We start from the raw sequence: 535,334 nt of genomic DNA, 5'->3' as shown, positions 1-535,334 counted from the left end.
AAAAAAAAGACCTTAAATCTAGTTTCAGTTTCAGTACATACATTAGCAATGAATAAATAGATGAGGGGAGGCTGGTGGCACAGTTGGTTAACCATCTGACTTGTTTTAGGCTCAGGTCATGATCTCACGGTTTGGGTTCATGCCCCTAGTCAGGCTCTGTGCTGACAGTGTGGATCTTGCTTGGGATTCTCTCTCTACCTATCTCTCTGCCCCTCCCCTGCTTGCTCGTTCTCAAAATAAATAAAGAAACCTAAAAAAGAAAAATAAATAAGTAGATTAAAAGAAGAAACAGTAAACCTTAATATTTTAAATGAATAGGAGGCTTTCAAATTTACGAAGTATGTGCAGTTGTGATCACTCGTTCGTCTTTTACAATCTTCTAAATTATGAGATTTTAATCTCAATTTTACAAGTGAGAGAAGTAGGCGGACCTTGAAGCAATTGAACAAGTAGCTCAAGACCAGTTATCTTGTAAGTGTCTTACTCTATAAAGTCCAGGACTCTTAACCCAGCTAGCAGAGTGACTGTCTGAGAATCTCATCATGAATGGAAAAAACATCAATCTGTAGAAAAAAAAGTCAAAATGAACAACCTGTGAGGTGAGAACAAGTCACCTAAAGTAATGTGCAAGAACCCCGAATGTGATACACTGTATGTTATCCTGCAAGCCTTATGTAGGCATGATATTGCTCCCATTTGATCTAAGTAAATGCAAATTGTTAAATGAAGAATAGATCTTTCTGGCTGATGTCTTCTTAAAAATGTAAATTAAGAGTGGGGAAGTGAAAAACTAAACAAGATTTTTGCCATTCTCTTGAATAACATTACACTGAAGGTAACAACTCTGAGTTTGGCCATCTAACAAATACTTCTCTTACCTAAAGAGACACATGGTCTAAATCAGTAGCTCTCAATGCACATACCAGAGCAGAGACCGGAGAGACCCCTCCACCTACCATGTTACCCTACAACTGTTACACAGCCATTGCTCCCTGGTAGTTACTGCAGAGACTTAACTTCCCCGACACTCAAGCGGTTAGCACACCAAAAAATCTTTTGAAAGAAACCAGTGGCTCACGCATTATTTGAGTCGATATCCTGCCTCCTTCTTTTCCTTTAGCCATCTTCAGACCATCAAAATAAGCAAACCTAGTTGTGGACCTTCAGCCTTGATTCTGATAGCTCATTAGGGTCATAATTGAGTGAGTTTTCTGATATTCTTTGAGAGAACAAATATTTTTTAAAGATAAATAAATTAGAGACTAGGTTTGCAGATTAAGGTAGAAAATCAAGAATTCCACGTGGGTTTTTTTGTTTGGGAAGAAGTTTCTTCCATCTGTGCACAAAGAGTACTACAAAGTGCCAAATATTAATATGATTAAATATGGGTTTGTTAACCATTTTTTTTTCTTTTTCTTTTTCAAGTTGGGGAGGGGCAGAGGGAATCCTAAGCAGGCTCTGTGCCCAGTGCTGAGCCCAAAAAGGTGGGTAATGCTTGATCTCACCACAGTGATATCATGACCTGAATGGAAATCAGGAGTTGGTTGCCCAACTGACTGAGCCACCCAGACACCCCTAACCATTTTTCTTAAAACTCATTATAGGCTTATTCAGAGTAAGTTTAGAGGCTAAACCTTGGGTCTACCAGAGAGCAAAGAACGTTTTAAGACATTTAGCAAAACAGAATTCAGCATTTAGCAGAGTGATTGTCACATAGTGGATGCCATATAATATTTGTTAAATGACCTGGGAAAACTATTTTACTGTGATTTGAACAATTATGAGAACAATGCTGATGAATTCTTTGCATTTTATCCAACACACATTTATTTGGTGCCAGTGAGGTATAAATCAATCAGCATATATTGTACCTGGTGAAAATTCAAAGTTAAATTTAAAATAGTCAATTTTCAGGGTGCCTCGGTGGCTCAGTCGGTTAAGCATCCCACACCTGATTTCTGCACAGGTCATGATCTCATGATTCAGGATTCCGGAGTTCCAGCCCCCTGTTGGGCTTTGCACTGACAGCATGGAGCCTGCTTAGGATTCTCTTTCTCCCTTTCTCTCTCTCTCTCTCTCTCTCTGCCCATCCCCTGCTTGTTCTCTCCCTCTCTTTCAAAATAAGTAGGTAAACATTTTTTAACAGTGAATTTTCCAAGGAAATTGAATTCTAATGTTTTCATTTTTCTGTTGTGGGATGGATTTCACGAACAAGAAATTTCACCTACAAGAAAATTGTAACAGGTAGCAAGAAGAAAACTCTGATAGTCTGAGACAGAGAGAAGGAGGTTACTAGAGAAACCACAGTATCTATATTTTAAAAATATATGTATATTATTAATTATATGTTATATAGTACCTTATAATGTAATATATATGATGATTTAAAATCATTTAGCTTATTTTATCTTTGAAAGTTATTTTTGCAAAATATTTTTGCTTTTAGGTGGACAATGGGTTTTTAAGAAAAATTATAGCAGAACAGTTACTATTTGAAAAAAAAACACGTCTTAGATTAACTAGCATGTTAGAAAAATACAAATCAAGAAAATGTGTATTATTGATTTCTTGTGATAATTTTTACAGAAAATGACCATTTGATATTTCTGATTACAACTATTATTCTCTGTGAGACCTTGCTGAAATGTTTCTACATGTAAGATGTGCTAAAACTCTATTAAAGAAGTTAGTCAATTATAGATAATCTATGGGCTAAATGAGGTTTCTATCAACGGACTAAAGTGGTTGCTGCTTGAAATAGGGCTGTTGACTGAATCTCTTCATGAAAATGTGTTCCCTATTGACTGGTGCTTAGGGAACTTGATCATTCCTTTTAATTTAGAGACTATAGTTAGTGTCCCAAACTCTACTTGAAATTTCTTTTATTAGTCTTTTTCACAAGGGAGCCAAACTGTTACTTCCTCATAACTGTCCCGCAATTTTCAGGGATTACTCTAAGTGTGAATTGTCAAGTATTCCTTCCAGCTGCCTTCTGTCAGGCTATAATCCCGTACTGAGCCTGTCAGAGGTCACTGAGCTCTTGACTAATGCACTTCATTAGGGAAGGAAAGCAGAATGTCTCCAGGACACAAATGGCAGGAGACATACAGCAGAACTGGGCATTACTTAAAAATAAAAATACACTAAACTTTAAAACCATGAAATTTTCAGTAAATTTCCAATAATTCAGAACAAAAGTTACTATATCAAACATTTAAAATCACTTGACATTATCTTTGTAATATCTGATAAATTTTGAAATTAAAACTTTTGACCTATTAATAATGATGAGTGAATTGTTAAGAACAAGACTTATAGTAGTAAACCTGTTCCTTTTTCCACAATTGCCACCTTCAATCAACTTTGGGATATTTAAATTTCATTCTTTCCTGATATTTAATATGGTGTTACATTTATTTAAACATTTGAAACCCATTATATGAAAACCTACTTTTAGTGAAGGTGGAAATCTGCAAATATAGGAAGTGGTAAACTTTAAATTTCAAAAAAATGTATCTTGCAGAATCCTTTGGTACATGTACATCTGGTTGTCTCAATAAGACATAAGTAAGAAAAAAGTTTGCCAACTATTGTGTAATAGACTGATTTAAGAATCAGAGTTTAAGCAAATCACTAAGTATTTGTTCTCTATTTGGTCTTGATGCTAATATTTCTTTATTATTGTTGTGGTTTAGCCTTACAGGAACAATCTTGAAAGACCATTCTTCAGTTAGAAAGATACTAACGTGTGTCATGAAATATGCTAAGAAATATTTTCTTCTTACTTCATTGCCAAATTTAAATAATCTTAATAGAAGGTAAGGAAAATATGCATATATGAAACCATTTTATGTAGAATAAGCTAAAAAATCCTTTTTTCCTACATAAGATCAATTATTTCTTAAAAGTATCAAAACTTGTAATCACAATTGTCAAAACTACCAAATTAAGCTATATTGTTGAGAAATGTAAAGTGAAATAACCAGTATCTGACTGCCATACTCTCTTAATTGACAAATAGGTTATTACTTTGGGAAAGGCTTCATTCCTTTAGGAGATGATTTGCTCTGTCATTTAAAAGTGTCACTTAAAAAAAGAGAAAAGATAAAATGCATCAAAACATGTTGCAAAATTTTAAGAAGCTATATATTTAAAAGTTAGGGATAGGGAATCACAATTTCCCTCTCACTGTAGTTTGCAGTCACCCGCTGGACCTCCATGGCAGTGGAATTGAATACGTTTTTTCTAAAATCCCAAGGCTTCAAATTAGGGATCAGGAGTAAGCTCTTGTCAGCAGAGGGCTCATGGGTCTGGAATTTAATTAAAGTTCTTCTAGTGGTCTGAACCTTTCTCACATTTTCATCTTTAATGTACTTCTGGGAATCAATTTAAAATTTCCTTCAAGGAAATTCTTGAGTATCACATTTGAAATTAATTACATTTATACGAAAGATAAAAAACGACTGGAAAAAACAGAATTTAAAAAATGCAATACATTATTAAAATACTAAGAAAATGATTATGTTGCAATGTGTCTATCTGTAACAGCGATATCAGATGGTAGGCTTCCCAGTGCATTATTAATCGCAGCCCAAGAAATTCCTGAATTTGTAACAAAGTGGGTCCCAGTTCCAACTGAGATTCATTCTTACTGAAATAACCCAGGGAATGGGTTTCTTAGACATCCCAGATATAAAATAACAAGTTTATATTATTAAATTCAAATAGAAAGATTGTAGTCTTGGAGGTATTTTCTCTCTTCTTACTGGATTAATATATTTTCATAGTGTAAGAAAATGAAGGATGAGGAAAACATGTCTTGTAAATGAGGAAACAAGATATTTTACCAAGATCAAGGAAGACGTGAAGGCCAAGAAGGCTGGCATGAAAGCTGTCTTCAGTATTTGGATGGCTGTTATGTAAAAAATGTTTTATATCCTTTCTCTCTTGCACGAATATGTAGAACTAGGATTAATGAGTAGAAGTCAGAAAAATAGGTGTTGATTCGATTTGAAAAATAGGTGTTGATTCGATTTGAAACATTAGAACTATGTAATTCAGAGAAAGGTAGTCAAAAAGTAGTGAAATTGTCTCCATAATGGTTCAAGAAACTGGGTGGCAGTCAATCAAGAATCTACAAAGAGGGCTGCCTGGGTGGCTCAGCCAGTTAAGTGTCTGACTTGGGCTCAGGTCATGATCCCATGGTTTGTGGGTTTGAGCCCCACGTCAGGCTCTGTGCTGACAGCTCAGAGCCTGGTGCCTGCTTCAGATTCTGTGTCTCCCTCTCTCTCTGCCCCTCCCCCACTCATTCTCTCTCTCTCTCTCTCTCTCTCTCTCTCTCTCTCTCTGTCTCTCAAAAATAAATAAAAACATTTTTAAAAAATCTACAGAGATATTTCTGCAATGGGAGAGGGCTGGGATTATACAGCCCCTAAGACCTCGTTCAGCCCTAAAATTCTTTGCTTCTTATGTTTAGAATACACAGTGAAATAATACAAACAACCTAGGAACTGGGAGTTGAAAAAAAAATTTCCAAAAGCTGGCTCTGTGCGTATTATTTGCTAAAAGCTTTAATTGAAAATCTGAAGTATATAACACAAAGAAGAGTTTCATAAGAAATTTTAAAATGATAAATTGGCGGGGCGCCTGGGTGGCGCAGTCGGTTAAGCGTCCGACTTCAGCCAGGTCACGATCTCGCGGTCCGTGAGTTCGAGCCCCGTGTCGGGCTCTGGGCTGATGGCTCAGAGTTTGGAGCCTGTTTCCGATTCTGTGTCTCCCTCTCTCTCTGCCCTTCCCCCGTTCATGCTATGTCTCTCTCTGTCCCAAAAATAAAATAAACGTTGAAAAAAAAATGATAAATTGGCAATGAGCATGTATATTTTGACTTTTAAAAATATCACTTGCTGGTCTATTTTTTCTTTTCTTATTTTTATCCAGGCTGGGGCAAGGAAAATAGAAAACATAAATGAGACTGTAACATTCTCATGTACTAGGAAGCAGGAAATGCTTCATAAATGATTGAGATATGTCAAAGAATACAAAAGCCAGCTTGAATGGGGTTACCATTGGCTAAATCAGTGACAATACGAACATCAAAATAGTTGATAAAAGCAGATTATAACACACTGAAAAGTAGAAGAAACTCTGAGACCATTTTGTTATAAGTAAAAAGATGAATTACTTGAAAGTTTGTTGAGGACTAGGATATTAGCATGGTATGTACAAAATACTTATTAGCTATAAAAGGCAAAAGATTAACCTTGCAGTGGAAAAATCTACTTTAACCAAATGATCAAAATGAATATCCACATGGAACTAGTTGAAATCATACACTATATAACAGCATGCAATAATAAGAATGTGGTGATGCCTGTGTTGCATAACCTGAATCTAATCATTTCAAACATTAGATAAACCCAGTTTGAAAGACACTTCTGCAAAATGAATGGCTTGTAATCTTCCAAAGTGTCATGATCATAAGAGTTGAGGAATTGCCCCATTCTGAAAAACACTAAAGTAAAATGTGAAATGACAGCCAAATATAACACATGATTCTGACCTAGATTCTTGTGCTAACGAACATCATTGAGATGACTAGTGAAATCTGAATGCTGTCTGAGGATTAAATGGTAATAGTGTATCAATGTTAGTTTCCTAATTGTGATGCTCATATTGTGGTTATATAGCATAATGTTGGTAATGGATATACAGTAAAGTATTTGAGGATGTTGAGATATTGTCTCAAGACTTTGCACTTAAATAATTTAGAAAAAAACATTCTATATGCTGTGTACTTTTAATTTTTTGTAGGTTTGTTAACGTTCAGATTATATACATAATATTTAATCATATTTAATAACATTATTATAGTTTATCTTTGGACTTAAGGTATGTAAGGGCTGCTATTGATTAAGGTTATCTAACAGCATAGATTAGTGAACTAATTACTGAACTAGTAATCAGTGAACTAATTACAGATTTATTTGTAATTAGTGAACTTAACATGTTTGAAAGTTTTAAAGTCAAGGATCAATGATTATCTTTCATGATCATAATTATTTTGTAATTTTTTTTAGAGAGAGAGTTTAAGCAGAGGGAGAGGAGCAGAAGGAGAAAGAGAGAGAGAGAGAGAGAGAGAGAGAGAGAGAGAGCCTCAAACAGGCTCCACATTCAATGAGAAGCTTGATGCCACAACCCTGGAATCATGACCAGAGCTGAAATCAAGTGTCAGACACTCCACTGACTGAGCCACCAAGGTACCCCATTACCAAAATTATTTTGAAAGAAACTTTTGTATTAACAAGAGATTTGGGGATAAAGCAAGGAACAGGAGGGCCTTAGAGTATACCTGTGGTATAATACAAACATCACAACTAACTAGATGGTTAGTTTCAAGCATATCAATTAACTTTGTGCATAATTTTTTCCTTTTTCTTTTTTTTCTTTTTTTTCTTTTTGTAGAAAGAGCACATGAGCCAGAGAGAGGTCTGAGGGAGAGAGAGGGAGAGAGGGAGAAAAATTCCACGCAGGCTCCATCTCAGCACAGGGCCCAACATGGGGCTTGATCCCACAACCCTGAGATCATGACCTGAGCCAAAATCAAGAGTTGGATGCTCAACTGACTGAGCCACCCAGGTACCCCTTTCTATACTTTAAATGGAGCTAATAATGCCACCCTAGCTAGGCTCTTGTATGGATTAGGTAAATCATCACATCAAAGAGCCCTAGTATAATGTTTAACACATAGTTGATATCTACCCACCTTTTCTACCCATTCACCAAATATTTATTAAGTAGTGTTTGAGATCCTGCATAAATTATGCAACCTCACATCTGTAGCCTCAAGAATTTCATAATCTAGTGAGTAAAACACGCACATGCACACACACACACACACACACACACACAAATTATATCTAGAGACAAATGAAATGAGAGATGTATGCAACAGAGATACTGAACAAATACCACTTGCCTTGGAAGGAAAGTTCAGAATAAATAAAAACATTGTTCAACTCCAATTCTAATGTTAAGTGTCAATTATTTTATTTTATTACAGAATATGTAGGAAAATATGTTTGAGAGAAGACTATGTATGAGAAGGTTGTTGTATCAAATAACATACAGTCTTCATGCAACAACATAATTTGGGGGTCATGATATCCAAATAAGGATGTCTCTATATATTAAACAACCACCTTCACTATTCATTGAAGACTTACTCTGTACAGACATTTTACATGTATAACTTAATCTTCACAATGATCCATTGAGGCAGGTCCCATCACTGTGTACACTTCACAGGTCCTAAACTTTTCTACCTACACATACTCACATACTAATTTTATCCAGTCTTATTCATTTAAATAGTATCTCTCTGCTGATCGGACTTATTTGTATCCTCAAATCTTTCTATCTGAGTTTAACATTCATGTATAGTACTGTCTATACAGTACTGTCTATATAGTACTGTCTAGGATGTTTAATGGGCTTTTCAAACTTAGCAAACTGAACTAGCTTCTTTCCTTATTCAACAAAATGTGTTCTACAGCCTTTCACTATAAGCAAATGTTGGCCACCCTTCTGCTTAATCAAGCAAAAAAATGTTGAGTTATGCATGACTGTCTTCTCTCATTCCCCTCATTCTACAATCTACTCACAAAACCTACTAACTCTATTTTCAAAAATATCTTTTCAGAACTCACCTTTTATTATAATATCTTTGCTACCGTATGGTCAAATCTTCTCTTAAACTCTTGGCTAAGGTTTTGCAATATCCTTCTAATTGGTCTCATGATTCTTCCCTCACCCTCATTTCAATCTATTCTTAATACAGCAAACAGAATTATCCTGTGAAAACATAAGTCATGTCAGGACACAATTCTGCTCAAAACATTTTCACTGCTTCCCAACCCAACCAAATAAAACCAAAGTCCCAGAAATGACCCAGAAGGCCCTAAGGGGCTTACAACTTCTCCAGTTTCCATTTCTCTTATGTTGCTCAGAACTTCTGCTCTTTCTATTCCCTTCTTAGAAAGCTTTTTCCCTTATATTTGTAGAATCTTCTTCCCCTAGTCCTTAAGGACTTTTGTCAAATGCTATCTCCTCAGTGAGGTCTTTCCCGATGTCCTTGTTAAAAATTCATACCCATTTACTCCCACACCCTTTATCCATCTTCCTTATTTTCATCTCATTTTTCCTCAGAAGACTTTATTAACATTCTACAGATTTTTGTTATTGCTATCTATTGTCCATCCCCCCACCACTAGAATGTAAGCTCTGTGGCAAGAAGGAATTTCTGCCTATGTTGTTCATTGGTTTTTCCTGAGCAACTAATACAGTGCAGACACATATTAGGCACTTAATAAATACTTCTCAAATACGTTAACAAACGTGAACAAACTTGCCTCATATAGCAAGGGGCAGTACCAGGGCTGAGGTAGTGTGACTCCAGAGTCTGTGCTCTTACTTCTTGTAATATTACCTCATCTTCTTGTGCTGTTACTTCTTGTAATATTAGTTCATCTCCATCTCAATCCTGAATACCCATCCTTTCCATCACTGTCAGTAAACTGGACCAATTCCCAGAATTTCTTTATGTCACAACTCTGACAACATGTGCAAATTGAACTGATCAATGCTGAATATTGTTGTTACAGAAGGGTGGGCTTAAAAGAGGATGCAGTCGGGGCGCCTGGGTGGCGCAGTCGGTTAAGCGTCCGACTTCAGCCAGGTCACGATCTCGCGGTCTGTGAGTTCGAGCCCCGCGTCAGGCTCTGAGCTGATGGCTCAGAGCCTGGAGCCTGTTTCCGATTCTGTGTCTCCCTCTCTCTCTGCCCCTCCCCCATTCATGCTCTGTCTCTCTCTGTCCCAAAAATAAATAAACGTTGAAAAAAAAATTAAAAAAAAAAAAAAAAAAGAGGATGCAGTCCTGGAGGAATTTAGAACATATAAAATAGGGAGATCTTTGACCGTGTAAGGTCAAGTCTTGACAAAACTTCATATGGTTCTAGAGTCAGAACCTGAAGTACATACTCTTGAAGTATAGCTGTTAAATCCCATAACTGGTTTCTAAGCACTAGAAAGTTTTATGTGTTGCAGATTATCTGTAACATACACACACTCACACAAACACACACACACACACACACACATCACCACTCTTCTCCCCTCTCAATTGGCACTGATATTCCATAATATTCTACTCCCTAAACATAGACACACCTGCATAAGTTAGTATGAAAGCCAAGTTGACAGCATGTTTTATGCATTGGCTTATTTCTTGGCCAAAGATTTGTTTTCTGTCATGAAGACCAGGCTTTGGAGCTGTTTTTAATGCGACATAATAGAATACATATAGGGAGATCTCAGCCAACTTAAAAAGTGTATATTGAACACCTCCTCTGTCCAAGGTGGAATGGGGTTGGAGAGAAGGATAAAGCATAGCTGTGTCGAGAAGTGGTTCACAGTTTGGATGAGGAGAGATAATTAATATATACATAAAATAATTACCAAAAAACTAAGAAATAAATGGTATTGCAACTAAAGAGAATTAACATAAAAAGATGAAACTATGAAACAAAGTAGTTAAGAAGGCTCTGTGAGGGAATGAAAAGAACTCTTAGTAAGCACCTGCTATGTGCCAGGTGCTTTGCATATATTGCCTCACTTAATCAACATGGTAACCATATGGGGTCTGAATTATTATGTTATTTTTATTGGTGAGGAAATTGCGTTGAAGTCAGTCCAGGAAGAATTTATTGCAACCTTATTGCAATCATTTTGTATCTTCAGCCAGGAACACAATGCCAAGCTTGGCTGAAGATGCAAAACAACTGCTTTGCTTTCTACCCTTTATGAAATGTCAGTCTTGGTTGAGACGGTTGCTCACAAAATAGGTGAATGTAATCTGAGTCTCATGTTGAACCATACTAAGAAGGCTTAGCTTACTTTCTGTGGGAACAAGAAGCTTCTACCCGAAAACATGGGTCCCAAGGAAGTTTTTCCAAAAGTGGTAATACCCATGTTGGATCTTGAATAATGAAGATGGTGAAACTGATTTTCTAGGCAGAGGGGATTGCAAGAACAAAGTCACAGAGTTCTGGTTCCATATGGCATGTGCATAAGTCAAAATCTTGCTAACTATTACAACAAGCCCACCTCCAAAATGTATATTGGCCAAACCTAATCGAAGTTATTTTTTCTCATGCTTGTGCTCCTGATGTCAAAGAGATTCTTCACAAAGTGGTGACTGGGGGACCCGGGATCCTTCCATATGAAATCTCCACCACCATCAATGTGTGGTAAGGTCTTCGAGCTTTGTGGCATCAAATTGAAAGAAAGAGAAGAGTGCCCACGGGAGGTTTTCATGCACCGGTTCTGGAAGTAATTGTCATCACTTCCATTCACCTACAATACTGTGGTATGACCACTCCTATCTGCAAGGAAGGCTGAGAAATGCATTCCATCTTTTTAAACAGGAAGGAAAGAAGTTATTTTCATGAATACGTAGTGTATCTGCCATTGTGAATGAATTCTGTTATTGCTGTGGAATAAATTTAGATGAGAGAGAAAGAAACAGCTGCATCATGGAGAACTTCTAATTTCATGAAAAAGAACTCATAAATTATTCATTTTCTAGGAATAAATATGTAGGTAAGTGATAGTTAAAACCATGCTGCTAGAGGTACACTCAACATGTGAGGAAAATATGGAGAGTAGTATTCTGGGAATTACGAAGGTTTAGGAAACAATCAGAGGAAAAATACTTAGGATGGGTGACCAGGAATAGATGAGCAAGGCAGTATGGGGAGAACCAGGAAACTGTAGCATCAAGGTTAGAACTCAAGATTATAAACAGAATCAAGATGGAAATAAGTTATCAGCAGGTTCAAATGCAGGATTTTTTATAATTTAATGAATAAAAATTGCTTGAATGGGAAAGCAAGAGGTATTAGGCCAAAAAAAGAAATTGGAAATGGAAGACAGAATGTCATCCTGGAGCATATATTTTTCAAAGCACTAACAATGTTGTGGGGCTCATCTGATGTGAAGTTTTGATCCTAAATTGTGTTCTGGACCCAGTTCCACTGCACGTTGAGGTGAGGTGGTTGCCCACACTAACAAGCAATGCTCCAGACACCAGTTGAGTGTCCTAAAAGTTAACTCATATCTACCTGTCGATAGCATTAGATTCCAAAGATTAAGGATTCAGTCCCACAAACTGCTCCCTGCCCCCAACTTCAGATGCCAACCACAAACCCGGGTTGTTACCTGTCCTTCTGACAGACTTGTTATAAACAAGAAGTTCCCAAGATCCCCTCCTCAGGTTCAATTAATTTGCTCTAGCAGCTCACAGAACTCAGAGAAACATTTTACTTACTAGATTATCAGTGTATTATAAAAAGAGATAACTCAGGAACAGCCAAAGGGCAAGGCACAGAGAAAGGGCCCAGAGCTTTCATGCCCAATCCAAGTATATGATTCTTCTGGCATCTCCATGTGTTCACCAAGGTGAAACTGTTTCAACACTGTCCCTCTTGGAGTTTTGCAGAGGCTTCAATACTTAGTTATGATTGATTAAATCATTGACCATTGGCAATTGATTCAACCTCTAGTCCCTCTCCCCTCCATGGAGGTTGGAGATGAAGGGGGAGTGGTACTAAAGTTCCAACCCTATAATCCTATGTTTGGTTCCCCTGGCAACCAGTCCCCATCATTAGGTTACCTGAGGGCTTTTCAAAAGTCTCCTCATTAACACAACCAAAGACACCTTTACTACTCTTATCAAAGGAAATTCCAAGTGTTTTAGGAGTTGCAGGAACTAACTGAAGACCAAGCATATATTTCTTATTAATAAAGCACAACACCACAGATACCAATTTCAAACTGGTATTTTGTACTTCTATCCTGACCTATCTCCATGGCATTCTGTTGTTTTTTATTTATATCCCCGCTTTCTGTTTGTAGTACAACTTATTCCACAGATACGTCAATTGACTCTATTATTTAAAAGAATCCAATGTGGGGGTACCTGGGTTGCTCAGTTGGTTAAGCATTAAGACTTCGGCTCTGGTCATGATATCACAGTTCATGGGTCTGAGCCCTGCATCAGGCTGTGCTGACAGCTCAAAGCCTGGAGCCTGCTTCAGATTCTGTGTCTCCCTCTCTCTCTGCCCCTCCCTGGCTTGCATTCTGTCTCTCTCTCTCTAAGATAAATAAACATTAAAAATAATAATAAAAAAAAGGATCCAACGTGATTCCTCTATTTTTAATATTCTTTTTCCAGACTTCTTGGAAAATAACATTTTGATCGATTTTAAAAATGTTTATAGTAGCATTATCAATAATAGCCAAATTATAGAAAGATCCCAAATGTCCATCAAAACTGATGAATACATAAAGAAGATGCAGTGTGTATGTATGTGTATATACATCTTTACTCAATTGATGGACATTTGGGCTCTTTCTATAATGTGTGTGTGTGTGTGTGTGTGTGTATATATATATATATATATATATATATATATATAATGGAATATTACTCAGCCATCAAAAATAATGAAATCTTGCCATTTGCAATGACATGGATGGAGCTAGAAAGTATTATGCTGAGAAAAATAAGTCCGTCAGAGAAAGACAAATATGATATGATTTCGTTCATACTTAAGAAACAAAACAGATGAGCATAGAGGAAGGGAAAAAAAGAGAGAGAGAGAAGCAACCCATAAGAGACTCTTAACTACAAAGAAAAAAGTGAGGGTTGCTGGAGGGGAGGTGGGTTGGGGATAGGCTAAATAGGGGATGGGAATTAAGGAGGGCACTTGTTGTGATGAGCACTGGCTGTTGTATGTAAGTGATGAATCACTAAACTCTATTCCCGAAACTAATATTACACTATATGTTAACCAACTAGAATTTAAATAAAAACTTGAAACATAAAAAAGGGAGTGATAAATAAATAAATAAATAATAAAGACAAACATAGAGATGGGATTTCTGTGAGAGGAGGTTCCAGGCCATTAACTGTGAAATCAGAACTGCATGATAGTTCTCTTCATCTGTCAGTGGCTTTTATTCACCTAGGTGACTATGCATTATTTCATTCCCAGGCACGGTTCTTTAGGTTATCTTAAAAAAAGAAAAGAGAGAGAGACAACAGACTCAAAATGGAGTCACGTGGGCTAAATCCATATTTCCTAACCTAGCTGTAATTTTAACTTCTCCCAGGAATACAGTCTTAAACTAGCAATCCGGAATGTGCTGGTCAGTAATAGTGAGGAAATCCACCTGACAGACCTTACCTTCCTCCAAAGAAAGATAAGGTGATATGTTATTTCCTTGTCCCCATACACTTCCGCCTATGAAAGTCTCCCATTTTGTTCAGTTCTTCCAAGCTGCTTTCTATCTGCTAAATGGGATACTGCTTAATTCATAAATCACTAAATAAAGCCAATAAGATCTTTGAAGTTTACTCAATTGAATTTTGTTTCTTAACATACTGATGTCACAATCTTTGATTTACATGTGCAAAAACGGAGACTTGAGAATTTAAACAACTTGCTTAGGACCATAGCTAATAAGTGACAAACTGGATATGAACCCATAACCACTTCAGTAAAGATTCCAGCTCATTCCACTGTTCCAGTCTATGTTGGTCTATAGGATGAGATGAATAGGAAGGAAATTGTATTTCATAAGCAATTGTTAATCAGTTTCTTACAAAGTGATGTTTTTTTTACTAAAAACAAAGTCCATAATAAAAAGTCATATCGTAGTATTTTTACTATGTTTTACTTAATTGGTTAAGTACAATATACTTCTCAAGTGCTATCTACTTGATGAAGAGGTGACATAATTTTCACTTTTATGACCTCAATAACTTTAGCATTTAGTAACTGAACTTAACGTATGGAAAAGCATTTTAAACTTTATGTACAATTAAAAAATATAAGCTCGAACAACTTTGAAATAGCCCCCATGAGTTAGGAGCGTATGATCCTACCGGACTATACATTTTGTGAATTCTATAATCATATAAAATGTGCAAAATATAATGATGAATTTCTGACTTCATTATTTCTCAAATACACCATACCTTTTTCCAAATGAAGTGTTTCCTCTATAAATGTAAACTGCTCCATTTTTTCATGTTTTCCTCATTTTCAGAGATTTTCCTGCAATTTCACTTCAAGGATGGATGCGAGCACAGCTGTGGTTTTTAAGAGGTGTTTACACCACTTCTTGTACGGAGTTCATCCATCATATTCTACCCACATATTTCAAGAATTAAAACATAGAATGACAGTGGCAAATGCGTTTGACACCAGACAGGACTCCAGAAATGCAACAAACATAAGGACAAGTTGACGTCAACCAAATCTAAACACAAACATGAGGAATACCTCCATAAGACCTTTTACTCAAATGAGCGTAAAGATGGTTAAGATTTTAGTTCCCATGTTTAATATTGGATATAAGCTCTATATTGAAAAGACATGATTAAAAAGCACTGAAATGCAAAAACAAAAGGTGTACTTCTCTTTTCATAAATCACTGTTCCCAATGAATTGACATTTCTACATCACATCTTTTGGTTCAAGAGGATCTTTTCAAAGAATAGAACATTTCACACCCCAAGTTTTTCAAAACACTTGGCTGAGTGCCTTTGCTACCCACAGAATAATACTAAAACTGCTTTACTACAGCATCTCTTTATGATTGGACATGGATTTTTTATTTCAGGCTTACCTCTTATCCTTTCCCCATGGTGGAACCACCATCATATTTAATATGCCCCAAACATTGCGTGAACAATCGAATTATGCATATACAGTGTATGAGCAAAGCATAGACCCTGGCACCAACAACAAAAACATTTTTATTAAAGTCTATCAGAGATGCTTATCATCCCCTTCCATGCTTATCTACCTATTGGCCATGCTTCAAACCCCAGCTTAATGCAACCTCTATCTGAAGCCATTCTATTTAGTGCAGGCCTACCTACTCACTCCTCCTCCTCTACTGCAATCACACTCTCACTAAATCTCTACCACAGTGCATTATGCATTGTATTGAAAGTTGCGGCTACGCGTCCTTGTCTTTCATTGGACTATGAGTCCTATGAAAATAGAGATTATGTCTTATTCTTCGGATTCCTAGAGCTCAACACAGTACTAATTCTTAATTCCATTTCTGAATGTTTTTCTTGGTGGAATCCAAAAATCTTTTAGATTTTAGAAAAAAAATATGGTCTTTACAATGTGTGATCTATGAGACCCCAATCAGGTACTGGGCACTGCACCCTGTAATCACCATAATAATATTTCTGCAGTAGAGTATAATGTGACAATCATTAGTGCCATTTACCAAATATATTTCCAGTTATGTTCCCTACGAGAGGTACAGAGCAGGATTATACCTTCTGTGGCTGGGAAGAGCCAGGTGGCTAGTTTTGTTTGTGAGTGGAAGTAATGTGTGTCATTTCTAAGTATTAATTATTAATGGGAGATCCTCTTTATCTCTCTACCCCTCTGGCATGACAGCCGGCAGTATTTCGGGTGATGGGTGTAATCTCTGCCCAGGTTCTTGAGTGACTCTAGTCAAACCATAGTGGACATGCTGTTTTAAGCCATTATAGTTGGAAGCTGTTTATTACTGCAGCATAACCTGTTCATACTTAGTGCACAAAAAACGACTATAGATGTCATACTATTTCAAATCGTATTTTGTAGTAAAATGATTCATTTGGTTGTATTGGGTTTATCTAACAAATAGGTTACAAAAACTTTCAACTTTTCGAGTTCATAATTTTAGAATTATGAAAAAGAACTGTAAAACAGTATGCATCAAATTTATAATGTGTAGTATAGCAGAAAACATCAAAAGGAAGGGGGAAATCTCCAAAAACAGTAAAAGGAAGGGAAAACAATAAAAACACAGGGGCATTAACATTTTTTCGTTATTTTATGTTCTTCTTTTCTAAAAATTATATATTAAAATGCTAAGAAAAATAAAATCGTGTAGGCCCACTAATACTAATTTTTGGTTTTATTTTTATGCTGATCTTCTCTGGAAAGTAATGTAAAGAAAAAAATATTAGATTCATATGTAACACAGGAATGTCGTTTTTTTTTTTTTTAATTTCTTTTTTTCAACGTTTATTTATTTTTGGAACAGAGAGAGACAGAGCATGAATGGGGGAGGGGCAGAGAGAGAGGGAGACACAGAATCGGAAACAGGCTCCAGGCTCTGAGCCATCAGCCCAGAGCCCGACGCGGGGCTCGAACTCACGGACCGCGAGATCGTGACCTGGCTGAAGTCGGAAGCTCAACCGACTGCGCCACCCAGGCGCCCCAGGAATGTCCTTTTTATGAGAAAAATTTCCTCACCGTTTTTCTGACTTTTGTATGTATAAGATAAATATAGAAATTGTTGTCCTCTCGGGGTGCCTGGGCAGCTCAGTTGGTTAAGTGTCTGACTTCGGCTCAGCTCATGATCTCATGGTCCATGAGTTGGAGCTCCGCATTGGGCTCTGTGCTGACAGCTTGGAGCTTGGAGCTTGCTCTAGATTCTGTGTCTCCTTCTCTCTGTGCCCCTCCCCTACTCATGCTCTGTCTCTATTTCTCTCAAAAATAAATAAACATTTTTTAAAAAGAAAGAAATTGTTGTCCTCCCTATATAATTTTATTAGGTAAATTTATTGAGTACCTCCTATGTATATGTATTAATTAATTAATTACTTTAGTTGGCACACAATGTTACATTAGTTTCCCAGACAAGTCTATACAACTGTAGCTACTGTCTGTCCCATTGACTATATTCCCTGTGCTGGAATTCTTATCCTAACGAGTTACTCATTCCAAAGGTAAAAGCCTGTTATCTCCTACTCTCCACAGTAAGTACTGTTTTTAAAACTTTACATGTATTAACATATGGAAACATAAAAATTAGTCTGTGGAGTATTATCATTAGGTCAATCTTATATTAGGCAAGGAAATGGAAGCAAAAAGGAAACCAACCTATGATCACAAAATTAGTAAGTAGATCACAACCAGGCACTCTGACCTCAAACCCTGGGCTCTTAACAGCTACACTGTGGAAATGATGCAACTCTCAACTCAAGGGAATGAAAAATACCCACAAATAGGTCTTTTGCTCCATTTATCCCTGGTCTTATTTTTTTCACTGCTTTAATCATATTTAATCACTGAAATTCTCTTCAAGTTCTTTGATCCTGAGTGGATGTTGCAAAATCTTGAATAGGGTCAGCATCAGAGGAAAACTACCTTATGCTACAATATTATATCAGGATTGTCGTAAAATGTCATTTCTATATTGCTGATTCATATTTGGTTTGCCAGTCATTAAATGCAAGGTACATATTTTCAGAGGACACGTCATAGATGCCCATCTTCTACTTCGAAATGTCTGTCAAGATCCAGTAATTAACACTGAATGCATAATAATAGAAGTACCACTAGCCACCATTTATTGAACATATAATATTTGCCAGATGTAATAGTAGTCATTTTGTATTCATTATATCACTTAGCCCAGACAACAATCTTTCAAGTTTTGCATTTTTAATTTTATTTTATAGATGAAAAATTGATACAAGGCAGAGATTTAGTAATTTACTCAGAGGTAGAACCGGCATTCCAAATGAGATCAGCCGACCTTCAAAATCTATGCTCTGAACTCTGTAAGTCATCAGATATTTGTATGGTCATTTCTCAAGTAAATAAACTAAAAATACTTCCACAATGGGTTTGGAGGGTTTGGGCTTTATTTATTTATTTATCTATTTATTTATTTATTTTTGTGTCTCAAGAAAAATAACATAATAATTGATAAAGAAAATGCATCCCATTCCAGTATGTATTTCAAAAATGAACAAATTAGCGAATATTCTTCTTATTGAAAGCTCTGACAAGTGAAGTCCATTTATGTGGTCTGGTGACACAGAAACCGGGAAACTGTAGTTTGATCTCTTTAGAAGCTTATTTTATATAATTTCAATTTACAGTGAGGTACCGCAAAGAAGTGTAATTATTTCTTCAGCTACAAACTAAGAACTTTTCTTTTCAAAATGTAGCCCATATCAGTATTCCTTGTACAGAGAAATATGATCTCCTTAGCTATTTTTAGGGAGGGTATATTTCAGTATGTGTTCTCTGTAGTGGATCAGCATCTACCAGGCCCAGCGCACATGGCAGTTTAAAGAGTTTTGATGAACACCAGTTAAAAGGATGCATATTTTTTTTTAATCATATCTTTCACAATCCACATGCAGAGATAGTTTTGTAGGGAATACGATTACACCTATACCAAGAAATCTATTTCTAATAAATTATGGTAGTTATTTATTTCCAGATACCGCCTAGTTTTTCTTAAAAAATAACTCCTCTTAAGCAACCAACCTCCGAAACACTCACGTCTAAGAGAACACCGGAAGCAGCAAAAATCCGCTAAAAGAGCAATCAAATACCTTTCCAAGGAAACTAAATCCAGATTCCATACCATAATTCAGGCAGCACGGCCCATCATAAACAAAAATTCATTATGCCTGCTGTGTGGAAAAATGTTAAGCAAGAAGAAATAAACAGAGAATGTTTTAACAAATCATATTAGGCAAATGAAAAAAAAAAAAAAAAGAGGATAAAGCCACAGTTCTGAATGAGTCTGCCAATAAAGCTTAAAACCGAGCCAAAATTGGGAAGAAATCTAAACACAGCCAGACCAAGTCTGAGTCTTCCTAAGATATTATATTCTGGGTTTTTCCTTTCAACTATTTCCTTTAAGTTTCAGGGAAAGCCTTGACCAGATCTAGAGATGTGATATTAAATGCACACAGACTGCATCTAAAGTGAAATTGAGGATGCAATCGAGTAAAATTTATAGACATGAAACAGAGCATCATTCTCATAAAAGAATTATAAAGTACATCAGGAGAGGATGAAATGTTTCTGGTTTAAGAATTTGCCTTTTTTAAGGAAATCTAAAAACGGTTGTTTGTAATCCAGTCCTCCATGAATGTACAAAGCCCTAAGCACATGCAGTATGCATATTCCTCAGAAGTTCAGCACCACGTTGCACTGTGTTATGACCATGTAATAAATGTCCCAGCCTGCGTAGCCAGATATAATCAAAATCCTTTCCAGTTGACATAACACACACAATAGCAACTGGCTGCCTGAGAAAATCCAAGGAAAAATAAAATCCTCATCATTAAATAAATCTGTCATTGGTAGAACAAGGTAACTGTTTGGTTCTTTTCCATCCTGTTACTTTACACAGGTAGTCTCTGCTTAATGAAATCGGGCAGATATAAATTGATTTCGCTCTATGGATGAAAAGGTCTTCATGTGCTGGTTTATGTCCCACAACCGTGAGTTTGGGAGAAAGAGAAGGAATAAAGATGATGCGAGGAGAAAAGAAAGGGAAAAACAAAAGGAAGATACCTTACAGAAGCCAGTAAAACCTAACTGCCTCACGTCTGCTGGGGTGATTGTAAAATTAGGCACATCTTTCTTAGGAAATGTTTCTCTTATGCGTTTAGGAAAAATCCAACCTGCACTGTCAGACGGAATGTGTCTTTGTGAATTATCCTGAGATCTTAACCACCATTTTTAACACTCTTTACTGTTGGAGAAAATAAAAGGTCTATTAAGTTCCAGTCTACCCAATTATGAAGGTATTTTTAGGACACAATGCCTTTGGAAGTTGTAATGTACTTATAAAGCAGAAAGCCTTGAACTAAATACTATCAATGTACCAACCACAACAATTGAAACAGATCACACTATATTCACAAGGGAGATATTTAAAATTGGAACAAAATAGATTAATCATTTGAAAATGATAACTGATTAGATGAACATATAGTGTCACATTCTTTTTTTTTGAAGAAATCACAGCTTTATTTTAGGGAAATACAAAGCTCAGAGTGTCACATTCTTCCTAAGTGTAGATTTCTTTTTTTAAGAATCCCTCAGATACCAAATTCTCTTCTCATGGATAAATTTCTGAACTAGATGTTTGTTTTGAAACAATCTGTGTTTCTTCCTATACTTCAGTATCTACATGTACTCAAGTGATCTTAAAGACGGGAAGAAATAACAGAGGAAATGAAAGAAGAATGTGTACCACATCCTGCTTTGCACACCCTTGTCATTCAGTATCTATCCTAAGGCAACTTTCTCCCCTCTTGTCCCTTCTTCTTTTTCCTTTTATATTCTGCATCTCCACCATTTGATCCACAACATCATTTTCCAATCTCGCTTCCTGAAGGAGCAGAAAGAGGATGATGGTAGATGGAGAGAGAGACAGTACAGAAGGGAGAAACTCAATGAAGACCACAAGACAATGAGAAAAGGCCGTTCTAAAGATGAGAGTAAGCATGAGAAGGACACACAGGTGTCATTCGTGCAGACAACTGTGTAGATCTGTGTGTTCATTATGGCCTTAATACTAAATTGGGAAGTGTTGTTATCAGGTCAATTTTCAAAGAAGATCATTTTTCAAAAATCTCCAAGTCCTATTTTTAGTGAATGCATAGGTTCATTCTTTTCTTCAGTACACTTTTCCCAGAAGAAAAACTGATAGGACTGAAGTAAGGTTTTGAGTTTTCCCTGTCTTTTGTCCCTATAATAAAATGAGTGTGTGTGTATGTGTGTGTACATCGTGAAGAAGAAACAATGAGGTTACAGTGAACAATTAGACTGAAAAAAATTATACTCACTAAAGCTAATGTATGGCTAATCCGTAAATATTATAGGACATGGTTTATGGACTATTTCTATAATTAAATTCAGCCCTATTCTGACACACAAGTTTTGAAAATTATTGAATTCAGTAAAAAAGATGGTTAATAATCTTGTTTATAGTCTGATTATCAAAGACATTTATTTGTCTAAACTTTAAAAAATTAGTTTCTGTATTGAAAAATGCTAAAAGAATTAGATTCATCAATATGAAGCTATGACTAATTAAGATTTTCTTTTCAGGTCTTAAAATAAAATCCCAGAAAACAGATATGCCATTATTTATTTTTGTGACATCTACTATTGCACATCCTTTAAATACCAGCAGAATAAAATTATAGCAATGAATCTGTTTCAGACTAATGGCTCAATATTCTGCTTTAAATAGATATTCTTTCTTCTATGTGCTTTACAATAAAAGCTTTCCTTATACTATACTCAGGGCTGACAACTTCTAGTTAATTTATTGAAACTGAAATGTTCATATTTATATTAGGAATAAATCATTTATGCTTCCATTAGCACAGAAACAAATGTTTTGCTGTTTGATTATATATGTTTAGATTCAAACTTTTCAATTTGGTCAGGTTATACTAGGGATTTAAGAGATGTTGCTTATGATGATATACAACATGGAACCACTGATAAAAGGAAAGACTTACTTAGAATTCAGAATTAAAAAGAAAGATGGAGACTGCTTCTTGGATATGCTATTTTACTAAATAATCTGTGGTATTTTTGACTTTCAGGTACCCTGCTTGGAGAAAAACATTTGGTTTTTATGCTTTGCAAATCATATACATGGTTGTTCCTTTGGTATGTAACATAAAATCGGATTATTGAAAAAATAATAATTACACTGAACAAATGTTTTATGTAATAAAAAGTTTTAAGTTTTTGGCTGTTTATACACTTTAAGTTACAAGGGTACATTGTGCAATCTGTCCTAAGAATAAAAACCTGGCTTGGTCAGATGAATTACATAATTATTCCAATTATTCCAATTTGATATCTTATTTTGTGTTTGAGAAAGCAAAAGCACTATAACTTTAAAATTCACTCACAGTAGAAAAAGCTTCTAGTTACATTTTAGTTAGTTAGCTCCAGTGTAATATACTGAGACTTAAACTTCGCATTATCTATTGGTAGCATGAATATTAACATCTTAATTTTTTAATAATTGTCACTTTTGGCAACATAAAATGTGCCTATGTACAAAATTAGAACATATTCATAAGCAAAAAGATATTTTAAATTACCAGATGGCCTAGATATGGATACATAGAGAATGAGATACAAACATATAGATGTAATTGTTCATAGATTCCAATGTTCGTGGATCCCCTACCAGAGGCACAAACATAATGTGCTTCCCCTCAAATGCATTCATTCACATACATATTTATTTCCTCTTTTCCTCTTCTTTCTTCTTGTTCTATTCTTTCCTCTGCCTGCAAATGTGCTTATGTGATATAGAGAGACAAAGGCATAAATACATTTTTAAATGATTTTTGTCAACATACTATAGTACTTGGGATGGATATAGTAAATTTTAGAAACTGTAAAGGGGAAGCATATAAACATATGAGGAGGATTTGTATCATTTTTATATCTATATCTATAGGTACACTGTATATACATTTTTATACATAGACACACACAGAACACATGTTACCAATTAAGAGTTACATAAACTTAAATCTAAGTAAAAGCTTCAAAGCATGTTGGCCTATGAAAAACTTGCATTGCCTGTAATTCAATAAAAAAAAATTTAAATATTCTTTCCATAAATAAGCAGAATTCTCCTATATTTAATCTTTTCCTATGGATCGATGTAGTCAGGGAGAGGAATAGGCAAAAATGAACTATTCCCAGTTTTGGCTACATATGATCTTATATAAGACCTGACAGTTACATAGTGACTATTTTTCTTTGAAATTATGTATGCTATTTCCTGTTGCCATTTGTTTACAATCTGTTTTTATTTTGGTTTTATTAACTCAGAATTTTAATTTTGAAAATTAGAATGTAAACATTCACCCATTTATAGAATATGTACCTGGGCACCTACTAAATAAAAAATATTCTGAAATACTAAAATTATTGCTTCAAATTACTCCCTGAAGAATGTATAACCTAGCAGAGGAAACATTTGCATGTTCAGCTAACTATACACATGAAGTAATGGAGGTCTGATCAAAGTGTAGCAGAAGTATTCGGGAGAGAGTGATGATTTCCAACTGGGCAGTTGAAAGCCAGACACTTCACAGATATCTTTCTTAAGAAATAGTAGCAGCGGATTTCAAAGAAAATGTCATAACTCAAAATTTACAAAAATGTCAGGGAACCGTGGCATGTCATAACAAACAAGACACAGAGTGATGCTGTCTAGTCATATAAACCAGTTTGATGTTTTGACTGACTTAATCAGTCAGGTCAGGAGAAAAAAAGAAGGGGGTAGTCTGTGATTGATGTGACTGGTACAGAAAAAACAATCACACTTGTTTGCGTCTGTAAAGAACCAGTGTGCATATGTGTACACACTGTACAAGAAAAGAAAGACATGTAGGTGATCGAAGTGAGCGTGTTGAATTCTATGATCGGGTGGTTCTCTTTCCCCTGCAATGACTGAAGAAAAGAAGAAAGTAAATGGAGAAATAGAATTATTAGGGCTAAGGAAACACAGGGAGGAATTATATGGAGTCAGTGAGAGAGCCAAAAGCTGAAAGGAATGCAAGTTTTGACAAAATGGAAGAAAGAAGGAAGAAAAGGGAGGGAAAAGCATGTGTATGGATCACTGGAGGGAAGAAAAGAACTTTCCAAGAAACATCAAGAGGAAACATCTGTAGGTCCTGTCTGTGGGGAGGGTAAGAGGACAGTTGGGCTTAGGCACCAGGACAACGTGACTCACACTAAAAAGCTTTCTTCGACTGTGTGCATCCAGGAAAATTTCTTTTTTTTTATGTGTGTCTAGTAAGTTTTAGGTGACACAGGTTTTATGTTTTAACCATCCTAAAATTCCTGTAGCAATTGTCCACTGAATATACGCACGTGTATCTTGAATAAAAATGAACTATACAAAGATATTTATTAAGATAATTTGAAGGAAGTTACTTTATTTTAAGTGTGTTTCCTTTTGGTTTATGATGATAAACAATGAAAGACAATTGTAATTTTAACAAGCTAGTGAATAGTTTTTACCAAGCCTATTTCAGGCCCATGGAACTTCTTTATTAATGTTATTTGCTCAGCATGGTATCCTCAAGCATTGTGCCTATGTCCATGACTGGGCTGCAGAAAGTGTCGATATTTTTATTATTTGGTGTAAAGATACATCTGATATAATCGTCACTGAACTGTAATACATGTCATGATTTCCAAGGACTATTTTTTTTTTATTTTATGAGCTATTCTACTCCATAATCAGGTAAAATATCAAGCTTTACACCTTTTGAAGCACTCTTCAAAGAACAATATTTATATCCCCTGGGGTGGTATTTAGGAGACACATTAACCACAGGTAGCAGTCTAGGTCACCTCTTGCTTGGACCTGGTCAGATTCAAGTCGACAGAGAACTCCCCACTGGAGTTCAGATGTGGAATACTAACTACTTTTTTACAATTAGGTTCTCTTTAAAATGCGCAAAACCCATTTCTCTTAAAAAGTAGAAATGGAATTATTGTGAAAAGTTACACATAGTTTAAATATATATATATAGTTAAGTGGACATATATAACATTTATATAATATATGTACTCTATATGTAGTTCAATTTCTTTTTGGAAGTATTTCAAAAAAATAAATACAGAAGAAGTGAGGGAAATAGAAAATTACCATTAGAACATTACAGTAATAATTACTGCAGGCAAGGTCCATTACTGAATATTATAATTAGTAGGTACGACTTCAAGGAAAAACAGGATATTTGCATGGCTTCAAAGTATCTCCACCAAATACCTACTAATTTCTGTGGCAGTTTCGACATATTCCACAAATTATTTGATAGTCTTCCCTCCAGGAAGTGGGGCTGAATTCCCTTTCCAAATAAAGTATAGAATGGGAAAAAATAGTAACTTTACCATGGAAAGAAAAATTAGGTAGCATCTTAAGCAAGTGATCAAGGCTAACATCAGCAGTGGTGAACCATGTTGATATGATGTACCACCTGATATATATGTGATATAATGAGAACGGCATTCACCTCTTCAAGTATTCTTCCCAGAAACCCATAATCCCACTCTCATAAGAAGAAGAAAAAAAAAAAAAAAAAAACAGGCAAACCCAAATATAGAGATATTCCACAAAGTACTTGACTAGTACTCTTTAAAAACTTCAAAGTAAAAAACAAAGGAAGACTAAGAAAATGTCTTTGAATAAAGAGATGGTTAAGGGAAGAGATGCATAGAAGATAAAGAGATGGATAAGAGAAGACTAAGGGACATGACAAAGTGCAGTGCAACAGCCTGGATGGGAACGGGAGCAGAAAACTAAGGGCATCGATGGAGAATCTGATGAAATCTGAACAAAGCGTGTACTTTAGTTAATAGCATTGTACTAATGTTAATAGATTTGGGTAAAAGTACTATGGTTATGAAAGGTGTTAAGGACAGAGGAAGTTAGGTCAAGGGTATGAGGGAATTCGGTTACTATCTTGGCAACTCTCCTACCAATCTACCATTTTTTCCAAAAAAAAGTAAACAAAAGGTCAGAGTTCTTCAATAGCTGGTAAGTACCTTAGCGATCTGGTCCTGTTCGCTGTCTAATCTCCTGTCTCATGATGTTCTTCACAACAGGGACAGTCAGGACATGGCAGGTACCTGTTGTGTGGCGGCATCCTGCCTCCCAATATCCCCTTGACCTCTTCTGTGGCTCCAAGTAATCTTCTCCATAAGGCTTTCTTTTTTTTTTTTTTTTTTTTAGGATTTTTTTTCTTATGCAATTTATGCACCAAATGTGGAGCTCGAACTTACAGCCCCGAGAACAAGAGTCACAGGCTCCGCTGACTATGCCAGCTAGGTGCCCCTCCGTGAGGCCTTTTTTAAACATCTCAGTTCTAATTCTCTTCCATCCTAGCAACATTCTTTTATCCCCCTTTTCCTCTTTGCTTGTGAACTTAACACTCTTCATTTCTAACCTACTTTGCTTTTATTTATTCCTTTACAATGGAATCTCCATGAGAACAGAGGAGTTTGTCCATTCTGTTCATTGCCGTATACCAAGCACCTAGAACACTGCTTAGCATCAATGAACAAATATTTGTTGGATGAATGAGTTCTATAAATATTGTATTTCTATGATGTTCCAAATACTGTGAACAAATGGACATTATCCCTATTATTACGGAAAGATATAGTGTAGGGAGCAGATAGACACTTACAGGAATAGCTTTAACAAAGTATGACAATTGTTCTAACCAGGAAAGTAGAAGGTGCTAGAGAGATTCTAACAGAGTCACATTAAGGAAGGGTCAGCAAGGGGTCAGCAGAAACGTCCTCATGCGTAACTTTTAAGTTAGAACTTAGGAAGATCGTTAGACACAGAGGAGAGAAAGAAAACATTTTTTTTTTTTTCTGGGCAAAGGTAGTTTATGGGAAACCCTCAAAACCAAAAAGAGCTTACAGTGCATCCAAGAACTGCAACAATCGACCATTGGCTGGAACATCGAGTGAGAGAGGCTAGAGATGTTAGCAGATATGAGGTCCCAGAAGGCCTTGCCAGCCATGTTACAGGATTGTGACTGTAATCTGAGGCACTTGAAGACACTGATAAGTTTCAGAGACATGACTTGATCACATGGGAGTTGTACAGTCTCTTGCAGTGTAGAGATGAACAATAGGTCTTTACGGGTAAGACCAGATGCAGAGATGCAGTAAACCAGGTAGACATGGTGAAGAGATAACATTTTTATTCCAAGGTGGAGAAATTTCCCTTTCTATCTTGCTTTACTTGGAGTATTTAGGAACAGCTTTTTCTTGACACTAATGTTAGTCATTAACTCATGAAAGATATGTTTGGCAAGGCTTTAGAACATCCCCTTCTTTGGGACGCCTGGATGGCTCAATTGGTGAAGCATCAAAGTCTTGATCTTGGCTCAGGTCATGATCTAACAGGTTGTGAGTCCTAGCTCTGCCTCGGGCTCCACACTGACAACATGGAGCCTGCTGGGGAGAGATTCATCTCTCCGTATCTCTGCCCCTTCACCCATGGCGCTCACACGCTCTCTCTCTCAAAGCAAAAAATAAACTTAAAAAAAGAAAAAAAAAAAGAACACCCTTTTCTCTTTTACTCTCCTTCTCTCCCATGTACGTGCACACATACAACCACACACATACACATTCTCACACACAAGCACACATGTGTCACATTGAGAGCTGCTTTTAAACCTGTGCTGTTATAGTAAAGGGATTGGGGTCTTTATTCGAGAGAATTCTTCTGCAAGGTAGTGACACACGTATATTTACTTAACAATGAAACTTTAGTTTCTTCATAGATACTTGAGTTTTTTAAAAAGCTAAAGTTATCTATCCCTCCAACTAAAAATCTGATTTAAATGCTTTTAAGGTAGCATGATTCTTTTCTCATTCACTCAAGATCCATTTAATGTAATTAATGTTACATAAAACTTTCTTTTAAACTTGTATCATGATCATAGTTAAACCGTAAGCCCCTTGAGGGCAGAATCTCTGTCAAAGAATGTATTCCTGTATATTCTCCATGAGACTTAGCATGCTGCTTGACAGAAAGTATGTTCAGATTTGATGAAAAGCTATATGGCCCATGCATGACATTTAATTTAAATTAATTCAACAATTTTATTGAGCACTTCCTATAAGCCATTCATTGTGTAATGTATTACTGCCTGTTAGAAAGCCACAGAAGAGCAAAGAATGACACTTTTTTTTTAATGCACTGAGTTTGCAAATCTTATCACCATATTTTATCAACATAATTATACTGATTATTTCATGAGAAATTAGTATTTAGATGCCAATGCACAGTAGGTGATTTTTTGGTGGCACATAGATGGAAAACTAACACCATTGCTATCACAAATGAAAAACATTCCTTTGTCTTTCTTTTGTTCTTTCTTTTTTCTTTTTTTTTCCCTTTATTTTTACACCCCTGCTTTCATGAAGTCCTCTTCATCATCTCCCTGGCCTCCTGGGCTCTCCTGTGGCTAGAGCTGCCACTAGAGCTCTGTAATGAGGTGTCTGAGCAAGCGATAATCCCCAGAGGTTCTCAGTGTTCCCAAATCCCCTCTCTCCCTTCCCCCTCGACAATGAAAACTTGAGACCGGTATTTTGGAAAAGCATTCCTGGAAGGCTGCCAGCGCCTGGACCTTAGTGAGACTTGATTTTCATTCCATTCCTGTGACCTTCCATCTTCTTTAAAAGAATAATAATAATAATAATGTGGTAGGATTTTCAGAGGTGGGGGCATTGGTAGCAAAGACAATAGAAAAAAAGAATTAAAGTGACTTAACGGGAGCCAAAAGAGAAAGTGAGAGAATTCAATGTGTTTAACCCTTGCTAGTCTCCTCTTTTGAGGGCCATGTTATCTGTGCTTATGATTAATTGCACATTTGCACTTTTAGATTACTCCACGGTGAAAGAGCAAAAACTGTAGGCTTCATACTCTGCTTTCATTTTTGCCCTGTCAGTTTCCTATCACATTAGCTATACGTTTGTTTTTTTCATCTCTCATTCCTCATGGCATTGAAAGGCAGAAATATCAGCACATAATAGCTTGATTCACACCGAAATGACCTATAGAATGCCCCAAAAACAATTGGGCCTTCCCGCGGCTGTGCCACAAAGAAGAATTCAGGATATCCAGTAGATTCTGTGATTCAATCACCACATCACCATTAATGCACAGTGAGCTTACACTACTCATTTTGTATCCTGAGTAATAATACCTCATAGTTCGGTTGCTGAATGAGGGGCTACTTAACACACCTTAAGGGAAGTTTTTGTAGTCAATGCCACTTGGCCAGTCTTCCGTGAGTCCTACAAGCATCTTAAATTCTTATATTCAAAGTTCAAAAAAGTGATTAAAGACATGGAGGCAGTAAGTTTCTCTGAAACTTGTACCCAAACAGCCATGGAAATCAACATGGCTGGCACTTCAAAACATATGTTAAAAGTGAAAGGTTAGTTAAAGGTCAAGGGAGGGGGGTGACAATTTACCTCATGTCCTCTCAAAATGGATCACAATCAAAAGTACCTTGTTTTCAAGGTTACCTAATTTTCTCCCTCTATCAATGAAATCAAAAGTAATAATCCAGAGGAGATCTCTTCCTCTTCAAGGCAGGAAGCTTCCACACTATGCCACTCATGTATTCCTTGCAATTGATTAAGATCGTCTTAGATGTGGGGAAGCTGTTTCTGATCCCCTTATCACAGTGTAAAGTAAAACATGCTTGACTGGTTCATAAAAATGGAAGATGAAGTTACAAAGAGGAAAAGTTCACTTGAAAGTCCAAACAAAGACTAAAGTCCTTCGGTCACACCCAAGAAAGTCAGACAAGCACATTCTAAAAGCAGGGGGTTAAAGCCTCTCTGGCAAAATGTTTCTAAAGAATTTACCATTAGTTATGAATATAACTGAGAAAAAGGGCACTCCATATTAGCTGTCTGAATTCAAATACATAAAACAAAACCAAAAAAAGTAAATGTTTTCCAGGTTTAAGTTCCACAGTCTAGGTATGCAGTTGCCAAAGGCATCTGTAAAAGCAATTTTTTCATATGTAGAGGGAACATTAAATGAGTTCACTGTACTTCATACATTATTAATATGTATGATTTTAACTTCCCCTTTCATAAATCTCCATTCATTCTCTCTATTTTTTTCCATTTATAATATAATCCATTTTGGATATTGCACAAGTAGCCATTTCTCTAAGGTTTTGCTAAAACAATTAGAGACAATCGTAGAACCTTAGACTTCCAATGGATCTCAGGAGTCAGCTCTATCGTCCCCTCATTTTATAGCTGACGCACCCAAGACACAGGAATTAAGGTCAGAATCATGTCAGCACTGGTTTCGCAACAATGCTCTTTCCATGGGAGACATAAATACCGTAATGTTTACATGTGTTGCTTTGCAGAGTCAGGTTGCCAGAGTTTGAATCCTGGCTCTACCACTGACTAGCTGTCTTACTCTGGTTAGATGACTTAACCTCTCTAAATCTCAGTTTTCCCATCTATAAACTAGGTATAATAATAATGGCTGCCGTATGGGAGTGATTTTGAGTGTCGTTGATGAAGTGCTTAGCATAATAATAATTTGCTATATGGACCTTTGTGATATACCAACTGCTATTAATAATCTCACCTGCATCTGGGCTGTGGGAGCTGGAACCAACATTTTCTCCAAGGAAGTTTGCTTGAAACGGAGGTTGTTTGAAGTCAAGCAATAACCATGACAAATTTTTAGTTTCTATATTCCAAAGCCTCTTAGCCGAGTGTCTGATATCACTAAATGTTCATTTTTATTAATATCAATCTATATTACCCAGTCATTCAATAGGATGTTGCATAATGAATCACAAGATCTTTAATGACGTAGTACATATATGAAAAAAATAATGGAAGAAATTAAAAACCAATGATGAAATACAAAGAACATTAAACATACAATATCTCATTATTATGGCTTTCAGAAATTTAATGTCTGAAGATTGAACCATTTTGGTTTTCAACAGGAAGAATACCTTTTATTGACACTTGTTTATAAGTAAGGAGACTCACCAGCTTATATCCAGCACTTGCTATATCACTTTGAATATATTTTCTTAAAGCACACTCCTCTCTGTGGTTGAAAAGTTCACTTAAGAGGCCCCTTTGGTTTTTCAAGTCTCACATAAATGGAGCCATTTCAGGACGTTGCTAAGCACTTACGAAGAGTTTGCAATGTGGTTCATTTTAGTGCTGGGAAATTCTTCTTGGTGTTACCCTGACCTCAAGTGGTCTATTTCCTAATGCTTTTAGCAGCAAAAAACCATCATATTACGTTAAACCTATTTTATTATTTATAGAGTTTGCAAATTAAATAGAAAATATCATCGAGTTTAAATTGCTGGAGCTCTTCCTTAAAGTCCAAAACGGAATTGTTAGGAAGATCTCTTTGTCCTTTGAGATTCATCCTACTCCGTTTTTGGTTCTACTTCTCACCTCTCAACGTGGCCAAAACTACAGGTTACTGTCCTAGACCTTCCCTTCCCTGCTTCTGCTTACTTTAACAGTTTCACATAATTTATTCCCTTATTGTCCCAGTACCTATTCCCTCAACACCCTGGGCAAAATAGATATATTTTCTCAGCCTCGGTTTCTTCCACTAGAAAAAGTGATAAGAATACTTGCATTATCTTCTGAGATCTATCCAAACGGGACATAGTGCTGCTTAAGATTGTAAGCAGGGTCAGACAGACATCATTGCAAAGCCCATCTCAGCTGCTTACTATACCTTCCGAGTAGGTCACTTGAGTTGTCACCATCTGTGAAGCGGATGTAGATAGTGAGATCGACTTCAAAGAGTTATTGCAGCAATTAAGTGAAATAACGCAGAGAAAACACCATTGTGTATAGCACACTAAATGTTCAACAACAACAAAAAATCATCTGCTGTCACTATCGTCACGTAAAGCCACCAGCAGAGTGGCATATGTGACATATATGTGGTTGAACAAATGGAAATTATTATTTTTAAATATCAGTGGTATGATATTTAATAATAATAGGAAGAAACTCATACTCACTTCTAGGTTAATAGCAGATGTGCCACCTTTCAGATGCAACACGATCTATATTAACCCTCTGGTAACGCTCAACCTCATTCAAATAATGGAGGTAAGTACGATGTGGAAGGCAGGGCCCTCACACTGCAGCCCACAGGTGGTGGGGAGCTCTGATCACACACCAGGTCTTGCCCTAACTGTTGCCTATGGGGCAGGGTGGGGGTGGGTGGGTTGGGGAGGCTTCAGCCATATCACATGTGTTTTTCATTAGTAAGAATTGTATCTTACCTTTGAAGTTCTTGTTTTAAAATCCAATAATACTAAATATTCGGCAATCTGAATTATATATAACTGCTCTAGGATTTTCTATAGCTCTTTATGGGCTTACCAATTTCTGTGTCAAATACAAACTTTATTTCACGTACGCTAAATCCTGAAGACATTTATTTTGGAAACGTTTTGGCACTCTAGTTCAAAACACATGAACGTGACCTAATAAAGCTGGGTCTAGTAGATAAATTATGTAATCACATCTCTGAGTCAGGCATTCCAAAGAGCCTGTTTTTAACAATCAAATCTGGTCGATATACTCATTTACCCTGAGGAGAGCATTAAAATCTACATTAGTATTCCCAAATTAGGTGATAACTAACGAAAAGACTCTGATTAGTTAGACTAGTAAAATCCCCTGTATTTATATCACCTCCTGAAGATTCGTCTTTACATGTTAGAAGTTCTGAAAATCCCTAGAAGACAGAAATCTATTCAAAATTGTTCTACCCAGCTGAAAAACAAACCCACCATATGTCTGCATTTGAAGAACCAACTGTCAACATGAGGAATGCGTGTTCCTTGAAACACCGTAGACAACAAACATTAATGCGGATGACTAATGCCAAAATTATGATTTTTTTCTTACACTTTAGATTGGGTGAATGGGCAATATTTGGCATCTCAGCTATCACTTCCAGCTTCTGGGAAGGAGAGGAGCCCACTGTCTTGCTGCTGTCTAGATGAGTTACATACTTGACAGCCTATCATTGCACTGTGCATTGTCTTTATGGTAAGGGGTCCTGAGGCTGGCTAGGAATTACTTAAAGATAATTTATATAATTTCACAAATTCTAAGCCAAGAATTTCAAAGTTAAATACAAGAAGCAATTTCTACTAAGTATATCAAAATCAGGTGTGAGATGTATCTTAATAGTACCTAGAGCTAATAGCAAGTACAATGACAAAGAGTTAGATTTAAATGTGTAGAATCCACTTATTTAAAAACATTTAATAAACGTTTGTTGAGCACCAAGCATTGGATGCCTAGATACTGGAAACATGCTGCTGGAAAAGATATAATTTCTGGATGAAGGCAGAGATGGATGTATTACATGAACAATAGACAAGTGAATACTTTGGGGTGACTGGGTGGCTCAGTCCATTAAGCATGACGCTTGATTTCTGCTCAGGTCATGATCTTATGGTTCACAAGTTCAAGCCCAGCATCAGGCTCCACACTAGCAGTGCACAGAGCCTGATTGCCATTCTCTCTCCCTCTCTGTCCCTGCCCTGCCCACGTTCTCTCTCTCTCTCTCTCTCTCTCTCTCTCTCTCTCTCTCTCTCTCTCAAAATAAAAAAAGCTTTTAAAAAAGTGGTGAATACTGTGATGGGGTACACCTAAGAAGCTATGGAAACAGATCAGAGGGGCACTTAACCCAATCTTAGGTGATGGGGTGACAAATAAGGCCTCCCTAGGACATAGGGTTGCCAGATAAAATAGAAGATGACCAGTTATGTTTGAATTTTTGGTAAACAATGAATAATTCCTTATGTAAGTATGATCATTCAATATTTATAACTAGGTGTCCTGTATTTTTATTTGCTAAATAAAACTCTACTAGAAACTCTACTAGATCATGACGTTTTAGTTGCAGTCTGAAGGAAAGGGGGCAGATGAAGACACAGAAACCACCAACAGAGGCAAATGGACCCATATGCAGAAAGATGCAGATTTAAGCACAGGCAGTGCCATGGAGAAGTACAAACAGGTCATTATGGCAGAATTTGATATTTGGATGGGGGGTGGGTAGTAAACATATCTTGGAATGTCTGCTTTCTTTAGAGGTGATGGGGAACTATGAGATGACTTTATGATTAATGTTATCAGATTTGTGCTTGAAAAATGACAATCTGGAACAGAGCCAGACTGGATGCAGGTAACCCATTAAGAGATTACTGTCAGTAAACTTACTGAAAGGTGATGTTGCTTGAATTAAGATGATGGCAATAAGGATGAAGAGATACTAATGATTTCAAAATATATTTAGAAATTAGTGTAATGGTTGGAGGTTCTATCCAGAAGTCCAATTGCCCTGCTGCTTGTGAGCTGTGCATGGTAATATACCAGAGGGGTTAGGAAAAAAGATGCTTCAGTCTATTTATATACATAGAGTTGTCTCTAAACTCAGGTTCTCGCTATCATTTGATCCTAACAATAGCACAAGATTACTGTAGTATTACATGAAGTAATACATGGGAAGTGCTTAGCACAGGACTATGTGAGAGAGGAGACTGGAGTAAAGAATCCCTCAGGCTTCTAGTGGGGAAGTTAAAATAATAGAAGATGAAAATCGGAGGTGGCCCAGAAATAGACATAGCCAAATGTAGTCAACTGACCTTTGACAAAGGAGAAAAGGTGATTCAAGGGAGAAAAGATAGTCTTTGTAACAAATGGTGCTGGAACAAGTGGACATCAACACGCAAAAAAAAACGAATCTAGACCTAGACCTTACACTTTGTACAAAAATCAACTCAAAATGGACCAAAGATCTAAAGGTAAAAAACAAACCTATAAAACTCCTCAGAGATAATATAGGAGAAAATCTAGGTAGCCTTGGGTTTGGCAATAACATTTTAGATATACCAAAAGCATGATTCAGAAGAAAAAAAACTGATAATATGGACTTCATTGAACTTAAAAATTTCTCTCTGTGAAAGATGCTGTCAAGAGAATAAAAAGACAGACTATAGAAAAGGAGAACAGGATCTTTACGAAACACATGTATGACAAAGGATCTGTATCTAAAATATACAAAGAACTCCTAAAATTCAACAATTCAAAAAACCCAATTTCAAAAATGGGGAAAAGATCTGAATAGACATCTCACCAAAGTTCTACCAATGAAGCATATGAGAAGATACTCAACATCGAATGTCATTAGTGAATTACAAATTAAAACAACAATGAGATACCGCTACATGCCTATTAGAATGGCCAAAATCCTAAACACTGACAATACCAAATGCTGTGAGAATGGGGAGCAATAGGAACTCTTCTTGCTCATGGCTGGTGGGAACGCAACGTAGTAGCCATTTTGGTAGCCATTTTGGAAAACAGTTTGGCAACTTCTTACAAAACTAAACAAATTCTTACCATACAATCCAGCAACTGTGCTCCTTGGCATTTACCCAAATGATTTGAATACTTATGTCCACACAAAAGTCCTCACATGCATACTTACAGCACCTTTATTCATAACTGCCAAAACTTGGAGGCAATCAAGATGTCCTTTGCTGAGTGAATGGATAAACAGTATGGCATCCACCCAATATTGTTTATTAACAAAAAGATGAGCCATCAAACCACACAAACACACACACACACACATACACACACACAAAACCAGGGGAAACTCAGATGCACATTGCTAAGAAACCAATCTGAAAAGGCAACATACTGGATAATTATCTATATGACATTCTAGAAAAGGCAAAACTATGGAAACAGTAAAAAGATCAGTGATTTCCAGTGGTTAAGATGGAGGGATGGATAAATAGGCAGAGCACAAAGGAAATTTTAAGGCAGCAGAACTAGTCTGTATACTACTGTAATGGTAGATATATTTGTCAAAATTCATAGAATGAACAACACCAAGAGTGAACCCTAATGTAAACTATGGACTTTAGGGAATAATAATGTATCTAAAGTGACTCATCAATTGTAACCCATGTACCACACTAATGCCAGATGATGTTAGTAGTAGGAAGGATACATAGGAATTCTGTGCTTTCCTCTCAATTTTTGTGAGAACATAAAAGTGCTTTAAAAATAAATTCTACTGGGGCACCTGGCTGGCTCCGTAGGTGAAGCGTATGACTCTTGATCTTGAGGTTGTAAGTTTGAGCCTCATGTTGGGTGTAGAGATTTCTTAAAAATAAAAATAAATAAATAAATAAATAAATAAATAAATAAATAAATTCTATTAATTATATATGATTATATATTAAATATCATATTTTTAATATTTTCATATACTATTTTAAAGCAGAAGTGGGTTGCAGTTTTATGTTCGGTTTGAGCTTTCTGTGTCTGTACTGGAGCATGCCAGTAGGTGATCAGATACATAGCTCTACTCCTCAGAAGGGAGAACTAGAATGCAGTCAAGGGCATAGACCTGTTTTTCCTGCAGTAAAAACATCTGCAAAGAATATTGATAGTGAGAAAAGAAGAGGATGGAGTAGAGCACCCAGGATCACCCAGTAGAGCACCCATTTAGGAATAGAGGAAGAGTGGGCTGGGGCAAAGAGGGAGAAGGAATAGGATGACTGGATGAGTGTGGTACCATAGAAGCCCACATGGAAGGCTCCCCTGAGCAGGAAGGAGTAGTCACAATCAGAAGTGCCAAATGGATCTGAGAGTTTGTATCAGTTTCTGCAAGCTGCTGTAACGATGTACTGCACACTTAGCAATTTAAAACAGCTAGAATATATTGAGTCTGAAATCAAGGTGTTGATAGGCATTGCGGTTCTGGCGGCTCCAAGGGAGAATCTGCCTCCCACCTCTCTCCTAGTTTTCAGTGGTTGTTGGCAATCCTTGGGGTTTCTTCACTTGAAGACACACCACTCCAAATTTTGCCTTCATCATTAGATGATATTCTCTCCTTATCTGTCTAGACCCAAATTTCTCTCTTCAACAGCAGGCATTAGCATTAAGAACCATCCTAATTTAGTATGACCTTATCTTAATTTGATTAAGTCTATGAAGACCCTATTTCTAAATAAGGCCACATTCATGGGCACTGAGGGTAAGGACTTTTAGGAGGACACGATTCAATCCAAAACAGAATTGATCAGAAGAATTGAGAAGTGACCATTGGATTTAGGTTGTTGATCTTGAAAAAAGTAATTTTCATGGATTGGTAGAACTCAAAAACCTACTGCAGAGGTTTGAATAATGAGTAAGTGAAAAAGTAAGGATGTAGAATGCAGGTATACATTCATAGTACATTTTGGGGCAAATCTGGAAGCAGTGAAGAGGCATGAAGATTGTTTTACCAAATTTTATTATTACTATTTTTTAACAAATGAAATTGGGTAAATGGCTGAAAGGGGAAGTTAAACATACAGGAGAATGACAAGATGGGAAGGGATACAATGCAAAGTGAGGATAAGAATTAAAAAGGAAATATCTCGGGACTCCTGGATGGCTCATTTGGTTAAGTGTCTGACTCTTGATTTTGGCTCTGGTCATGATCTCATGGTTCATGGGATTGAGACCTGCATAGAGCTCTGTGCTGACAGCATGGAGTCTGATTGGGATTCTCTCTCTTCCTCTCTCTCTCTCTGCCCCTCCCCTACTCTCTCTGTCTATATATAGACACATATATCTGTCTCTCAAAATAAATAAATAAACATTTATTTTAAAAAAGGGAATATCTCTTTCCCTAAAATAAATCAGAAGGAAAAACCACTTATGAATAGAGTATATTTGTAGCGGTAGTGGTAAGAAATTGACAGTTGCCTTAGGAAGGCTTTCTTTTTCCTTTTTTTTTTCTTGTGAAGAAGGTGCAGTGAAGTGGGAGAGCATAAAGGTGAAAGATTCGGAGGGTAGACAGCTTCATAATGTTTATGGCCAAAAATACGAAGCAGGAATGACTGTACTTAGCCATGCAAAGCTCCCCTTGGGACTAAAGACACACGTTAGTGGAGATAGTATACATTCTTTTAATGGAGCTAATCTGCACACATTCCTTTTTAGCGAGTTCATTAGCCCAGGTGGAGGCAGGTGTGATAACAGGAAAACAGCAGGCCTCTGACGGTATTGGCCAACGAGTAGTTGACAGGATGGGCTGTGAGGTGGAAGAAAGTATAGGAAAGAAAGTAGATATGGAAGAGAGCGTCAGAAAAGAACCCTCCAGGGACTGGAGGATTCGGTGAAGGTAGATAATAGGCACATGGAAGAAACGAAGTTAAGGTTTTTGAATGATGTAGGATACTGCCAGAGAATGAGAAGCTGGGATTCCCGATTTCATGATGGCACAATTCTGGATAGGTTGAGGCTCTGAGCCATCACGAGGAATGTAGATGCCCGAAGTAAAGGGGAGGCAAGAGTTACTGCAGTGAATGATGTCTGACACTGACCAAGTTATAATCTGCTCATTAAGTTTTAAAAGTATTTAAAGTATTTTCTACACTGGCTACAAATAAAATATAATTGAACCATATTAAGAATATTTGTTCTAGGGTGGCACAGTTAATTAAGCATCCGACTCTTGATCTCTGCTCCGATCATAATCTCACAGTTCATGAGTTCAAGCCTCGCATCAGGCACTGCACTCATGTTGCAGAACCTTCTTGGAATTCGTCTCTCCTCTCTGACCCTCCCCTGCTTGTGCTCTCTCTCTCTCTCAAAATAAATAAATAAACTTAAAAAAGTTTTAAAGAATATATGTTTGAAAAATATGCAGCATCTCAGTAAGGTTGTGAAGCGGTGAATTTTACGTATGGCATCCTCTCCTCTTCTTTAGTGGCGTCTCTTCTTAATAGACCAATAAGTCCCTTCCCTCTTTTTTTTTTTAAATATTTGAATGTTTATTTTTGCAAGAGAGAGAGAGAGAGAGCATAGAGGGTTGGGGGCAGAGAGAGAGGAGGACAGAGGATCTGAAGCAGGCTCCATGCTGACAGCAGGAAGCCCAGTGCAGGGCTTGAACCCATGAACAGTGAGATCATGACCTGAGCCGTTCAGACACTTAACCAAATGAGTCACCCAGGTGCCCCCATATCCCTTCCCTCTTGAAGACCTCTTTGTTTTCCCTCAATATTACCTCTTTGCCCTTAAGATTCTCTAGTCTTCTGATGGGAATCTACCAGCTTCTATACCTTGGGTTTTCAAGTGTGTTGAATAGATGAACAAATAATCCATGTTAGTAAATCAAGAGAGAGCAAACCAGAGAGAGCACAACGATATCAGATACCTGAGCCAATCCTTGTCCTACCGTTTTACCTTCTGCCTCACATTTGGTAATCTTAACCTCTCTCTGCTTCAGTTTTCTTATCTGAGAAAGGAAATAAGAGGACCTACTCATTTGTCACATAGTAAGCCCTGTTTTGATAAATAAAATTACTGTTCATGAATTTATGTTCCTCCCTCACACACACCTGTTGGGACTCTTGGATACAACACTTTCCCTATGAAAGAAAGGCTAGTGGAAGGCATTGCACACCAGTGAGCATGATTGATGATCCTCTCTTCCCCCAAATCACATGGGTGTAGACCGCTTGTTCACACCTGTGCAGTGCCATCTACTGGTAAATAATAATAATTAATAATAATAATAAAATAAGTGAATTTAATATTTCTCTTCATAACACATTTTGTAAAGTTTCTGAATTTTTAAAAATGCATTGAGATCTCAGATCTTTTACTAGTCTGATATCCTTCACCGTTACCTAGACTTTGTTTGCTTTTCAAAGGTAGATTTTGCCAAATAAAACATAAAATAAGCAAAATACACACACAAACTTTTAGAAGGAATTCCTTTCTACAAATGCCTTGAACTGACTTTCTTATTTGTGGGATAAAACAATAACTTTTAATCTGTATCTAAGTGTCCAAATTGCTGAATGGTTTACAAAGTCAGGAAGACAAAAGAAATAGCAAAAGACCAAAGTATTGCAGGTCCACAGATGAGCAGCATTTCTGTGGTTTATCAGCTGGGTTTACTCCAGATTACGTCAATCACTTTAATAGCATCGGCTGAATGTGCACTCCAGGCAAAGCAAGGAAGCTGCTTTGAAGCGATTGGTAGCTGCTCTTTTCCTGAATGTCACTCAGACTTTAAACGTCAAGAATGGGTTTTAGCTAGGTATCAGTTCTGGGAAAGAGGAAAATAGATAAAAGAAGAATAAGGGAAAGATAAGGAGTCAGGTCAAGAAACTATAGAAAAGAGATCATGGATTAGGAAATTGATAGATAATTAATGAGCTGCGGAGAGAGATGCAAAATGCAGTCGATCTTTTCCTTAGATATTATAAATCATCCTCAAATGGAGTTTCCCACTGTTTTATAATAGGTTCTAATGCTTATCTCTAGTTTTGGTTTATACATTGCCATCAAATTGGCTTTATGGATCTCTTTAATGATTTCTGATCATTGATAATTGATGTATGATAGCTATGGGTTAAATCTATATGATGTTTTTAAGTGTCCATCCATGAAATACTCTTTGCATGAAAGAGATTTTTTCTTATCTCTTAGAGATGATTTCTTACCCCACAGTTTGGATTCTTTTCAGGTGAGCAGATTCCACAGTCTGTGCAATGTAACTGTGAGTGCATTAAAAAAAAAAAAAAAAAAAAAAAAAAAAAAAAAAAAAAATTCTGCTGGAGGACTAGGATAAAGGCGATCTGCCCCAAAGGGGTTTGTTTGTTAATTGCTTTGGTCCACTTTACAAGGTCAAATCCATTCTCCTAATGACGAATCTCATCTGTTCTGGCAGAGAAAGAAATGTTTTCTTTCACTTCTACGTGTGGCAAGAGCTCATTCATCTCAGTAAGTTCTGAAGAGAAATCTAGCTACATCAGAGAGAGGAGTATTCAAAGGGCAACTGATGGCCAGAAAGATATATGGAATTCACTTTCCTGAGACAGACATTCAAATGGTAACAAGTGATAGAAAACAGCTCTATATTTCAGCGTGATGTGTGTTCGCTCCTGATGATTAAACCCCCTGTGAGCCATCTGCGTTTAATGGGTTAGAACTACTTTGTAGCTGCAGTTTTTTCCTTCCACTGCTCTCTTATTTATTTGAGAGGAGACCGAACTCCACTCTTTAAAAGTTAAGCATGTAAGAAACCCTGCCAAGAGAATCAGAAAGAAAAGGCAAATTTATAGCCTAGTGTTGTTTTAAGCATTTAGTAGTATAAATAAGAAGTGTAGATAAATGTGTACAAGTAGACGTATAAGTGACCCTCTGTTTATCTCAGTTACATTATTTGCCTAAATTCCAGAGCAGAATTAACCCAATTAGTTTATATAATGGCTAATGCTGTCCTTCAGGCGAGCTATTAAGGATGTGCATAACTGATGCTAGAAAGGGGGGGTGGTGTTATTTTACTCATAAGTCAGACCTTGGGGACTGTGATTTGTATCCAGCAAGCAGATAGAAATCAAAATCCAGTGTGGAAGTTATTGTACCTCAAAGCAAGGTACCCTATTGGTGTTATTAATGCAATTAAGTGGAACTTCTGTTTAAAATGCCAATGATGATAATGGCTTTCTGTAAGTAGTGCTGTCTTACTCGAGACTTGTCACATTTTGCTAACATCTCATTATTTTTGTCTGACTTACAAAAGTCGGCAGCCATAAGCACTCAATAAATATTTGCTGAATTGAATTGAACTCTGAGAACCAGGAGGTGAGGTGGCACTGATTATCAGTGACACATCTGGGATCAGAATCTTGATTCTGTTCTGCTAAATTGTTAGTGATCACAGCCAAAGTCAATCGAAATATTACACAATTTTAAATCTAGGAAATTTTCACCGAGCTACAAAAAGTTAATCTAAGTCACACAACTCCAAGAGCCTAGTAAATTCTCTCTTGCCTCTTATTTTCATTCTTACTACATGAACTGAATTAAGGGTTTACCCTCTGACTAATGTCTAGCTATATAGCTCTCTTCCTAGGTCATTAAAATTTTCTTCTAAGGTATTTCTCAGAATAATTTTCTCCTGCCTTTTCTCCCCTTTGAACCAGAAAACATATCAACAAGGGGAGGCTTCTTGGGGCTCTAAAAACATCGATCAATTTCACAGCTGGGAAAAGAGGCATTAAGATAAGAGAGCAATTCCTCCGTTAAACCTCTGTTTATAGAATTTAGGCCAGAGTTTTGTATAGAGTGAGACAAGCTTTGGCCATACTGAGGCAGACAAAGGGTTAAATTAAAGACACAAAAGCAACACCCAGCTGCAGCTTCTTTCTTTTCCCTTTCATAGAGTGGGGAGTATTTTTCCTGCAATGACCTCAGAATCTTCTCTTTTTCTTGGTCAGAGATCAAGGGGTATATCAGGCTGAAATCTTCTTCTTATTGAACTTTTCTATCAACTTTTTGCAGATGTGTATTTTGAAGCAGTACTTAGAATTTTTCCTTTTTTTCTGTTATATATTTATAGAGAGAACTTATTAAAATATGTATGCTCTCTTTTCATATTAGGCAACTTTCAGCAAATGTCCCCCATCTAACTCAAGTGAATATCCCCTGAACACAAAGGTCAGGGCTTGCATTTATTCACAACTTCCACGTTGTAATATTATGAGGTAGGCACATATTCGCTGAATTATTTGAGAGTAGAAACTTGTAAAACGTTATTGAATAAAACAAATTATTTCTCTGCTGAGTCTGAGAACTTTGGTCCAATTAATAAAATAATAAAATTAAAATAAGGAAAATAAATAGTTAAAATTAGAGAAAAATTGTGGTATGATATAAGCAAAATTTTGCAAATATTTTTTTAACAAGCACACCTGTCTCATTGTTTTTAAGTTTATTTATTTATTTATTTTGAGAGAGAGAGAGAAAGTGCACCCACACTCGCACCCCAGCAGGGAGGGGCAGAGAGCGAGAGTGACAGAATCCCAAGCAGGCTCAGACCAGGCCAACTAGCATGAACATAGCTTTTCAAAATGGATTTGGATTCTCCTTCAGAGAAAAAGAGGTAAAATGTTGTACTCTTGTAAGTTCCTATCCATCTTTCTTTTTTTTCTTCTTTCCTTTTATTTTTTTGAGATTTTATTTCTAAGTAATCTCTACACCCAAGGTGGGGCTTGAACTCACAACCCTGAGATCGAGTTGCATGCTCTACTGACTGAGTCATCCAGGCGCCCCCCCCCCACCCCATTCATCTTTCAATGTCTGACTCAAGACACCTCTTCTTTTCAGCTTTCCATGACTTACAAAGGGTTGAATTTCCAACAGTAACTTGCATGAGCCATTTCCATGTCATTTTGCGGCTATTTTTTATTATACCTTTTCACCTCTCCAGCCAGAATGTTAGTTTCTCTAAGGTTTCGGCACAAAGGAGGTTCTCAATAATTTTGCTTGTTAATCGAAAACTGAATTTAAAGATTAAAAAATGAAGAAAAAATTAACATTGACTCAATAGGAGGAAAAAATTAGAGCCTGTAAAAAAAAAAGGATGTCATTTAAGCACTTCCCAGACCACAATAAATTATTTTTAAATGTATATTTCAGTTATTTTTTCTTCATAGTTTAAGGAAAGCCTATGGGATAAGAGGGCAGAAGGAGAGGCTTTGGATTTAGAAGTTTCTTATACTCTCTGACCGTAAGTTACCTTATCTGTGAGATGCAGATGATAATAATGTCCATTGTCAGAAAACTGAAGTCAGAGGAGAATATAAATGTGAAGGTGGCTTGTTAACTTAAAGCTTTATGTAACTTTTTCACTTACCACTGAGAAAACTAGGATTCAGAGGAATTGAATGATCTGCCTAAAGCTTTAAAGTTAAAAAATGAAAGAACTAAAACTTCTAAGGCCATAGTCTTTCCATGATACTACCCAAACATTTCGCCGTCTTCCCAAATACCTAGTTCCTGTCCAATGCATCCTAGCTTCTCAGTGATCCTCATTAAATTGCCTCAGTCATTCAACAATGAATGCTATGGGGCTGCCTGCCTTAAAAAGCCCCATTCTCTTTCAATCCTACCCTCTGCTAGTAAGAGATAATCTGATGAGTTATTATGTACCCTATTTTATGTACCCCTTCCATAACATACGGTCATCCTCTGGGATGAAAAAAATTATTTGATATGGGGAAATGACACTGGTGCATAAAATGTTTTCTTATCTCTTTTCAAATCTGTTTTGCTCCATGGGGCCCTCTGGCAGTTTAGTGGTCTTGTGAGAACCCCTTCTTAGATAATGTATTTCAGTACATCAAATGAATAGGCTTAAAAGGGAAACCACTTATATTGAAATACGGGTGTCCAAATATTATAAAACTAATTCCAGGATGTAGTGTCTGTGCATCTTTACAGATAAACAACAAGACCCAACAAGAGAGCTAGAAATTACCCTAATTTTGATATAGTTTGACAATTGCTAAAAAAGTTTGAAAACTATCCTGATCAAGTGACAAACTTAAATTATAATTATTTCAAGATATCTATAAATATCTCTTCTTTTTATTGGTGACAAAAATCACAAGCACTGCCATACTACTGAGATTTGTTGTCCATATTCATAAATATAAGAAAATGCCAAGTTTCATTCTAGGGTTAGTGAAACTAAGGATCTAACCATTTTGCCATTTCAGTATATGGACTCTCTCCGACTTCTATCCTTTAACTCCACTCCCACATAAGTTATGAACCTGTTCTAGTGATTTGGGGAGTTTGAATCACGTCCACCCTTTGGACAGCATAAACAGCCTGTAGGGGGCTCCTTTTGCCTTCTACTAAACTTATCATGTTTTGACAATGCTGGTGATTATTCTGAGTTCTCTTAAGTCTTTAAAGTGTATGTTAAAGTAAATAAGAAAAGAAAATATTACAAGTGTATATTTTGTGAAGATGCATGAAAAACCTCAGTAAGTAGTGTCTCTAAAGGCAGACATGCTATAAAATAGTGTCATGATGAAATACTCAAGTGAAGTCATTTATTTGCCCCTGGAACTTAAAGAATGCATAGTGATATACAATTCTAAGGCTAGGAAGGAAAGAAAAAGCTTCTTTCAATCCTGTCTTATTTTATGCAGTAAAACGGAAGAATTAGCTAGCCCATGTCTTGAAGACTTGTTCACCATTCTTGTAATATATTTCTAGGATAAATAATGGCAATATATTCGTTTACAAAGGAGAGTTATTAAAACAAAACAAAACAAAATCCTGTTTTAGCATTTTCTATACCCTGAAAACCAGAATCACATTTAATCTGTTTTTGAGGATTCCTGCCGTCAGTGAGGACTCTGCTGCTAGGCATTTCATTTCTGGTTTTGTTTTCATTTGGATTGTTAGTGACATTACTGCCCGGCTTGTATAAAATATATGCAAGGAGACTCTGAGGCTAAGAACAAAAGTACTATTTAATGTAGCATTTTATTAAATAGATTTCCTTACAAAAAGCTTCTTCAAGGGGCGCCTGGGTGGCGCAGTCGGTTGAGCGTCCGACTTCAGCCAGGTCACGATCTCGCGGTCCGTGAGTTTGAGCCCCGCGTCGGGCTCTGGGCTGATGGCTCAGAGCCTGGAGCCTGTTTCCGATTCTGTGTCTCCCTCTCTCTCTGCCCCTCCCCCGTTCATGCTCTGTCTCTCTCTGTCCCAAAAATAAATAAACGTTGAAAAAAAAAAAAATTAAAAAAAAAAAAAACAAAAAGCTTCTTCAATGCAAAATATGAATAGCTATAAGGAAATAATGTCTGCTGAAATTTTAGATGCCTAATTTCTTAAAGTAGAGGTGGCTGAAAATTAGCAATTATGTTTTAAATAATAAAAATATATCTGCATATTCCAATCAGAGAAAAAAAGAAGTTAGCCACATCGGATTTTAAAAATACGATCATTTCTATATTTCTCCTAAAATATTTGGCAGCAAATAAAAAATTACCAAATTAATTATTAAAAATTATATCTAACCATTACTCATCATTTATAATTCTATTTCAATTAAATATTGAAAAACAGACGCAAGGTCACTGGTAAGTTTAGAAAATTATTTAACTTTGTCAAAGAGCTTACACAAACATTATAGTTGATCCTTCCACTTCTCTTTTAGCCAAGGCATTGTTTAGCTGCTGATAGACTAAAACTACAACCTTATATAGAAAACAGCATTATATAAAACATAGGGAGGTGCTATGCAAATAAGCAGCTAGTATTTGAGACAAGAAAGTAAAGACACTAAAAGGAAACAACATATCATCTTTGTAAGAACTGTATTAACTGCATAGGTATGCCCCTCCCTCCCTTTCCTTGGAGGTAAAAAAATCAACAGCCTATTGAAATGATGAAACTAATACACTCCAGTAATTTGTATACTCAATTTCATGAGTTTCCTCAAGGTTATATAGGTTAAGTAACTCTGTGATTCTTTTGAGATACATTGTCAAGACTGAGGGCAAAGATTACAGTGGCTTTCTTTTTCTGATTTCATAAGAAGTTGTATAAAAAAGAAAGAATCACTATTTAATATTCTTAAGTAAATTACATATCTTCAAAAATCCACAAACTGTTTCCTGAAATTTCATTTTATGTTTATGAAAGAAACAGCAAATCTTACCTAATTGTCCATTAAATTTATCTCCTCTCATGAAAACCAAACCTTAACCAAACTGCTCAGGAGAAAGAGTACAAGAATCATCCCGCAAACCATCTGTGCAAGAACAATGTGCAGAAGGTGCAAATAGGGGATGGGAATGTCATGGGAACAAACATCCAAGAGGATCAACTACTTAATGGACCAAAAATCCCAGTGTTCTATACTGTCAATAATTTGAGCCCCCCAAAAAGTAAATTATAAACTTCTTAGTTTTTCCTCTCTTAAGTTCAACATTAAAAAAAAATTTAATGTTTTTATTTATTTTTGAGACAGAGAGAGACAGAGCATGGGCAGGGTAGGGGCAGAAAGAGGGGGAGACACAGAATCCGAAGCAGGCTCCAGGCTCTGAGCTGTCAGCACAGAGCCTGAAGCAGGGCTCAAACTCGCAGACCGTGAGATCATGACTTGAGCTGAAGTCGGACACTCAACCAACTGAGCCACCCGGGCGCCCAAGTAAGTTCAACATTTTTGTAAGTGATATGAATTCTAGTATATGAAACTTAGTTTAAGCTAAGTTCAGAAACAGCAAGAGAAAATTCAGGAAGTGCATTTTATGCATTCTTTGTTTTAGCTTTATCTTATCCTATTACATCAGAAGTTCATTTTATTATATTTTGGTAACTTAAATATGTAATAAAATTCAGCCAATGAAAAGGAAAGGTCAGAATGTTAACACAAAAAAATGCATTCAATTCTTATTGCCATCATAAATTGTGAGGCATGGTTGAGGATACAAACTTTATGGGTGTGTCTGTCCAGGAAGATTGTGAACTCATCAAGAACAAAAACCATGGTTCTATTATTTATTTTATTATCCCAGAAAGTACTTCACACACTATAGGCATTAAAAAAAAAAAAAAAAAAGAATGTGCTGATTAAATTAAATTTATACAAAGCATTGCAGATATAGAACTTCAATTAAAAAGAGGTTGTTAAAATTGAAAGAAGTTGAGTTACAGAAGCTCCAATGAATTATTACAATATAATGAGAAAACTAGGAGATGATCAAGTTTGAATTTTACTTCTTCCCTTAGGTTCCCTTCTGGTAGGTTCTCCAGTAGGAAAACTTAAGGATGAAGTGAAATTCAAACTGGATTCAAAAATGAGTTTTGTCCCTTATTTTAAAAATACAATGTATTAGCCAAGGGACATTAAAATTTCAATTAAGAAAGCAGAAGAAAATGAACATAAACTCTACTAATTTGGGAGTATTTATTTGTTTTTAAAGTTTATTTATTTATGGGGTGCCTGGGTGGTTTAGTCAGTTAAGCATCTGATTTCGGCTCAGATCGTGATCTCATGATTCATGGGTTTGAGCACCGCCTGGGGTTCTGTGCTGTGAGCTAGGAGCCTGGAGCCTGCTTGAGATTCTGTGTCTCCCTCTCTCTCTGCCCCTCCCCTGCTTGCTCTCTTTCTCTCAAAAATAAGTAAACATCAAAACAAGTTAAAAATTTAGTTTGAGAGTATGTGTGTGTGTGTGTGTGTGTGTGTGCGCGCGCGCGCATGAGTGGGGGAGAGGCAGAAGGGAGGGGGAAAGAATCCCAAGCAGTCTCCGTGCTGCCAGCACAGAGCTTGACGTGGGGCTTGATCTCACGAACTGTGCAATCATGACCTTAGCCAAAATCAAGAGTTGGCTGCTTAACCAACTGAGCCCCCATGCCCCCCAATTTGGGAATTTTTAAAAAGAAAATCTTACATTTTCCTTTTCTGTTTTAGTTCACAAATTCCTATTGACCAGTCATATGAATATATTAAAACAAGTCATTCTTTTTTAAAACATGAAGGATATTTAACAGCTGCCTAAACAATCCCTTAACAAGAGCTCCTGCATGTAAGCATAATTCTCAGGGCCAAAGTTGAACAAGTTTGTCCTGGGAAGAACACTAAAAAGAGAGAACACAAAATAAAGAAGAGAGCCATTATGAAGTCAAGGAATGTTTGTTTAGGACATCACTCATCATCTGCTTGATTTTAAACTTTTATTACAAAAGATGTCTAACTGCTGTAAATATTTTCCCACTGAGAAGTAGACACTGGATTTAAGTACTTTTTTCTGAAATTTAATTTTTAAAATTCACTTATTCCTGTCCTTTAGCCTTTACGGCTTCCAAGCATACTCCTAAAGGCTGGAGGAGCCACAAGGAAGATTCTAAGAGCATTCAAAGAGCAGACCTTGCTGTGATCCAAGCCATGGGAGCCATCTTCATTTCAATTAATTTACTTTGCCTTTATGAATTAAGAGTATTTTAAGGAGGTTGACATTTCACTCATCTGAAAAAGCTTGGAATGTGACAGGGGAAAGGGAGGAGAAGTAAATCAAAGGGGTTAGCAATTTTCCAGATGCAAAGTATTTTTCTTTTCTTTTCCACCAGAAATTTTAGAGAGCCTTCTGACATTTTAATTCCCTATGCAAAACCACAGTAGCAAAAAATGCTTACAGCTTATATATCAAAAAACAAACACGCACACATGTGCACTGGCATAAGCCTATGAAATAAATATAAATTCAGATTTGCTGCTTTTTTAACTGAAAATGTTTCATAATATAATAAAGCATAATGTTACACGTCAAAAATGCTTCTTTTCGTGTATTTATTAGATGTTTGTGTGTACAGTGTAATCGACACAATTTTAGCTTAAAAGCAGGAGGTTTTGTAACTTACTTTTTTTTCTAGTGTGTTAATACTAAATCGGAGAGGTGAGTCAGTGTTGGCTTTTCTGCTGAGTCGGTGCTTTTTCATGTAAAAGATGGCATTTATAGAAACTACTCTCCTGACTAAATCACACTGGAATATTTCAGTTATCACCTTTAGCCACATGGTTTCAGGAAACTATGCCCAAATATTTCATGCAAATGCTGGTCACTGTAGGAGAGTGCTATTTCACGGAATGGAAATTCACTAAAACATCCATAGGTAAAAAACCTTTGAGACCTGAAGATAAATTCTCACAACAGGGGCTATGCCATTGTGTCTTACAGCCAGAGAGGGAGAAATAACAGTGAACTCCCCGAAACATGCTGCTTCAATATCTACCTGACAGCTTTGGTATCTGGACCTGTTCCCCAGTGCATTTCCTCCTTTATCAGGTCTTATTTTACAAGGGATTTCTTGTTATTCAGAACTGACATAAATCAATCTATAACAGAGGAATTTGTTTAATACATTTATTCTTTTAAGAAGTTGCATGATCGTATTTCATCGACTTGTACAATAGAAAAAAAAAATGTTACTACTAAAACAGCGTTTGTGGAGACTGATGGATGGTAAATCTATTTAGTCTTTCCAGAGGTTCATTCTTAGATTTTAATGTTAAATAATAACGACTATTCATTTAAGCTGGTCTCACTGTATATCTTGACCTTTAGCAATTCCACACACAGCAGCTTATTGTGGTATCCTTTAAATATGAGAAATAGAATGTTTTACTTTGCCATTAAAAGAAAAATAAAAGAGTACTGTATGTTACATGGCCCATGAAATATTGGCAGTGTGCTCCTTGGCTTTCATTCGAAGGACTGCAATACTGGAAGACCTCCTTTCGAATTCTGGCTTTGTTTCAAATGCGTGTCCATTGGTAGCCCCAGTCAGAAGAGAGTCAGTGAAAAAATTGTTGAGGGGCACGTGGCTGAACTGGTTCTGGTGGTGTGAAAACCCTGTGTAACTGGAATCTGTCCGAGGCGAGTGAGAATAAGGTGTCATACACGAGGAAGTGTCACGTGGTAACATGCCTGAAGTAACCACAGAACCGCCACTCGCATTTCCTGCCCACAAATTGTTCTGAATCTGGAATATATAAAACAACAAATATTACATTTACGCATTCTCACTTTTGTCCCCTTACGTTTGTTAAACAGTGTTTACTAAATTTTGTCAACAATTCATTGTTTTCTCCCATTGGGTGGTCTGTCATTATATTCTGAGTACATAAAGGGATTACTAAAAAATAATTACTTGAAAGATTCTTCCAGTTTGTTATACTGTAATAGATCACCAAAACCCACACACTTGACCACATAAAATACTCTCAAAACATGTCAATCTCTTGAGTATTCTTTTTATAGTCATGATTTGAATATGAAATCTAGACGAGTTAGTCATGATTCATGACAAATTCATGTGTTTGGAAAAGCAGTTTAAAATACGGCTTTAAGTTTAAATATAGTCTTCATCTAAGCAAAATGACACAATCGCAGTTTTAAACGTTCCATAGTTAGACTCAGTGTGACAGTTTTTGTTGGAAACCATTCCTGATATTAGGCTATTTACTCTGTAGAGATTTTTAATCAAATTCATTATCAGAAATGTTTACCCGTTCATTGATTTTTATTTCCTAGAGCCTCAAATACATAGCTCTGTGAATCTGAGCAATCTATACATATTTTAAACATTTGTTCTATGATTTACAGGTGATATGGTCAGGTTGCAATGGAATTATGACATGTAAAATAATTTAAAATTCAAACACATGACCATTACCAAATCATAAAAGCAAAACTGAGAAAAGTGTGCTAGTATTAGCAAAAATATCCTATGAGTATAATTAAAGTACTATATATAACATTTTACATAAGATTGAAAACTAGGTTGTCATTGAACCCAGGAAATTCACATTTCTTATTAAATCTATATAGGAAACAACAAATACGGATTTATCTAAAGTTACTAGCATGTAAAGGAAACACTAAGTAAAATTTGTATTAGGAGGTGTCTTAGACCAGCTATTTAAACAAGGCAGGGAAAAAACAGTGATCACATGCATTACTGAGAAGCACAGAGAAAAATCCTGACAAACAGCAGGAGCTGGGGGAAAATGTTGAATGGTAGAACATGGGACAGAGTTTGAGCCTTAGAAGATGAAATTTAAAACCTGTATGCCTTTTGCTATATTATTACAATAGATACCATGTTTATCACATCTGGTTTCCTTTTTTAAAATCATGACAATCAGAATAGAATCATCGATTCTCTTTAACATATACACAAATTATGTTTTATTATATTTACTTTTACATAAAAATTCCAGTCTACTACATATAGCCCCTGATGTAGTCTCACACACCCATGCTTAAATCGTACTTTTTAAGACAACTCATTTTCAATTAATAGCATAAAATGTAAATGAATCTTCTAGATTAAACTGGTAGAGATGTTCTGTTACTCAAGATATATACATATAAATATATATGTATATTTATATAAATATGTATATTTATATAAATATGTGTATGTATATTTATATTTATATAAATATGTATGTGTATTTATATAAATATATTAAATCTGTGAGACATGTCTAAATATATATACAATGATTTGCACATTCTATTAATCTTTAAGTCGTCGTGGGCTATGTTGTTTTAATTTTGGCTGATTCTACTAAATGAATCCCACTTTCGCCAAAATATAATGATTGGTGCCACTGATTGCTGAGTTATGTATCTCAAACCAACAAGAAGGACTGTTAATGTCATTACTCTGTCAACCTAGCTCTTCTAACTTGATCTGGGTGATTTTCCTCTGACATTCAATCAAACATTGTGCTACACTGCAAAAACCACAGTCACATGTCTGACAAAAGGGCTTTCAGGAAATGAAAGTGAACTTGCTTGCTTATTTTTGAAAAAAATAAATGAAAGGCAAAATAGTGGTAGAGAAAGACTTTGCATTTTAAGTTTGTTAAAAGATTCCTCAATTTACACATAGTATTGCTGAAATTTACTATTAAAACCATCTACTCATATTCCAAATGCATAGAAACATATTTACTAAGTAGGTATAAAAAAAAAGGAAAGTTAGGACAGTAAAGGCAAGGAAAGTAATCTATGAATGTAAATTTAAGAAGTTTTCTATGCCTAAAATAATTTACATTAATCTACCTGTAAATTGAAAATAAATTTTCCACTTTTGATGACCTGGACAAATATTTTTATTTTGATCAAAACTTCTTACCTAGACGTGATCTAGCAAGTTAAATGTGTTACTTTTGGTGAAAGAATTTCTAGCATATAGAAAGAAATGTTTTCTGAACAGAACAGATTGGTGAAGCAAGTTACTACAGCAATATTTTAGTTGGATTTGAAAAGATACCCAGGTATTCCCATGGGTAGTAATACTGTTGCACATTTTTAATGATGTGTCCTACTTCCGTGATCTGTATCTCCTCCACTCCCATATCTTTGTTTCATTTAAAAATTTCTGGAATGTCTTCATTTGACTTTAGGGTTTTCGTTGGTTTTGATATCGAAAGTTCGATGCAAAGCATAAAAGACAATATCCCCAGTGAATTGAGATTTTGCTTCCTCTGAAGCATTCCCTCTGGATGATTAAACATCTGATGACGACAATCAAAATCATGCTCATGATAGCTAATGGTTATTAATTAATTACCATGTCGGACATGGTATTAAATGCACTGTGAAGACTTCTAATCATTTCAATACACTAAAAGATGTTTCCTTGTTTTTAGTATCCCATTTTGTAAAAGCTAAAACAGAACAGAGAGTTTAATAACCTTACCCAAGACATGTAACTCCAATCGTGGAGGTAAAATCTGAACCCAGGAAATCTTAAGAAATGCTACAATGATATAAAAACTAGTCGTATAGGTTGAAGTTGCTTATTTATACATTCATAATCCCAACTTTTGGGGGATTCATAGGTTCTATTCTCTGAAAGCAAAATCCCCGATGTTTGCTCGTAACCCTTTTCTCATCCTTCAGCCTAACACAATATATGATAAGCACTTAATACAATTTTTTCGAGGACTTTAAAATCTTTAAGAATATGAAATTTGAACTGATCCATCTTGGAGGTGTAATGGAAATTTTATGGACAATTTATGCTAATACTGTATATCTAAATTTGCTTCATGATTTGAGCTCTATAATCACCATTCTGTATAATCTTGACAATTATTGTGAAAAATTCATCCCCAGACCCTGTTGACTGTATTTCCCTAGGTTGTTTCATTTTCCTACTAAATACTTATTCTTTATTACAGATATATCTTGAGGATTCTAATTCATCAAGCGTGGGGTGTGGTTTATGGGATCTGTATTAAAATAATGACAATAATACATGAATTCTGAAAATCACCTGGGATTAGGAGACACTACTGAAGCCCTTGTAAATTTTCAACTATGTTTGGTTCCTGTGATAAGAAGCTCACCTGTTTAAAAATGTTTCATTCCCTTTTGGAGAGTTCTGTAAAAAAGTGAGCTGTTATCTTCCTCTGTCTATTGATTCTATTTCTGTTCTTTAAAATGATACAGAATAAGCAGCATCCTTCTTACACGTGAAAATCTTCAAATATCTTAGGCAATTATGACACAAATCTCTTTTCTTAAGCTTCCCAAAAGGCAGTATTTGATCAAAGAACAAAGCTGTTAGAGCTTACAGTTTAAGAAATCTACCGCTCTAAAGGCGGACTCAGTCTATGGCCCCTCCATCCCTCTGCCACCCTATATAAGTGGTCATTTTAGAACTATGTGCTGGAATGTACAAGTCATTTTGTCTAAAACTGTTGTCAACAGAGAAGCCACAAAAAACCTTGCTGACTCATTAAAAGAAATATTGTATTTGTTGTTAAATTTTGAAATGAAAGAATGTTTTTCTGAATAGGTTCACTACTTTTCGTTTTTGAACTATTTCTAAGACATCTACAATGGCAATGTCCAGTATCAGATAAATCTGGGGGTGTTTTTATGGGCTTCTAACTGTATAACATTCAAGAGACCCACAACGAGGAACACCATTATTAAATAATGTCCACATCCTTCTTTCCCATGTGCCAAAAAAAAGAAAAAAAAAAGTCTGCCTGCCTTTACATTTTTTCTTCTTTATTCTGTTTAAAAGGAGTAGAAAATCTAAAAAACATTCCATGCTTTAATGTGCTTCACAACATTTTAAAAAGTTCTAGGGGTACGTTCAAAGCATTGTCCAGGGAACGTAGCCAACAGCCTCCCATTAGCATGAATGGAAGTTCAGCTGACTTAACTATACTCTACTTTGAACATTTGCTCCTTAATGTTTTTCTAATCAAATAAAAAGTTAACACTTAATTATTCCATGACTTTGGGTTTTGGAGGAAAGCTGGTTTTTTTGTCTGATTCTTTCCAAACAGAAATCAAATTCATTTAACACTCATTTTCCTTCTGAGGAATTAAAAGTAACACGTAGGAATGAAAGAGTCAATATATATGTGTATTTTACACACACACACACACACACACACACACACACACATACACACACACACGATTCTTCACTGTGGATATATATTCATCATGACTTGAAGTGATACGGTAAACAATGGATAAAAATTATAAATCTCATTTACCTTTACCTTAGAAACTTGATACAAATATATTCTTTGTAAAATCAAAACTAAGAAAATTTTAGTATAACTAAACCTGGTGTATATTTTTAATATATTTGCTGATCTTTACTGCAGTAAGCAACACTATGTACTTTTAAAGAATGTTAAACAATGCAAGTCTGTTAGTCTTTCTGTTAGTTGCAAAGTGTCACGATGTATAAAAAACATCAAATAGTTTCATGACAGCATTATATATTCTATATCCTAATGTTTGTGCTATTTAGAAGACACTACCCTACAGAATTTAGTATATAATGTGAAAACAAATGAGTAACAACCGTTCCTTAATTTTAAAGCACTCTAAAACTAATATTTTTCTACCAAAGCAAGTTTATTTAACCTTACTCTTCCTCTATATATAGACTGTTCTTACCTGGCCCTGACGTCCATATGTACACACACATACACACACACACACACACACACACACACACACACCATACTACCCTCATGCCCTCCCATCATATGCCTACACACTTCCCTGTGGGAGTTAAAGGTTGCTTTAAAAAGACATAAATCAGGGATTCACAAAGTGATGTTTGTAATAATGTTTAAACAATAACTTTTTGCATTAAAATCCAAAAGTTGATTTTGGTTATTCCTTTTTGACAGAATGTTTACATTTACTGACCACTTTATATATTATTCAATACTACTATATATATTTATTACCACATTAGCACTTATATAATTTAATTTACCAGATTTTTTATATGGTCTCTTAAAAAATGCCAACATCACATTTTGCAAAAGCAGTTTAATTTTTTAAGAGGCCATTATATTCCTTACTAGTAGTATATCACTTCCTTTAAAATTAAGGTGATATAATATTAATAACTTGCTTAGCAACTTGTGGATACTTTAGCTGTTGACTAATTTCAGGGTCCCATTAACTTTTATAGTAACTACATCAATAGTCACCACATCAGCAAGTTCCTGGCAGGGAGAAAGAGTATAAACGTTTTTATAAATAGTGAATTTACTGCCAGTGAGTAAGCCTCACTTGCTATCAGAGAAAAAGTGAATAAGTCTCAAACACTGATACTTTGTCCATCTGGGGGAAGGAGGGGGCGGAAATCTCAATTGAAATTAATTATGAAGGGAAAAGCATTAATCTGAGCATGTTTAGATACTACCTAAGATAGAAATAAGGGTACATTTTCATCAGTGCCTACTTATTAGGTGTAATTTTCACATACAAAATTTCAGATAATATATAATTATTAATTTTTTAAAAAATCAATTTACATTTCAAAAATTTCAAAAATACATCTTTTCAACATATAGCATCATTATGCTAAAGTGATTAGTAATTATTTATCAGGAAAGGGTCATACATTAAGTATTGACTACTACTTTGATTTTTTAAATAAAATTCCATCTTAGAAATGTGTATAGGGATTTAGGACAAGTAAAAGTGACTTTCCATTAAAGTCACATTTCCATTGTTTGTAACACTATTTTTCATGTATTTTAATACATGCATGACAGCCATTGTTGATGGTGCTTGATTCATTTTTAATGACACAATTTCCCAATTAAAGCAAAATCCACAATTATAAGAAACAAAGATTAAAATATAAATCAAGTTTTCCTTGTGAATTAATAACTTAAAACACGAATCAAATATGCAAATGTTTCAATTTGTGCAAAATATTTTTAAACTTAGAGATTACCACTTGGTGCCATATACGAGCTTGGAATTTATTGTTAAAATCCTGAGTAAATTTATCCATTATTTTCATCTTGTATATGTGTTAACCACAAAGTTGGAATTTTATTTTTGTGATTTTAAATCAACTGTGAGTTTGTGTAATTTTTTTTTATTTAATGCTCCTTGATTTAGAATTAAAAAAGCACACAAACATGAGGCTTAATAAATACGGCAAGCATAAAATTCTGTATTAAACTATATAGCGTAGGTTCACACTAACAATAACAATGTCTACTACAGGTTTTAACCCACAGATTTCCCAGGTTTAATTTTCCCCCTGGTCCTTCTCTATCACCCGCAAAGTAGTTTTTATGTGTATAAACAGCAATGGCACTCTTCAGTAATTTATTTTTACATTTTTTCTAATTATTTATTTTGGAAATCTATTCAACTTATTAATTTGTTCTTTCCTCTCAAAATATAAAATACTTATGACCAATTCAGATAAATTCAATGTTTTAACACCAATTGCCTATTAAAAGCAAACAAACAAAAAACCACAAAAAAAAATCAGCTAAGTAATTCTTAGTGTTTAAAGTCATTAAGTCATATTAAATTGAATATCACGTTTTTCAAAAAATATGTCTATAGTCATAATCTAAGACTTGAATGCGCTTTGCTTCTTTTGCAGGGTAATTTTTTTCATCTCTGAAGAAAAAAGTGTTTGTGTTTTCAACAAAATAAAAACTATTCCGTTTGTGTCCAGCTGCATATTCACTTAAATGATGCTGAGAAGACCTGCCTTTATGCTACATACAACTTACGTTAAATATACACTTATACATATATATGAAATATTCTTCATACAAATATATATACAACATGTACATATTTTTATACATTTAATTAAATCACCAATTTTATATCAATATGACTTGCTAACCTAATGATGTTAATATTTTACCCCTCCATCCCTCATAAGGGAAGCCTCACTGTATCACTATGGGACCATTTCACTGGTTGTTACATAGATATGAGAATATTTATTATACAATGCATCAAGCATAGCTATATTTTAAACATTTAAAAAAGATTCTTGGCTATTTACTTTTTTCAAATCTTTGGGGAAAAAACAGAAAGCACTGATGATGGAAGAAGGGGGGAGTGAACAGTATTTTCACAATCACTAGCTTATAGAAACTTTAACATTTCCTTTAAAAAAAACTGCATGATTACAACATTTGAAACAGACTTTGTTAAACTAGAAATGTTGTACAGCTTTAATCGGTGTTTTAAATTACTCCAATGACTACCAGTTATTTATAACTTGAATCCCACTTCTGGTATATTCTAACTCCAAGGGGCATATATTTATAAAGTCATCAATTAAACAACAGAAAGCAAGATACTGCACGGGTCCCCTTGTATATTAGGTAAACATTGAATTAGTTGTGATTCTCACTATCCACTAAGTAAAACCACATCGAAAATTTTGGTGGGAAAAAATTTCAAACCTTTTAAAATTTTTGATGAAAATATTTTCTTCATGAGAAAATAATTTTGGTGGATTAAGAATATACTCAAACATTCCTTAAGTTACCATATTTGGTTGTCCCAATTTAAAGAGGAAAGTACATATGACTGAATTTGGTCTTTCCCTAGATCCTTAAATAGTAAAGTTACTAAAAAATTGGATTAGTTTAAATGCTACAATAACAGAACATTCACACCACTTAGCTATCTCTCTACTGTAGAATTCATAATGACTAATGGCTATTGTAGAATTATTTCTATTTATAGAGCACTTGTTATTTACTAGGCAATGTCCTAAGTACTTTGCAGAAACTATTATGTTTAATCCTCACAAACATCATATGAACTTTTATACCCATTTTATAAATGAGGAGAAACATTCCTAGAGGTTAATTCATTTGCCAAAGGTCTAAAATCTGTTAAGTAGCAGAGGCAGGATTTGGACCCACAAGTACCTGTGAAGCTCATAGTCAAACATTAACACCTTAGCCCTTTTCAAGTCCCATGATTTAGTTACACAGACAGGAAATTAATATAATCCTCTCACTAACAGAAAAAGTATTAGGATAATGGTCCTTATCATCATCCACACCACCAGCTGTAGCACCAACAATACCTCCATTTCACCAATAAAGAAACCTGAAGATAAGGAAGTCAGGAAATGTATCCAAAGTTTCCAGCAAGTAAATGATCAAGTTAATGCACATGTGATCTGAGCCAAACCTGAGGGCATGAAACTAGGGTTTCTTATAAGAATGAAGGCTGGCTATCATCCTCTAGAAATGTTTATACCCTGACAAAATATTTTACTCAACAAAATAATTATTTGAAGAAATGCTTTGGCATTAATGAATTAGAAGCAAATTAGAATCTACCGTTGATAGATGCTTGCTTTTTTTCATTCAAAGACACAAATGCCTTTTTGATCTGCTGGGTATAGTTTGCATCAGGAAGTGTCTGCAGAATTTGGTATGAATATGACCTAGTTTGTAATCTGTCCAAAAAGCAAGAGATTTTGTCTAGATAATTTATATAATCTCCATGCCTAAAACAGTACCTAGCATATATTTGTTGCCTAAATACAAGTAACTCTGGGAGAAAAAGAATTAAGCCGAAAGGATTCTGCAAAATCTTCCTAATCTATTCTGTTCAACAGAGGAAGAAATTGAGACTCAGAGAGGAGAAGTTAACTGCTTAACACCACAGAGGTGGTTAATGGCAGAGATTCAGAAATCAGCTGTTTTCCTGGGAATTGATTAATTTTGGGTTCATAATGTACCCCAGAATATTGAAGTGAAACTACTTTTTTTCACATCTATTGAGTGTATACATAATTTGCTTAATACTGTTGTAATACAAAGTTAAGTACCGAATAATCTTTTTAAAATATAAATACTTTATATTATAAATGGGGTGGACCGTATACAGTCTACCACTTTGCCAGTGAGAAAGTCATGTGCTGATTGAAGGAGAATTGAGAGAAGGTTTCCTGGAGGAAATACAGTCTAGGTGAGGGGAAGGGAATTCAACATAGAGGGAACAGATTCAGCATAGCACAAGGAATAGGTTCAGCATGTGGTTGCTATTTAAAATATTGGAGAACATCAAGTAGTCAAGCACTTTCATTTAACTAACTCATAGTGTTGCCAAATGACAACTGATATTGTGAGCCCAAATAAAGGGCTTTAAAAAAAAACAGTACATCAAAACATACTACCTTAAAGTATACTACTGGTATCACACTTCTGTTTGCTATCAAATATGGACAAGATTAAGAAAAATGCCTGAAAACAGTCTGAAAAGTGTCTACAGTTTTAAACTGCTTTATATCATTACTTTACACATTTAAAAAAAATGAAAGCATTTTTGCTTTCTGAAGTGATTTGGTGTTTTAGGGTCAAAATTGAACTATTTCATTGCTGAGTGATGGGTCACAGAGATAATGCTACATAATGAGCTCTGAACCCGTGGACTTCAATTTAATGAACTAATAGCTGTAAGAAAGAAGCCTGACCTAAAATAAGCCCTCAATTGGTAGGTGTTATTTTTACTATCAGGGCGGTTGTTACTATTTTGTAATGGGAGGAATGGAAACAAAGTATTTAGAACACTTTAGAAAATGTTAATTAGCATTCATAACTAAACCTATTATATGTTATACATATAGATACCTCCATAGTTGACAAGATTATTATCCACACAGAGCAGACCTGATACAATTTTCTCACCCAATTCTGTTTTCTCATGTATTTCTGTGTATGCTTTTGCTTTCCTGCCAAATTGTTAATTTTTTATTTCTGTCCTGTTTCCAAAACAGTTTTCTTGTTTCCAACTTTTTGGTAATTAATAATGTTTTTCCATAGTTAGAAACAGTAACCAAGATCAGTGCCTTATGGCATTGAATTGTTGAGTTCTACTTTGGTCCCTATTTTTCTGATTATAATTTCTATTTTTAAGACACATGACTTAAAAATTCCTTCAGGCTAAAGCTTGAGAGACAAGATCTTACCGTAATTATTTTTTGCAAAATAAGAAAGCCAACCACATATTTAAGTTAAAATGGACTTTTCTTGACTTTATCCAATACCCACAATGGGGAGTGAGAGACACTTGATTTCAGTATTTTTGGCAACCAAACATTTAATGACTTCTCAATATAAAAAATTACTATGGATTTTACAGTAGTGATTTTTATTACTGTTGATGAATTATACTGTCAAAACAACCTCAACATGTGATATCTTTGCTGCCATACTTAAGTTATGAGGTGGTATAACCAATGGACATAAATTACAGAAAAACCACAGGGAGAATTCATGCAAAATTCCCATGATGTGTGAGGAGATATTTTTAATTGATCCTTTGTGGGAGTGAAAAAGACTATCAAATGTATAATGTAATTTTACCATCTCCCTTCCTACTCGATCTACTTACCTAATTCTGTTAACTGATAACATCTAAAGTTGTGAGGCACAATAACATGATGGCAAGACAATCCTAGAAAAAAAGCATGATGAAGTGTATTAAATAATATTAAGCTCTTACAAAGAGCTTAGTTTGTGCTAGGCACTGTTCTAAATGTTCTATGTTGTGCAGAAGAAGAAAGGGAAGTTAAGGATAAGGCAACCACCAGCAAAGCACAGAGAAGTGGGGGGAAAAACAACAACAACAACACATAAACTGAAATGGGGTTTGCAAGGAAAGGAATGAAGATGAAAATAATAAGCTGCAAAAAAATATGTATACATATACATACATATATATATCATAGGTGTTGTCGAACAGATTTAGTAAGACTAAAGTCCATTTGAAAGGAGTTCACTAGTTTGTAACTTTATTATTTCTAAATTCGTCATAGTGAAAGTTCAAAATTTTATAAACTATGTGCTATCTCTATTATTTTCATTATTTCACTTATTCTGAGTAAAGTGTCTGCTCACCTGAACTAAACTGCAGACCTGAATAATGCAACTTAAGCCTTATGCTCCTTTGGTATTCATTTATTAATTATTCAACCATTTAAACATAGTCATTGGGAGAAACAGTCTATTGTGAGGGTTAAGATCTTGCACTTGGGAGCCAGATTGCCTCTGATCAAATCTGGGCTTCTCCACTAGTGAAAGTGAGTAAAAACCTCACCTCTCTGTGCCTCTGTTTCTTCATATGATAAATGAGGATAATTAATAACACCTATTGCATAAAGTTGTTGTAAGGATTAAATGAGTTAATATATACAACCTGCTTAGACCAATGCCTGGTAGAGTCAGGAGTATGGTGTGTTAATAACTGGGATACCACTGTACTGCCTGCTCTCATGGAGTTTGTAGCCAACCAAGGAAACTTCCTCATGGCACTTTGTTCAGAACTCAACTAGGATACTCAGCAGTATTTGGTGAATACAAGTTCATTAGCCCTATGATGGTAAGTAGGAGTATGCACATGCTTTAAACTGGAGAAAAAAAAATAAAGGAACTACTTTCAGATAAACTTTGAAGAGTAAGAAAAACAAGGTTCTTCTAAAGGCAGGTACGGACATTTATTCAAAAGGTATTGCTGGTCTTCTAGTAAACTGCAGTGGAAAGGCTTAATGGTAACAGCCCTTTATAGACTGTCCTAGAAGGAACAGAATCATGGAAGGATTCCTTAACTCCCATGGGTCTCGGACTTTTAGAAAGATTGAACTAGGTGATCTCTAAGACTGTTACTCACATATAATATTACATTAATAAATTGGGTGAATTTATGTGGAAGAGTTAAGGTCTCTGAATAAGCTTTTAAGAATCATAAAAGGCATCAGAATACAAGGACCCACAAAACTTAAGGATGAATTCATGGTCACAAGGTATGAATTTATAGATGAAGAGAATGAATACCCGTAAATCTGGGATTGCGAAGAACCGGTTACTGAACTATCACAGTATTCCACCGGCATATATGTCATGTATTTGCGTTTAAAATGCTCTCCTGGCACCTGGGTGGCTCAGTCAGTTAAGCATCTGACTTCAGCTTAGGTCATGATCTCACGGTTCGTGGGTTGGAGCCCTGCATCAGGCTCTGTGCTGACAGCTGGGAGCCTGGAGCCTGCTTCAGATTCTGTGTCTCCCTCTCTCTCTGCCCCTCCCCCACTCACACTCTCTCTCAGTCTCTCAAAAATAAACGTTTAAAAAAAAAACTTAAAAAAAAAAAACCAAAATGGTCTCTAACAATGCATATCCTTCACTAGTAAGGAATGAAATAACAAATGTCTTGTTCCTTAGAATACAAGTGTTCCTTATCATGTATCAAATACAGTTCTGAATACTATTACTCAGTACTAGGAAAAACTGTCTTAATTATATGTGTGAAAAGAAAAGAAAAAAAAAAAACCCTCTAAGTTAAATGGAAAAAATTAGAAGAAAATGAATGTCTAAATACTCTTTAAAATGAGATCAGAGCTCCCATTATAAAAGGATGGATGTGTTTTTTAATGTTATAAATTTTTAAAATTATGTCCAGTACTAATTCTATGTATGCTTTAAGTAACAAAGGGCTAAATGTTTCCTTGAAACAATGAGTAACTTCAAAGCTGAAAAGACAACATAGGAAAAGAGATCTTTTTAAAATGGAACGGAATGTTTCATAGACCACACTTGACACTAGGTTATGGGATAGTTCATAAAATGTTAGCCACAGAGACAGCATGCCAAGCAACACTTTATTTATTTTTAACAGTTAACAAAGGAAGTGAGTGTGAATAGTTAAAAATGTAGAGTAATTAAAAGACTTAGACCATGAATGAGGCTACTTCAGTGGTTGCAATGTACAATAAGGAAGAGACCCTAAAATAGTTTTGAATGAATGGCTCTGAAAGAAAATAACAAAATAAATATTTCAGTCTAATAAAAATCTAAAAAACATGCAAAAACTCTTCTGGGGGTTAAAATTTTCATTCTTGACTATTAGCTATAATAAAGCCAATCATAATAGCCCTTTTAAGAAGGTACAAACCACATCTGTTTCTCTCGATCAGTATTCTGTGAAGTTTACCATACCTGTGGATAGCTGTCAGTCCTTGGCAAAACTGATATATCATAGGTGGCAGCAAAATGGCTTTTAGCTTGTTGTATTTGGCCATAACGTTCTCTTTTTCTCCACTTGGCCCTTCGATTTTGAAACCAAACCTAATTTTTTAAAAAGTAGAATGTCAGCTGAGAAATATTTGGTAATGCAATGGTGACATTAAAAGACATAAATTGGAAAGACACAAACCAGGTCAACAAAATCACTAACAAAGAAATTTATGTCAGAAAAGTATCCACAAATTTAACTTTTTATTTTAACCTGATAAGAGGCAATATAAATTAATAGAAAGGGATGAAATACTTTAAAAAATTATTTAATACGTCTCAGCCTCTGGGCTTTTTTTTTTTTTTTTCATTTTGGAAAATAAAAAGGAATTCGATTATACGATTTTGAAGACTCTTTATGTCTCCAAATTATATAGATAATGCTCCTCTTAGAGAATGCTGCAAATATGGAAGACATTCATAACTTTCTAGTTTGGGGTTATGCACATAACATTAACCCAGCCAAACTATAACCAAATTAATATCTGGGTCTGTCAAAACAATTATGTTTAAAACATGTCACAAAGTGAAGCCTTTTCTGGGTTGTACCCATACTTAGATAATCTTAGAAAAATTTAAACACAAAGATGACATCCAAAACACACGGCAATGGCAGAAATATCATGATTATTCAGTAACAGAAAATATTAAGATTACATACTATATTGAGCATAAAAAAGACTACAGGTAAATGGAACCATCTGAAATTGAACTCTGGTTCTAAAATATACAAGGGTGCTTATTACATAAATTATACCACTTATAATACTCATCTTCCCTTACAGAAAATGCTCAGAAATCTTCAAAATCATTTCCCTAATTTAAAAGACTTACAGGTAATATAGACAATAAAAGAACAACGGAAGTTGTAACCAAGTATTAAGAAAGCCTATGAGTTAGTACAGCCTCTACAAGGTCATGAAGCTGTCATCCAAATTTCTCTAATTATATATTAATGATATTTATCATAACAACCACCTCCTTCAGAGGGTTAAATAATCACTAATTCACACTTGTAGCTCTCCAGAATCTTCACTTTAATATTTTAATGAATTAAAGAAAGACAGATTATTATATTCAGTATGCATCATTTGATATTTCTGAGTAGACATTTCACGAGCAGCTGTCAAGAAGCTCTTCAGTCTTTACAAAACTGTATCCAGAATACAAAAAACAGAAAAGAAGCTGGAAGTCAAATGTGAAAATGCAAATTGTTAAAATTTACTTGAAATTTTTGCTTTTTTCATATTCAGTTGTGATCTTCTATATCTTTACCATCACATTTATAGAAACATATTAACCTTCAATTTAATATGTGTAAGCACGTATTGAGAATTTGAGGTGGGACTTTATAGTTTCCAGCAATTAAAAGAAGGCAATGAGAGCTATCTGTTCAGTGTGGTTTCTTAGGACATTGATGGGAAAGATGTATTACACACAGTCCCCAGGGCTCAAAACAACATCAACAACAAAACAAAACATTTTCTTGCTGTCTCCAGAGGCACCAGGAGCAAACTAAAGGAATTTAGTATTGAATGGTTTTTGTTTGTTTGTTTGTTTGTTTTGTTTTTCGGTTTTTCACTGAGAAAAAGGTCTTTATAATCTCATTAAAATAGGTGTGAATTACCACTCTGATATGAAAAGCAGGAAAGAGAAAACCTGAGTAAATTAGGTTCAGGTTGGCTCTCTGTGCATGTTTCTAGGCAAAAATTAATCAGGAGTTGAGGAAACGTTAAGGAGAAAACATCCATTGTGCCCAGCTGATCACTCTATAAACATATTTTTTTTTATGGTTACAAGTAGAACTAATTTAAATATATAAATACAAGACAAACTAAAAAAAAAAAAAAAACCCACACACGTGGGACTAGTGTTAATACTTGACAATTCTAAAATTCTTCATTAGCATCACCTTTCTGTATCTTTACTTCCTGAACTACGATAAAGTAGCTATTTGTCTCCACAAACTAAAGAAAAATCCTGCTGCTTGGTATACCGCACCCCCAGATGGTGATCTTAATGATGTAAGGCCTTACAATGGCTTAATCTTCAGAAGAAATCTTACTCTTCTTTCTTCCAGAACAAAATTTCTCACTATTTTATTCATTAGTCTATTCTTATATATTATGGGAACTGCAAAATTCAGTATTTTCCCATTTAGCGTAGTAAAAACAAAGCAACAGGCCATTCCCTGAAATTGATGTTACTTGAGAAGTAATAAAATATAGTTTAAGCATACCAACTCTAGTAAAAATAAAAATATGTCTAAGAAATAGAACTTTACCTAATATAACTTTCCTTTTTCAAATGATTTTAAAAGTTTAGTATATTGGACCATCCAATTTGATAATTTGAATGTAACTTATAAATGTAATTGAGTATATATTTTAATATCATTTCAAGATCCTTATTCCTATTGCCTCTGCAAAAGAGATGTAAGCTATCTACATTCAAAAATTCAAATGGAACGGCACTATTGGTAACTACAGGAGCTAGAAAAATTATAAGAGAGCTATATGATCTTTATGCATAGTGAAAATAAGTTACGGTATATATAACAGTCAAGAATTTGTGAGATTGTTTCATTTTTTTCTTTGATTTATTATAACTCCAACCTCAATAACATTACAGATTAATGGGCCATTGCACAAATAACTTACCAACACCTGGTATGTAACCTAAAAAGAACCTTAATGGCTGATAAAATAGAAAAATAAAATAAAATAAAATAAATGTATTAGTAAATAGATAGCTATGATTCTGGGTTTTTTGCACTTAAAAAAATTTTTTTTAATCAGATTTATTTGTGAAATTCCCTTCTTTTGAAATAATCGTTAATTTGTATATCTATGTAATCAGTCCAATGTTCTTTTATGTATTTGTGTGAATGATTAAATCCTTTGCAAGGAAAAAGACATTTTAGTAGACCTACATGCCTATAGTACATGGTTCTAGTCTTTAGTGAGAGGATCAGTTTCTTCCTTTTGGCAAAATGCAACCACTGAATTATTCTAACAGTATCTCCACACACCGGCCCCCAACACGCACACCCACGTCCTTCATTTGGCTCCTACCTGGACTCTGGCCTCCGTGAGCTCAGTCCTCAGAGCAAGCTGTTCTCTGACGTATACATCCGGGTAATGGGTTTTCTGAAAGACCTTCTCCAGCTCCTCGAGCTGCAGGCTGGTGAAGGTGGTTCTGTGTCTCCGCTTCTTGCTGCTGGATACGTTGCTATCACATTTATCCCCAAGTTCATCTAGTTCTCCCTTTTCTGGCATCCCCTTCACGGGAGACATTCGGAGACTGTTACAGTTGTCCATAGCTCTGTTTAGCTCGGGATGAAGAGGCTGTCCTTCGCCTTTAGTGATGCCATAGTTCACTGTACCCAGAGGGGGAAAACAACAATTCTCAGGCTTGTGGAACATTTCGGTGAAGAAATTACGTTGAAAGAATTTAGAGCATCAGGAAAGCAGTCTGTTAATGATTTCTTGTGCCAGTATTAATTCAGTCATCCCATTGTGCACAATTATTAATCCACTTTGGGCAGGGTTAAGGCCATTTAAAAATGTGTACATGGAACTCATTGTTTGCCAGATTTACAGTTCTATTTTACAAGAATAATGCAATCTTTATGCACATAATTTATAATCACATTAAGGTGATCAAATTAAAAGATGCTCTAGATTAAAAAAATAATGAGCACAATTTTTGAAAAGTGAACCAAATTTAATGTAAATCATGTATGAATTTATTCACAGCAGACAAAATCAAGCTACTTACATGGCTCAAGAAAGATATTTCAATTTTAAGGAATATCTGTAAACTCAAATCCAGACTCTTCCCAACTTATCTTTCTGCTCCACACAAAATACACACTATAGATTTAAGATATGGTATTGTCTCTACTATGCTTTGAATATTTTGACTTATACTCATTTCTGCCTTTTAATCTTTTTTTTTTTTTTCAAAAAGTGACCTACTAAATTAAAAAATGAATTTCATATCAGTTTCTGGAAGTGCTTCCTATAGAACAGCCCAAGATTTAAGTAGACTTTAGTGTAAAAGCTCATTTGGGGGTTCTTTCTAAATATGTGATATTTATGTTTTGTGCATGAAATATGTTATAAGACAGAAAGCTTTATTTTTTTCCCTAAAGCAGAGAAATTAAAACATCTATGAAAAGATTACAAAAGATGTCATCTCCCATTCTGTTTAGAGGTGTTTTAACTTCAGTGATTTCCCTCCAGCTTTGGTTGCAAGCTTGCTGTATGATATAAAACAAAAATACATCATATGGTGACACACACACACCCAAATCCAATGGGTGCATATAATGAAACTGGAAAAACTAAAAAAAAAAAAAAAAAGTGAACCCAGCCAGAGCAATAATTTCCAATGAATTGTCACACTTTTTTTCGTTTTTGTCTGTTTTTAAATTTTCTCGTAATGTATCTTAGCAACTGCTCTCATCATTACACAAATGTCTTGAACTTTAATCACTATATAACTTAAATGCCTAATATCTTTTATGTAAAAGATATGATGTAAAAGTAGATATAAAGAAGAACCATGACTGATTAACAATACGGTTTTGTCTTCTTGAGCAGAATGAAATAGGGAACTTCGGTAATTAGGGAGGGGGAGGGGAAGCAGTCGTGAGGCTAAGGGCATCTCAGGAGAAAGACAGGAACTTTCCTGAATTTAGCTAACTGCTGCACACATCCAACTTACTTAATCCTGTCCTATTAAAATTCATCCTAAAAGTGTGATGTTCGTTGAAAAGTTGTCAACGTATCAACAATCACCTATTCTCTTCTTATTTTGGATCCCCGACAATTTAAAATAGGATGAAGTCCTACCCAGCAGTTAACAGAGGACAAGAGAGTCATGTGTTGTTGTTTTTTTTTTAAATCCTGTCCATTTAAATAACTTTACGTATACATAAAAGAATTCCAAAAATAAAGATACTGCAGTCTGAAATACAACCAGAAAGGCAACGTTTAGCATATTAAAAATAAAAACTGCATCTGTCTCTCTATATACTAGACTGGAAACGATTTAACTGATTTTCTCTATCGTTCCCGCTTATATTTTTGGTTTAACTTTGCAAGTCAAAAGTAATTCGCAATGCTGAATAAGTAAAATATAGGAGTTCTTTTCTTCTTTTTTTTTTTTTTTAAACTTACTGTGTACAAGTTTTCGAAAATCAGCCCCTATGAGCCAGTACCTTGCCAGATTTTGACCCTCCATTAAAATAGGGGGCGGGAGGCTTGTTGTAAATATTTCACACTTAATTCGTTTGTTATTTTAAAGCAACCCGCTCCTTACAGCTTAACTGTGGAATATATACAATGATAAGGAAAAGTCCTCTTGGAATTGTAAACTTGCTTTAGCTGTCGCGATCTGAAAAAAAATAGGTTTGTATTGGGTTACAAGATAGAAAAGATAGATGGTTTGTTTTGATAACATTTTGACTTTGAGATACTTGGCCGTTCAAAGTTGAAGATTTCACCCAGAAGCATTCCGAAAGGGTTCTTAGGTGACTTTGAATGTGGAGTCAGAAAAATAGACAATACGGTATTGGGGAGTGAGGGATTATACTGGAGATTCTTTACCCGAAGCTACTGAAAGCGATTTGGTGTTTAACAAAAATGTTATGTGCGTTGTGTTGTAAACCCAAACAATCAGAAATCACAACTTCCCACAAGCCAACCTAGCATAGCAACCTTCCAGCTTCACAAAGAAAAATACCGATACGTCTTGGGAAAACTTTTTTTTAAGGTTTTTCATCGAAAGGAGCTCAAAGACGTCTTACTCCAGACGACACTGACGTCCTCCAAGGAGCGGTGATCGATTTCAGCTCCTGCGGGGGCAGCGCGGCCGGCTCACAGAGGAAGCGCGCTGTCTTGACTCAATTACACTCTATTTACCGCCCTATCAGTTTACGCCTGCGTCCCAGATAGAGGGTCTCCGGGACCCACAAGGGACAACACTCGACAGCCAAAGGAGAACCGCGCAGACGCGATCCGGTGCCTAATCCTTCCTTTGCCCCTTAAAGTCGGCTGCAGCCAAAACACTACTCCTTAAAACGCTCGCACTTCCACCGCCCGCCTCCGCCCTCCAGCTCTCTCGCTCCCCGTTTCCTTCCTCCCTTCCTCCCTGCCAGCCGCTCCCCACCGGTCCCCGCACTTGGGTGTGCGGAAGGGCGGCCGTGGCTCGGGCTGGCGACTCACCGCCGCTGTCCTGACAGGGCGAGGCTCTCTCCAGGCGCACGTGATGCTCGGCGCGGGGCAGGGGCCCGAAGGCCTGCACGCATTTGCCCGCCGACGCTTTGCTGTAAAAGGACTCATTGTCCAGCGTCTCCATAACGTGCTCCAATGCGCCTCCTGCGCCCATGTAGAAGTCACTGTTTTTACTCGGCGGGCTCTTGAGGGCAAACTTCTCGCTCAGAAACTCCATAATCCTGGAAAGTTGTTGCGGAGCTCCAGGGGCGCGGAGGCTGGAGAGCGCTGGGGGAGGGAGCAAGTGGGCGGGAGAAGGGAGGGCAGAGGAGGGAAGGGGAAGCGAGCGCTTCGGCGCCGGGAGCTGCCCGGCTCCGAGCCCTTTAATACGTCCCGGCTGGAAAGGGGGCACCCGAAGTCGCTTTTATATCTTGAAACTCAGCTGGGCTCTTCGGGCAACCTCCCAGTTCTAATGAATATGAAAATAGGCAGGCGACTAACTCCACCCCGGCCCCCCCCCTCCGCCCCCACCCTGCCCCCACCTTCCCTCACTTCCCCGGGCAGGGCGCGTCCAGGCCTAGGTTAGACAGACAGCTCCATTTCAGACAAATGCCAGGAGGGACGAGGCCCCGACACCCAGAAACATTGTCGCCGCGACAGTGGAATGGCATTTCGGAAGAGCTTGGTGAGATCGCAAAGCAGTTAACCCTCCACTCCCCACTCTCTGCGCCCTTCCGGGCAGCCCGCCCGACACCCGGTCCCCACCCCGCCCCCACGCCGGCCACTCACTACCAGAAAGATTTAGAGGCGTCTTAAGAACTTGAAAGGAAGTATTGCTTTAAAGGGCTTTCATTTCATCCGTAAATCGTTTATGTGGAAGATCCACATAAATCGGAATCCCTAGAAGCCAGAAACATTGGCAGCTCTTAACTGGGTTGGCGGTGGTGGAGGGGCCGCTCTGCTTCTAACCCGGAGGAGCTCGGCGTCCCGATGCTCTTGGCGCTTAGGAGCCCATGGCCTTTCCTTTCTTTCTGGAATGCCGCGGCGTGTGGACGTGCTGGCGACGGGTTGGAGAGGGGAGCTGAGCAAGGGGCATTGAAAGCATTATGCCAATACCAATCCCTTTCCTCACTCTCCTCCCCACCGCTCCCCTTGGTCCACGGTTTTATCATTAGATCCAGATTAAGAAAACCTACTAGGAAAAGTGCCTCCTCCAAAGGGCCCTTTAGTGTAGGCCGGGGGCGGGAGGGGGGGGGGGAGGCTCTTTACACAAAGGGGCTTATGAAAGAGGAAGGCCTTCCGCCTGGTTTTTAAAACAATTATGTTTTAAAGAGTGGCGGCGGAGTCCCTGTGAACAGCGCGTGTGGGGAGCCAGGGGCGCACAAGACCTGGGCGCACAAGCGCCGCGGCGTTCCGGGCGCGGGCCGGGCCGGGGCCTCGCTCGGCCCCGGGGTGATGCTAGGGTGGGTGGGGAGCTGGCAGCTCCCTGAGGGCAGGAAGGCACTGCTGGATTGAAACCTCCTACGTGTGGCTTTGCGATTGACCCTGGCTTCCGAGAAGCCCGCGGCGTCTGAGGGAAATGTTGGTTCAGCGCCTTGGGCACGAAGAGGCAGCCATTTGCAATAGGCTCTTGAACTGGCAAATTTGGTGAAAAGGTCCCACAAGTTGGGGTCTGTGGACTGCACCTTCCCAGGGAGGACTCTTTTCGAGGTGCTGACAGCCTTTATCGCACAGGCCTCCGCATCGCCCGTAGCGTTTCCCCAGGCCAGCCTGGCACCGACGCCGCGGCCTTGGGCAAACTGGGCAGCCCCGATTCTGCGAGTGGTGAGGCCAGGTCCAACTCTGGCAGGCGTCGGATGGGTTCGAGAATTTCCAGCCTCTTTGGGGCATTGGCTGGCCCAAGACTCCCTGGTAGACCCTCTTCGAGGCCAGGGCAGGCCGCAGCCTCGGAGGAACAACCATGGAACGCTGCGCACCTCTGAGCTGCCCCTTAGCACTGCCCTAGAAGCGTGCCGGCCCTGAACACCCAAATCGGGACGAACGGAGCGGGAGCGGGTGGCCCGGAGCAGCAGCCTCTGTTTTTCCAGGACGCTTCTTCCGAGGAGGGGTGGGGGCACCAGCTCAGTTCACGTGGCGCCGCGCTCAGCATGGCCTTGAGCGAGCTGTCGGGTTCTGGAGAGTTGACGCTACTCCTGGAATTATATGGCTCTTTCTGTATTGTTACTGCTATCTCCTGAGCCTTGCAACCGGCACCTACAGCGAAATGTTAAATCTCAAGTGGGAACGGTCAAAGAAAAAATTTCCGGGATTGCGCTCCAGGAGATAGCCAGACTGCAAGGAGGCGCGGGAATAATCCTGGCATCGACGGCAGAAGGAAAAAAAAAAAAAGGAAACGCAGGCGGGTGCCCTAGGCGTCTGGACCGCGTTTAAGACTAACTAGCAACAATGTGTTTCCTGGGCACTTTCTACCTGCCCCAGTCGGAAAGTTGGGTGTCGAGTTATCCACTCATTTCTGTGTGGGTTGATGATTTTTGATTCTCTCCTAATCCCCTCTGTACCTTACCTGCAGAGATATTCTGAAAGTCTGACTTTCTATAATAAACATGGAGAGGATAAAAGAAACGGTCATTTAATAAGTTTTTAAATTTTTAACAGCAGCAAGAATAACGCCTTGCTGACTTGAGGAAATATACAAACAACTCCTAGCTATAAACTTAGTTATGTCCTAGAGCTCTGTCAGCTTGTTTATAAATATGCGTCTTAAGAGCCCTAAATTTCCTGAAAAACATTCGATGTAGTTTAAATGAAAGACATATGATGCGAGCTCTAGAGTACTCGTATACCAATAAAGATCCAGCTCATAGAGGAAACGACAGGGGAGCCAAGGAGGATAGCTGTTGAGTAAACCGTTCCTATCCCATACCCCAAACGCATTTCTGATGGTAGTGGTTGGACCGATGGGTGCAAGGTGTTACCAACCACACTTAATATCCCTGGAGCCTCCTGCAAATGCAAATCTGTTACACTGAATGCTGTGTGTTTTGAGACATGTAACCACTTGTGCCCATAACAGAAGGAACAGCTAATGGCAGACTCCCATAACGAATGCTTAATCTGCAGCTTTTGGCAAGAAATTGGGTCTCTGGTTGCCAAAAGCTGCATTAAATAGATTTTGAGAGTTTGAGAAGGAGTTTATGGTAATGACACAGCTCTAGCCATTGGAGCGTTAATAATACATTTAGAATAATACTAATTAAAATAATACTCATTAAATGAAGAGAGCTGAAATTAGGTTGGAGGGTCTCTCTCCTTCTGTGAGATCTACCTAGGCTTTTTCTGCTTGATGCTTTGAGGGTAACTTTCTTGGCAACTGACCTTAGCACTTCCATACATACTTTCTCCCCAAACCGGGCATAACTCTTCTCTCCTCAGCAGGCTTTTAAACCCCCTCCTAATCCTCATTCCTTATCCCCACTCTGAATTCCAACCAGTCAGCTTGGCCAGGACTCCAGGGGTCAGTGTTCTGAGGAACCATCAGCTGGCAAGTAAGACCCAGTTTATTAAGCCAGGTCCTAATAGGGATTTTATCTCAGCAGGCTCAGTCCAACACCCCCAGGCTACCGTTCCCTTCTTTGCCCCACCTTTCTATTTTGTCTTTGAGGGTATTGTTTCTCTCTGCACTCTACGCCTGGTTCTAAACTCAGGATTCTGCTCCCCATCTTTCATGTCAGTCAAGAAATCTACTAGAAATAAGGAATAAAGCTTCTGTAGCTCCTTTTCTCCTTTGCTTCCTTCAAATCTGAACTTTCTCAATGGGCATGGTGGAAAGTGTGGGTAGGAAAGGGACGGAGATGGGGAGCCAGCAATTTCTTTTAAAGCCTCACAAAACTTAGAACATCTTAGGATGCCAGCTCCTTCAGCCCTCTGAGTGCTGGGTAGACATTGACATTTGTTCGGTCACATGTCCTTGACGGGAATGAAGCACAGTGCCTGCGGAAGGCGTCAATATGGAATGTGTCCAGCCCAGAAAGCCAAAGGATGGGCTTCAGACCTACTGTAGATTCAAGTGCCACCCTCTTCCAAAACACTGTTTTCTCCTCATTCCCCTGGCACCATCAGATGCTAACAGGGGAAAGGTTATTTTGCGAAATGACTCTGACGCTCTGATTTGAAGTTACATCTAACATTCCTGCAATCAGTTTGTGGTTGTTGCTGTTGTTGTTAGATGCCCACTCCCCAAACACAGCAATTTGGGGTGGGGTTTTTTTTCTTTATTTAGCTCCCTTTGGAGCCTAGAATTGAAGTAATTGAATAAGTTAAAACTCGTTGAGAGGTCCGCTGAAATGACTATTTGATTCCCTCAGACAGGGACACACACATGTAAATTCAGATAAGTCAAGTTCAGATAAGAGATTGGCTCTCTGTCAGCTTGACTTATTTTATATTAAAAAAAAAAAATTCTCACGGTCCAAAAGCTGCTTTTAATGCTCCCCTCCCCCAAGAGAATATATTGTGGGAAATGAAAAATATTTTGAGTACATACATCAAAGCTGCAGTTGAAACAATGTGTAGATCACTCTAGTTCCTTTCTTTCTCAACGTATTGAAAGAAACGTCACACTTCTATAGCAATAGTGGGACTGTCAAGATAGCGTTGCAAGAACTTTAGTCTTAGCACTTTCTTTTTGTGGCGAGAGTTTGAGGCATATTGCTAAGTACAGCTAGGAACAATGCGTGCTGAATCAGATGAACCATGCCAAATGTAGAAAAGCAAGGGTCTGGGGAGGGGAGGGAAAGATGGGTGGAGGGAATACTTCATGAAAAAGTACTAAAATAATTGAATGTCATGTATGATGGCAAGAAGCCAGGTGGCTTCGTGTTTGTGTGTGCTCTGCTGCTGTTTTCCCTTCCTGGCTTCATGTTCAGCCTCCCCACAGCTCTGAAGACATAACAGATACAGAAATATATTTTGCAACGAAGCAGCTCAAGAGGTTTCCATCAAAATAAAAATACATACATGCACGAAGAAGTATTTAAGCTTTTCTTTTAAATGCATGTCCCAATCTATCATCATCTACTCCAGAAAACATACCTACAGACTAATTTGTAACTTCGTCACGTTTTTGAAGCTTCTGTCTTTCAATTGGAAAGGAAATTACTTGGATTTTAATCAATCCTGTCAGTCTGTCAAGTGTCCTGTTACAAAGTTCTCAACTACAATAGATTAAATTTACCTGTGATTTCAATAGTAATATTAAGTATTTTGGTATTTTAGAAACTCACGTGATTTTTCCAAGACCTGTGCTTGTTTTTGAGTTTCAACTTGTTTCAGTAATAGTTTTTCACATAGTTGCCCTTTTCTTAAATAGAGAAATGGATTTGACTTGTTTTCTTAAAGGGTCCAAATTAAATCTAAAAAATCTAAGACTATTTTCCCCACGTGGAAATATTTTGACTTATCCAACATGTCATGGTTTACATTTACTATGACATTGTTTACATTTGCTAGAGAAATGTATTTTATTACAAACATAAAAACGTCATAATTCAGCCACGATAATGGAGTCACCTTTATTTCTCACTATAGCTGTTACCATCGCTCCAGGAAGTTGTGAATACAATAAGATAAAAGAGCGTTCCAGTAAGATCTCTTCTAGGACACATGTGCTTTTAAATCGTTTATAATTACACTAAGCTGTATTGAATTTCTGTTCAGATTTTACTGGCAATTAATCATTCGCCTATAACACGCCGCCCACCATTTCATCTGAAGTAGGAGTTGTTTAAAGTTCCATCCAATGTATTTTAGGTCCATTTTTCCTGCTGATTACGTGGATAAGTCTTAAAGACAAGGGCTGCTTCTCTTTGAGATGTTGTGCATACACATCCACGCATTACGTTTTCACGTTTCAGGTAACGACTTAAAGCACGTCTCAATATAGACAGAGGCAAAATAACACGACGGACGTTTCCCCCTTTGCCCTGGAATTGTATACAACGTAAGTGTAAAAGTCCACGGTCATTAAGCAACCCCCACCAGGGGTTACGATTAAGAGACGAAATCGACGCAGGTCCAAACAGAAAGCAGCTGTCTCTCTGTGGGATAGACCCCCACGTACTGTACCTGTCCCCCGCCCACGAGTACCCTTTACCTCGCGGGACTGGAAAAGCGCAGGGCTCGCAGGACCAAGCGGTGCGCTTAGAACGCACCTCGTCGGGAGCCGCTGAAAACCACGCGCAGTCTGGATTAACCTCTCTGCCGCGGTGCTTTACAGATTCGACAGAAGGAAGAAAAACACAAACGTGTTCGTTACACCCAGGATTATTCAGACAGAGGGGAGAGAGCGCCAACTCTTTTATTCGAAAAACCATTAAAGAACTATAGGGAAAGTAAAGATGATTCACTCTCTTCTCCCAACCTGTCCTGTCCGCCCCTGGCAAACGTGGATTCCTGATGTGAATTTTGATAAGTGTGCTTTAATTCGCGAAGTGTCGTACACAGATTTGGGGAACCAAATGCACTCTGCGGCTCGCAGAAGGAAAGCCGAGCCCGCGGGCCGCCCCTCCTTGGGATGCAGGCGCGACCAGTGGCCGCTCGCGGCGTCCCTGCCCCTCAGACCGCACCCCGGATCCCGTGCCCTACCTAGCCCGGTGGCTGTCGCAGTTCGGCCTCACGCCAAAGCTCTCCTGTCGGGAAGTTGTGCACAGACTGTGAGCGGAGCAAACTCCCCGGGGGCAAGTCGGGGCGCCCCCCTACACCGGTGGGCCGCCACCTGGTGCGCACCTCGGCGTAGGACGACCGTCCGGGCTGCTGGCCCGGGGGAGCCGCAGGGGACTGCCCTGGCCTGCCCCGCGGGGTGAAGTCAGAGTCTCCAAACGGCGCCTGCTTTGACCTCCAGGCTGCGTGCAAAGTCACCTACTGCCGGGACGACGCTGCGGTTAGGAGCGCATGTGTGGGGGAGTCTCTATTCTGAGCAAAGAGAATGAAGTTTCGCTTCTCCTGCAAACTTAAAAGCGCCTCCACGACTACAGAAAGAAGTTAGTGGTTAACCGATTTGCTGCTAATATTTCACCAGTGGTGCTTTCCCTCCTTTAAAGTCTAACTCTTGGAAAAACAACATATTTTAAGCTTTCCATCCAAATATTGATATTGGCAAATAGATCATCCAACCGTCCCCTGCTAAGGACAGTGCCCTTTTTGTTTCACAAGTTGGCGATCAAAATTAATCCATATCGCAAATTGCTGCAGATTTAGGGGATAAAGCAGAAGACTTGTAACTAACCCTTTTGGACAGCGTGTATGCATGTATGTAAAGTAACGCGTGTATGCATGTATGTAAAGTAACGCACACATCACTCTTCTTTCTACCTGCCTTCCACAGCGAGTGAGCCCCTCTCCTGGTTGGGGAAAGCCAGGTTTCAGCCTGACTGCAAGAGGTTCCTGGTGAATACGTTAAACAGCAGGCAATAGTCTAGTCCCTTTTAAGATCCTGTTTTACAGTAAGCGTTTCTTAACCTTTACTGTAATTTTGATATCCTTTTTGTTAAACAGAGCTGACGCACTACCCCTAGAGCAGGGGATAGCCCAACACACTCAAAGGCTTGTGCTAAAAAGGAATCCCCAGGACATCAGCGGATTACGTCATTTTTTCAGCTCCCACATCACATGTTCCTTTGTTATGAAGTCAGAGCAATTAAATACTTTGCTACCTTCACAGTTTGCGCTTGAGATAACAAAACCTCATGAACGCACAGTTTAGCAATAAAGTTCAAGTATAACAAGCAATGAAAATTTACTGCTATTCTTTCAAATACTTAAGGGAGCGTTTCTTTTTCAAGTTACCAGAAAGAAAATAATGGCTGTAAACAATTCATTTACATTAGACTTTTTGTGAGAATCGACCACTTGTGCAATATATATATATATAATATGTATATATTATATATATAACATACATTATATATATATTATATATATGTAATATATATATGCATGTAGGATGAGCTGTGTTCTTAAGGAAGATTTTAATTTTAAAAGGAACTTGTTTTGGGGGGAAATCTCTTTAATGCAGTTATTTTAGGGAATTCAAATATTTCAAATAAAGTTAATTTCTGATTAACATTAATGAAATTTCTTTGGCACTGTATTTGATTCACATGTGCTACTTTTGGGTAGAGGAACTTACAGTCATTCTTTTGCTACATTAAGAATTGTTCAACACTTGAATTAAGCAAAATCTCAATAATGGATTATTCTGTTTTAAGAATATCCTTTAATTCTGCATGTTAATACAACTGCATTTCTAATGTTAATACTACTTTGAATACTGTCTCCAAGTTTAAAAAGTAATATGAATCTTGGGAAAATGAATAAAAGAATCTTTATCAGTGTAATTTTATTTTTTGTGAAATAAAATAGGTCTATAAGCAATGAATGTCTCATTTAAGCTACATAAGCTTCTGTGGGTGTCTCTAACTGCTGAGTCAGAGTGGAGGCTGATGCTATAGAATAAAGGGCTTCTCTAAGTATCTCATGCAACTTTTTAGTTCCATCAGTGAACACTAGAATCCTTTAAATCATTTTTTAAAAATTCCCTCAAGTGTTGTCTATTAAACATGGTCCTTTATTCAATATTTTCTCCAAAAGCTCAAATATAGATATTGCACTTACAAAGTTTGATAAAGTAGGTATTCTTAATAGGAATGAAGATTGAGAATACAAGAAAAATTGGGAGGCAGATATTCTGGAGAAGGTGGAATAGTGGAATTAAGTCAACGGAGACGAATACAAAGTTTAAAATTAAGGTTAAGAAAGTAAATGCAGAAGAGGGGAAGCAAGGCTTATAAGGGTCCATACATTAAAGATCTGAGGATATTTTGAGTCTAACAGCATGATTTAGTTGCTAAGGCAGGTAAAAGAAACTTCACTTACATTAGCAGAAAGAAAGCACCCCCTATCAAGAAAGATCAATCCTCACTACATACTTTACTATGCAGAAGTCTAGAGAACTAAGAAGTGCCCTAACATTATTTTTACCAAGAGAAATTGAGCATTTTGAGCTTCTCTAGTGTACAGTGGGTGGGGTCAAAAGGCATTTGGAAAAGATGTCATGCAGAGAATGGTTAGAGCACTTAGTGATCTTTAGCGAAGAGAACATACGCAAAAGAATGATTACATTTTTTCAGTTTAGCCCCAGTGGTGGGCCCAGATGGATTGGCTTCAGTTAGAAAACAGGTTTTTTAATGTAAAAAGCAAGCGTTTTAACAAGAAAGTTCTCTGTGAGTAAAGTGAGCTGATTCTCAAAGTTGCATGCTCTTGGGCAAGCGAGGTGACAGAGGTAAATCTGTGCTGTACGAGCCTCTTCCAAATCAAAGCTTCCGAATGGTGTCCTTCACGCTTAACATAGCATTACATCTGTGAAGATTCCTTCACAATAAATTACTGTGCTATTAATTTCAAAATTAGGATTAATTTTCTCGAAGGAGAAAAATGCTTTTTTTTCATGTTTTGCCTTAATTATGAGCTGAAATTAAAGACTACACTTCGAAAGCACGTGTTCTCTGTCAAATTACCATAATATCACTCTGGCCTGCCTGTACTGTTGTTATTTAGGTAACTTTTACCTACTGATGGCAAGTTTGGCTAACTGGTTACCTGCAATGTCGGTGATAACGTATATGTGCATATCCATTTTGTTTATAACATCAAAAGTGTAGTAAAATACAGGCTAGATTCAGACTCACTAGGTTTGGGTCCACCTCTACCACCTGCTGGTTGTGTGATGCTAAGAAAGGTATGTAACCATTTATGATTCAGTATCATCTTCTGTAAAGGGGGGCCGGGAATAATACCTACCTCAAAGGATGAGAGTGAATATAAAAGAGTTATTGTATCTCAAACATTTGGAGACAGCGCTTGGACATATCATAAGCACTGTTTTTACTGTTACGATTTTTAAAATTCAGAATGGGAAGGCACTTGGTAAGGATTATGGACATAGTAGAAATAAACAAGTTGTGCTATGGAATCAAAAGTGATATTAAAAAAGAAAACTTGACTATTTAAATGAAGAAAATGATACATCTAATTATTATCATTTAAGAAAGAGAAGGAGAGAGGATCACATATGTGAAACAAAGCTCCTTGAGGACCTTATGTCCTGACATGTGTACTGGTTTGAGGTAAGTGCATTTGCTGCAAACTACAAGTCGGTCACGTTGTAAACATAAGTATCATCTCTAACAAATTTTCCAGGATTTTTGTGACTCTGGAGACTGGGGTCCTGTTCCCAGCTCTATCACTAACCATCAGTCCGTAGAACCGAAAACAAATACAGTTAACTATTAAAATCTCAGCATCTCCTGATAAAATATTTCCATTATGAGACATGTATTGAAAACAAGACTACACTGGGGGCGCCTGGGTGGCTCAGTGGGTTAAGCACCTTGGTCCCAGCTTACGTCATGATCTCAGGGTTCCATTCTTGAGATGGAGCCCCTCTTGGTGCTGTGCGCTGACAGTGTGGAGCCTGCTTAGGATTCTCTCTCTCTCTCTCTCTCTCTGCTCCTCCCTCACTCATTTTCTCTCTTTCAAAATAATCAATAAACTTCAAAAAAAAAAAAACAAGAAAAAAATAGTACATTGAAGTTATTTATTAGAAATACAATTCTTATCATTTAAATAAATTATATGGTTTTTAGGAAGCTGCTATGGACTGAATGTTTGTGTCCCCTCAAAATTCATATGTTGAAACCTTGATGCCCAATGTGATAGTATTTAGAAGTGGGGCCTTTGGTTGGTGATTAGTTATGTTTTTTGATCATGAGAGTGGAGCCCTAATGATGAGATTAATACTCTTATAAAGGGATGAAGAGAGGTGAGGTCTTGTCCTCTGCCATGTGAGAATATGGCAAGAGGATGGCCATCTGTAAACCAGCAAGAGGCCCCTCACCAAGAGCCTGACCACATTGGCAGCCTGATCTCAGAACTGAAGATTTCAGAACTGTGAGAAATAAATGGTAGTCTATTACAGCAACCCAAGCCAACTGAGACAGAGGCCTTACAATTCTTTGATTTTAATATATTCTAAGTAAATAATAGAAATTCTAGCTTTTTCTAGGAATTATTAAATTTAGAAGACTCAGCATAGTGTTCCTGAAGCCTTTATGGAACGAACCCATTCCCTGGCATAGAGCAGGTTATTTAGGATATCACTCTCTGTATCAATATCTTTGTGAGGAAAGCATTTACAGAGTTCAGCCCATGTCTATACTGGGAAGTGGCTCCAATTAGATTTAAGAACATCAGCATATGTAAAACCAACTCTCAACAGACTTCCACAGGCTAACACCTTTGTAGGTCATTCAAGTGTTCTCCCCCTTACCTTAATAAAAAAAAAAAAATAGTGCATCCATTAATCAGGGACTTTTGAGGGGGTAGCTTTACTGTGATCATTTCATATTTGAATCAGATTAAAATTTCCCCCTGATCATGTCTATTTTTATTTTGAGATTATCTCTGTAATTATTAGTAATAATAACATTGTCTTACTATTTTTGAAAACCATCACATAGCAATTTTCCATCTAAAATCTATAGGAAGGACAGATCTCAGGGTACTTTATCCAATTTTACTTCCTAATCACATTTCCTACTAATTCCCTGTCTCTTTCACCAGGCTCTCTCAGTTCTGTTCAATAATCCAGTCTCTGGACTGTCCTATCTTCCGCTCCCTAGATATGTCACTGTTGGCTGTCTCCAGGTATTTATCCAGGCTGTATCCTTTGCCTAAAATGCTTTCCTTGATATCAATTCATCCTTTAAGGGCAGTTAAATAGAATATGAAAACACCTTTTTCTTGTCCATTCTCATTTGAAACTAATATTCCCCATGCCCCAAACATTTCTTTTTATATTTAAAGTTAGTTTATATTTATGAAGATAAGAAAACAAGTTTCTTTATTTAAAAGTTTATTTATTTATTTGGAGAGAGAGCGGGAGAGGGGCAGAGAGAGGGGGAGAGAGAGAATCCCAAGCAGGGCCTGCACTGCCAGCACTGAGCCCGATTCAGGGCTTGAACCCAGGAATCCTGAGATCATGACCTGAGCCAAAATCAAGAGTCGGATGCTTAACTGACTGAGCCACACACATGCCCCCAAAACACAAGTTTCTGATTAATCAAAAAAAAAAAAAAATCAAGGGATGGGTATGCTTTTCTTTGTCTCCCTAGAGAGACAATGAGCTAGTTATCTCCCTTTGAAGGGGAGGGGATGACAAGTGGCAAAGTGCACCAGTCTAGCCAATTACCTGGCATCCCTTTTGGGACCTGGTTTGAAGTGGAAATATTTTGTGGGTCTATTTTGGAACACAGAACACTGCCTAGAGTTGTGGTGGTGGCGTTTTAACCTATTTTCTAGAAATGCTTGTTTTACTTATCCATATGAAAAAATAAATGACCATGCTATTAGAAATGTATCTCTTTTACATTTCCTAAGTATTCTACATCCTTTCAGTGGAGAGTGCTCAACATATATGTATTTGAAGCATTGAATTCTGTTGCCATTTCAAGGCAAATTTAGAGAAGCAAGTTCGAAAGATCTTTTAAAAATGTTTTCCTTCTTTTTCATCACCAGTACTCCATTGTGTATGTATGCATGTATATATATATATATACATATATGTATGTGTGTGTGTGTATATATATACATATATGTGTGTATATATGTGTATATATATATATATATATATACATATATACACACATATATGTATATATATGCACATCTTTATCCATTCATCAGTCAGTGGACATTTGGGTTCTTTCCATAATTTGGCTGTTGTTGATAGCGCAGCTAGCCACATTGGGGTACATGTGCCCTTCCAGTCAGCATTTTTGTATCCTTTGGACAAATATCTAGTAGTGCAATTGCTGGGGGTATTATGCTAAGTGAAATAAGTCAGTCAGAGAAAGAAAGATATATGATTTCACTCATCTGTGGAATTTAGAAACACAACAGATGAACACAGGGGAAGGGAAGGAAAAACAAGATAAAAACACAGAGTGAAGCAAACCATAAGAGACTCTTAAATACAGAGAATAAACTGAGGGTTGCTGGAGGGGAGGTGCGAGGGGGATGGGTTAAATGGATGATGGATATTAAGGAGGGCACTTGTGATGAGCACTGGGTGTCATATGTAAGAGATAAATCACTGGGTTCTACTCCTGAAACCATGACAACACTACATGTTAACTAACTTGAATTCAAATTAAAAAAAAAAACAGAAAAAGGAAAAAAATAAATTAAAAAATAGAAAAAAAGGAAAAAAGAAAAAGAAAAATATTTTCCATCATTTCATAGAAATACTTGCTAAATAAGGTATGCGGAATTGATCCAGTTGTTGGTTTAATTTTGGAAGATGGATCTGGAAACATTTTCTTTGCCAAGTCTATCATTTAATGAGTCCTCATGATACCCGAGGTTCTGAGCCAGGGGCTTCTCATATACTTTGTCACTTGACCTCACAGCACCCTAGGAGTTATGATCCTAATTTAATGGTAAGCAAGCAGGCTCATAGTTTGTTACTTGTTTGAAATGACATAACAGAGTAAGGACCAGAACACAAGGCAGATTACAAAAAATATGATCTCTTCACTTTCTTCCATAGGCCTCATTCTGAAACATGTACTGAGCAGAACAAAACTGCTGTGCTGATTTCTTATTTCGTTCTATGTATTATATTGAGTTATTCTAAGTATCAGATTCATTCCGAAGTTAACAGAAGGTCCGTGGCTAGACAAAATTTGAATGATTCAAGAAAAGAAACAGATTTACCTTTACTTCTATGTTTGATACATATCAGTGAGAAATCATCTTATTTTTCTCAAACATTGTAATTTTAGGGTCTAGTATGGCTGAAGTTCTTTTTATTCCTGTAAGATAATGTCTTCATAATTCCATTTGATAAAAGAAATGTATTGGAGATATTGGGCTAAGTAAAATATGTTAATTTTTATCAGTTACATTTTTTTACATTTGTAATGTGGTTATCAGAAAATTTAAAATTACATAAGTAGTTCTTATTATATTTGTACTGTAGAATGCTGATTTAAAACAATTCTATAACAATTCTCTATGTATCACAAAAATAAGTTTGACATTTCTATTATAGATTTCACAAGAGAACATTATTTTTAGGAAATTCTAATGACCTATTTATTTAAAAAACAGCTTTACACTTACTCACCTGGTTACCTCTGGTAGATGCATTCAGTTCTCCATAAAGAAATCATAGACTTGAAGTAGTTTCTCATCTTGTCCTCTGCATTGAAAAAGTGGTTATACCAATACCTAAAATGTAAGGATGTTGTGAAGATTACTCTCAGTCATGGTAAAAATAAACCTTGAACTAAAAAGGAAAACTTGGGGCACCTGGGTGGCTCAGTCGGTTGAGTGTCCAACTTCTGCTCAGGTCATGATCTCACAGTTTGTCAGCTTGTGCCCCGTGTGGGGCTCTGTGCTGACGGTTGGGAGCCTGGAGCCTGCTTTGGATTCTGTGTCTCCCCTTCTCTCTGCCCCTTCCATGCTTACGCTCTGTCTCTCTCTGTTTCTCAATAATAAATAAACGTTAAAAAATTTTTAAATACAAATAAAAACAAAAAGGAAAACTTTAGCAGCGCCTGGGTGGCTCAGTTGGTTAAGCGTCCAACTTCCGCTCAGGTCATAATCTCAAGGTCTGTGAGTTTGAGCCCCTCATGGGGCTCTGTGCTGACAGCTCAGAGCCTGGAGCCTGCTTCAGATTCTGTGTCTCCCTCTCTCTCTGCACCTCCCCCACTCAGGCTCTGTCTCTCTCTGTCTCTCAAAATTAATAATAAAAAAAGGAAAGAAAAAAAGGAAAACTGTACCTGTAGTGATATTAATTAGCTCACTTTTCTCGAAAGCTTCCTATAAAGGATCTTCTGTAGCTCCTTGGCTAGTTACTGTTTGAAAACAAAGATGACAAACAAGTACCAGAGAAGCCTTTACTCTAAACTCCTAATGCTAAAGCAGACCTTCCTAGTAGTGGCCCTCTTTCATGCTGCTCCACTCGTTCTTCTTCACAGAGCTCTAGAGTCTTCATGATCCCTTCTGCAGGCGGCCATTCCAGATCTACTAGAGGGGGCTCTTGCTCTAAAGTGCTGGCAGGGATATGCCATAAATGAAAAGTCATATGGAAGGTTTCATTTCAATTTCTGACTTAGGTAAAATTCTGGCTCCTAGGAACAGCAGAAGAACTGCATACTATTTGGAGGGGAAGGAAAGATGGTGGTCAGGTAGTACCACCTAAAGCATATGTTGACTGGGGCACCCAGGTGGTTTAGTTGATTAAGCATCTGACTTCTGCTCAGGTCATGATCTCGTGGTTCACAGGTTCATGGGTTTAGGTACCACGTTGGGCTCTGCACTGACAGCTCAGAACCTGGAGCCTGCTTCAGATTCTGTGTCTCCCTGTCTCTCTCTGCTCTTCCCCTGCTTGTGCTCTCCCACCCCAAAACACAAACAACCCCCCCACACACATTTAAAATAAAAATAAAGCATTTTTGACTACATGCTTTTTAGAAGTTATAAACATTATATTTACTGTTTCCAAATGTATTCATTTACACAACTGTTATTGGCTTTTGTGTTTTATGTAGATTAAAACTGGATTTATAATACAGTAAGATGCCAAATATAATATGGTTCCCATTAAAAGACCTTATTTATGTCACAGTTCAAGTCATGCCATTTGAAAATTAACAGTTATACATATGTAAAGCCTGAGATAACATAAAGACTACAAGGGTGCTAATTCTATTTCTTACCACCGGTAACATAAAAGACTTTGACCAGACTTTATGAGATGGTCTCTTATTAAAAACAAATACAAAACAAACTTTATATATAATATATATATATATATATACATATATATATACACATATATATACATATATATGTGTATATATATATATATATACATATATATATACACATATATATACATATATATGTGTATATATATATGTATATATATATGTTAATTTTAACGCAGAGTTAAATGCAATTACACCATCTTAAAGTCTAGAACCAAAACTGAGGTTATTTTTCCTTCTTATTTCATAATATTCACTATGTTTAGCAGAATCAAAGTTTCCTTTTTTTGTAAACTAGAATTTTTGTGCCCTGTTTTCTCTGGTCACTATCTTTTGTCTACTATCTTCCCAATTGTTTTCTGCAATGATACACCCTACCTAAGTTATGTCACACAATAGCCTCTGAATCAGTACTATCCAATAGAAATACAATGCTAAATATACATGTCATTAAATTACTTTACAATTAAAATTTTCAAGTGCTTACATCTTAAAAAATAAAAAAGAAATTATTTTAATAATACATTTTATTTAACCCAAAATACTATTATTTTAACACATCAACATAAAATTATTGGGCAATTTTGAATTCTTTTTTCATGCTAAATATTTGAACTCTACTGTGTATTTTATGCTTACATCATCTCTCAATTCAGACTAACTGTATTAAAAGTACCAGGTAGCTACATGTGGCTAGTGACCAATGGTTTTGACAGCATAAGTCTAGATAATAGTTCTTTAGCTTCTGAAAAGAGGCTTTCTCTGAATCTCACAATCATCATTGACAAAACTGCATCTATGCAAACAAAAATATCCTGGTAGATAATGGATATTATTCTGTATTGAAATAGTCAGAATTACCTCTCCTATTAGTGAGAAATTAATTAAATTAATTAACTAGCTAGAAATTAACCCTGAAAACCATTATTCCATAGAATGCATAGGGAACTTCTTCCCCTACATTAAAGAATATTCTTTATTCTCACTTTCTCCCAGTATAATCATGAAAACCATAAATTCAGATGGTGAATTATTTTTTGAGCTCCAGAGATGATAGAAACTGCATTTAGTAGGGAATATGATAATAAAGGAAATAAGGGCTGACCTTACCAGTTTATTTTTCTTTTCAAAAGAATAAGCAAAAATGTTTCTCTTTTCTAAGAAACTTATAGTTACTTCAATTATAGCATACTACCAGTAAAATATTGTCAAAATATATCCTACATGTTTGTTATTCTCAATTTTGGCTCAATGTTAACCTAGATTTTGAGAAAAATGAGAAAGTATGAGTAAATTAAGAGCAACTAAGATCATGGGAACAGCCAATTGAATAACAGCATACTCAAAGCATGTAGCATCTAAAGCTGCTTATACTGATGATGTGAGGATTTAAAATTAGACAGAAATCTCTTAAACCACTGGTATTTATTGTTCATTCACAATTTTTATTAAAAAAAACTTTTAAACCCTGTCTATGACTTCCAACTTATTCTTCCTAATTAAAATGCAGCATCCCTTGTTTTCTCCAAAAAAGAAAAACTCAAAACTAATTTCCAGGAATCCTGGTGTATTCTCCCTTTTGCCTTTAAGGCACAGCATTGCCTTTAACAGTTCTTTGGCTTTTGTTCTATTATTCTGGCTTTTCTGTTTTTTAATGTGGTAGCTGTACCTACAACTAATTCATGAGCACAATAAGAAATTAGGATTTGAAATGCTTCTCAAAATACCTAATAAGCTCTCTTATAAAGCACTATGTCACAAAGATGTTGGCAGACTGAACCTTGGGAAGGTGATACCCCCATAAACCAATATAGTTAACTCTCATATTAAGACATTCTGGAATCTCCAAACACTGCCTTCCACCAGCCTTTTTGTGATTGGGGATTCATTTTACCATTCTCACTGGAAATGACTGGTGATTGTGGTAGCACTGGGGAGGAGGGCAGGTAGGAAGGAGAGCATTGGGTTGGGAAGGGTTAAGGAAAGACAAAAGGTCATTTAGGGTTGTACATTTGAATAGCAACATTACCTGGGTCCATAGCTATCAATCCAAAATTCAGTCAACTAAGTGAAAATATAGGCTCATCCAAATCTCAAAGACAAATATTTGCCTTAATATCTTCCCAAGGCAACAGGAGAAAGAATATCTCTTTGATTTCTTTTAGGTTTTATTTAACTTTTAAAATTAAAAAAAATTAAACTGTTTTTAAAAATTTATTCAATTTTAAAATTTACCTTTTTTATTTTCACAAACACAGATAAACTAGTGTTAAAAATAATGTTTGAACTTTGATTTTGTAAATGATCATTTTAAGGCCAGACATAATAAACAACAAACACTACAAAGATCTTCCAATTTAACACCATAGTCAGGAAACTATTTTATTGACATCTTCATCAACCATCGGCTACAAATTTAAGAAGCATCAGCACCCATCATCTTCCTCAAAATTAATATTATGGAACACACAAGTCACTGACTACAGAAACTACAGACTTAATTATTTTTAAGCACTAAAACAGTTTAATCATAAACATCTCATTTCTCGTACTTTTTCATATCATTGATTTGAACATATGAACCATAAAACCCCATCAATTTCATCTCTAATGTGGTTTTCTCTTGCAGGGTTCACAATAAGTCGAGATAAAACATTTTCCATCATTACATTATGGTGGTTTGTGGATGCTCTTAGTAAAAGGATGACCTAACAGCATGTTCATAAAGCAACTGCACATGTAGCTTATGTTCCAAAGCTCAATTTCGAGGCCACAACACATGAATCTCTGTTTTCTTTGATTGACAGCTCAAGGTTCATTACCATTTCTACCTCAATCAAGTTGAAAGAGATTTATAGATCTGAAATGCAGTGGAGCTCCAAATGTAGATAGGGGGCACAAACTAGATAAATGCATCTCTAAATCTGCTTAGTCATTTTTAGATGAAATACTTCAATAAAGAGTAGGAAAAACAAAGAGGAAGAATCTAAAGTTCACTGGATCCTATTAAAAGCCACACACTGGGAAGTCAACGAGAGAACTTAGCTTGGGGAAAGAAGCTCCAGACTCAGGAAAGTAAAGGACCCCAAGGAGCGTGAAAGGTAAATTCAGTATTTGCACACTGTATTTACTAAAACATCACAGAATATTAACCACAAAATAGTAAGAATTTAATAAAACTGGCCTGTGATTTTAGAAAATATATTAATATTACAAAATTTTGAAACTGAGCTTTAAAAAGATTTTTAAAATCATTCTGAGGCGCCTTAGCTAAAATTAAAATGAAAGAATATTTTTGAGTCAGTAGAATCATGTGAATGAATCAGAATTAGCATCTACCTTTTAAAAATTATAAGGCTAATATACATTTGAATGAAACATTACATATAAAATATCCAATTTATTAAATTGATATATTTAAATTTATGTTTCATTTTAGTTTAAACATAAAGTATATTTTCTTAACATAACTTATCTATTTGAGATGACTTAAAGTAAAATAAAATTAAAGGCCATTTTCATTATCTATTCTAAATATTTTATACATCAATTTATCTTTGAATATCCAAATAATAATCTAGTCAAATAAAATTTATTAATATATAACTTATTAATTAATACTATAAACAATGTCAATAAATTATAGTTATATTCTCTTACAATATGTGTATGGTATTACAACTTCTTACTGGTAACAAAAACCATCTTTAATACATACGTCATAAAATCTTTAAACAAAAGAAGAAATTGGATATGCAAATTCCATTACAATATTTTAAGAATTAATTCTGGAGGCCATTCCTCATAAACATAGGAACAATAGCTAACCTGTTTTTTATAGATGGGAAATCAGATAACTCCATCAGAAAACAAAACTGTGGAATATGTATAGTAACACAAATTAAAGACAGTGCTCTAAAACCTTGTATTCAATTGGTAACATGACCAGATATCCGTAGATCTCTTGAGAAAACCGTGCGCCATATGTTTTGAATGCTGAAGCTTGAAGAATTAGTTTGAAGTTTTCTCCTTCTTTTTGCCACTTCCCCATCCACCACTGAGTTGTACGGGATAGTCACGAAATGACATACGTTCTTTCTTAGAAGGTCTCGAATTTGTTATCATTGGTGCAAGTATTCCCTTAACTGAAAAACCTAGACAGTGATATTAAATGTACAATTTCACTTAACTTGATCCAAGCAAAATTATATTTTAAGGTAAGAAATATATTTGTCAACAATGTGCATTTTAGAATTATGAGCTTTGGGTTTAAGAAGGGCATATTGAGTTCACTTTTGTCTGAAAAATAATCAAGGTTTGGTACAAAGTACATTTAGGTTAAATGAAAGGAAATGATTGAAAAAATCAAATAGATACGTTTTCTTCTATCTACAAATTAAGACTGGTATTTCAAGACTGAGATGATACATCTTCCTAGTTCTTAGGTATTTAAATTTTCATAGTTTAAAATTTTTTAACTGTTTTTATTTTCATAAATATGTTCTAATTAGTTTTAGAAATGGTTCTACTGAATTTAGGATTTCTTCAGAAAGAAGAATTCTTGGTAAAACAGAAGATATATTAATTCTAGAATCTGAAGATATTCATGGGTTCTAGTCTGGCTGCGTAAGACACAACTTTGTGACTATGGACAGGTTACAACCTTTCTGAGCCTTAGTTTTATAAATGAAGGAAATTATCTGTGCAGTATAGGGTCATTGTGAAGATTGCCTTTTTTATTATATTGCAATGGTGGTAAGGTCTATCAGAGTGCTTTGTAAACAGGTGCTATAAAATGGAAAAGGATATTATTTATAGTCAACAATTGAGAATTTATCCAGAGAAAAGCATCAAAAATTGTTAGAAGCTAAAAATAAATAGTAGTTGAAGGAATGGGATAGTGGATTAGGAATATGTTACTCAGCAAGATCCCAAGATGCCATATCAAAAATACTATTAAAGAATTATGATCATCTGCATTAAATCTCCTGATGATTATGCAAGCACAGGGCTGTATCTGTGGGGAAAGGGTTTGAAAAGCAGCAGTGAGGAATCCAGAGCTCCTTTAGTACTGGCTTGAGGCAAAGGTTCAAACCACGTGACTCTTCAGTGTGATGCGTCTGTGCTTTAATAAGTTCAGGAGGGGAAATATCTATTTTTTTTTTAAGTAATACTTTTGCAACCAAAACTTAAAATATTTACAAATATATAAATCTAAATGGAAAGGTTAGGAAACACTAGACCGTCTGTGGAAATTTGCCTTAATTTCAAATTTGGTGCAGCATGATGGTGAATATTGGTTCATTTCATTTTATATGTAAAAGCTGTTGCTTTTCGGGTATTTATATTAAAATTGTGAGTAGGAAAACAAATTCAAAGTAGTTGATGAACCTCTATAAAGGTAGAATATTTTAGTCTGTGGAAAGAATATGAAAGAAAAAGCGGGACGGGGCATGCTGGGCACAGAGAGGGTAATACGTGTGGCTCCAGCACAAGCCTGCAATGGAATTGGTAGACAACATAGCTTGGGAGTTCAGAGACCTTCCCAGCTGGCACTCGAAGGCAATCAGAGGCAGAGGGACGAACAGCTACGCCAGGTAAAGTTCGTTTTCAAGTGCTGGCCAGAGTTAGCCTGCTTGAAGCCATTCCCTCCAAGTCAGTCAGTAGTCCTTTGTGACACCGCAAGAACTTTCAAGCAGCAGGAGTATTACTAGTGCAGAAAAGTGAGAATTTCCTAATGATAAAATAGTGGCCTAAAAAAATGCAAGAAAGCATCCTAAAAGCTCACCCCCTCTCTACTTGCTGTTACATATTGAAAATATTTTTTTTCCAAGAAACAGAATAGAATGTCTCCTTTGGTCTCTTTTACAAAACAACAGTAACAGCAAACCCTCACCTTGCCTCAGCAATAAAAATTCTTTAATGAATAAATAATTTCCTGGATAGCAAGTATTTTTTTAGGAGAATATATCATTTCAGGAGAAAGCTGGGGCTGAAGGGGCAGGGAAGCAGGGAGGTTTGAGAACTGGGACACATTCAGAATTCAGATATATTTATTTAAGACAAAAACAGAAATTAATAAAAGAGTAAGCAGATTTCCACAAATGGCTGACACAAATGTTTTCTTCCAACAAAGAAAGCTAATTACAGTTCCTTGCAAGCATTATTCAAGGTAATATGCACAAGTAAGTATGCATTTTAAAATATAATCCAATAACAGTTCATTATTGGTTAATTTTTTAATGACAGTATCTTAATAGTATACAGATGTATTACTTAATGCTTTTACTCTTAATATAAGTTTTTTTAATCAAAGATAAATAATATGTAAGGAGGGAGACACTTTCTGTACAAAGTATTGAAATAGTTATAATTTCATATACTTCTAAAATAATTATTTCAAAATGAAATAAACTGAATTGTGTTAAAACATGGCTTTTCTTTAGACCAAATGCTCACTTTTAATAGTCTGCATTCTAAAGGATTTTTCTATTGACTGTAAATTTATTGTATGGTACAATTTTTCCCCCTAATATTGTTCTGTTGTCTTTGTTATTTTGAAACGTTGATGAATCTGCAAGTCTTTTTGTACTTACCCACAATGTAACTGCATTTTTAAGAGGCTGCTTGTAAATTTTTCATTGTTTGGCAAACATCCTTTGGCAAATAATTTTAAAAACATATTACGTGATATTATAAAACAGCTTTGTAGTAATTTTGAAGTATATTTTCAGTAGAATGAAAATGCTGTAGGAAATTAGTGTTTAAAATGACAGAAATACTTATATTTATACATATAGTTTTTAAAAAATATATTTTTGATGTGATTAAAGGCTTTCATTTTATTGTTTTGCTACCTATAAATAATTTGCACAGTAATCAATATAGCGTATTCTCCCATTGCATTTAGTGAGAGTCTTTTTGTTGGCATGTAAATTCTTGAACCACCAGATACATGGAACATAAATCGAAGAGTAAAACAACACATCTATAAAGGAACCACATATTGGCATTCATTGTAAAGCCATTACTTTGTCCTGTAACTACTCTAGAAATGGAAAAAAAGAAAATAAAGAAGCAATTTAATACAGTCAATGTATAATCATTCTAAAATTACCCACATGAAAATACAATAGTGAGAGAATCTTACCTCAAAAAACTGACATGAGAGCTAGACCTACTGATAGGCTCCTGGAATAAAAGAATTATGACTGAAGGACCTTTAACTGTTTTTGTCTCTTTCCTGCTACATTATCGTTATAGATTTTATGTTTCTTTAACAACAGTCTGGCACATATTTGCAGGTGATCATACAAATTAACCAATCAGTTTCTTACATATATGCTGAAAGTAGGTCTTGATAAGAATGCTCTATCTTCCAATAAGTCACTTCTTTGCCACATAATCTGTGTTCTGCTAAAGATTTGTTCTGGTCCTTTAAAATTTTTTTTTGATTAAATCCTTGGTTCTTTAACAAATGTCAAGGTCTATATATGCTATGTTTTGATAAGTAATTTAATATGTAAAATGCTTTGAATGACTCTCCTGGTATGTATAAAAATTTTTTTGTTAAACAGGTCAAAATAGAAATTTCATGATGTATAGTGATGCGTCATTGGATTTTCATCAATAAACCCAACACTATGTGTCTGGATATAGAAATCATTTCAAAGTCCTTCCCATATTGTATTGCTTAACAGCAGATACAGCACAAGTAAAGCATGGAGAAAAAAAAAACTCAACATTTTAATGAAAGTGACCAGAACAAATTTTTAGCAGCAAAGCGTTTACATCAATTTAAGTGCTGTAAATGAGTTACACTGGGTAAGTCTGGGGTTGAGGTAGTTATTACAGTGTTCAAATAACAGTTGCTTTTTAAGGTCATTGCTATGTCCAACTTTGAATTATAATGATCATTCACAGTGAACTTCAGTTAGTTAAAGTTTAAAGTCTAACACTGAGAATGAAAATAAAACAAATAACAGGTTGTTTATATTATATTCAGATTTTCTCAATAAATCCCAGAAATTTTGCTTGTTTCTGAAATTGTTTTCAAGCTTTTTCAGTGACTAAAATTTTTTCTATGACATAACAATACTAATAAAAATTCTGTTTCTCACTATTTCATTTGGACAATGGCATTTACAATTATTCTTCTTGCCCAATATTTAAGAGACAAATGACTAAGAAAATCAGGTTTTGAAACAAAATAGCCACAGTACTCATTATTGTTGGTAAAAATCATGATGCCTATTATTTCTAAATCAGACACATATAATATATTTTGGCTATGTATATTTATTTGAAAAACAATTCCTAATGAGCATAATAGCTAATACATATTAAATAGAGTGAGGAATCTTGATAGATATTGTATAGATTTTTATTTTGGTATTTTGCATATTTCTTGATCTTTTACAATAGCTATGCCTCCTATTTGATCTAGATTTTTTTGAGGCCTCCTTATAGTATGCACTGTTCGCCAGGTTTTACTATTCGTAACACACTGTTGTGTTGATTTCTTCTTGAAGATACATTGTCGCTGTCTCTGCACAGACATAGATGACTAGGATGTGGTGCTAAAAATATTGTCTTGATTGTATAAATTCTGTGGTCCTCATACTAATGTTGTTCAGCATTATTTTTATTTTTTTCTGGAGGAAATTTTTTTGAGCGATTTATTTTTTGGTGTAAAATATAAATAAGTTTTTTTTTCAGAACTAGGTTTGTCTTCTGTCATGTGGCCCTTAAATTAACTAACACTTTTATTTCCATTGTTCACTATTCTGCATAACTTTGGTTAGTGCAATTTTCTGGCTTCCAACTAAACGAGTAGATACTAATTGAGTGTTTAAACTTCTAAATTGATTAGGGGAAAAAAAGTGTAACTCACTAGGGAGTTAATCTATAAGCTACCCAGCCATCCATTTCTACTGCACATTGCTGCTTCTAAAAATCAGGTCATATGTCCCTTTACTCTTCTCAATTCAGGTAAGGTCTATTCCCAACTCCTTTAATCACTTTTTTTTTATTGTTCTCTGTAGGACTCAATTCCATTCATTGTATTTACAATCAAGTGTCCTTAAGTGTTTGTAATTAAAGAATGATGGTATAAATGATGCTAATAATTGAGAGTATTTTCTAACCTTAATTGATACATCTATTTCTTTGAAATAATTCAGTTCCTATATAACAACTCTATTTTAATTTCTAATGATCTTGTTTTACCCCTCACTTTCCCATTAATTAATTTAGCCAAAGTAAACTTTTAGCAAAAATATGCACTTCAAGTAAATCTTGAAATGTTTATCATTAAGCAGTTATCCTTTGGAATTTAAACATTTAAAACCCAAATTAGACTTTCAAGATCACGTGGGGTCTTTAAAAGCTTTAATGTAAAATCTTCCTTTTATTTACACATTCATTCAACACTTTTTTATCTAGTGCATATTTTATAGCAGGCATTCTTCTATTCTTCCATGTAGTAGACCTTCCCTGTCCATTTCCTTCCATGTGCCAAATCATATTAGTAACTATCGCATTGTAGTTGGTTTTTTATTTTTTATTCTAATAGTTCATCTTTACAGTCCTCATATGGAACTTGTATAAAACAAATACTTATTTCCACTTTCCCAGATAGTGAAGACTTGTGGATAGATTTCCCAAAAACTTTTCATGGAAACTTTCATTATCCCTTTACATGCTTATTACTTCTTAGCAGGGAGACATTTGGCAACAATAAACATGGCTAGCCTGAGGATTTTTTATATTATTGCACTTCAGTTTCATTCAGTTGACAAATGCATTTCACATTTGACCATACCCACTTATTTACTCACCACATTAGCTAGTGTAGGAAATTGGTTTGAAAGCAGCAATAACAACCAAAATAAAAAATAAAAATAAAAAATAATATGTCAGAGTATAGCAGTTTATTTAAGAAAAGGAAATGAACATGAAGGAAAGGCATAAGAACTAGAATACTACAGTTAGAAACATGATGCTTTAATCTATTATCAATAGAGCATACATGGATCCTGTCCTCAAAAATGTGAAAAATGCATGGTTTTTTGTTTGTTTGTTTTACAAAGAGTAAATGTAGTTGACAACTACATTTGTACATTTGTATTAGTTGTACAATGTAGTACAACTAGTTTCCTCACTCAAGTACAGTTGAAATAATGTCATTCTCTGGATAATGTCAACTGCTGATGAAAGTAACTACTGTTTTAGATCTATATGCATTGTTCTGTGGTTACTAATACTGTTACATTTAACTGTGTCTGGAATCATTGTTGACTATTTCATTACATTGTCTCGGATCTTGGAGATAGACATTAAATTAAAGCACATTGGGGCGCCTGGGTGGCTCAGTCGGTTGAGCGTCTGACTTCGGCTCAGGTCATGATCTCACAGTTTGTGAGTTTTAGCCTCGCGTTGGGCTCTGTGCTGTCGGTTTAGATCCTGGAGCCTGCTTCGGATTCTGTGTCTCCTTCTCTCTCTGCCCTTCCCCTGCTCACGCTCTGTCTCTCTCTATCTCTCAAAAAATGAATAAACGTTGGGGCGCCTGGGTGGCTTGGTCGGTTAAGCGTCCGACTTCGGCTCAGGTCATGATCTCACGGGCCATGAGTTTGAGCCCCATGTCGGGCTCTGTGCTGACAGCTCAGAGCCTGGAGCCTGTTTCAGATTCTGTGTCTCCCTCTCTCTCTGCCCCTCCCCTGTTCAGGCTCTGTCTCTGTCTCAAAAATAAACGTTAAAAAAAAATTAAAAAAAAAAATGAAAAAACGTTTAAAAAAATTTTTTTAAATTAAAGGACATTAAATCAACAGCTATTTATTACATATCTACTTTGTACTAGACTTGTAGTTGCAAATGCATTAGATGATTCCCACCAACCCTGTAAACATGCTCTTCATGCACCAGTAATTAATTTTGATTATCTAGTTCTGATTATGGGAACGTTTTAAGGGTTAAAGTGTTAATGTTAATGTGTTTGTTTGATTAATTTTAAAAGTTCAGGATCAAAATATCAAGACCTAACAAATTGTTATTTTTAAGGCTTCTGCCAAAAAAAACTGAGACCAAGAAAAGTCAGAGTTAATGGGTTAGGCAATAGTAAAAAGAGCCTTACAGTTTAAAATTTTACATTGTTAGCGACCAACTCTTGCTGAACAGAAATGAAAAAGAAAATCTGTGTGATGTAGCTCTTCTTTACTGACATTTACTTTAAATCCAACACTTCAGATTAAAAAAAAAAAGAGGATAAGCAAAGTCAGATTTCAAATACAGTACAAGAAAAGTTACAGTTGGTCATAATTGTTTATAAAGTCTTATGTCGACCTTCTTTTTATCTGGGCGAAAACATAACATCCATGGTGGATGATGGAAGTTTGGGTCATTTAAATGGGAATTATGATAGTCAATTTTTAGTTTTTTGGCATAGATAGTGGTATCATGCAGTTATTTTATTAGAAGATTTTGTACATAGAACACCGTCATACTGAATGATATGTAGTATGCCAGGTAATTAAAAGTATTACTAAAGTGTACATATTTAACAATCTCTTCATTGTGCATTTAAAATCAGTAACATTTTTGTTTGAGCACAGTTATATTAGTTTTTACCATCAAAACTATTAGAAGTATTATGTATTATTGCCCATGTTTTCTCATCACTCACTTGGCTCTTCAATTCTCTTGTCAGTTCACTCATAACTTCCCTCAAAATGTCACGTTGCAGGGGTTTAAGGGTCCGCTACATCCCAGGCCCTTTTGCTCAGCACTTTATTTTGCCATCTCTTTCAATCCTCATTACAACTCTACAAGATACACATGACTCTCATTTTCAAAATGGGGAAATTAAGGTAACACTATTAAACTATTTGTCCAAAGGTATGTGGCAGTAACACAGTTGAAACTCGGCTTCATATGACTAAGATTTATTATAAAGAAGACAACATCATGTTTAATAGTCAGAAATAAAGTATGCCTCTAGTGTAATAGTACCATAAAGAAAATCATTAGGAGCAAATGTCAGATGGGAAGGAACTGTCCATTACCTGGAAATAAGGCCTATGGAACTAAAAATGAATAAAATGTATCAATGAAAAGCAATACAATCTTCAATTTTCGTACCTGTAGACATATCTGTACTCACCTATATTTTCATATGATCTCATACGCCAAACAGCTTTTTTTTAAAATTTACGAATGACCAAAAGTTTTTTTCAGACTTTATCCTTTAGTTGCGACAGTGTCTCTCTACTTACTCCTCAAGGTCTTTGTAAACTAGTTGTTACCAGAATTTTTGAAGTTGTTCAAAGAATAGCCCATATTTGAGTTGATTTTGGTTGTACTACATGAGCATGTACTTTAATAAAGTAATGTTAATGAGTAGCATATCCTGTGAACTTTGCAAAATTTGATATGGAATACTAGAGATCATATGTTTTTTCAAGACAGTACATGAAGAAGATATATCAGAAAGATGTCACGATCTAGATTTTTGAAAGTCCAGTTACACAATGGAATACTACGTGGCAATGAGAAAGAATGAAATATGGCCTTTTGTAGCAACGTGGATGGAACTGGAGAGTGTTATGCTAAGTGAAATAAGTCATACAGAGAAAGACAGATACCATATGTTTCACTCTTATGTGGATCCTGAGAAACTTAACAGAAACCCATGGGGGAGGGGAAGGAAAAAAAAAAAAAGAGGTTAGAGTGGGAGAGAGAGCCAAAGTATAAGAGACTCTTAAAAACTGAGAACAAACTGAGGGTTGATGGGGGGTGGGAGGGAGGGGAGGGTGGGTGATGGGTATTGGGGAGGGCACCTTTTGGGATGAGCACTGGGTGTTGTATGGAAACCAATTTGACAATAAATTTCATATATTGAAAAAAAAAAAAGGCCAGTTACCAGTAAAACCAATATGCTAATTAGTTGACAACTGAACCAAAACTTAATTTATTCTTTTCATATATAGTTTCAGTCTATACTGAAAAACATGCAAGTAGGTACATGATTAAACATAACTTTTACTCACCTTTTGACCACTCTATGTGACAGAAAATTAATTTATATGTCAAACATTTTTAGACATCGAGTGAGAAAAATCCACTGATTTGTAAATTTGAGTTACACACGGTAAGGGATCAGTAGAAAGTAGCAGAGCTGCTAAAGAGGTGAGACTGCTAACGAGAGATCTTGGGACTTTCAAAAAGGTGAAGTTTGAAGGGGATGCAGGTTCAGAGTGGAGTGGCGGAAGCCTTGCAAAGCAACAAGCTGACAAAGTTGCGGGGGGGGGGGGGGAGCACAAATCCAGCAATGAAGTGTCAGTAATCGGTATTGTATCTTTAAATTAACATAAAATCATTTATAACTATACTTACAACTATTACTTCTGCTGTTTCACAGTTTGAAGACCATGCTTGTAACTAACTGAGTGGAAATGGTAACGTGTCAAGAATTAGGAGGTAAACTTCTGTTATGTATGTATGTATGTATGTATGTATGTATCATCTATCTAATCTATCTATCTATCTATCTATCTATCTTTTTTTGACCTGGTATTTTATGTAAAATTCTAAATTTATGATCTAAGTAAGAAGCTTGGTAATATGAAAGTGTTACATAATTATGATTTCCTCTTCCTTTAAAAATAAGAGACTCTATGATGGGGATGCTATTATTCTAGCCAGCAGAATAAAAAGCATGAGTATCTCCACGTAGGTTTTGTTGGAAAATGTTCCCTAAATGGTTTTGAACAATAGGAGCTAGCCCATTACCAGAGCTATAATTTGCTAAAAAATACCAAGGGCCTCTAGTTTTGAGAGAACTGAATGACTCCCATTGTGTAGTCTATTTCAGGATATTCTTAGGAACAAGTGTAGTTACTCAGACTGACTTACTAAAGATAAGTTCCTAAGGAGGATAGCCTAGAGTAATCCGTGTGTTTAAATTTAGAAGTGTCTCTTTGGAGAATATAATTATCTTTCTCACCCAGTCAAGTTTTCTTACTGTAGGAGTGGAGAAAGACAGCTGGTAACTACAGATGTGGGTCCTCTCATCTTAAAAATTAACACTGCAACTCCTTAACACATCTTTGCATTGGGTGGAGTTTGTTATTAATACTTTCAGAGAAAAACCAAAGCCATTTCACATAAGAGATATCGCTTGTACTTTTGAAATGACAAAATAATGACGTTTAATTTTCGAAAATAAACCTAGGCCTTACTTTTTTTTTCTTTTCCAAGTTTTTATTTAAATTCCTGTTCATTTACATACAGTGTAATAGTTTCAGGAGTAGAATTTAGTGATTCATCACATACCACACCCAGCGCTCATCATAACAAGTGCCCTCCTTAATTCCCATTACCATTTAACCCATCCCCCTGCCCATCTCCCTCCATCAACTCTCAGTTTGTTCTCTGGTTTGTCTCTCTTTTTCCCCCCTAATGTTCATGCACCCCAATGTTTATAGCAGCAGATAGCCAAATTATGGTACGAACCCAAATACCCATTGACTGATGAATGGATAAAGAAAATGTGGTATATACATACAATGGAATATTATTCAGCCATAAAAAAAGAATGAAATCCTACCATTTCCAAGATGTAGATGGAGCTAGAGAGTATTATGCTGAGCAAAATACGTCAATCAGAGAAAGACAAATACCATAAGATTTCACTCCTATGTGGAATTTAAGCTTTGCTTCTTAAAACATTTGCTATATTAAGGTAGAGAAGCTGACCTGTGTTTTTAAAAAGTTAGAATTTTGATATTTAATTGAATGTGAAATTATCCTTATAACACAGAATCACATAGGACAGCCACAAATAACTTCCAAAGTACAATTCATTCAAGGTGAATTTAAGATATTGTCAATATTAACCCCATCTTCAAAAAGCGAACCCTTAATAAAAGGAGAATGCTTCTCTTTCCTTCTAGTTTTGGCCCATTAATATAGTAGAGTTCTCTTCAAAATATACTTCAGAAGAAACTATAGGCCTGGTTCTCTATTATATTCTGTGTGATAATAATCAGATTTAAAAGCAAGGTCATGGAGCACCTGGGTGGCTCAACTGGTTAAGCATCTGACTTCAGCTCAGGTCATGATCTCACAGTTTGTGGGTTCAAGCCCCACGTCGGGCCCTGTGCTGACAATTTACAGCCTGAAGCCCTGCTTTAGATTCTGTGTCTCCCTCTCTCTCTGCTCCTCCCCCCACTCATACTGTGTCTCTCTCTCTCAAAAATAAACATTAAAAATATAAATAAATAAATACAATAAATAAATAAAAGCAAGGTCACCTTTAACACGTTATTACATGTATTTTTTACATTTTTATTTTATTATTTTATTTTTATTTTTATTATTTATAAATGTTTATATATTTTTTTGAGAGAGCAAGTAGGGGAGGGCCAGAGAGAGAGGGAGAGAGAGGATCCAAATTGGGGTCTGCACTGACAGCAGAGAGCTCAATGCAGGGCTCGAACTCAAGAACCGTGAATCACAACCTGAGCTAAAATCGGACGTTTAACTGACTGAGCCACCCAGGCTCTCCTGGTTTTTATTTATCAGACAGAGACAGAGTGAGTGGGGAAGGGACAGAGAGAGTGGGAGAGAGAATCCCAAGCAGGTTCTGTGCTGGAAGCACAGGTCTTGAACTCACAAAACTGAGATCATGACCTGAGCTGAAAACAGGAGTTGGACACTTACCAACCACGTCACCCAGGTACCCCTTTATATATATATATACATATATATATGTATATATATATAATTTTTAATTTATATATATAAATTTATATATACTTATATTTAAATTTATATATAAATTTATATATACTGTAAAATTATATATATGTGTATATATATATATATATATATATATATATACACACATGTAATTTTAAATTTATTTTAGAGAGAGAGAACATGCATGAGTGAGGAAGGGGGACAAAGGGAGAGAGAGAATCCTAAGCAGGCTCTACTCAGCATGGAGCCTGACATGGGTGACCCTGGGATCATGACCCACGACCCTGGGATCATGACCTGAGCCAAAATCAAGGGTCAAAAGCTCAACCACCCAGGTGCCCCTTTCACACGGTCTTATAAACTGATAATCTGAAATTTCTCTTAAAGAGGACAGCTGCCTGACATGTTATTCCTATATTTTTCTTATCGTAACATTTTACATTTATATAAAACATCATAGATTTTTACTAATTACTTTCAGGATAACCTATTCATATAAATTACCTTATAGCTATATATCTATACCTAGTTCCCTCTTTAGTGTCTTCAGTACTAAATTTACAAACAACTTCCTTCTAAAAGTAAACATCTAGCTAAGATTAAGCTAAAGATCATTTCCAAGTACATATTATGAAATGTTGACTGGGTTCTTCATAGGAAATTTTATTGGCTTGTTGGTTCTTTCTCATTTAAAAAATGTATTGGGACATCAAGATATCCATTACTAAGTCTTTATAGTAGAATATCCTTAGGCCAAGTTTTTATAGTAGGTATGCCGAGTTTCAGAATCACTTATGGCTTTTTGAAATTCAGCTTCATTTTATGAAATAGCTGTCATTTCTCATAGATGATGGGCTTTTTTGATCTTTACTTAAAAAAACATTTAAAGAAAATGTTTAATTTTTTTTTCCATCTCAGCTGACTTTGTTTAGCTAAAGTAATTAGAGACAATTTGAAAACATTTGAAATCAGTCAGAAGCATTCTAGTGTGGAGAAAATTTTCAGTTACAAACAAGATTTTCACACTATAAAATATCAGAAATAATAGTTTCTGTTGCTTTTTTAATTGGGGAATTAGCATATACAAAGTTTTCTTGTTCTATTTGCAGAGTATGGAATTCTAAAGCTATCAGGACTCTTGGATTTCCTTTGTTTATTTTTATTCTTTTTCCCTCTTTTCCCACATGAGAGCAAAATAGATATTTATATATTCATCTAATTTTCCATGATACTTCTTAATGGACAAACCAAACCTGAAATATCTCTTCCAAGCTCACAAAAGCACATGTGTGAGAAATGGGATTCAGATTCAGATCTAGCCTACTCTAAATTTCTTTCCCTTGTTTCAGGCTGCCTTTTATCTACTAAATTTCCAAAGGAGTTGTAAGTGACTTAATTAAGGTCACAGACAAGCTGGTAAGGAGCCACACCAGGACTCGAAATTTATTTCCCAGTCTCTTAACACATACTCTTACCAATACCACACAGTCTCTCACTGTGTTTAAAAATGCAACTGGCCTATTTATCATCTCTTACTTCTGGACTTCATAATTCCAGTTTAGTGAGGGCTATGCTACACTTTATTAAAGCCATCCGTTAGTTAATTATTTTCCCTAGTTAACCACATGGTTTCATAGGCTGGAAGTAGCCTATAAAACTTAGAGAAAAAGAATGATGGGACATCATTCTTTTAACAATCTGAGGTCTTCTTATGCTTTTTCCTCAATTCTTCTCAATTGTGAAAATTTAGAGGCCATGAGTAAAATCATACTAGGTCTCTATTTGGTCCAAGCTGTGACTCTCTCTTCAGGACAAGAATAGTGAGTCAAATTTACTTTTATAAAGATGTGTTATATATATATACCTATAATTCATACACATATATAAGTTATTATATCTGGACAGTAGTAATTCAGTGCATGCATATATGTCAGTTATCGATTTATAAGCGATGAATACACCCTTCATTATATGATTTGTGATAAAAGAATTTCTTTAAGCATTTCTCCTTTAAAGTGAGAAAAATGTCAAGCTTTCTGAACAGAGGGTGCTCAGGGGACACTGCCGGTTTTGCAGTTTCTGGCATAGGTGGGGGTGGAGTGGGCCTTGTGGGTTTCAGGACCTCTGATGCAGCCTGCCTGAGCCACAGGCCCAGAATAGGATTCCTCTGCAACCTGGCAGGTTCGCCCTAGCGATAACCTGGGTGCTGTCCTCTCCGTAGGGAAACCAAAGCTTGCTGTACGTCTGCCTTATCAAGACCCATTCTCACGGCATGCCTGTGCTACTGATTACTCATTCCTTTCCCTGCCTCCTGCCCTCCAGAGAATCGCCTCTTATTTGCCTGGTAACTCCAGACCAGCTTTGGTCTGGTCAAACCCGGGAACTTGTCTGCTATCTGGTGGCTGAACCACACCTTCTCCAACGAGGTCTGAACCGTTTCTAAGTTTGTCCTTCCTTGGGTGATCTCTCTCAGCCCTAGGGTACCACATAGGGTTTCCTTTTATTTCAATAGTTGATATGGATAATACTTTAGTATAGGTAACAATACTTAAACTTCACTGTTTAACCAACTGTATCATAGCTGTCTCCTGATTGAACCCAGACTGTTATAATTTATATTTATATAAGTTATAAGCTCCATGAAGGCCATGATGCTCAGCACTCTCTCACCTGTGTAATGCGCTGAGCCTTTAAGAGCATTCCATAACTTTTTTTTTTCAGTGAACAAATGACAGGATTGGCTAAGGTAGGTTGAATCCATGGGAATTTGAATCTCATGACTGAGTTGTTTGAAAGACCCACCTGGGAGGAAAACTTCACTTGTTTGGATAAATTGTACATACCAGGATTCTGGCCAGATCAGGTGCTCTTAGAAGCTTGGGCAGACACTGTTGAAGATCTACCAAACAATCAATCTTTTGCCCTCCTTTTTTGTCAGTACAGCCTGCCTCCCACTATGGAGCAGGAAAATGACAAATATTCTCTTTCTAGCTCTTATCTCACATTTTCTGCTCCATAGTGGACCATAGTCAGTCAGTCGGTCAGTCAGTCATCCATAAATTCACTCATTATCCATACATTACAGGGCCTACTATATGCCAGGGAGCTCTTCTAGTTACCTAGGATACCACATTAAATTTCCTGACCTCCTGGAACATACATGCTAGTAGGGGAGAAGGAGAATAAACCATAAAGATAAAAAACTAGTATGACATTGTTGTGGCCAACAAAATCTGAAAGAAAGTGTGTTTAGTACTACTGAGAGAGATTTTTCTCCCTGCTAGAGACCAAGCCTTCAAAATTCTGGTTTCAGGTTGATTGAATTCACAATAGAGTGCTATTTATAATATATTACAACCTTTCTTTAATAGCAATAACCATTTATTAATAAAGTAAATCCCAGGTAATAGCTGGCAAGGAACATTTTTCTGAGATTTTCTTCTCCCTTTTTTTTTTCTTCTCCACCCCCCACCCTTGCCTTTTATTAAGCTGTTCCAGGTTCACAGCAAAATTCAGGGGAGGATACAGAGACTCTCCATATACCCCTTGCCCCCACACATGCATAACCTCTCTAACAATATCCCCCCCAATGCCTTTGTTATAACTGATGAATGTAGACTGACACAAAACAATCACCCAAAGTCCATAGTTTACATTACAATACACTCTTGGTTTTGTACAGTTTATGGGTTTAGGAAAAATGTATAATGAATGACATGTATTATTATTATGATATCACACAGAGTATTTTCGCTGCCCCCCAAATCCCCTGTGCTCAACCTGTTCATCTCCTCTCCCCTCCACCCCCTAGCAAACTATGATACCTTCCATAGTTTTGCCTTTTCAAGAACATCACATGGTTGGAATCATACAGTACGTATAGCCTTTTAGATTGGCTTCTTTCACTCAGTAATATTCACTTAAATTTCCTCCATATCTTTTCATGGTTTCATAGCTCATTTCTTTTGAGCACGAAATAACAGGCCATTATCTGGATGTACCACAGATTATTTAGACATTCACCTACCACAGGACAACTTGGTTGCTTCCAAATTTTGACAGTTAAGAATAAAGCTGCTATAAACATCAATGTACAGGTTTTGTGTAGACATAAATTTTCAATTCCTTTGGGTAAATGTCAAGAAACACGAATGCTGGATGACATATTAATAGATGTTCGGTTTTGTAAGAAACCCCCAAACTCTCTTCCAAAGTGGCTGTACCATTTTGCATTTCCACCAGCAAGGAATGAGTTCCTGTTGCTCCACATCCCTACTAGCATTTGGTATTGTAAGTGTTCTGGATTTTGGCCATTTTAATAGGTGTTTAGTGATAGCTCATGGTTTTAATTTGCATTCCCCTTTATAGTATTAAAGGGATTTTGTTCTTTGTTTTCCTTCAATATTGTGTTAGCTATTCTAGGTCTGTATCTCTCCATCTTTATGCTTTTTTATTGGCCTGTATAGTGCTTTGTACATTGTAAGCATATACGTGCTTGGATCATGATGCATGGTTTATATGATGACCCACCGATATAGGCAATAATGTTTAAGTACTTACTCAGTGAAGGATTAAAAATGCATATTATGTATATATACTGCAGCTAAATACCAAATTAGATATCCATATATATGTGCATATATACATAGAAAAATACATGAATATACACCATGCTAATAAGTCTTTATTTGCAAATTAAAAATTGTGTTAATGGAATGTGCTTAGAGTAAATTTGGAGTAAACTTTACTAGTAATCTTTGGAATCTACTTTTGTGTTAGCTATCACCTTTAGTCTCTATCTGCACATATTATTGGATATTGACATCTAGTAAACTATTTCACTTTTTACTTTTGATAACCAAAAATATTCTTTTTTAATAAAAACTGTAAAATTACTTTGCCAATATATTGGAGGCACTGTATAATTTAAAAGTGGCTCAGACTACATTTCTTCAACTGATCTTGAGCTTTCTAAAACACTAAGGTATTTTTAGAAATTGTTGTTAGTTACTCATTACCAGTAGGGTAGTCCAATTCCTCCACTTTACCTTTTTAAAAATTTATTTATTTAGGGGCACCTGGCTCAGTCAGTGAAGTGTCCGACTTCAGCTCAGGTCATAATCTTGTGGTCCGTGAGCTTGAGCCCCGTGTCAGGCTCTGTGCTGACAGCTCAGAGCCTAGAGCCTGCTTCAGATTCTGTCTCCCTCTCTCTCTCTCTGCCCCTCCCCAACTTATGCTTTCTCTCTCTCTCTCAAAAATGAATAAACGTTAAAAATTTTTAATTTTTTTAATTTAGATTTGAGTTAGTTAACATACAGTGTAGCATTGGTTTCAGGAGTAGAACCCAGTGATTCATCACTTGCATATAACACACCCAAGTGCCCTCCTTAATGCCCATCACCCATTTAACCCATCCTCCCACCTACCACCCCTCCAGCAGGAGTGTCTTTCTCTGTCTGACTTATTACGCTTAGTATAATGCACTCTAGTTCCATTCACATTGTTGCAAATGGTAAGATTTCAATCTTTTTGATCGCTGAGTAGTATTCCATTGTGTGTATGTGTGTGTGTGTGTGTGTGTGTGTGTGTGTATTTATATACCACATCTTCTTTATCCATTCATAAGTAGATGGACATTTGGACTCTTACCATAATTTGACTACTGTAGATAGTGCTGCTATAAACATTGGGGTGCATGTGCCCCTTCAAATCAGCATTTTTGTATCTTTTGGCTAAATACCTAGTAGTGCAATTGCTGGGTTGTAGGGTAGTTCTATTTTTAAGTTTTTGAGGGGCTTTTCAAATTTACCTGAACCTAGGCTTCATCTTTAATTCAATCTTATTTTGCATTACTTTACTATGTGCAAACTCTGGTCCAGAGAGACTCCTCAAAGTTCAATGAACATATATTCATATTTTATCTTTTACTTTTGTTAAGGTGACTTTCTTCCACTTCTTTCATTATTTACATCCAAATGTCATTCCAGGTACAAATCAAATATTTTGCCTCCAAGAAGCCTTTCTCACACACTTTAATGATATTAGCTGCTTTGCTTGTAAAAAATAGGTTCTTTCATATTCAGAAAATTCAGTATCATATTAAAAGGGCTTGCATCTCATGAGACTTTAGATACGCCTAAAGAAGAATTTGACTTTGGGCTGATTATGCACTATTATAGGGGTACTGTGGATCTTCAATCCCTGGCTAACTCTGAAAATGGAGTATGTCCTAGAAAGTGGAAAGATGATTAGGAAGAGGTATCTGAAAACCTAAACTAGGTGCATAGTGAGCAGTGATCATTCAGCAGATGGCTCTTGAATGAATAAATAAGAACTACATTAATTGTGGTCTATTCTTACAATTCAGCTATTATATTTTAGTCCATGGAAGAATAAAAAGCAGTAAGAAAAGATGGGTTCAAGTTTCTGCTTTTCCTTGCTAAGTTTTTTGGGCCAAGGCAAATTAAATAAAATCTGAGACTTATTTGGGGCGCCTGGGTGGCTAAGTCGGTTAAGCGTCCGACTTCAGCTCAGGTCACGATCTCGCGGTACGTGAGTTCGAGCCCCGCGTCAGGCTCTGGGCTGATGGCTCAGAGCCTGGAGCCTGTTTCCGATTCTGTGTCTCCCTCTCTCTCTGCCCCTCCCCCGTTCATGCTGTCTCTCTCTGTCCCAAAAATAAATAAACATTGAAAAAAAAATTTTTTTAAAAATCTGAGACTTATTTATATTAGTTGTCAAAGATAAATAGTCATTATAAATAAGAAAAGATAATGAAAATAAATTTGTAAAGCTATAAATTACTACAGGAATAAAATTATTATTACTGCAATGCATCCTTTATCTTAAGCATTACGTGGAAAAATTAATTGAGAAAACCAAAATCTTTTAAGAAAACCAAATATTTTGTTTAAATATTGTCTAAATGAAGGAATTTATTTGCATACTCATTTTGTAAATGGCATTAAAAAAATAAGAATGTGACCTCTTACATCTTTTTTTAAACCATAACGTAGGCTAGAAGGCCAAGTAGCAGAAGACTGCCTTGGCCTCTTTTAAGAAAGCAGTCAGGGGCGCCTGGTTGGCTCAGTCGGTTGAGTGTCGTACTTTGGCTCAGGTCATGATCTCTCAGTTTGTGACTTCGAGCCCCACATCAGGCTGACAGCTCAGAGCCTGAAGCCTGCTTCAGATTCTGTGTCTCCCTCTCCTCTGCCCCTCCCATGCTCATGCTCTTTCTCTCTCTGTCTCTCAATAATAAATAAACATTAAAAACAAAACGAAACAAAACAAAAAATAAAGCAGTCAGACCTAAAAGCAAAAGGAGAGAGAATTTAGGAAATTCTCTGACAGCATTGCTTAAGATGACTGTCATGAAGCTGGTTCTGGTATTATTTGACACAGGAAAGGAAGGCAATTCTACTTTAAAGTTGTTTAAAATTATGCAACAGCAACATAAGACAAAAACAATACAAACAGCAAGTATTTACTGTATGCTAGGAAATGTATCACATGCTTTACCTTTATTTTTACTCATTTCTTCCCCACCAAACTCTATGAGATAAACATTGCTGTTCCCATCTTACAGATAGTTAACTTGTTCTTAGAGTTAAGATCACACAACTTATGTGTGATGGTGGAACTGGGATTTTAAACATGAAATTATCTGATGCTACAGAATACATGTTACAAATAATATAGCAATATCGAGAGAGAAATATCTAGTTCAAAGGCTGAAAAGAGTTTTATAGCTGCAGCCATAAACTACTCCTTAGCTTTGGCTTGCAAAGCTAAAAGAAATGCTTTAGTTTTAATAAGGTGATAAGTTTTTTAAGAGAGAGAGAAAAAGCTGGAGGAAAAAAGAGCTTTCAAAATACCAAAGCTGAACGTGGTTGGCTCAGGGCCATGGAGGCCTATGACCCAAGGATTTTGATGGTTAAAAGAGTTCTATGGATAATAGGCTACCCCAAGTTTTTTAGTTAAGTAACTATTAAGAGTAGGTTTCTTATAAGCTGAGCTAGTTAGCCCATGTGCCCAGATACTAGTGACGTTAATATCTTACTTCAATTGATTTTTCTTTTATGGCTATGTTTAGGTGGCAATTATAAAGACTATTTATTAAGCCCTTGTTTTGTGCCTGATATTGTTTTAAATGCTATACATTTTATCCTAACAATAACTCTTCAAGGTAGATACAGTACTTCTCTTCCCATTCCCGTTTTTTTTTTTTTCAATGTTTATTTATTTTTGGGACAGAGAGAGACAGAGCATGAACAGGGGAGGGTCAGAGAGAGAGGGAGACACAGAATCGGAAACAGGCTCCAGGCTCTGAGCCATCAACCCAGAGCCTGACGCGGGGCTCGAACTCACGGACCGCGAGATCGTGACCTGGCTGAAGTCGGACGCTTAACCGACTGTGCCACCCAGGCGCCCCTCATTCCCGTTTTAAGGATGGGGAAATTGTCACGATACAATTCCAGGCGGACTGATGGTGGAGCCTATATTTCACCATTATATTATACAAATGTTGTAGTAAACTAGTAGCTACAATAACTCAGTAAGTGCTATTTTATTCATAATAATTCTGTTATTTAATCAAAACTATATTTTTCTAAAGTTGTTTGTCTTAATTGTCAGTGAACAGATTTAGTGATTAGTAGTGTTCGCCATAATGTTATTTACTGACAACTAATTGGAATCAGTGAGGATAGCCATATTACAGTTTGTTCTTTAGAGAATGTGTTGTTGAATCGCTATATTGTACATCTGAAACTAATATAACGCTGTGTGGTAACTATCCTGGAATTAAAATTTTAAAAGAAAGTAAGACTATTAAAAAAAGAAGTTAAATCTATATAATGATCTCGTATTTTCTAGAATCTATGATTTGATGTCACATAAGTAAAAGGTAAAGCTAGAGGATTTTAGGATAGCTGCTGATTTATTGAGCTGTTCATGTTTTAATAGTCAGAAGATATATTATGAATAGAGACTTTGACAAGGCAACTTTTTGGCTTTGTATTACTGCTCCAAAGTGATATATAATAAGTTCATACTATGCAGTACTTAAAATCAAGATAGCATTTATTATTATGTGTGACACAGGTTGATTACTTCTGAAATGTTGTATCTATTTTGAAATTTGATGTAACTAACAGATTATGTTAAGAATGCAAAAATTTTATATTAGATCAATAATATAATTTTACTTAGTTAATAAACCTAAAATATTTTTCTTTTTTTTTTAATTTTTTTAACGTTTTATTTATTTTTGAGACAGAGACAGAGCATGACCGGGGGCGGGGGGGCAGAGAGAGAGGGAGACACAGAATCAGAGGCAGGCTCCAGGCTCTGAGCCATCAGCCCAGAGCCCGACACGGGGCTCGAACTCACGGACCGCGAGTTCGTGACCTGAGCTGAAGTCGGACGCTTAACCGACTGAGCCACCCAGGCACCCCAATTTCTTTCTTAACCATATTGACTAGAACCTTTTGTGACCAGATTCTATAATGAAGTAAAGAAAATTCAGGCATTCTAAGAACTTTGAATCCTGGAAAATAGTTTTAAATTAGATATACTGAAATCATTATTTCAAAACCAAATTAAAATGTACCAAAATGAACTTGCATATGTTAATGAATTTAAATGACTGGACTCTAATAATGCCATGTACCTGGATAAAAAGTGAAAGAGAATCATTTTTAAGCTTTTGTTGGTCTGTAGAGCACCACCTGGATCGTTGAGTTTTTCACATTCAATCAAGTATTGATTTTGCATCTATAAAACTATTGTACTAGTGAGCAATAAAACTTTTTCAAGAAAAACTTAATGCTTATAATGAAGTATGAGTTGATGTGTGGACTTCTGAGGTTTACTATACTTTGGGGAAATTAAAAAAAATATGATATCTAAATAAAACATATTTTATACTAATATACTAAAACATTTTAGAAGATATTTCAAAATCTCTATGGTATATGAAGAGTTTGAAAAAATTAGACTTTATTATTACAAGATATAGATATTTTTAAATGCTTATTTTTTTCAGTTAATAACTGTACCGCAGTTCTTGTTGAAATCATGATATTGAAGGTAATAGATGGGTGTGTCAAGTTAACAAATGTAAAAATTCATCATTAATAAATGTGAACTGTTATCTATTCAACAGAAATAGGGTCGAGGGGCGCCTGGGTGGCTCAGGCGGTTGAGCATCCTACTTCAGCTCAGATCCTGATTTCACAGCTCATGGGTTTGAGCCCCGCGTCTGGCTCTGTGCTGACAGCTCAGAGCCTGGAGCCTGCTTCAGATTCTGTTCTGCTCATGCTCTGTCTCTCTCTCTCTCTCTCAAAAATCAATAAACATTAAAAAAAGAAAAGAAAAAGAAAGAAAGAAATAGTGTCCAAAGCATGGTTTTGACAGTTTTGATAATAATATTATCTAAAAGTCTGTTATTTTAAAAAGTTTCCTTTAAAAGTTAAGGTGACCTGTAACATCTATTATATCAGTGACAAAAGGCCAAAATACACTACTTTGATATATAAATCCAACTTTTTGCAATTAGCCTAAAAGTTCTTTTAGAACTAAATGATCAAACAATTCAATATATTCATGAGAAGTGAGGAAAGTAGAACATGGAGTCACAGAATTATAATTAAAATAAAAATTGATGCCATTAATTTTAGAAATGATTTAATTTGGTTTATATCAAAAGAAGACATTTAAAGAAAGAAAAACTTCCAATACACACTTTCAGGCAGTTCTGGCTGCTGGCAGCCTACCCCTTATCTAAAAAAGAATGCTTGTTGGCATTATGTTCCATCAATTCGTTTGTGATTTCTAAATTAATTCTGAAGGAAACCACAACTTACTTGAAGATCCCGCTGAGTGTCTGTGTGCCTGATTTTTTTTTTCTCTCTTTACAGACAAAGCACTTCCACTGGTCATGGAAAAAAGGTCTAAATCCGTGTCTTCTCTGCTTACAAGTCTTGCCTGGGAGCAATGGGATAGAATGTATACAATCGTGAAACAAAATATGGCATTTTCTGAATGCAGCTCACATTACCCCAAATAAACAAACAGGCTCTGTCAAACAACCTTCTTCAAAATGATACCACAATCCTTTACTGGTGCCCAGGCAGAACAAATGCACTATGTCAAAGCATTTCTTGCAAATAAGAGCCGATTTTAAAATTGAGGTTTGCTATTTGAGTCTGTACAACAAAAGAAAACATTTTAGTACAGTAATTTTGATGAAAATCAATCTTAAAGGCAACTGGTGAAACTTGAAACAACTTAACATCACTTATTTACCAAGTATATTATTTAATTCTTAATTGAATGTTAGAAATGTCATATTGGATTATTTTCTGCAATATTTGTATTTCACCAGTTATAAGTATTAGTCTTCTCAACAATATTCCTCAAAATGCCTTTCATTCCATAGTTGTATACTACAAAGTCATAAAAGATCTCTGCCTTCTCATTAAAACGATTATTAATATAAAAATATTATGCAGTAAGGCTAATTTAAGGGTAATGGTTAATATATAAGAAATTTAAAGATATATTATTTTAAGGACACAGAATTAAATAATTTATTTCATCTAAAATTACCATTTGAACTTTTATTACTACCTTGGACTGAACCTAACAGTTGAAAGAATCACTTCTTGCCTATACAATATTATTTTACATAATGTCTAATATTATTAAGTACAGATTTATCAGGATACAGCCCTGAAGTAAGGGAAAATGCCATGATGGAAAGGAAAGCAGCCTCAAAATAACTAGGATTTAACCCAAACCACAAGATGCTTGAACTCCTATGAGAAAGCATTGTCCTTAATGTTTGATGTGAGACAAATTTAAATAGAGCAAAATAATATCATAAAACCATCACTGTGCTTAAAAAGCTATCCTCATATAATGGGCTACAAAATCTCATGAAAATAGAATCTAAAGATCATTCTCTTCCAAATTCAGATCTTTGCACTTTTCCTTTACATACCCCTCCCAACTTCTTTGCACTCTCATGTGCATGAATAGACACCATTCTATGTCAGTCACTTTTTGATGTACCCGGCTAAGTGATACAATTGCATTGTCAAAAGACCACAGTAGAAAACTGTTGAAAAATGAAATAAATAACAATTGGGTTCTAATTTATACCTGTGATTGGTATGAAAAATATTATACATTCTTTCTAAATTTATTTCAATTAGTGTACAAAAGTATGTATCTAATATTTTCATTAGTATAGCTCCATCAGTACTAAGACTTAGAAAGAACCAGTCATAGGGCACCTGGGTGGCTCTGTCAGTTAAGTGGCTGCCTTCGGCTCAGGTCATGATTTCCCGGTTTGTGGGTTCGAGATCCACATCATCAGGCTCTCTGCTGTCTGCGTGGAGCCTGCTTTGAATCCTCTGTCCCCCTCTCTCTCTGCCTCTCCCCCACTTGTTCTTTCCCTCTCTTTCTTTCTCTCTCAAAAATAAACAAATAAAACTTTATTTAAAAAAGAACCAGTTAGGAATAAGGGGGAAGTACCAACGCAATACTACAGTTCTGGTGAGATCAGTTAAAAAACAAGGAAAAACATGTTAACCACTTAAGGACCCTCCTGCTAGCTAAGGAGGCTTTAACTACAAGATGCAAGATTTTAAAATCAGGTTTTATTTGCTTCAATTTGATGACATAATTTCACATACCTATTTAGAAAGTAGAAATACCCCCTCCTAAACACTAAAAAAATTAAAAAAAAAAAAAGGCTCAGTTGGTTGAGCGTCCGACTTCAGCTCAGGTCATGATCTCACGGCTCGTGAGTTCGAGCCCTGTGTCAGGCTTTGTGCTGACAACTCGGAGCCTGGAGCCTGTTTCGGATTCTGTGTCTCCCTCTCTCTTTCTGCCCCTCCCCTGATCTCTCTCTCTCTCAAAAATATATAACATTAAAAAAATTAAAAGAAAAAAGAAATCCCACCCATCCTCCAAATATGATCATACCTACATGTCAAGAAATTATGTGTGAACACATGCCTTCCATAAATCCCATTACCATCTAACCATTAACACCCAAAAGATTGTTTCTTCCAAAGAAGAAAATAATTAATGTCAGTTACTAACTGGGTCAGATTATAACAAGGAATCAAATTTAGAAGTGAAGCTTAACAGGAATACACAATTTCACAATAGTGCCACGTGGCAGCTTAAAATACAAACCCATGTGTTTTATAAAGGGGTTAGTGAAAGGTCCAGCAGTGCATCTGAGAGCCACATATGCATTAATATTCAGATTCTCTTTCTGAAAACATTGTTATTCTTCCTTTAACTGACCTTTCTTTATTATTTCTCTATTTATTTTCTTCTATATAATGCAGAATGGATATACTTAAAAACTGAATATGACTGCCCATGCTTTTCTTATTCTACAAAAAAAATGTATACTTAATTCTAAAACACTGTAATATTAGACATTTTGTATGGTTATAACACAATAAACTGTTTTGAGTCAAGGTTAGATAAGAATATTCTTATGTGCAATTCAATGGCAAATATTTTTTAAATAGTAATTTTGCAAAACTCTCATATGTCTTTGTTTTCTGAACTGGGTGCATTTATGTGGCCCCTACCTGCAAGATTTGTAACATTTTTTTCTCCATATTTTCAAAATAAAATGAGGAGCATGAATATTTGAACATGACTTTTAAAAAAAATTAATGATGTTTATTTTTTAGAGAGAGACAGAGACAGAGCACAAGCGGGAAAGGGGCAGAGAGAGAGGGAGACACAGGCTCCAGGCTCTGAGCTGTCAGCACAGAGTTGGACATGGGGCTCAAACTCAAGAACAGTGAGATCATGACCTGAGCCAAAGTCCAATGCTTAACAGGCTGAGTAACCCAGGAGCTCCTTTTGAACACTACTTCTAAGCATCTGGAGCCTGATTCACCTCCAACCCATGCAAATTAATTACAAACAGAGAACCTCTCACATCTAATAAAGAACAGGGAATTCCTCTTCTTTTTTTCATAAACAATATTTTATTAAATATTTATTTTTAACATATTATAAGTTAAGACATACTAAACTGCACACATAAAAATAAATATTTTTTTCCTTATTATCTAGATGTTGTTTATTTATTTATTTTGAGAGAGACAGAGACAGCACAAGTGGGGGAGGGGCAGAGAGAGAGGGAGAGAGAATGCCGAGCAAACTCTGAGTTGTCAATGCAGTCTCACTCAGAGCTTGAACCTGTGAAACCATGAGACCATGACCTGAACCGAAACAAAGAGTCGGAGCCACCCAGGCACCCCTGGATTTTTTTTAAAAGAGAAATAAGGGCGCTCAGTCAGTTAAGTGTCTGGCGCTTGATTTTGGCTCAGGTCATGATCTCAGGGTTCATGAGATGGAGCCCACACTATCAGTGCAGAGCCTGCTTGGGATTCTCGTTCTTCTCTCTCTCTGCTCCCCCGCCCCCCCCCCCCCCCCCCGCCGCTAGCTCTCTCTGTCTCTGTCTCTCTCTCTCAAAATAAATAAATAAATAAATAAATATTTTTTTTAAATAACATAACAAGAGATATAAAATTTATTTTTTTAAGTTTATTTTGAGAGAGAGATAGCAAATGGGGGAGGGGAAAAGAGACAGGGGGACAGAATTCTAAGCAGGCTCCACACTGTCAGCACAGAGCCCAATGTGGGACTCAAACCCACAAACTGTTAGATTATGACCTGAGCTGATAGCGTCAGCTGCTTAACTGACTAAGCCACCCCAAGAGAAATAAAATATATAAAGCAAAGTTCACTTATAACCTATCTTATAAAAGTATTCAAAAATTTTAGAATATTATTTTCTGCAATTGATTATTTTTCACTGTCTATTATATTTGTAAGATCTAGATTTGGTTCATTTATTTTACCCCTCCATTTATAGACATTATCATCATTGCACAAACCCCCTTTCTCATATGAGGCAGAGGCCTCATTATATAACATATGTGGGCATGGAAGACACTTTAAATGTTTTATACAGCTATAATTTACATACAATGAAATGCACAGACTTTAAACATGAAGCTCAATCATTTTCAAAATTTTTATTTTGAAGTAATTTAAAATTCCTACAGAAGTTGTAAAAATTGGTACTGAGAGTTCCCTGTATAACTTCCAGCCAGTTTGCCCAATGATATATAAGCAAAGGGGGATTCATAAAACCAGGAAATTTACGTTGGTACCATACCATTACTAAACCACAGACCTTATTAAGATATTAATATTAATATGATATAGTCACTTTAACAATTTTCCTAGTGATTAACAATGTTTAACATCTTTTCATGTGCTTATTTCTCTCTGAAAAGCCTCTTAGATGAAGTATCTATTCAAGCCCTTTGTTCGTTTTCTAATTACACTGTTCAATTTAATTATTTTTTACAGATGACTACCATGATGGTTAATTTCATGTAACGACTTGACTAGGCCATATAGTACCTAGACATTTGGTTAAACATTACTTCTGAATGTGTCTGTGAGGGTGCTTCTGGATGACGATACCATATGAATGGGTGGACAAAGTATACCAGATTGTCCTCTCTGGCATCACCTAAACCACTGAGGGCCTAAATAGGACAGAAAAGAGGAGGAAGGGAGAATTCACTCTCTCTGTTTGACAGATGGAGCTGGACTGTCTGTCTTCTCTTGAGACCAGAACTTACACAATTGGCATTTCTGGTTCTTAGGCCTTTAGACTTGGACTGGATCTGACACTATCAGCCCTTTCAGCCATCAGGCATATAGACTTAGACTAGAACCTATACCATCCGTTCTCCTGGTTCTCAGGCCTTCAGCTCCGACTGGAACTATGCTCCCAGGCTCTCCTGGCTCTCCAGCATGCAGCCCATGGCACTTCTTAGCCTCTATAATCAAATGAACTAGTTCCTTATAATAAATTATATGTAATTTATTATATTATTAAATAATAATATGTATTGTTATTATAATAAATAATATATACTCTATTATAATAAATAATATATAATCTATTATAATAAATACAGAATGTATCTATAAATTCCAGAGGGTCAATGTTGTAAGTTTCAGGCCAAGTTTGAAAGTCTTGAAATCAGGTAGTGTGACACTTCTTACTGTTCTTTTTCAAGATTGCTTTGGCTATTGTAGGTTCTATATACACAGACAAAGAGATTTTAAATATGAATTTACATATTAGATATAGGCAAATATAGATATAGATATGGATATAGGTATCTTATTGATTCTGTTTCTCTGATGACCCCTGACTAATGTAACTACCAAATGGTTCCTTCATACCTCTTTCCAGTAATTTATCCTCAGAAGCAGCATCTGTTCTGATTTCTTTCACCATGGACACGTTAGTTTTCTCTGCTCTTGAACTTAATATAAATACAATCATACAGTATATACTGTTAACGTGTCTGGCTTTTTTCACTCACTATATTGTTTTCGGTATTCACTTACGTTGCTGTTTGTAGCAGGAGATGAAAATACCTTGCTGTTTTCTTTGATAAGTTTTATAATTAAAATTTTTTTAATGTTAATTCATTTTTGAGAAAGGGAGAGAGACAGAGTGCAAGCAGGGAAAGAGCAAAGAGAGAGGGAGACACAGAATCCGAAGCGAGCTCCAGGCTCCAAGCTGTCAGCACAGAGCCTGATGTGGGACTCGAACTCATGAACCGTGAGATCACAACCTGAGCCGAAGTTGGATGCTTAACCAAGGGAGCTACCCAGGTGCCCAGAGAAGTTTTATAATTTTAGCATTTACATCTAGGCCCATAATTCACCTCAAATTGGTTTTTAAGGTGTGAAATAGCAATCAGGATTCATTTTTCCCTGTAGATATATAGGTGTCCGGCACTATTTGTTGCAAAAAATATTATTTTTTCCCTCTGTTAATTGCTTTAGTACCTTTAAGCAAAATCAACTAACCTTGTAAGTGTGGTATTTTCGGGACTATTGTTTTCTACTAATTGATTTTTCTGTCTTTATTCACATAACATATAGTCTTGATTACTGGGACTTTATAGAAAGTCTTGAGATCAGGTACTGTGAGTCTTATTTTTCAAGATTGTATTGACTATTGTAGGTCTTTCGCATTTCCACATTTTATAATTTGTCCATTTCTACTAAAAATCTTTCTAAGAGTCTACTGAATTTATAGAGCATTGAGAATTGACATCTTACAATTTGAATCTATGCATGAGTGTGGTATATTTTTTTGAAATTTTTAAAGCAATATTTGGTGGTTACCATTATAGGATCTTTGAACATCTTAATGTTAACATTTATTCTTAAATATTTTATGTTTTTACATTGTGGTAAATAGAATATATTTTTTTAATTTTTAAAATCTTTGTTTTCAGAGTGAGAGAGAGCACAAGTCAGGGTTGGGGTAGAGAGAGAGGGAGAGAGAGAATTCCAAGCAGGCTCTGTGCTGTCAGCTTACAGTCCAACATGAGGCTCAAACTCACAAACCACGAGATCGTGACCTGAGCCGAAATCAAGAGTTGGACGCTTAACTGACTAAGCCACCCAGGCATCCCAGTAAATAGACTATTTTTAAGTAAAGTTTTCTAAAGTTTGCTGCTAATATCTGATAGAGCATACAAGGAACTATTTTAATAAATTCTGACAGATTTCTTTACAAAATAACTGTACCAGCTTTTATTTTCATGAGCTGTACATCAGTGTCTCCACATCATTAATAGCACTTTGCATTACCCAACATTCTAATGTTTGCCATTCTGATGAGGATAGTCATGCAACTTCTTAGCTTTAGTTTTTATCTCTCTGGTCATATAACTGAGCATCTCTTTATGTACATTTATGCATTTAGGCATAAACTCTGTAAACTGTCTATATACACATTTTCTATTGTATGTATATACTTTTTTTCATTAGGTTACCTGACTTTATATTGTTTATTTGCAGAAGCTTACTTTTTATATGGATATTAAGCTATTGTTACTTTTAGGCACTGAAAATAGTTTGTCCATATCTGTAATCTGTCTGTTAACTTTTTCCATAAAATCTTTCATAGGAAGTAATATTTAATTTAACATAGTCAAGTCAATTTTATTTGCCATATAATTTGTATCATTTGTATCTTTTAAAAGAGTCTTTATTTACTGATAAATTGCAAATATATTCTTAATTATTTTATTTGGTCAGTTTTATAACCACTTTTCACATTTGAGACTTCAAATCTTCTAAATTCCATTTGAATATGGTTTATGTTCAGTGCTGTTTCTTAATGCTAATTTACTGAATTATGTGTACTAAAAATTTTGAACTTTCTCATCTTTATCATATATTTTTCTATAAAGTCACAGGTCTACTTCTAAACTATTTATATCCATTGGTATGTTTGTACCATAAAGTTTAGTTTTATATTAAGTCTTTATATCTTGTGATACAAGTTAGCTTTCCTTTTCCAAAGTTGATTTACATAACATTGGGCTCTTATTCATCAATACGCATTTTAGAATGAGATTCTTCAGGGGCATCTGGGTGGCTCAGTTGGTTGAGTGACCAACTTTAGCTCAGGTCATGATCTCCCAGTTGATAAGTTCGAGTCCTGCGTCACTATCTGTGCTGACAACTCAGAGCCTGGAGCCTGCTGTGGATTCTGTGTCTCCCTCTCGCTCTCTGCCCTCCCTGCTCATGCTCTGTCTCCTTCTCTGTCTCAAAAATAAATAAACATTAGGGAAAAAAGTCTGTAGAATGAGATTTTTCAGATTCCTAAAACAAGCACCTCTACAGATTTGCAAATTGATAGATTTGCAATTTTATAGATTTATTTGGAGACAGTTGACACATTTTAGGTGCTAAGTTGTTGCATCTATGGATGATAAACTTGGTAAGTATACTGGGTATTATCATATCTCACATGTAACAACTGAGTCAGATTCTTCCAGTTGCTGAGAAACTTGAAGCCTATGGGCTCTTAGCTGAATATGTCTCTGGAAATTGTCCTTAGCTAAGGATGGTTGCCCTGCCTAAGCCAAAGCCTCTTCTGAGGAGATGCAGTAGCGTAAAAGCCCGATCTTCTTACCTCATATGCTAACACAATTTAAAAGGGCCTTCTTACCACTGGGGCTCCCTTCTCCTGCTGCAACTCTATTGCATTTTATCTTTTCCCTCTGCTCAATCCTGTTTCTTTCACCACTCAAGGGAGTCGTTTCTGAAAGCCTTCCCCAACAAATGTGCTGCACTCAAATACAAGAATCTCAGAATATGTTTTCTGGGGGAACTAAGACCACCTTCTGCAGAAAAATCCTGTAGTTTTGGGGGAATAAACTTAATTAGCAATTGTCTAAATCTATGACATGCCTTCTGATATGTATTTGGAAATAAGTAAAGTGATATCTTGTTTTCATCTTTCTCAGTCCTGTCTGCCACATAAAATGCTTTGATCTTGGGGTGCCTGGGTGGCGCAGTTGGTTAAGCGTCCGACTTCAGCCGGGTCACGATCTCGCGGTCCGTGAGTTCGAGCCCCGCGTCGGGCTCTGGGCTGATGGCTCGGAGCCTGGAGCCTGTTTCTGATTCTGTGTCTCCCTCTCTCTCTGCCCCTCCCCCATTCATGCTCTGTCTCTCTCTGTCCCAAAAAAATAAATAAATAAATAAATATATAAACGTTGATAAAATGCTTTGATCTTGTTTGGAAGACAGAGATGTTACTTATTAGCTTCCTCAAAACCCAGAATTTGAGTATTGGATTATATCTCATTATTTCTCCTGAAAGTTAGTGAAGAGTATTTCGGATAATATTTATATCAATCTTTATTATTAAGAAGTAATTCCACTGTCTTTTGGTATGAATTAGTTCTGCTATAATGTCAGCTGTCAATCTAATTACTATTCCTTTGTAGATCATCTTTCAATTCACTAAGTCTCTCTTTTATGGTGTCCAGTGCAGAGTTTATTTCAATGGTAATATTTTATATATTCAGAATTTATAGTAGGCTGATTTGCTGATTTGTTCTAAATAAAATTTGATTGGGGCGCCTGGGTGGCGCAGTCGGTTAAGCGTCCGACTTCAGCCAGGTCACGATCTCACGGTCCGTGAGTTCGAGCCCTGCGTCAGGCTCTGGGCTGATGGCTCAGAGCCTGGAGCCTGTTTCTGATTCTGTGTCTCCCTCTCTCTCTGCCCCTCCCCCGTTCATGCTCTGTCTCTCTCTGTCCCAAAAATAAATAAAACGTTGAAAAAAAAATTTAAATAAAATTTGATCACTTTGTTTCATGATCTTCTGTCCTTCTATTATGAGTGTTTTCCTTATGTCTTAAGGATCTTATAGTGGTAGCCATTGCTGATTTGTTTTTTAATTTTCTTCTTATTATGGTCTGGTCCCAGTTGTGCAATTATCGGCACATTCCCCAGTATGTTCCCAAGACTCTGCAAGAGTCTTTCTGCTCTGGGCCTTCAATTAGTCCAGTATCTTTTTGATGTAAGTCCTTAGTTAACCCTTCTCCTATCTCTGTTTACAAAAAAACAAAAACAAACAAACAAAAACTGTGTTTCTTATATACTACCATTTACCTTGTTTTGTGTTCACCTGTACCTCTTCAATATCAGAAAATAATTTATCATTGATATGTATTTGTGACATATTTGAACATAGTGCAATACAGTGGGATATAGGAAGAGAGAGATTAATGTCAGAGCATTACTCTCATAGAACCATTTTGATTAGTGATCTACCCAGTCTGTTTTCATTCATTTTAGGAAGTATAATGATTAAATATAAAATCACTTTCTTTATCATGACATTCTTCCTCCCAAGTGGCAACTCAACAATCTGTGCGCAATTGTTAGTAATATGCATGGTGTTCATAGCTTGAAGTATCAATTTTCCTAGGGTAATCAACATGCCACTCTGCCAGAGGAGTCTCTATTAAAATGCAAGAAAGTATTTGCTTAATGATTATTTTAAATTTATGTATAGATTCTATAAATATTTTCATAAACACATTAATTTTAGCTATTGCCCTAATTTTGCTCCCTTTTCAGGAAAACTCCTTGAATGAGTTGTTCATAAGAATGGTGAATATAACTGCTCTTGATACCATCATACTAGGTTCCATTAGAAAGTGCATTATCTTTTTATGCTAAGTGCTACTTGGCAAGCTAAATTATATTTAGTTTTTTTGGTGAATGTAGAATCTGTGCAAGGAGTATTAATAGGTTGCTATAAATGAAAGGTGTCATAAAGTTAGGGTCACCTGATGCATCCATTTTCACCTGCCAAAGAGACCGCACACTTCTGTCATTGGTTAGGGTACCCTCTTCTCTGGAAACTTTTGGAAACATACTGACAATTGCTTGTTTTGTGGGCTCCATTTTTCTAGACTCCATATTTGCCATTCTCCTTCTGTTAACATAGTCTTCCTTCTGATAGTGTATAGCCCAATTGACTTTTGCAATGCACATATAGTTATACTGTCTAGAGTCTTACACTCTGGTCACCATGTTTAAAACTTGGTTGTTCCTAAAGTTCCAATACCTTTTATTTCATTACTTAGAGTGGTTGAGTCACAATTACTTGTTAATTTTTATCTGGTTTGATTTTCCAACTTGTGAGGGTACTTTTACATTTCCATCAGTATCCTATTCTTTTATTTTTTATTTTTTATTTTATTTTTTTTTTCAACGTTTATTTATTTTTGGGACAGAGAGAGACAGAGCATGAACGGGGGAGGGGCAGAGAGAGAGGGAGACACAGAATCGGAAACAGGCTCCAGGCTCTGAGCCATCAGCCCAGAGCCCGACGCGGGGCTTGAACTCACGGACTGCGAGATCGTGACCTGGCTGAAGTCGGACGCTTAACCGACTGCGCCACCCAGGCGCCCCTATCCTATTCTTTTAAAATATTCAAGTAAATAAGTTCATTATGTAATTCCTATTCGTAGTAATATTATTTTAAATGTGGCAGTATGCTAATATTTTAAAATCTGTCATATAGAATCAAGATTTTAAATAATATCAGATTTGAAAGTTATATTACAAGTCAAGAAAACATATTATTACAGGTTATTATTTTAATATACAGTATTTTGAGATCACCCCAAATAGATAGAGTTGTTATATTTTCATAATTTACACTAATTATGGACGTATTTTAAAATGCCATTTACTAAGGATTAGTGTCTACAACACTTTTTTGTAACTTTAAACACATTTCTTACCACAAGCTGAACTCTTCCACCGTTGAGTATATCTGGATCTAACTCAGGCAAGAAGTGTTTGCTGCAGAGTGACAAAAACAAAAATCATATTATTATATAAATGTAGAGGAAGAATATTAAAGAAATGCCCAGTGAAAAGTTTGGGAGGAATCAGTAATTGACAAAGTGGAAATAATAGTTTTATTAAATTGGGCTATATGCAAACATATATACAAATGTGTCTTTCCATAGTCATTTGAAAATTCAATTTAACATAAAATTTAAATTTCTAAACACCACTTTAATGCCACTCTTCTTTGCCAAACACAAATAGGTATAAAGGGCAAAAATTTGAAAGTACCAATGATAGTTAATAAATTATAGAACATATAAATATTTTATTTACTTTTACTTATATATCTTACTTGTGTTATGAGAAAGGCAAAGGTTCTTATTTTTAAAATATCTGTAATATGTTTAAAGCATTATACTAATGCTCACAATTAATTTCCGTTTAAAACTAGAATATTGACATTTGGCTTTTCAAGAACTTCTGTTCTTGAAAACAATTTCTCTCAGAGTATCTACTTATTCCTTTATATATTTTCAAGAGAGAAAAGCAATGAACAATTTCCTGTTATGTCATGTGTTTAAATATAACTTATTTAGGGGTAAAGGATATTGTTAAGTGTTTAAATATGTCTAAAATATATCCTGAAACATTTTGCTTATATTTTTCACCTTATCTATCCTAATACTTTAAAAATCTCTGAATAAGACCTCTTATATCTGATTAAGACCGATGATAAACTATAAGTTACACTATATTTGTTTATAGTTTTAAGGATGCCATCTTATGAATTACATTAAATTGATTAACACCAACATAAAAGAAATTGTGCTTGCATTAATTATAATACTTAATGTTCTCAAATGTTGATTGCTTTATTCCTATTTTCTTTGCTCACAATGAAATAGGACAAAATAATCCAGATTATAAAATATTGTTTTAATTTCACTTTCATTCTTCACTCCCTTTTCTATATTTTTAAAGGAATTATATGGATAGAATTGACCACATGTGAACATTTCAATTTATATATATTACAAAAAGATTTCATTTTTTTACATATTTTAACTTGCTTCTAAATTAAGGGTTAACCCTCATAATTGTAGGATTTGTTTGTCTTTTGTTAGTCATTTAAATAGTTACTATAATGCCTGGAAACATTTCCAAAGTGTCAGCTACATTTAGATTCAATATTGATTTATATATTTAGTAAGTGTTTATAATAGCACTTTTTAAATTCTTCTTCTGGACACATGTAGTTAAACAAAAGTCTTGAAAATATTTTCCAAAATATTATCTCTGGACTTTCATTATTTTCCTATAACTTTGGTTCAGTGGTTTATACTAAATTGCTATGAGCTGAATTTTGTTTCATCAGAATTCATATGTTGAAGTACTAACCATCAACATTTCATAATGTGATATATGTGGAGATAGAGCCTTGAAAGAGGTAATTACAGTAAAATGAGTTCATATTGGTAGGCTCCAATCCCATATGACCAGTGTCCTTATAAAAACAGGAGATTAAAACACAAAGAGAATGAAGGATGATGATGTGAGGGCACAGTGAGAAGGTGGCCATCTACAAACCATGAAGACTGACCTTCAAAGAAACCAAACTTGCTGACTCCTTAATCTTGAACTTATAGCCTCCAGAACTGTGAGAAAGTAAATCTCTGCTGTTTAAGCCACACAATTTATGGTTATTCGTTACAAAGGTCCTAGCAAACTAATATGTACATTAATGTAACAAAAATTAATTAATTACCTATTAGATTCAAGGTATCTTGTTTATTGTTAAAGGATGTGTTTATTGAGAATATATATTGATATTCTCCACCTTGTGAGCTCACCTCTATCCTGTGAGATAGATAGATAACATATTATCATCTACTATAAAAGAGGAAACTGTAGCATGGAGACATCCTTGAAAATTAGTTATACAACTGGTAAAGCAGCAGCAGCAGTGTTGAACTATAATTTTAACTGCCAAACATAAAAAGGACACAAAATAAAATACCACCTCCAATACATATGATATTTAAACAGTTAATGGATACCATGCATTTAACTTTATATAGTAGAATCATTTGTGTGGTTCATCTCTTAGTTTTAAGCATTACAGAAACAGAGTTCTCAAACATTTTAGGGTAAAAAATATAAAAAGTGATTAAATCTATTCTATGTAAGAGGCCTTTTACAACCTGGCAATGTGATGTATTGGCCTTTGGCTATAAAGTCATGTTTGTTTTAGCACAATTAACCTAGGTTTCACTTTTCAAGATGTGTTTACAATACAAAAATCTAATTTAAAAAATGACCTCACCATTTCGTATTTCTGGAACTAGTTGTTTCATGAATCCCAACCTGTGTGTGAAGCCATTGGTATGTGTATTCTTTACTCCTTTCTAATTTTTCATTTGCAGTGGCATCCTTGTAGATAAATTCTTCTTCCTTACCTGGGGAAAAATATGGAAATTTTATTTGTTATTTAAAGAGATCAAATTTTGGCCAAGTAGTTCAGTCTAGGCAAACAATTTTATCAAAAGAAAGAAAGGGGAAAAAAAAAAAGACTAATTCATGGGAGTCAGGTCATCTGTAAGAAAAATGTCAGTCACTTCAGTAATTTTCCTGCTTGAGTTTCAAACCCATCTATCTTAAAAAAAAAAAAAAAGTTTCATTGTAGCCAACATTTTATAGGACTTGTTTTTTAGTTTTTACATGAAAAATACAAAGATCAAATTTGGTAAAGTAGAATTCTAGTATGAAAAGAATATCTGTCCATTATGATGTTTTTTCAGGCTTATTTTAAAGTCAATTGTTCTTATACTAACTTTATACGTACGTAGAATTCATAAATTATATTGAGGGTATTTGAAACAGAGTTTTAATTTTGCATAAAACTCAGCTTGGTTTGTGTAAGCTAATGCAATATTTTAAGCTTGGAATATAATAATATGAGGTTTAGGGAAACTGTGCTTTTGCCATAGTAGCTATTTCAAAAAAGGAGGTGGGAAGCATAACAATGTAAATGGATATGGGAATATGCAAGAGGAGAAATTTATATAAGGTAAGAATACAAGGAAACAATGAAAATAGTAAAGGAAAAGAAAAAAGAAAATTAAAAATCCAACCTTTATATTCAAATATAACATTTATACATTTGTGTTTGTTTTTTTGTTCGTTTGTTTGTTTTAATCTGTGGATGTTACTACTACGCCAATGGTATACATTTCCGAACTACACCAAACACGTGCTGTTTTAGACCCTTCCTCCATAGACTTGATCTTTTTTTGAGCCATTACCATATTTAGGGACTTGTTAGCTTTGTAGTTTGATTGACAGTACACCAGAGAAAGGTACTTCTTAAAAACTAACTCCTGGTAATCAAGCTAACAAGAATTCTATAATTTAAAACCCAATATTTAAAATTTTATCTTATTAATTCACTGTAGATCTTTGCACACAGAAAGTCACCTTATACTTATTTGCAAGTTGTTTGGAAAACAAATGAAGCATGACGCAAGGCCAACCACAAATGCTTGATGCATGTGGCACACACACTCATACATACATTTGTCATTCTGTATGTTGAAGATGAAATACCTATCGTGTCTTTTTTCCTTAAAAGTTGCTGTTGAAATTGGTGAAATGACTCTCGCTTTCAATTCAAAAGGATAGGGTGGCCAGTTCTCAGGAAAGCTAAAAATCAAGGTGTTTATTTCTCTAACCTACGTGAACTTAGTGAAGTTAACTTGCTGTTGCTTCTCATGCCACCTTATGTTTCTAAAAGGCCCTATCTCTTGCTTCCTGAGCTTAAGTCAACCCCTCCATGTTTGCTATATTGGAGGAGCAATGGCTTGCCATGAGAGAGCTGACTGTTGAATCCATGAGGAGACACCATTCTGGTAACTGACCATATAGGTATGTAGAAACTATACGGGAGACTCAAACAAAGGGAACTTTTGGCATTATCACTTCCAGTTACTGTACAGCATTAAGTCTTTTCTCCAGCAGAGTCCGAACCTTTTATCAGCCTTTCTTGGTTAACCAAACCAGATGTTGGGCCCGTAAGGGCAGTGATAGAAAGTAGTGAGGACTCAGTGACCACTGATAATCAACTGAGCCTATAGCTAGAACCTTATCACTCTTGATATGTGGAGAATCTTTGTGTAACAATTGTACTTTAATTTTTTTATTTTTATTTGCTTTTTTTAAATTGTGCTTCTAGCTAAAATACAAAAAAAAATTATCTGTGTCTTTCTGTTTTTTTGAATAATGACATATACTTGCAATAGTCACTTTTTAAAGTACTCATTTTGGAAAGTTTTCCTCAGCTCTACAATAACACTCCATAAATCCTAAGTGGTTTTACATCAGACCTCAGCCAAAGTTCTAAACAACAGTCCTGAGTAAAGATGAGAGATTTCACTGTAAGGGCCCAATTCATATTAACCATTTTAACCCTAAGGCATAGATTGGTAGATTGGCATGTGCTCAGTGTAAGAAACAGAACAAGCATGTTGGTGAAGTTGGCTGGATGTACTTGAAGATACTGCAATTCATATATTGAAGAAATTGATTTTGTTTTGGTTAAACTATTTCAGGATTACTCCTGTCACTGAGAAGAAGAAAAGACAATTAACTCTTTTAAACTTGCAGAGGAAGTTCTGTTTTTAGCATCTTGCATAAGAAGAATAATGGTGATATGGATAACTTAATGGATGCTTGTCATTAGTCAGGCTGCTCAGTAAAACCTTTCCGTTGTAGAAGAGGCACCATTCTGCCTGCAGAAACTGAAACCTTTTACCTCCTCTCCTTTCCTACTTCTTTGGGTCTTGCTTCATTAATTTGAAGTCTTATTTCCTTTGTATTTTGTTTCATTACACTCTCCTTGTTTTTTCTCTGACTTTTTCTAAACCCCAGTCTCCTTCAAGGGCTCCTCTGCCCTTGCCATCCCTTCCAATCTCAGGATTCTTCTTGGGTTTGATCTTGGCCCCATTTTTTTTTTTCTTAGGCTGTAATTTTCCTGTATGAGGATATTCATCCAAGTTCTTCAATCATTTTCATGATCTCCTTTTGAAACATATATCCATCCAAAGCTTTGCCATTTAGACATTGCACAGATAATTTAAACTGAGTATGTAAAAAAGCTGAACTCATGTATTATCCCACTTTTTCCAAATTCCCCAAATGGTACCACCATTGTCAATGTATAAATCAGAGACCAGAGTCGTACTGAACCAGCATTCTTCCTCAACCTACAGCTGAATATTTTACCTCTTAAATTCTTTTCAATCTGTCAAATTTCCTGGATTCCTGTTGCTACTATTTTGTATCAGGCTACCATCATTTCTTCTGAATTACTCTAACAGCACTTTCACTGGTCTTTTGTTTGTTTGTTTTGGTCTTGCTCCCATGTACCTATCTCCATACTGCAAATGACCTTGCTAAAACATAAATCTAATTTTGCTGCTTCATAGGTTAAACTCCTGATTCTCCATTGCCCTTGGATTAAGTTCATGTTTTATTTTTATTTTTTGCATGGCATACAAGCCATGCATATACCTTCAGACACATGTTAGATTCTTGCCTCAATCACTCAAAAATATTATAATTACTCAAAATGGTTTCTTTTGCCTATAGACCTATGCTTCAGATTACCCACTTTGCCAATGTTGTTTTTGATTTGTCTTCAGGTCTCAGTTTGGAAATTATATTCTTTGGGGTAAGTCCTTGATCTGTCAGCACTATATTTCCTATTCAAGTTAATTTGGAGATGTCCTCCAAAGGTTCCTATAAAGACTCCATGATAGCATTTATTATGTTATATTTTCCTTTCCTATTCATGTGTCTGTTTTTCCTACTATATATAAACTCTTTAAGGGGTACATAGTAGGATAGTGCTCAATAAATACCTGTGAAATGAATAATTGTCACAGTTGATTAATGTTCTATAAGTGACCTGAGAAGTGTTGAGCTGGGATTTAGATTTTTAGCATGTAGATAAACCTGTGCATTGTGGAGGATAACACATTCCTATATATAATTAACTTAATCATTACAGTAGAAACTTCAGCCCCGAAAATCATAATTAGCTTGGGATAAAAACTGCCAATGAAAGGTGGCAAATTAAAAAGCAAACAAACAAAAACTACTCCGTCATATAAGGTTACTTTATAAAATGTCCACAGTGTATGCAGTCCTAGAGGAAATCAGTTCAGCTTTAAAAAGCTCACTAAAAGAAATGAAGTCTTTTTTGAAATTAATGGAAATATTATTCTTTTCTTCATGAAAAAAATAAGTGTTCATTAAACCCATATGCTTCAAATAAATGTTTTCTAAATTTTCAGTATATCATAATATCCTACACACAGGGAGATTAAGATTCAATTATCATTTGGGACACACAAAAAAAGCTAATTATTTATATTTTAAATACATATGGCAACCTTCCCATGACTATTTTCTTTTCTCCTAATGGCCTTTCTTAGTAATATAATAAAAAAATATTCTTGGTTGCATGGATAGAGATGAGTTCATCTCTTTACCAAAAGCTTTTGGAGGACATAGTTACATGATGAGCAAAATGCTACATACAATGGAACTATTTTTGGTAACTTTGATAAATGGCTGATTCTATGTATCTCATGCTGGAAACACTAAAAATATGTTTCCATTATAAAGTATAAGTGCTCTGTACATGTTTATTAAAAGAAGTTATTGCATCATACCTCATGAATAAGGCACAAATAAAATTGGAGTTTGGCACTAACAGAATTTTAAATTCATTAACATCTGTATAAATACTTGTTGATAGGCTGTTTATGGCTTCTTCCTTAACCAATCCAATCTGTTGTTGGAAAGTTGATGGCATTGGCATGAAACCAGTAACTCTAAGAGCCATTTGTGTGTGACAAGCAACATTCCTATTCTTTTATGATATATTTAAATAAATATGTAATTGATCACTAAGGAAAATTATTTCATGAATAAAGAAGAGGATTGTTGTTGCAAAACTTTAAAAACAGAAATTTTGGGAACAGAGCCAAATTTGTATGTAAGGGTCAAAGGCTAACTGCAGCACTAATCACTCCTTTACATATTTCACTATATTTTATGGCAGGGAGGTTAAAAAAAAAAAAAAGTACTAGAATGAAAAATACTTGCTAGTTTCTGACATTTAAATTAATTCTCAAAATTTGTCTGTCTGGGGGGGTTGGGTGATACATAAAGTATATGAACGATCTTTATGAGAAAACAAAGGAAAGTTAGTTACTAAATTATCTTTTAAAATATATAGATTTTGCAGATGCAATTTTCAATATTATAGAAATGCTATATTTAAGTGAATCCCTCTGAAATAACAGAAACATTCACAAAGTGGATTTAGTTGTGCTTATTAACCATTTATAATAGGTCTTCTGTATTCAACTAATATATATTTCTACCAGAAAGGAGATGTTTTGCCATTTATATGTTCAGTTGAATATAATCTCATTAATATCTTTGTAGTGGAGTATCAAATATTACAAAACTAGTAGTCCTTCATTTTCTTCTGCGAGAGCAATATAAAGTTATATAGTCATATGTATAGTCACATTAATGTGTAATTTGTCCCCATGTTTGCTGTTAACTAGGGCTGGGACTAGGGTAAGTCAAGTGGGGCAAATGAAATACCTCAGGCACAAAATTTAACGGGGTAACGAAAATCTCAGGAATCAAGGTTAAAAATATTTTCATGTAATATTTTAAATAAAAATTAATGGAAAAATCCCTGATAAACAAAAAAAGCTTTAAATGACAGGATCAGGAACAGTGCTGTGCCAAGCTGTATTGGAACCTGAGGTAAAAGGAAAAATAAGTACTCATCCTTCATTGTCATGGCTTTGGCAGATTTACCCATTTCTAAGTAATATTAAGTGTTAACAGGATGTTTTTAGAACTACCCGGTAGCCATTGTCTAAGATTGCTTTCTGTGTTTCCTATGAATCTGGCACACCACTTAATTTTTCATTAGAAGAGGTTCTGGAATTGTGACATTTGAGAAATTGATTATAGAATAAATTAATTCAGTCTATATTGGAGAGTCTACACCTTAGTGATCTATCTGCTAGCATTCTTTTGCATGTTATAAGTTGGCTTTTTCACTTACTAACTGTGTGATGTTGGGCAAATTATCTACCTTCTCTCTTCCTCAGTTTTTTCCTCTTAAAATACATATAATAATATAAAATAACTGGATACATATCATGCCTAACATATAGTAAGGATTTAATTACTGTAGCCATTTTGCTATTTTTACCCCTAAGTTAAAGGCTATTATGCATAGTCTTAGTGCTATCTCAGTTGCCATGGGCCAAGACTTAGCTATGCAGGAGGTAAGACTATCTGTAGGAGTCTTCAAATCCAGGCCAAGACTAAGGTTCCAGGGGGTCACTGGAAAGATTCCAGGATTAACCACAAAACTAGAAAGAACAATTTTCTGGGGGAGTCCAGGGAGTCCTCCTCACCAGAATTCTAAACCTTGTAACAGGTATTTTTTAATGTATTTTATTTCATAATATATGAGGATTTTAGTGTGTCTTTAAAAAAAAAAAAAGTTAATTTCCAGAAGATAACAAGGGTACACAGTCCTAATTGATTTCAAGTTATTTCAAATAATTTTTAGCAATTGCTCAGTAATAACCATGAAGGAGGTTCCATTGACATGATTCTTTCCTGTTTCACTCTCTCAATTTAATTACTGTTGGAAAATATCCCCCTATCCAATCTAGACTCCCTCAGGGAGTGTTAATATAGTAGGTCATCCAAACTAGGGCCCACCCAACGGAATAAAGGAGAGGCTGATGATATAAGTAGGTTGGCCCTCAAAATATCATGGCCATAGGGCCACATAAATATTACTTCCACCTGTTTTTTGTTTGTTTGTTTGTATAGTTGGACTTCAGATTCTTGCTGTATCTAAAGGCTTCTACTCTGGTAAAAAGACATCTCTAACTCTACTCATTTATGTATATATCTTAATTGAGGGCCAAGTACATGATTAATTTCCTTTACTAGTTTTACTTCAAAAGAAGCCAATAAATAGTTTTATATTGATACACTAATGATAGAGACTTGATGGACCCAATTAAACATTTTTATATCATTATAATCACTGCTCTTTTATAGCTACAAAACAGAAATACTCGTAGTACGTATGTTAATACATTCACAATGCATTTCTCATTGACTATTAGTTTTCTGCATGTGATGATTTTTCTACTTGTCAAAAAGAATACAGATATGCTTCTGTTACAGAGCTAACATCACATAAAATATTGAATATATATTAAAATATTGCTTGCATTATAAAAACCAATAAGTAAATATAAGTAAAAATAATTTTCTTTCACAGTTTGAATGAAAAACATATTAGAGACTAATAAACCTGGTCCCAAACTTATTGCTTTCCATAGGTTATAATTTAAACAAATATCTCCATACACTGAAGATTTAAGAGTTTTCTAAGTGTATACTTTATTGATGCAAAATTTTTTCTTTCATCATATTTTGTTTAGAAAGATAGATTTTTATTTTAGCTAGCAGAAGTTCATTTGTAAATGAATAAGGGCCTCTATTCACTGATTTCACTTTTAATTGAAAAGATAGGTGAAAGTATTATTGATCTACTTACATTGTAGTCAGGAAAAAAGTCAAGATAGGCATTACAAGTCTTCCCTACAAAATTAATTTTTGGCTTTAAGCTACTTATATAAATATTGATATGTGGAAGCTCTTTTCTGAAGAGAAATTGGGGATGGGTTTGAAGCTGGAAGGGACTTCAATTGATCAAGTCACTTTGTGTATCATAGACATATTATGTAGACATAGATACACTTTGTGTATCATAGACATAGACCATTAGGAAGGAAAGCAAAATATGGAGCACTTCATGAATTTGCGTGTCATCTTGTGTAGGCCATGCTAATCTTCTCTATGTCATTCCAATTTTAGTATATGTGCTGCCACGTGGGCACGGAAAACTCCTTTTAATCATTTTTATTTTGTTGTGATATATACAATGTACAGAAAGTTTTGGCTTTAGCAGGTGTTTATAATTTCAAGGTGTATAAGTAATTATACATACATAAATATTATATAAATTACATTTTATATAAACCATTTTATATAAAATTTATATTTTACATATATTTTATTTATATATTTATATTTATATAAATATATAATATAAAATATAGACACACAAATATATATACATAAAATATTTGCTTATATATATTTATAGTTTATATAAAATTATACACTTTAATATATATTAAAATTATTCTATAAATAAAAATATAAATACATATTCCATGTGACCTCCGATCATTTAAAAAAAAATAGAACACTGCTTGCATACAAGAAATCTTGCTCAAAAGTCTCTTCTCTTAGGGTAACCACTATGCTAAAGTTTATAACCTTGACTTTCTTGATTTCCTTAAAATTTTCACTACCTATGTATAAGCATATAGTATATCTTTGCTTGCAACAATTCTGTAGGTATTCTTTCGTGTTTCTTTGCTCAATATTGTTTATGAGATTCATCTGTGTTGCTGTGTATAGGTGCAATTCATTACTTTTCAGTGTCATACTGTTTTCCACTGTATGGATGTATTAGAGTTTATCCATTCCATTGTTGTTAGACACATGGGCTATTTCCAGTTTGGGTTATTAAGAAAAATACTGCCCTATCCTTGTACAAATTCCTATAGGGCAAGCATCTAAGAATGTATTCGAAGGACTGTATGAAATGGATATCTTCAAGTCAACCACATGTAACATTGTTTTCCAAATGGCTGTACTAAATTATACTTCAATTAGCAAAATATAAGTCCTATTGGTTATGTGTTTTCCAAATCTTATTTTTTTTAGGATTTTTTTTTAAACTTTGCAGATTTAATTTGTATTTCTCTGCTACAAAATGAGATTAAACACCTTTTTATATGTTCACAAGTTATTTGGATTTCTTCTTTTGTGAAAAATATGTTAAGGCTTCTTTTTTTTTTTCTATTAGGCTATTTGTATTTTAATGACTTTTAGGAATTATACACTCTGGATATTATACATTCTGGACCTTTGTTGATTATATGTGTGGCAAATGCCTTCTCCATCTCTGTGGGTTATTGTTTCACTACTATTATGACATTTTGGCTTTATAGAGATTCTTAATTTTAATGTAAATATATTTATCAAGATGACCAGTACTTTTGCATATTGTTAAAGAAATAATTTCATATCCAATGTTATATTCTTCCACATTGTCTTCTGTTAAGTTTTATAATTTTGCTTCTTATATTTAGTTCTTTAAGGTGGACATAATTAATTTTTTTTTAATGTTTATTTATTTTTGAGACAGAGAGAGGGAGACACAGAATCCAAAGCAGGCTCCAGGCTCTGAGCTGTCAGCACAGAGCCCGATGCGGGGCTCGAACTCACCGACCATGAGATCATGACCTGAGCTGAAGTCGGACGCTTTACCAACGGAGCCACCCAGGCGCCCCAATTAATTTTTAATATAGATAATTTATTAAGATTTATTGGAAAGTCTATCTATTCCCCACTGACTTAGAATGCAATTTGTCTTATAATATCAATTAAACATATATGCAGGGGTCTCCATCAGTTATTATTTTCTGTACTATTTTACTCTACCCTGTCCTACCCTATCCTAGAATTACCATCTCATCCTACCTCATCTCATCCTGTCCATACCATACCACCCATACCATGCAATACTTTTTGCTTCAGCTCTATAATAAGAGCTTATTAATAATAAGTTATGGTGTTTGGCAAGGCCTCTCGATTTAGTCATCTTTGTTGAATGTGTTTTGGCTATTTGAGGATTTTGACTTTCCATACATTTTTAGATTCTGCTTGTCAATGCCCATAAATACCTCTTGGGATTTAACTGAGAGAGCATAGTATCCACTGTTAATTTGGGGAGAATTTAAATCTTTGAAATTGAGTCTTTCAATTCATAGATTTACTTATAGTTTTTCTTTAACATTTTTTGATAGAGTTCTACAATTTCCCTGGTAAGGTCTTGTATCTCTTTTGTGAGACACATTCTTTGGCACATGATTTAAAAAATACTATCACAGTTTGAAAATTTTTTCCATTCTGGTTGCTTGCCTAGAATGTTAGGTTTAATATTAAAGTTAAGGTCAGTCTGGGTATTATATTTTTCTACGAATTGTTCACTTTCTCCGAATTTTCAAACGTACTGTCATATGGTTGTTCAATTTGTATCATTTGTCATCCATCCCAGTTTTCCTTCTTGATATGGTTGTTTGTGCTTTCTCTTTCATTTTCATAATGAGACTTGCCAGGGGTTAATTAAATTTCTTTCAAAAAATGTATCTTTATTAATTGTTTTTCCTTTAAAATTTTTATTAACTATTGCTTTTATACTGCAATACATAGATTTTTTATTGTTAAGTTACTTTTTAATATTTATGATTTTTTGACTCATGAATTTTTCGGATGTTTCTTAATTTTCAAGAAAATAAATACTATCTGGTTATCTTATTATGGTTCATTTATGGTTTATTACATTTTATTTAGAAAACACACTGCACATGATTTCAATCCTTAAGAAACTTCTGAGACCTCATTTCAGGTCAGTATAAGTTAAAGTTTTGTAAATTTCCTGTATGTGTATGAGGGTAATGTACATTCTCCAGTTGTTGAATATTTTATATATGTCCTTTAAGCAAATGCTATTAAATTGGTTTATCAAACCATGTCCTTACTGATTTTTTGAGTGCTTGTTCTATAAATTGCTAAAAAAGATATAATAAAATTCTCCCAATATAGTTTAGAATTTTTGACCTCTCTTTGCTACTTCCTTAATATTTGCCTTATATTATTTAAAATTTAATAACATTCATTTTTTAGATCACTTTTAGGTTTAAAACAAAATTTGAAGGTAGAGACATTTTTCCATACACTCCCTTCCCCTACATGTTCAAAGCTTCCCCCATTACCAACATGCTGCCACTCCCCACCACAGTGGTACATTTGTTACAATCTATGAACCTACACTGAAACATCATAGTCACCCAAGGTCCACAGTTTACATTAGGGTGCACTCTTGATGCTGTACTTTCTATGGATTTGGACAAATGTATAATGACTTGTATCCACCATGACGGTATCATGCAGAGTAGTTTTTCACTGCTCTAGAAATCCTCTATGCTCTGCCTCTTTACTCCTCCTCCCTAGTCCCAGCCCCTAGCAATACTGATTTTTTTACTGTCTCCATAAGTTTTGCCTTCTCCAGAATGTCACATACTTGGAATCATACATAGTCTTTTCAGGTTGGCTTCTTTCACTTAGTAATATGCATTTAATGTTCTTCCATGTCTTTTCATGGCTTGGTAGCTCATCTGCTTTCATTGTTGAATAAAATTCCATTGCCTGATGTGCTACAGTTTATTCATTTATCTACTGAAGGATGTCTTGGTTGTTTTCAAATTTTGGCAATTATCAATAAAGCTGCTATAAACATCTGTGTGAAGATTTTTGTTTGGACATAAGTTTTCAACTCATTTGGATAAATACCAAAGACTGAGATTGCTGGATCCTCCAGTAAGAATATTTTTAGTCTTATAAGAAAGTTCCAAACTGTCTTCCAAAGTGGCTGAACCATTTTGCACTCCTATCATCAATAAATGAGAGTTCTGTTGCTCCGTACCTTTGTCGAAATTTGGTGTTGTCATAATTCTGAATTTTGGCCATTCTAACAGGTGTGTAGTGGTATCTTGTTGCAATTTGTATCTCCTTGAAGACATAGGATGTGGTATGTATTTTCATATACTTATTTGCCATCTGTACATCTCTGTTGAAATGTCTGTTAAGGTCATTGGCTCATTTTTTAGATATTGGGTTGTTTGTTTTCTTCTTATTGAGATTTAAGAGTTCTTTGTATATTTTGGAGTAGTCATTTATTAGATAAATGTTCTGCAATTCTTTTCTCCTCATCTGTGGCTTCTCTTCTCATTCTCTTGACATTGTCTTCAGCAGAAAACAGGTTTTTTATTTTATTGAAGTCCAGCGTATCATATTATTTATTTTATGCATTGCACCACTGGTGTTGCATCTAAAAAGTCATAGCTATGACCAAAGTCATCTAGATATAGATCTTCTTCTATGTTATCTTATAGGAGTCTTAAGAGTTTTGCATTTTATATTTAGCTCTGTGATCTATTTTGAGTTAATATTTGTGAGTGGTATAGGTCAATGTCTAGATTTTTTTTTATGTGGATGTCATCTTCTTCTAAAACCATTTGTTGAAAAGACAGTCTTTGCTCTTTTGTCAAAGATCAATTGACCATATTTGTATGGGTCTATTTCTGGGCTGTCTAAATTCTGCTCCATTGATCTATTTGTTTATTCTTTTGCCAATACCACACTGTGTTGGTTACTGTAGCTTTATAGCAAATCTTGAAAATCAAGTATTGTCAGTCCTCCAAATTTGTTCTCCTTTAATATTGTGTTGGCTATTCTGAGTCTTTTACATTCTCATATACATTTTAGAATCAGTTTGTTAATATCCACAAAATGATTTTCTGGGATTTCACTGAGTCTACAGATCAAATTAAGAGGAACTGAAATCTTGCCAATATTGAGTTCTTCTATGCATGTGCATAGAATATTTAGCAATTTATTGAGGTCTTTGATTTATTTCATCAAAGTTTTGTAGCTTTTCTCATATAGATCTTATACATATTTTGTATATTTACACCTAACATTTAACTTGAGGGGACAATGTAGATGGTATTGTGTTTTTAACTTCAAATTTCACTTGATCATTGCTAGTACATAGGAAAGTGATTGACTATTGTATCTTACATCCTGAAACTTTGCTATAATTGTTTATTAGTTCCAGAAGTTTTCTTATGCTTTCAAATTTTCTATATAGATGATCATGTTGCTGCAAACAAAAACATTTCATTCTTTCTTCCCACTCTGTATACCTTTTATTTCCTTTTCTTGTCTATTGCATTAGTTAGCACTTCCAGTACAAGGTTGAAAAGAAGTGGTTACAGGCAACATCCTTGTCTTGTATTTGATTTTAGTGGGAAAGCTTTGACTTTCTCATCATTAAGTGTGATGTTAGCTATAGGTTTGTTTGTAGACATTTTTTACCAATTTGAGAAGCTCCCCTCTATTCCTAGTTTACTGAATTTTATCAGGAATGGTGGGTTTTGTGAAATGTGTTTTGGCTTCTACAGGTATCATGTGATTTTTCTTTTTTAGCCTGTTGATGTGATGAACACATTGATTTTTCAATGTTTAACTGGCTTTGCATACATGGGATAAATCCCAAAATAGTGTGTATAATTCTCATTATAAATTGTTGGATTTGATTCACTAATATTTTGTTGAGAATTTTCTGTATCACGTTCATGAAAGATATTGGTCGGTAGTTTTCTTGTAAAGTCTTTGTCTGTCTTTGGGATTAGGGTAATTCTGGCCTTAAGGAATGAATTAGAAGGTATCCTTTTGGCTTTTATCCTTTGAAAGAAATTGTAGTAAATTTGTATAATTTCTTCCTTAAATGTTTGATAGAATTCACCAGGAACCCCTCTGGGCCTGGCACTTTCCATTTTGGAAAGTGATTAATTTTTTATTTAATTTATTCAAGAGATATAGGCTTATTCAGCTTGTCCATTTATTATTATGTAAGTTTTGGCAAATTGTGTTCCAAAGAATTGATCTATTTCATCTAGGTTATTATAGTTATGGGCATGGAGTTATTCATAGCATACCTTTATTTTTCTTTTACTGTCCATGGAATTAGAGTGATGTCCCCTCTATCATTTCTGATATTAGTAATTTGTGTCCTCTCTTTTTTTCTTTCTTAGTTAGCCTGGCTAGAGGCTTATTAATCCTGTTGATCTTTTTAAAGGACCCACTTCTGGTTTCATTGATATTATCTATTGATTTCCTGTTTACAATTTTATTGATTTCTTCTCTAATTCTTTTTTTTTTTTTTTGCTGCTGCTTACTTTTAATTTGCTTTACTTTTCCAAGTTTCCTAAGGTAGAAATTTAGATTATTGACTTCAGATCTTTTTTTTAAATGTTTATTTATTTATTTTGAGAGAGAGAGGAAGGGGCAGAGAGGAAGAGAGAGAATCTGAAGCAGGCTCCTTGCTGTCAGTGCAGAGCCCAATGTGAAGCTCGATCTCACGAACTGTGAGATCATGACCTGAGACAAAATCAAGAGTTGGATGCGTAACCAACTGAGCCATCCAGGCACCCCTCTTCTTTTCTAATATATGCACTTTGCTATAAATTTCCTTCTAAGCACTACTTTTGCTGCATCCCACACATTTTATAATAAGTGGTGTCTTCATTTCACTTTCATTGAATTTAAAAGTTCCATTAGGTTCCAAATATTTTTAAATTTTTCTTACTTTAGTGATTTTACTTCTGCAAAAATTAGTCAAAGGATTCATAAAATAAAAGAATGTAAAATAAGACACTACATACCTAAAATATGGGTAGGGAAAGGAGGGAAGAATGGGTTTAAACTTAAGCAATTTTCAACTTTATATAAATATGCAGAAGATGTTATATGCAAACCTAATGGTAACCACAAACCAAAAACCGGTAATAGATGTGCAAAGAATAAAGAGAGAGGAATCTAAGTATATCACTAAAGAAAGCCACAAACCATGAAAAAGAACAAGAGAAGAAAGAATCAGAGAAAATCTATAGAAACAATTACAAAGGAGTAACAAATGTCAATAAATACATATCTATCAATAATGACTTTGAATATAAATGGACTAAATGCTTTTTTTGGAAGAAAAAAAAGACCCGTCTATATACTGCCTACAAGAGACTCATTCAGACTGAAAGACACCTGCAGATTGAAAGTGAGGGGATGGAGAAACATTTATCATGCAAATGGATGCCAAAATAAAGCCAGGGTAGCAGTACTTATATTGGACAAAATTGACTTCAAAACAAAGAATGTAACAAGGGACAAAGAAGGACACTATATAATAATAAAGGGAGCAATCTAACAAGAGGATATAAAAATTATAAATATTTATGCACCCACCATGAAAGCACCCAAATACATAAAACAGTTAATAACAAACATAAAAGAAATACTTGATAGTAATACAATAATATCAGGGGACTTAAACATCTCACTTACATCAATGGACAGATCATCCAAACAGAAAATTAACAAGGAAACTATGGCTTTTAATGACACACTGGACCAGATGGATTTAACAGATACATTCAGAACATTCCATTCTAAAACAGCAGGATAGACATTCTTTTCAAGTACACATGGAACATTCTGCACACCAGATCACACATTAGGCCACAAAACAAGGCTTGACAAATTAAAAAAAAAAAAATCAAAGTCATAGCATGTATCTTTCCTGACTTCAATGATATGACATTAGACATCAACCAAAAGAAAAATCTGGAAAGGCCACAGATACATGGAGGTTAAATAACATGCTTCTAAACAATGAATAGGTCAACCAAGGAATCAAAGAAGAAATCCCAAATTACATGAAAACAAATGAAAATGAAAACACAAGGGGCCAAAATCTTTGGGATGCAGCAAAAGGGGTTCTAAGAGGAAAGTTTATAGCCATACAGGCTTACTTCAAGAAGCAAGTAAAATTTCAAATAAAGACCTAACTTTACACCTAAAAGAAGTAGAAAAAAGAAGAACAAACAAAACCCAAATCCAGCAAAAGGAAGCAAATAATAAAGATCAGAACAGAAATAAGTGATATAGCAACTTAAAAAAAATAGAACAGTTCAATGAAACCAGGAGCTGATTCCTCTAGCCAGACTTATGGAGAGAGAGAGAGAGAGAGAGAGAGAGACAGAGAGAGAGAGAACCCAAATAAAATTACCAGTGAATGAGAAGAAATAGCAACCAACATCACAGAAATACAAATAGTTGTAACAGAATATTATAAAAACCTATAGGTCAACAGATTGGAAAACCTAGAAGAAATAAATTCCTAGAAACATATAAACTACCAGTTACTAGCAATGAAATTGAGTTAGTAATCAAAAAAACTCCCAACAAACAAAAGTCCAGGACCAGATCAATTCACAGGCAAATTCTACCAAATATTTTAAAAAGAGTTAATACTCACTCTTCTCAAACTGTTCCAAAAAATGGAAGAGGAAAGAAAACTTCCAAATTCATTCTATGAAGCCCGTATCATCCTGTTACCAAAACCAAATAAGGACACAACAACAACAAAAAGAGTACTACAGATCATTATCTCTCATGAATATAGATACAAAAATGTTCAACAAAATATTAGCAAACCAAACCCAACAACGTATTAAAAAATCATACATCATGATCAAGTAGGATTTATTCTCAAGATGCTAGTGGTGGTTCAATATTCACAAATCACTCAACGTGGTATGTCACATCAATAAGAGAAAGAATAAAATCATACAATCACACTTCGTTATTTTATTTGTTTACTAGGGACAGAAAACTTTATAGTTAGTTTTAGAACTAATGATGAGATTAGACATTAATCTTTGCAGTAAACACACACCTTACTTACGGCTTTCTAAATCCCTTAGTCAGCAGTTGCAGGATAAGTTAAATCTATAAAAAATCATTTACTCAATATCAGCTACTAGAAGAAGTATAGTTTCTTAAAAGAATTCAGTTCTATATGTTATATTAATAATTCACAAATAAATACTGATTTTAGGAATAGTCAAGTGTGAATGTGATTTGATATAAACCACAGCTATGACATTTTGCTTTACTAATGGATATGTCCTGCCCCAGAAATATTTGGTAAAATAAAATTCTGCAAATCAAGCATTTTTCTATTCACATCAGTTTTTGGTCAGAAGCAAGGTATAAATAAAGTCATAGTCCTAAATTAATAAGATTTTTGTTATATTGTTATCTCAGAGTTCGCATCATTTCCTCTGAAATGTCTTTATTACCTGTAGTTTCCAGCATTTCTAATTTCTCTCCTACAACAGAAATTTATAGACCAACAACAAGTGGACACCGTCTGAGTTAACTCCTAGCCCCCCCTTTTTGGGTTTCTCCCCTTCCCCCATTCACACATTGTATAGAGCACCCCCAGTGGGTATGTTTACTAAAGAGTCATAGCTGATGGGACTGAGTAATATTACATTGTATATGTATATACCACTCCTTCTTTATACATTCATCTACCAGTGGACACTTGGGTTACTTTCATATCTTGGGTACTGTAAATAATGCTACAATAAATATCAGGTTGCATATATTAAAAAAAAGCCATGTGATAATTTCAACAGACAGTAAAAAATTTGACAAAATACAACATTCATTCATTCATAATAAAAACCCTCTGCAAAGTAGGTCTAGAGGGAACATATCTCAACATAATAAAGGCCTTATATGAAAAACCCACAGCCAACATCATACACAATAGGTGAAAACTGAGAGCTATTCCCCCAAGGTCAGGAACAAGATAAGGATGTCCACTCTCACTCACCATTTTTACTCAACATAGTGCTGGGAGTCCAAGCCACAGAAATTAGACAATATAAAGAAGCAAAACTCTCACTATATATAGATGACATGATACTATATACAGAAAACCCTAAAGACTCCACCAATAACTACTAGAACTGATCAATGAATTCCGTAAAGTTGTAGGATACAAAATCAACACATGGAAACCTGCTGCATTCCTATACATCAATAATGAAGTAGCAGGAAATGAAATTAAGAAAACAATACCATTTACAAGTGCATCAAAACAACAAAATACCTAGGAGCAAACTTAATCAAAAGGTGAAAGAACTTTACTCTGAAAATTATAAAATGCTGATGAAAGAAATTCAAGATGACTGAAAGAAATAGAAAGACATTTCATGCTCATGGAATGGAAGAACAGATACTGTTAAAATGTCTATAATACCCAAAGAAATCTACACATTTAATGCAATCAAATACCAACAGTGTTTTCACAGGGCTAGAAAAAACAATCCTAAAATTGTATGTAACCACAAAAGACCTCAAATAGCCAAAACAATCTTGAAAATGAAAAAAAAAAAAAAAAACTGGAGGCATCACAATTCCAAACTTAAAGTTATATTACAAAGCATAAATAATTAAAACAGTATGGTACTGGCACAAAAATGGACACATAGATCAATAGAACAGAAAAGAGATCCCAGAAATAAACCTACAATTATATGGTCAATTAATCTTCAGCAGAGGAGGAATGAATATACAATGGGAAAAGACTGTTTCTTCAACAAATGGTATTGGGAAAACTGGACAGCCACATGCAAAAGAATGAAACTGGACCACTTTCTTTCACAATACATAAAATAAACTCAAAATGAATTAAGGGGTTAAATAAGAGACCTGAAAGCATAAAAACTTTTAAGTGAGCACAGGCAGTCAGCCACTGCAACATTTTTCTAGATATGTTTCCTGAGGCAAGGGAAATAAAACAAAAATAAACTATTGGATTCACATCAAAACAAACAGTTTCTGCACATTGAAGGAAACAATCAACAAAACCAAAAAGCAACCTACTGAATGGGAGATGAGCTTTGCAAGTGACATATTTGATAAAGCATTAGTATCAAAAATGTATAAAGAACTGATACAACTCAATACCCAAAACCTAAATAATCCAATTAAAAAATGGACAGAAGACATGAACTGACATTTCCTTGAAGAAGACCTACAAATGGCCAACAGATACATGAAAAGATGCTCAACATCACTCCTCATTAGGGAAATACAAATAAAAACTACAATGAGATATCAACTCATACCTGTTAGAATGGCTAAAATCAACAATACAAGAAACAAGAAGTGCTGGCAAGAAGGTGGAGAAAAAGGAATCCTCTTGCACTGTTGGTGGGAATGTAAATTGGTGCAGCCACAATGGAAAACATAAGGAGGTTCTTCAAAAAATTAAAAATAGAACTACATATGATCCAGGAACCACACTACTGGGGATATACTCCCAAAATACAAAAACACTAATTCAAAGGGATACATGCACCCCTATGTTTAATGCCATATTATTTACAATAGCCAAATATGGAAGTAGTCCAAGTGTCCATCAATAGATGAATGGATAAAGCAAATGTAGTACACACATAAAATGGAACATTATTCAGCTATAGAAAAGAATGAAATCTTGCCATTTGCAATGGCATGGATGGAGCTAGAGAGTATAAGGCCACGCCATATAAGTCAGTCAGAGGAGGACAAATACAAATGCTCTCACTCATATATGTAAGTTAAGGAACAAAACAAATGAGCAAAGGAAAAAAGAAAGAGAGAGACAAACCAAGAAATGGACTGTTTTTTTTTTTTTTTTTAAGTTTAGTTATTTTGAGAGAGTGAGCAGGGGAAGGGCAGAGAGAGAGGGAGGAAGGGAGAATCCCATGCAGGCTCCATGTTCAGCACAGAGCCTGATAGGGGGCTCAATCTCATGACTGCAAGATCACGGCCTGAGGCGAAATCAATAGACGCTTAACTGACTGAGCCACCCAGGTGCCCTAAGAAATAAACTCTTAACTACAGAGAACAAACTTATGGTTACCAGAGGGGAGGTTGTTGGGGGGGGGGGGGATGAGGGAAATAATGGGGGGGGGATGAGGGAAATAATGGGTGGGGATTAAAAAACACATTTATCATGATGAGAAAAAGCATAAAATCAAGTGAAAAAAGTAAGTAAAAATACAAAATTGTGCCTTGAAAACAAACAAAAACAAATACAACATTTAAACAGAGAAAATGTCTGTATTTTGTTCTTATTCTGGTGAATTTCAGCTTGACAGTAGCTTCCATTCATACAACTTACAGATCACTGAGATATTCTACCTCTTCTGCCTTCTATTGTTTTTAAGACATCAGCTGTTAGTCTAACTGCAACTTCATTGGTAATGAGTCTCCTTTTGTTCTCAGTAAGAGTTTTGTTTTCTGATGTATAAAGTTTTTCTCTGATGAGTAGCTCTGGATTTTGGGGACAAAAAATTATCCTGCTTATAATTCAATTCTTGAAACTGTTGATGATGCCTTTCATCCAGCTCAGAAAAATTTTCAGTCATTATCTTACTGGATATTGCCATTGCCTCATTCCATTTAGACATAATTAAACCTTCCCTAACTTTTTCCATATATTTTTATTTCCTAATTTTTTCACCTATTGGCTTATCTTCACTAGATTATAGATAATATTTTCTCACATATTTCCAAGTTCATTATTTCTTCAACTTTGTCTGATCTGCAGGTAAACCTATATTATAGGTTTTAATTCAAATTATTTTATTTTTCATTTAAAAATTTTTTTTCAACGTTTTTTATTTTATTTTTGGGACAGAGAGAGACAGAGCATGAACGGGGGAGGGGCAGAGAGAGAGGGAGACACAGAATCAGAAACAGGCTCCAGGCTCCGAGCCATCAGCCCAGAGCCTGACGCAGGGCTTGAACTCACGGACCGCGAGATCGTGACCTGGCTGAAGTCGGACGCTTAACCGACTGCGCCACCCAGGTGCCCCTATTTTTCATTTTGAAGTTTATATTCAGTTTTCTCTAATCTACTGTCTCTTGCTGATATTTCCAAAATATATTTTAATCCTTAAAGTAAGCATATTTATAAGTGTCTAATAACAATTAATATAAATTATTTATATTTTTTGTGATGTCTATTATTTCTATTGGTTTGACTCATGGCATCTTATTTTTCTTATAAATAAAAATGCATTTTTCCAGAGATGATAGATAGGTTTTCAATTCTGCCAGGTACATACGGGTGCTTTCAGATTGGGATCAGATTGTTTTCTAAATTATATTCTGAATTTATGTTTGTTTCAGAAAAAAAAATACCATCCCTCTTTATTTCCCCATATACAAGTTCTATACCATCTGTTAGCCTTCTAATTCTTTCCTTTTCTATCTAAATTTACTCCTCTATCCCAATATCATAACACTCATATAGTGCTTCTTTGCCCAAAAGTATTTCTGTACTTTAAGTTTTAACAATTTTTACCTTTTGTTTTCTATGTACTCACTGTTAGCACCTTTCCTAAAGTCAAGGCATCATACACAGTGAAAGGATTCTCAGTCTATACACAAGATACACTAACCATGATTGGCTTTCAATATATTTCACTAAATTGGGAAAATAGATTATTAAAACACTATCTTTTTTGAATGATGCAAATTTAATATATCTTTGTTGGTGGAGAGAGAATTGAATTAAAAATCAGGAAAACTGGTCATCATCACTTCAAATCTTAGTTTCATCAATTGTGAAGTGGAAATGAAACGCATCCTGCCAAACATGAGGCAAACTTGTGAATTCACTTGTGTACTATAAATAAGAAACTACTATCAATTTCTTGATTCTTGTGGATACAAACCTTAAGAAATGGCACTTTTTATTTTTGAGCCAAGGTCTATGTGATTTCAAGACTTTTTTTCTCTCTCTGTAATAGAAGATTACATGTTTCCTGGAATAAAGTTTTTCTGTGCTGATTCACATAACACCTCTCCTGAAATCATAGCCACAATCAGGCAAATGAGACACATTATTACAGTTCCAAAATATATTAAGTTAGTGTTTTTTTTAAAACTACTCTATATTTGATAAGCAAGAAACACTCTCTCATGGTTATTGACAGCATTCCAAGAAACAAATCAATCAGGAAGATAGTATAAAGTTCACAATTCATTTCTTTCTTAAATTGTGAAATTAAAGTTTTTCTAGGTCAAGAACTCTGAGGGTTCTTGAGATTTGATCATACTTTCAGGTGGAATGTTTTATGAATGTTGGCAGAAGAAAGAGGACTTCTAGGTCAGGGACAAAGGGCTTTATTATTCGGAGCATAGGAAGCAGCATGAGTACTGGCATCTTTCTGGTGGTTCGTTTTGCCCCTGAATTTCCACAAGGGTGCAAGGAAGGAAGTCCAGATAGATACTAAGCTCATGGTAGAGCTGAGACATCCTAAGCCAAGAGAGCTCCAGTATTCTATATTGGGTTACAAATTAGCTGCTTTTTGTCCTGATGAGAAAACATTACCTCTGTTATATTGGACAGCAAGCAAATCGGCCCTTTGCTTCACAGGAGACTATCTTTATCTCTTAAGGATGTTTGGTATACAAATATTTTTGAAAAGATGGTCTGGAACAAAAGGGTAGTTGGTGCCACACTCTTGAGATATTCAGAAATGCAAGAGAATCATTCTACTACACTACCACCCGGTCAGTTTTGGATATGAAACCAGTGAAAACTCTCATTTTCTTCTATTAGAATTCAGACTAAAGTAACCCCAAGAAATAATCTAACCAAAATATTATGTGTCTATGATTTTGAATGTTAGATTTGTTTTTCTCTTTATAAAATTGTTTTCCTAATTTGAAAAACAAATAAACAACTAAGCCAAACCATTGACATTTGAGTTTAAAAGGAGAAAACAAAAAAGGAAAAAAAAAAAAAACAACAAGTTCTACTATCTTCAGGTCAAAATATGCTGTTTATAATTATTTTATAGGCAGAAACATAAGTAAAAATTATTTGAGTTTTTCAGTGAGCATAGATAAGAAGTATGCTTTAAATAGTCACTATTGACTTACTCTTTAAATGTGTGAAAAAGCTAATATACGGAAGGTATTTCCCATAATAAAATACAGCACTATAGAATACTGTGGTTTCTGACCAATTCGTACAAAGTTTTTATGGCTGGGATGCTTATTGTGCTTTTCCATAATTTAACATCTGAATAGGTTTAGTAGAAATTTACAAATTCCTCTGAGACCAAATATGGAAAATTTTATTTCAAAATTATTCGTTATTTTCCAAAAGTTATCCACAAGAGAAAAAGAAATTCTGTGTTATTTATTACAGCTGGTATATTAGGAACATTTTAAAATGTCATTCATTTCCATATTCAGAAATATGACATTAAGAAGTATTTTGTGGGAAAATATGGCTTCCTGATGAAACGGAAACACTGTGGGCTTTGGAGTCAGCCAGATGTAGATTTAAATTCATACAACTCTTACATAAGCTCAAAACCTTAGTTTCATTCTCCAAAAAAAATTGGGATTATTACATTTTTCTTATAAGGATATTGTGCAGACACAATGAGAGACATAAAGTCCCTAGAGAGCATTCTCGTTGTTCAACAAATAGTATTCTCTTTTCTCCTGAAGCAGCTATTTCAAAATATGAAGACTAAATCTTAGACATTAATTCCTCACTTAAGATATTTACTAGAGCTCTTTTCATATTGTCTAATTACTAGTTTAAGGATAGGGAATCAGTCTTTATGTATTTACTTAGCTATACTCAGAGATAAACTCACAAATGAAAATGTATTTCTTTCATAATAAAAAGAAAACAATTACTTTCTTTCAAATGAGAAAACTGAGATTCAGAAAAATTAAGTGATTTGCCCAGGATGCAACAGCTAGGCAGTGACAAATCAGGAACCTTCTTCTACGTCTTATACTTGGGCCCTTTTCACTGTATTGTGAATACTAACACAACTGGTGAGTTTCAAGTTGTTTGAGGCCACAGTTTGTGCCCTATGTTCATAGATGTCAAGAACACTTGTTAATATATATCCTTTTGAGTTGTAAAGCCAGAAGACAGAAAGGATTTCTTAAGTCTCTACAGAAAAATGCAGGTACTTTTGACCATTTGAGTCCTGAGTCCTCAGGTGTATGACATTAGGAAACAATCCAAAATAGAGTGTGTTGTCTTTGGAATTTAATAGCTAATTGTGTAGATAATGAATAATAACAGTAGATGAGGTTCAATGGTTTTTCATTTAGTAAATCTAATTTTATGTTTAATCTACCTATTGTGTTTACATCAATTATAGTTAATTTTTGATTTTATCAGTCATATTTCATCTAGAATTCCTATCCAGTTTTTTCAAAGCTTCCTAATCTTACTAGTCTTTTGTTGATTCATTGTATTTCAAATTCATTTTTATGTACACAAATACCAAATGTATTATGTATTTCATCAAACTAAAGATGACTTTTTTAAACTTAATTTTTAACATTTATTTATTTTTGAGAGACAGAGCATAAGCAGGGGAGGGGCAGAGAGAGAGGGAGACACAGAATCCGAAGCAGGCTCCAGGCTCTGAGCTGTCCACACAAAGCCTGACACAGGGCTCAAATTCATGAACCATGAGATCATGAACTGAGCCAAAGTCAGATGCTTAACCCACTGAGCCACCCAGGCTCCCCAAAGATGAGTATTCTTAAATTCTGTATCTGATAAAACTACTACCTGTATGATTCAATGGACTAATTTTTTAGTTTGTTTTCTTCTGTCGATTCTCACTCTAGTAACTTGTTTTCCAAGGTGTTTAGTGATTTTGTTATTGTTTTAGTTAGTTTATGTTCTTTAGGTCCATACTAATGCAAATTCTTGGAGGTAGGAGTTTAAATTATCCACTCAAAAAAGATTTTTGACTGCTTCTGCCAGTTTCTAGGGTGTACATCACCCCTTACCCTAAGAGATAACTCTTAAGCTTGCTGCACCTATATATCTGTGTTTTTTTCTTTTTATAATTTTTAACACTTATTTACTTTATTTTTAATAAAAATTATAGATAGATATTTAAGGTGTACGACCTGATCTGATCTACATATATGAAGTGAAATGATTACTACAGACAAGTTAACTAACTTATCATGTATTCACATAATTACCATTTTTTATGTGTGTGCTGAGAGCACCTGAAATCTACTCTCTTAGCAAATTTTCTGTATTCAGTACAGTATTATTAACTATAGTTATTATGGTATACATTAGATCTCTAGAGTTATTCATCTTTATATTCATGTTTTCTTGTTGTTTCTGATTTCTGAGGAATTCTCTACTTATGTTGCCAGCTTAAACTTTATTTAAAAATACTTTGGGAGGATTAATGTTATCTAACTTCAAGACTTACTATAAAGCTACAATAAGCAAGACAGTGTGGTGTCGGTGAAAGAATAGACAAATAGATCAATGGAAGAGAACAGACGGCCCAGAGATAGACGTCACACAATACAATCAACTGGTCTTTGATAAAGGAGCAAAGGCAACACAATGGAGAAAAAATAAGTCTTCTCAAGTATTGTCTAGAACAACTAGACTTCCACATGCAAAAAAAGAGAGACAGAGATGGGGCATCTGGGTGGCTCAGCTGGTTAAGTGTCCGACTTTGGCTCAGGTCATGATCTCACAGCTCGTGAGTTCAAGCCCTGCATCAGGCTCTGGTGCTGAATTTAGAGCCTGAAGCCTTCTTCAGATTCTGTGTCGCCCTTTCTCTCTGCCCACCCCTCTCCAGCTTGTGCTCTGTCTCTCTTTCTCTCAAAAGTAAACAAACATTAAATTGTTTTTTAAAAAGAGACAGAGATAGAGACAGAGAGAGAATCTTAACACAGACGTTACACCTTAATAAAAATTAACTCAAAAAACAGGTACCTGCGTGGCTCAGTCTGCTGAGTGTCCAACTATTGATTTCAGCTCAGGTCACGGTCCCAGGGTCATGGGATTGAGCCCTGTATTGGGTTCCATGATGAGCATAGAGCCTGCTTAAGATTCTTTCTCTTTCTGTCTCTCTCTCCCTCGGTGCCCCTACCCCGTACGCATTATCTCAATCTTTCTCTAAAATAAAACTTTTAAAAACTAACTAAAAATGGATCATAGACTTAAATGCAAAACTAAACAAAAAAATTCTAGGAGATAACAGAGTAAAGAGTCTAGGTGATCTTGGGTTTGGTGATGACTGTTCAGATAAAATATAATATAGAAAATAAATAATTAAAAACTGCTGCTCTGTGAAAGACACTGCCAAAAGCTTGAGAAGACAAGCCACAGACTAGGAGAAGATATTTGCAAAAGACACATCTGATAAAGGACTGGTACCTGATATATAAAAAGAAATCCTAAAAACTCAACAGTAAGAAAACAAACAGCCTCATTTTAAAGATGGGCACAAATTTAAAACATTGAGATGCCACTATGTTTCTTTTAGAATTGCCAAAATCCAGAACACTGATAACACCAAATACTGATGAGCATGTATAGCAACAGAACTTTCAGTCATTGCTGATGGGAATGCAAAATGGCAGACAGTTTGGTGGTTTCTTGCAAAACTAAAAAGCTCTTACCATATGATACAGCAATTAGTCTCCTTGGCATTTACTCCAAAAGTTGAAAACTTATGTTTACAAAAAAACGTGCACACGGATGTTTACACCAGCTTTCTTGATAATTGTCAAAACTTGGAAGCAACCAAGATGCCCTTTAGTAGGAATATGGCATGCATTGTGTATGTTTCCAATTATGTGATGTTCTGGAAAAGCCAAAACTATAAAGTAAAAAGATCAGTAGCTGCCTGAAGTTAAAGCATAAGGATAAACAGGTGGAGCATAAAGAATTTTTGGAGAAGTGACAGTATCCTACAGGATACCAAAATGATGGATACATGTAAAAATATAGATTTTTTTGTATCTACATTTCATGCTTTCTGAGGCTAGACAGTATTGGAAAGACATACTTGTACACTTCTGAATAACTTGAAGTCATAAACCATATATTATGTTATCTTGCTTTTCATTATTTTTCTTTATTCTTCACTTACTTCCTACTCTTTCTTTACTCATCTTCTATTTTTTCCCCACCTTTACTTCAACAGTCTCTATTCTACATTTTTCTCAGTGCTCATATTACGGCAAGAATACAGAAAACATGTCTGGCAACAGTGAAAGAAGCTTAGGTACAGCCTATAAAGGCATTTCTTGAAGCGGTCATTGCATTCATAGCATAAATGTCAGAACTGTCAGGAGAGTGCTGATATCCAGTGTGTCCTCTCACTACTACTGAATCTAGTCACAGGCTTTTTCTTAGCTGCATCTGTAGGCCCCAAGCTTACTATTCTTAGATATGAGCTGCTTCACTAACAGGAAGCATACACTGGTATTCCCTGGCTGAGGGAATGCCTTTGAATTAGTTGTCTGTTTATCTTGTACTGAGAATTTTGTTTATTTTTTTATGTTTATTTATTTTGAGAGAGGTAGGGGATGGGGCAGAGAAGGAGAGAGAGAATCACAAGCAGGCTCTGGGCTGTCAGCAGGGAGCCCGACGTGGGGCTTGATCTTGGGAACTGTTAGGTCATGACCTGAGCCGAAATCAAGAGTCAGAAGCTCATGTGACTGTGCCACCCAGGTGCCCTGACATTTTGCTTATTTTAACTTGATCTTTCAATCTCACAAATTTTGTGCCTGTGCTTGCTTCGATCTGAGATTATCCACTTTGTTCTGTCTCTATTAGTTAAGGCATCAGCTTGGAATAAGGTGTATAGAACATGGTTTGCTGTGCTGAGCCTTATTTCTTCATATATAAACTTTGGGGGTCACAACGATTTCTTTGCCTACCCTCACAGTTGAACCATATTCTTAAAAAAATGATGCACAATAGGTATGATAGTAACAATTTTTACACTTTATACCATGGGCACTGACAATCAGAAAGGACACTGGCTTTGAACTGGAGCAGAGTACAGGAGAGTCCTTACTAGGCAGGGCATTAATCCTGTAGTTACCAAATATCATAGACTTGGGAGAGGATTTCCAGGGAAGAAGCTAAAGCAGCCACAGTGGGTGGGGTGGCAGTAGTGGGAAGAGGCTCAAGGAAGTAGCTTTTTACCAATCAGATAAGAATGTATTTCAGTATTTTAACCACTGTTTCAGTCATACTTGCACATGCCAGTCTTATGTCAACTCTACTAAAATGCTCTCCAAATTTGGGGCGCCTGGGTGGCTCAGTCAGTTGAGCATCTGACTTTGGCTCGGGTCATGAACTCACAGTTCACAGGCTCACTGCTGTCAGTGTGGAGGCTGCTTCTGATCCTCTGTCCCTCTCTCTTTACCCTCTCCTGCTCGCATGCTCTCGCTCACTCTCAAAAATAAGTAAACATTTAAAAAATAATAATAAAATAATAAAATAAAAATGCTCTCCAAATTTTAGAGCACTATATTATGTCATAGTATGTATGATGCTTGGATCTTGATCTTGCTGAAAAATGACAATTGAAGGTATTCACATCACGTGTCAACTACTACGTGGCTTACAGCAACTTCTAAGCTTCCATTTACTACAAGATGCATTCTGAGTTTAGAGATGTTAAAATGTGAAAAAAATGCACATCTTGGAATAAATGAAATACGGAATAAATTATTATTTTATTAGCATACTGTATAATATGAAATGTAACTATCCATAATTGTCAATCTTGGATCATTAAGAATAAGAGTTATGCTACATGATTTTTGATTACTACTGTGATACACACTTGGTACATTTTATCTGAATTGCTTAATTTTCTTTTATTGAGTGCCTACTATTGCTGGGCATTATTCTGAGAGCTGAGACCCTAGCAGTGAACCAATAGAGTTCTGAACTTCAGCAGCATACAGTGATAAGCACTAAGAACAAGTAGTAAGTCCTGGGTTCGATGAGAATATATAAGAAGGGAATTATTCTTTGGTAAAGGCTAATCAGGTACACTGTTTTTATATTGTGCTTTGAAAAGCCGTAGAGGCTTTTCAAATGCATCTCAGTGGCTGCTATGGGAAGTCGCCAAGAGATCAGACCCACTTCCTAAACCAGAGCAGATGTACTCTTAGCTGTTTTACACACTATATTGAATTTTGGGTAATATTTCATTTGAAGAAAGAAGTTTTCTGCTAAAGTATAAAGTTTGAAAACCATTGATCTGGTGGACAAAGCACTAATCTCAGCATGAAAATGTTTAAATTAAATTTCCAACTCTGCTGCCCATTTATAATTTGACTTCAAATAACCAAGCCACGTCTAAACACATGACTGACAAACAAATGATTCCAAATGATTCTGATCGTAGCTTTCAGTTAAACTGTGAAGAAAGCTATGCAAATTATTCTATTTGGGTTGCTGTGCATGGAACCGCCTTCATCCCATGCTGTGATTGTAAGAATTCTGAAACTATCCTGTATCCATTATGTGTAGGGATATCCATGTTTTTCTCTCCTTTGGGGAGCATATTAAAAAAAAAATCACCATAATAATAATGATTACAATATGTGCTGAGAGTTGTGACATGCCCTTCACATTACATTAATTTTCATTTAATCTTTATAAAACTCTTGAGTGATGCCCCCCATTTTCAAAGTGAAAAAAGGAGGTTCAGAGAATTAAGTAGTTTGCCCACGGTGACAATGGTGAAACTATAATTTAAAGTCAGTGGTCTGTCTTTTCTAACCCTATTCTCACTACACTATGTCATGTTACTTTTCTACATCAATTTTCTATACCCTAGATATGGTTACATTACAGAGATGGGGGATGAGAAGCAGTGTGTACTTCTCTGAGCTGGGGAAAGGCACAGATGTCATACAATAAACCTGCTTGAAAATAAATGAGCATTTGTTTTAAAAGCTCATACAACACACAGGCTTCAACATATTTGAAAAAAAAAAGATGCTTGCATATTTCACTAGTTGTGGAACACTACTCTTAAAATGTTCAGGTGTATATACTCAAAATAATAGCTATCTATCATGAACAGATAGACAGCACGTGTAACTCAGAATAAGGGGGCTGACACGCAGGCAGATCAACCTTCCTGGCTAAGAACCAGGAGTTACGCTTGTTACATAGAACTCTCAAGAGTACCATGCAATCAGAGGTCACAATCGAGGCAACAGAAGCAATGTCACCATATCAGAGAATGGGCCAATTCAGATCTGCTCCTTGACAGTCACTGAGGTCAAGGCTTGCGGCAAATAATTGTATTAAACAAGAATATTCCCTGCACACTTTTAGAATTGTCATCTGAACAAACAAGCCCAGGTCATCTGTAGGTTAAATCTGAGTTCTTTTTCCTGGTACTTAGAGCTTACTTTCTAGTCTTAATCCCTTACAGTTTTTAAATTTACCACTGCAATTTTCTTTAGATCAAGTGAATGCTTAATAATTTTTTGTTTTCTGACCTTAACAACAACAAACCTTCATTTAAATGCATGAATTTTTCATTTAATTCTATTTTATTATTTGCTCTCAACTGTAATTTTAAAATTTTGACCATAGTGATAATAAATTTAAATTCCATACTGTTAATGCATAAAGTGCTTTATACTTAAATAACAAGGAAAATAGTCTCATATTCAAATTAAATAATCTCAAATTTTGTCAGGTAATTACCATTTATGTATCATTGCATATACCTTATATAAAAGCAAGTCAATTCAGAATAGCAATTTTGGATAAAAGTTGCAAAACTTACAAAAGTAATTAATATATAACAAAAGGTATAGTTATAAATAAGTAGCTAAAACATGCAATTAAATCAAATATGGAAAATAAAATATATGGGAAAGAGTTGCATTCAGGTATTTATATGAGATACATAATGTACAATATTAGTTCACGTTTTCCTTACGGCAATTTGGAGTTTATGAATTATTACCACCACATTTTAAGAAATCTCAAATCACACTTGCAAATTTAATTTATTTTTAATTTTAGTCCATGTATTTAACTTAATGTTTAAAATATCTTTAGTTATGCTACCATTTTAGTTATTGCTTAATTTAAATAAAAATCCTTGGGAGATTGTTTTTACTATAAGTTTTACTTCTCTACATATTTTCCACAAATCATGCTGAAAAATCATACATTCCTGGGCTCTCCTTTGTTCATATAAATTCCAAGAAACAAGAAAAGCAAGGGCTCGATGCTTGAATTTATTTTATATTAATTTATATTTCACTCCTGAAAATTCTTATAGTTAGTATTTAAATTACACACACCCCCACAATGTGTACATACATATACACAACTGCATGACATGGTTCAATAAAACATACAATAATCCAAATTATAAAACTGAAAGATTAAAATTGGCAATAGTTTGACATTCAACTGAGTAAGAGTGAAATTCTGTTTTTTCATGGCTGTATAATTAGTATATTAACAATAGAAAAGCATGCTTCTTAAGAATAATATGGCACATCATATTCTAAACATGGTCTAAGATAATAGTTTTCTTACTATTTAACCAGCCTTATAGCACTAGTTTCTTAATTTATAATGATTCTTTAGAATGTGTGAGATCAAAACTGACAATTTAAATTGTCTGATAAATTGCGTGATCCCTGTGAAAAGTGTAAATCTCAGCTTAAATGGCTCAGACTAAGTGTCAATTTCAGAGGCTTTTCCCAATATTTACTTTCTAAAAATCATATTTTGAAGTTTAGTTCTAATATATTCTTAATTCATAAGTTTATTAACTATACAAGGGGGAAAAGTATCAAATGTATGTTAAACATTAAAACTGTTATTATAAGGAAACACTTCTTGACCTCATTAAAATAATTAACATTTCATAACATTATATTTCACATCCAAGTTATGGAAAAGCAAAAAAAAAATTATCAAAACAAACTATAGTCAATTACATTTTCAGATCAGCAAAATGCACTTGTAAGAGTCTTCCTTCCCCTAATCCAATTGCCAAAGGCATTTTAGCAGCTAAAATAGGTGAGTAGAAACATTCCTGCCATACTTTCTGAAATGTACTTAGTTTTTTGTTGTTATTCTTTTATGATTTTCTTCTTTCTGTAGTTTTAAACTCTAATGAAAACAGAAGATTACATTCATCCACACACACACCCATACATATATACACATCTAATTGGAGTTAATTTGTAACATCACCATTCTCAAACTATTCCAGTGAGTTATTGAAATATTATTATTTATATTTTATTTACTTAATTATTCATTTTACAATCTGAATACCTTAAAGGAATAGAAATTAGAAATTATACTATAATCTTTTAGAGACAGCTGGTGATTTTCCATCATATTGGGCAATAAAATCAATGATTTTGATAGTTTTAAATGTGATGAACAAATAGAAGGTAATATATTTAATTTTGATTCTTTCATATTTAAGATAAATAATTCCACTTTAAAAGGAATAATTTTAGTCAAACTGTCTTCTATTTCTTTAGTTCTATGGCATTTGACTTGTTTCTAAAATTATCTGAGTTTCGCACTCTAAGACCTGGGTCACAACCTTATTTAGGGACAGGAAATAGTTATCAGGTCACTGAGTGGTCAAATGAAAAAGGATTTGAAATGCTTCAGCACTTAGAACTCTATTCATTGAAATGATTGACTCCTATGTTGTTAAAAGGTTGAAGTTTCTTTACTGGAATTAGTCAGCTTATGCCTATATGATTACAGCAATTTTAAGAAAAATCTACAGAGTATAAACAGAAAGATTATAAGAGTGCACATGAACAGCCTTATACATCTGCAAAAAAGGAACAGTCTTTAGGATATGCATAATATGCATAGATATTTTACTTAACATCTAAGTCTAGGGATAATATAAGTCTCTGGGCAGTAGGGCGCTATATAACTGGGGGTAAAAGCAAAGGGAACATAAACGTTATTCCTCTACGTTACATATCTTTTGAAGTACACTTAAAACTTGCCATATAAGTTTGCAGCAGATTTTACTATCACACAGGATAAAATTGTGTAGTTATTCCGGTATAATAATGATTAAGTGAAGCCTGTGATAGGTCTTCTGTTTTTTTATATTCACCTGATATTATTTCAAGTGAATACAGTCTATCTCTGATGATGGAAATAGGCAAAATAAGAGGAAGTTGGTGCAAAATGAGTAAATACTGGATCTGACTCATTTAGCACTAGATCAGTTTCCCTGAAGTCCATGATCATTATTGGAAATCAAAGTTATCATTTTGCACAGCTTCCAAGGCATGTAGTATTAGGGATTTTAGGAGAGAAGGGGAGTTTGTGGCTGGAAAAACTATATTTTAAAAATGGATGAAAAGTGGTAGAAGAGAATTAAGCCAAAGTATCACTTGAAAAACTCACTTTCCCAGTGTTTGGGTGCCCAAGAATAGAACATTATGAAAATTGCACCAAATAAAGGTATTCCATATTTATATAACTTTTATACATGATCACTAAAGTGATCACTAAAGTCGATGTTTTCTTCCACAAATGTTAAAGGAAGCAATCCTATCACTGACAGACAGAAAGTTGGAAAATTAGGCACAGATTTTATTTTTAAGTTTTATTTTATAATAAGAAACTGGGCTATTAAAACTATGTAACCAAAGCTGGAGTGCGTGCACTGGAAGGCCCCTGCAGTCTTTTACAACTTTTCAGAGGCCTTGGTTGTGAACTGGGTTTGCACTCTGCCAGCAGAGCAGCTCTGACCCATGGAGAGCACTCCTTCAGATCAACACTGCCTCAGGCCTTTCTGCTTTCTCCAAGAAGTCTTACATTTCAGGCATCAAGTTGAATTTCTTCTGGAGATGATTAACCCAAACCCATGACAGATTTTTTCCAAGATATCCAACCCCTTATGTTTATTTTATCCTGGCTCTTTTTTGGATGTACTGGACACAAGTAACTTACTCATTTTACATGTTAAAGGGCTGGTGGAGAGCCATTAATTCCCTTAAAAAATGAGAAAATATTTCAGTCTGCCGGGCTCTATTGTGAGAACTCATGTTAAAGACATGATTTAAAATTTTAAGAAAGGTGTTTCTCCTCTACTATAGATTTTTAAAAAGCATTTCATCACATCCCAAGATAGGGATCTTAGACTTTTAGGGAAGTGCATTCTCGTGGTGTATTAAAAAACACAATGTTAGAAGGATCAGTTACTGTTTCCATAAGCCCCTTTGTAGGGGGTTTCAACTAACCTAAATCTTGGCACATACAATTTTAGCTAATAGTCAAATAAAAAAATATAAAAGCCTCTATTCTCCTTCTTATATACCAACCCCTGTCATTGTTTCTATTTCTACATTTTCTTATTATTATGGGTGAGATGAGTTATAGGAAAATAATTCAGGTGTTTTTACATACTTCTCAAAGGAAAACATTTTAAACTCAGAGATGATTGGACCACTTATTTTGGAGATGACTATTAGTATTTTTTAAACAAGAACATTTTTCCTCTTCGAAGAAACGGTGCAGACGGGTAAGATTTTTATAGATATTTTGGAGAACACATTCAAATCTCTTAGATCTAAGGCTCCAAATGCATGGCATTTTTACTATGAACATTCAAGTTACGTATTTTAAATATTGAAATATTCAAATGTATAAATTAACACATACATACAGCAAGAGAAAAAGCTTGCATAATTAATATACTTAAACATTTATGCTCCTAAAATTAACAGAAATATATCGAAGAAAAAAAAACACATAAAGTTAGATTTAAGGGATATAGTATCTGTTAAGACAAGCAAATTTAAGGAAGCATGTATAGATTTAACATTGCATGCCAAAAATAAGAACTCTGTTTATCAGATGGACGTTTGTATATATGCCCATGTACAGATACATGATAATGGAAGCAAGCGCAACATGAAATTGGAAAGCAACTTCAAGGTATACACCAGCACAAACAAATAATTCCATTTAAACACAAGCATGTCATTTACAAGTGGCAATTCTGAGTGACCAGCAACTTTGACCCTGATATAAACTTTGAGCTCAGCATTTGGGTGATGATTATATGATGGTTCCATGGTAAATAGGTTTTAATTTCTTAAAATTAAGACTAAATATTACTTATGATAGTAACTCACTTAATTAATTTGTAAATAGTACTTGATATAATCTTTTCTCTTTAAATAGGGAAATCTCACAGATGCAAAAAAAAAAAAACACAGGATATGTTTTGGAAAGCTTCAAGGGATAATTTTATTTCTATATAATATTGATAATACCTCAAAACTATTAAAAATTATAAATCTTAGAATCACAAGAATTATAGAAAATCAATTCACTGCCCTTGTTCAGCAATTCTGAAAGTGTTAGTTTCTTCTATTCTTGAATAAAATTGCAAAATAAATTTTATCTTTACAAAACATATATCAATATCTGAATCAAAATATTTTATCTCTAAGTGGGGGATAAAAACTAAGTTAATTTTTGTAATTAGATTTATTACTGGAATGTTTAAAGATATCAGTTTTCTTCTTTAATTCATGCTTCAATGGGCTACCTAAGTTCAAGACCTTATACAGAGTGAAGAAAAGAAATGACAAGAGATTGCATATACATTGGGGGTGGGAGGTTAATGCCAGAAGTGTGACTGATTGATTGACTGACATCACTTTTAAAAGTCTGGATTAAGGCTGCCTGTCAAATTTGTCCAGCTAAAATTCAGAATAGAATGAATCACTGACCACAATCAGTATCTTGTCTATTCATTCAAGTATATGCATTTACCTTCATCTGGAAAATCCTTTTCCATGTAAAAATGATCAGCAAAACAGAGTAATAAATTTCCCCTACACACATACATCATATTTTAAAGTATAATGTTTCAAAATGTATCCAGTTACTATAATCGAATTCTAAATTGTACAAATTTCATTGCAAATGGCTACCGTTCCTGATAATAGCAACGGTGAAAATGTATTGAGCTTGTTATGCATTAGGTACTATTCCCAGCATTTCATATGTACTGATCAATTTACTTGACCCTGAGACCTGTGTATTATTTCACATCATTATGCCAATTTCATCAATGTGGAAAGACATACAGAAAGGTTAGTGTATGACAAAGTCATACCTCTAGCAAGGGGTGGAGTTGGGATTTAAACCTAGGCAGTCAGCTCCATACCTTACTCTCTTACCCATTAGGTTGAGTATCATTTTATAATTAAAATAATGGTTTTGAAAAATCTTGGAGAAGGTAGTGAAGCTTTGGGGGAAACACATGGGGTCTCCCGAGTCTATTAAACTACTCTAAAATCTCAATGGAAAATAGAAAATATTTAGTTTTCTAGAAACACAAAAACATACCTTGACTTCAATATATTACTCATCTCTATCCTTCCAAAAAATGTTTAAAAAACTAGGAAGCTTTAAAACGAAGGGATGCTGTTCATAATGATGAAATTATTCAAGATCCAAACCCTCACAGCTGGTGAGGCTTAAGTAGGAAATGATTAAATGAATTCCAAAGTTTGCTAAATAGACCCAAAGGGTGGCTGAGACAGTGGGACCTAAAGCTTGAATGTGAACACTGAATGAGTTGTAAGTTTAAGTTGGGAACAGGCCAATATCTGACTTTGAGTAATACCAATTGGCAGGAAGAGTGTTTCTGAGAATCCAAAGATATTTTTTTTAAGTCAGAACTGTTTATTAATTCAACAAATACTTATTGAGTGCCTAGTATAGATGAATCTAATACTGTTAGGCTAGGCTTTGGGGATCGGAGGAAACAGAAATATGACTAAGACTGGATCCATGACCTTGGAAAGATTTATAGTCAGGGGAGGAAATAGATAAAAACATATAGTTATAGGACAATATTAAAGAAACATAGGCAAAGGCCTATGGGAGGTGGTATTAGGAATGATGTACAGATGAAATGACATTTATCTGAGTCATGAAGGATAAGCAAAAGTCTGAAACTAGAAAGGTAAGAATAAGCATTAGAGATATAACATATAGATATAGTATACAAAGTTCAATATGGTTAGAGGATATTTCAGGGAGTGGGGAGACGCTACAAGGTAGTAATGGAAAGGTAGGCTGGGAAATGTATGTAAAGCTCACTGTATGCTTAAGACTTCAGAATTCATTCTAGAGGAAACAGAAAGGCATTACAAGATTTTAAAATGGGTTATGCTATATGCAGAATTATAGTTTAGAAAGACATTGCAGTGCAAACATAGATGACAGCATTTACAACACTGAACAAAGTGCAGATACTACAAAGCAGGCTATTACAGTATTTCAAAGTAAGAGACATTGCAGGCATTGGCTGATGTGAGGTGGTGCTTATATTCAGTGAGTAAGGAGGAGAACAGAATTAAGATTGATCTTGAGTCTTCTAGGTTGAGTGAATACCTAATGATACTACTAACAGATGGAAAGAAAGTATCAAACAGGTAGAGAGAGTGGAAGAAATACACTTCATGTTAAACCTACTGGGTTTGAAGTGCCTAGACAAATCAAAAGGGGAAGGATGGAGATAGACATTTAGTTATCTTTGCCTCTAAACATACAGTATGTCAGAGGATTAGGCATTATATCTTGATATTTTCATGATGCCAGTGGAATAGGTATGATTTGTACTTCCACGATGTTTGCTTTTGCATATGTATATCGAAGTATAATATCTGACAAAGTAAACATTGGCTATATGAGTAAATAAATATGTGGATTGAATATACTAAGATCAGAGACAAAATTCCATGGGATATTGATATTTAAGACACAGAAACAGGCACAGAAGACAACTAAAAAATAGTGGCCAGATAAACAGGAGATTCAGGAGAGCGGAATGAACATAAAAAGGGAGAAGAGAAATTCTAGGTAGAGAAATTCCTGAAGAAAGGGAAAGTAGAATGAGGGCAGAAAAGAGATTCCTGAGTTTAGCAATTAAGAGGTAAACGCTGATTACTGTAATGAATACAGTTTGAAGAGAATAATGCGGATGTGACCAGAGTGTACAGTCTGGATAACTTTACAAATGTATTGTACATGACTTGCTCAGTTTCAGCTTATTAGTTTGTCTCTCAGTAGGCTGAGCCTCTGAAGCAGGAACTGATTTTTACTTGTGCCTCCAGTCTCAGGTACAATGAAAGAAAACAGAAGCTCAAAGACGCTTACTGAAGAAATAAAAAATGCAGAATGATTAGAAGGTGGGGAACAAAGGCCCTGATTAGACTGCCTAAGGAGGTTGCTAAGAAAAAAAAAACAGAGAGAGAGAGAGAGAGAGAGACATTGCTTGAAGGGTAACAGCTTGAAAAGGAGCATCACATGTTCAATGGCAGACCTGTAGCTTCCTTATAGGTTGATTTTAGGAAGGCCAAGAAACAAAAGACAGGAGATAACTAAACATGCAGAGTATCATGGCATCAGGCAGAATAACATCCAAAGCAAGGAGGAAAATTTTAGCTTTGGGAAGGAAGTGGGAAACCATTTATTAAGAAAGAGCAGGTTACAGTGATCTTTGTAACTGCTACTGGAAATAAAAGTAACGACTGCTGCCACATACTGAGCACTATGCTCAGCAGTGACTTCATTCCCCACAACTATTCTATGGGATAGATATTATTGTTCTCATTCAATGGGTGAGAGCAAGTGAAATATACCCTGTGGCCACGATTTCTTTGCTTTTTCCCCTTATCCCTCCATGTCTACTGTGTTTCCCCTGGTCTAAGCCACCATCTCCACGCTAGACTACTGCAGTGACCTTCAATCTGGTCTTAATGTTCACTCTTATTTCCTTTCTAACTGTTCTCTACAACACATGTTCCACAACCTCAACTTGAAGAACAAATCTGACCATTTCATCTTTTGCTTACATTGACTGTTGTTCTTGTAATACCGAAGGTCAATTCTTCAACATGGACCAAAAGTAATGGACTAAAATTGCTCTGTTCCCTGCCAACTTCATCTCTGGCCATACCAGCCTTCTTTCAATTCCTTGAATGGTGTAGGCTATCCTTGTCTTCAAAGTCTTTCAACAGGCCCACACACTTGTTATATACAACTACCCCTTTTGCCTAGTTGCTGCTTCTTGAACTTCAAATTCAGTGTCACTTCTTCCCTTATCTGATTGGGCTAGATTCATAATGAACTCCTTTTACTTTTCCTCCATAGAATTTTATTCATTTGTGTCATTATATACTTACATGAGTTTTTATAAATACTCCCAGCTCCCACTTCAACCAGATAGTGAACTCTATTACCCATGGTCTGTGTTTATTTCATTCACCACCCTATCTTCATCTTCTTGCACAATGCCAAGCTCGTGGTGGATAGTCAATAAAGATGTGATGGTAGATTAAATAGGGAATGTAAGGAATTAAGTCTTAGTTCCCACATTTAAAGGCTAGATCATTCTAATATCTTCTAAACATTTTTATTCAATTTATCCTATGACTTATGTGGTATATATTATTTGATCCAATTAATTAATGAGAAAATTTAGTATAGAAAGGTTAAGTATCTTCACCAAAATTACATAGGTTTGGGCTGGGATCCAAATCCAGTTCTACATAATTCCTAGTGTATGTGTTTCTGTTGGGGTGGAGAAAGCAAAAGTAGAATCAGATGAATTTAAGACTCATTAAAGAAAAAAACTAGGCAAATGATTTGATGCGGAGTTATGAAAAACAATGCAAAAATGTTGTTACCCATCTATAAATATGTAAAATTTACCAGAAATTACTATCATTATTAGATCTCCTGGTCTAAGTTCATTGGGATTTACCTACATATCCATCCTTCTTTGTTCTTTATAACTTCTTGTATCGCCAAGATCTCATCTGGAATCTTTTTCCTTTTGTCTCAAGAATACCAGTTAGTATTTATCTTAGATTTGGTCTATTGATGAAGAATTCTGCTTTGCTTGTTATAAAATTCTTGTTTTACCTTAATATGTTTTCATTTATTATCTGTTTATTAAAACCCAGACCCTTTAATGGATGATTTAAAAAATATCTCATGTAATCAATTAAAAAAAGCATCAAGGTTATAGATGGCATGTCTTTATGAATGGAAAATGGTTATCCTCAGCTCTTCCCCTCCCTATCCCCAATTTATGCTCTTAAAGGCAACCATATTCATCCATTAGTCATTTCTTCTACTATTGGTCTGAATGTATCTTGATGTCCTTATTTTTATATATCTATATTACCTATTGACTTCACAGTATAAAGATTTAGCCCTTTTACAACATCTCTACCATACACATATATACCTCTTCTTCCCAGTTCCTAAAAAAGACCATAATTTTTGGTTACACCATGACTCAGTGTTTATCTTTTTATGACATGTAAGTATTGTTTACCACTCAGCCATATAAGGTACTGAAAAAGAAGGGTTAATAGCTTGTTCTATGGTTTTCCTCCAGCTGCAGGAAGGTATGAGGATTTGATCCTCGGGTCAAAAAACTGTTAGAATTTAATCTATACCACATGTAAGATCAATGAGAATTCAGCTGTATCAGACTAAGTGCTTTTACCTCATTGTTGAGATTGAATCTTAAGCAATAAGCAAGCAGGATGAATGAAATGCAACTGAACCAGAGAATGGGAGCTAGATATATACCCCTAAGTAGACTGGGTTACTAGTTGAGAAGACTACATGACTAAATGATTATAAAAGACTCCTAGGATCCCCAGAGCTGATGACTTCCTTTAACTGAAGTTGTCCACACACTTACAGCCTCATCTCTCACACCCCCGTGTTTCCTAAGTGAAGAAGGACTGGAACACACCAGATGCTCTGCCCAGGTATCACAATGTCCTCTCTATACTAAGCATGCTCTGTGGTTTCCTCTCCTTTGTCCTTCCTTAAAGCTGAGTAAATTTAGTGTTGTATGCTTCCTATTGTGTTTCATCAATTTAAGTGTTCATTTGAACTCAAAATACACAGCTGCTCTGAGAAAAACCAGCACAGCAGTTGCAGATAACATTTCATGCCTTGTACAACTTTTTTATTTTCTCACATTTAGTTATCTCATTTTTTACATTAGGCTAGCTTTCTATGTATGTTAGTTCATTAGTTTCCAAATTCTCTAGTAAAAGGCTTCATCTACTATATGTTCATGTGTTAGTATTTTATACACATATCCACAGGTCACCCCAAAACTCTTTTCTTACAGAATATACCTCCTTTATGTTTGAGCACATACAACAATCAGGAATATTTTTTTTTTCCTCAGAGAAATTGCTCATGATGCTTTCTGTCATTGTGAAGTATTTAATCTCTAAGCCCATGCAACCTTGGATCTCTCCTCACCATCACCCTAAATATTCCTTTGTCTCTCTCCTTGCGAGATCTCATGTATGCCTTTTCCATGGTTGACTTCTTTATTTTTGAGTAGTTCATCCAATACTTGCTGAGCAAGTTTCAAGGGAGATAACCTAAGATTTGGCATGTTTTATAGTTTTAAATTTTATTAATAGTTTCTATGTTTACAGAATTCTAGGTTGGAAATAACTTTTTCCAAGAATGTTGAATTATCTTCTGGATTCTGGGATTAATGCTGGGAATCCAATGCTTTTAGATAACTGATGCATTGCATGTGACCTGTTTTTCTTTCTGGAGGACTTTCAGGCTCTTACATTCGTCCCTAGATTTATGACATTTTTTGAAGATATGCCATAAAGATGGGTTTATTTACATTCATTTTCCTGACATTCAATGGGTTCTCTTGATCTAGAAACTGGTATCCTTTAATTTGGGGGTTTTTGGAATGCTTTTTTTTCTGATCATTTCTTTCAATCTATTTGTTATTGAATTTTCTCTCTTTTTGGATCTCCTATTATTTATCAAGGGTTGGACCTCCTGGAATAAGTCTCTTTTCTATGTTTCCTCTCATATTTCATATCACTTTGTAATTTTGTTCCAATTTCTGGGAAATTTCTTTAACACTATCTTCTAACACTATCTTCTAATCTTTTGCCAAGTTTTCATTTCTGATACCAAGTTTTTGTTTTCAGAATTATATTTTTGGTTTTCTGACCTCTCTTTCTTATTATAGCATCTCATTCTTATTTCATGGATGCAATTTTATATCAATGACAATATTCATTGTATATTTGAAGATCTTTTCACCTGGTAGTGTCTGTTCACCTGGTACAGTGTTTATTTAAATTGATTATTACATTTGTTAGTTTTTTTCTCTATATTTCATGTTTAAATTTGCTTCAGATCCTCCTTTGTGTGCTTATATTTTAGAGCAGGGGGTCTGTAAGGTTGATAGGAAACTCTGCACCAGTGAATGAGGCCTTTTCTGAGAGCTTCACCTTAAGATGACTTACCAGAGTCCTGTATTGGAAATACCTGATGTCAATATTTAAATGTTTCCTCTTGGACTGATAAGAATATCCAGAAACACTCTTATCATCCCTTTCCTGGAGGTTAAAGGCATGGTGCTATGGAATTAATGCTTATGTTTCCCCAAAATTCCTGTGTTGAAATCTTAACTCTCAATGTGATGGCATTTGGAATTAGGGTTAGATTAGGTAATGAGGATGGGGCCCTCATGATGGAATTAGTGGCCCTGTAAGAAGAGGAATGGAGAGATCTCTTCTCTCCACATGCATGAACCAAGGGGAAGCCATGTGCATAGATAGTAAGAAAGTGGCCATGCATAAGCCAGAAAGAGAGCTCTCACTAGGAACTATGTTAGCTGGTATTTTGATTTTGACCTTCCCAGCCTCTGGAACTGTGAGAAATAAATTTCTGGGTTTTAAGCCACCTAGTCTATGGTATTTTGTTATGCCCATCTGGACCAAAAAACATGATTATCAGAATTCTGGGAGCTGAGGGGCGCCTGGGTGGCGCAGTCGGTTAAGCGTCCGACTTCAGCCAGGTCACGATCTCGCGGTCCGTGAGTTCGAGCCCCGCATCGGGCTCTGGGCTGATGGCCCAGAGCCTGGAGCCTGTTTCCGATTCTGTGTCTCCCTCTCTCTCTGCCCCTCCCCCGTTCATGCTCTGTCTCTCTCTGTCCCAAAAATAAATAAACGTTGAAAAAAAAAAAAAAAAAAGAATTCTGGGAGCTGAACAGGGGAAGGGGTTGGGAATTTAGCATTTAACATATACCTACATCTACTCTTCTTAGTTTTAGCGAGGTGTCAAGCAAGGATTTCCTGAGTCACAGATTCTGTTTTATCCTATTAAAAAAAAATTAAGTTCAAAAATTTTGTACAGGTAATCCAGATCTCTTCACATTACTTCCACTGGGCCTAATACCATCATCCTGAAATTCTGAGTTTGAAATAGTTCTCATATTTCATTGCTAGTTTAAGCTTTTGCTTTCTCACTGTTAGTCATATATATATGTTTTCTAGTCTATAAAATTATATTACTGTTGCCCCTTTCCTGTATTTGTTAGTATGTGTCTTAAAAAATATCTACCCTGAAGTTTTAGTGAGGGTTTCCAGATCAATCATCTTTAGCTAGGAAGTCTTAGATTGACATTTAATTTTTAAAATATCATGAGAAGTAAAGACTGGTGTTCTCAGTTACAGATGAGAAAACAAAAGGCATGAGTCCATAGCTAGTGAGTATCTACATGAGATTCAAACCTGACTTCTCAGTGCAAAACAGTTGTTACTTTGTTATCTTATGTAGCCTTCTTCAGATAGAAGACTAATGCTCTCTATGATGAACTTTCTAAGGTATTGTAATAATTCTCTGAAACCTTGACAGGATTATTGGCTATCTCAAAGGACAGAAATTTTCCTATATAGCAATAGGTGGGCATCTAATAGAGATGGGCAGAGAGATTTTGTTTCCAAGGAGCAAGGGACAACAAAGATAAGGAGAAAAAAAAAAGGTTGCCATGGACTTCTTATCTCAGAACCCGCTATCTTTCCCCATTTTCTTTGTGAAGGTTAGCTCAGGAATCCAGGTATTCTCCTCCTTATTCCTCGTGACTGTACAGAGAAGCAGCAGATGGGGAGCTGGATGGCATGAGTGCCTTGTTTTTCATTTTTGAAGATGAAAGTTTTGCTGGGTATAGACTTTCACACTGGAACTTATTTTCTTTTAGTACTTTGAAGATATCATTACATTGTGCATTAGTCAGCTTGGGCTCCCATAACAAAATACCACAGACTGGATGCTTTAAGAACAGAAATTTATTTTCTTATAGTTCTGGAGGCTAGAGGTCTAAGATGGAAGTGCTAAAAGTTTAGTTCCTCAGATGCCTCTTTCCTTGGCTTATAGATGGCCACCTTCTCACTGTGTCCTCACATGGTCTTTTCTCTGTGAGCATATACTCCTGATGTCTCTTTCTTTTTGGATAAGTATACTAGTCCTCTTAGATTAGAGACCCACTCACCCGACCTCATTTAACCTTAATTATCTCCTTAAAAGCTTTATCTCCAAATAAAATGAGAGGGTTAGGTCTTTCAACCTGTGAATTTGGGGGTGGCATAATATATAACAATTGTCTTCTGGATTTCATCATTTCTATTCAGAAGCCAGCTTCATTATTTATTATTACTGGTCCTTTGAAGATAACAAACTTTTTTTTTCTCTGGCTCTTTAAAAAAAAGTTCTCTCTTTTTTTCTTTTTTTTTTCTTTCTCTCTTTTTTAGCAATTTTACTACGATATGCTGCAGTGTAGTTTTCTTTGAATGTATATGTTTTATGTTTTATGGTTCATGAGTTTCTTAAATCTACAACTTGAAGTTTTCCTCACTTTTAGTAAATTCTCAACCATTAACTTTTCAAACATTACTTTTATGACACTCTCACCACTTCTTGGACTGTAATTACATGTGTGTGAGACATTTTTGCTGTATCTTGCACGTCTGATCTCTTTCCTGTATTTTTGATTCTCTTTCATTTCATGCTTCAATTTAGATTTTTTAAAAAATGTTTATTATTTTTGAGACAGAGAGAGACAGCAAGAGAGCACAAGAAGGGTAGGGGCTGAGAGAGAGAGGGAGACACAGAATCTGAAGTAGGCTTCAGGCTCTGAGCTGTCAGTCAGGACAGAGCCTGATGCGGGGATTGAACCCACTAGCCGTGAGATCATGACCTGAGCTGAAGTCGGACACTCAAATGACTGAGCCACCCAGGTGCCCCTAGATATTTCTTTCAGACCTATTTTCCCATCTCTCCTCAGTTTTGATTAACCTGTAGTTAAATCTATCCATTGAGTTCTTAATTTCAGTTTTTTAAGTTATACTTTTCTTTTGGATATTTTTATAAGTTCAGTATCTGTTGAAATCCTCAATTTCTTCTATATCCCTAAAGTTATTATGTATATTTCTTTAAAAATCTCCATTATCTGAAATCTTGTTGGCTCTATGTGTATCCATCGTTTCTCCTGGTGTTCAATGTTGTCTCATCTGTTTCTATGCCTGTGTGTGTGTGTGTGTGTGTGTGTGTGTGTGTGCGCGCGCGCGCGCCAAACACTGCATAGGAAAAAATGTAGAGATAATTTGAAGTTTGGAATGTTATCTATTTCTGGAGATGTTTTGTTTCTGGCAAAAGGCTACTAGAAAGTCTATTTGCAATGCACCTAGACTGGTGACATTATCAAATGCTTTGCTTAGCTTCTCACATCTTTGTATTTTCTTCTTGACTCATAATTCTTTGCTTACTTGTTAGTTCTCTAATGACTTCAATTACATTCTTAAAAATAACTTTTCCAGCTTTTAAAGTTGTTCTCTGCAGGAGGGTTGGTTTGAATTACATAGTCTTCTCTTACCAGAAGTAGAAGTCCTCTTGTATTTTTTAATGGAAAATAAACTAACATCTCATAGTCTACATAACATGGTTTATTTAAAAAACCTTAAGAGCTCTGGAATCCTTTCCCATTTTTAAATCATATACACACCACATATACATATACACACAAACAAATACATATAAAGTATATATGTATATGTAAATCATCTGTACATAAGGTATATATACACACTATAAAATATATAATAAATATTCTATTTTGGCTGAATTTGGGGGAAAGTAGAAAATACAAACTCTTTATAACTAATGTGGTTAAGGAAGAGTTTAATCAGCTTTTTTCAAACTTGGGATTACCATTTCCTGAATCCCCCTTATCCACAGATATTTTTTTTAATTTTTTTAAATGTTTATTCATGTTTGAGACAGAGAGAGACAAAGCATGAGAAGGGGAGGGGCAGAGAGAGAAGGCGACACAGAATCTAAAGCAGGTTCCAGGCTCTGGGCGTCAGCACAAAGCCCAAGGCAACCCTCAAACTCACGAACCACTAGATCGAGATCATGCCCTGAGCTGAAGTCAGACGCTTAACCGACTAAGCCACCCAGGTGCCCCTCCACAGATAATTTTTTTTTTTTAATTTACAGTTTGCTTCATGCTCTACTGGACTGAATTCCTAATCAGATTTTTTTTTTCTGTAGAAAGTTAAATTGATTCTGAACCTTATATTAAAAAATACCATGATACTGTCTAAAATAGATTTAGGGAGCTTTAATTATGTCGCTTACACATATTTTTCTTTCTTATTCAAATATTATTGAGTGCCAACTATATATCTGGCTCTATTCTAAGTGCTGAGGATATAGCTAAATAAGATCTTCGCGACATGGTTCTCCCTTGGTAGAGCTTACATTCTATTAGTGGAAACACAACATTTAAGTTAAATTTTAACAATTTAGATTAAATAGTACAATAGCAGATAAATGTAATGAATGGAGCGGGTGTTGGGTGAGAGAGTTACTAGGTATAGAGGAAAAATTTACTAAGGTAGTGTTGTAAGAGAAAGCCTTCTCATGGGACTGGAGACACAAACTAAACAATGAGAGGGTCATTGTGCGAAGTGTGGAGGGCAGAGTTTCCAGGCAGAACAATGAAGTATAAAAGCCTCAAAGTAAAAAATTTCTTATCATATTTGAGGAACTGAAAAGGGTTCTGACATTTACAGTCAGGTGGGCCATGATATGAACGATAGCTTTTGTTCTAAGAGCAATGAGAGATCATGGGAAGATTTTAAATACTTAAGTTATATAAAATGCATCATATTAAATTCTACAAAGGAGGTTAAAATACAGCACCTGACCTTCAATATTCTTTAAAGTTGAGCTTCCCACTAACTTTCCAATTTCTATTGACTCTTTCCCCAGATCCTTTTCTATTAGTCAGGTTGAAAAATAAAAACATTCATACAAAAGTTAGACAAGATTTTGCTAGTTGATTTTTAATTCTTTGTAGGTACAGGCAAATTTTTACTTTTCTAATATGAATGAAGTTTTGTTTCCTGTTTCAAAATGCTGTGGTAAGGATTTCATTATGTTATAGGTAAAGCACATAGAACAATGCCTGTACAAGCAGTGAGCAACAAGCAAGAGTAAAGAGACTATTATCATATCATATCATAATTATATATTATATTATATTATATTATATTATATTATATTATATTAATTATATCGTATGGTAGATAAAAGTTTATTCTGGTTATTGTGGGAACACAGGAAATGGTGTTGTAAGCTAGAATTGAAAATTTTTTTCTTAAGGGATTAATGCCTGAGGTGACAAGAATTAGCCAAGTGAAGAGATTTCCTTCAACGCATAGGACAGTGAGTCCAGTTCATCAAAGGAAACAGCATATTCAAAGATGTTATACAAGCATCATGTAGCTCCATCTACATTTGAAGTTATTTAAAGGTATGGTCCTTTGTGTTTTTCTTCACTAAAAAAGTTTATGAAGCATCCATTATGCATTAGGTGTTATCCTAAAGGCTGTGAATACCAAGGAGATACATGTAGCTTAACATTTAGTAAGAAAATAGTAATTTGAAGTAGAGTCATTGTTGCAAACCGAGATACTGATGGACAGAGCACATTTTATGAATATTCAGATCCTTGTTTATTTTGACTAATATTGAGTCTTGCTCAGTAGAAATAAGATTGCAAACATCTCTTCTTTACAGCATGACATCAGGTATTCTTCGGTTGCTTGCAATTATTCCCCCAGGTCTTAATATCTAATCACATTGGCATTAATAGCAAGTACTCTATACAACTACAGAAATACAAGAGGTACTTTAAAACAATCTACATAATGTGACTCTGTGCCTTAAGCTGGTATTAAAAGGAAGAAAGCTAGAAGGGAAAATGCTTGTAATCATACAATAAAAAATACCACAAAGGAAGATGGTTTGGCTAGAAATGCTCTGAAGTAAAAATTATAGAAGTTGAAGGTCTTTTAACGTCTTCAATGCTCAAAAATTTAGTACAAAAATATTTGAACATCTATGATGTAAAAGGACATATGGTGTGTGTAAATCTTCAGTTTTATAAGAGGAGAAATAGAAAGCATGCTAGTGATGACAGCACCAGACTGGGAATTAAGAAAATCTGACATTAAAATCAAGTAAAATGTCCCAGGGAATGGAGGAACGAAGACAAAACTTGCCTCTCTGAGAAGGTTGTTGGGCCAGATCCAATTGTTTTCCTGGCTTGTCTAGCTTCCTTCCTTGGCTAAAGCCAAAAGTCTGAATTTGGCATTGGTTTAGAAGTAGCAAATTTTAAAATTTGAGCAGATTAGGGCAAGAATGTCACTTAATTTGTGAATAAATAATAATAAGAAAAAATGAAGCAAAAGTAGAGTGTTTACTTTTGGGCTGTGTGGAGATGTTCTCATCTATCTGAAAATTAAAATAGGTGATTAAAAATATGGTCACTTTTAGAGTCTAACATATGGTCCCTAATAATGTTAGATAATCATGATAATATTAATAATAATATTAGATGAGGTAGGAGTTAATTACATGGCACAAATTAGACATTTATCACCATGTTGGTACTAAACTGTTTCTTAATTTATATTAATGCAAGCTATGAGAAAGAACAAAATTGGCTATTAGTTTCCCAGAGTTTTGCCTAACTTAATCATTAGTCTTTATTCTTTTTCTTAAATATTTTGATTCTAAGGTTGTATATACATTTCAGCATTATCCAAGAACCTTTGCTCTTCAGTGTCTGCATTTTGTTTGATTTTTGCTAGCATTGTTTTCATAAAGAAATTATCTCCATTTCTGTTCAGTCACTTACTCTCTGTATGATCTTGGGCAAATCACCTATCAAACTCTCAAAACCAGTTCCCTCATCTGTACAATGTTGCCAGTTATAATACATTCTTCAGAGTTTTTGAAGATTGAATCAGAGAATTTAAGTAAAACTCTTGGCACAGTACCTACCTAGCAAGAAATACAATAAATACTACCAATTGCAAGCAAGAGGAAAAAAGAATAAAGCTGTACTTTTAAAATGACTATTGCAAATGGTTACAAGTTTTGAGGACTTAACTATATATTTATACTGCGTATTTCAAGCATTTTTCAAGGAGGATCTCATGTAATCCCCAACAACTAGGTACTATTAGTATCCAATTTTACATGTGAAAAATAATTCTAAACAGGGAAGTTAAATAATGTCCTCAAGGCCACACAGTCAATAAATGGTGGAATCAAGATTCAGTTCCATTCAGGCAGTTAGTGTTAGACTAACTCTGGAATCTAGACTTATCTTTATTAAGCTAGGCTTCTTTTTATACCAGTGATAGCTATAGAAGAGTGATGTCAGGATGCTACTCTGAGCATTTTACCATAAAAAAGGAAACTTGGTAAGAGATCTCTGAGGTAATAATCAAGATAGTGTTTCAAAGTCTAAGGCAAGATCAGATATTGAAGCCTAAGTAGGGATTATGGGTGACCTAGGGTAAAGGAAAACAGTAATCCAACATTAAATAAATTATAAATAAATAAACAAGTCAATCAAGTAAACCAATGTTGAATCTGTAAAGTCCTCAGACTCTTAGCTTTGTCTCACAGGAATAACTGATTGATACCTAACATACTGCACATGTATGAGGTTACCCTGGGACCAGGTGTGGTCAAAAGTTCCTCAGCCTTCAAAAGGTTACAGCTGTAAATCTGGCAGCTAGACAAAAATTGTCAATATTTCATGTTATCGCAAAATAGAAAGATACTTTGTAAAACATGGTCTATTAAAAGGGAATAATTCTTTACCTTATATCACTTAATATTATTTGATATTTCATCAAATATTCCTCAAATTTAAGTGTACTTTTTTGCCTAATAGAGGATATGTACCACCCTCTCTGTCCTATTAGTGACATTCAGAAAAAAGCAGCAATAATAGCTAAATAATTTTAGTATAATTTATAAGAGAAATCATGGAAATACCCACAGATAATATTGCAAAGTGGAGAAGAAAATATTTTTTAAACTTAACATTAAAAAAATCACACAGTGTTATTATAAATGGGAATTATAGGGAGAAATCATCAAATAATACTATCATCTAATCTCAACAAAACCAAGGAAATGATAAGACAGTGCTGCGATGCCATTGTGCTGAGAGAATGTTTCAGATAGAACATTCAATCTAAACCTACACTGAGATTTAATTCTGATCTCCCTCACTTTTGGGGGGGTAAGATGCCCAACTATTAATTTCATTTGAAATTTTTAAGGGAAAAGTCCTTCCAATGCTCTAAAATGAGATTGTGATGATAGTTGTGTTATTGTGAATATATTGAAATTCATTGAATTGTACTCTTAAATCTGGTGCATTTTATATTATAGAAATTGTATCTCAAAAGACCTGATTTTAAAATGTGCCCTCTACTGGGAAGCTGGGGTGAGTCAGTCTACTCAGGGGGAAACCGACTGGCCCTTATGGCAAGTTAGGAAATAATGTGAGTCCAGGAAGCATGTGAATCCAGAGAGACAGGTAAAGTCACCTTGGGATTCAACCTGGCCAGCAATGATCAAATTACCTTTGCCTCACTCTTTTCCTCTTAAAAGAAGGTAGAAATAAACATACTAGGTAAAAAAGGTTCTTCCATGTACAGCTGTCTTTGCCAAGCCTATTCCTTCAAAAACAAAAAAACAAAAAAAGAACACCAACGCTGAAAGTAACTGTCAGTCACTAGATTATCTGGTACCCACATAATACATAATGACCATTCAGTGAAATTAATGAAATGACAAATATATTTGAGGTTGCAAAAAGAAAAAAAAAAGTAAATTAAATGCATTTCATATGGATGAAAGTAAACAAAAACATATAACTTCATATCATGAAGCATAGGTAGAAATGTTCTATGTTCTATAGTCCACTTTATTTCTGTCAGTATTTGAACTATTCCTAGCATATTTTATATTAATACACAAATCTATAAATATACCATATATATATATATATATATATATATATATATGGTATATTTTACACACACTATTCTAGCTGGTAGCATACCTTCACACTTCACAGAACAAGATAATGCGACCTATAGAACAGGCTGGGATAGATTTCTCTCTTTTGATTGTGAGATGTATGCTAATTTAAAGGGCAAAAATGCCCCAATTATCTTTCTCACTAGGCAGTGCCTTTCTAAAGTAACAATGCTTCTATTTAACAGGTAATAGCTGTGGTATTGTTATTGATTTTAGCAGAATTTCATCTCTTTCTTTCACAGTGAAATGGTGAAATTAAGACTGTAATAAGGAAATTAACTAATTAAAACCCAAGCCCTATTTTATATTGAAAACATATTTTAATTTTGTTAAAATACTAATGGATAAGTATTTTTTGAAATATTGGTTTTTGACACCTTCAATGGTCACGAATTTTTAAAAATGTTTTTCTAAGGAAAATTTCTAATATTAAAAAACAATTGAATGGTAGAGCAAGCCTACATATACCATCATCTACTGATCCAAAAAAATTCAATAATTTGCTATACTTATTTTATCTATCTTCTTATGTATATATTTACTACTAAAGAAAATTCTAGACCCCATGTCTTCCACTGCTACATACTTAATAGGCATCTAAAGAAAAGTATACATTTGGGGTTTATCAAATTTTTCTTTTGTAAATCAAAATATCTATTTTCAATATGCTATAATAACACATAATTTTTTTAATAATTACTTTTGAGAGAGGGAGTCAGACAGCACAAGTGGTGGAGGAGCAGAGAAAGAGGGAGACACAGAATTTGAAGCTGGCTCTAGGTTCCGAGCCATCAGCACAGAGCCTGACGTGAGGCTTGAACTCACAAACCACAAGATCATGACCTGAGCTAAAAATGGACACAACCGACTGAGCCACCCAGGTGCTCCAATAATGCATAAATTTTAAGACTTATTTAAAATGTATAGAAGACAGAGTATTAAAAATTCTAAGTGGTTCACTTCCATTCAAATGTATTTTTCCTATTAGAAATTATAATCCAAAAGTATAGATAAAATTATGAATATTGTAATATTAAAGAGAAAGCAATGGCAAACTTATTGTAAGTCTTGTTGGCTTCTCTGACATATTTAAATATTTCTGTTCAATAATGTAAGTCCATAATTCTTCCAAATGCTGAAATCAGAAATATAATCTGCCATTTAGATGTATAAATCCTTTACCCCAAAAGTCAGTTGGGCAAGCTTCAAATATAGTAAAATATTTAAAATTCCATAGTTTAATTTATAACATTTAATGCAATTTGTGTATATTGGCAGTAAAGTAAATATATTAGAATATCATTTCCACATGGGTTCACTTCCACTGATATTGGCTAATATCAGTCAGTGTAAAATTTGAATAAAATTAGTAACACTGATGAAATAGCTTTATAAGATTTCACATAAAAATATAAGAAATTTAAATTTATGTAAGCACTGATACAAATACTAAACTACTATGCTAATGAATCGATGCACTAAATTAGTATTTTAGCTCCAAGAGACATATTTTGACTTTTATTTAATTATACCTTATATATAATATTTCATATATGTAATTTAGGACTACTGAGAATTAAACTTTTATTTTATTGGGGTGCCTGGGAGGCTCAGTTGGTTAAGCATCTGACTCTTGGTTTTGGGTCAGGTCATAATATCACTGTTCGTGAGTTTGAGCCCTGCATCAGGTTCCGCACTATCAGGGCAGAGAGAGAGGGAGAAAAAGAGGATCCCACGCAGCCTCCTTGCTATCAGTGCAGTGGGGCTTGATCCTACAAACCATGAAATCATGACCTGAGCCAAAATCAAGAATCGGATGTTAAATCAACTGAACCACCCAGGCACCCCTAATTTTTTTTATTTGAGATACAATTTTCCATCTTTATCTTTTTTCTACAAATTCTTTTATTTATTTATTTTTTTAACTTTTTCTTTTAGTTCTAGTTACTTAACGTACTATATTAGTTTCAGGTGTATGATACGGTGATTCAACAATTCCATACTCCATCTTTACCTTTTTTACCTATGTATCTATGATTAAACCATACCTTCAAAGTGATCATCTCTTCTGGGCTGTGCCTTCTTTGGTGATTTTGTAACAGAAACTTTATTTTCATTATTTTTGAATAATTCTAGGCAAACAGTGGGATCTAGACAAAAAGAGCAAGATAAGACAAAAGTTCAGCTCTGTCTCATTCTATCTCTGAAGTGGCTATATTTTTTTATGATAGTATTAACAAATAATACCCACTCTATAAATCACTGTGATATTGGTAATTATGTCAAAGTTTCATAATATGAAATAGTAACTAACCATTCACATATTCTTGGTTTTCTGATTAAGTACATAGCCAATAATTAATACAGAGCACAGAAATGCTAATAATGTGAAAAAATCACATAAACACTTTCTAGTAATGGCATCATCTTTTTATTTTTGGAATTGTTTTACTGTTTATTTTAGCTCCTTTATTAAATTCCTGATTTCTGCTGGAATAAAGTAAAATTTCTGTAAATTCATAATAGGTGAAAGCTATTATTACAGGAAAGGCCATATACCCTACTATTCTCTCCTCTACATATGAGGAGCTGGGAGAAAGGAGATGTAAGCAAGACAATTGATAGGAGAGACAAAGATCATTTCATTAATTTTACGGATAAAATAATGGTTTTGCTTTTGTCCTAATGTATTATATTTACATAACAAAGAATTTATGGAAATTCTATATACATTTTATAGCCAAGAGCACTCTAAATCTATTAATTTTACAAAATAAATGGGATGATTGTAAATATAGGGCCCTATAATTTACTGGTAATGAATGATTCTATGGAATGTAAATTGGAGATTTGGTGCAGTTGTACTTTTTGCTTATTGAAGAACTGTGAGAAAAGAAACTAGTGGTGTAAGTAATGGAGTAGAATAAAGAATGGAAATTTATGCATTTCAAGTAGGTTAACATAAAACCACATTTAAGGGCAGCATACATTTCTTAATATCTTACATCATCTTGCAAAAGGATAACTTAAAATCTTTAATTAATATCTAGCAGTAACATTGAATATGCTAAATAGAAAAATATGATTTTTAATAGTGTAAAGCTCAAACTACATACTTCAATTAAATGCTAAGATAGCATATTTTTAGAATATTATTAGAAAAACAGAATAGTAGTTGTAGAGTTATTTTTCAAGCATGTGGAAACTGAAGAATTCCATTAGTCTTTTAGCAATAATTACCTTTACTAATAAGCATGATTTCCATGGTTCACAGAGATTATATTTCTCAAGATTAGGGAAAATATTAGTCAATATTTGGGCATGTCTCATAATTATATGTGACCTAAGGTATTGTAAGAGTTGGGTGTTTCTATATGAATTCAACATAAATTAGAAATAAGAATAACATATTTAAAAAAAATGGTGTCTATGTATTTAATAAAACATATATTATATATTTCTAAGTCATTTATGAAAAACCATGCTGACATGTCAAAAGGAGCATTAGTCAGTCAGGGAAGACAGATTACCATGGGCTTATGTTCTGTATGATACCTTATAACCTACTGATCTTTCTACATGTTCTCCTGTTCTTGCTATTCCATTTCATCTATGCACGTCCTGAGCAAAGACATTACAATTCGACAGAACTGGATTAGACCCGAGACCTAATTTTTACTAGTTGTGTGACTCTGGGCAAATTGCCCTCTCTCCTTCACTTCTCTACCCAAGAGAAATAATATTAACTTTGTAATACTACTGCGAGAACTAATGAAATAATGTATGTAAAGCATCAAGACTCATGTCTGCAAAGTGTCAGTGCTCAACAAATGCTGGCTAGTAAACATATAACCACAACATAAATAAGAATAATATTTCCAACTTGGCAATTCTATTCTCAGAAAAGATCTTAAATCCTCCATAGAATAAGATGATATTAATTGATGGTCCATAATTGGCTTCATTTTACCCATTTTATTTATATAGCACACAGAATAATAGCTGTAGATCTTTTATAAATTCTTTGGTACTCCTTTGGGCAAATAATCTCTCCATGACTTGATTTCTTAATATGTAAAACAGAGAGAAAAATAGCACTTTCCTCATATTATTATCAAGATTAAAGAATACATACAAAAATATCTAGAAAAGTTGTCTAGCTCAACTTACTCAAAAAAAATTTTTACTCTACAAGGGCGCATAAACAGTGCTATATTTTCATTATCCTTTCATTTTAAAACATTCTGATTGCAACCTTTAATTTATTTAAAAGTTACATTAATTCAAATTTCAAAGGGATAATAAAGAAGCAAGAAACAGTATTCTAGATGGGGGGAAAAATCACTTGATTTTGATAGCCCCTGGAAATACCACTGTGAAATAAGACACTACTCTTACCCTCAAAAAATACCCTCAAAAAATAAGCTAGGGTACAAACTTATTGTAAAGAGTTCAGCTTGTGAAACCTTTTTCTTGCATCATAAAATCAATTTTGTACATTTAAATCTACCCTCTGAGGTCATCAATGGCAAGTCTATGTTGCTGTTTTAAAAATCTTTTGTCTCCCAGTATGGATTGCCCAATGTCTGGGAAATAGATTTTAAATATATCTTTATAAAATACTTAAAGAAACCTATAAGTAAGTTGAATTTCTATTATGTATGTGGTTCCGTACTCAACACTTCATTATCTCATTTAAGTAACATAACTTTATTTAGGCATTAGAACAACCTTAAAATTATTTCATCTCCTATATAATCTCTTTTCAGTTTCTACAGTCCTAATCTTAGCTCGCTGGTTGATCTTATTCTTGTTAACTTCATACATAAAAACCTGGTTATTACCCATTTTTTGTATGTGCAAAGTACAGCTGTGCTGTAAAATATGTTTTAAGTTAAGTCTGATGACTATTTCATCATTTACTTACTAATTTAAATTTGCCTTCCCAAATAGAAACATACATTTAAATGACTATAATATACATACCCAGTTATACACATACACACAGTCAAAGGTATTTAGTGACTTTTATCTCATTTACTGCTGATTCAGTTAATAGTTGTTAATTGAATATCTACCATATGCCAGGTATGATATTAGGTGGGGAACAAGGAGTGTCTTCACCTCAAGGATCTTACTATTCAAATGGATTTTATTATTGTTTTGCTAGCGCAACAAAGTTAATGTTTGATCAAAAAATGTTTTTATTTTATTTATTTTGAGAGAGAGAGAGAGAGAGAGCGCGCGCACGAGCAGGAGAGGGACAGAGAAAGAGAGAGGGAATCCCAAGCATGCTCAGCACAGAGCCTGACGCCAGGCATGATCCCACAAACTGTGAGATCAGGACCTGAGCCAAAATCAAGAGTACGACGCTTAATCCAGGCACCACATGACCAAAATTCTTATAAATTATTTTTAGAAATCACTGAAGTAAACAAAACAAATTATCAATAAACTTAATTTTGTCACAGTTCTATCTATTCTAGTCCCTTTTAATCCTTCACATTCATTCTTTACCTTATCATTTTGCAACCTGATCTCTTTGTGGTAGCCCATGACTGCTCAAGTCACATTAAAAAGTTAGTCTAACTTATTTTCTACCTGGCTTAATTCTTGACTACAAATACATGTTACCAACACAGTCTCAAGCTATTTTCATCGCTGAAATAAAATGAACAAGTATTTATTGAGTGCTTACTATGTACTTGACACTGTGCTAGGTGTTACAAACTGCTGCAAGATGATTCTTATCCCTTGTGTAGCCCTACCTTTAGAACTAAATTAACTTCTTTTGCTTCATCCTACTCTTTCTTTACTCAATGAAATATGAAATGTGATATGCATAAATATGATAAATATTGAAAGACCACATTGTGTTTTTGTCCTTATATTCTTAGCCTTTAAACTTTTTAAGGGCTCTCCACCCAAATCCCTATACTCAGAACTTATCCTCTCTGAGAAGTGTTCCACATCAAAACAAAGCACTTACTCTCTTCCCTGACCCTGTTCCTCTCAATCTTGCTACCAGTCAAGCTCATTACTTTTAGGTTATTGACTCTTATGTTTTCAGTAAACCAGCAACTCACATCTTGCACATCATGCTTTCCACGGTAGTTATACACCCTAACCTTCCCTGCGTATTCGCTAAATTCCAACACAGATCACCAAATTCTAAAATTACTTCTGTGCATGAGGCAACAGTAAATACAAAAAGACAAACAAATAAAAACTCCATAAAGATAAGACCAGTCATTACTGGTTCATGCTTATGTCCATCATGAGAAAAACAGCAATAACTTACTAGGAATAACAATAATCAGATCCCAAACTCAAACTAAGTAAATATAACTCTTCACAATTTTAGATTTCATCCTCTGACTTCCAATCAATTCCTCTTCCCTCTCCCCCTCCTCTTCTGGCTTTTTCTGTTTAAAGCAGATGACCTCTTTTATCCCAGTAGAAGTCATTAATACTGACTCTCCCCTGATGGTTGCCTACACTGTATGTTTCCTTGGCCCCTTGCTTCTTTATTAATCAGCAAACTCAGTGTATTCCTCCCCTATCTGCAACTTTCTTTGAATAATTGACCCTCAGCCTTTTGCCCTATTTTCACTCTTATCTTCAAACAAATATTGTGGACTCATATCCCTTGGTTAATAAATACACGTATAAGATATAAACGGGAAGTATTATGCTACTGAGCAACTTATGCTAAGGTTTTTCATGGTAGAAATTTGAATTAAAGCTTCCATAACCTGTGCATTTATACCCCACTCCTTGAGGATTACAGCTTTGTTAGCTTGGAGGACATAATTGATTCCATTTCATTAAAAGTTTCTATCCTCTGATGTTTCACCTACCACCCTCCCTACCCCCACAAAGATGGATAGTCTCCCGTAGTTTTATGGACAATGTTGCCCTCTGGTGGCTTATGATTTTCAAGTTGGCATGTTATCCATGTTATATATATATATATATATATATATATATATATATATCCATGTATATTTGAAAATTACTATTAATTTTTAAGTGTTTAATATAATTGAAGTATCTAAAGCATCATTTTAACTTCTTAGTAAAAGTTTAAAATTATGGCCATTATTTTAGGCAGATTTAAATAAGGTAGTAGGATTTTACATATTGAATTGTAAACTGGAAATGTACTAGAAAGTTCTTTTTCTGTAAGAAGAAAACCAGAGGTACAATCTTATACGATTCATTCACAGATACAAAATGACATAAGTGCTACATTATTAATCTAGCAGAAGACTAAAGTATTATAATTGGAGAAGATCCCACTGATTTTCTTGTTCATTATTTCATCCTTAATCTTACCTTGAGTATTTCTATTCTGAGTATCTGCTGTGACGAGGCAGTAGAGAAAAAGAATGAGGAGAATTTAAATGTCATCATTAAGTTGTACATTATGGAATTCAAATTTACAAGAAAAAAATTACTTGTATTTCATTAATCTAATAATATTTTGATTAAACAAAAGCAAAACAAAAGCTTAACAAGGGTACAAACTCAGTAGTAAGAGGGGCGCCTGGGTGGCGCAGTCGGTTGAGCGTCCGACTTTAGCCAGGTCACGATCTCGCGGTCCGTGAGTTCGAGCCCCGGGTCAGGCTCTGGGCTGATGGCTCAGAGCCTGGAGCCTGTTTCCGATTCTGTGTCTCCCTCTCTCTCTGCCCCTCCCCCGTTCATGCTCTGTCTCTCTCTGTCCCAAAAATAAATAAAAAAATGTTGAAAAAAAAAATTTAGATACAAATTCAGTAGTAAGAATGCAATTTGGTTTACAATCATGCAATTAGAGTAATGATATCCATAAAAATTATACAATTGCCATTTTAGACCTTTACCTAACAGATCATGCTTAATGGCCACTGGCAAAATGTTGAATTTAAAATTAGGTTGTTAATTTGTATGTTTGGTTGTCCTTTTACATTTGTTACTCTATCATGCCACCTTGTGACAGATAAAAAATGTTTGATTTTGCCTGATAATTATTACGTCTATTTTTTGTCCTTTAACACAATGGTTTTTTGTATGAGCATATATTCCTTATTAAACCTTTTGCTAAAACATATTATTTACTATGCTGATTTATTAAAAATGATTTTAACAACAAAAATCACTTAGTTATAAGAATGAGCAAGAAAGATCTATACATTTCCAGAGATAGATTCTACTAAGATAGATTTTTTCTTAGCTTCACTATCAGAAACTATTACAAACATTGTGAATATCTTTTAAAAAATAGACCATGAACATAATTAATAATTATTTGTTGAAAATTGGCTGAAATAGTACTTATGCCACTTCTAATATCTGAACTTCCCCCAGGAATTTCAGAAACTTTTATTATTCTCAAAACAGCTATTTAAAGAATGTTTGTTGGTACTACTGAAGATGAAAAAAATATATACAGCAAAGCAATAAAAAAGTTTGCCAAACTACCCTGACTTACTATACTGGATTCCATTTCCCTAGGACTGAAACAAAGTCTCACTATTGTTAAGAGTTTGGAGTTACTAATCCTTGGGAACCACCTTATAGTATTGTGTTCACTGAGTCCTGATGAACTTAATAGGAGTTTATAAAACAGGACTGTGGGAGGCACAAAGCAAGTCAGCACAGAGCTGTCAGCACAGAGCCTGACGTGGGGCTCAAACTCAGGAACCCAGAGATCATGACCTGAGCTGAAGTCAGATGCTTAATTAACCAACTGAGTCACTCAGGCACCGCTACATTTTCTTTAAAAATGTTTAAAATTTCAATCTTTCAAACTTTACAAACTGTTAGCACACAACAAAAAGTATTACAGCTATCTCAAAAAGATAAACGATGTCACTAACATAACAAACATCAAAAAAACGAAAGTTGACATTTTGGAATATAAAAATAAATCATCAGAAATTTATCAATAAAGTACTGTGCCAAGAAATATCAGCTATTCCTTGGAAACTAAGAGTATCTTGGTTATTATTATTATTATTGTTTAATGTTTACCTTTATTTTTGAGAGAGACAGAGGAGAAAGCGAGAGAGTGTGAGTGAGGGAGGGGGAGAGAGAGAGGGAGATACAGAATCTGAAGTAGGCTCCAGGTTCTGAGTTGTCGGCACAGAGTCCAATGCAGGGCTCGAACTCACAAACCATGAGACCATGACCTGAGCAGAAGTTGGCCACTTAACTGACTGAGCTACCCAGGCACCCCTTATTATTTAAAAAAAGAAAAAAATATATATATATATATATGTAAATATATATATATTTTTTCTTAGAATTCTACCAGGGAATTAATGATTAAAATAATAAATAGAAGGAGTCATCATTAAGTATTACCTAAATAATAAATAGGAAATAATAAATAATTTTTAAATAATAAATAGGAAAATTAATAAACATAAAAATCTTCTAAATGCTTCTTTGTATACTTAAATAAGCTAGAACTACAAGATTAATATAGATTCTTTGCTTTTCTCAGGACTGATGGTACTTTTACAAAAACATTTCACTGCCATTAAAATCTCAAAAATTCTTAAAATCTACAAAAGAAGCTAATGAATGAGAAAAACTCAAAACCAGCTTTTTTTTAAAAAAAGGTCACATTACTTATATCAAGTCTATGAGTCCTTGAGTAAATATTTATAAAATTATAAGTAAATGCAAAGTTACATACAATATGCTAATAATTTTAAGTAGTTTTAATTATAAAGTCATAATAATGTGCTGTTTCTTGCTCTGACACCTATAAACTACTCCACATATTAGGTAATGATACTAAAATGATCAAAAGTATCCAAAGAATGATTTGAAGAATCAAGTGGGATAGAAAAAAAAGGGTGCCACTGAACATTTCCCAAGTTCTACATAATTGTGAAGATATACACTGTACTTCTTTTCCAAAATGTCAAGTTGTGAAGCCTTCAGAGCTAATGTTCATGGAACAAACAAACTTATAGAAATAGCTTATTGAATAATCAAGCAATTTAAAAACAAAGGAATAACCACATGAAGCAGACACTCTAGAATCAACATTTGTCAAAATGAACCAACTTAGAAACAAATTACAGCATAATTCTCAGTGCACAATGGATAGAATAATCAATGAGAAAGTAGATAAGAAACAGAGGGAAAGTGAAAATAGCCCTTAAGTGTATAACAAATCATTTAACGTAATAACATAATTTTCTCTAAGTTTCCTTGGTTGAGTTTTCAGAATTATTACCTTAGACGTATTCATAACTGCACATTTCATTTTGGTTCTTATTAAATGTTATTAAATACGATTTGGTAAAGAATATTTTAAGACAATTTATCTTCAATATCAGACACACATTATTATTCAAAGAGCATTCACAACCCACCTAATTTTTTCCTTAATTTCTTTGATTTCATCTTCTGTGCTCTCTTCAACATTTGCTGAGCAGTTGCAATGTCCTTAAAGCCCCTATTAATAGATTGCATAAAGGAAAAACAAATATTCAGACCATATTTATATATACATAGATATACAAACACACGTATCTGAATTATATCATACTAAAACAAATTAGATTCCATTTAAGAACCTATAATTTAACAGATGTATAGTTTCTTAAAAACTAATAATTCTTAAAGTCTTGAAAAATGTCTATCCTACAGATTTTAAAGTCTCTCAATTTCTTAATATTTTAGTTTAAAATATACCACATACCATTCTTTCGAAATTTTTTCTTCTTTTTCAGATTTTAGCGAACTCTTTCTGCTGATCTTTGATTCAGGTGTCCAGGACAAAGTTCTGTGTTCTGGTCTGGCGATAGAAAAAACTACACTAACTGAATCAACACAAGTATATCAGCACGTTTTAAAGAACTACAAGCTATTTATATTGTTTCAAACTCGGAAATAAAATCTATTTAAGTTACAGAAAAACTTTATCTTGAAAAGTAATAAAAGTCTGCCATTAATTTAAAATGTTTACATTTCAATTACTTGAAGCATATTTCAATCCTTTTGTCGAAAGAAATGCAGCCCTGGAATTTTTATTCTAATCCTTATCTCTACCTATATCATAGTATTTTAAAGTTCAGTTGTTTACAACAGTTAATGACACTATTGCACTGACACTTTTGTAGTTGTTTTAATGAAGCTACCTCACACTTTTTTTTTTTTTACTGAAAACTCCGTAAAAATCATTACGCTTAACACTGTTTTCCCATCTTCTAAGCAGATAAATTTGTACTTAATTTTCATCATTTTACCACTTTTGTAATAAGTATAGTATTCTCATTATGGGTTGATTCTCTAAAAGAGTAATTTAGCTTACCTGCTATTAAACTGTGAGTGTTCTGATGAAAACAAATTTTCTTTCTCATTACATAGCCACGCTTGAGCTGGATGGCTTGGTAAATTCAGTGAAGTATCATCATATTTTAAGGTTCCACAGAACTTATCAGAAAAATAAGGTATATTAAGTATAAAATAAATGGAAAAATTCTAGCACTTATATCATATTACTTTACATGCACATTATTCAGTAGCCTCCCAAGGGAAACACATACAAAAACTGAAAATTATAATAAAATTAAATTTATGTAATACACATGTAAATGTCCTTTATTGTAGTGGTAAGGGATATGTTTTTTTGGTACAGTTTGCATATACAGAGTGATTAATAGCAAAGATCTTAAAAATATCAAAAAACAAAAACTTCAAAGATTATCAAATAAATAACAGATATTGCAGTCCATTGACCTCTGACTGAGAATCTTCAGCTGTTGCCCTCTTAATGCATATTTTTGTATTTTTAAAGTGCTGTCAACTAGTGATTTTAGTCTGCTGCCAAATATGCAGCTGAAGTATATCATTTTTTTTTTTGCTACTGTGAAATAAAGTGTTGAAAGAAATCCAAAATAAAGAAAAAAATTAGAAGCAAACGAAAGAAAAGCTACATGAAAAATTACATCTGGGGATGAGGAGGAAGTCAGAGGCTTCTAAAAGTAATTGTGTTTTTCAAGTCAATAAATTGCATTATTAATCATTGCAGCACGGCATAACCTTAAGAAACGAACAAAGATGGAGCATTAAGAGATTTCCATGACATGTTACCTTTGGCCAGTGCAGCTGGTTCGGGAGAAGCAGTGTTTGTGAAGGGAAGCGGGCGGAATCTAAAGCTAGCCATTCTTTCTCTAAGGCAGCCTGCAAATAGTAAACATTAATGTACATAGTTCAGTTTGCATAACTTTTACAAAGAATCTTTGAAATTGTCTTTTATACTACAAATATTAAGAGAGAGGATTTTTATTTATAGGAAAATGTGCTACGTGCTATTGTGAGATGTTATGCCATCTATTTAAAGCAAACATTGTAAAAAATAGAAGAGTTTTCACCCCCAAGTGGGATAAAGTGAGAATTTGACTGCTCAAGTGTTACAGAAAATAAAGAGGTGCAGACTGCTCCGTGTATTTAACTGTTTGATAATTATGACTCTGAGCCAACTCTAGATGTGACTGGGGGACAGAATCTTTCATCTCTTTTTAATGCAAACTTTAATATTTTCAACCAAACCTCAGTATTGAAAATTTATGGTTATTTTAATATTACTATCATTTTTTCCATGTACACTGTCTATAAGATAGATTTTCCTTAATTTTTTCAAAGATTTCAAATTTTCTGAATAGATGGAAAATGAATTTTGTGGCAACATAAAAATCATGGATCTTAACATTATAGTCTCTAATTCAAGTGTGTGAATTATAAAAAATATATAAATTTAAATTTTAAAATGATTCTATTTAAGTCCCTTCACTTTTTATCTTATCTTTATTCCATTTATGTAATTATCAAATTTATTTTATATTTTCACAATGGTATACTAATTATGCTAGTGTTATATAATTAGGATATAATTATCCAAATTTTTTTTGCTTGCATTATCTAATATGGTTTAGAATAAACTTCTGTGGTTCTATAATGTTTCGGGAATTTTTACAAAAAAGATCAGATGCTCATGAACTTGTTTTTTAAAAGGTTGTAAAATATTCGAACATTTTGGATTTAAAAACTAGAATGATTATATTCTGAGGAGAACTAAATGCAATTTTCCATTTATACAATTTCAGTGTTTCTTGACCATCTCTTGAAAGCCCACTGAGAAGGAAAAACTAAGAAACCCTGACTATAGGCTAGCAGTGCAATGACATATTTTTACTTATAGAACTTAGAATAACTATTTAAATTCATGGTATTTGAATAAATAGGAAACCTCTACTCAGTTGTTTGACAGGAACATTGTCCAATTTTTTCCAGGTAAACATTTTAACACATATATCACAGTTATGTATCAGTTACATATGGTTTAAGAATATGTATCTTGTTTAAAAAGTGCTATTTACGATGCAAACAGGATCCAGGGTTCAGATTTAAAAAAAAATTAATGTTTATTTCATTACTTATGAGAGAGAGAGAGAGAGAGAGAGAGACAGAGTGTGAGCAGGGACAGGGCAGAGAGCGAGAGGCAGACACAGAATCTGAAACAGGTTCCAGGCTCTGAGCTGTCAGCACAGAGCCCAACTCAGGGCTCAAACTCACAAACTGTGAGATCATGACCTGAGCTGAAGTTGGACACTTAACTGACTGAGCCACCCAGGCTCCCCTAGAGCTCAGATTTTTTAATTCTTCCTTGTGTAAGACAAATAAAGAAAAATCCAGTTCCATCCCAGGAAAGTCCAAGGCCTATGGCATATCAGCTAGCATCAAATTCGAATTCTTAATCTGGTGAAAACTACTAAAGTGAAGAGAAAATGTGAAAATGTGGAGATGATATGATAAAAGGCAGTCCCAGAAGATTCTGGGAAGATGGAGGAGTAGGAAGAACTGGGAACCTGTCTCCCAACTTAGAAAATGACTGCACTGGCAGAATCCATCTGATGTAATTATTTTGGAATTCTGGCATCTATTGAAGGCTTATAACTTCCAGGGGAAGACTTGGATGGTAAATTGTGGTTAATTTTATTCAATATCAGCTTTTAGCACAGTAGCAGCTATTCTCTACTCCTGGGCTCTGAGGCAGGCAGCTGCTCATGTGTTCCAGGAGTAGCCCGCACACAGCTTGTAGAGCCAGGGTGGACAATCAGGACAGTAACCTGCAAGTATCAGTGTCTATGCACTGATCATTGATTATTACTTCTGGTCACAGAGGTGCAAAGAAGTGGGTATCCTTTGCTGCACTTCTATTGTTGCAAGCCCCTGCCCTACCAGCTAAGTGATCTCCAGGGGATTTCATGGACTGCTATTCTCCCCAACCCCTTCATTTTTCTTTATTTCATCTTTTGGGAGCCATTAAAGACTAAGATATGCTTTTTTTTTCTTAAGGCTAGAACATTCAAAAGCATCTGTATATATGTAGGAAATTAGAAAGTCAACATACATGTCCAGGGAAAGGCACAGGCTCAGAAAAGACCTGAGAAGACCTTAAGTTTGTAACTCAGGGTGACCCTCAGCACAGAGATAGCCTATAATAATACAAAAACAAAAACAATAAAAGCAAAAACAAAACCCCAGTAAACCTTGGGGAAGAGAATCTAATTTCTAGAATTACTGTAATTATTAGATTCAATGTCCAACTCTAAATAAAGAAATCACAAGCCTTACAAAGAAACAGAAAAGTTTATGGCCCATTCAAAGGAAAAATAAATAAATCAACCAAAACTACCCCTAAAAAAAGACCTCATGGCAGATCTACTAGGCAAAGACTTTACAAATAATTGTTTTAAAGATACTCAAAGAAGTAAAAGGAGAGAAAATGGTATATAAACAGAACGGAAATATCAATAAAGAGATAGAAAATCTAAAAAGACACCAAGAAGAAATGCTAGAGCTGAAAAGCACAAGAGCCAAAATAAAATATTCACTAGTGGGATTCACTAGAAAGATCTATTTCTGAGTAGGTAGATAAAGGAATCAGTGAACATGAAGACAGGACAATGGAAATTATCAAGTCTGAGGAATAGAAGAAAAAATAAAAGATTGAAGAAAAGTGAACAGAACCTAAGGGACTCGTGAGACACTATCAAATGTACCAACGCATGTACCATGGGAGTCACGGATGGAACAGAAAAAAAGAAAGAGGTAGAGAGCATGTTTGAAGACGCAATGGCTAAAAATTTCCCAAATTCAGTGACTGACCTGAATATAAACATCCAAGAAACTTAATGAACTTGAAGTACAAGGAACTCAGAGACCCAAACCAAGACACATAATCAAACTTTCAAAACAAAAGATACAGAGAATCTTGAAAGGAGCCAATGAGAAGCAACTTGTCACATATAAGGAATCCTCACTAAGACATCCAGCAGATTTCTTATCAGAAAGTTTAAAGTCCTGAAGGCAATGGGTTGAGATATTCAAAATGGTGAAAGAAAACAACAACAACAAAACTGTTAACCAAGAATCGTATATTGTCAACTGTCCTTCAAATTCAGGGGAGAAATTCAGATAGTCCCAGAAGAACACAGGTTGAGAGAGTTTGTTATCATTAGATCTGCCCTGAAAGAAATGCCTAAGGGAGTCCTGCAGGTTGAAATGAAAAGACTAGACAGCAGTTCGAAGCCATATGAAAAAACAAAGATCTCAGTAAAGAGAAATACATGGGAAAGTATAAAAGCTAATATTATTGTAACAACGGTTTGTAACTCTTTTTTTCTATATGACTTGAGACTAACATATTTTAAAACTATTAATTTAAAAGCTAGTATTATTGTTACTTTGGCTTTAATTCCACATTTAGTTCCCCACATAATTTAAGATAGTAATTCATTTAAAGGAGTTATTAGTTTAGGTTTATACAGAGGCAATTTTGTGATCTCAACAACCAAAAGTGGTGGAGGTGGAACTGTAAAGGAGAAAGTTTTTGGATGCTTTTGAAGTTAAGATGGTATAAATTCAAACTAGAATGTTACAGCTTTAGGATATTAAGGGGGATTAAGGAGTTATTGTTTAATAGCTATGTAGCTTCAGTTTTGCAGAATGAAAAGAGTTCTGGATATGGATTAATGGTAACACAACTTTATGAATGTATTTAATACCACTGAATACCACTTAAAAATTAAGATGATAAATTTTATGTTATGTGTATTTTACTACAATAAAAAAAATTGGGGGGAAATTTTTAAAGGTAATGTGCCACTAAAGGACTGACTGTGGAAAAGGAGCAGTATTGCCAGGTGAGAAGCTTGATTTATACACTGTTTTTGCTTTTTTTTTTTAATATACAAACAAACAACTTTTTTTTTTCTTTTAAACACCTGCCAACCACCTCCTTTTTACATTCTCTGGGACTCCAGCTGTTTCCTTTCTACAGCAGGACAGGGACTCACAAAGCAGAGTGATTACTTTGCCATTTCACATAGATGTAGATGGAAGTCTCTTTCTTAAAAAAGCTATCTAAAGTCTGGGGAAAAATGTAGTCTTTAAATTGATACATAAAAGTGAAGAAAACTTTGAAAATCATTTTTCTTGGTTTTTAATTCAATGTCACAAACTTTTATAAGATGCCAGAACAATTCTTTAACTACTATCTCAGAAATTTCTAGAAGCATGAAGAGAAGGTTTAATATAAAATGCTAAAGATGCTCTTAGTAATTACATAATCACAACCAAAAAATATTACCAATACTACTGATTTATATGAGTTCAAGTTTATTAATATCAAGTATATTTGGCAGTACTTAGATTGTTGAAAAAAAACTTTCAAAATATTAGGAGGAAATGGCCAAGATTATAAATATACTACTGTTTTAAAAATGTATATTAATATATCATGCTTACCACTGGACATTTATACAAATTTCAGTTATTGCTTAAGAAAAACTTCTGTTCAGATATCCTTTAATTTACAACTGAGGATCTGGAAAGCTTTCTAGTTATTAGAAGACTACTAACAAATTTATTACATATTAAAAATAAACTTGAACTTAGATTTGTAACTGTGTGTTCACAATTGAATGTTTGACCAGATATCCATGTATTTGTCTTTTTTTTTTAGTTGAGAGAGACAGAAAGTGAGGGAGAGAGGCAGAGGGAGAAACAGAGAGAATCTTAAGCATGCTCCACACTCAGCACAGAGCCTGACGCAGGGCTCGATCCCACAACCTGGGATCATGACCTGAGCTCAAATCAAGAGTTGAACGCTCAACTGACTGAGCCACCAAGGCACTCTAATCATGTATTTGGCTTTTGATCAGAAAAGAAATCATTATTCTATAATCCAACTTTGAAAGTCTAGAAAATAAGGATATTAAAAAGAGGAGGAAAGAAAGAAAGAAAGAAAGAAAGAAAGAAAGAAAGAAAGAAAGAAAGAAAGAAAGAAAAAAGAAAAGAAAAAGAAAGGACTACGAATAACATTCATGTTTATTTGGGTGTATAAATACACAATTTTTCAGGCCATCTAGTGTAATCCTTTCATTTGATGCGTGAAACTAGGTTCAGACTTGCCCTAAGCAACAAGTCAGTTAGAATTGAGCAAGTCCCAGAAATGCTAAAAGCCATGACTTGATGTTTTTCCTCCTCCCTTCACTACTACTCTCGTGCCCCAACACTTTCCTCCTCTTCTGTCCAAGTTGTCTCTTGCTATCCCCAAAATAATTCTAATACTTCTTGATAACTTCTGGAGCATCTTAGAATCCTTATAGTTTGGAAACTTGACCCATTATACATCTCAAATCTCACTAAACCCTCTCTTTCATCCTCATTGCAAAAACACGGTGGCTCAAATTGTTTGAGACTGTTGTTATATATATGCCATGCATACCTTTTTTCATTAAACAAAATGTCACTGTGGTCTTTTCCTTTGCCTATACTTTAGATTGAATTTGTTTATTTCCCCACAATGTACTGTAATAGGTAACACTCTGTGAAGTTAATTTGTGATAGGGATCAAACATAAACTCCAGAGCAGAATGTTGCCCAGCTTAACACCTTTGTCTCCGTCTCAAAAATTATTCCTGAAAACTTACTGAATTTTACTTCAGTCTGAGAAAAAAAAATCCAATTTGACTGTTGTGGTTTTCTGTATTTGTTATATTAGCTTTTCTCATCTTCTCTAGATTTAGGGACTCGTAACAGAATTGGTGGTTTAAACTTAAAGATAACTTTATTGTTTTAATATGGTGGCTTCTAAACAGTGTTAAGTAACAGAGAAAATCTTATTAAATTAAATCGACAAATAAAAGCATCAACTAAAATTACTGTAATTTAAAAGGTGCAAAACAGGGGCACCTGGGTGGCTCAGTCAGTTAGGCATCCGGCTTCGGTTCAGGTCACGATCTCACAGTTTGTGAGTTCAAGCCCTACATTGGGCTCTGTGCTCACAGCTCAGAGCCTGGAGCCTGCTTCAGATTCTGTGTTTCCCTCTCTCTGCCCCTCCCCTCACTCTCTCTCTCTCTCAAAAATAAATACATATTAAAAATAAATGAAAATAAAAACAATAAAAATAAAAGTGCTGGTGTAGATCACTATACCACATTAGACTTAACATACTTATTATTTAGACATGTATTAAGTTATTATAGATATTTTATGGCAAAGTGGCCAAAATTCCCTGTAAAGGAGATTGAGACCTAGGCTTATTAAGGCTTCCACTAAAATAATTATTTTAAAAAGGTTATCCACTTTGCACTGTGAACTCAAGACCCAAGAAAATGTCTTATTCGTCACTATTTCACAAGTTCATTATGAGCGGTATATAATCGGTGCTTAATGCCAGCAGACAATTCTTCATGAGTCTCCATTTCTGCATGCCTTATGACAGCTTTCTTTCCAGACTATCTTTTCAAGGACCTGCGTATAGCTAACACCCTGGGAAGATACAGTAGTGTTTTCCCCTGTGCTAGAAGGCACTATGCTACTCTGGACTCATAGGGTATGGACCACATTGATTCAACTGACGGGGTTTAGACATGGTTCACTGTGGAGGCAGGAGCTGAAGTTATCTTGTGGTGGGGCTCTTTAGGCTAATTCAGCGTACTATTGCTGCTTCTATATCTGAATTGTAGAGTAGAAGTTGATATATCACATGTTTTACTTTTGTATCCCATAAGTGCCAGAGGCAATTATCCCAATAGGGGAAGAGTTGCAGGTAGAGAAATGTTAGTGTGACAAACTCTTAACTTGACATCTCTTGGATGACTATTGGGTCTATCCTCTGATGTCCAAAGCTTTCATTATATAGATGATATCCTGTTGGTTGTCATGTCAGAATGGTATGTGAATTATATCTCAATAAAAAAAAAGTCTTAGTTTCAACTGTCCTGATAATAGTGAATTATCACACCTCTTCCAGCAGGACTTGACCGACAAATCTGAACAAAATTCTGGAGATAGCATTCAGGGATTGGTTAGTCAAGTAATTTCTTGGGACTATGGAAGAAATATACTGCTCAATCTCTCCACTGGCCAAACAAACAAACAAACAAACAAACAAAAAACAACAATAACAAAAAAACCCTATTATCTCTTCAGCTTTTTACCACAAAAAAGTAGGTCTAATATCTTATTGGACCCCTTCAGAACTGGAAACAATACAAGATTCTGTGACTGATGATATTATCAATTGGATCCTCTGGCCTCCACCTAGAGGCATCCCTTGTGGCTTTGGGTTTGTGGCCTTTCTAACACAGATATCAGGTATATTCCCATTGAAAAAAAGCTCCTGCTGGACTCTTTTAGAAACTAAATGATTGACCATTGGAGGCCTTGTGACTCTCTGACCTAATAGTTCTGGTTTGGGGTGAAACCGCTCAGATTCAATGACTAACAAGGTGAAAGGTCTTCCAAAGCCTCACTTGTCAAAAGAAATAGCCATCCTGGCCTCAGTGGAATCCTGGCTTTGACATGAAAAAGTAGCAGCTATAATCCTCAGGGAAACATTACCTCAACTCAATGGCCTGAACCAGAGCTACTGGCCTGGAGCTACTGGCTTGGATTAAATTCACCCAGGTTCCCCTGTTGGTCTGGTTCAGGGATGGTTCAGATAAGCTGAAACCCGAATGACACTTGGGTTGTGGCCAACAGTCCACAGTTTGGTCTGCCATGTGGAAAACTACAGACCGGCTGACCACAGACAACCTGTTTTGGGTCCTCACACAGGAAAATCAAATCACAGTTGTTTACAGAACTGTTTTGGTTACTCTTATGGATGTCCGATGTAAAGTCCCATCCCCTGATGAGATGACTGGAATCAAATCACAGATTAGGCTTCATTCTATGTTTGAAGCTATTAATGCATGCTAGACTTGTGACTTCTACAAACAGTTTTTTTTAAGTTTATTTATTTTGAGAGAGAGAGAGAGATAGAGAAGGGGAGGGACAGAGAGAGAGAGAGAGAGAGAGAGAGAGAGAGAGAGAGAGAGAATCCCAAGCAGGTTCCACACTATCAGTGCAAGGCTTGATGCAGGGCTCTAATTAACAAACTGTGGGATCATGACCTGAGCTGAAATCAAGAGTCAGATGCTTAACTGACTGAGCCACCCAAGTGCCCCATTACTTCTACTAAATTTACCCCTTCATCTATGGTGAAAGAGGTAACATTGCATGGATCCTTGCCCCTGTCTGCTATTGAAAAATTGACTACATTAAACTTACAATACCTTACTGTTGATATCTTTTCAGGTTGCCAGGTGACTTTGGCCATATTAACTTCGGGCCTTGAAATTTGTCTGTATAATTTTACAGTTTTCTGGACCATTGGAGTCTGACAGGTACTGCCTTTTATCACAGAAGCTACTCAACAATGAGCTGATAGTCTGACTCCACCAGTCTTACTTCCTTCCGTTCAAACACGCTGATAAGGCAGTTAATGTGACTGTCCCCAGAAAAGGATCATATCCTTGCAGCTACTTCCTAGGCAATGAGTAGGAAAAACTGTACCGAGGTTAAGACAGACCTGCTTTGACAACTCAGGATTCTGTCCTGACAATTCCTGGGCACGATGCATATTCCTCTTCCCTAACAGTGAATCCCAGACCAGCATGATTGGCACATCCTCATCTTCACGGCACAGTCTGGCCACAGGAGATTTAAGGTATACAAATTTAATCCTGGCTAAGTTTTCTAAAAATGCATTTATTCCTCTTGTCCTAAACCTTCCACACAAAAGGTCTAGGTGTGAATGGAGAATGATTAGGAAAAAAAAAAGTGAGGTTGCAGTTACTGCAATGGGACACTTGAATTTTGAGGGGGTGGAGGATAACCACCACCCAGCATCTTTGAAATGAACACCTTACGTTCTGAGAGGTAGAGGAGAGAGGGGGCATGGATAATTTTTTGTCCTTCAGAACTACCCCTGAAGCCTTCTTCCACAAGAAAATGTGCTGTATGGCCCTTCCAAGTGGCTGCAAGAACCTTAAATTTAACTTATTGCTGGGTCTGCCATTCCTTTCCAGAAGGCTGTGACCACAGTGTGATAGTGATTCCCCTTAACATTACAGAGAAGTTGATCAGGATATCAAGGGATAGCCCCAGAACCTGTACCACCTGTACCACACTAGACGTTTCCCTATACCCATTCTCAGTCATCCCATGGGATGGACAAATGCCACCTGGAAGGTGTTCTGGTCATAAATCATCTTCAAATGTTTAAGAAAACACCACTAGAAATCATTCAAGTCAGTTTTGACTCACTGGCCAGGGTTGTTTTAGATGGCAGAATTTAAACTTCTTCCTTGAGGCCCAAGAGTCTGTGCAGTAGCTAACACTTCCAGCTGTACCTGGATTAAATCCCCTAGTTGGAGTCAGTACAGAAACTTAAAGAGAAAATACCTGGGCTATTGATAGTAACCTTAATAAATGCATTATGAGGATAACCCAATGGATTTTGTCCTGGCTCCTGTCCGATTATTCGGGGGGACCTACTAGAGTGGGTCTTATGGGAAAATTTGCCATGTATACACAAGGACTACATATTATTGGGAGACAATTTTTTTTATAGGTTTCTAACATTTCTGCCTAACGTACAAGAGTTGTTGTTCTGGACTATCTTTTCAAAGATGTTACAATAGCTAATAGACTCAGAAGATGGAGATAGTCTTCTAGTGTTTCCCTCTGGGGCAGAAGGAAAAATTTCTTTGCTGTCTGGTATAATTAAGATAATCATTTCCTCTGGATCATGGAGTGGAAAGGTTTGGTAGTAGCTCTTTTTAAAATATAAGGTTTCCTAGGCTTGGGATTCCTAGGGGGGAATTCTTTGGATTCCTCCCTGTGCAACTTGGGGGCAAAGGGGAACAGATAGGAGCACTAAGCTCCTCCTGCCTGATGTGACAAGTAATAAATGTCTTATTTCTTCTGCCAGCATACAGACATTCTGATATAGGGACTCCATGGTCATTTAATCCTGACATCTTAAGTTGTAAGATGATTTTCAAATAAAGTGGTGACGCTGTTTGATGCATTCACTGAATCCTCAGTCCCCATGTCTCTATCTCTGCCTGTTCATTTTAGGTAATTTCCATACTGCACTTGCCAGTCATTGATACCTTCTTATTAAGTGACTAGTCATGATCTTTTCAGCAGCTGTAATGCAGTAGTTAAAAGTTTGTTGTTCTTTATTCCTAGACTGCTACTTAATGGTTGTTAACTCATTGGAAAGGAAAATAGTAAAGAAATAAGTATTAATTCGTAAATGTTTTCATATTCTATATATTAAATGCCTAAGGTGAAATAAGCAATTAGCAAAGAAGAGAAAGAAAAGGAGAAAAGACACGTGTACCCTCTGCAATTTGGCATTGATGTTCAGAAGTATATAAAAAGAAAATACTATGTAACTCATGGAAAGTGGTTGATACTACATTGTCACTCAAACCTATAATTCATTAGCCATCACAGTACTTTCATAGCCTGTTATGATACTCATTACTGTTAAGTAATGAGCATAAATAATCCTAAAGACTCAAGAGAAGCATTTAATTTCCCAAATTGTACGATAAAGTCATTACATATTACTAACTTCCTAGAAGATGAATGGTAAGAAGTTTTGATGCCAAGCTTTTCAAATGGCTAACTTTGAGATCTTTTCTATTAATGATTTATATGTTTAGTTTTCAAAAAAAGGGACATCTTTCTTAATTTCAAAAAAATAATAAAATAAAGCAGTGCCAATGAAAAAGAGGTAAAAATGTATTTTTATAGCATTCTATATATTTATGTATTTACTCACTGTTTATCACTTCAAGTTAAATGTAAGCTCTGTGAGGTTAGGGATCTTACCTGTTTTCTTCATTGTGGTGAGAACAATTCCTGAAATATTTAAGATAACCACTGACTTGAAATACTCATTTATAAAAATTTCGTTCTGTCCATTTCATTCTGGCATAGCTTTAATTAGAATTAAAATTATCCTGAGAACATCTATAATTATTACATTTAAAAAGGAGCTGAAGGCACACAAGGGTAATCAAAGCATCCAGGACTTAAAAAGCCAAGATCCTAGAAAGTAGAGTGTCATGCTGATACGAATCCTATATTTCCCTCCACATTTTCCCTCAGGAAAATTCTTAATTTTATTAACAGGAAAAAGAAGCCAAGCAGAAATATGAAGTTTCTTGTAGCAGTTTCACTGGAATGAGGACACAGAAGTTAAAGTGCAGGGATGCCAAGGTAGTTAGGATTGGACTAAGATCCTCAAGAGAAAAGAGCCACAGAAATGTGAGCTCAAAGTAATGTATAAAATTCCCTTTCATGTGTTTTCCAACTCCATGTAGAATATGTGTAGGAGAGACACATAGAATCGAAGGGCAATAGGAATACCTATTGTACTAAAAAGCTAAAAAGGAACTTCTTCAGTCACTGGATGCTGTGAAGAAGGGGGTTAGAATCAAGGGACAAACAAGGTGAGGGTAACCTGGTAAATATGTCACTCTTAGTTGAGACACCATATTAGCTCAGCCCCCAAGAGAAACCAGAAAAAGACCAGTCAATAAAGCTTGAAAATAAGCCTCAAAGAAACTCTTCCATACAATATCTGCCTGCAAGATTCAAATTAAATCCTCTTTAGAGAAAGAAAACACCTTTCGGGCTCTTTACACTTTTTTCATTCATGTCTGATACTTAATCAAAGATTGAATGCCAAAAAGGAGAACTAACTCAAAATACAAGAGATAAACCATCAATAGAAATAAACCTACAAGTGATCCAGATGTTGCAATTAACCGAGAAAATTTTGAAAATACCATACTTTGTATATTCAAGAAAATATAGAAGATGATAGAAAACTTCAACATTTAACTATAATTTACAATAAATAAGTAGAAACTCTAAAACTATAAAAAAATGGAATAACTAATATTAAGAATTCAAAATATAGGCTACAAATTCTTAGGTAACTCAAGAGAGACAATTAGTGAACTACAAGATAGGTCAGTAAAAAACATGCAAATTAAAACACAGAAGCACACACACACAAAAATAACAATTCAAAACAGAGTTGAAAAGTCTAATGTGAAATGATGAGAAATTCTTACATATACATTTTTGGAAGCACTTTACCTCAAAGAAGAGAAATAATGAAAAAGATTAAATGTTTGAAATACTTGGCCGAGAAATTTCCAAAACTGGTAAAAGACATAAACCACAGATTCAAGAAGCCATTCAACCTCCTTACTACAAACAGAGTAAATACAAAGAAAATCATACCTTTGCTGAAAAACAAACACAGAAAATGAACCTTAAAAGTAGTCCAGGAGTGGAAAGATATCTTCAGAGAAGAAAATTAAGATTTAGTACTGACTTTTCAACGGAGTCTATGAAAGCCAGAAGCTAATGAAATAACATCTATAAACACAAAAACTTTACCTAGAATTCTATGCCTAGAGAAGATATCCTTCAAGTTTTAAAGTAAAAGAAGTGTTCAAATGATAAAAAACGCATCTGAAGTTAAATAATTACTAAAACAAATCCTTCAGGGAAGGAAAATAAATGCAGATGGAAGCATGTTAATGCAGGAAAAAATGAAGTACATGGAAAAACATAACCACAAACCAACAAGCTAATGAAGGGGGGAAAAGGAAAACAAACAAAAACTTGATTCATGAAAGAGAGGGCAATAAAAACCTAAAAAAATATACATAGAATACATACGACAAACAAAAAACTCATACAAAGATGGTACTGATAAATCTAATTATATTCTATAAAAAATATTAAAATAATTTGAATATGTTAATGAAATACTATCAGAATGGAATATAAAAATAAGCAAAACCTAATTATAGTCTCTTATGAGATAATAATTTTAAATATAAAACACAGAAATGTTAAATGGGAATGGTTAGAAAAATATCTATTACTATAATATTACCAGCCAAAAGAAAGTTGTTGTAGGTATGAAATATCAGAGGAAGTAGCCACTAAGGCATTTGGTTAAAGAGGGAACCTAGAGTTAAACAAGGGAATTTTATTATGATGAAATGGTCAATGATCAATCACTTCCAATACAAAATGTGATGCCCTAATAATGTAGCTTCAAAGTATGAGGCAAAATTTGACAGAACTATAAGTTCATTTAGAGAAACCCACAATCATAGTAAGAGATTTTAGCATTCTTCGGTCAGTAACAGAATTCTTCCTCCCAAAGTCACTGAGGACTCAGAAGATTTTTAAAACCACAATTAATAAACTTGAAATAACTGTGATTTTAGTAACAATATACTTAAAATTCTTTTCAAATGCTCATGGAACATTTCCCCAAATATATTATATGCTGAGACACATTTTTAAGAAACAAATAAAATCAATATTACATCAAACTCTTTCAGAAAACAAAACAGAGGAATCATTTCCCAATGAAATGTATATGGCCAACATAACTTTGATACCAAAATCTAAATTAACAGTTTTATAAAAAAGAAAATTTATACATGCAAGTTCTTCTTGAATATAAATGCAAAAATTCTAAACAAATACTAGTAAGCCAAATTCAGAGATAATAAAAAAGATAATACATTACAGCTAAGTTGGTTTATTCTAAGAATATAAGAGTTAAAGTTTGAAAATCACTGTTATATGCATAAAAAGTATTTGATAAAATCGAACTCATATATAAAATCACCATCATCATCATCATCATATTAGCCTCTTGGAATGGTAAAAATATGTTAAGGAAGGTAACTTCCTTAATCAAATATAGAGTTTCTACAAGAAACCTATATTAAAACTCTTACTTAGTGGTGGAATACTGAAAGCTTTCACCCAAAGACCAGAAGCTAGAAAATGATGAAAACTAATATCACCATTATTCAACATTTTACCAGAAATAGTAAATTAAAAACAAACAAATGCACAAACCAAACAAATAAAAGGCATAAGAATTGGAAAAAAAATTGTAATTGTTCTCAGATGACATGATGTGTATACAGAATACCAAAGACCTGAGAGATAACCTACTAAAATTAATAAGTGATTTTAACAAAGTGGCTGAATATAAGGTCAATATACAAAAATATAATATCAGAAAATATCTGATAAATCTAACCAAAAATGTACAAGACCTCTATGATGAAACCTACAAAGCATTTTTACAGAGATTTTTAATGGCTTACATAAATTGTGGGATAGTCTATGTTCATGGATTATAAAAAGTAATAGACTAAAAAATATTATTTCTCCCAAGTTGACTTATAGATGCATTTGACTCAAGAAGAACATGACCCCTCCTTCACACTATAAACAAAAATTAATTCCAGGTGCATCTAGATTTAAATGCTGAAAGCTATAAAGTTTCTAGAATATCTTAATGATCTAGGAGTAAGCAAAGATTTCTCATATCTCACAACAATTAAATTTTTTATTTGAAATTAGAAACATTCTGTTTATTAAAATTAACCATAAAGACAGTGAAAAGGTAAGCCACAGAGGTTAGAATATTTGCAAGGGAAAAGAGAGTAGTATTCAGAATATATATAGAACTTCTACAAATCAATAAGAAAAGATATACAACCCAATGAAAAAATACACAAACACTTGATCATATCACAAAAGTGAATATCTAAATGGCCAATAAGCATTTTAAAAGGTATTCAAAATTATTAATTATGGCAAATGAAAATTAAAACAACAATAGCTATACCACCACACACCTACGGGAATGGAAGAAAAAGACATGAAAATACAAAGTGTTGTGAAGGTAGAGCTCCTCTAAAACACCCATATTCTTCTGATAGGACTATGAACTGATACAATCACTTTGGAATACCATTAGGCACTATCAACTAAACACAGGTGAATGTTAAGGCCAAGAAATTCTATTCCTAAAAGAAATGTGACTATGTACATCAGAAGACATGCACAAGAATGTTCGTAGCATTTAGCTTTAATAGGCAATACTAGAATTAACAACAAATATGTTCCAATAGTAGAATAGATTACTATTCAAAGTGTATGTATTCAAATAAAAAAATGGTGTGTTCAAATAATAGATTTAAAAAGTAGTGTACTCAAATAATAGATAAAAAGTGGGTATTTTCTATTTATTTATTTATTTATTTATTTATTTATTTATTTATTTAATTTATTTATTTTTGAGAGAGAAAGAGAGAGAGCATGTGCACACCTGTGTGTGCACAAGCCAAGGAGGAGCAGAGAGGGAGAGAGAGAATCCCAAGCAGGTTCCGCACTGTCAGGACAGTGCCCAACCCTAGGCTCAATCCAACAAATTAGGAGATCATGACCTGAGCTGAAATCCAGAGTTGGACACTTAACTAACTGACTGAGCCATCCAGGTGCACCAAAAAGTGGGTATTTTCAAGATTGGTATATATACAACTATACTCAACAACATAGATAAATCTTATGGACATAATATTACATAAAATAATAAGATGACATACTGTATGATTCCACTTATAGGAAGTTCAAAATAGGGAAAACTAATCTATGATGATGGAGGTATGAATACTGCAGAGGCATGAGGAAGTCTGGAGATGTTCATATGTTTTACATCTTCATCAGAGTGGTGTTTATGTGGGTGTAACTGTCTAGAGAAGAGGAAACAGAGTGAGTAAAACTAATGTAAAAGGCTAGTGCTCTGTATGATAAAACAGTGCTCGATTTGATTGGAGCATTTGGAAGTCACAGAAGTGGTATAGATGTCTTTAAACTTTGGTACCTTACTGTGGACTCTTACATGAACCATATAGACGGTGTTCTTATTTTGCGAGGCAACAAAGAACTACAAAAGACTGCTGAGCAGGGCATACATAAGCTCAGAGTTGTATTTAATGAAGGATAACTGATAAACAAAACATTGCGCAAATCATTTTGTCAAAGAGTACGCACAAACTCTTGTTAATATTCTCGGAGCACAGTCACATACTGTACATGCTTGTAGAGTAAATAAAGAGGATATTAAGAAATCAGAAGCATACCTTTTCAAGTGTTGTTTAAAATAATCTATGACATAGTGTTAAGAGGATAATAATCTTAAAAACTGATTTAGCTCCAAAACAGTATACTAAACATTTTTAAGACCTATATTTATACGTTGTGGTTGGTACTTACTTCATCAAATGTAAAATCCTCCAAATTTATTTCTTCATATTCTTCTTCAGATTCTTCATTCTTAATAGCCTCTAAAGCTGTTGTCAGTTTCTTTCGCAAAAGGAAGCCCTTCCAAACTGCCTAAACAAAAATTTAAAGCATGTTATACAAGGTTATAGATCAAACTACAAACCAGATTCTCTGTGTTATCCCATTAGGAAGATAAAACATCTAAGCCCTTAGTTTAATGGCTCAATAATCTGTTTTTTGAACTTTATGTGACACTTAAAACTGTAAGATAAATTAAACAACTGCATGTGTCTAAAGTTCTGAATCTCAGGAGACTTTCCTTGTGGTAAGCAGAAAAGAATCTTTAAAACTCCCTCAACTGCACATGTAGGTCAACCAATCAATTATCTGACAATTCCTCCAGGACCCATTCTAAACTAAGAAGAAAGAGATACAAAGGAAAACCAATTTTTCTCATTTTCAAATAATTGTGTATAAAATAAACTAACACACATTTAGGAAAATTTCAACATATACAAATGGCCATATTAGAAAGGTATAATCTTTTCCCATAACTATTAACTAATTTCATTTTAAAATAAACTAAGCACATAAAAATAGAATTAAAATCATTCAGATTCCTTAATAATCTTGGAGTCGAGAAAGCTTTCCTAACTATAACTCCAAGAACTCTGTAGCTTTTAAATAAGTACTTTTATATACTACTAGGGAGTGAGCTCTAAGATCCATTAAGTATAAAAAAACAAGATAGAAACAAGTGTATATTGTATGCTGCCATTTTTATGCAACTTTGCATACAAATATACAATAAACACATAAATTATATAAACATATACACTCAAATATATTCATATATGTATATGTGGTTGTTAATATTTACAAATAAAAGTTATGAAATTAATTTTAAAAATCATTAAGTATAGAGGCAGAAAATAGGATGCAAGATATAGCAACAGAAACCAGACTTCTCTGAATATACCTTTCTTAGATTTGACTTTGGAACTGTGCACATGTATAAGATAACTATAAAACAAACAAATATGAAATAAAAAGGAAGTCCTGAAGAGATACAAAAATATATTTTATGCTGGGGGCATATACACACGGAAGTTATTTAAAGTGACATTAAAATATATTTATTCCTAGTCAAATATACTCAAAAGACAAATTTAACTACAGAAGATACCTTAAATATGTTTTCAATAATCATATTGTTAGTAATAATATTGGTATTGTTATCATGTAAAATCTATATATGGAGAACTGGAATATATGGACAATAGCCAGAACATACATGACAATAGAAGTCACTCATAACCTCTGCAGCAACTAGCCTTGAAAGCCAAACCACAACCTCGGCAACAAGTAGCCAAGAATGGTCAAGATTTTGTCAATGACTGTCAGCCTCCCTACTTTTGTCCCTACTTCCAACTCAGGATCAACCAAAGCTAGCCAAATAAGCTTCCCAACCAATCACATAATATGTCCTACTTTCTAGCTGCCCACTTTAATACCTTCCCCCTGCCCAAACCCTCCAATTAGACCATACCTGAAGATCTTTTTTTTCTCTCTCTCTTTCTCCACTAAAGGTTTCCTACTCTCCCCCCTGCCTTTGAGACTATGCCAAAGGCAACTGATAGTGGCTGAGTCCCTTGCTATAGCAGTCTCTGAATAAATAGCCTGGTTTTTTTTTTCTTATTTGTATGGTCCTTATTTATTTTCACTAAGTATGTGCATGTGTACACAGGCACAAACACAGATACACACACACACACACACACAGAAAGAAGAGTGAAAAGGAGGAAAAAAAAAAAAAGAACAATTATGTTAATGTTATTGGGAACCAGAAATTTCCATAGAAGAAAAAATGCAAATATAAAATTGAATAAGTAAAAATCCTGTAGTCCTAAATTTAATATTAAAATGTCAGTATGAACCCATGGTATACTTTTTCTCAAAAATATGTATTTGTAAGCTCCGTACAATGAAAAAACATCTAGAAACCATGACCATACCAGTAACAACAACACCTCTAAGATCCTAATTCACTCCTAAACCCAGGCTGGGTTTCTAAATATTATCCCCATTAAAGGAACCAAAGATCTTTGGGGCAATGTCTGAATCTAGGCCTGGCATAAAATGTACACAAAATGAACCTGAAACATAATGGCACATTAGAAAGCAAGGGAAGTTTTTAAAAACTACTGAATTGTATCACCAAAGCCAATTTGAAGCTAACCTGGCCAAATGAGGGACAAGTTGAGCTTCAGTAAGAGTAAAATTGCAATGGAATTAAACATCATATATTTAAAAATTTTATGTGTATATTATGATAGAACACATCATGGTGACCGCTGAAGGATACTGGGAAACCTTATTAATCTAAAACTTGGTAAAAAAGCATCAAGCATTTAACCTACCTTTCCAGTGAATTGCACCTCAAGGTAAACTACATAGTCAATTAAACAAAGTTTCTCTCTATAGACATTTTTTTGTTTAAAAATGAAGAAATTACACATAGAGTATCAATATTTTGCAAACTATTTACAAGAATTGACCTAGGCAATTATTACCAATGGTCACTAATATTCCTAAAAGAGAGGCAACTAGACATTAGGTGCTTCTTCACTGTAATACATACAACCACTTAGAGGTATTCATTTTTTAAACTTTTTTTAAAAATGTTTATTCATTTTTGAGAAAGAGAGAGAGCACAAGCAGGGGAGGGGCAGAGAGAGAGGGAGACACAGAAACCGAAGCAGGCTCCATCCAGGCTTTGAGCTGTCAGCACAGAGCTCGATGTGGGGCTCAAACTCATGAACCATGAGATCATGACCTGAGCTGAAGTCAGACACTTAACTGACTGAGCCACCCAGGCGCCCCTGAAGTATTCTTGATAAAAAATAAAACAAAACAAAACAAAAAACCCCAAATAATAGCAAATTTTATAACCTACTGTCAGCTTACAGAAAAAGAAGGAACCAAGAAACATGTATGTGATGCTATGGGGATACATTTGGCAAAACTCAGAAAGCAGAAAACTACAGGAGAAAAGACCTAGTTTCCTTAATAAACTGTAAGGAAAAAAGAGAGGGGGTTACTATGTATTTAAAAGACTTTTAAGTATTATTTAAACCAAAGGCAAAGTGATGACTTTATTTGTATTTTGATTAAGAAAAATCTGTAAACAAACATTGATAAAACAATATAAATTTGAATATTGATTTGATATTTGGTGATATTGAAAAATAAGTTTCAATTTTTGGTTGGTAATGTAGTTCTACTTAAAGCAATAGGTCTTATAGAAATTCATACTGAAATATTTACAAAAGAAATGGTATCTGGGATTTGTTTCAAATAGTCTAGTGATGAGTGGGGAGAGGTGGGTTGGTTACAGAAGATATCAAGGTGACATGGAGACCTAGGGAAAACAGGGTATAAAGGGAAACTTAAATCCAGGCTTTCAATAATAAGGATCAGCTCACTGTGGTTCACAACGGATCCAGCCCAACTCATCAGGGACAGGACTTCTCCAAAGCTCTAGAGTACAATATATAGTGTGTGTCTTTCTGGTGTGATATATATAGATACTTTCCTCCAGCCATCTCTGATCAGTTTATGAGAAATAAAGGTATTATAGATGTTCAGATTCATCTTGTAGCTTATTTGTTTCTGGCAAGATCTTAACTTTTCCCCAGTAATCCATCTACAATTAATTCATGTTTCTCAGATATTCAAATTAATTCCCTGGCCAAGAAATTGTATCTATTTTCCCTCCAACTCCCATCAACTCCCATTCCCAAAACATACTATATACTTGTTCTCTCCTAAAGGATTACTTCGTAATCATCTGGCAAACAAGGAGAGGGTGAGAAAGACCATGGGGCAAAACATTAACATAAGGTAATTCAGGTATCCAGACCTTGCTAGCTCTGTAATCCTGACAGACAGCTGTCAAGGATGCCTCAAAACCTGTCTTCATTTCAGCCAACCAGAAAGGGAAAAGAATATGAAGGGATATCTGTGCAATGTTTAATGATCCAGACATGGAGGTGGTGTACATGTCTTTCATGTACAATGTATTGACTAGAACTCAGAAAAGGAGCCATACTAAAGTGCAGGAGAAGGTGGGATATCTAGTCTGGCTGTATGCTTGGAACAAGGGGAGACTGTGAGTTTTAGTGAGCAGAGAGCAGCCTCTACCACATCCATCATAAAATGTTCATTTTGCTCCTTCTAAAGCCCAGGCTCTTTCTATTGCTTTGTGCTCTGCTTTCTAGAATGGTAAGTCAGTCTAGAATTCATACTAATACGAATGCTGTAAGTAACCAGATGACTGTACGCAAGAGAAGAGAAAATGAAACTGAGATCACTTCAGGTGATTTTAAATACCATGGTGTACAATAAAAGAGACTTGCTCTAAGCTGCAAAGGCTGAATTATGCTTACTTTTGTCATAGATACACAGAAGCTCAACAAAAGGACATTCATCAGAGATATCAGTCCCTGAACTAGACTGTTTCACAAAGCGATAAACTTCTGTTTCTTCATTGAACAGAATGAAGCAAAAGTTTCAGATCCACGTACTGTCAATGCCGAACAGAGTATTCCTTATCAACTGATGACAGGAGGGAGTTTGGTCTGCATGATATATTCATTTCTCATGTTGCAGAATAATATTTTGAGATAGTAACTGAGGTTCTTTCTTTTCCTCAGAGTTTCCTTGAACCCATTGAATCCCCCCCACTCCCACCACCATTCAGGCATTAGTAATGTCTATGCATTGCCCTTAGGAGTACAGTTCAGACAAATTAAGTCAACTGAAATACTTAATATATTTATTAGAACCATAGCAAAGATAATGCTGAAAACTATGGCTTTCGTAGTAAAAGCCAGCAACTTAATTTTAAGGCTATTCCTCTAGTTGGTTATTCCAATACCTTGGAGGCATCCAGGACTCCTTACGCTCTCTTACATACCACATCCCCATGAACTGATGTTATCAGCTCTACCTTCAAAATAAACCAACATATATTCTGGCCTGTGATTTTCTTACTGCTTCTACTGCAACACTCTGGCCTCATGCTACCATTATCCCTTGTCTGAATTACTGTAATATCCCCTAACTGATTTTGCTGCTTCTACCCCTGCCTTCCTACAGTATAATCACAACATAAAGGAAACTTGATCATGTGAGCCTACTGCTCAGATCCCTATAATACCTTCCCATGTCATTCAGATGACAAGCCAAAGTCTTTACACTGACTTATGATTTGTAAGTGTTACCCTTCTCCCCTCCATCACTGTCCAGTCACCCTGGCTTCTTGTTGCTCTTTATAAACACTGCAGTATGCTCCTAAATCAGTGCCTTTGATCAGATATTCCACTGTCTGGAGTGTTCTTCCCCCAGATAGCCAATGGCTTAATCTGTCACTGTAATGTCACGTTTTCTGGTCTTCCATTTCCATCATATCTAAAATGATAAACTTTCCCTTGATACTCCTGTCCTGTTTATCCTGCTTTATTTTTCCTCTTCGTACTTATCACTATCTAACATATTTATTTACTAACTGCACATCCCAACAGAATGTAAGCTAGTAAGATTTTTGTGCCAAGAAATATTTGTTGAAAGAATGGATAAAGGGAAACACTAATTTTTTGGTTACTCTCTTTCAATTCGGTACCATTATGTATTTATTTAGTTTATTTAGTTTATGTATTTGTTTAGCATTATTTAGTTTTATGTATTTATTTATTTTATATTTATGTATTTTTTTAGTTCTGCCTCTTCCACTAGAATGTAAATTCCATGAGGGCAGAGAACTTATACAGTTTGTTTATAGTTATGGTTCCTAAGCCCATAATAGTGCTTGACAAATAGTAGATTCTAAAAAATATTTGATGAATAAATAAATAATAGGATGAATGTGATTAGGTTGAACTTCACTTCAAAATCTGATCTTGGTGAGGTTGAATCAAGTCTATTCAATACTTGCTCCCCGAATTTCTCATTAAAACATGTATTTGAAGAACTTTAACAATTATTTTAGTAGATTTTTAAACATGCTTCTAAAAGGAGCTCTAGATTAGGCCAAGTGAGAGTTGCTATATGGCTAATCAAATGTTACCAAATGTGGCAAATGGCATATCTGATCAGAAGCTTTAAACATGATTGTGTGGCTCAGTTTGGCCCTTGGTCATGAGAAATGTATTTCTAAATTATAGGTTACTCTTTCACCCTAGATACTAAGCACAGGCACAGCCAACCTATGGCCTACCTGTCACCTAACTAAGTAAGAAGCAAATCCAGTAGCTGTAAATCACTGACATCCATGGGTTGTCCATTATATAGAATTACTCAGTGAAAGATGACAACTACATCTCTCAGGACTATTTCACCAAAAGATTAAAGCTAACCTGAATAAGAATAGCAGCCTTTTCCCTCTGTTCTTGGATATTCACGGTGTTTTCCCTTTTTTCTTCCTTTAAAATAGTTTTATTCTTGATGCAGTCATTGGGTTGGAATGTCAGGGGTCCTACTGCAGCAGTATGTAGCCTTGTAGAGAAATGAATCTGTCTGCGTACCATGTAACCACGCCAGTGTGCCTGGATTACCAAAGCTGCCATACTATTCAGAAGAGAAAAGAAAACATGGTTAGAACCCATAAAAACAGTTGTAGGTAAGAGGTCCTCATAAACTATATGTATAAACATGAACTGCATCAAGTATTATTTTAAAATAAGAACATCTTTTGTTTAACAATAGGCACATAGGTAAAAATGGTACGGAAAACCTTCAAATCAGAAGAAGAGAAACGGGCCAGTAATTTAGAGAGGGATGCGAGGACTAGGGGGTTTTTGTTTGTTTCTTTTAAGGAGGAAAATAATACCAAGATTTTTGTATGATAACGGAGTATGTTGATCAAGTAGAAAGGGGGGAAAGTGATGATGTTGCAAAAAGGGACAATGCAGGAGCCTAGGCTGAGTTGGCAACAGAGGATGTGATCTTCTCCACAGTGGAGAGACTAGCCTTGGACAGAAGGGAGGGCCCCCTACACTGTAAGAGAAAGGACCCGTGAGGTTATTACTAGCTGCACTTCCCTCCCTGCCCATGACAAATATTAAATCATGCCCTTACAAACCCAGTAGTAAATTCTAACATTTTCCCAGCCTACATCTATTTGCTAATTTCAGGCCCTGAATCAATCAATGCTGTGTTTTTTCCACACCCTGCTAGGCTGCCCAGCAACATTAGCAAAATTTGAATAACAATGATAGTAAGTGGGTTCTCAGTGTGCTTCACCTTTTAACTCTTCCTAATTGGATAAATTTCCCTTTTTCCACACAGATTATTGCAGGAATATTATCAAGGTACTGAGTATAGTCAAAATACTAATTATTCTGTCTTAAGTGCTCTTTAAATTCCAGAGTTTAGTTTAAAAGGCACATGAAGGAGAAGTGATTCTTGCATATATCCCTTGCATTAAAACAGTTTTCAGTAATTTTATAATTATTGGCAATTCAAATGAAATTTTCTCCTTCCTCATACTAGTAAGTTTAAGGCAAAGTGGAATTGAGTCATAAACTCTGCCAGACAAGACCACACATTGTTTTTTCTCATAGTAGTATATTTGTGGGAAATTAGGAATGATGTAACCATTTTTATCATTATTTTGCTTTATTATCACTATTGTTATCATCATCATAATTTTACTTAAACCCTGTAGAAGACTTCAATCTATTTTGCTATGAATAGAAAGTTAAAGTTAATGGATAAAACTTCTGACCTAAGATAAACTACTTGAACTCCACATGCTTAGAAAAAATAATCACATTCCAACAAATCATGTCCTTCTGTAGGGTAAACAGAACTATAAATTTTGCAATGGATTTAATTTGTATTCAGTTGTTCAATTATCAATTCATTCTTTCTTCTTTTGAACAGAAACAAGTTAGGAAGTTTTTAAAGCACTATAATTGGTATTTTGGCTGATAAATAATCTGAAAATGTATTTATCATTTATAACTGGTAAAAAGTGAAAGGTTTGTAAGAAAACTCATTTAAGCTCAGACAGCATCTTGTATTTTTCTACAAATGCATACAAGTTTCACTGACTGTAACTGTAAATTTCTTCTAAAGCTCACCAGTCATTGAGTGCCTGAATTCCTCAGCCCAACATCATCAAAATTTCCCAAGGGAAACAACAACAGTGAGGGATATTTTCCTCAGTTACACTAACACAAGGACTGCTTTTTACTACACTGAAAGCAGGTAAACATGATGACTTTGGGGCTTCCTGAATGTAGGATGTTTCCATGTTGAGAAAAACAGCTTGTATCAGAGGTGCCTACCATCATCACCATCACCATCATTATCTTTTTTTTTTTTTTTTTTGGCAAAAATCATAATGATAAAATGCCCTTAGCATAAGAACACATGTAAATCATACTTAGGAAACATCTACACAACTGACAGTGAATCTTCCTGAAACACTGAATGGTGAGGTTCAGTAAATGGGTACATTTTCTTTTCTCATTATTCTTTAGATCCTTGGCTTGTCTATATTTTCAGTTCGCCATCCTTCCTTATTATCATCATTTAGTTATTTTGTTGATAACAGATTAAGAAGTTCTAAATGTTGTTTATATGAAATTACAATAGGCAGGGTCTGGAGTGTTTGGAGTTGATGAGGTTCAGAATATGCTACCTCAAAATACGGCATCCTCGTATACTAAATATTTTAAGCTGTAGGAATTTGAGAAACAGCATGTCCAGGAAGGACTTTTTGACCTTCACCAGAAGCAGGCCATAAGATCCTCCTGTGAGAGGTGTCCTTCATGTACCCAGAGAAAAGAAGCATTCTCATCTGAAGACGGATGACAAGAAGAATCTGAATCAACAGGCCTTGCTAAATTTACCCCAGTTTACTCACTTAGCTTATACCCTTTGCCCTAATTATATTTTCCACAACCTTCTATTCTTTGTCAAACCCGATAACGAAAATGCTCAGGTTTAACTATTTCTTCAGGTCTTATTTCTTTAGGAAGACTTCCATGTCATGTGAAACATATTAAATACATTTTTATGCTTTTTTCTTATTAATTTACCTTTTGTTTCAGGGATACCAGCTGAGAACTTAGAAGGGTGGAAGTAAAAGATGATATTTTTCCTCCCTTACAGAGCAAAAGTAATTGATTAAATAAACTGATGAAATATAAAGGAGGAAATATTAAAGCCACTTTTAAGAAAATTTAAAACATTTTTGCACTAGGAAATACATCTTAGTTTTAGCATATCAAACTTTTTAATATAGCTTTCAGAAAAGAAATCACCATTCACACTGACAACTTCTGAAAGAATAAAGACTGGGAAAAATAAGGTCAGCTACTGTGATTTTCTGCATTCTGCCCTATTCAGCACCTGTTATTTTAGGAAAAGCTAAATTTAACCATTTTTTAATTTTGTTGGCTTGACAGTGAGGCCAACAGTAAAAAAAGAAAAAAGTTGACAAGCTGAAGTAATATTTATCTTTACTGGTTCGATAAAAAAATTAAAGCCATTAGCTTTATAAAACTATTTAAAAGTTGGCAAACCATAAAACAGACTCTTAACTATTAAGAACAGGAGGTGGGTGGGGGGATGGGTTAAATGGGTGATGTGTACTAAGGAGGGTACTTGTATGATGAACACTAGGTGTTGTATATAAGTGATGAATCACTAAATCCTACACTTGAAACTAATATACTGTATGTTAACTGGAATTTAAATAAAAACTTGAAAGAAAAAAATTAAAAATTAAAGTATTTAATAGTTGGAATAGGTTTATGTGGTTAATATCAAAGAATATTGGCATACTTTATAGGTTGTTATGCCAACAAAAATTATAGCACATGCATTCAAATACTTGCATAGATGCTTATTAAATTATTCTGAGATCAAGAAGCAAAGACATAGTACATGAAAATGTATACTTTTAAAAATGAAATTACCTGATTATTCAGCAAGTTTTCTTTATATTATTTTTAGAATAGCAGTGTTTTATTTTTTCTTAAAAATTCATTTTAATTGTTTAAAGATTAGAAAGCAGAAAGAATAACTTTACATGTACTTATTTTCAATGAAATACTAGTTAATTAAATCAGAACCTGCCAAAATTCAAATTCATACATACTATAATTAATAATTTGTACACATCATAAAAACATAATTAAAGGAATTCATACGAAATACAATAGTGATTTAAATCCTTTACCAAAACATGAACGAATACTATCAATAAAAGTACAAAATATACAATGTAAAGAAAAATGATGTATTAAGTCTTACATTTTATTGTGATGTCCAATATTTTGGCAATTCCTCAGCAGAGAACTTGTCATTACTGTTTCCACAAATGGGATTCTTTTAGTGGGGATACTGTTTAATTTGCTGTCTTCTCTCTTCTGGTCTGCTATTTCTCCCTGATTTCTTCCTTCCATATCTTCACATAGAGAGGATTTGGTTGATGTAGAATGACTAGAGTCAGAATTCATCCATTTCTCAGAAATATCTGGTGATTCCAGTTTATACCTGTCTGCACAAGACTGGAGAACTCTATTTTGCAGGATGCTATCACTATCTGTAGCTAAATGATTTTGCTGGACTTCTGATTCTTCTCTCTGGGTGATACGTGCATCCCCGCGTTCATGTGAATATCGGCATTCATTACTAAGTGTCATTAATTTCTTATTATAATGGCAGAGATTTTCTGCAGCATCCAAGGTGACCAAATTTCTAAACAAATAAATAAGACATTTAATAATAAGAACTATATCACCAATATTAAAACATATAGGTTTGGGAAATTTCCCTTGTGTGGTTTGACATGAAAATTAAGCTTTACTACAATATTCATTAAAAACTTATTTCTGGTTGTTTATATAGAAATTGATATCATTTCTAACAAAATTTGAAAATATTTGTTTAGCTAATTTAGATCCATCAATCCAGACAAAATGTCTGGAAGTTTTTGAACCATTTTTATTCTAGGTATTTTTGGTACAATTGAATGAGAAAAATCCATGCTTTTACTACCATAAACATGAGAGATCATGGCTGCCTAAATTTGGAGAAGTTATTTATGAAACAAAGTTAAAAGTACTTTCTACATTGACTCTTGCCATGCAAAATATTTGTATTGGACTTTTAAACAAAGAATTTATATTATGGGAAAGTTTTTATTCCCCTTTTTCTCTGGAAAAACAATCCATTGCAAAGAGAATTCAAATACTTTAAGATATAAATGGTGGTGATTCTCTTAAACAATTGTTGAATTTTTATCTTATGGAGGCTATAACTTATGTAATTAATCAAACTTTCTGTTTGCCAGATTTGAGGATCTCAGTAGCAAATGTAAGAACTTTGCACTTGTATGAGCCTTTTTCTTGGCTACACTTTATTTACCTTCCATTATTATTTTTTTTAATTTTACTTACTCCAACTGTATATTTTCTAACTATATTTAATAAATATATAGCCACAAGCTGCCTTATCTTTTTCTTTCAGGATATAAATAAATACAAAACTTTTAACCATACCATAAAAATGAAAGTTATAGTTCCTAAATGTAGAGATAAATAGTCTTGTGTTCACAAAGGTATTATCGGACATTAGCATAGTCTCCTCCAATATATATTTTTGATATTTTGTATTTCATTCATTTTGGTGGCTAATAATGTAGAAAGTTTCAATTCAATATTGGGATATCAAGTGGTTATTGATTAGGTATTGAATTCACCATTTATTATTAATATAAAATATAGTCTATTTTCCATTATCAATGCCAAAATGAAACAAGTTGCAATGACAATGGATTATTGAGAAATCTATGTTTCAACATGAGAGATATCAAGGGTCACCTTTAAACAAAAAATTGCATATTACCATACATATTCAAGGAAGTATGTTTAGTTTTGCACAAAATAAATGTAAATAACCTTAGTCTTTATTAAAAGTAAAAATTAATTATCTGTAACAATTATTATTTTTGAGAGAGAGAGAGAGAACAAGCAAGAGGCAGAGAGAGAGGGAGAGAAAGAGAATCCCAAGCAGGCTCCACACAGTCAGTGTAGAGCCTGAGGTGGGGCTCCAAGTCACAAGCAGTGAGATCAAGATCATGACCTGAGCCAAAATCAAGAGTTGGATGCTTAACCAACTGAGCCACCAGGCACCTAGGTGCCCCAGACAATTGGGATTATTTAAAAGCTGTGAGATTTGTTTTTAATCTGAATGGACTATACACAAAAATATTTAAATAGAAAAACCAAATCTTATGTAGATGGGCATGTATGAAAGTGCAAAGAGCAATAATTTAAAAATTAAGTTTAGGTATTTAGAAGAGCATATTACAATTATAATTCCAGTTTTAATGGAGAGTCATCATAAGTGAAATATGAAATCACTTTCCTTTTTCATTTGTGTTTTCTGGAGCAATGCAAATTAGAAAATATAATTATAGAGGGGTGTCCAGGTGGTTCAGTCAGTTAAGCGATCAAGTTTTGATTTCGGCTCAGGTCATGATCTCATGGTTTGTAAGATCAAGCCCCACACTGGTCTCTGTGCTGACAGTGCAGAGCCTGCTTGAGATCCTCTCTCTCCTTCTCTCTGCTCCTTCCCCACTCATGCTCTCTCAATAAAAAATATTAAAAAATCTTTAAAAATAAAAGAATATACAGTTATAGAAAGATCAAACATAATTCATTCATACTAACGTACCCTGAATTTTGGATGGGGAATGGGAAATTCTCTTTCTTTTATATCTAATTAGGATTCTACTCTCAACTTCTGTTCTTCTGAATATGTGCATGTGTTGACTGCTCTTATCTACTGTGCGCTCATAATATTTGAATATATTAATATATGTACAATATATCTAATACATAATAAATGTTGTATGCCTTGCTCCATGTAACTGTTTGTCTAATTTTCTCTTATGCTAATCTGTTAATTCTTTGAAGATAAAGTATAAAACTTAGCTTATTGTGTATTTTGTTTACAATCACTGTCAAATAAATTTATGACTGATTCATTGAATGACTGACTGAATGGATGTTTGATTCTTGTCTTGAAGCTATCCTCATGATTTCACTTATCTAACACTTTAGCATTGAAATTATATTTTAAATTGTGTTTTTAAGAGAGAATATCCTTAAAACACACAGTACTAATTTAAAAAAAATCACTGTATTAATCAGCGTATTTTTTTAATTATATACATAAATTGAATTATTTCTTTAAATTATGAGAAGAGAACAGTCTTACCCTTTCACAGTAATATACTTTTCAATTAGTAAGTTGAATTCTTGAATCTGGGACTGACAAAGTACCAAGAAACGTCCTAATTCTGGTTGATAGTATTCTTCAGTCTGCCTTTCTGAACAAGAGTTTATCATTTCACCATTGAGGATTCTTAGAGCCGGTAACACTTTAAGTAGAGAATGCCTATTGAAAGCAGGAAAAAAATAAATAATCTTGAAGAGTTTATATCTAAAATAACCATATACCTATTACTTAAACAATATAAACACAGAGTATATCTCAGAAAATGCTATTGATTTGGTAGAGAAAATGATACTGTTAAATTTGTTAAAAATTTCATGGTATCATGTCATGTACAAAGTTAAATTTTAGAGACTTGACAAACATTTAACCATTTTCTTCTATAACATAAATGGGAAATTTAGCAGATGGAAACTCGGGCTGGGAGTAAATAAAAAGCTACATTATAAAAAAATAATATCAGATACAGTATTTTTAAAATATGATAATTAAAATAAAACTACTGAAATTTGTTGCTTATTTTAGAAGTTGAGGTAAATTCTGATTGTTTCTCTTAGTAAAACATAGTTAAGAGTTGGGCTAAAACAAGAGTAGTAAACAATCACCTTGTTTATCATGATCTGAAAAATCTAAACTTATATTTCTTCTTGAATCTTGCTAAAAATTATGATAATAAAAATATTCAAAGTATGCACAAAAGTCTGTACCAATTTAAAAGGCTAATGGTGTGAAAAACCAAGCCAGAGAGCAAGAGCTTTCCACCACGCCTAGCCATTTATAAGTATTTACCCAATCCTTTCACAAGGGTACTGTGGGCCTCTTTTCACAAGGCCATTAATGGTCAAAGGGGTAAAATGGACTTCTTGAATGAATAAATCCCCCTTAGTTAGAAACTAAATTTCTTACGAGGAAAAGTACAAAACTGATGAAAGATATCAACAAACTAAATAAATGGGAAGATGTCCAATGAAGATATTTTCATAGATAGGAAGTTCAAAATTGTTCAAGAGATCATTCCTTCTCAACTTGATCTTTAGATACAATGCAACCCCACTAAAAGTACCAGTAAGGTATTTTGTGTATATCAACAAAATGATACTAAAATTTACAAAAAGAAGCCAAAAAACAACAACAAAAAATCCAAAAAGACAAAAACAAAAAACAAACAAGAATAGCCAATTCCACACTGAAAAAGAAGAAAAAAGTTGGAAAACTAACACTTTTCACTTCATACTTACTACAAAGCCACAGTAATTATGACAGTATGGTATTGGCGAAAGAACAGACAAATTTATCAATGGAAGAGAGACAGACAAATATATCAATGGAAGAGAAGAGAGAACCCAGAAGTAGACCTCCATGAGTCTACTAAAGTGGATCAGTCAACTAATCTTTGACAAAGAAGCAAAGGCAATACAATGGAACAAAGATAAATGATGCTAGAACAATCAGACATTTACATGCAAAAAAGTGAATCTAGACACAGACTTTGTATCCCTCAAAAATTTAACTCAAAATGGGTCATATACCTAAATGTAAAATGCAAAACCATAAAACTACTAAAAGATAACATAGGAGAAAAAATTAGACGGCACTGGTATAATGATGACTTTTTGATAATAACAGCAAAGATACAATTCATGAAAGAAATAATTGATAAGATGGACTTCATTAAAATTAAAAACTTCTGCCCTGTGAAAGAGAGTATCGAGAGAATGTGAAGACAAGCCATATACTAGGAAAAATATCTGATAAAGGGTTGTTATCCAAAATATATGAAGAAATTTAAAGCTCAATAAGAAAATAAATACACCAATTAAAAAATGGGCCATAAAACTTAATAGACCCCTCACCAAAGAAAATATACAGATGGTAAGTAAGTATATGAAAGATATTCAACATCATTTGTCATTAGAAAATTGTAAATTAAAATAACAAGATACTATTATCTATTAGAATGGCCAATTCAAAATGCTGACAATACCAAACGCTGGTGAGGATGTGAAGAAATAAAAACCCTCATTCATGCTGGTGGAAATGCGGAATCAGTGCAGCTATTTCGGAAGATAGTTTGGTGGTTTCTTACAAAAGTTAACATACTTTTACTATACGATCCAGCAATGTGCTTCTCAGATTTACCTAAATGAATTAAAAACTATATCTGCACCAAAATCTCCACACAGATGTTTATAGCAGCTTTATTTGTAATTGCCAAAACCCGGAAACAACCAAGATGTCCTTCAGTAGGTGAAAGGATAAATAAACTGAGTTACATCCATACAAAGGAGTATTATTCAGCACTAAAAAGAGATGAACTATTAGGCCATGAGTAGGGAAGATTCCTAAATGCATATTACTAAGTGAAAAAAGACAATCGGATAGGGCTACATGCTGTACAATTCCAACTATATGGAATTCTTGAAAAAAGTCAAAACTGAGACAGTAAAAAGATCAGTGTTTTCCAGGGATTAAGGTGAAGGGAGGGAGGAACAGACAAAGCACAGAGCATTTTTAGGGCAGTGAAACTATTCTGTATGATACTACTACATAGCGAATACATGTCATTATACATTTGTCAAAATCCATAGAATATACAACACCAAGAACAAACCCTAATGTAAAGTATGGACTTCAGGTGATAATGATGTGTTGATGCAGGTTCATCAATTATAACAGGTATACCACTTTGGTGTAGGATGCTGATAGTCGGGGAGGTTGTCTATGTGTGGGGACAGGGTATACCTGGGAATTCTCTGTATTTTCTGCTTAATTTTGATAACCTGACCTTCTCTAAAATATAAAGTTTTTTAATGTTTATTTATTTATTTTGAGAGACAGAGCACAAGTGGGGAAGGGGCAGAGAGAAAGAGAGAGAGAGAGAGAGAGAGAGAGAGAAAGAGAGAGAGAATCCCAAGCAGGATCTGCACTGTCAGTGTGGAGCCCAACACGGGGATCAATTTCATGAATCATGAGATTATGACCTGAGCTGAAATCAAGAGCCAGATGCTTAACTGACTAAGCTACCCACATGGCCCCCAAATATAAAGTTTTTAATTAAAACACAAAATAAGACAAACTCACAGTTCTCTAAAAACTAAATGAAGGATGGCAAGATAAGATTACAAAAATGCCAAGGTTTAAGAAAGTAAACTCCAGTCAGGTCTCCTTCCACCTAGATGGTATATAGTCAGGGTCAACATATCCATTTATAAAAACACAATTGTAAAATATAATTTTTATATTTATAGAAATACTTTATATAATAATTTATATATAACTTATATTTATATAAATTTATATTTACATATTTATGTATACTTTATATATAAATGAAGAAAGTGGTCCACTGAGGCAAAAATGCCAAGGCCCAACTAAACTCATAACACATTACTATGTATAGTTATGATCTTGATAGTCTTGGTATTTAATAAAAGATAATCACAAGAAATGTATAAATACATTTCCTTTAATGAAAGCAAAAAAAGAGAAGAACATCACAGTTTTTCATTTACTCAGGGTACATGATTAATTTCCCACGCTTACCTCCCTCCACCCTTTGAGAAATAATACTTTTTTTCTCTCGCAGATATTTAAATAAGGAAAGAGGGAAAGCAAACAGATTATGTTCAATCATAATCCATCACTTCTTGGGTCCATCACTTCTTGGCCTTTTGGCTAAGATCAAGTGAAGACTAGGGTCCATTTATTTGGAAATTTTTTAAGCTTTTTTTTTTTAGGCTTGAAGATACCAATATTGGTCATATCATAAACTACCGCACTTACTACAAAAGGTTAAATAACTAGCATATATTGCATTTCTGTTTGGATTCATTTTAAGATGTGGTTCAAAACAGAATGCTAATTAAGATAATGGCTATTCATCACAGAGGTACAATACTAAATATAACTTGAAATCTTTGACCGAGGCTACCATCAAAACAAGGAAAGGTTAAGCTCTGAAATTGAAGTTGGTAATAATTAAAATATAATGGAGAGATTAACTATCCATATTCTATCCTATCAAATTGTTTATTACATTAGTAATGAAACTATATTGCATTCTAAATCTCCCTCAAGTATACAGTCAAGTTTTCTTCAAGACATGACATGTCAGAATAACGTGGCTATAAAATGTCACATATGAAATAAAGATGCTTTTGAAATGTTATAATAAAGGGTAGTAAAAGTTAAAACTGCATTGGTGTTTATACAGCTTAAAAAAGAATATGCTCTAATCCTATTGATGATCTTATTTCATTAGATCTCCTAACATACAGAAGAACAAACATAAGGCTTCAATAATGTGATGGAACCAGCCCTAGACAATAACCAACAGTTTTAATTCCTTGTGTACCATGCAAATTTCTCTCTGATAATTTGGTCTCCAGAGTGGACCTGATCAGCAGAAGGAATGAGGTATGCTAATGGCCTGCTTTGGTCTTTAAAATAGGTATATTTCTTATAAGGAAAATTAATAAAGCAGATATTCTTATTATAATTTGGATCTCTTAAGACTCAGATAAAGCTGGGGCACCTGGGTGGCTCAGTTGGTTAAGCGACTGACTTCAGCTCAGGTCATGCTCTTACAGTTCATGAGTTAAAGCTCCGCGTTAGGCTCTGTGATGACAGCTTGGAGCCTGAAGCCTGCTTCAGATTCTGTGTCTCCCTCTACTTCTCCCCCTCCCCTGCCCGTGCTCTGTCTGTCCCTCAAAAAAATAATCATTAAAAAATTTTTTTAAAGAGGTAAAGCTGATTTTTTTATTTCTATTGTTCAGTTAGTTCTGGTTGAACAATAACAATAAGCTGTTGGATCTATAATACTTTTCATTGGGATCCTGGACCTACAGTGATATTGCAGATGAAGTAACACTTAAGACCCTCTTGAACAGCCATCTTTCAGGTGTCATTTTGTCTAATTAAGAAGATGTCAACAAAATGAAGAAAATACTCATGCTGCAATCATGAGAACCACAGGGTCTCACACATGTGTTCTTTATCTTAGTCACTCTCTAAATCTATTGTGATGGTAATTCAAGGCTAAATCTCTATGTGTGTCTCCAACCTTGCAAGGCAAGGTCTCTGAAAAGATCCTCCTTGAACTACTGTATCAGTAGTACCTGGGATAATTTTTTAAATTCACTTACACCAAAGACCTCTGTTGGTGGGTTCTGGGGAGTTTGCATTTTAATTTTTTTAACGTTTATTTATTATTGAGAGACAGAGAGACACAGAGAATGAGCAGGGGAGGGGGAGAGAGAGGGGGAGACACAGAATCTGAAGCAGGCTCCAGCCTCTGAGCAAGCTGTCAGCACACAGCCTGATGTGGGTCTCGAACTCACAAACCGCAAGACCATGACCTGAGCCGAAGTTGGATGCTCAACCAACTAAGCCACCCAGGTGCCCCTTCCTGTGTCTCCCCCTCTCTTTGCCAGAACTATTGTTTTGGTTTTTTAATTTTTTAAAAATGTTTCTTTATTTCTGAGAGAGAGAAACAGAGCATGAGCATGGGAGGGGCAAAGAGAGGGGAAGACACAGGATCCAAAGCAGGCTCCAGGCTCTGAGCTGTCAGCACAGAGCCCGACTTGGGGCTCAAACTCACAGAGCAGTGAGGTCGTGACCTGAGATGAAGTCGGATGCTCAACCGACTGAGCCACCCAGGCGCCCCTGCATTTTTAAAATATAGCTTTTCTTATGGATTTAAAGAACCAATGCATTGGCGGGGGGTGGGGGGCAGGGCGGGGAATGGGCTACAACAAGTTATGCAAAAGTTAGAGATGTTCAGGTTTAAACTTAAAAAAAAAACTTTGAAATTTTATCATTCTGGAATTGTCTTAAATTTTCAAGAAAAATATAGCTTTCTTGTAAACTTGAGGCATGCCCTATATATATCAATGATGCCAGAGAATTTGCTAAAATAAGAGATATTGTGGGCCTGGACAGTTACATTCCAATGATCTGTTCACTGATTAACATTGCCATTGGTTTTACATAAATGGTGCAAAAGTTTCTTAGGAAAGTATTCTTGTAACACTGAAGTTACAGAGTACATATCAAATAGATAGAGAAACCAGTTTTCTATTCAGAAATAATTAATGACAAAACGAAGAGCCATTTTAACTAAATGACCCAATATAATCCTAGAAGCAAAATATAAGAATTTGCTTATCAGATTAATGGAAGGACCAATGATTTACCACAAGTATACTCTTTTTAACAAAACAACTGTTTATGCCCTAGACAACCAAAATAATAAGAAAATAAGTAAATCCAAAGGTAACTAATACAAGGCATTAGGTTTATTTGTAGGTATTGCAAGTGGCATTATGTGGAAGCTGTTTGGATGCTAACTAACCAGATTAGCAAGGGGCAAAATGATAATTTTGTCATCAAATACTACATTTTGAATATGGCTATGAATATAGATATAATTATGTACAATATTATAGCTATAGGGAATAATTACAGAAAATGTGGATCAATGGGGCTTGAATTTTTACATTGAAAATATTTTGATGTTACATTCATCACCTTTACATAAGAAAAAATCCAAAACAGTTTATTTGTGTCAAAATATTTGAAATTTCTTTGGATGTAAAAATTAGTTTGTTTGGATCTTCAAGACCATGACAATATCTTGATATTTATGGTTTATATAATAAATGTCCATATTTGATTTGGTGTTTTATGTTAAAAATTGTTTGCTATTTTTTTAAAGGAATAGTTATCAGAACTATATAAATCAGTAGTGTAGTAGGTTGGCCTTCAGTTCAAATGCAGCCTTAGAAGACTCTATGATGAATATATTAGAAAGTGCTGTAACAAGTTGATTCATGTTGGAAATGAAGTATAAGAATACTGTGAGATCTCAACATTAGTTTTTCCAGCTGGGGTCCTCCTAGCCAAGGGCTGAATCAATATTTCATTTAGTGAAAACTTCCTGGTGAATATTCTGTCACTTAAGAGACTCTATTAATCATTAACGAATGAAACACATTCCCAAAGGAGATTCCAAACTGAGTTTGTAGATTAAGTTTTAAAAAGAGATTTTTTTAGTACATCAGTTTTGTCCATGTTATCACTGGCCAGACATGAAAGTAAGAAGCCAATTGGGAAAATCTATAACTAATCCCTTTGTTGGTATCACGGGGTTATGTAAAGTTCATTGGAACATACTGCTTACCCAAGTTTGAGTTGATCCTTTCATTAACAAATCCCTATTTTATAGATTACCAGATTTTAAACCCTTTAGATAACTGAATCTCTTCTTGAAATTATGAAATCTGTATTAGGCCCACTGATCTAAGTGAAATTTGATAAGCAAAATTTTTAAGTTGGTTTTACTCTAGTACAGTAAATTTTATTTAAACATAGAAATTATAATAGCTAAATAATTGTACATGTCTATAATATAAATACTACCTTTTTTCAATATTATTTTTAATTAAATATTTGCTTTAAAACTGTAAAGTATATATACATAGTAAGTATAGTATATGTTAGTATAGCACTAAGTATATATACTTAGCATAGTAGTAAAATGTGAATGTTTATCTTTATATATTTAAACAGATTTATATCAATATATTTCACTATGAGCATATTTTATCCAACAAACTAAGTATTTATTCTTCATACCAAAAAAAACCCATAAATAAATTCAAAGATTATTCAGGACATAGATTTGTTTCTAGTTATTGCAACTGGCAACATGGCAGCTGTTTGAATGGAAACTCATACCAGATCAGCAACAGAATTCATGTCCTATTTGCCCAACTCCTAATAGAAAAACCATGGCCTGCAAAGAGCTTGCTCTGAATATTGGGCACAGCCACCTATTTCCGTTTGTCATCATAGATTTGGTCTATACAGTTACTTAGAAAAATAAAGATATCTACCTAAAAACAACCCATCAGGTATTTTCATTATAAATAATATCACCTGCCAAGAAGAGGCTCTTGGGCATAATTACACTCTACCTTTTGTGTGGGAAGTTTCATTCTAAGGTCTAGGTTCTAAAAACGGGGACCCAAAACCTGGGGATTAGTGTTTTAAATCCCAGTGTAAGAAAAGCATGGCCCCAGAACTTGAGCTAGTACATCTAGATGGGGACCGTGACTACTTCTATTTTGGATGACAGAGTCCTTTTCCCAGGTGGAAAAAGGTCTAGAAACATATTTAAGGTTTTTTTTTTGTTTGTTTCACATATATATACACCTTCTTTAAATAGTTGCAATGTCTGATCTCCTTATAATTTGATATTAACTAATAGTTGGTATAGTAGTAGCATAGTAGTAGTAACTTGTCCTAAGATCAGGTTTCCAGAAAACAAGAAGAATGTCACAAACACTATGGTCCCTAAAAGTCTAAAGACTCCAGTTGTAGAACTCCTGACATTGATAATTACTGCAAACCGATAAATAAGTATCAATTGTCAATTTATGGGTAATAATACTTTCAATCCCTGAAATAAATTTTAAAAATTCAATAGACGGGAGTCTGGGGGGCTCAGTCAGTTAAGCATCTGACTCTTGATTTCAGCTCAAGTCATTATCTCATGGTTTGTGGTATGGAGCCACACATCGGGCTCCATGCTAGCAGTGCAGAGCCTGCTTGGGATTCTCTCCCTCCCTTTCTCTCTCTCTCTGCCCTCCCCCTGTGCACATGCTCTCTCTCTCTCAATAAATAAATAAATAAATAAATAAACATTAAAAAATCCAAGAGAAAAATTAGAGGGGGTGAAACGCATTTTTTCAAGATTTTACACATTACAATGTAAATTTCTATAATGTATTCCTTCAACAAATAATTTTGGTTATCTATGACATTATAGATGTCATGCAGACATACTTGCCTTGCATAAGTCTACATACTGTGTGTGTGTGTGTGTGTGTGTGTGTGTATAGTAACTACACATAGTCTATATAGTTACTTAGGAAAATAAAGATACCTACCTAAAAATAATCCATCAGATATTTTCATTATAAATGATATTACCTGCAAAGCAGAGCCTATTAGACATAATTGCTCTTCTTTTTGTGTATAAAATGTTACTCTAAGGTCATTCTTCCAGTTCTAAAGTAGAAGGATCTGTACAATATCTGGGATCACTTCCACTACTTAATTTTAGTCCTTTTTTAATTCCTGGACTTTCTACTAACATTGAACGTGGCTACCTTCCTTAATCTCTTACCACTTTGATGCTGAAAAGAAATCTTCCACAAATACTATTTTCCTTTTCATACAACTATTCAAAATTTCTCTATAGCTCCTTAAAAATAAAGGCTAACATTTACCAAGTGTGCTATATGCCAGGCACTACTATAAAATGCTTCTGTCTTGCAGTTAGTTTGGCTTTACGACTAGTTACATCCAGTGGAATATGAGAGAAATGATCAATGCCACCTTTTTAAAAATATGTTTATTTTGTGAGAGAGAAAGCGTGAGTGGGAGGGGGCAGAGGGCAAGGGAAAGAGAGAGAATCAGGCAGGTTCCACACTGTCAGTGCAAAGCCTGATGCAGGGCTCGAGCTCACAACCGCAAGATCATGACCTGAGCCGAAGTCAGACGCTTAACTGACTGAGCCACCCAGGCGCCCTAACCAATGCTACTTTTGAAAGCAGAGCAGTTAAATATCAGATGTGCTTTCCCTGTGGTCTTTTCCCCTCTTTCTCACCACAATCTATTATCTAAAAATGTCAGATTACATTGAAGTTACATGACACAGAGCCACAAAAGGGAAGCATCCTGAGTTTCTATGTCTGCTTAGATTAGACAGGATGAACTTACATCAGATGCAATATAAACCAAAAATAAGCTTCTATTGTATTAAATCACATAGATTTCTGGGTTTGCTGTTGTGTGGTATAACCTCTATTACCTTAATGAATAAATCCTGAGGTAGCTACTATTATTATACCCATTCTATAGATGAAGACACTGAGACATAGCACAATTAAGCAACTTGTGCAAGGCAAACAGCTAGGAAGTGGTGGAACTAGATATGCACCCGAGCAGTTTACTCACAACACCTACATGTACACCCAGTATGCTAATAGGTCTCTCCATGACCACAGGATAAAGAAGACACCTTATCCGAGCATACAAGGCCCTTTACAATCTGGTAGCAATATATCATATGAAACAGTAAAGCAAGTATTTAAATTCCAGGCCTTAGAACTCAAAACCCTTCTCTGACATTTACAGAACTGAACAAATCACAAGGCATCTAAGCTTCAGTAAATACCCCCATAAAATCAGAATGATAATTACAGAACTCAGCTGAGTTGCTGTGAAGTAATATGTGTAGGTATTTAGCCCATTCCCCGACCCATTGTAAATGTATATACTTGATTTCTTATTTACTTCCAAAAGTATTTTCCACTATATCTACGTTACACCTGAATAGACCAGAGCCTAACCTTGCCTTTCATATTCCCTCATTTTCTTGGATATTTCCTCCATCGGAAGTGCTTTTTTTTTTTAACTTGATTTTAAATATTACTAAAATTCTGAGGTTTAATCCAAAGTCTGCCTCTTCAGCAAAAGCAGTTTTCCTGGTCACTCTAAATTAGGGTGGGATTTCTAAAGCATATCTGTTGCCTACAACAATCATCTGACATATGTATTAGGTACTGAAATCTAAGTGTTAAAAAGCACAACTGAAGTCAGGTTGTTTGAATCCTGGCTCTTCCAGTGGCTAGCTGTGTAAACTTGGGCAAGTTATTTAGCCCTTTTGTGATTCTGTTTCCCTACCTGTAAAATGGGGACATTAGGTAGCTATTTTATTATACATTGTATTAAATGGGCACAAAGTAAATGCTATAACAGTGTTTGTTATCATTATTAGTTTTCATGGCTATCATTTTTTGCATATATTTCATATCCCTATAAAGATTATAAACATGGTTCGAAATCATGGACTATATAGAATTTCCTTTAGAGAGTCCAAAATGTTAGAACATTGGTTGGATATAGTAGGCATACACTAAATATTTGGTGACTTAATGAGACACCATAGTGTGGCTAGCCTAGACATGGAAAATAGTAGACTTCTGTATGCTTACCATGTTCTAGAAATTACTCTCAACAAAATATGTGTATTGTTCCATTCAATTACCATAACTACCCCATAAGATAGGTACTATTATTATCCTTATTTTACCAGTGAGGATTTGGAGACATAGGAAAGTTGTTACTTGTCCAGGACCACATGGTATGAGGCAAGAACAGGATGTCCTTGTTTAAAAATACAGTGATTCCAAAGTTTAGCGAGCATCAAATCATCCAAAGGGCTTGTTGAAGCACACGTTAATAAACATCATCCCCTAGGTCCTTCTGATTAAGTGGGTCTGGACAGTGTCCAAGATTTTTCATTTCTAAAAGTTCCCAAGTGATGATAAAATTTCTCATCTAGGGATGTATCTTCAAAAACCACTTCAATGGGTTGTCCTCTCTCCTCTATGGTACACAGCTTAAATTGCACTTGGAAAAAGATATTTCTAAAGTAGAAGTTGGCAAGTTCTGTTCTAAAACATGTAAAACATACCAGGTTTCCCTAAAAAATGGTATAGCATTAGAAATTAATGTGGAAACAGAGCTTTAAAGAATATAGAAAAACAGATTTACTGCAAAGATAACTCTTCTGTAATAAATGAACTCTCAACAAGTAGCAAATTACACAGGTGTTTGACTTGATATAAAATGCTATTTTCTTAACCAAAGACCAATTAACAAATTCCCAGAATCAATACATGTGAAAGAGGGTGTCAGAGGTGTGCAGTAGCCTCAGACAAGGGAGGGAAAGAGATTACTTCCTAGACTTTCTTAACCTGTTCTATAAGTGGATTAAGTCGGATATAGGAATTTTAAGCATGACCAGATCATTGGTTTTCCGTAAGTTATACTCCGTTGGAAGTCATCAGAACAAGGATCTTCCAGGCTATGGCCACACATCATAGGAAAATCGAATCAGAACAGCCAACTGCTTATGCCCTAGGATGGGATGTCACAACCTTTCTTTTTTTTTTTTTTTTTGATTATTCACTCCTTTTTGTCTATATTTTATTCATAAATGCTGTATTTTCACTACCTGATCAAATTGATAAGATTTACATATTTGATCTACACTCTGAGTATCCTGAAATGGGTTTTCTACCAAAATTTCAGCAAATATTTGCCTTTCTCTGTACTTAGTGTGTTGTCAAACTTATCTTGCTAAATTAGGCTACAAGCCTTGTCTATTCTTACCTTGTTCTGTTTTGATGTACCCATGACTTGATATGATACAAATGTCAAATGTACAATAAACCATGTTAAACCATCTTACAAATACACACTGCTAGACATACAAAAGACAAGAATTTAGATCAGAATCATCACCAGTACTAGAAAAGTGAGCATTTTCAAAGCTTTTCAGAATTCTGGGATTTAATTCAATTGGATCTGGGTAAATGAAAAATGATCTGAGGGTGTATGAGAAAAAAACCATGTAAGCCAAGGGCAGGAATCAGTGGGAAAGAAAAAGTAGAAAAATAACAAGAATATATATAAGGCTGGGAGTAATTCCTATCAGCAAAAATTGAAAGGATGTATATAAGAAGCAGTAGGGAAAATACTCAGGAAGTCAGTGCCATAGCAGTAGAGCTAAATTGGCACCAGTCAAAAGATTTCTTTGAGACTTCCCTAACAGATACTAAAAGCAAGCTTTAAAAGCATCTCCCTAATTTAACATAGCTGTTACATGTCAGAAACAAAATAGATGTTATCTAAAAAAAACGAACAAAATTAAGAAATCAACAGTATAGAATTTAAGACGTCCAGAATACCACCAAAATGATGAAGCATGCAAGAAGCAGGGAAATACGACCCGAAATTGGGGTGAAAGTCAATAAAAATAGGCCCCAAAATGACACGGATGATGAAAGTAGCAGATAAGGATTTTAAAACAGCTATTATAAATATTCTCCATATGTTCAAGATGATTCAGGAAAACATCATGAGTATGATTAGGGGAGAAACTGCAAATGTTAAAAAAAATAAATGAAACTTCTAGGATGAAAACCACAGTATCTGAACTCTGAACTGATTAATTCTGGACTTTAATATCAAAATAGATATATAAGAAGAAAATATCAGAGAACTTGAAGATATAGCAATAACTGTTAAGAGTGAAGTACAAACAGAAAAAAGTGTAATATATATATATATGTATGTATATATACACAGACACCATACATCATGAACAGAGCAATAGCAACTTCTAGAATATATCAAGTGGCCAAATATTGGTAAAATTGGAGTCCTAGCAGGACAAGATGGGGGGAGGCAGAAAAAATATTTGAAAAAATAGTGGCCAAAAAATTTCTAAATTTTATGAGAACTACAAATTCATCAGATTCAAGAGGTTCAACAGATCTCATGCACACGCACACAAGCAGGGGAGGGGCAGAGAGAGAGAATCTTAAGCACGCTCCACACTGAGCATGGAGCCCCACACAGGGCTTGATCTTACAACCCTGAGATCATGACCTGAGCCAAAACTAAGAGTCAAACTCTTAACTGACTGAGCCACCCAGAGGCCCTGATTCAATAGCTCTTAAGAAAAATAATCTACATAAAACCACAGCAAAATACATTATAATCAAATTGCTGAAAACCATGATAGAAAAATCTTAGAAATCTCCAGAGAGAATGTTGGCAGACTTCTCATCAGAAAAAAATGAAATCCATAAGAGTGGAGAGACTTTTTCAAAGAACTGGAGGAGGTGACTGACTCCAAAGGGGCACTAGGCAATTTTTTAAGGTGATAAAAATGTTTAATGTCTTGATCGTGGTGGTTTGTACACCATACTCATACTTCTAAATAAAACTGATGAAGTTTGTCATATGAAAATTATCTCAAAAAAGCTCATCATGAAAAAAGATGTTGGTCAGTTTTGAGGGTAATGGCATTAGCATAATATGAGAGTTTCAAATTAGAGAAACTTTTTTTATAAAAAAAATCCATTCTAAAAAATTATAAAATATTTTTCTTCTATTAGGTCTAGGTACTGCAATATTTTAAAGAGAGGTATGAATTCACATATCTTATAATCTGTACTCTAACAGACACCAAATTTCTCTTTTAAGAAAATAAAATCAAATTACTGGGAGAAAAAAATAATTTTAATTAGCAAGTTATGTGATTTAGATAACTTATAAAAAGTCATTCCCAATAAAAATGTTTTTTCTATAAAGACAAGACCCAAGTGAACATCATACTAAAATTGTCACATATTTAATGGTATGGATCAAAATAATCATTTTAAATTTGCATTATTTCACACATGTGCAAAAAAATTATTGTAGGTTGAAGATATTTTTAAAACTAATTTTACAAAAAATGTCTTGTTTTGAATAACTTTTAAATTATTTTTATTAACTTTTTCCAAGAAATTAATAGGCACAGAGAAATTTTCATCAAACTGTGGTTTCTGTAACTATAATAAAGTACATAATAGGGTGCAACAATGTTTCTTACCTCCAGTTTACTTCTTGAAGAAGTGGGTTTCCAGTGAGAGACAATTCGTGGAGAGAATAGCATGCATTAAACCACTTAATGGCACTTGTAAGATCTACAGAAAATAAAAAATAAAAACCATTATGAAAGGTAATACAGAGAAAGAACAATAATCATTTATAAATGACCATTTATTTATTGATTAGGTAATAAAGGAAAGCAACAAAAATATTTATTCTGCAGAATACAGTGTGCTTTTAAAAAGAGGCTGTATTAAGAATACAGACTCCACTGTTAGAATATATATTTTTCCCACAATTGCTTTGTAATTCAGTCTCATACCTCTTACTGGATGAGGGTTAAATGAGATCATGTGTATAAAGAATTTAGAACAGTTTGTGCCAGATTGTTATCACAAAATCTAAAGAAGTTAAATCTAAAGTAATAAGTGGTAAAATTGAACACATACCTAAAGAGAATTACATGAACTTTTTTTACTTTCAAAAGTAAGAAGAGTAAGTCAATCCAGGGTATATTACAGAACGATTTATATAAAATTGCTCTCCCACAGATAATCAGAAAACTGGACAATACATATGAAGTACCTGTTTTTAAGCCTGCCTCTCAGAGATGGGAAACATATATGGTGCATCTACACTCACAGTGGTTTCCCATCTGAAAGCAGCTTACCACTTCAGAATAGTAGAGACCAAATGAAGAAGCTCTTTTGCTGAGTGAGGAGGCAAAGATTAGAACTGAAGTTGGAATTTATGATGAAAAGTACTGAGAAGAAGCTATGTATATATACATGTTATAGGGAGGAAACTGGGGAAAGAAGTCTATGTGAGAATTCACCACAGGCCTGTGGGCAAGTACACGGTGTCACACACACAGGGAAAGACTGAAAAACCTAGCAGAGATCACCAGCTGTAAGGCTAAGAGCTGCATGATGACACTAAGTGCATGCATCAGTGAAAGACACTGGAGTCTCAGCCCAGCCAAAATGAGACCTAACTGAGAATCTCAGAGAGTGTGCACTAGGAGTGAACACAATGCCTTGGGGTAGGGGCATGCACTAAGAGTTGAAAACTAAAATGGCTTGTCCTAAAAGAGAATGAAATTAAAGCAGAAAAAAATATATCCATAAATGCTTTAACCACCTACTGCAACTGAAGTTAACTCCCTTTAAAAGGAAGGCAACAATATGCAGACTCACTAAACTGGATTATGTAAAATGTCCAACATATAGTTAAAAATTACTAGACATATCAGACAAAACAGACTTTACTTCAGATAAAACACACTTTTTTTACAAAATTTTTTAATGTTTATTTATTTTTGAGAGAGACAGAGAGACAGAGCTCGAGGGGAAGGGCCAGATAGAGAGGGAGACATAGAATCTGAAGCAGCTCCAGGCTCCGAGCTGTCAGCACAGAGCCCGATGAGGGGCTAGAACTCACAAACCGTGAGATCATGACTTGAGCTGAAGTTGGATGCTTAACTGACTAAGCCACCCAGGCACGCCTAGATAAAACACACTTTTAAACAGAGAATGTAATGAGAGACAAAGAAGAGTGTTACATAATGATAAAAAGGGTCAATCCAACATGAGGATGCAACATTGTAAATATTTATGTGGCCAACACAAAAACACCTACATACTTAAAGCAAATATTGACAGCCTTAAAGAGAGAAATAGCAACACAATAATCATAGAGGACTTTAATATTCCACTTACATCAAATAATTAATTATCCAGATAGAAAATCAAAAAGGAAACATCAGCCTTAAACAACATGTTAGACCAGATGGACTTAACAAATGTTTACAGAACATTGCACTCAAAAGCAACAGAATACACATTCTTCTCAAGTGCACATGAAACACTTTCCAAGATAGATTATATGTTAGGCAATGAAACAAGTCTTAATAAATTTAAGAGGACTGAAACCATATCAAGCATCTTTTCTGACACGATGATATGGAACTAGAAATCTATCACAAGAATAAAATGAAATTCACAAATATGTGGAGATTAAACATCATGCTACCAGTGCGCTTGGGTAGTTGGTTGAGTAGCTGACTTTGGCTCAGGTCATGATCTCACGGCTCAAAGGCTCATGGGTTGGAGCCCCACATCAGGCTCTGTGCTGACACCTCAGGACCTGGAGCCTGCTTCCAATTCTGTGTCTCCCTCACCCTCTGCCCTTCCCTTGCTTGTGTTCTGTCTCTCTCTCTCTCAAAAATAAATAAACATTAAAAATTTTTTAAAAATAAATAAACATCCTGCTACTAAACAACCAATGTTTCAAAGAGGAAATCAAGAGAAATTTAAAAAATACCTTGAGACAAATGAAAATGGAAATGCAACATACTAAAATTTATGGGATACAGCAAAAGCAGTTTGAAGAGGGAAGATAAAATGGATAAATGCTACCGCAAAAAATAAGAAAAGTCTCAAATAAACAACATAACTTTACACCCCAAGGCACCAGAAAAAGAAGGAAGGTCAAGGTTATTAGAAGGAAGAAAATAACAAAGATTGGAGCAAAAATAAATGAAATAAAAAACAGTCAATAGAAAAGATCAATACAACTAAGAGCTGATTCTTTGAAAAGATAAACAAAATTGGCAAACCTTTAGCTGGACTCACTAGAAGGAGGAGGACTCAAATAAATAGAATCAAAAATCAAAGAAATGTTACAACTGATACCACAGAAATACAAAGGATCATAACAGACTACTAGGAACAATTATATGCCAACAAACTTGGACAATCTAAAAGAAATGGATACATTCCTAAAAACATACAACCCACCAAGACTGAATCATCATGAATTCGAAAATCTGAACAGATCAATTCCTAGTAAGATGACTGAATCAGTAATCAAAAACCTCCCAACGAACAAAAGTCCAAGATCCAACAGCTTCACTGGTGAATTCTATAAAACATTCACAAAAGAATACATACTAATCCTTCTTAATCTCTTACAAAGACTAGAAGAGCAGGAAATTCTTCCAAACTCATTTTATGAAGCTAGCATTACCCTGATACCAAAATTAGACAAGAGCACCACAGGAAAATCATAAGCCAATATTCCTGATAAACATAGATATGAAAAATTCTCAGCAAAATATTATCAAACTCATAATAGCAAGCTAAATTATCAATAATATATTAAAAACTAATATATCATGATCAGGTGGGATTTATCAACAATCACCAGTCAATGTAACATACCACATCAACAAAATGAAGGATAAAATCATATGATCATCTCAAAGGATGCAGAAAAAGCACTTGACAAAATTCAATATCCACTTATAATACAAATGCTCAAAAAGTGGGTATAGAAGGAATGTACCCGAACATAATAAAGACCATATAGAATAACCCCACAGCTAACATCATTCTTAATGGTGAAAAGATGAAGCTTTTCCTCTAAGATCAGGTATAAGACACAGATGCCCACTCTCACAACTTTATTCTACATAGTTTTGGAAGTCCTAGCTAGAGCAACTATTCAGGAAAATAAAATAAAAGGCATCCAAATTGGAAAGGAAGGAGTAAAACTGAAGCTATTTGATGACATGATGACATGATATATATATATAGAAAACCCTTAAGACTTGATCAAAAAACTGTTAGATCTAATAAACAAATTCACTAATGTTGCAGGATGCACAATCAATACACAAAGACCTGTTGGGTTTCTTTACAGTAGTAATAGGGCATCAGAAAAAGAAATTAAGAACACAATCCGTTTATAATTCCATGAAAAGAATAAAATACCTAGAAATAAACTTAACCAAAGTGGTGAAAGATCTATATATTGAAAACTGTAAGACACTAATGAAAGAATCAGGGAAGAACAAATAAATAGAAAGACATGCCACGCAATAGGCCAGAAGAAGTAATACTGTTAAAATGTCCATAACACCCAAAGAAATACACAGGTTCAATGCAATCCTTATCAAAATCCCACTGGCATTTTTCACAGACATAAAACAACAATCCTAAAATTTATATTGAACCACAAAAGACCCTGAATACCCAAAGTAATTTTTTTAAGATTATTTAGTTATTTTGAGAGAGAGAGAAGGGGGCGGGCAGAAAGAGGGGAAAAAGAGAATCCCTAGCAGGCTCTGTGCTGTCAGTGCAGAGCCCAATGCAGGGGCTGGCTCAATGTCACGAGCTATGAGATCATCATGACCTGAGCCAAGATCAAGAGTCAAACACATAACTGACTGAGCCATCCAGGTGCCCCAACAATCTTTTTCTTTTTAAGTTTATTTATTTGTTTTGAGAGAGAGAGAGAGAGAGAGAGAGAGAGAGAGAGAGAGAGAGAACAAGTAAGTGGAGGAGGGTAGAAAGAGGAGAGAGAGAGAAAACCAAGTAGGCTCCACATTGAGCATGGAGCCCAACACAAGGCCCAATCCCACAACTGTGAGTTCATGACCTGAGCCATGATTCCCCCCAACCACCCATTCTTTCTCACCCATTCTTGAGAAAGAATGAAGTTGGAGGCATCATGCTCCTTTATTTCAAACTATATTACAAATCTACAGCAACTAAAATTCAGTATAGTATTGGAACAAAAACAGACATACAGATCAACAGAAGAGAGACTCCAGAAATAACCCTACCCATATATGTTTAATTAACTTATGACAAAGGAGCCAAGAATATACATTGGGGAAAGGACAGTCTCTTCAATAAGTGATGTTGGGAAAACTGGACAGTCATATTCAAAGAATGAATTGATTATTGTCTTATACCATACACAAAAATTATCTCAAAATGGATTGAAGACTTAAACATAAGACCTGAAACCATAAATCTCCTAGAAGAAAACATAGGTGATGGGTCTTGGTGTTAGATCTTGGTGATGGGTTCTTGGTGATGATGTTTTTAATCTAACACCAAAACAAAATGCAATTAAAGCAAAATAAACAAGTGGAAACCATATCAAATTAAAAGCTTCTGAACAGCAAAGGAAACCTAGCCAAAATGAAAAGGCAACCTATTGAATGGGATAAAATACTTGCAAATTACATGTCTGATAATTATCTAATATCCAAAATTAATACAGAACTCATACAACTCAATGGCAAAAAAACCTAATCTGATTAAAAAATGGGCAGATGATCTGAACAGACATTTTTTCAAAGATGGCAAAATGATAGCCAACAGGCATATGAAAAGATGCTCAACATCATTAATTATAAGCGAAATACAAATCCCAATCACAATGGGATCTCACCTCACATCTGTTAAAACAGCTATTACCAAAAATATAAGAAATAACCAGTGTTGCAAGGATGTGGAGAGAAGGGAACCCTCTCACACTGTAAATGTGTGAATGTAAATGGTGCAACTGCTATAAAAAACAGTATAGAGTTCCTCAAAAAAAGTAAAAAAAGAACTATGTTATGATACAGCAATTCTACTTCAGGATATTTTATTTTTTAAAAAATAACCCACTAACTTGAAAAGATACATGCACCCCATGCACCCCTATGTTCATTACAACATTATTTGCAATAGTGAAGGCATGTACCCATCCTAAGCGTCCAATGATGCACAAATGGATAAAATAATTGTGGTATATAGATCTACAATGGACTATTATTCAGCCATAAAAAAAAAATGGAATCTTCTCCTTTGTGACAACATGAATGGATCTCAAGGGCATTAAGCTAAGTGGAATAAGTCAGAAAAAGACAAATGACATATGATCTCTCTCATATGTGGAATCTAAAACAAAAACAAAAACAAAAACACAAAACAAACAAAAAAGGCTTAGACCCGGGGTGGGGGTGGAAGAAAGGGATGAATTCTTTTTTTGTTTGTTTAAATAAATTGAAAAAAAAGTCCTTTGAAAGATATATGTTTATCATGTAAATTCCTGTCATCTCCAAAATCAAAGGATAACATTTTAGCACCAAAAAGAACTGTTTAGAGAAAGATGAGTCTGTAGGATCAGAATTTGGAAGAAAAGTTCTAGTTCTAGTTCACACTGTATGTCCCAGTTATATAGGAATTACCACATATTCTTGCAACCATATAGCCTTTGCCATGATACTCGACATATCTATCCATACTCTCTGGAACTGTTCTATGTCCATAACTGTACAGATCTGTTTGAACGATTTATTGTTTTAGTCATTTCAAAATTTTCCCAGTGATTGGCTAACAGAGCTGAAGTTGCCCTTGGTAATAAGGCTGTTTTTGTTCTCTAATATATTAAGTTTCTCATTTTCAAAACTACCACCTCCATCACCTGAGTGGACTGTTGCTCTGTGGAAGCTAATTTTGTCCAGAGAGAAAAGGAAAGGCCTTGAGAAAAGAAGCCTTTGGGACCCAGAAGCCTGATCTGTGAAGAACATCTGGGGGCCAAGACTGCACTACCATGATAGGAAAGAGATGGGGGTGTAGTTCAAGCCAAGGTCAGAGACAACTCCACTCTTCATCTGCTTGGATACGCACAGAATACCTTAATTGTACACTGAACAGCTAGTAACTTTGGTTGCTGCTGGGGAAGCAAGGCTAAAGAGACTTTTCCTCAACTCCTTTTTTTTAGCATCTTGATCCATATGTTGCTTTTCTCAAATTTTTAATTAAATAAAACACCTCATAAAAAATTACTAAATACATAAGGAAATAGTAAATATTATTTATCATTAGATCAGTTAATAAAGAAAAGCAGTTAATAGAAACTCATCGCAAAGTCAAAGGTAAATCAAAATTTTTGACACACCAAAGTAGTTCAATGATGAAAAAAGGTTGATTAACAAACGTTGATGGAACAACTGGATATCCATATTAAAAACTAAATTCATCTTCTACTTTGTATCATTCATAAAAAATAATTTGATATGGATCATAGACCTAAAGGTAAAAACTGAGAGTACAAAATTTCTATAAGAAAGCAAGAAAGTATATAAAATCATCTTCTCAAACTGGAGGCAGAAAAATATTACACGGACATAGAAAACAATAACTATTAAAAATAATAAATTAAATTTCATCAAAATGTAAAACTTCTCCTCACCTGAAAATATCATTAATAAAAATTCATAGTTAAAAGACCAGGAGAAAATATTACAAAATATATATCTGACAAAGAATTATAACCAGAATATATAAAAAGCTTATACATAAGAAAAAGGCAAATAACCAAATTTTAAAAATGCTAAGACATTTGAATGGACACAAAAGAATATACAAAAATAATCAATCAATAAATGAATGAAAAAAGCCTTAATATCATTATTCATCATGGAAATGTAAACTAAAACCATAATGAGATAACACAATGAAATACTAAAGATCCTCCAGAATGGAGCAGTTGAAAATCCAGTATATTACTGGTGTAAAATGTTACAACCACTTTGGCACACAGTTTTTTCAGTTTCTTCTAAAGAGAAACATACACATACTATATTATCCAGCAATTACACTCTGATATACTTATCCCACAGAAATGAAAACATATGTCTACAGAAAGATTTATATAAGAATTTCCCCAGGAAATTCTATAATAATCATGGTAGCCCCAAACCACAAATTATTAAAATATCAATCAACAGGAAAATGGACAAAGTATGATACATTCATACAATAGACTACACTTCAGCCAAAGGAAAAAAAAAAAAAAAAAGAAAGAAAGAAAGAACAGACCATGGATATGGTGGAATGTCACATGAATGTTAAGAAAGCTGGAGGCAAAAGAGAACATACTGTCTGAGGACATTAATATATAGGATAGTCAAGTTAACCTATGGTGTCAAATTTAGAAATATTGTTCTCTCCATGAGGGGAATGGGATGGGGAAATTTGGGGAGGTATTAATCAACTAAATCAGTTGATCATTCTTTAATGAATTTTTAATTGGTGGTTGCTTTATAAATGTTAGGAGCCAACAAATTAGACAAATTTGTTTACTTACCTTCATTAGGTTATATTTTTCATAGGTAAAAGATATATGAATTTCAAATAAAAATACAATTGTGATATTTGCCAGGTCTATCAGAAAGATACAGGAATTATGATTTTAAAAGTGGAAGGAAATTTAATTGAATGATTTCACTATGCCTTTGAAGGAATTCAGAAATTTCCACACAAATATACCACTCTAGCATATTGACTATTTTGAGTTAAAGGCATTTAAAACACATCAGATGCAAGTATACTGTGACCTTCCTTCGTTTCCTTAGAAGAGATGAAATTCCTAAATGAAAGATATCCTCCCTATACTAAAAGAAACACTTTTTTTTTTAAGTTTATTTATTTTGAGAGACAGACAAAGCACAAGTCAGGGAGAGGCAGAGTGAGAGGGAGGGAGAGAGAGAAAGAGAGAGAGAGAGAGAGAGAGAGAGAGAGAGAGAGTCCCAAACAGCCTCCACACAGTCAGCACAGAGCCCAATGTGAGCTCAAACTCATGAAACTGTGAGATCATGAGCTAAGCTGAAGTCAGACACTTAACCGAACGAGCCACCCAGGTGCTCCTAAAAGAGACATTCTTATCAAGAGGATAGGAGGGAGAAGCCAAGAGAAATGCCTACAACCAAACCTTTAAACAACAACAACAACAACAACAACAACAACAACAACAACAAAACATTACAAGTTGTATCCTTTGCTTCTAAATCTGTCTTGTGTCAGTTTAATTCTTAGGCCTACCCTAAAATCGTAAAAGGATACAGGAGAAATTTTTCCTCCTCTACACCTTATTGTATAGATATGTTATTTGTAAATACCATTAACACATCTATCCAAAACCATTCCTTACCACATTTAGAAAAGAAACTCAAAAGCTTATTATGTACTTTTTAGAAATTATATATTATTCTAAACTTACCAGAAAGACAATTGTTGCTGACATCTAGTTTTTCCAAAGAAACAAAATGAAAAAGCGGTATGATTTTTGTCAAGCTGAAAACAAAGAAATAGAATTCATAAAAATTTTAAACTGGAATGCCCTTATTATGACATAACCACATAATAACATATTAATATAACACAATTATGTGATAATATGCAATTGTATATGATTATATATACATATATCATTATATATTTGTATAATAAAATACAATTATAATAACATTAAGAGTGCTAATTAAAAATGTAGTAATCATAAAATTCTAAGTATTTATTCTATAATAGAACATTTGTATTCATTTTTAAGAGAAAACACCATGTATTATCAAGTTCGATGACAAATATCATGGATTTTAATGTGTACATGTTATTTAAATAAAAATAAGTGAACTTTTTTTATTATTGTTTTTGTTTGGTTTTTGTATAAAGCCAAATTTACAGAGAATTTATATTACAGATATATTTTGTCCTGGTTAAACACATAACTTAAACCATGAAGAGGTTAAAAATATAAAAAATATTTGTTTTCACTTTTCAACAGCATAACAGATTAGAGTTACTAGTTTTGCTTTTAATTAATTTTGTTTGTTTGTTTTCCAGATCAAAAGTATTATAAGTATTGCAATTATCCAAAGTTACACTAGGGTTATTTCTAAACTAGAAATATGCATCTAAGAAACATTATAATAGAAAATGTTTTATACAGATAGAATGAACTTAAATTTGGCAGAAATATACAAACATTTAAATTAATAATCATTATTAAGGCATGCATATTCAAATTCTAGCAATAATGAATTTTCCTCCTACATCTAAAGGTTTCTATCATTTTCTAAGATATAGTTGTCAGTAAGAACCCAAATTCAAGCCAGGAACATAAGTGATATTCAAAATATTCACATCACTGGAAACAAAAGCCATGAAGAGAAAATTAATTTAGTTTGATTTGCATTTCCAACTAAGACAAGTCTACAGTTTAGTCTGTAACACAAAACCACATTACCATAGCTATTTAGAAATAAAAATTAAGCCAGCTTTTCTAAATCTTTAAACAACAGAAAAATTCCTTTGCTTGAAATATATTCTCATTACAAACACAAGTCTCCTGAACTAATCTTCCGTATAAATGTCAGAACTCCGTAACAGTTCAAAATATGCCTCAACTAACAGAATATTTCTGGTACAAAAGAAAAAAAAGTATGTATTAATTTCCACTTCTTTTCTTTTCTTGTTTTTTATACTGTCCTTCCAGTTGTCCTGGCAGACATTTTTACATCTTTATTTCTACTATCTCCTTGTCATGAAAAAAAAATCTATTATTCTAAGGTCAGAATCTTATAGAATAATACTGTGACTAGAAGCCTCATGGGGTCTGGCACAAAACTAACCCTTGTACTGACCTTGACTCCTTTCTTGTACTATCCTGTTCTGCATTAGCAGAGAGACAGAAGATACTACCGATGAAAAAACAGACTAAATAATGAGATTGGAAAAAGTTCTCTCTGACTGTAGCTAAACCTAAATACAATATTACTATTTATGTTAAGCCTATACAACACCACTTCTTACATACAATTTCCAGGAAAGAAAATCCAAGATAATAAAAGAAAGAGTTATAAAATGTTGGCCATTACATTTATATATACACTTCATTATTTGTACATATATTCCTAAATAGTCAAATTTATGAAATGTCACATGTACAATGAAAAGGAAGGAAGGAAGGAAGGAAGGAAGGAAGGAAGGAAGGAAGGAAGGAAGGAAAGAAGGAAGGAAGGAGGGAGGGAGGGAGGGAGGAAGGAAGGAAGGGAGGAAGGGAGGGAGGGAAAACAACCTAAAACTTTGTTGCTACATAATTAGTGGATTTAAGTCCTAGTTTTATGATTTTCCTACTCAGCATGTTTTGGATCATTATCATTACAAACAGGAAGTTTAAGTTCCTCAATATAATTCTAATGAATGTATTTATCAACAAGAAAATTCTTACTTGTTTTGTACCTTTAATAAATTTCTAATACTAAATCTTTGTTCTTCTACTAAAAGGGTTTTGAAAGATTAACAGATAATGAGTTTTCTTCTTTTTTTCAGACTATTTCATGTTTTCAACCAGTAAGTTATATGGTAAAGTGTAGGTAACATATAGGTTATATGAAGACTTCCAGTAAAATAACCAATAAAGTCTTAGAATTAAAAATAAAATTCTCTTTACAAAAATCAATGCAAGTAAAGAAATATTTGGTTTGACTGAATATTTTTATAATATTAAAACTTTATCTTTTCAGATAACCATGCTTTTAGAATTCTGTTCTTTTTCTTTTTTAAAAGTTTTAATCAAGAAAACTGATTATTCATTCACCTTTATGACTATTCATTAGGATGGTAGAAACCTAATAGTGGAATTCTTTTTTCAAACTTCTAGAACTTTTCCTTTTACTGACATTCTGTGTATATTTTTTCCAAGAAAATTCAAACCAGAAAGACAAAGGACATTAGTGAAAACCTAATACCATTTGACCTTGTCACATTAGCCCTGGGCATAAAAAAGATATAAATTTCAAAGACGACAAAAAGCAAAAGATTTGTACAATGAGCAGCCAATGGGTAATAGTTTCCACTTTCTGCTCCTACTTAGAGTCTCACTGGAAGTAGAAAGACTTATGAAGCCGGGAGTCTTCCAGTTAGGACTCCGCTGAGTCAAACTTAAAACAGTCATATGTTCTAATGAAAATTTAAAACAGAAGTCAAGATGAAACATGTATTTCAAACAATATGTACTAAGTATCATTCCTTATTGTATTTCATTTGTTGGGGGGAAAAGCATATGGACACATAATTTCTTCCTTGTGGTGAAAATATCAAAAATTAAGAGAAAAATATATACAATTTAAAAGACACACCAATCACAAATCCAAATATCGCATTTATAAAACTCTTCTCAGATTTGCAAAATATATTGACAAACATTTTCCTTTTAGATCATCATTAGAATCCCATGAAATAGGTAAGGTAGGTATTACTACCTCTTTTATATGTAAAAAAAACTCAGGCTCAGGCAGTAAGAAGAGAATTGCTCAAGGTCAACTGACAGGTAAGTTGTAGGTTCAGAATTCAAACTCAGATCGGCTGCCCTTGAGTCCATTTCTATCGGTCACATCCCTGATGTCTTTAGGCCTTTTCCCTTTGTCCTTTCAGAAATGGTAGATTAAATGTGCAAAGAACTTTGAGAGAGTCATAAAGAATATATTCAAATATGTGACAGTATTAAAAAATTCAAAAGAACATATTTATATAATAAATTTACTTATTTTTATATAGTTAAGTCCAAAAGAGTAAGTTCTTTTATTGTTAAGAGTTTTTTGATGCTAAGAACATATATTACTCAGTTCTGTGTCCCCCAGAATAGCAAACACCACCACCAAATGTTATAAGGTTAAGCAAATAAATTTATAAATAAGGATTATTTGGATTAAATATCCCAATTATTATTAATTCTAAAAAACATCTAGTGATCAAGTTTATATAATTCCTAGTAATAGCAGATTGATAGGTCAAAAGTCTATCAGAAAGATTTCTTTGATAATCTAAATTGTCCAAAAAAATTAAAGCCATTATTTCTCAAAAAATGTTATTGACTCGAATATTTTTTAAACTCATTAAATATTATTTTGCTCATTGATGTGGTTTAAGATCCACTTCTATAAGATGTGTGAGGTATGTCAATTACTGAGTGATTTATTGCATATGTCTAAAGCACAGCTGAGCATTTCCATTGAAATTGTGTTTCTTACCTGGAAAATATTGTGAAGAGATCCAGTGAGTTTGTGGATGGCCCACATTACTTAAACAATGTTGTCTAATAGAGCTGGCTCTACCATAAATGTCCTCTTAAAATCAAGTCAACTTTCATAGAATAGAGCTGATTAAAATAATTTGAGGGAATTTTTGAATACAGATTCAGTTTTTGCTTTACCAAACAGTGGAATAGTTTAATAGGTATATGTTAAATCATTTGGGACATACATGCTCAAAGGATGAGCACTTCTATGGCAGAGAATGTGAGAATATTTGATGATTCTTTTAGGAGAAAAACATATATGTATTAAAATCAGGCTGTACTTGTTCACTTGTTCCTCAAGAATTGTATACCTCAAAAAAGCAATTTCTTGTTAAAGGTGGTTTCTATCCCCTACTCCATGTGACTTTGATGAACAAATTAATCATATTAGAGTGAATAGGTCTCAATGAAATATTAAGCAGAAGGAGACATACGCATATTGTACTCCTGTTTTGGTTTTAGACAGTTTTTCCCTGCAAAGATCCAGATGTTTGGTGGTTTCAAATGGATCTTCTGTGTCAGGTACCCATCTCGATTTAATGTTAAGGTATTTTTTTAAGTGTTACTTTATATCCTTAGGGAAATCGAATTTAAATCAATCTTAACAGTTACAAAAAGACATGCAAGTTGAGAGCAGATTAAAAATCATTCTTCCAGGACTTAATAAGTACCACTTGAGAGAATGAGACATCCTTCTGAATTAAATTAACTACCTCCTGCATTTTCCAAGGACTATATTCTTTACAAATATAAACAAACCTGCTCTGGGAGATTTCTACAAGTAGGTCTTTCAGAAGAAATAAAATGAGTAGGATAAGTGGCAATTAAAATTATACTAAAATTCAAGGGTATGTCAATACACTACTTTTTCAAATCCATTAAGGTTATATTTCTAACATATATATTAATTTATTGTGATGCACTTTCACTAAATTTCTGGGAAAAACTAACAACTTTTCTACTTGTTATGAAGATCAAGCATTTACTTTAATCATTCAGTGCATTTAGTGCTTAAGCAGTTTGTTTTTACCTGTTTTGAGAGATAGTCAGGTTTTGTAGTAAAGGCAACCAATATGAAGAAAGTGCTTCCACAGTTGAAATGCTATTATCATCCAAGTGCAATTCTCTTAGTAGAACATGATTCTCCAAGGATGGAAGCTATATTTAAATTTGGGTCATTAGCTAATATTAAGCAAAATATTTTGTCATTCAACAAAATTTAAAAACATAAAACCTACTAAAACTAACAACAGACATATTCTGTTAAATTCAGAGTATAATGTTATAAGAATTTTAGGATGAATTAAATTTATAAGAATTAACTTCATAATTAGAATTTGATTTTTTACACAAGTTATCTCATCATAAATTTTAATTAGAATTTCTTGATAAATTGGCCCCATTTATATACTGTTATATTTTAACTAAGTAGTTACTATTTATTTTAGTGTTCTGAAAAACTTATGTCAAATTAGATTTCTTTATAAAATATTCTATGTTGAACATTTTTTTAAAATAGAAGTATGTAACAGTTTTAAGTAAACTGGAAATCACATATCAATAATGGGCAAAAAAATAAAGAAAAATTAATCAAACTTGCTTTTAAATGTACAGTTGATATTTCTATTAAAAGGAAAATGTTGCATTTATCACAGAAGCCAATAATTCAAAGCAATTACCTCACTTAGATAATTTCCCTGTAACTTCAGTATTTGGAGTAATCCACACTTTTCAATACCTTCAACTTTAGTAAGATGATTATGTGAGCAATCCAGGTATATAACGGTAGGAGTATCACAAAGGCCTTTTGTGCTAATTAACTGATTGTGGTCCACAATTAGTTGCTGAAGATTTTTCAAAGATTCTAAACCACCTGAAAGAAAAATTTTCCAAGATCACTTGCATTGTACATTCTTCCAGAATTGAAAGGAGGGCTTCCATATTTTTCTAAATAATTGCATCTTTATATTTCCCAATATTTCTAGTTACAAGTGAAGACTTAGTCCATATTCCTATGAAATGTGTGTAAGTGTAAAATGTATTATTTTTTAAACTTGTACCCAGGAGAGATATTTTTGAATGACATAGTTGTGCGCCAATTTAAAATTGAACAAAATACTAAAAAGTATACATTGACACTGAAAATTTTATTTTCAAATGACAATTGAACAAGGGAGAGATAAAAGGACTTGTTTTTTTTTAAATAGTTTTTTTTAAATTTTTTTTAACATTTTATTTATTTTTGAGACAGAGAGAGACAGAGCATGAACGGGGGAGGGGTAGAGAGAGATGGAGACACAGAATCGGAAGCAGGCTCCAGGCTCTGAGCCATCAGCCCAGAGCCCGACGCGGGGCTCGAACTCACGGACCGCAAGATCGTGACCTGAGCTGAAGTCAGATGCTCAACCGACTGAGCCACCCAGGCGCCCCTTTTTTAAATAGTTTTTAACTCAATTTCAGGGTCTTTAAAGTTTGAATCCTTACTTAAGTCTGAATATATAACATTGGAATGCCATTTTCCTACCATTGACATATCTATATTAGATTCCCAAATGATGTAGGTGCAACCATATTAACAACAATGAAATATTAACATATTCTTCAGGTATTTCAACATTGTCACAAGTGGTCCGCTTTTAACCCAGATAGAGCTGAAACTAATATGATACTTATGAAAAATACCAAAGGAGCCTTAGACTACAGCTCAGTGCTCATAAGGAAAAAACTGAGAACATCGTTCAAGTAAGTCATCAGGAATTAGCATTGGAAAGAAACACTGAGGAAGTCTGTAAAAGTTTCATGGAAGATATTAAAAATCTAGAAAATGTTATTTATATTGAATATTGAACTATATATGATCTCTTTATGCATCACGCTATTATATGAAATAGGCAGTTTTAAAAACTGGAAGTATGGCTTATGGTCTAAAGTAAGTACAGTTAAGCAGAATGTCTTCAGTGAGTATTACACATATGGGAGTCATTGAGGCTAAACTTTGGAGAATCAAGCTTCATTGTGATTTTCTTGTCAAACCCCAAAATATTTTTTTTAATTAAATGTTGGATTAGGCATGAGTTTTCAACCAAAAAAAAATTATTTGATAATAAACTGAAAGGTAATCTTGAAAGAAACATCATTATGTATAAAAATAATATCTGGAATTTATGTAATAAATTTATCCTGGAGACATTTAAAGCATTAACTCAAGGTTTGTTCTTCTGATTATACCTTGTAATTTACAGAAAGAAAGGGCAGAAAGACTGCTTATATCAAAATGGAGAAATAAAAGGAAAAATCAAGTAACATTACCAAGATTTCACAAGAAAGCTTAGTCTGCATCATATTTTAAAAATATATCTAATATCAATATGTAATATATAAAATTCAGAATTATGATAAATATTGTACAAATATTTCACAAAGATATATTTTAAGAAAAACTATACATCAAAATTTCAGTATTTCTAATAGTTTGAGTCAAAATAATTTGATATTATGCATGATTATTTCTTATGAAAAGGAATATATTTTTATGCTAAAGAGTAAATTTTCTTATAATGATAAATAAATTTTATAATATCTAAGAAAAGCAGGAAAATGCATAGAAGACCTACAGAAGAGAGAGAATGAAATTTATATGTAGGCAGTAATGTTGCATTTTTAACTGCTTATCTAGGATTATATGTACTGGTATTTTCTTGTAATGTAAAATAGCAAGCATAACTTAGAAAAATTGTCATCTGTTGTTCAAGGAGTGAATTGTTCTGCCCTATAAGAAATGACTAACCATTTAAATAACAGACCAATTATATATTATTAATTCTAAGGTATTAGAAATAGCATATTACATATTCTAATAATTATATATTCGTTAAAATGTAATTTAAAGTTTGCTGAAATAGAAAATACTTTGGAATTTAGTATGTCTTATGATCACTTCTAATGAATATCAGTAAACCCACTGAAGTAGTTTAAAGGTATTCAAGGCAGAAGGAAATGCTAATAAAAATTTGTAATTGTGTAAAATAAAATTTTCTTTATCAAACATTTACACATGTTAAGCAATCTACTTCCATAAGCTTAATATTTTTAAAAGCCATGCACATTGCTCTTAAGCTTTTCAGAGCTATTCAGAAATAGAATCTTCCATTAAATCATTTAGAGTTGGGAATGCATTTGTAAAACTTTTCAAAGGTCACACAAGAAGAGAACCAAGAATGAAACATTAGTCATACACTGAGTAAAGCTAAAGGATTTGGCAGAAGCAGCCTAAAAGAAATAGGAAATAGCAGACAAAGCAGCAGAATAATTGGGAAAGAACAAGAGGAAAAAGCAAACGGAATTCTGTGATGATGACAGTGGTTACTAAAAATAAAAAATAAAATAATATACATTTTACAATTATGAAAGGCATTTTTATTCACACTAAATTATATATGGCCAATAGTGTGAAAAGGAGTATGGAGAGGCCACTGTCTTGGCAGTCATGAAGTAACTAAAGACTTTTGTTAGAGGCAACAATAACATAATCAAGATGGAAGTCACAGTGCAGTAGAAGTGGGGGCAAGGAGTATAGACCGTTTTTTTGATACTTGATTATGGAGAGAGGGTCATCTAAAGTGCTCAAAATGGCCCACAAAACCCTATATTTGAACTCATCCTCTACTACTATCCCATTATCTTGGTTCATTCTACCATGTTAACCTCATTGCTGTTCCTCAAACATGCCACACACACTTCCACCTTAGGGCTGTCTGTATATGTAAAAAGCAATATGAGAGTGTGAACATGTTAGGCTAGGAAGAATTAAGTAATGCCCACCAACTAATTTCAAACATTAAGACACCATGATTTTCAGCCAGTACACAGAGAAGGTATAATGAGTCCATTCAATAATCTGTTTGAGATTCCAATCTAGTGGGATTACCATGATTTCAAGCCTCCGATACCGAGGAATATTTGACAGAGCATTTGTACTTCTATGAATCCATTACATAGTAATACACACACAACTACAAAGTAAAATGTAGAGAAACTCCTTTCCATATTATTTAAAACAAAGAAATGGAGATAAGTTAAATGTCTATCAGTAAGGGAATAGTCAAATAAATTATGGAGTATTTAAAAATGAATACACCTAATCTTCAATATGAAGTAGTCTGACATAGAAGGATGTCCATGATCTATTACTATATGTAAAACCTAATTTGTATACATAGGCTTTTAGCTATTTGAGTGAGTATATTGGAATTTAAATCTATACATCTATATTGGTATTGCAAAAATATCTTAATTGATTCATAAACAATTATGAGCCATGGTTACTCTTACAAAATAAAAAAAAGAAGGCTTAAACAGAGAATGTTTTATTGCTTACATTATATAATTCTCTATTTTTAAAAAATGCTTAAATGAGACTGCACTTCTTGCATAACAGATTTAAAAACAATCTATTTGGGGGAAAAACTCAGAGCAAGTATGAATAGAAGTGTTACTTTGTATTTAATCCTGACTACCACCACTACCAACAATGATTGTTTAACTGAAGAAAACCTTGGAAAACCTGATCTGCTATTCATTAAAAGGGCTTGCTATAAATTGGTGCAGCCGCTCTGGAAAGCAGTGTGGAGGTTCCTCAGAAAATTAAAAATAGACCTACCCTATGACCCAGCAATAGCACTGCTAGGAATTTATCCAAGGGATACAGGAGTACTGATGCATAGGGGCACTTGTACCCCAATGTTTATAGCAGCACTCTCAACAATAGCCAAATTATGGAAAGAGCCTAAATGTCCATCAACTGTTGAATGGATAAAGAAATTGTGGTTTATATACACAATGGAATACTACGTGGCAATGGGAAAGAATGAAATACGGCCTTTTGTAGCAACGTGGATGGAACTGGAGAGTGTGATGCTAAGTGAAATAAGCCATACAGAGAAAGACAGATACCATATGGTTTCACTCTTATGTGGATCCTAAGAAACTTAACAGAAACCCATGGGGGAAGGGAAGGAAAAAAAAAAAAAAGAGGTTAGAGTGGGAGAGAGCCAAAACATAAGAGACTGTTAAAAACTGAGAACAAACTGAGGGTTGATGGGGGGTGGGAGGGAGGAGAGGGTGGGTGATGGGTATTGAGGAGGGCACCTTTTGGGATGAGCACTGGGTGTTGTATGGAAACCAATTTGACAATAAATTTCATATATTAAAAAAATAAAAAAAAATAAAAAAAAAATAAAAAAAAAAAGGGCTTGCTATATAGCCAATAGGGGAACTCTGTACATAGATAAGAGGACATACCTCTTCGACTTTAAGATAAAGCTTTTAAAGGAAATGCAATGAAACAGTAGACAGAGAGTGGGTAAGATCTCTACAGCACTGGCCTAAATATAACTGTGAGGGAGGATGCGTATTTGAATATATATATATATACATATGTGTATAGATACGTATATATATGTATATATGTGTGTTATACATATGTGTATATACATGTGTATATATATATATATATGTGTGTATATATATGTATATATATAGCCTAAAACTTAGTTTAATGACAAAAAAAAGGAAATCATTTTAAAAAAATATGTGAAATATGTGGAACTGAGGCATGCCAACAAACAAGTGCATGAGCTCGGAAGATCTTTTAGCCTCATTGAGCCTTGAGATGACAGCAGTCCTGGTTGGCAACTTGACAGCAACCTCTTGAGAGATCCTGAGACAGAACTACCCAGTTAAGCCACTCCCAGATTCTTGATCCACAGAAAATATGAAGTAATAAGTGTTTGTGGTTTTATATTGCTCTTTTAGGGTACTTCACTTCACAACAACATACAACTAATACAGTAAGGATTACATTCTGAAGAAAATATGAGAAAGAAAAAAATATGTTGAAAATCTCAGGGCGGTGGACGGACGGTTAAAGAAACTGAATGTAACAAGAATTCAAAGATATTAGAATAACAGATGGGTACACAAGTGGACCAAAATAACACCATGACAGAACTAGTAAATACTTTAGGAACAACAGTCTACAGAACAGAGAACTAAAGCTTGAATTGCCCACAAAAAAAAAAAAAAAAAAAAAGAGAGAGATCATCACATGAAGAATAAAATATGAAGAAGCTGAAAATAAAGACATAGATTAGATTAAATAATAATAGACATGAAAGACAGATAAACTCAACCAACATATGAATCATCTATGATTGAAAAATAGAACCAAGGCAAAAAGTTTTCAAATATATAAAAACCAAAATTTTCCAAAAACAATATAATAACTTAGTCTGTAGTTTGAAAGGGACATTGCATTCCAAACAAATTTATGTGGATTTATTGACTATGTTTCTTGGTTCAGTTATGAATCAAGGACAAGGAAATGTTATTCAGGTATCTACACAAAAATCAGTTATGAGGGTAGAAAATCAAGTTGGCCTCTCACTTGCAATAGCAACACACAATATCATGTATTGTCACACAGCACCAAGTGAAAGTGTTACTTTCATAATAAAGTATGAGTTTATTTTTCTTTAATGTTTATTTATTTATTGTGAGAGAGAAACAGCATGAGCAGAGGAGGGAATGAGAGAGAGGGAGATTCAGAATCCAAAGCAGGCTCCAGGCTCTGAGCTGTCAGCACAGAGCCCGACGCGGGGCTCAAACTCACAAAACTTGAAATCATGACCTAAGCTGAAGTTTGACGGTTAACCAACTGAGCTACCCAGGCACCCCTAAAATATGAGTTTAAAGCACAGCTTTATTCTCATTCAAGAATGAAGGCAATTGACAGTCTCAAATGTGAAAGAATTCGGGAATTATAGGACGCATCTTTCTTTGAAAAATAAGATTTAAAAACAGCTAATGAACTGGATAATCCAGACAAGCAGAGGATGAAAGGAGTAGTTGTCAAAAGAACTGGTATTGACCAACTGTCATACAGATCTAATGTTGCTAACGGATATATATGTAGAATCATAACTCCTGATGTGAGTAATAAAAATTGTGAGGTGAAAAGAATAAATATTCTAATTTATTTCATTTTCTTAAAGAGTTAATATTGCCTAAACTAGATGAATTAAAAGCACATATTTTCATAATTTACTGAACAACAGAAAAGGTATTATAACTGACAAAACTGGAATGGGGAGATGGAGGTATGAATGAGATAATTTTATCATCTTTTTTTTAAAGGTTTTATTTATTTTTAATGTTCATTTATTTTTGAGAGGGAGATACAGAGTGTAAAGAGGGGAAGGGCAGAGAGAGAGGGAGACACAGAATCTGAAGCAGGCTCCAGGTGCTGAGCTGTCAGCACAGAGCCCGACGTGGGGCTCGAACTCATGAACTATGAGATCATGACCTGAGCCGAAGTCAGACGCTTAACTGACTGAGGTATTCAGGTGCCCCAATAATTTTATCATCTTTAGCATGAGGGAGCCAGTCTAAAATTTCGAAGACAAAACATTTTCATATATTTTCCTGCTCTGTTGTTTAATAATGCTTTTGTGAGTTTTTAAATATGTCCTATCTTAGGAAACTGTAGAAAAATTGACTAAAAGGGAATGTTCCCAACCAGTAATTCATATAGGGATGACATTTTTGTTGTTGTTCATCATAAAATTATTTTGTATACATTAATATATTTTAATGATTGCTTTACTTTACAATCATGGTACTTTTTAAAAACTCATATTGGTATTCAACTCAGTAGTGGTTAAAGTTATGTCTGCATTATCTCAAAAGCAGCACTAAAATGTTGACTTTCTTTAATATTAATATAAAATATATGCCTAGAGCTCATCTCTTTAAGTATAGTATAATAATCACAGATATTAAACTTTTTCTACCATTTAATTAAACTTTACTTAATTAACTACCTAAACTTTTTTAAATTAAACTTTACCCTAAGTATACTTATTCATATAGTAAAATTAAGCATGATTGGCTGAAGAGTTACCATATTCATTTCAAGTGATTTCTTATTTCAATTACTTTTTTCTTTCATATAAATGCCTCCTATATATAGAAGGACATTCTGTTTACCATTTTGTATTTGTTATTCCTCAAAGAGTTTGTGATTTCTATTTAGATGTCAGCTATGCTTATCACAGTTTTATTTTCTTGATAAGTAGTATATGGTAATTTTTTTTCTAATTTTTTGAAATAAGAAGCATGGAGTATCATATATTAACACATATATATAAATCATTTATTTTCCCATATTTCTACTACAAATATCAAAACCTACTTTTTCAAAAATGGCTTTACTTATAATATAAAATTCATCAGAGACTTGTTTTACTAGTATCAGCCCTGTGCTGTGTCCACACCGAAATAGAAAAATAATAAAGACAGAATCTCTGCTAAAATATCTTACTGGATCCCTTCAACCACATTTTTTAAAAATTACAGCATGTAAAAACGTTAACACTTTATTGTGAAGTGACTAGAGTAAATTACAAAACAATATTACAGTAGTGATTTTTTTAAAGGCAGAAAACAATACGGAAAGACAGAACAATTAGGCAAGAAAATAAATAAATGGCATCCAAATGGGAAAGGAAGCAACACTATCACTATATGCAGAAGACATGGCACAATATATATAGAGGACCCTAAAGACTCCATCCACCAAACTGCTAGCATAAATGAATAATGAGTAAAGTAGCAAGATACAAAATCAATGTATAGAAATCTGTGGCATTTCTATATACTAATAATGCATATATGAAAATTATCCCATTTATAATTGCACCAAAAATAAAATAAAATACCTAAGAATAAATTTAACCAAGAAGGTGAAAGACCTGTATATTGGAAACTATAAGACACTAATAAAAGGAAGTGAGGAAGTCACAAATAAATGAAAAGACATTCTGAGCTCATGGATTGAAAAATATGTATATTGTTAAAATATAACAACATCCAAAGCAATCCACACAGCCAATGTAATTCCTATCAAAATCCCAATGACATTTTTCACAGAAATAGGACAAATAATTCTGAAATTTGTATGGAACTACAAAAGACCTTGAATAGCCAAAGCACTTTTGAGAAAAAAACAAAATTGGAGATATCACACTCCTTGACTTCAAACTATATATCAAAGCAATAGTAATCAAAACATAATGGTACTGGCATAAAAACAGACACATAGATCAGGGGAACAGAACAGAGACCCCAGAAATAAACCCACACACATATGTCAATTAGTTAATGACAAAGGAGCCAAGATTATACAACAAGGTAAGGGCAGTCTCTTCAATAAATAGTTTTGGGAAATCTAGACAACCATGTGCAAAAAATGAAGCGTGCCACAGTCTTACACCATGCACAAAAATCAACTCAAAATGGATTGAAGCCTTGAATGTAAGACCTGAAACCATAAAACTATAAAACCCCTAGAAGAAAACATAGGTGCTAAACTCCTTGACATAGGAGGTCTTGGCAATAAATTTTTAAATCCGACACCAAAAGAAAAAGCACCAAAACAAAATAAACAAGTGGGACTATATCAAACTACAAGCTTCTGCACAGCAAAGGAAACCATGAACAAAATGAAAAGGCAACCTACTGAATGGGATAAAATATTTGCCAATCATATGTCTGATAAGGGTCTAATACCCAAAATAAAGAATTCACACAACTCAATAGCAAAAAACAAACAAACAAACAAAAAATTCTGATTAAAAATGGGCAGAAGATCTGAATAGATATTTTTTTTTCCAAAGACAACATATAGATGGCTAACAGACACATGAAAAGATGCTCAACATCATTAGTCATCAGGGAAATGCAAATCAAACACAAAGCGATCTCACCTCACATCTGTTAAAATAGCTATTACCAAAAAGACAAGAAATAACACGTACTGCAAGGATGTGGAGAGAAGGGAACAGAATCCTCTCACACTGTAAATGTGTGAATGTGAACTGGTGCAGCTACTATGGAAAATGGTACGAAGTTTCCAGCAAAAAGTTAAAAATAGAACTACCTTATGATCTAGCAATTCTACTTCGGGTATTTATTTAAAGAAAAAACCCCACTAAGTTGAAAAGATCTATGCACCCTCATGTTCGTTACAGTATCATTACAATAGCAAAGATATGGATACAATCTAAGTGCCCACTGATGGGTGAACGGATAAAATAATTGTGATATACAGATATATACAATAAAAATTAATTAATTAATTAAAGTTGAAAAAGAATGAAATCTTGTCATTTGTGACAGCATGGATGGATCTCAAGGGCATTATGCTAAGTGGAGTAAGTCGGCAAAAGACAAATGTCATATGACCTCTCTCATAGTGGAGTCTGAAAAAATCAAACAAACCAAAACAAAACTCCCATACACAGAGAACAGATGAGTGGCTATCAGAGAGAAAGGGGAGTGCAAATTGAATAAAGGGAGTCAATTGTATAATGACGGATGGTAACTAGATGTGCTGTAGTAATCACTTGTAGTGTAAACAAAAATCAAATTATGTTGTGCATCTGAAACAAATATAATGTTATATACCAATTTTTTATGAGAGAGAGTGTGTGTGCAAGTGGGGTAAAGGAGCAGAGGGAAAGAGAGAGACAATCTTAAGTAGGCTCCATGCTCAATGCAGACCTCAATGCAGGGGCCCCATCCCAGGACTGTGGGATTATGATCTGACCTGAGCCGAAATCAAGAGTCAGACACTCAACCAACTGAAACACCCAGGCACCCCAATGTTATATATCAATTTTATCTCAATTTTTTAAAAAAGAAAATACTTTAAACACACACACACACACACACACACACACACAAAGAAATAAAAAAACAAAGGGAAGGTTTTTAAAAAGTGGGTGAATCCAAATAGTATTGATATTATAAACTTATACTGTCTTAAGTCATTCTAAATACACACATACAATTAAAATGCATGACAACGGTACTATATTAATTTGGGAGCAAGTAAATAAAGTTTCAATTTTCTAAGACCCTAGTACTGCTTTGAAAAAGTACCACATAAATTCAGATTTGGTAAATCAAGAAGGCATGCTGTATCTATAATAAACCAAAAGAATAGTAAAATAATATGTAACGTATAATAGAAAGGAAAAATGAAATAATTTAAAACCTCAACTAAAACAAAAAGAGGCAAGAAAAGAGGAAAACGCAACAGGAGGAACAAATAGAATCAAATAGTATGATAGTGGATTTAAGCTCAAATATATCAATAATTGCACTTAATTATTAATTAACCTTAGTTATTAAAGGCTAACTAAGCTGGAAACTAAGGCTGGAAACAAAGCTGGAATTTGTCAGGAAGCCTACAGAAAAGAGTAACGAAAGCAACACATTTTCACATTACATACAACAGACATCTCAAAAATAGAACTTGCAGAAATATTGTAAGTAAAAGGGTAGAAAAAATTATGTTCTATACACACTACACCAGTGATTCTCAAAGTGTGGTCCAGAGATCTCCCTCATACAGACGCTTTTAAAAGTTCTGTGGAGTCAAAACTATTTCATAATAATTCTAAGATGTTTTTTGCCTTTTCACTCTCATTTGCTCAAGAGCTTACAGTGGAGTTTTCCAGAGGCTACATGAGGTGTGATATTGTAGCAAATTAAATGCAGAAGGAAATACGGAAATCCAGCTGTCTTGTGTTAAGCTAGACATTAAAGCGATTTGCAAATATGTGTAACAATAACCCTCTTCTCACCATATCTTTTTGTTGAAAAATACATTTATTATTTAAAAACTGTTACTAATGGAAAAGCTTTATTATGTCAATCTCTGAATGAATTAATAAATAAAAACAACAATTTTCCTCATTTTTTTCTATACAGTAAATACTGATATAACCTGTTTGAGGTGGGTACTCAATAGTTTTTATGAGCATAAAAGATTCCAGAGTCCAGAAGAAAGGTAGTTTGGGTATATCAGACACAGAAGACTAAGGCAGAAAGCTTTATTACAGATGAAAAGGGACATTTAAAAGTGATAAAATTGGTGAATTCAAAAGAAATTTATAACAGTTACAAATTTATATACAACAAATAGCATGGCCTCAAGAATATTTAGAGCAATAAAAAAAAAAAAAAACAGGCTCTAAGAATAAAGAGCCACAATGCACAATCATCATGGGAGTCACATATATAACTTTTTCTCTGTGGCGATGCTGACATGATCAGTGCATGCGGATTACAGGCACTACTGAGTAATAAAAACCGAATACGCTCTGATGTAGGCACTCCATGAATTTCAGGCCTATTCCAAAACTAGCCACATTTATATAAGCAAGTTACGTAACTTCTCTGAGTTTTTATTCCTTTATTTGTGGAGCGAGGGTGATTTCACGTTCTTGGGAGGATTAAAAACAGTATCATAAAGTAGTTTGCACACTTTCACATATGAGGTACTATTATGGCTTCCTAACAATAATCCTCAATAAAAATGATTTAAAAAAACTATAACTGTGGTGACCAATAAGGCTTCAAAGAGAAATGTTTGAGCTAACCCATGAAGAATTGGATATTAACACACACTTTTTAAAAGTTTATATACAATTGATTAATCAGTAATTTGACCCAGGCAACGCATTTGGCTCAAAACGGGGAATCTAGACAGGACGTAAGTCACAATAACTTGCCATTCTTCCTCCTTTATTCTTACAACTTCTTTTCTATCAATTGAAGGATAATAACTGAACAAAAGCGGTGTGCAGCATGCCTTAACTTAGGATATCATTACTTCCTCAACATACCAAAGAAAATGATTCTTTTCCAGTCAACGTTTCTATTTCACTCCCCATCCCGAACAATACAAAACAGTAGCCACAAAACTATTCAAGAGCTTCTTACACATGATGTAAATATAACAACTATAAATATAAAGTGTCACTTAAATATTCTTGAGTCCACTGCTTCAATGTAATCTTTATTAACTCTTTAAAAGTTTCCTAGGTTCCACAAAATGGAACTGAGGTCAAATGTGTTTATCCCTCAAAAGGCCTTTGCCATGGCAAAATTAGCATTTGGCCATACTTGCTACAAATATCTATTTCAAAGAATTTCTCCCACAGAAATGAGCCAATGGTCTAATAAAACATTCCTGCCACTTGGGGGGAATAAGCCTCTCCTGTAAGGAACAGCAAACTAAAGATGTTAAATTACACTGGAGGTTTTCACTAAATAAGTGTTTGGTAAAGGTCTACCTTCTTTAGCTGCTCAGTGATTGCTATGTTTGATAGTTACATACAAATATGCTGAATGGCACTTAAGATTTTTAATTTCAATGCACAACTCCTTCAGGATCATACATGTTGTGTGAGAACAGGAATGCTAAATCAGGAGTCAGAAACTTGGATGCTAGCCTCACCTCTGCTAGGACTTACATGAAAATTATGTGGGTCTGTTTTTTCATCTGGAAACTTAAGAAGCCTAAACTGGCAGATCTGTAAAATCCCTTTCAGCTTTGTACTAGGCATTGTTGCATTTCAAAACTGAAGGGTAAGCTAGCACCATCTAGTGGAATATAAAAAATTCACTAAATGTATAATAGTAAAAACCATTTCTACAAGCAAATGTCAAGGGTTTATTTTATTTTACTTCATTATTTTTTTCAAATGTTCCAAAGACAACACTTGTTGTCCAAAGACAACATGGGCAAGAATTAAGCCAGGCACATTTCCTCCAGGAGCCAAGACAGTAATCAAGCTTATGTAAAAAATGTTGCATGATTTCAGTATCTTTCATACTTATAACACTAGTGTCATTTTTCCAGAAAGCAGTATTATCAGAAAACAAAGCATCACAGGGAAGAAACTCTCCTAGTACTTCTATCTACTTACAGTGACATCTTCTAGGAATGTGTTACCTGAAATATATAAACTAATAAATTAATTGTTCGCATTAAAGAAACACTTTTTCCAGATTAAAGTTTCCTTCAAATAGCAAAGATAGAAACATCATGAAATGAGGAGACAAAAATTATTATTTGCTTTTATACATTAACATCATACTTATTTGCATTTTTAATTAATAATAAATGAAAGATAGCAATTTATTCCCATTTGTCTCTCTCTCTATGTAAATATCATTAGATAATCTTGGTGAGAGTCAGGACACTCATTTGTTTTCCTTATTGCTGCAGCCTCGCCAATCTTCCACTACTGTGTTCCAGTGCCTGGCAATGATGCTCACACATCATAGGTCCTCAGTAAGTTTGCTCGCTGATGAATTTATTAATCAAAGAACCTTAGTATCATTACTTTTTCATCATAGTTTTAATATAGTCCAAAAAATACTAATAATCTTAAACGTTAAATGCATATTTATTAGAGAGGCAGTAGAATGAGGCAATTAAAAAATCAGATACTAGGGATAGACTGCTGAGTTTTCAAATCCGACTTCTATATTTATACTAGCAGTGTGATCTTAGATAATTTACTTGACCTCTCTGTGCCTCAATTATTACCTGAGGTGGGGGGAAAGGAACACTTAATAGTAACTAACTCATAGCACTTCTGTGAAAAGCAAATGAGTTAAATGTATAAAGCACATAAATATATGGTGGTTAAAAAAGGTATCTATTACTACGTTTATCATATTAAATTATATTTTTTTACACATAAAATGTGTAAAACAATTTTGTCATACAGCATGAATTGTTTCAAATTAATTTAGTTTCAGAATGTTTCCCTTAGAAAGTCAATAAAATTCAACATAAAAGTAGAAGAAACAAAGAAAACTACATTATAAATTATAAATCACTGATTTTTCATTTGTTATTGGCTATTCACTAAAAAATTAAGTCAGAAATAGTAACTCAAAATATGAAAAATTTCCCACAGATATTCAACATCCTTTCAAGGAAAGTTTTTTCACATTACTTCTGGAAAACAAAATGTTTTATCAATTTTACTTAAAATTTACCTATGGGAAATTTCAGGCAAATGAAAGCATGAAATAGAATAATTAGATAGTAACAAATGTTAAAATTTAAACTGCAAATCACCCAAATTAAATTCAGTTAAAAAAAATAATACAGGAAAATAAAAAGTTTCCAGGAAAAAAAAACCAAAATATTTTCTTTTTTCAAAGTTTATTTATTTATTTTTGAGAGCTAGAGAGTGTGTACAAGCAGGGGAGGGGCAGAAAGAGAGAGGGAGACACAGAATCCGAAGCAGGCTCCAGGCTCTGAGCTGTTAGCACAGAGCTCAATGCAGGGCTCGAACCCACAAACCATGAGATTATGACCAGAGCTTAAGTCAGATGCGTAATCAACTGAGCCACCCAGGGACCTCAAACATAAAATATTTTAGACTAATAAAAAGTATAATAAAATCTCTTGTTTGTTCAAAATAAATCCATATTTACAATCACCAACTAAAGTGAGCTTAATAAATTTAAACAATTATTATGCTCATTCAAAATATGCAAAAATAATTCCAGATCAAGTTAAAATATTCTATAATCAAAAACTGGCTGGAGTTCCTAGGTAGCTCAGTAAGTAAACTGTCCAACTTTGGCTCAGGTCATGATCTCACAGTTCCTGAGCTGGAGCCCCACAAGCAGCTCTATGCTGACAGCTTGGAGCCTCCAGCCTCCTTTGATTATAGTTCCCTCTCTCTCTTCCCCTCCCCACTTGCTCTCTCTCTCTCAAAAGTAAATAAATATTTTTTAAAACCTTGCTACCAAAATAGAACCAATTATAGAAAATAACATAAAAATGTTATACGGTCGTTTTCAAATTACTCATGGCACACAATATGTTTAAGCATTAATGGCAATAACAAAAATATATTATTAACTTTGTAACTTTGAATTTATAGAATTACATTTTAAGTTGCTACTTTTAAAAAGTATATTTTACATTGTGTTTCTATTTCTGTAATTAGTTTAATTAGAACGGAAAACATTCATTTCAATGAATAATTTCAAATGAATTGCCTTAAGCAGATTGACAGTTCCTATTCTCATTCACTTAAATGCAATGAAAGTCAGATAAAAATGTACATTAAAGTTTTCTAATAAAAGGAGTAATTAGAGCTAACCTTACATATTTACTGCAACAACTACAGCTTAGTAAAAATTAGGAACAAATTATACTTGAAACTGCAGATGTAGAATACATGGTATTTCTTCCAATTTTATTTCACCTCCTTAAGAAATATTATAGCATGGAATAGTAACCTATTAACTTATAAACACAAATCTATCTTTGTGCTCCTTCATAAGGGTTCTTAGCATCAATACATCATTGAAAGACAAAATCTATGCTTTTCCCTTAGCTCAACCAGAATCTCTGTAAGCAGTTCCTAAAGATGAAAAACAGACTCCAACTGGTCTTCAGAAAAATCTACTTTTTCATGTATACTCTCCTCACACTCAATAAATACAGTGTTTTCATTGTGCCCAACAGACAGCAAAGATGTCTTTTACCTTGTTTGCTCTGTACTACATAAAGATACCTCAAGTACATCAATTAATACCATGGCAGTTTCCACATAAATCACGCAGATATCCTATCCCAGGAAATCCACTGGTTACAAGAAATCCCATACAGCCCTGCTGGCAATGAAAATGAAGTGAATGGGAGTTAAAGCATCTCTCTCACAAACAGCCCTTTTTTTTTTTTTTTTTTTTTTTTTTTTTTTTTTTTTTTTGTTAAACTTGCTTCAGTGTGTGCCAATATAGCAACATATATTATCAATGCACTTGCCTTCATTCCAGCAACAACAAAATTATTTCTGTCTTGTAAACTAAAATTTTAAAATAAAAATTGTATCAAAGGTATCACTATTTCCATATGGGAGAAAATATGAGTAGTCCCAAAGCAGGCAGCACAGACACATAGGCAAATAAACACATTAAAGAATATTATGCATTATATTTTCAAAAGTGTGCCTTGAAATGTCTGCAAAAGCTTGCTTTTTGAAAACAACTATATTTTCCCATATTAAAAATAAAAAAGGAAGATGATGGTGACTGCCTAGATCCAACTCTCCCTGTATCTCCTTCAGAAATCCATAATGAGCAACAATTAAATAAACATACCCCAACCTATGCTTCCAGTGTAAATGGGAGATGAAATTACAAGCTGATTTTTTTCTAAGTGGGGTAGTAAGCATCCACAACCAATACAATCCACCCTACTCCACACTGGTACAGAGGGAATCCTATGGAAACTGAATAGATAAGTAAGAAATGGAAATGCTCCAGTGGTGGGAGAACCCATGTATTGTCAACAAGGCCTCCTCCCAGAAAGAGATATCATCATCCTGAGTGTGATGACAGTGCTAACACCAAGTGTCTATGATGAATTACTAATGCAAATGGCCATGTCCTATAAATTTAAAATTGGATCCAAAAATAGAAACCAAATCTATGCTGTATATAAGTACATACCTAAAACAAAGGGCTTCAAGATGTTTTGTTTTGTTTTGTTTTTTATGGCCAAGTAGGCAAATACAAACAAAAATAAAATGTTGTTAGACAAGGTAAAGTTTAGTCTCAAAGCATTAAAGAGAAAAAGAAGGGAATTTATAAATTTCAAGGCTAAAATTCACAATAAAGATAACACAATTAAGAGTATCAGTGAAACAGCATAAAGCAACACTCATAAAACAGAAACCAAACAATATACAAAAGTATTTATACTAATAACAAATATATTTATACTAGTTCAACTCCTTCAGTCTATGATGGGTCAAGTAGACATAGAAGATATCCAACAAATGATCACTAAAGTAGGTCATAAAGATAAAAATGTAAACTCCATACTCCAACTAAAAACAATGACCTCCTTTTTAAGTACACATGAAACATTCCTGAAAATTGACCACACATTAGAAAATCACAGTAAGTTACAAAAAGCAGAAGTGGCACAAAGATATCTCTCACTATAATACAATAAAACTAAAAAGAATAACAGCAACAACACAAAATGGTCTTACCATATAGAAATTTTAAATCTTAGGTAAAAGGCAAAATATGTCATAAAATTGTAGAACTGATGAAAACACAGAGGTTATGGACTAAACAGTGCTCACAGGAGAATGTATAGACTTCAAGTATTTACGCTGGGCCGTCTGAGTGGCTGGGTTGGTTAAGCATCTGACTGTTGGTTCGGCTCAGGTTCTGATCTCACGGTTTTGTGAGTTCGAGCCCTGTGTCCAGTTTTGTGCTGACAGTGTGGAGCCTGTCTGGGATTCCCTGTCTCTCTTACTCTTTCTCTTTCTCTGCTCCTCTCCCACTTGCACTGTCTCTGTCTCTCTCAAATAAATAAACTTTCTTAAAAAAAAAAAAAAAAAAAACATTTATGCTAACAAGAGTGAAAAAGAATTGAATTAAAAATAATTGAAAATAAGTGAAAAAATAATTGAATTAAACCCATAGAATGTTCCTGACACTATCTTCCTAAATTACAGATGTCCTTTGCATCAGCAATATATATTGCAGAACATTAACCTAAAGATATAACTGATAAAGTATGAAATGATATAGGTATCCAATTAGGTATTATGGCAAATGTGTAAGATTAGAAACCACCCAATGTCCCTCAACCAGGAACCAGTGGAATAAAATCTTATCCATCCACAGAACTGAATACTATGAAACTATGAAAAAAGGATGCTATGAACACCATAACATGCTGGTAAGTGAAAAAAATCAACATAATGGACAGTACTTAAAATATTCTATATTTTTGTTTTTTGTTTTTTCCTTTTTTAAGTTTTATTTATTTATTTTGAGAGAGAGAGAGAGTGTGTGTGTGTACATAAGTGAGAGCTGGGGAGGGGCAAAGAGAGAGGGAGAGAGAGAGAGTCCCAAGCTGTCCCCACACTGTCAGCGCAGAATCCTATATGGGGCTAGAACTCAAGAACTGTGGGATAATGACCTGAGCTGAAATCAAGAATCGGACACTCAACCAACTGAGCCACACAGGCACCCCAAATATTCTCTTTTGTGAAAGGATTAGCATGTACACATGTATCTCTTAGATATATGTTGTAAATGTATATTTACACATACATATATACACATAAGTGATATACATACACTGTATACATATATACATGTTATACGTGCATATATACAAAATATCTATATAAAAAGTAGATATGACAACGGAGTGAAAAGACAGGGAAAAAAGAATGATCTCTTTGAGTATGCCTTTTTTTAATGTAATTTGACTAATGTAGTCCGTTTCACATATCAAAAATAAAATAGAATCAAATGGGAAAGTGAGCTTTCTTCCACTACCCTATCTACTCCCATCCCATTCACTGAAATTTCAGTCCAGATCACATTTCCTAATGATTATACTAAGGAGAAGGTGGAAAGGACTACCTTTTGGGGGTCCAAAAATTTAAGCTATTAGTATTATTCCAGTGTAAAAAAGTTTTTTTAACTTATTTATGTATTTATTTTGAAAGAGAGAGTGAGCAAGTGGGTCAGAGAAAGAGGGAGAGAGAGAGAATCCCAAGGAGGCTCTACACTGACAGCACAGAGCTCGACGTGGGGCTCAAACTCACAAACCATGAGATCATGACCTGTGCTGAAGCCATGATTGGGATGCTTAGCCAACTGAGCCACCCAGATGCCCCAGAGTAAAATTTTTATCAAGTTCCTGACTTTTTGGCAATCTTGATTATACATTAACCATTATTTAAGCCCCTATCAAGGCCCTTGAGAATTTCACAAGTTAAGTGAAAACCGAACAGAGAATTTTAAGCCAGGCACTAAGAAGTATAATGAGATTTTTATTTTAGAGTGATCCCACTGTTAACAGTCTAGAAGTAAGCTGAATTTCAGTAGGAAGAGGAGGGAAGCTAGATAGTAAAAAGTGAAAGCACAAACAGAACACTTTCACAAAACTTGACAGTCAAGGGTAAGAGCAATGAGGCAATGGTAGAAGTGAATGGCAAAAGGAAGTGTTTGACATAAGACAGGTGATAAATGATAGAATAAAGTATCAAAGGAAACTGACAGTCTTAGAAAATAGAAGGACTGGCCTTAAACAAGAAAAGACATTTTCATTGCTGAATTATATGGATTATAAAGTATGAGGGTAGAAACAGACATAGATAAAAAGGGATACAGATATACAGATGGAAGGATGGAAAAGATTAGGGTGATGCAAACTGATGAATTCTTTCTTTCATGTGGTGATAGCCTTATCTAAAAAAGGAAAGGTTAGTACAAGTAGGGTATGTAGGCAAGGAAAGGAGTGATGACAGGGATTTTTAGGGAACAGTTATGACAGTTGCCAAGTGTAGAAAGCATAGGATCCATAAACATGTGATGGAACCAAGCCAGGGTATTAGATTCTGTAGTATAGCTCAGATCACTACTGTATTAAAAACAGGAACAGGTCAGTGAATATAGTAATTTAAGGAGCTACTAATAACTAGCCATTTACCAGTGGTGGGAGCATATTCCCTTTATATATTTTAAAAATAATTTTACTTCCTTCATGCACCTGGATAAAAGATTAGATAAGTACGGCACAAATAAAATAAGCAAATTAGTGATGGCGGCCTGTTCTTGAAAAGGAATAAATGAAACAAAATGTAATAATGAGAAATAAATGCCAATATATTCAAATTCCCTTGCTCTTACCAATTCGAGTGATTTTATTATGTGAAAGTTCAAGATTTTGGATATTAGTGCAGCCATCCAAACCATGAAAAGAAGTCAGTTGATTTTTATTAAGAAGAACAACACAGAGATTTTCCAAATTTTCACAATTGATAGACTCAATATGGTTTTCCTAAAACAAAGAACGAATGTAATTAGTTTTATTTCAATGGCTTACTAATGAAACATTTAAGGCTTACAAAAAGAGGAAGAGTGAGATGTGATCTCCAAGCATACATCCAAATCTCTGACTTTAAGACAAATATGTAGAATGTTATGGTATCTAGATGAAAATAGTAAGTAATCTAATAAATTATTAACTAATTTTGTACTTATTAATAATCTTTCAAAATACAGAATACAGATGATCATGTAACAAAATATTTCAAGCAATCTAAATGAACAAAAGTGAACACTTGGTCATAGTTCCTTTAAAACTATCATTTTAAAAACTGAAACAAGTTGAAATCTCCCCACTTCCCTTCCTCAGTCCCTTTTGCTCCCTTCCTCTACAAAGAACAGCAATATTGTGAGTTAGGTATGTTATCTCATGTGTACGTTTATATTTTTACTACACATACATATCTCTGCAATACATAATACTGGTTCAGTGTCAAGATCACGTGTCTAGGATGTAACAGCAATTCTTTTTTTTTTTTTTTGTAAGAGAGAGCACAAGAGGGAGAAGAGGAGGGACAGAGAGAGAGAGAGAGGATAACAGAGGATCCAAAGCGGGCTCCATGCTGACAGTAATAAGCCTGATGTGGGGCTCGAACTCACAAACTGTGAGATCATGACCTGAGCCGAAGTCAGATGCTTAACCACTGAGCCACCCGGGTGCCCCAGCAATTCTATTTTTTAAGACCACAGAAGGATAAATGGGCTTTTAAGAATCTTAAGGGAGTAGTCTCATAGCATACCCCCTCAAAAATATTTATGAGCATAAAGCCTTTGTCTAATGGAGTGAACTTAATAAGAAGCATAAGAAATCCAGAAAGTTTTAAAAGAAAATCAGATTGGTGGAAACACTGCCTGTGTGAACTGAAAAGAATAAGTCAAATGAAAAGAAGCCTCAAGCAACAACACCTGCCCCCATCCTCTATGGGAAAAAAACAGGCTGAGAAAAATTCTCAGTTGCAAACAGCACTCCTTCTGGAAAAAGAAGTATGCCTTGAGAATACTTCTCAAGTCTTCTTCAGAATTCTGAATAATACTTCAGTCTGCTCCAGTGGGCAGAACCCAGAGTCATAGAAAACTATTTTTATGGAGAACTGAGTCCTCATTAAGGAAATGATATGTGTTCAGCTATGGAACAGGTACTGCTATGGGATTCTTGTTTTCTTTCATTTTGAATGGGAGTGACTATTGTAACTAATCAAGCCCTATCTCACCACCGTCTGTGAGGGTGTTACGGGAGAGGGAACAGCGAGAGAAGATAACTTCTCATTTTATCTCACAGATCTCAGACTTGAAAGAACTCTATCAGAGCATGTTATCTCCACTTGGGTCTGATTTAGATGAGAAAATTCTGTGCTTCAAGTGTAAGTCTGATGCCACAAGGTGATGAGATTTGGGGGTTTCTGGCACCTGAGTGTATTTTGCATGTGGGAAGGATGTGACTCTTTAGGAGCCAATGGGTAACTTTGGTAGGCCCCAATAAATTTCACAACCCAGTATTGACACATCGACCCAGTCCCCTCTCACACAAATTCAGACTTGGTGAGCAGGATGACAGCAGATGCTTGATAAGCATTTGAATATTGTAGATTTGTCTTTCTGGTGGCACTGGGCGATTCTTTGAAGAAGCTCAAAATGGAAGAGTCAGACAGACACATACACACACACACACACACACACACACAGAGTGAGAGGGAGGGAGAGAGAGAGAGAGGAGAGAAAGAAAGATTGAAATTCCAACCTCCCAAGGCATCAGATATATAAGAAAAGGCCTTTTGGACATTCCAGCCCCAGCTTCAAATTACATAAGAGACTCAGTCAACAAAACATGAAGCAGAAGAAATGCCCAGAAAACCCAGGCCTCAATTCACAGCCCACAGAACCAAGAGCAAATAAAATGGTTGTTGTTTTAATTTACTAAGTAATGTCATTTGTTATGCAGCAAAAAGTAACAAAAACATCTGCAAATAGAGATAAGTGATTCCAGGTCATACTTCCTAATCATCTTTCCTCAATGGTTCTCACAAATTTTGGCCCTCGATCTCCTTAGACCCTGAGTTATAGGTTATTATAGAAAACATTTATTTAAAATTATCATTTCTAACATGTAAGCATAAATCCATTTTATATTTTATTATAGGATAAATAATGAGGAGAATGGAGGACATACCTGTGCATCAATGTGCTTCAGCTTTTTGCAGTTACTCAGGCTGTGCAAAGAAGTTAATCCACAGCGTCGAAGAGACAGAAATTGAAGATTTGGACACTCTGCCAGTGTGGAAAGACTACAACCTGGCAAATCTTGAAATGTAACTGTTGTAACCTAGAGAATGCAAGAAAATTGGAGCGCAAGAAAATTGGAGTAAAAATAATGAATATAAACTATATTAGCCTTGCAAAATTGTTTTAAAATTCATCTAAGAGGCGCCTGGGTGGCTCAGTCAGTTAAGCATCCAACGTTGGCTCCAGTCATGATCTCATGGTTCATGCGTTCGAGCCCCGCATAGAGCTCTTTGCTGACAGTCAGAATTGATAGAATCCTGCTTTGGATTCTGTGTCCCTCTCTCTACATCTCCCCCGCTTGCACTCTATCTCTCAATAATAAATAAATGTTAAATTTTTTTTAATAAAAAAATTAAAATAATTCATCTAAAACACTAAGGCTATATATTGAAAATTGACTTACTAACAACTCAATTTCAACTAAATTATCTGGCCTCTTTTTTTTTCCTCACATAGAAAGGACAAATAATGCATCATCCATGACCAATTCAAATACAAAAAAAGCAACATGCATAGAAGCAATAATATAATCGTTTATTAGCTCACTCCCTGATTTTTCACCAAATTCACTTTCTGTGTGAATTATTTTGGCACTATTTTGAGGACTATACTACATAAATGTTTAAGATCTGTATCCTAGGGATACCTGGATAGTAATAGGAGCCACAAAATGTCAGGGGATAGATTTTGTACCCAACCCTCCATGCTTCAACTAGAATAGCTCAGTTATCTTCCAAAAACAAAGAAAATTTGAGAAATTATAGAACCTGAAATAAATAGAACCATGCAGGGGCGTCTGGGCGGCTCGATCGGTTAAGCGTCCGACTTCGGCTCAGGTATGATCTCACGGTCCGTGAGTTCGAGCCCAGCGTCGGGCTCTGTGCTGACCGCTCAGAGCCTGGAGTCTGTTTCAGATTCTGTTTCTCCCTCTCTCTCTGCCCCTCCCCCGTTCATGCTCTGTCTCTCTCTGTCTCAAAAATAAATAAACGTTAAAAAAAGAATTTAAAAAAAACTTTCATAAAATAGAACCATGCAATAATAAGTAAACCATGTAATAAAAATAATTTCATTTTACAAGTCCTCTGAATTATAATGGTATGAATCATTCCTTACTAATATACTCAAAGCATATAGAATCTGTGATACAACAAATCATGAATTGTGTATTTTTTTCCTGTATTTCCAAATACTTTGGAGACCATACATTTATGAAATTTCTTATTACTGAGATATTACTGTGGACTCAATACTTCACAAAGCTTTTTTTCTTAAACAACTTTTCTATCTTTTTGGTTTTAGTCTTTTTAACTGAAGAAAATTCAATATCAAAGAATGTGCTCAACTTTATGGTATGTATATTAAGGACTACACTTAAAGTTCCACAAGAATATGTCAGATAACAGGAATATTTTTGGATTGCTGAAAAGCACTCTACTTATTAAACTCAAGAACTCTCACATAAGTAAAATGGCAGAACAATAAATATAATATGTTGGTTCTTCAGTATAATTGAGTCCATGCACTGAAATAACTATATATGCTAAATCATTGTATAGTAAGAATACTTTCATACATTTCATATCAAAAATCCTACCTGAGGCCAGGTTTCCCATGTACTGAAAAGAAATTTTAATATTATTAGCTTCATAAGAAGAGTCTAGTATATATCATACTGAAAACAGAGATTCAAAAAATGTTCTATTCAAATTCAAAGCACTATTGCTTCAGAAAAAGCTAGAAAAAGTACAAAACTCTTAAGTACAGTAACTCCTCTTCATATGGAATATTTCCTATACATTAAATTCAACTGAAAGTTTTAAATTTACATGTTTATATAAGTGAATGGAAGACCATATGGTCCTGGAGGTATAAGGAAGGAATTAAGCCCACTCCTTACTTTAAATAGCAAAAGTAATAATATTTTTTAAATTTCAGGTGAAATAAGTTTTTAGTATAATTATTTCAGGAATTTTTCAGTTACTATAATCTAAAATAACTTTTGAAACAAATTTCTATTTTATGGTATCTCAGAAAGAAAAATATTCATCCATTTGTGTCAAGAAAGCCACAGTATATTACCCATTTAATTTGTCCACAAGAGAACCTATAAATTCTGTAATTGGGAAGCTAGCTCTATACTAAAAAGTGAAAACACTATTTAGAACTAAGCACTTAAAAACTGAAAACTCCTGGGGCACCTGGGTGGCTCAGTTAGTTAAGTGTCTGACTTTGGCTTAGGGCATGACCTCACAGTTTGTAGGTTCAAGTCCCTCGTAAGGCTCTGTGCTGACAGCTCAGAGCCTGGAGCCTGCTTCAGATTCTGTGTCTCCCTCTCTCTCTGCCCCTCCCCCGCTCATGCTCTATCTCTCTCAATAATAAATAAATATTAAAAAAAAAAACCTGAAAACTCCACAACTGCAGATTTATAGTAACAAATGCTTCTCTACCTTCTAATGTATATTACCTTGTTTGACTTCATAATACGCTGCTTACAATCACCTATGTAAACAATAAGGTTCTAGTTTTTATGATGTGGTCATTTCTCTAGTTTAATTTAATTACAGTAAAGAAGTGACAACTGCTCCAGTGTCCTTGTTAATGGTATCCACTTTTGAATATGAGGCATTTCAATAATATTTCCTCCTCCCTTTTATTGAAGATTTTAAAATTTCCTTATGATGTAGCAATTTATTATCTATTCTACCCTAGGTTTTGCCAAACATGAAATCAAAATAAATTTTTATATTAATCATGTATTGATCTATGCATGGCAATAATCAAATAAAACTGCTTTATGCCCCAAATATTAAGGTCAATATAAAATTAATACTCATAGGCATTCATCACTTCATGGTCAGCCTGAAAAAGAGCAACTGAAGCATAGTGGATGCTCACTAAATGCTTCTGAAATAAATGAAGGAATAAATTGCCCTGCGGCAAAACTAAAATGTACTAATAGCATTCACAGTTTCTTTCCTTAATAGTGAGTAATATGAAGATATTTCAGTTACTAATATTTTCAAACTCTTATAACTTGAAAAAACTGTTCTACCTATAGAACCTTTGACTCATTCATTATATTTTAATACAAGATAACAAATCAGTTTTCTACTTAATAATCATCTATAGGTCCCTAAATCCTTGACAGATCATGGTACATAAAATGACCTAAAATAGCTGTATAATTTTAGAGATTTCACTCTCAATTATTCTCCAGTTCAACATAAGGAGTGTCAGTCATCTATGTAAACTGTAATTACAAAAATAATGAAAGTCATGACTCTTGGTTTTGCTTTTGGCAGAACATCTGTTCAGTGACACAATTTTAAATCTCTTTAAATAATATCATTTGAAAAATCAGCTGCAAAGAGACTGAATCTGAGTAATTACCGGCTTAAATGAATCAGAATCTAACTTTTAGTAGTGCATGTACCATTACAACACCAGTTTATTACAATTTGCCTTGTATAAGGATGTGAAAGATTCTGATCTAGAAGTTAATCAACAGCTGAGATGCTATCCTTCATGCCATGTTATAAAGACATATAAGAAAAGCCTTAAGTTTAGTACCTTTTTTACGGTTTTTTGAAGCAAGTTATCATTAGTAACAAAATACCAAAAATAAAATAAAAATGAATTAACTAGAAAAAATATATATTAGTTATCAATAATCTTTGCTTGAGATCCAAGTTTGACAATAACTATTACATATACTAGGAGTCCTAGGCTATAATCTTCATATATATTATTTCAAAACTCAACAATCCTATCCAATAGATATTGCTCTTCCCAGTTTAGAGAAGATAAAACTGAGGCTCAGAAAAATCAAGCACCTTGCCCAAGGTGACACAGCCAGTAAATGGCAGATATAAAATTAGGACCCTGATCTTACTTGATACAGGGCTTGTTAGTACTTTATTAAATTTTACTTAAATAAATTTTCTATTAATTTCTTTTTTCATTAATACCTTCTATCTAAGTTGTGAAGCTAGTAGTTATACGGAGAATAAGGTCAACATTCAGTTGGAATTATTTATTCATCCACTTATCCCTCCTCCCACTCATCCATCCAACAGTCGAGTAATGAAAACCACTATTTGCCTGGCCATATGTAAAGCAGTATAGACAAGAGGCAGACCCAATTTCATGAGCCAAAGGCTGAAAGTGAGAGATTAATATAAGCAAAATGAATTCATCATTGGGTGAAATTCTAGAAGAGTAAAATTTTCTCTTCTAAAGGTCTCCTCCAGAAGGGCCTACCAAAGATGGCAGCAACTGATCAAGATAAGGACAAAGACGTGGAGCTAAGAGATTAGAAAATCAAAGTAAGGGAGTCATGGGTCAGTAGTAGTAGTGAATAATGACACCAAGATAAACCATCTACCAGAGTCATTACAAGATGGTAGTTTATCACACTGCTGCATTTGTAGACACATTCATAAATATCTTTCAACTTTATACTGCATACTTGATGCTTCAAAGAAAAATTAAATGTTTGAAATAGTTGCGAGAGTAGTGGTTAGAGGATTACAGTGTCCTTTACAACATTTCTACTTAAATTAATCCATGGACCAGCACCAACAGCATCATCCAAGGGCACTGAAAAAAATGCAGAGCATTGAGACTAGCCACTAGACCCAACGAATCAGAATCAGCATTTTAAAATTTCCAGGTGATCTGTATACACAGTACAGTTTGCAAGGATTTGCTCTAAGAAATAAGAGGGTTAATCCTCACTTTAGGCACATTGACAAGAGTTTCACAAAAGAAACAGGGTGGATAGGAGAAGAAACACCAAGCAGACAGGTTCACACATCTTAACCTCCTCAGTGCTCTTCTTGTTGAACAGAGCAAAGACCCAGAATGAAAGAAAAGAGCACCATTGTTTTTCTAACTTCAGTTTACATTAGAAACAAGTACACAGTGAGCATGAAACTGTCACTCAGGCCTAGCTCAAACATATACATAAAGAAAATTACCCAAAGTAAAAATTAGTAGCTAATGTTATAAATTCAGAAAGCTTACACTAGGGGCACTTGGGTGACTCAGTTGGCTAAGCGTCAGACTTCAGCTCAGATCATGATCTCACAGTTCATGAGTTCAAGCCCCACGTCAGGCTCTGTGCTGACAGCTCAGAGCCTGGAGCCTGCTTTGGATTCTGTGTCTCCCTCTCTCCCTCTGTCCACCCCCCCCCCCCGCCGCCAACTTGCACTCTGTCTCTATCAAAAACTTAAAAAAAATTTTTTTTAAAGAAAAAGAAAAAGAATGCCTGCACTAACATCTTAGGGAAAGTAGAAAAAGAATGATTCCAGAGATAACATAGCCAAAGAAAAAAATTAATAGAAGAGTTAATGAGTGATTCTATAGGTAGCCCTACAGATCTGATGGAAATGAAAAATACATTGCCTAGGAAGTAGAGGAACTTTAAAGTAATTCTTGTTCTTTATACTGCTTTTTCACATTCCAGAGATCTCTTTAAAGCCAACTATCTTATTACCCTATCACAGAATCTCTGAAATCTTATTTATAGCAATTATCCAGATCTGTAGTAATGTATTTAACAGTGTATTTATTTGTTTAACCTTTTTGTGTACCAAAGTTAGCTCCATAAGGTCAAAGATAGGTTTCTTTCTGTCCCTTCAACAATACATATTAATCTATCATATTGGACAGATAAATATTAGTTGAGTGAATGAATTTAAAAAATTCATACATATTAACATGAATATTTCTTTTCATAGGCATCTGTCTATATCAAAAAACTAAATAAATTTTAGTGAATACATTTCAGTCTCCGGCCCTAGACAAATATACGTATTTTAATCATGAAGTCCTTTCTAGTATTATACCACTTGAAACATTTTTTTACTGTTTTTCTACATATCTGTTAGTTTCTGTATTAATTTTGGTTGAAATATGGGCTTTATAAACATAGAAATTAGTAACAGTTGATGACAATTATTTTAAATGTCAGTATATACATACCGTGTTTATACAGCACATGACTAAATTCTAGAGTCTTCTATTGTAAGCCCTTCTTTCACAGCCCTTGTCAAGTACAGAGAAATCCACTTCATTCCAAAACAAACCAGTAGGTGGTATTGTGCCCAAAACTATAGCAAAGTAACTGAGTGTCAATTTTGGAATTTCCTGTTCTAATTCAACACTAAATTACCAGCTGCCTCCACTCTTAGAAGCTTAATAATGGCTACACGAACCCTGAACATGGCTTCAAGATATAAACCAAAACTTTTTATAGTGCTTCACTGAGAAAGAAGATGCCTTGAATAATTTTAACTGAGATCTTTTAAATACATCCCCTCTCAAATGGGGGCAATATCTCATTAGCAATATCACCGATTAAGAGACAAAATTCTTGGGACGCCTGGGTGACTCAGTCAGTTGAGGGTCCGACATCAGCTCAGGTCATGATCTCATGGTGCCTGAGTTAGAGCCTCGCATTGGGCTCTGTGCAGACAGCTCAGAGCCTGGAACCTGCTTTGGATTCTGTGGCTCCTTCTCTCTCTCTCTGCCCTTCCCCACTTGTGCTCTCTCTGTCTTTCTCTCAAAAATAAATAAATATTAATTTTTTTTAAAAAAGAGGCAAAATTCTTGGATACAAAATATGCCTTCTACTGATATTTTTAAAGTTACATTTTAGAGAACTAATCGTAATTAAATATGAAAAAGTATTATAAAGTTATAAAATACCTGCTGTAAAGTATTCCAAGGGCCACACTGAAGAATTTCTAGTGTATTCAAAGGAGGCATCGTGTTGGCTGGGCATTTTACAGGTCTCTTTGTCCTAACAATTTCCTTTTGTTGATTTTGCTTGAAAATTTCAAACCAAGGTTTAAATGATTTTATCCAAGCTAGCCTCTTTTCTTCAATAGAAGATAGAAGTGTTGACTTTGGTAAAGTACAGGTCACAATATTTTCACATTCAGCTCTATTATTATGACATTCTTCTGCGGTTTCTTTAATTTGAGACTTAAGAGAGTTTACTTCTTTAAAATCTAAGGAATTTTTTGCAGCAAAACCTCCCAAATCTTCACAAAGAGCATTTCTTCCTAAAGTATAATCTTGCTCATTTATTTTGTTTTCTATATTTATCATGGAATCACTGCTGTTAAAAATCACATCACTATTCAGAGTATTGCCTTCTCGGTTCTCCTCAGTTTCTTTGGAAATTAAATCAACTTCTTGTTCTTGTAGTATTACATTTTCCCCTATATCCTTAGGATTTTCTAATTTTAGTGGTTGTTGCTTCACTGAAATTACTAAAATATTATTCTCTTCATACAGTGGTCCATTCTGTTCTGATATCTCTTCTTTTTCTACTTTTTGTACCTTATTCTGTTGATTATCTTTGATTATTTTCTGTGCTTCATTGTTTTTCACCTTGTTAATTCCTTGACTATGTCCTAATATTATTGTTTGGGTGTCTTGTCTCACATTCTCATTTATGGCAGGTTTCACATGTTCCCCTTTTTGCATTTTAGACTTTAATTCTTGCAGATGAAACTGTTCATTCACGTTTTCTTTCAGACCTGGGTATTCCAATTCGGTTTTTTTGTCTACATCTTCACATTTTCTTTCTTGCTTGACGATTTTTGTGGAATGTTGTTGTTTTGCTAGGTTTTCATTCTTTACTTCCATTTCAATTTCTGCCAAAATCACCTGGTTTGGTATAGAATCTTTCCATTGCACTTGTATTGGCTCTTTTAATACAAGCTGTCTACCTACATTTTTTCTCTTAGTTGATTGTTCAACTACCCAGAGGGGAACATCTTCCCACTCCTTTGACTTTTCCTCCCCTACCTTTTTGGCTATATCATCCTTATTCTTTGATGTATCTTCAACAGTTAAATGTTTTGCATTATATTCACCTTTCTTTAATGCTCTACTTCTTATTAGCTGTCTGCTTGCATCTCCTCTTAATCTTAATTTTTCCTTGTTTAATAGTTGCTCTTTTTCTCTTCTCACGATGTTCTTTTTTTCTTCATATTCTATTTCTCTCCTCTCCCTTTCCTCTTGCTTCTGCTTTTTTATCTCTTCTTCAATCTTTTGTTCTTCCTCCAATCTCTTTCGTTTTTCTTCTTCCATCTGTCGTATTTTTGCTTCTTTTTCTTTCCACTCTTGTGCTTCCCTTTTCTTACTTTCTATTTGTTCTTTTATGATTGGACCATATTTTTGGTAGACCACAAATGCTTTATATTTAGCTTGAATTTTTACAGCTGCATTATGATGCAGTTTTAACAAACGCATTTTTTCTTTTTCTTGCAGATCTTTAAATCTTGTTCTTTCTTCTTCTATTTGTAGATGCAACTTTTTAATAAACTCCTAAAGTAAAGTAAGATAAATACCAGTGTAAGTGAGCAATATTATTAAAATATCATATAAAATATAGGCTGAAAACAAATAGTTAAATTGAAGTCATAATGAAGTTACTATAAAATTCACTTAGGGGCGCCTGGGTGGCGCAGTCGGTTAAGCGTCCGACTTCAGCCAGGTCACGATCTCGCGGTCCGTGAGTTCGAGCCCCGCGTCGGGCTCTGGGCTGATGGCTCAGAGCCTGGAGCCTGTTTCCGATTCTGTGTCTCCCTCTCTCTCTGCCCCTCCCCCGTTCATGCTCTGTCTCTCTCTGTCCCAAAAATAAATAAAACGTTGAAAAAAAAAATTTTTTTAAATTCACTTAGAAGGACAAAAGCCATTTATTTTAAAGGATATAATATTTTAAAATATTTGAGAGATTTGATCAAGTTAGTAAGTTGACATTCTAATATTATGACTATACTAAGCCACTCTGATATAAATTGGGGAATTCCTTGAAGATAGAAAGCATATGAAATTAGAATAGTACAGAGAAAAAGCGAGAAAAACCACAAGCCAAAATTTGTGTAGGGGAAAAGGACTTTAAACTTTCCCAGAGCTAGCACAGGGACTGCAGACACAGGGAATTATTTGGTGAGATGATGATACCAGGAAGGCAAGGTAGAGCATACATATATGCAATATGAAGAACCAGCCTAGCCACACATTTTATCCTTTCTCAACTATTACGAGAGCTGATAAGCACATACTACATTAAATGAGATCATTGGGTTAGGTGAGAAAATGTCATTGTCACTAGAGTCCTAAAACAAAAGTAAACAGGTCAACAAAATTCAGCAACTATTGGAGAAAAGCTAACACAAAGGATGTGAGGCAATGAAAATACTTGAACAAGCAGAAGGAAGAACTAGTTTCTGAGAAAAGGTAGGTACTAAATAAAAATTTAAATATTTTTTAGGAAAAATATGTTTAAATAAGAACAACTTTATATAAAAATGAAATGAAATATTGAAATAAAAAAATATGACTCATTCATACAAAAAATCACACTAGAATGACTTTAAATAGGTGTTGGCTAAAGAAAAACTTCCAAGTTAGGTGTTTTTCCAAAACAACCTGCAAAACAACAAAGACATGAAATATATGACAGAGACTTTCAAGCGGAGGATCAACACAGAAACTCCAACACCACTAGTAGGAGTTACAGCTAAAGACCTGAGAAGGATTAAAGGGAAAAAAATAATACAAAAATGTTTTCTAAACCAAAAAAGGCCATAAGATAAAATAAAGAGTGGAGTTAACTTTTCACACATACACATAGACACACATGCCCTGATACACTCATATAGATGCAGCAATATTTCAGAACCCTAAGGAACGTTAAGTTCCATGAAGGCAGAAGTTATTTCTGTTTTATCCACTGCTGTACCCTGAACACTCAGAAGTGCTCGGCATGCAGTAAGAATTCAGTAAATTTGTGTGAATAAATGCAAAAAGTGAAAAATCCTAAAACTTCAAAAGAATGTAAGGAAGGAGTGTCAAATCTACAACGATAACACAGGCAAAAATATCTAAATACGCACATGAGTTAGATCTTTAAATTGTTAAAACCAAATGGTAATAAGTCTGGATTCTATATCCCATGAAACAAATCATTCGGTTGTAAAAGCAAAATGACATTATTCTCAAGTGTGCAAAATAAAGAAAATTTGCCATCCAAAAATCTTTTTGACAGGTATTTAGGCATACATTCCAGAAAATGAAAACTGAGTCCAGAAATCAGGGGAAACTCAGGATTCAAAGAACACTAATGATCAAAGAAACCATTAACACTTAGCACTATCTTCTACTTTCTTCTACTATCTCACTTAAGAAGTCAGCTGTTAAGTTCACTGTAGCTCCTATTAGGTAATGTGCCTTTTTCTCTGGCAGCTTTTACAACTTTCCCCCCTTGTCTTGAATTTCAATCATTACACTACTAAATTCCCAGGTGTGGTTTTCTCTGTATTGATTCTGTATACAGATCATTAATCAACTTTGAATGTTCAGATCGATTTTCTTTTAAACTATTTCAACTATTATCTCTTCACCCACTGTTTCTGCTCCATTCTCTTTCTCCTATCCTTCAAAGGTTACTAGTATACACATGTTTTATCTTTTCACTATACATCATATATTTCTTGTACTCTCTTCTGTCCTCCCATTTTTTTTTTGTCCTCTCTGTGCTTTAATTTGGATATTTTCTGCTGACCTTGCTTCAGTTTCACTAATGCTCTCATTTGCTGAGTCAAACTGTCAAACTTATGCCCTGAATTTTTAAATTTACGTACTGAACTTTTCAACTCTGTAATGTATGCTTGATATTTCATTATAGATTCTAGTTCTCTTTTCTTAGCATCTATCTGTTTAACATGTTGCTATGGCATGATAGTTATAGGTATCTTAATGGCTCTCCTACTCCAACATTTGGGTTACCTATAGGTAAATTACTATTGTCTTTTTTTCCCTTGTCATTCATATGTACTGTCTGTTCACATGCCTAACCAACTTTTTTATTTAAATATGCACCATAGAGAAAATCATATTATAATATATAACATCAAATCAATACACTGTACCCTTCAATCTTATGCAATGTTAAATGTCAAATATACATATATTTTTTTAAATGGATAGTAGAAACTTACTTTTTCAGGAGTATGTTTATATAAAGAAAATACTTGAAAGATAAAGAAAGGTAGAATGTTTAGCTGGATATCAGGATTATAAGAAGTTTTATCTACTTCATGTTTATAATTAAAATAATTTTATATAAAAATTTCTATTAAAAATTTTGTTTTATATAAAAACATAATTTTATATAAAATTTAATATAAAATTTATTTTATATTAAATTTTATATATTTATTTTATATTTATATTGCATATAAATTTATTTTATATTTATATTATATATAACATATATTACATTTATATTATATAACATGTTATATTTATATTATATATATTATATTTATATTATATATAAATACATAAATAAATATTATATAAAAATGATTTAAGTAAATTTAAACTTAATAAATATCATTAGAATGATCTTGAATTCACAAGAATTATTTAACATTCAATTGTGTTCAAGAAATGAGGTAACTTTCATAACCATCTTCAATCATAATGAAATATTCATAATAGCATGTTTCCTCAAATCTTAAAAAATTATAGAATTATAATTTTACATAGACATGTTCACTCACTGACCCAGTTTATTTTAATTTTTAGGGCATTATATTTCAAGGAGAATTTCTGGTGATTAATGAATTTTTTAAAGTCTTAGTAAATTAAATCCTATACCAGCTAGGCAATATTACTTTTAAATGTCCATTTCAAGTATAATAAATATTCCAAATGAAGAATAATTATCATGATGTTTAAAAAGAAGAAATAGATACCTCATGCTGTTTAAATTTCTCTTTCCATATTTTCTCTTCTTTATGGAGTTCATCATTCATCTTGTCCTGTTCTTGCTGAACATACGGTAATATTGAGATATTATATTCAAATATCAAAAAAATATATATATACTTATTATAATTGGTTCTCAAACCTGTATTTGTAAATAATAGTTAAAGATAAAAACTCACCCAATGATTCTCTGTTATTAGTAGTAGTATAACAACTTTAATCTCAACCTAAAGTGTCATATAAATGATACCTAAAGTTCCCATTTTGAGCACATAAAGATGTTGGCAACCTGGGAAAGCTTATTTGAGTATGTTTACGTACATAGTAAAATGTATTCACTAGATATGCTGTTGGACAACATGAAGATTACAAATATTAATGTTTGTAAGATGAGTTTTGCATTATATAATATTTTCCTCTCCTCACCATCCTATTTAACTCACATAACCCTTCAGTCCAGTGGATAATGTTTTTTTTTGATTAGCATCTATTTTGTTAAGGCTCTGCAGAATAAACAAGATCAGTAAAATGTAATCCCTTTCCTCTAAAACTTTATGGAAACATTATCATAAATTCCCATATTATCTCAGATTTAGCAGAATAAATTTATTGCAAGAGAAGACTATAAAGCATCACAGCAGAAATAGATGTTATAACTGGAGGATCATCAAAGGCTTCATGCAGAAAACTAGTTGAAATGACTAGACTTTCAAGAAGTTAAACAGACATGTTAAGCATTTATTAAATGTTTTTCAACTAGGAAGATGACTATAGTTCTGCTTTTAGGAAAATTAAAAGGTTACCTTAGACAGAGTTAAAGACAGAAAGCAAGAGTCACTAAAGAGATAATAAAGTAGGTATTAGAAAAGTCCATGTAAGAATCAAGGAGAGCCCTCCGTAGATAGGGTGGCAGGAGTGAGAAGAGATATAAAGACAATGTAAACATAAAATTTCCATAAACTACCAGATGATTGGAAATAAAGGAAATGGGAATATTTCTCTGGATATAATCTTACATGATGGGAATTAAGCACAGAAATAACAAAATCATTCTAGGGGTGCCAGGGTGGAGTCGGTTAAGTGGTCAACTCTTGATTTCCACTCAGGTCGTGATCACAGGGTTCCTGAGATGGAGCCCTGCATCCAGCTCTGTGCTGATAGTGCAGAGCCTACTTGGGATTCTCTCTCTGCCCCTACCCTGCTTGTACACTTTCTCCCTCGTTCTCTCTCTCTCTCTCTCTCTCAATCTCTCTCTCTCTCTCTCAAAATAAATAAATAAATATATTTTTAAAAAATCCTTCTGACAGGACTATGGTGAATGGGTTTGTGGAATACAAGGCCAAAAGTAGAGAGATAGGTTAGAGAGTTTAGACAAGCTAGACATTAGGACACCCTGAACCATGGAGTAACAGTAGATTAAGTGTGTGGATGAAAAGATGGATAATATAACTATTAGAGGGAAGAGGATAATAAAGACAGGGAAGAGTCAAAGATGGTCCTTATCATTCCAGCTTGGACTATGATGATAGTGTAGTTCATCAAAATAACAAATACCTGAGGAGAAGCACAATTAAGAAATAAAGACAATGCATTCAGTTTTAAACATATTAAGTTCTGAGTGTAAAGTATCTGTAGAAGAGTTATGTAGTTGACATTGTTTCTGAACAGCCGTAGCTGTGGCTGAGATTATCAAGAGAGAAAGTATATGAAGAAAAATAAAAGGACAAAGGAAGAAATCCTTGGTAGTACCATATTCAGGGAGAGAGACAGAGACAGAGAAGGCTAAACTGGATATAAAGGAGGAATTGTTAAACACGTAAGAAGAGAATCAAAGCAGCATGGTCCGATTTAAGACAAGGAAAAGAGAAATGGTCAACAATCAAAATTTTACTGGCATAACGCTACAGAGGTAATTATAAGAGCTGAAAAAGAACCTGTGAGTATGGAAATAGAGAAGTCATTGGTTATTTTTGTATGAGCAGTTTAATTTAGTAGAGTGGTGATGATATACACCTAGTAGGCTTAGGATTTAATGAGAGACAAGGACATAAATACAGCAAAAATAACTACTCTTTAATAAGCCTGACTCTGGTAGCTAGAGCTAAAGAGAAGCTAAATTGAGATATATGATCAAAGCTGATCTCATGATTTTTCTTGTGTTTTGTTTCTAGGATGGGAGAAAATTGAACATGTGTATAAACAGTAAGAAAGAAAGAAGTTGATAGGGGTGTTTTGGGGTGTTTCAGCATATGGGGTAAAACTAACAAAGCAAGGGTAAATTGGAAAATGACAGATATAGAGCAGAGCAGGGAAAGCTGACCTTTAGTAGAAGAAACCTTTCCTACTGAGAATGGAGCAAAGGCAAGAAAAAAACAGTAGGGTGAATATAAAGGTAGATGCAAACTGATACAGGATTAGAAAATAAAGTTTGCCATTGATGCAAAAGTGCTATGTGATTACTTGCCAATAATGAGGAGGGAGAAGTTGGGTAGAACTCTTAAAGAAAGAGATTTACAATAGTTGTTAAGTGGAATGCAAGAGGAAGCTAACAAAGGACACAGAAAAGAACTACTGAAAGAAAATAAATTTCATATTTAGAATCCATCATAATAAAATGATGGAACGGTCATTGGAAAAGTGTTAAGCCTATGTTAAGGCATAACAAAGCATACATTTAGGAATTCATTAAAATATTCTAAACTATAATTTTATGATAAAGCACAAATTACTTTTAGAAACTAAGTTAGAATCTTTGAGGGTGGGCCCCAAGTGTTAGATCTCTCTGGGTCATCTAAGCATATAGCTGAATGCTTTGCCAATGAGGTAGTCAATATATTTTTGCTTTAAAACAATTAAAAATGTCAATTTATTTGAAGAGAATTTAAAAGTCAGATGTCTTCTAAATATGAAAACACCACTAACAATCAATAACAATGATGCATTTAAGCACAAGACAGCAAACACTACTCCAATAATCTTAATTATATTAAAGCGTTTCCTGGAATTAAAAAAAAAAAAGCTTCTGAATTTCAGAAATGACTGATTAAAATGGTCTGTGGGAAGAAAAACATAATGAAAGGAAAGTTAAGGATGCACAGTTCACTATTAGAAAAAGCCACAACCAAACTGGCTCTGTAATATAATTGCTTTTAATTTATTTTCTATAAAATCAGGAAATGCAATGTACTCAACATGGAGGGCTAGAATACCCTGAACTGCATAAGTGACCACATGCCAATGCTCTCCACACAGAACAGTCAAAACTATTAAGTTGTGGGTAATATGTAAGTCAATTTTAGTAATGTAAGACAGGGAAGTCAGTCCTGCCTGTTACCCACACATTCTAAGCTCATGGGCATTCTGATGCCCATAAAGTCAAGTCCTAAAAATTCACCAGTTTCTCAACACACCACTACCATGACTTGAAGTTGTGGACCCCCTGGGGTAGGGTTAGGAGGAAACAAAAATAAAAACATAAAACTCCTGGGCTCCTGGGTGGATCAGTGGGTTGAGTGTCTGACTTAGCTCAGGCCATGATCTTGCGTTTGTGAGTTTGAGCCCCACATGGGGCTCTGTGCTGACAGCTCAGAGCCTGGAGCCTGCTTCAGATTCTTTGTCTCCTTCTCTGCCCCTCCCCTGTTCGTGCTCTGTCTCTCAAAACTAAATAAACGTTAAAAAAAATTAAAAAAAAAAAAAAAACAACAACATAAAACTCCTTCACACCAAAAAATCTCTGGCCCAGTAATTAGCTCAATATGGGAGCAAGGCATAGGCCATCACCTACATGGTTGAACCACTTCAACCATATGTTTCACGTAATTGCTATATATTAGACCACATAGCAAGGACATTTCATGATCAAGTAAATTATGTTGCCTTCTTCCGTGATAAGAAGGGTATGAAAAAACAACAGTTTATGTTCTAAGTATCAGCCTTTCTAGGACAATCTTTGTAACTTCATAGATCCAGGGGACCCCCAAGATCCAAAGAAGCATCTGAAATTCCAATGAATTACAGTGAAAACTAATCAAGAAGTCCATAGTAAATCCTATCACCACAGTCAATTGCTTCAACTATCAGAAGTACTTAAAACCCACAGAACAGGGTGCCTGGATGGCTCAGTCAGTTAGGGTCTGACTCCTGCTCAGGACATGATCTCACAGATTATGAGTTCGAGCCCTGCATCGGGCTCTCTACTGTCAGCACAGAGCCCGCTTCAGATTCTCTGTTCCCCTCTCTCTGTACTCCTCCCCCACTCAGGCTTTCCCCACCCCCTATCCCTCTCTCTCAAAGATAAATATTAAAAAAATATTTTCTAATGTCATTTGGCCCAAAAAGTAAAATTCTATTAAAAAAAATACACAGAACATAGCTCAATCCACGCCATAATCCAAAACACCAGTACTATTCAGAAGTAGTTACTGATTCAAAAAATGTATGAAAAACAACAAAAATTAAAAAAAAAATCCTTACCTTGTGAATATTCTCTAATTTCTTCTTTTCAACTTCAAACTGTTTCATCCAGCAATGTCTCTTTTCTTCTTCTTCTTCAAATTGCTTTTGTTCTCTATCCCTTTGAGCTTTGAGAGTTTCTTTCTCTTGGTCTTCCAGTTCTTTCTGTTTGTCTTGCCAAGCTTCAAAAGACTGCCTACATCTTTCTTCCACTTCACAGTATCCAAAATTTATATCAGTATCATCTGCATTCATGAAGAGAAACATTATTATTATTATTATTATTATTATTATTATTAAAATAATGCCTTTCAGTGTGCCTGGGTAGCTCAGCCAGTTGATTTCAACTCCTAATTTCAACTCAGGACATGATCTCAGAGTTGTGGGATTGAGACCCACATTGGGCTCTGTGCTGGGCATGGAGCCTGCTTAAGATTCTCTCTCCTTCCCTCCCTTCTGCCACTCCCAGCTCACACTCTCGTTCTCTCAAAAAAGAAAAAAAAAATCTAACCTCTCAAAACTGATTTAATGTAAAGTATAAGGGTAATTTTGAAATGAAGAAATAATGTCAATGTATTACCAAAGTAAAAGGGACAATATGCAAAAAATACATTCTTAAATATACATAAAAATTCTATTGCAGTCATATATAAGGGAGTTCCATTTCAGTCAATTAAGAAATTACATAACTTGCCTTACACTATATACCACAAAACTTAATGTAAAAACATAATATGTGTGTGTGTGCTGTACTTAAAAGATACTTAAGGAACATATTTAAAGGACACTTAAAAATCCAAGGCTGAGTATATCTATTTCAGTCAGCTATATAGATGGAAAATTTTAAATATATTTAAATCAAGTTAATTTAAGAGGTATAAAAAACTATGAAAGTATGGGGTCACCTTGGTGGCTCGGTCGGTTAAGCATCTGACTTCGGCTCAGATCATGATCTTGTGGCTCATGAGTTCAAGCTCTGTGTCAAGCTCTGTGCTGACAGCTCAGAGCCTGGAACCTGCTTCAGATTCTGTGTCTCCCTCTCTCTCTGCCCCTCCCGCTTGTGCTCTGTCTCTCTCTCTCTCACAAATAAATAAACATTATTTTTTTAAAAAACTATGAAAATATGAAACTAAATAAGTACAGTAAAGCATAATAAGTTTCAAATATCAGGATTGTATTTTTCTAAATGTCAAAAGAAAACTCTTAATCGTTTTTCAGATAACTATAGTAAATCACATTAAAATGCTCAAAACTATCATTGAGCATTTAGCCCACCTGACAAAACATGTTCATCTACAGGCAAATCATGAGGACCAGGCTCTGGAATAGAATCAGGAATGCTACAATGGGTTTTACTCCTCAGAAATTCTTCTTTTTCTATTTCAGATAACATCTAAGAGGTTAAAAAGAATGCCAATAATTAAAGAAAGAGTCAAGCAATCGCTTTAATAATGTATCAAGTATTTACATACACATATCTAGAACTTTATTTACTTTGAATCTCTCTCAAATACAACTCTATAGCACACTAAAAATGTTTTTCCCATGCAAACAGACTATATTTTGCCCTCCTTATTTTTCAGAATTCTAAGCACTCTCTGATATTCATCCGCACTATTCAGTTAAACTGCTTGAAAATCTGTGGAATGAATAAATCATAGGAATAAAAGGTATAGCATTAGGAATGCAGTCGATGGTATACAGCCATTTATGGTAACAGACGGTAGCTACATTTGTGGTAAGCATAGCATGATGTGTGGAGATGTTTTATTACTCTGCTGTATACCTGAAGCTAATGTAATACTGTGTGTTAACTATACTCAAATGAAAACAAAGAAATTCCTTAAAAATTATTTCCAAATGTTTCTACTACTGTTTTCTTCCTAATATATTTCTATATTTCTCAATTAGAGTGATTGCTCACATATACAAACTGCTGATACACTTACTACATTTAAAAAAAACAACTATTTGCTACTTTAACCTAAATTATGAAAAAGTCATAATATTGATGAATACTTTTCCATAATTAGACCTGCACCATATTCTAGCTGGTAAGATATAGGACATCTATTTCAATGAAGTAGCAGTATGATAATTCAAAATTAATATTTCAAGTTTGTTACCAAAAAAAGGGAGTCAAGAGACATATATATATATATGTAAGCAACTTTCAAATTACACTAAACATCATAGGGACCAGGAGTAGAGTTAGTAAAATTAGACATAGTTGGGTAAAATGAGAAGTAAAAGAGTCCAAAATGCTGAACCTGTAGAAGAAACTTTCTCAAATACATTTCTAGAGGTTTTAACCAAAAATGCTAGGCTCTCCTTTCATATTATTTCTTTAAGAATGTTTTTATTTTATCTTTTTTTTTAACTAACATAAGATGTTCTATTTTTAAATTTTCCATAGGGTATTTAAAGTCTCTACTGTAACAGTACATTCCTAAGCAAGGTAATTAATATTATAGTCATTGTTTTCTTCCTTGGAGATTTTAGGGAAAAAATAATCACACAATATAGTTAAATTTCCAAGTACTGATGGTTCAAATCACTATTTCTAATATTTTTAAAGGTTGAAATTTGAGTTGTTGTCTATTACATGCCAGAGAAAAGCACAATACTAAAAATTATTTGCTTAAAAATGATTAAATTTTTAATTTTTAATCAGTGAACTTTAAATGAGTGAACTAGCATCCTGTATAAGAGGGAAAGGTAAATTTCTAACTGTAATATTGAGTACTTTCAGTCAAATATTGATCATATACCTTTGTTAATTGTTCCGGATTTTCTTTATGTTCAGTTGATAATTCTATCTTTAAATGCATATGATTATTAGAAACCACTCCATAACTATAGTCTAGAGAAAGAAAAAAAATATTATAGCTTTAAATATTAGAGAGCAAGGCAAAACATGTTAAAATCTCAAACGCTTTCGTCATCCTTTAATCTCAAATTCTATCATAGTATATTCTTTTTTTAAAATGTTTATTTGTTTTGGGAGAGAGACAGAGAGAGAGAGTATATGCACATGCACATGAGTGTGGGAGAGGCAGGGTGAGGGGGAGAGAAAGAATCCCAAGCAGGCTCCATGCTGTCAATGCAGAGCCTGACACAGGGCTTGATCTTAAGAACCATGAGATCATGACCTGAGCAGAAAACAAGACTTAGATGCTTAACCGACGGAGTCATCCAGGAACCTCTATCAGTGACTCGATGATGAGTCACACAAAACAATAGGAAAATAATGAAAAATAAAGAACAGAGGAAATCTGTAATCTTTGTCCTAAAAATAAAAGTAATAAATTTATAAAGCACTCTTTTGATCACCTTTCATATTTTATACTGAAGTTTATTTTCCATGTACACAGAATAATGCTGTTTTATACTGCAATGACGCCCTAATTAGAAATCAACAAAAGTTCAATTCTACCTGCCAAAAACTAGCAATATAAGCTTGCACAAGATATTAAAAATACTTTAATAAAATTACTAATTTAAAAGATTATAATTACTAACATGAATGAAGTGAGCTTTCATTCCTGGTTTTATGTGTTTTTGGTTGAATTTTATTGTCCTGTTACCATTTGTGTAAATGTAGTTTTTTTTCTGTCCTTATTCAGCTAATGTGTTCTATCCTGGGAACCTCTCCTACTAGTAAACTATTTTTTACAGATGACTGTTCTGCTGGTTAACTACCTCTTCACACCAGTTTTGTCCAATAGCATATATTGTCTTCAACACCTACTCACAGCCTTACCAGCATGATTTCCTATGTGAGAGGTTGAAAGCAAAAATAACATTCTACAGATTTCTTTGAAGCCAGGTTTCAGAGGGTGATTTAGATTCTGTGATATATTTAAGTCTTTATTTTCCTAAAAATATTACGTGTGAAGACTAAAGACTTCAGCTAACTTCATTTCTAATTAAGATCTAACTGTAAATGCATACAGAAATCTAAGCAAGAACTGCCTAGCTAAGCTCAGTCAACCCACAGAACCATAAAAGACAATAACATATTGTTATTTTAAACCACTGTTTGTTTTGCAGCAATAAGTAACCAAAACATCTACTCTATGCATAAAAACAAACACACAAATACCCCAAAAACCTTTCTGCTTAAAGGAGCTAAAGTAGCTTGTGTCTACAAATGAGAGCCCTAAACAAAATATCTACATTCAAAAATGAAATTAGCCTCTGGCTTCTTTTGTATGTGTGTTATGCCTGTACAGATTTATATTTGAAATATGTAGCTTTTTATAAATGAAATATAATCTTCAGATTTGTTTATCCTTGTGGATTGTAAGAAATCAATTGTAAAATCATACTGATTTCTTTTTTTCTTTTTTAAAATTATACTAATTTCTTTAATTTTTTTAATATTTATTTTTTTTTATTAAATTTTTTTTTTGAACGTTTATTTATTTTTGGGACAGAGAGAGACAGAGCATGAACGGGGGAGGGGCAGAGAGAGAGGGAGACACAGAATCGGAAACAGGCTCCAGGCTCTGAGCCATCAGCCCAGAGCCTGACGCGGGGCTCGAACTCCCGGACCGCGAGATCGTGACCTGGCTGAAGTCGGACGCTTAACCGACTGAGCCACCCAGGCGCCCCAATATTTATTTATTTTTGAGAGAGAGACACACACAGAGTGCAAGCAGGAGAGGAGCAGAGAGAGGGAGTCACAGTATCTGAAGCCGGCTCAAGGGTCTGATCTGTCAGCACACAGCCCAATGTGGGGCTCGAACTCACGAGTCTTGAGATCATGACCTGAGCTGAAGTCACTTAACCGACTGAGCCACCCAGGTGCCCCAAAAATCATACTAATTTCTAATGACATTTGAGAAGGAAACCTTTTCCACCTTCTTGCCAGGTTATCAATTTAATCATGTTTTCCACCCTTTTCAAACAATTTTGATAATTTGAATTTTCTTGAAAAATTATTCTATTCTTTGATACTATCAAACTTATTTCATTAGAATGATACATAAGATCTCATAATTTTCTAAACCACTGCTACAACTGTAATTATATAACCTTTTATGTAACTAATTTTCTATGATTGTGTTTCCTTCTATTTTTTCTTAATTAGGCTATATAATTGCTAATATATTTATAATATACTTTCATTATATTTACTTCAGGAAATATAAATTTTAAAAAACATTAAAATTCCCTATAACTCAACTACAGATAGTCACTGCCAAAATTTGAAGCATCTACATATAGTAAGTATTTATACATGCACACAGGTTCTCAGGACAAAAATCTTGGGAGTCAATTTCCTCTCTTCCTTTCATTCCAATCCACCAATGAAACATCCATTTGGTTCTTTTTACCTCAAAAATGGTTTCTTGAATATGACTATTTTTCATCATTTCTACTCAAATCACTCTCATTTCTAACCACACTATTACAACAGTTTTGTAGTAGACTTTTGCTACCTCAAGGCATCTTTTCTACATAATCACCAGAATGATTGTCTCAAAATGTGTCAGATACTGTCACTCTTTACTCAAAAACCTTAGCATACAGAGAGTAGAATCCACAGTCCAGACCATGATTTATAAGAGCCCTCTATGATCTGACACTTATATGATCTGTGCTTTGGCCTTTACACATCCTTTTTCTGGAACACTGTCTCTCTAGATATCCACGTAGCTCACCTTCTCATTCACTGAGATGTCCATGTGGCTTACCTTTCAGTCATTGCTTAAATATTACTTTCTCAGAGAGGCCTTCCCTGACTTACCCTATCTAAAACGGCAACCTCCAATCTCTATCCCCTATCTTAAACTTTTTCCTTCATAGAAGTTATCATGATTAAAATATTACATATTTATTTATTTATAGTCTATCTCCCCACACTGGAACATTAGAATAGGAAAGCAGGACCTTTGTCTATTTTGTTCTGTGTTATAGTCTTAGTAGCTAAAACAGATCATTTCACACAGCAATATTTGTTGAATGAATATCTATGAATATCCATATTGTAACTTACACTAATATTTGCATAAATAACACTGAATTTTATAATAATTTTAAACACTACATCATGAATATTTTTTATGCTATTAAATATCATCTAAGCCATCTTTTTTAATGGGTGTAGTTGCACACACTAAGATCCTATTAAACACTTAGGCTGTTGCCATTTTTCATTATAAACTAAACCTTGATTAATTCTAATTAAATCTTTAATCATTCTATTATTCTTAGAATAATTTCAAGAAGTAAATTTGCTCAGCTGAATCAAATAAAACTTGTTAGTCTTCTGATATAAATTGTTTTTCTCCAAAAAGATGTATAAACTGATACTTCTAAAATATTCCTGCAACCAATTTTCTTTTCTTTAATGCAAAATACAGATGATCCTTGATCAACATGGGGATTACAAGTGACAACCCCCCATGTAGTAAAAAATCTGCATATAGCTTTTGATCCCCCAAAACATAACTACCAATAGCCTACTGTAGACCAGAAAGCTTACCAATAACATAAAGTCTATTAACATATATTTTATATACTATGTGTATAATGTACTATATTCTTACAACAAAGTAAGCTAGAGAAATTAAAATGTTATTAAGAAAATCATAAGGAAAAGAAAATCCATTTTATAATACTGTAAAAAATCTGTGCATAAATGACCCATGTAATTTGAAACAGCATTGTTCACATTGTTCAAGAACCAACTGTCACAGAGTCAGTTTAGCTTCAGACTTTGGCTCAGGTCATGATCTCGAGGTTCATGGGTTTGAGTCCCACATCAGACTCTGTACTGAGAGCATGGAGCCTGGAGCTTGCTTCAGATTCGGTGTCTCCCTGTCTCTCAGCCCCTCCCCCGCTCGTGTTCTGTCTCTCTCTCAAAAAAATAAACAAACATTAAAAAATTTTTAAAAAAAGAATCAGCTGTAATACAATCTCTGGTTTTAATTAAGACTGGTAAAACAAACTGTTGGTGGCTACTATTTATTAGACATATAAGGAAAGTAATACGGGAAATAAATTAATGGAGTAAATAAAAATCTCATATATTATATACTAGAGACAAATGCACATACATGTGTATAACAACAGATAAGAACTTGAAACAATATAATTTTCTAAATTATAAATCATTCCTGCTTACAGAAAACTTATCTGCCAAACAGTTAAAACTGTACTTACTTAAAACCTCTGTATCTTCCAAGTCCTGAAGAATGAGCTCTTCAACAGTTTTACTCTTATTCTTTATGATGTCAATACAGTGAAGAACTGACTCAGGTAACTCATCCACATCCTCAAATTTAAAAACATGAAACCAATGGTTAAATTGTTTATTAAACCTATGTATCAAATATTTGATAAAAGTTTTGATACACCAAAAATTTGAGCAAAATATGTGAATGAGTTCAAACAAGTATATTGGTTAAAATTTGCTCTTCATTTTCAAGTTATGAAGCACATCCATGATTCTGTTGGATTTCACATTTAAATGAAAAATTTCAGAATTGTTTGTCTCATTTGAATATCATTACTATTATCATTATAATGTAAAAATATTAACTTTCCAAAAGTAGTATATAGGTTATTTCAATCCTAATTGAAAATCAAAGTAGAACTGCTTTTTGAAATTTAACAAATGAGTTGTTTTTGTTTTTGTTTTTAGAAAAAGCTTAGTGGAGATTTCAAAGAGCAAAACAACTAAAGCAATTTTACCTATTTGATACTTAAAAAACTACAATAGGCCAAAACTAACAGAATAATGGAAAAGAAAAGATAATCTTAGATAGAGCTAAACATATACAAAAGATAGACAAATCAATTGAGAGGTCCCTTGGTGGCTCAGTCAGTTAAACATTCGACTCTTGATTTCAGCTCAAGTCATGATGTCATTGTTCATGAGTCCGAGCCCTGCATAGGGCTCTGTGCTGACAGCATGGAGCCTGCTTAAGATTCATTCTCATTTTCTCTCTCTGTCTCTCTGTCTCTCTGTCTCTCTGTCTCTCTCTCTCCTTCTCCCTCCCTTTCTGCCCCTCCCCTGCTCACATTCCTTCTCTTTCTCTCTCTCTCTCTCTCTCTCTCTCTCTCTCAAAATAAATAAATAAACTTAAAAAAAAAAAAAAAAAAAGCAGTTCAGGGGCACCTGGGTGGCTCAGTTGGTTGAGCGACCGACTTCGGCTCAGGTCATGATCTCAGGGCTCCAGAGTTTCAAGCCCCGCGTCAGGCTCTGCGCTGAAAGCTCAGAGCCTGGAGCCTGCTTCATATTCTGGGTCTCCCTCTCTCTGCCCCTCTCTTGCTCATGCTGTCTCTCTCTGTCTCTCAAAAATAAATAAACATTAAAAAATTTAATTATAAAAAAAGGCAGATCAATTGAGAAGAGGTAAATTATTCATCAAGTGATATTAATAATATTAACTAAATACATGCAGGAAAATTTCTAGCTAGATCTACATTTTATAACATACTTGAAAATAAATTCCCATTAGTTTCAGGATTTTGATGTAAAAGAATTAATCTGTGAATAAATTTTCTAAGCATATAAACACTGGGGAAAATGCACAAATGAAAAGAAGATATATTTGATTTCCAAAAAAATTACTATTTCTATTGATCTAAAGAGTTTACATAAATTTTGTTTTTCATGTATATCTAATAACATTAAGACACTCATGAGGAAGTAAAAAAAAGCAGGATATAAATAATTATATGTATAATATAATCCCAATTTTGCAAAAAAAAAAAACCCACACATATGCATATGAAATTATATGTGATTTCTATTTTCATTTTTATATTAAAATATCTAACAATACACATTGTTTAAAAGGGATCATAAGTTAAAAAATTATATAACTACGTAAAACACACTGAGAAAAGTAATATTTCTCCTGAAAAGGTTACTCCAGTTAAAAGACTCCTAAAAGTCCAGTATTTAACACTTACTGTATCACTATCAACACTCTGGGTTTCTGATTTTGAATCACTATCATCATCATCTTTTTCCAATGAAGAAATGCTGATTTTATCCAGTTCAGCTTCTATTTCTTCTTCGAGCTTTGCTTCATCATCATTGTTGTTTTCCATCATCTTTCATAATAAAACACAAAACCATTTAAGGAGAATTGAGAGGTGCCTGGGTGGCTCAGTCAGTTAAGGGTCTGACTATTTCTGCTTAGGTCATGATCCCAGGGTTGTGGGATCGAGCCCTGCATTGGGCTTCTTGCTGACAGCATGAAGCCTGCTTGGGATTCTCTCTCTCCCTCTCTCTCTGTCTCTCTGTCTCTCAAAATAAATAAATAATTAAAAAAAAATAAAGAGAATTGAAGTAGCTAAAATGAGTAAAAACTATGGGTTGTTTAATGTGTCATACCAATGTTCTGTGTAAACATGTTTTCATCTAGGAAACTTTTATCATATCTTATTATGGTTGTACCATATATTAGAAAACATTGTTTTCTCTCTCCGTTAATTCATTTTTTTTTTTAATGTGTGACTACAAAATGATCAACTCTAATACTAATGTCTTAATTCTGTAAGGGAAAAGTCATGTGGAATGGACACTCTTAGCTTCCTGAACCAAGAAACATCACAGTAAAATTCATCCTCATGGGTATAATTAAGGGAAAAATACCTCTGAACAGCTTGAATATTCAAAGATTTGAATACTCAAAAGAGAACGACTCAAGTCTATACATGGGGCAATATATGGTTATTTTCTACTCATTAACTCATAGTTGTAAATTTTACTATAGATAGTCATCTGTTTTTAACAACAACAACATGTTATAATAATGGATAATATACTCATATCCATAATGGATAATGGATGTTATAATAATGGACAATATATGGATATCCATATGGATATATGGATAGTATATAAGATTAATACTTATTTTATTTAAATCTTTAATGATTATAATGGCTATGGATCAAGCAATACATTACAGTATATCTTCACATAATCATCACATCATCAACCAGCATTACCTTCCATGCATTGAGTATCTGTGACAAGCCAGGCACTAGAAGACACTTGTGTGACTAATAGTTATCAGAGTAAATTAACAGGGTTAAGGTCATTATAGTCATTGTATTAATAATAAAACCAAGGTTTGAAGAATTTACTTAACTGTGCATAGTCATTATGCTAATAAGCAATGGAAACGGGACCCTAATTGAGAGACACAAAGCCAGGACTCTTCCCACTACAACATGTCCTACAAACTTAGTCAAGCTCTTCATCTGCGCAGCAATCTTTCTTAACATCTCTTAATCCAACAATCTTCAAATTTCAGATGATATGCCACAAAAACAGACACTCAAATCAATGGAACACAATAGACAACCCAAAAATGGACCCACAAACATATGACCAACTAATCTTTGACAAAGCAGGAAAGAATATCCAATGGAATAAAGACAGTCTCTTCAGCAAGTGGTGCTGGGAAAACTGTACAACAACAGGCAGAAGAATGAACCTGAACCACTTTCTTACACCAGACACAAATTTCAGATGATAACTCGTGAATCCAGAAATTAATTCAGTGGCTCTTGATCATAAAGTTTTAATGATGGAATAGGATAGGAAAAATTAGGGTAGGTCATAAAAGAAACTATAAGTTAACTATATATGTTAAAGATAAAAATAGTTTTTAAAACTTTTGTTTCACTTGTAAATGGGTATATATGTATGCATGTGTACATGAGCTGCAGTGTAGTTGTGTATTTGTTTTACTGTGGGTCTTGGTTTAAGAAAAAAAAGTTTGAAAAATTCTGTACTAGTATTTTGTTTTCCAGACTATTCCAAACTTTAATTCTTTCCTCAGGTCCCTGGCCTTTCCAGTGCTGTGTTCTTGACTTTTCTTCCTTCCTTCTTTCTTTCCTTCCTTCCTTCTTTCCTTCCTTCCTTCCCTCCTCTTTTCCTTCTTTTACTCATCTCAAAATCAAGTTTTTGGGAGCCTACAAGGTACATTAACATCACTACTAGGGATAGAAATACATTGATTAAATAAGACAGTATCCTGTGTTCATAGTTTATGATCTAGTTAACAAGGAAAATGAAACATCCTCATTTTCCTATTTCTTTTCCTGAAATCTTTTCATATTCATCTTACTTGGAGAGGAACCCCTTCCTAATAAAGTATAATCTTGTACCTATGCTTTGAATCTGACAATTTCTCACATATTGAACTGTGTTCCATCCACTATTTTTTCCATTTATTGCCTCGCCATACATTTTTATTCCACTTGCCTCTCTTCTACACATAAACACAATCAGTTCACTTCCATCCAAAAATCAAACAAACAACCTGTGCCTGCCTGTCCTATAGCTATACATATTACATATTTTTCTTTCACATACAGATGATTTAATTGGACTGATCTTCACTTATTGCCTATACTATTGGACATTTATTCCAGAGAAATAAAAATTTATTTTCACACAGTAAAACTTGTACATGAATGTTCACGACGGTTTTATTCATAATAGCCTCAAACTGGAAACAAGCAAAATGTCCCTCAGTAGATGAATGGTTAAACCAATTCTAGCACATCCATAACATTCAATACTACTCAGAAATAAAAGGAATAGATTTTACTACACATCACCATATTGATAAATCTCCTTGAATTTCTAGGGAACTATGTTGAGCAAAAGCCCAAAACAAAAGGTAACATACTATATGATTCCACTTATGGAACATATTGAAATGACAAAATTTTATAAGTGGAGGAAAGATTAGTGATTCCCAGGAGTAAGGGGTGGATGGAGTTGGAGGAAGGCGGCTATGGTCATGAAAGGGCAACATGAAAGATCCTTGTAGCATTGGAGCTGCTCAGTATCTTGATTGTAGTAATAGATAAGTGAGTATATTCAGATGATAAAAATTATATATAATATATATATATACACACAAATAGATAAGTGAGTATATTCAGATGATAAAAATTATATATACATATATATATATATATATATATATATATATACATATATATATATATATATATATATACACACACAAATGAGTACAAGGAAAACTGAGTAAGATTAGCAGACTGTGTCAATATTAATATTCTGATATCAGACTATCGTTACAAAATATTACCACTGGGGACATCTGCGTGCTTCAATCAGTTAAGTGTCTAACTCTTGATTTCAGCTCAGGTCATGATCTCATGTTTCCTGAGTTCGAGCCCCGTGTCAGGCTCTGCTGACAGCACAGAGCCTGCTTGGGATTCTCTCTCTCCCTCTCTCTCTGCCCTTCCCTTGCTTGTGCACATGTTCGTTCTCTGTCTTTCTCTCTCTCTCTTTCAAAATAAATAAACGTTTTTAAAAAAGTAAAATTTATTTAAAAATGTTACCATGAGGAGACACTGGACAGAGTGTACAAGGGATATTTCTGCATTATTTCTTAAAACTAGGTGTTAATCTACAATTATCTCAATAAAACATGTAATTAAAAACTCCTAAATACTCACTAAGAAAACAGTTAAATAGATTATGATGGATTCATAGACTGGAATACTACACAAGTCCTTTTAAAAATATGTATATTTACTATGCTCCTGTGGAAAGGTAACAAGGAAGAAATAATTGAAAAGAGGCACATGGCCAAAAAATATGTAAAGTAATATCTCTTTTGTGTAACTATACGCACATTCACACATTTTTTTTTAAACACAGAAACTTTCTAGAAGAATTTGAGGAACTTTCAATTTTCATTTCATACCTTTATGTTGAGTGATTTTTAAAATCATGAGTAGGTACTCCTTTTCTAATTCTAAAAGCTCATTTTAATATACTCAATTTTACCCATAATCTCCCTCCTCCAAAGGAAAACAAAACAAAAAACAGAACCAGTGTAAAATGCTATCTGGTTATCAAACTCACTTAAAGTGCAATTCAAAATATTTGTTAGATGGAAAATTAGATTTAAAAAAAAAAACATAGTTATAAAGCAGAATGCACAGGTACACACAACTTTATGTAGAAAGAAAAGAAGTAGAATAGGGTAAAGGTAAGAGACTTTTCCATCATATGTCCCTCTCTGCTCATCTCCTGGACGTTTAGATCGGCCTGCCCAATTACATATCCAAGCACATACGTGATTTTAAATTGTCTAGTAGCAACTTTTTAAAAAGTAAAGAGAAACAGGTGAAATTCGTTTTAATAACATTTTATTTAACCCAATATATCTAAAATATTATTTCAACATGTAGTCAGTACAAAAATTATTATTAAGATCAATGTAAAAAGTTTATATTTTTGTTTTGTATGCTAATTCTTCAAAATGTGCTGTGTGTTTTACATCTACAGTCCATCTCAATTCAATTCAAGATCTTTCAAGCCCTCAGCGGCCACCTGGTGGTGACAGGATGGGACAGTGCAGCCTTAGATGTATCCCACTGTAAATGGGCTACAGTAAACTACTTAAAGCTGCCAAAGATGGGAAATCTTAAGGAACTCCACTTTCAACTATTGTTCTTCAACTATAAAGATAAGGGAGGGAAATCTACTTTAAAAGGCAACTACAAATTATGAAGGAAAAAAGGAAAGGAAAGGAAAGGAAAGGAAAGGAAAGGAAAGGAGGGGAAGGAGGGAAGAAAGGAAGTGTCGTTTAGGGAGGGGGAAGAAAGATAATTATAGAAATCTCCCTAGATCGTTACGGTGGATCTCCAAGTTTTGAGTGAGCCACGAAATCTCCAAAATCTAAGAGAGCCTAGACTCGCGCAGCCACCCCTTCAGCCCGCGGGCCCCAGCGTTTGTCCTAAAGCCCGGCCTCGGCCGAGAGGCGCCCGGCTCCGTTTGCGCTCCCCGCTCCCACAGCTCTGTGTCGCCTCCCGCGCCACCTACCCCAGCTTTGAGGGGCTCCGGCTCACCCACGAGCGGCTAAATCCCTCGGCTGGGTTGGAAGACAGCGCGCAGAGACTCCAAACAAAGCGTAACCACGACAACAGCCAATCCCAAGGAAGATGGACCGGTCTTTTCTTACCGGTGCCCCAGTAGGACAAACTGTCTCCGCTCGAAATTGGAACGAAAGCTGCATCTCAGGAGTTGGACGAGGAACTTCACATCTTTTCCAGGTAAGTTTTAACATTTAAACACTTTTAGAAAGTATTTAATAAAGAAACATTTTGTTACAATTAGCCAAGAGGAGGTAGCCTGACCTTTTAACTGTTTCTGATCTATATTTATTACTTCCATCTAGAGAATGTTCATTTGTCCATGTATAAACTGGTCCTGCCACTAAACCTTAATCTTGAATAGTGATTTGTGGGGCGGAAAGTGTGGAAAAGAAGCCAATAAAGCCGTTGCTTTACACGACAGCAGTTTATTTTTAAAAGGAAAAGTAAATAAGTCAATTATCACTCAATGCCTATCAAAAACCTCTCAATGTATAGGGTGAAAATATTTAAAAATTCTTTTCTGGAATATGTTTTACTGTAAAATATTGACAGTGACACCCACTATTTTCATACAAAATTTTAAGCTTAAGTATATATCATGCTATTTAATTTTAACTTTAAAATTCATCTAAGTTTCTTTTTTTGTGGAGCAAATACGTAGTGTACAAAATGTGAACTTTATTTTAGTTAATAACAGGTATTTCTGATTTTATTTTTTTTAAGTTTGCAAAGTATTAAATTCCAAGAGGAAGTGTCTAAGCATAATTGTAAAAGATATCTGACATACGATAAACTAAACGCAAACATTTCACTGAGCCTTTGAAAGAAAATAGACTATTTCCTGGTAACAACTAACATTGCATCAACACAAGAATGAATAATAAACAATGAGAAGTAAGGAGATTTTTGATATTAAAAAACACTGTGCCTCACTCAAGAACGGTAATGATTTTGAAAAATAAACTACCTCTGGTTTCAAATCTAATTAAAAGTTAGGATATTTTTTATTATCAAAATCCATGCTCAAGTGCCATTTTTTCTTTTGTTTTTAGTTTAGTTTTGTTGCAAATTTGCAGACTATTCAAATTCTTCATTGAAAACACTCAGGCTATCGAATCATATTGAAATTCACATGTAAAAATCTTAAGATTGGTTTTATTTGTAATTATGAAACTATTCATGCTTTTCTTAAAAAATATCAAATCCATTAGTAATCAATTAATTTCCAGAACTAATTTTAAATAGCTAACTTAGTAGTCAACTTATTTGAATGTAATGTCTAAATTGCTTTTTTTCTTAAATCTTACCCTGGCAAACAAACTGATTAGCAAAAAAGAAAAATATTTAGAGTTCTTCTGAGGATAAATTCATCCATGGTGCATGTTACTACACCTATTATATTCTTATGTTATTTTTTACCTTGGAAGAAAACTGACAACCCTATCAATTAGTCATTACTTAGCTGTCATTAATTAATATCACGAATTAAGAAATAAAATACAACAATTATCTCAAATAGTTACATATTATGTTTTGTGTGTTTTGTTTTGAGAGAGAGAGAGAGAGAGAGAGAGAGAGAGCAGGGGAAGTGCAGAGAGGAGACAGAGAATCAGAAGCAGGCTTCAGGCTCTGAGCTCTGAGCTCCGAGCTGTCAGCACAGAGCCCGACCTGGGGCTGGAACCCACAAACTGCGAGATCATGCCCTGAGCTGAAGTCGGCTGCCTAACCAACTGAGCCAGCCAAGCACCCCAAATAGTTACAGATTATAAGTCAATTTAACTTGAAACTATTGCTTAACGGGGTGCCTGGGTCTGTCGGTTAAGCCGACGACTTCGGCTCAGGTCATGATCTAGCGGTCTGTGAGTTCGAGCCCCGCGTCGGGCTCTGTGCTGGCAGCTCAGAGCCTGAAGCCTGTTTCAGATTCTGTGTCTCCCTCTCTCTGACCCTCCCCTGTTCATGCTCTGTCTCTCCCTGTCTCAAAAATAAATAAAACGTTAAAAAAATTTTTTTAAAGAAACTATTGCTTAACTATGCAGCATTTAACATAAATTTATTTCATTGCAATCTTCCTAGAAAGCATAGTCTAAAATTGAGCAGGTTAGTTTGTCTGTAACATTTTAACCTGCATTTTTTTTCCTTTTTAATACATAACTTTCTTTTCATTAAATTCTGCTCTTGTTTTGAAAAGTATCTGAGTGATTGTATTTATAGCCAATTGACCTAACACAATATATTTCCCTTAGAGAGCACATAATATTCATTGAGGAAATAAAAGGATGAAAGAGAACTATTTGTTCTTCTGATATTTAACAAGGAAAGATTTCTTTGGAAATGTTAGTTGAGTAGTGAGATTACTTTAGTTTAAAAACATTGTTCAACAGTTGTCTTAGTTTTTATTCAACAGTGATAAAATTTAAATATCCCAGAGTATCATTATAGTACTCAAATAGCTGCATACCAAGTGTTTGTTTTATTTTCTTGAGGATGACTATTGAGTAATAATAGTTTTAATATGTGACCTGTAGTGTTGGATTCTTAGACCTCTGCTTCTCTTTTTCCATTTAAAGACTATTGCGGACTCTCAAGTTCCTCCTCTAACCCTTTTGGTGCTCTCTGTCTGCAGCTGACATGACTACCTACTTGAGTTCATCACTTTCCTACAGTTCCCATCCCATTTCCCAACCTCGTGTGCACCTCCCTTTTATCAGATTACTATTCTAGGGGCACCTGGGTGGCTTAGTTGGTTGAGCATCCGCCTCTTGAATTTGGCTCCTGTCATAATCCCAGGGTCATAGGATGGAGCCCTGCCTTGGGCTCAATGCTGAGCATGAAACCTACTTGAGATTCTCTCTTTCTCTCTCTCTCTCTCTCTCTCTCTCTCTCTCTCTCTCTCTGCCCTTCTCCCCTGTTCACACTCTCTCTTTCTCTCTAATATATTTTTTCAAAGAAAAGATCACTGTACCATAATAACATTTAGCCCAGTACTAGATTAAGTGCTTTACAAACATAATGTTGTTTAACACATCATATCTTGTTTTTACAACATCCCTTTGATGTTCCTATAATCTACATTTGCAGATGATGACATGGGGGCCTGGAAAGAGTAGCAAGAAAGTGGTTTATATCTATGGGTTTGACTCTCAGCTCTGCCAAATATTAACTAGGTGAACTCACGAAGGTTATTTTACCTTCCTGAGTCTCTTTGGTCATTGACAATCCTGGGGATAAACTTTGATGGTCAAGGCAACCCATATAAATGACATATTGTAAAACATGGCATAATGTTGCTAGCCCAAGTACTTAAGCTCTATAAGACCTGGTTTCAAGTGTTGTTTTGGGCTTTTTCTAACATCCCACTGCTGGCAATTCTACCTCCTGTTGTTTCTTTCGCATCCTGGTACTGTTCTCCATCCCCACAACTATCTTGTACTTTAGACTACATTCATTTGTTGTGAACTAGTACATCAGCTTCATAAAGTATCTCGCTGTCTTAGGTTTCTTTTCTAATTTGACTTCCACGCTGATGATGGAAATATGGTTTCCAATACCTGCAGAAAAATAAAAGTCATTTCTTAGCAAAGCGTACCTGATCTTTCACAATCTTTGCTGAATCTACTTCTCCAGCCTTATTGTTCATCTCTTGCCATTCGACCCATGCCCCCACACCCTTCATTGTAAAGCTTGTGAACACAGTGTTCCATCTGTCTTGAAATCTTCCTTTGTCTACCCCCTTTTTGTCTGACTGGGACTTTTTTTTTTTTTTCCAACGTTTATTTATTTTTGGGACAGAGAGAGACAGAGCATGAACAGGGGAGGGGCAGAGAGAGAGGGAGACACAGAATCGGAAACAGGCTCCAGGCTCTGAGCCATCAGCCCAGAGCCCGACGCGGGGCTCGAACTCACGGACCGCGAGATCCTGACCTGGCTGAAGTCGGACGCTTAACCGACTGCGCCACCCAGGCGCCCCGTGACTGGGACCTTCTTAAGCATCCTTCAAGGATTATCTCAAATTTATCTTCTCTCTGAAACTTCCCAGTTGTGCTTATTCCCTATCCCCACACCTCAAACACAGAATTAAGAGTTGGCCCCAGGTTTTGATATTTGACTCCCTGACAGGTTGTTTATTCATTTTTTTGCCTCTGTCTCCTGGCACTCAGAAGCAACTTAAAAATGATAATAAAAAGTAATTAGACTATTACTTAACTAGTGAAAAATGACACCTATGAATAGGTAAATCATTGTAAATTGTCTTCCCCTGTAGCTTTAATACTACTAATAAATATCTCAGCTATTGGACCATTAATTAACTAATCAGGAAATGAACAAAAGAAATGCCACACCAGGACCTTATTTTTTGATTAAGTTAAAAACAAATTATCTGTCTATAGTAAAATAATGACAATAATACAAAGTTCTTTCACTACAAATATTTAAATAAGAACTTGTGTATCTTTGTGTTAGCACGACTTTATTTTCATTGATGTTGTTTCCAGTGTGTGGGGCTTGTGACTGGAAAGATCAGCATATGACCATCCCCTGTTCTCATTCTGTGCAAATATGGCTACAGTCTTCCTTGACTTGTTGCTTAGACACCCTATTTGTTGTCTTCTAACTCTTTGACGTGAACTGCTTGCTGTGATCTGAAAGTTTGTATTCCCCCACACTTCACATGTTGCAATCTTTATACACAATGTGATGGTACTTTTTCGAAAATGGGACTTTTAAGGGGTGATTAGGTCATGGGTTGATCCATCATGTGTGGAATTAGTGCTCTTATAAAAGAGATCCCACAGAGCTCCTTAGCCCCTTTCCCCACAGGAAGATACAAGAGGAAGTTTGAAACCTGGAAGAAGGCTTCCAGCCATGCACGCTGGCACCCTGATCTCAGACTTCCAACCTCCAAGACTGTGAGACATAAATTTCTTTTGTGTATAAGCCACCCAGTCTGTGGTATTCTGTTAGAGCAACCCAAACCGACTAAAACACTGCTGTTTTGAAGGTACCATGAGCAGCCTTCTTACCAAGTTGGCTGACTTTGAGAATATTGCATTCTTACCCTTTTTACCTCTATGTCATGCAACATTATTTTAGAAAATGTTTCCTCTATTGATTTCCATGAGATCATACTTTCCTTATGTTCTCATTTTGTAGAAGTCTGCATTAAAAAATTGAAATTCCTAATGATATCATTGTTTATTATCAAATCTCTGCTCACTTTTATCTGTAGTCAATCCCACTCTCTTTCATTCATTTCCATGACATCAGCTCCCTGTGAATAATTCCCACATTGCCTATGATATCTATTTACTTGCACTCCATTTCCATTGGTTAACCACAAGATATATTAGGAGATATCTTCTTCTAATTCAAACTCATTTACTAAAAATGAAATTTATAATTTCCCCCCAATTTCTCTATTGCCAGTGATTATCACTATTCTTTTATTTACCCATCCTACAGGAATCATTCTGATTATCTCTGATTCTTTCTTTTTCATGGTAACGCATCTTGAAACTGTATCCAAGCCTTCCATTTCTCCCTATAATGATCTCTTACAATGCCCTTCCCTAGCTGCTTGGTATTTTGTTTGGCTCTTTTCACCCTAATTCAATTCTTTCCTTCATCTTGGGCACATAGTTGACTCCACCTCCATTGAGACCTAAGTATGTGCCAGCAGAATATGTACAGAAGAGAAGTGTGCAACTTTCATCCCACTTGATTAAAAGATGCTTGCTGAGTTTGCTCATCCTCCTTTCCTTTCTTTTTTTTTTTTTTAAGTTTACTTATTTATTTCTTTTTGAGAGACAGAGCATGAGCAGAGAGGGGCAGAGAGAGAGAGTGAGACAGAGAATCCAAAGCAGGCTCTGTGCAGATAGCAGAGAGCCTGACATGGGGCTCGAACCTGTGAACTGTAAGGTCATGACCTAAGCTGAAAGCAGACGCTTAACTGACTGAGCCACCCAGGCGTACCCCCTTCCCCCATTTCCTTTCTGCTGGCTATAAAGCGTGACCCTGTGAACAAATCTGAGAGCCAGATATGGAATAGGCTGGAGCAAGCCCCAAGTCTCTAAGATGATTTCCTAGAAAAGAACAAGTTACCCACCTTGGACTGAAAGAGAAATAAGCTTCAGTTTATTTTTGTATTTGCATCTTTTGATAAAGCATTTTAGCCCTGATTCTAACATACTAATTATTACCAAATCAACGGCCAAATCTTTGTCTCTCGATACTTCACACCAGAGTTACTTCAGTGTTCTTGTTCACTAGTCTACTTTCTCTTTCTCATTCACAGAGGACCAGGACTTTAGCCCTGAGAACTTATTTAGGCTGTAGGAGAGCATCCCAATATTCTCCTAGGCTGAAGTAAATAGAAGTGAAGCCACAATCATATACCTACAGCATACAGAAACTACTACCACCTACATCATATACCTTCACATACCTACAGCAAATAGAAGTGAAGCCACAATCATATACCTACAGCATCTTAGGGAGAAACTGAAATAAAAACCAGTTAGTCTTTCCAACTGATTCTTCTATCCAAACAGGCCAGACACTGAAGGAATCTAAAAATAAGACTGGAGGACAGAAACTGGAGAAACTAAATGGCAGTAGGAGACTTCAAAGAAGATGATAGAAGACAAAACCTGGAGAGACTCCTTCAGCTGGAAAGAAGAACTGTGGAGTTTTAGGGAGGAATGTGACCTCAAGTGAGAGTAGGGAGGGGAAGTGTGTAGACTCTAACCTAGACATCTCTTAGTCCTCAACTTTTCAGGGCATCCTTCAATTCAACAAATAGATCTTAGCAAATAGAGACAAGTAGCTTCAAATTAGTCTTATTAAATCTGCTTTCATCATCTTAATTATACACTGCATGTGCTAAAACGCTGTAAACTAAGGTACTAGGTAGAATTGAAACAGTGAAGGAAAATAGAAAACCCAGAAACATGCCCAAGAAAATTTAAAGCATTCATATCTAATAAAGCACCAAAAACCAACGGTCTAGGAGTTGACTTTCCCATAAAAGTTTTAGGAAACTAAATTAAATAATTTTTAGAGAATTTTTTAAGTTTATTTATTTATTTTGAGAGAGAGAGGCAGAAAGAAAGGGAAAGAGAATCCCAAGCAGGATCCACACTGCCAGCACAGAGCCCAATGTAAGGTTTGATCTCAAAAACTGTGAGATCACAACCTGAGCTGAAACCAAGAGTCAGACGCTCAACCCACTGAGCCACCCAGAGATCAAGAGTCACATGCTCTACTGACTGAGCCAGCCAGGCACCCTTAAATAAGTAACTTTTAATTAACACAGCCGTAAGTTGGTTTTATTCCTTCCATTGTACACTAAACTAAATTATGCACTAATAAAATAATCTAATTCATCTATTCATTTATTCATTCAATAGATATCTATTGAGTAGCTACTATGTGCTAAACTCTGGGAGTATACTGGTACACAAGACCTACTCAGAGGTCTTACAGAGACCTCACTGAGGAGTTGACATTATTCTGGAAAAAAGGGAGGGACAAGCAGAGGTGAAGGAAAGCTTCCCAGCAAGGAAGGTGTGTTAAAATAAGAACAAAATAAAATATATTACTTTCTGAAAACTGCAAGAAGTTTAGTAAGGTGCCTATTGGCGTGTTATACAAATGCCAATTTGTTATACAAATTCTTGTTCTCAACTCCCTGGTGCACATAGAAAAGACAGACCTCATTTCAAGATGTCTTCAGCATGTCCCTAGATTCTGGAGGGTGGAGGGGAATGTTACATTGACAACTGGTATAAGAAGAAAAATGTGTAAATAAATGATGTGAATAGGCAGAACTATTTAAAGTTGCACTGTGGTGACTTAATAGTAAAAGTTGTGGTTATCTTTTCAGAAACACCAATATCTGGAGGGAAAAAGAATGTTAAGAAAAAACAAAATATTAATTTTTAAATACCTTCTTAATCTCATTAATGGAGCTTTCTTGGTAAGACTCTTTATAATTATTTAGTAAAGAAAATGTAATGCATTTTTATTGGCAATCACAAAAATATAATCGACTGTCTTTTCTGTAGGTTCTTGGACTTTTATTATTGGGATTTGGTGCATGGCTTTTATTAGATAGAAATATTTTCTTCACAGCTTTGGGTATGTATCTATTTTTCTTTTGCTCTCTTTGTGAACTCAGGCATTCCATTTTAAATAATTGCATACATGATTTATTCAGCAGGTGGCAGTATTTCTCTAAACTTCATTGAGTATTGTTCAATTTTTTTTCCCTATGAAGCTCTTTGCCAGTTGGTTTTAGAAACATCTCTAACTAATAGGACTTAAAACCAAGACCATAAAGGAGAATGAATCTGGTGAGAGAGAACTAGGAACTTTGGCTGGACGAGAGCTATGAGAGAAATGGAAGACTGGATTGTTCTAATAAACTCTGGATGAAAAGATAATGGAGATCCACATATTTGATAGTGCCCAGGTTAAATAATTTCTTTTAAAACTCAATTACCATCTGCTCTCACCATCACATGGTTACAAATAAAATATAATATTATCCAAAATGAATAAAATAATTAAATGCAGGTGACTTGATAAAAAAAATCTTGCCATTTTGTGGTATGCTGTGGTCACTATGGACTGAAGTTTAATAGGCTAAAGATTATTTTTATACACATCTCTTTGGTGGGAGGGAAAGAAGCCACAGTTTCAAGTGCTCAATAGCCAGATGCAGCTGTTGGGTATGGCTACCTTATGAGACAAGTGCAGATTTAGATTATATCCATTACCTCAGTGAGTTTTATTAAACAGTACTGTTAATCCTTAAAAATATGACAAAAAGCAGGCCAACGTCTTTCTTAGTGGATTTCAAGTAAGATAAAATATGTTTATAGGAAAATGAAAGCTGAGTAAAAAAGTTTAATAGGTAATAAAGTGCTACAAAGTATTGAACAATTTAAACTTCAACTACACCTAAGTGCCTAGTAACTTTATTCTCTTCCATTTGCATACTTTGCTTATGGAAAAGTATTCATGATGTCTGAGTGCATTAGTGGTTTGCTCAGAGTACAGGGGTGTGTGGAGATCTTACGACAACCTTTCTGTCTTTTTCTTTCCTTCCCCAGAAGAGAGGCAATAATAGCTTCCACTTATTTATGTTGACTCTGTGCCAGACACTGGGCTAAGCACTTCCCATACAGCATCTAATTTGGTAACATAGTAGTTACAGTGGAGCAAAAGTCATTTCCTTTCTTCTTTCCTTCCATTATGGAATTGAGAGATAGTTCTCTTAAAAATTATATATTTGGGGGGCGCCTGGGTGGCGCAGTCGGTTAAGCGTCCGACTTCAGCCAGGTCACGATCTCCCGGTCCGTGAGTTCGAGCCCCGCATCAGGCTCTGGGCTGATGGCTCAGAGCCTGGAGCCTGTTTCCGATTCTGTGTCTCCCTCTCTCTCTGCCCCTCCCCCGTTCATGCTCTGTCTCTCTCTGTCCCAAAAATAAATAAACGTTGAAAAAAAAAATTAAAAAAAAAATTATATATTTGAAAGTATGTATTTAGTGAAATCTCAGTTAAGGTTTCAAGACATGGAACTGAAAATAACCAGTTTGTGGCAAGAAACTGGTTGGGTCCTCCCCTCCCTTTTATCTGCAACTTTAAATTGACTTACCCTTTTTTAAACACTATTCTGCCTTCACCTCTCCATTTGTAATAACACCATGCTACGGGAGGTTCCCATCTTCCCTCTGCCATAGTAATAGCATCCAATAGCCTTGTGTTCTGATCTCCTTCCTCAACCATCTTCCAGAGGCCCGTGAAATAATTTAAGATGAAAATCCATCCATACAACACTAAAAGCTTTTCTCTGGCTCCCCACTGCACTTATTCATTCATATGACAAGTATTTACAGAGTCTCTTCTACATGTTAGGCATGATCCTGTAAGCTGAGGATACTGTAGTGTACAAGAAAGGTAAATACTTTGTCCTCATGGAGTTTAATTTCAGTGAGAAAGGCTGGGTTAGAGCATACAAAGTGTGCATAATTTGGCCCCTGAAAACCTGCCCAATTTCACCTGCTTCAAACCCTAAGTGCCAGCAAAGCTGAATTTCCTACACATACTGTGCTGTTCTATCATTCCAATCTAGATATATTCAGTTATCACTTAAAGCCCATGCTCAGTGTTGCCTTCTCCAGCAATCTTGCCTACCTATACTCTCCAGCTTCCTCCCCCTCCTGGATCAGATGCTCATGTACACAGGGGTGTGCTGGTAAATATTTAACAACCAGTTCTGGGAGAGAAAGTCTTGATTTATGGTATTTACTGATTTCTGTGGTTTAAATACGTAATGTCACAATGGCTGATTTCACAGTGTCACCGTGAGCTAAGTTGGCTTACAAATTTTGTGAAAATGTAACAGTTGGCGTTTATGAGCCAGAACAAACTGGCTCCAGCACACCATTGTCTCCACTGTTCTCCCATAAAACCTAGGGCATATTTAATTTATTTCTTCTTCCTTTTTTTTTTAACAAATATTTGGTAAGCACTCAGTGTTCCACAGTCTGTGTCATAACACTAAGCATTTAACAGTTAGTCTGTTGACTGTATAAATATATATAGTCTCTAGCACAGAGAGCTCAGTCTAGGTGGAGAGAGAATAAAATACAATTTCAATGCAGTCATATTACCAATAAACTCAGTTTCTTATAAGAAAATTGACCCACACATAATAGATACTCAAATAAGTTCATAAGTGTTTGGATATACATTAAACATAAAAGAGTTTCACCTTAGGGAAAAAAAAATTCTTTCACAGAAGACAGTGAAGATCAATAAGATAAAAGGAAAGAGATCTTTTGAGATTGAAGAATTTTTTCATCATGTCATTAATGGAAGAAAAGTCACCAAGACTAAATAAGAGGTTCCAGAATGAAGTAAAAAAAAAGAGAGAGAGAGAGAGAGAGAGAGAGAGAGAGAGAATCCTACTGGTTGGCGACAACTGCTTACAGAAATCTTGGGTTACTGCATATATTATTAAGTAGGATTTTAATACCGCTTGATAATCATTTATTTTGTGGTTTCCACAGATGAAAATAATCATCTGATAGTATATATTTTTCAAATTTTGACTGGAACTGGATCTGCTATTGTTCTTCTTTGTCTCTTGGGTTATTTGGGAATTCACAATGAAATCAGATGGCTCCTAATCCTGGTATGTATTTCATTTTAACAGCCTGAATTAATCTGTATCTTCGATTTAGAGTGTCCAAGTCACGAAATGAGCAATAATCATTTACATCACCATAACACCTCAGTATAGTGTTTCCCAGGGAATAAGGTAAATTAAGCACCTCCTCTGAAGAAACTTTTCTAGATAGAATGTTCTTGGTGAGTTTTCCATGGATCTGGACCTCTGCCCTTGCACCCTTAGATGTTAATTTTCCAAACAAAGTCAATAGGAATCCATCTCCTGCGGTGAACTACAATTAACCAAACATAACAATCTGAAGACTAAAACCAAATAAACTATTAAAGTCAATGAGCAATGTAGCTTAGCAAGATGAAAGAAACCATGTCCTTCAGTTAGCACATCTCCCTGTGGGACTGCCATGTGGAAAGCTAACTTATAACTGAGATTGCAATTGATTATTTAACAAAGGGAAATATAACTGCTGAGAGGGCAGACTCTGGCATCTGGCTGGCACACTATCTCTCCCTAGCCATATATGTGGAAAGATAAATTATAATTAGGAATATAGACCTGAACATGAGCCATTTACCACACATGTGGCAGCTAAAGATCACGATTCACAGGCTCAGATGAAATACGGCTTTTGCCATTTTCTTTAAATCAAATCAGTTTTAATTCACAGGAGCTCTCTTGCCAAACAAGAGCAGATCTGCCTTTGCCACCTTAGGCCATTCAAACAGCAGAATGAGTAGACCCCGAAGGATCATGTGAGCTGGGAAAGTGAGAGTTTTCGTGGCAGCCAGTGTAGATTGATAACCAGTGTCCAGAGTGACCACCCAGCCTTTCGGTGCTACATAAAAGCTAAGTATTTCTGCATTCTTCCTGGTAAGAGACACAATGGCTGCAGTTGAATATTGTATTTGTTTGGCAAAACAAAAGAAGGGGGAATCTAGAGGGAGGGAAACAAACATCTTATAAGTTTCAGCCTTATGGGATTGTGATATTAATGGCCTATAACTGAGAAAGCCTGATAGACCCCATCATAAGGAATGGACAAAGTAGGGCCTGAAGCCAAGACACCACACTCTTGTCTGGAGGCTCCAATGAAGGGCACTACTACTTTGTGCAATCATGTCACATTTACTATTCTCTGAATTTGCCAATACTTTTCTGATGGATACATTACCATGTTAACTCATGCAGTCAACTTATGGGCAAATTTTATACGCCTAAGCACTTTCTTTGGCTTAATGGCGATTTTGCGTACCCTTACTCCAGTTGAATAAATATTGTTTCACAATTTAAGGCTTAGGGGCAGTTTTACTTCCCTCTTTTAGAAGTTCTTGGGAAGTCTCTCACTGTACTCTCTAAGTGCTAAAACAAATAAAAACACTGATTTTTTCTTATTACTATAAATATCTAAATACTACTAGAAGGGAATTTTCAAAGGTAAAAATCATGATTCATATATATGTGCACAAACATGTGTCAGAGACTTTATTTAAATAATTAATCATTAAGGGAACAGTAAGAAGTAACAACTAGTTGAATGAGAATAAGATTTTGGAGATTTATATTCTCTATAGACTGTATTTGTTTGCATTTCCATTAATAGGAATTGCATTGCTATGGACAAGGAACTTTTTTTTTAATATGAAATTTATTGTCAAATTAGTTTCCATACAACACTCCGTGCTCATCCCAACAGGTGCCCTCCTCAATGCCCATCACCCACCTTCCCCTGCCTCCCACCCCCCCATCAACCCTCAGTTTATTCTCAGTTTTTAAGAGTCTCTCATGGTTTGCCTCCCTCCCTCTCTAACTTTTTTTTTCCCCTTCCCCTCCCCCATGGGTTTCTGTTAAGTTTCTCAGGATCCACGTAAGAGTGAAAACATATGGTATCTGTCTTTCTTTGTATGACTTATTTCACTTAGCATAACACTCTCCAGTTCCATCCATGTTGCTACAAAAGGCCATATTTCATTCTTTCTCATTGCCAAGTAGTATTCCATTGTGTATATAAACCACAACTTCTTTATCCATTCATCAGTTGATGGACATTTAGGCTCTTTCCATAATTTGGCTATTGTTGAAAGTGCTGCTATAAACATTGGGGTACAAGTGCCCCTATGCATCAGCACTCCTGTATCCCTTGGGTAAATTCCTAGCAGTGCTATTGCTGGGTCATAGGGTAGATCTATTTTTAATCTTTTGAGGAACCTCCACACTGTTTTCCAGAGCAGCTGCACCAGTTTGTATTCCCACCAACAATACAAGAGGGTTCCCATTTCTCCACATACTCTCCAGCATCTACAGTCTCCTGATTTGTTCATTTTAGCCACTCTGACTGGCATGAGGTGGTATCTCAGTGTGGTTTTGATTTGTTTTTCCCTGATGAGGAGTGACATTGAGCATCTTTTCATGTGCCTGTTGGCCATCTGGATGTCTTCTTTAGAGAAGTGTCTATTCATGTCTTCTGCCCATTTCTTCACTGGATTATTTGTTTTTCGTGTGTGGAGTTTGGTGAGTTCTTTATAGATTTTGGATATTAGCCCTTTGTCCAATATGTCATTTGCAAAGATCTTTTCCCATTCCATTGGTTGCCTTTTAGTTTTGTTGGTTGTTTCCTTTGCTGTGCAGAAGCTTTTTATCTTCATAAGGTCCCAGTAGTTCATTTTTGCTTTTAATTCCCTTGCCTTTGGGGATGTGTCAATTAAGAGATTGCTACGGCTGAGGTCAGAGAGGTCTTTTCCTGCTTTCTCCTCTAGGGTTTTGATGGTTTCCTGTCTCACACTCAGGTCCTTCATCCATTTTGAGTTTGTTTTTGTGAATGGTGTAAGAAAGTGGTCTAGTTTCATTCTTCTGCATGTTGCTGTCCAGTTCTCCCAGCACCATTTGTTAAAGAGACTGTCTTTTTTCCATTGGATATTCTTTCCTGCTTTGTCAAAGATTAGTTGGCCATACCTTTGTGCACCCAGTTCTAGGGTCTCTATTCTATTCCATTGGTCTATGTGTCTGTTTTGGTGCCAATACCATGCTGTCTTGATGATGACAGCTTTGTAGTAGAGGCTAAAGTCTGGGATTGTGATGCCTCCTGCTTTGGTCTACTTCTTCAATATTACTTGGCTATTTGGGGTCTTTTGAGGTTCCATACAAATTTTAGGATTGCTTGTTTAAAGATCAGAGCAGAAATAAACAATATAGATTCTAAAAAAAAAACTGTAGAGCAGATCAATGAAGCCAAGAGTTGGTTTTTTGAAAAAATAAACAAAATTGATAAATTGATAAACCTGTAGCTAGGCTTCTCAAAAAGAAAAGGGAGATGACACAAATAGATAAAATCATGAATGAAAATGGAATTATTGCAACCAATCCCTCAGAAATACAAGCAATTATCAGGGAATACTATGAAAAATTATATGCCAACAAACTGGACAACCTGGAAGAAGTGGACAAATTCCTAAGCACCCACACTCTTCCAAAACTCAAACAGGAAGAAATAGAAAATTTGAACAGATCCATAACCAGTGAAGAAATGGAATCGGTTATCAAAAATCTCCCAACAAATAAGAGTCCAGGACCAGATGGCTTCCCAGGGGAATTCTACCAGACATTTAAAGCAGAGATAATACCTATCCTTCTCAAGATGTTCCAAAAAATAGAAAGGGGAGGAAAACTTCCAGATGCATTCTATGAAGCCAGAATTACTTTGATTTCCAAGCCAGACAGACACCCAGCAAAAAAAGAGAACTACAGGCCAATATCCCTGATGAATATGGATGCAAAAATTCTCAGCAAGATACTAGCAAATCAAATTCAACAGCATATAAAAAGAATTACTCAACATGATCAAGTGGGATTCATTCCTGGGCTGCAGGGCTGGTTCAATATTCGCAAATCAATCAATGTGATACATAACATTAATAAAAGAAAAGGTAAGAACCATGTGATCCTGTCAATCTATGCAGAAAAAGCATTTGACAAAATTCAGCATCCATTCTTAATAAAAACCCTCGAGAAAGTTGGGATAGAAGGAACATACTTAAACATCATAAAAGCCATTTATGAAAAGCCTACAGCTAATATCATCCTCAATGGGGAAAAACTGAGAGCTTTCCCCCTGAGATCAGGAATATGATAGGGGTGTCCACTCTCATTGCTGTTGTTTAACATAGTATTGGAAGTTCTAGCATCAGCAATCAGACAAGAAAAGGAAATCAAAGGCATCAAAATTGGCAAAGATGAAATTAAGCTTTCACTTTTTGCAGATGACATGATAAAATACATGGAAAACCCGATAGACTCCACCCAAAGTCTGCTAGAACTGATACATGAATTCAGCAAAGTCACAGGATACAAAATTAATGTACAGAAAACAGTTGCATTCTTATACACTAATAATAAAGCAACAGAAAGACAAATAAAGAAACTGATTCCATTCACAATTGCACCAAGAAGCATAAAATACCTAGAAATAAACCTAACCAAAGATGTAAAAATCTGTATGCTGAAAACAGTAGAAAGCTTATGAAAGAAATTGAAGAAGATATGAAGAAATGGAAAAATATTCCATACTCATGGATTGGAAGAATAAATATTGTTAAAATGTCAATACTACCCAAAACAATCTAACGTTCAATGCAATCCCAATCAAAATTACACCAACATTCTTCTCGAAGCTAGAACAAGCAATCCTAAAATTTGTATGGAACCACAAAAGATCCCGAATAGCCAAAGTAATATTGAAGAAGAGGAACTTTTGTATTACTACTAGAATTCTGTAAGTTTACCCCATACAGAGTTGAATAGTAGTTTAGTCAAAGGTAACATTGCATATGTCCATAGGATCAGAAAACAGGGAAGGTCCACTGGACCACAACCAGCTTTCCATTAAAAAGAAGCCCAGTAATTTTTTTATTGTTTTACATTAAAATATTGTCTTACAATATTTTATAATGAAGTGTTGTTTTACAATTTTCCTGTCTCTACAAATCTCCTTTTAGTGAAGATTAAGTGAGACGATGTATGTAGAAGTATTAGAAATCTAAACTTCTAAACAGATCTAAAGACCCTATTTTTGTCTCTGAAACATTTGTCTCTAAAAATAAGATTTGTAACTTATATCAAACAAACACATTTTAACTATTTTAAAGTATTAATGTTTAAAATATGTGAAATTAAGAATACTAACAGTGAGTCATTCTTATATTTTAGTTAGTAAAATATTCAGACTGCTAATTTTTTTAGATCATTATAAATTCTAGATAATATATACTACTATGTGCTGCTATGATGAAGAAGATTGCAGTGGCCATAAGTTTAAAAAATATAGTTAAATAAATGTGCAAATAATTTCATTTGGCCTTGAAGAGAAGTATTTTCAGTTTTCAAAGGAATAATTTAAATGCACATACAAATTTAATCTTATTATAGCAGATACTTTTGTTATTTTCTGTTGTTGTTGTTACTTTGTCCATTTTTGATTCGCCTAATAGGTCACAATTCAGTGAGTTTTCTAGTGTTAGTGTCATGGTGCGTTAAGTGGAGATCCAGCTAAGTGAATTCCCCTCTAGGGCAGTTTTAGATCCAAATGAAGGAAGATCATCAACAATTTCATTAGACCAAGTGGTCTGTTAGGGTGCCCACTGAATACTATCACTTCTGTCTTACTCTTATCCAAATGTTCAATGATTTTTTTCTTTGCCTTTTTGTTTGAATAACATCACTCATGTATATGAGGGCTGGAAACCAGCAATTCCTGTGTGTATTTTAAGACAGGATATTTCATATAATGTGCATTTCCCCATCATTGTAACATCTAAAGTACATAGTAGAAGCACAGTTACCATCTCTATTTCTCTTCTGTTTTAGTATGCAGCACTGTTAATGTGGGCCTTTGGTGTTCAAGTTGTACTTTCAGGATTCATCTTCACAAAGAAAAAAGAGGTATGGAAAGATCATCCTTTTATTTGAAACCTAAAGAACATTAGACATCTTAAATTATTAAGACCTATGAGCCTATATTAAGAGCGAAAGGTAAATGTCTTTGTGGGGGAAAAGATTCAATGGACATATTACAGAATTCTATATAAGGTCATATCAAAAAGGTGGACTATAAGGAAATTTGTCTTTAACTCAGCAGAATATTGACAGTGTTGTAAATAACAAAGAACATGGGGGAAGAGGGGGTGATAGTGGGTGTAGGGAATTCAAAATTTGTCTCCCAGCCAACCCTGGCTCCCATGATCAACCCAATTCTATTTTTCTATATAGACTTACCATATTCTATTTTTTGTCAAGAAATACCTTTAGACTTGTATGAATTTGAAATTTAGTTATTTAAATGAAATGAAATGCATAATTCAAATATTTGGTACAGGTATGGTCATGAGTGATATAATCAATCACAACGAGATTTATATTTATCAAATTAAGTTTAAAAAAAAAAACATATAGTAAACTGCCTGAAAAAAACCTTTGGGTAACAAAAATTACCTACTAAGTTCAATGGTTACCCTCTATTTTTAAAGAAATTTAATTGTTTCAGGGTGCCTGGGTGGCTCAGTTGGCTAGGCATCCAACTTTGGCTCAGGTCATGATCTCATGGTTTGTGAGTTCGAGCCCCACATGGGGCTCTGTACTGACAGTGCGGAGCCTGCTTGGGATTCTCTCTCTTTCCCTCTCTCTCTCTGCCCCTCCCCCACTTTCTGTCTCTCTTAAAATAAATAAATAAACTTAAAAATTCAAAAAAAAGAAAAAGAAATGTCATTGTTTCAGTGCAGCCATGCTCTGTCTCTGTATTATGGGAGATTTTCCTGTAGGAAAGAGCATGGACTTGAAGTCATACAGGTCTGCAGATAACTAGAGGTCCACAAGCTACTTAGCAGTCCTAAGCCTATGTCTTAATCTATACAGCATGGTTAATACCCACCTCCCTTAGAGAGTTACCACTAACTGACAACTTCAAAAGTTTCTGTCACTGAGTAGCTACTTAAAGCTCCCTTTCTGGGGCACCTGGGTGGCTCAATCGGTTAAGTGTCTGACTTCGGCTCAGGTCATGATCTCCTAACTCATGGGTCCAAACCCCACATCAGGCTCTGTGTTGACAGCTCTGAGCCTGGAGCCTGCTTTGGATTCTCTCTCTCTCTCTCTCTCTCTCTCTCTCTCTCTCTCTCTCTCTCTCCCTCCCCCCCCCATTCACACTCTGTCTCTCTCAAAAATGAATTAAAAAAAACTTTAATTTTTTTTAATATTTTAAAAAAGAACTCCCTTTCTTTCCTTAATTAATTTCAAAGGAACCCCTGATCAATTCCTACACTTCCTAGCCTTCAAAAATCTCTCTATATGTAGAGTCCTAAGCAATGACCAAACCTCATTCCTGTAGAACACCATCACCCTCCAACTTCATTTGCTCTCCTGTGCTTGGCATCTATCCTGGATATCTAGCCACCCAGGACTTGTTGTTAATGGCCTGACATTTAGAGCTAAAATGTCTTCTCGTGTGTGTGTGTGTGTGTGTGTGTGTGTGTGTGTGTGTGTGTATGTGTGTGCACAGTATGTGAGTTCTGTAAAGCTGTAATGGTGGCGAAGCACTACATCCCAACCAATCGGCCTGTAACTTTTGGATCTGGTGATAGAACTTGAATATAACACCTCAGGATCCTTAACACCTAAATTTAGTTTATCAGTGTTGTCCATGCTCTCTTAAGTATTATTCACATATTCATCTCTACTTAATTTAAGAATAAAAATGATCACCTGAGAATAATTACCATGTGCCAGAGACTGTGATAAGTGCTTTATAGGCATTAGATTTTTGATTCTCACAACAACCCCTAGAGAGGCATTGTTGGTCCTACTTTCTAGAACAGGAAACTGAGGCTTTGAGAGGAGAAATATTTGCTAAAATGCATCATGGCCAAATGACAGAGTCTGGACTCAAACACTTATTAACTGAATCTAGAGGTAACAGCTCTGTTTACATCAATTTTCCTTCTACATTCACACTAGATTAAGCTCCTAGGAGCTTCTAAGTCTTTTATGCCACTTACAGCACCCAACAGTGTTCGAGGTGCACTAGGGCTACAAAGGATCCTTGTCAAGATAAATATGTGTGAGGGGATTTTCTTTATATAGAGGTCATGGAGATTAGATATGATACTCTTGTGTACTAAGATGTGATTTATCTGCTCTCTGGATCTCCCAAATAATGCTTCAGAGGGTAAATAAGGACATAAGCCTGCCCCTTCCTACAACAATATAAAATGGAAAAATATTTTCTAGTCTAAATAAAAATTAGGGGGCCTGTGTGGCTCAGTTGGTTAAGCATCCAACTCTTGGTTTTGGCTCAGGTCTTGATCTCACTGTGGGTTCAAGGCCCGGGTAGGGCTCCATGCTGGCAGCATGGGGCCTGCTTGGGATTCTCTCTCCCTCTCTCTCTACCCCTTCCTGATTCATGTGCACGTATGCTCTCTCTTAAAATAAATAAACTTTTTTTTTTAAAGCACATTTAAAAAATTAAAATAAATAAAAATTAACTTAGAGAATAAATTAAATAACTTACAGATCTAAATAACACTACATTATTCTAATCTTCTTAAATGCATTAAAGCATAGATATATAAGTGACTACATTAGAGTTAACTTGTACACATGGTTTAATGGTTGTAGTATTCCCACCAGTTAATTAGTTTTCATTATTCAAAGATAACATATTACAATGAGAAATCACTAAACTAGAATTCAAATGAACCATATTTAAAAGCCTCATCTCCACATCCTTATTCATGTAAACAGAGCAAATAACTAAATTCTCGATCTATCTCCTTGTTCATAAAACAGAATAGTATCTGTTCTTTCTACGTTTTACCTTAGTTATGAAAGTCACCTGAACTTTTAAATATTTAAGTAGATTACTATTAAAATTTACCTCTGCAATATCTAGGTTTTGAAATAGCATGTTCACCCATTCTTTCAAATCTGATTGTTTTTGTTATAGCATTGTGAAAACATAATTTAATTTTTTAAATTAAAAATCATAATTCTTGTATAAATATACAGCAAGCACAGATCAGTGATTTTATTTAACATCTTGATTAATGTGGGAATCAGTAAGAAATAAAAACCAGCTCAAAGGAGAGTCCAGGAGAAGACACTTATAAAGGCTATCTCTTAACATATACAAAACACAATTGGTAGAGGAGATATCATTTGCCCCCCACCAGGAAAAATTCATCTGCATTTCTCTGATAAAGCATCAGTTGTCAGTAGTTTCCTACAACTTACAAAGTTGTTAAATAAGTTAAAAACTGAGAAAGATACAGACCCTCATGAAATAAGAAGACCCTGAAGTTATGCTAAAGAAAGCCTAATTTCCATTGAAAAGATACTCAGTAATCTTTTTCGGCCCATTTCAGAGTTTTTCACAATTTTTCCTGAGAGTACAAGAAGAAAAGCAGAATCCTTAGACATTCAGGAGAATAGCACATAACTTTCTCTTCAGTCATAAAATAAGTCTCATATATTCCTCTTGTAGGTCACAATGCAAAAGACCAAATGCCTCAGCACTCACTGAGATTGCTAAAAGTGGTTAAAGAAACAGAAAACACAGGAATAATCAGAGAACAGCAAAATGACTAGAATACTCTTTTGTTAGGAACCATAAGGAAAGTTTCCTTCAGATTTGGACTTTTTTTCCTTTCCAAGTTTTCATTTAAAGTCCAGTTAGTTAAAATACAGTGTAATATTAGTTTCGGGTGTACAAATTAGTGATTATATATACAATAGAATATTTCTCAGACATCGAAAAGAATGAAATATTGCTATTTGCAATGACATGGATGGAACTAGAGAGTACTATGCTAAGCGAAATCAGAGAAAGACAAATCCCATAGGATTTCAGATTTTGACTTTGATGCAATTTTCAACAGATTCACCAAGTATGGCATGATAAAGTTGACTTAATCATTGCTGAGTATGGATCTAAAGATATGCCTGAAGATATACCCAAGTGGACTTTTCTGAATGCTTTACAGAAAACAGTAAGAGAAAATTAGAATAAAACTAAAAATTAGATGTCAAACATGATCACTATAGGGTAAGGGAGACGGGGAAGGGTGGGAGATGGGACAGAGGAATGAGAGGAATAGCATTGTTCCCAGTTACAAATCTTGAGTTTTATCCTCCTTTTGTAAATTAGATCTTCGATTCTTGGTTAACTGATGTGCATTTTAACCTGGTCTCACCTATAAAAGTGTTGGTGGGGTAATCTTCCCTGCTGCACCTGTGGGACAGAAGTCTGAGCACAGTTCTTGCTAGCAGCAGAGAAACATGGTAGTTACCATTTAAGCCTGAATGTCAGGTTTGCTACATATTAGCTTTTTGACCCTGGACAAGTATCCTTATTAATTTCAGATTCCATATTCTTAAAATGGACAGAATAACCCTTACCTCTGGTTGGCAGGAATCAATGAAATAATATATAGAATGTACAGAAAGCCTTGGATCTGGAAAATAGTGAGCAATTAATACTTGCTAGCTAATGTTATTAGGATTCTTATTTTGCACATCAAATATTTCTAGGCAGCGTACAGGAATGGGTATGGGTCCCCAGATGGTTTACAGGAATAGATCACCAGCTGGAACTTAGTAAATGCTTGATAAAGAAAATAATTTTTGTATTTACTTTTTGTAAGTGCTTTATATGTATCAACTTATTTACTCCTCTGAACCCAATGAAGTAAGACCTATTATCCTCGTTTTATAGATGAAGGACTATGAAATTGAGTAACTTACCCAGGGTCATAGAGCTAACTGGGTTGCAGAAACATGATTCAATTCCAGACAATGTAGCACTAGATTTTGTACTCTAACTACTATAGTAGGTGCCTCACATAGAAATAACTATCATTGGAGCGCCTGGGTGGCTCAGGTCATTATCTCACGGTTCGTGAGTTCGAGCCCCGCGTTGGGCTCTGTGCTGACAGCTTAGAGCCTGGAGCCTGCCTCAGATTCTGTGCACCACACCCCCCCCCCACCTCTCTCTCCACCCCTTCCCTGCTTGTACTGTGTCTCTCTCTGTCTTTCAAAAATGAATAAACATAAAAAAATTAAAAAAAAGAAATAGCTATTATTTTTAGTATATGTAATAACAGGCATTTTAGGAGAATTGAAATATAACTATAAATGCTTTTAGTCATACTGTTTTTCCTCTGATGCATATGATGTATACATGTATTGCCTCTCTAGATTGCATTAGGACTGATGGCAGAGAACCAAACCTTCCTATGGTCATAAATTGATAAACAAGAAAAAAGTTCTATGTGTGACATTGCTATTATTAATGAGAATCAAGCTTACAGTTCCTAGTCCTGAGTGTAATTGAGACAAGACATATAGATTTGACTGAACTTATTTTCAGTACTCACACTCTAAAGCATTATTTCAGTCATTCAACATTTCCATGATTGTTGGTACATATTGTGACATAGGCAGTACTGATGTTATAACATTCAACAACAAGTTTAGAAAACAATGAAGTATTCACTTCAACTCTGTCTTACATTCTAGGTGACAAATATATATGTTGATTCTTTCACATCTTCCCTATTCAACTTGATGGGATTGGAAATGAGATCTTTCCAATGTTTTATCATTTCTGTGGCTATTTGCCTTTTCATCTTTTTTGACTCTCTGTGGAAAATTTTCACACAATACAAAATTGCAAGTTAACATATTAGTCCTAAGAGAGTAAAAATAACACTGAATCTCTTTATGTATAATTAAATAAAAATGCAGCATATTCTGGAGAAAAAATATAGCTACTGCTATAGTGGAGAGAAAGATATGCCTACAGTGATTTCCTTTTCTGTATTCAGTCCCAAACATAGTTTGTGGCTTCAGTATCAGGTATACCTTCCATCCCGGGTTTCTTTATGACAAATTCAGATCTAACAATTTCATCCAAACATAGCCCACTTATATTGTAAAGATCTTTAGTTCTGTTTCAGAAAAAACATTTTTTTTTATAATATATGAAATTTATTGTCAAATTGGTTTCCATAAAACACCCAGTGCTCATCCCAAAAGGTGCCCTCCTCAATACCCATCACCCACCCTCTCCTCCCTCCCACCCCCCATCAACCCTCAGTTTGTTCTCAGTTTTTAACAGTCTCTTATGCTTTGGCTCTCTCCCACTCTAACCTCTTTTTTTTTTTTTTCTTTTTTCCTCCCCCTCCCCCATGGGTTCCTGTTACGTTTCTCAGGATCCACATAAGAGTGAAAACATATGGTATCTGTCTTTCTCTGTATGGCTTATTTCACTTAGCATCACACTCTCCAGTTCCATCCACGTTGCTACAAAAGGCCATATTTCATTTTTTCTCATTGCCACGTAGTATTCCATTGTGTATATAAACCACAATTTCTTTATCCATTCATCAGTTGATGGACATTTAGGCTCTTTCCATAATTTGGCTATTGTTGAGAGTGCTGCTATGAACATTGGGGTACAAGTGCCCCTATGCATCAGTACTCCTGTATCCCTTGGATAAATTCCTAGCAGTGCTATTGCTGGGTCATAGGGTAGGTCTATTTTTAATTTTCTGAGGAACCTCCACACTGCTTTCCAGAGCGGCTGCACCAGTTTGCATTCCCACCAACAGTGCAAGAGGGTTCCCGTTTCTCCACATCCTCTCCAGCATCTATAGTCTCCTGATTTGTTCATTTTGGCCACTCTGACTGGCGTGAGGTGATACCTGAGTGTGGTTTTGATTTGTATTTTCCTGATAAGGAGCGACATTGAGCATCTTTTCATGTGCCTATTGGCCATCCGGATGTCTTCTTTAGAGAAGTGTCTATTCATGTTTTCTGCCCATTTCTTCACTGGGTTATTTGTTTTTCGGGTGTGGAGTTTGGTGAGCTCTTTATAGATTTTGGATACTAGCCCTTTGTCTGATATGTCATTTGCAAATATCTTTTCCCATTCCGTTGGTTGCCTTTTAGTTTTGTTGGTTGTTTCCTTTGCTGTGCAGAAGCTTTTTATCTTCATAAGGTCCCAGTAATTCACTTTTGCTTTTAATTCCCTTGCCTTTGGGGATGTGTCAAGTAAGAGATTGCTACGACTGAGGTCAGAGAGGTCTTTTCCTGCTTTCTCCTCTAAGGTTTTGATGGTTTCCTGTCTCACATTCAGGTCCTTTATCCATTTTGAGTTTGTTTTTGTGAATGGTGTCAGAAAGTGGTCTAGTTTCAACCTTCTGCATGTTGCTGTCCAGTTCTCCCAGCACCATTTGTTAAAGAGGCTGTCTTTTTTCCATTGGATGTTCTTTCCTGCTTTGTCAAAGATGAGTTGACCATACGTTTGTGGGTCTAGTTCTGGGGTTTCTATTCTATTCCATTGGTCTATGTGTCTGTTTTTGTGCCAATACCATGCTGTCTTGATAATGACAGCTTTGTAATAGAGGCTAATTCTGGGATTGTGATGCCTCCTGCTTTGGTCTTCTTCTTCAAAATTCCTTTGGCTATTCGGGGCCTTTTGTGGTTCCATATGAATTTTAGGATTGCTTGTTCTAGTTTCGAGAAGAATGCTGGTGCAATTTTGATTGGGATTGCATTGAATGTGTAGATAGCTTTGGGTAGTATTGACATTTTGACAATATTTATTTTTCCAATCCATGAGCAGGGAATGTCTTTCCATTCTTTAAATCTTCTTCAATTTCCTTCGTAAGCTTTCTATAGTTTTCAGCATACAGATCCTTTACATCTTTGGTTAGATTTATTCCTAGGTATTTTATGCTTCTTGGTGCAATTGTGAATGGGATCAGTTTCTTTATTTGTCTTTCTGTTGCTTCATTGTTAGTGTATAACAATGCAACTGATTTCTGTACATTGATTTTGTATCCTGCAACTTTGCTGAATTCATGTATCAATTCTAGCAGACTTTTGGTGGAGTCTATCGGATTTTCCATGTATAATATCATGTCATCTGCAAAAAGCGAAAGCTTGATTTCATCTTTGCCAATTTTGATGCCTTTGATTTCCTTTTGTTGTCTGATTGCTGATGCTAGAACTTCCAGCACTATGTTAAACAACAGCGGTGAGAGTGGGCATCCCTGTCGTGTTCCTGATCTCAGGGAAAAAGCTCTCAGTTTTTCCCCGTTGAGGATGATGTTAGCTGTGGGCTTTTCATAAATGGCTTTTATGATCTTTCAGTATGTTCCTTCTATCCCGACTTTCTCAAGGGTTTTTATTAAGAAAGGGTGCTGGATTTTGTCAAAGGACTTTTCTGCATCGATTGATAGGATCATATGGTTCTTCTCTTTTTTTTTGTTAATGTGATGTATCACGTTGATTGATTTGCGAATGTTGAACCAGCCCTGCATCCCAGGAATGAATCCCACTTGATCATGGTGAATAATTCTTTTTATATGCCATTGAATTCAATTTGCTAGTATCTTATTGAGAATTTTTGCATCCATATTCATCAGGGATATTGGCCGGTAGTTCTCTTTTTTTACTGGGTCTCTGTCTGGTTTAGGAATCAAAGTAATACTGGCTTCATAGAATGAGTCTGGAAGTTTTCCTTCCCTTTCTATTTCTTGGAATAGCTTGAGAAGGATAGGTATTATCTCTGCTTTAAACGTCTGGTAGAACTCCCCTGGGAAGCCATCTGGTCCTGGACTCTTATTTGTTGGGAGATTTTTGATAACCGATTCAATTTCTTCGCTGGTTATGGGTCTGTTCAAGCTTTCTATTTCCTCCTGATTGAGTTTTGGAAGAGTGTGGGTGTTCAGGAATTTGTCCATTTCTTCCAGGTTGTCCAATTTGTTGGCATATAATTTTTCATAGTATTCCCTGATAATTGCTTGTGTCTCTGAGGGATTGGTTGTAATAATTCCATTTACATTCATGATTTTATCTATTTGGGTCATCTCCCTTTTCTTTTTGAGAAGCCTGGCTAGAGGTTTGTCAATTTTGTTTATTTTTTCAAAAAACCAACTCTTGGTTTCGTTGATCTGCTCTACAGTTTTTTTAGACTCTATATTGTTTATTTCTGCTCTGATCTTTATTATTTCTCTTCTTCTGCTGGGTTTAGGCTGCCTTTGCTGTTCTGCTTCTATTTCCTTTAGGTGTGCTGTTAGATTTTGTATTTGGGATTTTTCTTGTTTCTTGAGATAGGCCTGGATTGCAATGTATTTTCCTCTCAGGACTGCCTTCGCTGCATCCCAAAGCGTTTGGATTGTTGTATTTTCATTTTCGTTTGTTTCCATATATTTTTTAATTTCTTCTCTAATTGCCTGGTTGACCCACTCATTCGTTAGTAGGGTGTTCTTTAACCTCCATGCTTTTGGAGGTTTTCCAGACTTTTTTCTGTGGTTGATTTCAAGCTTCATAGCATTGTGGTCTGAAAGTATGCATGGTATAATTTCAATTCTGGTAAACTTATGGAGGGCTGTTTTGTGACCCAGTATATGATCTATCTTGGAGAATGTTCCATGTGCACTCGAGAAGAAAGTATATTCTGTTTCTTTGGGATGCAGAGTTCTAAATATATCTGTCAAGTCCATCTGATCCAATGTCTCATTCAGGGCCCTTGTTTCTTTATTGATCGTGTGTCTAGATGATCTATCCATTTCTGTAAGTGGGGTGTTAAAGTCCCCTGCAATTACCACATTCTTATCAATAAGGTTGCTTATGTTTATGAGTAGTTGTTTTATATATTTGGGGGCTCCGGTATTCGGCGCATAGACATTTATAATTGTTAGCTCTTCCTGATGGATAGACCCTGTAACTATTATATAATGTCCTTCTTCATCTCTTGTTACAGCCTTTAATTTAAAGTCTAGTTTGTCTGATATAAGTATGGCTACTCCAGCTTTCTTTTGGCTTCCAGTAGCATGATAAATAGTTCTCCATCCCCTCACTCTCAATCTAAAGGTGTCCTCAGGTCTAAAATGAGTCTCTTGTAGACAGCAAATAGATGGGTCTTGTTTTTTTATCCATTCTGATACCCTATGTCTTTTGGTTGGCGCATTTAATCCATTTACATTCAGTGTTATTATAGAAAGATACGGGTTTAGAGTCATTGTGATGTCTGTGTTTTATGCTTGTAGTGTTGTCTCTGGTACTTTGTCTCACAGGGTCCCCCTTAGGATCTCTTGTAGGGCTGGTTTAGTGGTGACAAATTCCTTCAGTTTTTGTTTGTTTGGGAAGACCTTTATCTCTCCTTCTATTCTAAATGACAGACTTGCTGGATAAAGGATTCTCGGCTGCATATTTTTTCTGTCTAGCACACTGAAAATCTCGTGCCAATTCTTTCTGGCCTGCCAAGTTTCAAAAGAGAGATCAGTCACGAGTCTTATAGGTCTCCCTTTATATGTGAGGGCACGTTTACCCCTTGCTGCTTTCAGAATTTTCTCTTTATCCTTGTATTTTGCCAGTTTCACTATGATATGTCGTGCAGAAGATCGATTCAAGTTCCGTCTGAAGGGAGTTCTCTGTGCCTCTTGGATTTCAATGCCTTTTTCCTTCCCCAGTTCAGGGAAGTTCTCAGCTATTATTTCTTCAAGTACCCCTTCAGCACCTTTCCCTCTCTCTTCCTCCTCTGGGATACCAATTATGCGTATATTATTTCTTTTTAGTGTATCACTTAGTTCTCTAATTTTCCCCTCATACTCCTGGATTTTTTTATCTCTCTTTCTCTCAGCTTCCTCTTTTTCCATAACTTTATCTTCTAGTTCACCTATTCTCTCCTCTGCCTCTTCAATCCGAGCTGTGGTGGTTTCCATTTTGTTTAGCATTTCGTTTAAAGCGTTTTTCAGCTCCTCGTGACTGTTCCTTAGTCCCTTGATCTCTGTAGCAAGGGATTCTCTGCTGTCCTGTATACTGTTTTCAAGCCCGGCGATTAATTTTATGACTATTATTCTAAATTCACTTTCTGTTATATTATTTAAATCCTTTTTGATCAGCTCATTAGCTGTTGTTATTTCCTGGAGATTCTTCTGAGGGGAATTCTTCCGCTTGGTCATTTTGGATAGTCCCTGGTGTGGTGAGGACCTGCAGGGCACTTCCCCTGTGCTGTGGTGTATAACTGGAGTTGGTGGGCGGGGCCGTAGTCCGGCCTGATGTCTGCCCCCAGCCCACCGCTGGGGCCACAGTCAGACTGGTGTGTGCCTTCTCTTCCCCTCTCCTAGGGGCGGGATTCACTGTGGGGTGGCGTGGCCCGTCTGGGCTACTTGCACACTGCCAGGCTTATGATGCTGGGGATCTGGCGTATTAGCTGGGGTGGGTAGGCAAGGTGCACAGGGGCAGGAGGGGCAGGCTCAGCTCGCTTCTCCTTAGGTGATCCACTTCAGGAGGGGCCCTGTGGCAGCGGGAGGGAGTCAGATCCGCTGCTGGAGGTTTGGCTCCGCAGAAGCACAGAGTTGGGTGTTTGCGCGGAGCAAGCAAGTTCCCTGGCAGGAACTGGTTCTCTTTGGGATTTTGGCTGAGGGATGGGCGGGGGAGATGGCGCTGGCGAGCGCCTTTGTTCCCCACCAAACTGAGCTCTGTCGTCCGGGGGCTCAGCAGCTCTCCCTCCCTTTGTCCTCCAGCCTTCCCGCTTTCCGAGCAGAGCTGTTAACTTATGACCTCCCAGACGCTAAGTCGCGCTTGCTGTAGGAACACAGTCCGTCAGGCCCCTCCGCTTTTGCAAGCCAGACTCCGGGGCTCTGCTTGGCCGGCAAGCCGCCCCTCCGCCCCGGCTCCCTCCCGCCAGTCCGTGGAGCATGCACCGCCTCGCCGCCCTTCCTACCCTCTTCCGTGGGCCTCTCGTCTGCGCTTGGCTCTGGCGACTCCGTTCTGCTAATCCTCTGGCGGTTTTCTGGGTTATTTAGGCAGGTGTAGGTGGAATCTAATTGATCAGCAGGACGCGCGGTGAGCCCAGCGTCCTCCTACGCCGCCATCTTCCCTCCGTCTCCAGAAAAAACATTTTAACGTACATGGGAATCACAGTTAACTGCCTTTTGGATATTTTATAGTAAAATTTATAGATTTCTTTTCTAGTTGCAGTGTTGTGGCCAGTACAATTACACAGACTGGATAAAGAATAAAAATAAAGAAAATTCAGAACAGGTGCCATGTTCTTGCACAAATTCTACATTAAGAAAGTGGTTTTGTGATGAGCCACTGAATGCAACTTACCTAGAGGTAAAGATAAGGCTTTCCAAGTGTTTACAGTGCCTTTTTTTGTTTTGTTTTTGCAAGTCAATTTAGAATGCTGAACAAAAGTTGTATATACAAACACTATTATTTACAGTGATTAAGTTCTTAAGCTACTTCATGAAACTGAACTCATAATTAATGAATAATTATTATTTTAACTTTCTGAGAGTATGTTATTTAAGTGCTCCTAGAACTTGAGATACCATCAACCTTTCTCCCCAACCCTCCTTACTGAATCCCTGCAGAAAGGGGAGGCACTTTTGGCCAATCTCTGGCATATAGGATTGGTAAGGGAGCTACAATACCAGAAGTAAGAAGGTATGAGCATTGGCAAAAACTGAAGTGAGGGGACCCCAGCAGTGAACAAGTGTTCAGATAAATGTAGTAGAAGCAAGAACAGGGTTTCGTCTGTTACTTACAGGTATGGGATACTGATCAACAAGATTTCCATCCCAAGAACTTCTAATATTTTGTATAGTTCACACACTGATGTTATTCTAATTGTAAGACACATTTTTTATTTACATAATTCATTCACAGATAAATAGAGCATTATGGTTTTTTTTAAGCTTCTCCTATTTGGGAAATAATCATTTTCGGTCATAGTACATACCTTGCTGAATTACAGTAGTGTGCAGAAAATTAGAGCCCTTTCTAAACTTAACAAATTTCTGATTTCAATTACATCACAACATCTTAGCAACTTAAAAAGTAGTAACAGAGATGTTCTGCTATGAGAGGAAGTTCTCTGGACTAAAAAGGCTAGTCTCCACTTAGACAATGACTTTTTAGAGTTTGTGAATTACTGTATTATGTTTCTTCTTCTTTGTGATAGAATTCTATATAAGACCGTTTTCCTCTCCCAAGTCAGTCTAAATAACTTTTCTTTCATTAGGGTTGTGAAAATAAAATCAACACATGGTATAACGCTAATGCTTTAACATTAACTGGAATTAACTTCGGACTTTTGGCTTCAGAGGTAAGCTTTTGTTCATATGTTTAAAGATAAAAAATAGTTGAGTATAAACCATACATAACAAACTGCAGAAAAACCAGCTGGAGTCCTAATCAGACAAATTATACAAAAGGAGTCAGGACCTTGAGACTATTCACATCCGAGAGAGGTATGGGTCCCAACTAGAGGGGTGATATCCTTAAATCAGCCAAGTTGGATAACCTGTTAATAAATGGTCATCCTGGAAGGTAGTGACTTCATTGCTTTGTGATATATATATATATATATATATATATAGAGAGAGAGAGAGAGAGAGATGAAGTATTTATATATGTATAAAATATATAATAATATATAATAAACATATTCTATATATTTATTATGTGTTGTATAATAAATATATATAAATATATAATAAATTTATATATTATATATTATATAATAAATATATATAAGTATATATATACTTCACATATGTTTTATATATATAACATATATATATATAAAATACTTCATATCTCAACAGTGAGAGTCCACATTGGGCAGTCTTCAAGTTGGCTGACTGGAAATCTAGACCAATGTTTGACATTAGTAAATGTACTAGTTACTCATATACTCATTAATTCAGTCAGTCAGTCAGTCAATAAATTTGGAGGAGGGAGAACATCTACTGTGTGTCAGGTACTGTATTAATGGTCAGAGATTCAACGGGAAGCAAAACAGACACATTCCATGACCTGCTGACCTGTGGGGTGCCAACTACAGATTTCAGACTCAGAAGCAGAACTTCATTCTCCAATCTCAGTGCAGACTGATGAAAGCAGGTGAAGGCTATGGATTTAACAAAACTGTGAGAATGAATGTATTATCACAGTGTAGACTAAAACACTGCAATGAATATATAATGCATGGTTTGTTCAGAATAGGATACCACATTTAATTTTATGCTGATCCAAAAAGGCATTGACCCGAGGTTCCATAAATTTTCTTCAACTGGTAACAACTATAGTCTCAGAATGGTGATTAAAACATTTTTATATGCATTAATGATGTTCTTTCAAAATGTTTATTCCCCATTGTGTTCATGCTTGGGTATTTAAGACAAGACTGAATGGGAGATAGTACCTGTGGTCCATTTTATCATCTACTCTTTGCACACCATCTTTAATGATTCTACACCAAAATGAAGCAGTTTTGTAGGACTGATGACACAGATGATGAACAAAAACCAGATCACAGTTCATCATGACATCTAGCCCAATGATAGCTCATGTAATTAAAATTGAAGTCTATTCGTTAGTCCCTTCATAAATGAACTTGGTGACACCTGGATTACTCTAGAAGACTCACTTTGCAGACTTGTTATTGGCAACCATACGTACCTTACTTCAAAACTTGGCCACTCTTTGATCCTTTCCCTATAAAACATGCATGTAGGGGATTGTATTGTAAGTTTTAACTTTGCAAATTACTCTTATTTATTATTTTGATATCTTATCATTTCCTTTTCTTCTAGGTTTTGCAAATCACATTAACTGTTTCTTTCTTCAGACACATCAAGAATAGAATATATGCAAAAATGTGATCTCTGGACTTTAATTTACCCAGAAGAAACCAGCTAATTCTCAAAATAACCACATTGTGTTCTTTTACTCCAAAAAAAAAAAAAATTGAATTACATTAATTAAGTTTAGAACTTATTCAAGTCATTGGTTATATGTAACATAGAATTATGGAATATTATAAGAAATCACTCCATGAAATTCTCATTTTGTTTTTCAAAATATCAAATTCTGCAGTTCAGAACTTTACCTTGAGTTATTTTCTGAATTCAAGGATGTCATTATATACACTGAATTCAAAATGTGAAGTATCACTATATGTTTTGAGTTTCCTATATAGAAAAGATACATATATGATGCTTAGAAAATACTAATTAAGTAAACAATTATAATATCTACCTTGCATTTGCAAATTTTAAGAAAACGATACTGATTTGTGGGAGATTTAAAAAAAAGATTGAAAATCTTCATGTCACTGACCTCTGTACTGAATTAACCATTTATTTCTGTCTTCTGATTAATGCTTGCAAGTGGATAATAAAATTTTAGAGATTTGGGTATACTTTAGTGGCAGTAATAAAATATTAAAATCACAATTTTTAACTATAGCATAAATGTCCTAAATGATCACTGAATTCCCATACTCAACTTGCTACTCATTTTCTTCTTTTTCCTTGAATTTTGTTCAGGCTTACATGCACAATTCTCTGAAGGGTATAAAAATAGCCTACCTGTTCTATTTTCCTAAAAGTGATATTGTGAGAACAGGAAAAAAATCCTTTGACAAATAAAAAGTGCTATATAAATGAAAGGCATTACCATATCATTGTTGTTCTTTATAGCAAAAAGACTACCTTGACCTTGAGGAAATCAAGAAAAGATAAATTAACTGAAGATCCTGCATCGCTCTGACTCCTATGGAAGGCTCACTGTCATTTACTAATTCAGTCATTTGTCTTTTCATCCATCTGTTCAGTACATTTCATATTTCAGAGACCTGTGAACTTTTTACAAGGCAGTGCAAAAGGAAACAGAATAACCATTTTCTCTAAAGCAACCTGTAAATGCACATGCCTCCACTTCTTTGAGAGAGATTCTTTTGGGAATGTTTTATATTTTATTTTTTTAATGTTTTCATTTTTATTTATTTTAATTCCAGTATAGTTAACATACAGTGTTATATTAGTTTCAGGTGTACAATACAGTGATTCAACAATTCTGTACATTACTCATTGCTCACCAGGGTAAATGTAGTCACCATCTGTCACTGAGTCCTCTTTGCAACTCCAAGGCCTCACTCTGCACTTGACAATGTAGGTGGCCACCAAAGGCCATTGAACTTTATTAAGTCAGGTTAATCAGTATGCTATCAGATAAAACTCAGTTGCCCTCTTAGATTGTCTCACTTTGACTATACTCAATGGTTTTGATTTCATCTGGCCATCGTAAATATAATCTGTCCAAACTTGTTTGGGAAACAGTAGCTGCTAGTTTAATTAGTCACTGCTACCCACATTTCATTTCTCTAGGAACCTGAATAAGAGATGTTGGCAGTGCAAAAACTCCTGTAAAAGGTTTTCACTGAAACACATTTTTAAAAGAATATTGCACCAGAAATACTGTCAGGCAGCCCTAAGTGTTTGTTTAGTGTTTGCAACATCTGTGTAATATTTTTATACCTTTGTTTTATTTTTCTGATCTTAGAGGAGTAATTCTTCAGCATAAGAGTCCCTGGCAAAAGGAAAACACAAAAATCTAATCTTTTTGCTGCCATGATATAAGGCTGGAAAAAAAATGTTCTTAATTAAAATAAAAATAAATTTTAAAAACTCATTTCACACCACCTGTTATTTATCATAGTTTATCCTCTGTTATTTATTTTTCTTCTGTGTCCCTTTGTATTTTTGAAGTCACCCATTAGATGAAAGAAGATAATGGCATATATCCAGTAAATCTATAAATATTTATTGAGCAATGTAGGATTTTAACCCTATACAAACAATAAAACCTGGGAGAGCAGAAGCTACTCCTTGATAAATTAAATTATAGGGATTAAGCCTTTGCTAGTATTCAGAATATTTTGGGACAAAGTAAAAGGAAGTAATTTTGTACGAGAGCTTTGTAATGTGAAATGAATGTGTAATCATTTTAAAAATATTAAAGCTTATTACTCATTGCACTCAAGTACAGAATAAATTCTCCTGAATGTCTGAAAAAAAAGATTTATGGAATGAAAGATACAGAATTTCTGATTTCCTTAATTAATAGTTCATTACAGTTGCAGATTTTATATCAGAGAGATACTGGACAACAGAATGCCTGTAAAGATCTCTACAGTATTTTAAGAAAATGAAAATTTGTTTAATATGTGTGTAAATAGGATTTAAATTATCATACGTAGTGGAATTAGAAAGAAGATATTACATGAAAAACTCAGTCATTTTATGATTAATTTTCTAAGGTCTAGACACATTAAAATGTGAGAAAATCAGATTTTTGTAACTGATATTTTAATGTAAGTTGTTTATTATTATTTTTGTTTGTTTCAAGTTTTTATTTAAATTCTAGTTAGTTAACATACAGTGTAATATTGGTTTCGGGAGTAGAATTTAACGATTCATCACTTCAATATAACACCCAGTGCTCATCACACAAGTGCCCTCCTTAATCCCCATCCCCCATTAAGCCCATCCCCTGTCCAACTCCCCTCCAGCAATCCTTAGTTTGTTCTCTATAATTAAGAGTCTCTAATGATTTGCCTCCTTCTTTGTCCCCACCCCCCCCCCTTCCCCTATGCTCATCTGTTTTGTTTCTTAAATTCCACATATAAAGGGTGACTGGGTGGCTCACTCAGCTAAGCCTCAGACTCTTGATTTCAGCTTAGGTCATGATGTCATGGTTCGTGTATTCAAGTCCACATTGGGCCATGTGCTGACAGCAAAGAACCTGCTTGGGATTTTTTCTCCCTCTCTCTCTGCCACTCCCCCAGCTTTCTTGTGTGCATGATCTCTCTGTCAAAATAAAAAAAAATAAAATAAAAAACTTTTAAAACATTCCACATATCAGTGATATCATACAGTATTTGTCTTGCTCATACTTGTTTCACTTAGCATAATATACTCTAGTTCCATCCACACCATTGCCAATGGCAAGATTTCATTCTTTAATGGCTGAGTAATATTCCTATATATATATATACCACATCTTCTTTATTCACACTACTTAATCACTTATTTTATTTCATTCAGGAGAAAATGCTATTTTTTTTTCACTTTGTAATGTATTGCTATTACTATTAGGATTCAAAAAATGGGAAATATTAGGAAATATTTAAACAACAAAATCAGATTTAACAATAAAATCAGCAGTCCTCATACTATATTAAGTATAACACTACTAGTGTTTCTAAATACCAGTAAATCAAAATGTAGCATGACAGGGACTGCAAATTTAAACCAATTGAGATTGTAAGAATTTCTTCTGTATTAAAAAATACAACATATTTTAAAAGATCTAGCATAATTCTACAACAAAGTTTGTCAAACATTACCAACAACCTCAAAGTGAACTATAAGCAAAACAATCACAACATTGGGAAGGTTATTTTTTAAGTTTGTATGATATGAGGATACTGAGTTTAGTGTTTATCTGTATGTCTATTGGTGTTTGGCTTTTTCAGGTATAAAATTTATCTTTTAAATCCAATCTGCTTGAATTATTATTAGATGCCTGAAACTGCATTTAATTACAAATTCTTACTAAACACAAGAAACAGATAACCCTGAATCCCATCATGCCAATTTATTATACATTTATATTTATATTATAAATTTACATATCACATATTCATTCATGTTCATTAAAAAATTACCAATATCATCTTTCCATCTTTCAGTTTTAATCTATTTCAAAGCCAGCCAATTTTTTTTCTATATCTCTGATATTTCTCTTCATTCTACCAGATGTAGATTTGCCATCAGAAAATTCAGTCTTTCAGAAACACCACCTATCTTCATTTCCTCTAAATTGAATCCGTGAGCCTCAATATCACAGCCATTGCTGGATTGCCGCTCCCATTCCCAAGGCCTCTACAAGGAGACCCATGTGTTGCCCAAAGAATGAAAAAGAACATCCAAGTCTAATTAAGCCCCCTACCACCAAAACTTCATAAACTCTTGAGGTAGGGATAAGCTAAGGTTTGCCCAATCCACTTGAGCCACCCTCTTCTACAAGACTTGCAAGAATGTCTTGCATTATACTTTTAAGTGCAAGGGTGTTTTGCAGATATTTTTCTCAGTCTGAGACCTCAGTCTACTCGTAGGCCAGCTTTGAGCATTGTGAGTTAGTGTCTCCATCATTTCACAAGCATACATCAAAGAAACGAATTTATTAAAAAAAATATATGGTTGCTTCTTTCACTTGACATCTCAGCCTCAGAATAAAAAGCAATATCCTTTACTTATAAAGAACGTTTTTGTGGAGACCCTTTGTGAAAAAAAAAAAAAAAAAAAAAAAAGAGTTAACATAACAGGCCTGAGACTGCCTATCCTCAGAAATTCCTGCTTTGCAAGGTTACCCTTGGCTTGCACCTGGTGACTCAGCTGATAAATGGTTTCCTACACTGATACAAAGCTGTATTTAAATGATAAGAGTGGCTCATTGTTTGTGTAAACAATGTGGTTTATGCTGTAGACCTGCTTTCCCTTTGGAATTCTAGAATTTGGATACATGATAGGCAGAATGTGTCTATGTGACCAGTCCCCAGTTTAAACCTTGAATGCTGAGCATCTGATGAGCTTCTCTAGTAAAAAATACTTCACATGTGTCATCTCAACTCAACGCTGGAGGAATTAGTTGTGTCCTTTGTGATTCCACAGGTAGGGGACTCTGGAAATGTGTGCCTGGTTTCCTCCATACTTATGTCCCATGCACATTTTCCCTTTGATAATTTTGCTTTGTATTTTTTCACTGTAACAAAGCTTAGATATAGGTAAAATTATATACTGAGTCCCGTGAATCCATTTATTGAATCACCGAACCTAGATCCGTCTTGGTGAACATCAACACACTCCCTGAAAAGGAGAATTCTATTTTAGCAAAGGACTTGAGGCCAGAGATTCAGCAATGATGCTGTCAATACACAGAAATGTATTACCTTCATCCAAACTATTTGCTTTGTATGTTTATTCTGACAGCTAACATCATTACTAGTATACAACTATTTTTTAATTGCCAGCTTTATTTTATACCATTATAAAATAAGTCACTAAATCAGTCTAAGTATACTGCAGTTTTCAAATAAGTTCTTTCACTCCTGTTTTTATCTTTATTCATTCTGTTCCCATTACCTTGAGTGCCTCCTCCAACTCTTCCTTTGGCAAAAACCTGTCTTTAAAGACCACTGAGAGAGGTAGAGTGGTTAAAATATATGGTTTTGGAATTAGCTGCTGTGGGCTCAAATCATGCCAGTTACTAGCTATAACCTTGAGCAAATTATTTTTCCTTTCTGTAGCTCAGTTTCCTTATTTGGATGCATATAATAAGAAAATAAACCTATAAAAAGTGGTAATACTATGTTACGATTAAATAATTCAACATTTGTAGAGTGTGTAAAACTGTACATAACACACTGTAAATGAACATTATTTATGTATTTATAAGATAAATAAATGATACTGTCTTCATAATTACTGTAAAGAACATATTCTAATAGCTTCCTAATTGATCTAAAGAATGTACATGATGTGCTACCAGCTAAGAACCGTGGAGCTAGGGTGATAGGGTGGACTTGTTGAAAAAAAGAGTATGTTTCATTGATAAGTCACTGAACTGGCTGGCTTCCTTGCCTCCTGGAGCAGCATGCAGAATGAAGTAAGTGGTTCCGGGCCTGATTTCAGAAATGCCTCAGGGGGGCACTGTTTTAAAAGCTCTACAATAATTTTACATGAAAATCAAACACTACCAATAACTTCAAAATTAGTTGTGAACAAAACAGTCATAGAATTAAGAAGTTTGCTTTTCAAGTCTGAAAAATATTGAAAATAAACTGAGTTTTAGTCTTTACTTCGGGGTCCATCAGTCTTGACTTCTAGTTATAAATCTTTTCTCCTAAAGGCAACAAGCTAGGGTGCTTGGGCCTCTTGGCACTCCGAACTCAGAAGGCTTAAGGTGAGGCTAGAAAAATATCTTGGCATTGCCCCACACTTGAAGCCACTCTGCCTGTAAGTGTCACATAAAATCAATTCTTCTACCTTTGCAGTTCTCTAGACTGTTGATACCCCCCATGTCCCCACTATTCACAGCCACCTCCTGTCCTCATTTCATCATATTCTTTTTTATTTCATCATATTCATAATTCATTAGTAACTTTTTTTTACAGTCACTCTTGTCTCTATCTTAATCTCAGAACCCAAGTCTATGCTGGCTTCAGTGTAATTGAAGTTGGCCGGAGAAAATATTATAATGGCACAGAACACTATAAAATCATGATCACTGACATCAAATCAGCACTCAGTACTTTCTGGCAATGCCTAGTGGTTTTCTGGTAATGTCCCTCTCTCATGGGGAGTAAGATTGAGTGCAGGGTATTATGGAATGGAAAAGGGAGGAAGTACTCTTTCAGTAACTATACAAATGATCATAAATAATCAATGTGTAAATACATGTTCCCTGTTTATGACTTTAGCACAAGCCTGTCTTAATTCCTAGACCACTATGTTATGGCAGAAAAAAACACAGGGTTAGGAATTAAATAACTTGAAATTTAGCTCTGATCTATTCCATATAGTCTCTAGAATCACATAATCACTTGAGCATCAGAAGCTCCTTTCCCACCCAACCTACCTCATCTAACTTTGACAGTAAGCAAAATACCTTGAAAGTATTCTGTCCCCATTACAGAATGAGTTGCAGAAGGGAATTCATGTCTGGCTGCCTTCATGTGAAACTGTAATTCCTTTGTTTGTCTCTCTTCCTCCAACTATTAACTTTGGACAACATTAGCTCCAACTTAGAAGCGGCTGAAATATAGCCCTCTTCAGAAATCTTTCATCAAATTATCTCTCAAAATTTGCAGACATTCCCTCAAGGTCTTCTGGAACCCTGACTATGCCTTACTGAATAAAAGATTAAGGAACACTTATTGTTTTCTTTAAATACTAACGCATTAAACTATTTGAGGTACAATATTTTCTTAGCCCTGAAATTTCACTATGGTGTTATGTTATTATTCCATGTCAAACTAATTGGTCTAAAACTAACCAAATATACTGTAATTCAATTGTGGTACTAGCCACATAAACTTAGCAAAGACCCCACAAGTTAAAGGGCACAGTCTCTCAAAAGACTGAACTTACCTCAGATGCCAGCACACTTAAGGGATCACCAGGGGCCACCACACTTCTGACTGAATGGCTATAAATTTGGAGGTTCCCATGACTCCTTCAGGTTTGGTAGTTTGCTAGAATGACTCACAGAACTCACAAAAGTACTGTACTTTGGATTAAGTTTTATTATGAAAGATACAAATTAGGAAGACCAGTCAATGGAAAAGGCCCAGAGGGTAAGATCTGGGAAGGAACAGAGAGCATCTGTGTCCTCTCCCTGTGAATCAGGGTATAATCACCCAACCAGCACATCACCATATTCACCAAATAGAAAGTTCCACAGGATTTTGGCACCCAGAATTATTCTTTTCAATGTTTATTTACTTTTGAGAGAGTATGAGTGAGGGAGGAACAGAGAAAGAGGGGGACAGAAGATCCAAAGCCGTGTTGACAGCAGCGAGCCAGATGTCGGGCTGGAACTCACAAACGGTGAGGTCATGACCTGAACCAAAGTCTGACACCCAACAGACTAAGCCACCCAAGCACCCCGGTGCCCAGAATTTGTATTGCCGTTTCATTACAGAGGCACAATTGATTTCATAATTGGCCGCCTGGTTGAACTCGGTCTGCAGCCTCCCTCTCATTCCTAGAGGTCAAGGACTTTGGCTATTATGTGGCTCAAGCTTCAAGCCTTTAATCACACGGTTGGTTTTTCTTTAGTGGTTTGCCCTATCTTAAATCATCTTGTTAGCAAAAACTAACTAGAGGCCCACTAGGAGTCACCTCATTGGTATACCTATCAGGGCTCACTATGCATCACAAAGAAGTCCTATCACAGAGGAAATCCCTCGGATTTAGTTCCCTTCTTAGGAATCAGAGACAAAAACCAGTCAAATTCTTTATAACAATGGTTACGATGTTATTACTAGTGATAGACATATCAATAAACAGATGGAATTGTGGATTATGAATTTAATATAGACAGTACATAATATTGACTACAATTGACTGGCCGGCAATTGTGCGTCAAAGTGCCTTGCTTCACAGCTCCATCCCTCATCAGCTCTGTCACCTCTTTGCAGACTGAAAGAAAGTCAACCTCAAAGCAAGTTAGTAAATGCTTTATTAATTGTCATATTGAAGATTATAGCCCAGAAGTCAGTCTATCAGACTGCTCTGAAGAACTGCTCCAAAGCTTGTTAGCAACAGGGGATTATAGATACAAAATTGGAAGAGAGGTAAACATTCTTGCAGCAGTTCTCTAAATACTTGTAAGTTGTAAGGTATAATTTGCATGTAAAAATTAAGGTTTACTGATTTCCACATAGGAGAAAGACCTTTAGGCTCTCTTTATACCTTATGTATCTATCATTTCTGCTTGTTCAAAATTATTTCCTGCGTGCCTCTGCTTAACTGGTTTTCCAGTTCTTCCTGTTTTTGATACTTCCTTGAAGTCACCTGAGACAGTCACAGAAGACTGACATAAGCCACCTACAACTACATCAGCACTGTAGTTTTAGTGCACATCATGAGGCAAGTACTTAAATTCAGTGCCTGAATTTAATTCTTAAATTAAATTAAACTTATTCTTATTTGTAAATGATAAAAATAAAATCTCTACCTCATTGCTAATGATGTGTTACCTATTCTAGTCCCATGCTCATTTTTGTGCTCTGAATGTCACAGGCTTTGTCTTTTTCATTTTTATATCCTTTCTAGTGCCTTGCACAAGGGAGGTCATAAATGCATGTTCCAGAGATTTTTATGGATTCTGAACCCAAGGATATAACAAGTGTTTTGTGTTTCATTTACTTCAGTTATCTCCATTTGGCTTGAAGGAAAGGAAATACTTTGGAATTACAGGAAATTTTATCAGAATTCTGTCCCAAAAGCAAAAAATGGAAAATCCAGTTCAAAAGGGCTTAGGGAAAATCAAGAATGTAATTGCCCCTGCAACTGAAAAGTCTCTGCATAGTTCTGTCTTCTAGTGTGCTTTGGTTCAACGTTGAAATATCACTTAATCCATGTCTTGGGTCAATCTCCTCCGAGGTATCTTTATCCCCAGCTTCCACTGATGGCTTCTGTTAGCTTCAACCTTTTCCTGGTAGTCCCAAGATGGCTGCAGAAAGACCTCATGTCTTCATATTGCACTCTAGGAGGTTAAAAGAGCTTTTCTTTTTTAGAAACTTCAAAGTATGTGTAAGTACTGGCTCAGATTGGATCATCTGCCCATCCTGGAATTAATCACTTCGTTCAGTGGAGAATGGAATATATTACTAACTTAAGCCAATCAGACTCTACCCTTCAAACTGGGCATCCAGTTAACCTTATCCAAACAAAATTCAGTAAAACTGCAAAGTGTGAATTCCCCCATGACAAAAGTCATGGTTGTCTTGTGTTGTGGAAACCAATGGATGCTGTGAAGGTAGCCTACAAATTTCCATTCAGCCACTGTCTTGCAAATGCTATATTCATTCTTTTATTAGAGGGATTTTGATACTTCCCAATGTTCTTTTTCCTTTCCTTCCCTCCTTCTTCCCTCCTTCTTCTCTCCTTCCCTCCCTCCTACCCTTCCTTCCTTCTTTCCTTCCTTTTTTATTTTGTACTTCCTACTGGCATTTGATATGCCATTTTTTAAACTTCTTTCCTTCTTATTTTTATATCTTTCTTTCATTTTTCCTGCCTCTGGATTATTGACTAACTTCACTTTATTTCTCCCTGCAACTTTCACCCTTATTCCCTCCTTCCCTTTAGTTATATCTTGCTTCAATTGCATTTCTGAAATTTTGGGCATTAATCAGGGTACAGAATGAATAACCAACATGTAATTCTTGATCATAGAGCTGATCCTTCTGAATTGCCTTCTGGGAGAGTTCTTCAATTGGATATATCTCTATTTCAAGGAACACAGATGAAACCAGTAGCAAAAAGTTTATCATGGCCACCATTTTTTTTTTTTTTTTTTATTGAACTACCAATATGCAGGGAAGAGAATATTTTTGAACTTGAATGGCCCACGTCTCACAGCACAACTTGGTATACCTTCCCAAAGATGAATCAGTCTGTCTTTAGTAACTTGAAACCAGGATTCACAGATCTCCTTTAGTATATGACATTTACAAAAGCATTTACAAAATGCAGTTGTTTTCAGTGTAAACACTTTCTGTCCTATATCTTTTCTTCTCTGTAACTTCTTCAGCTGGGGAAGAAACGCTACCATGGCAACATGCCAGTTCTTTATGGTTTAAATTGTCTACTCAAAAGCAATTAAAAATTTCAAACCAACTTACAGTAAAGTTCAGTGGCAGTACAAGTAAATTTAGCATCTTGTTGTCTCATGGAATTATTTGTGAAAACTCATGAATTTCTTTTAAAATTTAATGTAGCCTCATATAGGTAGTTAACCACACTTTAAATATCACTAAAATTCTATCTTTTCTTTGCTGAACATCTTTTGCAAGGAAAGAAATGCTCTCTGAAACAGTTCTTTGAATATCACCCAAATGAAGTGGCATTTGATATGCCATTCTTTAAACTTAAATTTTCTAGCTTAAAAAGTATCCATTTTTTTGACCTCTTGACTTTCATTTTATATTTATCATTGACCTTTGGAATTTTCTTTTTTTCTTGTTCATTTTTTTTTTTTTTTTACAAAGAAATGCAGTTTTATAATTTCATGTGAATTAAAGTATACTCTGATATTTGTTTAGATGTGCTTGGCTGGCCTGCTCATAAGCTAAGTGATTTATCCATTCTATATCCCATACATTTCTATTTATATCCTCCATGTATTTCAGGGCTTTTGAAACTAATTTAAAAATTTTTTCATTATTGTTTCTTGCTACCTCTGAAATAATTACTCAATCTGTCGTTCCAGCTCACTAATTCCTTCTTGAGCTATTCCTTCTTGATTCATTTTTTTCACACTGATTGGGTTTCTCATTTTGATTACTAGTTCTGCTCTTTTCTATGTGCAAATTTCCTTTAAATAATCAGTATTTTCCCTTTTACATTGAAATTGGAAGCAATGACGTAGACAAGAGATTGCCCAAGGTGATAAATCAGGAAGTATAAAAGATTTGCTGTATGGAATATCAGGAACTAGGAATGGACAACAGTTGTTCTTTGCATTCTACTTTTGGTGTCATGTACTTTAATCTCATTAAACTCACCAGGGTGGACACAGACCAGGGCCTGGCTTTTGGCCCTTTCCCGTATTTGTTACCAAACAGAGTAACTGATGCCTTCTTGAATAATATGACCTCACAGACAAAAATAACCAGAAACCAAAAAAGAACAGTTACTACAATATGAAGGAAAACAAACAAGCAAAAATAAGACAAAAGCTGAATAATATTTGTCATCTGAGAAAGTATTATCAGAACAGACAAATTGAGAATTTAAAATAAGCTTGGTAGTAAACTTAAGGAGACAAAAAAAAAAAAAAAAAAAAAGATAAGGACACCTTGACACTAGAACAAAATATCCCCCTAAAATTCCAAGTTAAGATACATTACATTAAGTACAAAAAATACAGTATTTGAAATAAACAGAATCAATGGAGGAAAAAACAAGATACATGCTGCTGAAGAATGAAGCAGAGGATTGGAAAATTCAGATTGAGGAACTGGAGAAGGAGCAGGGAAGAATATCATATGAGAAAAAACCTGAGAAATACGGAAGGTAAAACTAGAAGTGCCAACATCAGAAAATAGCCCCAGAGAAACAAAAGGAGAAGAAACTCAACAGAGTAAAATATCTAAAATGTAAAGTGTTTATTGGGTGCCAAACAGAAATGCAACAATTGAAAGGGTTGAGATAAACTTTCATAATTTGCAGAAGATAGATCACCTGCTTAAAAATAATAATAGAACAGGGATGTCTGGGTGGCTCAGTCGGTTAAGCATCAGACTTCAGCTCAGGTCATGATCTTGTGGTCTGTGAGTTCGAGCCCTGCATCAGGCTCTGTGCTAACAGCTCAGAGCCTGGAGCCTGCTTCGGATTCTGGGTCTCCCTCTCTCTCTGCCCCTCCCCTGCCCACACTATGTGTCTCTTTGTCTCTCAAAAATGAATAAACGTTAAAAAAATTTTTTTTAAATAATAGAACTAATGACAATACTTTTAGAATAAGATAGTTGAGGTAATTTTCTAGATGCAAAATGAGCACTGTCAGCTTCACCAATAATAATGAATTAGAAAATCTAATAAAAATGAGATACCCTTTATAACAAAAATAACTACAAATTATGATTCAAATAAAATAATTCAGAATGCATAAAAGCTCTACAAAGAAAATGTAAAATTGTTTTTAAAAAGGGGGCATAAAGGATGATATGAAAATTAGAATTACATAGTCTTGACTAGAATAATATGATATATATATATATATTTTTTTTTTCCCACATGCCTGCACAAGGGGACATTAGCAAGATGTTCATCTCAGCATGGATTGGGTCTCTGGAGAGTTGGGAGACAAGCTTAGTGTCCATCACTTGAGAGCTGATAAGCAAACGTGGTGGATGCACACCTTAGAGTACTATGTAAAAGTTTGAAATAATGCATTAAATAAATGATTCGCAGTCCTATCAGACCCAATATCGCTTTTTGTAACAAAACGTTCATGATACCTAAGAAAGAAAGAAAGAAAATCCATCTACACTATTTGAAAATTATGTTATTCCCTAGTTACAAAATAAAGAAGAAATGACAGGAAAGTAATTACGAAAAAATAATACGTATTTCAATATGAAAATGTTTATGCATGACCACAAGAGAAGACATAACAAAGCAGTCAGATGGTTGCAATTACTGTGAATGTGATAGATACACATACTGATAGGCTTGTTGCATTGGTAACTCAAATACCATGGACAGCACTGACATGAGAGAGAATTTTACAAAATGGTGACCAAATCTTGGTAAATTCTAATCAACACAATTACAGATATCCTTTGATTTGTGTGGCAGTAGCATTCTTAAATAATAATAATAATAATAATAATAATAATAATAATCAGTTTGTATTAAAACTACATAGGGGCGCCTGAGTGGCTCAGTTGGTTGAGCGTCCGACTTCGGCTCAGGTCATGATTTCGCGGCCAGTGAGTTCGAGCCTCGCGTCGGGCTCTGTGCTGACAGCTCAGAGCCTGGAGCCTGTTTCAGATTCTGTGTCTCCCTCTCTCTCTGCCCCTCCCCCATTCATACTCTGTCTCTCTGTCTCAAAAATAAATAAACGTTAAAAAAAAATAAAAAAAAAACTACATAGAATATCTCAAGCTTATATAAAAACTCAGTTATTTTCTGGCTCAGATAATTATAAACATGGGACATTCAAAAGTAGTATACGACCCTTTTTGTGTGGGTTGTCCTCACATTATATGGCATCTGTCACCCTTGAACCCTACCTACTAAAAACCACTATGGTTCTCTCAATTATGGCAGTGTTGCCACAGTTTTCCAAGTAGTTCCTAGGAGGCAGAACAATGCCATTGAGAATCAGGGGTGGAACTTAAAAATACAACGTTGAACTTAAAAAATTAAGAAGTAGAATGAGGTATATAACACAATACCACTTACGTAAACTGCATTTAGATGCTCACAAATAACAAGCTTTTTTTTTTCAAGAATGAACAACTGCAAACAACATGGATAGAAATAGGATTTGGGGAACGGGCGGGGGGGGGGGGCGGGTGCCTGGGTGGCTCAGTTGGTTAAGGGTGCAACTCTTGGTGTCGGCTCAGGTCATGATTTCATGGTTCGTGAGTTCAAGCCCCACATCAGGCTCCATACTGACAGCACGGAGTCTGCTCTTGATTCTCTCTCTCCATCTCTACCCCTCCCCAGCTCGTGCTCTCTCTCTCTCAAAAATAAATAAATAAACTTAAAAAAGGAAAAAGAAATAGGATTGGGGAAAGAGAATGGAATGAATGAATGAATGAATGAATAGGTAACAAAAATTCACCAAATAACAGAAGCACAGAGTCCTTTATTTAAAAAAAAAAAATTTTAACGTTTATTTATTTTTGAGACAGAGAGAGACAGAGCATGAACAGGGGAGGGGCAGAGAGAGAGGGAGACACAGAATCTGAAACAGGCTCCAGGCTCTGAGCTGTCAGCACAGAGCCCGACGCAGGGCTCGAAATCACGGGCCGCAAGATCGTGACCTGAGCCCAAGTCGGCCGCTTAACCTACTGAGCCACCCAGGCGCCCCTTAGAGTCCTTTATAAAAAATTAGTTCATAGTTAAGAGCAATTTGCTAACAGTAGAGGGATTAAAACTAACAATATTTCCATTTATTCAACCTGAAAGAAAAGGAAAACTAAAATGTTAAAGAAATTTAATATATATTAGCCATTGTTACAGACTGAATTATGTCCCCTCACAAAATTCATATATTTAAGCATTAATCCCTAGTGACTACATTTGGAGAGAAGGCCTTTAAAGAAGTAATTAAGATTAAATGACATCATAAGAGTGGAGCCCTAATCCAATTGCTTAGTCCATTTGAGCTGCTACAACAAAACACCAGAAACTGGATGGCTTATAAACAATAGAAATTTATTTCTCACAGTTCTGGAAGTTGGAAAGTCCAAGATCAAGAAATTAAAATAAAAGTCAACTATAGAATTATTCGTAACATCCCAGTCCTAAAGAAACATGGCAGCCTTTTAAACAACTTGGAAAAGGTTAAACTTACTCTGTTTTACTCTACCAAACATTCGAACTTCAGGGTCTGGATTAGTGCTAGAAACTGTTGATCAGAAGTCTCATGGTTTTTAAAAGTACAACAGTTTGTTTGTTTGTTTGTTTGTTTAGAGAGAAAAGGGGGGCTTGCATTTTTTCTCAACCAGAAAAAAAACACCCACAAATTATCTACTATATTTTTCTCTGCCCATGTCTTTTTTTTTTTGTTTGTTTTTTGTTTTTTGCTATGTTTCTCTTGGCACGTTGCTCTCAGTAGAGAAAAAAGAGCAAGATGTCACACACAACACATTCTTTACGGATTCCTATCAATACTGAAAAGGCCTTGAGAATTATTTCCTATCTCTTCTTCTGTAAGCCCACAATAACTTCTTGCCATCCCTACCTGTGGAACTTCCCAGGCTGAAACCCCAAATTAAGCTTTTATTACCCCAGAGAGCAAAAATGCAGTATGGCGTTAAAAGATATATGACAGAATAAACTCCAAAATATTTTTTCTGAACCTTAAGTCATCAGTCTGTGCACAAACCCAGTTTTCAGAACGAGTAAACGAGGTGGGCAAAATAGCTACAGGTTTTCAGCAATTTTAGAACCTGTGGATTTCAAATGGATTAAACTTTGCCAAATTCAGATACAGACCAACGTTAGTGCCTGCAATTTTTTTTCCTCACTTCTACATAAGTCTTAGCTGGTTTGTTTGGAAAAAAATGAGAAGAAAAAATTGCACACATAAGCACTGTCTGTTTCACACCCGAAACAGCAATAAGTAATCTCAATGGATGTAATTGAACACTGAGCTAAAATCCCAGTTTCATGCAATTCTACGTGTCACATACATTTATTAGAATTATTATCTTAAATTATTTTCAATGTTTATTTGTTTCTGAGAGAGAGAAAGAGACAGAGTGTGAGCAGGGGAGGGGCAAAGAAGGAGGGAGACACAGAATCCAAAGCAGGCTCCAGGCTCTGAGCTGTCAGGACAGAGCCTGACACGGGACTAGAGCTCATGAACTGTGAGATCATGACCTGAGCCAAAGTCGTACGTTCAACCGACTGAGCCACCCAGGTGCCCCTAGAATTATTATTATTATTTATTTTTATTTTTTAAACATTTATTCATTTTTGAAAGACAGAGACAGAGTGCGAATGGGAGAGGAGCAGAGAGAGAGGGAGACACAGAATCCAAAGCAGGCTCCAAGCTCTGAGCTGTCAGCTTGGAGCCAGAAGTAGGGCTTGAACCCACGGACGACGAGATCATGACCTGAGCCACCCAACCGACTGAGCCACCCAGGCACCCCTAGAATTATTATTTTAAAAGCTTAAATTATGACAAAGGTATGATAGTGCTAAAGTTTAGTATAGAAACAATTTTTTGAAAGGGCGAAGCAGAGAGAGAGGGAGACAGAGGATCCAAAGTGGGCTTTGCGCTGACAACAGAGAGCCTGATGCATGTCTTGAATTCATGAAACATGAGATCATGACCTGAGTCTAAGTAGAATATTTAACTGACTGAGACACCCAGGTACCCCGTGGAAATATTATTTTGTATGTGACCTTTCAGCTTTCTACATGTTTTAAAACCCGTTCCTAAGATTTTAGGGGAGTATTTCATGTGTTCAAAGGTATTTTTAACACTGCTTCTTAAATTACAAAGTTTGGTAACCACAGTGTAGCATGAGTGAGCTAATATTTATTCCTAAGGAAAAAACAAATATGTAGAATGAATAATGACAGTATATATGTAAAAAATTTTGTATATTTTTACCACTCTATTTCTTGAATATTCTTCAACTATAATTCTATAAATTATCTTGTTTAACTTTCATCACAGATTTTTCTGGTAAGTTCCCTATCCACAGATGTGGAAACTGAGGCAGGGAGGGAGCCATGAAGTTAACTTGCACAATGACTTGTAATTAGGAAGAGAAAAGATCTGGGATTTGAACAAGCAATCTGGCTATGGAGTAAGCTTGCTTCTTCTATGTGCTGAATATTGCATGGAGCCAGCCAGACACGGGTCATGGAACTCGTATGTAACCAACTAAAATTTGAGAAACACTGTAGCAAACTGTCAAGTATACAAAAGCTTATCTTCTTTTGAACAGGGAAAATGAAAGCTTATGGAAGGTTATATCCTCATTCCTTTGTTTCTAGCCCCATAGAAATACCATACTAGTGAATGCTAATGCTGTTAACCTGGGACAGGCAGAGATGGCATCCTTTTGTGATAGACAGAGTATTCAAATTTATGCAACTTTGTAAGTTGGAGCAGTTTGTTTAAAAAAGGAGCTTCTGATTATGACATTTAAAAAAAAATTTTTTTTTTCAACATTTATTTATTTTTGGGACAGAGAGAGACAGAGCATGAACGGGGGAGGGGCAGAGAGAGAGGGAGACACAGAATCGGAAACAGGCTCCAGGCTCTGAGCCATCAGCCCAGAGCCCGACGCGGGGCTCGAACTCACGGACCGCGAGATCGTGACCTGGCTGAAGTCGGACGCTTAACCGACTGCGCCACCCAGGCGCCCCAGATTATGACATTTTTAACGAACAAATTAGAGGCTGCTGCCTGGGGCAACATGTCAAGCAAACAAAGACAATTAGATTTAGGACTTGGTCTTGAGTCAGGATCCTATTTAATCAGAATTCGCTATAATCACAAGCACGAGATAGAATAAGCAATCCTTTATAAGCTGGTATGCCATTAGTATATTCTTTAAACTACTTCTTGATAGTATATTAGATAAAATTTGAGTTAGATAGCTCTTTGATTTAAGAAGATAGGTATTTAAATTGGTATTCAAATAAGAATTCAATTATTTTAATTTTTGGTTAAGGATAAAACCTTAAAGATTGTGCTAATTCTTTTTTTGTAATGTTTATTTATTTATCTTGAGAGAGAGAGAGAGAGAGAGAGGGAGGGAGGGAGGGAGGAGGGAGGAACAGATAGAGACGGAGAGAGAATCCCAAAAATCTGAGCTGCTGTCAGCAAGGAGTCCTATGTGGGGCTCAATCTCATGAACCCATGAGACCACTACCTTAGCTGAAATTAACAGTCACACACTTCTCCGCTCTCTCTCTCTTTCTCTCTCGCTCTCTCATAAATAAATAAACATTTTTTTACAAAAAGAGTTGGGCTTAAACGATTGAACCACCCAGGCACTCTAATATTTTGCTAATTCTTATTAAAAGCTTGTTTATAAGAAAAAGATGCAATCATCTGTGTCTCTAAATATTCCAAAATATATGTCATATCAAGCCAGATTATCAAAGATCTATACCCTTATTAATTCAGAACCTCACAGAGTAATATTTATTAAATAGGGTTTTGACATTAGTTCATATATAGGCACTGAGAAATGATCGATAAGCAGTTGTACCAAATGCAACATGTGTATTTTTTCAATGTTTGTTAATATATGAAGACATGAAGATCTCCCCCAAAACTTCTTTCAAGTCCCAGAGCCCAGAAAGGTATATATTTCTTATGTGTTATGAGTACCAAAATACTCATATGGTAATATACAGTGTCATTCTTAATTCTAAATTCTTAATTCTTGTAACTTCTTATGAATCTCGTCTACTTCTTTTTACTGTGGTCCCTCTAACTTCTCTCTCTTTACTTAATCCTTTCAGTACTACTTAAAGTGTAGGCTATGCATCTAGTGAGAGGAGGCTCCAGCACAAAGGGGCACAATAAGACAAATGCTTATTTCTCTCTTCCCTAATTTGTCTGCAGATGGAGTGCAGAGTGTTTCTGAACCATTCACAGACCTGGCTTCCCTTCATGCTGATGCTGTCCCACATGGTTGAATTAAGTCACCACATCTTCCGTGTTCCCCCCTGCCGGTAGTGGGGAAGATCAGAAGTGGAGATGGGGCGCCTGGGTGGCGCAGTCGGTTAAGCGTCCGACTTCAGCCAGGTCACGATCTCGCGGCCCGTGAGTTCGAGCCCCGCGTCAGGCTCTGGGCTGATGGCTCAGAGCCTGGAGCCTGTTTCCGATTCTGTGTCTCCCTCTCTCTCTGCCCCTCCCCCGTTCATGCTCTGTCTCTCTCTGTCCCAAAAATAAATAAACGTTGAAAAAAAAAAAATTTAGAAGTGGAGAGCACAAAATTCCACTTTAAGGAAGGCTTGCAGAGGTTGCAAAAATCCCTTCCACTCATATACCATTGGCTAGAGCTTGGTCATATGGCCACATGCTTGCAAGGCAAGGGGAGGAACGTAATCTTCAGCTAAGTCACCATGTGCCCAGCCAAATTCTACCTCTTTTTTTTTTTAATTGTTTTTATTTTGTAAAATATATATACATATATTAATTATATTTTTTAATTTAAATCCAAGTTAGGTAATATACAGTGTAAAAATGATTTCAGGAATAGAATTTAGTGATTCATCACTTAACATATAACACCCAGTGCTCACCCCAACAAGTGCCCTCCTTAATGTCCATCACCCATTTAGCCCATTCCCCTACCCAACACTCCACCAGCAACCCTGTTTGTTCTCTGCATTTAAGAGTCGCTACTGGGGGCACTTGTGTAGCTCAGTCAGTTAAGTGTCCGATGTCGGCTCAGGTGGTGATCTCACGGTTTGTGAGTTCAAGACCCACATTGGGCTGTGCACCAGCAGCGCAGAGCCTGGAGCCTACTTCAGATTCTGTGTCTCCCTCTCTCTCTATGCCCCTCCCCCAATATGCTTTCTCCCTCCCTCTCTCTCTCTCTCTCAAAAATGAATAAACAGTAAAAAAATAAATAAATAAATAAATATCTCTTATAATTTGTCTCCATGTTTTTATCTTATTTTTGCTTCCCTTCTCCGGTGTTCATCTGTTTTGTTTCTTAAATTCGACATAGGAGTGAAATCATGTGATATCTTTCTCTGACTTATTTCGCTTAGCATAATACGCTCTAGTTCCATCCACATTGTTGCAAATAGCAAAATTTCATTCTTTTTCATCGCCAACTAGTATTCCATTGCATTTATCACCTCTTCTTTATCCATTCATCAGTTGATGAACATTTGGGCTCTTTTCATAATTTGGCTATTGTTGATAGTGCTGCTCTAAACATTGGGGTGCATGTGTCCCTTCAAATCAGCACTCCTGTATGCTGAGATAAATACCCAGTAGTGCAATTGCTGGGTCGTAGGGAAATTCTATAAAATTCTATTTCTGCGGAAGGAGAGAATAACTTTTGAGGGTCCATTAGCAGTCTGCCCCACTTTCATCAACATGTAAGTAAGCCTGTTCAAGTTTCTCCCACCTTAAAAGTCACAACAAAACAAAATTAAACAAAAACATTTAAAATGCTTGCCTTGTCTCTACTTTTTTTCCAGCTATTGTCTCACTTCATTGTTCTTCCCATTTGTAGCCAAACCTCTTAAGTGTTGTTTCCAATCCGTCTCTATTTTCATACCTCTTTCTCATTCCTACAGCTGTCTGGCATTCTCTTCCCCACCCCCTTCTCCCTACTTTATAAAACCGAAATGGTTCCTTCCATAGATTATAATGATGTATTTGGGTGTGATTACTGTAATCGTTCACTGAATTATAATTATGGGGTCAGACAGAGTTTTGGGTGGCGAATTAGAGCAATTGTATTCTTACTGAGGAGATAGAAATAAAACACTGGATTCATGTTTTATTTCATCATTTCAGCAAGGACTAAGAAGGCAGGGCATGGTAATTCCATGAGGCCATGATTCCATGCGGCAAAGCTCGGAAGGTGTGATGGCTGATTTAATTTGTCATTTTGTCTGGGCCACAGGATGCTAGATACCTGGTTAAACGTTATGTATGGGTGTGTCTGGAAGAGATTAGCATTTGAATTGGTGAACTAAAAAAGCAGATGCCCTCCAATATCCACCCCCCACACACACCTGCTTATGTGGATGGGCATCCTGAAATCTCTTGAGGGCCTGATTAGAACAAAAAGGTGGAGGAAGGTTGAATTTGCTGTCTCTGACTGTTGAGCTTAGACATGGTATTCTCCTGCCCCAGTGCTCCTGGTTCTCAGGTCTTTAGATTCAGACTATCTCTATCACCCACCTTCCCGGGTTCCCAGCATGCAAAGCACAGATTATGGGACATCTCAGCAGATAGACAGATGGATAGATAGATAGATAGATACATAGATACATAGGTAGATAGATAGATAATAGATAGATAGATAGATAGATAGATAGATAGATCTCCTATTGACTCCGTTTCTCTGGAGAGCCCTGATTAGTATAGAAGGGAACAACTCGGTCTGCTTTCCCTCCATTGTATATCTAGTACCTAGTAGCATGTCTGTACACATAGAGTAGGTACTGAATAAATATTTCTTGAAAAATTAGAGAATTATAACTGATGATGTATTTATGTTACTGGCTTGACTTTTTGGAAGCTCAGAGTTAAAATATACTGCCCACATCTTGTATCTGTACAAAACCTTATGATGTTGAATGTGAGTACACACAGACTTCCTTCTAAGTGGCTTAGTGGCAAGCAAGGGTGTGGTATAAGGCTTGGGTGAAAATATAGACTTGATTCTTAAGTAATAGCCTTGGGACAGTCACTTAAGCTATTAAAGTCTCAAGTTTCTCATCTATAAAATGGGTATAACACCACATACTTCATACTGCTTTTGCAATGAGATCATATAAAGAAATGTAAATATCACAAGTGCTCAGTATTTGTTGGTTTTCCCATCCATTGAACTATTTGGTAAGTGTAAAGTTCAGGTATTTCCTGTCCTCTTTATAACAGTAAACATAAGAGAGTAAAAGTGAGGGTATTTTTCCTTTTGAGATTTGTTCTTTTCACAATAGTTCTCTTCACAATGTCATTCTCTTTAAGGTAGAATATTAAATGTATTGGAACTTACACGGAAGGATTACAGAGCACAGAAGCCTATATGTCTACATGATATGTATCTAACATTGGTCCTTACGTCATTATGTCTGCATTTTTAGTGTCTCTTTTTAAATTTTTTTAAACATTTATTCATTTTTTGAGAGACAGAGAGGAAAAAAGCATGAGTGGGGTGAGAGACAGAGAGAGAAGGAGACACAGAATCTGAAGCAGGCTCCAGGCTCTGAACTGATAGCACAGAGCCCGATGCGGGGCTCAAACTCATGAACCGTGAGGTCATGATCTGAGCAGAAGTCGGACGCTTAACTGGCTGAGCCACCCAGGCGCCCCAAGCAGAGTGTCTTAATAGAGTAAAATTGAGTTTATCATGTGCACTGTAAAATCTTCCCTTTCATAGTTTTATTCTTGTTTCAAAAAAATTTTTTAGAAGATTACATTTGAAAACATCTTCTGGTTTTGCATTTGGCATGATTATATAATACATATAACATATCTTTTTTATATGCAATTTCATAATTTTATTCAATTTAAGATGTTCTATGAATTCTAGAAAAAGAATCTCCCCTGAAAATGTATTTCCCTAGATTTCTTTAAATGAACATAGTTGTTGTTAATGGAATCCTCAGTCTTATACTTAACTATGGTGGTAACAGAGGAAGGTGTTTGTGATTCTAGAACTACCCTATTTCAAATCAAGCAGCAGAATACAGGTTGGCCTTATTTGCTGAGTATAAGTTATAAAACGATGGGGACAAAGGAATAAAATGATCACATTGCCCTACAGGTACATAATTTAAATTTAACTTTACAATTACCTCGAAAACGTATCCCTTTTTGTTGCCGAAGTCTCTCACTTCAGTTTTCCCTGCTTGTTTTCTTTGCTCCTTACTTCTCTTAACAGTCTGCATTATCATTGCACTAACACTTGAAAACTCCAGTTGTCTGGATCAATATTTCAGTCTGTTTCATTTTGCTTAAATCCTTCTACACACTGTGGCAGGCCAGCAGAGTCACATAAGCACTGTCACATGCTTTTCTGTTGCTAAGGGCAACACTACAGATGGCAAAACTGGCTATTGTACGTCACATGTTACACACACAAACACATGATGGTTTGAAACAGCTTAAACCATTCAAAGGCAGTTTGCCTCTAAGTGTTAGGATTTTATATGCTATGTGATTATACGACCTTTCAAATATGGAGCCGAATCCAGTTAAATAAAATTATTTCCTCTCTTGTTATTATGGAATCAATTAATTGCCTTTATGATTAAGCTGAACCTCATTTCAAAGACAATAAGAATATATAAAAAACATAAAAGACAAGGTCATGTATAAAAAAGGGTATGGTCAAGTTTATATTGCATTTGAATTTCTAATTTCTGTATCTCTGCATAGTCCATTGTGCATGCTGCCTTCCTTCTGATTTTACTTTGACTAAATATGTTTCAGTCTTGGTGATCCTGTATGTCTTTCAAAAACACTTACTAATTATGATTCAGAAGTAGATATAAAAATAAAAATATAAGCAAGTTGATAGCATTTGATATAAGTATATGAATATATAAAATATTAATAATTATAAATCTAGGTAGGTGTTTCCCAGAGTAAAAAAAAAAAAAAAGATCTTTCATGGATCAGTGATTCTCAGTGCTTGGCTTTGTCTGGATTTTGTTCTTTCTGAACAGCTGTCAATCATTTTGGTGAACAAAATTGAACAAATTACCTTTGAAAAATCTGAACGTGATTTTCATGCAATGAAAGTTGAATCTCAGGTCTCTATGGACAAAGAATTGAAAAACTGAAGCAATTATTCAGCTAATTAAAGAGAGAGTGATGGAGCACATTACCTAATCTAACCCACGGAGTTGTTACTTGGTTTTCACATGCTGTTGCAGATATGAATTAATAATACTATGAAAACATAAATCATCTGAAACCTCTATTTGGGGACAAAAAATGATTTTGTGGTGCCATTTATGTATATCTGCATTACCTCTGTGTTCTCCATTTTTTTGGTAAAGTCAGAAGAAGATGAACTTAAGTTAGAAATCAGGATTTGAATTTCTACTCACCCATTGACAGCGATATGATATTGAACTTCACTTAACCTCTCTCCATTTCCTTTTCTGTAAATAAAAATACCCAATAACACATGGGTTTGGAACATTTACATGTAAACATATTTTTAAAGAATACATTTTTCACATACACATGTATTATTGTTAAGTACTGGCTGTCTTAGGACTGTAACAGAGGTAGCTCCATTCAGAGAAAAATAGGATCAGATCAAAATGAAAAAACAAAAACAAAAACAAAAAACAAAAAACAAAAAACAAAAACAAACAGAAAACCGGAAATTAACAACATTATCTAAGTTTTGAAAAGAAAAATATTGCTTAAAAGCATAATTTGAAATATTATTGAACAGATAAAAGTGCACATGTATTTGCTGCTAGACAGAATTGATTTATTTCAAAATATAGCAAAGCTATTTTAAATAAGGATAGAATAAATAATTGTCTATTTATGGGAAATAATATTATAATTCAGAACTCTTAGAAAACATGCTTTTATTTTCCCTTGCCCTTCCAGATACCATTTTTCATGAGTTCTTTCCTAAAATTAAGAAAACTGAACTATTTAATGATATTCGTTTTAGTAATCAGTATGGCTTGTTTTAGCTAATTGAATTCCTAGTAATGGAAACAAAATATACATTTAAAGATTCAATTCAGTTATGCAGATAAGCATCATCATTCTGAGAGAGAGAATGGTCTCAGGAGATCACCTAGCCCTGTCACAATGCTGCAAATATTATCAATCTCATGTTATAAATAAGACAGTCTGAACAGGATTGTAGAGTAACTTGGTTCAAGATCAAACCTTTAACGGAAGAAATAGGATAATAATTTTTATTTTTATACTTTGCATAATATTTCAATGAAACACTGACTTTTTCATAGGATTGTTTTCCCTTAACATTAACTTACATGATTTTAACTTGCTTCTTTATTCCGTTCCTTTGTTATCTTAACTAAGTTACCCGTAATGTCACTGAGTTTCACCGAGCTTCCCTTAAGAAATTGTCTTACTTTCTCTCAAAGGAAAAGAAACACAGATTTCAGGGAGGAGTGTCAGTTTTAGACACTGACCCCTGTGCAGCCACAGAAACTAAGCGTAAACTGTGGAGGCTTACACACTCTCTTCTTCTCTGCTAGGGACTCTGTCTCTTTTGGCTTCCCTGTTTTCTCTCAGATGTGACTCTCAGGCCCTTCTATAGTTTGCACAAACAGCCCATTAGATGACATGTTTTATGGGCTTTGGTACACTCAACTAGAGGTTTAGGAGGAATCATTGCTGAAGCAGGTGGCAGTCTTCCAAACCCCTCCCCTCCCCCACCACCGAAACACCTACACACTCTACCCTCCCAACTGCCAGCTTGGCCATTCTCTTTTACTCCTTAAGTTCCCTCCTACAATGTTAAATTCTTCTTCAATTCTGAAGAGCAAATCAGTTCTCTTTGGCCCCTGGACTCAAATTTGCATTCTGACACCCTGCAAGGAACTCAGCAACTGGGGTCAAGGGTTCATATGACTGCACTGTTTCAAAAGAAGGGTTCACACTGTATCCACATATTACAAAGAAATTCTTTGAGGTAGATGTGGATGGCAGGAAGAAAGGGCAAGTTCCAACCTGAGACACGGTACAACCTGGGGAAAATACACACCCAGAGATACTGAATAATTTGGCAGTGGCTAATTGATGCTGATTTTAGGTTCCACCCAGGATCTGAGGATTGAGGCTGGCCCCTGGCCTTTCTGTTCTAAACGAAGGTAACGCCCTGGACTCCTGCCTATGCTTAATTATGGCAGTGAGAAGGTATCAGATCTGACCTATGTTCTAACTGGATTAGGTTGCTGCTAAATAATTCAGACTTAACTGTATTTTTGTTTTATAATTTAATTTTGGGTTTTCCTTGACCTTATTACCTACTCTCCGATGCCTCTTTACCTGATTCAGCTGCTCCTTAAAAGAATCATTTGATGGGACAATAAGACACAGCTAATAATGCTTATCATTATGTAAGAGAAAATGGCAAGTTTTGAATTAATTCAATCTCTTATTTGAATTGCATTCAAGCAAATTGATTTTTCTGCATTAACAGAGTTCCTCATAAGCAACTAGAAAACTGAGAACATCATCAGTACTCATAATTTGATTATCAATCAACCTCCAGTTGACCAGTAGTGATGTTTTTATCCCCTTTCTTCTATTTTCCCTCAGTACCAAATTTTGTTTTGACTACCTGTCCTTCAATTTCTTTTGAAGAGGTCAGTGTTGTGACTATTCAACCACACATTTATCTCAACTGCTATATATTTAACATCTGCTGTTTTGCAAAACTGTTCTCTGTTATGGGGATTATAGAGAAGTATAGAACCTGGTCTTTGACTTGAAAAATATGAACTATACTTGGGGAAGTAAAAATTAACCACAAGGATAATTTGGGGAATAACAAGTAAGTACTGTATCCATTGAATAAATCAGGTTTTCTTTCTTTTTTTTTTTTTTTTCCAGGCCACAAATATTATTGAGTTTCTTGTTTTTGCAAGGCATTCTGCCCAATACTTGGCATAGAATGCTGAAAAATCCAGACACGGTCCTTGCCCTTGTGAAAGGCAACAAATATTAAACTGCAAGACTGCGGCAGTGATTCAAATGATCATAAGCACTGCAGAGGAAAAGCATCCTGCTGTAAAACTCAGTAAGAAAGTAACTTAACCTCGTCTAGACAGTTGAGAGCTGTGCCCTGAGGAAGCTAACATTTAAGTTGGTAACTGCAGGAGGAATAGGATGTGGGTACAGGGAAGGAAGTAACAGGGAGGAACAAAGGATATTGGAAAGTGCTGATGAGAAGGAAGTTGTATTGTATTTGAGAAGACAGTGACCAAGGCTGCCCGGAGGGGAAGTAGTGAAAGGTGATGATGAAGAGCAACCAGATCCTGCTCTACACAGAGCAGGCTTGGATTCTATCCCAAGTGCGATAAAAATCTATTGATAGAGTTTTAAGCCAGGGTAAGAACTGTGATCGATTTTGCCTTTTAGAAATGTCCCCAGGCGTACTAAAAAGCGATGAATGATAAGTAGTGGAGGGGCTCTTCATACTCTAGGTAGTACAGGGTTAAGTCGTGGCCTGGGATGGTGGCAGTGTTGGTTCCGATAAGCAAGAGAATTTAAACTGTATTTATGAAGGAAATTAAGAGTTCGGCTGACTCTTGAACTGTGCAGGGGTTAGGAGCACTGACGACCGACCCTCCCACACCCCCCCTGAAAGTGAGAAATCTGCATATCACTTTTGACTTCCCCAAAATGTAATTACTAATAGCCTACTGTTGACTGGAAGCCTTACTGAGAAACAGTTGCTTGACATATGTTTTGTATGTTACATGTATTGTACACTATACTCATAATAAATTAAGCTACAGAGAAAGAAAAGTTAAGAAAATCATAAAAAAAAAAAGAGAAACTACATTGGCAGTACTGTATTATTAAAAAAATCTGCATATAAGTGGACCCCCACAGTTCAAACCCATGTTGTTCAAGGGTCAACTGTACTTGGTTATGGATCAAGTATGTGAGGTAAAGAGGAAAGTGTCAGCAAAGGCTCCCAGATTTCTGGCAGGAGCATGTTGGTAAAATATTGGAAAAGTAAATAGAAACTCTGCCAGGAAAGATAGGTGTGAGCTGGGGTAAGTAGATAAGATTTGTGCAGGGTGGGAGTCAGGAGTGATAGGCTTCAGATGGAGAAACCATCAGGGAAGGATATCTTTGCACACACCCTTGGTACGGATGGACGCATCATTGGTGTTGAGGATGGTGATAGTTATTGATAGGCTTAGGTAGACAGAAAAATTAAAAACATTGAATGTCAGTCTTGATTCTGTGGGGGATTGAAGAACCGTTTACAATTTGGACAAGCAAATGGTGTATTCGTTATATTTCTCTGGAATGGAGGTATGCAAGAATGAGGGGTATTTGGAATTGGGAGAAAATGGAGACAAAAACACATTATAAAATTATGGCAAAATTAATAAGAAAAAGATAAAGGCTCCAATAAGAAAATAGGGTGAAGACAAGAAAAAAAAAAGATTTTTTTTCTCACAAAGATATTAACTTTATCTGTTACCAAATAAGGCTGAGAATTGAGATACCATTGTAACTTATAAAACTGATAATTTTTAAATAATTTTTTTAACGTTTATTTATTTTTGAGACACAGAGCATGAAGGGGGGGAGGGTCAGAGAGAGAGGGAGACACAGAATCTACAGGCTCCAGGCAGTCAGCACAGAGCCCGACGCGGGGCTCGAACTCACCGACCGCGAGACCATGACCTGAGCCGAAGTCGAACGCTTAACCAACTGAGCCACCCAAGCGCCCCTAAAACTGATAATTTTTAAATGATAATGCTGATTTTTTGGAAATGTAACAAAACAGATACTCATACATTGCTGCAAGTAGGTTTAGAAAAAAAACATTTGGAAAGATTATTTTTAAAGTTTTGATAATTTATACTATCTAACTCACTATTTCCACCTCTTGGCATTTATCTGTAGGAAATAATCAGAGATTCACAAAAATGTATATACAGAGATGCTCATATTAGTGTTGTTTATAACAAGAAGAAATTAATAATGAAATAAATATGCAAATGTGGGGATTAAATGCATGAATTTGGGTATGTTTTTGAAAAAGTATATGCATAATTAAAACACGTTTTTGAAAAACATGTGATAAACAACCAGAAGCGTATAAACAAAATGTGGATAGTTCTTTTAACTAGCTCATAGCAACACCAAAAATTATGCTTCAAATTTGTTTTTTTTTTATTTTTTTATTTTGTGACTTTTTTTAATAATTGGAGAAAAAGCAACAATAAATTCTACTTTCTCCTTTTAAAAGCTGTTGTGGCGTGCCGGGGTGGTTCAGTTGGTTAAGTGCAGGACTCGATCTCAGCTCAGGTCACGATCTCATGGTTCTTGAGTTCGAGCCCCGTGTTTGGTTCTGTGCTGATGGCACAGAGCCTGCTTGGGATCCTCTCTTTCCCTCTCTCTCTGCCCCTCCCCTATTCTCTCTCTCTCTCTCTCTCTCTCTCTCTTTCTCAGAAATTAATAAATACATTTAAAAATAAAAGCTATTGCCATAGTTTAATTAAGTATATTGAAGTAGCCTGACAATGAGAATAAAGAGAAAGAAAGAGATGAGAAATTTTTGAGGGGAAAACTAACAAAATTCAGTGGCTTAATACACTAGATTAAGAGAAGAATGGATTATATTTAGCACGTGGATGATGAGAAATAGTGGAGCTATGATTAAAGTAGGAAAGTTGCGTGACTTTTTAAAGATTTGGAGCTGGGAATGTTTAAAGAAAATATTCGGTATTTTATAGGAAAAATAAAACTATTGCTGAGGGAAAGGGTCAGGTAAGTAGATTCACAGAAGGAAAGAACAGAAAGAAGACTGAGGACTGGACACAAGGTTTAACTGGCCCAAAGTCTGCTTCTAGCTTTTCGGTAATAGAGATAATAGGATTTGTATTTAAAGTCAGTAACTAGAAGAATAATGTTTTTTGACAGCTGCATATACACTCACTGGATGAGATTATAAATTAACTTGCTTAAAGCTATTTATTTTAGTTATGTCTGGGCACTGTGGTTTTAGTAAGGAGACATGCCAGATGTAATTTACATTATGTAGGTATTAAGAAAAAACCTTGTGATGTTGCTGGCTTATGTTTCAGAAAAAAAGAGAGAGGAAAAAGGGAGAATTTTTTTAAAGTTACCTATTCAACTGGTTTTACTTTGGATTAATTCACTTCCGAAACTAATATTTTATGGCTGTACTTTACATGAAAGACATGAAGAATATTAGTTGGAGATAATTTGCTAGCTATTGGTTAAATATAGAAAGCACCATAAGATCTATTGCTAGAGTTTTTTTTCATAATAATACATTATTCTTTATTTAAAATTTTCAAATCAAATACAAGTAACATATCTAAGCAGGATTGGGGACTTTATTTTTTATTTATTTATTTAATTTTTTTTGCTTTTTTTTTTTTTTTTTCAACGTTTTATTTATTTTTGGGACAGAGAGAGATAGAGCATGAACGGGGGAGGGGCAGAGAGAGAGGGAGACACAGAATCCGAAACAGGCTCCAGGCTCTGAGCCATCAGCCCAGAGCCTGACGCGGGGCTCGAACTCACGGACCACGAGATTGTGACCTGGCTGAAGTCGGACGCTTAACCGACTGCGCCACCCAGGCGCCCCCAGGATTGGGGACTTTAAAGGAAAATGCTATATTAGCTATTAACAGACTGATTAAAAAATAAGATTTATTCTTCTTCTGTTAGAAGAACTACCATATGATTCAGCTGTACTTCTAGGTGTTTATCCAAAAAACCAAATACACTAATTCAAAAAGAGATATGCACCCCTATGTTCATTACGGCATTATTTATAGTAGCCAAGATACAGAAGCAACCTAAACAGATGAACAGATAAAGAAGGCGTGGTGTATTTAGATAAAATGGAATATTACGGAGCCATAAAATAGAATGAAATCATGCCATTTGTGACAACATGGATGGACCTAGAGCGTGTCATGCTAAGTGAAATAAGCCAGACGGTGAAAGACAAATACTACGATTTCATTTATATGTGGAATCTAAAATCCAAACTAAACAAACAAATAAAACAAAGCAGAAGCAGAAAACAAACTGATGGTTGCCAGAGGGGAAGTGGGTGGGAGATGGACGAAGCAGGTGAAAGGTATTAAGAGGTACATCTTCCAGTTATAAAATAAATAAATAAGATACAGGACTGTAAGGTACAGCATAGGGAATATAGTCAATATTCTAACAACTTGGTGTGGCAACAGATGGTAGGTAGGTAGACTTATTGTGGTGACCATTTCATAATGTATATAAATTTTTTTTTTGTTTAAAAAAAATGTTTTTAATGTTTATTCATTTTTGAGAGACAGAGACAAAGCATGAGCAGGGGAGGGGCAGAGAGAGAGGGAGACACAGAATGCGAAGCAGGTTCCAGGCTTCTGAGCTGTCAGCACAGAGCCTGATTCAGGGCTTGAACCCACGAACTGTGAGATCATGACCTGAGCCAAAGTCAGACACTTAACTGACTGAGCCACCCAGGTGTCCCTAAATATTTTTTAAGGATTTTTTCATAATGTATATATTAAATCACTATTGTATTAATACAATGTTGTGAGTCAATTATTTTTTAATAAAAAGATAAAAAGGACAAACTACATATTTGGATAAAATATCAGAAATAAATTTCAAAAAGAAAGACTCTATGGGCAGGAACAGACTACCTTTTGCCTGTCCTATTGAGGACTGATAATGAATTGCTGAATAAATAACTTATTGAGCGAATAAATGCATATCTTATCATCTTTACCATCTCAGTGAGAGGTACATGAGAAAACTATGAAATATCATGATGTTTGAAATTTTACAATACATGAGGCATGATAATAAAATATCATATTCCCACCTCAAACTAGACTTTTTTCCCCTAAACCTTTATCTTGAAACTTACGTAGCTTAAAGAAATTAAGGTTATAGTATATAAACATGTACCAACCACCTAGATTCTAATATAAACTCTTTACTATATTTGCTAGATAACATAATTATCTATCCATTTATCAAACCATTTTATTTTATGGTTTTCCAAATAGCTTGCAGATATCAGTACATTTCCCTAAATGTTTAAGCATGTATAACATTAACTAGAATTTACTGTTTTACAGGATTTTTTCTTTTGAGCTAAATTTTACATACAATGAAATGCAAATACCTTAAGTGTACCATTCAGTAAGTTCAGATGCATACACTTGTGCAACTCCAAATTCCTATCAAGATACAGGTTACTGAAACCCCAGAAATTTCCTTCATACTCCTTCTCCATCCATTCTTGCTCCCACCAGCCCAGAAACAATTTCGTTTTAATTTTTTTTATAGATTAGATTTTTCTGTTCTAGAACTTCATATAGATCATACAGTATGTATATAACATTTCTTTCACTTAGCACTCTGTGTTTGAGATTTCTCTATGCTGTTGCCTTCCTTTTTATTATTGAGTAGTATTCCACCATGTGAGTAAGGCACAGTTTATCTATTCTCCTATTGGTGGGCATCTGGGCTGTGTCTAGTTTTGAGCTGTACTGAATAATTTGCTATGAACATTCTTGTATATGTTTGTGTGTTTGAACATATGCTTTCATTTCTCATGAGTAAATTCTGTGCCACAGGGGAGGTTGTGGGCTTAATTTTATAAATATAGCCAGACTGTTTGTTACGTGATTGTACCACTTTCCACTTTCACCAAGAATATATGAACACTCAGGGGTTTCTTAAATTTATTTATTTATTTTGAGAGAGACAGAGACAGCCTGAGTGGGGGAGGGGCAGAGAGAGGGAGAAAGAGAGAATCCCAAACAAGTTCCACACTGTCAGCGCAGAGCCCAATGCAGGACTCAAACTCACAAACTGTGAGATCAGGACCTGAGTGGAAATCAAGAGTCAGACGCTTAACCAGTTGAGCCACCCAGGACTCCCCTGGTGAGCATTCAGTTTGATCTACATTTTCATCCACATTTGTTGCTGTCAGTCTTTCTTAGTGTGCGACATTCCGATAAATATAAGATTTTTTAAATGTCACTTGTATTTCTAGGTTCTTCTATAAGTCACAGAAACAATGTTTCCTTCTAGTTGGAAAGAATTTCCAAACACATATAATCTTATTAAACTGATTATTCTTTTTCCTTTTCCTTATGCCACCATCTGCAAGACACCACATCGACTCAGAGATTTCTTGCTGTAAGAATCATACGGGAACATAGGATAAGGAGTTCTAGGTAGGGCTGCCCCTTCTCAGTCTCTAGACTCCACTGGGAGACCAAAAGGGTGGTCGGAATATTTGCGTACTCCGCGTAAGACCTCCTCTTGCTAGCCTCAATATCATCACCATCCAGCAAAAGAGTGGGAATCCAAAATTCTGCATGCTCCTGGCAAAAGCCTCCTTCTTTCCTTTGCTGAATACTATTCACAGCCTCGCCATCACTGACCGCATGGAGATGATCGGAACTCATTTTATTATGCCCTCAACACGGGATTACTTCTGTCACAAGGAGGTGAGGACACCCAGACCATCCCTCCTCTTCCCGGTTCAAGTCTCCTTGTGGTTCTATTGGCAGGGGGGCAACTATAAGACATCACACATAGTTAAATTTTGGGGTCCTACTAATAGAATACAAGCTCCATGATGGCAGGGATGTTTGTTTTTTGTTTGTTTGTTTTCAGTTTTTGTTCACTGCCATATCTTCAGTACCTAGAAAACCTGGAATATGCTTAATAAGTATTTTTTAAAGGAATAAATTTCCTTTGACAAAGAAGTTTCATGTTCTGAAATGGGAAAAAAATTTAATCCTACATATAAACGAGAGAAGCAAACATACAAGTTACTAAAGGACATACTGAAGTCCTCACAAGTTACTCACGAGCAGTATTAAATTTCTGGCCAGTATTGAATCCCTGGTCAGTCTCCTGACTAATTGAATTTTAGTCTCAAAGTTGGAATACTCTTAGACTCCCACTTTCCCACCTCGTGTAGAGGTAAATTCTCCAATGTATTGCATTTGCCAGCTTTTAATTGACATTTCCAGGGATAAAGAGACCATTAACAGGTTGATAAAATAATATTCATCTTGTCTTGACTTCCGGGCCATTCTTTTCAGTGTCCTATCCTATTAACTTACTTAATCATCGCAATGAACTTAGCAAGTAGGCATTATTAATATCAGCCAGGTAAGCCTATTTTATAGAAGAGGAAACTGAAGCTAGCCAGGTTAAATAAGTTGGAATTTGAAGCTGAAGAATCGAGTTCCAGAATCTTTAACTATTTAACTATTACACTATTCTGCTTCTCAGACGCCAAAGTAAGGCAAATGTGCTGAAGAATTTCAAAGGGGCTGTAACCAAAAACCAAGGTTATATGAATTTTGAAGCCCCTAACCCTTTGGGCAAATAGACATAAAAGGACTGAGGAACTAGATCTTGACTAGAATCAGGAGTTAGTTTGGGGTCCCCTTTCTCTCAAGTCAAGACAGAGAGGCTTCAATGGATCTGAGAAATCTTACTTGTCCCCTAAAGTTAGGAAAGCCTTCCAGCCTCTCTGATGTAAGCCTAAGTGGCAGAAATGGGCTGGGCATCTGCTCCAAAGGCAAGAGTAAAAGGATTTTGCCACCTAATTAGAACATACTTTCCCTCACACTACTTATAGGAACAAAAATGTGTATGTGTTTCTTGAGGGCCACATGGACCACATGTAAAAGAGATTTGGTGTGGAAATAATCTCAGGGCTTGGTCAGTAAGATAGTTTTAGAGGAGCAAAAGAACCTTAGTAATGGCTAGCAAATATCACTATATTCTCAGGGGTTGCAAGAGTAAGCAAGAAGTCACGAGAGAGAGAGAGAGAGAGAGAGACAGAGAGGGAGGGAGAGAGAGAAGCATTAAACAGATGGAAGGAACGCATAAAAACAAGGGAGACTCTGAAGAATGCGCAAACACAGCTAAAAAGGATATTGTCAGCTTTAAATACCGGGTATGCCCATAAAGAATGAAACCAGGGTAAAATAACACCTGGCTTTCTCCCCTCACTTTCCTGCTTCCTCCTGTTTCAATTCTGGGGAATCAGCTGTAATAAAAAGAGATTTAAAAGCCGAAGGCAAGAAGAAGATTGGCTACATCCTTGAATGAAACCAACCGCTTTGACTTAGACATAGGACCAGATGTTCTAAATATTGAATTGATGTTCTTCTGTGATTTAAAGAAGCCAAGGAAATTGTAATTACCTAAGAGCAAGGTGTAAAATCATGAGACTGCCCACATTTTTACCTAGAAGCAAGAAAGAATGCTCCCACAGAAGCAAAAGCAAATCTGCTTTCTGATTACATTTCATAACACCCACTCATTCAATGTACAGGTTATAAGGAAGGACGTCAAAAAATCCAGGGTTTCCTGAGGTCATGCTCCAGTCATTTTTCCTGCTCATGTGGTGCAGTTCTATCACAGCACCAAGATTTCAGAGCACATTGGTAGATTTTTACTTTTCTACTGTAGACATACAAGCATGCTATTTTCTTCTCTTCCATGGTTCAAGGAGAGGATTACATTCAGGTGTATGTGGACTGACACCATATTTTTAAAGTAATTTTTGGATTATGTATTCTTGGTAGTTAAGATTTTTTTTTTTTAAAGTAAAGCAGCTGTCAGCCTATGCTTTGAGAATTTTTTCCTCTACAGTATTTGTTATCTTTGGAAGATATCTTTGGAAGAAAACTTAATGCTAATGATTAGGTATTAGATAAAGAACATGATTTGCTTCGAAATGTGTTTTAAATCAGGCAAATTTGTAAGCTAAACCTCACCAGATGATTGTTCTGATATATTAAACTTAATCTCCCTATTATAAAGCAAGAGTTGAGGAAATACAAAATACATCCAATATCTACAAATTAGTCTCAGACAGAAGCAAACCTATGAAATAGGTGGATGGGTGGATGGATGGATGGATGGACAGAGAGGGAAAGATATGTAGTTTTTTATGGTATAGCTCTGATGAAGGAGGACCATTTAAAGTAGGTTTGATCTAATTAAAAAGGACTGCTTGGAGATGGGGAAGAAATGTATAAGTTCCCACCACAAATTAGGAATGCTCTAATTATTCTTCCATCTATCTAGGATAGATGATGTCTTAATCTCTATTCTATTCCTCTAACTCTTTCTAGGATAAAAGAATTGGGTAAGCATTTTTTTTTTCATATCACATCTCTATAAAGTATATAAATTCAAAGAGGAAGAGTGCCTTTACCCACAAGAATCTTCCACTGTGGGATCAAACAAAATTAGCATGGGTTGGAGTTTTTTATGTGTATGGTAATGGGATTCCTAGCTTTTCTTCTTTACATTCTCCATGCAACCAATAAAAGCTATTCTCCATTGTTGTTGTTGTTGTTGTTGTTGTTGTTGTTGTTGGGAAAATACACAGGTTAATACTGGATAGTGTAGTTTCACCACAGAAGTGGGCCAGAGAGAGTTGCAATAGCCTGTTTCAGAATCAAAAAAATAATTTTAGAGCACATTCAACAACTGTCTCCAGATCATCAATAATCTGAGTGTATTGATATATTTAGCTGGAAGAACACAGAGTGAGGTGGCTAGTTTCCAAAGATAGCATGAAACAATTCCAAAGTTGCCAACAATATATGAGAGGACAGATGCTCTAGGACTTGTGAACCCTAGAATTTAAACAACTTGTCTTGCAACTTCCCCTTCCTTCTCTTAGAGCACTGAACCCCACAACAAAGTTTAGGTAGGTCTGTTGAGGGTGAGAGGACACGTGGAGAACCAATGATAAGCCAGACATCTAGTCACAGCCACCATTTGACTATAGCTGTGTGAAGACTCTAAGAAGAATCAGTAGGGAAAGTTCACATCTGGTCCCCAAGTAACCCACAGAATCTGAGCGAGAACAAAACGGTTATTATATTAAGTCATTATATTTTGGGATGGCTTTTTACACACCAGTAGATAACTGAAACAATAAGAATCCCCTAAATCTTGTCTCCTGTTGTATATGTTGAATTTCAGTTTCTTCTTTTAAACAAACAAATAAACAGCTCTACCATTGTTAAAGAAATAAAATCACTTTTTAAATTGGTTCTTGACTTTTTACCTCACATGTGAGTGTCAGCTATCTATAGCATATTACATGAAAAATCCCATCCCTGATACACCATGACAAAATGGACTACAGTATTCCCTTTTCCTCGGAGGCAAATAACTAAATTAACCAACTATCCACGCCAGTTACAAATGTTGCTATTAGGGGCGCCTGGGTGGCTCAGCCGGTTAAGCATCCAATTTTGCCTCAGGTAATGATCTCACGTTCATGGGTTCAAGTTCTGCATAGGGCTCTGTGCTGACAGCCCGGAGCTGGAGCCTGCTTTGGATTCTGTCTCCCAGTCTCTCTGTCCCTCCCCCACTTGTGCTCTGTGCTCTCTCAAAAAATAAATAAACATTAAAAAAAATGTTGCTATCAAAATAAGGCCTTGTAGAAAACCAGTAGAGTGACAAGAGACAGCCAAGAAAGACTTAGTGCATTTGCTTTGAAACTGTGCCAGAATTAAAATGATGATACTGCATGGTTACGTTTTGTGCAGCTTTGAATCCTGCAAATTTGAGCTAGTGTGATGTAAAACACGAAGCCTCATTTCATAATACAAATCCCAGAAATAAAAAGGAATCTTAAGAATCACACGATTTCAGAAGCTACTAGCTATGATTTACAAACTGAATTTATATTATTGTCACATGATAGAGTTACATTAGCTGGTAAACAGAAAGACCTACTATAATCTGGAATTGTCTGGGTTTTCAATTATGCAGGCTATGAGGAGAAAGATGTTTTATGTAAAATGTCACCGCCCTGGGTATTTCAGTCTATGTTACCAAAGGTGGGAGGTGGAAATGAGTTGAAGAAGAGAAGCAGGTTTCAACACATTTTTTTGAAGACTTAAGAACTCTTCATCCACAGAAGCAACGCACCAACATTTAAAGGCCTCACTTAGGATTCAGGATGTTTAGAATGGACTCTAAACCTAAATCTGCCACTTGCCAAATGAGGGATATCAGATCCCTTATTTAGCTTCTCCTTAAGTACTTCAAGGATGGAATTCACTCATTCTATTCCATTTATTTATTCACTAGTGGACTTTTTTGAGTGTCCACAATGAGCAGGCACTGTACAATGAGAATATAAACATGAATATATTGTGATTGTTGGTATGATGGGACTGATAACACTTTAAAGGAACAGAAATGTTTGCAATAATCTCCAGAGTATACTTTAGCTCTAAAACATTGTAATTTGGATTCCCCTTGATGTTCCAATACAAACTGAAATTCAAAATGAAAAGGACAAGCTACATATTAATTTTATTTCTTTTATAACCCAGACACTATTAAGAGAGTAACGCACTTTCAAAAAGACTGCTTGCTTTGATAGCATAATAGCACTCCTGTATAGTTTTGTAATATTCAATGAAATCCTTCACAAACTACAATATAATCACTGTGCAAAGATATATTTATCTTGCAATATTCTGTTGACTTGAAGAAAGTCCTTCAAAAAAGTGTTAAAAAGCTGAATGGATTAATTGGAACACTTTAATAATAGGTGAAAATTATTTAGTCTACCTTTGCAAGCCAGAAAATCAGTTCTCATTCTTTTTTACGGAATCTCTATGAAACAACGTCTCAGGGATTTGTGAGAAGTGGGAGGAGCCTTGGAGAGAATTTGTCATATTTTCAGGATCTCACAGTGGGGTCTTCAGATTACAGTCTTCAAAAATCTCTAGGGGTTTATTAACAAAAACAAATTCAGAGACTTACCCAGTCCTAGTGAAAGAGAATTTTTGAGGCAGGTCTTGGGAATCTTCATTTTAACAAGCTCCCCATGTTGGCTCACACACACTCCAGTTTGTGGGTCACATGTTCTAATCCTACCACCTTATTTTACAGGTAAGAAAACTGAGGTACTGAGAGATTTAGTGACTTAATAAGTGACTTATTTTTATTCTAAAAACAGTTCTTCCTAAAAAACAGAGAAAAGAGCAAAAGTCGTATTTTTTTTAATAGGTTCTATAGGGGAAAGAAAGAAAAAAAGGTATGAGGAAGATAAAGAACATTTTTCACAGCCTGCCTTTTCCATGAGTATACTCATTTCTTTCCATCCTAATCAGAAAATTCCTTCAGCTGTTCATTATTCAATTGGAATTTTAAATGCTGTTGACCTGCTGTCTGCTTCAAATCATTTGACAAGTAAGACAGGTGAAGTCACAATAACTCTATTCTCTCAGTATCATATCAAGCTGAATATACATTCAAAACAGAGCAAGAGGGAGAAAAACTCTCTCATACAAACAACTGCATATATTTAACATCACCTGCGCCTCATGGATAGTCTGGGTGACACAGAATGCACTTATTAAAACTATAGTGACATGAGTAGTTTTAGTTCATAATAATCCATCTTAAGGTAGATATTATATTGTTTAGAAGCAATTATATGATTGAGTAAAATACCTTAGTCTTTAAAACCTCAAACTATGAAATCACGCTCTATAACACATAAACTCAATAGGCTCTGCCCTAGTCTGTACTATCCTTATTTCTTCTTTCCAGTTCTATTGAGAAATAATTGACATGCAACACCATATAAATTTAAGATGTACAGCATGATGGTTTGGCTTATATATATTGTGAAATAATTTCAGTAATAAGTTTAGTTAGCATTCATCATCTCATATAGATAGAGAAAGCAAAAAAAGAAAAAAAATTTTCTTATAATGAGAGAGGATTTACTCTCTTAAACTTTCATGTGTATCACTTAGCAATGTTGGCTATAGTCACCATATTGTACATTATATTCCTAGTATTTGTTTGTCCTTTAACTGGGAGTTTGTGTCTTGACCCCTCTTTCTCCAACTGAGATCATACAGTAGTTTGCTATCTCTGCCTGACTTATTTCACTTAACATAATGCCTTCAAGTTTCATCCATGTTGTTACGAATGGCAGGATTTCCTTGTTTCTTATGGCTGAATATTATATTTTTAATATTTGTTTATTTATTTATTTGAAATATAATTTATTGTCAAGTTAGCTAACATACAGTGTATATAGTGTATTTGGTTTTGGGAGTAGGTTCCCATGATTCACTGCTTACATACAACACCCAGTGCTCATCCCAACAGGTGCCCTCCTCAAAGCCCATCACCTATTTTCCCCTCTCCTCCCACCCATCAACTTTCAGTTTGTTCTCTGTATTTAAGAGTCATTTATGCTTTGCCTCCATCTCTGAAACTATTTTTTCCCCTTCCCTTCCCCCATGATCTTCTGTTAAGTTTCTCAAATTCCACATATGATTGAAAACATATGCTATCTTTCTCTGACTTATTTCACTTAGCATAATACCCTTCAGTTCCATCCATTTTGTTGCAAACGGCAAGATTTCATTCTTTCTCATTGCCAAGTAGTATTCCATTGTATATGTAAACCACATATTCTTTATCCATTCATCAGATGATGGACATTTGGGATTTTTAATTAATAAGAAAGTAATATGCACTTTACATACTAGACCAATCAATACACAACTGACGTTTAATGATTGTTTAACCTATAAGCCATGTTTTGTTCGAGGAGATTTTGAATAAGGACTAAATTTGTCTAAATAAAAAAATATTTTTAATATAGCTAATATATTTATTCTTACATTCCTTACTATTAATTTATGAAGAACTAAGAGTATTTTGGAACTACCTATGTGGATGTTTTACTAACCTGATTCTGTTCTAGGAAGATAGAATTTAAAAATCTTGCCCTTTGGAAAACAACCTCCTGAGAATGTGGTATCAGTTATTTATGATACCTCCTTTAAAAAAGAATGAAGGAAACAGAGACTCATTTTTAAGTTAGCTTTGGGGCAACTGCAACTTGGACAAAGAACGTAGGTGTCAGTAAAATCGTCCTGTCTAGCTTAGGGTTTCACGCAACGTTGCTGGTAGAAATTAATTTCTATTTGATGTTGAATTCTTGATGAAGTTTTAACTTGTCAAGAGGTGTAAGCTCATAAATATGTGTCTATGGTGAAATTTTATTCAATTAAGCCTCATAATGCTCTAGGTATTTTACTGTTCTGAACAGGAGATCTCTTGAACATGTTGTTTCCTGTACCCACAGGCTAATCCTCAAAGTGTACATTCATAACTGAACATTAGTCTACAATTTTAAAATAAATCCTGTGGCATTTACAAGTTAAACATGCTATTATTTCCTGTAGGAGACAGCTATTTGGCTGACATTTTTTTTTTTTAGTATAAAATGGAATTAAGGGGTTTTAATGTCCTTTTTCTTTAAGATGTGAAGAAATCTGACATTAAACAAGGTTACCAATGGAAATAAAACTAGAAGTGCACTGTTGATGCAAATGTACTTTTAAAGAATCAATGTAATGATCTCAGTATATGTGTTCATGTGATAATACTATGTGTTCATGTAAATATCGTATATTTAAAGACAAGCTTACTTAGAGGCCTTTTTATTCACCTGCCTTGAAATAAAAGCGTATCATTGCAACTTAATAATAAAGCATTATGTAACCTTTTTATGCTACCCATTTATTTAACCATGAGTTTTTATAGAAGGCTACTCAGGATATTGAACCACAAACCTTAACTAAATATGGGAGACTATTTGGCACAAACATTGCAAAAATAATAATTATGTTATAATCCTTATGGGAATGGATATTATGTTCTGCTGAAAACCACTTTCCTACCTAGTACTGTAAAACCAAACTTGTTGATGAAGTCCTAAAGAACTGTTATTATGACTTATGTTTATTGAAAGGCGGCTACATTTCACACACTGCTAAAACTTAAGACATTTTTGTTTGTTTGTCTTATTTAACCTCATAGAAAGCCTACAAGTTAGCTATGTCACAGGTTAAAAAAAAATTGTGCTAAAAGGGGTAAAAATAAGTAACTACTGAAAAGGGCATAGCTGAAATGAGGCAAATCTAAAGCTTTAAATCTGAGCCTGATTCCAAATTTCGTAGAGAGAAAACATAACTTTTAAAGTAGAGGCATTAACTTTTAAAGAAAACAAATTGAAATGTAAACATCAGTTCTTTTTTTTTTTTTTTAATTTTTTTTTTCAACGTTTATTTATTTTTGGGACAGAGAGAGACAGAGCATGAACAGGGGAGGGGCAGAGAGAGAGGGAGACACAGAATCGGAAACAGGCTCCAGGCTCTGAGCCATCAGCCCAGAGCCCGACGCGGGACTCGAACTCACGGACCGCGAGATCGTGACCTGGCTGAAGTCGGACGCTTAACCGACTGCGCCACCCAGGCGCCCCAAACATCAGTTCTTTATAGGCATCTCTCCAAGAAAAGTCCCTTATGACACCTGTGAGAATTATGTTGACTGAAAGTAAATCATGGTTTTAGTCACAGCGTAGGAGTGAGGCAGCATAACATTACAGTGGCTAGACCTCTGTGTTAGAATACACTTTCTGGAGTCTGATAGGCGAGATTAACATCCTAGTCATGCTGTTTACTAGCTATGTGACCTTGAGCACATTACTAGTGTCTCCATACCTTAGATATATTACCTGTGAAATGGGCATATTAAGAACACCAATCTTCATCTGGAGGAGTGAGTTCATGTATATTAAGTTCAGTGACTACAGAGAGTAAATGGGGTGTGTATGTGAACTACTGCTCCTGCTCTATCACACCAAATATTTGTGGTTCACCACCGTGACATTATAGACACAGATAGAAAGTGTCAGTCAGATTCGGAGAAAAGACAAAGGAAATTTGGAGATAGAAAAAGGAAAATATGTACCTTTAGCTAATTAATGAAATAAAAAAGTGAACAATGACCCATAAAATTAATAGATCTGATTATGGTATTCATATTTAATCTAGAATTGATTAACTTGTTCAACAAGTATTTACAGAATGAATTTTACATGCCAGGCACTATGTTAGACATAACAGTAATGGAAAGAGGCCCGATCCCTGATAAAGAAGAAAATTATTACATATGCGACAACATGAAGGAACCTGTAGAATATCATGTTGCGTGAAATAATCCAGTCACAGAAGGACAAATCTTGCGTGATTCCATTTGTGTGAGGTTTCTAGAATAGTCAAACTCATTAAAAAAAAAAAAGAATATAATAGTGGCCAAGGGCTGGAGTAAGGCATTGTTGTTCAAAGGGTATAAACTTTTAGTTATGTAAGATATAAGTTCCAGAGATCTGCTGTACAACACTGTTGTGCAGAGTTAACAATACTCTGTTGTGTACTCACATTTTCTAAGAGAGTAGATATCATGTTACGTGTTTTTACTATAATCTAAAAAGAATTTTTTAATGTAAAAAGAGGCACCCGTCCCTGCCCCTTTAAGTCTTACAATCCAGATTTGTATCAATGACAAATTAAGCTCAAATCAAATAACCTTTCCTACTGCAGTTAGAAACTGCGAGTCATTAGTGTCTAGAATCTGTTCCGCTTAAAGAGTTAATGTCTACTGAAATAACTTGTTACTACAGTATTATATACAGAAAAACATTCTCTGAACAAACGAGTCTCAGCAAATGTATAATGTATAAATCATCCTTTAGATTTAGGAGGGTAAAGAAGATTGTACTGCATGTGTAAAATGTAGATTTAGTCAAATAACAATTGACAGTAACATAAAAAAGATTATAAGAGACATGATCAAATGCTCAAAATGTTATTTTACTTTCTTTCCTACTTGAAAATGATATCTAATTTCCTATAACTTTTCTTATAGAGTAGGAGCAGATATATAATTACAATCATTTCAATCATTTATATAGAAAAAATCAAGCTGCATTAAGTAGATACTTTTTTTAAGTTTCAGCAATTAACAACTAAGAAGAGAAAGTCAGCAGAAACTGACCCTAACTAATAGAAATGACAAGGTGAAAGGTGGAAACATCAAATTAGACCAGCAAGACAATAGAAGAGTTAGTTGCACTGTTGAGTGTTCAGTTTTTAGGTTGTAAAAGTCTGGTAGAGATTGTCAGTGCTCATCAAGTATCCAAGTGTCCCCCTATATTTCAGAAAACTCACATGTAAAGGGTAAATGGGATAACTTGCCACCAATTTACTGTGAGGGAAAAAAAAAAAAAAAGATATGGGTCACTTTATGTTAAGGCAGCCAAGAGTGCATGGGTGTCTTCACTTCATCTTTTTTCTACTCTGTGTCACTGGAAACAATTTGAGAAGGTGGAGTTGCAAAACGGAAACAGTCTGGATTGTTCAGACTTTAGTTAGAGCAAAGTTCTTGTAGAAGAGCCACCTCAGCCACACTGGATATGATGTGAATGGGAAACAAACCTTGTGGTAAGTATCTAAACTTTGGGGGTGATCTGTTGCAGAAACTGGTATTAATTACTTTGGTTAATACATAGGATATTATCATTTATTTTAGTCCACGTCTCAGGATTTTCCTGGGGAAAGCTTTTATTCCTTTCTGATTATAACTTCCTTCCTTGCCTTTACATTACTACTGCCATATGATTTCTTTATGTCATTTTTGTCAATCAGTAGGTTCTGATTATTTGTTCTATTCGTTCTAGATGATCAGTGCCGAGTAGCTCTCTCCTCCCACAAATTTTCACACTCATCTTAATAGGTTCCAGGAAGAAATGCTCTGATGACATCATATGGGGTTCTATTTAATTTGTTAGGTCTAGACTTCAGCTTTCTCTCATTTAGAATTCTTGATTTATATATGTGTTCTGACAAACAGTATTCCCCACTTATCTCAATTCCTTCTTCTCTGAAAATATTAAGAAAAAAGAAATTCATCATCTGTCAGTGCAATATAAAATTATATCTAGTCTATCACATTTAATGCCATAATCACTGAAATATTCTTTATAATTGACCCCAGAAGCTACACAAAGGTTTTCCGTCTTGATCTAATTACAACCACAGGAAAGGCTCTAACTATCTAGAGTAAGGAGATAGCATCTATGTTTATATCAAATTCCCACTGGAGATAAAGTAGATAAAAGTCCTTCAAAATGGGTGGAACATTGTATTTCTGGAATGGTGCAGTAAAGACAATGGAAATCTATCTCTCCATAAGAGCAATGAGAAAACTATAGATAATTATTAAAAATCACGTTTTCAATGATTAACTAAAGGCTTGCAGTAATCTGAGGAGTATTTACTCAAGAGAAATTACAGAATCTTGATGAAAAACAGCGAGCTTTGCAGCATTTTATCTTTCCCTTTCCCAACTCCACGGTAGCCTTGAAAAACCAACAGCTTCCCAACTATGATAGCTGTTAAAAACAACAGCTTGACAAACATTGGAAGTTGGGAGACCAGGTTTGGGGCACCTCAAAAATCCCTGAGAACAGTCACAAGTTGACCTGGAAAAACTCTAATCATAGGACATGGGGAAGAAATCTCTTCTTTCTCTTCTTCTTTTTTTTCCCCCTGAGAGAGAGGGGGGGAGGTGAGAGAGAGACACACACAGAGAGAGAGAGAGAGAGAGAGAGAGAGAGAGAGAGAGAGAGAATGACGTGGGAGGGGCAGAGAGAGAGAGAATCCCAAACAGGCTCCATACCATCAGCACAGAGCCCGATGCAGGGCTCGAACTCACAAACTGAAAACATGACCTGCACTGAAACTGAGAGTCAGACGTTTGACCCACTGAGCCATCCAGGCACCTGGGAAGAAATCTTAAAATGTATATTTTAAGATTAGGGCCCATCATAAATTAGGCCTCCTCTACTTAGTCTTCCATGTAACTAAGGTATTGTCTTAAACTCCACCTTACTCTTCTAACTCTTCCTAGGATGGAAAAGGTCGTGTCCTGCGTAAGCATACCTTTCACATCACATCTCTGTCAGGTAAGTCAGCTCACCAAGGAAGAACGCCCGTACTGAGGAGAGATATCAGCTGGGATATGTAATTAGTGATGTCTTCTAGTTTTCCCGGTCGTGTCTGGTCATGTTGTTGGCAATACTACAGTCCTTCCAGCTTGTGGGAAGTCCTGAGGGTGGGCCTACCAAGTTATATCCCTCTCCAGCTCACTCTGATGTTCTCATTTCCTTAACTTACAAAACTACCAAATTTGGCTCTAATAAACCATGACATTGGGATCTAAAATGTGAATATCAGATGTATTTTCTAAAAATGTACCTTCACCCATCTTTCTATGTCTTATGCAGTTTATCTGTAGTCACTAAGCCTCACCCACAGACAGTGCATTACACCTTTCATCTGTAATGGCCATCTGGTCTCTGACTTGCCCAGAGAGACAAAGGGCCACGGTCTAACAAGAACCTACAAATCATATCCAGATCTGAACCAATCCTGATTCCCAAAACACTCACTGGGTAGATTAATAGTATTGTGATTAACTTAGACCAGTGATTCTCATTTACGGCTACACAATAGAGACCTGAGAAGCAAAAGCTACTAATCAGAGGCCATAGAAGTGAGCCTCTAGCATCAGAAGTTTTAAGAACCCTTCCTGTTCATTCTAATGTGCTGGCAGCATTGAGGACAAGTGCTTAGACTAATCAGATGACAGAACTGGAGCTGAGATCAGTCTTACAAACCACTGGGCTAACATTTTGGAAAGAACGTTATGGATAATTAGAGGTTACCACAATGTCCAATACTGTAATATTGTTGTGAAAACATATCCTTGCTTTAATAGTATGTATTTACCCGGAGAAATGTTTGAAAAACCAAATAAAATGCTCCTTTCAATTTCTTTCTCATCAGTAATTCCTATTGCATTTTGTTCAACTACATTGTTCTTAAATTTTCATTTATAAAATGTTTATTTATTTTGAGAGACAGAGAGAGTGTGTGTGCAAGCACGGGAGGGGTAGAGAGAGAGAGAGAGGGAGAGAGAATCCCCAGCAGGTTCCATGCTGTCAGCACAGAACCCAATGCGGGGCTCAGTCTCAGGAACTGTGAGATCATGACCTGAACGAAAATCAAGAGTCAGAGGCTTAACCAATGGAGCCACCCAGGTGCCCCATTACAGTTTCAATTTTTAATCTTATGTTCTCTGAGTAGCCTTACACACAGAGAGTAATACAGTATTCCTGTGTTCTAGGACATCTGATTTGTGGATGAAATATTTGTGGAGTTGTTTAGGAAAGTCACCATTGTTTTTCTTTGCATAAGTAAAGTTTTGGAAAAATTATGTTTATAATTTATGAACTACCTATATATGTATAATTATGGGTACTTAATTAAATAATAGAATAATGCCTATTTCTACTATAGTCAAACATCATTTTTATCTTAAATTTTTATTAAAAACACTTCAGTTCGAACCTGACAAAATTGGTTATTGTGTGCTTAAACAGTGTAAATGGTGAAGCAAACATCTGTTAAAATAATATTGTGTAAATTTCATATTAAATGAAATAGTTAATTGCAAAGTTTTCACTTTACAGTCCTTATTTTTAGGTAATATAAGTAAGTAGAGTAATTTAAGTGGAAATTTATTTTCTATTTTAAGAGGCAAATTTGTGAAATGCATATTTTAAGAATACAGTTTAAAATAGAAAAAATACTTTTAGCTATAGACCAAGGTCAAATTGGGAAAACAATAAACCAAAGCATATTGAATAGAAATAACTTTGAATATCTAAATCTTAATTCCATTCTCCGTTTTATCATAAAGAGTTATGAAATTAACATTTTTGATTATCTGTCAGTATTTTCTGGCCATAAAATGCAAGCAATTTCATAGATGGGAATATATAAAAAAAAGAAGATTCCACTATTTTGAAGATCTATCTATCATCGATCTATTTATCTGTTTTTATTGTTTATTTTTTTATTTATTTAAATTTTAGTGCAAGTATTAGCTTCAGGAGAAGTCAGTGACTCCTCACTTAAATGCAACACCCAGTGCTCATCACAAGTACCCTTCTTAGTACCCATCTAGCCCATCTCCCACCCACCTCCTTCCATCAACCCTCATTTTTTTCTCTATTGTTAAGAGTCTCTTGTGGCTTGCTTCCCTCTCTCCTCTTTTCCCCCCTTTTCATATGTTTACCATTTTTGTTTCTTAAATTTCATGTGTGAGTGAAATCATGTGGTATTTTCCTTTCTCTGACTGACTTATTTTGCTTAGCATAATACATTCTAGTTCCATCCACATCGTTGCGAATGGCAATGTTTCATTCTTTTTGATGGTTGAGTAATAATCCATTATATATATATATATATATATATATATATATATATATATATATACCACATCTTCTTTATTCATTAATCAGCCAATGGACATTTGGGCTCTCTCTCTAGTTTGGCTATTAATTTAATTTCTCAGAATTGTTAAAATTAATTGAAGTTAAATTTTTGTCACATTAAGGTGAGATTGTTCTTTTAACAGTGTGGGAACATTTCCACTGTGTGTGTATGTCTGTGTGTGTGTCTGTGTGTGTAATTTAAAATTTTTTTATTTATTATTTCTGTCTTTTTTTCATCAAATTATCCACTTTTTGGAAACAAATACCTTTCTACTTGACTTTCTACTCACAAGTTTCATCTGGTAATTAGTTAAGTCATATTAAAAATCATCAGCATCACAGTTTTTAAATAAGTTTCTGAAAATATTATTTTCAAGATGCATGTCATGTGGCATAGCAGTAGAGTCAGAAGAACTTAGCATTTATTAATTATATTATACTTTCAAAGAAATCTAGACATTTTATGTAAAAAACAATTCATTTATCTTCTGCTTATCTAAATTATCTTATTCTAGGGGCGCCTGGGTGGCGCAGTCGGTTAAGCGTCCGACTTCAGCCAGGTCATGATCTCGCGGTCCGTGAGTTCGAGCCCCGAGTCAGGCTCTGGGCTGATGGCTCAGATCCTGGAGCCTGTTTCGGATTCTGTGTCTCCCTCTCTCTCTGCCCCTCCCCCGTTCATGCTCTGTCTCTCTCTGTCCCCAAAATAAATAAACGTTGAAAAAAAAATTATAAATTATCTTATTCTAAATAGATAAGTTAATTTATAAATTGTGGTTTCTTGACATAGCTCAAGGACTTAAAACCACTTTCCACAAAATGTGTTCTTTTAAAAACATATATATTTCTATTTCTAGAATTGCTCTATTACCTGAATTTTAGATGGGACAGAAAAAAAGGGGGGGGGTTGCATAAATCATTTTCACTTCCATTAAAGAAATACAGAGGTATTGCATTTGGACCCTACAATCCTAGAGGTTAGGGACTCTAAGTTTATTCTCAATTTTATTCTCCAATTTTGTTCTCAATATCCATTATGGTTTATGGTTATCCCCAAAATACTTAAGGGAGGAAGAAAGGGGGGGAATGTATAGGGCAGTGGAGAAAGGGAAGGAAGAAAAAAGAGAAGGAAAGAAGGAAGGCAGGGAGGCAGACAGCAAAGAGAGAAGGAAACAAGGAAGGAACTTAATTACTTCTCCACACGTGTCTGTGCTTTCCTTCAGGCCTGAAATATTCCCACTCATCTATATGTATTAGTATCCTATTTATTGCTCAAGATCATGTTCCAATTTGACTAATTCTTTGATTCTTCTGATCATTCTCAAGTGGCTGCAGTTGCTTTTTGCACATCTTGTCTAAGCTTACCTCTGTGTAGACTTCATTCCCAGGCAACCTCTCTCAGCTATTAGCACCTTTGGGCTTACATCTATGAAGCTTACTTTCCTAGAGAGAGAGCGAGAGAGAGCATCTCTCTCTTGCTCTCTCTCAGCACTTATATCAAACCCTAAAAAGAACACCAATTAGCTAGAGAAATGAAATCATTTTTTTTTTGGCCTGGATCACATGCTCACCACTGTAATGGGAGAGGTAGGGCTCCTCAATGGGCCACTTTATCAGAATTTCGTGGTATAAGAAATGAGCATTTTTCTCAAAGGAATTGATGCTAACTACAAACAAAACATGACACACACTATGTACTTCATTCCTTAAAAAAAATTCAATGTAGGGCATATAGAAGGGAATGAATAAATATGAGCTTAATAGGTAAATAAAGAAAGGTATTTCTATTACATAAGTGATTGCTGTGCAATATTAAGTATACACTAAGCTGAAAAAAGGAGGCATGTCTTAGTAGAAAGTACACCACACCATAAGAATATTTGACTATTCCATTCATTTAAAAATCTTAATTTTGTTTCACATAAGTGCCGTGTAATAGGAATATAGTTAAGTTCATTTTACCCAACTATGGTTTTCTTTATATTTTCTAACATTTAACTGAAATTTTTGAGCTTGTACAAATTTTCCTGGAAGCATGATTTGTATTTTAAAAGAAATGTGTACCATATTTGATGGCTTGGGTTATAACTTAACTAAAATAAAAAGAAAATACATTTATAAAATTTTAAAAAAGTACCAGCACAATATGACAAACACATTAATTGCTCCATTTTAAACCTATATTAACTTTACTGCAATACTATTTTTTATTTCTTCATGTGGTCAATCACTTTTAATGTAATATATAATATAAATAGTATAAACATGAAAATCACTGTAGAGATAAAATGATTTCATGTGGTTTTATACATGATCAATTGATCATTTGTGTTTTTTGATTATACAAAGTATTCTATTAGCACTAATCTCCTTAGCAATGGACTTTTAACTTAAGTTATTAAAGAATGGCCTAATTTCTAAAGTGAAAATTATAACCATATTTGACGATCTTATGAGGTTATATCAGGAAGGATATTATGCATTCACTGTTTCCAATGCCTCTGGTTACTGCCAGCATCTGTGTATAGACCCAACACATTTGGCTGCTGAGAAAATACAACACTGGATTAAAGAGCCAACAGTGGGCTATTTAACTATGCTTGGAAAGCTTGGCTACAAATAATTGTGGCAAAAAGTGCTAGGTAGTAGTGTCAACAAATCCATCCTTTTCAGAGGTATTGAACTTGGCAACAAATTTGTAGCAATTTTTATCCCTCCCTCTGCTCCTGGTTAATTATCAATTACCTAATTTACTTCCATCAAACATCATTTACAGGCTTTAATTTCTAATAGACAACACATACCCCTACCAGAGTGACATCTATGTACGTGCAGAAATGTTTATGGAGAATTATGTTGGGTATATCGGAAGACCCGCACATTTTTCAATATTGACTTAAGGGCTGGTAACAGAGCAGGATTTATAATGCCCATCTTTTACTATTGTATTGCCCAGATAAATAACATCTCTATGTCACTAGCCTCTTTTTTTAAAATTCTATCTATAAATATCTGTATATAAAATCATATTCAGTGTCCAGTTTTAGGCAATAATATTGTTGGGAAATGGGATTGTAAAACTAGTATAGCATCTGGGTTTAGAATACAAAGTGAGGAACACAGAATATGCAGAGATTGCTTTTGAAATTGGGTGGTGGATGATGACAATTACAGACGCAATACAGATTTTGGAGATCGTGATATTAACACAGGAAAGGAAACAAAATCACAGAATCCAGACGTTGTTTAGTACTAATATGTTGATCAGTGAAACTGGCTTTTTAACACAGTCTTCTGTTTTCTCTTCCCAGCCACACGTCCAAAATCACAAAACATTGCTTTCAATTCCAAACACCAATGTGACCATGTTTAAGGGCAAAAAGATGTGCTGATGTTTGCTATACCTTGATTGTAGATTCATACATGTCTTCAAAAGTAGGTTGAAGTCATAATTGCTACCGACTTTGTAGTTTCCAAACTGAACCAGTGTAAGATAAATTGTCTCTTAAAGTTTATACTAGACCTACACCTCTGTCAGACTCGTCTAGTGGATATTGTCATCCAGCTATAGATTTTGTATGTCACTTTCTTTGTATTATAAACTAACTTTATTATTTGTATGAAAATTAATCTGTAATTTAGGAATATTAAGATTTTGCCCCCGATTTTTTAAAATATGAGGGCAGTAAGAAATTCTTCCTTTCAACTTATCTCCCTACCCCCAGACAAATCACTACAATAACTAAAGAAACCTCTGACCTAGAAATCAACATTCTAATTTAATCATACTATTTCACTGGTATGATCTGATGACTACAAAACTAATTCTCAGTAGCAGATGAATTACTTTAATAGTAATGGTTCACATATTGTCAGGCAACAAATATGGGATCATTTCTCAAGAGGTAAAGATCTATAAACCCGGACCAATGGGCCAATGTGTTAAGTCAGTGAGATTAGAGAAATATGATGCACTGAAATAAGTCTATACACAAAGAGCAGTAGAATCAACTTTTGTTGTAATATCATTGGGTTTTTTTATATTTCCCTTCCCACCTGAAATAATAACAATCTAGGCAATTCAGGTGTCAATCTTTCTTATGAATAGAAAGATAATATGTACCTTTTATTTTATTTTTTAAATTTCTTAATGTTCATTTATTTTTGAGAGAGAGAAAGAGAGACAGGGCATGAGTTGGGAAGGGGCAGAGAGAGAGGGAGACACAGAATCTGAAACAGGTTCCAGGCTCTGAGCTCTTAGCACAGAGCCCAAGGCAGGGCTCAAACTCAGGAATCCTGAGATCCTGACTTGAGCCAAAGTTGGGCGCTTAACTGACTGAGCCACCCAGACGCCCCTAATATACACCTTTTAGAGTAACAAATTTTCTTTGCCAGCTTGGGTACTCCATCACTTGGAAACTGTATTTCGTGGGGTACCTAGCAATTACTTCACTTGGAAACAAAGATACATACTTTCCTGACTTGGGAGTTGTGAATGAAAGTTAGATAAATGTTGATAGTTTTGAAAAGTGATTCCAGATGAAGATATAATAGAAGAGAGTTAGCTGTGTATAACATATTTCAAAGTTGTAAGCTTGAAAAGTAATTACACGGAGATCACATTCTCTAAGGTATAATTTCTGTTTTAAAGAGTAACCTTAGGGGTGCCTGGGTGGCTCAGTCAGTTAAGCAGGCAACTCTTGATTCCGGCTCAAGTCATGATCTCACAGTTCTTTGAGCCAAAGCCTGCTTGGGGCTCTCTGTCTCCTCTCTCTCTGCCCCTACCCCACTTGTTCCCTGTCTGTCTCTCTCTCTCTCTCTCTCTCTCTCTCTCTCTTTTTCTCAGAAATAAAACATAAACTTGGGGCTCCCAGGTGGCTCAGTTGATTGGGCATACAACTTCAGCTTAGGCCATGATCTCACAATTCCTGGGTTCAAGCCCTACTTTGGGCTCTGTGCACAGCTCAGAGCCTGGAGCCAGCTTTGGACTCTGTGTCTCCCTCTCTCTCTGCCCCTCCCCCACTTGTGCTCTGACTCTCTCTCAAAAATAAATAAACATTAAAAAAAAATTAAAAATAAAAATAAATTTAAAAAAAGTTAAAGAGCAACCTTAATGTACTAATGTGGGTTTTTTTCTATGAATCTAACATAAAATCATGAATTTGTTTAAGTCAGGAGATTCTGGTAAACTAGCTCTTATTGAGAGGTAAATGATAAACGTAGATGCTTTAAAAACATTTCTATTGGCACCAACAACAACTTATGAAATGGCCAAGTTAAACTTATTTTAATTACTTAGTATTTATTGATCAGCTAGTGTATGCCAGTATTGTGAGAGATAATGGAAATATAAATGAATGTTATGCCTTTTGTTCTCAAGGTGCTCCAGCCAGGTAGACACAGGGAAATCATCAAACATTTAAAATGTGTTGTGATGAGGGGTGCCTGGGTGGTTCAGTCGTTTAAGGGCCCAAATCTTGATTTTGGCTCAGGTCATGATTTCACTGTTGAGTGCCGGCTCTGAATCCAGCAAAGAGCCCCCTTCCCATCCTCTGTCTCCCTCTCACCTCCCCACTAGTGTGTTCATGCCTGAACTCTCTCTCTCTCTCTCTCTCTCTCAAAAAAAAAAAAAAAAAAAAAAAGCATTTAAAGTACATTATGATGAATGTAAAAGAAAAACTTAAATGCAATTCCAGGGGTGCAAGTAGAAATGCGTGACTGTGGCCTCAGAGAAGGCTTCGTAAAACACGGACGTAAGTTTTAAAAGATAAACAGAGTTTACTAGGGAAAGAAGTTGTGATTTTATGCTAGGCAAGAAAAACAGCATAAGCAAAGATTCGAAAAAGCATGGTTTGTTTTGGAGGAAGCTATAAGGTTTTCCATACTGTTGAACTGAAAAGGAGCACAGTCCTTGGAAAAGTGAGCTGGTTGATCTTAGAAAAGCAAAGTGTGATAGAGGAATAAGAGACATAAAGGCTGAGGTTTGAGTTAGGACAGGCCTGTAGTCACTGGTAGGAGGAGGAGGAATTGGAGGGTTCTAAGCACACAGACATACTTAGGTGTGCATTCCAGAAATGCCATATTGATATTGGCATGGAAGGTTTGGTTTACAAGTGCATATTCTTATGTAAATTTAAGGCAAAGAAGTTATCACAAAATCAAAATAATAAAATGCTCAGAATATGGTACCCATGGAGCTAAATTTTAGTGAACATTGGCTCCTTGTTTCCAGCGGGGAGAAATTTTCATTCTATTTCTTCTATGGAATTTTTGCTTACATGTTGGAAATTAGTATGTTATACTCTAATTTTGCTTTTTATGTCCCCCCCTCTCTTAATAGTTAATGATTTTTTTTCTCTTTTAAAACAAGGACCATGTTGAGGCACCTGGGTGGCTCAGTCGTTTGAGTGTCCTACTTTGGCTCGGGTCATGATCTGAAGGTTTGTGGGTTCGAGCCCCGCATCAGACTGCCTGCTGTCAGCTCAGAGCCTTCTTTGGATCTTCTGTTCCCCTCTCTCTCTGTCCCTCCTGCCCCCCTGCCCCTCGGCTCCTGTTCTCTAAAAAAAAAAAAAAAAAAAAAAAATTAAATAAAACAAGGACCATGTCTTGTCTTATATTTGCACTCTGTTAAACAATATATTGAGTCATGAAAATCAGTAACTACTGAATAAATGCATCAATCAATCAAACAATTAATCAAAGTTCCAGTCAGCTGCCAGTATGCAGCAGTTGAACACAACACCTACTTTTGTTCTTCTGAAAGACATGCTCAGAATTTGACCAAGTAGTGATTCTTTACTGCTGCTTTGGCATCTATTCTATATCCCTCCCTTGTATTCACGGGTAGGCAAAGAACCAATGTTTGTGAATTTATAAATATTTTTATGAAAATAAATAAGATTAGCTACAAAGTTATTTACTATACTAGTATTCCAATATGGGTTTTGCGGGGGGGGGGGGGTTTGGTAGAAGAGAAAGGAGTAGAGTTTTAGTTAACATAAGGATGTGTTTCATATAATTCGGTTCATATCCTTAAGCATATACCCATGATGTACGTCCTGATGGGAAAAAAATGGAAGTGCCAGCACCAGTGAAAGGGGAATAGGAACAGAACAGGTATCAGAAGTCTGTTTTCATCAAAAAAAGACGCTATTCAGTTTCTTCATTCCATAAACTTACATAAGGTGTCTCCTCTCTGAAAGTGGCCCAAAGCCCAAGCTTTGATCTACCTGTTAGAAAATCAAACTAATAATTTATCTAACGTAGCATCACAAGAGATATTTCTTTTTGAATAGTAAATAGCAAAATAATTAGACTTTAACTTTGAACTTCTGAATTTGATCAATAATAGTGAAGAGAAGCTCATTGATACTTTTTCTATGATTTCTTGCCCTTTCTACATGCATTGGTGCAAGTGTTTTAGCCTTTCTAGCAAAAGTTTATAATTGGAAATGAAAGAATATTTTTAAAAAATAAACAAAATCCAAACACAATATAGGTAACTTCCATTTTAGTAAAAATTGACCTTTTCAGGGGGGAAAAAAAAAACTCTTGTATTTCCTATTTGTTTACATAGTCATTTGATTATTTACCCTACACATCTTTATGACGTTCCCACTATGAATCCTGCATTGCTCTAGCTTGAGATACATCAGCTGGAAATACGAAGAATCTTAACCTTATGAGCGTAAAGAAAAAAAAAACAATAAATATAACAAATAATTATAGTTAACTAGAACACAATAAATGCTATGGAAAAAGAATAATTAGGCAGAATTGAGAGTGCTGAAGGGCAGGATGCAATTTAAAACAGAATGATCAAGGATACTTGAACAGAGTTGGAGATGAGGACATTGACTTGCAGATATTTGGTGTGAAGTGTTCCAAGCAGAGGGAACAGCCATTGCTAAGTCCCTCCTAAGGGTGGAACATGTTTAGTGTATTCGAGAGCAGGAAGGAAGCCAACATGGTAGGAGCTGAGTGAGCAAAGGGGATGAACAAGAATTGCACATAAGCTCGTGCAGTGTGTTCAGGGATGGAGAGCAGATCGTGGAGAACCTTGTAGGACATTTTGTGGAATTTGACTGTACTCTGAATGAAATTGCAGATTTTTAAGAATGAGAGGGACAGCTTATGACTTATATTTCAAAGTACTATTTCAGCTACTATTAGAAATGAAGTGTAGAGGGATGGAGCAAGATTAAGTCAACCAGGTAGGAGGCTATTTGAGTAGCATAGACGAGAGAGAGAAGGTGGTTCACACCAGGGAGATGGAAGGATCGAAGACAGAAGTAGCCAGCTTCTGGAAATATTTTGAAGGTTTATCCATATTTTAATTTGATTTAATTTGTTTAATTTGTTTAATTTGTTCTTATATAAACTCAGCTAGACGTGAAAGTCTTAAAAGGCTCATGTAATGCTAAAATACTACTTCAAAATTTTGCACTTACTGTTCCTTTCAAGTATATTTGTATTATCTCACATGTGGATGGTGAGTTGCTTCAGGATATGACACAAATTTTAAGTATTACTCTGCCTTAATTGTACTAAGTACTCCGTAAATATTCTTGGATTAGTTTCCTTAAATGAAGATTTGAGAAAGCTTAATAAAAATATCCACTTTTGTGTAGTTCCCTGGCTTATTAAGTCTTCTGTCATTAAAAACAAAAACAAAAACAAAACTATTGGAGTGCCTGGGTGGCTCTGTCGGTTAAGTGTCCGACTTCAGCTCAGGTCATGATCTCACAGTCTGTGAGTTCAAGCCCGGCGACGGGCTCTGTGTTGACAGCTCAGAGCCTGGAGCCTGCTTCAGATTCTGTGTCTCCCTTCTCTCTCCGCCCCTCCCTGCTCATGCTCTGTCTCTCTCTGTCTCAAAAATAAATAAAAACATTAAAAAAATAAAAAAAAACTATGTGAGATCTAAGGATATGTTTTATGGCAATCGATACTCATTTTATAAAGTATTGTGATTACCAAGGTTAATTCACTTAATCTTTTCATCAATTGTAATATTCTTATGGTGACAGAATTTAATATTCTTTGTATTCTTGATGTAAATATGCAATCAATAAGGAGACCTATCAGTGAAAAAGAAACATGGAAAAAAAAAGAGTAAAATATTAGTTTAAGTCCAAATTTGCCCCATGAAAGAGATGTATATTTATGTTCATGAGAAGTTCCTGGTAGCAGTTAACACAGCATGCTTGGATACAGTTCTTTTCATAAAGATATGAAAATTAGTGCAACAAATATAATTTATTGGTCTCTACTGATTTTAAAGTTTTTTATTCTTGGGGCACCTGAGTGGCTCAGTCAGTTAAGTGTCTGAGTCTTGATTTCCACTCAGGTTGAGATCTCATAGTTCATGAGATCAAGCCCCGCATCAGGCTCTGCACTGACAGTGTGGAGCCTGCTTGGTATTCTCTCTCTCTCCCTCTCTCAAATTCAAAATAAATAAACATTTTTTAAAAATTAAATAAATAAAGTTACATTATTCTTTAGTACAAAACAGACAGAAATGTCCAAAAACTTATAATTTAAGCCACATAACAAGATGAATGATATAATATTGCTTTCAATTCTGACAACAAATTGAAAATGCATACCCTGTTTTTACCCTCTATGTAGGGCAATATGCATTTTAACCTGGATCTGGGAAAATACACATTATTTTAAAGTAAAAAAATATTCAACACAAAGTATAATTTGAATTTATAAGATGAAAATTAAGTTAATCTATTTTTTCTTTTTCGTCATTTTGATCTAAAGCCCATCATATTAGTGAAGGTGACTAATCCAAGAATTTGAAGGATGTAGACAATTATGCAGAAAGTACATTTGACAGGGGCGCCTGGGTGGCGCAGTCGGTTAAGCATCCGACTTCAGCCAGGTAACGATCTCGAGGTCCGTGATCTCGCAGTCCGTGAGTTCGAGCCCCGCGTCAGGCTCTGGGCTGATGGCTCAGAGCCTGGAACCTGTTTCCGATTCTGTGTCTCCCTCTCTCTCTGCCCCTCCCCCGTTCATGCTCTGTCTCTCTCTGTCCCAAAAATAAATAAACGTTGAAAAAAAAATTAAAAAAAAAAAAAAGAAAGAAAGTACATTTGACATAATGTCTAACCAATAGAGAAGCAAAACTCTTGCTTGGATTATTGGGATAACAACACTTTACCTATAGAAGCTCAGCTTACATATTCCTTTACATTCCTATTTAAATTTCAATGTGATTGAAACCAGAATTTTTCCTGTTAAAAAAATGACAACATTTGTAACTATACATTATAGATTGGAGATATTTAGGGCACGGGACAAAATGATTAATAACAAGTTTTTGTAGAACTTCATGTAACAAAAGTAATTCTGTTTAAAAATACTTGTGAAGCATCTGCTCTTTCAAACTCTGAGTTCATTGGATAATTTCATCACTTTTTTCTTCTGAAAAGTCACCTTAGTAGCCTTCACAGAATGGATAATAACATTATGCAAATCATAAAGCTATTTTAGCAATATTCTTGTGTGGTTGGTATGTGTATGTGTGTGAATGTATGTATGTGTGTTACAATTTGAAAGCAAAATAATCTGAGAAGTTTTATAGATAAAGATATGTTAATCTTTGACTATTTTACTATCTAGTGGAAAATAATTCAAGTGGAGCCACATGGCGATGTTTCCAAACCCTTAACTCTCTCAGGAATAAAGGATATACAGACTTTGAAATAGAATCCGAAACGCCCACTGATTCCAGCTTATTATGAAAAGTGTTTAGTGCACATTTACATCTGGTGGCAAGCCAATTCATTAAGCTCATATGATTCTTATATTAAGTTTCTGTGATCCCTTATCTACAATAATACTTTCATCTGAGAATAGGTCAATTTAGTTGCCAGACGTACACATTTGTCAGGTAAGCCTTCCTTATAACTTCCCATCTTCGCTGGGAATGGAAATCACCCACAAGAGAAATGCTCCAAAATTTGGATCTGTACCTTCCACTCTAATTGCATAGAACATCTTTCATGCCTGCAGATATTTTTACATCTAAGACAGCCTGCAGCTCTGCTTGGCAACATGAAACTTGTTTCACAAATTTTTCAGCAGCTGGTATGATAATGAGCCAGTCTTTATGTAAATCAGTGATCTTTCTAATCAATTTTTAACTACAAAATGAATTTTTTTTAATTTTTGAGTAAATTTTTAATGGCAAAATGCTTCATAAAATCTATTTATTTAGCTTGCTTTTCATTCAGTCTCTAATTTGAATAAATGTTGCCATGAAACAGAAAAAAAATTTCTGCCAGAACTATTGTTTTTTTAAAAATTTTTTTAAATGTTTATTTATTTCTGAGAGAGAGAGAGAGAGAGAGACAGAGCACAAGCAGGAGGGGCAGAGAGAGAGGGAGACACAGAATCCGAAGCAGGCTCCAGGCCCTGAGCTGTCAGCATAGAGCCCTACATGGGGCTCAAGCTCACAAACCGTGAGATCATGACCTGAGCCGAAGTCAGTAGCTCAACCGACTGAGCCACCCAGGTGCCCCTAGAACTATTGTTTTTAAAGGTGTGATAGGCTAAAGATACACTTTACTTTTCCTTTTAACTAATAGTATTATAAAATAATACATTTTTACTAATTAAATGTAGTGAGTTTGGCATATTCTTGCAGTACCCACTTTAAAGGCAGTATATTCACATCAATCATTTTTTAGAAAGGCAAAGTACAAAATAAAAATGCTACTTTTGATGCTGCAGCAAATTATTCTTTTTAGTTTTATGAGCCAATATTTTTCAAATCACAAACTAAGCAACTATTAAATGTACCCAGTTATTTACCAAGTGCAAGTTACTTTATTATTATGCCATGAAATGACCATTCTTTTGAGAATGAAGTGTATTACTACATATAGGCTTTTTGTTCTCTGACTGTATTTTTGTGTACATGGACCTACTTTCCTGATTTAATACCCTGGAGTACAGTAGTGTCCTCAGAGAGGATGGGAAAATGTACTCAACCTTTACCACAGAACAGGGAGTAAAGTTTATTGTTACATTTATATTTTACCTAAACAGTATATATATCTTTCTGCAAAACACGATGGGTTGTACCTTTTATCCACTTATTTCTAAGGTGACTAGGGATAGCTTTTGACTTTCAAAATTCAAAGGTAAAGATTTATCTTTGATTCAATATCATAGACATCTCAAATATGCACTGAGCGTGTTATGAAACACCAATATTCTAAATTAAAGTATAGAGGAACATTTTATTCTCACCAATTTGAATAATTAAATACATTCCTAATATTCAAAGATGAGGTTTTAAAAAAGAGCATGGGTTTGACTGATATTTTTGGTAGGCATTATTTTTTTAAATCTGCATTTTGACTTTGTAGATTTGGATGTGGAATAATATAAAGCTTGCTGCAGAGCAAAGTGTGTTTGAGTTGAAAACCAAAACAAATAATTATTTTTGGAATGACACTACCATTTGCTTTTCTTTTTTTCCCAGATTCAAGATCCATTTCTTTTTCTTTATCATTTAGTTAATTAATTAATTTAATTTTTGAGAGAGAGAGCATCGACAGGGGAGGGGCAGAGAGAGAGGGAGACAAAGAATGTTAAGCAGACTCCATGTTCAGTGGGAAACCCAACATGGGGCTCAGTATCACAACCATGAGATTATGATCTGAGTTGAAATCAAGAAGTAGACGATTGGGGCGCCTGGGTGGCACAGTCTGTTAAGCGTCCGACTTCAGCCAGGTCACGATCTCGCTGTCCGTGAGTTCGAGCCCCGCGTAGGGCTCTGGGCTGATGGCTCAGAGCCTGGAGCCTGTTTCTGATTCTGTGTCTCCCTCTCTCTCTGCCCCTCCCCCATTCATGCTCTGTCTCTCTTTCCCAAAAATAAATAAACGTTGAAAAAAAAATTAAAAAAAAAAAAGAAGTAGACGCTTAACCAACTGAGCCACCCAGGTGCCCCCAAATCCACTTCTTGTCCAAATGCTTTTTTCTCCAGCTCTGAAACCTAGAATTTAGAAGAGTGCCTATAAGAAGCTAGATTCTTAATATATATTTAGCAATTAAATTAGTAAAAATGGTTTCTTTCCTTGTCATTGTAATAACAATGCAGTCTTTAGTTTTCAATGACTTTCAGTTTTGTATGTGCTATTTTGGTGTATAGAAATGCATATTTTTGTTTTTGTAAGCTTTATGCAGACCGATTTGCCTGATGAACATAGATGCAAAAACCCTCAACAAAATACTAGCAAATTGAATCCAGCAGCACATTAAAAGGATCATGTACCATAATCCACGGTGATTTGTAGCGCCTGGGTGGCTCAGTGGGTTAAGTGTATGACTTCAGCTCAGGTCATGATCTCACGGTTCGTGGGTTCAATCCCCAGGATGGGCTCTGTGCTGACAGCTCAGAGCCTGGAGCCTGCTTCGGATTGTGTGTCTCCCTCTCTCTCTGCCCCTCCCCAACTTGCACTCTGTCTCTGTCTCTCTCTGTCTCTGTCTCTGTCTCTCTCTCTCAAAAATAAACATTAAAAAAAATTAAAAAAAACAGTGATTTATCCTTGGGATGCAAGAATGTTTCAACAAATGCAAATCAATGAAGGTGATACACTATAGAACAAAGGATAAAAATCATATCACATCATCTTCTCAATAGATGCAGAAAAAGCCCTTGACAAAATTCAACATTCATTCATGACAAAAAACTCTCAACAAATTAGGTACAGAAAGAACGTACCTCAACATAATAAAGAGCATGTATGACAAATCAACAGTTAACATCATATTCAATGGTAAAAATATGAGTTTTCCTCTAAGATGAGGAACAAGACAAGAATGCTCTCTCATGCTACTTCCACTCGACATAGTACTGGAAGTTCAGGTCAAAGCAATTAGACAAGAAAAAGAAATAAAAGGCATCCAAATAGGAAAGGAAGAAGTTAAGGTGTCTCTCTCTTTTTTTTTTTTTTAATTATTTTTTATCTATCTATCTATTTATTTATTTATTTTTATTTGAGAGAGAATACATGAGTGAGCTGGGGAGAGGGGCACAGGGAGAGATAGAGAGAGGGAGAGGGAGAGAGGGAGAGGGAGAGAGAGAGGGAGAGACAGACAGAGAGAGAGAGAGAGAGAGAGAGAATCTTAAGTAGGCTCCAGGCTGAACGCAGAGCCTGACACTGGTCTCTGTCCCATGACCTGAGCTCAAATCGAGAGTTGGATGCTCAACTGACTGAGCTACCCAGGTGCCCCAAGTCGTCACTATTTTTAAATGATCTTATATAAAGAAAACCCTAAAGATTCCACCAAAGAACTATTAGAATTAATAAATATATTCAGTAAAGTTATGGGATACAAAATCAACATACAAAAATCAGTTGCATTTATATAAACTAGTAACAAACTATACAAAAAAGTAATTAAGAAAACTATCCCATTTACAATAGCATTAAAATATTTAGGAATCAATTTAACCAAGGAAGAGAACAATCTGTTCAATGAAAACTGTGAAACATTGATGAAAGAAATTAAAGAAGCATACATAAATGAAAAGATATTCCATGATCATGGATTGGAATTGGAATTAATAGTGTAAAAATGTTGACACCATACAATGCATTCTTTAAGATGAATTACTGTTACCTCCTTCTTGGAAGTTAAGAAAACTGATGCAGAGTCAGAGTTTAAAAGCCACTCACTTCCCTGTGTTGACAAAAAGAAAGTCAACCTCAAAGTAAGCTAGTAAATGCTTCATTTGTTGTCTTACTAAGGAGTATAGCCCAGATACAGTCTTTCAGATCGCTCTGCAGAACTTCTCTGAAGCTCAGTAGCTGTAAGGAAAAAAGTAAGTGTACGTGCTCACAAGCAGTTCTCCAAATATTTGGATGTCACAAGGTATAATTTGTTCAGTTTTAACAATTAAGGTTTACTGATTTCTACATAGACACGTGAAAGACCCTTAGGTCATCTTAATACGTTATGTTTCTATCGTATCAGATTGTCCAAAACATTGCTTGCATGCCTCCACTTAACTGATTTTCCAGTTCTTCCTGTTTTCAATATCTCCCTGAGGTCAGTTGAGATGGTCACAGAAGACTGACATCAGTCACCTACGCAGTTTTAGTGCACACCTGCAAGCATTTTTTTAGAGAAAGAGAGGTCAATGCTCAGAAAGCCTATAGGTCCCAACTCAGGCAAAATGATATATACTTTCTATAGCAAGACTTAATAGAAATGGAATGACTAATAAACTGCCTTCTTCATTATAATGACTCAAGGACTGGGCTGGGCAAGGCTCCACCTACAGACGGGAGGTCTTTAAGGCATACCATTGGGCAAGATTGGAACTGGCAAGGACAGAGAAGTGGAACTACCTGGGGGACAGCTAGATAGGGCAATATATGGGTGCAAAACCAGAGAGACGTTTAACTACAGAAAATACTTTAGATTACTTAAGTGCTTGGGTTTTATTAGATTAATTTCTCATAATCTTCACTCCTTTCCTTAACCTTATGGGAGAAATACACCTCTCTGTCCTATTATATGGGTTTGGCCAAGTGATTTGCTTTGGCTGATAGAATGTGGGAAGTTTTGAGAGTGTTCCATTTCTAATTCTGGCTTTAAGAGGAATCCAGTTTCTATTGGAACTTTTTTGCACTTCTGCATTTCTACCATGAGAAGACCATGCCTTGGAAGTTAATGGTCTAAGGTAGGTGTGAGACATGTGGAGCAGCCTTGAATAAAGCTTAGAACCAATGCTGCCAAATCAGTCTAGATAACGTAACCTCCCCAAAGATATGTGATGAGGATAGTGATTGTAGTTTTAAGCCACCGAGCTTGGGAATGATTTGCTTTTTGCAATATTAATGTGGCAATAACTGTCTTCCTCAGTGCTTCTCACTTATTCTTGAATTAGCACTATCTTTCAAGTGAATTGGTCCAGCCTCTCTCATTTACTCCTGTCATGCTATTATTTTGAATTATGACCATTAGTCTTCTTTTCATAATCAGAAGTTGACAGAGCTGTACAAATAGGTAGAGAGAGATCATCAAATGGTGGTCCCCAGCATTATCAAATACAGAGAGAATCCAAAGTTGAGAAAAAAGCAGAATTTAATTTAACGTAAGAATCTACTTTGCTGGGTGTGAAATGTAATTTTCAAGTATTCCTCATAAGAGAAGTATGTGAAAATAACTAAGAGATTAAAATATGACAATTAGACTTAGAGTAAGGGTGTGTGAAAATAATAGAAGAGAAAAATTGCCGTTAAGAATTTTTATTAGACTATAGAGTCTCATCTGACTCACTCATGTTTTATACATTTTCCCTGATCCTTATAGGCATAACATTAAACTAACATATTATTAAATATGATTGCACACTGCTGTTCCTTGAAAGATATGCTATTATACCTCCCTCTACTTTTAAGTTCTGCAAATTAGTTTGGCTTAAGTCCAAAGCAGCACCAATACTTATGCATTATTTAATTTAAAAGCCCTGAAATCAATTTTTAATCCTCAAATATTGTTATTTTCAAAGGAAATATGATCTTCTTGGCTTTATTTCCTACAACAAACAAAACTATTCTAAGAAATTATTTGACAGAACTTGTAAATGTAATTGGACTGTGGTATACTAGCTTAGAATTAAAATTGCCCTCTGTTTATTGCAGAGTAGTTTACACAAGTTTTTTTTTTTTTTTTTTTTTTTTTTTTCATGTAAAAACCTGGGCTAGGTAAACTCTGTTACATTTAGAACTTTTTATGATAAAGTACTCGGTATTGTAACAGAATTACTGTGTTCTCTGGAAGGCATGTCTTCAAAAACATATTCCACTTTCAGCTTCTTAGACCTAACGTGATTGTCTTTTAAATTCTTTATTGTGGTGAAGCACAATATCAACTTTCCAATTATTCAAGTTGTGGCTCATAGTAAGCCCTTACTCTCCTTTGGGAAACTAAGTCTATTAACCACAAAATGCCTTGGAATTGTTCTTTTCAGTGTTTCTCAGCGATGTTTTTCCCTTTCTTGGCATTGTTCTAGAAGACCTTTAGCACTTCTTAAAACACTGCAAAGACCATTGTGATGCTTGCACAGACTTAGCACTTAGCAAATGTTTACTGGAGAGAATGAATGAACGAATGAATGATTATTCTTTCTCCAAAAATCTCTTATGATTCACTCCCCCTTTTTTTATGTCCTTAGGCCATACATCTTTAGTACTACGATCAAATAGATCACCAGGACATGACTTAATTACCTTTGCAATCTCATCTCTTAACCATATCAGACACATATTTCATTTTCCTCTCAGGAATAAACTTCATTCTCACAACTATGTGCTTTTGTTAATATCATTCTCTTAATCTGAAACAGGTTTCCCTAAATTTCCTATCTGGAAAAATCCCATTTTTCTTGCACGTCTCATTTTCACTCTATTTCATAATAATTAAGAGACTAAACATATATCTGCTGTAAGGCATAGGAATTTCACTCCTAGGAATTTACCTAAGAGAAATGAAAATATATATCAATGAAAACAAGTGTGAAAGAATATTTATAGCAAATGTATTCCTAATAGACAAGACTGGAAGTAGGCCAGGTATCCATCAATAGACGTATGGATAAACACTGTATATTTATATTCATACGAAAGAATGCTACTGAGTAATAAAAAGGAATGAACTACTCCCACAACATGGGTGAATTTTAAAAGTATATTTCTGAATGAAGACATAATAAAATATTACTACTGTATGATTTCATTTATATGAAGCTTTAGAGAAGTAAAATCTGAGCTAACTGCAGTTGTCCAAAAGTAATATGAGTAAAAAAGAAATAACTTATTGTAAGCAACTGCAATTCTTGGGTGGTTAGTTATACAACAAGGTTACTAATACCAGCATAGCTAGGAAACATATTTTTAAAGTATAAAATAATGTTATGCCCAACTCTCGATTTGAAATTTGGTTGAAATAAAGAATAGGCTCTGAAAAATTTCTTTTCCAAAATGACGAAAAAGGAAGAAGACAACCTAAATAGGCAGATTTTTTAGAAGCCCTTGGAAAAAACCATGAATTACCTCTGAAAGATTACAAGGCCCAGATGGTTTCACAAGCTAATTCATTTCAGTCTTTTAAGAAGAGATACTTCCAAGAAGGTATATACACATGAGTAAAATGTAAAATCTACCCAATTCATTTTGTAAAGTCGGCACAGAAAAAAACACCAAAAATATCACACACACACACGCACACGCACACCTCATTTATGGTTAGAAATGTTATATGGTAGATTGGCTGTTTTCAATTTGACCCCATCATCACTTCCCTAAGGTGGGCACTACATTTCTAAGAATTTCCTTCATTCAAGACTCTGAGGGTTTGCAAGTAGGAGGAACACATGTGTAATTTGGAAAACAGAAGTGAAGTGGCAATCCCCACTCTCAGGTCGCCCAGCCGGATGCTGCGGCTTCTTGGAATTCCTTGTGAGTTTGGAAACCTCCAGCAGCTACATTGCTTCAGGCTGAATTGTTAGTGAGTGTTTCTCTAATTCTCTGGCTCTAGTGATCTAGACCTTTACTCCCCTGCCCCAATGCCTTGCACGTTTATAACGGCTCTGCTCTGCTGACCAAAATAAGACTAATAAAAATGTTCATACCAGAGTCGTTCTAAGGGAACGGAATCGTATGGAGGGTAGTCTGGAACTGATTCTAGAATTTGCTTCTGTTTAAGGGCTTTGCAAAACCCCCTGCAATGGGTAGAAGGGATTCTGATACTCTCTAATATTAGGAAAGAGACTAAAAAACAGCGACAAAACAGAGTCTGAGAAGTCTTAGTATGGACTCAAGCTATAGGGGTTACAAATTTACAATATTTGAACCTCAAATATTCGGTATTTGATTTAGATTTCAACTGTTTTTGCTCCGTACTTAGTTGCCCATGAATGATGTGGCTCCTTTCTAAATACAAGCTTCTCCCTTTATCTCTCATTACCATATAGTGAGTAACTTTTCCTGTGTTTGTCTTGGGGTTCTTCACACAACAGAGACTGTCATAATCATGTCTTTATTTTACAAAGTTACCATTGGAAGGCCTGGAAAATTCTCTATAGAAGATTGTTATAATGCAACTTTACTCACCCTTCCTGCAGCTTGGGAAACAGGTATTGTGGGGAAAATGCTGGGTTAGCCATTGGCCTCTCTGTGAGGAGGGGTGGCCCATATGTCAGACCCTGGCTAGGTCACCAATTGTTGGTTTGAAACTTCAGGAGCTCCCCAGGTGAAATCTGAAACTAGGCTGCCATACACAGAGTACAAGGAGAGACCCAAGAAACAGGCAGACTATTCCAGATTGGTAGGGGGGCAAGTTTAATAAGCAAGGAAGCTTACATATGAGGCTTGCCTAAGACTGCTACAAGATAAGTAAATCTCTAAGTTGCCCACCAGAATTTTTTTAAAAGAATTTTCATATTTTTTTAAGTTTATTTACTTATTTTGAGAGAGAGAGCGAGAGAGCGAGCACAAGTGGGGAAGGGGCAGAGAAAGAAGGAGAGAGAGAGAATCCCAAGCAGGCTCCGCACCACCACTGCAGAGCCCAATGCGTGGCTCAAATTCAGGAACCACAAGATCACAACCCGAGCCAAATCAGAAGCTTAACTGACTGAGTCACTCAGGTGCCCCTGCCCACTAGAATTTTAAAAGTTTCTATAGAGGCTTTACTGGGGTTCAGTCACATATATGCTCCAGATGGTCTCAACAACACACTACTCTCTCAAGGTTGAATTCCTGAGATGTCTCCAGCTATGGGAACACATTCCAAGGACAGGGTTGTAGGTAAGGAGACTCTGATTGCCTGGGTCCAGTTCATGGGTCAACCAGCAGTCACATACTCTCAATGACCTCTTTTAACACCTACTTTCTAGAATCCAATAACCATGCTGCCTAGAGAAGTTATTTTCATTCTATGCTTTATAGGGCTTCTTCTATTAGCCCATATTTTTGGCTACTTAGAATGTTTTTATTCATTCATACCCCTTTTCTGTTAATAGTGTCTTCTTTCACTGGAAGAAGTCTTGTCTGCTCAATATGATCATTATGGAACTATGAATCTCATTCCCAGAGCTATGTTAGTTGGTTCAGATATAAGAACATGATCCAGAATAACTAAACAAAAATAAACAAACACACAGTTTCTTAAAAATCTATTTGGAGTAGAATTATACAGTCATAGGGACATTAACGTTTATGCTACATATTTGAACACTTAAAATCCATAATTAATAAGCTTAATCTAATAAATAAAATATATACTCTTTTGAGTTCAATATAAAGTATTTTTTAAAAAATGAACAAATACTAGACTACAAAAGACATCTCAAAAATTCCAAAAGAATTGACAATACAAAGATCAAGGTATCTCACTACAGTCTCCACATAAATGATTAGTAGTAAAATTAATTTTAAAGATGTGCTTATAAATTATGCAGGTAAGAATTGAAATTACTTAAAAAGATCACTTAATTAATTTGTAGTTTGTAACTAATGTTGTACATATGGAGTAAATTATAATGTTGAAGCAATGTAATAGTAGTTGTTCAAATCCAAAAACTAGAGAAGACAACTAGAAGAAATATATAAATACAATGAGAAAAGAATTCACAAGAAAGCAAAAAGTACATTCCTAACAATATCAAAAGTTGATTATTTGAAAAGACTAAGAGATAAAAGTTCAGCAAGATTGATAGAAAAGAAAGAGATAAGGTAAAAATAGTGCTATGGAGAAGTGCATGTATTTACAATGCATGTATAATGTAGGATTTAAAATAAAATAGTACTAACAAATTTATTGAAACACACTAAAAAACTAGGTGAAATGAACAATTTAAAAGAAGGGAATTACCAAAATTTACTCAATTATGGAAGAGTTAACTGAAATAAACCAACAGAAAAATTCAGTTAACAATAAAGTGTCTCTATTTACCATCTTCTTCCTACTCTCCTCAATTTCCCAGATGAGTAATAAACAATTTCTATCTTATGTAAGAGTATTTGAGAGACTAAGAGTGTAAACTCTGTATCTTGTTTTACAATGCTAGAATAACCTTGATTTAAAAAAAAATGTGAGGTGAACATAAACAAATCACAAATAACTTCATTTTTTATATAGATGAAAAACTCTAAATATGAAAAAGTTGGATTTATCGATTTAAATAAAAAAATAGTAGTAAGGCAAGAATTTGCTATCTCTGGGTCTTCTCTCTGTTCCTCAAACATGCTAGGTAAACTCCTCTTAGGGCCTTTTCACTGACTGACTCTTCTGCCTGAACATAAGCAAGGCCAACTTATGCAAGTCCTTCAAACCACTGCTCTAATAAGATCTCAGTGAGACTTAACCCTGATCACTCAGTTTAAAATTGACGCTTACCCTCCTCCCCCTGAATCTCCTAACCCCCTTAGCCTATGTTACCTTTTTTTAAATTTTATAGCACTTAGCTCTTTTAAACATAAAATTTATTTATTATGTTTACTGTAAATTGTTTGCCTTTCCTTGCCCCACCCCGCTAGATTATAAATTTTATGAAGGTAGAGATATTTGTCTCTTTTGTTTATTGATATATTTCAAGCACCTAGGACTATGCCTGCTATATAATAAGTACCCAATAAATATTCGTTGGATGAAATAGTTCATGATTTGAAAACTCAGTATGTTATTATCAGAAATAGTATATGCCAAAACACACTTCAATACGAAGAATATTTCTCAGTTATCACACATTACTCAGCTGTACCAGTGGAAGAAATATTGAAATATTTTCATACTGCTGGAAATACAGCTGTGCCTAAGTCCCCCAAGTGCTTCCTTTCTGCTACTTCAGTCACCCTGGCTCCCTTCCTGGGATACTGGTCCTCTCTAGGCTTAATTTCCTTTGGTTAGTGACAATTACAGTTATTAGTTACAGAAAATTAAATACTTTTAATATCACCATTTTTTTTTAATTTTTTTTTCAACGTTTATTTATTTTTGGGACAGAGAGAGACAGAGCATGAACGGGGGAGGGGCAGAGAGAGAGGGAGACACAGAATCTGAAACAGGCTCCAGGCTCTGAGCCATCAGCCCAGAGCCTGACGCGGGGCTCGAACTCACGGACCGCGAGATCGTGACCTGGCTGAAGTCGGACGCTTAACCGACTGCGCCACCCAGGCGCCCCAATATCACCATTTTTAAAAATAAAACATGGGGAAAAAAAAAAGGTAATTGGATGAAATCACCTAAGGAGAGTACGGAGAGAAAAGGAAAAAAAAAAAAAAAAAAAAAGACATAAGGACCAAGGACAGAGCCCCAAAGCCATTAACATTTAGAAAGAGAATATAAAGAAGATGGATAGAGTTATGAAAGATGTAGGAAAAAAAATTGCAAGCATTTATTTTCATGAAAGTCAAAAGAAAAAAACTTTTTATTTGTCCTGTTTTCCTCAAATGATTGTTGAAATTGTTGAAACAATATTGTTGTGAGTTTGTAAACCATACCAACTGATTTGATTGCTTTGACATTTGTCAACTTAGTTACCCCATCTTCTACCTATAGAGAGATCAGTTAATCTAGTAACCTTGCTTGTGCCTCTTAGCTCTTCATCAGCCAAGAAAATGTAGGATGACTTGAATATTCACCAGATATTTTGGGATTGTGCAGACTTTGGTGTCATAAATATTTGAAACTATGTATCAAATAACTTTTAGTATGGGAAATAATATAATAAGTTTTTATCAGAATAAAAAATAATTTCCACAATATACTACATATATAACAAATAAGAAAATGAATTAACATAAACTTATAGTGTAAATTGATTTAAATATTTTCTTTTAGTACTGTAATTTGTAAATCTTTTTTTTTTTTTTTGGTAAATATTTGCATTGTATTTCTGAGCACTGGTGCTATATCTTCAAGAGTTTTTTTTTTTTTTTTATGTTTATTTTTGGAGAGGGGAGGGGCTGAGAGAGAGAGAGAGGGTGCGTGCCCTTGAACAGAGGAGAGGGAGAGAAAGAGGGAGAGAATTCCAAGCAGGCTCCATGCTGTCAGCTCAGAGCCAGATGTGGGGCTCTATCTTGTGAACTGTGAGATCATGACCTGAGCTGAAATCAAGAGTTGGATACTTACTCAACTGAGCCACCCCAGGTGCCCACATCTTTGGGGGGTTTTATATAATATTGTCATTTTGAAGGATTTGGTGCTTATAAGTAGATATCAAATTCAGAAAGTGATCTAGATAGGGGTGGGTATTTATTTACAGTATCTAACAGACGCCTTCTAACTATAAACATGGACAACCAAAGTCTCGTCTTTTTTTCTTTTGCAATGTGTGGCTAATAACTATATCTACTGCTTAGGGTTGGTATAAGAATTAAGAAAAATATGGCATTTAAATTATTCTGTACATTGCAAATGTACATACTTAACCTCAGATCAATACTTGCTAATATTAAATACAGTGTGGCCAAAAAGACTAATCTCCCTTTACTTGTAGGTTCAAATCTTCTAATCTTTCCCTTCTGCCTCTTCTCTCACAAAACACCATGTGGTCATTTGTCTTCCTGTGTGACAAAGAAAGCATTCGATAATTGTTAGCTAAAAGATATTAGAAAGTGGGTATTAGATCACTGAAGTGTCTTTATTATTAAAATTTAGAAATAGATACTTTTTACCTCTTTGACTAGAGTTTCTAGGTTCTCCTTTGGAATCTTTCCACTTCTCACTCCACTTCTTATTTTATTTTTTTTAATCAATTAATTTCTTTTTGAGAGAGAGAGGGAGAGCATGAGCAGAGGAGGGACAGAGAGAGAAGGAGAGAGAATCCCAAGCAGGCTTCGCACTGTCAGCTCAGAGCCCGCCCGACTAGGGGTGAGAACTCACAAACTGTGAAATCACGACCAGAGCTGAAATACAAGAGTCAGATGCTTAACCGACTGAGCCACCCAGGCACCCCTCCACTTCTTATTTTCAAAGGTGCCTAGCTCTTGTGTTAATTCTAGATTTTCCTCCTGTTAAAATTCATTCACTAAAGGTTTACAAGGTAGCATTAAAAAAACATTAACTCTGAAGCCAACCAGATCTTGGTTAAAATCTCCATTCTGTCATTGAAATAGCTGTGTGGCTTTTCACAATTTTTTTTCTCTTGAGTATCACTTCTGTCTAATCTCTAAAATCACCTCATTAATTAATTGAGAAGATTAAATGAGCTAGTTTAAACTCCAGGTACTTAGTGGGAAACTTAATACCTGCTTTCTCTTATTCTCATTGGCTTCAAGACATGAATTAGTATTAGTCATTTTTGAGGGTATCACTCCACAAATATTTTGTGACTTGTAGCTTTGCACATGTATCTGAGGTAGATGTCAATTGTCAGTGAAAAAAAAAAATGTGAGGAGGGAATATTTGTAGGCAAGTGGGCCTTCTTTGTACTTATATAAACCATTCTTGCAAGCATACAAAAACTTTCCCACAGATGAGCCTAATCCTGATTATGGGGGACATAGCCCTACTTATTTTCTTAAATTCTTCTCAGTTGTTATTGGTATTATTTCTACTGTGTATCAATTTCAGAATATAAAAAAATTATATATATCAACAGAAATATTTGCCTGTCACCAGTATGTGAAGTAAAAAGCAAATTATACAAGATGTTCCATAAGAGGTTTATTGGAATTGGTTTTATTTTTTTCCAATGGGACATCTGTCAGAGTATTTATTTACCCATGGCAGAGGGGCATCCAGGGAATCAGATCTAATTTAATATTTAAAAATATTTTAAAGGTGGGATTGGAAGAGACTGAGAAAAAGCTCTCTTGGCTGCAATAAAAGCTAAGGATTAGCAGCAGTGTTCTGACCTGAAATTTAGGTCTTGTGATTTCTTTCCAGGAGATTTCTCACTGCATGAAAAACCTGTCTGAAATGGCCTTGTTATTTAATTCAATCTTAATTGGATACAAACCGTCAAAATCTGAGGGATTGTTGAAAGCCCCCAAAGTGCACAAAGGTATTTTTTTAATGGTAACATTAATCGTTTGGAAGTGAAAAAATGTCCTTCATCAAGTCACTGAACCTTTCCACTATAATTGGTTGTAGGCTTATTTTGCATTTCTTTCAATTTTGAAAGTTTCAAGGACATAAAATTTAATCTCTAGAGCATATGCCCTGTTTAGGGGAAGGTTCAGCCATTTTCAAAAGAAAGCTAAGCTTTGTGCTCATTGAGGTATATTTTAGAGATTCTCCACGTGGCTTAATTATGAGTACGTCTTGTTTGCTACAAGAAGTGAGTCAGCCTTCCTGTTGTAATGAGACCCCCTAGAGGAAGAGTCGGATGCTAAGGGACCAACACAGAGTGAGGACCAGCTCCCTAAAACAGCTTTCCTAACCTGGCCAGAATCCCTGAGCGCTATCAGGCCAACGTTTGGTGGAGAAGCAAATGCCCAGGTTGCTTTTCTTTTGCAAGAGATGTAAATGACCGGCTTGGGGACACAGCTAGGGAAAAGGGTTCTTTGGGTCACCCACTTCTTCTAGTCCCGTCAGTGACTCTAAGAGAACATTGGAGGGTGTAAGGCAGGACCATTTCTATTGTTATCCTCTTTGAGACAAAGGCGCGGGGCGGGCAACTGGTGCCTGTCCTTTGCGTTGGATGGGTTAAGGGAGGCTGGGATGGCAGGCGGGCGGAGGAGGGGTGATCCGTTCGGTTTTGCTTCGGACTTGCTCGGTCGGTGCCGCCCCGGCCGGCCCATCCCGGGGCGCAGGGTGGACGCGGCTGGGCAGCCGCAGCGGCCTCTGCGTCAAGGAGCGGCGGGGCGGGGAGGTGCGGCGCCCAGCCGGACGACCTGGCTCCCTTCCCCCGCGGCGCCCGCAGCCTCCCCCTCTCCCCCGCAGCGGGTCGGCGGCCGCAGCGCGGGCGGGCCGGGCACGTGGGCGCCTCCGTCACACCCTCACTCACACCCTCACACACACCCGCGCGCACGCACCCGCGCGCCTGCATCTCGTGCTCCTTCCCTGGCCGACACACCGGCGCTCGCGAGTCCCTCGCAGCCAGCCCGCAGGGCAGCGACACCCCCCCCCACCCCTGCTCCAGCCCAGCCCCAGGGCCCGCCCGAGGCCAGCGGCTGCTTCTCTCTGGACAGCTCCTTCGCGGCCTCTGTCGCAGCCACTTGGACCCGACCCTTTGGCCACTGCCGCTGCTGTCGGGACGTGGGAGAAGCGAGAGGCGCCCGGTGGAGACACGGGAACGGTAATGACACGCTCCTACAGCTAAGAGCACGGTTTTAGGCAGGGCGGGGCTCCCCGTTAGCCACCCCGGAGCCCGGGGACAGGGGCGCGAGCGGACTTGATGGATGGATCCCGGGAAGGACTCGAGCTGGGTCCTGGGGTGAGGGGAGGTGGGGGTGGGCGGCTCTAAAGCTTTTGAGGGTGAAGTTGGGCTCGGCGCGCGACCCTCCAGGCTGTGTCTTGCACCTGTGCACAATGGGGGGAGGAGGCGAGAGCCGCGAGTAGGGGAAGCACATGGGTTGAAACGCTCCGCCATCCTTCCTTCTCGTGGTGGAAATCGCCTACAGCATCCCCGAGAAACTAGTGGCTTCCAAGTCCAGTGAAGGCTGGACGTGGGGGCGGGGGGGTCCGACTGGGGCAAGCCCGAGAGGAAAGTTGGTAGGGTCGGGACGGAGCGAGGCGCTTCCGAGGTTCTAGGGGAGTTAGCAGCCGATCCCCGTGCGGGTGGGCGGCGGGGCGGGGAGAGGAGCCAGGCTCATTTCTCATTCGCTTCTCGTTGCTTTTGGCCACTGCCGAACGCGATCCCCCGAGGCTGTGTGTTTTCACGTGACCCCCGTTCCCCCTAGCCTGAGGCATCCTGGATTAAGGGTCCTAAAGCGGGCCTTTCGCCGCACAGGGCACGTGGCTCCAGAAGAAAGCATAGCCTGTGTGTTTTTCTGCGCATCCAGGAATTTGAGCGTGTGGCGGTGAGATGGTGGTGCGGGGATGTGAAGGAGAGGATGGGCGGAACGGGAAACCCAGACCATTTCTACACCATTCGCTCGGCTCGTGTGTGCGTGGCCTGGGCAGAGGACGGTTTGGAGTACAGGGAGGGGCTTCCGGATCAAAACATGCAGGCATACGAGCCTCGTAAAAACGAACGAATCGCAACGCCGAGCCGAGACATCCCGGGGACAGGTGTGGACCCACCCTGTCGCAGAGGCCGCAAGAACGGGAATTCTTTTCCGTTAAGCCGAGGAGCGGCGTTTGCCGCGCGTGGGAGAGGGAAGCCCCCAGGCTCGCGCTCCGTGGCGTCTCGCTCCCTTCCCTCCTTCCATCCTCTTCCTTCCCAGGGAAAGGTTGGAGTAAGACGGGGCGGGGTCCGCACTCCGGCGCGGTGACGTCAGCAGTGTTTGGGTGCTTATGCAAATGAGTCTGCGTTCGTTGCTCCCAGTCGGGTCGTTCCCTTCCAGGTCTTAAAGGTAGACCCAGCCTTTCTTAGCCTGCATCGTTTGTATGGTTCACTGCCCGAAAGCACCAAGAGGACTGGAGGGTTCGCTTTGTGTACTGCTTTTAAGAGCCTCATCACCCAGTTTTAAAAACTGTTTATGCCTGGTTGCTTTCCGGGGATACAGGAAACAAACTGTTTGCTTTAGGAAGTATCGTTCTCTGACGAAGCAACCTTGTAGAGGTTCTTACCCCCCCCCCCTTCCCCGCCGCATTTCTTTTCCGCAACAACAGTGTTGACATGCAGACCTACTTTTGTCTTTGACGCCTCCTACTAGTTTTGACTTATGTAGTAAGTACTTAATAAGTACTTGATGCAATGAATTTTCCTTGAAGAGTGTCTCATTATATTCGGCATATTCGATCATCAGAATCATATTTTATTTTTGTGTGCGTACCCTTCGTATCCACATGATCAATGATCCGTGTTGATTGATTGGAGTAAAATATATTATTGAATTCATTGGACATTTTCATCCAAGTGAAACATGTAATGTGTTCTTTTTTTCCGGAAGGCAGCAATTAACACTATTCTGAAAGGAAGACAGTCTCTTATGTTGACAAGTTTTCTTTTCTCTGATTGTATGTTTTATTCTTGATTCCAGAATTACTATGTACTTCCAATATATGTTAACTCAAGACATAGTATTTTAATGGCATTAAGAAAGCTATTTATATGTGTTTCTAGAAAATAAGTGCTATGTCATCCAAATAATAACATAAGTAAGAAATACCATCTTGGTCTGTTGAGGCTGCCAGTAGCAAAATACCATACCCTGGGAGCTTTACAAACAACAGAAATTTATTTCTCATGGTTTTGGAGGCTTAGAATTCAAGGTACCAGCAGATTTGGTGTCTGGTGAGAGCCTGCTCTCTGGTTCATAGATGGCAACTTTCACTGTGTCCTCACATATTGGAAGGAGCTAGTTAGCTCTCTGAAGTTACTTTTATTACCCCAAAAAGCCTCATCTCCTAATACAATCATCCTGGTGTTAGAATTTCAACATATGAATTTGGAATGGAGGACACAAACATTCAAATCATAGCAAATGGTAGAAGAATTTTTAAATTGGCTAATAGCTATTTGAGATACTAATAATCAAATGAAATGCCTTACTTGTCAATTATCAACTTAAGTTAGAATAATTACTAAAACCTAAACTCTATGTTTATAATCATTAATTTACCCAGTGATCAGTGTTCAAATTTTGCTGTGTGCATGTTAGAAAATACAGTTGTCCTGTCATAAAATAAAACTTGTGTATAAATAGGTAAGAAATTTGTATTGTATTGAACTCTGGGTTTATTTCCCAGATAATTAAAAAGACATTGACTTAGAATGATAGACCTGAAAGACACCTTGCTGATTATCAAAAGCTCTGAAAACTTTTGCTTCTCAATTTACTTCTCCACTTCTTTTGGGTAATGTGTTAACTCTTTATTACTACATACATATGCGTGATTGGAATATTAATATATTCTATGCAGAGTAATATTAAAATGGTTTCTGAGCAGATGCCATTAACAGAATTCCATGGGCGTAGTCTGATACATGAAAACATTTAAAGTTACATGGCAGGACTCTTTATATTTATTTCCAATTTCCCTTATAACTTAAAATAAACCCTAACTACTCTTCTGGATGCATATGGTAAACTTTTAATGAATTTATCGACTTAAATATTAACTTTGACCAATAGTGATTTACTTATATTTCTCTGTGAATACCAAGCCCCAGAGACTGGGCTACAGGGTGGTTTTGAATGCACAGTATCACTTGTTGGAGAACTGTTTTCAGTCTTGAAGGTCACATTATTTCTTTGTGATTAATGCACTAAGGTATCCTTTCACATAAGATTCATTGATTGTTATCTTTGAATGAAATGCTTACACTGGGAGTTGTTTCACTGGTCAGATTGGCAAAGATAAAAAAAAATGACTCACTGTCTTCAAGAGGGCAGAGGGAAACAGGCAGTCTTATACACTGCTAGTTGTAGTACAAGTTGAGACAACTTTTATAAAGAGCCACTTGTCAGTATTTACCTAAATTATAGAAGCACATAATCTCTTATCAAGTAGTTCCTCTTCTAACAACATATTCTGTAGATATGCAAATGCCAGATATACAAAGTCAGTTGCTTGAACATTGATTCAGATTATCAGAAATAACCTAAATGTATACTCATGCCATGGTCTATCATATAATTATTAAGACAAAACAAAACAAACAAAAGGCAAAAACGAGCAATTGTAATGAGAGCAAAAGTTTTTGAAGAATTTTTAAGTGAAAAACGAAAAGGCAGTTATACATATAGTGACAGTTGTGTAAAAACAAAAAAAAAAAAAACAGGTTGGGTGGGTGGAAGAACACACCTATTAGCCTGATTATATACCAATACCTGTGGAGGACTTTGGTGACTTACAGGGAGATGGGGGTGAAACTGATATGCTGAGGGAAAGAAAGGGAATACTTTTCACTTTATGCCGTTTGATACTATATGACTGTATTACTTATTCCAAGTTTGGATTAAAATATATTCTAAGGTGAAAACAATAGTTGGGGTGCCTGGCTGGCTCAGTTGGTAGAACATGTCGTGAGTTCAAGCCCCATGGTGTTGGGTGTGGAGCCTATCCAGGCATCAGATGCTGCCAAATGAGTAAGGTATAAAAGCCAATGAGTATTTTGGCTCCATGGTTTTTTTAGTATCTGAATTTACAAGAAAGTCTCTACTTTCAACATTATTAATAGTAAAATTATATTAGAGCAGCGTATGAGATTTAGTGGAATCATTAAATTTAGCCAGTTTTATTAGCATAAAATACAAAGAAAATTGTTTTTAGTGAGTTGAGTAGGGTTTTAAAACAATTTGTATTTTAGATGGTTATAGATTCACATGTAGTTGCTCAAAGATAATACAGAGAGCTCTATGTGCTCTTCACCCAATTTCCTGAAAATGTAACATCTTGAGAAACTGTTTTACAACATCATGATCAGAATATTGACATTGATAAAGTCAAGTTACAGAACAGTTCCATCACTGTAAGGATCCCTGTGTTACCCTTTATAACTACAACCACATCACTCTGTTCTTCATATTTATTATTTTGCATTTCAAGAATGTTATCAAAATGGAATCATATAATATGCAACATTTTGAAGTTGGCTTTTTCCACTCAGCATAATTGTCTATAGATTCATCCAAGTTGTGTATGTCACTAGTTTATTTTTATTTTTGAGTAGTACTCCATGGTATGGATTTACCAAAGTTTGTTTAACCATTCACCCATTAAATGACATCTGGGTTGTTTCCAGGTTAGGGTTATTATGAATAAAGCTGCTATGGATACTCATTTACAAGTTTTATGGAAGATAAATTCTCATTTCTCCAGCATAAATGCCCAGGAGTGCAATTTCTGGGTTATATGATAGTTGCTTGTTTAGTTTATTCTCACCAGCAAAGTATGAATGATCCAATTTCTCTGTATCCTTGCCAGAATTTTGTCATCCCTATATTTTAGTTGTTTTGAGAGGTATGCAATGACATCTCATTGTAGTTTTAATTAGCATTTCCCTAATGGCTAATAATGTTGACCCTCATTTCATGTGCTCATTTGCTATCCAGGCATTGTATTCAGTGAAATGCCCCTGTATGTCTTTTACCCATCTTTTTAATTGAGTTTTATGAATTTCTTATAGGTCCTAAATACAGACCCTTTCCCAGATATGTGGTCTGCAAATATTTTTCTTCCAGTCTTTAGGTTTTTTTTTTTTTTTTTTTTGGTCCTCTTAATGGGTTCTTTCACAGAGTAAAAGTTTTAGGTTTTGAAGTCCAGTTTACCAAATTTTGCTCTGATGGATTTTGCTATTGATGACATATCTAAGAGCTCTTTGCTTAGCTCTAGATTGCAAAGATTTTCTCCAATGATTTACTTAAGACATCTTTATAGTTTTATATTTTACATTTAAACATTTTTTTCTGGCATTATCTGCTTATAGTTTTAGTATCAGAGTAATACTAGCTTCACTAGCTTCATAAAATGAATTCTGATGTGTTCCATTACTTCTATCGTCTAGAAGAGATTGTGCAGAGTTGGTGTTAATTCTTCTTTAAATGTCTGATAGGGTTCCCCATTGAATCCAGGTAGGTCTAGAGATTGCTTTTGTGAGAGTTTAAAAATAATGCATTTAAGTTCCTTAATAGATATAGAGCTATTACATGATCTGTTTGATATTGAGTAAGTTGTGGTGGTTCGTGTTTTTCAAGGAATTTGTCCACTTTATCTAAGTTGTTAACTTATGTGTATAGAGTGTTTTGCTACTCTTCCCTTATGATCAGTTTGATGTCTGCAGGTTTTGTTATTATAATTCCTGTTTCATTTCTGATATATAACTGCCTTAAACATGAGGCTGACCACAGGGAACTTTACATGAGAATAACTAAATGTGTCTTTTAAGATTAATATTTATCTTACGGTTAAAAGAAAATCACTGCATGGGTTTAAACTCTAAGTTACATCCCTTTTGCATGGGTCTAGCCCCTTTGTGAACAGTTCCTTGGACAATATTTTAAATTTCAGTAGAGTTAAATATTTATACTTCCAGTTAAATTCAGTGAATATTCAGTTTATCTCCCCCATAGGCAAATGTTTAAATTATCTGTTGCTACATCGCAAACTGCATCCCCCCAGACACACACCATTTTTTTTTTTTTTCAATAGATTTGAAACAATGATTTATTTAGCCTCTTTAGCGTCTGTTACCTTTCTGGTATTATAATAACTTAAAACAATAATGGTTATTTCTTATTATTTTGTGTGTTGTCTGGGCTCAGCTGAGTACTTCATCTGTTCCATTTGGTATGTGCTGGCAGCTGGACTGGGGCTAGAATGTCAGTGCCTTTGTTCTTGTGCCTAGGGCTTCAGCTTAAATGGCCGAACAATTGGTGGCTGACTGAGACTTTCTCTCTCTCTTTCCATGTGAGATTTCTAGCAGGGCATATGGACTTTTATATATAGTGTCTGAATTCCAGAAGAGTGAAAGCAGAAACTGCCAAGCTTCTTCAGGCCTAGCCTTGGAACTTGCAGTGTCACTTCTGCCTTCTACTGGTCCAAGCAGGTTCAGTTACTTCCAGAATTCAAACTCAAGTTCAGGTACAGCCCAGAATTAAGAGAAGAGGAAATAGGCTCTGTTTCCTAATGGGAGGAGTAGCAGGCAGACATGCGCAGCATTGAATGGAACTGAAAACATTCTTTTTGCAAACAATCTACTATGGGAAATAACTAAGAAAGATCATACTTGATATTTTATGATGGTCATGAATAAAACATGGTGATGAATAAAACATTTGCCTCCAAATTCATTTTTCATGATAGGACAATACAACTATATAAATAAGTGTGATATAATATTCTATGCCTAGTCAGCTAAAAAGTATGTCTACCTACTAATTCTTGGTACTTGTGAATGTCACCATATATGGAAAAAGAGTCTTGGCAGACATAATCCTCTAATGAAGAGATTATCCTGATATGTACAGATGGGTGCTACATGTCACCACAATGTCCTCTTACATGAAAGAGTCAAAGGGGATTAGATACACACAGAAGAGGAGGAGACAGTGTGAGGATGGAGGTAGTAATAGGAGGGATGTGGCTATAAGTTAAGGCATGCTGGCAGTCTCCAGAAGCTAGAAAAGGCAAGGAACAGACTATTCCCTAGATCTCTTGAGGGAGGGACCTTCCCATGCCTTGATTTTGGTTTATTGAAATTACTTTGTATCTCTGATTTCCAGATCTTTGAAGAATTCATTTATGCTATTTGAAGCCACTAAATTTGAAGTAATTTGTTACAGCATTCTTAGGAAATGAATATAGTGTCTAAATCTGAGGTGTTTTCAATATGTAATTTAAGTGTTTAGAAGAACTTTTGTCTATTTTTAAAATGTTTAAGAGATTTATTAAAATACTTAAGTGAGATTTAAACTCTGTCCTTGATTCATAGAAATCAACAAAAAATATATTTCAATTTACCGAAATTACCTTATAATTTTGCAATAATTGCCAGGTCACAGGAAGTTACAAAAGGAGGTCCTTGTGTACCCTTCACCTGGGCTCTCTCATTTTACAATCTTGTATAAATGTACAGTACAATATCAAAACCAGCGTATTGATATTAGGATAGCCAGAGAGTTTGTCAGGGTCCCTGCCTGTGTGTGTATATATGTGTATGGTTTTTTGCAGTTTTATCAAATGTGTAGCTTCCTGTGATCCTTAACCACAATGAAGACACTAAACTGTACCATCTCACAAGATTCCTTTGTCCTTTATAGCACACCCACCGGCCCTTCTCTCCCCTGACTGCTAGCAACCACTGTTCTGTGGTTCATCTACATAATTATGTTATCTTACAAATGTTATATAAGTGAATAATTATGCAATATGTATCCTTTTAATATTGGCTTTTCCCCCATGCAGCATCATTTCCTTGAGGTTCATCCAAGTTATCGCATGTATCAATAATTATTTCCTTTTTATTGCTGATATTGGATGACACTGATGTACTACAACTTGTTTAACCACTCACTCATTGATGGACATTTAGGTAGTTTTCAGTTTGGAGCTATTATAAATAAAGTTGATAAGAACATTTATGTGCAAGTTATTGCTTGAAAATAAGTTTTTATTTCTCTGGGATATATGTCTAAGAGTGCAAATTGCTGGTCAGTGTGATAACTCTATTATTAGTGCTAAAAGAAACTGCCAGCTATTTTTTAGAGTGGCTGTCCTATTTTACGTTTTGATCAGCTACATATGATTGATCTAGCCTCTTCTCATGCCTACCAACTTTTGGTTTCTTTACTTTTTAAAATTTGTTTTCAATTTTAGCCATCCTGATTGGTGTGTTATAGTCCACCTTTTTGGGGGCAAAATATATAAAGTTTAAGTTCGATTTTGTATTGTCATTTGCAAAAAATTGTTTCTCTTCTTTTGATTGGCTCTGTGATTTTTGTCATCTTTTTGCTTAGTGCAAACATTTTATGTAAAGGGGATATAATTTGGAAAAGAAATGCTTAGGTTGATTTCTGTATTGTTGAAATTTTCTGTATTACTTATGAAGATCATTAATTCTGTGTGTTGTAGAATCTCTTATTTTTTTTCTCTCACAATTATTCCATAACTATAAACGTCTCAAGATGTGTCATTTTTTTCTTGGGTGTTGCAATTGGTTTCACATTTTGTTTTTATTCGAATAGTCTTTACTTTTTATCCTATATATTAAGAATTAGAAAAGTAAATTTCATTTGGATCCACAATAAATGTCAGACTCGGTGTTCATAATTGGTTCGTATTTAAAGAAAATTTTATTCAGTAAAATTTGTAATTGCCCAAGTCGGGGAGATAATTCACTGTTGTTATAGTTCTTTATTAATAGAATATTAAGCTTGTGGCAAGTACCAGTAATTAGCCAGTGCAGACATGTCTGTTTGAGTCCTCTCTTGTCTCTAAGATGCAAGTGCCTGCCTGTTATTTTAAGTCTGCATATTTTCACTGGAAATGTTAATTAGAGTTTAATTAAGTTACAAAAGAGGTTGTAACAATAGTTTAGGAGCTAAAAAGTCTTGAAAGATAGGGTAAGAATTGCACAATACTTTGAGTTAATTATATAGTGAAGTGAAAATATTAGTAAGACTAATTAAGACAAATGCTGAGAATATTGTCTATTCTATTAACAATATCAGGAATTAAAAATGTGGTATGACTACAAAGCCTACAGCTATTAAAAAACTGCAGAACATTATGAATCACTTTCTGCAAACAAATTTGACAATTTAAATGAGATGGAAAAATTCTTTGAAAAATACAAGTCACCAAAAATAACACATGAAAAAGAAAGTCTCGGTAGCTGTATATCAATGAAATAAATCGAATTTTTAATTAAAAATATTCTCTGAAAGAAAACTCCAGGCCCAGATGGCTTTATGGGTGAGTGCTGCCAAACATGTAAGGAAGAAATAAAACTAATTCTACATATATTCTCTCAGAAAATAAATGAGAGGCTATTTTAAAACTCCATTTATAAGTCTACCAAAACCATAAAAGCAAAATCCAAGAGAAAAAATTATTGATCCATGTTCCCATAAATAAAGTTGAAAAAATCCTTACCAAAATATTTGCAAACTGATCCAGTAACATATTAAAAAGGTAATACATCTTGACCAGTGGGTTTGTTTCATAATGAAAAATTGAAATAAAATACAAAAACAATTGATGTTATTATACAAAATAAAATACAAAATACAAAAACAATTGATGTTATTATATTGATAGATTAAGAAGTTATATGATTATCCTAATACAGGTAAAAAATTATGCACCAAAATTAAATAGTGACTCAGGATTAAAAAAAATGATAATGACCCTCACTGAACTAGGAATAAAAAGAAACTGTCCTAAACTGACAAAAGGCATCTATGAAAAAAAAAAAAAAAATCCATAACTAACATTGTACTTAGTAAAATATTGAGTACTTTCCGATTAGCATCGGGGCATAGATGAAGATGTCTGTTCTTAACACTTCTGTTCAAAATTTTAGTGGATGTCACAGCCAGTATGGTAAGTCAAGAAAAAGAAATTAAAGGTAAACAATGAGAGACCCAAACTGTCTTTATTTACCTTTAACATATTGTGTATATAAAAATCCTAAGGGATCTTAAAACAACATCAGCTCAATTTCAGCATTGTTGCAGGATAGGAAACTTGTATTTAAAATCAACTTTTTCCATGGGGCGCCTGGGTGGCTCAGTCGGTTAAGTGGCCAACTTCAGCTCAGGTCATGATCTCACAGTCCGTGAGGGCTGTGAGTTCGAGCCCCGCGTCGGGCTCTGTGCTGACAGCTCAGAGCCTGGATCCCCTGTTCATGCTCTGTCTCTCTCTGTCTCAAAAATAAATAAATGTTAAAAAAAAATTAAAAAAAAATAAAATAAAATCAACTTTTTCCAGAGAGAAATTAAAGAAGATATAAATAAATGAAGAGATATACCAAATTCATAGATTGGAAAATTCTATGTTTTAAGATGTCAGTGCTCCCCAAATGAGTTTATAGAATCAGTGTAATCCCGGTCAGAATTATAGCAAGCTGGTTTTTTTGGTTGTTTTTTGGTTTTTTTTTTTTTTTTTTTTTTTTTTTTTGTGGAGGGGTGTAGAATTAACAGCTGACTTCAAAATTTATGTGGAAAGGCAAGGAAATAATCTCAAAAAAGAAAAAAGACATTAAAAATGTTTAGGGTTGAGAAGCACTGAGTTAGAAATTTATTATGTTGATATAAAAATGTTTTCAATCTTGTTTTAAGTGCTTTAGTCTTTTTTTTCTGAAAAATTACATACGAAGATAATTAAAGCAATACAAAGATAGGAGAATGAGAAAAATGTAAATATAAGTCCAAATTTAAGTAATGTAACATCCCCAACATTTATTGTGATGAATAGAAAGACACCAGTTGTTTTACATTTATAACGTTGTATTATTCAGAGTTCTTTGTTTGAAAGTTGCAGAAACTGATGCTGGCTAAGAGGCAAAAATAAAGTAAAATAAGGAAGAAATACTGGCAAGGCTCAGGAGCTCAGGGGCTCAAAGGAACAATGGGGTGCTTGGCAATGAGATGGAAAAGGGCAAGAATGAAAACAGTTCTTAAAAATAGGAACCAGAATCCATGACTACAGTAGTAGTTACAGCCTGGGCATAATGCCTTTGGAATTGAGTGAGATGCCAACCTTTTGATCTCTTTGTTCCTCTCCTCAAGAATCAAAATCCAAAGAGAGGAATTCTAACTGGACAAGTGTAGATTATTTTCAAAGATGGTGGCAATATTTTTCTCTTCTCTCTACTTGTACTTTTGCAATCTGACTTTGTTGCTCATGCCATCAAAAAGTGGTGTTTATCCATTCTGTAATCAATCTGGACTTAGATGTGTGACTTGCTTTGGCCAGTGAAACATTAGCAAATGCTAAACAAACAGAGGCTTTACTAGCACCCACAGGTTGGGCTTACTTCTTTTGGCTAGAGTTGGAACTCTGAGCTTATAATGTGAACAAGTTGGAGCTAGCATTTTGTAGAGACTACATATAGGAGAACCAAAGTGCTCTGGCTTATAGACTGCCTCCTGTCAGAATGTGAGTGAGGCCATCTTAGACCATTCTTCCCCACTTCAGTTGATAGATGACTGTAGTGGAGAAATGACCTGAGTCAAGACGAATGAAAGAACTGTTCATCTAGGCCTAGTTCAAATTGCAAACACACAGAATCATAAGCAACTAAAACATTTGTTTATTAAGTTTTGAGGTAATTTGTTATGCAGCAATAGAAAACTTTACTAGACAACAAAGTGATGTTACAACAATTTAAACATATAGCATTGGCTCTGGACTTACCATTATTCTTAATAAAATAATTTGCAACAAGCCAGTTGTAACATAATACAACTGTAAGAGGAATGATAATCATAGTAATGAAAGAAGACGTATATTGAGTTCTCTCAACGTGCTGGCATGTACCCAAGCACTTTATTATTAGGTAACAGGGTAACTTAGCCAAGCTCATAGAACCATAAGTGATAGAAATAGGATTTGAACTCAGTCTGATTCTAGAAACTAGATATAAGTGTTTGGCATCAATACATGTCTCTTCACAGCAAGAAATATTAATTTCTGCAAGATCCCATTAAAAGTAAATCAGGAGGATTATATGAAAATGTGAAGAGGTTGGGCATTATCATTTTTTTTCAACTATGGGTTTCATATTTAGAAGGTACCCTGAGTTGCTTCCTGATATGAAAGATGAGAACATCCTCATACTTTTATTTCTTTCTGTCTTCTCCCATTTAATTCCCAATTTTGTCAGTTATTTTTTAAATTTTAATTTATATTTTCCCCTAAACATAATTCATATAGATTTTAAAGTTTATTTCTTGTTTAAATTAATGTTCACTTATATCCTTTAACATGCCTTCTCTGTTACTGAGATACTTACTTTGTTTTCTCTCTTGGTTGGCCAAAGTTCACGATCATGTAACCTGTTTCTCTCCCTCCCCAATAGGGATCATCAGATCTCTTATAGATAAGAATATTTGCCTGTTGCGTTTATAATTAGAATACAAAATAATTGATTACAAAAACTAGAAAGTAAGTATTTTTTCCTCTTAGTTTTGTTTAGTTTTGTTTTGTTTTAGAGGTTATTAAGTATACTGGGAAGTCTTTTTATTTCCCCTTTCTACTCTGCTTGAAGTCCCTAGGAATCTTTATGCCAGTATTTTTCAGTGTTGACCCTTCTGTATTATTATTATTTGAAAATATGAGTATAAGCAAAACTTCTGTTAGTATTTTATGTTATATTAATTCTATTTCCTTTCCTGGGTACACCAATTTTATGTTTGTTGTATCACCTTTATCTGACTTCCATTTCCATTAGCTTTTTCTCTGAATTACTTTAAAATATTTGACTCTTTTCATTCTTTTTGAGAAGTTTCCTTAAGTCTATTCTGATGTCTGTGGATGTACTTGTAGCAGCCTTTATTTGTTCCGAATATGCCTTTTATTCCTATAATGAATATTCCAATTTCTATATTTAGTATTCATCCACCTAAATTTTACTTCTATTCATCTTTAATATCTTTTCTTTGATTTTTTTAAAGGGGAACTTTTTAATCTTTAATTTATTGAATCTCTGAGTTTGTTTTTTTTTTTTAATAAGTAATCTACTTGAAACTCTTGAGCATTCTGTTTCCTGACATATATTTTCCACCTTTGTCTTTGCTTATGTTTCTTCCCCTCTCAAATACTACCACTCCATCTCCCTGGTTCCATATAAAACCCTTTCATTCTTAGTAATTGCTTATCTTTGAATGTGTAGAGTTCTATCTTGTCACACTATTTTATAAAGAAATTCATGTCATTCAAATGGAGCCTGGATTGAGTGGTCTAGGAAACTCCACATCTTCAATTCAGATTTATTCTCTGGAACAGTGGTTGTCAATTTTTTTCAAGATAGTGAGAAATATTTTAGGCTTTGTAGTACATACAAAGTGACTCTGCTGTTGCAGCACAAAATTACCTATGGAAAAGATGTAAATGTGTGGGCATGGCTATCTATGTTCCAATAGAATTTTATTTATAAAATCAGACAGTGTGTTGTATTTGACCCATGGGCAATATTTTATTGATGTTGGATCTTGAATATCTGTTGCTCAGGGGTAGAGAGGAGGCCTTTACCCAGTAGTGATGTAGACTGATAATGCAACTCATAGGTGCAGTGAAGTGCAGTAAATGATAGCTTGATTCTGTCACAGGAATGGTTGGTGCTAGCTTGGCAGAAGCTGTGCAGTTCCTTGAAACTGATTATCCTACTTCCTGTGTGACCTGTAGAGTAGTGATACTTTATTACTTTCTACCTCACTTCCTTCCTGGACATTCTGGCTTCATTTCTTCTTTTCCCAGATGTAGCAATGACCAATATACTTTTGGCAGTAGTCAACCTGGCTTTTTATTCTCTTTTTAATCTATATATATGGCCTACTTTTATTAACTAGGATCTTCAGGTAAGCTTTGAGCATCATAAAAAATGATATTATTTAGAAAAGTTAGGTCTTGAAAATATGAAGTTAATTTACTTTCCAAATTGTTGTCTTACATACTGAGTTTTTACAAATCCATTCAGAAATTCAATTTATATCTTTACATTTGGTTTTATGCAGCCTCTGAAAGGAATGTCTCTGACTCAATGAGTATAGATCCTTGGAGTAAAAAATCAACCCCCCCCCCCAAAACAACCAAATGTGTAATAGTGCAGAATACTTGTAGTTATCATAACAATATTATTCTGTCCTACTTCTTAGAGTTCATTCACTTCACAGACAAGTTTAAACCTTAAGAATGTGAGATGAGTAAGATAAAGCCATTCTCCAGGCAGAGCTTATGGCCTAGTGAAGAGAGCTCTAAATAAGTGAAACAACCTATTTAACATCCTTTTTAGTATGTTTAATATTATAAAGGTTGCCTAGGACTACTGTACTATATAATCTGTATATATAGTTAGATAGGTTTCATATATTAGATATATTTTAGGCATTTATAATATACCATTGTATTTAAATTTTGTTTATATTTGACGATTTTTTTTCGTGGAAAATATGAACTCTGGGTACTCTGATAGAAACGTTAAAAACATTTTTTTTAAATGTTTATTTATTTTTGAGAGAGAGACACAGCACGAGTGAGGAAGGGGCAGGAAGAGAGGGAGACACAGAATCCGAAGCAGGCTCCAGGCTCTGAGTTGTCAGCACAGAACCTGATTCTGGGCTCGAACTCACAAGCTGTGAGATCATGATCTGAGCCTAAGCTGGACGCTCAACCAATTGAGCCACCCAGGCGCTCCTCTGATAGAAACTTTTAAATGTAAACTTTGCCAAAGGATATTGTTTGTACGTTGATATGATTATTCATTTAGTATTTTTAAAAAATTCAGCAGTGTCCAACATTGTTATTTTTCATTTCATTTTGTTTGTGTATTTTTTTTCCACAAAGACTTGGAAATACATAGAATAAATACTACAATTTCCGAGATAATTAATTTGGGAGAGGTTCATGAGTAACACTGTCTTAAATTTTTCTTTCTGATATGGTGGCTGTTTTTACTGTAGTAGTATTTCTAAACTTTGATACATTCCTTACCTTTTTATTTGTGTGGAAAAAGCGAAAAGAATAGCTGATAACCTTAGTTTATTGAGGAAACTAAGGCTGAGTGGGGTAACTACGAGAAGTTATACAACTAAGAAATAAAAGAACTAGGACACAACTCCTGGTTCGTCAGATTAAAGCCAATACTCTTATCTATGTGTCAGTTAAATCACTGGGCCAACAATTTATCTTTAGGTAATTCAACAAATGTAGATCTTTACATAATTCTTGTGTTTGCTCTTGGGGTATATATTTTAATTGGGAAACAACTGAACACCTCCAATAAAAGTTGTTTACCTAAAGGCAACCAGTAAAAGTTACATGATCAAGTTAATGAATTCCTTTTTTTTTTTTTCTTTTTCATTGAGTTACCTAGCCCCCTGTCTTGTTCATGAAGATTATAAATTAAAGTATGATGGGCTATTTCTCTGACTTTGAATGTAAATCTAATACAGTTCCGTCAAAGAATTGGTTTTTTGTAGCAACAAATGGCAGACTTCTTGGGATATTATTTCTAAGTCTTCTGACCTAATTTTGAAAAGAAGCATTCATATGTTTAAGCACTTTTTGAAATAGACAATCTGATTGGTCTGCAGACATACCCTATAGACTTACTTGGTCTATATTTGAACAGAGAAAAGGAAATGAGATATAACCTAAAATGAAATAAAGGGAAAATGCCAAAGTGGTGGTAGTATGTTTTTTGGGTCATTGGAGAGAATGTTTACACAAATAATAATTTTTACCACTTCCTGCATCTTTTTATCCTATTCCTTATGTTTGGTGTGTCCTCAACTCCATTTCTGCCCAACTATAATGCTGCTTTTATGCAATGTTTCTGATCTCTCCTATAGTAATGATGTTGGGTCATATAAATTATGCAATGTAGTGTAATTATTTGGAATGTACCTTTCGCTGTATCAAATATAAGCTCCTTTAAAGCAGATATTGTATAATTTGTGAATGTTTGTAGCCCTATTATAATTAATATCAAGTGGGTGAACAGATGAATACATGAACAGAAGAGATTCTATATAAGACAAATTTATAGGGATGACATGTAATTGTGTATGTAATTCTATGAGGAATAAAATAAAGGATGTACTTTAGTCAGGAGAAAAGGAAGAATTAAAAAAAAAAGTCAAAAAACTTTAAGTACTAATGAGCGCCATATACATTATGCATTGGAGTATATCTGAAATCAAAGTAGATTTATGTAAGAAGGAAAAAGTGAGTTAAAAGAAAATGTGTCCAGAGATACCTGGGTGGCTCAGTTGCTTAGGTATCCGACTTCAGCTCAGGGCATGATCTCATGGTTTGCGAGTTTGAGCTCCACATCAGGCTCTGTACTGACAGCTCAGAGCCTGGAACCTGCTTCAGGTTCTGTGTCTCCCTTTCTCTCTGTGCCTCCCCTGCTTGTGCTCGCTCTTTCTCTCTCTTTCTCTCTCTTTCTGTCTCAAAAAATAAATAAAATAAACATTAAAAGAAAATGTGCCTGAAACACATGTGTACTTTACAATTTTTATACTTCTGGCAACATTAAACTATGAAGGGCCAAGGACAATCATATGTCTTATACTTGGTAGAGAGAGTTTTCATCATAGAAACTAATAACAGTTTTCAGTACTTTAAATATTTTTTCTCATTACATATTATTGTTTTTCAACTTAAAATTTTACAGGTACCTGTAGAATATTGGACATTCAGATCCAGGATCCATTAAGAGTCTATCACCTTGAATCAAGGATTTAATTGATACCCTCCTCCATCTTTTATTCATATCAATTAACATTTTTCAAAAAAAAATTGACAAATTCACCATAAGGGAATTTTTAAAAAGTAATACTACCCACGTTTTCAAATGCCGAAGAATAGCAAGGTGGTAAAAAGAGAATTAGATGATGAAGTTATTGAGTCTGTCAAAGACCTTCTTTCCAATGAAGACTCAGCTGATGATGCTTTTAAGAAGAGTGAACTAATTGTTGATGTTCAGGAGGAAAAAGATATAGATGTTGAAGAGGAATCAGAAGTTGAAGATGAAAGACCAGCTTGGAACAGTAAACTACAATACATCCTGGCCCAAGTTGGATTTTCTGTGGGTTTAGGAAATGTGTGGCGATTCCCATACCTATGTCAGAAGAACGGAGGTGGTAAGTTTTGGGGGGTTTTGTTTTGTTGTTCAGTGATACGTTGCTAAGTAAATTGTAATTGACTGTTTGAAATAGCTCCTGTTGTTGCTGCAGTCTCATTATTTCAGAACGTATGAATTCCATTGTAAAGCCAGGGAGACTCCTTTGTTGGAAGTGAGCTCACCTCTGTTTTCAGATTAGGTTTCCATAGAGGCAGATGGCTTGTTATGAATACTCAAAGAAAGATTTCTTAAGGGTAATACATTCTCAAATTCTTTCTGTGGATGTTATTAAACATCTCTAAATTACTGAACTTTCTAACAAATGTTACAGGCATTCCTTATGCCTGTCAGTTATTCTCTTTGGAGAAAAACCTGAAGTTTCTGATATAAGATGATACTGGTAAAACAAGTCACAAAGAATTTTTTCTACACAATTTATGAACTCTGAATTTGAAATAATTTCATTTTACCACACAAAAATTGTATTTAATTTAGAGTAATTATAGTGTTCAAATGCTGACCAAAACTTTGTAGATCCCAGTGGAAGGGATTTAACCAGATAATTAATGTATTGCTAGGCATTCTTCATCCTTAGATACCATATATATTTGATTCCTAATTCTATAGTATTTGGGGACAATGTTTAGTTTCAAAAAAAACTTTAAAGAAATTAGCATCCTTGCTGGGTTCTACTCCTGAAGCCAAGACTACACTGTATGTTAACTAACTTGAATTTAAACTAAAAAAGAAATCAGCATCCATAACTTTAAACAAAAATAAATCCATCAACGTAATGGTCTAGCTTTTTGTATTTGTGCATATAATAATAAGGGTTACTTAGCAAAAATTGCCTTAAAAATCAGTAAAAAAACATATTCAAGGGAATGACTTGTTCATGTAGGACACAAGCTCTATAGGGTACCAAAGTCAAGTAATAGTAAGTTAACTAACATTTGAGTTGAAACTTTATTATCTATATACGTACATGGAAGCTGTGAAAATAAATGTGGTTAAAAACTAAATATTAACTAAATTTCATCATACAAAATGTATAAAGATTATTTTGGTATTTGATTCCAATTTGTGATAGTTTAGTTGACTGGACAAAAATATGGTTTTATACTTTCTGTACAAATCAAATGGGATAATATAACCATTCATTTGTGAAATTTCTTTTTGGATTAAAAGATAAAAAGCTAAGGTGTTCTGATGACAAAATACATGTAAGATCTTACTTAACTTAATTCAACCAGGCACAAAACAACAGGTTTGGAAATAGTAGCCTGTTAGACAAACCTGCCTGAGAGGTAAGAATCGATACCTCTTGATGTCAGTGATGTGGTGCACTTCACATCACTCCACTGAAACCATATGCTCCTTAGCCAGTCATGAACATCACATAGGAATTATTTATCAAATCAGCTATAAGCAGCTGTATACTACCCTGCTTTTTGTTTCTCCTGAGTCATCCCATTTGCCAAGACTAGAAGAAGATGAGCTCTGATCTTAAGCCTTTCACTTTATGAGCCTTACTGGCCATACTGTTGAGGAAGAAGGCTGTATTGCCTGAAGTCAGGTTGGCATCCATTTAACGCAAATTGTGTTTTGGTGGAGAACTCAAAGGATTTCATATTTAGAGATTAGTTATTAGACAGAATGGCTCCTCCTCCTTATTGTCATATGTAATAGGAGTCAAAACGTTCTTCCTACCGTTGTTTCCTCTCTTCAAATAAAAAAAAATACTGGACAGTGATATAAAATGCCAGTGGACTTTTTCATTTCAAAAGGGCTGTCAATACAAAAGGCTGTACCCAACATGCAGTATAGTATTGAGCCTTACAGGTATTTGAGTTGTATTTTCTGGCTGTTTAGTCAGATAACCTGAGAGTAGTTGAATCTCATTCATCTGTCACTTGAGGCACTTTATGAATACTAGAACTAAAAAGTGGTAAACCCAGCATAAGTTGATTTGTTTGAAGATATTAAATTTAAAGTACAATGGGTAAGCTTAGTAAATAGTGTAATATAGAAGCTACCAGCTCACATTTTGAAGTCAATTTGGCCTTGAAGCCTGGCTGTTTCCCACAGTAGCCATATGACTTTTTCCAAGTTAACTTACTTCTGGTTTAGTTCCCACACTTGTAAAATGAGGGTAATAAGGGTACTTACCACATTGGATTCTTGTAAGAAAAAATGAGTAACTACATGTAGCATGCTTAGAAATGTGCCTGGCAAATAGTAAATGCTCATTTATATCTTAGCTATGACTATTTTTAACATGGAAGTTAGTGTTAGAGTAATTTCAGTTAGAAGATAAAGCTAAGTATCTAATAGCATGTCCTGCACACATAATTGAGGCACTATCGCCAAATCCAGTTTTAATTCATTCTCTCCCTCTCTAGTCATGCACACATACGTGAATGCGTTCACATTCTAGGACTAGGCGCATGTATTAAAATGCTCTTTCAGTCCTTTGGGAAACATTTTCAGGTCATTAGCACCTCAATGTAACTAATCATTTTAAAAATTAGATTTTTTTTTATTGTTCATTTTTTAAGGGCACTTGTCGGGATGAGCACTGGGTGTTATATGTAAGTGATGAGTCACTGGCTTCTACTCCTGAAACCAGTACTCCACTGTATGTTAATTAACTTGAACTTAAATAAATAAATTTTTAAAGAATTAGATTTTTGATAATTCTGTTTTATAAACTCATGAATCCATGCTTTACATTACATACCCATTTGTAGAATCAACTTAAGTCAGAAAGACTGAAAATCCATCATAAGAAAGTAGAGATTTTCTATGGACCACTATATTAGGGAAATTCTTGTATGTGGTCATTATTTCAGAGATATATACTAAGATAAATAATTTGAAAAAAAGTAATGTTTACTTCTTCAGCAGAATAACCACCGAACAATTTGAACAACTTCTAAAATCTATTCAATTCCACTAAATAGGTTTTTTTTTTTTAATGGGAAAATACAACAAATGGATTCTTATTTTATTGTTAATGCATTTGATGCATTGACACCATCAGTTGCATGATTTACTTGACAGTATCTGGTTGGACAAAACTTCAGATAAGAAATTTGAATGTAGGAAGTCCATCCTAGGGGTTATTTAATGAATAATTTGCATATGTATTCTTATGTAGGAATGAATATGGTTCACATTTAACTTTATCAATTAATAGGATCTAATATTAACATTGTCAAACTTATTCACATTTTAAAATAACTAGTCATATGTCTTAATTTGAGATGTTGCTATAAAATAATTTTTAAGTATGAAAACCTTACTACAAGGATAATATATATATTTGCACATGCATTTTACAATATATATTAAATATCTTAGTTTTCCAGTCAATGTCACCATCCCTTCACAGAATTTTGGAAAACAAAAAAATTCCTGAAATGTACCTTGTAAATGAAGTATATATGGGAAAAAATAACATTTGTCTGAGGTAGAAGTTCTTATTATTTTTCTATTTTGTTTTTTCTTTTTCAATCTTGGCAGCCGCTTCTCCCCTGTTGTTATTTAGGGAGAAAAGTCAGCTGTAATACTAGAAAATCTCGTTCACTCTAATTTATATGATTTGGAATGCATGATTTAGATGAGTTTGAATAAGATTTAATAAATCTTATTAATTAATTAAATTATTTAATTAAATTAATTAAAAAATAATTAATTAATTATTAATTAATTGCTTGATGAGCAATGTGTGAATAAGATTTCTTGGGAGTTTGTGAAACCTACTTGAGAAAATAATTTTAAGAAATCAATTATTTTTATGGAAAATGAAGTCATGCCCTTTCAATAAGATGAAACTAAAAACTGTATTCTTATTTTAATCACAATTATTTTTTATCAGACGCCCTTTGTAGCAGTCAAGTTTGGGTTTCAAATACTAGAAAGTTTAAAATGATGAAATTTCATTTTCTTCAAAGTCCTTTAGAATTATACTATATAGAAGTTCAAATATTGTCTTTTATGAGATTTTCAAAATTAGTGCATTGTCTACTGTGACTATTAAAAATGTAATCTATTTTATTTGTCCTTGTTTCTGTAGGTGCATATCTTTTGCCGTATTTAATACTGCTTCTGGTAATAGGTATTCCCCTTTTTTTCCTGGAACTTTCTGTGGGTCAGAGAATTCGGCGAGGAAGCATTGGTGTATGGAATTACATAAGCCCTAAACTGGGTGGCATTGGATTTGCAAGTTGTGTAGTAAGTTTCCTGGTATGGTGTATGCCATATAATTTTTACAGGGTTTGTAATGGTACAGTTTTCATTTGCATGAAATCTTTGTGTATTTCTATTCAACTCTTTAATCATGTTTTTAAAAAACATCTTTGGAGTTTGCACTAATATGCAAACCAAGCTGTAAATATTAATACAGTTCAACCTTGATAATGCATGTTAAGACCTTTTTAGAAAAGATGATGTGTTTCAAGTAAAAATGAAATGAGGATTTTTAAAATGTTTAAAATGTTGAATGGGGTTTTATGCATTTCATCTTGTTCAAAGGAAGGGGCATGAGAGATGTAATGTAATTACACTGTTTTGTTTTGCAGGTGTGCTTTTTTGTGGCTCTCTACTACAATGTCATCATTGGCTGGAGTTTGTTTTATTTTTCTCAGTCTTTTCAGCAACCTCTACCTTGGGATCAATGTCCTTTGGTGAAAAATGCTTCACACACTTGTAAGACATGTACCATGTACTGTTTTTATATATAAAGATCATAAAGTTGCTAAAAGTGTGAGACTTTGAGATTTTTTTCCTTTTAAAATAATGTGGAAGGGGCACCTGGGAGGCTCAGTTGGTTGAGCGTCCAGCTTCGGCTCAGGTCATGGTCTCGCAGTTTGTGAGTTTGAGCCCCACATCAGGCTCCGTGCTGACAGCTTGCTCAGAGCCTAGAGCCTGCTTCGGATTCTGTGTCTCCCCCTCTCTCTCCCCCTCCCCTGCTCATGCTCTGTGTCTCTCTGTCTCTCAATAATAAATAAACGTTAAAAAAAATTAAAGAAACCTCAACAAGGATACATGTCTGTGAATTTTGCACCATTGTGTTTTCATTGTGAATGTAAATACTTCTCGAGAATAGTAGTACTTTTCTATGAAATGTTAACTGATTTATAGGCTTACTGGAGGAAAAAATGCCTCATTCCTCTTTCTAGTCTGAAATGACTGTATTACCTTTCTTTCTACAGTCGTAGAGCCGGAATGTGAAAAAAGTTCTGCCACCACCTATTACTGGTATAGAGAAGCCCTGAATATTTCCAGTTCCATTTCTGAAAGTGGGGGCTTAAACTGGAAGATGACCGTCTGCTTGCTGGCCGCCTGGGTTGTAGTTTGCTTGGCTATGATCAAAGGCATTCAATCTTCTGGAAAAGTTAGTATGTTAGAGCCCCTCCTGATTATGCTAATCACCACTCCTGCATGCCCTCCACGCACCCCTCAAGCTCTGCTGTAAATGTCTGGGCAAACTACAAGTACCATGTCATTCTAGGAAATACAGATTGGCAAAAAGTGGTGCTTTTAAAAACGTGTTTAAAGAAAGACCATAAAAATGTGTTTGATAGTGATATCTGAAGTTACGTAATCTCTCCTTATTTCATCAAAGATCTTTCCTGAAATTTGTGTCAATACTAAACAATCTTTACTTTTGCTATTCATTCACTTGACCCTCATGTTTTAGTTCACCGAAGATGGAGGTGAGACATAGATAACAAGAGAGCGAGTCATGAGGCTCAGGAGATGAGTGCCGCCGACTGCGGGTGCAGCCCTGCTTTGTCCTGAAGCTGCAGAGAGGGGTCTGAGGCAGCTAGCAAGGGCCTCGGTGTGGGGCTCAGCTGGAGGAAGAATGATGGGGCAGGGAAGGGAGGTGCTGTAATGTGAGGCTTTGCAGGTCAGAGGGAGGAACTCACATTGTATTGCAGCTGTATTAGAAATCCTGGGAATGTGTTAAGCAGGAATAAGATACCCTGAGTGGTAGCCTGAAAACTAGGAGAATATTACCAGTGGTGCAGGACTACTTCTGGGTGTTTGACTTTTGCACCTGGATGGATGGTTGGGCTATTTGTAGAGGCGGAGACGGGTGGGGACATCTGTGGGGAAAATTCAGAAGTTCTTTTCTGGACCTGAAAAGTTTTAGAGACCTGTTAGGCTTCTACATGGAGATGTCAAGGAAGCTGTAAATGTCTGGTTAGGACAATTGCTTTTCTATGGTTAAACATTTGCTTAACTTTAAACGTGAAAACTTGTGAAGCGGAAAGTACAACCTTGGCATTGCTAATTATTCAGTCTTGGGAGACTTAACAGGGGCCGCTCCTTACTCCAAAAGCTTTACAGACTTATAATGGGATTTTGATTAATGAAAAAATAAAGACTTTTTTGCTGTTTCTTTTACCTAAAACAATGTAAGTAAGGATTTATTAGGGTGTCAGTGGCCATTAATTTCTCTTAAATCTTGCTTGTTTTGTGAACTATAAGAAATCAAGTTAATGATAACTATGGACTATTTTAAAGGAGTGTAAGTGAGAGTCCTTATTTCTCATTATATCTCAAATAGGATCTTAAGTCGCATTGCATTAAGACTAATAAGCCATTCTAATATGATGGCTATACAAGGTATTAATAGTATTATTAATCATGCTATAAAAACAGACTGCCAAAGTATAGAAGTGGACATATAATCTTAACTATAGAAAGGAATGTAGATGTTAGTGTATCTCACCTATATTTTTTTTTTCTTTGTAGATCATGTATTTTAGTTCTCTTTTCCCATATGTGGTACTTATATGCTTCCTAATCAGAGCACTCCTTTTAAATGGTTCAATTGATGGCATCCGCCACATGTTTACCCCTAAGGTATGTACTGCATTTCTATTCAAGGCTTATGATCATAAAAGTATTATGTCCATTGTTAAAATGTTCCCACAGTTAGACTTAAGGGACAATTGTTCTAACATATGTACATTAGCCTTTTAAATTATAGCTGTTATGTTAACCAGCCTAGAAAAAAATAGGGCTTTTATATATCTATAATTATATCCATCTATTTCCAATTTTATATGTCCCATTTTAGTTCTAGAGTAAGACTCGCTATGTGAACTTCAAAAATTCCTCTTTTATAGTAAATTAACTTCCAGTTTTTTACACTGAGACATTTTAGGACTTTTCCATCTTTACTCTTCTTCCTTCTCTTAGTCAGTGGTTTTTAACCTTTTGTAATTGACTGCTTTGAAAAAAAACGATAATAAGATCTTCTTACCAGAAAAACATAAGGAACATAATGATTTGCTTAATATCTAGAAGAATGACAGATTACCTAAAATCCATGAATGGGGGCTGAGGACGTTTCTGTGCTGTAAATCCTGTCTCGAGAAAATCAGTGTTCTTGTTTTGAGGTTTTGTGCTTCCTAGAATAATACTTATAGTGGCAAGTTTGGGAAGTTTTCTGAATATACATTTCAGAAGAATTCTCATTAGGCTCCATAAAAGGCTCAGAACTTATGTTCTTTTATTCATGTTAGAGCTGAACCCAATGCTGGGCCCTTTGAATGTGTTTAATGAATCCTTGTGGATTAAATATATTGATTTGGCAGGAAACAAAAACAAGTTTTGAGATGTACATAATTTTAGTAATGAAGTTATACCTCACTATTAGTTTGCTAACACTTTTATTGGCAGACACTGAGTTACAAAAATACCGTTTCAAAATTAGTTGAGAAATTGGAAGTTATCTGAAGGGTGAATGTGCAGCCAGCATCATGCTGTGGGATTTCGGCAGAAATTAGCTTCCCTGGAATTCTTTGTCAGTCCTGGCAGCTGCCTTGATACTATGTAAAAGAGGCTGTGTTCTTTGGGTATCAGGTTCCCAAGCTGGAACCTGGAATTCATTCTCTAGTAGCAAAAATGCTGCCATTGATATCTGATTTTCTTGACTAATTCAAAAGTCCTGGTTAGCATTTAGAGTTTTTGGAACTCCTCAGTGAGTAACTACTGAAGATTTATAGATTTCAGCTGTATTATAATTTAAATCGGCTTCAAATGGGCCATACTTAATATCTAAAAACATTTATAGTGTAATGTTAAAAAAAAGAAAGCTTTTTGAGTTTAAAACAACAAACTTTGGTGTAAACTTCTGGAATATCACTTTTTATAAGTTGGCTATTGCTTGTGACATAATTCTGAATATTTGATTTAAATAAATATCTTAGAGTGTAAATACTTTGATAGGACACTTACATGCCTCCATATTTAAAACTGTAGCATTATTAACATTTTAAACCAGGACTGGGGAATCACTATTAAAATATAGTTAATTCTTTCTTCAGTTCATTTTCCATTGACTGTGGATACATGTGGGTGTGATAGTTACTCTGATAATGATAAGTTGTCAATTACTTTTTAGTTTACATTGTTTGTCCAAGGGAGAAAGTAAAGGACACAAGTAATCTGAATAATATCTTTAGTAAATAGGTATTGCCTGCCATCTAGTGGGAAGAGTAGAGATAGATTGTTAAGTGTGTTTTAGATCAATATTCATGATAGAATAGTAATGTAGCAACAATCAATAAGCAATATGAATATTTTAGTTAAGTCTTCATAAATTATACATATGATCATGATTATGTTTCATTATAATATTATATTTACATGATATTTCAATAGTAATCACTAAAATTAATTGAACAATAAATCCTAATATTTGAGAAAATAGGCATTTTGGAATCTACTTGAGTTCGTATTTCAGCTCTGCTCCAGAACTGCTGTGTAACCTCAGGCAGATTCCTTAATCTTTCTATCATTCAGATAATAGTAGCAACAAATTTCATGAATTGTTCTGAAGATTAAATGAGATAATCCATATAAAGTGCTTATCAGTGTGCCTACCAGTACAGTCCATAGTTGTCCAAAATGATTGAGCACTTAGAGTGTGGTAGGTCAGGAATGTGACAGAGTGGTATATGCCTTGCTACCCCGTCTGCAGTTGAGGAAGCTGAAACTCAGAGAGAGCAGCCACTTACGGTAGATTGCACTGTTTTTAGATAATGAAATGGCAGAATCAGGATCTGAAACTGGAACTCATGTTCTTAGCCATGTTTGACATTGCTCCCAATGAGAACAATTTCACTGCAATGGTAAAAAGAGATACAATACCAATTTAAACACTATTGTTACTGAAATCAAACTTAACTTTATTAACATCTGTGTCAGATATGGGTAATATTAATTGTTCCATTTGAAAGGTTTGATTGTTATATACAGTTATAATTGCCTAAGAAGTGAAGCTGAGTTACTTGAAGTATATATTCAGCACAGGTTTAGAACTTTAAAACTTTGGATATGAAAGTGTCTTAGAGATGATATAGTTACACTTCTTCCATTTTCAGGCAACTGTTGAAATGAATCAACAATACATATATGAACATGCAAAGTACAAATAGCTCTAACCAAGCTCATAATCTGCTTATTATCTGCTTTGACTATTAGACTTCCACCAGAAAACACAAAACGTAGGGTATTAGTTAAGTAATTAGATTTTATTGATAAGTTATTTTGCTTTGGAAAGAAAACAAAGGCATAAGTAAGAAATGATTGAAGATAGTTAATTTGAAATAGTCCTTTTGATTTATTTGTCTTAAAGATATTTAAAAATTCCCTTATAGGTAGAAAACCTCCACGTAAGTAAAATTTCCATCTACATGTTTGTGTGTAGTCTTTCTTCATATTTCTTGTTTCGTTACTAAGTGAAAAATTTATTATTTCTACTTACGAACAGATTATCACCCCAGTTTAAATAACCTTAAATATATCATAAGTATCATTATGATATATTTAAATAGTAGAACTGATTCCATGTAGAGCATTCTTAAATACTATTTTGCAGCTGACTTCTGTTATGTTTAATTTTAAACAGCTTGAAATGATGCTGGAGCCCAAGGTCTGGAGAGAAGCTGCCACCCAGGTGTTCTTTGCCTTAGGGCTGGGGTTTGGTGGCGTCATCGCCTTTTCAAGCTACAACAAAAGAGACAACAATTGCCACTTCGATGCTGTCCTGGTGTCCTTCATTAATTTTTTTACATCTGTCCTGGCAACATTGGTGGTGTTTGCAGTTCTGGGCTTCAAAGCAAATGTCATAAATGAGAAATGCATCGCAGAGTATGGATATTCATTTCCTTTAGCTTTTGATGGCATAAGCATATGAAAAGTATAACCTCCCAAGCCCATAAATGTTCATTAATACGTTTTTTCTGTTTTCCAGAAATTCGAAAATGATCGTAAAATTTTTGAGAATGGGCAACATTAGTCAGGATATTATTCCTCGTCATATCAACCTGTCAGCTGTTACTGCAGAAGATTATCATTTAGTTTATGACATCATTCAAAAAGTGAAAGAAGAAGAGTTTCCTGCTCTTCATCTCAATTCCTGTCAAATTGAGGATGAGCTAAATAAAGTTAGTAGGTTATATTTAAGCAATACAATAGTCATCAATCATTTAATTATGCATTATCCAGAAAACGTCTTTTAGGAAAATGATCTTTAAAATGCCTGTGGAAGATTATGCTGTTTCAAAACTGACATTTTTAATTTCAGAGAAGATATTTTCTTCTTTTTTTGTTTAAGTTTTTATTTTACTACCAGTTAACATGTGGAATTTAAGAAAGAAGACAAACAGTGGGAAAAAACAAGAGAGAAATCAAAAGAACATACTTTCTTAAATCATGAAGAATTGCTTTACTTTAAAAATCAATCCCACTGATTAAGCCATAATAATTTAAAATAAAATATAAACTTTCATCATAGAAAATGAAATTAGTCTGATACTTTTCCTGGTATAATATTTTAATACAAAATTTGAATTTTGACTATCATTTATATATTGCATAATTGCTTTGACACATGAATACTTGGCCATTTTAGTATTTATGTTTAACAAGTCCTGATTAAGTCCTTTTCTTCAGCCACTGTCATTTATTTTAATAAACACGAAATAGGTGAACATTAATAAATATCATTGTATTGGTTGTTACCTTTTCCCTGTATTGCCAAAAAGGAAAATATAACAGAGAGCTTGGCTACTAATCCTTTGCCATAAGACAGTTAACCATACATGAGACTAAGCATAAAGAATCATGTGCAGGAAATTATGGATGGAGCCATCATTTATATAAAAATCTTAAGTTCTGTAAAGAAAGATTTAATTACCAACTTACTTTTAAACGTTCTTTTTTTTTTTTTTTAATTCTGGTATATTGTTTTTATGAGATAACACAATTCACTTTAAGTTTGGTTGGAGACACAGTTTCTTAGGAGACAACAACACGATATCAGCCTATTTATTTCCAGTATTTCCAAACATTATTCAGTGTTTCCCTCCTCTTTGTAACTGATATATATATATATATATATATATATATATATATATATATATGGCTATCTCTTAATATTATTTGTACTAATGTCACTATTTTATATATATTTTACAGGCTGTTCAGGGGACTGGTTTAGCTTTTATTGCCTTTACGGAAGCAATGACACATTTCCCTGCATCTCCCTTCTGGTCAGTGATGTTCTTCCTCATGCTCGTCAATCTAGGGCTTGGCAGCATGTTTGGAACCATTGAAGGGATCATCACACCTGTTGTGGACACTTTCAAAGTGAGGAAAGAAATTCTTACTGGTGAGTTCTTATGCATTTGACTTTTCATTGGACTGATACAGGCCATTTTAGGAAAGTTTTTTATTCATTCCTATCTATTAATATGTATATTATTATTTGTTATTTATGTATTTATATACTATGCAAATTATAGATTTAACATAGGTTGAATTGATTGTTAATGATTACTTATTATATCACTCTTTATTAATAGTAATGTCATTACCATGAATTACTGGCATTAGAATAAATTCATAGAATGTTTATGCATAACTTTGTAAATAAGACAAATATTCTTTTTTTAATGTTTATTATTTTTGAGAGAGAGAGAGAGAGTGCAAGCAGAGGAGGGGCAGAGAGAGGGGGAGACACAGAATCTGAACCAGGCTCCAGGCGCTGAGCTGTCAGCAAAAAGCTCCATGTGGGACTCGAACTCACGAACTGTGAGATCATGACCTGAACCGAAGTCGGACGCTTAACTGACTGAGCCACCCAGGTGCCCCAACAAGACAAATATTTTTAAAGGTTCAGATCTGATATTCCTGTTCCAAAAAATGCATAGTTGAAATTGATAAATCTAAATTCAGTTCTCATATAAAATAGCCCTTATGGACTACTAGTAGTTAATACTTCTAAGTAAGAAAGATAATAAAACAGTTTATCAATATTTATAGTTATTCATAAGTCCAGTCTGCAAGCAGTTATTAAAATACCAGTTATGTACTGCATCATCCTTGCATTTGAAGAATGTAAAGGATATAAGAGAAATTAGAAAAAAGATACAGAGATATAGGAGAGCCTTGTCTCCAAAAATAATAGTACTGATAACTAAAACCAAGTTTGGGTAGATAAGACTTACACCAGGTCATATACTGGTAGACAGCATAACAGTGATTTAACATGCTGTAAGAATAAGGAAGCAACAAAAGTCATCTAAATATATGATGGAACTATCAGTAAAAGCGATGGAAGTTAAATTGGAAGTTCATACTTACTGGGATTGTTAGAGACCCCTCATCTGATTGAATCCAAGGATGTCTGTTTTCTCCCCTCCCAAACTGCCATTACCTGCTCAATTATTTGCACTCACCTCTGCTAAAAGGTGGTTGAGAAGTAGAACATAGCCATCTTTTATTTTTGACAGGTCCTTTGCTGAGTGTGTGAGAGAATATAGATTCCAGAAATCTAAGTTTTTTTTTTTAAATTTATAAAGTTTTTTTTTATTGTTTACTTAAGACAGAGAGAGGGAGAGAGAGAGAGCGAGCGAGCAAACTGGGGAGAGACAGAGAAAGAGAGAGAGAATCCCAAGCAGGCTCCACACTGCCAGCATGGAGTCCAGTTCGGGGCTCAAACTTGCAAACCGTGAGATCATGACCTGAGCCGAAATCCAGAGTCAGATGCTTAACTGACTGAGCCACCCAGGCACCCCTCTCTAAGTTTTTATATTAACTGTAGGTGCTCAGAAGTTTTTGCCTCTTTCTTAGATACTACTCCAGAAACTCCTTTTCGAAGGTTCTTCTCTGTTACTTGGATGAGATTGCCCAACCCTGTCATAATTGTATTCTCAACTTATCTATTCATGCAATATCAAGATAGAGATTTGGGTTGGTGCTCAGGCAAGATCTGATCGGATTTCTTCAATTATGCTTTAAAAATAACTGTATTGGGGCGCCTGGGTGGCGCAGTCGGTTAAGCGCCCGACTTCAGCCAGGTCACGATCTCGCGGTCCGTGAGTTCGAGCCCCGCGTCAGGCTCTGGGCTGATGGCTCAGAGCCTGGAGCCTGTTTCCGATTCTGTGTCTCCCTCTCTCGCTGCCCCTCCCCCGTTCATGCTCTGTCTCTCTCTGTCCCAAAAATGAATAAACGTTGAAAAAAAAAATTAAAAAAAAAATAAATAAAAATAACTGTATTTCAGTCAAATATAAAAATATATATGTTATTACAATCTTATTATGAGCTATATTAGTCTCATTATTAATTTAAGACTTCCACAGAGCTTCCAAAACTATAAAACATTATTAAAAGCAGAACAGACCTATGAACATTTGCTGCCTGAAAAGGTCACTATGTTATTTTTTTATATATAATTTTTTTTAACATTTATTTTTGAGAGACAGAGAGAGACAGAGCATGAGTGGGGGAGGAGCAGAGAGAGAAGGAGACACTGTATCTGAAGCAGGCTCCAAGCTCTGAGCTGTCAGCCCAGAGCCTGACACGGGTCTCAAACTCATGAACCCTGAGATCATGACCTGAACTCAAGCAGGGCGCTTAACCAACTGAGCTACCCAGGAGCCCTGAAAAGGTCACTTTGTTATTAATAAAGAGAAGTATATTACAGAGATTTATGCTTTTAAAATCTTCTCAGTTTTTCTGTCTTTTTTATTTGTGCTTGTAAGTAAGTTTGTGCAGAGACAGGGCAATGAATTGAGTCTTACCATGGATTCCTATTAAATCTGGGCGTAGCTCCAGCTAACTAACTCCCAATGTATTATATTCCATAGTATCAAGAAAGGTGTTGCCTGTTTATATGATTGACAAGTTATAAAAGTGAAAACAAAACTGTTTGAACATGGTAATTCATAATTAAATTTAAAAGATGCCCGTGAATAAAAGCTTAATTTTTTTCATCTATTTCTTTTGTACAGTTATCTGTTGTCTTCTGGCATTTTGTATTGGCCTGATATTTGTGCAACGTTCTGGAAATTACTTCGTTACAATGTTTGATGATTATTCTGCTACACTGCCTCTGCTAATTGTAGTCATTTTGGAGAATATTGCTGTATCCTTTGTTTATGGCATAGATAAGTAAGTATCTATGCATTCATTTTTCATCTCTATTTTGGAAAGACCAATTGTCAATACCTATTTCATTTAGAAGAGGAGGGGAATGATTAGAGGGGAAAATGCTTTGCAACAACATCAGATCTTTTGCAGGCTCTTTTTCATTCAATCCCTTGAATACAGTATATTCCCCTATTAGGTGATTAGATAGAATTGTGTAGATAGTAATATAATCTAGGATTCCGGAGCTTTGATTTAATTCTAGTTATCAAATAGTAACCTCCAAGATTAATGAGTAATGGCTATGGTCCAGGAACCAACAACTTTAAGTTGTTTGAAGTTATTATTGTTGTCCACATTTCACATTTCTCAGGCTTATGAGACGCCAAGTGACTAACTCATCACACACCTGGACAGAAGCACATCTGGGAGTCATAGCTATTTCTGCTTAACTTTAAATCCTATCTTCCTAATTACTTCCTAATTACCTCTAAATTATATACCTGCTTAATGCCAAAAGTATATATACTTGGCGTGAAATGAGGCATTAGAGTAATTGCAGAAGAAAAGGGTTACTAGAGGCTTTGTACAATATTTTTTAAAGTTGTTGCCTCTAGTTAACATATATGGACTAAGGCACTAAGATCATTAGGTTATTGGAAGTATATGTAAAGTAAGAATGAGTGTGTTGCATGAAGACCAGAGTCCTCTCAAACAACGTTGAGAATATTATCAGTATTGAAGGAGTTTTGTGACAAAGGTTGGAAAATATTTTTATTATTGTCAAAAGCTCCAGGCAAGCATGGGGAGGGACTTTTAGTAGTCATGTACTATATAGCGATAGTAGTAATAGCTGTCTAACATGCATTAAAATCTGAATCCTGATGCATAGGGGCACTTGTACCCCAATGTTCATAGCAGCACTCTCAACAATAGCCAAATTATGGAAAGAGCCTAAATGTCCATCAACTGATGAATGGATAAAGAAATTGTGGTTTATATACACAATGGAATACTACGTGGCAATGAGAAAAAATGAAATATGGCCTTTTGTAGCAACGTGGATGGAACTGGAGAGTGTGATGCTAAGTGAAATAAGCCGTACAGAGAAAGACAGATACCATATGGTTTCACTCTTATGTGGATCCTGAGAAACTTGGCAGGAACCCATGGGGGAGGGGGAGGAAAAAAGAAAAAAAAGAGGTTAGAGTGGGAGAGAGCCAAAGCTTAAGAGACTGTTAAAAACTGAGAACAAACTGAGGGTTGATGGGGGGTGGGAGGGAGGAGAGGGTGGGTGATGGGTATTGAGGAGGGCACCTTTTGGGATGAGCACTGGGTGTTGTATGGAAACCAATTTGACAATAAATTTCATATAATAAAAAAAAAAAATCTGAATCCTCATAAAAATACCCTGTAGTAACTAATATCCATATTACAAATGGAAAATTGGCCTTATTTATACAGGAGAACACAGTATGTTGGTTATAGAGCCAGGACTTTAATTTAGACCTTAATTTCAAAACTAGGTATCTCTACCAAGCTACCCTCAACTCCTAACTTGCATTGTGTTGGCATTTGATATTATTATTGGACTGATCTGTGGATCAATTAAGATCATAATGTAGATTTCCATTTACACAGTATGTCATTTACAATAGGCATAGTACAAAATATCTCGTTTTAGTAGTGTCCCTAAATAATAATGGTTAACAACAGAAGGAGAAATGATACTCCTACTAATAGTAGTTATTAAACTTGTATCTACGAAATTCCTACTGTATGTGAGGCAGTGTGCTCTGCACGCATTGCCTATGAGGCTAACAATAACTTCACGATAGAAATTCTGTTTTTTTAAAATGCCGAAAAAAAAATGCTCTGCCATCTTTTAGTGTATATCTTCATGTATGAAAACGCAGGAAAATTCACTTCACTTGATTGTGGTGTAAAATCTTAGGAAAAAATACTTTTTTTTTTTTTTTTTTTAAAGAGGAAAGGAGGAGAATAACTCCCTGCAGACAACAAAAACACACAAGCAAAATAGATGGAAAACTAACCATATTTCAAAATGAGTTGAAATAAATTGTTTTAAGTGATAGAAGCTACAAAATATTTTAAAAATAAAGAATATGACAATTAGAGAAAAGGGAGATTTGAAAACAAGGTGATAGAACTCAGGAAATAATTGTGAATAATAACAATAAAAAAACACTTCCAAAGTGATGATCAAATTAAAATGAACACAAAAACAATAAGCACAGCGACTAGTTCCACAAGAATTAGAAGCCAGAAAGGAGTAAATATTTATTTTTTTAAACAAGAAGAAATAACAAAGGAGCAAAGCGAAGGAATAGAGACAGGAGTTATACAAAGATGACTCAACATGTGTACAATGAAGTCCTCTAAATGCAGTGGCTGGAACGTATCAAACTCTGTAATTCAAGAAACTTGCCTGAAATAAGCGACAACTTGAATGTTGAAAAGCACATGATATACTTGGAAAAATGCCCATAATGGCCAACATTAGGATGTAGTCTAGGCTATTACTTCAAGACAAAAGAAAAAAAAAAAAAAAAAAACCCACAAAGACAGAAAGAAGGGAAAAAATAAAGGGCTATCCAGGCAAAAACAATAAAGAAACAAAACGATCATACTTAACCTGGCTGGGGAGATACCATGATCATGAAGGTCGTTTTCCCAGGGAGAGGCTTAGTGCACTCCGGATGTGCTGACCGCTGTGATTTCCCCAAACGTGGGAAACTCAACTGCATAATTTGTAGTAGCAGGGGACTGGGTTCACACTTTCTCCTTTAAAACAAACAAATAAACAAAACAATCAAAATTATGTATAAGAGAAAAATCAACAAACTTTTTTGTAACAATAGTATATAGTTAAGAAATATTTACAGTTCTCAAGGAAAGAAAACATAAGCCAAAGATTTTAAATCCTGCAAAACTCACATTCAAGTGTAGTGACCACAGACAGTTGTGAACTTACAAGAAATTGGGGAATATAGCTACTATGATCTCTCTTTGAACAATCTAATAGAGAACTATCTTTACAAAATCAAAAAGTCTGCAGAAACATTGCTACGAGGACTGGTGGGTGGGCAGTAAATATCTCTAGATAAATACTAGGGGATATGGACTAGTATGTAATGATTATATGCTTTGACAATGGTAACATCATTTACCTAAAAGGGTGAACTTTATTTCATGTAAGTGATACCACAACAACCTTACTTAAAACAACATACGCCTGATCATTACTAGGTCTCAGTGCTAATTTACAGGAAACAGGAGGATCAGGTATAGTTGTGAAGCAACACTTGGGGATGTGATCAGAAAAATCCAGACTGTAGGAGTACTATGAGATAAAGTGCCTAGCTGATTTAACAAATAGATTGGAAGAAGTAGGAGGAACCTAGAGATGAAAAATGGACTTGAGAAATACATCAGTCAGTCACAGTGTGTGGACCTTCTTTCAATTCAAACAAACAGACTATGAAAAGAAGTGAAAGTTTAGATTATATAAAGACTGACTGAATATTGAATGATATTAATTTATTATCGCTAAGTAAAAAAAGAGACTAGGAATTTTTAATGTATTGCAAATATTGTGTTTATAGAGTAGAAAGTCACCAGTAGGAGACTTTTCAGTAATTGGTTTAAGAAGGCTTTTGCTAAATGAAAATCACAGTACTTAACTGGTTCCATTTTACTTTATAAATGTTCTTAATTTGTAAGTAATCTTCCAATATGATTTTTTGATTCAGTATAAAATGTCATAGGGTATCATCGATGAAACCTCTGTCAAACTATTGATAATGCACATTTTTAAGGCATAGAAATAATTACCTGAGGCATAATTAAATACTTTCTTTTTATTTAGGTTTATGGAAGACCTGAAAGATATGCTGGGCTTTGCTCCCAACAGATATTACTACTATATGTGGAAATATATTTCTCCTCTAATGCTATTATCACTGCTAATAGCTAGTGTTGTGAATATGGGATTAAGTCCTCCTGGCTATAATGCATGGATTGAAGATAAGGTAAAAGACAAAATAAGGAAGCTATGAAAAATATACATAAAGTATTATTTTAGGGGTTTTTGTCTTTTGCTTTCTTCACAGTATATTTTGCTGTTTAATAAATGGTGTTGTTTTTATGCAGGGATCTTGAGATTTATATTTTGTTTGACCCCAAACATGTATGATTTTGCTGTACATTGTAGTTTTTTTTTTTTTTTTTTTTTTTAATACATGAGAAACACTGATTTGGTCCTCATTAAAGTAACTGTGTTTATGTCACCACAGATGAACCAATAATTATGGGGCCTTTGACTCTAGAAAACATATTGCCTAAACCACCAGGAATATTTTTTCCTACATAAATTTATTAAATCATATCCCAGATACTATATAATAAGAGAATATGCAGTGGCCGTGTACACATAATTTAAGTAAATACTGAAGGAAAGTTTTGTTATAATTGCTTTATATTAGCAGAGACTATTTCAGTTTCTGTTTTCAAGGTGCAAATTAGCCACATAATAATAAAGGTACATATTAGCTGTTATAAAACCAAAATCCTTATTTTTCAGAGATATTTCTGACCTTTAACTCTTCTGTTGTCAGTAATTATATAACAACAATTAAATTCATGACTGGGGCATAAACAAGTCTGTTAGCTCTTACAAAAATCTTGGGGCCAAAATTTAGATTTTTAGGGGTGCCTGGGTGGCTTGGTCGGTTAAGTGTCTGACTCTTGATTTCGGCTTATGTCATAGTCTCACGGTTGTGAGATCCAGCCCCGTGTTGGGTTCCACGGCGAGCATGGAGCCTGATTGGGCTTCTCTCTCTCTCCTTCTCTCTCTGCCCCTCCTCTGCTCGTGCTTTCCCTCTCTCAAAATAAATAAATAAACTTTTAAAAATAAAAAAAAAACCCACAAAATTTAGATTTTCAGTTTTTAGAAAGACAGGTGGCACATGTAACATGTAACTATCCCCAAACTTAATGACCAAGAACAATGCTGATTTATTATTTCTCAGGGTTCTGCAGTTGAGCTGGGCAATTCTTCTTTAGGTTTTTCCTGAGCTAACTCATACAGTTGATTAAACTTGGAGGGTTGGTCTCTGTCCATGTAATCTTTCATTCTTGGCTTCTTCCTAGCATTATTGACTGAGGACAGCATTCTAAGAAACAGAGGCAGAAACTGCAAGGCTTGTAATGCCTAGCCTTGAAAGTTGATTGATGTCACTTTTGTTGGTCAAAGCACATCCGAAGACTCTTTGCTTACAAACCCAAGATAAATACAGGTTTTTTTTTTCCACATACTTTTAGAGCAAGATAACCAATAATGGGTTTCTTGACTTTCACAGGCATCTGAAGAATTTCTGAGCTATCCAACCTGGGGAATGGTTGTCTGTATCTTGCTGATGGTCCTGGCAATACTCCCTGTCCCAGCTGTCTTCGTCATTCGTCGCTGCAACCTGATAGACAATAGTTCTGGCAATTTAGCATCTGTGACCTATAAGAGAGGAAGGGTCCTGAAAGAGCCTGTAAACTTAGAGGGAGATGATGCAAGCCTCATTCATGGAAAGATACCCAGCGAGATGTCATCTCCAAATTTTGGTAAAAATATTTATCGAAAACAGAGTGGATCACCAACTCTGGATACTGCTCCCAATGGACGATATGGAATAGGGTACTTAATGGCAGATATGCCGGATATGCCAGAATCCGACTTGTAGCCAGGGGGAAAATGTCAGCGGGTTCTATTTGGTTCATTTGTATGAATGAACATGGGCTCTACTAAGAGAAGCATTGGGCTTCACTTATCAGAGGGCGATCTCAGGTGTTCCTTGGCTGTGATCTTTAATCCTAAGTACATGTAAATTCAACTAGAGCATTCCTTCAGATTCTTTGGTTTACATTTGCGCAGAAAGAATTACAGATAAAGCTTATAGTGACTGAGGTCCATGTGTGTCAGAATTTTTAAAAATACTTTTGGTGTTTTTTCAAGCATTTCTATCTCAAAAAAAAAAAAAAAAAACAGGTGTTACCTCAGTTTGTAATGATTTCTGGTTTAATAGTATTGGCAATTCAAAAATGGTATAATTTAAAATGTATAAGTTTGCCTTCAGGGTAAATCCCAGTATTACAAAAACATTTCTGTAAGTTGGTGCCTCTAAGCACATTTCCATGAACATATTGTGTAGATAGGCTGTACTTATTTTGGTAGCATTGATACCTTCTTAGACAATTAACTGAAGAAGACTGCAAATATTTTCTTATGTAATAGCTGTATAGAGCAATAGTATCAAAGAATAAGAAGGCACTAATGCTGGATGACAGTTTAGATTCAGAGGTGACTGGGGATCATGTGCTCGATGGCTGTATATTTTGTGTAAAATATATGTGTGAAAGTGATCTAAGAATGAGTCACTCAGCGCTCTCAAGAATTATGCAGATTCTGCATTTTCCTATGCCGTGTGCCTAAAAACCTACTTGATATTTATTGTGGTTTCAAGATTACTCATAGTATATTTATATATACTTGCAATGTATATATGTATATTAGTACTCTAAGTACTGATTTGAAAACTTGAAGCAAGATGGCATTTTATTTCATATCTTTCTGTTTTGCTTCTGTTTTATGCAAATATAAATCCTTTTTTAAGTGATTGTTAAGATTGTATGGCATTACATTTTAAGCTACAAATAAATGAAGTTAAAAATGATTTTTGTTTTCCACATTGGTTTTTCTTGTATCACCTATACTGGATTATCTTGCATTTCAGTCAGGATTTAGGCATTTCATAATAAGTAATCATCACATTCCAAGAGGGATTAATAAATTGATTAATACAGCTACCACCACTTTAGAGACTAGGGAGAAATAGAATGCTATGGTTAAATGGTGTTCTGATGCAGTCTCACAATTCTTGAAAAAGGTAGTCTCCTAGGAAACCATGTGTACACTTGACCGCTTGCAGGGTCAGTATTGTCTCTGAAGTGTAAGAAATTGTGACTTAAAAAAAAATTTTTTTTTAACGTTTATTCATCTTTGAGAGACAGAGACAGAGCATGAGTGGGGAAGGGGCAGAGAGAGGGAGACACTGAATCTGAAACAGGCTCCAGGCTCTGAGCTGTCAGCACAGAGTCCGACGCGGGGCTCGAACTCACGGACCGCGAGATCATGACCTGATCCGAAGTCAGACACTCAACAGACTGAGCCACCCAGGCGCCCCTAATTGTGGCTTTTTTTTAATGAAACTGTTGCATATATGAATTTCGATGAAGCAGACCTCCACTGAGTACCATCTCACTAAAAGGCTTTTATTTATAGCTGTCCTACCACTAGATTAGTCGCATTTATAAAATAACGATGAATACAACAGCAAAATAGGAGAGGTAGGGCACATACCATATCTATTATTTATGGCCAAATATTTTTGGTCTGCTATAGACTATGTTATCAGACTACGTCGTAGCATTTAAAATATAATTCCGCCGGTGACCAAAACTTTTGGTTTTGTGTTTACATTTTCGTAAATATTATATTTTGTATCACTTTAAAATTTAGGAATATTTTATAGATAGGCAATGTATGCACATTATAAAGAACTCAAAATTGATACCAGTTCAGTGTAAATTTCCCTTCCAACAGTTCTCCTAGTCACCCGATTCCATTCTTCAAGGCACCACCATTACCAGTTTCTTATGTATCCTTTTGGAGATGCTCTATGTAGAGCATAAATAACAGCATTCTGTGTTCTGTTTTCTGGATCTTATTTCAGTGAATAATTTATTCTGGACAGTGTTTCATGTGAAAGCACATAGATCTGCCTGATTATTTCAGAAGCTGAAGTAATAAATTTTGTTTATTTTTATGTTGAAGCAATAGTTTTTATAAGCTTCCCCAATATTAAAGAATTTGTACCAAATACTTTACCTGCTGGCCTTTACTTTGTCGTGACTATTGATTGTCAAATAGCACCATCCCCCTTTGCTCCTCCCCCTCTTGCCATAGGCCATTTATCTACAGTTTGGATTCCTGCCTTCCACTGGCGAAGAATAGATCTCTTCTCTTCTATTCACCCAGTAATGTGAAGAATGCAGGAATCCTGTAGAACGGAAGAGAATCTGAACTGTTTCTAATGCCCCCACTTAGCAAATGAGGCAACTAGACAGTGAAGAGAGCAAGGTCTTCTCTCATTTCTGCTGCTTTTATTCCGTCAGTTCTTCAGCTGTTCGTTCATTTACTCATTTGCCCACTTTTTCTTGAGCATCTCTTCAAGCATCTAATTTGTTCTTAGTACTAAGCCAAGGCACTACTGTAATTAACGTGAACTGTTTATCTTGATCCTATTTTCTCCTGTTTGTCTGGGAGACCCCTTTCCCACGCTTTCCCGGACAGCACAGTATTTAATCAATAAGCGGTAGTGTGCATAAGTTATCCTTCTCTGTGCTCTAAAATTTGAGGTTTACTTGTTTTCGTATCACTTTCACTATGTCTGTAAGCTCTGGCCTGAATTGTACTCGGATGTAACATAGTCAAGGTTGTCTAGTTTTAAATGGAAAGGAGGCTGGGGAGTGGAACAATAAGGCTAATAGAACGTTCAATGTGGGGCAAAAGGAAGGGGAGAAGATGTACTCACTGTTAGGTGTTGGAATCATAAGGAGGGAGTCTAATAGTTTGATGCGACAAAGTCTTGGGATGTAATTTTCTGAAAGTATATTTGCATTTCCATGTGGTTATGTCTATGTGCATTTTTTTAAAGGAGGAAGATACATTATAGAATCTTCAAATGGGCAAGTGATCCCAGAAAGTTTAAGAGTAAGATGTAGTGCTTCTTAACTGTAATTATGCCTTACAGTTACTAAAGACATTATTTCCAACCTATTGAATGTGAATTCTTTCGGGATTGGATGCAGGACAATGACTGTTTTTTTGGTTTTTGTTTTTAAACTTATTCCAGTGTGCATTCTTGGTTAGGAACCGTGGATATGAAGAAGATGAGAAGAAGGACAAGTAAATGTGAATTCTAATTGTCTTCACTCAAACAGGATAAAAATGAAGATGCTATAGCTGTGATAACTGGGGAGAAAAATAATTTAGGTGGATAGAAGTTGGAATTCATAATTTGGAAAATAATTTGAAAAGTAAAATATCTTTCTCCTTTTGAGTTTATTCCAGTCACTGTTGCCTGAACACTCCCCAGAAATGATCCATATCTATGTCGATTGATGTGAATAAAATCAATACTGATTATATCAATTATATGGATTTTTCCCCTAAATTTTACTTATAAATTTTTGGAGCCATAAAGTTTTGGTAAAAAGAAAAAAAATGTAAAACTCTAGAAAACTATTGGAAATATTAAAGATAAAACTTTCCATAAGCTAGTCATTACTGAGTATAGCATACTTTACCTTTATAACTACCACTGAAGTAAAAGGTTTCATATGTTGTTTTGCCTCAAATGACTGACTCCCAAATTGGCTCATTGTGTCTAGTTACTGGACATATGTCCCCATCTGAAACATTGCCTAAAGGATGCCTATCATGTGGAGGTTTTCTTTAAAGGAGAAAAAAGCCTGGGACATTATCTTGATCTGAATTCAGTGCCCTTTGGGCTCTGCTATTGCTTTAACCCACCAGTCACTCCTAGCACTCCCATTAGAATACACACACACAGGGGCGCCTGGGTGGCTTTGTTGGTTAAGCGTCCGACTTCGGCTCAGGTCATGATCTCACGGTCCGTGAGTTCGAGCCCCGCGTCGGGCTCTGTGCCGACAGCTCAGAGCCTGGAGCCTGTTTCGGATTCTGTGTCTCCCTCTCTCTCTGCCCCTCTCCTGTTCATGCTCTGCCTCTCTCTGTCTCCAAAATAAATAAACATTTAAAAAGAATACACACATGGGGCGCCTGGGTGGCGCAGTCGGTTGGGCGTCCGACTTCAGCCGGGTCACGATCTCGCGGTCCGTGAGTTCGAGCCCCGCGTCAGGCTCTGGGCTGATGGCTCAGAGCCTGGAGCCTGTTTCCGATTCTGTGTCTCCCTCTCTCTCTGCCCCTCCCCCGTTCATGCTCTGTCTCTCTCTGTCCCAAAAATAAATAAACGTTGGAAAAAAAAAAAAAGAATACACACATACATACCACCACTGCAACCACCAATAATAAATAACACAATCAAAACACCTGATTTATATGACTGGGCAAAAACATGCCCTGTGGTACCCAGGCAGTGCCACGTGAGGTACCATGTACGTATAAAGAACCATGCCGCATAGATGAATTACTGGTGGTATCCTTGCTGCTTTTCTTTCCCCCATTTGCCTTTTCAGGCTATATTCAGTTGCATAGTAAGGAAAATAAAGGTTTTTAGAGAAGAGTGGCATTAATGTTTCTGAAAATACAATTTTCTTAAGAAAAATCCATTAAAAGAGTGGCAAAAACATCATTTTACTCTTCTTTCTTTTTTTTTAATGTTTATTATTTTGAGACAGAGTGAGAGAGCAAGTAGGGGACAGGCAGAGAGAGAGGGAGACAGAGGTCTGAAGCAGTATCTGTGTGCTGTCAGTGCAGAGCCCAAAGTGGGACTCAAACTCATGAACCAAACCAAGATATCATGACCTGAGCCCAAGTCATGTGCTTTACCGACCGAGCTACATAGGCGCCCCAATTTTACTGTTATTTAAAGGGATGCTTATAAAAAGCAAAAAAGCAGGACCAATCTGAAAAGATTGAGTAAAGCTTAAAATTTTCAAGCGTGGTAGCAAGGTGGCATTCATTTGATCTGCTCATCACTGGCACTCACCCACATTGTTGACCAGGTCAACAGAATTCATAGATGCAGGTGCCTGGCTTATATTCATTTTCCCTAGCGTAGTATCTCTCTTATCAAGATTATGTTTCCCCTCCCTCCTTCATTTTAAAGCTTTGCTGTAATTTGAATAATTATTAAAAGGATCAATCCGAGAACATTCAGGGTCAGTTAAGTCAATATCTGGCAGAATTAAACAAGGAAGATAGCCCCTCCGAGCAAGAGGGAACCGGATGGCCCAATCTCTCTGCTTAGCTAATCAAATAAAAGTTTCTTCATTATGTACTTTTTAAATACAATTTTGGGTAGAATCATTCAATTCAGCCTTTTATAAACAATCATATGAGATTTAATCATCTCAATCCTTTTCTTCTTCATGCGTTACCATATGAAGTAACGCAGTATCAGTGTAGACAACCAGACAACTATCCAACCAGCCGTTCTAAATAAGTATGTCTTCTCCCCATTTCCTTGTCCAAGTGAGGTCACTGACAAACTCATTCTGAGACTTAGATTCAATAGAATAAATCTAATTATTGATATAATGCACCCTTTATCATGATATGGAATTTATCTATTTTATTTTCACTTTTTAACTTGTAGTTATGACTCATATCCATTAAAAATAGCATTTTCCCATCCAAAACTCTTTCATTTTTAGTTTTTTCCCACCTCTCCATAAAATATTTATATTCAAACAAATCCCAACCCAAACAATAGATTAAGCTGCCTTCCTCTTGAATTTTACAGATGAATTACAATAGCAAAACAGCACACACATTTTTACCTTCTTTTTATTTTAGGTCTGTATCCTAAACTTGAATTTTTCAAAGATTTAACCTTTTGCATTTCAGAGTTTTTCAAATAAGGCTTTTAAAACTGGTTCTCTATTTTAGGCAGAGTAAGCAAAATACCTCTTAGAATAGGAGTGACAGATAGAAGCATCATTTTTTTTTTTTGTATTCTTATTACAAAAGTAAACTTCATAATGCATACAGTGCTGACAAGCACTAGTCCAGAGAATTTGTCTTGATTTTGTGATGATTAAATGAAAAAGTACCCAGAATTTCATAAGTAGCTTGTCTCATAGGAATTTAATAGCTGTTTATGATTAAGACACAAGTATTTCTTTACTATAATCAAATAATTTCAGGTAATGTCAAGGGCATAAAGGAAGTTCTTATAATAGGGAGAAAATTTTTTTGGCATTAAACAGTCCCATTTCCGAATAAAAATAATGCTGATTATTATTTGACAATAGTCTGAAATGAATTCTGAATCTCTGTCTTTACATCATTGTTCCAGTCATCAGAGGGGAAAGCAATTTATCTGTGAATGAGTCTTTGTCTTTTAATAGGGGGAAAAAAAAGGATTGCCGATGTGATATCATTAAAGAAAGACATTGGCTCTGGTCCGTTCAGAGAAAATAGGGAGATGTTTCCGGCTGAAGAGCTTCCTGGTGTGCACTAGATGGATGAACAGACTGTGGGACTTGGCTTTCCTTTCCCATGCCGTGATACCTTTCACTGGTCAGCCAGGCATGGCAGCTTTGTCTGCTTTTATTGATTAACTCTCAGGGCTAACTCAGAGGCTTCTGCTGTCCAGGTTTCAGATTTGTCCAGCTGGTTTCACACAAAGGGAATACTAGTAATGTAGCCCTAACAGCAGCCGCATCTTAAAAAGCACATAGGAACTAATTGAGATCAGGGTCATTGCTTAGCATAACCTATGGAAATTCTGGAAAAGTAGCTCCCACAAGTTACTCACATTTTACGAAGCACAATATGTTTTAGGTAATAGGGATTTGAAAGGCTAGAGACTCAGCTACTGAAAATTACCGTCCAAACTTTTGAAACAGTGAAGTGTAAACATTCCACGTAAGAGTTCTAATATTGAGACCTGGGCAGCTAAGTATAGAGAACTTACCTATCGCATCCCTAGACTTTATGAACACCACTTCAAATGGGTATTTACAGATATTCATTGACTTATGAAGGGGTTACATCCTGATAAACCCATTGTAAGTTGAAAATATGTCGAAAATACATTCAATACATCTAACCTACTGAACATCATAGCTCAGCCTAGCCCATCTTAAGCTGTTCAGAAGACTTCCATTAGCCCACAGTTGGGCAAAATCACCTAACAAAGTCCATTTTATAATAAACTGTGGAATATCTCATGTGGTTTATTGAATACTGTACTGAACAGGAAAAAGAGCATGGTTGTAGGGGCACAGAGTGGTCATGTGTTGATTGGTTTACCCTCATGATCACATGGCTGATGGGGAGCTGTGGCACACGGCCACTGCCCAGCATCTCAAGAGAGAGTATCATACTACATATTGCCAGCTTGGAAAAAACTCAAAAGGAGAAGTATGGTTTCTACTGAATGCATATGGTTTTGCACCATCATAAAGTTGAACCCTCGTAAGTCAAACCATCGTTGGGTAGGGGACAATCTGTATAGTTTAGTTGGGTAGTCCTAAGCTCAAAGCTAACCAAATTTCCCTCAGCTTTTTCCTCCTACTTTGCCCACTTCCAGGGTAGTGTTCTCTGCTCTTTCCTCTCCTCTTTTCCTTAACTCTTATCCATCAGTCAGGGAATAAATAACTAGAAAAATGTTAGGTTTTAGCTCCACTCTGATAGGCACCTACTGTTTGCTAGCAAGTACAGTCTTAAATCAGTTCCACCTTTATTTTTATTTTATTTTTTTTTAACATTTTATTTATCTTTGAGAGACAGAGACAGAACGCGAGTGGGGGAGGGGTAGAGAGAGAGGGAGGCACAGAGTCTGAAGCAGGTTCCAGGCTCTGAACTGTCAGCATAGAGCCCGACACAGGGCTGGAACCCACAAATTGCAAGATCATGACCTGAGCTGAAGTTGGACACTTAATCAACTGAGCCACCCAGGTGCCCCAAATCAGTTCCACCTTTAATCCATAGAGCCCCTAGTGCCTAGGGAGGCAATGGATAGGGCTTCTACTCAACTCTACCTCCCCTCTTTTATTCAACTAAAGCAGCTTCATTTTTTTTTTTTTGTTGTTTTTGTTTTTAAGTTGGACAACATTTCATTAAAGAAATGAATTCCAAGTTTACAAGAGGTTATATGCAAAGTACACACATATACAATAACACTATGGTTCTGGAGTCGGATTTTTTTTTTCTTATTACAAGCTCTACCGCTTACTATGATGTAACTCTGGGCAACTTACCAAGCCAGTTTACACCTCAGTTTCCTTATCTGTAAAGTGGGATTGATAATACTGTTTACCACAGATAGCTATTTTGAAAATTAAAGAAGATAATGAGATACAATATTCAGCACAGTTGCTGGCCCATATGAAATGATCATTATATTTAGGCATTCATCAAAGGCTGAAGATTATCCTTTGCAATCTTGAAGCTTTTCAGAATCCCTAAAAATTAAACCATATATTAAATTTTCCTGTTTTTCCTATGTGTAATACTAGTCTTGAGATGCCAAGACACATTAGGGTTCTTTATTTGGAAATGGCCAAGGCATTGCATACTTCTATTCTGTTACATTACAAATACATTTCCCAAGCCCACGCCACATGTAAATTATAGTCAAATTAGAGATACAGAATAAGTTATAATATCCAACCAATGAATGCAGGGCTGAAGATTAAAGATGTGGCCTAAAAGTCAAGAGTCAGAGCCCCAGGGAAGAAATGGGAGCTAAGAGTCAGAAGAAAGAATAAGGTCTGAGGGATCAGAGCTTTGTGAATGGACATACCAAGATCCCCTTCCTATGGGAATAGCAATGGTTTGTTGTATTGGCTTAAAAACCAGATCAGTGCCAACCCTTCTTGCCTTCTATTGGCATAATATAGCTGCATGACAGGTACATCTACGGAAAGCAAGGTGGATGCTGGATAGTGATAAACTCAGACACTTCAAGTTAAACATATTTGATAATCTACAGAGCAGGAGGGAATGTTAGGGACTGGATTACATGTCTAAATCATTCAAAATGATTTTTAAAAAGGAAAGCAACTAAGATTCACATGTGCTAAAGGAATAACACATATCTGAAGGCCAGACTGTGCTAACAGGCTGCCAGCTTACAACCACATCCATGCACAATATCTCATCTGTGTCCGTATAAAGTCTTGGGAATCACATGGCCAAGGAATATTTCTTCATATGCTATTGTCTTGGCAGGCAAATGAGAAGACACTAGACTTAACTTATAAAAACTTTTGAGTGATTAGATAATTGCATTCACCTAAATAGATAGCCACATTGAAAATTCAGAGAGGGGAAAATACTGCATAAAAATGCCTTGCAAAATATAATGATGGCCTTTTCACATAAGTCAACTGACTATCCCTTGGCAAATTCTGTATATGAAGTCAGTATAAAGGCAGAACTAGGAGAGAGATGCATTCATTTTCTATGGCTGCCAAAACAAAGTACCACATTGGGTGGCTTAAAAAACAGAAACGTATTCTCTCAAAGTTGTGGAAACTTCAACTCTGAAAGTTCTAGAGGAAAATCTACTCCATGCCTTTTTCTTACTTGTGGTGGTTTTGAGCAATGCTTGGTGCTCCCTAACTTGAAAATGTATCAGTGCAATCTCTACTTTCTTTATCACATGATGTTCTCCCTTCATGTGTCTGTATATCTTCTATTCTTATAAGGACACCAGTGCTTTTAGATTAGGGCCCATCCTTATTCAGTAAGACTTCATCTTGATTTGATCTTCAACAACCCTATTTCCAAATAAGGTCACATTCATCAGGAGCAGGGGTTAGTACTTCAACATATCTTTTTGCGAGACACAATTCAACTGACAGCAGAGAAGGTTGAGGCTGTGTTCATTTATGTCCAGTTTCCCTGATGAATTATAAATCCGATACTGCTATGAGTAATAATAAAAGAATAGACTTCACTATTTTCCTTCATATTTCTGGAAAAAATGCAGATAACAAGAGCATGTAAAAGTGTAATCCTGATCTGATCCTTCTCTTAAAAATCCTTCTAAGTCTCTGCATTTGCTTTGGATAAATTACAAACTACTTAAGATGGTAGACCTGGTTCTTCATAAGTTTCTGCCTTACCTCTGGCTCATATTTTTCCTAGCACATTTTACACCCCAGCCATATATTATTGCTATATTTATGCTTCTTTGAATGTTCCAAATTCCTTCTAACCCATTTCTTTGTACATATTGTTTTACGGATTCAGACTGTTCTCCATTCTTCCCCATTCCTCCTTTTGTCTTTGGCTAGAATCAACACATCTTTCAGTTCTCAGTTTAGAAGGTATTTTCCTTTGTGGATTTGTTTGCCCTATTCATATGTTCTACTTACCTTTGGAACAACACTCATCACGTTATATTCAAGTCCTCTGTTTCCCACATTAGTTTATAAATTCCCAAAGGTTAGATGTTTTATATTATTCAGAATTATATTTCCTGAAGTTATGTATTCTTGGCACAGAATAGACATGCAAGTTTTTTTCTTAATGAAAGAGGAATAAGAGAGGAGGAGGTATGGAAGGAGGAAGAAGCATCAAAAGAGAATAAGCATATATCTGAATGCCCACACTCTTATTAAATAGAATCAACTAGTCTACCTATTCAATTTTTTTAAACTTATGAAAATTATCTATATAGAGATGAGCTGACAATTTCTAGGTTCTTTTCAGGATCATTGATAAATATATCAGATCTTTATATAAATTACCTTGATAGTATCAAAAGGCAAGGGAATTAAAAGCAAAAATGAACTATTCATCTAGATAAAAAGCTTCTTCACTGCAATGGAAACAATCAACAAAACTAAAAGGCAACCTACAGAATGGGAAAAGATATTTGCAAATGACATATCAGACAAAAGGCTAGTATCCAAAAATCTATAAAGAACTCATCAAACTCCACACCTGAAAGACAAATAATGCAGTGAAGAAATGGGCAGAAGACATGAATAGACACTTTTCCAAAGAAGACATCCAGCTGGCCAACAGACACATGAAACAATGCTCAATGTCACTCATCATCATGGAAATACAAGTGAAAGCCACTCTGATGGGTCAAAGACCCATCTCACATGGGTCAGAGGGGCTAAAGTGAACAAATCAGGACACTATAGATGCTGGAGAGGATGTAGAGAAATAGGAACCCTCTTGAACTGTTGGTAGGAATGCAAACTGGTGCAGCCGCTCTGGGAAACAGTGTGGAGGTTCCTCAAAAAATTGAAAATAGAACTACCCAGGGCGCCTGGGTGGCTCAGTCGGTTGAGTGTCCGACTTAGGCTCAGTCATGATCTCATGGTCCATGAGTTCAAGCCCCGCGTCGGACTCTGTGCTGACAGCTCAGAGCCTGGAGCCTGTTTCAGATTCTGTGTCTCCCTTTCTCTCTGACCCTCCCCCGTTCAGGCTCTGTCTCTCTCTGTCTCAAAAGTAAATAAACGTTAAAAAAAATAGCACTGCTAGGAATTTACCCAAGGGGTACAGGAGTGCTGATGCATAGGGGCATTTGTACCCTCATGTTTATAGCAGCGCTTTTAACAATAGCCAAATTATGGAAAGAGCCTAAATGTCCATCAACTGATGCATGGATAAAGAAATTGTGGTTTATATACAAAATGGAATACTACATGGCAATGAGAAAGAATAAAATCATGCCATTTGCAGCAATGTGGATGGAACTGGAGGGTAATATGCTAAGTGAAATAAGTCAGTCAAAGACAGATGTCATACGTTTTCACTCATATGTGGAATTTGAGAAACTTAATGGAAGAACATGGGGGAAAGGAATGGGAAAAAAATAGTTACAAACAGAGAGGGAGAGAGGCAAACCATAAGAGACTCTTAAATACAGACAATAAACTGAGGGTTGATGGGGGATGGGGGAGAGAGGAAGGCACTTGGGATGGAAACCCATGGGTGATGGGCATTGAGGAAGGCACTTGGGATGAACACTGGGTGTTGCATTTAAGCCAATTTGACAATAAATTATATATAATAAAATAAAATAAAATAAAAAATAAAATACCTTGATCATAGAGAACCAGGAGAGTTTTGGAATTCAACACAGGGAATCAAGATGCCTGGGTTTAAATGCCAGATCTGCTACTTAGTATCCAAGTGACCTTGAATAATTCACATCTCCTTGCCTCCTTTTCTTCACCTGTAAGTTATGGATGATAACAGCACCTAACTCATAAGGTTGATGTGAGAATACAGTGCGTTAATATATGTAGAATGCTATGCACCTAGATCAATGCGTATCAAACAGTACATTATATAATGATAATTAATATTTTCATAACTTTCTTATTTTATCTAGCTTTTCCATCTGGATTAACTAGACATCTTAACCAGCCAGTATTTAAACATTAAAATGAGTATTTTCAGTCACCCTCAAAACTTAATGGTCAAACATTATATTTCCATTTTCCATTAAATATACTATTATAATTTTGATACAAATTCAAAGGATACCATGTGAGAAGGAAATCTGTAGAAATTCTGTACTGATTAGCTCAAGGGAAAAAAGTATATACAAATAAGTTTTTTAAAAGTGTTGTGTTGTGGTCAGGAAATTAACAAAAGAAAATACTAAATGAACAGAATTGAGTATAATGAATTGAATCGTATTTTTAAAATATTTTTTTATTTCTCTCTATTTCAAGAGAGGTGTAAAATCACTGACTGTCATTCAAGTATGTTCCATAAGAGGGCAGTAGCACATTTCCATATCAATGGAAGGTTTTCAAATATTTTCATTCCCATTATGTCCAAGTAAATTGACAAGGCTTTAGAAAGTGTATGTTTATGTAAAAAATCTTGTTTTCTAAGGCTTGAAGTTTTATGTTTTACATCTCTATGTAAAAAATCTTGTTTTCTAAGGCTTGAAGTTTTATGTTTTACATCTCTATTACCATATAAATTTAAAGAAAAATGCTTTTATTTCTATGCTGAAATAAACCTTTATAAAATTACAAGACCAACATAATTGATTCTTAAAAACAAAATACAAATAATCATTAAAAATCTTGTCTTCTTAAATGAAGGCAACCATCAAGAAAATTGACATATTGATATTCCAATAACATTTCTGGACATTAATAAAGTATTTTAAAAACACTTTAAGTTAAAATATAAGTAGTTAAATAATATTACATAAGTTTCCATCATTGTTTAGATATTTATTGTGTGTATGTGTGTATTAGTGTGTAGAATGCCGGAATCATCTTTGAAAATAAATAGTACCTCTTTGTAATAGATAGTTTACCACAATAAATTTATTCACATTATTTTGTATAATATGCTGACAAGTATATAATATTTTTCATTCATGTAGATTTGTAATGTTTCTTTAAAAATGTACAGACAGTTTAATGGTAGTTGTTTAAGGTATGATTTGGGGGATACACACATTCTTGAAGAACATAAATCTGAGGAGTGTTAATGTTAATATTAATATGAATTGAACTTGATATCAATAATACTACCCGAAATATATTTCAATGGCAACAGGTAACATTTTTTAGCTAAGTGCTTGTTACATGCCAGGTAAAGCTCATGGCAGAATTTTATGGTTCTGATCTCATTTATTCTTCACAACTTCTCTTTCAGTTAGCCATCTTAATACTATGATCGTCTTTTTATAAGGATTAAAACCTGTTGCCCAAATCACAATGCTAGTAATTTGCAGAATCAGGTCTCAAGGAGCCTGAGACTTCAACCAGTTTGCAAGAATAAAGCAGTAAACATTTGACACTTTTTTTTTAAAAATAGGAGATTATAAAAACTAGATAGGCAATCTTTTTATATTTTTACTTATGACCTGTGTGTCCCTGTGTGAAAAGAATCCAGTGTAAAGGGTGGTTGCATTTGAGCTAAGACCTAAGAATGAGACTGAAATGGTTAAAAGACATAGTGAGGTTTCCTCCTCCTTTTTTCCTTTCCCATTCCCCCTCCCTTTTCCCCTCCATCGGTAGTGAGCTTTTGCCAAGAATGCTAAAAGATTTGTAGATACAATACAGGGGGGGTGGAGAAAATAAGCAAATAAATTGAGGATAATGGGAATAAAATTCCAAGATGTTAAAAATGGAGTTACCAACATAGAAAGGGGAGGGTAGAATTGTAGGTAACAGTGTGAAATGACTTTTAACAATAAATGGTAGATAAGGAGGTGTAGAAATAGCTTTAGGTGTGTGTGTGTGTGTGTGTGTGTGTGTGTGTGTGTGTGTGCATATGTATTTCCCAATTCTATCCACTGGCCAGCCAATGGGTAATGATGTCCCAATTGAAATGAGCACAACTAGCACCCAGACCTTGGTTTATAAATACTATTCTCCACTAAAAGGAATCAGAGGTTCTTGAAGAAGTGGCTGACTCCAGGGACTGGACAGGGAAAAAGCAAGATGAGCTCAGGAAAACTCATTGGGCTAGGAGAAAGGAAGTGCTCTGAGAATGATATCAATGGGTCAAAAGGATAGAGCAACAACTTTGAAGAGGCTTCCAGTGACCAACTAGGGGAGAATTCGAGCATCTAAATAACAACAGTAACAATTGTCAACATTTTGGGTAAAACAGAAATTCAAAATGCATATATACAGAAGTATATAATTACATGTTCAACTGAAGAGACAGCAAGTTCTTTCAGTAGAATTCCAACCAATATGTGCAAAAGGAATGCTGGAATTGAAACATCAGCATTTGGCAACCATCATGCAAGTAATTCATATAAAATCATAAATAGATGCAAACATTAATGAAGAACAGAATATTTTCAGAATCTCAAAGTATTTTTCAACAAAATACTTTGAAGTTATTTTTAATAGATATATTAAGTAATGAACTCTATAGTGAAGAAATCTGGGACTATCTTAAACAGTAAAAGTCAGCATCACCAGGAATACAATTAGCCTTGGTGTACTTTCTAATACAATGTATTAAGGAGAACACAAATCAATATGAAACATTCTACAAAGTAACTGGCCTGTATTCATTAGACCTGTCAAAGACATGAAATATGAGGGAGCCCCAGGAACTGTTCCAGATTTTAAAAGGTTAATGAGACATGTCCATTAAGCATATCATAAAATTCTAGATTGGATCTTGGGCCTTTATAGCATATTATTAGGACAATCAGTAAAATTCAAATGCGGTTTGTGAATTAGATGGGAATATCTAATCCGTTTTAATCAATGGTAATTTCCTGATTGTAATGATTTTACCGTGCTTATGAAAGCAAGTGTCCTAATCTGAAAAAAAAAAAAAGGTATATGGGAGCTCTTAATACTATCCGGATACTTTTATATAAATTTGAAATTTCTTCAAAATAAAAAGTAAAAAAAAAAAAAAAAGCACTAGGGAAGAGTTTACCAGGGTGAGAGAACATCAAATGCAAGATGCTAGAGCAGAGAAGGAAGGTAAAGACGGAAGGGCAGGGTAGCTGAACATGGCGAGGAAAGGTGTGTGGTGAGTACCAGATGAAGCTTGGGAATTATGCAGAAGCTTTATTGTGCAAGACTAGGCTGGACAGAGGCATTTGGGTTTCATCATAAAAGAAAGAAGAAGCCCTGAAAGTTGTATAACAGGCAATTGACATGATCTGATCTCCATTTTAAAACCATACTGTGTGTGCTGAGTGTGAACTGGGTTGTTGATGCTGGAGTGAGGAGTATAGAAGCTGTGGTAAGGAGGCAAGTCTGTGAGAGATGATGCTAGCTTACCCAGTGTGACTGTAAGGTAGATGAAAAGAAGTCGATTTTAGGTGTATTTTGGAGTTACAACCTGCAGCTACAGGCTGATCTATTGAATGAAGGGATTAATAATGACTCTGAGGTTTTCTGTGAAATAGGGAGCATGTAAATTATGCTCTTTGGTATGTCCCAAGCTACATGCATAGTGTAGGACCTTGCATATAGGAAATATTCCTGTGTGTTTTATATCTATTTACTGATAATTTTTTTTAAGAGACAGAGAGCTTGTGTGCATGTGAGCAGGAGTGGGGCAGAGGGAGAGGAAGAGAAAAAGTCTCAAGCAGGCCCCAGGCCCAGCACAGAGCTTGATGTGGGACTCAATTTTTACCACCCTGAGGTTAGGACCTGAGCTGAACTCAAGAGTCAGAGGCTCAACTGACTGAGTCACCCAGGTGCCCCTGCTAACTGATAATTTTATCTCATTTGAAAATAATTGGAAGGGCAGACAAAATTATAGAATAATGCCTCTATGGTGAATGTTTTATGAAGAGATTATGTGGACTTTTTACCTTGAAAAAATTTTAAGTACTAATGCAAGCTATCAGTATGATTGCCACCATCATTCTATGACATTTACATAATTTAATAATAATTCCAGGATGGTTAAGAACACCCACTCTTTAGTTGCTAGCTGATGATTCATTGAATTACAATATGGTAGCATTAAAAGTGATTTTACAATGTGACCACTAAAACAATACTTTATTTCAGTGTTTTCTGACAAATGTTCATCTGATCCTTCTCTAAGGATCCAGGTACCAGGAAATACGCATGAATTTCAAAGACTAATCGACAAATATTGATCTCTGCTGCCTTCTTTTTTGCCTCTTTGTGCTTCATCCATCTTGATCACATGGTTTATAAGGAAAAAGTGTGGGATAGAACAGTGTATCATTCAGCGGTCATTCTAGATTAATGTGATACAGAAAATACATTTAAATGGATAACTAGAGGCTTTCCGAGACCCTGAGGATGTGAGCGTCAGGAAAAGAACTTTCAGGAAATGGAAAAATAATGGTAGAACAGAGAAATCATCACCAGTGACCTCAGTTGCCTACAGTATGAGTGTGGGTTATTTTCAGGAGGACTCCAGGAAGCCTCTGGGGGCTTCCATTAATGATCCTAAAGGTATAGAACACTGAATTTGGTAATAGGAAAAAATCCAATGACTGCTGAAAGTAGTCTTCATCTGCTACTTGCCTACTGATGCCCATACACCCATCTGCAGTGGTAAATACTCCTTCTTTTTCTCACCTTCTCCACCTCCCAGTTGATGAAGAGGTCTGGGAAATGTGACTCTTGGCTTTCTTTGGGAGATCTTTGAAGGGTGAGGACGGTGCTGAGGATCAGCAAATGATATCTATCACAGGTAGACTGATGCTATTCTTTCTTTGCGCTCAATACTCAAATTAATGGCTTGTTATTTCTCTGCACCTGCTATTAAAGTCAGTTGAAAGTGAATGTTTTGTCTGTAGTTCTCCAGAATCCCTTATATCATTATAATGAAAAAGCAAAGTGAGGAACTGGGGAATATATAATAAGGATTACTCAGATTTTTATCATAATGGCAAAGTTAATCTAGTCACTTTTCTGTTACACCTTGGCACACATTTATGGGGAACAAACAATGGAATTTCAAACCCCAAGTCATTAATGTAACTGATAATTTAGTTCTGAAAAGAGAACTTGGTCTAATGACAATTTAGATAATTGACTTGGTAGGTGAATTTTATTTAGTTGCCAAATATTTATTAAGTACTTAAATGTATCGGAAACTCCATTAGGTTTTGGGGACACAAAATTTAATAGGCAATGATCTTTATCTATTACACATTCCCCATACCCTTTATGTAATGTCAGGATCTCAGCTGGTTGAAACTCTCTACCTGATAGTGATTTACATATTTGTTTCTGAAGCGTCTGAGTCATGAGTGGACCTGCCTCATTAGTTTGTTTTGTGGTTTGTTTGTTTGCTTGGTTGATTGTTTCTTCGTTTTGTTCTAATTTTCAATTACCTTTACTGATTGGAATGGAAGCAATGAGAAGTAACTCTGGAGAAGCCCAGAGATTCCACAGAAAGTTTTCTTTCCCCCATTGTATAGCAGCAACCACAACTTCTCCTTGTTCATTAGGGTCTCCTACCTGGCCAGTATACTACCTTCTTTGCCTCTTGCTTGAATGACATGAGGAGTGCAAAATGGCCAGGTTTCAACTTCCAGGACTATGAAAGCAGTGGTGCTGTGAAGCAGGTGCATATGGATTCCCAAAAGCTGACTATGTGCGCCATTCCTCACTCCATATTTAGTGACACAGCCTTGTGAGCTTCAAATAAGCCTTTGGAAGTATTTACACCACAGAAATCAGCAAATGCTGCAAGGTAGAGCCTGTACGACTTTTATTACAAGGCAAGACAGCTATGCCTGTCTTCTTCAGTATGCTGTGTCTGTGTGTGCTAATTACTTTGTGTCCCATTTCTATTCCTATCTGTATGAATGTATTAAGGATTGTTGTGTGTGGTTAACTTTATAATATAGTCTTTAGGTAATGGAATATACAAGTAGGAACACGATTGGAAATAGAAAGTAATTACAAAATCTAGCGGAAGATTCTATGACCAATTGGATTTTGTGTCACACTTTTTGAGGAGTAGATGAGAACATCTTCATTGTATAAAGGACAACTGAGTACTTCTAGGTGACAGCATAACATTGTTAAAGTTGTTATATGATATTCTAGTGTATTGTAAGAGTATACAGAGGTGATGAGTAGCAGAGGGAATTCACCACGCTGGTAATTAATCTGTTTTCTCTCATCTCCAAACTGATCCTTGCATTCTGTGTTCTGTGATGCCAGCTTCTCAGTTTGGGAACAGCACTTCATTCAAGTTTCTAGCTTTTTTTTTATATATACATTTCCCAAAATAGCCTCATTATATCCCCTCAGAAATACCAGTTACAGCTTAGTAGAGTTCTTTCCTTATAAGTCTGGGCTTCACCTTTGCAAAGCAATGGCTCTGAGGTCATGAGGTACCAGCATCAGCCAGGCAGCAATTTCTATTCCAAGGTGTGGGTTCTGGGTCTGCTGAGACCCTCCTACAGGCCAGATGGACGACTCCCTTTTTAAGAAGACTGAGACATCTGCATAAATTCTTCTCGAAGCTAACTGGGTTCTAATCTTTTCAGCCTCTTCCCCTTCCCCCAAGTTAATAATGATAGCTGCTGTCTCCATGTACTATCTTTGTGATATTTTTTAGAAAATATCTTTTGAACCCCTCAAATCTCTTCAACCAATTCTCTGTATTAAATTCCTTCTAATAATAATGAGTGTGGTTTCTGTTTTCTTAAACATACTTTTATTAATAATACTATCAACCAGTGCATCTGGGAAAATGTTAGAAGTACAGAGTTGAACATGTTTGCTTATTGTCCACCATTCTTCACTGTTGCAAAATGGAAGATCAAGTTATTCTATGTAGTATACATCTTTCTGTTGCACATGTTTATTGTGTGCCCCCAGGAGTCTTTGACAAGCACTGCAGACACTAGTCATCAAAAAGAGCGAGAGGTATCTGTGATATGATAAATAGGTCAACATAATTAAGCTTTATGGACTAGAGAAAGAAAATGATCATAGAAGTGAAGACATTGGAAAAACAGATGACTAAAGAAAGGAGATGAAGAGATGGAAATAGATTAAATGGAGATTGAAAAAAAAAAGACAATGATTCCTAGGTTTTGATTTTGGGGGGGACAATCTGAAACTATTATGGAGGCTAATATAAAATAAACCTTAAAAATATTTGCCATGTTACCATATGTTAGCATTATCACTTCATAAAGAAAATCATTTTAATATAAATGGTGGAATAAAATGCTGTCAAAATCGAAGTCATTCCTTCTATAGAAATGGCAGTAACTTACTACTCAACATTGACACAGGCAGACATACCGCAGACATTCCTCAAAGATCATTCTCCTCCATTATTTGGGAACAAAAGTAGTTATATGTTTGGCTATAGATTAGTTGAGAGCAGATTTCTTTAGTGTTCCTTCTCAATTCTCCCACTTCTAAAGTGACTACCTCTCATTGCAACTTTTTTGCTGATTATGGTCAAAAATTTCTGGATCGTTGGCCTCCCCAGAATGCTGCTACAATTGCCTATAAGACATACTGATATGCAAAAGGTCAAATTTTATTGTGCTTTATCTTTGTGTTCCCTATTAAAGGCTATAAGTGTATAAGACTTTACTGAGAAATTGGGAGTAACTAGGAAATTTAAGCATAAAAGAAAAAATATGAAACTTCACAGTGAATATGATTTCTTCTATAGTTCAATGTGCAAAAAAGAACCTTAGTAGGATCATTGTTTTAAAGCCGACTAAAACCAGAGATGGTACCATTTTATGGTAGAAAACACATTGAATTTTTTATTATATAATCTGAAGTATATGCAAGGAAGATGTAGGGTACAATAAATGCTCATGGATTTCATTCACCATAATTGAATAATTTTAAAGGATTGGCTTATCTTGTTTATTCTCTTCTACAACTTTTTTTCTGGAGTATTTTAAAGTAAACCTCACAAGTCATACCATTGTAATTTTATTTCTAAAAGAAAATTTCTAAAGAAGAAAATTTACACAGGGGCAAAAACCAATCCACTGTGTTTCTTTATTATTTACCCTTCTACCACCCCACACACGGTTTATAAACACATTCAGGTTCTATTACCATGTTTCAGCCCTGAGCCTTAATAAAAACAACTCCTTCTCTTGCTTCTCCTTTTCTAAAACTCTAAGCAGTTCTAGGTTTCCCGTAGTGTTTTTGCTTACAACCAGGTGACAGTCGGTTACAAAGTAGGGAGGCATTTTGGCCACTTTTATTACTTCTCTTGGGTAAAAACAATGGGTCATGATAAAAGGCAACCATAATTCTATCACCTCGTTTGAGACAGGGTTAGTGAACAGGTGGTCCCTTTTTTTTTTTCTCCAAAGACATTAACATAGCAAGGAATCAATACATGTTGCTTGCATTATGGTTAATTTACCTTCATCTGCAAAAGTTTATGCAGATATTAAGGTCAATTGTCAATAATCAAAAGTCAAATCCCAGCCTGAACCTGTGAGAATAGGAAAAAATGTATTTTTTTTGTATGATGAATGTTAGGAAAACCTCTATGCTATTATAGACTATTTAACCAAGGGCCTTTCAGAATAATCTAGTCCACTGTGGACTGACTCTCAGAACCTAGCCATGCTCTGCTATTTCAAAGACTGTTCCTTTCTCCATATCCTGAAAGACACTTCCTTTTAAGCTACCATAGTCTCATTTCCTTCCCCTTAGAAAACTCCATCCATAATTGTAGAGTCAAACCTCATTCTAAAATCAGTTCTTGGGGCGCCTGGGTGGCGCAGTCGGTTAAGCGTCCAACTTCAGCCAGGTCACGATCTCACGGTCCGTGAGTTCGAGCCCCGCGTCAGGCTCTGGGCTGATGGTTCGGAGCCTGGAGCCTGTTTCCGATTCTGCGTCTCCCTCTCTCTCTGCCCCTCCCCCATTCATGCTCTGTCTCTCTCTGTCCCAAAAATAAATAACGTTGAAAAAAAAATTATATATTAAAAAAAATAAATAAATAAAATAAAATAAAATAAAATCAGTTCTTCCCCTCCATTAGCACAATCTGATGTGTAGTTGTTAGTGGATAATTCATGTAAAATGTTTATATGATCATAAACCCACACCTGACAAGAAATAATTTGCAATCAGGATGGTCCAGATTCATACTGAATATACTATATTCTTTATAGGGTACATCACCTATCATGCCGATGCTAACATGTTATCATGCATGCCTATTCCCCTTCTCCCAATTACAGAGGACTATGGGTCAATGACACATAGTCAATAGTCAATGACTATGGACAATTGCTATGCACTTTGCAAGCCTCTATCACCTGTGGATACGTTCTTCTACAAAACTCCTTTAGAAAGAAAAGAGATACTTACCTTAGATTAGAGGGAAGCAAATTGATGTAAGTGAATGGGATAGTATAAGGATTTACTATCCTTCTGTCCACAACAATCATTCCCCAATGGGTCGAGAATAAGGGAAAGGAGAAGGTGATCACTCAGTTACACACATACTCACTGCATTATCCTCATTTTCCCATCTTACTGTGGACCAGAGAAGATTTCCTCCTAGACTGACAGAAGTAGGAAAGATTTGCTCCTAGAATTAAAAATTACATGTGTGATGATATGATGTTAATTAATGAAAACAAATCTTTAATAAATATTAGTTTATGCCTTTATAATAATAATTTTCACACTTTAATGTGAGTAAAATTACTTAGGAAGCTTATTTTTAAATTATAGCTTTCTGGTCCTCAGAAGTTCTGATTGAAGAAGTCTGAGAGGAACTCAGTGATAAGCATGATTTTTTTCTTAAATTAAATCCAAGTTAGTTAACATATAGAGTAATAATGATTTCAGGAATAGAATTTAGTGATTCATCACTTACATATAACAATCAGTGCTCATCCCAAGATCAGCATGATTTTTAACCAATATCTCTGGGGATCTGGATGCAAATGATCTTCATTGACTTCATTTACTTTCATTTTGTCAGAGAGTGTAAACATAAAATAAACTTCAGTAATTGAGTGAAGCAAACAGTGTAGTGAGTATATATCATGTTCCACTAACTCAGATACGCAAATTACTTCACTTTACCTAATGCTCTTAGTTCTAGCATACTGCAAGAAACCCCTGATGGGTCCAAAGAATCTTGCTTCCTCAGATCCACCGTTCAGCCTTTGGTTAATTCTCTCCCTCGCTTCCTTTCTACCCTCAAACATTAAATCTTTACACTTCCAATAAACTAAACTTTCTGCATGAGAGAAAAGCAGGGTAGGCAGACTACAAGCAACTTTTGCATTGCTTCTGAGGCACAGGAGCCCACAGTTATGACTTGATAAAAGAGAACTAGCAAGAATAAAAATGCACAAACTATTGACTCAATAAATTATCATGTCACTTGAGTAAATCTACTGGTATTGATATTTTTGATGATTATAACAGTGTTCATACCATTCACTATTCCCATTTGATATATTTGATTTTTTTTCTAATCATGGAAGTAATTCATGTACATTATAGAAATTTGGAAAATACCAAAAAATCATAAAAGTAAATCATCCATACTCCCAATAACCAGAAAATTACCTGGAAAAAATTTTAATAAGCTTTTTGTAAACAGTCCTAAAATGTCTACACCAAACACTTTCTTTGTTTTCTAAGCAGAATCCTGAAATAACCATAGATGAAGCAATTTCATAGGAAAAACTAGTAAAAATAAATATGACATAATGGAGTGTGGAAAATAATAATTTCAAAGATATTTACTTGAGGTTTTCTTCTTGCCTGAAATCATTCCTTTTACCACAGGACACTGGCACGAGCCCCCATTTGCACTTAGTGGTCAATACAGTTGATCTCTGAGATAATAAATGGTCTAAAGCAAGTTAAATAGTTTACAGGGGGAAAAACAGTATAATCTGTCTGAATTTTCAAGTATCAATGGCACTCAGATACAATATGGTAGATTTTTAGGCAACCGTTATATATTACCTATTTTGTTGTTTTTGTTGGTGGTGGTGGTTTGTTTTCTCTATAACATGATCCTATACATTTGTATCTTTTGACATAGATCCTATATCCTTATATCTAGACTAACCCCATCCAAATCTGTTCAAAAGTTTTAAATTTTTTCATTTCTAGAATTCCACTGAATCAGAATCTCCAGAGATTAACTTTTGAATTCTGCATTTTTATTAAATAACATGAGTAACTCCTGTGTGTGGTCAAGTTTGAGAACTACTAAGGTAGGGCAAAAGATGTTGGTGTTACTAAGAAGTTGTTTTCCTTTAAGAATAGTCTTCAACATATCTGAACTTCCTTCCTGAATCTTTTTCCCCAGATGACACCCTCCTGATTGTAAGGGACTCAATCAAATATATGGTTTTGCAAAGGTTTCATTTTGGAGAAAGATTTGATAATATTGTTTAGAATTGCTAAAAATAGGTAGTCATTAATTAGTTTCTTATCTTTTCAATTTCCATGCAACTGAAGAAAACAAACTGTAGTTTTCTCTCTCTTTTTTTTTAGGTTGTATTTATTCATTTTGAGAGAGAGAGTATGTGTGCCTGCGTGTGAGCAGGGCAGGGGCAGAGAGAAGGAGAGAGAGAACCCCAAGCAAGCTCAGCACTGTCAGTAGAGAGCCTGATGCAGGGCTCGTGAGATCATGACCTAAGCTGAAATCAGGAGTGAGGGCTTAACCGACTGAGCCACCCCAGTCCATGTTTTCTTTTATCAAGATAATTCAGTAAAAAGTTTCTTGCCTGAATTATTAAAACTACTTTAATACCATATTGGAAACTGCTCATTTTGTTCTAATTTCTGGTATTATGATTGTACATTAGGCTTTCTGGTGGTTTTAGTTAAATCAAGGACACTTAAATTTAACTATAGTAAACAATTTCTGTAGTTTTAAAAATGGAAGGATTCCTTTTGAATCTATGCCAGTAGATCAAGTTACAGATAATATTCATTCTTTTTATCTTTCCATGCCCCTTATAGCACTGAGTCTTTGGAAGATGTGGAAGGGGCTGGACAAGGAAATTATTTCAGGAATGTGTACATTCAGATGGAGGACGGGTTAACAAATGGTTCAAGAGTATGCGTTTTCTAAGGAAATCCTAAAGATTAGTCCTCCTAAATTCATAGAGTTACAGTGTGGCTGAAATTAAATATTGTACATAAAAGCTCCCTAAAAAAGACAGAAAAAAATTATTAATTGTTTTTAAGTAATACTTTTTATATGCAATATATTTTACCAAAGTTTTAAGTCAAGTTTGCATTTAGGTACAGGCCAGTTTTAAAAATTTGTGACTGAATTTTTATGTCTCTTGCAAAATAATTTATGTGCTTTGCTCTCCTGAATGAGTTACTTATTTTGCTGATTTGTGGCTCAATTAACTATCTTTATCATTAGAGATTACCCTACCAACAAGTGATAGTCCTTAGTACACCCTACAGAATTGGGCTAGGTATCATTTAACAAATCAGCCTTGTCCGTTTTTCAACCGAAATTTCTCCCATGTCACAGAGCATAGACTCTATGCTCTATTTGAAGAAACACCTTCAGCTTCAAAATTATATATGAAGTAGACCCACCAGTTTTTCAACTGGCTGTCAGTGAAGAAACTAATGTGAGTCACCAAGAATGGCTCCAACTTATTTTCAACCTTGGCCAATATTGCAGGTTGCTATTTCTGCAATATTTTTACTTTCAGATGTGGTATTTAAATAATAATTATAAGTCCTCTTTGCCATGAAGCTAAAATGAAAGATATTCTCTGATATATTTTTTTTGTCGCTTGGTGGTGGTTTTGGGATTTGTTAGATATCACTCTGACAGCTGTGGAAATTAGTGGGTATAATTATATATGTTTTGAAGTTTATTTTTGCTGAATATGTCATTTCATTTAACACAGTATGTATATGAAATACATAAGAATATATACATATATAATGAAGAAACCCTACTTTTCTTCAATGTATTTGTTTAATTTAAAATATTTTATTTCAATTATAGGCTGCTATTTATTCCTAAAAACTTAGGTGGAGAAAAATTCTGAACCCATAATTACAACACTCATGTCTACTGATTACATACAAAGAGAGAAAAAGAACAAAATGCAAAGAAGTTACATTGTTTGCCAGACCCTGAGAAATACACTCCTTAATTTTTTCCTGTATTAATTTGATCATTTTCTAATTTCCAACATGCAAAAGAGCCTACTCATATTTCCAAGCTAGAAGAGAAAAATTCAATTTCAAGAATGCTTCAGAGAAACTTACAAAAAATGTTTCACCCATGAATTAACAAATAATTATATAATTATGATATCATATTACACAAAATTAGTATGATAGATTTCTGGCCACAGAAACGATTTTTTTTCACCTAAACTATTTAGCAAATTGTTTCCAGATTATAAAAATACTGTGAGAAAGCAGAACAGGTTTACATAAGAAGTCCTGTGAAGAGTTTCTATGGGAAGATTGTTTTTTTTTTTTTATTCTACTGGTTTATCTTTACTTCCAAGAAATGGATTTACAGTACTTGGGCAAACCTACACAGACTAAGTGGGAAAAAATCAAGAATTGAGGCAATTACTTAGAGAAGTGTACCTTGAGCTGGAATGTGCATACAAATCACCTGAAGATTTTGTTAAAATGGAGCTTCCATGGTTTATCTGATGAGACCTGAGATTCTGCATTTCTAACACGCTTGCAGAGCATGGTCATATCGCTCAAACCACTCTCAGAGTACCTACGATTCAGAACTGTGGATCCTGTACCTGACTGCCTGGAGAAGTTGCCTTAGGGAGGTTTTCCTTCAGGCAAGGTCAGGGCCATAACCTAGATCTGAATCTGGGTCACCCAGTTGAGCCATTGACATGTGTGCAGTTAATAAGACCAGCGATTCTGAGTCTCAGCCAGGGTGGCTACCACTGACTTAGATGAATGAGTTTCTCTGCCAAGAGTGAGCATAGGCACAGATGTGTGTTGGGGAGGTGCGTGGATGAGGATTTGGGGTGAAAATTTTGGGGAGGTCACGAGAGGGAAGGGGAATTTTATTCTGAGCAGGGGCACCTCCCACTTTCAGAGCTTCTTTCCTCCCAGAGAGGCACTTGCAGGCAAAATCAATTTGACACATGGTCACAGCCTCATTATTAAGACAGTGCAAAGACCTCTGAAGTCATCTCCCAATTCTCTGCCCTTCTCCAAATCTGGTCCTACTGGCTTCTGTAGTATTTTTTCCCTAATCAAAACCACCCCCAAATTTTGCACTAGCTGTTTCCTCAGCCTGGACACAGCAGATCTCTTACCTCTTTCAAGTACTTTAGCAAATATTGTCTCAAGAAGCCTCCCCGACCACCCTATTCAAAAGACAACTTTCTAGTAGCTCTTCTGAATCCCCTTACTTACATGACGTTTCTATAGCACCTTTCACATTCTATCATATCACTTATTGATTATGTTTACTGGTCATTTCCTGGTTCTCACCCCTCTTCTCCACCATCACCAGAAGATAGTGATGGCAGGGATCACAGATATTGTCCAACTGCTGGAAAACTGCCTATCCCATGCTACATGTTTCATAAATGAATGAATGCATATAAATTTAGCTGTCACTTCAAACCATCCTTCTCTATCTGTTTCAGTAAAAGAAGCACTCCCCTTCAAACTTCTATCTTTATCACTCTTTACCGTAGTAACCTATTACATTTATTTTATATTTCTTATCCCTTCTCTCTCCCTCTCTTCCCCCACATACACATATTTAATTTTTCTTTGTTTTTAAGTTTATTATTAGAACATAAATTCTTTAAGGATAGTGGCGATTTTTCAGAGTTATGTACTAAACAAGCATAACACCTCCTAGCACAGAATAGATGGGTAATAAATATTTGTTGACTCTAAAAAACATAGGTAGGGGGAGTTTAAAGATATTATTTTGACTTGTCTGCATTACTCTAATGTAATGAATGATTTCTGTTTTAATTTCTCTGGATAGAAAAACATTGTCCAGCGTTGATGGCTGATATAGGGCTCTTTTATTCAAGTGAGCAGGGGTGAACAAATCCGTTAGACCTTCATTCCCAACATTTATGCTCTCATCTTTTCCCCAAGCAAAGTTTAGAGTCTGATTGTGTCCAATTGGTTTGCTTGTCCAAAAACACCCAGGTATTCAGAGTCCTCCACTTCTGCCATCCCATTTCTTGACCCCAGGATGTATGCCCACAGTTCTGCTTGTGAGGAATACGCATTGCAAAGGGTCTGGCTTTGCTCAAGGCAAATTCACACAGCTGGCTAAAGTAATCACATGTTTCTGTATTTAAATACACTTGTGGTATATCAAGAAGTCACTATTTCATAGTTGTTTCCTTTTGATCCAACGAGATATATGTTTTCCTTTATAAAGCATTTTAGCAGCCCAGTAACTGAAAAAATTGCCCACACTAACACGGCATACATGAGACATTGATGCACAGATTTGCTAACCAGATTTAAAACTGGTGTCTGTGTGTTGTTTCCTAACCTAGATCATCCAGTTGTGTTGTTTTATTTACACAATTTGTGGCACAGGAGACTATGTTCAAAAGATCCAAAGATAGATGTGCATGTATTGTTTCTGTTGATTCAACTACAAAAACAAGTATGTATAAGAAAAAAAGAGGCTTAAATTTCAACTTCAAAACCCCATCGTATTATGTTCTAAAATTACAGTAATAGTTAAAATCAAAGTGATCATTTCAGAATTGACAAGACAAGAGCTAAATGCAAGTTTCTTTGCTAAGCTTCTTGTCTAAATTTGGTAGTCATTTATTCAGCCATTCATTTATTAATTCACTCAAGAATTTTTACTGAATCCTGCAATGTACACAATGTTGTACAAGGCACTTAGGGACAAATTTTCAACAATCCTAGGTATACAAAATATGAAAAAAAACTTAGAATAAAAAAACATGGAAGTAATGATTATAATGAATTTAAATCCAGTTCAACAAATATTTATTAAGGTACCTATTTTGTGCTCAAAATGTAGCACATGCATACACACACACACACACACACACACACACACAAATTGGTGTTGGCTGGTTTGACTAATTATGAGCTACATATTGCATGCATATGAATTTAAAATCTATCAATAGTTTGGACGGAGAAAGATCCTAGAATGTTATGAAGAGACAATGATGTAAAATCACAGTCTATAGCACCCTTTCTTGGCAAAGGGAGAATAAACGATTCAAAAAGAGACAGGAAAGAATCAATTTAAAAAATAAATGTAGGGGCGCCTGGGTGGCGCAGTCGGTTAAGCGTCCGACTTCAGCCAGGTCACGATCTTGCGGTCCGTGAGTTCGAGCCCCGCGTCAGGCTCTGGGCTGATGGCTCAGAGCCTGGAGCCTGTTTCCGATTCTGTGTCTCCCTCTCTCTCTGCCCCTCCCCCGTTCATGCTCTGTCTCTCTCTGTCCCAAAAATAAATAAACGTTGAAAAAAAAAAAAATAAATAAATGTAAAAAAATTAAAATGATAAAATAAAAAACAAATATATTTGGAATCTACTCTTTGCCAGAGTGTGTTAGGATTTTGTGGTGGTTGTAGTGGTATGGGATTATGAAGATAAATTATCATCTGGTTTTCAAAGAGTTTACAATCCTTATGAAAAGAGGACTTAGGTTACATCCCACCTCCAGGGTCTCAATGTACTCAATTTTGCAGTGTCTTCTTAGAGGCAGATACGGGGTGAGGGGTTGCCTGGGTGGCTCAGTCGGTTAAGCGGCTTTCGTTCAGGTCATGATCTGACCGATACTGAGGTCAAGCCCCTCATGGGTCTCTGTGGTAACAGTGCAGAGCCTGCTTTGGATTCTCTCTCTCTCCCCCTCTCTCTCTGTCCCTCCCGCACAAGCTCCCTCTCTCAAAATAAATGAAAATAAACTTTAAAAAAAAGGCAGATATGAGAATTGCCCCCCAGTAGAATTGCACTGTTAGATATCCAGGAGCCCTTTTTAGGTGGACATGTATTCTGATACATTATGGAAATAATGTACTCAAGGGTAGCCAGCCAGAGATCAGAGTAAAATTTCCTGGCTTGCCTGCCTCACTTGTGCAGCTAACAAGTGAGAGAGTGGTTTAGGAGACTAGTTACCTTCCGTGGTCAGCCTGGGTGAGGCAGATCGAATGTCTTTTACCTTGGATCACTAGGATAGCAGGTCAGAGTAAACCTGGCCTCTTAATTATTAATGAGTGAATGAATGAATGAATGAATGCTCCTTTCAGTCAGCACTTCCCCAGCAGTGAGACTCCATGTCTTTTCCTTCTTTACTGAAACACATTTGGAAAGCTGTGCTGGGGTTCTGTCTCACACTCTTTTTATCCCTCCACAAGCATACTCCCTTTCTCTTTCAAAATAGACTTGCTGGTCCACGAAACAACTGTCTAAGTATTTAGTTCCTAGAGAACAGGAAGGGATCAGTCTTCAAAGACCTTCCCATTACTAAGGAATATTTTTACCAAATTCTGGATGGTGATGGTGCTGTTGGGGCACCTCTCCCAAAGTAAAGTTAATTTTAACATAAGGTCTTCAAAAAGTCATATTCACTCCTGAGAGCCAAACAGGAGTTGAAGTTTTGCGGAGTAGGTTTCTTGCTGTCACTGCCATTTGGCACTGCTGGCCTTCCGGGCCTTCCGCCAGAGTGCTAGACATCCGGGAAGGGCATGGGGAGAGTGTCACACAAAACCGATTTTTACTGTGTCGTAATGCCTTTCAAACATGTACGTAGTCAAATTTTCAGATGAAAAGCTTACTTATTATTACTTGAGACTAGAACTTCCTTGTGTGTTACATAGAAACACAAAGCATTTTTTTTTTGCATAATTTTAATTTACACTGAGTTTTATGGAAATGGAATTACTGTAAAAATCAAGGGAAAATTATACACTATTCCGTTTTGGAATTTCCCAAGAGTATTTCATACTGTGGGAGATAAACTAAATAATAATAACTCCAATGATAATATTTAAGACAATAGGCACAGTAGAGGTCAACATCTGTAGTTATGAGTCTGCTTAAGGCTCAACTCTTGGACCACTTCATATCACTTCCGGTAGACCTGCCATCCTAAATATCACTGACAGAGGGAAAGAAAGCAGTGCTTTATTATACTTTTCTATTTTTATTATAAAATTCTTTTGTTTTTATTTCGCAAATGCCAAAACTCATGCATTAAATTGTTTACAGGTAAATTGTTATTTTTTCTATGAACTTAATTTCAGGGATGTAATGGGGTATTAGAAAATCATAAAGAGAAATTTTTACATATCTGAAAAACAAAAACCACAGTACAGAGTCAACAAAAATATTTTTTAAAGGTACATTAATTTTGAATTAAAATTATTTGGAAGTCCATATCTTGCTACATATAAAATATGGTAAGGAATACATAAAAATGGATACACATAGCAACAATAAATTATGACAAAATACAGTATGTGGCATCATAAAGGAAAACAAAGAGCTGGTAAGAGCTGGTCAGAGGAGAAGCAGGCCCAAAAGATGGGTTGAACCAGGAGAACTGGGGAGAGGATGAGGGAACTATGAGCAAAGGTCACACAGAAGACAAAGTATAGGATGTATTTAGGAAAAGGTAAATAGTCTCAATTTAGGAGGGAAATGATGTTTGTAGATAAAGACTCTTAATTTTTCTACTGTTAAATTTCTTGAAGAACATAGATCATGGACAGGAATAACATTAGGAGCTTCTCATGTAGAAAAGAAATGAATGAATGCAGAGAAAAAGACTGAGAAAGGCTACAAGAAACGACTTACACCAATGCCAATAGGACTAAAAGAAGTGGAAAATGAGCATACTACCAGATTTTTTTTTTAAAAATTAAGAATATTTTCATAATTTTGAAATACAGAAAGAATAAAATTATGTTTTAAATAATTGCATACGGTTCAAATTCCAGACCCATTGTGAGTAGCAACCCACCCCTAAATTTCAGCTCAGTACCTATTGAATTTATGACTAGACTCAAAACATTTCAGATACCCAGATTTGTCTGGCTTCAATCATCCTAATATCCTGGACTATGTACAGGCTATGAGACAGTCTGACTGACCCAAACAGAAACCATCTATCTTCTGTCCGTGTTTGTAAGCGTTGAGTCATTAGTGGTGAGAATACAGATTTGGAGCCTGTGGTAGGCAGAATAATGCCCCCTACAAAAACTTTGATGTCCTAACACCAAGAACTTGTGAAGAAGTGATGCTACATGGCAAAGGGGAAATAAGGTTGCAGGTGGAATTAAGGTTTCCAATCAGCTGACTTCAAAATAGGGAGATTGGGGTGCCTGGGTGGCTGTCGGTTGGGCAGCCGACTTCGGCTCAGGTCATGATCTTGCGGTTCGTGAGTTCGAGCCCCGTGTCGGGCTCTGTGCTGACAGCTCAGAGCCTGGAGCCTGTTTCAGATTCTGTGTCTCCCTCTCTCTGACCCTCCCCCATTCATGCTCTGTCTCTCTCTGTCTCAAAAATAAATAAACGTTAAAAAAATAAATAAATAAAAATAAAATAGGGAGATTATCCTGGATTTTCTAGGTGGGCCCAGTATAATCACAAAGGCCCTTCAAATTGGAAAAAGAAGGCAGAGAAGACAGAATCAAAAGATGTGTTTAGGGCACAGAACAGTTGAGATGTTATATGAGAAAGACTGGAGACGAGTATGGACCCAGGATGTTTGGATTCACATCCCAGAAATGTTCCCACAGTAACTGTGGGACTTTGGACAAACTGCTAAACTTCTCTTTTCTTCCATTTCTCATCTATAAAATAGAGGTGATGATAACACACATACCTTATGAGATTGTCGTGAAGTTGCAGTGAGTCACCAGAGTATATTTCTATAAATCACTAAGAACAGTACCTAGCATTTAGTAAACGCTACATAAATAATTAGGATTATTTTCTAGTGTTGCCCACCTATGTAATCTCTGGACTCACTAGAAAAGCTCTGGAGTCAAGATCTTGACTGTTTCTTCTCCTCTTCTTAGAAGGTGCTTCTCTAAAAATCCTTGTCACCTTTCCCCTCCCCTCTTTCAACCCCCTGTTTAAATGCCACATTGCCAATAGAGCATGCTTAACTACCCACTCCCAGAATTTTCTGGCCCCCACCCCGCATGTTTTTCCCCATTCCACTTATCATTTATCTGCCATACCAACGATTTATTTGTTTCTATTGATCTTCTCTAATAGAAAGAAGGCAAGGACTATTTTTGTTCACCATTGAATCCCTAATATCTAAATAGTACCTAGAATAGAGTGGGAACTCAACCAGTACTTGTAAACTGATTGATTAATACATTAATCTATTACAGTTAAGGCTGGAGCTTTTATATTGTCTTGTTTTCAAATTTCAACACAATTTCTTTAGCATCTAATTGCCATAGTCCAAGGGCTTGCTAAATTAATCCATAAAATCCCTCCCTTTCCATCACAGATTCTTGTGTTACTGCTGCTGCTGCTATATGCTCGCTTGGCCTCTTTACTTTGAACATGGCATTGCTTTTGCTTTATTTTAATTGCCTCACACTGCACTCTACTTCTGCTATTTAATAAGCTATGCTTTACTTTTTGGTCACCTGGTATCCTAAAATCTGTCAGGCTTCATGCTTTCCCTTTTATTTTTGCCAGGTTTACGAGATTCAGCAGCTAAACATTAACCACCGGGCAGTACCTTGGGATTGGGCAGTACTTACCCTTACATACACCAGGACATCCACTTGTTTTTCCAGATTTCCATAGTGTATGCTACCTGCATTATTGATACCACCCCAAAGGGACTTTTTACCTCACATTAATAGCTTTGAGTGGGGAAAAAATAAGACTCCATATAGAATTCTGCAAGGAATGGCTTCTCCCCAGATATTAGTTTTCTATAGTCTCTTCCAGCATTTCACTTTTCAAGGTGAAGGGGAATGACCGTAAACTTTGGGTCCAACATGGTAGATTAGAACTCAGGCTCTGGCAGGTGTTAGATCAGGCCATTGGAGCTTATCTTCATTGGAGCTAAAAGTGTTTTCTTGGGCTGAGCCTGCTTCTCCCACTCTCAGTTTCCATCTTTCCTTACTAGTTAATTCTTGATGATGGTTTGCTTTTCAGCTTGGTCATCATTTATTCGGGAATATCTTCCCTAAATCCCCAACCTCAGTCAATTAACCCCTAATGTACTCTCACATGACCCACCATACTTTCCTTTTGTGGCTTGTGCCGGTGTGTGTATATGTGTGTTTACTTGATTGGTATCTTTTCCTCAGCTTTGAAGGAATGTTCCACAAACATTACAGGCACTCAAAACCATTTGTTAAATTCCTGGCTAAATGAAATGTATGGATTTTCCTCAGTAAATGTACTTTATTAACACTAAAATTTGTTCCATGTACCTCCTCAATCTATTCAAAACAAACATTTACTTCTGTCCCTCTTCATTCTGTTGAGATGCCTATGCTCTTGCTTCTAAAGACCCCTAGAAACCAGGGGAGAAAATTCCCTCACAATGTTGGACTTAGAGAGCTGCTCCTCATATTAGATCTTAACATGAAATTCCCAGTTCCTAACTAAACCATACCCTCAAGTAAGTCTACTTTGAGAATTGCCTTCTAGCATTTTTTAAAAGTTTAGACTTTCTTCCCAGTGATTTTAAGGCTTTCCCCTCAGTGATTCAGAGTACAGGAAACTGTACTTTGTTCTTCCTTGTTTTGCCAGGTACATAATAGGCTTACAAATTATTTTCTTGAATACGTGGGTGAAGGATCCATACATAACCATATAAACAGAACCCAAACAGTCACCAAATAAATGGAGAACCAAATGCAACTAACATATCAGTGATCCTTACATGCATTAGAGGAGTCCAACACTACTTTATTTATGGTCAGTTTGAGGCAATAATACATTTGCTACAGGTTAGGAAAATCATAAATTGCATCTGAATATGGGGGTTTTTGTTTAGTCATGTCTATCAGTACATGGAGTAGATATTAAATTTAATTTCTGAATTCCTGGTTAAGGTTAAAGATTCCATTTAACAAGGCTTCTAAATGCATAGAAAAGACAACCTGCTATAAAATTCAATATAGAGTTACAGTTAGTTACACAAGTTGCTTACAAGCAGGATAACTCAAATTTATTGTGAATTATTTTTAAAACAGAAAATCATGTTTGAATATTATTTATAACATTTTTGAGAAGACAGCCTATGTGCCCACTCTTAATCATATCTTTAGTCATAGATTTTCAAGTTTTCCACTTTTTTGCTGTTAAAATGTTTTGCTTTCCCTTTCTCAGAGCAAGCACAAGATCATACCAATAGTCATTACGGATTGACTGATCTTTTAAAATTGTTTTTTAAAATCTAAAGCTAGCAACCCAAATGCCTACTTCTGTGATTCATTTGATCTAGGAAATGTAACGTAAAGGAAATGTGCTTAGTGTTATTATCAAAGATGAAGAGTCACAGGGTTTTGAAATATTATAATTCAGGTGAGACTTTGATGAAGCAAAAGACACAGAGAGGAATAAGCTATTAAATTCCTCTTCTCTTTGCCTTTATAGAGGAGAGAATAACAGAAAATATGCCACACCTTGTTCTTCTGGATTACCTGTGGAGAAACAGGAAAGTAAGGTTGCAATGACTAAAGTCAGGCAGTGTCTGAGTGATTTTGGAATCTATAGAGTTGAAAAATGGCGCTCAAAGTTTGGGGAGGAAAGGGGGACACACCCAACTTACCTCTCCTCTCTTCTTCATCTCCACTCTGAATTTTAATACAGTAGGCTTTATGACTTCCAGGAAAATGTATTTCAAAAAAAACCAAAAAACCCTCCATTGATTCTGATATTCCTCCACATGTCTTATCCTTCTCACTCTTGGTTTCAAAGATCACATGCTGATAGGATAATCAGAAAAAGTTGATAAGTAAATACTCAATAATTTATAATGTTCATAATTCTTAATTTCAATTCCATTTTCTTGTGCATTATATACAAACAATTATAATAATTATTATAATAGTAATAATACAGGAAGCATTGCTGTAATCCCTTTACACATACTAACTTTACAATAAGCCTATGAGATAACATTATTATCCTTACAATATAAGTAAAAAGTTGTGACATAAGAAAGTTAAATAATTTGCAGAAGCATTTGGAGACAGGATTTGAACTCAAAATGTCTGACCTCAGAACTCACCTTCTTTAGCAGCATAAGATGCTATATGTATGTGTGTATATAGATACAGATATAGCTATAGCTATAAATATAGATATAGATTGGTATATTTACTGCATATGCAATAATATAAATTAGTCTAGTTACTAATTTAAATGCAAACACTTTTTCTAATTTTCAATAATAGTGATAATATTTCAGTTACTATGAAGGAAAGAAAATAAATATTTAGAGAAAATACAATTACTTTCATTTTTGTTTTTTAACATTTTTACTGCATTGTTTTTCTTTGCTATATTGTTCTTATCTAAAAATCATACTGAAGAATGAAACTAAATCATTTATTACATAGTTGATCTACTTTAGGTAATGAAATCTAAGGCAGGTCCATAAATCAAATGTAGACAGTAGTTAGATGGAAATTTTAGGAGCATATAAATGCCAAGATTTGTGTGTGTATGTGTGTGTGTGTGTGTGTGTGTGTGTGTGTGTATGTGAGAGAGAGAGAGAGAGAGAGAGACCAAATCTCTCTATAGGTCTTTCAAAATGGAACACTTTTTGTTTTACTGTTTTCATTATTTGATTAGAGTTATTCATTTTTACAAGTTCAAGAAAGAAAATTTCATTCAATTCTCTTAGGATTGGGAATGAAGTCTTCTTTAACATCATCAGCTTAAGAAAAATTACAGTATAATATAACTTCATGCCAAATATATGTGAAAAACAAGTTCTTATAGAAAAAAAGAACAAACGTGTCTGTTTTTTATTTAAGTTTTATACACGAGACAGAAAAATAAATATGTTATAATAAGGATGCAGTTTGGAAAGAAATGAATGTCAAATTGTATTCTTTCCTTTCTCTAGTGAGAGTATATCTTTACACTGTCAACTTCCAGCTTGTATTTTTTGGAAGTGGTATATTTCAAGCACCATTTATTTCAACTTGTGATAGACCATTTACTCTTGATTTCATTTGGTGGATATCTTTTAAACCTACATTCTAACCAATTTAGTCTTAATTATTTTTTCCAATTTTCACTATAGTTATCTGTTTATTAAGTATTTGAATCAACTGGACTTCACATTCACATGGCCTGCAATGGACCGTTGGTTTGTTATAAGCAAATTCCCCCTTGTAATTGGTATTTGATTTCAGTCTGGCAAAGCTGGTTCTTATTTGGATTTCATTTATTTGTATTTCATTATTTTTACATTTTAAACTTTTAAGCTGATAACTTCCTTTCCTGTTTTCTAATTCTTTCCAAATGCCAGTCTTAATCTTAAAAAAAAGAAAGCCATTTGTGATTTTCTTTCTTATGGTTGTCCTCTCTTGCTGTTTTTTTTTTTGAATTTATCATATTTTAGCTTTTAAAAATTTTTAGTAACCCTTTCTTTGTATATATTCTTGCCTGCACAGCTGAGTACTCAAAAAATACTGGCTGCTTGATGGGATTACTGCAAAAACTAACCCAAGACAACTATTACACAATATGTTAAAACATTCAGATGCTTATTTAGCTACATTTGGCCAATTTTTGGTAAAATTTACACAGATGTGATTGATAGGTTCACACTTATTCCAATGTTTTGGCACTGGCTCCATGAAATCGATAACGGTGAGGTAATTGGCAGATGTTAAAGAGCACTCACTTGCAAGTAGAAGATGAGTAAGTTCTGAGATCCAATAAACGGGAGAATGATTATAGTCACAATACTATATTATAAACTTCAAAATTGCTAAGAGAAAAGATCAATAATTTCATAATGTATATAAATATCAAATCACTGTGCTGTACACCTGAAACTAATATAATACTGTGTGTCGGTAATTCAATAAAAAGTAACTAATAATGGCAGATTAGCTGGCTTTTGTATTACTTATTGATTTTATTGTTATAATACTCTATTATTTCCCTGTTAAATTTACAAAAAGTTATTCATTTGTATACAAAGGGCTTAAAGATATCCTTCAGTATTCAAAAGTATTAGAGTAACAGGGGCGCCTGGGTGGTTCAGTCAGTTAAGTAGCCAGCTCTTGATTTTGGCTCAGGTCATGATCTCATGGTTCGTGAAGTCGAGCCCTGCATCGGGCTATGCACTGACAGTGTGGAACCTGCTTGGGATTCTCTTTCTCCCTCTCTCTCTTCCCCTCTCTGCCTCTGTCTCTCTCTCTCTCTCTCTCTCAAAATAAACAAATAAACTTTAAAAAATTAGGAAGTATTAGAGAAACAAGAAGACATTTCAAAAATTTTGATAAATTTGGTATCTTGTCTTAAGGCATTGGCTTTTTTTTTTTTTTTCAACGTTTATTTATTTTTGGGACAGAGAGAGACAGAGCATGAACGGGGGAGGGGCAGAGAGAGAGGGAGACACAGAATCGGAAACAGGCTCCAGGCTCTGGGCCGACGCGGGGCTCGAACTCACGGACCGCGAGATCGTGACCTGGCTGAAGTCGGACGCTTAACCGACTGCGCCACCCAGGCGCCCCTATTCCAGTATTTTTGTGAAGACACTATTCTTTGATCCCACCAAATATCTGCTCTAATTTGTACAGCAAAGCTGTTATCTTGGAATGTTAGTTTTTTTTCCCCTAAATTGAGTTTTTGTTCTTTTTTGGATAGAGTAGGTAACCACTGAGTTTAATTTCTTGTTTTCATGCATTACCTTATCTGAAAATGAGATTAAGTATATTATTTGTTAGCAAATAGTATTTATTTTCATCTCCTAAATTGGTAGTTTTACTGAATAGACTATTCTGGTTCAAAACTCGTTTTCTCTGCTCCAATGTCCTCAACCATATGGTATTCTACTGAGAAGGATAATATCAATTTGATTCTCATTCCTTTATAGTCGGCATTTACTTTTTTCTTCTTTTGATAGCCTATAGGATTCTCTGTGTTTTCTTTATATACTGAAATTTCATTATGATGTATCTTTTATTCACCCTTCTTGGCACTGTAAGGACCTTTAAAATCTTCAGACTTTAATTTTCTTAAGCCTGGGATATTTTCTTCAGTTATTTTTGATAGTTTTTCCTATTGTATCTAGCCTTTCTTTTTAGAATTTATTATTCCCAAATTGTTGCTTTAAAGTAATATCCTGTTGCTGTTTTATGAGGACACAATATTCTGCCCTGAGCATCCCCAAGGATGCTTGATTTTTTTTAAAGTTGTTTTTGTTCCCTGAATTGTCTATACTGTATGGCTCGAATTGCTATATTATTTTGGTCTTCTTGTAGTTCTGATTTTCTTCATATGTCTGGTGATTTTTAATACTTTCATCATGTTTCAGAAGAACCTGAGCTGATTATTCTTGGTGAGTGGCGTGGGTTTCCTTTGCGGGTATGTATAGGCCATTCTATTTTCTCTGGGGTTCTTTCCTCTGGAAGATTGGGGCTGCCTGGGAAAATAGTGCACATTGTGTGCTGATTTACCTGCAGGCTTCGCTTGAGGTTATGCAATGCAGGTTGGCCTTTAGTATGGCGTAGACCTAACCCAGATTGGGAAGGCTTTGCCCTGAGACAGGAATACCCTGTTCTGACTTTTCCCCAGGGGTTTGTCCCATTTGTTCAGAGAAAACTTTGTTCGCTTTGACTAAGAGTAAATACTTAGCTCCTTGTACCTATATTTTATTTTCTATGAGGTGGTAGAATAGATGGATTAGGGAAGAGGAAGAAGTAGAAACATGACTTGCCTTTTAAACATGCATTTAATTCACCCTCTTGGGTTTATTTCTTCTTCTAATTCTCCAGTGATTTCAAGCCCAAGGTCCTTTCAGGGGGACAGATTCACTCTTGTTTTTTCTAAAGGCACATTCTATATTTTCTTTGTGCTTTCGCTCATTTTATTAAATCATTAATAGTGTTCTTTTTGCTTTTATTTCCCAGAGTTAAAAAAAAGATATCTCTTGGGGCGCCTGGGTGGCGCAGTCAGTTAAGCGTCCGACTTCAGCCAGGTCACGATCTCGCGGTCCGTGAGTTCGAGCCCCGCATCGGGCTCTGGGCTGATGGCTCAGAGCCTGGACCCTGCTTCCGATTCTGTCTCCCTCTCTCTCTGCCCCTCCCCCGTTCATGCTCTGTCTCTCTCTGTCTCAAAAATAACTAAACGTTGAAAAAAAAATAAAAAAAAAAAAAGATATCTCTTAGCTCGACTGATCTCGATCTCTCCTTTTCTCTTTACTATGATAGAGGTTATGGAGTTATTCTCTTTATATATACACAGAAGAGGGAGTCACTCTCATGGTGCAGTGACTTGCTCAAGATTGTCATACAATGTTATCTATGCCTTTTTATTTGCCTGCAATCTTTTCCTTTTGGGAACTGCTCTGTTAATTAGCCAAGTTGTCAATCTAGTATTTGGGTCTATGCTACCCACCATTCTTTTCATCTAACTATTCTGATTCACTTCAAAAAAGAACGTTCCAAGCCAATCAGTCATTCACAAGAAATATTTTTCCCTGAGTTGCAGGTATAGTGTAAGCCTAGAGAAACCAGTGGCCATCTTTGATAGCATGAGGAGTGAAACTGAAAATAAAAATAGTATAGATGGAAGAAAAGCTGGAGGAAGGGGCAAGACAGAGTTCTGGTGACTTTGTGTGCCTGGATACATTGTGTCTTTTTTTGTTATAGGATTCAATAAATGCTCTTTCTCTGTAAGAAGTTAGGTTTTTTCATTTGCATCATGCCAGTTCTGATTAACACAGTATGCAGTAGGAAATAAGCATTATGACTCAGGTAACCTAAAGAACTCATATTCTCATTCACCATTGGATATAGCTTCCCCTGCACAGGTAAAGACTAAGAAATAGAGAAGAATTAAGAAAGCTGAATTTGTTGATTTAGCTTAAAAATTTCAATTAGTCAAACACAAAATTTGTTGCATATAGTATGCTCAAATGAGACAAAAACCAAACTACTTGGTTTATCCATACTTTTTAAAAATGCAACCAAGATATTCATTTCTACATCTCAACCTAATAAAAAAAAATCAACCAGGATTCAAAGTAGTTATGCATAGTATAACTGAGTACAGATGATCTGGTGGAAAGCAGCTAAACACTTCTTTGGTAGCAGACTGTCCCCATAGGGAAGTTATAGTGGAAAATCATTCCATGACATATTCTTTGATATATATATATATATATATATATATATATATATATGCACATTTGCCCTCCATTGATTCAATTTAAAACTAAAATGAAAAGATTTCTGGCTAGCTATAATAACTTGAGAGAAACAAGGAAAATTGACTATCTTGCCATGAAGTAAATACATAAATGTTTGGCAGTTAGTCTATCTCAGTATATTGAAGGGTAATGAAAACTGTATGTAAAATATCTAACTTTTAGTTTCTTTAGACTTTTTATTTATTGACTCAGAACATTATAAATAATAAAAAGAAAAAAATTTAAATAAATGCCTTAGGTACAAGTAGGAAAAAAGAAAATGACATAACCTAATGATTGATAAAATAAACTTCCTGTAGGAAGCAACTGATTTTTAAACTATAAACATACAGCTAATTGAATGAAGACACTTTCTTAGACTTTTGAAGGTATTAACCTTTGGCATGGTAGATACCTCCTGGAGAAAGATATCAAAGATATTAAATTAACCAAGTTACCAAGAGAAATAACATTAATTTTCAAAAATTCTTGTGAAATAAAGGAGCAAACTAACCATCAAGTCTGCACAATTCTAGGAAACTGAACTACTATATTGTAAAATTGCTTCTGCTTTACTGACTTAGAATAAGTGTTTGTATAATTATATGTAGCTCAAGTTATTGTAAATTAATGCTCCAGGTCCATGCTCAATTTATATGACTGAGTCTTATTTCACATTGTGCAATAAAATTCTCATTTGATTCCTCATCAAGTTTAAAGATGTTGTAGCTTAGAGCAAATGTAAAAATCACATTGTCAAAAACTGAGCCCATCTGTCACCACTGGGGGTCATCTGGTTTCATTATTTATTCTGCTGGAATGTGTAGGCAAAAAAGTGTGTTTCTAGTACTTAAAATGTTCCATATATATTTATGGTTAGAACCATATTTATAGTTTTTCATTGTTTTTACATTAAAGCACAACCTTAATGCTAGTAACAAAAGGATCTCTTCTCTCTGAAGTACAGATGTGTACTTTTAATATTTCCAAAAAAAGAAGTTAAATCAGAGAGGTATCAAGAGAACATATGATATATGATCCAAGATTTTGTTTTCTTCTTTGAATCTTTTTTCCTTTAAAGAGGCTTTGTCTTTAAGTGAAACAACCCCCTCCAACCACTCTGTTCATTTTTCTCTAACTTTTGTGATGACTCTGTAGAGTCAAAAGTCTAGCTTGTAAGCAAGGTTTCAGTAAACGGCTGCATTATTGAATGGCTGTAGTTTTGTGTATTCATTAATTTATGCATATGTCACAATGAAAAACACCCTGGGTCATACATAGTCATCAAATGTCAGCCTTTCTGTGGTGACTTTCCATGAATCCGGTAACAACATTTAAACTTACAAGTTCAGAAATATTTCTGGGATAGCATTTACTATGCAAGTCTAAGACAGTTATGAAAGGATATTAATCTTACTCCATAAGTGAAGTGTAAAAGAAATATTACTTTGTATATACCGTTAAATCAATTTAGATTTATCTCAGAGCTGTACTTCTCCCAGGCTGGATGGGACTTTCATCTCCGACATTTTAAGGGTATCCGCTTCAACTTTCACTCGGAAGTCAGGAGATCTAGACACTACTTCCAAAATGAGATAATGGCTTGTAAGCTCCTGCCTACTATTTACTACTAATACCGTTTTTGTCTAAATCTGCACTGTTCTTTTGATGTCAGGCGGTGCTGTTTTATGCTGGGTGTGAGATATAGAAATCTTTGGACACAGGATCTATTTATTCTTTTCGGAAACCATTTTTTTGTCCCTAAAAACTGTCACTGGGGTGCCTGTGTGGCTCAGTTGGTTAAGCATCTGACTTCTACTCAGGTCATGATCTCACAGCTCCTGGGTTCAAGCCCCTCACAGGGCTCTCTCTTGTCAGCACAGAGCTTGTTTCAGATCCTCTCTTTCTCCCTTTCTCTCTGCCCCTACCCACTTGATTGCTCTCTCTCTCTCTCAAAAATAAATAAATATTAAAAAACAAAAACTGTCACTTATCTTAGTCTTATTCAATGAGGTTTGGATAAAGCTGACTTTATCCTCGAGACCCATAAATATACATATTAGCTCAGTCTGGCCAGTCAGCACAGCACATTCCTCTGGTTTACAGTGATTGGTTCATAGATGAATATGTGACATATTCAGAGGTACTGAATTGAATGAAAAGTCTTATTGGGAGCCAAGCGTACTGCCTGAGAAAATTTCACTCTTTCCTTTAAAATATGAAGTTCAAGGGTTCCTGGGTGTCTCAGTCGGCTAAACATCCAACTCTTGAATTTGGCTCAGGTCATGATATCATGGTTCGTGAGTTTGAAACACACATTGAACTCTGCCTTGACAGTGTGGAGCCTGCTTGAGATTCTCTCTCTCCTTCCCTCTCTCTGCCCCTCCTGTTCATGCTCTCTCTTTCTCTCTCAAAATAATAAATAAGTTAAAAAAAACCAAAATATGAAACTCAGAGCATGTACAGTTTGGAGCTGTGTACTCTGTTTTAAAACAAAGAGGGGAGAGCTTGTTGGAAAACAACACTGATTTTATGGTGAATAGAATTGAAATAGAATGGGGAACTGAATCCTGGGACATTATTTCAACTACTGATAAAACCATACCTAAACTTTTCAGTCATGTAAATGAATAGATTGTCTTTCTGTTCAAGATTTGGATCTGTTTTTCTGTCTTTCTGTAGCAGATATAGCACTTCCCTAGATATGTCATACAACCATCTCTATAAAGATTGAGTCAGCTCCCCTGGTCTAGCATGGAACAGTCCTTAGATCACCATTACCTGTGGAACTTAGAATCTTCTCTTTCATTCCATAATCCATTTCCTCTGCCCCTTGACTCTTAAAGACACTCTTTCTTCAAACTCTGCCCATATTATGTAACATAATCTTTTTTATTGGCTTAGGGCCCAGAGATTTTGAGCTGACTTATTTCTTGGAATCAGACTGAATATATTAGAGAATGGTGAAGCTTGTTGTGAACCTCATATTTTTAACTATGTCAACACTCCTGTTGGCCTGTTTAAGCTCCAGTTAAAAGTTTCTCTTTCTGGGGCGCCTGGGTGGCACAGTCGGTTAAGCGTCCGACTTCAGCCAGGTCATGATCTCGTGGTCCGTGAGTTCGAGCCCCGCGTCACGCTCTGGGCTGATGGCTCAGAGCCTGGAGCCTGTTTCCGATTCTGTGTCTCCCTCTCTCTCTGCCCCTCCCCCGTTCGTGCTCTGTCTCTCTGTCCCAAAAAATAAATAAACGTTGAAAAAAAAAATTAAAAAAAAAAAGTTTCTCTTTCAAAAGACAAAAAGTTATCTATGATATCACTTTACTTCTGAAGTTTTCCACTCTACCAAAATCCCTAGACATTTTTTTAAAGTTTATTTATTTATTTTGAGAGAAAGAAAGCACAAGTGGGGAGGGGCAGGAGACAGGGGGGAGGGTGAGAGAGAGAGAGGGAGAGAGAGTGGGAGACAGAAGGAGAGGGAGAGAGAGAGAAAGAGAGAGAAAGAGAGAGAGAGAATCCCAAGCAGGCCCTGCACTGTCAGCATGGAGCCTGATGTCGGGCTTGAACTCATGAACCCTGAGATCATGCCCTGAGCTGAAGTTGGACACTCAACTGACTGAGCCACCAGGTGACCCTTTGGCTTTTTAAACTCTGGTTATCTACTTTGGTAGAAGACAGTAAAGGTGGCAGAGAAACAAAAACAAAAACAAAAACAAAAAAAAAAGGAAAGGAAGACTAGCAGACATTACTATTTCAATAAGTTATCTTCATTCATTGTTCTTGAATGCCAAAAAACTAATTTACAATTGAAAAATTTTACTAACATATATAATTGAATAATTTAGTGTTTATAAGTAATTTTATGACATCTGAGAAGGCCAACCTACATATTGATCTAAAAAGGTCAGTCTGTAGGTCGACCTCCATGATTTTTTGTGCCAACATTCAACTAGTCAAAGGCTTCTACTTTTGTATGAGGATAATTACAGGAAAATTTTCAATAGACAGGAATTGTTTATGATCAGTTCCAAAATAACATAGACAGAGTTTTAAATAAAGATGCTCAAAAGATCAGGAAACAGGTTTATGCCACAAATAACCTCTTGAAGACCTAAGGTTCTTGGAGACCAGATAAGGGTCACCTTGGCAAGAAGGAAGTGACAATGGCACAGGATGACCTTGGAGGAAGTGGGAGGCATCAGCTTCTTCCCTCTCCAGCCCCTTCTTTTTCTCTCCATTTTAGTTTGATAAAGCTGTCATAGCAAAACAAACAGACTAGGTGACTTAAATCTTTGTTTTCCTACAGTTCTGGAGGCTAGCAGTCTGAGATCAAGATGTCTGTGTCCGCAGGGTTGATTTCTTCTGAAGCCTTTCTCCTTAACTTGCAGGAGATGGCCGTCTTCTTTCTCTGTCTTCATATGGTCTTTCATCTGTGGGTATGCATGTCTGTGTCCAAATTTCCTCTTCTTATAAAAACAACAGTCCTATTGGATTAGGACCTTCCCTAAAGACCTCATTTAACTTAATTGGTTCTTTAAAGACTGTATCTCCAAATATAATTAAATTCTGAGGTACTGGGGGTTACATTTCAACATATGAATGGAAGGGGGACATGTTTAGCCTGTAGCACTCTTTTACTTTGTTCTTTGACTCATTTTTTATGACACAACTCCAAACCTCAATCCTGGGCTTTTACATTATATTCTTTATAGCTAGTTTTGTAAATAAGTTAGAAAAAAGGCTAGACAATGGAAGATCACTGCTTTTTTATGACTTTCCTTTTATTTCTAGCGCTTGCTGATGGGTCAAGACTCAATACCCTCCCATTCTTACTTCATTTCCCCACATTTATTATTGACACATTACCCCTAAAGCTTCATTAATACTTTGTATCTGGATAAACTCATGATCCTTGTGTGTTTCAAGCAGGATTTTCTTTGACTGCTAATGTGGAAGTGGGAGAAATTGTGTTTATCTTTATTTAATCAATATAGCTTCTTGAACCAATAAAGCTACAATTTATGGAGAAACTGTAAAATCAAATTAGGACTCAGTTGTATCTTTCTGAAGTCAATCTATTTGTTGAACAAGTGCTCTACTAATCTTTCTAATTAACTTGGGGCTGCTGATAACATTGCATTTCTAGTGTCACTAGGGATGATAAATGACCAGACACCAGGGAAAATTGCTGTCAAAATAACACTCATTCTTTGATGGCAAATATCACCTTAATATTATGTGGCTAAATCTATTTTTCTTCTTGGAATTCATTATCTACACCTTAAGAAAGTACAGTGAAGGGGGATATTTACTATCTGTGAATTAGGGGGAAGTGTGTCAGAAAATAAAACACGTAGAAAAGAGTTGTTCCTCAAAGGTGCAATTTGAGCAGATCTTCAAAACCAATAATAAAATTCTCTCGTCATGAGTCAGTTAACAGCATACTGTTATAAATTCGGCCATATTTTTTAGGAAAAAGGAAACAATTTTGCATGATGTTTAAAGTGTTGTCCACAATACTTTAATTGTGCTCCTATGCCTCACCTCTACCCTGTTACAGTCATGTTCCAATAAAAACTGTAATTACTTATTTATTGAAAGGTAATACACACTCTACAAGCACTTTATATACATTATTTAATAAAACCTCTACATAAATAGAATTTGATAGGTATTATTATTATACTAATCTTAAAGATTAAAGAAAAATTGAAGCTTCAGGACTTTAACAGCCTGACCATAGTCACATGCTAGTAAATGGCAGTAGCTAAATTTTAAGCCAGTCTCCTTGTCTTTGGAGCCTGAGCTCTAAACATAATCTTGTTGCCTATTAGCTTTTGATACCTCAGTGCAGCTGTATTAAAAATAAATTAGCTACTGTATAAGTGAAGTGTTTCTTAGTAGAATGACATGTAATATTTGTTGGAGCTCATTATACTGTAACCTAGTCAAATATTAACAGCACATTACAATGCATTTGCACCATAGTGTCAAAAAGAAATGATAGTTTCCCAGTGCACATGCTTTGTATTTTGCTCTGCTTTTTACGTTTTCGCCTGACTGAAAACCAATGAATAGCTCAAAAAATTATCTACTGACAAGGTACCATGGTGACTGGGGCTTCGAAACAGTCTTACCATTTTTCCAGCTGGAAGCTGCAGATAAGTTATACTCAACTCTGTGAGAGCCAGTAAATGTTCTATTATCATATGATGTAACGTTTGGGAATTTTACAGTTCACGTACAGTTCTCCACCTCAAGATGTTGAATGCTTTTCTAACAAGAGAAAAAAGGGAAAATATCGTTAATTAGAAGACTATAACGGATAAAGTGAAAGACAGCAGACAAAATTTTATGGGGAGCTCATTGTTTGGTAATTTCCATATGACAACTGCTACTACATCTTCAAGTATGGAAAATAAATTTTGTATTGACCCCTGTTGAATGTTTTGTGGCTTAAATGGCTGTAGCTCCAATGCCAGCCCCCCTTACATTCCTGGTTAATAAAAATTATCATTCTTTGTTTTATTCACTCAAAAACTATCCAGCTCTTGATTTCAGGATTCAAATAATCTGATAAATCCTGCTCTCAGGATCACATTTATTTTCAATTTGGGCTAATTCACAGTGTAAACTTCATTGAGGATAATTTCAGGCAGTGAAAAAGCACAGCATCTGAAGACCCACGTCTTTACTAGCCATGCCAAGGTGTGAACTTCAAGTGGGTATCATTGCTCCCAAGTCTGTGGAGTAGATGATTTATTCTCATCTAAAACAAATTTCCATGGATCGTGGCAAGCCCTTCCAGCCATCAGTCCTTTCTCATATTCTAAAGTTTAGGGCTTTTTGCTTTTGCTCTGTCACTAATTCATTTGCGATTGATTACCCCCTTTATAATCTGCTATGTGTTCTGGCACCCTTATTTCATAACCAACATACTTTCAAACACCTCAACTCTTGGAAGAATGCATCCCTTATCTTATTTGATTTGTCTGTAATTTGGATCTCCATCTGGGTACCCCATAAGGATTTCAAACTTTACCTTATCTTAAATGATCTGTTTTTCACTCCTCAAAATAATTGCTCTTCCCAAGAGCTTGCATTATTGTGGAAATTATATTAAGGGGAAGCTCATTGTTCTAAGCAACAAATCCCAAATTTTATAAGTCATATAAGAAAATTGATTTTTAATTTATGAAAAGTCCCAAACAGGTGTTACTGTATAGACTGTGTCTGGAATTCATGAGGTAATACAGAGACCCAGGATTCCTAAGTCCAAAACAAAACAAAACAAATGAAAAAAAGCGCACCAGGAAAGTTTAACTGGCAAGGAAATCTATTCAAGATTATAATAATAGGTATTGAGACTATTATGGTAGAGCAGAGACTGAACTGAACTCCACTGAAACAAAAGGTGGGTTGTTAAGTGCAAGGGTGAGCTGGTGGAGAAGTATTAAAGGACATTAGTCAATATGATCAATGTGACCAGCCATCTATGTTGACTAATTGGTGCTTATACAAGTTAGGCTTCTACTCTCCCACAAAGTCTGGGGTATAGAGGGCCTGTCTTTCAAAGGATGGCTCTCAGGTACTTGACAAACACATTCTGGGGTTGTAGAGGATTTATATTTGAAAGAGGCAGAGGAAGAATTTACAATTACAAGTATTCTAAAGTAAATGCTCTAAGAAAAAGGAGGTCGGCGCTGATAGTCAAGAAGGAAACTCCTTTAAGTTTTGCCAAGATGAGGGAAATGTTAAGGTGCTTTTGGTCATCTTTTGGGTTTTACATCATCTATACAGATCTCTGAAGCTCCCATTGTTTTTCTGTATCAAAGATGTGCATGAAGAAAGAGCATGAATGATGCCCGCGAGAAGTTTCATGGTCTAGTCCTAAAAGCAGCATAATTCACTTTCACTATTATTCCACTGGCTAAATCTCAGACACATGGCCACATTTAGCTGCAAATGCATCTGGGAAAATATGGGTAGCTGTGTGCCCAAGAAGAATATGAAACTAGTTTGATAGTCACCAAGTCTCTGCCATAGTAAGACAAACATATAATGTATGACTATACAATTGAATTACATTCTACATTCTTTCTTTATAGAAATGTATCACGTTGCTTTGTTTGAATGTTTACTTTCCACACTAGAGCATAAGGCCCTTGAGGCCTCTTCTATTTTTGTCTTCTGGACCTAAGAAAAATGCCGTGCACATAGAAACTATGCTGCCCAGAAAATATTTCTTAAATGAATCATTGTTGGTAAGAGGTGATATTTTGAGATGATTGTGAAAGTTGCTGCCTTTAATCACACTTCACTCCACTACTTATATTTCCTAAAATTGTTGCTTGTATAAATTCCAGTTGACAAAAGTAATGGAATATGTAGTCAACCAATCTCCTTATTTTAGAATGATTTGTGTTTACTTACTTAGACATAATTGAAAAAAAATCACTTTTAGCTCAGTGAAAACTATTTTTAGGCTATAAATGAGTTTTTTAAATTTTTTAAATGTTTATTTTTTTGAGAGAGAAAAAGACAAAGCATGAGTGGGGGAGGGGCAGAGAGAGAGAGTGAGAAACAGAATCTGAAGCAAGCTCCAGGCTAAGCACTGTCAGCACAGAGCCCCACGCAGGACTTAAACTCAGGAACTGTGAGATCATGACCTGAGCCAAAGTTGGATGTTTAACAGACAGAGCCACCCAGGTGCCCCTAAATGAGTTTTTATTTCGAACATTATTAATTCTTTTCTTTCCATTGTTTTTCACTAAAATAATGGCAATGCATTACCACCCACACTGATCCATGATCTTACTCTCTGAGTTTCTTAATTAAATAGTATCTGTCACATTTTTCTGCAATATGAATCAAGAAAACATCTTTAGGGAAAGCCAAAATAAATAAGGGCTACCATCAGAATTCATAAGCAAAGGAAAGAGGCAAATATAAGACCCCTAATATGCTCAAATGAGTAGGATATTTATCCTGGGGGAAATTTGGCCATGATTTCATGCTTTCTATGTGCCTTGCTTAGGCATAACTTAGAATCAAATTCCAACTGTATTTCTTTATTTTTAAATTTTTTTGTGTGTTTATTTATCTTTGAGAGAGAGAGACAGAGACAGAGACAGAGTACAATCAGGGGAGGGGCTGAGAAAGAGAGAGAGAGACAGACAGACAGACAGAATCTGAAGCAGGCTTCAGGCTCTGAGCTGTCAGCACAGAGCCTGATGTGGGGCTCAGCTCATGAACTGTAGGATTATGACCCTATCCCAAGTCAGATGCTTAACCAGCAGAGCCACCCAAGGGCCCCCCAACTGCATTTCTATGACAGATTGTATTCACCATTCATGTTGATGTCATTCTAAATGTAATCTAATTGATTATTTAATCTAATAACTATAACATATTAATATTAGTATTTTAATTTTACTAATGAAAGCAGATGAAGCATAGAAAAGTTATGCAAAAACCAAACATTTCATTATAAAAAATCAATATTTAGGTGGAGGAGTTAAGTTGGTGGAGGAGTAGGGAGACCCTAAGCTTCACTCATCCCTTGAACACAGCCAGATAGTTATCAAAACATTCCGAACACCAAAAAATCAATCTGAGGTCTGAATGAACAAAAACTGCAAGACTACATATAGAAAAGGGACGATTGTTTGGAAGGTAGGAGGTGCAGAGAGTTTACCAAGGAACACATTGCTCTTGGTCCAGCAAAGAAAGGAACCTGCTTTCAGAAGAGGCTACTGCAAAGCAGTATAAGCAGTGGAGCCCCTAATCTGAACTTTTATCAGTTCGTTAGCATGGGGTAAGCGCCTGGCTTAAAGGTGCTCACGCGGTGAAGTGGGCAGAATCCCAAGAGTGGCAGTGTGGGTCTCAGGATCATTTGGGTTACAAGAAGGACCGGCGGTGCCTACATGCCTAGTGTTTCCAGGCATAAGAGAGGGGATTTACTCCGGCTGAGGGCTGCAAGCAGGGGTGCCGGCTTTTTGTTCTGTTTTGACATAAACTCTGAACAGCTGTGCAGTCCTGCCACTGCTTTTTTCACACAGAGGGGGAAAAGTGTGGTTAGGCCCTCTGTCAGGTCCACACTATGGGAATCCCTAAAATTTTGGAGTTTTGAAACTCAGTCATGTGTCTGAGATAAAAAAAAAAAGTAGGGGCGCCTGGGTGGCGCAGTCGGTTAAGCGTCCGACTTCAGCCAGGTCACGATCTCGCGGTGCGTGAGTTCGAGCCCCGCGTCAGGCGCTGGGCTGATGGCTCAGAGCCTGGAGCCTGTTTCCGATTCTGTGTCTCCCTCTCTCTCTGCCCCTCCCCCGTTCATGCTCTGTCTCTCTCTGTCCCCAAAAAAAAAAAATAAATAAACGTTGAAAAAAAAAAAATTAAAAAAAAGAAAAAAAAAGTAGGTGAACATGGGTTTCTGACAGAAACCCAGGACACAATAGGGGTGATTAATTGCTCCTCTGTGAGGTTTGTCTGAAAAGTCGTGGCACAAACTTTCATCTCAGGGGGGCTATAGAGTGGCCACAGCCATATTCGTTCCACCCTTCAGAGCTGAAAGCCTTCAGGAAGCAAAATAGCACCACCTAGGGGAGGCCAGAGCCACGTAGACAAAGCCCCGCCGCTCTGCACCTCTGAGTTGCATTTGTACTGAAACCTGTCTCTGGAAGAAGGTGGGCAGCAGGCCCCTCCCCCAGAAGAGCAGCACTAACAACTCCCTTTTACCAAGTCTACTGATCACAGTGCTGCAAAGTTTCAGCTCTACGGGAAATAGGATCTAACTTTCATTTTAATTTTATTCTTTATTTTTTTATTATTATTTTTTCATTTATTTTGAATTCCTTTTTTGTACTTTTTACTGTTATTAATTTTTTAATTTTTATTTTATATATACATTTTTACATATACATATTCTTTTGTTTCTTATATTTTTATTGTATATTATCGTATTTTATTGTATTTTTAGATCTGAATTCTTTTAACAAGCAGACCAAAACACACCCAGGATCTAGTTTTTTTTTTGTCTTTTGTTAATTTATCTTTATTGTTTGTTTGTTTGTTTCTTTTCTTTCCTTGTGCTTATCTTTTCTGGACAAAATCACAAGATGGAGAAACTCACCCCAAAAGAAAGAACAGGCAATAAAATTCATGGCCAGAGATGTAAGCAACACAGATATAAGTACGATGTTTGAACTAGAATTTAAAACCATGATTATAAGAATACTAGCTGGGGTTGAAAAAAAGCATAAAAGACACCAGAGAATCCCCTTCTTCAGATATAAAAGAACTAAAATCGAATCAGCCCCAAATTAAAAATGTTATAACTGAGATGCAATCTCAAATGGCTGAGGATGGATGAAGCAGAGCAGTGAATCAATGATATAGCCGATAAAATAATGGAAAATAATGACACTGAAAAGGAGAGAGAAATTAAGGCAAAAGGTCACACACAATACAAGACTTAGAGAGCTCAATGACTTATTACAGAGGAATAACATTTGAATCATAGGAGTCCCAGAAGACGAAGAGAGAGAAAAAGAGGCAGAAGATTTATATGAACAAATGATAGCTGACAACTTCCCTTATCTAGGATAAGGCATAGACATCAAAATCAAAGAAGCACAGAGAACTCCCATTAAATTCAACAAAAGCCAACCATCACCAAGGCATAGCATAGTCAAATTCACAAAATACAGACAAGGAAAGAATCATGAAAGCAGCAAGGGAAAAAAATGTCTTAACCTACAAGGGATGGCAGATCAGGTTTGCAACAGATCTGTCCACAGAAATTTGGCAAGCCAGAAAGGAGTGGCAGGATATATTCACTGTGGTGAAAGGGGAAAATATGTTGCCAAGAATTCCTTATTCTTGACAACAAGGCTGTCATTCAGAATAGAGGGGAGAGATAAAGAGTTTCCCAAACAAACAAAAACTAAAAGAATTTGTAACCACTAAACCAGCCCTGCAAGAAATTTTAAGGAGGGCCTCTTGAATGGAGCAAAAACAAGACTAAAAAAAGACCAAAAGCAACAACTGCTAGAGAGGACCAGGGAACATCACCAAAAAAATCAACTCTACAGGCAATACAATGGCACTAAATTCGTATCTTTCAATAATCACTCTGAATAAATAGACTAAATGCTCCAATCAAAATGCATAGCTTATCAAAATGTATAAAAAGCAAGATATATCTATATGCTGCCTCCAAGAGACTCATTTTAGATCTAAAGACACCTGCAGATTGAAAGTGAGGGGATGGAGAACCATCTATCATGCTAATGGGTGTCATGCTAATTAAATCATAATTAAGGGGTCCATCCAATAAGATCTAACAATTTTAAATATTTATGCCCCCAACTTGGAACACCCAAATATATAAATCAATTAATAACAAACATAAAGAAACTCATTGATAATAATACAATAATAGTAGTGGACTTTGACACCCCCACTTACAGCAATGGACAGATCATCTAAACAGACAATCAACAAGGAAACAATGACTTTGAATGATACACTGGACCAGATGGGCTTAACAAATATATTCAGATCATTTCATCCTCAAGAATGTGTAAAGGAGCACCTGGGTGGCTCGGTCAGTTCAGCATCCGACTTCAGCTCAGGTCATGATCTCACAGTCAGTGAATTCAAGCCCCACATTGGTCTCTGTGCTGACAGCTCAGAGCCTGGAGCCTGCTTCTGATTCTGTGTCTCCCTCTCTCTCTCTGTTCCTCCCCTGCTCATGCTCTGTCTCTCTCTGTCTCTCAAAACTGAATAAACATTAAAAAAAAAAAAGAATGTGTAAGGAATACACATTCTTTCAAGTGCACATGAACATTCTCCAGAATAGATCATATAATGGATCACAAATCAGCCCTCAACAAGTACAAAAAGATTGATATCATGCCATGCATATTTTGAAATCACAACGCTATGAAACTTGAATTCAATCACAAGGAAAAAATTTGGAAAGCCCTAAAACATATAAAGAATATCCTACTAAAGCATGAATGAGTGAATGAGCTATTTAAAGAAGAACTAAAGGAAATACATGGAAGCAAATGTAAATGAACAAATGACAGTCTAAACCCTTTGGAATGCAGCAAAGGCAGTCCTAAGAGGAAAGTATATTGCAATCCCAGCCTATCTCAAGAATCAAGAAAAGTTCCAAATACACAATCTAACCTTACACCTAAAGGAGCTAGAAGAGGAACAGCAAACAAAACCTAAATCCAGCAGAAGAAGTTAAACATAAAGTTTAGAGCAGAACTAAATGATATAGAAATGAACAACAACAACAAAAAAAATTGGAACAGATCAATGAAACCAAGAGCTGGTTCTTTGAAAGAATAAACAAAATTGATAAAGGCCTAGCCAGATTTACCAAAAAGAAAAGAGAAAGGACCCAAATTATATAAAATAATGAATTAAAGAGGAGCTGTCACAACCAACACAACAGAAATGTAGACAATTATAAGAGAATACTATGAAAAATTATATGCCAACAAACCAGGCAGTCTGGGATAAATGGACAAATCCCTAGAAAATTACAAACTACCAAAACTGGAACAAGAATAAATGGAAAATTTGAACAAACCCATAATCAGCAAAGAAATTGAATCAGTAATCAAAAATCTCCCCAAAAATGGAGGTCCTGGACCCGATGGTTTCCCAGGGGAATTCTACCAGACATCTAAGGAAGAGTTAATACCTATTAATCTTAAACTGTTCCAAAAAAATAGAAATGGAAGGAAAACTCCTAAACTCATTCTATGAAGTCAGCATTACCTTGATTCCAAAACCAGACAAACCCTCCTCTAAACAGGAGAATTACAAGCCACTATTCCTGAAAAACATGAATGAAAAAATTCTCAGCAAGATCCTAGCAAATTGAATCTAACAGTACATTAAAAGAAATATTCACCATGATGAAGTGTGATTTTCTCCTGAGCTGCAGGACTCGTTCAACATTCATAAATCAATCAATGTGACATACCACATTAAAAAAAAAAAAAAAAAAAGGATAAGAACCTTATGATCCTGTAAGTAGATGCAGAAAAAGCATTTGACAAAATACAACGTCCATTCTTGATAAAAATCCACAACAAAGTAGAAATAGATGGAACATACCTCAACATCATAAAGACCACAAAGACCCACAGCTAATATCATCTTCAGTGGGAAAAAATGAGAGCTTTCCCCTGCAGTTAGGAACAAGACAAGGATGCTCACTCTCATTACCATTTAACATAGTACTGGAAGTTTTAGCCTCAGCAATAACACAACAAAAAGAATTAAAGGGCGTACAACTCAGCAAGGAAGAAGTCAAACTTTCACTATTTGTAGATGACATGATACTCTATGCAGGAAACCTGAAAGACTCCACCAAAAAAATTGCTAGAACTAATACATGAATTCAGCAAAGTCGCAGGGTATCAAATCAATGTGCAAAAATCGGTTACATTTCTATGCACCAATAATGAAGCAGCAGAAAAAGGAATCAAGGAATCAATGCTACTTATAATTGCACTAAAAACAATAAGATACCTAGGGACAAACTCAACTAAACAGGTAAAAGATCTGTGCTATGAAACTGTAGAAAACTAATGGAAGATATTGAGTAGGACACAAAGAAATGGAAAAGCATTCCTTGCTCATCGATTGGAAGAACATTGTTAAAATGTCTATACTACACAAAGCAATCTACACATTTAATGCAATCCCTATCAAAATATCAAACTATTACCAGCATTCTTTGCAGAGCTAGAACAAACAAATCCTAAAATTTGTATGGAACTAGAAAAGACTCCAAATAGGCAAAAAGATCCTGAAAAAGAAAAACAAAACTCTCGGCATCAAGAGTCTGGATTTCAAGCTATATTACGAAGTTGTAGTCATTAAGACAGTATGGTACTGGCACAAAAACAGACACATAGATGAATGAAACAGAATAGAAAACACAGAAGTGGACCCATAATGTTATGGTCAATTCATCTTTGACAAATCAGGAAAGAATATCCAATGGAAAAAAGTCTCTTCAACAAATGGTGTTGGGAAAACAGGATGGCAACAGGCAGAAGAATGAACCTGAACCACTTTCTTACCCCATACACAAAAATAAATTCAAAATGGATGAAAGACCTAAATGTCAGACAGGAAATTATCAAAATCCTAGAGGATAGGCAACAACCTCTTTTACCTTGCCACAGCACCTTCTTACTAGACACATCACCAAAGGCAAGGGAAACAAAAGCAAACATGAACCATCAGGACTTCGTCAAGATAAAAAGCTTCTGCACAGAGAAGGAACAATCAACAAAATTAAAAGTCAGTCTAAGGAATGGGAGAAGATATTTACAAATGACATATCTGATAAAGGGTTAGCATCGAAAGCCTATAAAGAACTTATGAAACTCAATACCCCAAAACAAGCAACCCAGTAAGAAATGGACAGAAGACATGAACAAACACTTTTCCAAAAGAGACATCCAGATGCTTAACAGACACATGAAAAGATGCTCAAAAGCACTCATCATCAGGAAAATGCAAATCAAAACCATTATGAGATATCACCTCACACCTGTCGGAATGGCTAAAATTAACAATACAAGCAACAACAGGTGTTGGTGACGATGCAGAGAAAGGGGAACCCTCTTGCACTGTTAGTGGGAATGCAAACTGGTGCAACCACTCTGGAAAAGAGTATGGAGGTTCTTCAAAAATTAAAAATAGAACTACCCTACCATCCATCAATTGCACTACTAGGTATTTATCCAAAGGATACAAAAATACAGATTTGAAGGGGTACATGCGCCCCAATGTTTATGGCAGCAGCATCAATAATAGCCAGACTATGGAAGGAGTCCAAATGTCCATTGACCAATGAATGGATAAAAAAGAGGTGGTATAGGGGTGCCTGGGTGGCTCAGTCGGTTGAGCGGCCGACTTCGGCTCAGGTCACGACCTTGTGGTCCGTGAGTTCGAGCCCTGCGTTGGGCTCTGTGCTGACAGCCTGGAGCCTGTTTCGGATTCTGTGTCTCCCTCTCTCTGACCCTCCCCCGTTCATGCTCTGTCTCTCTCTGGCTCAAAAATAAATAAACGTTGAAAACAAAAAAAAAAAGAAGAGGTGGTATAGATATTCAATGTAATATTACTTAGCTATCAAAAAGCATGAAATTTTGACATTTGCAACGATGTGGATAGAGCTAGACTGCATTATGCCAAATGAAATAAGTCAATCAGAGAAAGACAAATACCATATGATTTCATTTACATGTGGAATTTAAGAAACAAAACAGATGAAGATATGGAAAGTGGGGAAAAAACAAAGCGGGAAACAAATCACAAGAGACTCAACAATAGAGAACAAACTGAGGGTTAATGGAGGAAGGTGGGTGGGAGATGGACTAGACAGGTGATGGCATTAAGGAGGGCACTTGTTGTGATGAGCACAGGGTGTTGTACTTAAGAGATCAATTACTCAATTCTACTCCTGAAAACAATATTGCACTGTATGTTAATTTGAATTTAAATTTAAAAATTAATTAATTAAAAAATGAAATATTAAAATTGAAAGCTCTCTGTGTTTTGACAATTGCATAACATACTGAGTCATTGTGTTACCATAAATAACATATTTTCATTCTTATGACAATTCATTTTCAAATATGCACATGTAAAGAATTTTCAGAGTCAACTTTATAGGACTTGATTCTTTTTGTTTTAATATTGGGTTAATTCCATTGTATACCCCATACCTTCACTGCCAAGGTAGAAAGTAGCAACTCTCAACTCTCAATCCATTTCTCTTTCTCTCTTGTCACGTAATTTAGAAAATATTTATGTCCTAATAACAACTTTCATTGATACTAGGTTTCAAAATTTATTGCATCTTTTCTTATATATCCTAATAACTGTTTTCAGGACCTCAGTGTGAAATAAATCAGGCAATTAACATTTCCGTTTTACAGACAAGAGAAGGGAAGCACCAGGGGATTCAGAAACTTGACCAAGATAACATAGCTAGTGTGGCAGATTGTATTTTCTAAGACTGTAGCAAGGCGTTCCATCCCACATACTCTTCTTACACAACATTGAGAACCTCAAGTGTCTCTGTTCACTCCTCCCGAATCTGGGCAGACCCTTGGCTATAGGGGGACTGAAGCCATGTGACTTCTGAAGTTAGGTATAAAAGGTAATATCACCTACTGTGCTATGAGGAAACTTAAGCCTTGTGAAAAGGCCCCCAGGCAGTATTATGGCCAACATCAATCAAAGGATGCATAAAGGAAGGAGCATGTGAAATTACTCCATCCTCAGCTACCATCTCAGATCTTTCACAGTGTAAAAAGGTGTTTTTATCATAACATGGGGAGGGGACTTGTGAGCAGAAAGAGCTGCATTGTCATTGTGAGGAGTGGCTGACTATGTAAGGTTTTCTTTTTTTTTTTTTTTTTAACTTTTTTTAACATTTATTTATTTTCGAGAGACAGAGTGCGAGTGGGGCAGGAGCAGAGAGAGGAGTCTCCAGGCTCTGAGCAAGCTGTCAGTACAGAGCCTGAAGCGGGGCTCAAACCCACAAATCGTGAGATCATCACCTGAGTGGAAGTTGGACGCTTAATCAACCGAGCCACCCAGGCCCCCCTATAGGGTTTTCTATCCTGTGGAGGTGAAGGTGATGTTAGGACTCCAGGAAATTGAGTTTGTAAGTTCCTGGAGGTCTGACTATGATTAAGATTGTGTTTTTCTTATAAATCACCAAGACAATTACAAACTATGGTGGAGTTTCATGTCCTACATGACTGAGATCTTTATCAGTTGGCCACTTGTTTTTACTCTGCTTTAGTGCCTGAGGAATATACATATGCATATCATATACTTATATTTATATTTATTTATATTTATATTTATATTTATATATGCATATCCCACCTTAAGGGGGATATGCCCTTAGCATGTTTTGCCCTTAGCTTGCCTTTTGCCCTTTCATCAGGTGGTATGCCAAAGTCTGCATGGGTAAAGTCAGGTAAAAAGTGACAAATTCAATTCTGTAATTATGTATGGTGATGAATATTAATTAAACTCATTGCAATGATCATTTTGCAATTTATATACAACTATTTAATCATTACGTTGTACACCTAAAACTTACATAATTCTGAATGTCAAAAACCCCCAATTTTTAAAAAAATGAAAAATTCAGATTTTGTTACACTTTTCACAGCTTCACAACCAAATGATATAAATCATTGATGTAGTGAATGATGTAGAGAACTGGAATTTTTTCTGATCTTGTAGTGACAATTGATGACCTTGGGCAAATCATTTCACTTCTGGTTAGCATTAAAATCAAACACTGTGGCACACTTCTAACTACCCTCTTGGGAAAAACCTTTACAAGAAAATTAACTGAAAGCAATTCTGGTTTTCTTCTGAAGTATTCAATTATTGTACCAACTTCAGAAAGACTGTAGTGCTCCAAATAACAGTCCTTCCTTTTGTGTCCCATTTGCATGCTAATTAGCAAAAAACAAAACAAAGCAACAAACCAAACGAAACCAAATCAAAAAACCCAAAAACTAAAATATACTCAGACGGCTTTTGAGATTCAGTAAAATTCTTAGGAGTTTATAATTTTTATCTTTATTCTAATTGCTTCAATCTGTTATGAATTTAACCTAAAGAATCATATTTTTAATAAAAAAAAAACTACTCTATAATGGTACAAATATTTACTGTTTTCTAATACAAATATCTCAAGTACAATTTACACACTATGCTTAATACATTTGAAAATCATTAAGACTAAGTCATGTTTGGGATACAGCTTTAAACAAAAAGAAAAAAATATACTACAAAAAGAAAACAAGTTCAAGGTTTATTGACCTTAAGTTTGAATGGAAATCAAAGGTCTTGTGTGATACACAAGATGTGTTCTGTATTATGTGGGTGGACACACAGATCTGTTTCAACGAGAGGCTTCCTTTTCCCACCCAACAAAATGTATAACAAGCATAATTCTATATACTGGCTTGCACTTCGTTCTCAGAGAGCTATGCACGGTGACCTCCATGAATGAATGACAAAATATTCTCTTAAATACATAAATCAAGGGGAATGAACTTCCTGCTTAAAGTTGTTTAGTGGCTTTCTATTTCAATTAGAATAAACTCCAAGTTTTTTAGACCGGTACACAAATCCCTCCATGACCTGGTCTCTGTATCCTTTTAGAATCTCAACTCCTTCATCTCTTCCCCTTGCACTCTCCATTTTTGTCTCCTTGTTATTGTGCCCTTTCCCTTCAGGCCCTGGATGAATGGCTTCTCTTCTAAATGTAACCCACCCTTCTAGTTACTCAGGTCTTCATCCAAATGGTGCTTACCCAGGGAGGCTTTCCATGATACAGTCTCCAAAATAACATGTCCCTGACCTCTCTAGATTATTACTCTGTAGGAGAGGAAAAACGTTTCCTCCACCTTTTTAGATGGACTCGCTGGAGCCTGCAAATTAAATTGACAAAACCAAGATATCAGGAGAAAAAACATGCAGTTTTATCATGATTTTTAATTTCATGTTCATAGAAGCTTCAGAGAAAAGAAGTAAAAAGCCCAAAGAAGTGGTCAGACTTGCAGCTTATGCAACATTTTAACAGAAAGTATTAGGGGCACCTGGGTGGCTTAGTCTGTTAAGCATCAACTTCAGCTCAGGTCATGATCCACAGTTCACGAGTTCAAGCCCTGTGTGGGGCATCGTGCAGACAGCTCCTAGAATTTGCTTCAGATTCTGTATCTCCCTCTCTCTCAAAAAAAAAAAAAAATAAACATTAAAAATTTTTTTAAAAAGAAAGTACTCAGTTGTAGAGAAGCGACTAACCAAAGGAGAGGGAGTTTGGGCTTCAAGGGCCAACGCTTGTGGGAAAGTGACAAGGGAGGAGGAACTACATGGGGGAGGGGAACTAATGGAAGATACAGGCTATTTTAGCAAGGTCTGTTTATGCAGACTCATTTTGGCATCTACTCTTTGTCTTTGGAGATTGAGGGCTTGCTTTTCTTGGTACGAGGAAGGCGCCTTTCTAATGGAAAATATATGTCCTGCTTTTAGGAAGATAGGGGGGTGATAGCTTTTCTGAACCTGCTGTTTCTCAATTATCTTCAGCTCAAAATAATCAGTATGCCAATGTGGCATATTTTGGGGTGGCATATTCTGATTCCTTTTACCTGGTTTATCTACTTCTTATTACTCATTTAACATGTATTGATTCTTTAATTTTGTCATCATTCATTGTGTGACTCTTCTGGAATCAATGCAAACTCCACACAGGCAGGGAACTTCTCCGTGTTGGTCTTTGCTGCTCCTATATCGACAGTTCTTAAAACAGCTTCAGTGCCCACTGCAGCGATATATATATCCCTCTGTTTTTTCCCCTACCTCTCACACCCATCTGAGCATTTCCTTTGATTCTTTCATGCTCTACTGCTTTCTCTCTCTCTTTCCTGCAAAGATAAAGTTATTGAAGGAATAGACTGTTAGAGGCAATAATTTTCATAGGGTATAATTTTGACAGAAAAAAATTGGAAGTTATATCATCCAGAACAGTTTAGAGGCCACATAATATAATAATTAAGACTGCAAGTTCTGGAGCTCCAACACCTACCTTGAATCCTGTTTTCACTATTCACCAGGGGTACATCTTGGGCAGACTGTTTAACCCATTTGAAGCTCTATTCTTGTATCTCTAAAGTGAGGATGGTAATAGTTTCTGCCTCACAGAGGTTGTCATAATTATTAAATCAATCAAAACATCACTTCTAAAAGTAAAGCTTTTAACAGATTGCCTGGCAGTCAATAAATGTTAGCTTTCTTTTCCTTTTAAAGAAATTACTAACAATTTCAAGAGAAGTACAAAGCACTGGATGGACAATTTAAACTGACAAAAAAAAATTCAGCAACCAATCTACTAAAAATAACAGTAGCTTACACTTAGGTAGTGCATATGCGGTTGTTTCTGGTAGTGCTCTGATTGCATTACATATATATTAGCTCATTTAATTTAAGAAGTTAATATTATATCCATTTTAACATTGTGGAATCAGAGACACAGGTCATATGATTAAGAAGTGACAGACTCAGGGGCGCCTGGGTGGCTCAGTCGGTTAAGCAACTGACGTAGGCTCAGGTCATGATCTCACGGTTCATGGGTTTGAGCCCCGCATCGGGCTCTGTGCTGACAGCTCAGAGCCTGGAGCCTGCTTTGGATTCTGTGTCTCCCTCTCTCTGTTTCCTCCCCTGCTTGTTCTCTGTCTCTCTGTCTCTCAAAAATAAATACACGTTAAAAAAAAGTAAAAAAAAAAAAAAAAAAAAAAAAAAAAAAAGAAGTGACGGACTCAGAATTTGAACCTCAGTGGATTGAGCTCTAGAGTTCTTGTTCTTTACCAGTAGGTAATACTACTCTTTCAAACAAACAAACAAACAAACAAACCCAAGAAATGTCCCTCCAATCAATATGGATCATGGAAATATGATATAACTGATGAATTCAATATTATTTCATAGTTAAATTATGAAGATTTCTAATTTTTATTCAGTGAAAACATGTTTACCATTTTTCCTCCCACCTATTATAGGTTTGTCATTTAATAAGTATATATAGGTTATTAATAATTTATAAAGAGAAAAATATTACAATTTAGCATTAAATTATTTATTCAAGACATAGAAAAATAAAATAATAGAAAACTACTTAGTACTCTTTGGAATTTTTGACAATTTCCAATTTATTTGATGTATAATACTTCACACTAAAATGTTCTCAGATCAAGATAGGGTTAGATGCAATTTATAATATCCAAATATAAAACAGTGCCATATATTTAACCAGTACTTTTAATAGTATGAGCTTGCCAGAAAAATTCTCTTTCTTGTATAGCTCCTCTTTATGTCTCCTCCTTTGGAACAAGACCATCTCTCTTTATTTATTGAAGTTTCCATTACATTACTTTAAGCTTGTGAATGAACCTAACTAAAATTAAAAGTAATATTGGGGCTCCTGGGTGTCTCAGTTGGATAGGCGTCTGACTCTTGATTTTGCCTCACATCACGATCTCACAGTTCATGAAATCAAGCCCTGCAGTGGGAGAAAGTGGTCCTTGACTAGAGGCTAGTTCTGCTCCATGGAGAGGTTCTCCCTGGGTTTTTTTCCTCCCCTTTGAGTCTCTGTTTATCACAGGAAATGCTACACATAAGAAAGTCTTCACCTGCTTCCCAGTCCCAAGGCCAATAATATGCTTAGGTGTTTGTTATAACACCATACTTCTGGTATCAATTTCTCTTAAAGTTATCTATTATCACGTAACATACCACCCAAAAGCTTAGTATATCAAAACAATAAATTCGTAAAATTCATTCTGTGGGTCAGAATTTCAGGCAAGGAACAGTGGAGACAGTATGTGCTTTATAATGTCTGTGGCCTAAACTGCTATGGCTTGCATGGCTGTGGCTGATTTAAAAAGGTTGATTGGAATCATACACCCAGAATCTAGGATCTGGATGGCCATTTTATTCCTTGGTTCTTCTCCATTGGCCTTTGCATGTGGCAAGCTTGAGTTTTCTCATAGATAGTGGTCTCAGAGAGCCAAGAGGTAATATTTCAAGAGGACAAATCCCATGCACAAGCACTTACCAAGCTTCTGTTTGCATCACACTTACTAATGCCCCATTGGTATGGAAACCACATGGCCAACCTGAGTTACCATGGATGAGAAACAGGGGCATAAATAACACTAGGTGTGGTTTATTGGAAGTGCCAATGGAACAGTTCGCTCCACCTACCTGAGCAACCATTGAAAGCTGCATTGAGTTGTGTTTCTATCTTTAAAAAATTTTTTTAATGTTTATTCATTTTAGAAACAGAGAGAGAGAGAGGGAGGGGCAGAGAGAAAGGGAGACACAGAAACAGAAGCAGACTCCAGGCTCTGAGCTGTCAGCACAAGCCCAATGTGGGGTCAGAATTCTGAACCATGAGATCATAACCTGAGCCGAAGTCAGACACTTAACCAACTGAGCCACCCAGGTGTCCCTAGTTGTGCTTTCATATTTTCATCAGGAAAGACTCATGTCTTGAAGACAAAGAACATGTTCTTAATTCACTTTGTGTGCCAAAAGTTAAGACGTTAACTGGACTCAAATAAGGCTCAATTAATATTTATTGCATAAGCTGAATGTGTAATTATTATACGTTAGCATTTTTAAGATGTGAGCTGCAAGTTCAACCTTGTGAATTTGTGAAAAAAAAGATTTCTCAGTCAAATTCTACAGTAAATTGGTTATAAATTGTTTCCCATACTTCATTCTTCTCTGCATATACATCTTTTATAATATAACTTTTATCAAGAAATGTTTTTATCAAGAAGTGTAATCTATTTCTCTATTCCTTGAATCTTTGCTGCATTTGTGACTTGCTTTGGCCAACAGCACACAGTGAAAGTGAGGTTTTGTCCTTTTTAAGTGTAGGTCCAGAAGGCTTAGCATGCTTTTGTTCTTTCTTCTGTAATACAACTGTTAGAACAAGCTCAGGCTTGCTTGCTGGAGGATGAAAGACACGTGAAGCAGAGTTAGGTTGTCTCAGCTGAGGATACCAGACTATCTCATCTCTAGTTGACATGGTTGCTGATGAGAAGCATGATGAGCCCAGAAATCAGTAAAGCCTGGTCCAGATGAGCAGAATTGCCCCAAAATCCATAGATTCAAAGTTTTGGTATGGTTTGTTATATATCCATTGATAACTGACACCAATAGCCTCACAGCACCCATAAACATAATTTTAACCATAAGAAACTAGAGATTCAAAACAACAATTCAAAGGACATGATGCCCAGAGAGGGTCCTGCAGGACCAGCAAAGAGGGTACCTGGCTACCCATGGAATGGAAATCAAACACAAGCCAACAGGAGGTGAAAGCAGTTTATTGAAGATAGAGAGAGAACAGATAATAGACAGAATGTCCAGGAGATTCAGAAAAGAATGGGGGAAGTCTCCTCTTTGCTTGGAGTATGGGAGTTTTTATTGAGGACGGTGGTCTAGTGTACATGTCCCCTCAGGGGCCCAGGAACTAGCAACAAAGATGAGGGCCTTGGCATTGAGATGGCTAGCACCAGTGGTCTGGAATATACATATGATAGCTTCATCCATTCATTTCCACCTAGTCCTTCCTTAGATGTTATCTGTGTCCCTTACAAGGAGGACATATTTATTATTTGTATTCTGAAGCATGTGTAGAGTTGGGTGGGGGTTGCAGGTCCTGGCAAGAATAAAAGCAGAAAAAGGAGCAAAAAGCAGATTTTTATAGAGTCCTTCGGTTTCCCTATCTCAAACATAATTCTGCTTAGCCAACTTTCCTCAAATTACTTGGCTACAGAACTTCAACAATCCTTCCTTCCTTTTTTTAAAAATATATTAATTGCTACTTTTATGCTTTAGAGTCTATAGTCTATAGACCACACTTTGGAAACTTTTGTAGAATTCAGAGAAATATCATTATATTGAAAAGACAGTTTACCAGAAAATATAAGGTGGTGATGATTTCAGTGTTTCCACTTGAATTGACATGATTAATTTAATTTGGCTGCACTTGGTCAGGTTTATTACATATATTTTATTTTTTTTTAATATTTTGTTAATGTTTATTTGTTTTTGAGAGAGAGAGAGACAGACAGACAGAACATGAGCAGGGAGGGGCAGAGAGAGAGGGAGACACAGAATCCGAAGCAGGCTCCAGGCTCTGAGCTGTCAGCACAGAGTCCCATATGGGGCTCGAACTCATGAACTGTGAGATCATGACCTGAGCCGAAGTCGGATGCTTAACTGACTGAGCCACCCAAGCGCCCCTACATATATTTTCTTAAAGCACTTATTTTTCCCCTTTTTTGACTTTGCTACAAATGCCCTCAGTTCTCACAGTTCCAATACAAAAAAATTTTAAAGTCCATTTAATGCCAGACATATCTGAGGATTAATCATTCACACTGAGTCATGTACATATCTGGTTAAAGTGTTCAGTGGTAGATGACTTATGGGTCAATATTAAATTATACATATAAGAAGTTCTCAAAATGCTTCACACAACTGAAGAGATAAGAAACCAAGAAAATGAAATAGAAAATAATGCTTTAGATATCAGTAGAGTAGTGCAAACTTTAATTTTCTTGTCATGCAAAAAATGACCACTGTGTGCTTCTAATATATAAAAAGTTTGTGTACCTTTAGTGAATACAATATATCTTGAGATGAAATCTTGTGTGATTTTATAATCATTTCTAGGGTAAAAAGCATGAATTAAAGTGCTGCTTTTAAATTTAAAGAACTTTACAATATTAATATCCAGTCGAATTTTATAATGGGAATTTAAAAATGGGTTTATTCTTATAAGTTCTCTTTAAAATTGTCATCTCTTCCATTTATCCGGGAAGCTATCAGGCTTTTCATAGATTTGCAATTTAAGATATCTTAATTTTGTAAGCTTGTACAGTTGCAAAATTTGATTTTGCATTGAAAGCAGACTAAAATAATTTAACAGTAAGTGATAAAATAAATGTAGACACTTATAAAGAGAATTAAGCCTCTTAGCAGAGATTTATTTCTCTTAGCAGAATAATAACATAATAATAATAATGGTTAATAACCATTAACTTCCATTTATTTAATTTTTATTAAGTATTAATGCCTAAACCTCTAAGTTGTGCCAATATACTGGAATTGTTTTACTGATTAAAGGAAAGGTAAACAGACAATTCCCTAGGACTTTGAAATCTACATTTAGTGATTAGTGAGTTGGCAGTCATTCAGCTGAAAAATAATAATAGGTTCCAAATCTAGATATACATTCCCAAATACAATTAGAGATATGCTCAAGTATTTACATGTAAGAATGTCTATACATTATTATTTACAAAAATCAATAAATGAAATAGTAGGAATCACAAAAGTCAGATATATTGTCACATGTTCTTAGAATGGAATGCTATGTATATCAAAACCCAGCTTTCAAGTAATATTTAATGGCATGTGGAAATTCTGATGGTACACAATTAAGAGAAGAAGGAAGATAATAAAGCAATATACTACTATAAATCTATTTTTTAATGAAATTTAATCACATTCATAGAATGGATGCTGGAGTGCAGACACTGAATGTTTAACAGTATTACCCGTCAACGATATAGAGGAAGTTCTTTTCAATTTTGTATTTATACCTTGTTTTATTATATACATTTTCTTCAAAAAATAATAGCATTATAATTATCACAAAATGTTACTTTTTAAAGAGGAGTTGGAAGTCAGGCCCATATATTAAAATGATAAATTAATGTCTTTAGTACCTAGGCACTTAAAAAATAAATTGTATTATTTTTTTCTCTAACCACTTGTTAATGCTAAACACATTTTCTATGAAATTAAACTCTTACAAGGGAAACCTCAGATTTGCTAATATAAATTCTTTGATTAAAAGGGACTATTCTTGGGGCGCCTGGGTGGCTCAGTTGGTTAAGTGTCCGACTTCGGCTCAGGTCGTGATCTCGCAGTTCATGGGTTCGAGCCCTGCATCGGGCTCTGTGCTGACAGCTCAGCGCCTGGAGCCTGCTTCGGATTCTGTGTCTCCCTCTCTCTCTGCCTCTTCCCTGTTTGGTCTCTCTCTCTCTCTCTCTCTCTCTCTCTCTCTCTCTCCCTCTCTCAAAAATAAATAAACGTTAAAATTTAAAAAATAAATAAATAAAAGAGACTATTCTTCCATATTTTGGATCATTAATGCTTTATTAATTTAAGAAATATTTTCAAGCACCTTCTAAGTGCCTTAATTTTAGATGCTATGAATATAGCAGTAGCATAGCAGAACCTAAATCCTTACTGATCTTTATTGAGCTTACTTGTACGTAGTAGAATAAAAAATATGGACTTCTGGAACATTGCTGTGTAGTTTTATCAATTTGGATTCGTCAATGAATTAATCTTTTTCATTTGTGATAAAGTTGTTATCACAAGTACATACGATACTACTTCATGGAACACAGTAGAGTGATCAAAGTTTAGTAACGACACAAATCTACCATGGAGGAATAGGTATGGCTCTGAACCAAGACTGCCACTGTTTGAAAGATGTCTGTTAGTGTATAGATTCTGGCCTAAATTTGATTGCTTGCTTTACTGCAGTTTTCTCAATCATAAAATGAAAGGATAATAGTATTTACCTCATAAAGTGTAGTGAGGATTAAGTGAATCAACACATGTAAAGGGCCTAGAATGATGACTAGCAGGTATTAAACAAAAATTTGTTATTGACTTGTGTACATTTGACTTTAAACTTTTCTTAATTACAGAAATGCTTTTAGCCCGAGTTCTCTTTTCAATATCTGCATCACTGCATTACTGTAATACCAACATGCCATTAGTTAGGAACATTGTAATGGATTCCTAACTGATGTTCAGGTCGATGACATTGTCTCTTCATTGCTTCTGGGAAGAGTCATATTTTCTTTAGTGTAATTAGACAGGTATGTTCTCCATGTATGTAACCATTGTAAGTCTGGAAAGTGCTTAAGTGCTTCGTTAAGTATTTCTGACTCTACATATGTTGAGAAATGTACAGTATAAGACATCACAGATTAGATCCTTAGTAAATGGATAGAGATTATATTGTAAAATCGATTTTGGTGTTGGTTTATACCTTCACATTCATTATACATTTTGTAATATATGAAGTTAATAATTTTGTGATATATAAGAGCACTTATGGATGAGTCAAATTACTGGTGCATTTAACCTTGCAGCATTAATTGCTACATATACACACCAACATCTTTATCTCCAATCAGTACCTCCTTCCTCATTTTATGTCTAAAACCAACATTTTAAGCTTAAATCTCTTTTGGAAATGTCACTGGCCCATCAGTTACCTCAGATGCATCATATCCAGAACTAAACACACTGTCTTTCTTCAAATCTATTATTTTCTATGTGAATAAATAGCACACAATTCACCTGGTATCACAAGCTAGAAGCTTGAAAGTCGTCAAAAACTCTTCCATCCTCGCAATTTTTTTTTTCGTGCAATTGCTTAAATCATAAATGACGTCTTTATTTTCTTCAACCCCTTCTGTTACCTAATTTTGTCTGCCTTGTGCTCCTCTTTCCTGGACTTTTGTCAGCCTGGGACTGGTGTTTCTTCCACCTCCACTTGCATGTTTTTCAAATTCCTCAATGACTCCCCATTATCTACAAGATCAAATTAAAATTCCTTGGCATGTCATCCAAGGTTATTTAAGATTGAGGACCTTCTTTCTTATCTTGTTTTATATTTTGATTTTACAAGTTTTCTGTTTGTACATCAGAAATACTAAATAGTTTTTGTCTCCTAAACATGCCACACATACTCTGGGCTTTATATCAAGGCTCCTACAGTTATTCCTGCTAGAGATGTCTTTTTCCTTATTATTTTAGCAAATTGCCATTCATTTATCATAAGTGAGCTCAGATATTACCTCCTGAACATTTTCCATTCTGCCAAGTGGTCAATATTGCCAGTGTATCTCATCCATACTCCCTCTATTCTACCCCATAGGATTTAGCACTTAATATTGTACATGGTGGCTTATATATGTACATTTCTACCATAGACTTGGGAGTGAGGACCATACTTTTCTATCCATATATTGGCAGAATGTATTTTCCAGTCCCTGACACAGGTATTCAATTCTAAGCTAAATGAGGGGCTGCCTTTCTACAGTGTGTTAGGGAAGATGTTAAACTCCCCAAATGATGCTCTATACATACTCTGCCAGAAAAACAGTGAGACTTATCTTGAGGAAGCTCTTTTGGCACTTTCTAGTAAATTGCACATCAGCTTCGCAACCATTATGAGGATTACAATGGCAAACAGAACAAAACAGTAAAGGAAGGCATGCACATTTACACACATATAAATATATCTATTCACACTACAATTTGAATTGCTACTCTTGCATTCAGAATCAAACCCTGCAGAAGATAGATTCGGGGTTTTGATGGGCTTATGTCTCTCATGGCTCTCTCTATAGCTTTCTGATTTTGGTAACATTTGCTAATGGTAACGCTGAAAGAGCTGCCAGAGCTGCCGCTCGGTATTGGATCCCTTAATCTTGCTGCAATGTCAGGACTATTAGCAATGCAGCTGAGTCAGCTCAAAAGCCTGCGTGCGGCCAACCCAGTTCTCTTGGGAATTGCTGCTTTTATTGAGATGGAGTTTGAGTCTACTTGAGTCAGAACAATTTTGATTTTTGTTCTTCCATTAGGAAATCTTAACCGTAGGAAAGTGAGGAAATACTTTGGAAATAAAAATCGGTGATTTTGAATTTTTAATATTATAGACAGTAAAGTAAAGAGTTGCATGTTTGACATAAAATGTTACTTATGTTAAGTGTAATGAAGATGGCATGGATAGAGGGGAGGGTATGGATTTATTGAATGAACAATTGCACATTAATCATGCAGTATTGAAATTAAATGGGAATGTTACTTAATAACTATTGTAGTTTTGATAGATATATTAAATTAAGAATTTTCTCTTATGAGTCGGGTGCCTGCGGAGCTCAGCCAGTTAAGTGTCTGACTCTTGATTTCAGCTCAGATCATGATCTCACGGTCCTTGAGTTTGAGCCATGCATCAGACTCTGCACTGACAGTGTGGAGCCTGCTTGAGATTCTCTCTCTCCCTCTCTCTGCTCTCTGCTTTTCTCTCTCATTCTCTCCTCATAATGAATAAATAAAGTTAAAATATTAAATAAAAAATCATTTTCTTCTATGATGATTATTTGTAGCTCTACTTTTTTATCTTATGTAGAAATAGTTTTTTATCAAATATTTTTATAGTGCAATGATCATGTCTTATGCTTAAAAGATAAAATAGTTTTTACTCACATTTTATAATGATATATGTACATTATAATAATGTATTATAATGCTGAGAATTAGCAGACAGCCTCCTGACTCAACAGTCATTATAAATTATTTCTCCCAAAGTTGACTACAGAATATTTTCTGTCAAACTATTCCATTGCTTAAATTTCTCCCTTTTAAAGTATTTTATGTGCTGAAGTATTTAGGGAATTGCTGGGGATTACATTCATCAGTTTTCAAGCAGTATTCACAAATGGTTTGTTGATTAAATGGAATCCTTGTTAAATGAATACAAATAACTCATTGACAATTTCATCTCTGAACAGAATCCTGAATTATTCCTTTTCTTTTTTTGAAAGATTAGGTATTTGAAAAGTTCTTATTCTGGAAATTAAAATGATAGAATTAAAGTATTATTTTTGTACTCCATTTGTTTACAAAAACTTTATTCTTCTGGCTATGGCTTATTCCTTTTGTAAAAGATCATCATTATTATCATTAACAACATCTATAAATAAAGTCCTATGGAGGGCACTGGGCATGAGGTGATAAGATATATTGTTTACAATTTATCTAGGCTTACATTTCTGTCTATATTTAATATAATTGTGGTATCCACTGTGCATAAACTCAGTTATTTGGTAATTATTCAATAAGTATACTGGGTAATATATTCTAAGTCTCATTTCATAACTGGCTCTCTCAAGGATGATCAAATAATATTTCTTTTACAATTCTAAAAATAGAACTACCTACAGCCCAGCAATTGCACTACTAGGCATTTATCCAAGGGATACAGGTGTGCTGTTTCGAAGGGACACATGCACCCCCATGTTTATAGCAGCACTATCAACAACAGCCAAAGTATGGAAAGAGCCCAAATGTCCATCGATGGATGAATGGATAAAGAAGATGTGGTGTATACACACACACACACACAAACACACACAATGGAGTATTACTCGGCAATCAAAAAGAATGAAATCTTGTCATTTGCAACTACATGGATGGAACTGGAGGGTACCACGCTAAGTGAAATTAGTCAGTCAGAGAAAGATAAAAATCATATGAACTCACTCATATGAGGAATTTAAGAGACAAAACAGATGAACATAAGGGAAGGGAAATAAAAATAATATAAAAACAGTGAGGGGGACAAAACAGAAGAGACTCATAAATATGGAGAACAAACTGAGGGTTACTGGAGGGGTTGTGTGAGGGATATGGGCTGAATGGGTAAGGGGTATTAAGGAATCTACTCCTGAAATCACTGTTTCACTATATGCTAATTAATTTGGATGTAAATTTTTAAAAATAAAAAATTAAATTAAAAAAAAATTTCTTTTACAATTAAAATGCTAAGAAGAGCCAACCCATCAGTCTCATGCAATTTATATTATTGGAACTTAATGGATCTGTATTAATTAGTAAAAGTAAAATATAACAGCATGAAATTCTTCTGACATAAAACTATTTCTCTTTGATGTGATCTGTTAATTCTTCTGGCATTTTGTTTCATTGAATCTTCATTCATTTTGCATCATAATTTGCTTACTATTATAGAATTTGGTAATGGATGGTCACCTCAGTAATAGCTTATCCTGTATCTATTTAGCTTTTACTTTTTAAAATCATAAGCCCTTAAAACAATAAGCATTTCCCTCTCTAAGTGACAAAATAAAAAGAAATGGCCATTTAGGATGTACTTTTTTCAGATACCTATTCACACTAATACCCTGAGGGTCTCTTTACCTTTGCATTTTATAAAACCACATATAAATATTTGATGATGCCTGAAGTCGTATTAGAGATTGGAAAGTAATTATTCAGTTAATAAGCATATATATACAAGATTTAACCAATGACATACATGAGGTTTTGGTATTAATTTTTGATTTCCTTCCTACTAATACATTTGAGTGGAGAAAATTAACTTTCCTATCTTAGTTTCCTCCTTTAGAGGTTTAATTTTCACCAGTGCTGCTGTAATTGCCAGAAAAAGTATTTTTAGTTGACTTTCCCTCTGCTTGGCCTTCTCTGTCCATCCTCTTAGCCAATTCCCTTGGGTCTCGGTGTATTTCTTCTGTATTTCATTAGTAAGATTGCCCTGTGTAATCTACGGCAAGGCATTCCTCTCTTCACACAAAGGATGTGTAGAGATATCCTATTATTAAAGTCTTGTCAGGCTTTTCTTCACCCTCCTTTTTTCTTACCCCCAATACCTCAGCCATTTTAATTTGTGGTCTGAATGACAATCCCATTACTGCCACTAATCTGCATTACACAGAATGCTGAATTGTCAAAGCAGACACACACATAATAGATCTCTCACACCAAAAGTGACTAATGTGTATTGCTTAGTTTCCTAAGGCTACCTTAATAAATTACCACAAACTGGGTTGTTTCAAAGAACAGAAATTTAGTCTCACAGTTCTGGGAGGCTAGACATCTGAAATCAGTGTTTGCAGGGCCATTCTCTCTTAATAGCCTCCAAGGAAGAATCAGTTCCAAATCGTTCTCTTAGCTTTTGGTGTTATCAGAAATCCTTGATGCCCTTAGGCTTGTAGCTGAATAATGCCAATCCCTGCTTCCATCATCACATAGCATTCTCCCCCTAGATCTTTACATCATCATCTTAGAGACTCCTGTCATTGTATTAAGGGCCGATACTATTCCAATATTTAAGTATTTGCTTCTATTTCCAACTATGTTCACATTAAGGGCCAATACTACTCCAATATTTAAGTATTTGATTCTATTTCCAAATATGTTCACATTCTGTAGTATTGGAAGTTAGGTCTCTGTCATATCTTTCTGGTGGGTGCAATTCAACCTGTAACACATATCAAATAATATAAACAGAAACCAGGCATAGCTTCAGCATTCTTTCTGGAGGGCTCTCCAAACTCATCAGACATAACTTTTTAATGATCTCTTCTGCCACACCAGAGCATGGTTTAAGTTCATAGTAATACATGAATTCTATCAATGTCTGTAGTATATCTAAACTCAGAAGAAGATGTTTAAGTTTGGAGCTTTTTAGTTCTTATGCTTGATGAGTCATGCAGGGGTAGGGAGACTGTGTGTTACCTTCCATTTTCTAACCAGGTACATCTCAACTGATGAATTTCAGATTTATTTTCAGCAATCAATCTAGATAGACCAAATGTAACCAGCTAAAGAACTCTCAGATGAGAACTCATCCAGGTATCTCAGGTAGTAAAATATCACTACCTCATTTTATGTCGACACTACCTCAGGTGTCCCCTAGGAAGGAGAAAGTGAATTATAGACCCTCCATGTGTCAAGATGGCTCCAATGACCCCTATCTCCAGGTATTAATGTCTTTGTATAGTTCCTTCTTACATTGTATTAGGATCAGTCGGTTTGACCAAAAGAATACAACAAAAGTCATTATATGTGACTTCAGAGACTGAGCCATAAAAGTCAGTGTGACTTCTGCCACATGCCAGATGCCATGTCATGTAAACACTCAAACAGCCTCATGAAATCTACATGGCCAGCAACTGAGGCCTTTTTTTTTTTTTTTGATGGCCAGCAAGGAACTGAGGTATTTTGTCAATAGCCCTGTGAGTGAGCCATCTTGGAGTCAGATTTTCCAAGCCAAGCCAGATTTTCCAAGTCAAGCCTTGGAGTGATAACAGTTGTTGGAGAAGAAAAATTTTCCTTTACCCTGTAAGATTCTTCCTGCTGGTCTAAGAGTTAAATTGGCATGATACAGATTAACAAGAGGAAATCAAATTTACTCATGTAGGTGTGGGGAAACCACACAGACAAGAGATTTCAAAGACTCAGGCAAAATGAGGCATATATGTCATCCTGAGCTAATGAGCAGGGCATAGGGATATAAGACTTTAAAGGAGGCGAAGCAATTTATTAAAAGATAAAAAAGTAACATTTGATAAACGAATGTCTGCTGGGCCATACAGAAAGGATGGGACATAGCGAGGAATTTTAATGGACTTTGCGGTTCTTCCCTATTTACCACAGGTAGTTTTTTCTTCTATGGTGATAGCCCTTTTCCTGAAGCTGGTCCTGTACCTAAATCCTTTTAGGCAGTGAGAGGGAAGGTCAAAGTTTCTTCCGGAGTCATCTGGACCTTGATTGTTTGCAGCTGGAAATAATCTGCATGTTAAAGTGGCACATCCTTGGGCAGGCTGCCCTTGGCCTCTACACAGTCCTAACCTTGACTGCAGTCTCATAGGAAACCCTGAATCTGAACTATCCAGTTAAGCCACATCACAATCCTTGACCCACAGAAACTGCAGTAATAAATGTTGCTTTAAGCTGCTAAATTTGGGATATTTTTTTGTGCAGCAATATATAATTATACCCTTTGTTAATCCTTCCGATATCTTATAATACTTTTCCTTGATTTTATATGTGTTGGGAATCTGTTTCTCTACTTCTAGAGTGCATTTTAACATTTTTAAGAAATTCTCAGTCTTCATAGCTGTAACTGAAAAACGATTCTTTCTAGCTTCTTATTTCTGTGGGAAGACTTCTCTCTCTATGCTCATGATCCTTCAAATTTCTATTTTCTGAGCACTATGCTGTCTGGCTACCTGCCTCTGAAATTAGCCTGAGTAACTTTGTATTTCATATGTGATAATGCAACTAATGAATTACTCAAGTGTTTTTTTCTTTTGTTTTTACTTTTTTTTCTTTTTTTTAGTGGGGTGAATGGGAAGATATAGAAGACATTCCTGAATGGGGCTGGAAATATGTGTGATTTTCTTCATTTGGAAGAAACAGGAACATCAGGCACTTTCCGTATTTGTGTTCTTAAACATGCACCAGGTTCAGTTGTTCCGAGATAGTATGTTTTCATAATTTTATATTCACTATTTATGCCATTTTCACATACATAGAGTCTAACTAAAACTTTGACTACTATGCTTACTCATTTCTTAGTTTCTTTTAAGAATTTACACATGCAAATAATGCTTAAGTGGTAATTCCTCAGGAGTGCACTTTTTTAGGAATGCTAGCCTGTTGACACACCAGGTCTTTTTCATTTCTGAGCCCTAGTTTTAGAGTCATTAGGGGGCTCAATTCATTTAAGATTAAAATCCATCTTTTGGTATAGAAAAAGAAGATTCTAAACTCAGAGAAAACATTTAAAGCCAGTGGTATTCATATGAAGAAATTCTTATTTTTACAGACATGACAACTTATATTAGATACTTATTCCATAGCTCACATTTCAAGTTTAAAATTCTGCACCAGTTTAACCTGCTCTCATTGGAATTGTTCTTTCCATTATGCAGTTTTCATTATATTTTCCATTAGTGAAGAAAAGCAATGACCCAAAGAATCCATGTGTCTAAGACATATAATTTCAGAAAGCAGCAACTACATCATTGATTTTTCCCTCCCAAATGATGTGCGGTTAAAGAGAGAAGAGGATATAGAGATTTGGTATAACATAAGAACATGTTTCTGCAATACAAAACAATTCGATCTCAGGTTCCCACTGAATATAGCCTTTTCATTTTAAAACAAATTTACTCCAACAATACCTCTCTGTCTGTCTCTATCTTTTTCTCTCTATCTCCCTCCCCCTTTGGCTATAGTTCTGCTTTATTCATACATATATATTGTCTATTCTTTTCAACGGGAGGGAGGTTTCCTCTTCAAACCCTATAGTTCCCTCAACTCAAAGATTCTTTTAATTTCCCTAAAACTAGCTACATTTTCCTGTGCCTGTACCCATCTATTTTTTGTAAAAAAAAAAAAAAAGGAAAGAAACCAATGCAGTATAAGCTTTCTATTTTCCAATCTCTTCCCTTAGAGTTGTAACATAATATCTGCTTCTATTTTTTTTTTTAATTTACGTACTTATTTTGAGAAAGACAGAGAGAGAACGCATGTACATATGAGCAGGGGAGGGACAGCAAAAGGGGGGAAGAGACAATTCCAACCTCAAACCGTGAGATCCCAGGAGCCTTGAGATCATGACCTGAGCTGAAACCAAGACTTGGACAGTTAACTGGCAGAGCCACCCTGGCACTCCCATAATATCTGCTTCTAAGCTTATTCAGGTATTAGAGCTCACCAAATTCTTTACCTCTGAAGGACATAAAACACTATCTTCCCAGTCTTTGAATAGTTCCCTTACCACCTATGGAGTGACCACTAAATCAATCTAATGTTTTAGCTTTTGTTATATATCACTGATTTTCTAAGTACCAATGTCTAGGCTAGTCAAAATGAACTAGGTTAAACTGTGGCAAAGGGACCCCAAATTCTCAATAGCTACACACACACACACACACACACACACACTCATGCACACACATACAGATGCGCACAACTTTATTTTCCCTCAGTGTAGGCCAACAGGGGTCCCTGTTCATCTTAGTCACTCAAGGGCTCAGGCTGAGGGAAACTTCTCTCTTCAGGCTTCACTACAGTTGCTATAGCAATAGGAAGAGAATATAGAGAACCAAACTGTATTCCTAAAAGTTTTCTTCCAAAGTGGGGCATTTTATTTCTGCTTACATTTCATTTGCAAAAGCAAGTCACATAGGTGGGCATATCTATAAAGAGATCAGAGGGGGCACCTAGGTGGTACAGTCAGTGAAGCATCTGACTCTTGATCTCAGCTCAGGTCACGATCTTACAGTTTGTGAGTTCAAGCCCCGTATTAGGCTGTACGCTAATGGTGTAGAGCCTACTTTGGATTATATCTTTCCTTCTCTCTGCTCCTCTCCTGCTTGTTCTCTCTCTCTCTCTCTCTCTCTCAAAATAAATAAATAAATTTAAAAAACTCAAAGAGGTCAGAGAAATGCAAATCCACTATGTGGCAGAAAGAGGAAAATCTGAAAATACTTGGTGAAAAGCTTTGTGTTAAAGCAGTAAAATAGTTTTTAAAAACTCCAAAACCGTGAACACACACTGTTTTAATGAGTTTTGACTCTGTTCTAAATTCTGAATGAAAACATGGAGATGAATAAAATTGTCTGGTGTATTTTTTCTAATAAAAATTCTTTGACTTTACTAATGTATAACATAAAATGTAGTATCGTCTCCTTATTCTAAAATAGAACATATATACAGTTGATCACGTATGGCAGCTGACCACACATGCATGAGACAGCAACCATGGGGCCATTATCCATGATGTATTCCCTCTGGGACACAAGGTGAAACAGCCTCTATTATCTGGGCATCACCCGTTGCCATAGTAGAAGGAAGAAAACAAGTAAGTCGTGTACCGGTGTGAGAAATATGGCCATATTGTATGTCCAGTTAATCCTACCACATGTGTTGTCTATTGGTGGCTGTTAACACCTGTGAGTCAAAAATTAAGAAATAAGACGTAGGAGGCTGACTGGAAGAAATAATTCAACATAGGGCTAACATCACACTCCCTAATATGTATCCCTGAACTGAATATCTTTACTGAAATTATAGGTCTCCTTATTGAAGAGACAGTTTTCCATGGTAAGCTGACAACATGAATTAACAGAAATGCCAGGGAGCTAAGTATTCTCTTGTAAGAACAGAGAGAGCTACGGTTGTTGTTGTTCTTGTTTCTTGTATGTTTGTTTTGTTTTATATATTCTATTTTAGTTTGTGGATTCCTGCAACTGCTCTTATCAAGGCTTTGAGGAGAAGCTAGTGGTTAAGGCCATTTATTTGGTGAAGAAAGAGCCTAATGGTCTGATCAGAAGGTCCAGATTTAAATATTCCTAGTCACCAAATAGTTGCTTATGAATGAGTGGAAAGACTCATCTGCTGTGTGGTATGGACTGGTAGCCAGTCTATCAGCAGGGGTTAATTTGGGCTGGTCTTGAACATGGAGACTTCAGTGTGCTGCTGGGCTCTATATTCTTGGGCTTAAATGCCGCTGATTAATTGTGAACAGTTAATTTCTCTTGGTAACAGTGAACAACTAATTAATTAATTAATTATGAACAATTTAATTTCTCTTGATAACAGTCAGTGGCCAAGTTTGATTGCTTATAATAGATGACCTTGTGATTCATGTCCTATGAGCATGATCTCAAAAAAATAACTCTATAAGAAATATATCAATGTTTGCAGATGAGGTGATTAAGATTTTTCAAAGGTAAGCTATATGCTCAAGGCCACAGGCTCAGTACATTTCAGAGATATGTTTTAAATTGAAGCCAGGCTGACACTATTGCCATTGCTATAAACCACCACACTGAAAACAGCCTCATTTTTTTCTTTGCTGAAAAGTAGGAGAAATAGTCGTAAACAGGAGAAACCAAAATTATATTGGAAATATGTTTGAGAAAACTGAGGATGTATGGCACGTACTCTGAATGGAGTAACTGCTTGGTGACTGGAAATATTTAGAAACTGCATTTAGGTGTGGAGAGTCCATGAAGAAAGGCTAGGTCATAGTACATAGCCCTTCCATACAGGAGCTACTTTGTGCTGGCTGCTGGAGCAGTCAGTCCTACTAAAGTAAGCCTTCAGGCTTGACAGAAAAAAGATGCATGGCACACAGTTAGGGCTCCTTCCACATGGGAAATTAGCATTTACGTCTAAAATGTCCAGTCATCCTTTGGAACAGATCTGATTCCCAGACCCTTCCGTCATTTAAATGTGAAGGGTGGAATGGAGTTTGGGGGCAGATAGCCTGCAGTGACTGAAAGCAAAAACTCACACGTTCACCTAACTAACTGCATTGGATTATGACAACACTATGTAGTTTTCTCTCAAATAACATCCTATATCTAAAATTGCCTTGATCTTATTTTAGAAAAACTCCAAAGAAACTGATAATCCACTGAAATTCACTAACGCACTAACTTTTTATCCTGGACTCTACCGTGAACACACAAAATGTGGATGGTCTGCCAACCAGTCAAGAAAGAGGAGAATGATTTTCTGTCAAGGCTATGCAAGTGGATGATACATGAACTTTAGTCAGGAATACAATTAAAATATGCAATTCGAATTTAGAGAGAATTTCCATTAATGACTTAAACGAACATTTTTTTTAATGAATGATACACTTACCTCTTCTTCCAAATTAAGATAGAAATACATAATTAAAATGCAGAATTGCCTCACTAAAAAAGTTGCTGATTTATTCAAAGCATTCACTTTACATAGTAATTGTTTCAATGCAAGTGCTGACAGAATTTTCTTGCTTCCAGTCCTATCCCCAAATGTAATGTCCTTCAAGCAATATCCACATCTCATATAAAAAGTAATGGTCATGAGAGGAACCCAAAAATAGTTGTGTAAAACTGAACTTGATCTTAGCCATTTCTGCCTTTTAAAGACATAGAAGAGGTAGTAGTTGCATAATTTAGATCGGTGAAAGAAAAGAAATGTTTCCTGCTCTATTCTTCTCATTGAGCTTGATTGTCAGAGGGATAGGCCTGACATTTTAATATCTTTGCCAGAGTGCAATGGTAAGCCTGGCGTTGTGCTTTAATAGACCACATTAGTGAGTCTTTGGATCTGCAATGGCAAGACTGCACTTAGTTACAGGAGATGGAGAGGTAGACTTTGTCTGTAAGTAAGTGAAGAATTAAGTGGGTGTGCATGTAGCAGAATGGTCAATGGGACAGACGTAGAAGAAGGAGAAGTATAGAGCAGAGAGGAAAGAGTGCTGAGAAACAGGATAAATAGTTGAAGCGCATTCACAGGGTGTGGTAACAAGAAATTTCCTTTTGTGAAGCGGCCAGAGTTCTAGTTGAAAAACTTTTTAAAATAGCATTTTTGTTACAGGAGATATCAAACATATACAAAGTACAGATAACAGTTTAATGACCTCCCTGTACCTATCACCCAGCTTTGATAATTATCTATCCGTGGTCAACTGTGTTTCCTCTGCACCACTGCAAACTTCCCTTTCCTTACTCCTCCTGGATCCTTTTGAATCAAATTCCAAGCATCATATAATTTAATTAATAAATATTTTAGTTACTTCTGAAATGTAATGACTTTTAAAAATTCACGACAATACCAACATTACGCCACCAAAATGAATAATAAATTCTCAAAATGATTGAATATCCAGTTAGTGTTCACATTTTCCCAAATGTTTCAAAATTTTACCTTTCAATAGTTTAAAATTGGTTACATGCCCCAAGTCTTACATGTTCATCGTCCCTTTCTCTGTATTTTTTCTTACTATTTGTTGAAGACACAGGGTCATTTTTTCTTAGAGTTCACCACACGCTAGATTTTGCTGATTGTATATATGTGGTGTTGTCTGATATGTATTCTGTTCCATTTCCTATAAACTGAAGGTTTGATACAGGAATTTCATGAGATATGGTTTTGATATTTTGTCAAGAATTGTTCATAAGTGGTATTGTGTTTTTCCAACAGAAGGCGACTATTCTGCTCTTGACTTCCTTTTTTCTGTTAGCAGGCATGAATATATTCATTTCCTACACTCACTTTTTCATTAGAGGTTGCAAACTGGTGATATTCCAGTTCTATCATTACTTCTTATTTATCATCAGGAATATTTCATAAAGAGAAACTTGGAAAGTTTTAAGAGCTGTCATTGTGAATCTTCAATTTTTCTTGCATATTTAATAAATTCAGTGATAGAGAATTTAGTGTCAGCAGCACTTTTGCAAGGCAGATCAAAGAAAGTGTACTATGTTCTGTCCTTGCACAATAGGAACTTAATAGGAAGGCTAGTAAAGTGACCCATAATTAATGTTTTAGCAAAAAGGAAGAGCTTGGAGACAAAAGAGTTTAATGAAAATTTAAGCCAATCTTGAGATTCCTCTAAGAAACCGAAAGGGCAGTGAATACAGTATTTTGTTTGATGTAACATCATTTGAAATGTAAAGGATATATCTTGATAAGAGAGTTCAACCCTCAAAAAATTTTTTTTTCCAAATCTTAACTGTTGACATGAACTTTTATATTTTTAGATCATAGTGCTAATTTGTATTTACATTTAAAATCCTTAAGCCATATATTGAAGAAATATAAAGCTATACTAATTAATTAATTTATTTACTCATGCAATAAATATGCTGAGCACTTGACATAAACACCAGGTATACCTTTATCTCTACTATACTTTAAAATATATCAGCATGAAAATTCTCACAAGTTGCTTATTTGTTTTACTTTATTTTTTTAATTATATATTTTTTAAATTTACATCCAAGTTAGTTAGCATATAGTGCAACAATGATTTCAGGAGTAGATTCCTTAATGCCCTTTACCAATTTAGTCCATACCCCTCTCCCACAAGCCCTCCAGCAACCCTTTGTTTGTTCTCCATATTTGAGTCTCTTATGTTTTGTCCCCCTCCCTGTTTTTACATTATTTTTTGTTTCCCTTCCCTTATGTTCATCCGTTTTGTCTCTTAAAGTCCTCATATGATATATGTCTTTCTCTGACTGACTAATTTCGCTTAGCATAATAGCCTCCAGTTCCATCCACATAGTAGCAAATGGCAAGATTTCATTCTTTTTCATTCTAGTAATTTCATTCTAGTAATACTCCATTGTGTGTGTGTATATATATGTGTGTGTGTGTGTGTATACATATATACATTGTATATATATATTGTATATATACATTGTGTATATATAAATATACCACATCTTCTTTATCCATTTATCCATCAATGACATTTGGGCTCTTTCCATACTTTGGCTATTGTTCATAGTGCTGCTATAAACATTGGGGTGCATGTGTCCATTTGAAACAGCACACCTGTATCCCTTGGATAAATACCTAGTAGTGAAATCTCTGGGTTTTAGGGTAGTTCTATATTTAATTTTTTGAGGAACCTCCACACTGTTTTCCAGAATGGCTGCACCAGCTTGCATTCCCACCAACAATGCAAAAGAGATCCACTTTCTCTGCATCCTTGCCAACATCTGCTGTTGCCTGAGTTGTTAATGTTAGCCATTCTGACAGGTATAAGGTGGTATCTCATTGTAGTTTTGATTTGTATTTCCCTGATGATGAGTGATATTGAGTATTTTTTCATGTGTCAGTTGGCCACCTGGATGTCTTCTTTGGAGAAGTGTCTATTCAAGTCTTTTGCCCATATCTTCACTGGATTATTTGTTTTTTGGGTGTTGAGTTTGAGAAGTTCTTTATAGATTTTGGATACTAACCCTTTATCTGACATGTCGTTTGCAAATATCTTCTCCCATTCTGTCGGTTGCCTTTTAGTTTTGCTGATTGTTTCCTTCATTGTTCAGAAGCTTTTTATTTTGATGAGGTCCCAGTAGTTCGTTTTTGCTTTTGTTTCCCTTGCCTCCCTTCCCTTGTTGACTAAGAAGTTGCTGTGGCCAAGATCAATGAGGTTTTTGCCTGCTTTCTCCTTGAGGATTTTGATGGCTTCTTGTCTTACATTGAGGTCTTTCATCCATTTTGAGTTTATTTTTGTATCTGGTGTAAGAAAGTGGTACAGGTTCATTCTTTTGCATGTCGCTGTCCGGTTTTCCCAGCACCACTTGCTGAAGAGACTGTCTTTATTCCATTGGATATTCTTTCCTGCTTTGTCAAAGATTAGTTGCCCATACGTTTGTGGGTCCATTTCTGGGTTCTCTATTCTGTTCCATTTATCTGAGTGCCTGTTCTTGTGTCAGTACCATACTGTCTTGGTGATTACAGCTTTGTAGTATAGCTTGAAATCTGGGATTGTGATGCCTCCTGCTTTGGTTTTCTTTTTCAAGATCGCTTTGGCTATTTGGGGTCTTTTCTGGGTCCATACAATTTTAGGACTATTTGTTCTAGCTTTGTGAAGAATGCTGGTGTAATTTTGATAGGGATTGCATTGAATATGTAGATTGCTTTGGGCAGTATTGACATTTTAACAATATATGTTCTTCCTATCCAGGAACATGGAATCTTTTTCCATTTTTTGTGTCTTCTTCAATTTGTTTCATAAGTTTTCTATAGTTTTCAGTGTATAGATTTTTCACTTTTTTGGTTAGATTTATTCCTAGGTATTTTATGGGTTTTGGTGCAATTGTAAATGGGATCGATTCCTTGATTTCTCTTTCTGTTGCATCATTGTTGGTGAATAGAATGCAACCGATTTCTGTGCATTGATTTTATATCCTGCCACTTTGCTGAATTCATGAATCAGTTCTAGCAGGTTTTTTTTGGTGGAATATTTTGGGTTTTCCATATAGAGTATCAAGTCATCTGTGCAGAGTGAAAGTTTGACCTCTTCCTGGCTGATTTGGATGCCTTTTATTTCTTTGTGTTGTCTGATTGCAGAGGCTAAGACTTCCAATACTATGTTGAATAACAGTGGCAAGCGTGAACATTCCTGTCTTGTTCCTGACCTTAGGGGGAAAGTTCTCAGTTTTTCCTCAGTGGGAAAATGATACTAGCATAGGGTCATTCTTATATGGCTTTTATGATCTCAAGGTATGCTCCTTCTATCCCTACTTTCTTGAAGGTATTTATCAAGAAAGGATGCTGTATTTTGTCAAATGCTTTCTCTGCATCTATTGAGAGCATCATATGGTTCTTGTCCTTTCTTTTATTGATGTGATGAATCATGTTAATTGTTTTGTGGATATTGAATGAGCCCTGCATCCCAGGTATAAATCCCACTTGGTCGTGGTGAATAATGTCTATAATGTATTGTTGGATCTGGTTGGCTAATATCTTGTTGAGGATTTTTGCATCCATTTTCATAAGGGAAATTGGTCTATAGTTCTCCTTTTTAGTCGGATCTCTGTATGGTTTTGGAATCAAGGTAATGCTGGCCTCATAGAAAGAGTTTGGAAGTTTTTCCTTCCATTTCTATTTTTTGGAACAGTTTCAAGAGAATAGGTGTTAAGTTTTCCTTAAATGTTTGGTAGAATTCCCCTGGAAAGCCATCTGGCCCTGGACTCTTGTTTTTGGGAGATTTTTTATTACTAATTCAACTTCTTTACTGGTTATGGGTCTGTTCAAATTTTCTATTTCTTCCTGATTCAGTTTTGGTAGTGTATATGTTTCTAGGAATTTGTCCATTTCTTCCAGATTGCCCATTTTATTGGCATATAGTTGCTCATAATATTCTCTTATTATTGTTTTTATTTCTGCTGTGTTGACAAGTTGCTTATTTATAATAGCTATTTTTTGCCTTTGGAGAAATTCAATCGTATTTTGATCATTGATACATTTAGCTATTACAGCAAAACAGAAAATGAAGAAAGGATAAGTTTCTTTGCAATTTGTTTGATTCAATTAAAAGGCTGTAAGAGGGGCACCAGGGTGGCTCAGTTGATTGAACGTTGGACTCTTGATTTTGGCTCAGGTCTTGATCACAGGGTTGTGGGATAGAGCCCCATGTCAAGCCCAGGATTGGGCTCTGTGCTAAGCATGGAGCCTGCCTGGGATTCTCTCTGTCCCTCTGTCTCTATCTCTCTCTCTCTTCACTGCTCCTGCTCTCTCTCTCTGTCAAATAAAAAATTTTAAAAATGTTTTTAACGGTTATAATAAAAGATTCATAAAAGTGAGATTTTATGTGAGGATTATATATCCCCAGGATATATAAGAGGATATATAAGATATATCTATAGGATATATAAGAGGATTTTATGTGGGGATTATATATCCCCAGTTTTTGGAAGGTTCACCCTTCTCACTTTGCTTTTACTAAAGACCTACATGGGTAACTGTTTCCACTAAAGAAAGAAATTTAAAGAGGATTGTGCTTTTATAAGAAAAAAAAAATAGGTGAGAAGAGCATTCAGCATTTGTTTGCAGTGAGCCCTTGTAGAGCAGTGCACACAGGAGCAGCAGGGGTGGCCCCGGGAACTACATTCAGCATCTCAGCATCAGACTGCCACAGCTGTGAACCCTGTCTGTGAGCATCTGTGCTTTCTCCCAATTTATTTTATGCATTCATTTTCAAGGTGTGTTCTAAGGTATCAGAAAAAGCCTAAAAGTAGTTATTTTTGGGGTCTGGGAATGCTAAAAACATTTCCATATTGGGACACCTGGGTGGCGCAGTCGGTTAAGCGTCCGACTTCAGCCAGGTCACGATCTCGCGGTCTGTGAGTTCGAGCCCCGCATCAGGCTCTGGGCTGATGGCTCAGAGCCTGGAGCCTGTTTCCGATTCTGTGTCTCCCTCTCTCTCTGCACCTCCCCCGTTCATGCTCTGTCTCTCTCTGTCCCAAAAATAAATAAACGTTGGGAAAAAAAAATTAAAAAAAAAAACATTTCCATATTAAATAATAGCAATTGTTTCTCTTTAGTTTGCACAATTTTGGCTTATGAAAGGTTTCTCAGGAAAGCTCTACTTTTGGGTAGTGGAGGAAACTTGTACATTTATATTCAACTTATTTTTTTTTTAAGATTTTCCTTTACAAGACACCCAAAACTTTCAATATAATCACAAGAGATCATGTCCTTCTTGCAGTTTATTTTATGGAGAAACCGAACAGATTATACGGGAAAAAAAGGGACTATAATCTCTTTACAGCTCAGTTTAACACTTCATTTGTAATGAGCTCTATGAGCCAGAGGAAAGAGAAACTTCTCTGGCCTATTCTTTTCCCTTCATTACAAGTTCTTGACTCTTCTAGAAATGTTGAAGTCTCCACTCCTGCTGAAAGAGGAGTGCAATCTATATCTATTTTCATTCAAGTAGTGAATTTTTTTATCCAAAATTTTGTCACTAGATATAATTTTCTGCACAGTGATATCTATTAGTTCAATCCCTTCTCCCCATCATTGATCACATTATATTTTGCCATGCGTCTGCCAAATGATAAAGTAAAATACCATCAATTTATTCACTCAGTCATATATGTGAGTATCTACTATGTGACAAGGCTTTACTAAGATTGATATCTTTCCTCAAGGGCTTAAACAAGTGCAGTCCATGGCGCTAAATTTCAAGAAAGAGGTGTAGAAAAATAAAAAAATGTATAAGAAAGATAATTATCCATGATGAGGAAGTAACCAGATGAAGGCTGGGAGCAGAAGAGGGAAGCCATTTTAGCAAGAGTGAGTAGCATGTACAAAGAAAGTCACAAAGTCGTGAACAAGTCAGAGCAGCTCAGACACTCTTGTTTGGGAACCCAAGACCTTGGTCATTTGTAATATGATAATGTTTTCTTCTTATGGGAATACATGAACTTAATAAATTGCAACCAGAGAGGATGAGGCCACCTGAATTGGGCTATTTCATTCCCAACAGACAATTTATGGAATTTCCAAATAGGAGAATTGCAAGCATGATACATGATATAGTACATTTATCTTGTGCTATATCATGAGAAATATTATATGCTGGTTAGTTTTCACATCTCTATGAAAGAAACCAGTAAAATTTGATATTGTTATATTCCCAGTCATCTTGGATGTAAACGAAGGAAGAATGTCACCTTGCTAATGATAAACACAATGACAAGTTTATGACTATAGTGCTCCCTCTGGGTAAGCCTCTTTCTGTCTACCATCATAAAATAATGGGTGACTTTACTTCTCAGATATATGGAAGGTCTACCATTAGTTGAGAAGACAATGTCCATAAGTAATATCTGATAATCTGGTATTCTGCGTCTTGAGTACAGAATAAACATTAAAAACAACCAAACAAAAATTTCTGAATGATGTCTGTCTCAATGCTATTCTGAACTTCTGACTCACTGCCTTAAAACCAAAAATAAAAACTGATGATAACCTATTATTTAATTGGTATCCTGGAAAGTTAAAGGTTTTGGCCAGAATTTTCCCTGAAAAACATTCATATAAATTGCATTTGTTCAGTATTACTTAAAATGTAGAGTGTTTAGGAGAAATCAAATACCTGTGAGACACCCAAAGGGAGAAGGTCTTGCAGGCAGTTTTAACTTTATGATTTCTGTTATATCTCTGAAGTAGGATGTGGGGAAAGAGATGAGTCAATTTGGGGGATCAAAAAGATTAATCACATAGCTTGAAAGAGTTGGATTTGGGCCTCCAATAAAGCCCCTTGCCTCTAGAATCCACACTTTCAGCCATTTTTCTGTATTCTTACCCTAGAGAAGGTAGCCAGATGGAAAGATTTTGCTGCTGCAGTTAAGATAACATATATGGTTGGTATAAGGCTGTAAAAAATTGGGAAACAGAAAACATGTTACCACTGAGTGACTTCCTTTAATGTGCAATTGTCAAAGTTTTACTTATTTTTCTTTCTCTCTTCTCTTCTCTTTTCTCTTCTCCTCTTCTCCTTCTTCTTCCCCTTCCCCTTCTTCTTCTTTTCTTCTTCTTCTTCTTCTTCTTCTTCTTCTTCTTCTTCTTCTTCTTCCAGAGACAGAGAGAGACAGAGTGTGCAAGCAGGGGAGAGGAAAAGAGAGAATCTTAAGCAGTCTCCATGCCCAGTGCAGAGACTGATACAGGGCTCAGGGCTCAATCTCATGACCATGAGATCATTACCTGAGCTGAAATCAAGATGCTCAACTGCATCTTGTCAAATGCAGATCAAGTCAGATGCGCAACTGACTGAATCACCTAGGTGCCCCTTACCTATTTTTCTTTCTTAAATACATTTCAGTTCTCTCTTTTATGTTTGTTTTGTTTTGCATTAGAGGTGTTAATATATATACTATTGGTATTTTTTTGTTGATGTTCCATAAAACTCTATTTCTGCTATAGTTAGGGTCAAATATTATGGATTTTATTGAACTTCTCTAGACAGTAGCACCAGCTAAAGAACATCAGAAGAATTCATAAATGAATATATACACATACACATATATATACACACATATATACACATATATACATATATATGTGTATATATGTATATATACACACAAATATATACACACACATGTATACACATATATATGTGTATATATGTATATATATAAAGTATATGTATATGTATATATATAAAGCAGTAGAATTCATAATACTTTAAAGTTAGGCATGCATAGGTTACATGCTTAACACATTTATAAAGCTGATCAAATTAATAAGTGCTTGCTTAGCTAGTTTCATCAATCTCTTGTGATTTACAGGCTTAATCTGTATGGCAATAGATACATAATGATTGGAAACTGACTTTATGGGCAATTAGAGACTGAGAAGATGCTTACTAGCATTAAAGAGGTAATTTGTGTATGTCTCACTTTATTCCAACAATACTTAATTAAGACCTAACATGTGCCAAGCCTTGTTCTAAGTACTGGAAATAGAACAATAAACATTAGGGATAAAATCTCAGCACTGTGGTGTTAACATTTGCTTGAAGGAGACAAACACTAAAGCTTATAGCCAAGTTAGGAGTTAGCCAAAAAAAAAAAAAAAGAATTTAAATTTTATCATAAATTGCAATAGACTCTGTGGCAGAGAAGAAAAGCAGCTGAATTATAGACCCATACTAAGGAACAGACCACATTTATTGAATTTTCTTAGAGGCATTTTAATGAGTAAGAAATATCCCTTACTGTGAAGCACTTCACTTATCCCTTACTGTGAAGTCCAATGAGGTCATATGAGACACAAAAACAAATAGTTTCCAAAGTTATATGATAAATTTTACCCTAGACATAGTTTGGAAAGACCAGTGAGCCTATGTCAATAGAAATATGCCAAAACTTATATATCAAGTAACTAAAACGTGGTACTACCCTTTCAGATTATTTGTAATATTGTTAACAAATAGTTAAACTGAACCTTAAGGAAATACAAATATATGCATTGAAATTTTCCTGTATTTCAGATGAATAAGCTAAAGAAAATAGAGTCTGAGAGAAACTACCAAAGTCACAGCCCCTGCAGAAGGAGGTGGTCTAGGTTAAGATGTATTTAGTCATGACTTTTGTCACATGACCCACATTCATGGAAGGAGCTAATTTCAGAAGATGAGATATTTGACTCCAAAGCACCCAATTTATAGGCTTGGTAATGCCCCATGGAATATCCTAAAATGAAGTAACTTTTTCAATAAGATTAACTGTGACTAACTAGCTCTAACTCACTAATTTGAATTTGAGATGCAAAGAGACTCTATTAGTTAGTAATTGAGGCAGAAGCATAAAGAGCAATGCTAATCTGTAGATGCCAAGAGTCAAAAACAGCCATGAGTAAGTAGAAGCTTTGAATGAGTGACTTTTGAAAGACTATTATGATAGAGATATGGTTAATTTCCAGCAACAGGAGAAATAGTAACAAAAATTGGTTAAATCTGAGTCAATATCATGGTGAGATTACTAGGTCACGGATTAACAAACAGTGGCTGTTAAGGGCCAAACATAGAACCCAGTCCCAGAACCATGTCAGTCCTGAGTGACTTATTTCCTGAACTATGTATTCCAGTCTCCTGAAACGACACTATACTTGTTGCTGTTTCTTCCATGGTATCTGGTAGGATAGCTTTGCCTGATTCCAGTGATAGACCAGTCTTTTGTCTTATTTGAACGTATCTATTTAAGAACAACAACAATAACAACAACAAATATATTGAATATATATTTACCTCTCTCTCTACATATATTATGTTGAAGGAATATGAATGTCTCTCTTCCTTGCAGTTAACACTACTGAAAACAAAAGTGATATTATACCTCAGTCTGACAGTGGATAAAAATATAATGAATAACAGAAAAGGATCTGTAGAAATTGGGTGAGAAAAGAGGGACCCAGACAGGCTCAAAATGGAAAGAGCTACTTTTATTGATGGCCTGCTACATGACAGGTTGTATACAAAGCCATTTACATCTTATCTCATTGAGGTTTTATAGCAGATTTTCAATATTGAAAAATATATATGCTACTTTTTTATTGAGGAAATGAAGAGACAATGGCTAAGCAACTACGTAAGTATTAAATAATTTCTACTTAGAAGCCCCATTTGACTCCTATGTTCTTTTTCAACGATAAAAACGTGCTTCAGCTGCCCCTCTGAAAGAAAAGACTTCTTGCTCCCCAGGCTAAGTGTCACCTTTTTCATAATGAGAAAGAGAATGCAAAAGAATAGATGAGAGTTTTTCTTATGGATTTCCCTAATGATTTTGCTCAATAGTTTAATAACTTACAGGTAATTCTCATTTTATAATAGGAGTTCAACAATTATTAACTAAATATGTTTATTTTTTTCTTTGATAAAATTCTGAAAATCCCAGGAGTGAAAATTTCATTGACAATTCTGGTGTTTCCTCTGGAAGGTTAGAGTTAAGAGTCATCCTGATGGAATACTGTTCTAGCATGGTGTGATTCTGTCCCTAGATGTCACACTGGAAACTGGAAATAAACATATAACTTACCTAATACTGCATTTATAAAAGAAATATTCACCCCAGAAAAATCAACTTATTTGGTGATGGATGGATATCATTTGATAACTGCATAGATACAACCATTTTACAAGAGATAGCATCTAACTTTGTCTCTGATAGAGAGCCAATGTTTATCAATTTCTTAATTTTTTTAAATGCTTATTTTATTTTTGGGAGAGAGAACACAAGCAGAGGAGGGACAGAGAGAGAGGGGCACAAAGGATCTGAAGCGGGCTCTGTGCTGACAGCAGAGAGCCCAATGCAGGTCTTGAACTCATGAATTATGAGATCATGACCTGAGCCAAAGTCTGACGTTTAACTGACTGAGACACCCAAGTGCCCCTATCAGTTTTTAAAAGACTGGGTTGAAGATGTATAGTCCATTAAAAAAGA

General features: G+C 35.3%; 4 protein-coding genes and 2 non-coding genes across 12 annotated transcripts; 3 read left to right on the top strand and 3 right to left on the bottom strand.

Annotated features, from left to right (window-relative positions):
- Positions 1 to 50,258: 50,258 nt before the first annotated feature.
- On the bottom strand, positions 50,259 to 70,992 carry ALX1 (ALX homeobox 1). Its single transcript, XM_045464197.1, has 4 exons — positions 70,512 to 70,992; positions 67,353 to 67,657; positions 64,204 to 64,332; positions 50,259 to 50,891 (listed from the first exon to the last, which is right to left on the bottom strand). Exons 1-4 carry the CDS (start codon positions 70,735 to 70,737, stop codon positions 50,571 to 50,573), a joined length of 981 nt encoding a protein of 326 aa, XP_045320153.1. The 5' UTR covers positions 70,738 to 70,992; the 3' UTR covers positions 50,259 to 50,570.
- Positions 70,993 to 90,050: 19,058 nt separating this feature from the next.
- Positions 90,051 to 300,639, bottom strand: LRRIQ1 (leucine rich repeats and IQ motif containing 1). 5 transcript variants are annotated; one of them, XM_045463931.1, is made up of 28 exons: positions 300,563 to 300,639; positions 295,645 to 295,788; positions 293,887 to 293,998; positions 289,485 to 289,576; positions 287,989 to 288,106; positions 286,735 to 286,958; positions 282,249 to 282,323; positions 277,177 to 278,808; positions 270,353 to 270,505; positions 267,988 to 268,138; positions 248,055 to 248,248; positions 247,406 to 247,533; positions 242,518 to 242,591; positions 233,675 to 233,768; positions 219,139 to 219,318; positions 216,166 to 216,612; positions 212,256 to 212,466; positions 205,831 to 205,950; positions 189,394 to 189,483; positions 188,612 to 188,733; positions 188,000 to 188,095; positions 187,671 to 187,753; positions 184,639 to 184,665; positions 179,349 to 179,450; positions 126,724 to 126,856; positions 124,349 to 124,409; positions 113,008 to 113,128; positions 90,051 to 90,543 (listed from the first exon to the last, which is right to left on the bottom strand). In XM_045463931.1, exons 2-28 carry the CDS (start codon positions 295,786 to 295,788, stop codon positions 90,401 to 90,403), a joined length of 5,127 nt encoding a protein of 1,708 aa, XP_045319887.1. In that variant the 5' UTR covers positions 300,563 to 300,639; the 3' UTR covers positions 90,051 to 90,400. The 5 variants fall into 5 exon arrangements, with proteins under 5 accessions (XP_045319887.1, XP_045319889.1, XP_045319890.1 ...); XM_045463933.1 differs by having other exon boundaries at positions 184,639 to 184,662; XM_045463934.1 differs by lacking the exon at positions 184,639 to 184,665.
- LOC123592285 lies at positions 134,317 to 134,419 on the bottom strand. Its single transcript, XR_006709682.1, has one exon. It is a non-coding gene; the product is annotated as a U6 spliceosomal RNA (small nuclear RNA).
- A 97-nt stretch (positions 300,640 to 300,736) lies between the features above and the next one.
- TSPAN19 (tetraspanin 19) lies at positions 300,737 to 333,520 on the top strand. Its single transcript, XM_045464899.1, has 9 exons — positions 300,737 to 300,792; positions 308,498 to 308,590; positions 308,679 to 308,751; positions 311,689 to 311,813; positions 317,664 to 317,738; positions 321,722 to 321,832; positions 329,832 to 329,975; positions 330,886 to 330,969; positions 332,462 to 333,520. The coding sequence occupies exons 2-9, from the start codon at positions 308,525 to 308,527 to the stop codon at positions 332,528 to 332,530; spliced, it is 747 nt and encodes a 248-aa protein (XP_045320855.1). The 5' UTR covers positions 300,737 to 300,792; positions 308,498 to 308,524; the 3' UTR covers positions 332,531 to 333,520.
- A 72,836-nt stretch (positions 333,521 to 406,356) lies between these two features.
- SLC6A15 (solute carrier family 6 member 15) lies at positions 406,357 to 444,948 on the top strand. Of its 3 annotated transcripts, none has more exons than XM_045463801.1 (12): positions 406,357 to 406,648; positions 423,302 to 423,770; positions 427,830 to 427,987; positions 428,335 to 428,461; positions 428,968 to 429,149; positions 430,517 to 430,627; positions 433,683 to 433,924; positions 434,028 to 434,220; positions 435,254 to 435,446; positions 438,070 to 438,229; positions 442,095 to 442,257; positions 443,587 to 444,948. In XM_045463801.1, the coding sequence occupies exons 2-12, from the start codon at positions 423,482 to 423,484 to the stop codon at positions 443,956 to 443,958; spliced, it is 2,190 nt and encodes a 729-aa protein (XP_045319757.1). In that variant the 5' UTR covers positions 406,357 to 406,648; positions 423,302 to 423,481; the 3' UTR covers positions 443,959 to 444,948. The 3 variants fall into 3 exon arrangements, with proteins under 3 accessions (XP_045319757.1, XP_045319758.1, XP_045319759.1); XM_045463802.1 differs by lacking the exon at positions 406,357 to 406,648 and adding an exon at positions 407,102 to 407,372; XM_045463803.1 differs by lacking the exon at positions 406,357 to 406,648 and adding an exon at positions 407,953 to 408,184.
- On the top strand, positions 440,853 to 441,013 carry LOC123592348. The gene has a single exon (XR_006709736.1). It is a non-coding gene; the product is annotated as a U1 spliceosomal RNA (small nuclear RNA).
- Positions 444,949 to 535,334: the final 90,386 nt, after the last annotated feature.

This window comes from Leopardus geoffroyi, chromosome B4 (genome assembly GCF_018350155.1).
Source record: "Leopardus geoffroyi isolate Oge1 chromosome B4, O.geoffroyi_Oge1_pat1.0, whole genome shotgun sequence".
Taxonomy (NCBI): Eukaryota; Metazoa; Chordata; class Mammalia; order Carnivora; family Felidae; genus Leopardus; species Leopardus geoffroyi.
The sequence above is the reverse complement of the archived record's forward strand: the minus strand, read 5'-3'. Positions and strand labels throughout refer to the sequence as shown.

Excerpts from the sequence above, each read along its gene's own strand:
- TSPAN19 (XM_045464899.1), top strand. The coding sequence starts at position 308,525 with ATGTTAAGAAAAAACAAAATATTAATTTTTAAATACCTTCTTAATCTC. Across the intron at positions 317,739-321,721 it reads TCTTCACAAAGAAAAAAGAG|ATTCACCAAGTATGGCATGA; the intron begins GTATGGAAAGAT and ends AATTTTCAACAG. Across the intron at positions 321,833-329,831 it reads TGAATGCTTTACAGAAAACA|TTGCAGTGTTGTGGCCAGTA; the intron begins GTAAGAGAAAAT and ends TTTCTTTTCTAG.
- ALX1 (XM_045464197.1), bottom strand. The coding sequence starts at position 70,737 with ATGGAGTTTCTGAGCGAGAAGTTTGCCCTCAAGAGCCCGCCGAGTAAA. Across the intron at positions 67,658-70,511 it reads GCCCTGTCAGGACAGCGGCG|TGAACTATGGCATCACTAAA; the intron begins GTGAGTCGCCAG and ends CTCTGGGTACAG. Across the intron at positions 50,892-64,203 it reads GGACTGACAGCTATCCACAG|ATTCAGAACAATTTGTGGGC; the intron begins GTATGGTAAACT and ends TATATATTCCAG.
- LRRIQ1 (XM_045463931.1), bottom strand. The coding sequence starts at position 295,788 with ATGATGGAAAACAACAATGATGATGAAGCAAAGCTCGAAGAAGAAATA. Across the intron at positions 289,577-293,886 it reads GGAAGATACAGAGGTTTTAA|ACTATAGTTATGGAGTGGTT; the intron begins GTAAGTACAGTT and ends TTCTTTCTCTAG. Across the intron at positions 219,319-233,674 it reads CTTCAAGAAGTAAACTGGAG|GCATTCTCTACTTAAAGTGT; the intron begins GTAAGAAACATT and ends TGCTTTCAATAG.
- SLC6A15 (XM_045463801.1), top strand. The coding sequence starts at position 423,482 with ATGCCGAAGAATAGCAAGGTGGTAAAAAGAGAATTAGATGATGAAGTT. Across the intron at positions 434,221-435,253 it reads TTGAGGATGAGCTAAATAAA|GCTGTTCAGGGGACTGGTTT; the intron begins GTTAGTAGGTTA and ends TATATTTTACAG. Across the intron at positions 435,447-438,069 it reads GAGGAAAGAAATTCTTACTG|TTATCTGTTGTCTTCTGGCA; the intron begins GTGAGTTCTTAT and ends TCTTTTGTACAG.